At 41.9% G+C, this 576,716-nt stretch overlaps 10 protein-coding genes across 29 annotated transcripts; 5 read left to right on the top strand and 5 right to left on the bottom strand.

Annotated features, from left to right (window-relative positions):
- Positions 1 to 1,005: 1,005 nt before the first annotated feature.
- Positions 1,006 to 105,832, bottom strand: ABCC1 (ATP binding cassette subfamily C member 1 (ABCC1 blood group)). 3 transcript variants are annotated; one of them, XM_048865655.2, is made up of 32 exons: positions 105,602 to 105,832; positions 52,762 to 52,938; positions 50,909 to 51,034; positions 49,381 to 49,518; positions 47,632 to 47,757; positions 43,865 to 43,926; positions 42,855 to 42,986; positions 40,584 to 40,811; positions 39,526 to 39,703; positions 38,638 to 38,799; positions 37,659 to 37,751; positions 35,248 to 35,451; positions 32,225 to 32,371; positions 31,454 to 31,541; positions 29,016 to 29,085; positions 27,687 to 27,813; positions 24,699 to 24,875; positions 22,818 to 22,985; positions 21,862 to 22,039; positions 18,289 to 18,306; positions 15,801 to 15,885; positions 14,701 to 14,839; positions 12,559 to 12,766; positions 11,266 to 11,576; positions 10,115 to 10,314; positions 9,536 to 9,662; positions 8,803 to 8,904; positions 7,223 to 7,369; positions 6,070 to 6,228; positions 4,553 to 4,719; positions 3,441 to 3,635; positions 1,006 to 2,541 (listed from the first exon to the last, which is right to left on the bottom strand). In XM_048865655.2, exons 1-32 carry the CDS (start codon positions 105,647 to 105,649, stop codon positions 2,433 to 2,435), a joined length of 4,596 nt encoding a protein of 1,531 aa, XP_048721612.2. In that variant the 5' UTR covers positions 105,650 to 105,832; the 3' UTR covers positions 1,006 to 2,432. The 3 variants fall into 3 exon arrangements, with proteins under 3 accessions (XP_048721612.2, XP_048721613.2, XP_048721615.1); XM_048865656.2 differs by lacking the exon at positions 18,289 to 18,306 and having other exon boundaries at positions 105,602 to 105,831; XM_048865658.2 differs by lacking the exons at positions 18,289 to 18,306; positions 21,862 to 22,039; positions 22,818 to 22,985; ... (15 more) ...; positions 52,762 to 52,938; positions 105,602 to 105,832 and adding an exon at positions 16,822 to 17,210.
- LOC142073462 (myb/SANT-like DNA-binding domain-containing protein 7) lies at positions 53,746 to 55,513 on the top strand. Its single transcript, XM_075133304.1, has 2 exons — positions 53,746 to 54,540; positions 55,130 to 55,513. Exons 1-2 carry the CDS (start codon positions 53,958 to 53,960, stop codon positions 55,213 to 55,215), a joined length of 669 nt encoding a protein of 222 aa, XP_074989405.1. The 5' UTR covers positions 53,746 to 53,957; the 3' UTR covers positions 55,216 to 55,513.
- A 9,249-nt stretch (positions 105,833 to 115,081) lies between the features above and the next one.
- On the top strand, positions 115,082 to 130,880 carry CEP20 (centrosomal protein 20). 3 transcript variants are annotated; one of them, XM_048865716.2, is made up of 6 exons: positions 115,109 to 115,163; positions 118,005 to 119,094; positions 121,103 to 121,300; positions 124,395 to 124,479; positions 125,375 to 125,511; positions 130,403 to 130,880. In XM_048865716.2, exons 2-6 carry the CDS (start codon positions 119,034 to 119,036, stop codon positions 130,477 to 130,479), a joined length of 558 nt encoding a protein of 185 aa, XP_048721673.1. In that variant the 5' UTR covers positions 115,109 to 115,163; positions 118,005 to 119,033; the 3' UTR covers positions 130,480 to 130,880. The 3 variants fall into 3 exon arrangements, with proteins under 3 accessions (XP_048721674.1, XP_048721673.1, XP_048721672.1); XM_048865715.2 differs by lacking the exon at positions 115,109 to 115,163 and adding an exon at positions 116,690 to 117,039; XM_048865717.2 differs by lacking the exon at positions 118,005 to 119,094 and having other exon boundaries at positions 115,082 to 115,163.
- Positions 130,881 to 141,172: 10,292 nt separating this feature from the next.
- MYH11 (myosin heavy chain 11) lies at positions 141,173 to 243,060 on the top strand. 2 transcript variants are annotated; one of them, XM_048865709.2, is made up of 42 exons: positions 141,173 to 141,353; positions 158,934 to 159,295; positions 168,048 to 168,204; positions 187,059 to 187,086; positions 196,280 to 196,382; positions 202,843 to 202,935; positions 204,839 to 204,902; positions 207,552 to 207,650; positions 208,450 to 208,593; positions 211,473 to 211,568; positions 212,749 to 212,867; positions 213,040 to 213,192; positions 213,820 to 213,993; positions 214,195 to 214,368; positions 214,950 to 215,064; positions 216,042 to 216,235; positions 217,416 to 217,537; positions 217,662 to 217,731; positions 217,903 to 218,063; positions 218,978 to 219,086; positions 219,739 to 219,870; positions 220,652 to 220,858; positions 221,491 to 221,628; positions 222,617 to 222,740; positions 223,493 to 223,664; positions 224,600 to 224,812; positions 225,190 to 225,334; positions 225,429 to 225,635; positions 226,378 to 226,482; positions 226,568 to 226,720; positions 227,184 to 227,432; positions 227,718 to 227,930; positions 228,838 to 229,050; positions 229,788 to 229,949; positions 230,776 to 230,904; positions 231,545 to 231,633; positions 232,001 to 232,124; positions 232,359 to 232,567; positions 234,860 to 234,968; positions 237,298 to 237,470; positions 239,088 to 239,120; positions 242,431 to 242,478. In XM_048865709.2, the coding sequence occupies exons 2-41, from the start codon at positions 158,951 to 158,953 to the stop codon at positions 239,110 to 239,112; spliced, it is 5,811 nt and encodes a 1,936-aa protein (XP_048721666.2). In that variant the 5' UTR covers positions 141,173 to 141,353; positions 158,934 to 158,950; the 3' UTR covers positions 239,113 to 239,120; positions 242,431 to 242,478. The 2 variants fall into 2 exon arrangements, with proteins under 2 accessions (XP_048721666.2, XP_048721664.2); XM_048865707.2 differs by lacking the exon at positions 239,088 to 239,120 and having other exon boundaries at positions 141,178 to 141,353; positions 242,431 to 243,060.
- NDE1 (nudE neurodevelopment protein 1) lies at positions 156,268 to 269,137 on the bottom strand. Of its 5 annotated transcripts, none has more exons than XM_075132749.1 (9): positions 268,988 to 269,137; positions 261,112 to 261,239; positions 258,318 to 258,471; positions 253,546 to 253,694; positions 253,115 to 253,251; positions 251,576 to 251,755; positions 250,235 to 250,326; positions 249,106 to 249,257; positions 156,268 to 156,509 (listed from the first exon to the last, which is right to left on the bottom strand). In XM_075132749.1, the coding sequence occupies exons 2-9, from the start codon at positions 261,195 to 261,197 to the stop codon at positions 156,452 to 156,454; spliced, it is 1,008 nt and encodes a 335-aa protein (XP_074988850.1). In that variant the 5' UTR covers positions 261,198 to 261,239; positions 268,988 to 269,137; the 3' UTR covers positions 156,268 to 156,451. The 5 variants fall into 5 exon arrangements, with proteins under 5 accessions (XP_074988850.1, XP_074988851.1, XP_048721668.2 ...); XM_075132750.1 differs by lacking the exon at positions 156,268 to 156,509 and adding an exon at positions 225,819 to 226,504 and having other exon boundaries at positions 268,988 to 269,136; XM_048865711.2 differs by lacking the exon at positions 156,268 to 156,509 and adding an exon at positions 245,612 to 246,940 and having other exon boundaries at positions 268,988 to 269,135.
- A 5,167-nt stretch (positions 269,138 to 274,304) lies between these two features.
- MARF1 (meiosis regulator and mRNA stability factor 1) lies at positions 274,305 to 309,367 on the top strand. Of its 4 annotated transcripts, none has more exons than XM_048866377.2 (27): positions 274,305 to 274,323; positions 276,753 to 276,957; positions 278,459 to 279,130; positions 280,245 to 280,419; positions 282,384 to 282,610; positions 284,919 to 285,036; positions 286,032 to 286,204; positions 288,732 to 289,166; positions 289,630 to 289,793; positions 289,878 to 290,039; positions 290,895 to 291,084; positions 291,768 to 291,946; positions 293,773 to 293,853; positions 294,216 to 294,452; positions 296,076 to 296,195; positions 296,652 to 296,827; positions 297,227 to 297,447; positions 298,652 to 298,794; positions 300,320 to 300,453; positions 301,108 to 301,310; positions 301,897 to 302,124; positions 302,599 to 302,829; positions 303,000 to 303,212; positions 304,067 to 304,127; positions 304,242 to 304,382; positions 305,757 to 305,927; positions 306,840 to 309,367. In XM_048866377.2, the coding sequence occupies exons 2-27, from the start codon at positions 276,811 to 276,813 to the stop codon at positions 307,073 to 307,075; spliced, it is 5,238 nt and encodes a 1,745-aa protein (XP_048722334.2). In that variant the 5' UTR covers positions 274,305 to 274,323; positions 276,753 to 276,810; the 3' UTR covers positions 307,076 to 309,367. The 4 variants fall into 4 exon arrangements, with proteins under 4 accessions (XP_048722334.2, XP_048722335.2, XP_074988852.1 ...); XM_048866378.2 differs by lacking the exon at positions 274,305 to 274,323 and adding an exon at positions 274,381 to 274,466; XM_075132751.1 differs by lacking the exons at positions 274,305 to 274,323; positions 301,897 to 302,124 and adding an exon at positions 274,381 to 274,466.
- A 16,257-nt stretch (positions 309,368 to 325,624) lies between these two features.
- On the bottom strand, positions 325,625 to 452,860 carry BMERB1 (bMERB domain containing 1). Of its 4 annotated transcripts, none has more exons than XM_075132754.1 (6): positions 452,391 to 452,837; positions 390,548 to 390,671; positions 347,492 to 347,565; positions 336,986 to 337,100; positions 335,161 to 335,243; positions 325,625 to 331,847 (listed from the first exon to the last, which is right to left on the bottom strand). In XM_075132754.1, the coding sequence occupies exons 1-6, from the start codon at positions 452,701 to 452,703 to the stop codon at positions 331,735 to 331,737; spliced, it is 822 nt and encodes a 273-aa protein (XP_074988855.1). In that variant the 5' UTR covers positions 452,704 to 452,837; the 3' UTR covers positions 325,625 to 331,734. The 4 variants fall into 4 exon arrangements, with proteins under 4 accessions (XP_074988855.1, XP_048722794.1, XP_048724236.1 ...); XM_048866837.2 differs by lacking the exon at positions 452,391 to 452,837 and adding an exon at positions 430,394 to 430,683; XM_048868279.2 differs by lacking the exons at positions 325,625 to 331,847; positions 335,161 to 335,243; positions 336,986 to 337,100; positions 347,492 to 347,565; positions 390,548 to 390,671 and adding exons at positions 436,684 to 447,077; positions 447,248 to 447,277; positions 448,580 to 448,650 and having other exon boundaries at positions 452,391 to 452,854.
- A 5,743-nt stretch (positions 452,861 to 458,603) lies between these two features.
- PDXDC1 (pyridoxal dependent decarboxylase domain containing 1) lies at positions 458,604 to 513,752 on the top strand. The gene is made up of 23 exons (XM_048868274.2): positions 458,604 to 459,001; positions 470,419 to 470,492; positions 471,102 to 471,167; positions 475,217 to 475,300; positions 476,484 to 476,630; positions 481,406 to 481,595; positions 483,527 to 483,595; positions 484,506 to 484,584; positions 485,694 to 485,778; positions 486,607 to 486,655; positions 486,757 to 486,858; positions 487,081 to 487,206; positions 489,865 to 489,915; positions 492,168 to 492,231; positions 492,649 to 492,737; positions 500,536 to 500,641; positions 501,740 to 501,911; positions 502,643 to 502,761; positions 505,298 to 505,419; positions 508,891 to 508,983; positions 509,082 to 509,178; positions 510,679 to 510,783; positions 511,856 to 513,752. The coding sequence occupies exons 1-23, from the start codon at positions 458,981 to 458,983 to the stop codon at positions 512,125 to 512,127; spliced, it is 2,382 nt and encodes a 793-aa protein (XP_048724231.1). The 5' UTR covers positions 458,604 to 458,980; the 3' UTR covers positions 512,128 to 513,752.
- Positions 513,753 to 514,954: 1,202 nt separating this feature from the next.
- Positions 514,955 to 533,375, bottom strand: NTAN1 (N-terminal asparagine amidase). 5 transcript variants are annotated; one of them, XM_048868276.2, is made up of 10 exons: positions 531,780 to 533,375; positions 529,582 to 529,684; positions 529,423 to 529,488; positions 527,690 to 527,798; positions 526,347 to 526,420; positions 525,563 to 525,616; positions 518,202 to 518,255; positions 517,360 to 517,457; positions 516,130 to 516,243; positions 514,955 to 515,887 (listed from the first exon to the last, which is right to left on the bottom strand). In XM_048868276.2, exons 1-10 carry the CDS (start codon positions 531,858 to 531,860, stop codon positions 515,846 to 515,848), a joined length of 795 nt encoding a protein of 264 aa, XP_048724233.2. In that variant the 5' UTR covers positions 531,861 to 533,375; the 3' UTR covers positions 514,955 to 515,845. The 5 variants fall into 5 exon arrangements, with proteins under 5 accessions (XP_048724233.2, XP_048724232.2, XP_074988853.1 ...); XM_048868275.2 differs by having other exon boundaries at positions 514,955 to 515,940; positions 531,780 to 533,369; XM_075132752.1 differs by lacking the exon at positions 525,563 to 525,616 and having other exon boundaries at positions 514,955 to 515,940; positions 531,780 to 533,371.
- A 1,198-nt stretch (positions 533,376 to 534,573) lies between these two features.
- Positions 534,574 to 560,934, bottom strand: RRN3 (RNA polymerase I transcription factor RRN3). Its single transcript, XM_048866964.2, has 18 exons — positions 560,760 to 560,934; positions 560,366 to 560,466; positions 558,546 to 558,602; positions 557,004 to 557,093; positions 556,769 to 556,898; positions 556,233 to 556,292; positions 555,045 to 555,108; positions 551,835 to 551,904; positions 548,191 to 548,289; positions 547,135 to 547,230; positions 545,598 to 545,733; positions 543,002 to 543,132; positions 542,129 to 542,259; positions 541,030 to 541,214; positions 539,425 to 539,533; positions 538,763 to 538,915; positions 537,685 to 537,772; positions 534,574 to 536,259 (listed from the first exon to the last, which is right to left on the bottom strand). The coding sequence occupies exons 2-18, from the start codon at positions 560,456 to 560,458 to the stop codon at positions 536,101 to 536,103; spliced, it is 1,851 nt and encodes a 616-aa protein (XP_048722921.2). The 5' UTR covers positions 560,459 to 560,466; positions 560,760 to 560,934; the 3' UTR covers positions 534,574 to 536,100.
- Positions 560,935 to 576,716: the final 15,782 nt, after the last annotated feature.

Consider the following 576,716-nt stretch of genomic DNA (forward strand, 5'->3'; position numbering starts at 1 on the left):
GGCGGTGAAGTGGGAAAATGTATCTTTCACCCAGGCCATGCTTGCATGAGCAACACAAAAAAACATTCATCAAACCCAAAAAAGGGAATCGAGAAAGTTAGACATGTCATGGGATGTAGTTATTTTTAAGCAGTGCTGCATGATTCAACATTTATGACACTCCTTTCTAGTCATAATTAACATCAGATGTGTGCGAGACACACCAATAGGTAACTAAGTCTTAAAGTGTGTGACATCATTAGGTACTGTTGAGATGTAGGCTCTACTCAGGTTTGGCCCAGCCATTCCTCCTCATGACAGATGGGCAAGCCGGGCCAAATTTGAGCGAGTTTTGTAGTGACCTGGCATATGGGGTGGCAACACCACTCATGTCTGGCCCAGCGTGTTCAGAGCGTAATTCACCAAGAGACCACGCAGGAGAACAGCTCCCGGGCTATAGAGCAGGGAGGTCTGGTAAAAATCCAGGAAAGGCCTTGGAAACTACCCCTGGTGATCAATGACCACATCCCTTAGTCTAAAAGTCAGCCCTTGGTAACCAGAAGAACCACCTTTATTTGCAAATGTTATTTTAATGGAACAGCTATGCAGTGAAAGCGCCACCTGAAAAGAGCAGCAATCATCAATTGGACATCTTGGGCACTGCAAAGCACCCACATTGGGGAGCCAATCTTTTTTACGTGCCACCTCTGAGAAGCGCTCTCTGCTTATTTCACATTGTAGTACTGCCATGGTAACAGAGTTACCATGTAATTGGAGTACTATGATCTGCTCATCCAAAGCACACACTTCCCCACATTCCCCTCAAAACAGGCCTCAGAACAAGGCTGATTATTCTCATCTATTAATTCTTTAACTGGTGATGATATTTTAGAGGCTTAGTTTTCAAGGCATGATCATCAATCTCCGATGCACCCACAGCTCTCCAGGCCTTAAGCCCTTTGTCAATAATGGTGCAAACACTTTTGTCATTAAAAAATTACAAAAGGAGTATAAAAATCGGGACAATCATTTTCAACCAAAGAAAATTTACTCCAAGTTCTTTGCAAATATTCCTATTTCCATTATAGTCGTTACAAAAAATACCAAAGAAATTTTCAGCATACTCAATTTTAAAGAATCATAAATTACAAAAAAATAAATAGCTTTTATTCTAAGGGAAGACACTTGTCTAGTTTTAAGGTCGGCAACATAACTTCCAACAGTCCACATTTCCAGAGTGGTAGATATTTGGATCCATCTGAACTCAAACTACAGTAATTCAGCAATCTTTCTATAAAATAAGACTGTATGGAACTTTTCTTTTTCCTACTAAGTAAAAAACAAAAAAAACAGAACACACTTAAGTTGGAGCTAGACTCTATTGTGAATTAAGCTCTGTCAAGCTACTCTGGAACCCACGCATTTTGATTAGTAAAAATATGTATATTTTTTGGAACAGTAAGAGCATTTTGCACAACAGTTATTAGCAGCAGCAGCCTCTAGAGAAGGTTTCTCCGTTTCCATAGGGCTAACAGTCCTGGATGTGGCACGGCTTCTGTATTAAATGAGACAGTGAAATGCAATGACCAGTAATACTACAACCAAATTATAATATAACTGACTCTGAAGCCTTCACTCAGGTAAATCCTTACTCATAAGAGTAAACCTGCCCCCACTGGTACTTTTTGCATAAGAAAGAATCATTGAGTGAACAGAGAGTACAGAATTGGGTACTTAATATTGAAATACATTCATTTTTGCATTCAAGCAAGAGTTTGATGTTATAGTGACTTCTGACGATGATTGTGCTTTTTCACATCAATGAGATGGACATATTTCTGCAAACTTGCTGCTATAAAGTATGAACACATATGAAAACTTTAACGTGATGCATAAAAGCAATGACCACATACAATAAGTGCCAAGACAAGACCGGATACATGACAGTATTTCATAAGGAATAAAAACATTGAGCCATATTGCTATTCCATAAAATGTCCTGAATGCATCCCACACCAGATGGTTCCTAAAATGGTAAATCTCAACTGAACAAATAGGTAGTATTTTACAACAATTTTTCAAACAAAAAGGACCTTCAGAACATAAGCAACTCAAAAGAATGTCTTCTGAAAGCAAGAAAAATCCTAACATACATTTTTTGGACTGCAGTTTAATCTTTTGCCTCAAATCTATCAAACAGGTCTAAGTTGGGTCTTTAGCACAGTACATTCAGAACTTCTACTCCTTGCAAAATAAATCCTTAAGAAAAAAGACTTGCATTTTTGTTACTTTTATCTTCTTCATGCTAAACTTAGATTTTTCCGGGTCTGAGGTGAAAGCGTTTGGTTTGAGTAGCAGAACAAAGGAAGTCAGAATTCTCAAAATCCTCTCAATGTGTATAGTCAGTCAATTTCCACCCCTTTTCCCCCACACATACAAGCTAAGTTCTTGTATTATACCAAACCCGAATCTTTGGCCATACTATAGAAAATGCCTTTCTTCTGAAGTAGATTGGCTGGGGAATCACACTCCACAATTTCACCTTTATCAAGGACTATAACTCTAAAACAAGAAAAGAGAAAATGGTCAAAATACTGACTTATTTGGAATTTTAGCCATCTTAGCATAGCATCTCAGCCTGAGTTATTTTCCCATGGTTATTCACAAGAGCTTTCACAAAAGGTGAAATTTGTCCCCAACCTCACTAATCCTACCGCAGATACACCGATTTACTCTGTGCTTAGACTGCCTAAGCAAAGCAACAGTGTTACTGTAACATTAAGGCTGTGAAAGCAAGCTCTAAGAAGTCAGGAAACCCAGCGTTCAGAATCGAAATGCTACCCCCAACTTGCTGAGAGCTGGGAGAAAAATACTGCTAGTACCCCCAAGAGGGAGCATCGACCAAATGTGGGGGGGCTTCCACTGCATGAATGGCTGGAATGCCTGAATTAGTACCGAGTGAGTGTTAATAGAGGTGGTGAACAACTGCAAGTTTGGTGGGGATATAATGCCCACTTCTCCTGCTTTGTCCCATCCATAGTGTGGCTTCCCAGTCCAATTACAGGGGTCACAGAAAAAGTGGAAGAGTAGAACACCTGAGTCAGGGGCTTATCAAGTTTTGATTCCTACCCCCCACTCAGAGAAAAAGAGGGAACATTATAAATCTACGTTTCAATTGTAAGAACAAGTGCTGCCCTCAGCCACATCTGTGCAAGCATGCTGTGGACAATGGAGTTGCACAACCATAACCCAGGACAGAACTTGACCCTCAGCATGCTTACACTAGCAATACAGACACACACAAACTCACAAATTTCAGCTGATAACAGATCTAACAAACGTAAGGAAAAAATATTTTTAAAAGTTGATTGGTGTCCATTTTTGGTTAACATCGATTCCTATTCATGTAAGATACGGACACTAAAGACCATTCTCCCTTTGCAAAAGTTGCATCACTTTACCTTTCATAGTCCATAATAGTGTTTAGACGATGTGCTATAGTTAAAACAGTGCAGTCTTCGAATTGAGTCCTTATTGTTGACTGTATAAGGTCATCAGTTTCAAGATCAACAGCAGCAGTGGCTTCATCTAAAACCAAGATTTTGGACTTCCGAAGTAGAGCCCGAGCGAGGCACACCAGCTGACGCTGTCCGACACTTTGTAAAAAACACAAAAAAGTTAACTGTAAGAAGAAACTTGTATTTTGTTTCACATCCTAACTTTGTTACCTGCACAATCTTCTGTGAATTTTAGATGCCGAGAGTCTAGCAAGCTTTAGATATGGAATTAACTTCAAGTTCTGTTATTTCTTCTCTATAAACAGAGGGTGTCTTACTACAGCTTCCTAATTCTTTAATTTCTGAAGAACTTTTGTTTTTAAAAAGGTACATGGAAACCATTTGTAATGCGTAAGTACACCAGACTATAGTATTTAAACAGTGCAGACTGTGGCAAAGTTCTCCATAGTTTTGAATTTGAACTGGTTTGGTAGCCAATTTACAATCAGTAGATTAAATGTATTTAAGATTAGTACTGCAGTTATATTACAGCTGCAGTATGAAACCTGCATTCGTTAGGTACAATTTTCTCTCCAAATTATAAGCACTACAGCAGCCTGAAGTTAACCAAAAATTTCCCAAAATTGCCCAAGCCAATTTAATATATTTATATATTTAATATTAATATTAATATATTTAGCTTACTATTTCTTAAGTATGTACTTTCACTTACGTGGCTTAAAGCTTAAAATATTTTTTTTAAAAAACACCTAATTGTCTCTTTGGCAATTTCACATTAAAATTTCTCTGTTTCCCCAACACAAGATAATCCAGTCTTATGCAGTGAATAAAAACTACAATATTTATATTTTTAGGTCTGTTTTGATGTCTGAGATGTATTTTAAGGTCCATGGGTCAGTGATCTCATGTTTGTACTGCACCAATCACGTCACAAGTAGTAAAATTGAACCTGCTGTCTGAAATAAAGTGGGAGGAACATACAAGCATATGTTTCTCATATGCTGTCAAAAGTTTTAGCTTTAACAGAAAATTTTCACTGAAAAGTTTTATTGTACCTTAGATTCTCTCCACCTTCAGAACACTCATGATTAAGTTTATCAGGAAGAGATGAAACAAAATTTTTCAAGTGAGCCAATTCCAAAGATGTCCAAATTTCTTCGTCAGAGTATTTGTCAAAAGGGTCAAGATTCATACGCAGAGAGCCAGAAAATAATACTGGATCCTAGTCAGAAAATAACATGCACTCAACACTTCTACATACAAAGAAATATGGCAAATGTTCAAGAGATTTCATTTAAATGGCAAAGGAAATGGTGTATTTGGTAAGCAACCCAAGGAATATAATTAATTATAACAAAAGATCTTTTGAGTTCAATTGTTTTTAAATAAAGTGACTCGTTTCTTTCTTGGAAAATGAATCTGCAGAAAGATCCTCAGACTAGTTGCAATACCAAAGAATATATAGAAACAGCTTCAATTTAAATGCCAAAACATTTTTTTCAAATAAAATGGCACGTGAAAAACAAACTTCAAAATACACTCCCACAAGATTCAAAGTCCAAACTGGCTGCATCAGTAAATGCATGGTGTCTACAATCTACTTATTCCATTTCCTCTTATGGCAATTAGTGATAGCAAAGCTGAAATCTAATATGGAATGATCAAAAAAGGGCAAAAGCAATATAATCCCCGACCTCAAACTTATTACCCAGATCCTAGACAGATGAATTGCAGAAAACCTTTTGCAATTATTTAAATCCAGTTCCTTCTTGCATTACTATAAATAGGCAGAAAAGCGTGTACACTAAAAGCAAATAATTTATTAACATAATAGTTTTAAAAACTGAATTCAAAGACATTTGACCACCAAGCCCAGGATGCGGAACTGACTCAGTCATGTGGCAATTTGATAAGCAGACATCAAGCCCAAAACAATAACATGAGCCTGAACCCTCAAAACTAGAGTGTCCTGTGGCATAGCTCCATATGATTAATGTTGTTTCTTACTGTTCCTAAACAGAAGTGAACCGTGGAGACCAGACTTGATCTGCCAAGTTATTGTCAAAACAGAGTGAAATTTATTGTGTCCTAGTGTAATTCTAGTGAGAAGTCTCCACCTTGTAATATGCAGTCTATATATGTCCTCTATTGGTCCAGAAGAGCTAGAGGGTTCTAAACCTACTAAGGCCCACATCATGCCAGCTGCACTACCTGGTCAGACCTCCACACTCATGCTGAGCAATTCACAGCATCAGGTCCTATGTGACTATTGAAAATCTATTACAAGGCGTTAACTGAGTTCATAATTTCAGAACGCCCTGGATCCTGCCTCCATGCCAGCAAACCAATTCAGATCCAAGTTTGACTTGTTACATAAAGAAAAGGAAACATGCCTAAGCCAGCACAAAAGTCTGATCCAAAGTCAACTGAAGTCAATGGAAGGAGTCCCATCAACTCCACTGGGTGCTGAATCAGACACTAATAAGGTATTAATAAAATATGCATCCAGTTGATTAAAGCCTCAATAGCCTTAAGAAATCAATTATGGTATTGGCAGGAACTTTGCACCTACCTGGGGAATAATGGTGATCTTGAACCGCAGGTCATGGAGCCCTATTTTTGCCACATTAACTCCATCAATAATAATCTCTCCCTCTGCTGATTCTTTGATTCGAAATAAACCCAGAGTAAGGGAGGATTTTCCAGCACCTGTTCTTCCAACTATTCCCACCTATTAGAAGGCACACAGAAAGAAGTTATCATTTAATAATTCTGCGGGAAAGGATAAAGTCAAAGTGTCACCGAGAATCTCCTGAAGTGGACACAATTTCAGATGTAATCCATACATTTACCCAGTACAAAGCAACTATGTTAAGAAAATGGAGAACTAAGTTGGCACAAGCAACTGATGGTGCATATATACAGAAAATGAAAATATCCTTCAAACAGCACATCGAAATTTCAGTGCACCTAGAAAAGCTTTGGGACTTTTCTGGACAGGAAAATGGAATTGTGGTGAAAATGTGAAGTAGGAAGTGCTGACAAAGTTCAGATCACACCTGTTCCTTTCTTTTGTATGTGTTTTGTAGTTACAGTTGTGGAGCTATAGGTTTTGATCTTGTTTTTCCACCTGAATTCAGGCTACAATTGTGCTCATTAACATAATACACAATTGCATGTCTGATTAGGAAGTTACATAAGCTTGTGCCTTTTTTTGGATTTGTGCTTGCATACTAATATAAACTGCCTTTTATTTATTTTTAAATAAAATACATACTAACCTACATAAAAAAAGGATGCACAAGTCAGTAAAATGTGGTACATGACACATGACTTAGGTTTTTAGAAGTGCAATTTAAACTTCATCAATTGGCCATTTCATTTTGCTTGTGTTGAATAAAAAGGACAACTGGTTAAGGTCACGTTCTCCAGTACAGTCCTTTGTATTTCTATACCAGAAGAGCACACGCCCAGGAAAACAGTGAGCATGTGCAACCCACAACAGGGGTCTTGTCCCACTTTAGCTGGCAGCTGTAGTGGGCTCTTATTGTCTTATAAAGACCAGCCACTGAAGGACTCATTCTTTTAGCTCCAATGGTAGAACCTCATCCTTTTAGTGCTGAAAGTCTCAGGGCTCAAATCCCATTGTCAGCTGAAGTGCTATATATATATATGATAGCTTATAAAACACAGTGTGGGTATAAACAGCGAGCCATGTTACTTACCTTCTCTCCTCCGTTTATAGTAACATTTATGTTTTTCAGAACTAAATCCAAGTCCTCCCGGTAACGTAAGCCATAGCCTCTGAACTCCACTTTGCCTTCATGAGGCCAGTTGTTTGGTGGAGCAGTTTGCTCAGTACACCATGGAGCCTGAAAGAACAATTGCCCACCCATTCAGCTAGATCATTAATAGATCTATTACCCTTTTGACCCATCTGACTGAGCAAACGAAGAAATAGCTCCACCAGGGGTTGAATAAGGAAGAAGAGGCAGAAGTCTCATTTTCAAAAAGGGCTGTCTGGAAAATCAAAGGGGCAAATTCGGCTGCATCGAAGACAATGAGGTTACAAGGTATAATCAAGGGCAAGATTCGACTCTAAAGCTATGAAAAATGTGTCTTGACTAAAACAAGCCTCACCTCCCGGGATAAGTCTCTCTACAATTGCTGATGTGAGAACAGCAGACAGCAAATATTATGACAAACTGGTCATGCAACAGAAAGAATGAGGAGTATTTGGGGCACCTTAGAGACTAAAATTTATTTGAGCATAAACTTTCGTGGGCTAAAGCCAAGTACTCCTCATTCTTTCTGCTGATACAGACTAACACAGCTACCACTCTAAAAAATGGTCATGCAACAGTTACACACTGTTGTGCCAACCCAGAGAGCCAGGTTTAGAACTAGAAGAAGCTTGCCTGAGACAGAGGAAACTGAACACTTTGCATGGTGGTAAGGAATGAGTTCTGACTCAGACTTCAGTAGGTGTGTAAACAGAGCAGGGTTTTCACCCTAATCAGCAGTTATATTAAAGCAGAGATCCCAGTGGGTTCATTACTAGAGCCAATTAAAAACAAACATTCTTAAAATCAGGAAATTTTCCAAAAGTTTTTAGTTTGGAGGAACCACAAGTGGAAAGGAGGGAGGAGGAACTCTCTGGTTTGTACCCCCCCCCAGACATAACTCACACTGGGCTGGGTTTTGATTTGAGGGTTTGGGCTTCCTATGAACACATTGCCCAAAATAAATAACGTGGGGAAAGAAGGTTAAGAGGAGAAACACACATGACCAAAAGAAGTTTACATGAGTCATCATCAGACTGAAAATGAATTTTGCATAGCTCCATTTGTTAATTTAGTATGGACTAGACAGATGACAAAGGCTTCCTACAAATTAAGTGCATATCGTGATAGAGGAAACAAATGCTAGAAGTGAAGAAAAATACCTGCAAAGTTAACATTCTGCCACTAGGGGGCACTCTCAGCATTAAGGATGAAGAAAACAACTAGCTCTTAAAAAGCAAATTCCAAGTACAAGTATCTCTGGATTCCCATATCAGTAAGGGCTGAGATTCCATGAATGCAGCAAATTCAGCCCACTAGCTGAAACATCTTAGAGTAAATTCTTCTGTTCAGAAACCAATACTGTCGTCTAGCCAGTTAGGAGGCAGGTTGACTGATTTGAAAGAAAGTCCCCCTTCTGTCCCATTAGAAAGGCAATGACAGTACAATGCAAGCCTGAAGCATTGGTTAATAGCAGGGAAGATCTTTAGACGTAATTATACAACCTACTAGCCACAATGTACCTCTTTCTCCATTTCAGAGTATTCTTTGACTCTTTCCACAGCGACAATGTTAGTTTCCATCTCAGATGACATGCGAACCAGCCAGTTTAAGTATGTTGTAACCTGCAGAAAATTCCTAAATGGAGCATTTACAATACAAATGGACATCAGCATAGAAAAGAACATTTAGCATGCAATACTGAGATGAAAACCCGAAGTGCCATCTGCTCATTTGAAACGCACAACACAGCTCTTGGCTTTACCTGGATGGGATGAGAACAACGCACCCATTTATGAAATACAAGTAGGACCAAGTTTTACCCTCAGATACACATGTGCAATGGGAGCTGTATAAGTATAGAGCAGAACTTGGCCATTAGTGTGACCCCGAAACCAGCTCCTCATTTGTCCTGCTGGAGTCAGTGTCTCACATCACAATTTTGTTTCATTATTTCAAAAGGTTTCTCCTTTCAGCCCCTCCCACATAAGAAAGCCCCATCCCACCTGGGCTCTAAATCTCTTTTCAAATCTCATCTGTAAACATTTTCCCCATCACATGCTCCACAAATCAGTTCTCTCTCCAGGACTTGTTTAGTTTCATGAAGTATATGGCGATTCAGTTCGTACTGACAAAGCCTATTTATGACTATAGACAACAAATCATTTCTCAACTCTAATTCCATTACAGATTTATATCCTGATACCGGGTGGATGTGGTCTTAAAAGTGCAGAAAGATTTCCTGAAGTATATTACCTGCAATGAATAGGACACTGACAGTCCAACTAATCCAGGGCTGAGGCTGTTGCGAGCAATCACTGCAAACAGCGCCGCAAAGAGGACTATACAGTTCCCCACACATTCCAGCCGGACAGCCAGCCACCTGCAAGACACAGACAAGTGATTGCATTTTCCAGAAATATCTGATTAAACAAACAAAAATTCAGGGTGAACATGCTTAAATTCGTATTTTTTTTTAAAATATATGGTTACACTGAGGCATTTACATCTACTCATCCCCTTCTTTGCCAGTGACATGGGAACTGACACATTTGGAGCTATCTGATCATTTCCAGAAGCATGGGGCACAGAAGCACATGAAACTAACTCTTAGGGGCAGAAATTCCTGTTTTAACCTTGAAAATGTGGGGTCTCAGGTACCCAACACAGCCACAGTTCAGCTAAATGAACAATGTGCAGAGAAAGTGAAGGGAGGAGCAAAACTTCCTCTGAAATCAATGGGTTGTACCTGAGTAATGGAGCGAGGACTGCACAACTGCACCCTCGCTATGCCGCTGCTGTCTATGTGCTGACCCAACACTCACGCCCATCTACCTGTTTGCAACAATGCTGGGAAAGTACGCTTTCTGATTTTCATCCACTTTTAAGTCACTCTGCTGTTTGAAACGCGTCTGCTCCTCAAAGGCTCGAATGACACTGACACCCAGGAGAGTCTCGTTAAAGTGAGAATACACTGGAGAGCGGCTGACGGATTCAAGACGTTTCAGCTGGCGAGAGGTGGCCACATAAAATCTCTGGAAATCAAGTTGAGTAGAACACTAAGTTCAAAGGTGCAGCACAGCCTGGACACGACTTCAACTACAGGGAGTCAAGGCAGCCAACTCTCACCCTTATTACTCTGGATAAGAGTACTACACATCACTTAGAGAAATCCAATTTGCTTCTATGAAAATGCACTGATTCATGGATTTTAAAACCAGAAGAGACCATATGATTATCTAGTCCGACTGCGCTTTTAAGAAGCATGGTAAAAATAGTATTGTGGGGGCCCGTGTTTGTGATCTCCAAATGGCCCAAGATCACATTTTCTCACACCAGGAAGATTTATTTTCCCCTCAAATGCCAGTCCTGCAAGCTCAGTCTGGGATCTGAGAGTCAAGCCAAGTTCTGTTTGTCTCAGGCACCACCACCAGGAAAAAAAGGATCCCACAACTGGAACTTGGCGAACAAATCCACTGATACAGGAGCCAAAAGAGAAGCCAATTCCCTTTCCCATGGCTGTATTGGCTCTGCAGGGATCACCAGAGTAAAGCAATGAAGTGATTTTGGGGGGGGGGGGGGGTTGGGGGGGGGTTTGCCACTAAAGTAAGCAGGAAAGACAAACACAGGGAGCAAGACTGGAGAGTAAAAAAGGCTGCTGTCAATCCTATCTTCTCCCTGTTTTAGGCTCACTTTTCTGACTATACCTGCACTTTCTACAGCTGTGCCTCTCCAAAGCACACACTCATTGCTTGAATTATAGGAGTTTCTTTCCAGTGTCCTATTCAGACAGGACAAGTAGAGAATGCTCAGCTACTGGAAATCCAGCAAGCTGACGGGCCTGCCATGCACTGTGCACTTCAGATAGTATCCGAAAATGGTCAGTCAAACATGGACTCAACACACATTAAAATCTAAAACCTAAGTAACAAAAGGAGAGGAGAGAGACACGCTGACGAGAGAGCTCAATGGCCGACGTTCCCTACCTGCACAAAGAAGTAGACAAGTCCCAGCGGCGGAATGATGATGGCAGCTATTGGTGTGGCCAAGAGAATGATGATGCAGGCCCCGATGACGTTAAACAGTGAGCCCATGAACATTTTAATTATCTGAGGAATCACAGAGTCTATAGTGTCCATCTCTTTAGAGAACCGGTTCACTAAGTTCCCACTGGGTGTTCGTTCAAAAAAACTCATTGGAGACCTAAGGACACTGTGAAGCAGGCCAATGTGTAGGTGTCGTGAGGCAAATATCCCCCCTATTGACACAGCCGTTGAGTAGCCAAACACAGCAATACCTGAAAAAGAAAACCAAGTTGACAACTTTTTTTCCCCTCCCTGAGCAGAAACGTTTTTCCTAATTATGTTTATTCTTTGTTTGTAATCAATGAAATCTAAACCATAGTAAAATTTAGTCAACACAAATTCAAATCAATCAATCCTCACTGAAGAAGGCAGATGGTGATCTGAACTAGTTGGACTGAGCAGTGAAAGACTCTTCAGTGAAAAAGGTAAGCTCATCTGAAGCAAGTGTTTGCCTTTCAACATGTGTTTTCAGAGTATTTGCACATGTGGCCTGCTTACACTCTGCTCCACTTTAAAAAGCTGTTTATTTCTTGTTGCAAGACTGGATGCGGCAATTCTGAAGATAAGTGGGATATCGTGTGCTTAATTTCAGGTCAGACAAAGCCTATTTATGCACAGAACAGACTTAACAGGCAGCAATTGTGCAAGCTTCTCTTGGATACTCTGTCAGCGTGTCTGAATCCTGAGGTGGCAGGACTCATGTAGCAGTGAGAGGATAGTTTAGTAGTCCACATGGCTCTGGCAATCCTTAGCTGCTGCTCTAGAACTATCAGTAAGGCTGCCAAAGAAGATCAAAAGGTGTGGCAGCTCCTGACCACTGGGAACTGGACAGACTCAATTCATTTCATACAGGTCAAAGAGCCATCGGATGGCGGTAACTTTCAGTCATCACAGACCTGGGATGGATTTGAACCAGGCACCCAGAGGCCAAAGGTTCCAGATCCCACAACCATATGCATTCTAGCTTTGTTTCTTACATTAAAAGAAAACCAAATTCACTAACTGAATAGTTTATTGCCATTAGTTAAACCTTCCCATAAAAAGCAAAATAAAATTCATGGCAGCGAAAGACTCCTGAGGAAGCCTTTGTGCAGTGCTGGACACACCAAGTCACTGATCTTTTTAACATTTGGCTTAATATTTTGAACCAGTCAGTTAGTTTTAAAATAGCTTAACAGATAATTCCAGGCAAACCTTGAGACATTCCCAGTGCTCCATACACTCCTAGCCGGACGTGCGTGTGCTGCTGAGTCCCATTAATAATGGGATCGTCTGTCCATAAACTTAGCCAGTAGTTGGAAGCCAGGGCGGCTATATGGTTACACATAAAAAGGAAGATGCTCAGAAAAGAGACAAAGAGTCCAATGGCTTTCATATATTCCCAGTACACTGTCGCCTTTACCTAAAGATGCAAGAGGAAAAAAATAAAGGTCACTTTACACAGGAAGTGTAAGGCCTAAAACACCCATATATGTAAACACCACCTACAAGATGGTGAAGTCAACATACAGGTTACACAGTTTACATCTTTATGGGGGGCCACAAAATACCTACGAGTCCTGTCCCAGAAAGATAATGCCTGGCAGCACCAGTGCACATTCTAACAGAATGCCTTTCAAAGGTTAGCTCAGTGACCCACAACTGCCCTGGGATGTTGGTAGGCACTGCTGCCTTAACACACATGGAGAAAGCAACAAAGATTAAGCGACTTCCACAAGCTCATACAGGAGATCTATGGCAGAGCCAGGAATAGAATTTCAGTTTCTGGGCTTTAGCCATAAAATCCTCCCACCTTTTAACCGGAGGATCCAACCATAGGCAGATGGGGGTACCACAACCAAAGGAAAAACTGAGCCCAAGGTTACTTCCCAATATGTATGGTTTGGACTTTTTATAAGCTACATTTAGAGAAATATTCAAGTGAAATAGTTGTCATCTATGCTGTAGCAGAGAAGTATTTTCCCCTTAAAGCACTAGCTTACAGATCTCTTACAAAAACCCTCCATGTGCTGGGATTCAGCACTTCGATCTGACAGTGGAAACTTGGTTTTCATCCAGTTGTCAGTTCCAATCCCTCTAGAGTGTGGCTCGGGTCACAGAGCTGGTCACAACCTTGTAGCCTCTTTCCAAGAAGTGACCGCAATAGAGTTATAATTAGCAGCTGAAATTTTCACCTCATTTTTTCCAGCTTGCCAGGTAATGGTGCCAGCCACACCAGTTTAAGTGAAGCTCTCATTTCCTCCCTCTCTGCCCTTTCTGGGCCTTCAAACAAACCTGGGACACAGGTTTAATAGCATAGAAACAATCAATGAAGTTACAACGAAGTCAACTAAAAAAGTGTGTTCACCCTCCTTCCCAAAACTAGTTACTTGCTCTTTGCAGAGATGCTGCAACAATCTGTATAGTGGGAGTGCTGTGAGGCACTGAACCAAACTGTAAACCCTGTATATCAGGGGTCTCAAATTCCAATCACCAGGAGGGCCACATGAAGACTCGTACATTGGCCCAAGGGCCGCATCACCCCCACTCCATCCCCGCCCCTGCCTGCCGGGTGCAGCAGGGGGCTCAGGGCAGAGGCTTGGGGTGCAGGAGGGAGTGCAGTGTGTGGCAGGGGCTCGGAGTGTGGCAAGGGGCTCAGGGCAGGGGGTTGGGGTCCGGGGTGCAGGAGGGGTTCGGATTCTGGCCCAGCACCGCTTACACCTGGCCCCGTGCCGCTCCACTCCAGGAAGCGGCAGGCACCCTGTCCCTGCAGCCCCAGGGGGAAGGGGGAGAGCAGAGAACTCAGTGAGCTGTTCTTGCCTGTGGATACCTCCCCTGAAGCTCCCATTGGCCACAGTTCCCCGTTCCTGGCCAATGGGAGCTTCAGGGGAGGTAACCACAGGCAAGAACAGCTCATGGAGTTCTCTGCTCCCTCCCCCCCCCCCCCCCGGTCACAGGGAATTAGTGCCTGCCGCTTCCCGGAGTGGCGCGGGGCCCTCAGCATCACGGGGTTGGCAAATCCAAAGCCCTGTGGGGCCAGATCTGGCCCGGGGCCGTAGTTTGCCCACCCCTGGCCTGGAGGGAGGCTGGGGACGCGGCACGCTGGGGAGGGGACTGGGGGGCGGTGCAGGGAGCTTGGTGGGCCGCAGGGAAGAATCCCACGGGCCGTATGCGGCCCATGGTCAGCATGTTTGAGACCCCTGCTGTATATAATGGAAACCACTTCAAGCCAGGGGGTGCTGCCGCACCCCAAGCACCACTAGTTCCAGCACGTATGTTTGAATGCTATTGTCTCCTAAATCATAGGGATTTTTGATCAACTAAATTTGGAAATGAAAAGAAATAATTAAATCTCACCCTCCCAGTCTTTGCTGTGTCAGCCTCCGTAAGTCTCCAAGCATTCTTTTCTGCTGGTGCCTTCTGAAGCTCTGTTGTACTAGTCTGGTTCAAAGACTTCCCTGTTTCTCCACTGTAAGTTGATGAGTTACTGAGTTGTCTGAAAAAACATTTTTAAACAAGCCATCATAACAGGGACCAGTTGTTTACTTGGCAAATGGATTTCAATGACCTAGATCTACAAGTCTGGATACAATCTTACTCTGTGCTTCGCTGAGCCAGACAGAAACCTCCCTAGCAGGAGAATGCATGAGAGAGTGTTCAGCAATAACCCACTCTTCTCTACCTGATTGCACTTCCTTACCACCTGAAGACAAATGCTTCAGAATAAGTACAAAATGATGGACTAACAAGCCAGAGAGGGGTTCTTGCTTGAGCAATCAAACTCAAGCAAGAAAGATTCCTTGGTTTAAAATAATCAGCCTTTCTGTATCCTTCCATTGTATTGTGCAGATGCACGGATTCAAGAGTATTCCCATCATCAGCAGGACTGGAAAATTAAATACATTGAATACATTACTCATCAGTCTTCAAAATTTGCAGTCAAACTACTTCCAGAAATGGGCATATTCATCTCTATGATGTTTAAAGGAGAAATGGAATGACTTGTGGGTATCCTGAATTGAAGCTTCCCTACAAAATGCAAATCCATGCATGGAACAGGCTCAGATTTTCATGGGATATTCAATTTTTGCTGGCACGTGAACTTCCTTAGCGCAAGGCTTACACTACGGAACGACAAAACAACCTTAGATGTTCTCTTTGGGAAGCATGAAGGAGAGAGACTATTTTCCAAGTCTTTGCTCAGGTCAAAAGACATTTAAGATTTTTAATCATTTAAGGAAACTCATTCTCATGAAGAGCAGAAATACTGTACTTTGCACAGTAAGAGTAGGCTGCAAACTGTCCAGCATAAAGCAGAAGTAAAAGACTAAGGGCTTGTCTAGGTGAAGAGAAAGTGCACAGAACACTGGGCTGTAAATGTACAACATACTAGTGTGCCGCGCACTAACAGTTCCCTAGTGCACTTTGACCTACTCTACTTTGAAACAACTACACACCTACGTATCGGTTTTCCTGTTGCTTCATTTGCGAGAACACCATTTTCCATATGCTTTCCTTCTTTCACAGTTGGGCTGTTTGCATCTGTAGGAAAAGCAAAAATGAACAAAGTTGGCCACAGCTAGAGAAGTCATAGTCAAAACCCAGTCAAATATTTCACACCAAAATTGCACCCAAAAGGGGAGAACACAATTAAGCAATTAATACTCAATATGATAATTACTTCTAATAGGTTTTAACAATCATACTTTTTAGCACTAGCTTGAATCTTAATCTTATGAGCAAATGCAAAGACAACAGAATATTATGCTCCTTTCCCTACTCAATGCACACTAATTTTAATAGTTTGAAATAGAGTTAAGAGAAGTGTTTGACACTAAAGCACACATCAACTTCATAGTACAGTACATGCTAGGGCTAATTCAGAGGATGCTCTAAGCTTTTTCTACTCTTCAAGAATTCGTGCTTTGACTATTCATAAAAAGGCAAAAAGTTACTATTTTAGAGCAAGCCAGAAATAACACAAAAGCTTTTTCTGGATTTTTAGTGCAGAGGTAGAAGATACGTTCAGAATAACTTGGAGAATGCTAGCTTTCCTTCAGCACCCTAAAACACCACACACACTACACAGCAGGCAACAAATTTTCCAACAGGATTAATCAAGTACATGCTACTGAGGCTGAGTAACTAGAAAGGCATTTCTATAAATCTAACATTAAGCAAAAAATAGATGTTAAGTTCCCCCTTAATACATCTATATATATCCATTCTATTAAGAAGAGGCAGTATTGCATTTAGGCAAGTTAACCCGAAACTCTTAGAAAACCAACTCAAAATTTGAAGTTTATGTAGCTTGTGAAACAGTAAAGATAAAAAACAAGAATTAATTTCAAAGCTTTCTTTGGGATTCTTTAATGAAACTCTATGAAACAGTGTCTAGTGTGGCTATTAGCTCCTGACATTTATATTTTACCATTTTCCACACACAAATCAAACAACTTTTTTCCCTTAAAGAAGTACCTTCTCTTAGTCTGGGCAATAATGTTTCCATGTATGCAGGGCTGTTCAGTGTTTAACCCAGAAGGAATTCTGCACACACACATTCTTAAAGAGGCTGAATACAGCCAAAAATAGTCAGTTTGTACCTATTAGGGAAAAAAAGCATTTAACAGGGAGACAATTATTTAGACCTAAAAATGTTTGTTTTGTTAAAAATGAAAATGTTAACTGTTTCCATGAACTATTTTTCTGAACAACAAACAGCTAACTCCACTGAATCGCAGCTGTTTGACTTATGGCATTCTCTACTGCGTTTGCAAATGAAACACTGACACATCGTGCTAACGCCAGAAAGTCAGAAAGCTAAACTGATTGGTGCTGTTTCACTGTCCATCATGAGTGAAGTGCAAACAGTGAATAAAACAGCATAAACGAAAACTTTACAGTATTAAAACTAAGAAATTTACAAATGAAGTTTTTAAAAGTGAGAAAATATATTTAAGTTTTTGGGTTTTACCCAGACAGTATTTTTTTTGGAGAACTTCAAGCATTCAAAATTCCTTTCAATTGCAAACACTGAATTTAATGGCAACCCTTATTCCACTTTAAAAAAGCCCACAGCTCCCAAACAGCTCTTCAAAGTCAGATTTAATTTTGTACACAATAAATATTTCTGCGCATGTTGAATACAGTATTTGAGAAACAAGGAAAGCTCTCAGAAGTATAATTAATCTGGCACCATACCAGTGAGGATGCAAACTCACGAACAACTATCCTTATTTCATGTCTTAGTCACCACTGAAGAATTCCTTTTCAAATCATAAGGTCATATAGTTAGAACACTGAACAGGCATTAGAGAAAGGAAATGAAGGAATCATTAACGCACCAATCCTGCAAACTCTCATGCATGTTAGTGGTCTCGTTTAATTCCATGTGATTACTCACATGCATAAGCATTTGCAAGATTGGGCCCTCAATTTCTCTCTTCCTGACAGGTTTGATGTTTAAGAGACAAGACCCATCTCACCCTGTCAATGGGATATTCAATAAGGATTTCCATCTTTCATATTTATTTTCCCACCCTGCCAAAAGATTAGGCTGCACTGAAATAAACTTAAAAACCTAATAGTAAAAGTTTAAGACTTTTTACAGTGTTTACTCTCACCAGATCTAGAAACATACCAATCTTCCTTATTGTGAAATGGACTAAGAGGGGCCATTAACATCTGGAAGGGGGTATTGTAATGAATATTTCGAGTTTAAACTTATGCACTGACTTTTCCAAAACCATGCACATCTTTTATAGCACAGTCAACTATTTCCACTATCTACATGCAGAAAAGCACCTGAGCAAACCAACACAAACCTTCCTTGTCTTCTCCTGTCTTTGGATCTGTGTTCAGGATTGGGGGGGGGGGAGGGAGAGGGAGAAAGGGGGAAGAAGGTGATGAAACAGTTAAAGGCTATAAAATAAGACTCAGACAAACCTTCTCCTTTCTTTGCAGCTGTATATTAATGGAAGCAAGAAGAGAATGGTAAAAAGAGTGGGATTTAAAAAAAATAAAATGATTACTTGCTATGAAAGTTTACTAAAACAGCTGCCCCGCCCCCAACCTTCCAAAATTAGTTGCAGGCTTATAAAGAAAAATTCAGAGTTAATGCTGGAGCCCTTCATAAATATGTTGAGATGAAAGCATGAGACATTTATGCTATTCTAAGTCAAGCTGGGTGGAAGGAACAGGTGAAGAGGTTAGACTAATGGGTAGCCCAATTACTGCACCAACAGAGGAGCAGGAAACAGGTAAATTGGAAAGAAACTATGGGAGGGTGGACGGAAAGCTGTGTAAGGCTGAGACAGCATTAAGACAACATGGGAGGACAGGCAGCCAAACTGAGCTTTGGAGGTGGCAGACAAGTACTAAGGCCTCGGGAGTTTAGGACACTTATTTATATAGTGGTGACTCCTTTTTGTTAGTTTCCATAGACCTATACAGTCTGCCTACGTGACTACAGATAGAGATACACAGTAATTTGACTTTAGAAATGAAGACTTCTCGTTTATATGGCCCTGTTAATTTACATTAGTCCATGTGAACTAGGTAGAGAGAGCAATACCTCCATTTTACGGATAGGGAAAAATTAAAGCAGAGATAAAGAGATTTGCCCAAAACTAAAGGACAAATAGTGATCAAACACTATGATAATACATTGCACTAGCAAACACCACAAAGGTGCCCCATGTGCATCTGGGTCATAGTAATTAAGAAGAATTACATGCAGTGATGGCAAATCAGTGCAGCATACTAAAAATACTGGATTTCTTTCCAAAACAAGATACCCAACACACCAGTGGGAAAAGACTTTCCAACAAAAGCAAGGGCATACTTGTCAAGCACGTTTACATGTACAAAGCCTTCAAAAAAGAAAAAAAACTGCCTAGGTGAGCTGACAAAGGCTAGAACCAGCAACTTACAGGAAATACCTGTTCAAATTGCAAAGTATTAAATTTTATTGAGACTACAAAAGAAAAAGACAGATTAATCCTTCTCTTTGAAGTCTGCTCATACATTGAAGTCTGTATCAGCTATCCTTTAAATAAGAGTACTTCTAGCTGCTTAAACTTAAAGTATTATTTCTTTAATTCTATACAGTGTGCAAGTTAATCACATTTCTTCTATTGTAAAGGCTTCTCTGTGGCACTTGACACAGTGGTAGGTGAGAACCGCACAATCTTTACTTTGCCCCACAGCTCTCCCAGCATGAGAGAATGGGAATTGAGAAAGAGATTAAGTGACGTGCCCAAAATCATACTGTGACAGGGACAGAAGACCAATCTTCACAGTCTCGGCTCAGCGCGTTAGCCAGAGGATCATACCTCCCCCAGAACGCCAGTGCCTACAAAAGGTCCAGTGGAGCTAGGGTTGCCAACTTTCTAATCGCACAAAAGTGAGCACCCTTGCCACGCCCCTGCCCCACCCCTTCAAGGTCCTGCCCCTTCTCTGAGGCCCCACACCCTGCTCACTCCATCCCCACTCCTTCTGTCACTCGCTCTCCCCCACCCTCACTCACTCATTCATTCATTTTCAGTGGGCTGGGGCAGAGGAGGGGGGTGAGGGCTCCGGCTGCGGGTGCGGGCTCTGTGGTGGAGCCAGAAATGAGGGGTTCAAGATGCAGGAGGGGGCTCTGAGCTGGTGCAGGGGGTTGGAGTGCGGGCTCTGGGACGGGGCTGGGGATGAGGGACTTGGGGTACAGGAAGGGGCTCTAGGCTGGGAGATGAAGCTGAGGGGTTCAGGGTGTGGGAGATGGCTCAGGGCTGAGGCATACGGTTGGGGCATGGGATGGGGTTCAGGGTGTGGGAGGGGGCTCAGGGCTGGGGCAAGGAGTTGGGATGTGGGCTCTGGGTAGCACTTGACTCGGGGGGGGGGGGGGGGGGCCTCCCTGGAAGCGGCGACTTGTCCCTCTGCTCCTAGGCCTAGGGATGGCCACGTGGCTCTGCGCAGTGTGTGCTGCCTCTGCCCACAGGCGCCACTCCCGCAGCTCCCACTGGCTGCGGTTCCCAGTCAAGGGGAGCTGCAGAGCTGGCACACAGGGCAGGGGCAGCGTGCAGAAATCCACAGGCCATTCCTCTGCCTGGGAACCAGAAGGACACATCACCACTTCTGGGAGGCGCGAAAAGCCAGGTGAGGAGGCTGCCAGCCCTGCCAACCAGACTTAACAGCTCAGTCAGTGGCACTGACTCTGAGTGGTACTGACTGGATGTTCTAGTCAAAAACCGGACACCTGGCAAACCTAAATGGAGCAGATTCAACAAGCACATTCAGAAGACAAGCTGAGCTCTTCTACGCATTAATACATGCTCTCACCAAGGAGGCACATTCTGCTCTACTTTCTCCAATAATCAGAGGGGCACTGTCATAGCTTTCTACGGGCTAGGAAGGACAGGGCCTAAATAGGGCAACTCTGCTTCCTACCTTACAGACCCTCTCACCTGATCTCACTCTCCACCCTGTTCCCTAGTCACTCTCTTTTTCAGCCTCTCTTCACCTGTCATTCCCTTCCCACTCACCTCTCCCATTGCCAGAAAGGGGATGCATGCACTGCACTTCCCTCTCCTGGCCCATGGTAGAGTGCAGAAAACTACTCTCACTTCTCTCCTGGCTGAGAGAACAGGCAGCAAGTCAGTACAGCTCTACTGCTTCTCTGACAGCTTCGTTCATGTTCTGTGGTTCAGTGCACTGCTCATGTTCTACTGGTAATGTTCAGGCAGGATGAGGATTAGAGCTCCAAGCACCCATGCAGGACTCCAGGTGACAGTGTGAATTACGCAAAAAACAGCAAGAGCAATCCACTTCCTGCAAAACCTGCCATTTGTGAGCATCAGCAGAAGGTGCATGCCAAAGAACACGTCCTATGTGCACACAGAGGGAATATCAGCAGAACACCAGCCAAGCACACTAAATACACTGCTTGTATTTGAGCATTAACGCAGGGAACAGAGCCAGAAAACAATTTGAGCAGGTCTTGTAAGAAATCAGACTGGGAGGCCTAGATCCTTCTTCCGAGATTTGCAGACAAGGTGCAATACTAGAAAGTTACAAAGATTCCCCACGTTCTCTAAGTGTGGAAGCAGCTGTGTTGTAACAGGAAGCGCCGGGAAAAGAAACAGCTGCTCTTTCCTGCTCTCAGATTAAGTAAGGTCCTATTTACGTGCGGGACTCACCAGCCGTGTGGACAAGTCAGAGATTCCACGACTTTTAGAAATAAACAGGTGCCCAGCCTTAGACTGACTTCAGAGCTGTATTGGACAATCTGAAAGGATTAACGATTGGGCTTCCACAGGAGATTATTCTACAGCCCAACAGACCTCACCTGTTATGCTGAATATTGAATACCTGGTTTTCAATTCCACCAGCCAATCATGGATACCTTCATGAAACAAGGATCCCTGACTACTTTGATCTACCATGGGGAAGGAAAGGCACTTGAGGAAGTATGCTACCACAAACCCACTAGCAAGCAGCACATCATTTTAGCTCAGTGGAGTTTCTTTGTAAACTTACCTCCATTCTCCACATCCTGATCTGCGTTAGCATATGTACGAAGAAACTCGGCAAAGGCCCCGTCTTGCTTTAGCAGCTCTTGGTAAGATCCCATCTCAGATATTTTACCATCAGTCATCACTATAATTGTATCCATGAGAGGGAGATAACTGACCCCATGGGTTACCAAAACCCGAGTCTAGATTTAAAAATATAATATATTATATATATTTTGAGCACAAGTCTCTCTTTAAACAGTAACTAAGTGTTAAATTCTTGCAGTAAGTGATGCACATCGGATTTTAATTATGTGCATAAGGACACACGCAACAGGAACATGGTAATTTTTAGAAAAAATTAGTTCTCGTTTTTTAACTGTTGTTTTCTCCAGCTGACCTACATCTTAGGCCTTTGGAGTCACTGAACTCTCTCATAATACTTTGCATGGATGCTACTGTATCTTTCATCAGAGAGGCTCAAAGCACTTAATAAACACTAAGCCCAGATTTTTAAAGCTATTGCTCTGCTCAGTATTCCAACATCTGACATAGGAGCATGTTTCTCATTTTCAAAAGTGACTTAGGCACCTAAGTTTCACTGAAAGTCACTGGGACTTAGGCACATAAGCACCTAAGTCACTTTTGAAAGTAAGGCTTAGGCATTGCAATGCTGAACTGAGTAGCACCTAAATACTTTTAAATATCTGGGCCTACATCTTCACCTCTCTTCACTTTACAAATGAGTAAAGCAAGGTCAGAGGTTTCATGTGACTTTCACAAGATCATGTAACAAGTCAGATCCAACTGGAAATAGAACTGAGGAATAAAAATGATGATAACCAGGAAGTAAAATGGATGAAGTTGTTTGAAAGGAGCTTTCTAGTTCTTGGAAACTTTTGAACCAACCTTAAAAATAACAGAAAGGATCATTCCACAGAAAAGTCACCCCAATCCAAAGCATCATTTAAAAATACCTACTTTGTTTTTCAGGATTCCCTTTGGTCCAATAACTTTGTCAAAAATATGCTTCCCAACATGGGCATCAACAGCAGACAAAGGATCATCAAATAAATAGACATCGGTGTTACAGTAAACTGCCCGAGCAAGGCTGACTCTCTGCTTCTGTCCTCCAGAGAGATTCACACCCTGGAGAGGAAGGTAATGAAGTGCTGTTAGGTTTTATAGTAAAATACATTGTTTCAGTTTGTGAAGGAGGGTAAAAGTCATAGAAGGCTTCTGTGAGGGCATTAGAGGAGCTTCAGCTTCATGATAAACATACCAAATATTAGACATTATTTCAGTAGCTTAATAGTGTTTAAAATCGCGGGCTAATGCCTCCTTTTCTGATATGTCTGGAAAATCTAGACATTAATTAACGTCTGTCCAGGCCTCTAAACACGTGAAACACCATAGAGTGGCAGGGACCATATCTATTGGTCTCTAGAATACCTCTCACAAGAGGGAAGAAGTTCCAGATAGGGACTTTTGACACCACTGTAATACAATCATCTCTACTGCATGTCCTGTAACTTGTTACATTCACAGGAGTTCCATGAATTAAAGTGGGAGTTTTGTGAATGGAATGCACCTCCTACATTTTGCCCAGAGCTCGGAAAGCATTTTAAACATGATTGTAGTTAGTTTTCTTACTAAGATGGGAAGCCACTTCAGTGCTGTACTGATAAACAAGCATTTAGTATCCATGATGAAAAGAGGAGTTCTTGATTGTATAGGAACTATTTCATATTACAAGTGAAAAATGGAATGCTTAATAAATATACTCTGAAAAATAACCCATTTGCAAACTCAGTTCTGCAGTTATCATGAGAGCAAGCCAAAGCACGACTAGCCCTAGGTTTTGCAAGGGCCTTATTCAGAGACAGAAGTGCAGAATTCCTGTTTAAAAATCCTCTCCTCTGTGGTCTGGCACTCTATCTTGTAAAATTAGCGACAGACCACGTACACTCCATAATCTGGAACTATTTGGTCAGCCCACACCAGAACTGTGAGCCCTATGCACTCTCCTTAGACACTGTATACTCCCAGGATGCACCAGTGTGGGAGCGCCTTCTGTACACCTTACAAAGCATGCAGGCGCCTTCCCTCCATCGCTGTATGCTTTGCATGGTGTGCAGGGGCTTAGGTAAGGGCTTTTCAAGGGCTCTCCTCCTGTTTCCCCATTGACAAACAGCCCAATTCACCTAGCTGCCTGCTCCTTTCAGGTGAGGGGTGGCTGTAATTGGATGAGCGCTTAGCTTAGTTTGGTTGGAAAGTGGGTTTGTACGGGCACCAGGGGCCTTTGGGGCCAATGAGACAGCTGCTGGAAAGAGTCTGCCCAGTGAAACATCAAGCTGTCTTTCTTAGCAAGTCCACAACTATGGTCACTCCAGGCGAATTGCATAGGTGGCCTCAGTCCCTGTTAACATATGTTTACACATTTTTCAACACTTAATTAAATTTGTGCTAAGGGTCAGTACTCTGAAAATCAGAACCAGTTTTCACAGGAACATGCAGCAACGAGGGTGATTTCCGTACTGTTCGTCAAGGTTCAGCTCTTGGACTGCTTAATAATAATAATAATGAAAATCCTTGTAACTACATCAATCTATTAATGGGGACAGGCTCTCTTCCCCAGCTCTCCTAGCATTCTAAAAGCACCACTTTTGCTCAACCTTGAGAGAGAGAGAAAAAAAACCCAAAAACCCAAAACCCACCTTCAGGTGGAGACCCGGTCTGGACGATTTCTGCCCAAAAGGTTTTCAAGTTCTGTACAATTCTAAACAGGGAGTTAGAATGGAAAGTATGTGTCTTTAACTCCAATGACTGCATCCATTAGGATGCAGGGGTGTATCTCAATACCTTTTCCCCTATTTCTGTTCTGTCTCCCGAAGGAAGAATCTCTATGTCAGGTAGAAGTGCACAAGCCTCAATTACACGTTTATAGTGGCTCTCTTTCATCTCCCTCCCAAAGATAATATTGTCCTTCAGAGCTGCATTCTGTATCCAGGCTTGTTGAGGAACATAGGCAACTGAGCCCTATAAGAAACAAAAGTCAGCTATTCAGATTTCACTCTATTTAAACATCTTAGACATACTCAAAGCACCATGCAAACAATAATCTACACTCAACACCCTTGTAAGATATGTATGAGGCCCATCGTAAAATTGGGCAAACAGCGATAGTGTATGTTTTATAGTGCAGCTGGGAGTGTGCTTCCCAGTGCGGGCAAACAGATAGGCTAGCTAAAGAGAGCTAGCCTGCTAAAACAGCATGCGGCTTTGGCAGCTTTGGTTATCCATGCCCTCTCTTCCATGTAATCATGTTACAAGTATGTTTTGGGGTATGGTCTTCAAATGGAACACACTTCCCCCCCCCAACATCCACCTTGCTGAATTCTCCATCCAAACACACGTGCTCTATAGAAGTAGAGAGTGCTAAAAAGTAGGGCTGTGGCGTGACTTAAAAAAATCAAAATAAAAAACACAATTTTTTTTAAAAAAAAAATCATGGTTAAACAATAGAATACCATTGATTTAAATATTTTTGGATGTTTTGTAATTTTCACTTATAACAGACTACAGAGTGTACAGCGCTCACTTTATATTTATTTTTGGATTACAAGTATTTGCACTGTAAAAAAACAAAATAGTATTTCAGTTCACCTCATACAAGTACTACGGTGCAATCTCGAACCTGAGAGTTGAACATAGACATGTAGAATTATGTAAAAAAACTGCATTCAGAAATAAAACAATGTAAAATTTTCGACCTTGCAAGTCCACTCAGTCCTACTTCTTGTTCAGCCAGTCACTCAGAACAAACAAGTTTGTTTACATTTGCAGGAGATAATGCTGCCCGCTTCATATTTACAATGTCACCTGAAAGTGAGAACCGGTGTTCTAATGGCACTTTTGTACCTGGTGTCGCAAGATATTTACATGCCAGATGCTCTGAAGATTCGTATGCCCTTCATGCTTCAACCACCATTCCAGAGGACATGCGTCCATGCTGATGACAGGTTCTGCTTGATGACTATCCAAAGCAGTGCAGACCGACGCATGTTCATTTTCATTATCTGAGTCAGATGCCACCAGCAGAAGGTTGATTTTCTTTTTTGGTGGTTCGGGTTCTGTAGTTTCTGCATTCCTCTTTTAAGGCTTCTGAAAGCATGCTCCACACCTCATCCCTCTCAGATTTTGACAGCCCTTCAACTTCTTAAACCTTGGGTCAAGTGCTGTAGCTGTCTTTAGAAATCTCACACTGGTACCTTCTTTGCATTTTGTCAAATCTGCAGTGAAAGTGTTCTTAACATAAACAATATGTGCTGGGTCATCATCCGAGTCTGCTATAACATGAAATATATGGCAGAATGCGGATAAAGCAGAGGATATACAATTCTCCCCAAGGAGTTCAGTGTCAAATTTAAATTAATTCATTTTTTTTTAAATGAACATCATCAGCATGGAAGTATTTCTTCTGGAATGGTGGCCAAAGCATGAAGGGGAATACAAATGTTTAGCATATCTAGCATGTAAATACCTTGCAACGCTGGCTACAAAAGTGCCTTGCACATGCCTGTTCTCACTTTCTGGTGACACTGTAAATAAGGAGAGGGCAGCATTAGGTCCTGTAAATGTAAACAAACTTGTTTGTCTTAGCAATTGGCTGAACAAGGAGGAGGACTGAGTGGACTTATAGGCTCTGAAGTTTTACTTTTAGTTTTTAGTTACATTGTTGCAGTTATGTAACGAACAAAATCTACATTTGTAAATTGCACTTCCATGACAGAGATTGCACTACAGTACTTGTATGAGATGAATTTTGATTTAGTTGGGGTTAGTCCTGCTTTGAGCAGGGGTTGGACTAGACCTCCAGAGGTCTCTTCCAACCCTAATCATCTGTGATTCTATGAATTGAAAAATACTATTTCTTTTGTTTATCATTTTACAGGGCAAATATTTGTAATCAAAAATATACACTCTGATTTGAATTACAACACAGAATACAATATATATGAAAATGTAGAAGAACATCCAAAATATTTAATAAATTTCAATTGGTATTCTGTTGTTTAACTATGTGATTAAAACTGCGATTAATCGTGCTTCATTTTTTTTTGAGTTAATCGTGTGAGTTAACTGCGATTAATCGACAGCCCTACTAAAAAGGCAGTCAGGCTCATATCTTGACTAAGAATGCTTCAGAAATGCATGTCACTGCTGAATTATTAAATGAAAGATTGGAGTATTTCTCCCCATCACATACAACAAGCTGTAAGGAAAAAGATGGCTTGTATTGAATATATTTTGTTAAAAAAAAGGGGAGAAGCGGAGAGAGGGGAATGGGGGTTGCAACATGAGAATTCATGTCTTGTCCACTTTGTTTTTCCAGGAAGATTCAAAGGATGACAGAATTAATAAGACTACATCATAGGCACAAAGGAAATGAAAGTCAACAAAAATTAAGAGGGGAAGTGATTTTTTTCAGATAATTTAAGAACTTTGGATTTTTCAACTGAAATCTGTATTAAGAACAAATTTACAGCTGAAAAAAGGTCTTTGTAAGAGATTCAACCCTGCCCTCTCCCTTTCAGTTTAGGGCTGAGAGTGCTTCCAAATAATTTCTCTAGGTCCTCCACAAAGACCCCCTGCAAAAACAGGAACAAAAGTTTTATATTCCCAATATTTCTATGATAAAAACAAAATGTTAAATACCATGCAAACTTTCAGGCCTCTATGTACATCATAATGCAGCACAAGCACAATTCCTCCCCCCACACCCAAGCTATGGAAGTATCATCACTTCAGAAGTGCCCACAAACAGAACTGTTATCCAGACATTCCTACCTTGACAGCCACATATCCTTCCCTCTTGTCCATCTCTCCTAGAAGGGCAGACAACAATGAAGACTTTCCACAGCCAACCTGTCCAACAATGGCAATCAGGGAGCCTTCAGGGACAGTGAAACTAATGCTGAAATAAATCACACACAGTTCAGCCTCCCTTGGTACAATACCACACACAAATAATGGTGAGCATTTTATTGTAGTATCAAATACAGAGAAACACCAGATACAATCAGAACACCCACTCTATAGCTGCTGACAATTGCAACAGTTCATTGATTCTTTAACAAGAACGTGAGTCTGAGAATTCAACCTTCTATATGCAGAATGTGCCCAGCTCTGCTTATACATAAACAATCATATAGTCTCAGTATGTGATCAGTCCTCCAAAAAGCAGCTGCCAAGACCATCCTTCTTGCCGACCAGTCTGATACTCTCACCCTTTCTTGAAACTCTCTGCACCAGCTTTGCCTCATATTGTCTATACAGCGCTATAAATATGCATGGTGTTTTATAAACACCAGACAATGTCTGTGTCCTAGAAAATATATGATAAAGAACAAGGGTAATTAAGGGAGAGGATAGGGAGAAGGGAAGGCTTCCAGCAGTAACATCCTGCAGGTCCATTGGTTAGCACAGTGTGCATCCTGAGGATTTTGTAAAGTTCCTCTCCTACCCATCCCCAGTACTCGAAAGAAGAGGGCTATAGATAAAATGTTTAAGGGGGAGACTTGGAGGATAGGGTGGAAGCATGGCAGGGAAGCAGATATAGGTGTAAGGAGCCCCATAGTTGAAGTCATAAAACAAGAAGGGCTCGTTAGTTGTGCAGCTTGTACTAATTACAAACCATTCTCATCACTTTGAGCCTCCGGAGAACTCTGCTCCTACCTCCATCTTCTCTTATTCTCTTCCTCTACCCTAGCCCTGCACATGCTCTACACCAGATTTTCTCCTGGCTATTCCTTTTGACTCCTTACCCCACTAATAACTTGGTCTTCTTTCATACCAACCTGTATGCTTGAAAGAGACTCCTAATTAGAGGATGCAAAAGCTCCATTCCCATTCAACAGTCTCTCTCTCCTCATGCCCCCCCCCCCTCCAAACCCACACACCTTATAAAGCATGAAACATCCTATCTATGTCTAAGTGAAATGGGTTTGTATTGCTGTTCCTTCAAGGTTGTAAACTGTTTGGAGCACAGAGTTACCATTTTAGCAGAGCTTATTTATTGTGCAGTGATGCACACACTTCAAGCTCTACAGAAATAATTAAAGTGATAAAGATTTAGTGCAATTATAAGCCAGAACTAATTAGGATACCAATTCTTACTCGTTCAGTGAGGGAGGATCATTTCTTGACCAACTAAATGTTGCATTCTTCACAATAATGCTTCCTCCAGCTAGCAAATAATGAAAAAAAATTATGTTTAGATGCAGGCCAATAAGGAAACAGTTGTATGATGTACACTGCACTGTGCCATGGGAAGTAAATCCAGACAGAGAGAGAGAGAGAGAAAGAGGCAGGTCCAATGCTATTTTAGGAACAGAACTCCAGCACTCTGTTTTCGTTAATAGCTCACGCTCCATTTTTGACTGATTCTACAAACAGGGCTGAGGTTTTCAAGTTACAATCATTTACTGGTCATAGTACAGGTATAGCAAGAATATCAAAATACTACCTTGATACTCAACTGACAGGACTTTGAATACACACAGGGTGTCAAGCTGCTTCCTTTTCCAAGAAATTAGATTTTACTATTTACTCCTTTTAGCACTATAAAGCCAACAAAGAATCCAGTTGAGGAAGCTGGATTCTATTCGGACATGCAATTCAAAGGAAGCACTAAAGGCTGAGTTAACAAAACTGACATTAGAAAAAGCAGCCCTAACTTTTAAACGGAGCAATTTTTCTGTTCCTACAGTGCCACATTGCACATTCACTTTTCAGACTTCAGAGCAGTGGTCACCGACTGGTCAATCCTGGGGACTCTCCCAGTTGATCGCAATCTACAGCGGTGCAACTAAGGCAGGCTCCCTGTCTGCCCTGGCCCGACGCTGCTCCCGGAAGCGGCCACTGCGGCCTTGTGGCATCTTAGCATGCTGCTTCTGCCTGCAAGCACCGCCCTCTGCAGCTCCCATTGGCAGGGAACAGGGAACTGTGGCCAATGGGAGCTAAGGGGGCCTGAGGTAAGTGCCGCTCAGCGAGAGGCTGCATCCCGACCCCCAGCCCCCTCCCAGAGCCAGCACCTCAAACCCCCTCCTGCACCACAAACCCCTGCCCCAGCCCTGAGCCCTCTCCCAGAGCCAGCACCCCATACCACCTCCTCCACCCCAACCCCTTGCTCCAGCCATGAAACCTCCCCCTCCCCGCCTGAGCCAACACCCTGCACCCCCACCCTATCTCAACACCCTGCCCCAGCTCGGAGCCCCCTCCTGTACCCAAACTCCCTCACAGAGCTTGCACCAACCCCCTACCCCAGGCTCAGCCTGGAGCCCCCTCTCACAAAGCATACCCCTTGGCCCCAGCCTGGTGAAAGTGAGTGAAGGTGGGGGAGAGCGAGCGACGGGGAGGGTGTGTGTGGAGTGAGTCGGGCGGGGGCTCAGGGAAGGGTGGGGTAGATCCTGGGTTGCCTTTAAATTCAAAAAGTGATCTTGGGTGTAAAAAGGTTGGACACCACTACTTTAGAGGGACACACTTTCATATCCACCAATCCTAGCAGAACAGAAAAAAATTGAGATGTTACTATTTATTCCTTTTAGCACTGTAAAGCCAACAAAGAATCCAGTTGAGGAAGCTGGATTCTATTCGGACATGTGATTCAATTGAAAAAAGGAAGAAGGCAGACAATAAGGGTCATAGCATGAAACTCTGCTGACAGGAAAACCAAGTGGATCTAGTAATGGAGAACCCACCTGAATGCATTCATAGAGAGAGAGAAAACATGAATGAGAATATTGTATTACCTTTATAGAAAGGATGGCTAGGGAATCACTTATCAAGGTTTAAACCAGCTATAAGAGCAGTGCATTTTACAACATGGGGTATTAAGATTCTACAAAACCCTACAGTTCTTTGACAAATCCACAGAGACAAATTTATATTGCAGCAGCACCTAAAGGTCACCACCAGGTAGGGCCCTGCAGTGCTAGATACTGTACAAACATAATGAATAACTGTCCCTGCATAGAATGGAAGACTGGAGGAGTGTAGTAGTATTAATTGTCTTTAAGCAGAGTTGGATGACTACATGCAATTCCATAAATGAAGAGAGGTATGTGTCACTATGCTGGGGGAGACACTTACTCTTTCTGAGTGGAGTTTAGATGCTCTCCACAAAAGCGACTAGGGGTTTTCTATATAGGAATGCTTTTGCCATCTTCTGACCTACACCGACTGCTAAATGAAAATTACTTTTCTGCAAGGTGTCCACTGTGTCCATTTAAAGCTGGTTAATTTAGTAAGTTATTTTACAATAACCCTCCTTGTTTCTTACTGACGCTGGACATGTGCATTTTATACTACAGACAAGAAGGAAGAAAAGAAAAAAAACTTGAAGAAATTGCACAAAAATTGAATTGAAAAACCCACAGATCTCTCTTGCCAGATACATAACTCCCACAAATTGCAAAAAATTATTTTAAAAGGCCCAAAGACACTTTAGAACCCTCTCAAAACATGCTCTATTGGGCTCCAGTACTTGTAGTTCATAGCACTGGAAATTAGCACAAACTAGGAGCAAATAAAACCTATACAAAATAAGGACTTACCATCTTTGATAGAACCTCTGATTATGCTATCTGGCTCTAACTCTTCATGCGAGAGAAATAACCTGAGACGCTTTAAGGAAACACTTGCCTAGACATGAAACAATTGAAAAGCTATTTTACACACAGCTTATAAAAAATACGGTTTCATTTTGCTTTTTTAACTAGATGTTAAATCCAATATATTCCTCCTACTATAGCCACCACAAGCCACTTCACCTACCCCCTCCTCAGACTGGAAAAAACAGACATGCGTTTATTTGTACCGCAGTAACACCCAGAGGGCACAACTAGGATTGGGTTCTGATTGTGCTAGGCACTGTACAAAGGGTACACCTATGCTACGAGGTTATACCAACATGCCTATGTTAACATAGCTACGCTGGCATAGCCTCCAGTGCAGATGCAGCCTACACCTGGGAAGGAGTTTTTCTGTCAGTGTAGTAACATCCCCTCTTTGAACAACATTGGCTACCTTGATGGAAGCACTTCCATCAACGTAGCTATGCCTCTACTGGGGGTTATGTTGGTCAGGAGAGCTATGCCAACATAGCTATGTCAATGTAACTTTCAAGTGTAGATCAAGCCAAAACACACAGGAAAATAAGAGACCCAAAAACTTTACCTTTTAAGGTGACTGCATTTCAGTGGTGGGTAGAGACTTCTATATGCACATAGGACTGTAAGGCTTTAAAGCATTCACACACCTCAAAAAAGCCACTATATATAGATATATCACTTCGAGTTAATCAGTCACTAATATTAAAATCTTACTTGTACCATGCTGCTGATGACCATAGGAAGAATATTCAGTGGGAACCTGAGGATGTTGAATAAGGCTAATGAAACAAAAGCTTTCTGAGCATCCAAGACATTGTTCTTATCTACCAGTACATAAACAGCAAAGGTGGATAAAGCAACCTAAAAACAAAGACAGAATAATCACGATTTGTATTCTTTTCTCTCACATTTTTAAATTCAAATACAATGTCTTCTCTTATAACTAGAGCCATATTTACACACTGAAAGGCAATTAAACAAAAACTCATTCTTAAGAACAAAAAAATAATCAGAATAAGCCTTTGCAAAACAAGTATTGGGTCTTAACTGTTTTGTTATTCATCAGCTGCTGGTTTCTCTTGGAAAACTGAGAAAGTGTCTCTCTCTTTACAGAACAAAGGTGAGACAAGGCAAAGGAGAAAAAAGTATGCTGAGTAACTCAGGTGTACCAGGTTGTGTGTTTATTTTTTGCTTTCTCTGCCTTCTAGTCTCCACTTTTCCCTCTGCTAGTTACAATCACTGCACTGTACCACAGCTCTGAAGGTGGGCGCACAGCTAATGTAACTAACAAGATTTAGATCTTGCCCACACTACATTTTGTAGATGGCTACCAACAAGCCTGGTTTTCACAAGCATAGCTTCCATAACTGGGGATAGAAGAATCATTTAAAAAATGTGTTCTTAAGCATACTAGAAAATAAAACTCTACAGTATCCCACCCAGTTCAGGAAGAGAATCACTGTGCACACATAGGTGCTGGAACCAGAGGTGCTAAGGGTGCTGCCACACCTTCTGGCTTGAAGTAGTTTCCATCATATACAGAGTTTGCCATTTGGTTCAATGGCTCTCAGCACCCCCACTATACCAATTGTTCCAGCATCCGGGTGCGTACTTAAAGAAACTATATGCTTGACTATGTCATCAACCACATTTAAACATATAGTGTGGCTAAGGCATTATGTACTAACGAAGAAAACAGTAAGATAACAAAGACTGGCACAAAGCCAAGCATGGCTGCTCCGAAAATTCATCCCTTAAGACTGCTCAGCTCACCTTTTAGCTCCTCTTCTCCCTGACAGCCACTCCCACATGCCTTATACCAAGGCAGTATAATAAATCATGTACCTCAGTACATCAGCAGGACTCAATAACGCTTTCCCAGCAAAATCATCACCTGCTATCCAGTTTGAGACATCAAAGTGCCAACAATGTTACATTTAGTTAGAAAGACTAAACCCCACTTTATTTACTTAATGCACAGTGAATAGACTGGTTTTAATTCTGCATGAGGTCTATTTAAAAACTTATGTAAAAACCTATTTAACTGCTATGAAGGCCTGTACTGTTTTTCTTATGCCTGCTGACTCAACTGTGCATGGTAAGGTAGCTTGTTTATATGTTCGTTTATTCAGACCGATTACTACAGAGAAAAAAGCCCTCCTGTAGAGAGAACTAAAAACAAAGACGGGTCCAAATAATAACTTTAAAGGCAGAATGTTTGCCCACTCCTATGATACTGGAATCTATGCTAAAATACACTGTTATAAGCACACACTGCCATAAAAAGATACAATGAAGTGACCAGTTTCATGAAACAGATACTGAACAATTTTATAAAGATCCCTGGTTAGAAGAGCAACAAAGCAGGGCAAAAAAAGAAAAGGGTGTGTGGGAAAGAAATGAACCAATTTGAAAATCCTATAGTTCTTCATAAGTTGGTATCCTGACTGATAAAAACCGGGGAAAGAGAAAGTTATAAAATATCCCCTCCTTCAGAGTCCAATCCTGCTCTTGTAGAAGCCTAGTGACACCACTCCCTTTAACTTCTATGCAAACAGGCCCATTGACAAACATTCATAAACACACTGACGTTTAGGTAGTTGGGTACGGAAATTAATCTTCTTGGCTTCAACAGAGATAAACTGAAATAAGGAAAGTCCCTCTACGGAGCTGTATTTAGGAACCTAGTAAATCAACTTTTAAAAATAGCCATCTCAGCCTTCTTTTAGAAAAACATTCACTAAAGAATGCTTCTGACTTCTCCCATGCAGGATGCTGCTTCTTCTGCCTTTTATCATACCTATAATGTCATGTAAACACGAACAGCACTTAGAAGGAAGGAATCCATGAGTGGAAAGAACACTTAAACACCTTCAAATGGAACATACATATTTTACCCTAATGTAGGCATGGTTTGTTTGCTTCTGCCAGATGATGAGAGCAACTGCCCTTTGTTCTATCAGGGCCACAAGAAATTTTAATACAATTTGTCTCCTCTCTTCCATTTCCGTGCAAATTCAAACTAGTCACAAACAGTCAGAGACAATATTTAAATGTGGAACAAAACCTTTTAAAAAGTTAGAATGATCCCAGGCTACAGAACAGCTCTCTCCGGCCAAATCAGCTTTACCAGGGTGGGTGGGAAAAAAGAGGCATCCACACACATCTATGTAAGACTAATATGTGGTGTGGTTGGAGATGCAGAATATTCATTTTGATCAAGGCTCTCACCTGGAAATCTGTGTAGCATGCACTTCTATAATATAATTTTTTTCCAGAAAAATTACAAAGTATAAATGTTAATGTAAAGGGAGGTCCTAAGAGGCGCTACCTAGATAATCTATATATAATAACCTCCTCCTGGAGGGCATTTTGTTCTGGTTTGTGACCAAATTACTATTATTACTATTTACTCCTTTTAAGTTTCAATAACATTTGTAGTACTGGTGATTATGAAAGCCCAAGAATGAACCAAGTCACTGCCTATCAGGAAACATTTAACTTGGAGGACGTTGTTAATATTAAAAAAAGGTGTAGAGAAATACCTTTTCTGAAAGTGCTGAAAAGCTGACTGTTGAACTGCATGTTGCTGTGGATAGAGTTCTGTTTACAAGACTGAGTTCTCTGAATAGTGAAAGACCAGTACAGTAACTAATAGGAAAGCAGGACTTCGCTCTCACTGTTTCTTTGGGCTTCTACCACCCAGAAAAGCACAACTTCAAACCTGATTTACTTACCAGAAAAGGAGCGCACACCCAAGTGAACGTAGCCGCTGCTGCAAGGTAAGCAGACTTTTTAAGCACTTTCAGCTCTTCCTGTCTGATCCCCAAAACTTTCTCTTTGAAGGCTAATTCCCAAGCATAAAGTTTCAGCACTTTAATTCCATTGAGAATTTCATTCATCAGCTTAATTCTGTTGTCTTTACTCTTCATATGGGCTACCTAAAATCCCATTACAAAGAAACAAGTCATCAGCATAGCACAATACTTGGCATGTCTACAAAGCCATTTGAATAAACCAATTTAGCCCATACAAATTTCTTAACTGTATATTTTATGTTGGTGAAGTATACCTAATTATTATGGGGAAAGACCACTGACAAATGCAAGCGAACAACAAAAGTGCCACCTTACCATCAAACACAGAATTGCAGAATTAAACAAATATTTTAACTAATTAGGGGTGGTTTTGGGGAAAGGCAAAAACACAATTTCACAAAAATAAAGTTGTAGACATCTTTGTAGAATTCAGGAACTCAATGGTCTCTACTGGCCTTAAAAAGTCTGACTATGTACAAAATGCAGTTTTAAAAAGTAACTCCATTATACCCTTGAGCTTCACTGATGTACGATTTGTATCTAACCCTCGGCCACCCCACACACTTTTCATTCTGTTCAGACTCCTGTTGGCTATGAGCCAACAGGTGATAAGTCTTCCAATCAGCAGCGGAAACAAAACTACCTTCCCTTCTTGTTACTTAACTTTGAGCATTTTCCCCTCCACTACACCATTTATATGTTCACTTCAGAAGCCTCCTTCCTCCTAGAGGCCTTTCGAAATTAAGGAAAAGAACCTTTGAAAAGATGTACAGTTCTAGGCATGGATGGAATGTGATTCAGCATAAAACAGTCAGGAATACTCAGTTCTAATCTCAGCTCCGCCACCTACTCACACTATGTCACCTTGGGCCAGTCACATATCAAACCTTTGTCTTATTTATAAGTACATTATGCAGATACTACCTTCATCATAAAGGACATCTTACAACAGGGAAAATACCTACCTACTATTCCTCAAAGGAACGTTGGGAAGCTTCATCAGTGAAATGTGGCACTTGAAGAGGCTTGGATGAATGCACTATGCAAGTGCAAAATTCAAAGGAGTTTCACTTTATTTGGGTGGCAGCAGGGTCATATGATTCAATGCAATGATCCCCATTAAGGGTCAACATTTACCCACAGTAACCAGACTGATACCTGGGAAATCTCAGCTATTTCGTATTCTGGGCTTAATTTTCAAACTATAGTTCTCGGAAAAAAAATGACCATATTTAAATGGATTTATATTCTTTGTCCTGATTAGTTTGAAAACCAAAACTGAGTGTCAAGAAGTATTCTAAGGTTTGTTAATGGATTGACATTAACATAAGAAGAGTAGTCTACTGGAATGCTGTTAAACTTAACTTTGGGATGCTTGTAGGTGACCCAAATTCAGTAATACACTTGATCCAAACACTCTGGTATATCAAAATAATTATATCAGATTAATCTCACCACAGGGGGCAGTATCTTAAAAATCCTCTTCTAACAACGAGTTTAATTGCCTATCAGAGAAATCTGTGTCAGAGTCCATACAACAAAGTTGTCAAGCATAGGTGCTGGCACTAGGGGTGCTATTGCACCCCCTGGCTTGAAGTGGTTTCTGTTATATACAGAGTTTACAGTTTGGTTCAATGGCTCTCAGCAACACACTATACAAACTGTTCCAGCACCCCTGTTGTCAAGCAATCAGTTTTGTAACAAAATGTGTTTATCAGTAGGGGAAGTGACTTCTGGGTGTGAGTGTGGTTTTAGAAGTAAAGGGACTGCTAACACTGAAAATGAAAGCCATCTATGGACAGAAAAAAAACAGAACAGACCCACACAGTGACAAAGAGAAAACTATGTTTACAAGCATCATCCTGGAAATGTAAATATTTCACACATAAAATGGACTACTGCTTACCACATATCGAACCAAGTTCTCACTTCATTTCTTAGAACAGTCAGCTAAAGGCCAGTTAAAATGTGTGCTGTTAAGTGTTTAATCCATCATCTCAGGCATTCTGTTGAGTTGGATAACGGTACCTTACCACTGTATCGGAAGTTACTGCATTTTATATGTGACTTCAAAAAAAACAAACCCCCACTGCAACACAACATTGCAGGACATCGGTGCATTTTTACTTCGGAAGTGTTTTATGCATTAGCTTTGCTCGTCACTGGTGGGAAGGCTACTGTCAGGCAGCGCATGCCCATTATAAAAGACACCCTGGCAAGCAGAACAAGAATTTGAATAGTAAGCTTTCAAGAATCGAATGGGTCACATAGAATAGTAAAATAGTAACATGTCTTAAAGCATATGCACATACAAACATGAAGCGTCATACCTGATACGTTTTTGTCTTCATTGCCATCACAGCATTTACTGGAACCAAAAGAATCATGACTGCCACACCTGCTAGGACAGAAGGACCTAAATTCTAAGAGGAAAAAACAAAATACACACACTAGTTATTTAGAAAATGTTAGAATACACCTTTAAAGATCTTATATCAAAGTATTCTATGTAGCATAAACCCCATGTGTACATATAATTTTTCTGTATTTTTCTATCCCTTTCCTCCCTCCTTTTTTGACTAAGGACATATGCAGATAATTATGATCTTTGCTTCTTCAAAGCTAAAATGCAAGGTCCTTCCCCATATGCCTCTCAATTTTTTGTTGGGGCTATTCTTTCAAGGTAGAATATAGGGGGATGAGTTTCTAAGATCCTGCCTTAACTTCCTGGCTGTAAGCAGAACTGGGGCTGCCCTTCTGATAAGTGCCTGGACTAGAAACAGCAGGCATTATCCCAGCATGATGGGTGTCGGGATGATGAATCAAATGAAGAGGTCCTTCATCTGCCCACTTCTCCACCAAGTGACACAGTGTAAGCAGAGTCCCAACAGTTAACTGGGTGCTCTGGAAGCACAGGACGCCTAAATTCACATGGCACATGAAAGGGTTGCCAAGCTGGCCAGCCACTGGGGCTCAAGATTGCTGAGTGAAGGAAGGGCTGTTGACAGGACACTCACTTTCTACACAGGGAATGGGTAAGAGAAGCCTTTGTCCCAGCAGGGTACTTGAGGAGGCTTGGGCTAGATTTGCAATTGAGAGCCCTCTGCCTCCTCTCTTCCTTCACAGTGGCAGCATATAGCACCAAGTGGTTCTCCATGCAGTAGCACATTCTCACTCTCTCCTGCTCTACACCCTCCAATGGTCTGACATTAGCTATCTATAGTCTTGAACTTCAGAAGAAGATACCTGGCCACTAGTTGCTTTCACCTACCATAATTAAACAGGAAACAAGAAGCATGACATAATTACCTGCCATAATAAATACAATGCTAATATAACTTGCAGAGGCGCAGACCAAATCATGTTTATATAGGTAGCCAAGTCCATGAACCTCTGAGCATCCACAGACATTAGATTTACAATCTCCCCAACAGTAGAGGTCTTTCTTGCAGAATTTGTGATAACCAATGCCTGCGTGTAGATAAAAAGGAAGACATTGAATATAGTTGGCAAAACAGCTTCTATTTGCCTTTATTTCATACTGCAACATGAACAGTTTTTCCTGGAGTTTAATTTGTGGTCACAGGCAATGCTTCTCTCGCGTACAGTACTAATTTTTTCCCCTGCATGTCTAAAAAGCACTGTATACTGAATATGCAGTTTTAATCAGGGTTAAACACATGAGCAAATTGTTTCTGTTTGGGGTTTGTTTGGTTTTAGTGCCAGGGGTTGAGTGCTGGCTTCTTGTCATATGCTTTCCTGCCTCACCTCCTGCAGAGCAGCTAGTCTAAAGCTTTTTTAAATAGCTCCAGGTTGTTTCAGGCTGAGACTATGCATACTGGTGCCTGCTTGGTTGCTAATAATCCTCTCATTATACTGACCTCTGTCCCATTTCTGTGCAGATGGAAGTTTAGTTCCCATTCCAAGGTAAGATGTGAAACAGGCTGGGGTTTTGTTCTACATGATCAATAAAAGCAGCTTCTTAACTGAAAGTATCTTTAATTTACAGCTGTGGGCTGAAGGAGGTCTCTTACATTCTGTTTACCATTAGATACTAGCCTGCGCAAAGCATTCCAACTCGTTAAAATTATGTAATTTACTCAAATTCATCATTAAGATTTTATTGCAGCTCCTCCGCCCCAATTTTCAGAGGTGCCGTTACCCTGGTGATGATGTAACGTTTAAAAACATGCATACCTTGCGGTAGACTGCACCAATGACAGCTGTTTTAAGCCTCATTCCCGTAACAAAGCAAATATGGAAGTACTGGTGGAGGATCAGCGTCTGCAGACAGGCACATGCAAACAGAAGCCCTGTGTACAGATAGCCTTGCCAATTTGGGGCATCTTTATTGTTCACAAAATTAATTAACAACCTGCGAAGAGAGGATTTGGCGAGGTTAATACACAGTGTCAGAGCTTATCAAATTTCCAGACAATGACTAGATTATTCCAGACACGATATCCCAACAAACGCACCAAACTGGCAATAGCGAACACTAGGGTATGGCCTCAGTCAAGTCACAAGATTTTTACCCAGACTTTGTAACTGAGACGTCCCCCAAATTCCCCCATCACACACCACCTTCCTATCCCACCACCCATTCCCAAGTGTCCCAAGCTATAATCTGGGAGATTGAATTACCAAACCTTCTTGGAAACTTCTAATATAGGTCTTCTTCGATGCACTGACAGAAGTGATCACTAGTAAGGTGCATGGCTATCTCAAAAAGAGAATGAGCGCAATATATTGCATAGGCTCTGCACTGACTCAGAGCTACTGCCACAGGATTGTTTCATCACCATCCAAACTAAAGGTACATCATTTCCACTTAGTGTTCCACTTCTTCCCTTTCATTATACCAGCACACCTTTCCCCCTCACCCTTCCATGGCTTCAGCTACAGATTTTAAGGGTTACTTTTTGCTTCAGGAGCCTTTAGACTTTCTCTGTGATCCCATGAACTGTCATAGATTAACATTAGCTTAGATGAAGCTGCATTCCTGCTGCATCTGAACTTCCATTGTCAGAAAGGTCACTCTCAGAGTATCAGAAGGGAATTGGAATGCTAGATCCCAAATTGGAAACCAGTGAAGCAAAGTCATTTGCATGGAAACTCTAGTGCAAAAGGAAGCAACTTGTCAGCTGTCACAGCTAAAGGTAGAGTAGCCTGATAATAGCAAGAAGGAATCAAAGAGATCTACCTAGGTACTTCGTAAACAGAGAAACTGAAGAAAGCATTAAAGGAAGTCTTACTTTAAGATTTCCGGGCCAGAAAACATCATAAGATCATGACAGGCTTTAAACAGGAAGCTCATGAGGAAGTATGGTCCAAAGGTTTTATACAACACTTTCAACAAAGAAGGTGCAGAGTTCCTTTGAGATGGTTTTACAATCAAAGTTTCAACTTCTTCTGTCACATCGCCATCTGAGTTGCTTGATTTCATTTGCTTTTTGGGTGAATACACCATTTTTATGGGTTGCCTACAATAATAAATAATAATAATAAAGAAACATTTCTTTAAATCATTAGGACATTCTATTGAATCGCACTGACAACTATTTAAAATGAATGAAGGTGACTTCTGTAAAATTGAACAAAAGAATGAAGAGTCTTAAAATGAGAAGTCTACTCCAGTGGCCAAGAAAAACTAGCTTAGGATATGTCTACACTTACTGTGACGTCCAGAGTACAAACACTGCATGACCAGCTAGTGCAAGTTTAAATAGCAATGTAGTCGGTGAGGTGCACTTAGATTGGTACGGTACAGTAGAGTGCCCTACACAGCTGAATCCCAGGGTATATACCCTACCCAGACTCTCTACTTGCCCAAGCCATGCCTCCCACGTCTAGCATTTTATTTTTAGCAGTGCAGTGTCCTCTTGCTGGAGCCTCTCTCACTGCAGTGAACTCCTCCAGCAGTGGGGAAAGGCTCTGGCAGGGGAGACAGCAGGGAAAGGCTCCAGCAGCACGGAGGTAAGCAGGGAAACACTCTGGCAGCTCACTGCAGCTGGAGCCTTTCCACTGCAGCGTGTAACTGTGCACGTAGTGCATGTACTCTACACTTCACCATGAGTGTAGACATAGCCTTAGATACTTGCCACCACAGGGATTTGCAGTCATCATGATATTTGCCATCATTCCTGTCTGTAGCTCCAAGTGTCCCTGCATCCGAGATGGTAGTTTACCAGCCACTTTTGGGACTGGTAACCCAGTGTTTCACAACATTATGGAGGGATCTGTTTATCAGAAGCTACTAGCCTTCGGTTAACTGAGCAGCACTTCAGAAGTGGATTTTTTTTCCTTAAAACGTTCCTAAAAACCACACCCTATAGCTATGGAATACTCAGTTAGGTGTACAATTATATGTGAGTTGCAAACTCAAACATGAGTTTATTGTTTATATTACTGTAGAAGCCATAGATCCTAGTCAAGATTCCCACTGTGCTAGACACTGTATGAATGGAGTTAGTAGACACAGTCCCTGTTCTTAAGAGTTTACAACCTAAGAAAGAATGATGCTAAATCATCCCTAATGAGTAGAATGAAACCATAGTTAAGTTAATGCATCTGGTGTATGCCAAACCATATTTCCCAGTATTTGAGAACAGGCTGCAGGTAAAACTATGTTTCTGTGTATACTATCTACCATAGGTGCTGGAACCAGGGGTGCTCTCGCACCCCCTGGCTTGAAGTGGTTTCCATTGTTTATAGTTTGGTTCAATTGCTCTCAGCACCCCCACTATACAAACTGTTCCAGCACCCCTGCTATACACCTAACTAAATTGAGAATAATGTATGAACTTAAAGAGTTTTTCCTTCACTGAACAGTGACTTCAGTATGCCGTGATGACATAAGCATGAGAAAAATTTGTAGACAAAATGAACATTGGTTGAAAATGATACAAAATAAAATACTGCAAAGGTTGTAGTCCATTTGCAAGGTGAGACAATCTAAATTTAAAAGAAACAAAAAACCTTCTTCTCTCACACATATACTCACAAGGTTGCTCCTCAGTGTCTAAGCACTTAAGGGCAAATCCCGAGATCCTTATTCAAGGAAACGTCTAATGAGCCTATGGAAATTTGTCTGGGTAAGAACCAAATATTATCTTATTTACTATTATCCTATTCACTATTATCCTTGAGGCATTAATGGGCAAGTGGATTCATTAGGTGCTTTATGATACTTTGATTGTCAAGGACTTCCGGAACATGTTCATAAAAATATTTCCATAGCAAATGGAATTAACTGACTGGATAAAAGCACACACTAGCATAACGTGTGATCAGTTGCATTTCACTAGTATTTCTCAGTGTTAGCAGCTTATTTTACTTTCACTCATGTATTTTACATATAAATAAAATAAAAAATAGTTTCCCCCTTCATATTCAGTTTTCTTGACATAAATGGAATTCAAGAAAAAGTTCCTGTATAAAATGGATCTTGACCAACACCATCCAAGTTTACTATATTCTATTAGCTACCACTTTGTATTAATAACTGTTAGCATAACTGAACTTACTTCTTTGTATTTGCACACTCCTTCGCCCAGTACCTAGCCAAACCTTGCACTACGTCCTCAGATGTGTCCTCTTTGTTTAATGACCACAAGTCTTTAGCTTCCAATGGTTGCCGATATCCCTGAATCATCAGCCTATATTGGAAAGGATTGTCATCAGCAGTAGCATTCTTCAGAGAGCGCCAAAGCAAGTTATACCCTGTATATCTAATTTCGTAACACAGAGAAATGTTTATCCACCCCCAAAATGCAGCCAGCCTCAAAGCGAGATGCAGTAATTTATTTAACAATGCACAGAAAAATTAGGATGAGTAGTAATATAGTGCTTAAATGAAACTGCAGGGAGAATTTAGGAAGCAGAATGAAATTATCCCACTTGGAATTTAGCAACGCAATTAAAACTCATTTTATAAACTGAACGATAGAATTTTTATTAGCCTTCATTTTACCTTTACCTAAGACCGCACTGAGACACTGGCCAAATTCTGATTAAGAAAGAAGTTACCACCTGCTTAATCACCTATAATGCTTTAAGTGTTTATATATTTCTTAGTGCTCTCCCATCCAAATAATGGCATCAGACAGCTTAAGATAGCGGATTTGATCACAATAAAGGAAGCACAGTTGAAGATCAATAAAACGAAACTACAGATAACCAAGATAATTTTTTAAAAAATAGATCAGTGTATTGGCTTTGAAAAAAGGAATCTTTCAACAGTCAGAATGATGCAAGTTTGTTTCCACTCCACCACTCCTATTCATCAAACATTAAAATGCATCACTTAATGATATATGTTTATGAGGCTACATATGCAACATCAGCAGAATTCAAGAGATTGGAGAGACCTGTCATTAGAGAATAAAAGTAATTATTCACCTATCAGTTTCTTGTAGTTAAGTGTCTATTGAACAATCTTAAAAATCTCTACAGGTCAGGAGAGCCTTGGGTATCTTCTGAAAGCACAATAAGTTGACATTTGATTGCTGCATTATACAATGACTTATTCTCTTACCCAGTAATCCACCAGAATGTAATTTTGGAAAGGAAGGATGCATTAGACTCTGGGCAGCGATTCTAAAGGAAAGGAGAGAGAAAGAGGTCAGCCATGTAAATAAAACCTATTGAAAATTAAAAAATACTACTTTTATCCTTATGAAATTTACAACTTTATTATAACAATTCCTCAGCAGGATTAAGTCTCCCTTTCTTAACCTAAACATCCTTCCTCAAGCAGGTTATTCTTCACAGGGTATAGCACGGCACCAAGGATGCCCAATGGTTTACTAGAATGGAGCACAATAGCTTTAATCTATTTCAGTGACGCAGACCAATGCAAAATACACTCAGACAATATCAAGAAGTTACATGAACTTTACAACACATATACCTCTAGACCAGTGGTTCTCAACCAGGGGTCCAGGGCCCCCTGGTGGGGCCACATGCATGTTTCAGGGGGGCCGACAAGCAGGGCTGACATTAGACTTGCTGGGGCCCAGGACAGAAAACCAAAGCCTCACCACATGGGGCTGAATCGCAAGGCCCGATGCCCTGCCACCCGGTGCTGAAGCCTGAGCAACTTAGCTTCACAGGTCCCCTGTGGCATGGGGTCCCAGGCAATTGCCCTGCTTGCTACTCCTTAATGCTAGGCCTGGCTTTTATAAGAAGAAAAACAGTAGCTGTAGCACAGGTGGGCTGTGGAGTTTTTATAGCATGTTGGGGGGGGGAGGCCCTCAGAAAGAAAAAGGTTGAGAACCCCTGCTCTCGACAACCAAGCAGAACCTTCTATGTTATTTCTCAGTAACTAGCAGAAGATAGTCTGGTGATGGAGTGGAGCTATGGGGAAAACCTACAATGGAATGACTGAGGCATCTGAGCACCACAATTCCATTTTTAAAAACCTATTAAAAAATTTGGCAAATTTAATTGAAACAAGGAGAAAATGTATGTTTAAGCAGTTGCAGTGCTTGCAAAAGGTGCCAAAACTGATTGTCCTAGAGACTGCAGGACTTTTAAAAACAAGGTATACAGCACTGGCTAGCAGCATATAATCCTGAAGTCTCTCAGCCCTCTCAGGGCAAGTGGCTAGTTTAGTCTCTGTGCCTATTGAACTTATGGCTTCTCTGCTGAGACTATCTGCAAGGATATTGCTCAGTGTGCCACTTGTGATGGTGATTTTGGTGATGTGGTCTGAAACTGCTTTTAAACTAAGGCAGTCATTGGTGCATGGCCATTTTTAAGTCAACTGTTCTGATCTTCCATACATTTCCCCCCCTCCCCAAGTAGCTAGCAGACTTTCATTAAGTCTGTGAAAACTGGCTTCTTAGAACGAGAACCACATTAGAACATGGTTTTCACCCCAAAAAAGCCCAAGCCTGAGGAATGAAAGAGGGCAATTGGTCAAAGAAAATTAAGTTACCCATGAAGAAAGTTTTCTTGTACATCACATATGCAAATTCCAAATAGAAATACCACAATTGAAGTTATGCTGGTCTCCACCCTCTGACTCATCACAAAGTCAGCACTGGATTCCTAGTTTGGGTTTTCTATCCGTTTATATCAAGTGTAACATTAGCCTTAGCTAGTTAAAAAAAAATATCAGTAGTTGCATTAAGTTAAAAAGAAATCTTGAAAGAATTTCAAAGGCAATACTGTGGATTCAGTGCAAAATTCCAGAGGAAATTATACACTCCCCTCCCTCTATTGTTCCCCCTCAAAACCATCGGCATATCAAGAATGCAGTTGGCCACTCCTTTGACACATGTAACCAATAACCATAACACAGTGTATTATAAAATTAGAGCAGCTCATGCACTTTCACCTACAAAGTCATCTGTCACCATTACAGAGATGACGTGAAAAATATAAGAGTTGAATTTTTTTAGGATGAATATTTGTCTCATGTTTGTTTCACTCAACTTCTCCATTAAACTGCATTCTAAAAATGTTACAACAAAGCAGCACGAAACAGATCTGCATTTCTTCCCCCTTACAAAGGGCTGAGCATCTGACCTATGGGGGGAGGGGAAAAAATGAACTATTGAAGTTGAGAAAAAATTAATACTGTTAAGAAGCACACAGAGAAATATAAAAATAGTATATTTATGTATGAAACAGACTGCATTTGGGGGAGGGATAAGGAACTCGACAGTTCCCAAGTATTAAACACTTCTAGCACTTTGCCAGATCAAAAACAATGCTACTTGCAAGCAATTGAAGCACTCTGCCTTCCTGGAAAAAAGCAGTTTTAAACTGACTCAAGAAGGCATATGGAAAGTATTAGATTTTCTCTGTGTATCTCTACAGTCTACTTATAAGTAAGACTACGGTTTTGTCACGGAGGTCGCAGAAGTCCCGGAATCTGAGACTTCCAAAGACCTCCGTGACTTCAGCTCTGGTGGCTGGGAGCTGCAAGGTCCTGCCGCCTCCTGCAGTGACAGGGAGCTGTAAGGTTCCCCCACTGCCTGAGAAAGTTGGCTGCGGGTGGGGGGGAGTGCGTGCTCAGGGGGACCTCTGCCACCCCCAGCCACCACGGGGGGGGGGGGGAAGGGGGTGGAAGAGACCCTGGCATCCCCCAGTATTGTCAATTATTCAATAGACATACAAATAGACATACAAACCTTTCCCCTTCAAAAAATGCTGGGCATTTAGGAAGAAATATTATAAAAAGATAAACCATTTACTTATATGCACAATGCGTTGCAGTATTTCAAAAAGAGAATAGTCTTTAAAAATAGGCTTATGTTTTGTTTAATACCTACTGCTCACTAATTACCATGTACATTCTTAAAGCTCTTGGATTATGAGAAAAGCTTTTATACACGACAACTGTGACCAAAGCAGAGAAGAAAACATTTCCAAGGCACAGTCTGTCAGATATTCAAGTTGACAAGAGAACAAAATGACGACATTTAGTCCTTCTGTTGGACACAATTGGTGCTCACATCTAGAGCTACAATTTCAGCCTTTTACAAAACCTAATGGCAACAGACATTTAATCCACCTGTATTACTTTACCCCGATCTCTTTTTCTGGAGTGGTCACATTGACCAAAAGACCTGGACTGCTGATCTGCTTAGGAGACCTCAAAGGATCAGCAGCATTATGTCGCCCAACAAGTTATGCATATGAAGTCAGCACTTGCCAAGGGTGATACCTGAGATACCAGTTACACCCTGCATTTAAAATAAAAAGTAATTGTGGTAACTTGGTAAATGGCAACTTTTAAAGATAGCAACTGCTGTAATTTGCAGCTAAAACAGTAAGCTGTGATATCAATTCCTTCTTTCGCCAATTTCAGACGTACTACATCAGCCATTACTAGCTCAAGGACTGTAGCACTTCCATACACAGAAGAGGTCCGTAATATTTCCACTTTACAACCCATAGCAGTCTCCAGAAGCTGGAGCCACGCTGTTAGCCTACCTCCTCCCTCTGCCAAGTAGGCCTAGATCTTTAGTGTCACCGCATAAAGTGTTGCCAAAAACCAGTGCAGCAAAAGGAAGAAAATGCCCTTTTATCATTGAAAATCCATTTTGAGTAGCTGACATGTAGAGTTAGACTTGGAGTTAAATATATGTGAAACTGTTCAAGTAACAAAAAACAAGCACTGGGTAGAATTAAAAAAAGTACAGCAAGTGCCTTCTACTGCAGTTTAATTCAATGGGAATTGAATTATGCAACATTGTCCAGAATCAAGCCCAATGACTCACTATAAACATATTACAGGTAGGATACTATATTCCAGTCTACTCCTGTGCAAAAACATTACTGAACACTTACAGGATCATTAACTGTTTCAGAAAACAGAGGTGGTCTTTCTGGGAAGCAGGACAGTATAAGCTGTATTAGCACCAGGACGAAGTAGCTGTAGAAGGTAACGTAACGAAATACATCAACTTCAGCACCCTAAAAAAAGATTTGATATTCTGGTTAGAAGATGTAAAGCAACTGCTTAATGTACAACAAGTGACCAAGTAGCAAATACTTTTATTTGGAAATAAGCATCTAAGCATCAGAGGAAGTACATATTCTTGTCAACCAAGCAAAAGGTGGGTTCTGTGCTGCTGGTCAAACGGAGCCACAAAGCAGCAAGCATTCCTTAGGAGAATATTGGGCATTCTAGGCTAAATGCATCGCTGACAACATTCTAGGACTCGCCTGGATAAAACAGAATGTCTGGCCATCTCTATGCAATACACTGTTGTTATGGCCATGTCGGTCCCAGAATATTAGAGGGACACAGTGGGTGAGGTAATATCTTTTACAGGCCCAACTTCTGTTGGGTGGTGGGGGGGGTGTGTGAAAGGGAAAGAGAAGGAGAGACAAGCTTTTGAGCTTATACAGAGCTCTTCTTCAGATGACCTGTGTAAAGCTCAAAAGCTTGCCTCCCTCTCACCAACAGAAGGTGGGCCAATAAAAGCTATTACCTCATCCACCTTGTCTCTCCACTTCTATGCAAAACATTACGGGAGAACAGCTTTATCTTTGTGGAACTTTTTTGCACCAGGTTCATCTGAGGACACCACAAACAGAATTCCTGAGTTTCTCCTTCTCTTTTTCTTTTAAGGCCTTATCTACACTAGGGTTTTCAGCCCCTGGAGTAGCGACACGTACAATCACCTAGTACAGATGTGGTGTTTAAGCCATTACTGGCACCAGAGCAATTCACTCCAGTTTAAAGCCAGGATCAAATCACAAGGCGTTTCATAGCATAGCAGTACATGATTTGACCAAGCCCACAGAGGAAGTACGTGTCAGACCTGGGATTAAAAATTAGTCCACTACACCATGTTGTGTTCAGTCACCACAGCTTCCTCTTCCTATGCTTATGCACAGCACAGCTCAATCCAGTGCTCCCAAAGAAAGTAAAGACAACTTAGGCTGAAGAAAGCACAGGGCCACTACTAAATCCAATACCAACTTAATAGGAGCTGGTCAAATTTTTCCAAAAACCTCACAAAGTTGAGGAACTTTTTCAAGAAAACTACATTCCATTTTCAGCCAGCACAATAATTTAATGAATTAGCCAAGGGTAACTTCTTTATTACCCAACCAGAGCAAGATCTAAAATATTCTAACTATACAAGAGAACACTTTGACCAAATGGGCACATGAAACAGAGCTACCATCAAAGCAAGCGCTTCAGGAAATCCTCTGTATAAACAGGAAAAAGAACTAAACTTTAGCCTGCATTGTTTCAGATGTAACCGTACACTCCTTCATTCCATTCAAATAGGTTTTGAATGTTTCTAGAAGTTCCAGTAAAAATGTTTTGCTTTTAAACTGCCTTGCCAACATTTATAAGCCCATCAAACCTCTGATTAGTTTCAAACATGGAAAACTAAAAAAAATTAAAACAAGCATAACTTAATGGCGCTTAAAAGCTCAGGAATGAAAGTACACTTAATGGATCATAAACTTGCTCAGTGTCTTAAGAAGCAATGATGGGCAATACAGATTAAATCATTAAACAAGTAGCCACTGTTATTGCAGCACTTAACTCACCTTAACTGAAAAGTAATCACTTACCAGGTTTAAGGTGTGCAGTATTTTGGACCTGAAAATTATTGTGGCGCACAGCAGTGCAGTGAACCAGAAAATCAACATTACGCCTGAAGACTGGACTCCTTTCATTCGCTCATATTGTATTAAAAATGTGGCAAGCAACTACAGACAGATAAAAAGATAGCATAAGCAGGTTATGTTCATAAAGATTAAGAAATAAAACGATACACAAAGCAAGCACAATATATGAAGCAGAAGCATGTCTATCCAAGACCATGATTTAGTGTTTCTATTCGAGTATCACTCAGAAGTTCCAACTATGTCTCAGTGTCTTCGGCCCTTGACAAACATAACAAAGCTAGTTCCTACTCCAAAGGGTGTCAGTTTAAAAAACACAATACAGAGAGAGGAAAAGTGATTGATAGTACCTACAAGCAGAGCACCAGACAAAAATATGTTCAAAGCGTCCAAAGGGGGAAAAAAAAAAGTCACAAATCAACATACACAACCATGTCTAATTATGAAGATATTTTAACCTTTCCAAGGGATTTCCCAGGGCTAAGCGCTTGAAAGCTGTCTTAGCAAGAGTTCATCTTTAAATAATCATCTTTCATACTTGTTAAAATAAAGTTACACTAACCAATGTGATGTATGTTGTTTTTTTCCATTTCCACACTGTTTAGAGGAATTTTTGTACACTTCAGGAAACTCATGTATCCCTTGTGTGGCATAAAGCACGTTTACAATGGGTCCAAGGTTTCCCATTTTAGTCACATCATTAACCTGGCATTATATTATGGCCAGGTATGGGCCTGGGTTATTCAAGTGTGTTGTTTTAACTGAGTTTTAAATTTGTATTATTCCTAACCTGGGCTGAAGAAAAAGAAAAAAACCTCTCTTTAGTAAGAAGCAAGTTGATTTTTTTCCTGAAGAAGCACAATGCAATCAGCTTTTAAGAAAAGCTAACAGGATAGTACCTGCACTTCCCAGCTTCCTAGTCCTGAACATCTAGCACCCAGTGCACAGAAAACTTACTTTTTTAACACTTTCTATCACAGCATCAAGAGTTTGAGCATGAACACCACATGTAGTTCAGTCAGACCCAGAGAACTCAATGGTCTATTACAAATATTCATAACAATTTGAAGTTTTGTTTTTAAAGTTAAGTAACGTTGGCAACTCTCTTGACTATATTTTATGGTTTTAAGAACTTCTATTTAGAGTTACTTGCCCCCGGATTAAATCAAGTTCTCAAGCGTGTGCATGAGTAAATGGCACCTCTAACCTCAGAAAAAGTGTAAATGTCTAGAGCTAGTCTGTATGCTTCTCAACATGCTGATACGTAGTTTTCAGTGCACAGTTTGCTTTACATAAATCAAAAATCAGCATTTCAGTTCAGTATCAAGTGAAATCTGCAAATGGTGATTGTACCTAATGGAATGAAAATGTTTAGCAGCTGCAAAAAAAGGCAACATGTACAATTGAGAAAGACCAATTAGTGGTCATGATTTCGCATCACAGAAGGAATCGGAGTAGAATGATTTATACTTACCATTGTTATGCCCAAAACTGTAGGGTTAATGATAAAAACTGGAGGTCGGAAAATATTTTGACTTCTTTCCCAGAAAGAGTAGAAAAGGTCTGCCCAGCAGATTATCCACAATAGTAAGCCCAAGGCCTGGAACATAAAAGTATGAATAAATATTGAAAGTGAACTCTTATCAAGTGTAACAAAATGTCTTTTGGTACAACAAATTAATACATACACAGTCAAATGCAATTGCCCTATGTGTGTGGTCCTATTATGCAATTAAAATTAGTCCAACTATACACAACTTACGCAGTACATGAGGTAAAAAGATAATCTTCTCTGTAGGTTCCCGATTAAAAAAAAGAATTTTAGATTACTGTGTTATATAGTTTAGATTTATTCTAAATGTCATATCACACGCTAACAAAGCAAAAGATTGGAGTATCTCTCAACTTAGGCTGGGAAGAAACGCTTTAAAAACTGTAGGTTTACAAGCGGGGCAGAAATCCCCCAAAATACCTATTAAAAGGTACCACAGCTCCTCTCAAAGGCTCTTGTTTGTTTTACAGAGAAACAAACTCTGTTAAAAGATTGTTAAATGCCAGTTGCGTGAGAGAAATGGAACAGGATGAATAGAATTACACTAAAAAGATAGGCTTCAGAATAGCAGCCGTGTTAGTCTGTATTCGCAAAAAGAAAAGGCGTACTTGTGGCACCTTAGAGACTAACCAATTTATTTGAGCATAAGCTTTCGTGAGCTACAGTTCACTTCATTGGATGCATTCAGTGGAAAATACAGTGGGGAGACTTATATACATAGAGAACATCTACCAATCTGATATATGCCATCATGTGCCAGCAATGCCCCTCTACCATGTACATTGGTCAAACTGGACAGTCTCTATGTAAAAGAATAAATGGACACAAATCAGACATCAAGAATTATAACATTCAAAAACCAGTTGGAGAACACTTCAATCACTTTGGTCACTCGATTACAGACCTAAAATTTGCAATTCTTCAACAAAAAAACTTCAAAAACAGACTAACAAGAGACTGCTGAATTGGAATTAATTTGCAAACTGGATACAATTAACTTAGGCTTGAATAGAGACTGGGAGTGGATGGGTCATTACACAAATAAAACTATTTCCCCATGTTTATTCCCCCACCATTTCTCAACTGCTGGAAATGGCCCACCTTGATTATCACTACAAAAGGTCATGTCCCCCCGCTCTCCTGCTGGTAATAGCTCACCTTAAGTGATCACTCTCCTTACAGTGTGTATGGTAACACCCATTGTTTCACGTATATAAATCTCCCCACTGTATTTTCCACTGAATGCATCCGATGAAGTGAGCTGTAGCTCACGAAAGCTTATGCTCAAATAAATTTGTTAGTCTCTAAGGTGCCACAAGTCCTCCTTTTCTTTTTTCTAAAAAGATACACTATTATATATGCTTTATGGTCAAAAACCTGATTAGTTTAATAAAATCCTTATATTTCAAGGGTTGAAACTTCAGGATCAAGGTGGCCAATGCAATGAGGTACTTCCCAACTTCAGGGCATGGAACACTCTGTGGAGGCTGTATCCAAGGGCCAGTAACACGTATCCGCGCACACTCAAGGACCTTGAAGGATAGGCGCCTTTTTTTTTTTTTTTTTTTACACCTGACATACTTATTCTCAGGCAGCCCATTGACATGACAGCATAAAACTTGGAAACCAAATTCAGGTGAATTGTATTAATGGACCCCATCCCAGTACAAACATTTCATGGAGTTAAACAATTTAAAAACAAAAAGTCAATTTGGTACAAACCTGAAAATAAAACCAAAATACATGACACAGACTCTGAAGTAAAACACACTTACTGTTTTGGCTTTGTTGAGATGAGACATTTGGATATAGCCCCTGTCATGATGACGGAGGTACAGGAAGTATATTGGGAAGCAAACCCACAGGTAAATGCAAGGCACCCAGACAAGGACAGTATTCTGAAAGCACTTAGTGAAATCTGGATTTTCTGTGTGCCAGGTCAGGTTCCAATCCTGAGGAAACAAAATAGATAACTAGTGAATGAAAAAGCAAAAATTCACCACTTTAAAAAAGAAAAAAACAAAAAACAAAAAACCCCCCACACCTCACCACCCACTTGTGCCTGAGGAGTCTTATTCTTACTGGACTGTTAATCTTTAATCCAGATTTAGTTTAAGATCAAATGGCTCAGGACTAGAGAATATTTAAAGTTTTGCTTCACCTCACATTGCTGTGGTAGCTGTTGTGAAACCAGCACAGAGAACAATTACCTGTTTGTTTTTTTGATAGCGGTTTCTTGAGCAATCTTCTTATTCAACTGGCATACTGAGACCTTTAGCTTCACTAACTAGTTATTTTAGAAATATCTCCGTAGAAAAATGCAGCAGTTTCCTGTCCCCATTACACCTGTTTCAGAAATGTTACTTAATATTTGTGTGAAAAACATATGTAAAGATTAAAAATCCAAGATTAAATAAGAAATCTTGAAAGTGCTGCTGTAAAGCCAGCTTCACGGGGCATCACTAAATAGCATGAAAATTCTCTCTATCCTTGAGAATTCTCCAAGATAATCTGTACAACTAAGAGGGAAGATACTTTCCCTTTTAGCCTGATTCCTGCTCCCTGTATGAAGCTGACAACTTCTAAACAGGAGAAGGATCAGACTATGTATCTAAGCCCTGGTCTACACTAGGACTTTAGGTCGAATTTAGCAGCGTTAAATCGATGTAAACCTGCACCCGTCCACACAATGAAGCCCTTTATTTCGACTTAAAGGGCTTTTAAAATCGATTTCCTTACTCCACCCCTGACAAGTGGATTAGCGCTTAAATCGACGTTGCCGGCTCGAATTTGGGGTACTGTGGACACAATTCGATGGTATTGGCCTCCGGGAGCTATCCCAGAGTGCTCCATTATGACCGCTCTGGACAGCACTCTCAACTCAGATGCACTGGCCAGGTAGACAGGAAAAGAACTGCGAACTTTTGAATCTCATTTCCTGTTTGGCCAGCGTGGCAAGCTGCAGGTGACCATGCAGAGCTCATCAGCACAGGTGAGCATGATGGAGTCCCAGAATCGCAAAAGAGCTCCAGCATGGACCGAACGGGAGGTACGGGATCTGATCGCTGTATGGGGAGAGGAATCCGTGCTATCAGAACTCTGTTCCAGTTTTCGAAATGCCAAAACCTTTGTCAAAATCTCCCAGGGCATGAAGGACAGAGGTCATAACAGGGACCCGAAGCAGTGCCGCGTGAAACTGAAGGAGCTGAGGCAAGCCTACCAGAAAACCAGAGAGGCGAACAGCCGCTCTGGGTCAGAGCCCCAAACATGCTGCTTCTATGATGAGCTGCATGCCATTTTAGGGGGTTCAGCCACCACTACCCCAGCCGTGTTGTTTGACTCCTTCAATGGAGATGGAGGCAATACGGAAGCAGGTTTTGGGGACGAAGAAGATGATGATGATGAGGAGGTTGTAGATAGCTCACAGCAAGCAAGCAGAGAAACCGGTTTTCCCGACAGCCAGGAACTGTTTCTCACCCTAGACCTGGAGCCAGTACCCCCCGAGCCCACCCAAGGCTGCCTCCTGGACCCAGCAGGCGGAGAAGGGACCTCTGGTGAGTGTACCTTTTAAAATACTATACATGGTTTAAAAGCAAGCATGTGAAAGGATTACTTTGCCCTGGCATTTGCGGTTCTCCTAGATGTAGTCCTAAAGCCTTTGCAAAAGGTTTCTGGGGAGGGCAGCCTTATTGCGTCCTTCATGGTAGGACACCTTACCACTCCAGGCCAGTAACATGTACTCGGGAAACATTGTAGAACAAAGCATTGCAGTGTAGGTTTGCTGGCATTCAAACAACATCCGTTCTTTATCTCTCTGTGTTATCCTCAGGAGAGTGAGATCTAATTCATGGTCACCTGGTTGAAATAGAGTGCTTTTCTTCAGGGGACACTCAGAGGAGCCCGTTCCTGCTGGGCTGTTTGCCTGTGGCTAAACAGAAATGTTCCCCGCTGTTAGCCACAGGGAGGGGGGAAGGTTGAGGGGGTAGTCACGCGGTAGGGGGAGGCAAAATGCGACCTTGTAATGAAAGCACATGTGCTATGTATGTAATGTTAACAGCAAGGTTTACCCTGAAAGAGTGTAGCCACTGTTTTATAAAATGTGTCTTTTTAAATACCGCTGTCCCTTTTTTTTTCCTCCACCAGCTGCATGTGTTTCAATGATCACAGGATCTTCTCCTTCCCAGAGGCTAGTGAAGCTTAGAAAGAAAAAAAAAACGCACTCGCGATGAAATGTTCTCCGAGCTCATGCTGTCCTCCCACACTGACAGAGCACAGACGAATGCGTGGAGGCAAATAATGTCAGAGTGCAGGAAAGCACAAAATGACCGGGAGGAGAGGTGGCGGGCTGAAGAGAGTAAGTGGCGGGCTGAAGACAGGGCTGAAGCTCAAATGTGGCGGCAGCGTGATGAGAGGAGGCAGGATTCAATGCTGAGGCTGCTGCAGGACCAAACCAGTATGCTCCAGTGTATGGTTGAGCTGCAGCAAAGGCAGCTGGAGCACAGACTGCCACTACAGCCCCTCTGTAACCAACCGTCCTCCTCCCCAAGTTCCAGAGCCTCCACACCCAGACGCCCAAGAACGCGGTGGGGGGGCCTCCGGCCAAACAGCCACTCCACCACAGAGGATTGCCCAAAAAAAAGAGGCTGGCATTCAATAAATTTTAAAGTTGTAAACTTTTAAAGTGCTGTGTGGCATTTTCCTTCCCTCTTCCACCACCCCTCCTGGGCGACCTTGGTAGTCATCCCCCTATTTGTGTGATGAATGAATAAAGAATGCATGAATGTGAAGCAACAATGACTTTATTGCCTCTGCAAGTGGTGACTGAAGGGAGGAGGGGAGGGTGGTTAGCTTACAGGGAAGTACAGTGAACCAAGGGGCGGGGGGTTTCATCAAGGAGAAACAAACAGAACTTTCACACCGTAGCCTGGCCAGTCATGAAACTGGTTTTCAAAGCTTCTCTGATGCGTACCGCGCCCTCCTGTGCTCTTCTAACCGCCCTGGTGTCTGGCTGCGCGTAACCAGCAGCCAGGCGATTTGCCTCAACCTCCCACCCCGCCATAAACGTCTCCCCCTTACTCTCACAGATATTGTGGAGCACACAGCAAGCAGTAATAACAGTGGGAATATTGGTTTCGCTGAGGTCTAAGCGAGTCAGTAAACTGCGCCAGCGCGCCTTTAAACGTCCAAATGCACATTCTACCACCATTCTGCACTTGCTCAGCCTGTAGTTGAACAGCTCCTGACTGCTGTCCAGGCTGCCTGTGTACGGTTTCATGAGCCATGGCATTAAGGGGTAGGCTGGGTCCCCAAGGATACATATAGGCATTTCAACATCCCCAACAGTTATTTTCTGGTCTGGGAATAAAGTCCCTTCCTGCAGCTTTTGAAACAGACCAGAGTTCCTGAAGATGCGAGCATCATGCACCTTTCCCGGCCATCCCACGTTGATGTTGGTGAAACGTCCCTTGTGATCCACCAGAGCTTGCAGCACTATCGAAAAGTACCCCTTGCGGCTTATGTACTCGCTGTCTTGGTGCTCTTGTGCCAAGATAGGGATATGGGTTCCGTCTATAGCCCCACCACAGTTAGGGAATCCCATTGCAGCAAAGCCATCCACTATGACCTGCACATTTCCCAGGGTCACTACCCTTGATATCAGCAGATCTTTGATTGCGTGGGCTACTTGCATCACAGCAGCCCCCACAGTAGATTTGCCCACTCCAAATTGATTCCCAACTGACCGGTAGCTGTCTGGCGTTGCAAGCTTCCACAGGGCTACCGCCACTCGCTTCTCAACTGTGAGGGCTGCTCTCATCTTGGTATTCATGCGCCTCAGGGCAGGGGAAAGCAAGTCACAAAGTTCCATGAAAGTGCCCTTACGCATGCGAAAGTTTCGCAGCCACTGGGAATCGTCCCAGACCTGCAACACTATGCGGTCCCACCAGTCTGTGCTTGTTTCCCGAGCCCAGAATCGGCGTTCCACAGCATGAACCTGCCCCATTAGCACCATGATGCATGCATTGGCAGGGCCCATGCTTTCAGAGAAATCTGTGTCCATGTCCTGATCACTCACATGACCGCGCTGACGTCGCCTCCTCGCCCGGTATCGCTTTGCCAGGTTCTGGTGCTGCATATACTGCTGGATAATGCGTGTGGTGTTTAATGTGCTCCTAATTGCCAAAGTGAGCTGAGCGGCCTCCGTGCTTGCCTTGGTATGGCGTCCGCACAGAAAAAAGGCGCGGAACGATTGTCTGCCGTTGCTCTGACGGAGGGAGGGGCGACTGACGACACGGCTTACAGGGTTGGCTTCAGGGAGCTAAAATCAACAAAGGGGGTGTCTTTACATCAAGGAGTACTTCAGGCAGGACTTCACGGAGGGTTCCAATAAGAAATGGTGCACCTAAGTTATTGTTCTTTTTGGAACAAGGAGGTTAGCCTGGCCTCTGATTGATACATGGCTAGATTTACCTCGCTGCACCTTCTCTGTGAGTGACTGCAGTGTGACCTAGAGGAATGAGTCCCCTACACAGGGGAGGAGGCAAATGAGTACAAAACAAATCTGGTCTATTTCTTGTTTTGATCCACTCCATCTATCTTTTACATCTTTGGCTGGCAGCAGACGGTGCAGAAGGACTGCATGCCATCCACATCTCATGGCTGCTCGGCAGAAGATGGTACAGTACGACTGCTAGCAGTCCGTATCGCCTGCCCGCTCACCATAAGATTGTTCAATAGGACTGACTGCAGGACTAAAGAGAATGACCTGGTCAAGTCACTCCAAATTTAGTCCCTGCGCCCATGTCTGCCCAGGCGCTCCCAGCCGACCTGGCCAGGAGCACCTCGGACATGACGATGACGGCTACCAGTCGTACTGTACCGTCTGCTACCACAAGGCAAGGGGTTGCTGCTACTGTGTAGCAATGCCGTACCGCGTCTGCCAGCACCCAGGAGACATAGGGTGACGGTTACCTGAGCGGGCTCCATGCTTGCCGTGGTATGGCGTCTGCACAGGTAACTCAGGAAAAAAGGCGCGAAACGATTGTCTGCCCTTGCTTTCACGGAGGGAGGGAGGGAACGGGGGCCAGATGATGTGTACCCAGAACCACCCGCGACAATGTTTTAGCCCCATCAGGCATTGGGATCTCAACCCAGAATTCCAATGGGCAGCGGAGACTGCGGGAACTGTGGGATAGCTACCCACAGTGCAACACTCCGGAAGTCGACTCTAGCCTCGGTACTGTGGAAGCGCTCCGCCGAGTTAATGCACTTAGAGCGTTTTCTGTGGGGACACACACACTCGAATATATAAAACCGATTTCTAAAAAAACGACTTCTATAAATTCGACCTTATTCCGTAGTGTAGACATACCCCTAAGAGTATGTCTTGTGTCCCATACCACATGGGACACAAGCCAAGGTGTTAAATCAACAGTGCGCTAACTTGCCACATAGTAACGTCCCAGGTGGACACTACGTGACTGCTACAGTGTGCTAGAAGTTCTGTTGTGCACTTTGATGTTACTTTTCTTATGCTCTGAACATGGTGCGTAAACAGAGTCTAATCTAAAGATATCCTGTACAGAAGCCAAAAGAATACTGACCATCACAGTAATTGAAGTCTGATCACCATTTTCATTACTGACCACAAAGCTATACACAAAGTGACACATACTCCTTATCAAAGGAAATCCTAGTCCAGGAGAACTCATTAGTTTGAATTAAGGAAAAGGAGACTACAATGCAGGAAATCATACATGATTATCACTACCAAGATGAAAATATAATTATGAACAAAATCAAGTATTGGGATAGTAAAGTAAATAGCTACGGTAGCATTATAAAACTGAAAATAGCATGTAATTCAGCAGCAGATAGTTTCTCTTCAAATATTTGAAGAGACCAGTTACTTCCTGTTTTGAAAATTGAATTTTTTCACATACAGAATGATACAGCAGGACAAAAATGCTGTGCCAAAAGTAAAACAGAGTATGCTACAGTTAAAGACACTTGCCAGCTAGAGTTTTAAGGTCAATATTTCACATATCCGTTTTTGTTTTTTTTAATTACTACAACACTTAAGATTATTGTAATTAACAGTTTAGAGAAAAAATACTTTGTTTTCCGTTGACTTCACATTTTACAGCATTGTGTAGAAAGTCAGTAACTATAGTCTCATTCAACAACTCATATAGCATTTTATCTGTAATTTCAAAGCACTTTACCTCCTTTGTATAGTATGGGGAAACTGAGGCACAGGGAGGTGGAGTGACCTGCCCAAAGCCACCAAGCAATCTACTGGCAAAGCTGTGAACAGAATTCAGCCCTCCTGAATCCCAGGCCACTAGTCAACAGCCCACACTACCACCTTGAAATTCTTCCCTATCCAATGGCAGAAGGAAATCAGAGGCTGATGTAACCTCGGAAATATTTTTAGTTCATCTTTTTTAGACTAGCTAGGTATCAGGTTTACAGGGTTCTAATCTCTATCATTTTAAGTGCTGTGTCATACAATATATTGCTGTTTTATGAACTTTCAATTCCTCCAGAAAGTGTTCTACAGGGGAAAAAAAAAACAACCTATAAAGTATAGAGACATTCCAGTTTAAACCAAAAGCAATTATCCTAATTCTTCAGGAACTAGTGTTTAACAAAACCAACAACCTAAGCATGGAGCTGAAGAGAGAGAGCAGAAGGAAGCAATGCTCATTTGAGAGTCATTCAACATTTGTACCCTTTTCAGTATCTGCTACAAGTCACAGCCTGAAAGATTTTGTTTTATTCAGAGTTCAGTTCTTGGTTACACATAAAAAGTGATATGTTTGGCTGTCACACAGCAGGACTATAGAACAAGTAACAAAATGAGGCTTTTTAAAAAAAAATTATATCTTGTTAGCAGTGAAATAACAGGTTTCTGATCAAATACATACTCAATGTAAATACATAAACACACACAGATTTTCCTAGGAAGTAGTGAAAAGAACAGGCACTGACAATAAGTATCAGAATGGTAGCCATGTTAGTCTGTATGAGCAAAAACAACGAGGAGTTAGAGCCTAAGGTGCCACAGGAACTCCCCGTTGTTTTGACAATAAGTAAAATCTCAAAACTGGAAAACCTGAATCCCTAATTATGTTTCCAGTGTGTGTATTTGTGTTAAGAGATCTCCCTGCACCACTGGGTCAAACAACTCCTTTGATGATTCTGCAGAAGCTATAATGAGAATTCAGTTGCTATACGTGAAAGTCATTGAGCTAGCATGCTTATATATTTCCTTATCCCTGAATGACCCCATCTTTTATTGGACCAATGTGTGTTGGTGACAGAGACCGGCTTTCAAGCCACACACAGCTCTTCAGGTCTCTGTGGCTCAAAAGTTTCTCTCTCACAAACAGAAGTTGGTCCAATAAAAGATATTACCTCACCCACCTTGTCTTTCTAATATCCTGGGACCAACATGGCTACAACAACACTGCATACCATTGGGATTTTCAGCTTAGTCATGCTTTGCCACCACACAACTGTTTCCTGCATTAAAGATTTCAGTTTTGCTGCTCCCCATACAATAGTCAAGAGAATACAGTATCTCTCATTAAACTGGATAGCAATTTACAGACCTTACAACAGTTGAGACAGTTACAGCAGTACCTGATTTTATGAACAACCTCAGACGTGATCAGTTATACAAACCATTTTCCCAGTGGGGGAAAAATAAAACCTACCACTTTCATTATGTAAAAAGAAAGCGAGTACTTGTGGCACCTTAGAGACTAACCAATTTATTTGAGCATAAGCTTTTGTGAGCTACAGCTCACTTCATCGGATGCATACTGTGGAAAGTGTAGAAGATCTTTTTATACACATAAAGCATGAAAAAATACCTCCTCCCACCCCACTCTCCTACTGGTAATAGCTTATCTAAAGTGATCACTCTCCTTACAATGTATATGATAATCAAGGTGGGCCATTTCCAGCACAAATCCAGGGTTTAACAAGAACATCGGGGGGGGGGGGGGAGGGTAGGAAAAAACAAGGGGAAATAGGTTACCTGGGAGTGGCTAAGTCATTATGCAAGGTAACCTATTTCCCCTTGTTTTCCTAACCCCTCCCCAACCCCCCACCTTCCTCAGACGTTCTTGTTAAACCCTAGATTTGTGCTGGAAATGGCCCACCTTGATCATCATACACATTGTAAGGAGAGTGATCACTTTAGATAAGCTATTACCAGCAGGAGAGCGGGGTGGAGAAGAGAAAACTTTTTGTAGTGATAAACACCCATTTTTTCATGGTTTGTGTGTATAAAAACAAACATTTTCTGTATTTTCCACAGTATGCATCCGATGAAGTGAGCTGTAGATCACGAAAGCTTATGCTCAAATAAATTGGTTAGTCTCTAAGGTGCCACAAGTACTCCTTTTCTTTCTGCGAATACAGACTAACACAGCTGTTACTCTGAAACCTATAATTAAGGATTAAGTATCTAAAACTGGCATTGACATCTATTTCATCTCCTCAATAACACAATTTCTGAAACATATCATGTGGAGGGGCGAAAAAGGAGGAAGGTATAATCTGTACAAATCTGACCTTTCTCCTGCCACGAAACATACCAGAAAAGTGGTTTCTTAGCAGCCAATCATTGTACTGTTGCCAAGTCACTGACCAGACAGAAAGAAGTGCTCCATGCATTATTGCTGTACACAGTGGCAGGAGGTTATTCTGAAAACATGCATGTAATTTTTAGTTCAACTGACCTTTATATTTTCATTTGTCTTTCATACAGCTGTACCTCAAAATAGCTTGCAAAAGGATTCAAGGTATGACAATCAGAGCCCAGAGACTCCAAGGAGAGAACAGTGGGGCGCACCTGCCAAAAAATAAGCAGCTAAACTAAAACTTCTCAAACTTTTGTACTGGTGACCCCTTTCACATAGCAAGCCTCTGAGTGCGACCCTCCTTAAATATATAAAAAAGGGTTTTTAATTTATAAACACCATTATAAATGCTGGAGGCAAAGCAGGGTTTGGGGTGGAGGCTGACAGCTCGCAACCCCCACGTAATAACCTCGCGACCTCCTGAGATGTGTACACAGTGATTATTAATGCATGTGTTTGTGTATATAGAAAACTGCGCTCAGAACTTGTGGTGCAGTCAAGCAGGACAGGCTGCCTCCCCAGTCAGATGAGACTAGTTCCAAGCACCTAGCATCGTACAAACCAGGAGCAGACAAACGATGGGCCATCAGAGTTAGCGGAAAGAGACAGACATGACAGCTAAAATTTCCCACTCTGAATAAGCATGAGTCACTATCAGAGAGAAAGAAAAAAAAAAACCCTTTAAAAAAAAAAAAGCTTGAAACTGAGGTCTTCATCCAGAAATTGAGGAACAGTCACTTGGTGGGGGCTGCCTCTGAAGTGCTCCATCTCCTCTGGGATAAGGGGTTATGCTGGAAAACTGTTCCAAGGCAATCGGTAACTTGTATTAGAAAAGGGATTTTCTTCAGTATAGAGATGTAAAGCCTAAGGTTGCATCTTGAGGTTTATTTTCCTTACTATTCTACCTTTGAATCAGATTTTGCTATTAAATAAACCTTTTATTTATGTCCCAAGCAGTCTCTGGTGTGCAAACTGCACGGAGTACACACACCAAAGTAAGCTGGTGTCTGTGGGGCTGATTTCATGCTTTCGGGAGTGATGATCCAGAAGGGAAATGCTCAAATTGTCTGGTAATTAACAGCCTGGGGACAGATGGATTTGGGGAGACTCTGAAGGAGGGACTGTCGGTGTCACGCTGCAAGGAGTCACTGGGCTGGTGGAAGCCAGGGTGCGACCTTGTGCTTGTGGACAGGCTAGTAGTGTCAGGGCTCTGGACTAAAGCTGTATAGTAAAAGGCACCCAAGGTTACATGGCAGGCAGAGACAGAACCCCTTACTGGTTGGGTGATCCCCAAAACATCACGCAAGGGAACACCGCTTTAGAGATAAATACAGTTAGTGAGAGTCAAGCAAAGGAGTAAACAAGAAAAGCGTAGGCAAGGCAAGACGGTTCAGGAAAGAGCTAGACTGCTACTAGAAGTTACCAGCTGTAATAGCAATGCATTTTCCAAGGCTGAATTCAAAGCCCATATACTCCCATTGACATCAGGCCCCCAGGGAGGGAGAAAATTAAAGTATTTTCACGAAGAATTATCCAACGCTGAAATGGCTATAAAAAGACCCCGTAATCAGTTTGGTTGAGAAAGAAAATACAAGACAGGCAAAATAAAAGATTTATAAAATGACAGGGCAAAAGGCACAGAGGAAAACGAGGAACTAGGCAGACAAGTGTAACTAAGCAAAGAAATACCAAAATACTGGATTATGGGGAAGTCTTAACACTTTAGACATTTGTGAAACAAGGAAATCCCAATTTGTTTTTTCTTCACTCCTGAAGGCTTTTCCCAGCTGCAAAAGTCAGGAAAGCCCTTAATCCAGAGGCCAGTTTTAACAAGCTGAGCAAAGGAAAGGCTCCATAATGTCAGTGAGGACATTCAGTCCTTGGGAAGTTCAACCAGGGCAGTAAATCTAGTCCAGAAGTGGGCAAACTACAGCCCACGGGCCACATCCAGCCCGTGGGACTGTTCTGCCCGGCCCCTGAGCTCCGGGCCCAGGAGGCTAGCCCCCGACCCCTCCCCCGCAACCTCAGGTCACTGCGCCACTGGTGCAATGCTCTGGGCGGCGGGCCTGTGAGTTCCTGGAGCAGCGAAGCTACAGAGCCTGGCCTGACCCGGTGCTCTGTGCTGCACAGTGTGTGGCTGGCTCCAGCCGGGCGGCACAGCTGCCTGTCCTGGTGCAGCCGCGCTGCCAGCCACTGGTGCTCCAGGCTGCGTGGTAAGGGGGCGGGGTTGGATAGAGGGCAGGGGCGGTCAGAGGGCCGAGAAAAGGGGGGTTGAATGAGGGCAGGGGTTCCGGGGGTGGTCAGGGAGAAGGGGTTGTTGGATGGGTCAGGGATCCGGGGGGGTGGGGGGAGGGCCGGAAGGGAGGCAGTAAGGGGACAGAGCAGAGTAGGGTGGATAGGGCAGGAGTCCTAGGGGGGAAGAGGTGTCAGGGAACAGAGGGGGTGAGAAGCGAGGGGGAGGGGGCCGGGCCACACCTGGCTGTTTGGAGAGGAACAGCCTCCCCTAACCAGATCTCCATACAATTTCTAAAACCCGATGCGGCCCTCAGGCCAAAAAGTTTGCTCCCTGCCCGGTCTAGTCTGTTTTCTCACTAATACTAGATCATCACTGTGATTTGCGGGCAACTGAGTGCTGCAATAGTTTTCCTTCCAGCTAAAGGCTTGGGTGCGAGGACAGGAGCAATACAGCATGAGAATTTAATAATGTGGGGAAGAGGATGAAAAAAAAAGCAAGCAGCTGATTTAAATTCAACCCATTGATGTTAGTCAGGCAATCATAAAATATCTATACCTCCTGCAGTCCGTGTCAGTTTCATAGTTTCACATCCTTAGTGCAAATCAAGACTCTAAAAAAGTCGGAAAAGTGTAGCAGAAAAAGAAAACTTAGTGGAATAAACTGAAGTTAAAGACAAAGTTAGTAATAACGGTGAAATATGAAAATGGCATTTCTACTGCTGGATTCAGAAAAGCAATGAGGCAGTAGCTACTCAAAAACAAGTCACATGCGGGTACCAACGAAGATGAACAGCTCTTATTTTTCCCACCCCATTTAATGACACTTAATGCTTCTATTTTTCAAGTGAAAAAAATTTACTTGTTAGCACAACAAATAAAGAGCTCCACATGTGTGCTGAATTACTACTTCATAAAAACAGCAATTTTGTAGCTTGCAGTGCTCTGACTGAAGCTCTTGCAAGTGGTTTGCAAATTGAAATTACTGTCCCATGGAAAAAAAATAGGGGCAGAAGGAACCCACTGGTCACAAGAGAAGGAAGTCTAGTGTGGAACCTCACTTCTTAGGTTGCATTGGGCATTGAATTTTGCAGCAGTTTTTCTGGAGATGGCTGCTGGTTTTGTTTTTATTGTATTATTTTAATAAAATGTCAAAGCCCCTGCAAAATAGTAGATAAGTACTTCTTATATATTGATTATTAATAAATCTACCACCAAATTCTTTAACCCGTTTTTAAAGTTACATTTTTAGCTCTATGGTTGCAAAAAATACTGTCCCAAGTCGGTACTAATACTGAGCACAATATGCAGGCGGAGATTAAAACAGGTCTTGGGGCCAAGTAATAGCTCCTTCCACAAGCATAAAAGGCCTCAAAAAAAAAAAAACAACAATAACAAAACAAAAACACAATTTAAGTAAAAAGTACCCTTGCAAGAAATGAAATTGGCACCAGGTACCCAGCGTTCACATGGACCCACTGAAAAAACTAACTACTACTAATCAAACCTGGAACTGCATAAGGTTTGGAAAAGTAAGGGTTAAGCATTTCCTCAGACGTGAGTGTTGAACTCTTCCTTCTGATAGTTGATTCCCCCATAAAGCCTATGCTTATAATACCAACTCACTTAAAAGCAATTCCTGTCTGAACTTTCCAAGACTGATAAGATGGTGGTGCTGGCAGCAAGACTAAGGGTATGTCTACTCTAGCAAGTTTCTGTGCCACAAGTTATTCTACATTTATTAAACCGCTAGAATTAAACCGCTGTTGCATATCCACTGTGCTCCTTGTGCAATGGCAAAGACGGCAGTGCATTGTGGTAGCTATCCCACTGTGCAGCTGGCCGCAGGGTGCTTTGGGAAGGGTTTGCAATGCCTCATGGGGCAGGCACAGCGTCACATGATGCAGGTTTCCCAATCCCATTGTTCCATGGGCATGCTGCTTTTCAACTGAAGAGGGGTGAGGGGGAAGAAGTGTGTGTGTGTGTGTGTGTGTGTGTGTGTGGGGAGGGGGACAGTGTGTCAACATGCTGTCTTGTAAGTTCAGACAGCAACAGGAAGCAACCAATCCTGAGGCAGGGGGAGGGGGAAACCCCAACATCAGCTCCCGCCTCCTTCCCTAGGCTCTCTGCACAGCCTCTTTTTCTTCTTCTCTCTCTCTCACACACAGAGTTTTCAACAGCAAGAGAATTCCACATTAATGGTTTGTGTCCAGTATGTGTGTCCCGGAGCAGATCAGCACAGCACTCAATGGCTGTCAGACATGGTGCTTGGAAAGGGGAGGAGTGCATGTCTCCACGGCAGTCAAGTTCCAAACAATGAGCAGAGCGGTCACTTGAGGCATTATGGGACAGCTCCGGAGACCAATTACAGCGCAGAAAGCAATCAAGTGTCTACACTGGCAATAGAGCGCTGGAGCCTCTGCGCAAATAGCCTTACAACTCTCATCAAGATGGTTTTTTTGCAGCGCTGCAACGGAGGAGTTTCTGCTCACAAAGTGGCTTGGCAGTGTGTACACATCCGCAGTTTAAGCGCAAAAAGCTGCTTTACTACACAGAAACTTGCCAGTGTAGACAAGCCCTATGAAATGTTCTCTCCATTGATGGGAGAAAAAACTAAGGAAAGTTGTGTCCTAAATATGTCTAATTTTGGGAATAAACATTCAAAACTATGTCTGACTTTGTAGCTGGCTGACTTCATCCCTGGCATGCAACAGTTGCTGTTAAAGGAGCAGCCACATGCCTACTGTTCTCATGTAAATAATCCTTCTTAAAATATGCCGTGGTTCAAAGTTTCCATTGTCAGAGAGGAAAAAATTAAACTTGCACACAGCAGGCTTGAAAGTGAGCTAGTGCTCTGGAGGTGCAGGCTGCCAGGTATGCTATAAGTGCCATGTTTCATGAGCTACTTTAAATGGAGAAACATTTTAAAACTGAAATTCCACATTAGATAAATCTTTGTGATGAACACAAATTGAGATTTAAATATCTCAAGCCACCACTGTTTAAAGTCAGTTTAAACTAGAAATGCAGTGGTTTATAAACAAACATCTATTTACACACACACTTGCTAAATCTGAGTTATGATACCTCAAGTTTAATTCCGAACAATATAAACAAAGGGTATTTTAAATTAAGGCAATATTCCTATGTAACACCATGCCAATTTGAGCATTAGACCTCTACCATCAAACTCCACTCTACCAGCATACTTATATCCTTCCCAACAAACGCACAGAAGAGGATAGTATTGTTGAACTGAAAGTAAGTGTGTCAAAGATCTGAAACAGCTACACAGCAGCCTGAAAGCTTTGAGAGCAAGGCATATAAGCTTGAACATTGGATAAAGCTCTCTTTGCCAGAAGAATATTGATCCTGTTGGTGGGTTAGTTCAACAGCTTCCCTTAGTCCTGCTTCCTGGACAACTCCACTCCAGACACCTGGTGAGTGAAGAGCAGAGTCTGCACGAACTATTAACTTAACTAGTTAACTAGTTTAAAGCTTTAACATATTGTCCTAAAATTTTCTTACCACCTTAGTTAAGCATAAAGCATAAATAAACAAAGAGCAGGATCAATTATTCTGTCTTGGGGCACAGGTAGGCTGTTTCTATCATTAAATCCTTGCTGATCTGGTGGGGGTTCCTGCATTGCTTCACCCTCCCTTTGTTAAACACATATCCTTTATACCTTGTCTCCATAGGCACAGGATTATTAAAACTATTAGAACATTCTACTCTAAATATCCTCACACACCCCCTAATCCAAAATCCCTTTAACTGACAGAGTTTTAGAAGGCAAGTCAAAATGTAATTGGTACCTCCTTATCTATCTTTTTTTAACCCTCGCTATCCTCCTCCTCCTCATTCAATCCAGCTGTCCTTTCATTTCTTACAACAGTTGTCTTATTTTAACTTATCTGCTTTTGTGGCCTTGGAGTTATGGGTTGGCTAGCTCTGTTCAGTCAGTACCCATCCTCCCTCTTCTGTCGTTCTAGGGAGATCTAAAGCTGGCTAGTAAATCACACTGTCTGGTTTGGTTTGCCCTGTTATCTCCACAGACCAAGAATCCACAGTAGATAAGACTCAAACCAATTTTCAGGGTTGGTATTTTTTGTTTTTGTTTTTTTTTTAAAAAACAACCTTTGAAATCTGTGTCAACAAGAAAAGTTCCCTTTTACATTTTATAACATTATTAAATATAGAATATCTACTTCAAGATTTAATATACATTTATCTAAGTTCATTATACATTTCTTTACACACCCCTGGCTAGTCTTCACCCCCATTAAGTCTTCGGGTATGGCTACAGCGGTTCAGCTACGCTGCTGCAGCTGTACCACTGCAGTTCAGACACTTCCTATGTCGACGGAAGTGGTTTTTCCATTGATGTAGGTAATCTACCTCTCTGAGACACACTAGCTAGGTTGATACTGGAAGAATTCTTCCAGCGGTCTAATAGGTCTACTTAACCTGCACTGTAGACATAAACGACATCAGGCACAGGACACAATTTCTCCCCATCTCTGAGTGATATAGCTAGGTCAATGTAATTGTTATGTATAGACCAGGCCTCAGGCAGGCGTTTTCAGCACCCTCACTACTCAATTCCCTATTCAGTTTCCTTCTTGTTAGCTCGAAGCCTAAGTGTTTTTTTGTTGTGTGCATATGATTTACGCTTTCAAAAATTATACACAAGTATATACACAATTATACACAAGTAAAACAGAGGTGGGCAAACTATGGCACGTGGGCCACATCCGGCCTGTAGGACCATCCTACCCAGCTCTTGAGCTCCAGGCCGGGAAGGCTGGCCCCTAGCCCCTCCACCACTGGCCCTCCTCCCCAGCAGCCTCAGCTCGCTGTGCCGTCAGCACTCTGGGCAGCGGGGCTGTGAGCTCCTGCCAGGCAGTGTGGCGGCGTGGTTGGCTCTGCCCGGGTGGCGCAGCTCAGGGGGGAATTTACCAGTAAACACAGGGTGCCCTGGCACAGGCCCTCCAAACAACAGAGGGGCCCATGGCCGGCCACTTGGGCAGCTCAGCACCAGCACACCCTCCGCCGGGGGGGGGGAGAGGAGGGCTGCACTGCAGGAGCAGGGAGGGAGGCAGCCTCAGGGAAGCAGGCAGGAGCTGCGTACAGGAACACGGGCGGAGAACTCAGGAGGAGCAGCAGGTGGCCACGCAGCCGGCGGGAGAGAAGCGGCACTTTGAAGGGGAAACCACCGCTTCTCTCCGGCTGTGCGGCTGCCCCTGCTCCTCCTGAGTCCTCCACCCATGTTCACAGGGCCGCATTCCGAAAGAGGCTTGAGGGAGGGATCGGATGAAGGGATTCCGGGTGGGGGGGCGGGGGCAGCTGGCACAGGGGGGTCCTAGGCGGAGGCAGTCAGGGGACAAGGAGCACGGGGGGTTGGATAGGTCGGAGGTTCTGAGGGGGAAGTCAGGGGGCAGATAGGGGGCAGGCTGTTTGGGTAGGCACGGCCTTCCCTACCTGGCCCTCCATACAGTTTTGGAACTCCGATGGGGCCCTCAGGCCAAAAAGTTTGCCCACCCCGGTCTAAAATGAGAGCTTACAGGCCATAAGTAAACTGGACAAGGAGGCACGAGTGTGCAAGGGGCAGCAGCAGCAGCAATGGTGAGAAGAAAAAGTGGGCAGGGAGACTGAATGGCCAAGAGATGAGCTTCTATTCCACATGCTGGAACATTCACAAGGTTTGATATTGGCTTTGTATTACAGTATCACCTAGTGGTCCCACTTAGGGATCAGGATCCCATCACGCAAGATGCTAGAAATTTAGAGTAAAGTCCTTGCCCTAAAGTGCTTATTTATTTAAGTTAATTATAAGAGGCTACAGGTGGATAGATATTAGAATTTAATCATGTTTTGATAGAAAAGGCTCGAGACACAGAAGAGAAAAAACTCCATACAATTTGCTAACCTGTATCTGCTGCCTAAAAAGGCTCTGCTGTTTCATTACTAGTACTCACGTGTAAGAAGCAGACATTCATCCCATAAGCAGCATTAGTGGAGATGGCATTACACAAATCTCTGTATGTCACACTATAGACTACCATAGCTCTTCCCTCCCCTCCCCACCCCATCCCACCCTCCCCTTCACAATTTCTTGTACAGTTGTCATTAGACACTTAAAATATTGCATTGAAAGTTAAAGTGCTTTATCATCTTTCAGGTGTATTAAGCAATTATATCAGCTCCCTCCAACAACATCAGAATCAGTTCTAGGCATGGTATTAACGCACAAAGACAAGTTCCTCATTCCAAGTAAGCTGGGCACCTAATGGTACTAGGATCTTTCAAAAATTCTGGTTACCTTATAGTGCAGTGACCTCAATGCCGTAACAAACATGATCTTGATGTTTTTAGTCTTGCAACCGGAAAGCCCTTGGCAACAGAAGCCTGACTGGCTGTGAGTTGCCCAACTGGATCTGTTCCACCAAGCCCCCAAACACACAGGTAAAACAAAATTGCTTCTTCCACACAGTGTGTGCAAGGCCAGACTGCACGGAGAATGCCATTTTTTAGATCATGCCTTGCACGCAAAACCTTGTTGCATGCCTTACTTAAAAGGCCAGACAGAAGTTCAAATTTCTAAAGACAATAGTTTGAATTAAGGCAACCTGGTGTCTCATTTCATCTTACCTGAACACATGATTTTTCGTTAAAAAAGGCTTTTACAGAGCAAGAAAAAAAATCCATCACCACCAGAACTAAAGGACTGCCTGAAAATGCTGAAGGAGGAAATCCGATCTGGTATGTAAAAAACTAACTGTGGAGTTGTTACATCTGACTTCTCAGGAAGAGGTAAAAGCAGAGAAAGCACACAGAGTGGTGCTCCCCCTGCCTTGGCCTTGTAATAGACCCAAAGATGTAATTGTTAAATGTCATAATTAGCAGAAGAAATAATTATGAAAAAAGCCAGAGAACATTCAGAGCTCATAAAAGGCCACAAGCCAGTGCTCAAGTCCTAAAAAAAAAAAAAAAAAAAGAATGGCCAGAATGCATGCAGAATGCATGATTTCAGACTGACAGGTCAAGTCACTGACCAGAGCGCCCACAGACATGCCCAGCCAGGCACACTACAAGGTAAAGGTGAAAGACAAATTACCAGAAGTACATAAACACCTTTCTGGTTCCCCAAAAAAGTGCCAGAATGGCACTCTGGAGCATTCTAGCATGACGAGTGCTAGCACAAACTGCATTTTCCCCATGAATTCTGTCCTTACTTTAAAAGAAAAAAGAGCAGAGGGAAACTACAGCAGCACTCAAGGTGGCAAATATCCTCTACTGATGGGGATTTAAACTCTCACGCAGCTTCCAAAATCATTATTATAAAGTAAGAGACTTTAAATAAGCAAAAAATACACTCCAGTCACTTAGAATACAAATTCAAATCTCAGACGTGCATTTGGATATTCCAGAGTAGTAACTAAAGACAAGCTGCTGAAAAACTCTAAGCAGACTATGAAACCTAAGAAAAAGGAAGAGAAAAAGAAAAAAACAAAAGACTCTAGAGACTGTACTGGCAATGGCAGAAGCTACTAGATCGCACGCCCTGGTTCTCATGGGTGACTTTAATTTTCCTGATATCTGCTGGGAGAGCAATACAGCGGTGCCTAGACAATCCAGGAAGTTTTTGGAAAAGGTAGGGGACAATTTCCTGGTGCAAGTGCTAGAGGAGCCAACGAGGGGGGGAGCTTTTCTTGACCTGCTGCTCACAAACTGGGAAGAATTAGTGGGGGAAGCAAAAGTGGATGGGAATTTGGGAGGCAGTGACCATGAGTTGGTTGAGTTCAGGATCCTGACACAGGGAAGAAAGGTAAGCAGCAGAATACGGACCCTGGACTTCAGGAAAGCAGACTTCGACTCCCTCAGGGAACAGATGGGTAGGATCCCCTGGGGGACTAACATGAAGGGGAAAGGAGTCCAGGAGAGCTGGCTGTATTTCAAGGAATCCCTGTTGAGGTTACAGGGACAAACCATCCCGATGTGTCGAAAGAATAGTAAATATGGCAGGCAACAAGATTGGCTGAACGGTGAAATCCTAGCGGATCTTAAACATAAAAAAGCAGCTTACAAGAAGTGGAAGGTTGGACATATGACCAGGGAAGAGTATAAAAATATTGTTCGGGCATGTAGGAATGAAATCAGGAGGGCCAAATCGCACCTGGAGCTGCAGCTAGCGAGAGATGTCAAGAGTAACAAGAAGGGTTTCTTCAGGTATGTTGGCAACAAGAAGAAAGCCAAGGAAAGTGTGGGCCCCTTACTGAATGAGGGAGGCAACCTAGTGACAGAGGATGTGGAAAAAGCTAATGTACTCAATGCTTTTTTTGCCTCTGTCTTCACGAACAAGGTCAGCTCCCAGACTGCTGCGCTGGGCATCACAGCATGGGGAGTAGATGGCCAGCCCTCTGTGGAGAAAGAGGTGGTTAGGGACTATTTAGAAAAGCTGGACGTGCACAAGTCCATGGGGCCGGACGAGTTGCATCCGAGAGTGCTAAAGGAATTTGCGGCTGTGATTGCAGAGCCATTGGCCATTATCTTTGAAAACTCGTGGCGAACGGGGGAAGTCCCGGATGACTGGAAAAAGGCTAATGTAGTGCCAATCTTTAAAAAAGGCAAGACGGAGGATCCTGAGAACTACAGGCCAGTCAGCCTCACCTCAGTCCCTGGAAAAATCATGGAGCAGGTCCTCAAAGAATCAATCCTGAAGCACTTACATGAGAGGAAAGCGATCAGGAACAGTCAGCATGGATTCACCAAGGGGAGGTCATGCCTGACTAATCTAATCGCCTTCTATGATGAGATTACTGGTTCTGTGGATGAAGGGAAAGCAGTGGATGTATTGTTTCTTGTCTTTAGCAAAGCTTTTGACACGGTCTCCCACAGTATTCTTGTCAGCAAGTTAAGGAAGTATGGGCTGGATGAATGCACTATAAGGTGGGTAGAAAGTTGGCTAGATTGTCAGGCTCAATGGGTAGTGATCAATGGCTCCATGTCTAGTTGGCAGCCGGTGTCAAGTGGAGTGCCCCAGCGGTCGGCCCTGGGGCCAGTCTTGTTCAATATCTTCATAAATGATCTGGAGGATGGTGTGGATTGCACTCTCAGCAAATTTGCGGATGATACTAAACTAGGAGGAGTGGTAGATACGCTGGAGGGCAGGGATAGGATACAGAGGGACCGTGACAAATTGGAGGACTGGGCCAAAAGAAATCTGATGAGGTTCAATAAGGATAAGTGCAGGGTCGTGCACTTAGGACGGAAGAACCCAATGCACCGCTACAGACTAGGGACTGAATGGCTAGGCAGCAGTTCTGCAGAAAAGGACCTTGGGGTGACAGTGGATGAGAAGGTGGATATGAAGTCAGCAGTGTGGCCTTGTTGCCAAGAAGGCCAATGGCATTTTGGGATGTATAAGTAGGGCCATTGCCAGCAGATTGAGGGACGTGATCGTCCCCCTCTATTCGACATTGGTGAGGCCTCATCTGGAGTACTGTGTCCAGTTTTGGGCCCCACACTACAAGAAGGATGTGGATAAATTGGAGAGAGTCCAGCGAAGGGCAACAAAAATGATTAGGGGTCTGGAACACATGACTTATGAGCAGAGGCTGAGGGAACTGTGATTGTTTAGTCTGCAGAAGAGAAGAATGAGGGGGGATTTGATAGCTGCTTTCAACTACCTGAAAGGGGGTTCCAGAGAGGATGGTTCTAGACTATTCTCAGTGGTGGAAGAGACAGGACAAGGAGTAATGGTCTCAAGTTGCAGTGGGGGAGGTTTAGGTTGGATATTAGGAAAAACTTTTTCACTAGGAGGGTGGTGAAACACTGGAATGCGTTACCTAGGGAGGTGGTAGAATCTCCTTCCTTAGAAGTTTTTAAGGTCAGGCTTGACAAAGCCCTGGCTGGGATGATTTAATTGGGGATTGGTCCTGCTTTGAGCAGGGGGTTGGACTAGATGACCTCCTGAGGTCCCTTCCAACCCTGATGTTCTATGATTCTATGATTAAGTGAAGCTGAACAAGAGAACTCAGACACCTGCGGAGTAGCCTAAAGATTAACTAGAAGGGACTTCCTGGAAGTCACCAAGAATCAACAGGCAAACAGACTAACATGGCTGCTACTCTGAAACAGGCAAAGTGTAACTATGTTAATGTTATAAAGAAACTAGTATGAGGTGTGTTTAACTGGGGTGATCACAACTCTGATAGCTGGTTTCCGTATTTTAAAAAGTAGAGGGGGGAAAAGGACAATAAGGGGGAGTCTGAGCAATGGAGGAGATTGGAGAAAATAAAGAGGAGATGAGGAAGATCCCTTAGTGGTTTTGTGGAAATCCTCCCCCTGGAACTCAAATGATCAGATGCTAATCTACCCCTAGGAATGGGGGTTAGGGTCCCAAAGGTGGAGAATGTACCTTTTGGGTTGTGAGAGAAGATGTCCAAGTGGTTCATGGGAGAGTACAAGGGTTTGGGGTTCAGAAAAGCACAGCAGCATGTAAATCGGACCCCAAACTATGTTTTTATTTTTGGATTTAAAAGCCAAATACATGTATGGTCACATCAGTTATAAGAGACTGATTTCCGGTCAGCTGCAGACCTCATCATCCTTAATGCCTGATCAAAAAAAAGACATTTTTCTTTTGTTCTCACTTCACACGGAGAAAGCCTTTGATGCAACAGACTGAAACTTCCTGTTTCAAGTCCTATCCCATAAGGACATTGCCTCCAACTCCTTAAACAGATAACTGCTCTTTACACCAGCCCAAAAGGAGGTCTGAGAGTTAAAAGGAGAGAGACTGGGCAGGGAAGTCCACCACCTTCTTTACTTTTTGCACTGGCTTCAGAGCCTTTTGCATAGAAGACAAGGAACAATGAATCTCACAGGAATCTCTCTTGCAGGAGCACATCAGCGAACAGCTTTAGATGCAAATGAGGTTTTGTTTTTTTTTAAATCTAACAAATATTTCCCCCAAATTAGTCTTTAAAGAAGTCCATGATTTTGACAGTGCGTCTGGAATTAAGGTAAATTATACCAGATCTCAAATGCTAGCTACAAATTTGCCAGAAAACATTAGGGTACAAATGAAAAACATGTTCTATTAGGTTTCAGAGTAACAGCCGTGTCAGTCTGTATTCGCAAAAAGAAAAGGAGTACTTGTGGCACCTTAGAGACTAATCAATTTATTTGAGCATAAGCTTTCGTGAGCTACAGCTCACTTCATTGGATGCATACTGTGGAAAGTGTAGAAGATCTTTTTATATACACACAAAGCATGAAAAAATACCTCCCACCATCCCACTCTCCTGCTGGTAATAGCTTATCTAAAAGTGATCACTCTCCTTACAATGTGTATGATAATCAAGGTGGGCCATTTCCAGCACAGATCCAGGGTTTAACAAGAACGTCGCGGGGGGCTGTGGGGGAGTGGGCAAGGGGAAATAGACTTGAATAGAGACTGGGAGTGGCTAAGTCATCATGCAAGGTAACCTAAGTCAATTGTATCCAATTTACAAATGAATTCCAATTCAGCAGTCTCTCGCTGGAGTCTGGATTTGAAGTTTTTCTGTTGTAATATCGCAACTTTCATGTCTGTAATCGCGTGACCACAGAGATTGTAGTGTTCTCCAACTGGTTTATGAATGTTATAATTCTTGACATCTGATTTGTGTCCACTTATTCTTTTACGTAAAGACTGTCCAGTTTGACCAATGTACATGGCAGAGGGGCATTGCTGGCACATGATGGCATATATCACATTGGTGGATGTGCAGGTGAACGAGCCTCTGATAGTGTGGCTGATGTTATTAGGCCCTGTGATGGCATCCCCTGAATAGATATGTGGGCACAGTTGGCAACTGGCTTTGTTGCAAGGATAGGTTCCTGGGTTAGTGGTTCTGTTGTGTGGTATGTGGTTGCTGGTGAGTATTTGCTTCAGGTTGGGGGGCTGTCTGTAGGCAAGGACTGGCCTGTCTCCCAAGATTTGTGAGAGTGTTGGGTCATCCTTCAGGATAGGCTGTAGATCCTTGATAATGCGTTGGAGGGGTTTTAGTTGGGGGATGAAGATGACGGCTAGTGGCGTTCTGTTATTTTCTTTGTTAGGCCTGTCCTGTAGTAGGTGACTTCTGGGAACTCTTCTGGCTCTATCAATCTGTTTCTTCACTTCAGCAGGTGGGTATTGTAGTTGTAAGAATGCTTGATAGAGATCTTGTAGGTATTTGTCTGTGTCTGAGGGGTTGGAGCAAATGCGGTTGTATCGCAGAGCTTGGCTGTAGACAATGGATCGTGTGGTGTGGTCAGGGTGAAAGCTGGAGGCATGTAGGTAGGAATAGCGGTCAGTAGGTTTCCGGTATAGGGTGGTGTTTATGTGACCATCGTTTATTAGCACTGTAGTATCCAGGAAGTGGATCTCTCATGTGGACTGGACCAGGCTGAGGTTGATGATGGGATGGAAATTGTTGAAATCATGGTGGAATTCCTCAAGGGCTTCTTTTCCATGGGTCCAGATGAAGAAGATGTCATCAATATAGCGCAAGTAGAGTAGGGGCGTTAGGGGACGAGAGCTGAGGAAGCGTTGTTCTAAGTCAGCCATAAAAATGTTGGCATACTGTGGGGCCATGCGGGTACCCATAGCAGTGCTGCTGATTTGAAGGTGTACATTGTCCCCAAATGTAAAATAGTTATGGGTAAGGACAAAGTCACAAAGTTCAGCCACCAGGTGAGCTGTGACATTATTGGGGATAGTGTTCTTGACGGCTTGTAGTCCATCTTTGTATGGAATGCTGGTGTAGAGGGCTTCTACATCCATAGTGGCCAGGATGGCGTTATCAGAAAGATCACCGATGATTGTAGTTTCCTCAGGAAGTCAGTGGTGTCTCGAAGGTAGCTGGGAGTGCTGGTAGCGTAGGGCCTGAGGAGGGAGTCTACATAGCCAGACAATCCTGCTGTCAGGGTGCCAATGCCTGAGATGATGGGGCGCCCAGGATTTCCAGGTTTATGGATCTTGGGTAGTAGACAGAATATCTCAGGTCGGGGTTTTAGGGGTGTGTCTGTGCGGATTTGATCTTGTGCTTTTTCGGGGAGTTTCTTGAGCAAATGCTGTAGTTTCTTTTGGTAACTCTCAGTGGGATCAGAGGGTAATGGCTTGTAGAAAGTGGTGTTGGAGAGGTGCCGAGCAGTCTCTTGTTCATATTCCGACCTATTCATGATGACAACAGCACCTCCCTTGTCAGCCTTTTTGATTATGATGTCAGAGTTGTTTCTGAGGCTGTGGATGGCATTGTGTTCCGCACGGCTGAGGTTATGGGGCAAGTGATGCTGCTTTTCCACAATTTCAGCCCGTGCACGTCGGCGGAAGCACTCTATGTAGAAGTCCAGTCTGCTGTCTCGACCTTCAGGAGGAGTCCACCTAGAATCCTTCTTTTTGTAGTGTTGGTAGGGAGGTCTCTGTGGATTAGTATGTTGTTCAGAGGTATATTGGAAATATTCCTTGAGTCGGAGACGTCGAAAATAGGATTCTAGGTCACCACAGAACTGTATCATGTTTGTGGGGGTTGGGGGGCAGAAGGAGAGGCCCCGAGATAGGACAGCTGCTTCTGCTAGGCTGAGAGTATAGTTGGATAGGTTAACAGAGGAATGGAGTTTGATCTGGAAAAAGAGGACCAGCAACTTTAGTCTGTGGCACACACACACACACACAAAAAAAAAACCCACCCAACCAAAACATTCTTTATTTAAAGATACTGTTTCAATGGTACCTCACACCAGTCAGGTTAAAAAATAGACACTGAATAGGGACAAATATTAGAGAAATTGTGATGAAGGGATTTTATGCATATATGGTGGGCATGTCTAGTTATTAAATCTGTAATCAGATTTTACAAATTATTTATTACCAAATGATCCTTTGGTAATTCTCCTGGGACTTGTTGGGGGAGGAGGGGTTACCCAAAAGGAAATGCGGAATTCACCTTGTAGCTGCTCAGCTATTGATATAGTCTCATTGGAAAAAGAAAAATAGTCCAACCATAGAGGAATGGTTAAATAAAAACAAACAAACCCACCCCACAACCATACACACAGGGTTGTGATTATATACCCTGCCAAATAAACTGAGGGCAAATAGATACTTACATGTTTGGTTACCTTTTATTCAAAACTCACACAACATACATTCACTGGCCAAAAATAAATAAATAAATATATATTTTTAAAATATTAACGTTTGACAGACATACCTGGCCTGTTAAAAGTGTAATCAGAGATTTCACTCAATTAAAAAAATATATTTATCACTAGGAATGATGTTATAGGTGATGTAATGACTCTCAATATGGTCTCCCTGTTAAACAGAGACCAGATTACTATTTTCCTGTGTGTCTCTTTAAACATTACATTGTTGTAATGATTGGTTGTTTCTGATATTAACTTGACAAGGATTTGTAAACCAGTTAATCCTTCTTAAAAAGTTTTTTAAAAGGCTTTTAAATGTCTACATTTGTTGACACAAAAGCCAGTCATCTGTTATGTTACCTAGACTGCACACTCTTCAGGGCACCAGATTCTGTATCTGAAAAACACAAGTTCATTTTCATTGCTGCAATATTCTAAGGAATTATGTCTAATAGAATAATGACAACTCTTTAAAGGCAACATTATCTTTTGACTAACCTTTTTACACAGAAGAATGGTGCTCTGTTTATACCAACCATATGCAATAAGAAAGACTGACTGCAGCTTACTAAGAGTCAGAAGGTTATTTATAACAGATATTCAAGTCTCTACCTAGACAAGTAGAGGAAGTGTTTAAGATACTTATACACAGTTTAAAAATGCATTTTTATAGCTACATATGTGTAAGAAGGGTATGGAAGCAGGCATTAGGAGTAATTTACAACATTCTTGTTTTTAAAAACATACAGAAAAGAATTCTATTCACCCAAACACTAGAGTTTTCTCCCAGATCTCCAAAAGATTCTGTATTGTTTACTCATGATCAATTATGCAATTATGTAGAACTATAGTACTGATCACATACAGTAAACCTGTGGACCAACACTCCATCTGATTAGCTGCTGATCTGATGGTCAGACTTTTTGTAGGGTCCCCCTTTTCTCTATGAAATATGCAGATGGCTTCTTCCACATATGCTCGCACACGCAGAGTGTTTTGAATAGATAGCCTTCAAAGTCACACCACCACCAAATTATCAAACAGCCCATCACCCTGGTAACAGCCTGCTTAGATAAACCTACTTCTCCCTGTTTACTCCCCAGCTTCCACAAGCGAGACTGCCATGAGTGTTTCTCGTTTTAAGTAATTAAAAATAGGGTGATTCTCTAATGGCACATGGGGTTTCAAGTTTAAGCCACCATGAGAGTTTCAGACCATGTCCTCACTGACCAAAAAAATAAAAAGAGATGTGTTTTTACCACATGGTAACTAATGCACTTTGGCTATCTCACACTGGAAACATGGAGACAAGGCACTGTAGTTTTACCCAGAGGGAAAACAAGGTGAGGTCAGCCACGGTTGGGGGCACAGTGCTGGCTTCACCTAGCTACCTTGCAGTAAACCGGACAAGTATCTGAAGTCTCCATTTAGGATTTTATGATAAGGTAACTAACCTGTGATAGTTATCTCACTGTAAAACCAACTTTGTGGCAGCGAAGACAAGGCCTGTGTTACTGATGAGCAAGCCCTCCAGCTGATTCTCCTTAATGTTACTGATAGGCGTGCTGGGTGCAATTGTTCAGGAGCCTCAGGGTAGGACTATACTACCCGCCGGATTGGCAGGCAGCGATCAATCCAGCGGGGGTTGATTTATCGCATTTAGTCTAGACGTGATAAATTGACCCCAGAGCGCTCTCCCATCAACTCCTGTGCTCCACTGGCGGGAGAGGCGCAGACAGAGTCAACAGGGAGCGGCAGCAGTCGACTCACCACAGTGAAGACACTTTGGTGAGTAGATCTAAGTATGTAGCCGAAGTTGCGTAACTTAGATTGATTTCCCCCCTGGTAGACCAGGCCTTAGACAGAGAGAAGGTGTTGAGGGATGAGCTTCATCCCATCCACCTCCACATTCCTGAGTCACTCTGAACTCAAAGTCTGGAGACTTCTATTGTTTATTTTCACTGTTTTTTAATATTGTCACATGGACTACAGAGTGTCTCTAAACACAGAAACAAGGCTCATCATTAATGTCTTTCAAACCAAAACTAAAATGCTTAAGGAAAACAAATATCAGCCGTGCTCCAACAGAAATATAAAATGGCGTATGGCAAGAGATAGGAAAAAATAATCCATCTGGTCTAAAAAGAAAAGGAGTACTTGTGGCACCTTAGAGACTTACCAATTTATTTGAGCATAAGCTTTCATGAGCTACAGCTCACTTGCATCTGATGAAGTGAGCTGTAGCTCACGAAAGCTTATGCTCAAATAAATTGGTTAGTCTCTAAGGTGCCACAAGTCCTCCTGTTCTTTTTGCGAATACAGACTAACACGGCTGTTACTCTGAAACCTCCATCTGGTCTATTACAGTTTACTTTCACTACAAGTGCTCCAAGGAACAGGAAATTTATAACAGACTCTACCATTACGGGTTCCCTTATTGCATTTTGAAGATTATAAATGAAGAAGTAAGTTTACACTTCAAGAACTCCTTCCAGAAAAAGGATCTCCAAAGTACGGACTTGCATAATGTTAACACAGCAAGTTTGCAGCACAGCCAAGAATAGAACATGCATCTCATGACTCCCAGTCTTGTGCTTTAACCACTAGAGCATACTTCCTTTCATGGAGAGCCCAAACGTCAAGCACTCCTCATACTCTGCTTTGGTCCTGATGTAGGGCCAAAGAAATAAGGATTACAAGTTCCTGTGACAGAAAATATTGCATCTGCTGAAATAGTAACTAATAATTAATAAAAAAGCAGCATTTTTTGCTTAGCCAAGCTGAAAAAATGGGAAGTAGATGCCTAAAAAGTTTCAGAAAGAGCAATTTCCATGATTTTACATGCCACTAAAATTAGCCATTGTAATCCAGGAATCAAAAAGCCTCTGGTCCATTGTGTGTTCTTAATTGCAGGGAAATTGTGACAAAAGATACTTACAAACTTTCAAAATATAAATACTTATCCTCCAGCTATGGACAGTTTAACAGCCCCACATCCTGCTGCCTGATGGTACAGCTAGAGGAGACACTTGGCCATGTGTCATTCTTGTGTCATTTAAGGCCCGTATTTTTAGAACCACATGGACTTTCTTTTAATTATTCTAGGAAACTCTTTGGTTTTAAACCACGATCAATTAAAGACATACGAAATAAGTTGTGCCTTCATTACTTTGCATCTAAGACAGTCTTTTGGGTTAGCCTCTCTCATGTCGTAACTAAAGTGACAGTGAAGATACCAAGTCTTGAGGTCAGACTATACAGTGGGCTTCAAGTTTTTGTAACTTCTTGTGACAGAAGGAAGGAAGAGGTAGTTTATAGGACCTAAATGTATAAGTGATCTATTACCAGACCAGTATTATTTTCCCCTTCTCTTTCCAACAGATGATAATATGAGCCCATCAAAAGTAAGGAAAAGGTCAGCCCTTGTGGCAAGCTTTTTTGAGACATGGCCCAGAACAACCTCACTGCAGCCTAGATAACTTTCACCCAAGCCAGAATTAGCAAGGCTTTTTAAACACACACACACACACACACACACACAGCACTGGCAGCTAGAGAGAGAGAGAGAGAGATGGATGCCAGGACATGTTTTTTCCTTATGCATTTTTGGAGTGATCTTGAAAATGCTCATTTGAACTGAAGGCCATAAAGACTGATCTCCTCAACTTAAAACAGTACAGATGGAAGAAGGGCATCAAGCTACACTTTCCCCACTCCTGTCCTGGAGTAATCTACCTCTACATTGACAGAGATATAGTAATTTCTTTGCATGCTCAAATCTTTGGTTTCTCAGCTAAGGCAGTTCAGACAGGTGTGGTAGTGATATAGCTCTCAACCTTCCCCACATTTAAACTTAATTTGCTTCCATCCCACACTAATCTTTTATCCTGCCACTGGCTTTCATGACTGTAAAAACCAACAACTGAGTCATGAGAATGAGGTTATAAAAAATTATTTATGATAAAGGTAGCCCCACATTGTTTAAAGCTTCCAGTCTCCTCCCTCCCTCTCTCTTTTTAAATAAAGACTGTCCTGTATTTGGTCTTGGTCCCAAGTTATGGGCACATCTGAGCCTCTACCATCGGCTGAAGTAAATGGTATAACAGCAGTAACCAACCTTTTTCTTTATGAGCTCTCTACTCTGCTATAAAAATTCCACAACCCAGCAACGCCACAGCAACTTTTTCTCTGCACATCCAGTAGATTAAAACCCAGGGCCCCTGTTAGGGTATGGCAAGAAGTGCAATTGCCCATGGCCCCTCGAAGCTAAGTTGCTCGGGTTTCGGCTTCAGCCTCAGGCAGTGGGGCTCGAGCTTCACCTTTCTATCCCGGGCCACAGAGAGTCTAACACCGGCCCTGCTCTGGTTTATTTTGGCAGATTCCCTGCAATCTGCTTGCAGCCCCCGGGGGGGGGGGGGGGGGGGGGCGCGACGGCCTGGACCCTGCTTGAGAGCTGTCTAAAGGCAGTACAAATTATCAGCTGCACAGTGCAAGACATTACAAAGGCAAACCCTACCACCACTAAAGCGGGCAAAGTTACTCAGTCTGCACTAGTAACTTCACCACACACATCAAAACACCAAACACTAGTGTAGATATTTAGCAGAAACTCCCCACCCCACCCAGACCTGCAAACAAGTTTGAACCCAAATGATACAAAAATCACTGAGACAAGTGAAAACAAACAAGAGACATCAACTCAATCTCAAAGTGCTCTCTCATTACTTTATCTCCTCTTACATCAAACATTACTAAATAAACCAGCATAAATTAGCATACACAGAAATCACCATCGTACAAAGTAAGTAGTATCTTACTACTACTAAAGTTAAACAAAACCTTGAGGTATCTTTTTGCAGGAATTGCCCTCATTAAGTGGAATTACTCGCTCTTCCAGTCCGTTTGCCTTTCACAATCCAATTGAGACCAAATATTCATTCTCCAGACCATTATTACTAATGCATTAATGTACTACTACTATTTCACTTAGACATGAAGCCAAATAATGATCTAGAAAGTAAATTAGACATCTCCAGGTTATGTATGCTCAAGGAAGTGTTCAATTTTAGCAGCCATTCCATATAATGATTTCTTGTTTCCAATAACTAAACTAGTGGTATCTAGATCTGCAGTGTTGTTTACATTAGCCAGAGTTTAATAAAATCAAGTTACTAAATTTTCAGGTAGGTCCCCTGGTCGAAGACTGCAGGATATAATCCTGTAGATATAAAGATACGGAGAATATCTTATTGTCCTTATATAAATCCATGGTAAGCCCACATCTTGAATACTGCGTACAGATGTGGTCCCCACATCTCAAAAAAGATATACTGGCATAAGAAAAGGTTCAGAAAAGGGCAACTAAAATGATTAGGGGTTTGGAAAGGGTCCCATATGAGGGGAGATTAAAGAGGCTAGGACTTTTCAGCTTGGAAAAAGAGGAGACTAAGGGGGGGATATGAAAGAGGTATATAAAATCAGGAGTGATGTAGAGAAAGTGAATAAGGAAAAGTTATTTACTTGTTGCCATAATATAAGAACTAGGGGCCACCAAATGAAATTAATGGGCAGCAGGTTTAAAATAAATAAAAGGAAGTTGTTCTTCACTCAGTGCACAGTCAACCTGTGGAACTCCTTCCCTGAGGAGCTTGTGAAGGTGAGGACTATAACAGGGTTTAGAAGAGAACTAGATAAACTCATGGAGGTTAAGTCCATTAATGGCTATTAGCCAGGATGGGTAAGGAATGGTGTCCCTAGCCTCTGTTTGTCAGAGGATTGACATAGATGGCAGGAGAGAGATCACTTGATCATTACCTGTTAGGTTCACTCCCTCTGGGGCATCTGGCATTGGCCACTGTCAGTAGACAGGATACTGGGCTGGATGGACCATTGGTCTGACCCAGTATGGCCATGCTTACGTTCAAACCAATTTTATGTAGTCAAGAAGGAAAAAAGGAAAAAAAACAAGTGAATAGGAGCAGGAAGTTTCTCCATGAGTTGACATAATTATTCCATCATGAAAACATCTGTGTGAACTCTTTTTCCACCTTGAGTTCTCTACATCTATCACATATTAGTCTATAAAAAGGTACACATACCTCTCCATTCAGATATCTATATGCATCTCTTTTACTCTCTAATTCTCCCTCTGCCTTGATACTGGTCTACCTTCATAACCCACAATAGCACAACACACAAGTGAACCAGCACTCTGGATACCTAGCTTTTATTCCCAGTTCTGCCAATGGCCTCTTGGGTTACCTTTGGCAAGTCAATTTCATCTACCTGTGCCTCCTTTTCTCCATTTATAAAATGGGGATAGTGTTTCTGAGCTACTGCATAAAGCACATTGAGATGATTCTGACGGAGAGCTAGGTATCATTACTATTTACAGCTATTTTTGCTTAGGACTCCTTTTATCCTTCCAGCATGTCGAACAAGTTTATTGCAGAGTTGTTGTAGCTGTGTTGGTCCTAGTATATGAGACTCATATACTCCAAACTCATATACTTCAAACTCCACCAAGCGCCGAATGAGTAGGAAAGATAGTAAGTACAGTTAGAGACCACTCTGGCTTAAACAGGAAATCTTCAACCACCTGAAGCTCAAGCGTCATAACAGAAAAGTAGAAACTGGGTCAAGTTATATGAAGGTTATATTTAAAAAAAAAAACCAACACAAGCATTCAGGGACAAAATTAGGAAGGCCAAGGCATAAAACAAGATTAACCTAGCTAGGGACATAAAAGGTAACAGAAAAACATTTTACAAATACATTACAAGAAGAGGAAGACCAAGGACAGGGTAGGCCCATTATTCATTGAGAAGGGAAAGACAACAGACAACACAGCAATGGCCAAAACGTTAAATGCCTTTTTTGTTTCAGTTTTCAACCAAAAAGTTTAGCAGTGGTCAGACGACTAACATAGGGAACATCAAGGTAAATGGGGTAGGATCTGAGGCTAAAATAGGGAAAGAACAAGTACCATAATTTTTAACAAGTTAGATGTCTTCAAGTCAGCAGGGCCTGACAAAAATACACCCTAGAATACTTAAGGAACCAGCTGAAGACATCTCTGAGCCATTAGCAATTATCTTTGAGAACTCATGGAAGACAAGGGGAGATCCCAGAGGACTGGAAGAGGACATAGGTACTATATATTATATCTATAAAAAGGGGAATGAAGACAACCCAGGGAATTCTAGACCCATCAGCTTAACCTTGGTACCTGGAAAGATAACGGAGCAAATAAATAATCAATTTGTAAGCACCTAGAAGAAAATAAGGTGTTAAGTAACTGTCAACATGGAAGTCAACAGTCAAGAACAAATCAGGTCAATAGACCCTGCTTGGACACACAATTTTTATCCACATCCAATCCGCGAACATGGTCTGCAGATATAAAGCGGCTGTTTGCAGATTTGCGGGACTCTAGATATAAAATTTGGATCCACATCTATCCACAATCAGCAAACATGGTCCATGGATATCTGCAGATTTGCACGACTCTACACATCAAACCCACTTAATCTTCTTTGACAGGGTAACAAGCCTTGTGGATGGGGCGGGGGGAAGTAGTAGATGTGGTATAGCTCAACTTTAGTTAACCTTATGATACCATCTCACATGACCTGCTCAAATCAACTAAGGAAATATATTCACCCTAGATGAACCTAGTATAAGGTGGGTGCGCAACTGGTTGGAAAACTGTACTCAGTAATTATCAATGGTTCAAAGTAAAGCTGGAAGGGCATATTGAGTGGGTTTCACAGGCATCTGTCCTGGGCCCAATTCTCTTTGATATATTCATAACTGATCTGGATAATCACATAGAGCAGTGGTTCCCAAACTTGTTCCGTTGCTTGTGCAGGGAAAGCCCCTGGCGGGCCGGGCCAGTTTGTTTACCTGCCTTGTCCACAGGTTCGGCCTATCACGGCTCCCAGTGGCCACGGTTTGCTGCTCCAGGCCAATGGGAGCTGCTGGAAGCAGCGGCCAGTATGTTCATGACACCTGTCATGGGTGGTATAGACTCTAGACAATACTTAATCCTGCCTCAGGGGACTGGACTAGATGACCTATCAGTCCTACATTTCTATGATTTCTTCAGGTCTGGGAAAGATAATCAGAGTATCACAGCTAAACACAAAGTGGAACAGATTTTTTACACATAAGGAGCTGAAACATGATGCATTCAAAATGAAGTGGGCAATTAACACCTCTGCAGTCATAAAACAAAGAATTTACAGATTGTTGGGTGGGTTACAAATTGTTGAAATGAGACACAAAACCAGTATCTATAGTGAGCCCAGAATTGTTGGTATCTAGCAGAATTATGAAGTTAAGCTCCCAGGCTCATCTTTTGAAGGTGTTGTGCAGGTTTCCCTTGAAAGCAAGGACTGAGAGGTAAGATATGGAGTGATTGTTTTGTGGAAAACATTCACCCACAGGTAATAGGGTGTTTTTGTCATTTTTCCAGGTGGGTTCATTTGAGAGCGTAGTGATTGTCTAGTTTCACCCACATAGTTGTTGGAGCATTTGATGCACTGGCTGAGGTACACCACATGTTTTGATAGGCATGTGTAGCACCCATGGATCTTGGAAGGGGTGCTGTGGATGGTATTGATCATCATAGTACAGGAGATACGACTGCAGGTTTTGCATCTGTTATGGCAGCAGTGTCTGGCGCCACTTTGTATTGGTGAGTAATGGTCTCTGGAGAGTTTGCTTCTGATTATGAGCTTGGTGAAGTTGGGGAGTTGTCTGAAGGCCAAAAGAGGAAGTTTGGGAAAGATTTCTTTCAGGATGTGCTCTCCTTTGAGTAATTCTCCCAATTAGGTTGTAATTCTTTGATGATATCCCATAAAGATTCCAGGGAGGGGTGGGTAGGTGACAGCTAGGGGTGTGCAGTCATTCCCCCGCCCCCAATATTGAATCAGGTTCTCTCACGGAACTAGGGTGCCCCATTCCACAACAAACATTGATTTTATCTCGAAGACTAAAGCCAAATGTACTTCACGTACTGTGAACACATTTGCTTTGGACATTTAGTTATTTATTTTAAATTCAGCATTTGCTATGGCCGTTTTAAACCACAGCTGTTTTTGTGCCTGAAAGTTTGACATTGGCAGCCTACTATTGTGAATGTGTCCCCACGCTTCACTGTGCAATAGCTGCTTATACAAACATTATTATCTGATATGGCAGACATGTTATCTATTTCTATAAGTAATAGAAGGTTATTGCTATGCACCAAGAGCAGCTCACTTATCTTGGAACTCTAGGGTTGAACTTAACTAATTAAACGAAATTACTACTACAAATTACGATACAAATATTTTCAATTTAAATCCACCATGAAATCTGATTAAATAAGACAAAAACTGAAGACATTTATTTGTCCTTTATGACAATATTTATCAGGAAAATTCTTCTCTCTCTCTTATCCAGTGTCCCTACATGAAGAATGGGACCAATACCCACCTACCTCACAGAGTTATTATGAAGCTTTGCAAACTTCAGCTAATCACTCTTAGAGCCCCACTCATAAGAGTAGCCATACTTGGTCAGACCAGTGCTATATCTAGATCAGCACCCTGTTTTCTGACAGTGGCCAATGCCAGGTGCTTCAGGGGGAAGGAAAAGAACAGGACAATGATAGCCCTGTCATCCATCCCCTGTCATCCACTCCCAGCTTTTGGCAGTCAGAGGCTCAGGGACACCCAGAGTGTGGGGCTACAAGCCTGATCATCTTATCTAATAACCACTGATGGATCTATCCTTCACAATATATCTAATTATTTTTTGAACCCAGTTATATTTTTGGCCTTTACAACATCCCTTGGCAATGAGTTCCACAGGTTGACTCTATTGTGTTAAGAAATACTTCCTTTTGCTTGTTTTAAACCTGCTGCCTATTAATTTCATTGGGTGAACTCTGGTTCTTATGTTGTGTGAGGTGTAAATAACTTCCTTATTCACTTTCTTCACACCAATCAAGTTTATAGACTTTTATCATATCTCCCTTAAGTCATCTTTCTTCCAAGCTGAACTGTCCTGGCCTTTTTAAGTCTCTCCTCATGTGGAAGCTGTTCCATACTCTTAATTATTTTTGTTGTCCTTCTCTGTACCTTTTCCAGTTCTAATATATGTTTGAGATGGGGCAACCAGAACTTTACACAGTATTTAAGATGTGCACTTACTGTGGCAAAACTGAGTGATTGGGCACAAAATGGCAGATGAAATTCAAAGTTGATAAATGCAAAGAAATGCACATTGGAAAACATATCCCAACTATACATATAAAATGATGGGGTGTAAACTGACTGTTACCACTCAAGAAAGAGGTCTTGGAGTCATTGTGGATAGTTCTCTGAAAACAGCCACTCAATGTGCAGCGGCAGCCAAAAAAAGTAAACAGAATGTTGGGAATCATTAAGAAAGGGATAGATAATAAGACAGAAAATATCATATTCCCTCTATATAAATCCATGGTACACCCACATCCTGAATATTACGTGCAGATGTGGTTGCCCCACCTCAGAAAAGATGTATTGGAATTGGAAAAGGTTCAGAAAAGAGCAAGAAAAAAGGTTGGCGTATGGAATGGCTGCCATATATGGAGAGATTAATAAAACTGGGACTTTTCAGCTTGGAAAATAGATGACGAAGGGGGGATATAATAGAGGTCTATAAAATCATAACTGGTGTGGAAAAATTAAATAAGGAAGTGTTATTTACTCCTCATAACACAAGAGCTAGAGGTCACCAAAATTAAATTAATAGGCAGGTTTAAAAACAAACAAAAGGAAGTATTTCTTCACACAATGCACAGTCCACCTGTGGGACTCCTTGCCAGAGGATGTTGTGAAGGCCAAGACTAACAGGGTTAAAAAAAAAGTCTAGATAAGTTCATGGAGGATAGGTCCATCAATGGCTATTAGCCAGGATGGACAGGGATGGTGTCCCTGGCACCTCCATTTGCCAGAAGCTGGGAATGGGCAACAGGGGATGGATCACTCAGTGATTACCTGTTCTGTTCATTCCCTCTGGGGCACTTGGCATTGGCCACTGTCAAAAGATGGGATACTGGGCTAGATGGACCTTTGGTCTGACCCAGTATGGCCGTTCTTATGGCATTATGATATTTTCTTCCTTATTATCTATCCCCTTCCTAATGGTTCTTAACACTGTTAACTTTTTTGACTGCTACTACACATTCTTGAAAAAGATACAGTCAACCATCCACAATGACACCAAGATCCCTTTCTTGAGTGCTAATAGCCATTTAGATCCCATTATTTTGTATATACAATTTAGATTATGTTTTACAATAAGAATTACTTGCCATTTATCAACTTGGAATTTTATTGACCGTTTTGTTGCCCAGTGACACACTTTGAGTTCCTTTGTATCTCTTCACAGTCTGCTATGAAGTTAACTATCTTAACTAACTTTGTACGATCTGCAGACTTTGCCACATCACTATTTACCCCTTTTTTCCAGATCATTTAGGAATATGTTGAATTGCACTATGGTCCCAGCACAGATATCTGGGGGACACCATTATTCACCTCTCTCCATTCTGAAAACTGACCATTTATTCCAATCCTTTGTTTCTTGTCTTTTAACCAGTTACTGATCCATGAGAGGACCTTCCCTTTTATCCCAGGACTGCTTAGTTTGTTTACGAGCCTTTGGTATGGGGCCTTGTCAAAGGCTTTCTGGAAGTCCAAGTATTTTATGTCGACTGGATCACTTTGCCTACATGTTTGCTGACCCCCTTGTAGATTGGTGAGGCATGATTTCCCTTTTCAAAAGCCATGTTTTGACTCTTCCCCAACATATCGTGTTCATCTAGGTGTCTAATCTTTCTGTTCTTTGCTATAGTTTCAACCAATTTGCCTGGTACTGAAGTTAAGTTTACTGGCCTGTAATTGCCAGAATCACCTCTGGAGTCTTTTTAAAAAAATTTTTAAAAAAATTTTTAAAAAAATTTTTAAAAATTGGTTTCCCATTAGCTATCCTCCAGTCATCTGGTACAGAAGTTGATTTAAGCAATAGGTTACATACCAGTTAGTAGTTCTGCAATTTCATATGTGATTTTCTTCAGAATGCTTGGGTGAATACCATCTGATCCTGGTGACTTATTACTGTCCAATTTATCAGTTTGTTCCAAAACCTCCTCTACTGACACCTCAATCTGGGACAGTTCCTCAGATTTGACTCCTAATAAGAACGGCTCAAGTGTGGGAATCTCCCTCAGATCCTCTGCCATGAAGATGGATGCAAAGAATTCACTTAGCTTCTTCACAATGGTGTTGTCTCTTCCTTTAGTGCTTCTTTAGTGGTCCCAGTGATTGTTTGGCAGGCTTCATGCTTCTGATGAATACAAACTGTGGCGGAGGACCCACCATATTCAGAGACATTGTATTTCCAGGAAGTTCCCACCAAAGTGAAGAAGAATTAGAAATAAACTTCTGTCTTGTCTCTTTTTTGATTAAATACTTTTGGCTGTGAATAACCTAAGTAGTCCTTACGTAAAATAAGCAATGTTTCCTTTTTCCTCCCCTAAATTCAACCTAGGAAATCAGGCAAATTATCAGATTCTTCTTCTTAGGATGGATAGGTTGAGACTCCAGTACTGTTAATGGCAAAAGCAGAAGGGGAGATATTGGGAAAAGGCTCAGGTTAGTAGTTGCCCTATCCACCATTTAATTTTTCAAACAATATGAAAGTCAGTCAGGCATGAGAAGGCCAGAGGTAATTTTTTTACCTTTCCCTTCCAATACACACACACCAAATGCAAGACGATTTAAAATGTAAATAATTTGACTCAAATGTTATTTGATAGATCACAACAAAAATGTACAGAAAAATTAAACTCTGTTAAACTAAAACTGGAGACAATAACATTGGAGGCAATTAAACATAGTAGCTATTTAAAAATGTAACTGGACTGAGACAGTCTCAACTGTGAGCTCTCACTTCGCATACACACAGAGCTAGGTCAGCAGCTACACAGTACACAGTACCTTCTAGATCTGCTTTGATAATACTGCTGGTATTGAACATCTAAAGGCGAAGGGGAGCTGCTGCTTGCATAATGAAGTAAAAGTTAAACTGCATTCATAAATTAATGATACTATAATAAAAGCCATCTCAAAGCACAAACAGGATTTTCAGTTTAACAGGACCCTTAAAAAATGACAGAGCTGAAACTTGATTAAGTTCACACTCCAAGCATGTTTTAAGTTTTTAATGTATTGTAATCCTTTTACTCGAGTGTAGAATTATATAAAATGAGAAGCAAAATTACCTATTGCAAACAAAGTTTTGCCTTTTTATATTATTCATTGCAAGCTTTGAAATGCTGACTGAAGCAAGAGAGTGAGGAAGAAACAGTGCCCTTATGAAAAGGGAATTTGGTCTGAGGGGAAGTGAGGGAGAAACACTGAGTTCTGCAAGCTAAGTTAGATACAAGTAAAAATTAAGAAGCTGAGTGGTTAAACAAAGATGAGTTAAACAATGAAAATGGCAAAGAGTAAACAGGAAGATAAAGAACAGGTATGATCTGGAGAGGTTTCAAAGATGGAACATTAACTGAAAACTGATCCTGTTTAACACACTACTTGAATGTACAGAAAAATAGCAGCTGGCAATGTTTAGAAGGATTATTAACATGCAAATTAAGGAGGACATTTGCTTATCTAAAAGTGCAGAAATTCCAAGATATTTAGATCAGAATTCTATTATTAAAGCAGCAAACATTGCCAAAATAAAGGTTGCATCAGCATCTTGACAGTACAGTACTCTTCTCAGGCTCCTAATTTTCCACAGAATGAAGCAGTTTGCAGCTACTCTCATCTTTACTATTGAGGCATGCCCTACCGAGAATGCTTCCCAGCACACAATGCTCCATCTTAACTTGAAAGGCCTTCAGAGGCTGCTCAGATCAAGCTGAAAGCAAATGTATGATGGGACCTACACAAAATTAAAAAAGCCTGAGGCATCTGCCATGCAAAATTTCAACACACAGTTGAAGTTTGGCAAAGCAATCAAACACACAGCTTCATAATGGAAAATGTTGTGTAACCTTATTATCCAGTACTACACACACATTGTCTACTCTCCAGAAAAATAGTATTTATTAACTAGGAAATTACTTTCCACATTTAAATAGGATTAAAGTTGTGACAAACTAACATGACAAAAAATTCCTTAAGGTTAGTTAACATGGTCCTTAAATAGTGGCTTTCAGAGGGAAAGAACATAACTTTTACCAACAAAAAGACATCAAACTATCTAAACTGTTTAACATTAAGATGGTTTCAGAGTAACAGCCGTGTTATCCAAATGTATTCAAAGCAATTTTCAAGGGAGTTTTCAGAGTTACAAATGTGGAGATACAAGCACATATAAAAGTATATTTCTAGATTCTTCTTCCAACTAGCACTGATTTCTTTAAGTCCCTCTAGTAATCCTGTATAAGTACCTTTACTCTTGCAACTCTGGCTATCTTTTCTTCCTTTCCAATACACCATTATCTGTCTTTCCATGTTCATTTTTAATTTTAGCTTTGCAACTATTATTTCATTTTCAAGGAAGATGTAGGCTGCCTGGATAAGATTAAAAACCTGACAGAATCAATTCAGGCTTTCAGCCTTTCACGGAAAATAATGCAGTTACAATTTATTAATCTGTAGTATTTTCTGTACTATCATCCCTCAAGTTCTTGTAATTTACTGACAACTGAACCACAAACTTCACTTGGGAGTCAGATTTCAGATTCCCAGAAGCCAGAAATATCCTTTTATCTTAGTCAAGTTTATATGTAAATACCATTTAAGCTGCAGTTAAACAATGGTTAGGGAGGGCTTTAGTTACGCCATTTAGGGAGGCCATGTCTAAACTTACAAGCTTACAGTGGCACAGCTATATTGATATGTAGCAGCATTATGACAGTGGGAGAGAACTCTCCTGTCAACATAATAAAACCAGCTCAACGAGCAGCAGTAGTTATCCCGCCGACATTGCGCTGAGCACAAGAGCACTTATGCCGGCAAAACCTGTGTCGCTCAGGGGGTGTTTTTCCACACCCCTGAGCGACAAACGTTTTGTCGACACAAGTGCTAGTGTAGACATGGCCCCAGTTGACCAACAGAAATGCGAGAAAGCCAATTTTCAAACAAAGAACAGGGTGAATGTATACAGTCAAGCAATGATACAACCTAGAATTTAGAAGTATGAGTTTAAAGTGGCAGTATTTGAATATTTACAAAATGTTATATGCATGTTTCCAGTATGGTTGCTGTGAATTACTATGTATTAATATATGAATATCGATATGTAATATTTTTAAATGACTTTGGTCAGTGAGGTAAAGTTACTGTCTAACTATGGTGGGTTATTAAAATTTCCTGCATGACTACTGATCTGACTTAATAGGGGGCTCTGGGAAGAAGAAAAAGAAAAGCAACACAATAGATCTAGATAAGGATTCCCCAGCAATATACTTAAAAGATAACAGGACAAGCTGTTAGCTTCAAGGATCTTGTCTGAAGGAACAGAACTACTGGGTGTTAGCCTAAATCTGACCTGCTGATGTAATCACAGTTAGTACCACGGGACTGCAACCCAGGGCCCAGTCAATGTGGAAGACTCTGTAATTTCATCTGGAGCCAGGTGACAGTTAAGATACGTCTAAACAGCAAGCAGGGACCCTGACAGCAAGTCTTGGAGCCTGGATCTATAGATTCAGGATTGCAGGGCTCATGAGCTGTGTAGATGTTCAAGCCTTGGGATCTGAAGCTCAGTCCCCCTTCGTAGGCTTCAGAATCTGAATGTCTACACAGCTCTTTTTCGTACCGAACCACAAGCCTGTAGACCCACACTATGAGACTCACCAACACAGGCTGCTGCATGCTGCGTACATGTAACCATAAAGGATAGAGACCTACGAGGGATGCATTCAATGAGAGCAAGAGAGATCAGAGGTGCAGTTTGCTCAATAACTGTGACAGTTACTTACAAAGCCTCTACACTAATATTTTAGGGATGTTTCCCAGTGTTGCACTACTGTACCACCATTTCAGCTTTATGGGTGGCAACAATGGTGGGAGCACTAGTGTATTCAGAGCCCAGACATTTTTACCATGCGGCAAAACAGAGCAGTGAAAATACCTGTCAAGTGACTACCCTGGTCTTACACTATTGTCAGTGGGTAGCAATGGTAGAAATGAGGAGAGATTTTATGAAAATAGATACCGAAGACAAGCAAAAGGGAGATGAAATGGAATTCTATGTGCTTTATTGCAAAGGGTACTGAATATCCCTCTATCACATGTTATGGCGCCTCCTCATGGCCATTCTGGGGAATAGCTCACCAGGTCAAAGCCATCCCTCCACCTCTGTCTTTTTGTCTGCAGTCCCCTCTCACTCCAGGAGCTGCTTTGGCCTCTTCATTATGCAGCCCACAGGCTAGGTCACTATCATGCTTTCCCCTTCAGGTCTGGGGGGGGGGGGGTGAAGAGGAGGAGGAGAGTCTCTTCCCCCAAACAGGCTCAGGCAGTCTTCCTGTGCACTGCCCCGCTGCTGCCACTTCCCAGTCACCGGCTGGGGAGCCCAGGCCCACCCTCTACTGCAGGTTCCAATGGTTCTCAACAGTTTTCTTTCTGAGGGTCCCCTCCCCCGCACCCCCAACATGCTATAAAAAGCTGTGCCACAACAAGTGCAATTGCCCAGGGCAGCACACCACAGGGGGCACCGCGAAGCTAAGTTGCTCAGGCTTCAGCCTCAGCCTTGGGTGCTGGGCCTCGAGGCCCTGGGCTGCAGTACCCCGCAGTGGGGCTTTGGCTTTCTTCCCCGGGCCCTAGCGAGTCTAATGCCAGCCACGCTTGGAGGATGCCCTGAAACATGTTCATGGCCCCCCAGGGGGCCCCAGACCCCTGGCTGAGAACCACTGCAAGTCTGTTCCACCCCTTACCTTTCTGCATTTCCCTGAGCCCTTTCTTAGCCCTGGTCTACACTAGGACTTTAGGTCGAATTTAGCAGCGTTAAATCGATTTAAACCTGCACCCGTCCACACAATGAAGCCCTTTATTTCGACTTAAAGGGCTCTTAAAATCGATTTCCTTACTCCACCCCTGACAAGTGGATTAGCGCTTAAATCGACGTTGCCGGCTCGAATTTGGGGTACTGTGGACACAATTCGATGGTATTGGCCTCCGGGAGCTATCCCAGAGTGCTCCATTCTGACCGCTCTGGACAGCGCTCTCAACTCAGATGCACTGGCCAGGTAGACAGGAAAAGAACCGCGAACTTTTGAATCTCATTTCCTGTTTGGCCAGCGTGGCAAGCTGCAGGTGACCATGCAGAGCTCATCAGCACAGGTGACCATGATGGAGTCCCAGAATCGCAAAAGAGCTCCAGCATGGACTGAACGGGAGGTACGGGATCTGATCGCTGTTTGGGGAGAGGAATCCGTGCTATCAGAACTCCGTTCCAGTTTTCGAAATGCCAAAACCTTTCTGAAAATCTCCCAGGGCATGACGGACAGAGGCCATAACAGGGACCCGAAGCAGTGCCGCGTGAAACTGAAGGAGCTGAGGCAAGCCTACCAGAAAACCAGAGAGGCGAACAGCCGCTCCGGGTCAGAGCCCCAAACATGCCGCTTCTATGATGAGCTGCATGCCATTTTAGGGGGTTCAGCCACCACTACCCCAGCCGTGTTGTTTGACTCCTTCAATGGAGATGGAGGCAATACAGAAGTAGGTTTTGGGGACGAAGAAGATGATGATGAGGAGGTTGTAGATAGCTCACAGCAAGCAAGCGGAGAAACCGGTTTTCCCGACAGCCAGGAACTGTTTCTCACCCTAGACCTGGAGCCAGTACGCCCCGAACCCACCCAAGGCTGCCTCCTGGACTCAGCAGGCGGAGAAGGGACCTCTGGTGAGTGTACCTTTTAAAATGCTATACATGGTTTAAAAGCAAGCATGTGAAAGGATTACTTTGCCCTGGCATTTGCGGTTCTGCCTTTGCAAAAGGTTTCTGGGGAGGGCAGCCTTATTTCGTCCTTCATGGTAGGACACTTTACCACTCCAGGCCAGCAACACGTACTGGGGAATCACTGTAGAACAAAGCATTGCAGTGTATGTTTGCTGGCATTCAACCAAAATCCGTTCACGCGGTGGGAGGAGGCAAAATGCGATCTTGTAACGAAAGCACATGTGCTATGTATGTAATGTTAACAGCAAGGTTTACCCTGAAAGAGTGTAGCCACTGTTTTATAAAATGTGTCTTTTTAAATACCGCTGTCCCTTTTTTTTTCCTCCACCAGCTGCATGTGTTTCAATGATCACAGGATCTTCTCCTTCCCAGAGGCTAGTGAAGCTTAGAAAGAAAAAAAAACGCACTCGCGATGAAATGTTCTCCGAGCTCATGCTGTCCTCCCACACTGACAGAGCACAGACGAATGCGTGGAGGCAAATAATGTCAGAGTGCAGGAAAGCACTAAATGACCGGGAGGAGAGGTGGCGGGCTGAAGACAGGGCTGAAGCTCAAAGGTGGCAGCAGCGTGATGAGAGGAGGCAGGATTCAATGCTGAGGCTGCTGCAGGACCAAACCAGTATGCTCCAGTGTATGGTTGAGCTGCAGCAAAGGCAGCTGGAGCACAGACTGCCACTGCAGCCCCTCTGTAACCAACCGCCCTCCTCCCCAAGTTCCATAGCCTCCACACCCAGACGCCCAAGAACGCGGTGGGGGGGCCTCCGGCCAACCAGCCACTCCACCACAGAGGATTGCCCAAAAAAAAGAAGGCTGTCATTCAATAAATTTTAAAGTTGTAAACTTTTAAAGTGCTGTGATTAAAGTGCTGTGTGGCATTTTCCTTCCCTCCTCCACCACCCCTCCTGGGATACCTTGGTAGTCATCCCCCTATTTGTGTGATGAATGAATAACGAATACATGACTGTGAAGCAGCAATGACTTTATTGGCTCTGCAAGCAATGATTAAAGGGAGGAGGGGAGGGTGGTTAGCTTACAGGGAAGTAGAGTGAACCAAGGGGTGGGGGGGTTCATCAAGGAGAAACAAACAGAACTTTCACACCGTAGCCTGGCCAGTCATGAAACTGGTTTTCAAAGCTTCTCTGATGCGTACCGCGCCCTCCTGTGCTCTTCTAACCGCCCTGGTGTCTGGCTGCGCGTAACCAGCAGCCAGGCGATTTGCCTCAACCTCCCACCCCGCCATAAACGTCTCCCCCTTACTCTCACAGATATTGTGGAGCACACAGCAAGCAGTAATAACAGTGGGAATATTGGTTTCGCTGAGGTCTAAGCGAGTCAGTAAACTGCGCCAGCGCGCCTTTAAACGTCCAAATGCACATTCTACCACCATTCTGCACTTGCTCAGCCTGTAGTTGAACAGCTCCTGACCACTGTCCAGGCTGCCTGTGTACGGCTTCATGAGCCATGGCATTAAGGGGTAGGCTGGGTCCCCAAGGATACATATAGGCATTTCAACATCCCCAACAGTTATTTTCTGGTCTGGGAATAAAGTCCCTTCCTGCAGCTTTTGAAACAGACCAGAGTTCCTGAAGATGCGAGCGTCATGCACCTTTCCCGGCCATCCCACGTTGATGTTGGTGAAACGTCCCTTGTGATCCACCAGAGCTTGCAGCACTATTGAAAAGTACCCCTTGCGGTTTATGTACTCGGCGGCTTGGTGCTCCGGTGCCAAGATAGGGATATGAGTTCCATCTATAGCCCCACCACAGTTAGGGAATCCCATTGCAGCAAAGCCATCCACTATGACCTGCACATTTCCCAGGGTCACTACCCTTGATATCAGCAGATCTTTGATTGCTTTGGCTACTTGCATCACAGCAGCTCCAACAGTATATTTGCCCACTCCAAATTGATTCCCAACTGACCGGTAGCTGTCTGGCGTTGCAAGCTTCCACAGGGCTATCGCCACTCGCTTCTCAACTGTGAGGGCTGCTCTCATCTTGGTATTCATGCGCTTCAGGGCAGGGGAAAGCAAGTCACAAAGTTCCATGAAAGTGCCCTTACGCATGCGAAAGTTTCGTAGCCACTGGGAATCGTCCCAGACCTGCAACACTATGCGGTCCCACCAGTCTGTGCTTGTTTCCCGAGCCCAGAATCGGCGTTCCACAGCATGAACCTGCCCCATTAGCACCATGATGCATGCATTGGCAGGGCCCATGCTTTCAGAGAAATCTGTGTCCATGTCCTGATCACTCACGGGACCGCGCTGACGTCGCCTCCTCGCCCGGTATCGCGTTGCCATGTTCTGGTGCTGCATATACTGCTGAATAATGCGTGTGGTGGTTAATGTGCTCCTAATTGCCAAAGTGAGCTGAGCGGGCTCCATGCTTGCCTTGGTATGGCGTCCGCACAGAAAAAAGGCGCGGAACGATTGTCTGCCGTTGCTCTGACGGAGGGAGGGGCGACTGACGACACAGCTTACAGGGTTGGCTTCAGGGAGCTAAAATCAACAAAGGGGGTGCCTGTACATCAAGGAGTATTTCAGGCAGGACTGCACGGAGGGTTCCAATAAGAAATGGTGCACCTAAGTTATCGTTGTTATTGGAACAAGGAGGTTAGCCTGGCCTCTGATTGATACATGGCTAGATTTACCTCGCTGCACCTTCTCTGTGAGTGACTGCAGTGTGACCTAGAGGAATGAGTCCCCTAGACAGGGGAGGAGGCAAATGAGTACAAAACAAATCTGGTCTATTTCTTGTTTTGACCCACTCCATCTATCTTTTACATCTTTGGCTGGCAGCAGACGGTGCAGAAGGACTGCATGCCATCCACATCTCATGGCTGCTCGGCAGAAGATGGTACAGTACGACTGCTAGCCATCCCCATCTCTTGCCTGCCTGGCAGAAGATGGTGCAATACGACTGCTAGCAATCCTCATCTCTTGCCTGCCTGGCAGAAGATGGTACAGTATGACTGCTAGCAGTCCGTATCGCCTGCCCGCTCACCATAAGACGGTTCAATAGGACTGACTGCAGGACTAAAGAGAATGACCTGGTCAAGTCACTCCAAATTTAGTCCCTGCGCCCATGTCTGCCCAGGCGCTCCCAGCCGACGCGGCCAGGAGCACCTCGGACACGATGAGGAAGACTACCAGTCGTATTGCACCGTCTGCTGCCAGAAGGCAAGGGGTTGCTGCTACTGTGCAGCAAAGCCGTACCGCGTCTGCCAGCACCCAGGAGACATAGGGTGACGGTTACCTGAGCGGGCTCCATGCTTGCTGTGGTATGGCGTCTGCACAGGTAACTCAGGAAAAAAGGCGTGAAATGATTGTCTGCCCTTGCTTTCACGGAGGGAGGGAGGGAACGGGGGCCTGACAACACGTACCCAGAACCACCCGCGACAATGTTTTAGCCCCATCAGAGTGCTCCATTGTGACTGCTCTGGACAGCACTCTCAGATGCCCGATTGTTTGCCATTGCTCTGACGCTGGGAGGGGCGCTTACAGGGTTGGCTTCAGGGAGCTAAAATCAACAAAGGGGGTGGCTTTACATCAAGGAGTATTTCAGGCAGGACTTCACGGAGGGTTCCAATAAGAAATGGTGCACCTAAGTTATTGTCCTTATTGGAGCAAGAAGGTTAGCCTGGCCTCTGATTGATACATGGCTAGATTTACCTCGCTGCACCTTCTCTGTAAGTGACTGCAGTGTGATCTAGAAGAATGAGTCCCCTAGACAGGGGAGGGGGGGAAGCAAATGAGTACAAAACAAATCTGGTCTATTTCTTGTTTTGACCCACTCCATCTATCTTTTACATCTTTGGCTGGCAGCAGACGGTGCAGAAGGACTGCATGCCATCCACATCTCATGGCTGCTCGGCAGAAGATGGTACAGTACGACTGCTAGCAGTCCGTATCGCCTGCCCGCTCACCATAAGACGGTTCAATAGGACTGACTGCAGGACTAAAGAGAATGACCTGGTCAAGTCACTCCAAATTTAGTCCCTGCGCCCATGTCTGCCCAGGCGCTCCTGATCGACCTCACAGAGGCGACCAGGAGCACCTCAGACATGACGATGACGGCTACCAGTCGTACTGTACCGTCTGCTGCCACAAGGCAAGGGGTTGCTGCTACTGTGTAGCAATGCCGTACCGCGTCTGCCAGCACCCAGGAGACATAGGGTGACGGTTACCTGCGCGGGCTCCATGCTTGCCATGGTATGGCGTCTGCACAGGTAACTCAGGAAAAAAGGCGCGAAATGATTGTCTGCCCTTGCTTTCACGGGGGGAGGGAGGGAACGGGGGGCTGACGATATGTACCCAGAACCACCCGCGACAATGTTTTAGCCCCATCAGGCATTGGGATCTCAACCCAGAATTCCAATGGGCAGCGGAGACTGCGGGAACTGTGGGATAGCTACCCACAGTGCAACGCTCCGGAAGTCGACGCTTGCCTCGGTACTGTGGAAGCGCTCCGCCGAGTTAATGCACTTAATGCACTTAGAGCATTTTCTGTGGGGACACACAGACTCGAATTTATAAAACCGATTTCTAAAAAACCGACTTCTATAAATTCGACCTTATTCCGTAGTGTAGACATACCCTAAACCTTCTGGCTCTCCCTTCCTTCTCTGGGTCTGCCAGCTTCAGCACTCCCTCCTCCCAGGGAGCAACTGCAAGCTACATATCTGTGCAGCATCCAAACACTCCTCCCTCTTCCCAGAGACCAACTGCAGCCTGTCCCAGCAGCCCCATTTGTTGTCAGCTTCCTGGCCACACTATTCCTGCAGATGTGAGCTTCTGCTAATGAAGGCTTCTGTCTGAATCTTAATTCCCCCAAGCTTGCCGCCTAATAGGCTAATCAGCCCCAATGGCCTGCATTAATTCTTTCAGTGCAAGTGTGGAGAGGACACCCCATCACAGCAGCCACTGAAGTCAACTGAAGCTAAGGGCACACAGTCCTTCTATCTAAGGAGGCTCTTCTATAGAAGAAGAATCCAAAAAGCAGGTGGCCACACCACAGAAATGGATGGTGCAAAGATACGTTCGGAAGACTGCAACGGATTTCTAATTCTCAGGAAGAAAGAAGATGGTAATGATCTACCTATCTGCTTGTTTCTAGAGCATCCATCAGCTTGGACAAAAATTCCAGTACATTGTGGCATCCACTAGTGACTTACAGCCTCTTCCCAAGAAGTGGCTACATTTCAGAAAAGTTGTATGATTTTCCGTATACAGTTTGAAATACTTTAGAATTAGAATCGCTATTACTAATTGTTTGTATGAAAGACAGGACATTTTAAACTACTACTTTTTTATAGGTTTCAGAGTAGCAGCCGTGTTAGTCTGTATCCGCAAAAAGAAAAGGAGTTCTTGTGGCACCTTAGAGACTAACAAATTTATTTGAGCATAAGCTTTCGTGAGCTACAGTTCACTTCATCGGATGCATTCTTTTTTATATTTTATGGAACAAAGATGTTATTTAAAAATATATTACAGATCTTTTGTTTCTTTGTGAAGCAATGTATTTGTAAAAGGGGCATGACTCACTTGGTCTCCTAACCTGATTTCAGTTTTCACCCCCTGAAGTAATTGAAGAAAAAATGCGACAAATTGTTTCACAACAAACAAGTGCACAAACAGGGCTCATGTTTTACCAGAGCTTTCAAACAGAAAGGATATGACCTATAAATTTTTTTGGGGGGAGAGGGGTGGGTTCCTAAAATTATCTGATCTACAAATTCTATTCCAGTAGGCTTCTTTCTAATGGTCAGCCCCTAAGAATCAACCTTTCCCTACAGGCAACTGTATTTTTTGAAAAACACCGAAAAGACTGCACATATTTTTCAAGTCAGGGATTTCACAATAAGGACAGAATCTCACCAAATAAACATACCAATGGCAGAGTTAAAGAAATAAAGAAATCTGCCTTTAATCACAAAAAAAATTGACTATTCATAATTTATTATTCATTAATCAATCCATATTAATTTTAGAAGGACTGTAAATTAACTCTAAAAAGTATATGATCGCAACCTTTACCTTTTTAATTAAGGCCACCAGATCACAGCTTAGCTCAAGAAGAAAGAATTTGTTCTTGTACTCATGCTTTGGAACAAACCCAAGAACAATGGGAGTCTGAAATCCTCAAAGTGATTGCGCGTTACCCAACTAATTAGTAAAAAGTGATACAAAGGCATATCAATCTTGAAAATAAGCTCTATAACTGAATTTTTCATTTCGCATTTGTGATATTTTAAGTTACGAGAAAAGTCAACAGGTAGTTAGAAACCTGAAAAAGAAAAAAGAAAGAGTTCACACACTGTATGCATGTGCCTATTCAAACTGAATCAGGCAACAAACTCTAAAAATGTACCCAACATCTATTTGCTCAAATATAATAGGTGGGGGGAAATATATACCCTGCCAAAGCTACTCCCTTGCTTTGCTACCATACCACATCTCCTGCTATTTAATTAAAACAGTTGCGTGCTGTTTATTACATATATGCTTAACTGTAATATTGTCAATAAACTTTTTCTAATGCAACAATGTTTGGATAGCTGAGAAACAAAACAAGATATTTGTTGAATGTCACCAATACTCATAGATAACATATTTGCTGAATAGTTTCTGAATACCTATTGAGCAAGATCAACACCACTAGAGAACAAACAAATAAATGTCATGAGTATTGTTGAATTACTTATCTTACAAATTCTCTCTTGAAGTAGCCAATCAGCTTATTATATGTTTAAATATTATTTGGCAGATATGTGAAATTAATGGAATTTTTTTCAGTTCTATTCAACCATCCCTACTTACTAATATATCTTGCTTTTGTTATATTTCTCTTTGCTTTAATCGTCAATATATTTTTCCTTCACTTCCTTCACTGTTTTCCTCTTTCCATATTCTCTCCCTGAATTCCCACTTCTCTCTTCCTTTATTTTCCTACATTGTCCATTCTACCGCCTCCTTTCCATGTTCTCTATATATTGTACTTCACTTCTCCAATTTATACCCGTCAGTCTCTTTCCCACCCTTTCTGACCAAATCCATGCATTGCGCTTGGAAATTTTACCAGACACCCAATAGCCGGAGAAATAGCAATAACAAAGCACGGCAACAGCCAGAGGCCAATATGAAAAGTAGCCTCCTAGCTGCTACAAGGGCATGCGTGTTGGGTCTCTGCTACTCAACCCCTCTCATAGCTCCCTCTCTGCTGCAATGGAAACCTATAAAGCTGCAGAAAAGGCACTGAAGTGGTATGTCTTCATATTTATCAAGATATACCCCATACCTACACACTGCATTGTACACAAGTGGCTCACATTTGGGAGGTTACCTTCACAACAATAAGGACTGGAGCCTTTTTTTAAAAATGAAAACTTATGTTTTGCAGAAAGGAAAAGCCAGGGAAAGCCTCCTATCTGCCACGGGAGAATGGATTTTTCAAGCCCCAGTCACAATTTTAATACCTCTCAACATTTTCAGGAAAAGTAGAAATAAAGCAAGCGCTCAATAGCTACTACAAGTCAGCCCAGAGAAAGTCCTCTGAACTCATCTACAAACAATCCAATGCACTTAATGCAAACCGGTAACATTTTCAGCAATCATGAATCTTACCATTATAGTCTGATGAGTAACACAGATTACTACTTCAGAATGGTTTCAGAGGAACAGCCGTGTTAGTCTGTATTCGCAAAAAGAAAAGGAGTACTTGTGGCACCTTAGAGACTAACCAATTTATTTGAGCATGAGCTTTCGTGAGCTACAGCTCTTCCCAGGAACTCTCTCTCACTTCAAGCAAGTTGGTTTAACAACTGCTCCAGCTTGCACAAGAACTGTTTTTCAGTAAGCAAGGCAAGTTCCCAACTTGTAAATGCACAACGAATTACAAGTTCCAGCACAAGTAAACCCATAACTATTTACAAACCTTCAACAAAAAGCATGTCAGTTATATCTATTTATATGACTGAAGTAACTGAAAACGTGAGAATTCAAAGCTGTAGTTTATCTGACCAAAGCAGGAAACAGTTATTACAATGACCACATGTATCCACCACTCTATTTTGTGGCTAGTACCCTGAATACTTATCTAGTCAACAAGATATCACGTAAGTTGGAATCATAGAAAGCACAGGTTCAAGTGTCACTAGAAACTAGGATTCTATATTTGCAGTAGCAAGTGAAAGCCCCATTCAGGATTAGGGCTCCACTTGACCCACAAAGCAAGTGTTTTTTTTAATCTCAGGTATAAAGGGGAACATTCCCATAAACCTCTATTCACACCCAAAGTTACTTTGTTTACATTACATTCAAGGTGACAAGGCAAGTGAGCTTACAATGTCTTATTAAAGAGACCAAATGAAAGCAAAACCAGAGAAAAATTCATTAACAACAGCTTTAAGAGCAGGGACCATGTACATATAAGTGTTTGTACGGCGTTTAGCACAATGGAGTCCCGATTCTGACTTGCTACCAGAATATTAATATTTAAAAAACAATACAAAGCAGAGAACCATGTAACCAACCATAGTGTAAGAAAAGCACATTCCACTACATGATTTGGACAACCAGAATGTAGCCCATGTCCTAACTACTCAAATATCCAGATACAAAGTGCAGTTCAACATAAGATTGTAGCTTACAGAGAAGTGGAAGGAGAATCAGAGTTTGGGGCACAAAAACCACAACAATAAAGATAGAAGAACCTTTGCTAATTAACTTTTGAGAGACCACAACAAAGAGCCACCCATACTAATTTATTTACTTAACATACACAATCTAACCTTGAAGAGACAGAAAACAATTAAAAGCACTTTTTCTCTTAACAGGTGTCACAACTGCCATAGCACAGAACAGGCAGCTCTGTTTGTTACTCAATAAACATGTGCTGTGGACTTCACAATCTCTTTAGTTGTGGGCTTGTTAGTCTATAAGCCTTATGTAGGTGATGCATCCTCACGCTCTGCCTGTAAAGCAGCCTGTACCATACAATTGCACGACTCACCACCACCTCATGGGGCCAGAGCTGCCCGTTTTCACCTCGGAGCTACCTAAACTGAAACTAAGCTTAGTCTGGGTGCGATTATCAAAATCTTGCAGTGAGTAAATACGTTTAGGAGACAGTCCTATACCACCGAGAAAGGCACAGCCTCCACACTAACCAATCACAAACCCATTTCCCAGCCCATCAACCCCACCACCCTTTACATAACTATTGACAGGGCGAGAGAACTAACAGGCATCAGCCAAGCTCTTGGTACCCTGGCGCTTCCCCTGGATGGGCGGGAGAGACTCTACCCCTTCCTCAGACTAAGGGCCCTACACCTTTCCCTCTGGGGCCCTGCAACCCCGCTCCCGGCACTCCCTTCCTAGAAGGGAGGAGGGGGCTGCACCCTCCCAGACAGGGCCTGACCCGGGGAAAGGCTGTGTCCCTTCCAGGAACACCCTAGCCCGGCTTCCCCGTGGGGACCCCAGCCAGGCGGCGTGCGGGAGCCGCGGAGCACGCGGCGGCAGGGGAAACGCAGCCGCAAACCCCGCGCCGCTCTTACCCAGAAGGGCTCCGAGCCGCCCGCGCTGCACAAGCCCTGGATCGCCATGGAGCGCGGCGACGGCTCGGGCTGCCCGCAGTCCACGCTCGCTCTCCCTCCCCAGCCGGCGGCGGCGGCGGCGCCTGCAGGGAAGTGGGGAAAGGCGGCCGGGCGAGCCGCTGCCGGGCTCCCTGATTGGCTCCTCGGTCACGGGGATGCTGGGGCTGTCTGCGGGAGCCCGCTGTCCATGCCCGGTGGGTGCAGTGCGCACGCGTTCCACAGGGCGCGGTTTCTCGCGGGCCGGCCCTGCCTAGGCGCCGCCCAGCCACAGCGTCAAGCGATTTAATGCCTCCGGGAAGTGGAATGATCCACGCAGCCTTGACTCGATAGGCATTAGGGGGCGTCACGTCATTACTACCCCCCCTCATGGGCCACAGCTCCTAGTGCAGGGGTGGGGGCAAACGTTTTGGCCTGAGGGCCACAGCGGGGTATGGAAGTTGTATGAGGGGCCGTGAGTACTCACAAAATTGGGGTGGGTGTGTGGGAGGGGGCTCTGGGTTGCGTGCATGCTCTGGGGTGGGGCTAGGGATGAGAGGTTTGGGGTGCAAGAGAGTGCTCCAGGCTGTAACCAATGGGTTCAGAGGGCGGGGGTGGAGGATTAGGGATGGGGCAGGCTGTTGGGGCATGGGGGAGAGGAGGCTCTGGCTGGGGGTTGAGCTCTGGGGTGGGGCTGAGGGGCTTGGGGTACAAGAGGGGGCTCTGGTCTGGGATCAGGGCTGTAGCAGGGGACGGGGTGCGGGGCAGGCTCAGGGGTGCAGGCTCTGGGTGGCGCTTACCACAAGCAGCTCCCGGAAGCAAGTCCCCCCCTCCGGCTCCGAGGCATGGCCAGGCGACTCAGCGCGCTGCCCCGGCTGCAGGCACCACCCCCCACAGCTCCAGGAACCGTGGCCAATGGGAGTTGTGGGGGCAGCGCCTGTGGACGGGGCAACGCATAGAGCCACCTAGCCATGCATCTGTGTTCTACGAAGGAGCCGGGGCAGGGGGAGGGTGTCACACCGGTTGCTTCCTGGGAGCCATGCGGAGTGGGGCAAACCCCCAACCTGCTCCCCGGCAGGAGCTGAGGGCCAGATTAAATGGTCTGGTAGGCCCGACGTGACCGGCGGGCTGTAGTTTGCCCACCTCTGCCGTAGTGTAACCTACTCTACACTGCTATAGGGCCCATGGTGCACGTTACATTTACCAGGTGTAGATGACATACTGTAAGTGCGTGTAACAAGTTCTCTAACTGTGCGCAGTGGAGGGCTGCAGAGCATTTGCTGATGATCTACCCTGAGCTAGTGGGTCAGAGGATGCTGGTGCTCCCTATTTTCAGTTGAGAGAAACAACTTCAGTTGGGAGGAGTAAATTAAGGGCCTAGGCCACTTCCCACTGAAGCTAGGGGAAGTCTTTCTAGGGGCTTGATCAGGATTTAGATCAGGCCCCGCATGAACCAGTGTAGTTCATATACCTCACTTTTTTCAAAACAGACCAAATACTGGCCTAAAACACAGCTATATGCATATATTTTCCCCATGTTACATTTCCAGACGTTCAGTGCAAGCAAGTGCTGTAGTTACCATGTTTTTAATAGTGAATGCAAGAAGATATGAGCAACACTGAAGATGTTTGAGTACATAACATATAGAACAGCACACACTATATGGCCACTTTTCTTCACTACCTTATGTACACTATACAGCCAGCAACTATATGAAACACATCTGATATGCAGAGCTGGTGTAGGGCTCAGACAGTATCTCTTAGGCACGGTATCAGTGTTCAACTGATAATGTGTACAGTCTATAGCACATGTAGTGCAAAATATCCCTGGGCAGCGATGGCACTATACCCAGCAGGAAAGGGTGATAAGCATACATACTACACTACTGTGATTAAGCAATATATATTTGGAAATATTTATTTTGCAGGTCCCATAATGAACCTGCATTTAATTTTCCTTGTAATGTCTTATATAGTTAAGCTAAATAAGATTGTGTAAAAACACAGATTAACTACAGGTAATACAAGTGGAGTTAATCAGAAATCTTTGTATTCTCCAACAGCACCACATACCATATCTTGGTTTCCCCTTACTTGTCTTATACTTAGATAGCCTCAAAACCCTTCGGGGGAAATAGAGATGTAGTGTATAACCACAGACAGACAATGGAACGCTACTGTCCCACGCAACGTGTTTGAAGGTCAAGATGGACTCCCACACATGCACGCACACACACACACACAAGCTCTCCACCTCAGGAGGGCTGAGAGTATGCATTCAGTACACAGTGATCTATCACACCTACTGCTCTTCAAGGCAGAAGAATTACTGACAGACTCTAGTAGAAGCCAGGATATGTAGCTCTCCTTCACAGCAGAGTCAAATGGCAGAATTTACATAGCTCATTATACTTGTAATTGTTCTTTATTCACTTTACACAATAAAACTAAAATGGTCCATTCACACCACAATCGAATGTTTAAATATCAACTTTTGACGGACTTAGTATAATTAAATATTTCTAAATCAGATTTCATACATCCTGTTCTTTCTTTAAGATATTAAAAACTAGTTGGAAGTTGTTTAACCCTTCCATGTCTACCATGATCATATCCAAAAAAATGGGCACAGAGTAGTACTTAATGTGTATATGTACTACGAGCCCCTACTACAATGGTTTTAGATGTGTCCTCTGTGGTGGCTGCTCCACGAAGGATATACACCTTAATAATACTGACAACTACTAAGGATTAAGTTGAAAACACTGAGGTTCTGGAGTTTGTAATTTATTATTTTTAATAGCACTGTAAAATAGGTAAAATATGCTGAAAAGATAATAGTCCTTCTTCTAAAGAGGTTACAATCAAAAGGCACATGTGGATACAATATAAGGCAATACATTGCAGGACAAACAGACAAGAGGGTGATATAGCCAGAATGCTTCATGGACACGACAGGTCTTCCAACGAAGAGGGAGATGCCTTACTAGGAGGAAGGCATTTCCAAGCAGAGGGAAGGGAAACCTAGTATGAAGTCAGAAGTGGAAAGACAATACCTAATCTGTCTTTTCCTCATCTTTCTCTCCAGACAACATAAATGCAAAGATGCCCACACAAAACTTACATCACTACAAAAATACTCTCACCTTCTTGTCAACTGTTGGAAATGGGCCACCTTGATTGCACTGGCCTCATTAGCACTACAAAAGTAATTTTCCCTCCCTTGATATTCACCCCTGTTGAGAATAGGCCACTTCTACCTTAATTGAATTGGCTCGTTAGTACTGACGCCCCACTTGGTAAGGCAACTCCCATCTTTTCAGGTGCTGTAATATATGTTCTGCTTACTGTATTTTTCACTCCATGCATCTGATGAAGTGGGTTTTAGCCCATGAAAGCTTATGCCCAAATAAATTTGTCAGTCTCTAAGGTGCCACAAGGACTCCTCATTGTTTTTACACAAAACTTAGTTTCAAAGCCCATGTTCAAGATCCAAAGTATTTTATTAAGACCATTTGCTTTGAACCATCAGGCTATCATTATACCAATGATAATGACCAGAGTTGATGGTATTCTTGTTGTTCTAAAGTTTATCCAAAACATTTAATAAAAAAATCCCCACAGACATTGATAGTACATTGTTCCACCAGCCTCTCAACTGGAACAGGTGTGCTATCGTATTTGGTGGGAGAGCATTCAGGTTGATAGGTCTCATAATTTCAAGCTAATTTGACAAAGTAGATGGATTCTTTTTTGCAGTACTGCTAAATAACCTACAGCAGTTGGATTCTTATTACTACATCTGAGGAAAGTTAGTTTAGTACTATACTTATTCTGATTTTGTTTCTTGATAAATTAATTATTGTTTTTTCCTGTAAAATAAAAGGAGTACTTGTGGCACCTTAGAGACTTACCAATTTATTTGAGCATAAGCTTTCATGAGCTACAGCTCACTTGCATCCGACGAAGTGAGCTGTAGCTCACGAAAGCTTACGCTCAGATAAATTGGTTAGTCTCTAAGGTGCCACAAGTACTCCTTTTCTTTTTGCGAATACAAACTAACACGGCTGCTACTCTGAAACCTGTTTTTTCCTGTGTAATTTAAGTATTTCCATACAGCTTTCAGATTATATTTGGATGGGTTGTTTAGATGCCATCTTGCTTAAATTGGTAAAGCCTGACACAGTGGGATTTCAAGAATGCAAGTAGGTGTAAATCTATGTCATTGTTAAATAATTTGTTGAGAATTATACCCGCTTGCATTCTTGAAATTTCTCTGTCAGACAGTACCAACTTTAGTGAAGATGGCATCTAAACCAACCCATCTACATATAATGGAATATAACAGAGAATGTATACTAAATATTATTTTAAAAGTCTATGGGGCTGATTAGTATTGCAACACGAGTGGCAATAAAAGATGTAAAAGCATCAAGAGAAAATGAAAGTCCTGCTGGATTTAGCAGGAGTTGGATCTGGCTTTAAATTAAACTTCTATACACTTCATTCACCACAGAAACTTTGAACAAAATAGGCTACACCACATCACCAAAATGAACCATTGCCCCAAAAATACAGAGCACTTTGCCATAACGAAAGGGGGGGAGTTCAGAGACAGGCATTATAGAATTCCAACGACTAAAATCATGAAGGGGAAAAAGAAAAAAAAAAAAACACTGAAAAGGTCAAATGTGTACTCAAGCAGTGCAAAAATACAAAAGCAAAATCCTGAACTACAGGGAAGCCCAGTGTGGACTTCAACTTGGATTTCATAAAACACGTGTATATCAGCAGCTGGTTATACCTGCTTTGCAGAAAGATAATACATACAAAAGAAACCACAAAATTACACAGAAATTAAATAGCCTTTGGGGTACCAGAAAAAAAAAGTTCTATTTTGAATTCTAAGATTTTCTAAAAAATGATAAAAATCAATGGCAGAGAGACCAGGAGAGAGTACTGAGGGGAGGGAGGAGAACAGTGCCAGTGCATCTGCTGGAAATTAAGGGGTAATCAATAAAAATGCACATCACATGGTGGAAGTATTAGACAAACAAAGGGAAAAGCGAGGATTTCCAACTTGCTATGCATGTTAAACAAGGGACCAATTTCATCCATGGGGCAACTCCATTTATTTACATCAGGCATAAATTCAATATGCTAGAGAAGGTGCTCTTTATAACTATCAGGAACAAGTTGATGACATTTTACCACCATATTAAAGAGGGACGGTTCAAGTGATTTTGCTGCTGCTAGAGGAGATCCTCCCTTTCAAGGCATTGCTAAATCATCCCTGGCAGTTTGGATTTACCCGTAGGGTTCAAAAACAGTTGTGTAATACAAATGTTTTGCTTTAACAACACACTTAGAAAATAAACACTGTAAATAAAGGAGTCATGTTCCCACATAACCAAAAGCAGACTGATCTATTTAGATCTCAGCAAATCTAGGTTATTTATCCATACTGATTGAGTTGCTTTCACATTTTACACACACACACACACACACACACCCCAATCCTGCATGGAGAACCAAACAGAACTCTATATGCACACAGAGTCCCAGTGATTTCAACATTTCACAACATCCACTTTCACAGGTCCTTTTTACGTTTTTTAAAATCTCTTTTTTATTGCGAGCCTAAGTACAGAGAGCATCCTTTTATCACTGAATATAAAGGGGTACAATTAAAAAGCAAAGATCATCCACTTCCTAGCAGTACCATGTTTATAAGGAAAAATATTGACACCCCATACAATTACAAAAAAAAAAAAAAAAAGGCAGGGGGAGGCCAAAAATGAAAGTTTCCATGGTAGGGATAATCTATAGTTGCAAGTCCCCGCTTATATTTGTTCCAATAATATTCATCATTTTTATATATGATTTTACTAACAACCTTGAATCCAATCATAAGATCAGGGCCTGAGTAGGCAGACCCTCTACAGCAGGCGTTCTCAACTTTTTCTTTCTGAGGCCCCCCAAACATTCTATTAAGAACTCCACAGCCCACCTATGCCACAATAACTGGTTTTCTGCATATAAAAGCCAGGGCCAGCATTAAGGGGTAGCAAGCAGGGCAATTGCCCAGGGCCCATGCCATAGGGGTCACCATGAAGCTAAGCTGCTCAGGGTCCCAGGCTTCAACCCCGTGCAGTGGGCCTTAGACTTGCTGGGGCCCAGGGTAGAAAGCCAAACACTGGTCATGCTTGGAGGCTGCCCTGAAACCTGCTCACAGCCCCCCAGGGGGCCCCAGACCCATGGTTGAGAACCACTGCTCTACAGCAGCAGTTCTCTAACTGTGGGTCAGGACCCCAAAGTTAGTACCAACCCCATTTTAATGGGGTCACCAGGGCTGACTTAGATTTGCTAGGGCCCAGGGTCGAAGCCCGGGGCCAAAGCCAAAGGGCTTCAGTTCTGGGTGGTAGGGCTCAGGTTCCAGGCAGTCCTGGGGCTTTGGTCCTGCCCAGGGTGGTGGGGCTTGAGCTTTGCCCCACCCCTCCTGAGGCAGGGGGGCTCAGCTAGACTCAGGCTTTGGTCCCTCCTGGGGTCATGTAGTAATTTTTGTTGTCAGAAGAGAGTCATACTGCAATGAAGTTTGAGAACCAAGGCTCTACAGAGACACCAAAGACTATATATGTGGACAGACCCCCCAGGTAGAGAACATTAAAAAAAAAAAAAGGTAACTGAGAAGACAAATTTCAGAGTTGCAGCCATGTTAGTCTGTATTCGCAAAAAGAAAAGGGAGTACTTGTGGCACCTTAGAGACTAACCAATTTATTTGACAGGTTTCAGAGGAACAGCCGTGTTAGTCTGTATTCGCAAAAAGAAAAGGAGTACTTGTAGCACCTTAGAGACTAACCAATTTATTTGAGCATGAGCTTTCGTGAGCTACAGCTCACTTCATCAGATGTATACCGTGGAAACTGCAGCAGACTTTATATATAAACAGAGAATATGAAACAATACCTCCTCCCACCCCACTGTCCTGCTGGTAATAGCTTATCTAAAGTGATCAGCAGGTGGGCCATTTCCAGCACAAATCCAGGTTTTCTCACCCTCCACCCCCCCACACAAATTCACTCTCCTGCTGGTGCTAGCCCATCCAAAGTGACAACTCTTTACATAATCAAGTCGGGCTATTTCCTGCCTAGATCCAGGTTTTCTCACATCCCTCCCACCCCCATACACACACAAACTCACTCTCCTGCTGGTAATAGCTCATCTAAACTGACCACTCTCCAAGTTTAAATCCAAGTTAAACCAGAACATCTGGGGGGGAGGGGTAGGAAAAAACAAGAGGAAACAGGCTACCTTGCATAATGACTTAGCCACTCCCAGTCTCTATTTAAGCCTAAATTAATAGTATCCAATTTGCAAATGAATTCCAATTCAGCAGTTTCTCGCTGGAGTCTGGATTTGAAGTTTTTTTGTTTTAAGATAGCGACCTTCATGTCTGTGATTGCGTGACCAGAGAGATTGAAGTGTTCTCCGACTGGTTTATGAATGTTATCATTCTTGACATCTGATTTGTGTCCATTTATTCTTTTACGTAGAGACTGTCCAGTTTGACCAATGTACATGGCAGAGGGGCATTGCTGGTACATGATGGCATATATCACATTGGTGGATGTGCAGGTGAACGAGCCTCTGATAGTGTGGCTGATGTTATTAGGCCCTGTGATGGTGTCCCCTGAATAGATATGTGGGCACAATTGGCAACGGGCTTTGTTGCAAGGATAAGTTCCTGGGTTAGTGGTTCTGTTGTGTGGTATGTGGTTGTTGGTGAGTATTTGCTTCAGGTTGCGGGGCTGTCTGTAGGCAAGGACTGGCCTGTCTCCCAAGACTTGTGAGAGTGTTGGGTCATCCTTTAGGATAGGTTGTAGATCCTTAATAATGCGTTGGAGGGGTTTTAGTTGGGGGCTGAAGGTGACGGCTAGTGGCGTTCTGTTATTTTCTTTGTTAGGCCTGTCCTGTAGTAGGTAACTTCTGGGAACTCTTCTGGCTCTATCAATCTGTTTCTTTACTTCTGCAGGTGGGTATTGTAGTTGTAAGAAAGCTTGACAGAGATCTTGTAGGTGTTTGTCTCTGTCTGAGGGGTTGGAGCAAATGCAGTTGTATCGCAGAGCTTGGCTGTAGACAATGGATCGTGTGGTGTGGTCAGGGTGAAAGCTGGAGGCATGCAGGTAGGAATAGCGGTCAGTAGGTTTCCGCTATAGGGTGGTGTTTATGTGGCCATTGTTTATTAGCACTGTAGTGTCCAGGAAGTGGATCTCTTTATTAATTTATCTGAGAAGACAAAGTGAATAGTCAGTCACTAAAGGCATATAATCACCATGAGTAACATGATGCATATATAATCAAGTGTATTATTTAAAAATAAGACCTCCAGAACTTTTCCTCTCTGCATATGCTTGCCTCCACCCCAGAAAGGGCCTTCCCTTTCGCCTAGCTTTCTCTTCTTCCTCAAAGAGTAGCTAGGCTTCCTTCCCTTCCAGTTCCCCCACTGAACCCCGCAGAGGGTCCGCCCCCCAAAGAGGTCAGAAGGAAATAGATCGTTGTATATTTCTTTGTCAGCCAAAGCGATTAATGACAAACTCATATAATGCAGCCAAAACTTGGGGATTTATGCGAAGGGCTGGCTTCCTTCCCTTCCCTCCCTTCCTCACTCACAAACACAGAGGGCTAATGACAGGTTTCAGAGGAACAGCCGTGTTAGTCTGTATTCGCAAAAAGAAAAGGAGTACTTGTGGCACCTTAGAGACTAACCAATTTATTTGAGCATGAGCTTTGGGCTAGCACCAGCAGGAGAGTGAATTTGTGTGGGGGGGTGGAGGGTGAGAAAACCTGGATTTGTGCTGGAAATGGCCCACCTGCTGATCACTTTAGATAAGCTATTACCAGCAGGACAGTGGGGTGGGAGGAGGTATTGTTTCATATTCTCTGTGTGTATATAAAGTCTGCTGCAGTTTCCACGGTACACATCTGATGAAGTGAGCTGTGGCTCACGAAAGCTCATGCTCAAATAAATTGGTTAGTCTCTAAGGTGCCACAAGTACTCCTTTTCTTTTTACAGAGGGCTAAATCCACCGCAACAAACACTCCTCCCACCTACCCAGACTCAAGGGCAGAAACCAGCTCCACCCCAGGCTCAGTGGACAACATCTCTCCGTCCCGCCCCAGAGAGCCACTTTCTGCCGTTCAAAACCCCCCACACTTCGGAACGCTCCAGCTGCATCCGATGAAGCGAGCTGTAGCTCAGGAAAGCTTATGTGCTCAAATAAATTGGTTAGTCTCTAAGGTGCCACAAGTCCTCCTTTTCTTTTCACGCACCCTGAGTGGCTCAGGGCGCAGGGACAGAACGTTGAGACAACCGCCATTTTCGCTCCGCCTCCCCGTTGCTGGTGAGCACAGTAGGCATGCGCAGCGCGCCCGTTGCCCTAATCGTGACGTTTTCATCCGGGGCCTTTCACGCTCCTCCTAGTCCCCGCCCCTCAGCGGAGTAGTGGCCGTTGGAAGATGGCGACTATTGCCGATTTGAAAGCAGGTAATGGCTACCTGCAGGGAGCAGCTGTTCCCGGAGCGCCCGCGCTGTGTAGGAGCCCCTGCCCGCATCGGGGCGGCCTCTGGCGAGAGGCTGGCAGTGGGAGCCGTTGGGGGCAGCGTGTGCGCTTGGCTGGCGTTGCTGGGGAAATCCTTGGAGACAGGGCCCAGGGAGGTCGAGCGGCGCCTCCTCAGCTAGCGCCGGGTGGCCCCGGTTTCGTAAGCGGAGATTCGCTCCCAGCCTGGCCCACTGGGGCTTCGCCCTGCCCCAGGTAGCACAGCGCTCTCTCCCGGCGGGGTGGGGCGTTGCCACACGTGTGGACACAGCCCGCCGTCCACAGCCGCTGGAGGAGCTCTGTGGGCAGCGCCTGTGCTTGAATCGGCTTTCCTCAGCCCCAAGGGCCGACCTAGCCCTAGAGTAGACAAGGCCCCAGGGGTAGGTGTTGAAGGCACTGCTGCGCCCCCTACCCGTTGTTTGTCTTCTCTCTGCTCTGTCTTGCACAGAGTAGTTACCCCTTGTTATAAACACACCTTCTCTTAGCAGTGAGGCTAACGCCAGCGTTGGGCAGGAAAAAGAGGGCAACCAAGTCTGCATTTATAATGGAGAGAAAAAAATAGGATAAAAGCTCCTCACCGTGTTTCCTTTATACATATAGAAACAAACAAGGGCATGGATCTAGTTCTCCCTCCCCCCCCATCAAAATCTTTGAGTTAAAGGCTGCTTTTTTTCTATATAGAATCATAGACGATTAGGGGTGTAAGAGACCTCAGAAGGTCATCTAGTCCAACCCCCTTGCTCACCAACAACTAAATATAAAGAACATTGAGAAAAAACATCTAACATTTGAAGTTAAGCTTTGTAAAGATGGCACAATAGGTCATGTACTGTATTAAGGGCTTGATCAGGTGGGGGCCCCAGGGGCTATACTATTGGGTGCAAGAGACTGGCAAAGTCATCACAGGCATTGGGACCTAGCCTTAGACTCCAGGAGACACCATTATTATTTCATTAGGATCATCCACTGAGCTTGCCTGGATGGCCTCATACTCCTGAGCTGTAGCTCAGGAAAGCTTATGCTCAAATAAATTTGTTAGTCTCTAAGGTGCCACAAGTACTCCTTTTCTTTTTGCAAATATAGACTAACATGGCTGCTACTCTGAATCCTATTTTAGATTTTTTCTGCACCTATGTTATGATTGACTCAGTTCTTAAATTATGAATATTTAAGACTCCTCCCACCACAGAAACTTACTCATTTCATGGAAGGAGGGGAGAAAAAAAAAAAACAATTGATCTGCCCAGTAATTACCAGCCCTTGCTTCTGGACAGTTTTGGGCACTTCACGTAAATGGCCTTGCTCTGTCTCTTTGCATCTGTACCCAGATGAGAAAATAACGGGTTTGTTTAAGGGCCTCCCTTTTGTCTCTAAACAAATAAAATACTTCAGTGCAAAAGACATGTGGGTCATATAAGCAAAAGTCTTGGATTGTTAGTTCTTTTGTTTTCTGGGGGTGGGCGGTGGGGAAGTTATGTGACAAGGGAAGAGGAGCAGAGTGTTTAACCAAAAAGGAGCAGCATTGGTGCAAAGCAGGACACTGAAGAAGGGACAACATTCTTCAGAATGCAACCTCTAGGGTGGATTTCAACACCTGGGAACTGGAGGAAAAAAGTTGCCATGGCTGCAAGTCATAAAAATACACTAATTGGGAATATTTTCAATAAATTTCTGTACCTCTGGCTAAAAATGAACACCTGCCAAATGTAAATAATGCAACAAAGATGCAAGGTCTGGTTGTCAACATGAAACCTTATGAAAAATGTTACTCAGAAGGCAATGACTTTGAAGGTGTGGACATTTCTGAACAATCTGGATCAACTGGTTAGTAAACTTATTTTTGCACCGTTTATATGGGCTGCCTACCATGTCTTACTGTGCTAATAAATAACTTAGATTGTCATAAGTTTATGTTTTAGGTAGATTACTTATTTTGAAAACAAATATTTTGAAATTCATAATTGGTATGTTTGTTTACTGCTGGATGTGATGGTTAGTACTTATTGGAAGCATCAGCTAGGGTCGGGGGGTGTCAGGCACTTAATACAGAAGGGAAATGTTTTACGAACCCTAGGCCCTCCCACCACACTAGATGCCAGTCCAGTGCCCTATGAGGTCTGGCACCCAGGAGTGTCTTACAGCTGCCCTCCCAGGGCCACTTCCTACCTTCCCTCTATTGATCAAGTTTTCGAGTCTGTACCAAAAAGGTAATAGAAAAAAAAAGGTACTAGGTGCACTTTCAGTCTCTCAGGGCCCAGCAGGTAGGCTCCCCGTTACCAAGAAAAGGCTGCTACACCATCCCTCCTCATGAGTTTCCAGGGCAGCTTCCTTTCCCTGTCTTGTCAGGCCCCTTTCTGAGTTGCCTGGCTTCCTTTTAAGCTTCTCCATCTGGAGCATTATCTACAGGTGTTCCTGAGCAGGGTCATCTAAGCTCAGAGTAGCTCTTTAATGCCTTCATTTTTAGTGCAGTGTTTATATTCCCCTCTCACACTGGACTTCTGAAATGGTTTATCATTCAGTATAATCAAACATCCTATGTGAAGATTTCCTTAGGCATTTGTGAATTTGAAAAAATTTCAAGCTGTTTGGTATGTTGTTACAGATAAGGGTTTAAATAGATTTAGAGTATTTGATTTAATCATTTTCCTTTAAATATGATTTATTCTAAACCTAGTTTTATTAACAGTTGTACAAACAGCTGCAATAGGAAGACTTTCATTTACAATCTTTTTTTAAGCAGTGCACTGAGTAATAGTGAGTGAGTGACTTTTTTTACTGTTTTGTTTCAGGGTCCACTTTAGATATAAGGGGTTATGAAGGTCCATCATCTGCAATGTCTACAACTTCAGAGTCATCTGCTGGCACCTCTAGTAGTGGTATAACTAAACATACGGGCAGTAAATACCTGTATCGACAAAAAGACTCCTTCCAGTAAAGCCATGAATAAATTCATAAATCAGGGCCAGCAAATAAAAGACTCCATAGATGAAATGATTGCTCAGTTCATTTATGCAACAAATTAGCCCTTCCATCTTGTTCAGACCGACCATTTCATTGACATGACCAGGCTACATGCCACCAGGCGGAGCAGACATTGCTGGAAGGTTGCTGCATACAGTGTATCAGAAGGAAATTGAACAGTGTGCAAAAAGCATTGATAGGAAATTTGTTAACCTAAGTCTTGATGAGTGGAGCAATATACACAGTATGCCGTAACATGTGTTTGTGTGGCAACAGAAGATGGTGATGTCTATCTTACAGAAACAGTCAATACATCAGGAAATGCTCATATAGCAGAATACTCAAAAGTAGCAGCAGTAAAAGCTGTAACAAAACAGCAAAAATTCAAGTGTGAAGTACATAACTTGGTCACAGACAGTGATGCAGATGTAGTAAAGATGAGAAGAAATCTAGAAGATAAGGAAGGGAGCCTGTAAACTGTGTAACATGGCTGAAAAGCTCATTTGCTTCACTGAAAAGATCATGAGGATCCAAGCTAATTCTCCCCTAAGATGTAAGATGGAATTCAGTGGTTGACTGTTTTGAGCTATTTATTAAGTACTGGCCTATTCTGATGACGTTTTATGAAGAAAATAATGGCAAAAATGGATGGAACTATTACACCTAAAGTAGTCAACATCGGACTAAAGAGGAATGTAGAAGATATGCTGAAAGTACTGAAACCTATTTTCATAACCTTGGACAAATTGCAGCAGAAAGATTGCTACTGTATTGCTGATGAAGAAGAAATGTGGAAAGAATTCAGACATTGAAGAAATGCCAACAACAAAGTTAAATTGCAGGCCATAAACTAGCAGATGGATAAAGCACCTATGCTACCTCATTTCCTTGCCAATATTCTCAACCCAAACTATGACGGTAGATGCTTAATTGCTGAAAAAGAATATATAGCTATGACATGGGGATCTAATAATCACCCAATCATTCTAACCATAATACATTTCAGGGCTGTTTGCTGCTGTTTTAAAGACAGCCATGCTACTGAACTGGTGGAAATCATAGCTAATCACCTGAAACAGAGCTTACTGAAGTATTAAACCAGCTTTTGACCACAGTAGTCTCTATTGCAGGCACAGAAAATATATTTTCTTCATCTGGACTAATTCATTCAAGGTTGAAAAATTGATTGGGAGTTGAAAAAAAGCAGGAAAACTTGTCTTTTACAGTCTGTGAATAGAGATGAGGAGGGAGGGGTGAGATCTAACAGTTTTAAGTTTGAAGGACAGCCTAAGTAACTTAAAAGGTCTCATTTTCAGGAGACTTAGGCAATTAGGACTTTAAGCTCCAGTCGCTTTCACTTAGGCATATTGGAAAATTTTCCCAAAGCTGACCCAAAATCAGTTTCAGTCACTGACTACAGTTAATACCTGTTTCTTTAATAAATGATTGAGTTGTAAAATGTGAAACATGTTTTGATGAGAACATATCCAAAAACATTTAAGGTTTTAATAAAAAAATAAATTTTATATGCTGTTGTATAACTCTAGTTTCCAATCTAATGCAGCTTGAGCAAAAAGTTATCTAGTAAATGAGCAAGATATTCACCATTTTCTAACATTCTATAAATGTACAATTAAGAATCTGAAAATTAAGCTATAATTGCATAAATGTATTATAGTGTACCTTCTTAAGTGACAAAAAGATGTAGCAAATCTAGTGTATAGACTATTTAGTTGTAAATCAACATTTTAATTTTTATATGAACCAGTGAGAGTGCACCTTTCTTTAGAAAAATAAAGGAAGTACAAAAAGTTTATTAAAATTGATTTAAATCAAGGCCTTCCACATGGTGATTTAAATAGCTGAAAAAGTAGTATCTAGACTTCATGGTTGCAGAGAACGGTTTGGAAACACAGATTCTAGTGACCCCAGAAGGCAAATAAATAGACATCATTAAAATATTTCTCAAAATTCATTATTGTTTACCAACATCATGATTAGTTTTGGGCCCTGACTCATGATTTTTGAACACTTGGTTGGCAGCACAATACACAGTATGTATTGCTGACCAGCCAATAGGTAATACCCAAATCAGATACAATGCGAGTATACTCAGGTCTTTCCTATACTAGGAGTTTTGAAATAATTTCTTACTGGTTTTAGCAACATGGGAACCTTCATAGAATCATAGAATAACAGAGTTGGAAGGGACCTCTGGAGGCCATCTAGTCCAACCCCCTGCCCAGAGCAGGACCAATCCCAACTAAATCATCCCAGCCAGGGCTTTGTCAAGCCTGACCTTAAAAACTTCTAAGGAAGGGGATTCCACCACCTCCCTAGGTAACGCATTCCAGTGTTTCACCACCTCCTAGTGAAAAAGTTTTTCCTAATATCCAACCTAAACCTCCCCCACTGGAACTTGAGACCATTACTCCTTGTCCTGTCATCTGCTATCACTGAGAATAGTCTAGATCCATCCTCTTTGGATCCACCTTTCAGGTGGATAAAAGCAGCTATCAAATCCCCCCTCATTCTTCTCTACTGTAGTCTAAACAATCCCAGTTCCCTCAGCCTCTCCTCATAACTCATGTGTTCCAGTCCCCTAATCATTTTTGTTGCCCTTCGCTGGACTCTCGTATACCTGAGCTCCCAGTGGCTGATATTGTTTGTAATTTCATGTTATCGAGCTTTGCTCAGAGATGGTCTCTAATCAGTGCTTAAAAAGCTAGCCACCTTGTCCATGCTTCAGATCCCATGCATTTCTCTTCATAATTAATAATCCTTAACCACCATTCCAAATAGTTTGGACAACTGACTTTTTTTAAATGATTGAGTTACATAAAATGACTGATTCGGGGGGTTAGTATTGAATCATAAGTTTATGACTATATGCAGTAATAGAAATTCTTTTTTATGTATTTAATAGTACTAAAGGACACGTTGGAAAAGAGAGGTGCACTGGGACAAATAAAAGCAAGAATCAGAGCTGAAGTTTTTAATGCGTTGGATGACCAAAGTGAACCACGGCCACCACTGTCTCATGAAAATCTTCTAATCAATGAGCTAATTCGTGAATACTTGGAATACAATAAATATAAATACACTGCATCTGTTCTAACAGCAGGTATCGGGTTGGCTTACTGACTTCAACTGCTTTAGTTACAATCTCTATTTTAATGTATAATAGGTGGATTAGCTCAATAAATCTGATCGTATTACATAATGATGACATAAGTCAGAAAATCTTCAGGGTTATGTGTGTACCCTTTCCCTTTCTCACCCCCCCTTCCCCTCAGCTTGTCTTTTGAAGGTTAATGAAGATAAATAAAGTGTAAGCGTCTCTCTTTTCCCTCAGACATCAGGCTAAATAATGGCATTAGTCTCTGAGAAGTGTCTATTTCCCAGGCTCCTTATCATAAGGTAAATCCTTTGATGTAGCAACTGATGCACAGGAGAGGATGGCTTTTTAAGGCAAAAATTAACAGTCTGCAATAGCAGGTGGAGAAACATTCTTGCCAGTTAAGCCCAATCCCATGTGACGCACATATAGTATATGGAATGCAAACTGCCACCACTGAAATGTCCAAATATTTTCTGAAATGGGAATCAGAGTAGCAGCCATGTTAGTCTGTGACCACAAAAAGAACAGGAATACTTGTGGCACCTTAGAGACTAACAAATTTATTAGAGCATAAGCTTTCGGGGGCTACAGCCCACTTCATCGGTTGCATAGAATGAAACATATAGTAAGGAGAGAGGGGGACACACACACACAGAAGGTGGAAGTTGCCGTACAAACTGTGAGAGGCTAATTAGTTAAGATGAGCTATTATCAGCAGGAGAAAAAACTTTTGTAGTGATAATCAAGATTGCCCATTTAGACAGTTGACAAGAAGGTGTGAGTATACTGAACATGGGGAAATAGATTAAATATGTGTAATGACCCAGCCACTCCCAGTCTCTATTCAAACCCAAGTTAATGGTATCCAGTTTGCATATTAATCCAAGCTCAGCAATTTCTCGTTGGAGTCTGTTTTTGAAGCTTTTCTGTTGCAAAATTGCCACCCTTAAGTCTTTTACTGAGTGGCCAGAGAGGTTGAAGTGTTCTCCTACCGGTCTTTGAATGTTATGATTCCGGATAAAGGAAAGGAGTACTTGTGGCACCTTAGAGACTAACCAATTTATTTGAGCATGAGCTTTCGTGAGCTACAGGTATTGTTTCATGGTCTCTGTGTATATAATGTCTTCTGCAGTTTCCACGGTATGCATCCGATGAAGTGAGCTGTAGCTCACGAAAGCTCATGCTCAAATAAATTGGTTAGTCTCTAAGGTGCCACAAGTACTCCTTTTCTTTTTGCGAATACAGACTGACACGGCTGTTACTCTGAAACCAGTGATTCCGGATGTCAGATTTGTGTCCATTTGTTCTTTTGCATAGAGACTGTCTGGTTGGCCAGTGTACATGGCAGAGGGGCATTCTGGCACATGATGGCATATATCACATTGGTAGATGTGTAGGTGAACGAGCTCCTGATGATGTGACTAATGTGATTAGGTCCTATGATGGTGTCCCCTGAATAGATATGTGGGCGGAGTTGGCATTGGGCTTTGTTGCAAGGATAGATTCCTGGGTTAATGTTTTTGTTGTGTGGTTGCTGGAGAGTATTTGCTTCAGGTTGGGGGGCTGTCTGTAAGCGAGGACTGGTCTGTCTCCCAAGATCTGTGAGAGTGAGGGATCATTTTTCAGGATAGGTTGTAGATCCTTGACGATGCATTGGAGAGGTTTTAGTTGGGGGCTGAAGGTGACAGCTAGTGGCGTTCCGTTATTTTCTTTGTTGGGCTTGTCCTGTAGTAGGTGACTTCTGGGTACTCTTCTGGCTCAGTCAATCTGTTTCTTCACTTCAGCAGGTGGGTATTATAGTTTTAAGAATGCTTGACAGAGATCTTGTAGGTGTTTGTCTCTGTCTGAGGGGTTGGAGCAAATGCAGTTGTATCTTAGAGCTTGGCTGTAGACAATGGATCGTGTGGTGTGTCCTGGATGGAAGCTGGAGGCATGTAGGTCAGTATAGCGGTCAGTAGGTTTCCAGTATAGGGTGGTGTTTATGTGACCATCGCTTTTTAGCAGTCGTGTCCAGGAAGTGGATCTCTCATGTGGACTGGTCCAGGCTGAGGTTGATGGTGGGATGGAAATTGTTGAAATCATGGTGGAATTCCTCCAGACTGGGAGTGGCTGGGTCATTACACATATTGAATCTATTTCCCCATATTAAGTATCCTTACACCTTCTTGTCAACTGTCTAAATGGGCCATCTTGATTATCGCTACAAAAGTTTTTTTCTCCTGCTGATAATAGCTCATCTTAATTAATTAGCATCTTACAGAGAAGGTGGAAGTTGCCATACAAACTGTATGGGGGTGGGTGGGTGTGTGTGTGTATCTATATATAAAAAATATCTTCTTACTATACGTTCCATTCTACGCATGTGATGAAGTGGGCTGTAGCCCACAAAAACTTATGCTCCAATAAATTTGTTAGTCTCTAAGGTGCCACAAGTACTCTTTTTTTTTTTTAAATGAGAATGAGTATTTTAAAGCATACAGTCCCATTTATATTTCCATTTCCCATCAAGTCAAGTGCCAAGTGGAAATATAAATGAAGGATGAAAATTCAGGTGTCAACAAATGATTCCAAACTATATTAGCACTCCAAATGAGGTGGAGGACGGTCTTATGTCTTGGAGTACTATGAATACACTATCTAATTGCACCCAAGGCTTGGTTAGCGGATACTCAGTAAAACGTAGGATTGAGGGTAAAAAGGAGTAATCCGGTGTTTGAACAACTACACCTATGCTTTAATGCTATTGGTTATATTTCAAATATTAGAATGATAGTTATATTATTTAATTGCACTGTTCATAAAATAAAACTGTCCTACATATTTATACATATTTGAAATTGGTATTATTGCTGCTGTTGCCTGTTTGAAATGTAGTATGAAAAAGACATGTAACATGCTCTAATTGTGCTGAGCAATAATATTTAAACTGGAAAGATGCAATCATTAGATTGAAAATAGTTGAGTGAAGCAATATGAAAGATGTTCAAGTAAGGAGCTAATGTAAACAAAAAAAAAACGAACAAAACAAAGATTAGCAAACTTTTAGTTTAGTTATTTAAGAACTTTGGGAAAATGTTTAAAATATTTTACTTTTCAGAATCTGGTCAACCTGAAGTACCATTGGATAGACAATTTCTTGTCCATGAGCTGAATATAATGGAAGATCCAAATAGAAGATCAGTGTAAGTAGCTTTGAAATCACAGTGCACTGTATTCAATATTTGTGCCACATTTTCTATGCCTGCTGTAATATTTGTTTAAGACCCATGTAAATGCTATTTACAGTCTTAAGTCTTGGGGAACGTGCAAATTTTCTTTGGAGGAACTGACCTGCTCCAAGGGTGTAATTCTGCTTTGCACAAGCATGTTACCAATTTATGTAGTAACTTATACACAGTTAGCATCTGAAATACATATGCTGAACTGTTCTACCTGGTTTGTGAAAGTCTCCAAACTGCGCATTAGGACCACAAAATGCAAGCCTCAGACGCTACTCTTTAGAGATCTGTTCGCTGTGATTTTCCGCACATCTTTCAACTGACTCCAAAGTCAGTTGTAAAATTGTGCTTTGAGATGTCCATGTGAATTTGTGTGGTGCTCTTTGGCATGACATTCATAAACCAATGAAATGATTACCAATACAGAAACAGTTACTAATTTTGACAAATATGAATAAAGAATCAAAGGATAATTTTTTACTTACCCTGATTTAGGACATCCTGTATGAGGGAAGATGATCAAATAGGATTGCTTTTTACAAAATTAGAGGAATGTGTTTTAGGTTTATTTGTTTACAAACAGAAGGAAAAAGAGCATTAGCTGTGACAGTTTTAAGCTAAATAATTTTGAGACAGGAATTATAAACCTTGAGTTAAAAACACAATGTTTGGGAAATAGTTATGCTGAAGAGTGAAGACATCTGTCTGTCTGCATTCTGGGAACCAATACTGAGGACTAAATGGCCTTTTCCTGTTCCCGGACTCTTTATGTTCTTTGAAATTAAAAAAGGGGGGAAGGGGGGATTCTTATGCTCAGCACTTTACATTCTGTGTACACTATTTTTTTTTCTCTTAATAGCCCTCTCTTGTATGGAATTATAGCTCATTTTTTACATGGTAGTAAAGGAGACATCCATGATACGTTTCCAAAAGGATCTTCACTGCAGTTTCCAGGACAGAACCTCAGCAAACTACCTAATGAAAGAAATCGAAAGGGTGTGTATGTCTTAATCTCCAGCTTGGTTTCCCTCAGGAGTTTTTAGGTCCTACAAGAAGAGCCAGCACTGTGCCCTCTGCCCACCACTGACTCTGCTCTGATCCGTTCTCGTGCTTCAAAAGGGCGTAGTTTAGCACAATTATTAGAGAGAGTTCTCCATTCCAGATAATCTGGTATTGTCAAGTAGAACTTGACCACTATTCCCCCCACCTCCCATGCCCTGTTTTGAGCTTGACATGGAGGTTTCATAGAACAAAGATGCTAACAGTTGGGAACAGTCATTGCCATAGATCCATAGGTGTTTTGCATGTAAAAGTGAATTCACAAGCTAGATCTCTATAGTCAAAAGTTTGCCTAGTCCATATTAAGTTATTTCTCTAGTTGATTTATACGCATGTATGAAGTTATCAAGAACATGAAAGTGGAACACATCAGAATGCAAAATAAAATTCACTTGGTGTATAACCTCTTCTATGCAAAGAATGCATAAAGGCTGAGATTTGTTTTTCCAGTTTTTCTTGTGGTGATTGTTTTTGATAGAACTATTAATATTTTCAAAACTTGTTGGCTAATCATATTAAGATCCAGGGCTGCAGCATATATCCTGCTACAAAGTGCTACATTAATACTAGATGTAGCTATATGTACATGAAAGAAATCTTTGCTCATACATACCATAGCTAATTTTATGAAGCAAGAATCCTTCACTTCTGAAAGTGTCTAATGGATCTCTTTTAAAAATGAAGTATTCGTACACATTACCTTGTAACATCTAGGTAGGAGAAAAACATACATTTCTGACTTACCAAGACCAAACACACTGGAAAGCAGATGTGAAAACTGTTCACAGATCTTGTTTTTGCCATCAAATGTCTTGATAGTTAGAATTTTCATCTGAAATGGGAATGAATGTTATCTAGAAAACAGACATTTTTAAAATTGCACACAGTGAAGTTAAATATACAGCCTTATTTTAAGTATTAGGTAGCTAATATAACGCCAATATTTGAAAAGGGCTCTAGAGGTGATCCTGGCAATTACAGACCGGTAAGTCTAAAGTCAGTACCGGGCAAATTAGTTGAAACAATAGTAAAGAATAAAATTGTCAGACACATAGAAGAACGAAAAGGAATACTTGTGGCACCTTAGAGACTAACAAATTTATCTGAGCATAAGCTGTAGCTCACGAAAGCTTATGCTCAAATAAATTTGTTAGTCTCTAAGGTACTACAAGTACTCCTTTTCTTTTTGTGAATACAGACTAACACGGCTGCTACTCTGAAACATAGAAGAACATAAATTGTTGTGCAAAAGTCAACATGGTTCCTGTAAAGAGAGATCATGTCTTACTAATCTATTAGAGTTCTTTGAGGGGGTCAACAAACATGTGGACAAGGGAGATCCAGTGGACATAGTGCACTTAGATTTCCAGAAAGCCTTTGACAAGGTCCCTCACTAAAGGCTCTTACGTAAATTAAGTTGTCATGGGATAAGAGGGAAGATCCTTTCATGGACTGAGACCTGGTTAAAAGACAGGGAACAAAGGGTAGGAATAAATGGTAAATTTTCAGAATGGAGAGAGGTAACTAGTGGTATTCCCCAAGGGTCAGTTCTAGGACCAATCCTATTCAACTTATTCATAAATGATCTGGAGAAAGGGGTAAACAGTGAGGTGGCAAAGTTTGCAGATGATACTAAACTGCTCAAGATAGTTAAGACCAAAGCAGACTGTGAAGAACTCCAAAAAGATGTCACAAAACTAAGTGATTGGGCAACAAAATGGCAAATGAAATGTAATGTGGATAAATGTAAAGTAATGCACACTGGAAAAAATAACCCCAACTATACATACAATATGATGGGGGCTAATTTAGTGACAACTAATCAGGAGAAAGCTCTTGGAGTCATCGTGGATAGTTCTCTGAAGATGTCCACGCAGTGTGCAGCGGCAGTCAAAAAAGAAAATGAGATGTTTGGAATCATTAAAAAAGGGATAACGAATGAGAGGGAGAATATCTTATTGCCCTTATATAAATCCATGGTACACCCTTTCTTGAATACTGCGTACAGATGTGGTCTCCTCATCTTAAAAAAGATATACTGGCATTAGAAAAGGTTCAGAAAAGGACAACTAAAATAATTAGGGGTTTGGAACGGGTCCCATATGAGGAGAGATTAGAGAGGCTAGGACTTTTCAGCTTGGAAAAGAGGAGACTAAGGGGGGATATGAAAGAGGTATATAAAATCAGGAGTGATGTGGAGAAAGTGAATAAGAAAAAGTTATTTACTTGTTGCCATAATATAAGAACTGGGGCCACCAAATCAAATTAATGGGTAGTAGGTTTAAAACAAATAAAAGGAAGTTCTTCTTCACTCAGCGCACAGTCAATCTGTGGAACTCCTTGCCTGAAGAGGTTATGAAGGCTAGGACTATAACGGGGTTTAGAAGAGAACTGTATAAATTCATGGAGGTTAAGTCCATTAGTGGCTATTAGCCAGGATGGGTAAGGAATGGTGTGCCTAGCCTCTGTTTGTCAGTGGGTGGAGATGGATGGCAGGAGAGAGATCACTAGATCATTACCTGTTAGGTGCCCCAGAGGGAGCGAACCTGGCATTGGCCACTGTCAGTAGACAGGATACTGAGCTGGATGGACCTTTGGTCTGACCCAGTATGGCCTTTCTTATATTAAGTATTGCTGAGCATGCTGCGGTTTCTATTGTCTTCAGTGATAGCTGCAAGTAGCCAGGACAACTGAAACACACGAGTTACGTTTTTTTTTACTGCCTATGAAAATTTTAAGAAAGTTACAAACACTTGAACCTCATTAACAAGAGACAGATGAGTTATTCTGGTTGGTAGATAGTAGGAAAAGAGTTATGTACAATTTTTCCTGTAATTTTAGAAGTCAGGATTTGCTGACGCTGAAGATTACTGGTGTTACTGATTTTGCATTGAGAATCAGTAAATCCCAACTCCCAGTGCCAAAATGTCACCCACAACCTTTTTCCAATTTTGCTTCTGAGGAAAAGGCCCCAATTCCACTTTGTCACACAACTATAAATCTGGAATAGTTCTACTAGCATCAGTTGAATTACTTCAAGTTTACGCTGGAATAAGTAGGAGCAAACTTTATCCCAAACTCTCAAAGGGTTGGGGGTGCTTACACATGAATATATATTTTTATGCAAAGACATTACTTGTACGTTCTGATCAAAATATTTCCAGTAGAAAGTTCTCATTAGTTCAGGCATCTTTCTTTAAGTTTAATTTACTCCTTTAGGCCTAAACACCCAATTCCCTCTAAGGGCCTGATCCAAAGCCCATTGAGATCAGTGGGAGTTTTTCCCCTGACTTCAGTCATCTTTAGATCAGGCCATAACTGATCATGCCATGTTATACTGTAATATGACAGTATTTACTTTCCTGTTTGTTTCTAGCCACTTTGGCCAGGTCCACACAGGTATTTAATCTCCTAACTTTCACTGAAATCAGTGGAAGTTGGGGCCTAAACACTTGTGGATCTGAGCCTTTCTGCCCACCTGCTACTGATTCTGACTAGATACAGTGTATTTTCCCCCTTAGTGTTTTATGCACAAGGGAGTGAAAGGGACAGTTCCCTGATTTTTTTCCTTGGATAAAATCCACTCTGCCATGTTTTATTTCACTTATGTGTTCGTTGAGATTTGATACTTTCCCTTAATTGTAAATCCTGAAAATCCTACTGAAGATTGAAATGTTTTATTCTCTTACATTATCTACAGATAAAAAACATTGTATACAGGCTGTATTTTTATATATAGATTTATTTCTTATGTAGGGGTGTCAAAATGGGAGGCAGTGACAGTTAGTTTCCTTTCTGCCACAAGAGGGTTCTAAAGCAGCAACACTCAGTACAGAAGCTGGGCTTCTCAATAAGTAACTAGTTTCTATTTTAGTTACATCTCTTTCTGTGCAGTATTATCTCTACGTGTTTACGTTCAGTGTTGTGCTGGTTAGTTTAAACAACTCTGACTTTAGTCATCAGTCTTGCACTTGACTCTGCTCCAGAGCTCCTATGCAGAGCTCATTGATTTCAGTGAGACTCCACACCAGGAGTCAATTACAGGATGGGGTATTAGTAGTTAGACATTACTACCTCTTTATGTAGGAATGATAACTGTAGAAGAATATCTTAACATTTTCATAGAGGAAGCTTTTGTCTTTAGCTTTAGCCTGTTTGTATTGTGAAGAAGCTGATGTGCAAAACGCAGCTGAGGAGCCCACAAAAAGCAATTGTTTTAAGATACCAGATGTCTGATTAATTCTTCAGTAAGTCTTACTATGAAGAAGCAAAATCAGTCCAGTAGAATAAATAAGTCATCTTGAGAAAACAAATATTTCAGCATTCTGGAATCTGTTTTCCCTTTCTGTATAAATAGAACTCTTAATGAGTCATATATGCTAAACAATGGAAGAGCAGACGTTTATTTTTCATGTTAGAAATGTTGTTCTTCATGTTGTCCTGTGAGTGTTCTAGTATACTTTTGAGCATGATACATCATGATGGGGGTCCTGCTATATACTGTAATTTACAGTATGTTACAATATATAAATCCAGTACGTTCAATATGTACAAGTTGAAGGTGCGTCCGAGAACTGTAAGAAGACTGAAAGCTCATTCTATTAATACTTATTCAAAAAGTTATAGCTGTATAGACAAATTTATGGTGCATAACTGCTAATGCAAAAACTGACATGGATGAGCTTCCTAGGCTCGTCCGGTCTTAAAATGTTCTGTGTACTGAGGTTCAGATTACTAAATTTTGTTGACAATGACATTTACATAGAAATGTCTCCCCTGACTCTGCAGATGCATAAATACTTATACTACATCTTTTATTAATTTTCAGATTCAATTCCAGAACCAGGGAGAATGGCCGGCACTAGCATTGAAGATCCCCTAATTTTACAGGGTGTAAACAGATGACAATTCAGTTTTTTGTCCATTTTTCATTTAAACAATGAAGACTGGATCCTGCAAACCCTTATTCACATGAATAGTTCTTGCTTACGTAAGTTGTCCCTTTGGCTTTGGTGGGACTTCTTGAATGAGTAAAGGCTACTCATAAATCAGACTCTGTAGGATGAGGCCCACAATAATTTATTGCTGGAAGAGCAAAGTTAGCTCAGGGCCTGTTCCTGCTATGCAAGAAGGGGCCCAAAATGTTTTCATCTACAAAAATAAGAATTTTCAGGAGTATTTATTCTATTCCAGAACTCACTATTGAACTCAATCTTTACTCTCATTACTTTACACTACTTTTTCTGCACCTGTGAAATTACTATTACTGTACATGTGAATAAAAGCTAACTTCATTTTCTGTTTTACTTTATGCTGCATTTGACTTGCAAGGGTGTAAACTTAATATTTTAAGCATTATTTGATAAGTGGCAGCCTCACCACTTCCTACAGATAATCAGTGGAAAATTAACTATGAAAACAGAACTAAAATGCCTGACAGAATGTTTGACTTTTTTACTTCTCTGGAAGCCACAACTATATTTATCTTCATGCTATTGAACAACTATTGTCAAGTCTTCTTTTCCAGTAGGAGTTATTATAAATTGTATGGAATTAGTATCAAGCACACAAATGGGAGGACTGTAAGGCCTATTTTTTTCCTAAGCAGCTTAAGAATCAAAATTAGAGGAAGTTAAAACTACAGCTACATAGTGAACCACCAGTTCCCAGAAAATTCATTCATTTTCCCCAGGTACTTAAATTTCCAAACATAAGTAACTGAGTTTGAAAGGCATGTGTCTGTGTAAGCAGGCCTCAAGTTTGATTTAACAGAATTAATAAGTGTATTTAAATAAAACTCCCAATGGCATCAATAGGAGGTTTGCCCGAGTAAAGGTTGTAGATTTGGATCCTAACTGCATTTTTTTTTCCTTTATCTTGGTGTAGCCTGAGGCGGACCTATGGTACAAAGTTAGGTTGGCTTGACTATGTCACTGAGGGCTGTGTGAAATTTCCACACCCTATGCAATGTATTTAAGCCAACCTGCACTCCATTGTAACCACCATTAGGTCAATGGAAGAATTTTTCCATTGACCTAGATACTTACCTCACAGAGAGATGGATTTACTACAGCGACGAAGAACCTCTTCCGTTGTTGTAGGGAGTGTCTGTGCCAGCAGCTATGCTGCTGTAGCATTTCCTGGGTGGACATACCCTAAGTGTATGTGAAGAGAGGGGAGATAAGGTAAAATAGCAGCACAGGTAACTTTTGATTTAGTAAGCTCTCAAGGAGAGGACTGTCTTCTCATTTGTGTTCGTACACTTCCCAACAAAATTGTGCCTTGATCCTGATTAGAACCTGTGGGCATTTATATTAAAAAGTGTTCTTTTGATTAGAACATAAAAATGGCCATATTGGGTCAGCCCAATAATCCATATTTAGCCCAGTATTCGGTCTTCTGACAGTAGCCAATACCAGGTGCTTCAGAGGGAGTGAATAGAAAAGGCAATCAGTGTGATCCGTCCCCTGTTGTCCACTCCCAGCTTCTGGCAGTCAGTGGGTAGGGACACCCAGAGCGTGAGTTGCATCCCTGACCATCTTGGCTAATAACTACCAATGGACCTATCCTCCATGAATTTACCTAATTCTTTTTTAAATCTCGTTGTACTTTTGGCCTTCACAGTGTCCCCTGGCAAGGAGTGCCACAAGTTGACTGTGCGTTGTATGAAGTAGTACTTCCTTTTGTTTGTTTCAAACCTGCGGCCTATTAATTCATTGGGTGATCCCTGGTTTCTGTGTTATGTGAGAAGTAAATAACATTTCCTTATTTACTTTCTCCACACCAGTCATGATTGTATAGACCTCTATCATATCCCCCCATAGTCATCTTTTTTCCAGAGTGAACAGTCCCAGCCTTTCTTCTCTCTCCTCAAATGGGAAGCTGTTTCATTTTTGTTGCCCTTCTCTCTACCTTTTCCAATTCCAATACATCTTTTTTGAGATGGCGCTACCTGAACTGCACACAGTATTTAAAGTGTGGGTGTACCATGGATTTCTGTAGTGGCATTATGATATTTATGGTCTTATTATCTATCCCTTTCTTAATGGTTCCTAACATTGTTTGCTTTGTTGACTCCGGTTGCACATTCAGCAGATGCTTTTAGAGAACTATCCACAGTGACTCCAAGATCTTTCTTGAGTGGTAGCAGCTAATGATACCATCATTTTACGTGTATTACTTGGCATTTATCAACATTGAATTTAATCTACCATTTTGTTGCCTAGTCACCCACTTTCAGGTGGTGATCATGAGATCTCTTTGTAACTCTTCATAGTCTACTTTGGACTTAACTGTCTTCAGTAATTTTGTATCATCTACAATCTTTGCCACCTCACTGTTTACTCTTTTTTCCCAGATCGTTTATGAATGTGTTGAATAGCACTGGGCCCTGTACACATTCTTGGGGGACACCTCTCTTTACCTCTCTCCATTCTAAAAATGGAGGATTTATTTCTAGCCTTTGTTTCCTGTCTTAACCATTTACTAATCCATGCGAGGACCTTCTCTCTCATCCCATGACTGCTTGCTTTGGTTAAAAACCTTTGGTGAGGGACCTTGTCATAGACCTTCTGAAAGTCCAAGTACACTATATCCACTGGTTCACCCTTGTGCACATAGGTTGACCCCCCTTTTAGGAATTCTAATAGATTGGTGAGGCATGATTTCCATTTTAAAAAGCCAAAAAGTTAACTCTTCTCCAACAAATCATGTACATCTATGCATCTGATAATTCTGTTCTTTACTATAGTTTCAATCAGTTTGCCTGGTACTTAAGTTAGGCGTACTGGCCTGTAATTGCAGGTTCGCCTCTGGAGCCTTTTTTAAAAAAAAAAAATGGCATCACATTAGCTATCCTCCAGTCATCTGGTACAGAGTCTGATTTAAGTGATAGGTTACATACCACAGTTAGTAGTTCTGCAATTTCATATTTGAGTTCCTTCAGAACTCAGAAGACATTACTAGGATATAATATCGTGACCTGTAATGTGAAACCACAGTCATGAAGGATAATTACAGGTTTAAAGAGGAGAGGATTGTCAATAAAATAGATGCCCTATGTCCCTGATTTTATAACATATCAATTATATTATCCTCACAGGGTCCACTGACCACAGAGGCACCTCCCTGTTGGCCATCCTGGGAATTAGCTCTGCCAGACTTGTACTCCTCCTCCAGTGATGTCTTCCCCCATCCTGTCTTGCCATGCAGCCCCTCTCACTACAGAAATTGCAGTCTCCTCTTCATGGTTTGGCCGTCCAGCCAGATCACAAAGCTCCTCTCCTTCCAAGGAATTTGGAGTCCTTCTAGACTTGCTGGCTGGCATCTCCAGCGCCCTTGCCACTTCCAAGTAGCTGGTAAGGGAACCCAGGCCCACCCTCGCTTCCAGCCAGGGACCTTATAACAAGCAGCCAAGATCTCTGTACTGTCTGATCCTTTATTACTGTTTCTTCCCTATCTGGCTCCCAACTCGCTCCATGCAGGGAGTTGGTACAGAATACTTCCTCCAACCCCTCCCTCAGTTTCCTGCCTTTATACAGGTGAGCCTGTTTCTTTAATTAGGACTTTCCCCTCAGTCTTCATTCTACCAGATTAATTGGCCCTCCATTTTCTGGCCTCCATTAACCCCTTTCGCTGCTGTGTGCTGTGGACACCCTATCACATGCTCCTTGCACTTCTACCTTAAAAAGCCTGAGTTTGAACTCCAGAGGACCAAATTCTACTCTCTTGTGTACACACGAGGTTCAGTTTCGTCCACAAGCATCATCTGAGAATTCCAATCATGTCTTCCTGTCAGGAGTGAGGAGTTAAGGTCCTCTGCAGGAAGGACCTTCCCCTACCCAATGGTTTAGATGAGATATACAAGGAGAATTCCCATGCAACACAAGCACTTTTCTCTGCAGCCTTTCATCCCCCCAGTACAACTTCTACAGAAGTTGCCTGGGGACTCCAATGTGGGAGTTCATACTAACTTTTATGGAAATTTATTGGAGATGTATGTTGCTCCCATGGATGGAGGCAGTAGTGAAGCTGGTACTTGCCTGTTCCTCACCAAAAAGACAATTGTGTACTCTCTATGCAGGAAAGGAAAGGCTATTGGGGTTTACTTTAAACATATATACTCCATTAAATTGTGGAATGGGGATTTAAATTTGCATTCAAACCAGAAATCCATTTTAGGACCAAAGGAAATGGATGGGCTATTTTCTTACAAAAGTTTAGTAATATGGAGCCAACTTCAATAATATGCTGAGGTTCCATACTGATCTGGGGGTGCGGTAGCTGCCATAGCATTTGTTTTTAATCCAACCCTTAATTTGTATTTACTTGGGCATAAGGTTTTTTGGGTAAAAAACCTCACTTGTTCAGATACATGGAGTGAAAATTACAGATATTTATGCCTGTATCTGTAATTTTCACTCCATGCATCTGACGAAGTGGGTTTTTTTACCCACGAAAGCTTATGCCCAAATAAATCTGTTAGTCTTTAAGGTGTCACCGGAATCCTCGTTTTTGTGGATACAGATTAACACAGCTACCCCTCTGATACTCAATTTGTATGTACTTTAATCTTTTTACATTTACGGAACTTGATTTTTCTTTGGAATATGACGAGTTTATTATTGTAGCAACCAAAGCTAAAACACACTCTTAGTGATGTTTATTTTTATAACACAGCCTTGGAACATTGACATGAACATTTACCAGCCCAGCCACAAGTGTTGCTACTTGCATTTTACCATAATAGTTGATAATAATGAAAGATGGATCGTCCACCAAGATCCAGGCATGGAGGGATGCTGTGCATAAGGGATTTCCCCATTCTGATGTGGTGGGGGGAAGGTTCAACTCCCTCCACAGTATACGTGTTTATTTCATATTTTTCCATAAAAAAACGTGCTTAGGTAAACTAAGCTTTCTTATTAAGTACTTGAAAAGTCAAACCTTAAGGTATAGATTCCTAAAAAACCCCCCAACCTTCCATGCACTAAAAAATAGATCATATTAGTGATCTCATATTTCACAAATTGCAGTTAAATATATTTACTCTAGTGTAACATTAATCTTGAAGTATGATGGCTTTGGGATATTTTCTGACCAAGTTCTTTCTACAGAAATCAGAAAATGAAAATAAAAAATAGAAGTAAATAGCTAAGTAACTGGTTTTAAAAGTACCAGCTACTAGCAAATGCACAATTCCAAATTATTTTGAAGAGGATGCTTTTAATATGAATATTATGTGCAAGAGTGATCTAGGGGTTTTTGTTTGTCTTGTTTTGTTTTAGCTAGAGAGAGAGAGAATGAATTCTGGGTTTATGTGCTTAGCGTGATAGCACAAACTAAGGTGACAAGTAGTACTTCCATGTAGCTATCAGATCTGGAATGTTCTTTAGAACAATTTACACACAAGAGGGAAACATATTTATATCCAAATCTTTGCTGTCCCTTAAATTCAGAGGAAGCTACATTAATGGGATTCATAGCATCAATGTAATTTCATGTACTTCCATGTAGCTATCAGTACTGGAATGTTCTTTAGAACAATTTACACACAAGAGGGAAACATATTTATATCCAAATCTTTGCTGTCCCTTAAATTCAGAGGAAGCTACATTAATGGGATTCATAGCATCAATGTAATTTCAGAGATATTAGCTTCTGTTAATTGCACAGAATTTTCCTATCCATGCCAGCACACCTCCCAAGTTCAGTTACATGTTCCTTCCTTAGCACCCATTATTCCAGGCTGCAGCCAGACAATCACTTTGCTGGATGGGTGACTATCACTCACTGGTAACATTTTGAAAAAGAAAACCTGGAAACATGTATTCATATTTTAAAAGAACTTCTTCCATTAATAGCTGGTCACTGAGTGGCTTAGAGACTAGATCTGTGTGACCCAGCCAGTCTGCATGCATTGGTCAATAAGGGCTTGATGCTGCAAAGTATTGAGAACTCTGACTCTGATCCAACAGTAAGCACTGGGACTATGCACATACTTAACTGTTTTGCTGGTTTGGAGGCAGACTGTTTAGCACCTGGCAGGATCCAGTCCTAACAAACTACTGTCCTACCCCAAAATCTGTTAGATTAAAGAGAGACTCAGTGACAGGTAAACTGTCATTTAAAAAAAAAGTTTCCTAATCTGTATAACCACCAATAATTTAGCCATTACAACATATTAGAGCCTTTAGTTGATGTTTCATTATTTATGCTCTTACTTTTCTGCATTTCATTCAAGTTGCACAGTGGAAAATAGACTAGTCAGTTTCATTTTTATTCCTAGAACCTAATCATTTCCAATTTTCCCCCCGGAGGCAGCAGCAGGATATTTGGTCTGCAAACCCAGCAGTCAAATATTTAAATCCAATCTCCTCAATGAGCTAAACTTTTTCTAGAAAATAGACATGAAAATATTTTTGCAAACCCTACATTTGGGGCTCTGGGGTGACAAAAAATTTTTTAAACCACAAAGACATTGTAAAAGGACATAGTTGGATATCAACATCCCTTGTTTTAAAAGTAGAAGTCTAATTTTGCCTCAACATTTATGTTTCGTAAATGCCCTTGTATTCAGGAGATAGGTGACAGTTAGCCTCTGATCATATTCTATTCCACTGACATTTTCTTATTTAGATTTTATCTTATATATGGCTTGCTGGCAACTCGGCCTCTGTGGCAATTCCTATCACGTATGGCTTCCAGTTGTAACTCTGATATATACCCCCCCTCTAGCTTTTTGTAAACTTTCCAGGTCAGTTTAATATCACATCATACATCACTTACCACCATTTACTCTGTTAAACATGCAACCTGTGTGTGTGCATGCAGCAGTTCACCAAACCGGAGGAACAATTTCCACTCCTTTTTAAGCTGCTATTAAAATTCATATATATTTGAGACACAGCTATATACATTTGTAGGGAACATTTTAAGGTCATTTTGATGAATGCTATATAATCCAGTGACACTTTTCAGAGGGCCCCATGGTTTTCTTTACCTCTCTGTTTAATAGCTAAGAAGCAGCAGAGGAACTGCAAGATACAGGGTGAGTTACCTAGCAGATAACTTACTATCAAGGAGGTCCTAGCTTTCTTTAATTTGGGGATTGATTTTCCTCTGCCTGGATTTGCCATAGTCGTTTACACCTGTGTAAAGTGGGTGTACATTGCTACCTTTCTGACTTTGGTAGGGTCGGGACCAGCTGTAGGCACCAGCAAAGCAAGCACGTGCTTGGGGTGGCACAAGTCCAGGGGCGGCATTCCGGCCACTCTTTTTTCTTTTCTTTTGCTTGGGCAATTGCGCTCGCTGAACTTGGGGCAGCAAAAAACCTAGAGCCTGGGTGGGGTTATGCTCTTACTTTGCCCAGGTGGAAATGATCACTCAAGGTGCAAGGCAGAGTAGAATCTGGACCTACATCGGCAGCTAAAGGATGCAAACAGAAGGAGAGCCTGCCTGCCTGCACTGGAAGTTCAAATTTTCCCCGCTGACCAGAGTTGGTCAGATAATTTGCTGACATCCACAAATTTTGTGATTGTTTTTCAAATAAGTCATTCACATATAACTCTTCCCCCCACCCACCCCCCTTTTATTTGTCCAGCTCTGCTAAGGCTCCAACAGCTGGTCAGGTGCAAAGCAACAGTCCGGGTCTCTTGTACCACACAATGGTTGGATTAAAAACTAAAATGATACAAAAATCACCGTAGCGCACACTGAATGGATTAAAAACTGGCTAACTGATAGGATGCAAAATATAACTACATGCAGAATTATCATGGAGTGGGTGTGTTTCTACTGGACTCCGCAGAGACTGGTTCTTGGCCCTATGCTAGTTAACATTTTTATCAATGACCTGGAAAAGAACATAAAATCATAACTAGAAAAGTTTACAGATGAAACAAAAATTGGGGCAATAGTAAATACTGAAGCCAGGCGCAAGGAAACTATGCTTTTTAATACAGCTCAGTGTAAAGGTATTCTGTACCTCTAGGAACAAAGAATGGAGGCCATATTTACGAGATGGGGGACTTTATCCTGAGAAGAAATGACTCAAAGAAATTTGGGGGATGCTGGTGGATAATCAGTTGAACATGAGTTACTAGAGCAGAGGTGGGCAAACTACGGCCTGTGGGTCACATCCGGCCTACGGGACCCTCCTGCCCAGCTCCTGGCCCGGGAAGCAAGCCCCCAGCCCCTCCTCCGCTGTTCCCCGTCCCCTGCAGCCTCAGTGAGCCGCGCTGCCAGCTCAATGCTCTGGACGGCTGGTCAGCGCAGTTGAAGAGCCACAGCGTGACCCGGTGCTCTGGGTGGCATAGCTGTAGTGCTGCCATCCACCGGTGCTCCAGGCAGCGCGGTAAGGGGGTAGGGAGCAGGGGGGTTGGATAGAGGACAGGGGAGTTCGGGGGGCTGTGATCAGGGGTCGGAGGTGTGGATAGGTGTCGGGGCAGTCAGAGTGTGGGGAACAGGGGGGTTAGATGGGGCAGGGGTCCCGGGGGGGCAGTCAGGAATGAGAGGGGGCTTGGATGGGGTGGGAGGTTCTGGAGTGGTCAGGGGACAGGGAGGAGGGCGGGGTGGATGGGGCAGGAGTCCCTGGGGAAGCCATCAGGGGGTGAGAAGTGGGGGGGTCGGATAGGAGGCACAGACACAACCTCCCCTAACCGGCCCTCCATACAATTTTGGAAACCCGATGTGGCCCTCAGGCCAAAAAATTTGCCCGCCCCTGTACTAGAGCAACACTGTAGCCCAAAAAGGCTAGTGCAATATTTGAATGCATAAACAGAAGAATCTCAAATAGAAGTAAAGAGATTATTTTACCTCTGTGTTTGGCACTGGAGCCAAACACTGCTGGAATAATGTGTCCAGTTCTGGTGTTCACAATTTAAAAAGGATGTTGAAAAATTGGAGAGGGTTCATAAAAGATCCACATAAATGATTAAAGGGTTAGGATAGATAAGGATAGATTCAAGGTGCTCAATCTATTTAGTTTAACAAAGAGAAGGTTAAGGGGTCTGATCACAGTCTGTAAGTACCTACATTGGGAACAAATATTTGCTAGTGGGCTCTTCGGTCTAGCAAAGATAGGTTTAACACGATCCAATGGTTATAAGTTCAAGCTATATTCAGACTGCAAATAAGCTGTACACTTTTAACAGTGAGGGTAATTAACCACTGGAACAATTTACCAAGGGTTGTGGTGAATTCTCCATGACCAGCAATATTTAAATCAAAATTAGACTTTTTTTTTTTTTTTTTTTTTTTTTTTTTTTAAAGATATGCTCCAATTCAAAAGGAATTATCCTAGGGGGAGTTCTCTGGCCTGTGTTATACAGGAGGTCAGACTAGATGATCAAAATGGTCCCTTCTGGCCTTTGAATCTATGAATCTTTATTCATCATACTAGGAAACACTGGTTTTTAGTCCTAATGATTTGAAAGATGAACAGCCCAGCCTCCTTTCATGGAGGATGCCCATCATTCCCAAGGGAGAGGGGGTTATTTCAGGGGACGGAGAGGACTATTTGAAGTCAATAAATGCCATTTCAGCCAGCACTCTGTTCTGGCTCTCTGGGTAGCTCTGTGCACCATATTTAGTCTGTTGCAGCGTGCGGATAGCTTCAGTATTTCATATCCGGTATGCTGATGGGAATTCCTGGAGGATCCTAGCTTTCCCTTTTTGGGATGTCTCCCATGCACCGGTCTTGCTGAACAAAACTGTTTGCTACTGGGGTTGGGGGGGTGCAGCTGAGGACTGAAGATTTCAGAGGAGTTGACAAGGACCAGATTCACTCCCAAGGCTGGCTCCAAGCACCTTGTCCTCCACTCCCCCAGCAGCTGGTGCCTGCCCCCTGTTCTTTCCACTACATCGTAGGGACCATTGCCCAAGCCATTTAACAGTCCTCTTCTTCCTTTTATGGACAGAGGGAAGTATTTTTATATAGATAAGTTGTTTACAACACTTTCTCAGGAACTGGGCTGAGCTGCAAAAAGCAAGACCAACTTCTTCAAAATTGGTGGGGAGCTGGGAAAAATAACCTTATTATGCCCCAGAGACAGACAAGGCTTAAAACAGCCCCAGGCTCTAAATGTTACATAAACACAAGGCAACAGAGAAAGACCTCCACCCCCTCACCGCTGCTGTGTTGGAAATAACCTCCCGCTCCCAAACAACTCATACTGAACCCATCTTAGTGCCACATCAACAGGCTGATAGTCTGACAGGCTTTTGTAATGGAATTTCAACTACAGCTACCCATGATCTGGCTTTCCCCTCTTGCTGGACCCCCATCTGGGAGGCATACATGAGGAGATAGTTTATGTAAGGGCAGGAAGGGGTTAAAGTGTCTCATTTGCTTGGTCCAACACACCAGTTCCATTCTGGGAAGTGGCAAAAAGAAACAACCCTGTTAATTTCAGGCACCTCCTAGAGCTATTGCACAAGGTGCAATTGGATGTCAGGAAATAAGGGGCGACACCCAGGACATAATTCTGTTTGGATTTTTGTGTTTGTTAATACTAAGGGAAAGTTTGGGGGGAAGAGTCTTCAGCTCTGAACTGGGCCCCTCCAGGAACGAGGTTCTTGACTGACGATCTCTCGTTTTTAGCCTAGGTACTGAGGATTTTCCAGCAGGAGGTGGTTTCTAGGGCCCCTCCCCATTGACCAGATTCTCCTCCTCTATATAGGGAGGCTGCAAAGCCAGAGAGGATTTGGACTGTTCCAGTTGTTAGCTGTACAGGTTCCAGACTCTCCAATTCACACTCTGCTTCCCTACTTGGATATTTGTAAGTACTACAGTGACTGAGGACTTTCCTGCCGGGGGAGGGAGCTGGTAGTGAACAGATGTTTCTAACATAGTTACTTTTAGCAATCTAAGCTATTGTGTACCTTTGCAAAAGCAATTTATTTGTGAATTACTTTCAGGTTACAAACACTTGCTGCTTTACTTAAACTGTATTGTGACAGACCTACAAAACATGCTTGATTGGCTTATACCTGATCTGCATGTTGCAAACAGAGCATTCAGTTTAAAATTCACTGAAAGATCATGGTAAACTCAAAATTGCCAAGTGGTGTGAGAAATTCAGAATTTGTTTTATATCACTGCCATAGCTGCATCTGTTTACATAGAGATGTAGAGAAATACACAGTAGATGTGTGTAATATAATAATACTTGACAATTCTATGGCACCTTTTCCAGACAATGACAGGCACAAGCACTAATTAACTTTAAATATGTATCCAGTAAAGATGCTTTAGTAAAAGATACAGTAGGAGTTCAGCAGTAGGTTTTCTTTATATGTTTTCAATACTAATATATAAAATAACGTAGTTTTAATATTTAGTTGATTACAATATACTGGTAAATGTATTTCTGATTAAAATATAATTAGCTTTGCAAATTTTATGCTTAATTGCATAGCAAAAAATACCTTTTAAAATACGAAAGAAAAGCATCACCTTTATTACATAAATAACAACATAGATTTGCATGTTAAGAATAAAGAAAAGGCACTGCTAAATCAGATTTCTTCACTGTTAGTAAAGTTTATATGCGTAGGTCTGAAGATTTTTTTTTTCCTTGAGAGGAAGAAACTAAGCAATAAACTCAAATTTGTAATAAAAGTGATGTGAATAAAGAAAAAAGTCAGTAGATGGCAGTATAGAAAGCATCATTGGTATCCCAGAAGAAAAAAAATCTCACTGACTTTATATTATCATTTTTTTAATTAATTAAAATATGACCTTCCAACCTGGGATAGAAAAGTCAGTAAACCTGATTTATTATTTCACTGTTAGATATTTTGTAACCCATATTTTTATTGCAAAAAATGTTCATTTTTTTTTAAATAAATCACATTGTATCTTATTCAAAAGTTTCCATTAGCTATCAGCTCCTAAGAATGTACTTTGTAAAGGGTCAATATTCTGAACTACTAATAGTCAACATCACTTTTAAACCTCAACCACTGAAACCAAAAGAATGAACGACTGGAATATTAACTACTGGAAAGCTAAAAGCTGGATGGAGTGGTAGTTTTAATTTAGTGCATGTTACTGCTCTGGCTGTAAACAATGATTTTTTTTTAATCACATTTGCAATGGACATGTTATTCCCTAAAAGGTATTTGTTTTGAATTTGTTATCATTACATTTTTGTGGAACAGTTAGTATTGAGAAGAACATGACCATATATGGTAGCATCATGCATGGATGTATGCAGTGGATCCAGAGCTCTTTACAAATTACTATGATTTGTTAGTTGTGTATGTGCTGGCTTTTCTTTTAAACCTGTTCATATTATAAGAAATTAGGGACAGCTTCTCTAGACCTTGTCATTTACTGCTCTAATTAAAAGATGGCTCAGTACATGCTGCTTATATTCTAGTGAACAAACATCCATATTCCAGAGTAATATGAGGCAAATTCACTTCTGCAGACAGTGGAGTTAAATTTGGCAGGAAATTGGTCTATTAACTTTTTTTCTACAGTTGATAATGTATGTAATAACCTGAGATAAAGCAATCATTCTGATTTCTTTGAAATCTTTAGCTAGCTGTCAGTTGCCCAATCAGTGTTATGTAATAACTTGAATTATAAGAGACTAGAAAGTCTGCCAAGCAATCAAAGTAATTAAAAGAAAAATAGAAGCTAAGTTTTTCAGTACTGACAATTTCATTAAATGGAGAGTTTAGAAGAAAGAGCGATATGAAACAGTTAAAATACTAGCGCTTAAAACCAGCTCAAGAGAAGTTGAAGTTAAAGCTATTAATAAATTAACACACATATTAATATCCTTTTTGTTCAGGTGGGAAATGGACATTCAGAGATTGTGTCTCATAGGAGAAGTCTGAGAGCCAATATTAGAATTCAGGAGTTCTTGGTTCCCAGTCCCCCACTCCTACTACACTACTGCTGATTGCTTCAAAAAATTGGATATATTGAGGCTAGTGAATTTCACGTGTTGGGAGGTTGACAACAAAGCAGCGTGGCACCTCATGTTTGATTTTATTGACATCAGTGTCACCTGCATTCTGAGTGCGATAATAGCTGCTAAACCTCATCCTGTCAGAAAACAAACTATTATGCCCCTGCCCATGCTTTAATTGATGCCAGGCATGGGCTGTTAAGTGCAGCTTCAGAGCCATGGAATTCCTGTTAAGAATATTCTTTATGTTCGGCTCTGTTTAGGGCCTGGGGGGTGAAAATACTTCCCCACTCCCCAGCTCCCCTCTCAGGAAAAAAAAAAAAAAAAAAAAAAGAGAGGGAGAGATAGGAAAGATCTTTCTAAGGAGTTATCGTAGCACAAGAAATTATGAATTTGGGCCAAACAGCTGGTTACTTGCTGTGTTCTCTGTTCCAATACTCCTTATGAGGACAGAAGTTGTTTGTGGAAGTCATATTGTGCAAGTGGTGATGGGCAGCCACTAATCTAACAAATATTTCCCCTAAGCCTGTGATAAGCCTTTTATACTGGGAGGCATGTGCTGTAGAAAAGAGGGGTGAGGAGTAATTGCTTTCCCATTTAAACAAAAAAGAGTCTCTCTTAGCCAGGACCAGGGCAGCAACGCCACTTGATCAACAAAGTTTTAATTAATTGCACTTCCTGGAAATGTTTATACTTTTCTCCAAGAACAATGTACACTGTGTATATTTATTGTAAAGCACAGCAGTCAAATTCCATCGTTTGAAATAAAGTGCAGAAGGGCAATGAAGACCATGGAGAAATGATCTGGGGTTGGGAAGAAAATCCTCTCCTGAGAACGTAGGGGTACATTTTCACATGTGTTTGTGTACAAATATATATTCTGCACTCCTTTATACTGCTGATTGGTGCATTCCAAAGGCAAAAAATTCACACTTCAGAAACGTTTTGTGAACTACAGAGATGTCATCTCTAGCAGGACTGATTGAGCAGCAGCCAGAATGGGGGAGATTCTATCACAACCTGGGCAATTTGATGTGGGGATTTCTAACAAGAGCCCTACAGCACATCACTATGTATAATTGTACATATAGTATTGTGTCAAGACCAATGTTCAAATTGTGGCAAATTGCCAGCACTACTTTGATGGGTCTCATTCTTTCTCTTCATGGGGAGGGTTCAGGGCACCCTTTCTCACCCCTGAACTGGGGTATTAACTGCCCCACTAGTATCCTAGAGGAGGGGAGTGGAGAGGGAGGGACCCAGGCCCACCCTCTATTCCGGGTCCCAGCCCAAGGGCCCTACAGATAGCAGTAAACCACTTGAACTAGCGGTTTCTTCCCCTGGGCTACTTCTCTCTCCTGCCCTTCAGCTTGTGGGGCTTGCTGCCCTCCCTCTGCACAAACCAGGTATCCCTTTACCTAGGGTCTTGCTCTTCTTAGCCCACCGCAGCACTTCTCCCAACTCTCCTCTGTTTCCCTCCAAACTGCTCTCTACTCCAACACCAATCCACTCTGCTTCAGCTCCTTCCCTTGTCTGATTGAAGCAGGGAGTTTTTATCAGGTGACTGGCTTCAGGTGCTTTAATTGGCTTCAAGTGCTTTAATTAATGTATAGCAAACTTTCTTCCTTCTACAGGGAGTAAGGCTCCCTCCTAACACTCTCCTGCTGCCCTCTGGCCATGCTGTATCACACAATATAAAAGTTTGATTTGTTTTAGCACCCAATTGCAGCCATGGATTAAAGCAAGATCTATGGGGCCAAGCCTTGGGGTCATAGGGTGCTTGAAACGAGCAGTGGGTCTCATAGGCGAATCAAATGGCAGCACACAGCTGATGGCTGACTACTGGCTGCCTGCTTGGGTGGGCTGGGTTGCCTTACACGGGTGGGAAATCAAGGGCTCATGAATGGGAGGAAGAAAAGAAACCACCTGGAGAACCTGGGGGAGTGCGGCGGTGGATTAATAAATGTCTTTTGAGGAGGGAAAAATGTAGGTTAATTTGAGTCCTGTTTATCCGTAATCTACTTTCCTATAAGTTGACACATAAAGGGTGCAGCGAGAAAGTTTAACATGAGCTGCCTTACACAAGAGCTCCTGACTGTAGACCAAATCCTACTCTTGGATACATACATGCACCTCCCATTGAAGTCAATGTATTCTGCACTGTCTGAAGCTTCTGGGTACTTTTCAGCGGGAGCCTCACGCAGAGTGGAATTTGGCTCTCTTGTGTAACAAATCAAAGCAGTCATTAACTGCATGCCAAAACTCTTCCAGAATCAATAGCAACAATCAGCTCACATATGAAAAGTATCGGAAGAGACAGGAGAACATAGTTCAATGGGATAGACCTCTTTCTCTGTGTATCATTCTGTGCTGCATGTAAAATGCTTGTGACTTCTGTCAACACTTGTTTTTAGGCACAGTAAGGAAGGGAGATGTGAACTTTTTCTTCATCTATGTGAATAAATAGACTAAAACTGTTATGCCCCTCTGTGGGTTCAGCTGGTGCCAAGATGCAGTGGGTGAATTTTCCATCTTTCATTCTTCTGACAATGCTAGTGTCAGGAAAACAAGACATTTAGAGGAAAGTCTATTAGTGGAGTTTGAGATTTCCAAAGGAGTCTAAAGAAGTTAGGTGCCCAATTTCCACTCAATTTCAATTAGACTTGTTCATCCAACCCCCTTCAGCTCCTCTAAAAATCCCAGTCTTTCTTTAAACTGTAATATTCATGTTACTCCCAGAGATCCATGTGACACTTGGATACTAAAGTGTGTGTCCGCTTTGCCAGACAGAAAATTGTTGTGCAATTATGTTCACGGTGACTCTCATCTCCTTCCAGGTGAGGACTGTTTTGGTTAGCTGTGTGTAGTCTCACTGGTTGACTGTAGTGGTCCATAGCACTCTGGTCTTTGAACTCGCTCCAAACTTTTTGTTTGGATACTGTGAATATTCAATTCATTCTCACCAGGGAAAGACCTGCCTTTTGTCTCTGAGCTGTTTTCTTCCCTTTCTCCCATTTTTCCTCCCTGACTTTTCCTCCTCAGATTTGCTGCCTCTCTTTCCCCAGTTCTTCTTCCTGCAGAACCAGGCAACCTGACCAGTCACATCTTCTCTTCCCTGCTTTAGTGCCTTTGCTATCATCACTTTAACTCCTCCTTGTCTTCCTTGGTGCAGCCGCAAGGAACCTGACTGGGGACCTCTTTTCTGACCTGTTGGAGCAGGAAAGCAAACCAAACAGCCACCTTTTCACCCCGCTCTGGAGTGAGTGTGGTGGGCTAGGGGAGACAGCTTACAACTATCTGTGCTTGCCATCCCCAGCTCAGCCACTTGCTGACATCTGGTCATCAACCAGAGTGCTGGAAGAAGCTGCTGGCTGGGAGTAAGCAAAGCAGCTACAACTTTTAGCTGAGGAAAGGAGCTGTACTGCAGCTGCTTTATCATGAGTGCCATTAGAGTTGGGTACAGGATGCTGGTACAGCATCCCAGCTTATACCAGCCCTCTTTGAGTACCACATTAGATGAGGCCTACTGTTCCAAGACTAGTTTCAGGCTTGTTACATTTTTTCTGTCCACTTCTTGTGTGCATATCTATCCTTGGACAGATGATTTGTCACTATCTAAATAGTATGGGAAGAGTAAATTAAGCTGGCTTCATCAGTCATGGATATCAGAGTTAGTCTGAGTCTGCTGCTAAACTCTTAACTTTCTTTTTTTCTCTTGACCTTTTTCTTAATCTGGCTCTTCCCTGACTGCAATGGAATTAAAATGGTTTGAAGTAGTGTTTGGCAATCATTTGTTTCCATCCTTTTTTGGAATGCAGTCTAGGAATTTGTTCTTTTGCTAATTATTTAATTATTACATTGGCATTTCAGTATGCACCCAGAAAATATTTAGATAACAAGATATCTTATTTGTCTTTCATCTCTGTTAGCTCTGAATTAACAAGAAACAGGGATGTGGCAGGCTTTTGCTACTCATTTTAAAGCGGTGCATTGAAAATCTGAATTATATACACTAATTACACATTATTTTTTCTGTCGATCTTTTGTGTAAAACCTCCAAAAAAGAAATAAAAGTGATAAACCTATGATCATGTCATTTTAGTGTCATCAAAGCTTTCAGTTTCCCTAGATGATTTCAGACACAGTAATCCAAAATGACAATAATCTTGCCCCTAAGAAGCGTCTCTCAGCCAAATCAGTCCTATAACGCTTCACCAATTTTCTTGCTTGACTGAGCAAATATAACTGATTAGGAGGAGCAGTATTATGTGCGGTGGTAATACACTCCTCTTCTTCCTGCACCTCAGTCAACTTCTCTGCAGAAGCACAGGGAAGAGCTCAGTCTTTTCAGGACTTTAACAAGTAATAAAACTGCACAGAAAGTGCAATACAATTTCATACTATAACATTTAATATAGAAAGACATTTGCTACCAGCAATAGGAATACTTATGAAAACTTTTCCTAGAGAGCTATTTTGTTGTATCTCTACTGGGTTTTCTCATACAGATTTCACCAATTGGTTGCTGTTATGTAAGTTTCAGTGCAAGGAATACCTTAGCACCTACACATGTACACTCCCCTCCAATCTTTTCACAGAGATGACTTCTCTGTCTCTGCAGTGTGGCATCAGAAGTGCCTATGTATCACCTAGGCTCCTCAGAGCCAGAGGAAAATGGCAGGTCCAAACTCTTTAATCTCTTCAGCAAAGTAGTCTGAGCAACCTCATGGCCAGTCGCAATTCTTGTCCTGGAGTCAATAGTTGGCGTCTCCTTGGCTTCCAGCAAGATAAGGAATTTGGATTCAAAATGGCACAGGCTCTGGAACACAGGAGACGCATCAAAGTCCTGCATTGTTCAGCTACTGAGTCCCCAGGAGTGTCACCGCATCCCCCAATCTTTTCCCCACTGAGCTCTGATTGGCTCAGCTCTCAGATGGTGAATATGTGGTACCTGTGAGACTGCTTGCCCTGAATGGAAACCTTCTGCATTGTTTCAGAGACAGCTACTGAGCATGCCCAATAACTAACACACCCCTTCCTCTAAATGTCTTGGTGCCCTTCTAACTGACAGTATGTCTGCACAGCAAAAGCTGTGAATGGCTAGGCTATCTAAACCAGCTTGAATTCAGGCAGCATGGGTAGCAATATTGGTAGTGCAGACCCAGCATGGACCTTGGGCATGTACTTGACTCATACCTTCATCCTAGTTCAGTTTATGAAAAGGTCCAGCTAAGCATTACTTTGTGACCTCATTATCCACAGAGAGCTCACAATTCAAAGTGACAAGTGGACTAAATAAGCATTGTCCCTAGCTTATATATTTTCCTCCTCTGACTCCCCATATTCTCATTATTTCTTGTTTAGTGCCCATCACCATTATCTAGGTCTGTTTTTACATGATTTAGAATAATTAATATTGATCAATATTTTCAACAAAGAGGGAATTCAGACCTGGTCTACACTACAAAGTTAGGTCAATATAAACCACCTTGTGTTGACTTAGTTTGCATATGTCTACACTTAAATTTGTTTCCCACCAACATAAGTGTCCTCTTACAGCAATACAGTAAAACCGCCTCCCCAAGTGACATTGAGCCAGGGTCAAAGTACTGAGATCAATGCAGCGCAAGTGTGTTACTTATATGGGCCCTAGCAGTCCTACAGCAGCTGTCTCACAATGCCTGACAGTAAAAGATCCGATCACAATTGTGAACTCCACTGCTCAGGGGTCCCAGAGACCAGAAGACAGCCTCCCCCTTAAAGTCATGGAAATTTTTGAAATGCCTTTTCCTGATTGCCCAGCTTGGCAAGACACCCAGCTGCTCTCCTTTGTTGTGTGCAACTGCCCAGCTGACAATACCGGCTACATGCTCCTCGCGCGCTCCAGTTTGGGGTAGACAGGAGATATTGGATCTCCCTGGCTTGTGGGGAGAAGAGGTTGTGCAAGCACAACTACAGACCAGCAGTAGAAACATGAACATCTATGAGTGGATTGAACAGCGGATGCAGGAGAAGAGGTATGACAGGGACCAGCAGCAGTGCCATGTGAAAGCGAAGGAACTGGATCAGGTATACCAGAAGGCGGGGGAGAGGCAAACAGTCAATCTGGTGCCAGGCCACAGACCTGCCACTGACAAAGAACTGTATGCCATATTTGGCAGAGATTGCACCACCACCACCCCGCAGACCACCATGTATACCTCCAAGGAGCCCGAGTCACAGGCCGTTGGTGGGAACAGCGAGGATGAGGAGTAGGTGGAGGAGGAAGAGGCAGAGGATGGGGGAAATGCGACCACGGAGTCCAGGTGTGCTGCAAGCCAGGACCTGTTAGACTCCACCATAGTCCAGTCAGTCCCAGCAAAAAGAAAAGGAGTACTTGGTGGCACCTTAGAGACTAACCAATTTATTTGAGCATGAGCTTTCGTGAGCTACAGCTCACTTCATCCCAGCAGTTGAGCATGGGCGAGCCCAGTGCATGGAAAGGTATCTCAGGTAATAGTGTAATTGTATTTCCCATTACAATGATGTACAGATGGCACCCACAACTTAACAGGACACAGTTACTGACTTTCATTAATTTACTCCTGCCGGAAGAGGTAATGTTACAACAAAGAGAGATGGTGTTGTCACCTGCTTTTCATTCCCCTGTAGAATTAGGCAATGGAAGGGATTTGTTTATGTGCACAGCGGTGTCCCTGGAATTCTTCTCAGAGAGCTCAGCGGAACTTTCATGGAGGTGCTCTGCAGTGCTCTCCTGAAGGGATGGCAGCCGTATTTCTTCTCTGCAGACTTTCCCACTGCAGTCAGCGATAACGTCAGCTGGCACCCTTACAGTACACAAGCTAGCCGCATCTGGGCCTGGGCAGCTTCAGAACACCAGCAGCCCCTGTGCTGTCTGTGCCTTTGTCACCCTCAGGAGAGAGATGTCAGCTAAAATCACCACTGCCTGTGGAAATGGTGCTAGTATTCAGTGCCATTGCCCTATACTCATAGTTTCAGGCAACTGAGCAAATCCCTCCTCATTTCCCTCACCCCTGGGTGGCCAGAATCAATATGCCTGGTGCTGTGAATGGAGCCATGCACATGCATTCCAAAGCAGAAGTGTCAATAAGCAGGTCTTTGCTTAAAACTTTGGGGGAGGAAGGGAAGGGAGATCTGAATCTTAACTTTTGCGTTCCGTTGTGACTATATCGACAATGGTACCTCTGCGTCTTTTATCTGTAGCTGCTGCCAATGCGGACATGAGGGGTTACCCCTCCACATCCGCGAAACACCTGAGGCAGATAAGGAGGAGAAAGATAACGACTCTGGATGACACGTTCAATGAGATCCTGCAAATCAGTGCTGCATCAGCCCATAAGCAAAGGGTCTGGAGGGGGAACATTGCAGACAGCCTGGAGAAGGAAAGAGTGGACAGGAGAAAGACCCAGGAGCCCTACCAGGAAAAGGAGAGGGAAGTGCACCAGGACATAATGGGGCTTCTCTGTGCTGCAGACTCTTGTGGACCTACAGGTTCAACAATCCCAGGCTCACCTCCCTTTGCAGTTCATGGAGAACTCCAGTACAGCACCTCCCTACTCACCCCCAAACATTCCACCTGCCATTAGCTTCCCCATCCCTACCCCACCACTCCACCCTGGGTGACATTAAGACAACCACAGCTTCACATACCCTGACCTGTGAAAGCCACAGTTGCTGTATATGTAGGTAAAATGGACATGAATGTCTTTCCCCTTGTAAAGTTCTGTTCCATTAATTTATTATTTTTTTAATATATTTGCTTTTCAGTTGCACAGATTTTTCTTTGCACTGGTTTTGTTACTGAATAAAATTCTATTATTTGGAAAATAGTTCATCTTTATTAGTTCACAACATGTGCTGCAGGGTGCCTAGCAGTTCTGAAAGCACCCACTTGTTACTGTAAAGTGTGACACAACTCAGAGGATAAGTGACGAACAGTGTAATAATCAAAAATATACAGCAAGCACTGCAAAATTAACAGGTGCATTGGCAGTGGTAGATTCAAAGATATACACCAAGCACCACACAGTTCCTAACTGGCCCCAAAACAGCAGGGCACAGTGTACCACAATGCCTTACTGTGACTCTCTGTTAAAGTGCTCTTTCAAATCCTCCCTGAGCTGTATAGCTCCGTGTTGAGCTCTTCTACTAGCCCTTGTGTCTAACTGTTCACACTCAGCAGACAGCCACTCCACCCCAACAGCAACTTTCCCCCCTTGGCTTTGCAGATGTTATGCAGGACACAGCAGGCAACTATACCCATTGGGATGGTTTTTCATTCAGATCCAATCTTGTGAGTAAACACCAGCATCCCTTCTATCTAGAAAAAGTGCATTCAACAGTCATTCTGCACTTGCTTTCCTTGAAGCTTTCCTTGGTACTGTCGAGGGGACTGGTATATGGCTAGATGAGCCAGGGGAACAAGGGGTAGGCCGGATCCCCCAGGATCATTATTGGTTTTTCAACATCACCAATGGTAATCTGCTAGTTGGGAAAGAAAGTCCCTGCTTGTAGCCTTGTGAATAGTCCTGTGTTCTTAAAGATGTGAGCATGATGCAACTTCCTTGACCAGCCAACACTGATGTCAGTGAATTATTTCTGGTGATCCACAAATACTTGCATAACCATAGCAAAGTAGCCCTTTCTATTGATGTACTTTGTGGCAAGGTATCCTGGTGCCAAAACAGGGATATATTCCACCCCATTTCAGGAACCTCATGGCTGCAAATCCATCAACCTATGGTCTGCATATTGCTGGGACTCAGATCTGCATGGCCAGAGACAATTAACAGCCCTGTACACTTGCATGACAATGGCCCCCCGAGTGGATTTTCCAACTCTAAAATAATTTCACATTGACTGATAGCAATCCATCATTGCTAGTTGCCAGAGCACTGTCACCACTCACTTCTCCACTGTCAGTGCAGCTCTCGATTTTGGTCTCTGCACTGGAGGGCTGGAGCAAACTCAGCACAGAGATCTAGAAATGTGGCCTTGTCCAACTGAAAGTTCTGCAACCACTGCTCATCATCCCAAGCCTGTATCATGATGCAGTCCCACTACTCAGGGCTCATTTATCGGGCCCAGCAGCTGCACTCCATCATCTGCAGCTGCTCTGTGAACACCAACAACCACCTTGAATTGGTTCTTATTGTGTCCCACAGCACTCTGTTCTCCAAGAAATCATCACGTTCCTCATTGCTTTGATTCTTCTCCTGGCTCTGTAAATACCAGACGATCATGCATCCTGTGCTTACAGTGCGTATGACAATAGTGAAGAGCTGAGCAGGCTCCCAGCTTCTGTCAGAGATGGTGGACTGCAAGGGTTTGTGGGATTTTTTTTAAAAAGGTGCAACAATTATGGGGTATAGATGACATGGGATGGAAACAGCTGCATGCTGGAAAGTTGTCCCTTTGCTCCCAGTCACCCCTGCATTGTATTACCAAAACTTCCCAAAAGACCATGCACTGGACGATGGTGGGTGGCACACCAGGATATTTTCCCATTGTGCACCTCACTGTGCACTGACACAAGCACTCCTGGTGAGTGTGCCCAGCGTCAACATAAGAAACCAGATCTGACACACCCAAGTGATATAACAACTGTGGTGGCTTTATGCAGATGTAATTTGCGTCAACCAAAGTTTGTAGTGTAGACATGGCCTCATACTGCATGCCTGGCCCCTCTGCTTCTCACTCTCCCCACAATCATTCCCCTCTCTCTACTCCCACCCAGCACACACAACACTGAGGGTATGTCTACACTACAAAATTAGGTCGAATTTATAGAAGTCGGTTTTTTAGAAATCGTTTTTATATATTCGAATGTGTGTGTCCCCACAGAAAATGCTCTAAGTGCATTAAGTGCATTAACTCGGCGGAGCGCTTCCACAGTACCAAGGCAAGCGTCGACTTCCGGAGTGTTGCACTGTGGGTAGCTATCCCACAGCTCCCGCAGTCTCCACTGCCCATTGGAATTCTGGGTTGAGATCCCAATGCCTGATGGGGCTAAAACATTGTCACGGGTGGTTCTGGGTACATATCGTCAGGCCCCCGTTCCCTCCCTCCCTCTGTGAAAGCAGTAGCAGACAATCGTTTCGCGCCTTTTTTCCTGAGTTACCTGTGCAGACGCCATACCACGGCAAGCACGGAGCCCGCTCAGGTAACCGTCACCATATGTCTCCTGGGTGCTGGCAGATGTGGTACTGCATTGCTACACAGCAGCAGCAACCCCTTGCCTTGTGGCAGCAGACGGTGCAGTAGGACTGATAGCCGTCATCGTCATGTCCGAGGTGCTCCTGGCCACATCAGCCAGGAGCGCCTGGGCAGACATGGGTGCAGGGACTACATAAGAAGTGACTTGACCAGGTCATTCTCTTTAGTCCTGCAGTCAGTCCTATTGAACCATCTTATGGTGAGCAGGCAGGCGATACGGATTGCTAGCAGTCCTACTGCACCATCTTCTGCCGAGCAGCCATGAGATGTGGATGGCTTGCAGTCCTTCTGCACCGTCTGCTGCCAGCCAAAGATGTAAAAGATAGATGGAGTGGATCAAAACAAGAAATAGACCAGATTTGTTTTGTACTCATTTGCTTCTCCCCTTCCCCCGTCTAGGGGACTCATTCCTCTAGGTCACACTGCAGTCACTCACAGAGAAGGTGCAGCGAGGTAAATCTAGCCATGTATCAATCAGAGGCCAGACCAACCTGCTTCTTCCAATAAGAACAATTACTTAGGTGCACCATTTCTTATTGGAACCCTCCGTGAAGTCTTGCCTGAAATACTCATTGATGGAAAGCCACCCCCTTTGTTGATTTTAATTCCCTGTAAGCCATGTTGTCAGTCGCCCCTCCCTCTGTCAGAGCAACGGCAGACAATCGTTCCGCACCTTTTTTCTGTGCGGCTGCCATACCAAGGCAAGCATGGAGGCCGCTCAGCTCACTTTGGCAATTAGGAGCACATTAAACACCACACGCATTATCCAGCAGTATATGCAGCACCAGAACCTGGCAGAGTAATACCGGGCGAGGAGGCGACGTCAGCGTGGTCACATGAGTGATCAGGACATGGACACAGATTTCTCTCAAAGCATGGGCCCTGCATCATGCCAAAGCATGCATCATGGTGCTAATGGGGCAGGTTCATGGTGTGGAACGCCGATTCTGGGCTCGGGAAACAAGCACAGACTGGTGGGACCGCATAGTGTTGCAGGTCTGGGACAATTCCCAGTGGCTGCGAAACTTTCGCATGTGTAAGGGCACTTTCATGGAACTTTGTAACTTGCTTTCCCCTGCCCTGAAGCGCATGAATACCAAGATGAGAGCAGCCCTCACAGTTGAGAAGCGAGTGGCGATAGCCCTGTGGAAGCTTGCAACGCCAGACAGCTACCGGTCAGTTGGGAATCAATTTGGAGTGGGCAAATATACTGTTGGAGCTGCTGTGATGCAAGTAGCCAAAGCAATCAAAGATCTGCTGATATCAAGGGTAGTGACCCTGGGAAATGTGCAGGTCATAGTGGATGGCTTTGCTGCAATGGGATTCCCTAACAATGGTGGGACCACAGACAGAACCCATATCCCTATCTTGGCACAAGAGCACCAAGACAGCGAGTACATAAACCGCAAGGGGTACTTTTCAATAGTGCTGCAAGCTCTGGTGGATCACAAGGGACGTTTCACCAACATCAATGTGGGATGGCTGGGAAAGGTACATGATGCTCGCATCTTCAGGAACTCTGGTCTGTTTCAAAAGCTGCAGGAAAGGACTTTATTCCCAGACCAGAAAATAACTGTTGGGGATGTTGAAATGCCTATAGTTATCCTTGGGGACCCAGCCTACCCATTAATGCCATGGCTCATGAAGCCATACACAGGCAGCCTGGACAGTAGTCAGGAGCTGTTCAACTACAGGCTGAGCAAGTGCAGAATGGTGGTAGAATGTGCATTTGGACGTTTAAAGGCGCGCTGGCGCAGTTTACTGACTCGCTTAGACCTCAGCAAAACCAATATTCCCACTGTTATTACTGCTTGTTGTGCGCTCCACAATATCTGTGAGAGTAAGGGGGAGACGTTTATGGCGGGGTGGGAGGTTGAGGCAAATCGCCTGGCTGCTGGTTACGCACAGCCAGACACCAGGGCGGTTAGAAGAGCACAGGAGGGCGCGGTACGCATCAGAGAAGCTTTGAAAACCAGTTTCATGACTGGCCAGGCTACGGTGTGAAAGTTCTGTTTGTTTCTCCTTGATGAAACCCCCCGCCCCTTGATTCACTCTACTTCCCTGTAAGCTAATCACCCTCCCCTCCTCCCTTCGATCACCGCTTGCAGAGGCAATAAAGTCACTGTTGCTTCACATTCATGCATTCTTTATTAATTCATCACACAAATAGGGGGATAACTACCAAGGTAGTCCAGGAGGGGTGGTGGAGGAGGGAAGGAAAATGTCACACAGCACTTTAAAAGTTTACAACTTTAAAATTTATTGAATGCCAGCCTTCTATTTTTTGGGCAATCCTCTGTGGTGGAGTGGCTGGTTGGCCGGAGGGGCCCCCCCCCGCGTTCTTGGGCGTCTGGGTGAGGAGGCTATGGAACTTGGGGAGGAGGGTGGTTGGTTACACAGGGGCTGTAGTGGCAGTCTGTGCTCCAGCTGCCTTTGCTGCAGCTCAACCATACATTGGAGCATACTGGTTTGGTCCTCCAGCAGCCTCAGCATCGAATCCTGCCTCCTCTCATCACGCTGCCGCCACATTTGAGCTTCAGCCCTGTCTTCAGCCCGTCACTTACTCTCTTCAGCCCGCCACCTCTCCTCCCGGTCATTTTGTGCTTTCCTGCACTCTGACATTATTTGCCTCCACGCATTCGTCTGTGCTCTGTCAGTGTGGGAGGACAGCATGAGCTCAGAGAACATTTCATCACGAGTGCGTTTTTTTTTCCTTTCTAGTCTTCACTAGCCTCTGGGAAGGAGAAGATCCTGTGATCATTGAAACACATGCAGCTGGTGGAGAAAAAAAAGGGACAGCGGTATTTAAAAAGACACATTTTATAAAACAGTGACTACACTCTTTCAGGGTAAACCTTGCTGTTAACATTACATACATAGCACATGTGCTTTCGTTACAAGGTCGCATTTTGCCTCCCCCCATCGCGTGGCTACCTCCTCAACCCTCCCCCCTCTCCGTGGCTAACAGCGGGGAACATTTCTGTTCAGCCACAGGCAAACAGCCCAGCAGGAACGGGCACCTCTGAGTGTCCCCTGAAGAAAAGCACCCTATTTCAACCAGGTGACCATGAATGATATCTCACTCTCCTGAGGATAACACAGAGAGATAAAGAATGGATGTTGTTTGAACGCCAGCAAACATACACTGCAATGCTTTGTTGTACAATGATTCCCGAGTACGTGTTACTGGCCTGGAGTGGTAAAGTGTCCTACCATGGAGGACGCAATAAGGCTGCCCTCCCCAGAAACCTTTTGCAAAGGCTTTGGGAGTACATCCAGGAGAGCCGCGAATGCCAGGACAAATTAATCCTTTCACATGCTTGCTTTTAAACCATGTATAGTATTTTAAAAGGTACACTCACCGGAGGTCCCTTCTCCACCTGCCAGGTCCAGGAGGCAGCCTTGGGTGGGTTTGCGGGGTACTGGCTCCAGGTCCCGGGTGAGAAACAGTTCCTGGCTGTCAGGCAAACCAGTTTCTCCGCTTGCTTGCTGTGAGCTATCTACAACCTCATCAATCATCATCATCTCTTCCTCTTCCTCTTCTTCTTCCCCAAAACCTGCTTCTGTGTTGCCTCCATCTCCATTAAAGGAGTCAAACAACACGGCTGCGGTAGTGGTGGCTGAACCCCCTAAAATGGCATGCAGCTCATCATAGAAGTGGCTGGGGCTCTGACCCGCAGCGGCCGTTCGCCTCTCTGGTTTTCTGGTAGGCTTGCTTCAGCTCCTTAAGTTTCACGCGGCACTACTTCGGATCCCTGTTATGGCCTCTGTCCTTCATGCCCTGGGAGATTTTGACAAAGGTTTTGGCATTTCGAAAACTGGAACGGAGTTCTGATAGCACGGATTCCTCTCCCCATATAGCGATGAGATCCCATACCTCCCGTTCAGTCCATGCTGGAGCTCTTTTGCGATTCTGGGACTCCATCATGGTCACCTCTGCTGATGAGCTCTGCATGGTCACCTGCAGCTTGCCATGCTGGCCAAACAGGAAATGAGATTAAAAAGTTCGCGGTTCTTTTCCTGTCTACCTGGCCAGTGCATCTGAGTTGAGAGTGCTGTCCAGAGCGGTCACAATGGAGCACTCTCGGATAGCTCCCGGAGGCCAATACCATCAAATTGTGTCCAAAGTACCCCAAATTCGACCCCGCAAGGCCAATTTAAGCGCTAATCCACTTGTCAGGGGTGGAGTAAGGAAATCGATTTTAAAAGCCCTTTAAGTCGAAAAAAAGGGCTTCATCGCGTGGACGGGTGCAGGTTTACATCGATTTAACGCTGCTAAATTCGACCTAAAGTCCTAGTGTAGACCAGGGCTAAGTTATACAGTCTTAAGGAACAGAAGTGGCCAGACCTAGCAAATAGATTAAATGCTAAGGAACCTGAAGTTCCTGAACTGCCTGGACTGAAAGATTAATTTTAGACTGCTCTGTAAAGGCCTGAGCCAAAGACTATTGAAGTCAATGGAATGATTCCGACTGGTTTCAATGAACTTTGGATGAGACCCTAAAAATGGCCATGCTAATGCTAAGATAGAAGATTGTATGCAGTATTGTAGCCATGATGGTCCCAGGATATTAGAAAAAGGTGGGTGAGGTAATATCTTTTATTGGACCAAATGATTGGCAGGAGTGAACTCCAGAGGCAGTGACCTTCTAGTGAGAATGCTTAGTGCTAGAAGCACGAAGGTACACAAGGGCAAACACTGTTGCACTACAATGACATGAGTGGTTCCTATCTACAATGTATCTTTCAGTCAGACTGATCCAGAATACAACCATGTATGTTGTTGCAAGCTTTCCTATGTATATATGAGTTTATAAATTGTAGTAGATTTCTGTAACATTTCTAGGCTCTTGTCAGATTTTACAGTTTCCCAATAAGACTTTAATTAGTAACAATTTCCTGTAAGAGTCAATAGTATTTTGTAAATACCATCTGATTAACAGTTTTAGAGGGATATTAGTGAACTCCACTCTGCCCTGACAGGATTAAGGTAATTGAGTGATGGTGGCAGCCGTATATAAATTAATGAAAATCTGTCCAAATATCTTTTATGGACAGATTCAGAACTACTAGGTGATGTCCATGACATTAACAATAGTACTATGTAATTTCTGTGTGATCACTATTTAATCATGTTTTGTTTGGAACTCAGAATTCACATTTGCCTTCTTTTAAAACAAGGTTTTACTTTCTCAACAGGTGACTCTTGAGTCAAAATGGCCCAGAAAACTCAGCTAAGTGATGATGAGAAGTTCCTCTTTATAGACAAAAACTTCCTTAACAGCCCACTTGCCCAAGCAGACTGGACAGCTAAAAGATTGGTATGGGTCCCCTCAGAAAAGCAAGGATTTGAAGCAGCAAGTATCAAGGAAGAGAAAGGAGATGAGGTTATTGTCGAGCTGGCAGAAAATGGAAAGAAAATTGCAATCAGTAAGGATGACATCCAGAAGATGAACCCTCCAAAATTCTCCAAAGTGGAGGACATGGCAGAGCTGACTTGCCTCAATGAAGCTTCAGTGCTGCACAATCTAAGGGAGAGATACTTTTCAGGCCTAATTTATGTAAGTAAACTCAGGCTCATCGCTGTTACCTACTGATATGTTGACCGAGTCCTGTCATGAAACTGACACACCTTAGCCAGTACAGAGGTTCTGTGTTTCTGAACAATGACATGTGTAGATTATGCCTTTCCTCCTGACGCTTTCCAATGTAAAATGCATTTGATCCATTTTCCCATTTGACTTTTTTGTATATTCTACATTTTCCCCTGTTTGACTTCTCCTATTGTAACTAAGGATACAGCCTCTGTAGTTCTGTTGCACACTAGCTCAGGGGAAGGCCCAAAGACTTGCTAATTCTGAAAGAACAGTGGTGACTTTGGAGGTTTTCCTTAGGTAATCATAGAATCATAGGCAGGGCCGGATTAACTTTTTGTGGGCCCAGCACTAAACATATTTGTGGGGCCCCCTGGGGAATGATTGTAAAAGGGGATGGGGGCAAAAGCACAGTGAGGCAGGAGCTAGGGTTGGTCCCTGGAGCAAGGGAGGGGCCACGGGGAAACTGCGAGTGCAGCAGGGCTGGGGAGGGAGTAAACAGGACCCCCACCCCTGCCCACATAGAGCGGGTGCATACCTGGTTCTAGCCCATTCTCTTCGTCTGTCTGCACTGAGCTGCCCCTCTTCCCGCAGCAGCAGGACAGGTTCTCTTCCAGCCCTGTGGGGTGGGTGTTGGGAGTGGGAGGAGCAGAGGCTAATGTGGTTACTCCTATAACTGGACTTTTTGTTTCCAGTCAGCACTGCTAACCGGTCACCCAGGTCCCATTTTCTACTGGAGTTTCCAGGCTAAAACTGGATACCTGGCAACAGGGGTGCCAGAAAAGCCTGAGGGGGGAGGAGGGGCAAGCAATCATTTTTAAAAGTGAGAGGGCTAAGCCTTAAGGGCAGGAGGGAGGGGGGGAAGCAAGGGGTGGGTGGGCGGGCTAGGGAGTGGAGAGGAGCTAGTGGGCACGGCCATGTCTGCTGTACTGCCCAGGTAGGTTGGAGACTGTGGGGATCAGCTGACACAGTATCCCCAGCCCAGGTGCCGTGACAGCCAGTGGTGGATTTAGTGTTAGTGGGGGCCCCTGGCCCTGTGCTCAGCTTCATTTTTGGGGCCCCTCCTTGGGACCCAGACAGGAAAAAAAAATTCTCTCTTATCTCCCCCCACCCCTATTTTTCATTCTTTTTTTCTTCATCCTCCTCTTATAAGTAATAGCAAGTAAATGAAAATAGTGAGGTACCTTGATTGTTCTTGTAGTCTAACTTATTTTTCCACAGACCACTTGAAAATCACGGAGGGCCTCGATGGACCACTTAATGATCTTTCCAAATATTGTAAAAAACCGTTGGGGTACGGGGTCTGGCCAGGAGCTAGGGTGACGGACGGGGCTCAGGGTTGGGGCAGGAGGTTGGGGTGTGGAGCGCTTACCTGGGGCAGCTCCTGTTTGGTGCGAGGGGTGTAGGTGGGAATTTGGGGGGGGTGCAGGAGCTCTTGTTTGGTGCTCAGGATGGGGGTGGGGATGTAGGAGGATGCAGGAGTCAGGGCATGGGGTGTGGGGGGGGCTCGGTATGTGGGGGGGTGCAAGAGGCAGGGCAGGGGGCTGAGCAGGGGGCTAGGGGTGTGTGCAGCGGTCAGGGTGGGCAGAAGGTGTGGGCTCGGATCGTGGGGGTGCTCACGGCAGGGGGGCTTGAGAGGGTGTACCCCGATTCCAGCCCCTTCCCCAAGGCCTTGGCCCCTCCTCTTCTCCTCCCTCTCTCTGGAGCGGCGAGCATGCTGAGGCTCCGCTCTTCCCCCTCCCTCCTGCCAGCAAACAGCTGATTGGCGGCAGGGAGAGGGGAAGGGGCGGGAACGCAGCATGCTGGGGGAAGAGGTCGGGGAGGAGCTTGGCTGCCGGCAGAGCCTGCCCTGCTGCAGCAGGAGCCCCAGGAGGCAGCACCAAGCTTCTGCCCCCGCAGGAGAGAATGGGGTGGGGCGGAGAAGAGTGGGCCGTGGGCCCGGTGCCATGGTAAATCCGGTACTGATCATAGGATCATAGGACTGGAAGGGACCTTGAGAGGTCATCTAGTCCAGTCCCCTGAACTCATGGCAGGACTTATAATACTTAGTCCATGAGTGCAGGAAACTGGACTAGATGATCTCTCGAGGTCCCTTCCAGTCCTACGATTCTAAGTATTATCTAGACCATTCCTGACAGGTGTTTGTCTAACCTGTTCTTAAAAATCTCCAATGATGGAGATTCCACAACCTCTCTAGGCAATTTATTCCAGTGCTTAACCACCTTGACAGTTAGGTAATGTTTCCTAATGTCCAACCTAAACCTCCCTTGCTGAAATTTAAGCCCATTACTTCTTGTCCTGTCCTCAGAGGTTAAGAAAAACAATTTTTCCCCTCCTCCTTGTAATATTCTTTTATGTACTTGAAAACTGTTATGTCCCCCCTCACTCTTCTCTTTTCCAGACTAAACAAACCCAGTTTTTTCAATCTTCCCTCACAGGTCATATTTTCTAGACCTTTAATCATTTTTGTCGCTCTTCTCTGGACCCTCTCCAGTTTGTCCACATCTTTCCTGAAATGTTGCACCCAGAACTGGACACAATACTCCAGCTGAGGCCTAATCGGTGCAGAGTAGAGCAGAAGAATTACTTCTCATGTCTTGCTTAAAACACTCCTGCTAATCAAACGGAGCCCCAATCTTGTTCCTATTGAAATCAGTGGGGGGTTTTCTCATTGACTTCAATGGAAGCATGAGTCAGCTCCCAAGTCAAGTGTTTCAGACATACTTCTCCCCACCCCAAAAAAACCCACCACCACCAAAACACTACCCACCTATAGGGCCTAATCCCGCAGTCCTTTCTCAGGCAATATTCCCTTTGAAGTTAGTGTGGGTTGCCAGGGTATAAATCAGCACACAGGCTCCAGTTCAGCTAGTTACTTCAGCACATGCTTAAATTTAAACACATGAATAGTTCCACTGGAAATCAAATAGAACTACTCGTAAGCTTAAGTGCTCTGATAAATCAGGACCATAATTCTGTTCAGTATATTCCATTCTTCGTCTAAAATGTTTCCCCTTTTTGTTCAAATTACTGATCAAAACAATTTGGAATTCTCTTGATGTTCCTGTGCATTGGACTTGTACAGCCAAGATATTTCCATCCACCAGTCCGCACAGATGTATTTTATCATTACCAAATCCTATAATTAAACATAACTACATCTACTGAATTGTAGAACAAGAGGCTCCATGATATCCAGTAGGGACTTCACCATTGCTCTCGATTTTATGTGGCAGACACTCAGATACTGTGGTGCTGGGCAGCAGTATAATGCCCCAAGATGGTTAAATTGTGCTGCTGTGATATTTGTCACCAATGATTGGATGGAAATATGGAGCTGATCTGACAGATTTTACTGTTTCTTTTAAAACTTTCTCATTAGTAACATGAAAATCCTTAAAGTGGAAGGTAGGAAATCAGGCAGAAAATTAGGTAGTTATGCAGTGCTACACAGAGACTTATTAATCATCAGATAAAACCTTTTAAGAGGTGTAAAATCTGGTGCCTTTCATTTGGGAGCTTGATAAACCTAGCAAAATCAAGAGCTCTGAAAGAAGTTCACTATTGCAAGTTCCAGCATTTGAGGTTATGATTAGATTCTAATCTGAGAGAGGAAAATATTGAACTGTTTGTTAAAGCGTCATTGAAGGGACACCATCAATTTAGAAATCACACTTCTGTCAAAATGTTTTGCTGCTGTTACAAACAGCACCTAACATAACTAAGTGAAAGAAACTAGAGGGGGAAATTGTATCCATTTTTTGTGTATTTACTTTGCTCATTCGACAGCACTTGTGAATAGTCAGTTCCACTTTCTCTTACATAGCTACTCAGTTTCCCTTGTTACAGGGCTTACATGTAGCAAAAGAGGAGAGAAAAATATTTTTACGAACAGGAAAATGTGATTGTAAAAATCAGAAAAAATTGACGGGGGACACAAGGGCAAGCATAGTATCTGAAACTACTTTAAACTTTCTCATTTAACTAGATTTCAATATGATGGTGTTAATTTAACACACAAATTAATTAATATAATTTGCAGTACAATGGCTCACTATTTCTTGCAGCACTAAGGAACAATAGCTTCCATCTACTGTTCTGTGATATACAAAACTGCCCATCCTTACTCAAGCGCTTAATACTAGTGAACTCGCTTATAGTTCAGAAAAAGCGGGAGGCATTTAAACAGAGCTCCTAGCTTCATTCTCATTCATTCCTTAACGAATCGGAAGAATTCTCTCCTCACTTTTAGTCATGCAATGCATGCATTGACTTCTTTGGAACACATCGACATAACTGAGAGAATTGGACCTAAGTTGTTTTTAAAAAATCTTTTTCCCTGAAGAACATCTCTAATGAAATGTGGACTCCTCATTTTGCTATAGATAAGGATAACTTGAATAGAAAGTTCAAATTACCTGCCCTGTCCATTTACATTATATTGCCTTTTTAATATACATTCAACAACAAAATTGATCAAGCATGATAAAAGCTCCCTGCAAATAAGCTTTGAGGAAAAGGTTAAGATATGTCCTTTTTTTTAGTGCTTACTAAAAGTATGTGAAATGGGGATATTATCAGAGGAAAAACAATCTGACCATGCAGAACTAGCATTTAAGCCAACGATGCTGTTGATTTTGCTATTATTGCCTGCTGGCATTATCTTATTTAAGAAAATATGATTTGAGCACTTCCCAGACATAAACTCTAAGCACGAGTGCTCAGTGCTCAGTTTTCTTGAATGAGAATGGCTCATTTGCTTCTGTTTTCCCTGGGGCAGGCTGAGGCACTGGAAGAAGATAGAACCTTTACTGCTTTCACTGTAGCAGACACTCCTAAAGTGGCTATTTTCTGGAAAAACGCCAAGCCTATTTTAGAGCATCATGGAAAATTAAGAAAGAAATAAGGATTAAAATTGTCCTTCCTCTTGCTATCATATTTCATGTTGCTCAGAAAAAATAGAATCTGCCTTCTAAACAACCAAGTCCTACACAATCCTAGATCAAAGGATGATGATAAACATGAATATCGGTAAAATACTTCATATATATTTCAAGCAACAAGTGACAAAACTTCCATTGACTCTATTGGGAGCAGAAGCAGGCCATTTGTGTAGGTAGATTAGATTAGATTGATAATTTCCCATTAACACTAAATGATGTCACTATGAATCCCAGGAAACATACTGTCTGAATTTTAAGGCAAAAATTGGGTGTAAGTATTAAAATATAGAAAAAATATATTTGGACTAGAACCAGATTATCTCATGGTGTCTTTCCTTAAATAGTTTTTATCCTAGAACCATATAACAAAAGACATATTAACACAACTCTCTGACTACAGGTAAAATTTTAGGGTAAAATTCCACTGTCTGATCTACATACTGGAGGCCGGAGTCTCAGGTGGTGTAAATCAGCATAGCTTCTTTGTATTCAGTGAAGTTATCTCAATGTTACCTGTTGTGGACCTGGCCGAGGATGTACACTCTACTGTTTGGCACTCTCACTCCATGGCTGGGGGATTGATGTCAGTGGGAGATTTGCTCACATAGAGCAGTATAGTGAAGGTCAGGCCCATTGTTCACACTGGAAAGACAACCTATGGGCTGTGTCTTTCCACATTGTCTATGAGGTTAGGGCATTGCAAGGTGAGCAAATTCAGTTTCCAGGGCATGGCTGTATCAGATTAGTATTTGTCTTTCTGAGGCTTGAAGTAGGAGAGATGTAAGTAGTTTGCCCAATTCCAGTAAGTGCATCTCAATCAGATGATTAGAAACCATAATGAGAGAGAAACCATAATGTGCCAGCTGCCCGAAACTCAAAGGAAAATGATGTGTTTTTAACAGAGAGAGCAGAAGGAATATTTCTAACACTAACGGAACACACAAAGTTTACATCCTTAGCGCTTACATAAGATTTTAAAGGCTCACTTCTCTCCCAGGGGTCTGCAAGGACAGCTGTGGCAAAGGGGCGTTCACCTCCTAGGGAGGTGGGGGCAGGAGTAACATCTGCACTTTCTCAGAGGAGGAGTTTTAAACAGCCTGTGGTTGGTAGGAGTCCCATGAGTGGAAGCTGCCCAGAAGATGCACTGAATCAACACGTATCCAGGGTGCCATGGCCCTGCCCCCATCCCTAGATGGCCCAAACTATTTTCTGGGCTGTGCCTGCCAGCTCCAGACCCTCTGTGGACTGGCATGTGGGTGACTTGAGCTTCTGAATCCCACTGTCCGGGCAGACTGTATCGTTGGGGCTGGCAGCTTGATTTAACCCATGCAGAAATATCTTTTAACCCTGTGATAGATTATCATAAAATCTTGCCTACAGAGTGCTTCATATTCACTAATTCTCCTTCTCAATATCCTCACCAGGTAGGTGACCTGGGATTGTAGCTGAGCTTTCACAAGCTGGGAAAGGAAGATCTCAAGTAATTTGCCCAAAATCAGACAGAGCCTGTCAGAGCTAAGATTAGAAGTCCGGAGTCCTGTGCGTGGATCAGTAGCTCATATTGTCTCCCTGCCTAAATAACCACTTCACTATTAACTTCTTACTCTTTAAGGCCCTGATTCAACAAGGTACTTAAGCACATGCCTAATTCAAAGTACATGAGTTATCCTACTGACTCCAGTAGGACAAGTCACATGCTCAAAGTCAGGTATATTCTTAAGTACCTAGCTGAATTGAAGCCTAAGTTAGAACTGTTCTTAAATGGGAAGTCTACATGCTTTTTCGGGGGGAGGAAGTGATGTTAGGTATGCAAGATAAAGTTGCCCAGCTGTCCTTGCTTTTAAAAGCCTTGAGGGAATCAATCTTTCAATCACTATGTAACCTTAAACTGTTATTTAAAACTTCTAATTGTTTTAGACATATATAGTCCTTCAATACTGGTTTATAGGAGTTTGAGACAGATTTTTTTTTAACTGAATATTTGCCCAGTCTGAAAGAAACCCCACTATCCATTTAGTTCTGAGCTCTTCTCTCTTTCCAGTATATGGGATCATTTCAGAATGTTTGGAGTTGGGACTTCCCTTCAAGACTCCAATGCCAAAGAGAATCCAGTGTTAGTAACTAGTGACCTATCAGTTCTAGCGTAGGGACCTTGAAGGAAGTGAAGAGCTTGACCATACTTTCCTTGATATCTCACATAAGAACATGCAAATGCAGCAGTAGAGTTTCCAAAGGTAGTAGACGTGTGAGCACTGGGATCCTTTGACCTAACCAGAATTAGACCACAGGAGTTCTCCTGCACAGTGCAAGTAACCAACCTGTTGATCAGCACTGCAAACTGATGGATGCTATTTCTGTGTTTGCCTAATACCATATACGGTGTTCAGTCTGTATTTAAAACTTGTACTGTTTCCTAATATAGTCAAGAAAGGGAAATCCCTATGCCCATATTTTAAGTCTCTGCTCAAGGACACAAGCCTGCAGAGATGCCTTTGCGTGGTCACATTTTGGAGGTTCTTGTGATGGCTACTGTACAGCTAGACCTATACTCAAACATATTCCTTAGATTCAGGAAGGAAAAGATCAAATAGAAACAGTCTCCTGTGAAATAACTCAAATGGTATATTAAAAAACTGTCCAATAATAATTCATCTCTATAAATATAAATTAAAATAATTGGAAGATGTTAAATTCGTAAATGATTGTAGTTCCAGTTCTACAACACAACTTTTTTCCTTCTCATTTTCTTTTTTAAATCTAACATGAAGTTTTGATTATGAATAAATGATCAGACAGGTTTATAGTTCTTTCCTTGTGAATTGTTTAAGAGCGGATACTGAAATCTGCTAGCTAGCCACAGTCATGCAAACAAATTTCAGCCTGTGAAGTTCTTGCAAACTGGTCACTTTGACTACCTGCTATTCATTATTTGTGGTACATGATTAGTCACTTATGTCATGTGCTATTGTTTCTGCTACTGATTGGATAGCTGAAACCTTTTAAAATAAAAGCATAATGAAAAGCAAATGATGAACAACAAATAGTCAATGTTCTTGTTTGCGTGAATATCCTTATTCACATGTAAAGAATCATTCCCTAAACTCTTGTGTTAACAAAAACCCCAAAGCCAGGTAATAAGGACATTTATGTGGTCTGACCAAGCAGCAATTTGGAACTAGAATGAATTTTTTGCAAACAGCCTTTGTAGTATTCATCCAGCTCTACATTATATACATACCACCCTACTTTAAAAAAAAATCAATGTCAGTTTCAAGTTTTTTCCCAATTATCCTGAGATTTTAATTTAGCGAATTGCTATCTGGTTAAACAGAGACTGTAATGTTTTTCAGCTCATTGAAATTGCTCATATACAGATCCATAGGCATTTCCATGTACATGCAAGCACTAAGAATGGTGGTGGCCAGTTCTGCCCATTCACCCTGTGCAACCCCAGCAAAGTAACTGCAGTCATGAACTATGGCACGTGGTATGCAAAGTATGATGTTTTTATCGAACTTGACATTTGAACATTCTTGTAGCTATCTCTTATTGTTAGAGATGATTAGGTGGATATGTAACTGAAAATTCTTACTTCACCCAGGTATATGTTCTGATTTCTCTATGGCTATATCATCGTTGTGTTGTATAAAAGGCTGTCTAGGACAGCGATTTACTTATTAAAATATTGTGTTAAATATGTTTGATCTTCATGTTTCTCAATGTTTCTTGAAACATTCTGAGTTACACTATTCTTCTCTATTCGGTTTTCCTTGCAGACATATTCAGGCCTCTTCTGTGTTGTGGTAAACCCATACAAATACCTGCCCATCTATTCAGATAAGATTATTGATATGTACAAAGGGAAGAAGAGGCATGAGATGCCACCCCATATCTATGCTATTGCAGATACAGCATACAGGAGTATGTTGCAAGGTAAGGCTGGAAAATATCCTGGCTTAGCAATGTTTATAAAACTTAGAAATCCCTGAGCAGCAGCAGAATATGATTGTTATAAAAGTTTATTCCATCTAGGAAAGGAGCACAGTCAGAAGAAGATTTATAGCTCTCTTCAATTACAGAAAAGAGACATGGGCTTTCTAAAGCTTCCCGAGGAATTCTTTGGCAGGAATTGCGGTCCATGAACATTATGTGACTCAAAAAGGAAAAACAATCGATTCACCAGTCTGAGTGGAGGCATGTGGGCAGGGTTTAAAGTCAAGCAAATAGTTTTGGCAAATACGGGCATGGAAAAAACTCCCTTTGTACATGGAGACTATTCCAAGGCTAGCCGCTAAGTTTTGCTGACTCCTGGTCAGCGTTACTGTGTGCGTGCTGCAATAAAGTGAAGCCAAGTGAAATCCAGTAACGTCTTGGTGACTATCATTTGGTTGCATTCTCACATTTTGGAGCTGGGGTCCTATCTTCGGCATCAAGAATGCAATCAGCCTTCTAACGATAAAGAGAATGAGCTGCAGTGGGAACAGGATCAGACCCAAAAAGTAATGTGGAAGAGACTTTCGAGGTAACATACCTCCTCTCACTCGTGCTGTCATTGTTTTATCATAGACTCAGAGAAATAAACGACTGGATTGGGCCTCAAGAGGTTATCTAGTCCATCCCCCACATGTTGAAATGAGACCAAGTTTACCTAGACCATCCCCGACTGGTGCTTGTCTAGCCTCTTCTTAAAAAGCTCCAATTATGGGGATTCCACAACCTCCCTGGGACGCCTATTCCCGTACTTAACTATCCTTAGTTAGAACAGTTGATCCCTGTCTTCCTTATAACAGTCTTTATCACAGAGGTCCCCAAATTGTGGGGCGCGCCCCCCTAGAAGGCATGGAGGAACGACTATGGGTGTGTGGCAGGGCCCAAGATAGCCCCTCAGGGGGGCAGGGAGGGAACGCCACCCATCCCCTCCCCACCACCAGATTTGCTCTGGGCCCGCTCCCACGCCTGGCCCCCTCCTAGTCTCTTGTCCCAGCACCTGCCCCCATCCCCAGTCTCGGTGCGGTTCCACTCCTGGCCCTGCCCCCAGCCTCAACTGCTGGCTGCGGTTCTGTTTTCGGCCCGGGGCTGAGACTGGGAGTAGGGCTGGGAGGGGAGCCACATCTGGCTGCGTGCCTGGCTGCCGGCTCCCACCACAGCCCGGCTGCGGCTCCGCTCCCGCCCCCAGGCCCTCTCCCGGCTCCACACCCATCCCCAGCCTTGCCCCGCCCCACACACACACGTGGACCCGCTCCCATCTCCAGGAGGGCGGCAGGGTGCGGATGGGAGTAAGGGGGGGTGCAACCCTCAAAAGTTTGGAGCCCGCTGCCTTAACATATTTGAAGACTGTTATCAGCTCCTCCCCTCAGTCTTCTTTCCTTTTAAGTTTCTAGTCCTATTTTTTTAAACTTTCCTCATAGATCAGATTTTCTAAATCTTTGTTTTTGTTGCTCTCTTCTGGACTCTTTCTTCAGTTTGTTCACATCTTTCTTAAAGAGTGATGCCCAAAACTAGACACAATATTCCAGCTGAGGCCGCCCCACTACAGAGTGGAATGGAACAATGAACTCCCATATCTGACATATAACACTCCTGTTAATACACCCCAGAGTGATATTAGACTATTTTTTGCAGCTTTATCACATTATTGACTCATATGCAGTTTGTGATCAACTAGAACACCCAGATCCTTTCCAGCAGTACTACCACCTAGCCCAGTGGTGGGCAAACTTTTTGGCCCGAGGGCCACATCGGGGAATAGAAATTGTATGGAGGGCCATGGATGCTCACAAAATTGGGGTTGGTGGGGGAGTGGGCGTGGGCTCTGGGCTGGGACTGAGAGGTTCGGAGGGTGGAGGGGGAGGGGAGATTATGGCTGGGGCAGGGGTGTGGGAAGGGGTTCGGGTTCTGGCTGGGGGTGTGGGCTCTGTAGTGGGGCTGGGAATAAGAGGTTTGGGGTGCAGGAGGGTGCTCTGGTTTAGAGAGGTTTAGAGAGCGGGAGGGGGATCAGAGCTGGATCTGGGGCAGGGGGTTGGGGTGTGGGGAGAGGCTCAGGGGTGTGGCCCCTGATGGGCTGGATCTGGCCCGTGGGCCGTAGTTTGCTCACCCCTGACGTAGCCAGTTATTCTCCATTTTGTCTCTGTGCAGTTGATTCCTCCTTCATAAGTGTAGTCCTTTGCATTTTGTCACTACTATATTTCATCTTGTTGCTTTCAGATATAAACCTGTAAAGCCTTATGTAAAAGCTTTTAGTCTAAGAAAAACCAACAGATTTTGGGTGGCGGTGGGGAATAGAAAACAATCAGTTTATAACACTGCACCAGTACAGGGAAAGTCGATATATTGGTCTACTGTCTCAGAACCAGCCACAAATGTGGTCCAGGAAATTGGGGTTCAGATGAACTGCACTCTTCGTCCCCTGATTGTTTGAGCATTTACATGTTGAAAGATATTGAAAAATGAAGTTCAAGGGCCCAATCCTGCAGTCCTCATCGACAAATTTTGCCTGAGCAAGAACTCCCCGACTGGGCCCTGAGCTTGCTTGACTTGGGAAAACAAACCAGGAATGTTTACAAAGCAGTATTGCAGCCCAATAGCTGAGCTACTGAGAAGTACCAATTTCTTTGTAATATATTGTTTGTGTAATAAGCTTAAGCATATGTACACAACAATGTGATTGCTATTCAGAGAAATTGTGCAGAGCTCAGCAAAGCATTTTGCACCCTGTATTATTTGTGTCATTTTCCTATGTAGTCAATTTATTCAAAACTCTATGAGATACAAGTATTGTTCTGATGCTGTATTTGTGCCTTCTCTCTGAGAAATATAATTGATAATCTTAGTTGCTATGTATAAGGAATCAAAAATTAAAGTTATCAGTCCTTAACCAATAATCTGGAATATCGTAAATGGTGGCAATTGTTTCATTCACAAGACCTACCCAAGACACAACAAAGGAAGCTAATTTCCTGCTTTTCCATGAAAAGCAGTGCTCCTCTTGTATAAGACTGGCTTTGTTGTGTGATTATGTAACATCAACAGACGCCAGTTGTCGGGATTGAACCTGGGACCTCTGGAGCTTAGTGCATGAACCTCTACTGTGTGAGCTAAAAGCCACAGGGCTGTTAGCTAAGGCTGTAGAGCAAACTCATTAATCCCTGTCTCGCTAAGTGGTCTCTGTGCCACTAGATGGACAGAACACTACACCCAGAAGGTGTGTGGGTTACAATTAGTATGTTAGGTTCTGCTTGCAGCCTATATTAACTGACCGTAGATAAATAATAGACTTCAGCTGACTTTAAATACCTAGCAGGGTATTTTAATGTAGTTGGATATTAATGTTGAAATACATCTGTTGCCTATAGGCCAACAGTTTCAAATAGTGGGGACCTAAAGTGAGGTCCCAGAATCCATATTTAGGAAGTAGCTGGTTTTTTTTATTATTATTATTTTCCCCCCAGAAGACGTGAGCACTCACAGCTCCCTCTGACTTCAGTGGAAACTGAGTGCTCAGTACTCCTGAAGATCAAACCACTTACTTCGGTCCCAAATATGGATTCAGGTGTCCAACTTTACACATCTACACTTTCAAACATTGGCCAGAGTGTGTAGAAATATATATAATCCTATTTAAATCCTGGACAATCAAGTAGCTGCCATATTGTATCAGCCTTTGTTAGCTTTGTGGCTGATGTGATGAATGCACAATTTGCTTTTCTTATCTAGAAACCACTTTGGCTTCTCCAGCTGAGTGGGAATGGAAGATAGGGTCACAGTCTGACATACAAAGCAGGGAGTTTTGACACTTCACCATAATGCACAGAGAAGATAACAGACAATGTGCCTCCCTCCCCTAATTATAGCAGCAGTTACTCTTATAAAAACATGCATATCAAATCCTCTTACACTCAAATTTATTGCATAAGCATACAAGGGTCAGATGCTGGAATCTAGCTTAATGAGACCAGGGAAGTCTCTTCCAGAATAGCATAATCATGGTAGAGTAAACCACTCAGTATAAGTTGATGCCATATCCAGTCCGTACTGTATTTGTCTGATTTCAGAACTACCCCTTGACATTAGGGACGCAGTGCTGTCTAGTGGCGAGAGCTAGAAACTCAGTCAGGTTATGCACTGAGATGAAAGAGGAGAGGTGTGTGAGAAGGATGAAGGCCAAACATCGGTGCCTCTCTCACAACTTCACCATCACCAGCCACAAATTAACGCCTGACAGCAAGGACCTGAGGGAAGGACCTGAAACAGACTTGGGCTTGCTTCGGTTCTTTCCTGAGCTGGTGAGATAGCCCATGGGCTTACAGAGCATCCTCACTTTTGCTTTTCCTGGCTACCTCCCCACCCTTCTCAGTCTTCCTGAAATTTACTTGCTGTTGAGAGATTGCAACTGCTCGTCTCACAGATTTTACTTTGAAGGACTTTGGTTTGTTTCTGTGTTCCTTGTTGTGTTTGAGGGGTGGCGTTTTAGGAGTTGTGGTGGGTTTTTTTAAAACGGCAAATAGAATTCCTTGTTTGTTGACCCTGCCCGTTTTTGACTCCTATTGCTGGCACCAGTTCTGAGAGGATCTCTGCTGTTGTGGCAATGTGATTAATGTACTTCTTTGAAAGTTACCCTTCTTGACAGTGGAGAGGAAGAGGACGGGTGGGAGGGAGAAAAAGGGGGATGAGTTCATGAGAAGAGCCTAAGAGTCTTTAACTGGATGTACTTTGACTGTCTGTAACACTCAAACCCTACACAGCAGCAGTTCAATGGGAGGAGCAGTCCCATGAGATCTGGTCACAAGCCCAGGCCACCACCCCCCTCACTTCTTATTTTATTTATTTATTTGTAAATGGTATTTTGGATTCTCTCCGTTTCAGCGAGAGCCCCAGCTGCTTTTGATACTTTAAAAACTGTGCTTTTGTCTGTTTGTGCTTTGCACACCTATCTGAATCCAACTTCAAAATATCTCCATTTGTTCTACCAGACTTCACCCCCAGTTGGAGTGGTGAAAGTGCATTTCGGTGGGCGTTGCGGGTGAGCAACAGAATATGTATATATAAAGTGTATGGACACGCACCGGCAAATATGGGGTTTGAACAAATATGTTTACAGCTGGAGTGTAAACAGAAAATCATGTTTGCAAAGCATGCATTGCAGCACTAACTCCCTGCATATTTTCCTTGTGAGTTTTTAGTATCTTGCTTAGTCAACAGGCATACAGTGCCCTTTAAAAACCAGGAGTATCTTTATGTTTATAAAGTGTGAAGAATTGTGCTTTAATATTTCCTCCTCAGGACAGCATGGCCCAGGGCAATCCACTCACTTATCCTTGGCTGACGGACTTTGCTTTCATAAGGGGGCAATCCCTCAGCTGGTATAAATTGCCATAGCTCTATGGAAGACAACAGAATGACGATGACAACATCACTGGCTGAGGATCTGCCCCCAAGAGTTTGTAATGCTGCTGGAGTAAAAAGCATATCCAAATACCTAAGCAGAGAACTCTTCTTCTATTATGCATTTGGTCCTCGCTAAGTGGCACTTCCCCTTTGTTTGGTTCATATTTAGGCATCAAATATGAGGTCTGAGATAAGTTTTTGACTTGTTCTAATGCTCAAAAACATAGCCAAGGAAAACTGATGTTAAATATTTGGGTACCTGCCCAAAACCCACACAAATGTGTATTCAAACGAGGGGAAAAATGTAAGGAGATATTGACTGGGAGATAGACACACAATTCCCATTAACTTCACTGGGAGTTGAGCACCTAAATCCCAGAGGTGATGTTGAAAATCTTATCTATTAGCTCTTCCTCAGAGTAGGGGACTGGGAGTCTTGACTAATCAGTCTAGCACCATCTGTCACTGGCAGTGTGTCGAGGGCCCAATCACTCTCTTTGAGCACCCCTGTTTCCTCATAAACGTAATGGGCATAATAATACTTAATATCTCACGGGACATGTTGTGGTTCCATCCATTAATGATCACAAAGGAGTTAGAGATCTTTGAATGAGAAGCAGTATCAGTGTGCAAAGAGTTGTGATTCTGATAAGGGGTTCTGAATCTACTTACACATTTTCTGCAATGTTTATCATCTAATGGTGATGGTACCTTTGCCTCACTCCCCCTTATTTATCCTGCCATCTCACAGATGGATTCTCTTCTGCCCAAGCATCTTTAGAACTGCCGGTAAAAGCCCACTACCATCTAAGGCATGTCTACATGGGGAATTGAACAACACAACTTGTGTCTTTCAGAGGTGTTTAATCCCCACCCGCCCAAAAGACAAAGGTTTTTCCTGGACAAGTGCCCGTGTGAACGGTGCGTTGTCGGCAGGAGAGCGGCTCGTTGGGGGTGGAAGTTTTTTGTCAGCAACAGAGCCGACAAACGGCAGCTACCTGCACAACTTTTAGCGGCATGGCTGTACCGACACAGCCCTGTCGCTAAAAGGTGTGTAGTGTAGACATAGCCTCAGACAAAGAAATGCTCCTCTTGAGCTGAATGCATTATTCACTCAATCTGCTTCAGCCTCTCTTCCTTCCCCTTGCACCCCCGTGCTCTTTTGGTGAGCTCTTAGTGAGTGTTAATGCAATTCGTGGCAGTGCATCAAAGATTCAAGTTTCCTGCTCTTTATAATGGAGGGGAAAAACTAATACACTCAGGTGAATAAAGTACTGTACTGACAGGATAGAACACAAAGCAGGCCAGGAACCAGATGCTGTAGCATTGCGTCACTTCACAGTTCAGTGTGCTAATAGCTGAACAGTCAAAATTTACACAGGTAAAAGTGGGGTGGGTAAGTACTCCTGTTGGGATCCAGGAAGTGGGTGGGCAGAAGCCCGCCCACTGCTACAGGACCTCCCCCCAGCCTAAGGGGAGGATCCACAGGTCCAGGATTCCAAATAATTACGGGGGACAACTAAGGAGATAACAAGAACGGGAGTGAGATCACAGGGCTAAATGAAGGGAACCTGACGGGGACACCAAGCAGAGAACCCCGGACATCGTCCAGATCTGTGCCATTGATGGGGCTTTTCAAAATGCCTTCTATCTCTCTCATTGCCCATTTGATATCAGAAGAAGTCTTGTGAATTTGAAAAGTGTTCAGAACTATGAAGCAAGTGCTCATTGACTGCCCCTAAGCACAAGTAAGTGCTTGAAGCACTGTGCTGTTAAGATTCTGCCCAGATTTTCAAAACAGTCTTGCAAGATCTTCTCTTCTGGCAGTGGAACTGGAGGGAGGCAATTTTCTGATTTCCCCACTGCCACTAGTAGTGAATGTAGCCATTTTGTCTCTGTATGCATAGGTAGACGAATTCATGGTACGCACTCTGGCTCTGCCCAGATAAGGCAGAAACATGCCAAGTTATCACCATAGAGAGCAGCCATGAACTTTTTTCTGCTTTTGACTTTGTTTTCTTTAATCTAAATGAAAGAAAGAACATATGAAATGTCTCCTTGAGACAGCACTGTCTCTATCGAGTTGAACTAAGTAATATTGAATGTCCTTGCAGACAAACTATCAAGCTAACCTTACACTTAAAGATGAGGTACATAGAAAACAGCTTTACAGATACATAGCTACGTACTTCACAAAAGTGTGGTTATCACTTCCCCACCCCCACCAAAAGGCAATTGGACTTAAACACGGAGGGATGTCAGTTTAGTAGTATTGGTCAATGCTGATGTGCAAAGCCAGCTTGGGTAGCAGTAACAATTGGGATAAAGCATGCATATGGATGTGAAGGCTCTGTCCGTAAGAATCAAAGATGAAGAGAATCTATTACAGCCTCCTGCCAACTCCGGAACCTTGTTTCATTGATGTAAAAAGCCATGAAATAAACAGTTTTAAAAACTGTATTGCTTGGAAAGCTTGGGTTAAAAATAATGAAAGAAAATAAACTAGTTAATAAGTGGGGGAAGAGGGAGGGAGAGAACCTGCACCTTTAAAGTTTTTATTAGATTCATACAAGTTAAAATGGTGAAAGGGGGCTGCAGATGAAAAGCCATCTTCCTGCTGTGACTTTCATGGGACTGCATCAGACACATCCCCTTTAGGCAGTGTAGCCAGTATAAATGTAAAGAAGCCAATGTCTGATCACAGCTTCAGTCGGTTTTCTCCTTTTATGGTAAAGCTGCCAACTTGCTGCTTCCTTGTGAAAAACCATCAGATCATGTTTGTGATTAGGCAGAACTAGCTGGTCTATTGAGATCCTCGGGGCACACAAGAGTTACAAGCAGACTGAAGGCATATCAATAAAACAGCTCAGTAGCTTCTAGAGAAAGCAACTTGGGTTTTCAGAAAGACTGGTAGGGGTGGAGATGATTTTAGGGCAGTAGTCCCCAAACTTTTTACCTTGTGCCCTCCCCTTATCCCTGTCTTTGTGCACACATACACACCCACCCACCCCCCAGAGCCGAGCCACAGCTCCGGGGGGATGGGGACGGACGGGGATGGGGTAAGGGGGCTGAGGCTGGAGCCACAACTGGGGTGTGGGGCCGGAGCCCCAGGCATGGGGCCGACAGCCTGGACCAAGAGCCAGGGCCAGGAGCGGAGCTGGGTGGCACTGTGATGCTCCCATAAGGGCTGGCCCAGGCCCCAGTGCGCACGCACACACACACACTCCTCTGCGCCCCCTGAGGGGGGCACACTACACAGTTTGGAGACCTCTGTTTTAGGGCACAAAATTGGGTCTGTATTCGCTCGGGGGGGGGGGGGGGGGACGACTAAGACTTAAATAAAGTCCCCACAATTCTGAAGGGAATACCGAGGATGGTTATAGCAAGATTATTTGAGTTAATGTCAAATCCAAGAACAAAGGGCTATGAACCAAAAGGCCATTGGGCCCTGGAAGAAATATTTTGGATTTTAAAAAAAAAAAAAAAAACACAGGCCCAGATCCTGTAAACACATATGTATTTTAAGTACTTGCATAAGTAAAATTAAGCACATGTATAAGTATTCTCACAACAGGGCAGTGAGTATAAGTACTCTCGCTATCAGGGCTGACCTTAGGATTTTTTGGGCCCTACGCCCCAATGCCCGATGGCAGCCCTGGGGGGGGGGGGGGGGGGGGGGAGAGACGAGGCAGCAGAATATGACCCCTACCTAAGGAGACTGCAGTGCGCACTGGGTGCGTGGGAGCCGACTCGCTCTTACCTACCGTCATGGGTGATGAGCGAAGTTGCCGCTTGGGGAGGCTAGATCCCCAGCCCACCGCTTCTGCCTGCAGCCCCTCCCATACTCCACTCCTGCTCCGCCCCAGGCCTCCACCCCACCCCACCCAGGCCCTGCCCTCTCCCCACTCTCTTCCCTCCCCCACCCTGCTCACCCTCTTCCAGCCAAATCCCTGAACCAACATGAAGCAAATGATATTGAGGGGGTAGGGAGGAAGGAACCACTCTCCTGCAATTTCTTTCTAAAGCAAATGAAGCATGTTTTCCACTGCATGCCAGACGGTGAAGACTGGACATGCAGAAGGAACCTAATTAAAAGTACTGAATTTGGGAATAAAAAAAATGTCCGTCACAGGTTGTTGGGTTTTGTTTTTTGTTTGTTTGTTTGTTTTTTAATATGCCCTGAGGTTTGTCAGAGATTTATTTTCAAAAACTTTATAGTAAGGGCGAGTCAGCTGTCTTGCTGAATAGTATGGGATACATGGTGCAGCTCTTCTCTGTTTTACATTTTCTTAATTAGTATTGGTAAGATGGTTTTATATTTTAAATGTACTCTTAAACCTTCATAAAGTAATCATTCCAGATTACTACATATTTAACTCACTGAAACAAAGACATTATTTTAAATTAATCAGTCACAGACTTTTCCTGTGTTCATAACAATTTTCATTGTTTTTAGAAAAAGGGAACACTAATTTACTTCGTGTGATCTCCATAACAATAGACATGTTTATGAAATTTCACCGAAGTGAGCTGTAGCATTTATTTATGCGCAAATAAATTTTGTTAGTCTCTAAGGTGCCACAAGTACTCCTTTTCTTTTTAAAAAATATGTTTCCAAAGATTTTAGGCATAACAAAGGAGTTTATATCTTACTAGGTATTGATTTTGCTGGAGACTTCTCTTAAAACTAATTCATCAGATAGTCAGAAGTAAAGAAAGGGAAACTCTTTGTCCAGCTATCTGGAAGGAAACGGGTGTTGTCCCTTTAAGGGCTCTCTTCACTGGGTGGGGTTGGGAGGCGGGGGGGAGGGGGGGTGAAAAAAGAAAGGGATGGACAGAAAGGACAGGAAAACTTTGGAAGCAAGTTTGTTTTTAATTATAGTAATTAAAATGTGTATTTTAGATAAGGGTGGTCTTTTGAAGGATTTATTTAAAAAACTATATGTCTGAAGATCCAGGCATTTAAGGCTATAGATGATTGTGCATCTAAAAATCTATGCAAGGATTTTTTAGAGATGTTATTTTATAATCTTCGCCAACTCACTAATTAAATATTTTTAAAGTAAATTTTAAACCAAGGTCCTGTAGACTAACATGTTCTGAGTAAATATTGTAGTAATGCACCAATGTTTTTGTCAGTAAATTCAGAAACTGACAGTATATACCTGGGGGTTGGCAAATGCCTGTTAAATGGCTTCATTACCACTTAACATGGCTGTTACTCTGAAATGGCTCTTTAACAGTTTCACTGTTGTGCTAATAAGTCTGGCAGGCTTTTTCACTTTTAAGTTACTAGATCCCCTCTGGAGGAAGACTCACCAGGCTGCAGCAGCCAGTTGGGGTGGGAGCCTGCAGGAAGGGTCAGAACAGGGATAGGAAGAGGCGGGAGGGTAGACACTAAGACCCAGTAAGAAAAGGAGTACTTGTGGCACCTTAGAGACTAACAGATTTATTTGAGCATAAGCTTTTGTGAGCTACAGCTCACTTCATCGGATGCATGAAGTACTGTCCCAAATTTTCAGGTGCCCTATGCAGCCGCATATGCCTAAGGACGGCCCTGCTTGCTATCCGCGGCAGAAATAGCAACCAAAGTGGATAATTCTAAAAACTAAATGAGACATTATTTGAAGGACAAGACATGTTGGGGTCTGACCATTAGTTCAAACGAAAGGATGACTCTTAACAGACTTAACAGTGATGACTCACTTCGTTCATCCTTAACTTTTGCCATTTGTTAGAACAGCTGATCTGCAATCTATTGGTATAAAGTATCTTTGGAAACCTCTGTTCATGCATGTTCACAATTAGTTTGTCAGTAAGAGGATTAGCAGGATTCAGAGAATGCATGGGTCAATGAGATGGAGCTGAAAGCCTAATGACTTTGTATGGCTGCCAGGTGGGAGGAGGGGAAGATGGGGATAAACCCTGGGGGCCAGTGCATGTGAGTGAACAGGATTCTATGGGTGCCTTATGCAAGTTCCCCTCAATGCCAATAAGTCTCTTCTCACAACATTCCAACTCAGGTGGTGACATACACACCAATGCTAGCTTATAGGGTGTGCCTCTGAGAAGCCTGAGCTGCTGTATGGTCTCTGCTTCATTTTGTACTCTCCGATTGACACATAAAATTACACCCAGAGCAGAGGTGGGAAACTCAGGACATTTCTGCTGATGTCCGTCAGGGCAGTAAAAGAACACCCAGAGGTTACAGTCTGTTTGGGTCAGCCAGACTCCAGCTGGTAGATGCAGAAGCAGTCAAAGCAGGGACTGCTGCACCCCCAGGTGCAAGACCCCACACACACTCTGGGGACACTGGGACCCAGGTGGTGTCTCTCCCACCCTGCTCCCCCACCCACAGGCAGTCTTAGCGGAAAACCATTGAGAGGACCCAGCCAAAATCTTTGGCTGGCAGATGCAGAAGCAGCCAAAGCAAGGGCCTCTAGACATTGAGAACTTTCTACAGTTTTGACTGGACTGGTCTCTGCCCTGTGCTGAGTAGCTGCTTGCTCCAACTCTCTGCCTCAGTCTCTTCACCTACTTGACCCTCTTCACCTTCTTCTTTGTTGCCCCATACCCCCTTCCTTTCTATGTGTATTTAGCTTATCTCCTCCTTACTAACCCCCTCCACCTACCCACCCAAATTACTGTGGAACTAACATGATGTTTGCTGCCATCACACATTGTTCACTCAGCTGGTGTGTTCTACCCCTTCCCCCAGCCTGTGTCCGTCTTGTCTATTTAGACCATAAACTCTCTGTGGAAGGGATAATCTGCTATTCTAGCACAATGGGGCCCACTCTTGGTGGCCCTCAGACACTACTGTAATAATCATGGTTGATAACAGTATCGAGAGAGCAGAGGGAACGGTCAATGGTGAGTGAGGGACACAGTCTTTACCGAGAGCAGGGCACCACTAAAAGGTGGAATTAAGTACTGCTGTTTAGCAGTTGAAAGGATTGAAAGAGAAGGGAAAATGGGGAGAAGAACAAAAGCAGAAATGGATAAGAAAAGAGAAGTGGTTAGAAAATCTTGGGCTGCCTTATCCCATCCGAGTATTTTCTCATGTCCCCTGGGCTCAGAAATTCCATTGGAAGCTCTGTATCTAGGAGTTACTGTTCTGTTTTCTTTAGGGTATTTATGGCTTTATGGTGCGATCATCAATACATACCAAATGCTTTGGTTTATGCACAACAAGTCTATTTTTAGCAAAATTTCTATCTCCAACTTAAAAGAAGTCCAACTCAGCCCTACTTAGAAATTTTAGTCCACCCTATCATATTACCTTCTAGTAACCCACTTCTTAGTAAAATAAATGTAGCTATTTAGTTTGTACCAATGTACAAACTAAAGCTTTTAAAGTACGCTACTTACAGCATGAGTATTCAATGAAGAAAAGGACTTATTGTTGTAGGATCTGATCCTACACCATTGAAGGAATGGGAGCAGGCTCTTAATATCATTTTATGATAAAGTAGAATCAACCACAACCATTTCTAGATTTGTGATATGAAAGTCGGTTTAGAATCGTACAAACTTAAGAGGCTAAATTCACCCTATTTTGCCACATTTTTATATATATTGTGATGAAGTTCCTCGTCTACCTTGGTGGGTCCTGTGCTTATTGGTGGATTTTGCTTGCCTCAGAGATTCACAGTAGCCCCCAGTTTGGCCACTTTCATGGCTCAAATCTGCCATACAATCAGATAACCTTATCACTGGCCAGCATGGGGGAAAAAAGAGTAAGAACAATCCCTAGAGTCTTTGCTGATCCATCATGTGGGTCAGGGAACAGTCTAGATACCTTCCCCTCTGGTGGAACCTCCTGTGTTGGATCAGGAGTTGGGAGGTTTGGGGGGAACCTGGGCCAGCCCTCTACCCCGGGTTGCAGCCTAGGGCCCTGTGGACTGCAGCTGTATAGAGTGCCTTCTGGAACAGCTATGCGACAGCTACAATTCCCTGGGCTACTTCCCCATGGCCTCCTCCCAACACCTTCTTTGTCCTCACCACAAGACCTTCCTCCTGATGTCTTGTAACGCTTGTACTCCTCAGTCCTCCAGCAGCACGTCCTCTCACTCCCAGCTCCTTAAGCACCCCTCACTAACTGGAGTGAGAGCCTTTTTAAACCCAGGTGCCCTGATTAGCCTGCCTTAATTGATTCTAGCAGCTTCTTGATTGGCTGCAGGTGTTCTAATCAGCCTGACTACCTTAATTGTTTCCATAAAGTTCCTGATTGTTCTGGAACCTTCCCTGTTACCTTACCCAGGGAAAAGGGACCTACTTAACCTGGGGCTAATATATCTATCTTCTATCACTCTCCCGTAGCCATCTGGCCCAACCCGGTCACAATATGTATATAGTAGAGAAAGCTTTGATTAATTAGATATGGTATGAATTAGCACCCCGTGTTGGTAACCTAGTAGCAAAGCATACATAATTAAAGGGGATGTGCAGCACTCTGTACCTCAAAGCAACACCCTGGAACCCCCATATTTACCACTGTCATATAATTGATATGTTTTGTACAAAGTATGCCTTGCGAGGTATCATTTTGAAAAACTTCATCTGTTGAACATTAATGTCCTAGTGGATTGTGTGTGCTATCATTGTATGTGAAATTAGGAACTTTTGCTACATGTGTGTGTTACTGAACTATGTTGTGAGGTAGGGACACCCACAACCAACCTTTCAAGTACAGAAATGGAGTAGTCAGATGTGCTGATGGCCTATTAAAGGGAATTCACTTTCCCAGTGACCATCCCAGAAGACTTCTCAGAGAGAGCACATAGACAATGGAGAATGCTTTACCAATGGGGGAAGACCCCCGTGTCAGAAGCATAGATCTTTCCAGCAAGCTGGAAAAAACTATAAAAGAGGGGAAGTGATATCATGACTTGCTTCATTCCCCCCACAACTCAACACTTGGAAACATGTCTGGAGGACAAAGACTTTGAACTAGGGAGGGTTGTCCTGGGTTGGAGGGGAGTTAGAGCCTGTGTACTGAAGATCTGTGACCTGTTTGTACCATCTATCATGGTGAGAAACTGCTTGATTCAAGTCATGTTTAGATTATAGAACTCAGACTGCAAATTTACATTTATTTCTTAGGTAACCAACTTTAATCTCTATGCTTACCTCTTATAATCACTTAAAATCTATCTTTCTGTAGTCAATACATCTGTTTTGTATTTCATCTAAAACAGTGTTTTTGTTGAAGTCCTTGGCTCAGTTTACAAAGGTTTGTGTGTATCCTCTCCAAATTGGGGGAGAGGCGGACTGGGTAATGAACTTACACTGGTCAGGCTTTTGACTAGAGCAAGATGGTATAGTTCTAGGGTGCAAGGCTGGGGAGAATTGTCTGAAGCCTCTCTATTGTTGGTTCATGAGTGGCTGGGAGAAGCATTCATCTCACTCAGTTGGGTGTGTCCCTGACTGTGGATATCTGTGAACAATACCTGCGAGAGGTTTGTAGCTTGCCAACAGGATCACAGTGCAAGACAGAGCCAACGTTGGTGAGACAGAGGGCTTAGCGGTCCCACAGTTCAGGTTACACGCTAGAAACCCTGTCACAGGATTAAAAAAATGTTTAAAGTAGTGTTTAAAGAGAAGTCTTGAAGACAGTGATTCATGCACTAGGTACACAGTCCTATAAATATACTTTTATTGCATGATAATTTGTCTTCCTAAATGAGAACAGGATTTCCCCATAGTTAAAACAAGCCAGTTTCTGTTAGCAATGTCAAATGATTCCATCAAAACGTCACAGGTCTCTAAAAAATATTGAGTACTACACCTTCAGGAATCTAAAAATTGCTATCCACCTTATCCACCTTTTCCTGTAATTTTGTTATTTGACTGCTTATAACTCGTGATGTAGAATCTGACAAATAACTTCCTTGCATTAAAGCACAAATCTATGGTTAGCAGGAAAACCTCTTGATTTTGAGAAACTGAATTAAGAACTAATTTTGTCTCCGCAATTGCTCATTTTTAAAATAGCTTTATGTTGCACTGGAGCATTTCATCATCATGTTTTGTTTCTGCAAGCTACTGTTTTATGACCGGATTCAGAGATCCTAACTCATGCTAAGCAGTATGTTACTCTGCAAGCATTCCCCCTAAAATCAGTGGCTACTCACAGAGAAAGGTCCTACTCAGTGTGAACATACCTGGCTCTTATAAATTTTTACTGTAAATTCTATAGGTCAGATTCTGAAGCCTTTACTTAGGCAAAACTCCCATTGACCTTAATGGGAGTTTTGCCTGAATAAGGAACCAATTGAAACTGGGAAAAGACTTTAGGATTTGGCCCTAAGTTTATTAGGAAGTGTCCATTGATTATAGGGGCCTACCTTGATGCTAAACCAATGACATGTTAAACTCTATACAGAAACTTTGTGGGCAATTGGAATAGTACTGTATATACAGTAAAAGCTATTTTATCTGTCACTTCACCAATTGGAAAGCTCTATAAACCAGCATTTTCAATCTTCATTGAAATGCCGGTTATAGTCTGGTTGGTGTGGGGCCAGCAGGGGATTGGGGCACGAGACGAGGTGCTGAGCGTGGGCTCTGGGAGTAAGTTTGGGTGCAGGAGGTGGCTTGGGGCGCAGGGTGCCAGATCTGGGGGCCACTCACCTTGGATGGCTCCCCACAAATGGCAATCTGTCTCAGCTGCTCCTAGATGGAGGCACGGCAGGTGGCTCTGTGCACTGCCTCCGCCCGCAGGTGCTGTCCCCACATCTCCCATTGGCCGCAGTTCCCAGCCAGTGGGAGCGGCAGATCCAGTGGGTGCTACAAAATAATAGTCATAGAGCTTAAGGCCAGAAGGGACCTTTAGATCATCTAGTGTCTGACTTCTTGTATATCACAGGCCATTATATTTCATCTGGTTACCCCTATATTGAGCCCAATTACTTTAGTTAAACTAGAGCACTTCAGTCCTCAAGAGACTGAACTGTTGTGTGCCACAGGTAGAGAGACCAAGATGCCAGCAATGTTTGAGGACCCTGCAAATGCCAGGGAATTGATTCTGAGAGAGATGCCCAGCTGGTCCTAGTGGGTGACTCAAGCCCCATGCTGCAGAGGAAGGCCAAAAAAAAAAAAAGCCCCTGCCAATCTGTCTTGGAGGAAAATTCCTTCATGACCCCACATCTGGTCATCAGTTTAATTCTGAGCATGTGAGCAAGACCCACCAACCAGGCAAGTAACAAAGAAAAGTCTCTGTACCTCCTCAGAGAACCAGTCAGCCCTACCCAGGGTTCCTATCTGCAGCCGTAGCCAATCTCAGGTATTTCTAAGGAAGGGGGGGGGAAGTTGAGGAGGGGGAAAGAATACACCTGTATCATGGGGAAAAAATTCTTACCTGATCCCTATGGGCAAATAGCAGAAGCCCTGAAGAATGAGATTTGATCAAAGCCATTGTCTGACTGCAGAGCTATAAGCGTTATGGGTATGTTGAGGGCAATATAGGCAATTCTGTTGGACTCCGCTGCAGAGAAATATGCACCCCATAGCTGTACTTCTACATGGTGGAAACTGATCAATGAATATTCTTTGGCCTACTTCTTAGCAAAATTGGGATTTGAGGTGTATTTGAGGATTCTGCTCAGAATCAACAGCCAGAGCTCATGTGAAATCTGTCAAGGAAGTTGGCTTGTTCCTTGGGGGTCTACCACAGAGAAGACTAGTGGGAGTTGAGCCCTCAGTGTAATTACTCTTGCCACCAATGACTAGCAACAGCATCTGACATGTTTCATGGTTTCCAGAATTTTGCCTAACATGATCCTATACGTTATTTTTCAGTTTTTGAAAGTAACTCAGCACAGAGAATATTTATGATTACCTCTCCCCTGAATTATGAGCTCTAAATGTCAGAATGAATAGCTGTTCCAATATTCCTGACTGAAACATATCAATCATATTTGGGTCAATAGACTTTGTCGGCATTTGTTTTAATGACATGATCCCCATTCACAAGTTGGCAGAATGTTTATCCTAGAACGCAGGTAACTGCAGATGGGAACCCGACAAAATGCTAAAATGTGATGTTCGATCTTTAAACAGTTGCAGAAGAGTAGGAGACTAAAATATGACAAAGACAGGCCCTGGGCCCTGATTCTTTCCCCTTGGGGTACCAGTAACTTCAGTTGAAGACAACGGGAGTTTCTGGTATTCCGATTAGGGTGGATCAGGGTCCAACTGTAAGTTCATCAGTACATCTTGAGAGGGCTCAGTACAACACAACTTCAATTGAATTGTTGAGAGCTAGGGACACTCAGCACTTCCTACTGTATCTTATTACTCCTTAGCTACCTTATCAGGCTGAGATAAGGTTTTCCCAGATAAGCTGTTGAAATGCTAGACTACATTTCTTTGGGATCACTTCTGGTTTGTTTTTCAGTTTGCATTTGTGAAATCTGAAGTTCAGGTTTGTCCAGTACAGATACTGTGGTGGTTCCCTGGGCACAACTGCCACTGGGGTGGTTTTCATTTTTTACTTTGCTTCGGGGTTTCTCCTAGCCCCAGTTTCTTTTGGATTTAACTTTGGATAGGTGATTTCCAGGGTTTGTTGTAGAGTAAAGCCCTCTCCAACTACCCTATTTGCCTCTGGCCCTACTAAGCACCCTTGACATTTTTTCTTATACTTTTCAGTATCCCCTTCTTGCCCTAGCCCAGACCATTACTGTTACTTCCAACCCCTAAAATCACTCTTAACTCTCTTCTGTGCTCCCTGTTCAACCCCTTCTATGGTCTTCTCTGCTCCCTGATGCTCCTCAGTCTTGTGCATATTTTCCTGGCCCTTCCCCAGAGCCTTTACCATTCATTCTGCTGCTTTTCCACTCCCTCACAGTCCTCATCACTCATGGTAGAAATCTCCTCTTGAGCTGCAGTGGAACTGAAAGAGCACTTTACTTAGGCTACTTGCACTTCCCAACTTTTATAGTTCCTATACTGCCAGAGCTTCAGCTTCTAAAGCTACTGATCTACTAGCATTTTAGCTTTGAGTGGCTTATCTATTGGGTCATTCACTTAGTCTCGTTAGGAGGCTTTTATTGGTAAGTGTAGTACAAACTCTTTTCCAGTGTTATGATCCCCTCTAGAGGGTATCATCTGTGCACATTGGACTCCTCATTACAGTTCATCTCTAATTAAATTTTAAAAAGGTGTTTGAATATTTAACCTTTTGTTCTTTTTGTACAGAATCCTGGTGTTAGGGGCACTTAGTTTAACAGTAGGACAGATTGCCCGAGATGTGATCCCAACATTTTTGACTGACTCTATCATCAGAGTTTGGAGGTCCAGGCAGGTCCTGTTTGTTCAAAAGAATTCTTGGTCAATGCAAATAGCTCTGTCAGTGTGCAACTTTTCTTGTTTAATTAATGGATTTTTCTCTTTATTCACAGATCGAGAAGACCAGTCCATTCTGTGCACGTAAGTAGAATCTGATGTTTATCTTGGTTCAGGGCCTGACTCAAAGCCCATTGAAGCCAGTGGATAGAGTCCCTTCATCATCCACAGGCTTCGGATCCTGCCTTCTGTGAAAGGCGTTTAACTATTTTTAAATTGATCAAATTATAAAGCAGTTGTATTTGCAGGAGGAAACATGTCACTAATAATTTCAATGACCTTCTGAAGTTCAGAAAATTCAGAGCTTACAGAAGGACTTGTGAGGAGCGTAGGTGGGTAAATTCTGTGTTTAGGAAACCCTTAGGAACACAAAGACTCATGGACGTTTGCTAGTGTCCATTCCATATTTTGCTCGTGGTAGCTTAATAGAAAGTCCCAAGTCAGGTGTCAGTACAGAGATATGTGAGTAGCGTGCATGTTTTTTTGTTGATTTTGCCCCCTACTGGTGTTGGCTATAACAGGATCTGTCCTGAAAAGAACTCCCAAGAACAGCACAAGCCCTTGAGGCTTGATCACCAGTAACCTTAGTAGCAGGGCTCCTCAGTTGCTTGGAGTCTATGCAGAATGCATCAGCATGTTAACTCAGTGGGCTCAGTGACTCTGACCATAGTATAGCTGCTCTGCATTCTTTACATTGCCTTCCTAGAGAGTAGAAGCGTGACTTGGAGCTGACACAATTTTTAAAAGCTCCAGTTGGTCTAAGCCTTGGCTGTTCTCAAAACCTCCTCTTTGAGCCTTGGCCTGATGAGTGTCTGCACTCAGGTAGCCCCTGCTTTTAGAGATTTGATGGTTGAGCCTTGGTTGGAAGGTGGGCCTTACTGTGTGGCACATACTGCACTCTGCAACCCCTCTGCTTGTTTTTTGCCCCTGTTTAACAAAACATGCTAAGACTTAAGCACAGGTGTTTTAGATTTGATTCCATATCTGTGACCTGCTCCTCCTCCCTTTTGTCAGGGTGCAGCCCCTCAATTGGCTTTAGTTGCTTGAATGTCAGAATGTTTTTATTGCATTAGATTTTGTGTTTGTTAGGCAGCACCCAGTTAGTCTCAGTGGGAGTGGGGATAGGGATGTGGTTCATAAACAAAAATCATCATAAGTTGCAAAAGATGGTGATTATATTAGGAGCTGGAGGGAAGTCAAGATCATACAGTGAAGTCATACTCAAACCCTCTCTGTGGGAGGTTACTCAGTCAACATGTGATCTCTTGAGTCTATGACCATGTACCTCGATCCTGGTTTTAGAAAAAACTGCATTGACCCACAGTGCCTCAGACCCTGGAAGGTGAGGAGAATTACTCATTGGAACAGTTTTATGCTATGTCTAAGAAAGACTAAAATTATGGGCCAGACCCTCAACTGGCACAGACTGCAGTAGAGCAACACAGATTTACAGCAGCTGAGAATGTGGCCCTAGATGTCTTTAAAAAAAAGAGACTAGAATGCTTAGAATATTAATGCGGCACTATAAACGGTCCATTTACTTCATTTTCCCAGGACAAGACTTGTCACTTTAACAGAGCCTAAATTTATGATGGGTACTTGCTCCTTCCATTCTTGTGCTTTAGGTTTATTTTTCCATTTGTGTCTCATCTCTTCCTGTTTTAACTCTTGAAGGTCTGCATTTTTAGGGGAGAAATCTCTTAATAAGCCATGCCTTTTTGTTAAGGCTTGCATTTCTGAAAGTCATAGTACATGTCCTGTATGTGCAGCAAATCTAATGTTTCTTCATCCTGACTGACAAAGTTGGATCAAGTTGTTAGATTTCACACAACCCAATGGAAAGGAAATGGATTCTTTATTGGATCTCAGATTGGCACAGATCATTCTACAACTACAGCAGCTGATTTTCCAGATGCTGAGAGTAATTCTTGTGTGCTGGCAAGATCGTTGCCTTTGCTTTAAAGCAGTACATAGCTCCCGATAGCTGCATTTAGTTCAAAAGCAGTAGGAAAGCTAAGATATTTTTGAAGAACTGTAACTTCTAGCGCGTTAGCAGCAGCGGCTGGAGCCCCAGGCCCTTTAAATTGCTGCCAGAGCCCCACTACCGGAGCCCCGGCGTAGCAGCGGTGGGGCTAGGGAGGAGATTTAAAGGGCTTGGGGCAGTAGCCACGGCCGAGCCCTGGGCCCTTTAAATCATTCCTGGAGGCCTGGAATTCCTGGTAGTGGCAGCCAGAGCCCCATCCCCGGAGCCCTGCTACCAGAGCCCTGGGGAAGCAGTGGTGGGGCTCTGGGGACAATTTAAAGGGCCCAGGGCTCCAGTCGCCGCTACTGCCCAGGGCTCTTTAAACCGCTGCCAGAGCCCCCGGCTGCCGCTGTTATCCTGGGGAGGGGGAAGGAGGTACTTGCCGGTACAGTGTGGGCCCGGGCTGGCTCAGACATCCAAAACACTGCTTCCAAAATCCTCTTTCTTGCCTATCATTTAGGTCTCATTTTCATCCCATCACAACTAGTAATATTCCTTCATACTACTCTAAATAACTTCTCCATCTTTGCTATTTACAGCTTTTAAATGGATACAAAGGGTCATGTTCCCACACGCTTTTAAACCAAGTTCTACATGTTGGGCTCTAAAACTTTCCTCATCAGGCCAACAACCAAACTATTTCTGTTCTCTGAACTCCTTCAAATCCATCCTTCTGGTACTGAGGTACAATGGGCCACACACTATTTAAGGTGCAGACTCCTGAAGGATCTTATAGAAAAGGACTCTTCCTTCCCTGCTCAGTGGTGAGTGCCTTCTCTGACTACAGCCCCAAATTGCTTTTCAGCTCTGCTCTAGGATACTGCTGACTTGTATCTAATCTTCTGTTCGCTGTCATCTTTCTTAACACTTCACTCTCAAATCTTTGAGCACATCCTTGTGCAGTCACATCAGCTGTTTCCTGTTGCTTGCATTTTGTTCTTAGTAACTGCTGTTTGTTGCGATAAAACAGCACAATCAAGGATTCTCTAGCTTTCCTCCACACTCCTGAATTATACTTCCTCCCAATTCACTTTGTTCGTGAGACAAAATGTTTGTGGAGCAAATAAATGAATCTTGCAAGTGAATCTATTCTGAATTTGAACTGCTACCTTCTTTGCATCCATTCCTTACTGCATTCAGTTCAGTTACCTCAGGATCACCAGGCTTCCTTACTCTATTCCCACTCAGACAGTTTCTTTTTTTTTTAATCAGTTAGTTGTAGATCCAGATTCTGAGTGTGTGTAAATGGTTCTGGCTTTTACAACTTTAAAAGTTTTTAAGTAAACTTGTTGAAAAGAACTGTGGTGCTGAGGAGTTTCTAGACTGTTAACTAATGTTGCTAGCTGCTAAAATTAAGTAGATCAGACAGATTGCAATATATAAAATTATATTAAGGGCTAAAAATATGTGAAAGCAACTTTTAAATTTGCACATTTTGAAGTGCAACAATTCAAGAAGTGCAAAGGTAATAAAGTTCCAACAACAATGCTGTATCAGAGAAGTTATATACACCTGTGTGTGTGTGTGTGTGTGTGTACGTACACAACCAAAAGAAGGATTATTGCATAATTTCTTTGGTTTTAAATTGAAGCCATGCCTTTACTTAACAGTGTTCTGACAGAAATAGTGTCAAACCCTAATTGGTACCCACACTTCATTTAGGGGCATTAGGTAGAGAGCGGATGAGATCCTACTTGTTACTACTTCTGCTGTTTGGCTAAAGATTGTTTTGTACAGGGCTGGGTTTAAAAGGTAGTAGCACATGGGTTTACATTGCAATGGTTGTAGCTTTATACTGAGAAAGCATAGTATCCTATGTATCTATAAATGAAGGTTTAGAATCTATAGAATTTAGTGCAAATTCTTGGGACAAAAAGATTAACTGTATTTTTCACACCTGTGAGCTGCTTCTGATGCTAAAGGGTTGTTGGGTTTTTTTTTATTGGAGGGATAGGGTGGAGGGGATTTTGCTGTGCTTGTTTCAAAGAGATCTTTACAGGACAATCACCCTCATCCAGTTGTCCCAGCAGCAGCTCCAGTTTGAGTTAACTGGTTAGAGTGGATGGGAAGGGACAAATGTACACAGATGTCACAGAGAGTGAGTAGGATTTCATAGCGGTTGCCTAATAAGCATGCTCAGAAGTGATTTCCCAATCCCTTAGTTTTTCTCCAACCTAAACAAAGGCACTAGTCCTCAGTAAGGACCATGGGCCAGATTTTTTAAGGTATTTAGGAACATAGAGATGTGTGGCGTGGCATTTTTGAAAATCCCAGTAGGTGCCTAACTCCCTTTAATTTCAATGGGAGTCATTTCCATGGGAGTTAAGCACCTAGAACCAACATCAATATGCAGTTGAGTGCATCAGGTTTAGTCATTTTGACTAAAGAGTATGGTTAGAATTTCTCCTGCTGTTCTAGAACTCAACTGGCTGAAGGGAGTTTGCTCAAACTTAAGACACACCCACCCTTCAAGTAGAGACAAAACATGAAAAAATTCAGTTAAAAAAAGTGATCGTGTTAGATGTTATGAACCTGGGAAAACAAGATTAAAAAAAATTGTTGAGCTCTTAACCACCGAGAGCCCTACTGGGTGCCCACTAGAACGGTCCCCATGAGAATTCAAGCCATGTTACTTTCAATTCTATTTTTATGTATTATAAGCTATTGTTCTTCAGTCTAGTTTAGGAAATGGCAGCTAATCCCCAGAAGAGCTGGTGAGACTGAGGCTGGGCTGTGACCTCTCTTTACCATCCCCTGGGCAGCAGCCCCAGAGGCACCACAGACATACACCAGGCATCAAAGCCAATTCAACAGCTAGTGCAGGCAAACGCCTCTGCCTGGCTTCTCTCCCATACAGACGCCTTGTGTAGCTCCCGAATAGGGGATAGAGCTTTCTGCTGAACTGAGGCTGCATGGACTCTTTCAAGCATGCACACATGCTGAGCAAACTTCACGGTAGGCTCACTGGGCCCAATTTGGAGCCTCTCCAGAGTCACTGCTAGTATGGAATAAAGAGCTTTCCATTACCCTCACCCCTCTCAGATTCTCAGGCCTGGGCAACACTAGGGTGGGGTTTGAACTAAGATATGCAACTTCCACTATGCTATTCGCGTAGCTGAAGTCAAAGTATCTTGGTTCGAGTTACCTGGCCATCCTCAGGGTGGCAGGTCGACCGCGGTGGCTCCCTTGTCAACGCCACTTACTCCTCCTGCCAAGGTGGAGTACAGGTGTCGATTCAGGGATTGATTTATCGCATCTAGATGAGACACGATAGATCGATCACTACCCACCGAGCCAGCGGGTAGTGAAGATGTACCTTGAGTGTGGAGCATGCCAAGCACCCCCAGTGTAATTTAGAGCAGCCCCTGGGATTGCTCTTATTTCAGGAGGCTTTCCACATGGCCAGAATATAGAGAGCTCGAGCCACATCCCCATTCACCCTATGCCAGTAGCTTAGGGCTGTTACACCAGTTCAGCTAGATTCTGAGAGCCAGGTGTAGGCCCAGGGTAATGCTCAGCCATGGGGGTGCAGAGCAAGCCGGCTGCTGGACTAGTGTAGAAAGGCTGGAGTGCAGCTGAGAACCAGGGCCAGTAGTGTGCTTTTATTCCCCTATTGAGTCCTTAACCAGACAAGGACTGGTAAAGAGTGGCTAAGAGAGGGTACAAATTTCAGCGCCCCTAAGCAAAGGAAAGAATGGTTGCTTTTCACGGACAGGGCCTCTAAACTCAGCAATATGTTTTTACTTTGGCAAGAATAATTCATTGGAAGGAAGTGGGGTAGGAGATGTGCATCGTAGGTAGATGAAATGTTGCATTTGTAGTCCACAGACTCATGAGATAGGTGTTATTTGGTTTTTATTACCCACTCTGAGGAGGTTTCTACCTTTGCAGTTATAATTATTGTGCTGCCTCTTTATTATAGAGAAGTGGGATTTATGCTTTCAGAATGTCTCAGATACATGACCAATCTGTCTAGTTCTTCAGGGCCAGGATCAAAGAGCAATGGCCGACTTTGGGAGATAGGATTCCATACTCCCACTTGTGAGCAATCCAGAAATACATGCTGAGATTTCTAGATCACCACAAGAGAGGGCCAGGCACCTCCTGGGAGGTCAGGGGCTCTGCTGTGGAGTACACCTTGTATAGGGTTCAATCCTAAAACCCTGAAAGATGCTTGTCAGACAAAGCCCCACCTGGAAACCTATAATGGGGGAGATAGTGACCAGGTGCTGGGAAGGGGAGTGAAGATTATAGAGACCCAGGCGGAAAACGTGGTACCAGAGAGTTTCTTTCAACTACTTTACCTACTGTAGGGCATGGCACAGCAATAGAGTATATTTTTGGCATCCCAGGACCAGTTGTTTTGGAAGGTGATTCTTTGGGGTACTATGTCATGACAGGTCAGCAGGAACAGTGCTTGGCTAAATTGTGCTACAGGGCAGTAGTTCCAGAAAGGACACCATCCAAGATGCTGGCCACCAAGATTTCAGTACATTGAACAAGCAAAACATAGAAGGCACCCTACAAATACCTAGATGGTTGGGGAGGTGAGGGTGGGGGGAACGGGTGAATCTGGGCCAAGCCATTTTAGCCCTCCATAGTTTGATATCAGTTTTTACACATTGTGATGTTTAATCAGTGGGATCAACTGTAAACCTTGAAACTATGATGTTCCCTTCAGATTACAGATGCTACCTATTTTGCTTAATGGATTGCAGCGCATCAGACCTGTTGATCTCCATGGTCTTTTAGCAAAGATCAGGTGCAGCATGTTAGATACAGTCTCTTGATAGGAGGATGCATCTCTTATAACCAGACTTGATCTATAATAGCTCTTTACTCCATTTCCTGCTGCTTTAATCCTATCTTTTTATTGCATGCAAAAGCATTTGACATTTAGGAGCATATTTAAACTTTTCATTGTCCACTTCAAAATAAAGTAAATAAGCCTCACAATTGATGTGCAGAAAACAGGATGGTGTTCAGCCAGCTTGGAAGAAAGAAGGGTTAAGGAGACAGCACAGAGCAAAATGTTAAGTAACTTGAGAGCTGCTGTATCATAGTATAATTACAAGTAAAATGATGCCATATATGGTAATACTCCCAGGGATTTAAGAGAAAGCCCAGTGATGGGCACTGTTGCCCTGGGAGAGAGGAAATGCAGTTCACGTAGTGATGAACTGCAAATAACCTTTCCTAAATGAAATAGTTCAAAGCTCAGGGCTTGTTAGAAGAAAGTTTTTTATTTTTCCAAAAGACAAAGTTGTAAGGTAGATTTGTTTGAAAAGTCTGTATGCAGAAGATTTCAAATTGGTGTGCTTAGCTTGGAATCATTCCCAGGACACTTAATTTTTTATCAATAAAACATGGAAATGTTTCAACTCTGAAGCCCATGCAAGGAGGGATCTGTCTTCTAAATTGTGCAAACTAACCCAGTCCTGTGAAAAGGAGCCTGTTAATCTTGTTAAACTTCTGCAAACAAGAACACTTATCATGGAGTACCTACCATAGGAGGGAATTGTACAGAAAAAGTTATATTTCCTAATTAGGAAAAGAACCATAATTGATGCAGTGAAATAGGTCCAACTTCAAAGGACCTGATTAAATGTCAATGGGAGTTTGTATATGCTTTTGTAAACCCACTTAATGCAAAAAACAACGTCTAAATAAGAATCAGGCCCCTAAGATCCCTTGATGCTGGTTTGGTAGCATGAAGGGGTGTTAAAGGGAGTTTAAATTATATTCATACCCACTTTAAGGGGCTTTCAAATGGCCAGGGGAGCGCAAAGAGACACCTTAGGTTATATCGCTGGTTATGACTCAGCTCATGTAAATACATCCAGACTAGTTTTAGCCTAGCTCGTGAAGTACTGTCACAGGTCCTGGAGAACGGACCGTGGCAGCATGGGGTGGCTGGCCTGTGCTGACGCCAAGTAGTTACTCAGGATTCTAGGCAGGCTTGCCCACACTGAAGCCCATGCCACCACATCTTCACTGGCAGTACCCAAGCTAGCTAGATTAAAGCTAGCTCAGATAGGTCTACACAAGCTGCCATTACACTCCAGGATTGCTGTGTAGACTACCTTTTATTAAAATGAGACCAGGGCCAAAGAAATCTAGAAGAGGCAAGGTAGAGTAACCCATTAGGTGTAGGGAAGGAATAGTTGGGCTCACAGTGAAGCTGAACTCTGAAAAGTGACTATGTAAAAATGGTACCCTCTCATTCAGATCTGCTCCCAACGGTCTGATTTCAGAGTCAAGTGCAAAAGATAAATGTCTGATGCTTTTGACAGTTAGCCCAGCAGAGCTCTGGGCAGAATGAGCTGGATTCTTTTCTGGCTCATACATGCTCAGTAAAGTGAGCTAAGTTTCAGTTGCAGGGCCAGATGTGCCCCTCACTTTTATCTGTTTAGCTGTGTTGAAAACAGAGCTATAGAGATGTATTAAAAATTTAGCGGCAAAGCTGGGGAGTCCAAAAGAACCCAGCTTGGCTTCCACATCCTGAATTTTTGGCTGATTTTGCTGTTGTTGGGGGAGGCGGGGGAGAAGGACATTATTTTATTCAGAAACCAACTTGATCTGGAAATCCATTGAGAGTGTCAGTGTGGAAATAGAGCCCCACTGCACCAATTCACAGTTGCTATACTATCTAGAACTGCATCAGTTGGGATTTCCCTGCATCAAGGAGCCCTCTGTGAGAGTTGCACACAGCAATCTTATTGGGCTAGATCCTGGCCTCTATATGATCCAAGCTCAATGGGAATTTCACCACTGTCTTTGCGGGGAATCAGATCATTCCCATATTATCTGAGATTTTTAAAAAATCTGAGCAATTAGCTCTAGGATTAAAATAAACTATGGAGTGCAAATGATTCTTGCCACTGCTGTTGAGTCCCCCACCTTCCCACTTCAGAATATTTGCAGACTTATCCCCTTCCCTTTATAAATGCTCAAATATTCCCAGAGTGAGAAGAACAGTCTTTCAAACATGCATGACATCTTAGAATCACCTTAAATGGACCAGTAGCCAGTCAAGATACAAAAAGAACAAAGCTATGGCCCTCATACTGCGTTCATGGCATCCTGAATTCAGGTAGAATGTGGGGTGTGCAAGAGATGGCAGGTTGGGGTAGAATGCTGAACTTGATTAGTATAGTATTCACACTCTTACTATTTACCCTACATACCTAATCACATCATGGAGGGAACCCAAGAGTCACCTGTGTTTTTCTCTTTTAAATCCCCTCCCCCCAGAGGTGAATCTGGTGCAGGTAAAACAGAAAATACCAAGAAGGTCATTCAATACCTGGCTTTTGTTGCTTCCTCGCATAAGGGCAAGAAGGACACCAGTATCACTGTAAGTGACCTCTTCCATATTCAATAGCTTGCTGCTTTCCTTTTTTGTTTAACTTGTAGTTTATCAGGACTGTACTTAGCCAGCTATGTTAACAGCAAGTCAATTAAGTGATCAAAATGTTTGCTACTTCCATGTCTTGCCAAATAGTTGACATATTAAGAGTACACAATCACAGTTTCATGTTTATGGAAAAAAACCAACAACTTTGTTTGGCATCCCTTTAGGCACAAAGTCAGAATGTACTGAGCTGGAAGAGAGTATTCATAGCTTTCCATGGGGATATCATCTATTTACAGCCTAGAATGGACTGCATGAGCTTCACAAGGAGTTATGTTCCCTATTTTCCCTACCTTTGCCTCTTGGCAACTACAAAAAGTAGAAAAGCCATTAAATAGCATTGTTCAGCTCTACTAGGGAAAAGTATTTGAGCAAGATCAAAAGCAGCAAGGCACCTGGGAGCCTATGTCCCAGTGATCTTCAAAGTGATAAGGGCTATGTCTACCCTACAAGCATTACAGCAGCACAGCCGCAGCATTCCAGCTACATCTCTGTAGCATAACAGCAACAGAAGGATTCTTCCCTCACTGTAGAGGATCTACACCACCCAAAGAGGCAGAGGCTAGCTCAGTGGAGGAATTCATGTTGATTTAGCTGCATCTACACTAGGGGTTAGGTCAACCAACCTACCTACCTCACACAAGAGGAGGAATGTTTCATAAACCTGTGTGATGAAATGAGGTTGATCCAATTTTTAGGTTTTTGAAAAGTTTACCCAACATCAATTTTATAAAAGCTGTAGCAATTCAAATTTATGACACTGTCACAGGGTGCACCACTCACCGCCAGACTGGTACCTCCTCCTGATATACTGGAGGCTGAGATCCCTCCCATCTGTGGTTTGCACACCATCACTCCGTCTCTGCTGTCTGCCTGCAGCTTCTCTCAGCCTCAGGAACCCTAGTGATCTCTTCATGGCTCAGCCCTCTAGCTGTCTTAATGCCCATGTTCCCCCCTTCAGGGAGGTTTAGCACCTCAATAGTCCTAGGCAGTCTTTCCACTCACTGCCTCTGTGCCCCCCACCCAGTGGCTAGTCAGGGAATCCAGTCCTATTGTCTTTTCCAGGTTCTAGCCTAGGTTCCCTCAGCTCAGCAGTCTGTGCCTTCTCTCTTCATAGCCTCACTGCCATAACCCTAGGCTTCTTCCTACTGAAGATGCCCCTTTTCTTCCTGGGCTTACCAGTTCCTAACAGACTCCTCCCTCTTCTCAGGAAGAGTACTAGCTCTACTTATTCCTCCCTCTCTTCCCAACGTGTCCACCTTTCCCCAGCAGCTCCTGGGCTTTATAAGCCCCACCTATTCCTGTCCAGCTGAGCCTACTTACTTAATCAGCTGCTTATTGTTTTAATTGGCCCATCTGGCCTGTCTTAAACCCCTTACAGTGTGAGTGGGGGATAGTCACTCCATCACAGACATAATGGGCCTGCTTCAGTAAGATTTCTACGTACCAGGAATGCAGCATTAGGCCCAACATGCAGGTCTGGCTGGCTCAGACAGGGGTTTGATAATAGAATATGAAGCACTTTTCTTTTTCAGGTCATCAGTTAAAATTTAGTTCAGGTTGGTAGTGACTGGAAGTTGAACCATTAGATGGCTGTTTAAACTATGTGAATGAGACAGTCTTACCAGTCCTTGATAGATAAGTATCCACAGCACACAACAAGCGTGGGGAAGCTTGTGCTGCCCTTGCTGTTCCTATACCTATTATGCAGACATATAGAGAACTCCAGCATCCAGGGTTTCAGTCTGGCACCTTTCACCGGCATTATGTTCACTGAAAAGAAACTGAGAATAAAGGCCTGGTATTCCTGAGGTGGAACACTTCTGAAAAATCAGGCCCTAAATGTGTAAGTGTTCAGTGGCCTATGGGAAACAAACAAATGGTTTCAAGGCCATTCCTAAGGGCCAGCTAGCCACTTTGCCACTACAGCTGGTGCTAACTCATACTTTTTTGGGAAGACTCAAGGACTAAGCACTGACCTGGCCCTGAGACTGATCTGGTCCTGAGACTCTCACCCCTGAAAATGAATCCTGTCAAGTAAGGACGAGGCAGAATGGTGAGGAAAACCCAAACTGCTCTCTGTTCTATGGGCAAATAGAAGACTTCCATGTCTGGGGCTGCTGACTCACTTATATTCACCCTAAAAATCTCTGGCTGCATTAAATGCCCCAGAGGAGGCTTAGGAATTTATCCTGAAAAAAATATTCTTTGGTTTGTATTGAGGGACTAATTTTATGCCTGATCCAAAGTCCATTGACAAACTCCTGCTGGACTCAAATGGAGTTTGGATCAGGTCTTTTATAAATCAACTCCTTCTCAAATGAACCGTGTGCGCACTGTAGTTATACTCTTGGTATGTCTATAACAGATTGTTCCCATTTGTTTCCCCCAGTTTAATTTGTATAGAGAAACTGTTTGTTGGTTATTTTTATGTAGAAAAATAAAACAAAAGAGCCACAAATGTATGTGTGATGGAAATACTGATGTTTGTTTTATACCACATTATTCAACTACAGCAAGGTCCATCTTTTGCTTACGTGAGTAACTTAGACTGTTCGATGTGTGTTAAAGGCACTGAGTGTAGATCTGCATGCTATTGTTGCACCCAAAAAATTAAGATTTTTGTTGGAACATGTAGTTCTTGTATCACATGACAAAAAAGCAACAATAGCACCAATGTTCACATGTATTAACCCTAACTGTGTCAAACTCCAGGAAAAGTTGAAGTCTGACACAGAGGGTTGTCTTTCAAGTGGCACCGTTTTCTCTGTGTGCGCGCGTGTGTGTGTATCCAGATTTTCATAGTTTGAATGAATTTTCCCACGATCCTGAAAGAGCCAATCAGCCTGAAATTTAACCATATGGTTTCTGAATGAAAGTACCCAGAGACTTTCTGTGCTTCAGGTTGAACTTTTTAGGACTGTTGTGAAATAATTCCCAATCCATCACAGTGTGTGATTGATTTGTAACTCTGCATGCTTTCCATTTGATATTGCTTATAATTCTGCATTTTCCTACAACCATGGAAAATTATGCCTGTCTGCAAAACTTTGCATGTTTCCCAACTTGCTCCTACAATTAGTAATAGTACAAAAGGGTTTCAGTATGTCTTCTGCTCTTTTATTAGTGTGGTTCTTGAGATGCAGTGTTGCTTATGAATTTCCACTCAGATTTAGGTTAAGATTGAGGATCATGTTAATTTAACCTCTGATATATCCTCTGTTGATTGTATTTAATATTTCATTTGACAAGCTGCTTTGAAATCTCATGTACGATGGACTAAATTAACTGCTAGGGTAGACAACAGAGGTTCGTGGAGATATACCTGCTTACACTAGCTGCAAATTTGGAACTATGATTAGATAACGAATGATTTGTACTATCCAAGTGGGGCTTGACACTGTAAAGTATAGGTCATTGTGCCACTCTAGTGGCTGATCCAAAGCTCTGTTATAGCTCTCCATTAATGAGGTTGCTTCTTTAACTCAAGCAGTGGAGGTCTGTGCTTACAGTGCTCTAGAACATGGGTTCTCAACCGTTTTTTTTCTGAGCCCCCATCCCACCCCAACAGGCTATAAAAACTCCATGGCCCACCAGTGCCACAACAGCTGTTTTTATGCATAGAAAAGCCAGGGCACACATTAGTGGGTAGCAAGCAGGGCAATTGCCTGGGGCCCCCTGCCACAGGGGGCCCACAAAGCTAAGTTGCTTAGGCTGTAGCATCAGCCCTGGATGGTGGGGCTCGAGGCCCCAGTTTCAGCCCTGTGTGGTGGGGCTTTGGCTTTCTGCCCCAGGTCCCAGCAAGTCTAATGCCAGCTCTGCTTGGTGGACCCCCTGAAACCTGCTTGTGACCCCCCCCCAGGGGGCACTGGACCTATACCTATACCCCTGGTTGAGAACCACTGTTCTAGAAGATCCTAGGATCAAACCCTGCTCTTGGCACAACTGGGGTTGTTATAATGGCAGAGTATAATTGGAAAGAATTGCCCAACCCAGTGTAGCATGGTAGCAGCTTTGCACAAGGAACCTCTCAGGGTTTTATTTCCAGGCAGTTATTTTTTCTCTAGGGCTCTTAAATTAGCTAATTTCTATTCCTCTTCTTCCAAACTACTAGCTAGATATTTTCATAGTTCAGCCTGGTTGAGACCCTGAGCTGAATAACCAGGACTCCTACACCTATACACCAACCATGTCCAAACAGAGGAGTTTAGCAAGATGTTAATGAGCTGTTGCCTTTTCTATGGTCAGGCCTCTTCCCTGTCACACATAGTACAGGGCATCTATGAATGACAGTGATAGTGTTTGGATAGGGTTGCCAGGTGTCTGGTTTTTGACTGGAATGCCTGGTTGAAATGGGACCCCGGCGGCTCCAGTCAGCACCGCCGACTGGGCCGTTAAAAGTCCAGTCAGCGGTACTGCAGGGCTAAGGCAGGCTAGTCCCTACCTGTCCTGGCACCATGCTGTGCCCTAGAAGCAACCAGCTGGTCCGGCTCCTAGGCAGGGAGGGCCATGGGACTCCACGCACCTTCCATGCCCTGAGCACCAGCTCCACATTCCCATTGGCGGAGAACTGTGGCCAATGGGAGCTGGGGGGGCAGCGCCTGTGGTTGCTTCTGTCGCTCAGTGTGGAGCTAGGACAGGCAGGGAGCCTGCCTTAGCTCTGCTGCGCCACTGACCGGGAGCTGCCCAAGAAAAGCCTGCGCCCTGACCCCCTGCCCCAGCCCCAGCCCCAGCCCTGAGCCTCCCCAAACCCCTCATCCCCAGGCCCATCCCAGAACCTGCACCCCCAGCCAGAGCCCTCACCCTGCACACAAACCCCTGCCCCAAGCCCCCTTCCACACCATGAACCCCTCATCCCTGGCCCCACCCCCACTCCAGAGTTCACACCCCCAGCCCAGAGCCCATAACCCCTCCTGCACTCCAATCCCTGCCTCAATGCACAACCCCCTCCCTTACTCTGAATCCCTTGGCTCCACCCACCCCCCCAGCTTGGAGCGCCTTCCTGCACCCCAAATCCCTCATCCCCAGCCCAACCCCAGAGCCTGCACCCCCAGCCAAAACCCTCACCCACTCCTTCATTCCAATTCCCTGCCCCAGCTCAGAGCCCCCTCCTGCACCCTGAACCTCTTATTTCTGGCCCCACCCTGGAGCTCATATCCCCAGTTAGAGATCTCACCCCCTTCCACACCACCTTCACTGAACTGGGGCAGGGGGTAAGTGAGTGAGGGTGGGGGAGAGTGAGCCACCGAGGGAGGCGGAACGCAGTGAGCCGGGGAGGGGACTCCGAAGGGGTGGGGCTAGGGTGTTAGGGTTAGCCAACTTTCTAATCGCACAAAACTGATGTTTTGATCGAGAGGGAGCTAGCCTTGCATCGGGGATGGCCTTATAAACAGATGTATACAGAGTGTACATTTTTCTGTTTCATGGCAAGTGGTAGTTTTCTAAGTTATTCCCTCTGGACTCAGTCCAAAAGTTGCCTTCATTAACTGTTAACTGAGTAATTTACATTGTTAAAAAAATATTAAGCTTTTACAAGAAATTTCTGCTTTAAAAGCTATGTTTGAAGTGGTATACAGAGCATTGTATAAAGAGCGGCACATAGCAGGAGAAAAATAAAAGAATAGGACACCTGGAAATAAAGGTTAATACGGATTCAGAATGTGACAATGAATGATTAGTATAGATGAGGAGGAGGAATTCAGATGCAACTCGCCTCAGGCAGAATTACTAATTGTTAGCATCATTGTGCTGGAAATAGGATTAAGTGCATATTTGCTTTCATTGCATGATTTGCTTAATTCACAATTACTAATCAAAATGAGCAATATAAGAGTGTGTGTAAATTTGCATGGGAATTCATGGTCATGTTTTGAAATAAAGTAATTCATTTCCATATTCAACCTAAATAGCCCTGCATGTAATGTGATTAATAGACTTGGTGTAATCTGCTTTATACCTTTGTGCAGCATTACATTAAAATTCTCAGCAAGTTTTTTTCTAATTACATCATTTTCTATCATGAGATCTCAGTACACTAACTTGGAAAAAAGTCAGCAGGTTCTAAGTATTTCTGGTAATAAAGTAAAAATATCCATATTTGACACAGAACGACCCTTTTCATTAAGGCAAATCAGTAAAGAGGCTAAAAAGATAAGCAGACTTTGATCCTCAACAAGCAACAATGCTGGAAAAGGGTCTTATTTATTTTGTGTACAGAACAGCAATAGACTGCAGTGCACCATTATATAAACACAAAGATTACTAGAGGAAAAAATAAATTTACAAGGAGTGCAAAAATACACTTAGGCTTAAATCAACTTGAGTTTCTCAGGTATGTGCATTTTCTGTTTTCATTTAAATAACTGATTAATTCAAGGTTAACTTGCATCTGCCTGAATTTTAGGGTGAGCTGGAAAAGCAGCTTCTTCAGGCAAATCCGATTCTTGAAGCTTTTGGCAATGCCAAAACTGTGAAGAACGACAACTCCTCCAGATTTGTAAGTAGTAGAAATGCTCTCTGAGTGCCCCATAATGACAGTGTGCAGATGGCTAAAAACCCTCAAACATTGGGGGAGGTTTTTGTGTTTTTTTTTTTTGGTTTTTTTTTTTTTTTTTTTTTTAAGAGATTCTCCATAATTACTCCCCTTAAAGAAGTGATTTAGGATTTCTCCCTGAATCATTATTTTGGCATGTTAGAAAAAGAACAAAACACACTAAAAGTTGGCTGTGTCATAGTCTACTCAGCGTTTAGCAGTACACGCACCTGGCCTCTGCCAGAGCTATTTGGCTTAATATTCACTTTCAGAACATTTTGCCAACAAGGTCAGTTTTCTGCTGGCATGACTTATTTAGCAGGAGTGTTAACATGTGAATTAATGACTGTAAGGAAGAGAAGGGAAAATCATGAAGTTTCAACTTGACATGATACAGGCTGGGGTCGGGGTTTTTTTAAACAAACATTATCTAAGTCTGCTCTTGATGAAGTAGTAACTTCTGTGGGAGCAGCATTAACCCAACCTTTCCTCCTTGTGTGCGTGTGTGATGGTCAAGATGGCAGCCATCACACTAGGGATTGAACTCGGCACTTGCAGAACTAAAAGCACAAACTTGAGTTAGAGAGCCAAGACTGCGACTAGAGACTATAAGTTGTTTGGGTGCAGAGGGAGATACATATCACTCATAAGCAGGGTACACTATTCAAGGTTTTTTTTTTATTGCAATACACGACTAAGATAAGATACTAAAGTGGCTTTCACAATAAATACCTGTGACAATACTACACTATAAAAAATGAGGGTGAAAATCCCAGGAAAATCAGACTACTCTTCTCAAATGTGCACAAGCCTTAAAATAGACTTTATTTTATTCTCAAAAACTGCCCACTTCCTTTCAGTAACCTTCCCATTTGGCCAGTTTTCATATTGAATAATTTAGTCTCGAATGGAGCCAGGATCTCTGATCTTCACTGGCTTGGATTGTCCCATTTATTTCTTAAAAGAGTCTTAAAATAGATGATGCTTCTGTGTAAAGATAGCGCTATGATCTTGTGTATTCTTTCATGGATAATAGATATTAGAAGAAAACAAATTTGTTCTGATTTTTAATTAAGGAGTTGGGGATGCAAGATCTCAGAATATTAATTTACATGTTAAAAACAAACATTTGCAACCAAAAATCACTAATTTTAGTAGGAGGTAGAAATGCTACAACAGTGGAAGGCTTATAAAATAACTAGACTCAAGCCCAGAGCATTTTACCATTAACTTAGCTATAACTTTAAAGTAAATAAAAGTAGTAAGAATTTTAATGGTCACTAATATTCAGCTTGTTTGGGTATAATCCTCTGTTAGCCCTTTAGCATGGCTCATGCTCCTGACCTAGCTTGTGAGGTACCAGGTTCAGTTCCCAGTGACAGCCAAGATAGTAGTGGTTATATCTGTACCCTGCTCAGCATGTGGAGGGTCCTCTTTTGTTGAAGAATTAGCTACTGCCATGGTATTTCCCTGCCTGCCCCCCAACCCGAAGATATCTTTCTATGGCTCCAGGGATCTGTGTTGAGGAGAAAGAAGAGATTCACACCATCTCTCCACTGACCTTTCAGAAATCAAGGTGGAACTATAAATTCCATGGCCACTTGCAGGATCCCTGGGGTTTGTGAACTGGCCCCCAGCCTGCCAGACCTGGGTCCTTCCTTTTCATACTACCCAGATGAAACAGAGGCAAATCTCTGCAAGGAGAACCTCAGAGGCTTGCTTCCCTTCAGGCTCTTTCCAGGAGGTTTTGCTACAGGAGGCAGCAATTGGGCCTGTTGTTACAGAGCAGACAATGTTGTAACATGCCTCTTAAAATATGCTATAAAACACAGAAAGAGCCCAAGCTATGTCCTCTTCTCGTTGACAGGGTAAGTTCATCCGCATTAATTTTGATGTCACCGGCTACATCGTTGGAGCAAACATAGAAACTTGTATCCTTTTCAGTGAGCTCCATGGGAAACTAACTAGGGGGAGCAAAAGTAACATAAACAGACTTCCTTGCATGCCTAAGAAAGGCAAATATCACTAAGACTGATCTAAACAAAGGGCAGGGAGGGAATTAGCTCCATTTATGCTGATACCAATTTTGCAGTTTGTCTCACTCACTTTTACATTTTCTGTTCAGACTAATCAGTTTGTTTTCTCAGCTATCTGGACAGAGCACACTATTCCCCACGCAGCATCTCAGAAAATACTGACAGAACATCCCACCCAATCAGAGTATACTTTACTATCAAAAAAGAAAAGGAGTACTTGTGGCACCTTAGAGACTAACCAATTTATTCAGTTGATAGATTTCCACTCCATACGGCTAAATGCAGTGCCTTGCATAATGACAGGTTTCAGAGTAACAGCCGTGTTAGTCTGTATTCGCAAAAAGAAAAAAAGTACTTGTGGCACCTTAGAGACTAACCAATTTATAAAATTTTTATAAAATAAATTGGTTAGTCTCTAAGGTGTCACAAGTACTCCTTTTCTTTTTGCGAATACAGACTAACACGGCTGTTACTCTGAAACCTTTACTATCAGAGTCAGTCAAATAAACCATGTGTTATGGTAATGTCTTGTGGTTAAGACCCAACTTGGGAGATAGGGGTTCAGTTTCAGCTCTGTATCTGTGTGACTAGGGCAGGTCACTTAACTCCTGTGGCTTAGTTTTCCCCATCTGTAAAAGAGGGCTAATACTTCCTCGCCTCTCTATGGGGCTGTGCAGATAAATTCATTGTGTATGAGATGCTTCGGTACTAAGGCATTGAAGCCCATATAAGATTAGATTAAACTCGATAAATTTATGGAGGAGATGGTATGATGGGATAACATGATTTTGGCAATTAATTGATCTTTAAATATTCATGGTAAGTAGGCCCAATGGCCTGTGATGGGGATGTTAGATGGGGTGGGATCTGAGTTACGACAGAGAATTCCTTCCTGGGCATCTGGTGGTGAATCTTGCCCACATGCTTAGGGTTCAGCTGATTGCCATATTTGGGGTCGGGAAGGAATTTTCCTCCAGGGCAGATTGGAAGAGGCCCTGGGGTTTTTTTTGGCCTTCCTCTGTAGCATGGGGCACAGGTCACTTGCTGGAGGATTCTCTGGACCTTGAAGTCTTTAAACCATGATTTGAGGACTTCAATAGCTCAGACATAGGTGAGGTTTATCGCAGGACTGGGTGGGCGAGATTCTGTGGCCTGCATTGTGCAGGAGGTCAGACTAGATGATCATAATGGTCCCTTCTGACCTTAATATCTATAAATCTATGAAGTACTAGAATAGATGGACTCAAAGAAAACACTAGTGATAATATGCTGTTGGAGACTGTCTTTTGTACAGTGTCTACTACAACAAGGTCCTAATCCATGACTGGGGTGCCTAGGTGCTATCTCAATACCAATACATAAGACATTTACTTTTTCTTCAGCAAAGTTACAATAGGAAAGATGCAGGAATCAGGATTAAACCGACAAGAGGTGCTCTCCAGCAGGAATACGTTGAAATCTACAATTCCCCACCCCTTGTTAAACTTCTCCTGCCAAACTGATGGGAGGATTTCCATTCCTCTGGAATCACCTTTTCTGTATCTGTACTGCAAACCCAGCCTTGCCAGACATGACTTATCCTTGTCGCTCATAAAATTTGTTCCGTGCCAATATTTCTGGCACTGGAGTGCACCACCTATGTCCAAATGCTGGACATTTGCAAACAGCTTTTCTGGTGCAGATTCTGCAGAGTCCCGTACCTGGTCTTCACATCCTTTCCCCCCCTGCTCCATTTCAAATGGCAGACTGAGGGTATGTCTACACTGCGGTTAAAAACCTGTGGCTGACCTGTGTCAGCTGACTTGGGGGCTTAGGATAAGGGACTTTCATTGCAGTGAAGATGTTCATAAGCCAAAAGCTTTAAAGTTTGCCCCAGCCTGAACTAAAGGTCTGATCCTGTTCCTTCAGGAGACCCTAGTGTAGAACCAAGGACTTAAAAGAACCATTACGGCACTATTCTTCACAATTCATCATTGGCAGATGCTGTGCCATATGTACGTGTTGCCTACTCTAATTTTAGCAGATTAGATATTCATTAAAATAGTTAATTATTTTTACTTTTATATCTCCTACACCAACCTTGAAAGCAGTACTTCTGGAAAGGTGCGAAGACACTGGTTGATGTTGAAAGATTTATGCTAGGATCTGATTCCCGGACTGGTTATTCATGAGGAAGAAGGACATCACATCATGACATGACAGATATCATGTAAACTATTCAGATTAGGCCTGGTTCTGTAAACAGCTAGGCCTACATGAAATGAATGCTACCATGTTTAGTGCCATTGATCAGATATAAAATGGGACTACTCATGGTACTAAGTACTCAACCGAACATTCATATCACTTCTGAGTATTTCAATTGACATAATCAATAAGCACCGTATATGGTAGCAAGTGATTGCAGAATCAGACCGTTGGATGTTAGACATGCTAACATCCAACATGTGCCACTGATTGTACAAAGGCAATTGGCAGTGTTAGGATGCACAGAGTGAAATATGCCAGTAAGATTTTTTTTTTTTTAACCTACATAACGCCCAGATTTGCTTGAAAAGTCTCGTGCTATTCGCCAGGCTAGAGATGAGCGGACCTTTCATATCTTTTACTATATGATCGCTGGCTCTGGGGAACAAATGAAAAGTAAGTTCATCTTAAGACAGGTGACTATCTGAGCAGCAGTTGTGAAGGGCTGAGTTCTGTAATTGACCTTAATGTCTGAAACTGTAATTTCATTCAATCCTTGCTATAAGTAATGAGTTACTTGGCTATTCTAAACAATTCTACTTAAGAGTTGTAGAAATGTCCCAACTTATGTGTATCTGTTACTGGTGGTTTGTAGTTCATAGGTCACCCCAGCGCAAATAGGGAAGGGTCCACTAATAGATCAGGTGCAAGTCCCCAGGTCTAAAAAGGCCTACTTCTAAAACAAGTAGAAATGTGGGATTTTTTAGAACATTAAATTTGAAAAAGCTTTATGGAAACAATGGATCAGATCCCAGATGGTCAGGAAGCTCACAGCACTGCTCAGGGATATAGTACACGCCTGTTTTTTAGCATCATTCCAGCAATCAGGAATTGCCAGGACAAATGCCCTCTTTCCTATAGCCATTCCAACTTCACTGGCAGCTGTGAGAATACATTTTTAAAAGCTACTAGTGAGTGGAGACACCCAAACTCACTCGTAAGTTTTGAAAAATTAGGTCCTGGTAACTCTACACCACCTAAAATTCCATACACCAGGGAAGTCCCCAGTTGTCAAACCACTGATTGATTTTTTGGGGGGGTCTGATTTGCATCAAGGGAATGGACTTAACGGTCCAAAGATTTGAGAACTTAAAACGACTTTATACTCTGAACAATCAATGGGATTCAGATTTCTCATATGGGGGGGGGGTGTTTATCTTTTCTCTAAGTAGATTTTTTTCTTCACCTTTTATAGAGGATTTATTGCTGGAAAGTTTCAACAACTATACCTTTTTATCTAATGGCAATGTGCCTATTCCTGGTCAGCAAGATGATGAGATGTTCCAGGAGACCTTGGAAGCCATGACAATTATGGGTTTTAATGAAGAGGAGCAGCATGGTAAGAACTGATAGCAAGCTTTAGGTCAAGTAAAGCAAGTACTTTTACAAGCATCAGCTTATAGCTCTAAGAAATATTGCTGTAATCCCTGTGCACACTTTTACAGCAATGGAGTCTTCTCAAGATGTGCCACTATGCGAGCTGCATGTAAATGAACATCTAGTTTCATATTAGGAAGTTAATATTATTCAGGGCTCAAGTCCAGGCCTCTCTGGAGATGCATGGTCTTGTCACTGGACTAGGAACCAGAAATCCCAGAGTTCTAAACCTACCTGACTCCCTCTGCAAGTCATTCAGCCTCTATCTCTGATTCACCATCTTTCGAATGGGGTAATACCTCTCTCCCTCCAAAGTGCACTTGTGCTCTAAGAACTAATGGCACTATGTTCCCTTCTGCTGCATGCTGAGGAGGTGACTAAAACCAGACAAATTCCATGGAAATGGATCCAGAGTTTTCCCCATAGAGAAAATCTTCCCAGACATACAGTTGCCTCTTTTCCATCTGCAAGAATAACATGGGAACTCAATGCTGTATGATCAAGGGAGATATAATCAGATGGATAAGGGATGATGTTGGAGGACAGCTGTACTACATGGCATGCTCTCCTCTCTATTGTGGACCACATAGCATGCAAAGCAGAATTAGTTAGTGGTACTGGAACAGCATTAATTCCCCATAAAATCTCTGAAACCCATTGTAGGAGATGATATAACAAGCGCTGGTCAGCAGCTAACAGCATGGTGATTAAATTGCTCATACTGCCAATGCTTGAGGAAAACCCCTAAAAAACTAGGAGACAGCTCCTGTGTGTGTCAGTCTGGCTGGTGATCTATGGGGTTTGGGATCAGAGAGACCACTAGAACCCTGGCAAACAGTCATTATCAGCCTCACCTCAGCTCTCTAAACTTTTCATACAAAAAGAAAGGGGAAAGATGATGCAGCAGGATGTCTGGGGTGAATGTTGGATTTGCTATGCAAGGAGGCCTAATTGATTTAATGTTTGAAAAGACTGACAAAAATAGAAATTGCTATGTAAGTGCTATGTTGTTTTAGGGTGGAGGTTTTCAGAAACACTTAGCGTTGGCCTAATTCTGTCCCCACAGAAATAATGGTCAAACTGAACATCTTGAAAGTCCCACCCAGAATGTGATTAAACTGGCAGGAGTTCCATGACTGAAAATGGAATAAGTTATAAGAGGAGAAGAGTTACTATGTACATTCGACTGAGAAAATAAACTATTAGATTATATACAAAATATAATGCATAGAACAAACACAGAGATGTAGTGCATATGTATCTTAAATGTGGATCAGCTGAAATTTCTACATTTGTAATTTGTCACACAGACAGCAAAAAAAAAAAAAAAAAAAAGTTTTTTCCATCAATGTCAGAAGTGACAAATCCCATGAGAGCTGCTTGGAGAGGGAACATCACATGCATTCCGAACCCATTTGAATGCCAAACCATCAATACCGTTGTCAACATCCAGTAGTATTTTAAAAATTGGGTCTTGAAAGGTAAAACATAGCTATTAAAGGACAGACTTTTAAGCATCCTATCTGACAGAACTTCACACATGCTCACTATTAATGACCATTTAACGCTACTTTTTAGGCACTTTCCAACAATGATGACCAAAAAAAAGTTGCAAAATATTATTACTTAAATTTGAAATAATTGGGCCTGCCTTGAGCAGTTAATACGAGTATTACCCTGCAGGTTCAGGGCAGAGGGAAATGAACAACCACCTAAACTATCTTGAAAATGTACACAATGCAGACATAGAAGAACCATCTTAATAGTAGATTTGTGGTTTTAATTGTCATGACACTGTATGTATGCTTCTCCCCCCCGGGGTAGTGTTAGTCTTCATACCTGAAGTGACACCTGGTGGTCAGGACAATGGAGATCTCATTACTGACCACTTCTATCAAAACTGAGCCTGTGGGGTGCTGTGAACTCCATCAACTCCCACTGATTTCATTAGGAATGGAGGGTGCTAAACTCAGCATAGGACCTCTCAGGATTGGATTTAAAAGTGTCTATTTTAATAAAGGTGGCAGGTCTCATCTCCCATCAAGGCATGCAGGAGGAGATGATGCCTGCACCTTTCACTGGCATCAATAGTAATTCTTTGTATTGATCCCTTAATCCCCCATGCCTGGACCCCCAAAATATGAACCCGCTGAAGCATCATTCTCTGCTTGTACAAGTTTAGGAGCCTAGCAAAAAGAAGAATTAACCCCTGAAAGACAATCTGGTTTGTAAAGTGACAATGTATTTTAACATCTAAGGCAATGCAGTGTTATGTTAATGCACACTTTTGGAATTGCATTTTAATCAGATGTTTTGTATACTAAATACTTAGGCCCCAATTTTGCAAGACTTATACACGTGCTTAACTTTAATTCCATGGAACCGATAAGTTAACAAATAATATACTTCTAAGAGCAAAAGACAGACAATTACTATAAAATAACATACTGCAGCACAGTAGTCCCCAACCTATGGTCCATGAACCATCAACAGTCCTCAGAGCACTAAGTGGTGGTCATAAATACCTGACGTGGTGTTGGCTGCTCTTCTTATTTCCAGCTACTAAATGGTATTCAAAGTGAGCTACAGATACACCACCTGCTTTCCTAACATGACTTCCCCGGTAAGCAATTGCTTTAGTTGCTCCTGGCGCTTTGCAGTCACCAAGGCAGGGAGATGGCTCTGATAATCACAAACGGAAGGGGAGGTGAACCCACAAGAGACACTCTATAAAGATATGGTCTACACTATAAAATAGCTCTTGTAGGGAACATATTTGATTATATATGTATTATTTCTATTGATAGAATTCCTGACATTTTACTCTAATTTATTTTACAGATATGCTGAAGGTTGTTTCATGTGTCCTACAGCTGGGTAATATTATCTTCAAGAAGGAGAGAAATACTGATCAAGCTTCTATGCCAGATGACACTGGTATAATTTTATCTCCTCAAAATTTAAATTGAAAACCATGAATAGCATAATAAAATGACTGTGTCAAAGGTGGACTCACTGCTTGTGCACAGCCTCGTAGTGCGGCATAATGTAGCATAGCAGGCTCTCCTCATCCAGTACCCTCTGCTGACAGCTGGTTCAGACCTTCAAGGCTCTGCCTCTTCTCACCACTCAGCCAGGTCACATTCAGTCCAACCCTTTCCAGGGTAACAGAATCCCACAAAACAATTGTCTAGTGACCTTACATCAGGTGTCTGACTCCCAACTCTGAGCCCTGTCGTCTTCACTCCCCTTGTCTCAAGGCTCTCCATAGCCCTTGCCTCAAGGATGTGTGTGAGAGGGAGGTTCACACCATCTTTCCCCAATCACTGATAGGGGTGCCTAGGTCCTCCCTCTACAGCTCAGTACTACTGTAGTGAGCAGACAAGTTCTGCTCCTTTAGACCCCTTGCTGCCTCCCTAGACTGTTTTCTATATTGGTCCATCTGTAGGCCCCTTTTGCCCTCTCTAGGTTCTACAACGTTCCTTCCAGCTCTTGTAATGAGCAACACCTCCCAGAGCTTCCTCCCCAGAAGTCTAATTCCTACTCTTTTTTGGGGATCATCATAGCAGCTTCCACCACTCTCCTGTCTTTCAAGTGTTCCTCCTGACCTTCTTTCTAGTCTGGGCTTCTTCTCTTTATACTAACCACCCAGCTTCTCCCTTGCTGGGTCTTGACTTTAATTGGGCCTGACCCACCCTCCAGGTGCAACCAGGGGTGCTAATTGCTCTCTGACTCCTATTAATCCTTTCACTGCCAGTGTGGAAACACACCCCAAGACAGACTGTTAAGTAAATGTAATTTGTACCAGTCTTCTCATTTTCATTGTTGATTTTCACTGATGCTGCAACTATTGAAAAAGAGATTCTACACTTTAAATTAACAAAATTAACATGCATTGTATCTGGTGATCTTGAGTTCCTAGATGGCTGAACAATACATATGCTGCTGGTGTTGTGAATGACACTTGTGGAGTCTCTTTTGCGTATGCATGAGGAAGATATTTTCATGGAATGGAGGGATAATGTGTTCATCACTAGTCATACTGCTAGCATGAACATTTATTGATCTACCATGAGAAAATCCAGCGTGAAATAGAGTTTTATTCTCTTTATTGTAGCTGCACAGAAAGTGTGTCACCTGAGTGGTATTAATGTGACTGATTTCACAAGGGCAATTCTAACACCACGGATCAAAGTTGGACGAGACGTTGTTCAGAAAGCTCAGACGAAAGAGCAGGTATCAATTTGTGATCTCCTTAACTCTGCTAACCTTCTTCTTTAAAAATCGGTGTGGGGGAGAAATAGCAACTCTATCCCTTGCACCCCATGTACTGTTCTATATGGAAGATAAAGTTTGATTTTGATTTGTTCTTTCATTTCATTTCTTCTTCCCTGCCCTGCTTTAATAGGCAGACTTTGCAGTAGAGGCTTTAGCCAAAGCAACATATGAACGTCTGTTCCGTTGGATTCTTAGTCGTGTGAACAAAGCTCTGGATAAAACAAAAAGACAAGGAGCTTCTTTCTTGGGGATCCTTGATATCGCTGGATTTGAGATTTTTGAGGTATGTGCTATTTTGGCACAAGATGATCTGAACATTTTAACTTCCCACTCATGTATTTCACTCTTTCGTTTTAGTTAGTCTCATTATCTGTCTTTTTCTAAAAGTCTTAAACCCTGATCCTGCACTGAGAACCAGGTGGGCAGACCCTCTGCAACTGTGCAGCACTACTGGGCTCTGTATGGATGCAGGGATCAACCTGCTCCATCCTCAGTGGAGCACTGGGACCTTAAGCAGCGCTCTAGACCTGTGTGGGGTGGGAATACACTGAATATTGTTCTGTGAAGTTTGTGAAGAGTCCGCCTGGGTACTCAGAAATTTAAGGAATGCAGTAAGTGGATTATAAACTCGTACTACTTCAGTGATAAAGCGGCACCTACATAAAACTACTGAGAATTACATTGAGTTGAAAAAACAAACTTAACTATAACTGGTTAACCTAATGTCTAAAAGTTTAATGTAAATTTTCATGTAAAGCCAAGGTAAGGGTAGTAAAATCTACTCCCTTATAATGTAAAGATTATTGCTAATGAAAGTACTAGATGATACAAAATGTTATCTTACTCTTCAAATTTCTCTTGTACATTTATTTTTAAATATAATCATTCAGTTCTTTCATCCCATTTTCAGGTCAATTCTTTTGAACAATTGTGTATCAATTACACAAACGAGAAACTTCAGCAGCTCTTCAACCACACAATGTTCATACTGGAGCAGGAGGAGTATCAGCGTGAAGGCATTGAATGGAATTTCATTGACTTTGGCCTTGATCTGCAACCTTGCATTGAGCTGATTGAAAGACCAGTAAGATTACATGTCTTTCTGGGGGACAACATTGTGTAGGTTGGATAAGGGATGTTTATATCTCAGTCCAACAGGGAGTTTGGGTAACCTTAGACTTTTTGGCTCAATTGTTTCAGAGTATGATTATAAATAACCTAGAGGAAACTGAAGGTGGTTTTCTTTCATTGCATATGACTGATGTGTCTACTGCTCATGTTGCAGAACAACCCGCCTGGTGTCCTGGCTCTCCTGGATGAAGAGTGCTGGTTCCCCAAAGCTACAGATACATCCTTCGTAGAGAAACTATGTCAAGAACAAGGCAGTCATGCCAAGTTCCAGAAGCCTAAACAACTCAAGGACAAAACTGAGTTCTCCATAATCCACTATGCAGGAAGGGTACTGGACAGGACTAAGCTCTCTCACTATATAAAACTTGTACCTCTTTGATGTCCAAACAGTGAAATATACAGCCAAAATGTGATAGATTGCCAAGAAATAGAATCGAAGTACTGAGAGTGACTTAGTTTGCTGAAAAAGTGCTTTCATTCTGTAACATATAGAAAGCGCTCAGAACTGGTCTAATTCTGCTCCCATTGAAGTCCATCCCTGGTGAAATCCACTGATTTCAATCTGAGCAGAGTTATCCCAAAGCTGAGTGTTTCTCAAAATGCCACTACTTTGGAGTCGCCAAATAAATTCACAAAGATAGTAGGGGTCCACTGATGTGGATATGGCAGGAGGACTGGGGCCCTGAAATATGAGTGCATTAACCTTGAAGAGCTGGGCATGTACCAACCTTAATCCATGTGAGCAAATCCTATCTACACAGGGCATTTCACATTATTATTATTAATTATTATTATTATTATTATTATTTGGAGTGTTGTAGTGGCCAAAGTTCCCAGTCAGGTTCAGGGCCCTCGCTATCAAAATTCCTGACTGACAACAGATTTTTACATGAGTGATATTTTCTAAAGGTTAACTACAGTGCAAGTGCCTGGCTAACGAAGAACATGGATCCACTAAATGACAATGTGACTTCTCTGCTGAATCAGTCTTCAGACAAATTTGTGGCAGATCTTTGGAAAGATGGTATGAATCTGAACTCTAAGCATGTAACGTTGTATAAAGAGCTGACAATGATCCTGTAGGAACTATTCTGATTGCTTTCTGTCCCTTATCAGTGTTAGGTACCGAGGGCATTAAACTCCTTTTCCCAAACTTATTAAATCTTTAAACTGTACTCCTCAGAGACAGTGTGTAAGCTCCATCAAATCAATTACTTACTTAAAAATGCCATCCAAAAAGATCATGAAAATGAAGGTTCAGCATGTAGCTGTTATTGAACTTGTAACATTGAGCAGCTTATATTATTGTTACTTCTGAAGAGTGATCATGTACAATCCATATCTCACTCCCACCTCTCAAATGAGTGTCCCATGGGCATTGCTAAGAAGACGTAATTTCACTGGCCCCTGCGAGCATGATCTTCTGTTACATAGCACTTTTAATCTAAAAGAATCACAAGAAGCTGTACAAACATATGTGTAATATAAACAGCAGAACCCTAATTTTTCCAAAGGACTTGGAGGATACCCCAAACATTCAGATAATCAGGGGAAATGACCCAGAAGAGAGTGTGGTCCAGTGTGTGCAACACTGGGGTAGGAATCAGGAGGTGTGGTGGGGAGTTTTCCCAGTTCTAACTTGCTAGGTAATTCTATATAGGGGTGTTGTGAGGAGACATTAATGTTTTTGTAGACTAAATGTAAATGTAGCCCATACATAAGGGCTAAGTGTTCTATATTAATAGCCATGCGTTCAACAGCAATGTATTCAGTCATCAGTCCCTGAGAAGTTGTATTTTCAGCATTGACACAGAAGTAGTAGACCTTACCAGATATTTAATCTTCTCTATATCTATGACTATTGCCACTAAACTTTTATATAGTACCACAATATACGGTTAGATTATACTAGATTTTAATATGTGCAGTCATGCCAGAAGCAATGAACTTTGAAGATGGTCTGTCCGAGAGGTTCCATTCACACTTGTTTTTATGTTTCAGTGGACCGCATAGTGGGGCTGGACCAGATGGCAAAGATGACTGAAAGTTCACTCCCTAGTGCTTCAAAAACCAAGAAGGGCATGTTCCGTACTGTTGGGCAACTCTATAAGGAGCAACTGACCAAGCTGATGACCACCCTAAGGAATACAAATCCAAACTTTGTCCGTTGTATCATTCCAAATCATGAAAAAAGGGTACGTTTCAAATGCTCAGGTTTCAAAACCTTGGCACAGAGCCCATTATTCTTGTCATGTTCTAGTAACTCTAACAGTATACTGTAGACTCCACTAATTCCCAGACTTTTTACTAAGGAAATCCTATCCCAGCCTCATGCGGAGGGGAGGCTCCAGGAGTGGGGATGGGTTGGAGAGGAAGCTACCCCATACTCGCCCCACAATGGCAGCTCCTGTCCATGGTGTTGGAAATGGCAGTGAGTGGTGTTACCTGGCACATGGGATCACAGCAGCACTCAGGTTTGGCCCAGCTGCCCCTAATGTCATGACAGAGGGAAAGCCAGACCTCATTTGTGTGAGTGGCATTGCAACCTGGTGCACAGGGTCACAGAACCACTCAGATTTGGCCTGGCCACCTCTCCATCATGACAGGGGGGCAGCCAGGCCAAATTTGAGTGAGTGGCACTGTGAACTGGTGCACTGGATTTCAACACAGGTCACAACACCGAGACAAGGGAGTCAGGCCCAGGCCCAGGCTCCCGGGACAGGAGCCACCACTGTGGGGTGAGTGTGGGGCAGGGTTGGTCTCCCAACCTGCCCCCTTGAGGCCTCTACAGCAGGCCCACAATCCATGTACAGCTTCCCATGACCCACTGGTAGATCATGACCTTCTGCCTGGAAAACACTGTTGTAGATGACAGTAATATAGAAAGAAATGTAGGGCTGGAAGGGACCCTGAGAGGTCATCAAGCCCAGTCCCCTATGCTGAGGCAGGACCAAGTAAACCTAGACCATCCCTGACAGGTGTTTGTCCAACCTGTTCTTAAAACCTCCCATAATAGGGATTCTGCAACCTCCCTTGGAAGTCTATTCCAGAGCTTAAATACTCTTGTAGTTAGAAAGTTTTACCTAAATCTCCTTTGCTACAGATATAGCCGATTACTTCTAGTCCTACCTTCAGGGACGCAGAGAACAACCGATCCCCATCCTCTTTAGAACAGCCCTTAGCATGTCTGAAAACTGGTATCAGGTCTCCCCTCAATCTTCTTTTCTCAAGACTAAACATGCCCAATTTTTTTAACCTTTCCTCATAGGTCATATCTTCCATTATAATGCTATGCCAGTAATACACTTTCCAAACGTCTATCTTCCTTCCTCATTTATTTTATATGCTAAAACTGAAAATATCTTTATTCCAAAGGCTGGCAAACTTGATGCCCATTTGGTGCTGGAGCAGTTACGATGCAATGGTGTCTTGGAAGGGATTCGTATCTGTCGGCAAGGATTCCCTAACAGAATTGTCTTCCAGGAATTCCGCCAGCGGTAGGACACTGCTATAGTACCATATGATTTGGAGTGTTGTAATACACATTCATCTGTGCTGAAACTAAGATCACGGCTGTGCTAAATAATCAGTTTTCCTTTTCTACGCCATTTCTGTTTACAGATATGAAATTCTTGCCGCAAATGCTATTCCTAAAGGATTTATGGATGGGAAACAGGCTTGTATATTGATGGTGAGCAGAGTGTTTTCAACCAAAATTAATGAAGTCAGGAACATACATTTTACATGGAAATGGTTAATTTTTCTGCTAACGGTGTAAAAACCATTCCAATGAAAAGTACTTAATTTAAGACTGTACTGTAATGACAGTGTCAACAAAATATCTTTGTTTCCCTCCCAATAGATCAAAGCATTAGAACTTGATCCCAACTTGTACAGGATTGGACAAAGTAAAATCTTCTTCAGAACTGGTGTTCTGGCTCATCTGGAAGAGGAAAGAGACTTGAAAATCACAGATATCATTATTGCTTTCCAAGCTCAGAGTCGAGGCTACCTGGCAAGAAAGTAAGACTGCACTGTCAGAAACACAATAAGTCTATGGCAATGTATATCATGGTGTGTAGTTATCTGCATTGCAAATTGAGGCTTTTTTTTAAAAATGAGGTTTATGGTTATTGTGACATTTTGGGTGCCACTGTAATGCAAAGGTATCAGATGCAGTACATTACATAAGACGGCATACTCCTTCCCCCTAAGATCAATTACATAGAATAGATGTACTTCAACTACTTAGACTGTAAACTGTAAGTACTATCTTTTTTGTTCTGTATTTGTATGACCCTTGACACAACAGCGTTCTGGTCCATGACTAGGAATGCTAGATTCTACCACAATACAAATAATAAAGCTGATGCCATTTGCAAAGTGTTAAACCCCATTGATACAGAGCTTGGACCTGAAGCACTGGGCACTTGAGTCACCTGACCATACGTCCAATTAATTTGAACCCAACTAAGCACTCTAAGAAGTAAAAGTCCATTTTTTAAATATTAACAGTAAAGGTTCTTCCCTTGGGCCCTGCCATCAAAGCCCTCAGACTTCTGAGCAAACAGTTTTAAATATGATATGATTAAAGAGTGAGGACCTGAATAAAAAGCCTAGATCTGACTGCCTGCATACCCAGGATTCTGGAGACGTCCATACTCAGATCTGGATTTTGTGGTTTGATCTCATCTCTACAATTAAGCCATTGTAAAAAACAGCAGAATAAAATATTGAAAAGACAGACAAAATTACCACCTTTCCTATGGGTACCACAAATAATGAGACACTTTTAAAGTGAGAGCTTGCACCAGACATCCCAAACTTTCACACAGATTCGTTCACCAGTGTTGCTTTTTTTGAAATGTATTGTGCAGACAACTTGTGCTCACTATTTTCAAATTATTTGAAGGAAGTTGCTTTGTATTTAATTACAGGGCCTTTGCCAAGAGACAGCAGCAGTTAACAGCAATGAAGGTCATTCAGAGAAACTGTTCTGCTTACCTGAAGCTAAGGAACTGGCAATGGTGGAGACTGTTCACTAAAGTAAGTGATTGTCATTCAGTGAATTTCTCTTCAGCCTTCCAAATGAGAGAGATTGTCTAGGATTCCAAGTCATGCTAGGAGGAAGGACTTTTACTGATTTATAGGGCCTGCTCCAAAGTCCATTGTAATCAGTAAAAGAGTCACATTGATTTCAGAGGGTTTAAGATTAGGCTCATTGTCAGAAAAGTTTTGAGCATATTTCTGGAATATGATTAAAAGTATGGGTCATTCGGTCTTTATTCAGATGATGAAAATAAGCCCCTGAAAAGGATCCACACAAGAAGAATTAGCATGTTTAGATCTTTAATTTCATATCAGAAGTTGAAATGAGTTAGTGAAGAGGTGCCCTGCATCACAACTCCCCAACAAATCTTGTTCTAATTGTCCCGCTTCATAAGTCTCACCGGAGAGTCAAAGGACTGACATGACCCAAAGAATGAAATAGCCTTTTTAACAGAGAAGTGGCCTTCCATGAGCGTTGCTAAAGCTCAATGGTGTGAGGAAGCTTCCAGTGCAACTGACTGTGTTGTATTTGTCCACTACCTTCATAATAGAAAAGTTCGTCTGTAGGGCTCTCAGTCTGGCATCCTTGATAAATATTGCATTCACTAAAATAAATGCTGAAAAGGAACATTCACACTTGTTTTTTCAGGTGAAACCACTGTTACAAGTGACCCGCCAAGAGGAAGAAATGCAGGCCAAAGATGAGGAGCTACAGAGAACAAAGGAAAGGCAACAAAAAGCAGAGAGTGAATTGAAGGAACTGGAGCTGAAACATAATCAGGTGACATACAGTTGTGGACCACTACTGGAAACTTTATCAATTATTTTATTTTTAGAAGCTTATTAAATGTTACAAAATACATCAAAAGGGTCTGTTCTCCTTACGCTTCTGATCCTCTTAATGTCAATGGACCTGAACCAAAGCACTCTGCAGTCCACTGCCAGACTTCAAGAGCCTGGACCCCTAGATCTCCTGTCAGTGTAATAATCTCTATTTACTGGCAATCTAGGAGAACCATGGAATCATAGAAATGTAGGGTTGGAGGGGAGCTTACAAGATCATCTAGTCCAGCCTCCTGCACTGAGACAGGACCAAGTAAACCTAGACCATCCCTGATAAGCATTTTTCTAAACTGTTCTTAAAAAGCTCCAATGATGAGGATTTCACAATTTACCTTGGAAACCTATTCCAGAGTTTAACTACCCTTATAATTAGAAAGCTTTTCCTAATATCTAATCTAAATATCTCTTGCTGCAAATTAAACTGATTACTTCTTGTCCTATCTTTGGTGGACATGGAGAACAATAAATAGGTCATCGTCCTCTTTATAACAGCCCGTAACATGTTTGACTTAACACGTCGCCACTTGTCTTCTTTTCTCAAGAGTGAACAAACAAACTTTTTTTAACCTTTCATCATAGGTCAGGTTTTCTAAACTTTTTATTACTCTGGTTGCTCTCCTCTGGACAGTCTCTCCCATTTGTCCATATATTTCTTAAAGAAAGCAGCACTGGGTAACTTGTGAGCTAAGTTTGAAATGCATATCCATTTATCTGCATAGCTATGTGAAGAAAAGAATCTCCTTCAGGAACAGCTTCAGGCCGAGACCGAGCTATATGCTGAAGCTGAAGAGATGAGAGTCCGCCTAGCTGCTAAAAAGCAAGAGCTGGAGGAGATCCTGCATGAAATGGAGGCCAGGATTGAAGAGGAGGAGGACCGCAGTCATCAATTGCAAACAGAGAAGAAAAAGTTGCAACAACAAATGCTGGTACTGTAACCTATGTACAGGTCATGCACTTGCACCTCGCTGAAAAAAATTGGCAACTACTGATCCTGTGAAAGCGGCTGCTATATAGTGCTTTATGGAATATGTATCCGCTGCACGAGTGGTTCTCACACATTTGTACTGGTGACCCCCTTCACACAGCAAGCCTCTTAGTGCAGCCCCCCCTTATAAATTAAAAAACCTTTTTTACATTTAACACTATTGTAAATGCTGAAGGCGGAGAGGGGTTTTGGGGGGAGGCTGACAGCTTGTGACCCCCCATGTAATAACCTCGCGGCCCCCTGAGGGGTCACAACCCCCAGTTGGAGAACCCCTGTGCTACACAGTAGTAGGAATGCTTTTCTGCTGTTTTCCCCTCCATGTAATTCTTTATAGTATACAGGCACATTCTTCCCCTATCCCTATTTAAAATATTTAAAGAGTATCTTTTCTAAATAGCTAGATTACTAAATCTTTCCTTCCTCCTTATGGTTCCTCCTTATGGTTCACCCATTTCTTAAAACTAGAAAAGTTTTTAATATGTCCATATCTGTTTGGGCAGGCCTGAAATAGGCCCTGTAGTACATTCATTTCTAGAGTTCACGTTTTTGGGGGCTTTTTTCCCCAACAAAAAGGACCTTGAGGACCAGCTGGAAGAAGAAGAAGCTGCAAGGCAAAAACTACAACTTGAGAAAGTAACAGCAGAGGCCAAGATAAAGAAAATGGAAGACGACATTCTCGTAATGGATGATCAGAACAACAAGCTGACCAAGGTCAGTGTCATGGGCCCAGTTTTCTACTTAGTGCAAAATCAATGTAAGATGAAAAGATCTCCTCTTCAGCTACAATGGTAACAATAACTTAGCACTTCATAGTCACGTAGCTAGCAGGCCATAAGCCCTTCGTGTCTGGAATGGGCTGGTGACAACGTTGCCATGTTTATCCTAGACCATTTTAAATCTTATTAAAAATCTAAATGTTGTTGGCTTTTTGAGTCCTCTAATGGCAAAAAATATTTCCAAGCAAAAAACCCCATAGCAGTTAAGCAAGATCAGTGGAAACATTCCCCTTTAGCTCCTAGAAAGAACAGACAGCTCCCCCTATGCACAAAACTTACTAATTCCTTTTAACTTGTAAAATTGTACATAATCATCTAACTGTTGTTTAACTATATTACTGCTACGTCTTGATGCTACCTCCATTAACGTCTATACCACTTACTTTCTAAAATAACTGAATACTAAGAGATAAAAGAGAGTTGAGCAATAAACTTTGCTAAAGGATATCTGCGTGTTCCTCCCAATCTGGGATAATTGGTATAACTTCTTATGCATCAAGCTAAGTATATAGGGTCACCTCATGCAGAGGGCCAACACTTCATGCACCACTTACCTCCTATTTTGAGGGCTTTAATTATGCATAGGCCTTGTACTGGTCCTCTGGATGGGAGGAATTTCACCCATAAACCCTAAGGCCATGATTCAGAAATGCACTTGAAGTACACATGTGTTAAAATACTTTCCTAAATCGGCACCCAAGTGCTTACTAGCATAGAGTGGGTATAAAGAATCTAATCGTCTAGTTCATCTCATAAAAAGCATCCACCACTTTCCATTGCCTCTATAATCAAAGTGCTACATGACACTGTCAGGAAATGTGGCATTTAAAAAGACCTGATTTATTTTTTAGTGTGTACATTGGCATTTCATAAGTATGAATAATATATGTTCTATCTGTAAATGGAAACTTCTTTTTCTTAAGGAAAGAAAACTCCTTGAAGAGAGAATAAGTGATTTAACAACAAATCTTGCAGAAGAAGAAGAAAAAGCCAAAAACCTTACAAAGCTGAAAAACAAACATGAATCAATGATTTCAGAACTGGAAGGTATTGTAAACCAAACGTGGTTTTATATCAATTGCTTATTTGACTTGTATTTTTAAAAGACTCCTTTAAAAAATAGAGATAATACATTTACCATCTAGGTTTTCTGAAATTCCGGAACAAGAAATTCTGTAGTAATTACCAAGTAAAAATTATTTTTAATGACCGTCCTGGTGGGCTCTTTCCAAGTAGGCCCAAATGTAATTTTAATTGTTTTGTAAGTTTGTTTTTCACTTTTAATTTCAAATGGTATTTGCCAGATTCAATATTCTGGGGCCAGTTAGAACTACGTATTACAATATTTATGAGAAACCCAGGCTTTCATTTATTACAAATCATTTTTTTAAAATCCAAGTCAGACAAAGGTAAAAGAAATGAACAATTTCATTTGTGTTTCTTGGAGAATGAACCCAACCTACAAAAGCTATGGGATGGGAACAATGCATAAGCAAAACAGAGGTCCCTATTTTGTTACAAAGTCAGCACAAAGAAAATATGGCAAAAAGTAGTGCTTCAGAATACTGGGGAGCAATGAGCTCATAATTTATGGATGGACAGAAAGTAAAGTTTGTGTGCTAGTTGCAAGTCACTAGCCCTTCACCACAAAAGAAAATTGACTTGTAATTCCGTGTATAAGCAAATGGAGAAATACAGTGACCTCACTGGTTTTCCATGTATACGTTCCTATGTTCAGGCTCACTTTGAGAATTCCTTGGGCTGACTCACTACCCTGACAAGAATCCTTATTTTTCCAGTGCGACTGAAGAAAGAAGAGAAGAGCAGACAAGAACTGGAGAAAACAAAGAGGAAGCTGGAGGGAGAAGCTAGTGATCTGCATGAGCAGATTGCAGACCTACAAGCGCAGATTGCCGAACTAAAGATGCAGCTGGCCAAAAAGGAGGAAGAGCTGCAGGCCGCTCTTGCTAGGTATCCAACTCCTACAGACAGAAGGGCCTTAGCTGAAAGTGCAGATCTGGACCTGCACACACCAATCCCCGCTCACACTTTGGGAAAGTTCAGCTCTGAATCTGATCTCTGCACTTTGAAGTGCAGGCTATAGACAAAATACACGGCAAATTACTACAGGTCTGCCCCGACCATGAATCATTCAAATAAATGGGGGAGGGAGGGGAGGGTTTCCGATAGACTTAAATAGAAGCAGGATCCTCAGGCCATGAGAAATCAGGGCTTGAAATGTCACTGGCCACCAAGCCCCCACTGAGCAGTAAGATCCTTCCACACCTCAATATCCTCTGGGATACTGTCTCTCCAGACAGGTGAAACAACCATTTTCCCAAGCCTCCCCTCCCCTTCTTTCCATATTTCTTTCCTGCATTGGGGGCCCAGTTTCTTACATGTCAAACAGTTGAGAAAGTCTTACTCTGCAGATACCAGTGATCCTCCCAATTGTCTATGTCATCCAAGAGATGAGGACACCTCATCTACTTCTGTCATTCTCTCTCCATGCTGGTTAGGACTGTCTGCACAATGAGTTAAAAGCTGAACCTAGCACATACATTCAAACATATATTTAGGATGGGATTTTCAAAAACTCTTGGAGTTGGCCTAATTCTGTTCATACCGAGGTCAATAGTAAAAGCTCCTATGGCTTTCTAAAAGACTAAGAGTTAGGTCACTCAGAAAACCTTACCCTTAAATACACAGTTTAAGCTATACTAACATAAGATGTTGTGTTATCTTATCTATTATCTGGTGTGGATTAATTACATTTCCTAGTAAAATTAAAATTAAAAAACAATGGATTCATTTAGGTTATTTGGATTGAAATCATACCACCAGCTCCCAACAGCTCAACACACTTGACATTTTTTTTATATTTACATCATACTTTTTTTGTCCAGGCTTGAAGATGAAATTGCTCAGAAGAATAATGCCCTCAAAAAAATCCGTGAGCTGGAAGGTCACATCTCTGATCTCCAGGAAGACTTGGATTCTGAGAGAGCAGCAAGAAACAAAGCAGAAAAACAAAAGAGAGACCTGGGTGAAGAGCTGGAGGCCCTGAAAACAGAACTTGAAGATACATTGGATAGCACAGCTACACAGCAAGAACTCAGGTATAAAGACCTAGCATATGGTAGAAAAACAAATGTAGCCAAAAATCACTGTAAAAAGACATAAAATCAGAAAGCACTATTTCAGTAAAATATTGCATACCACATATCTCGTGGTATGTAAAGATCTGCACATCTGGAGGGAACAACATGCACAAACCCCAGTGCGAGGAACTCTTGGATTCTTATTCAGGCTCTGACAGTGTTACCCTACGTAGGATTGGACAAGTCACTTAATTAACTAATAATTCTAAAGTGCTACTATAGATGTGCTGCTGCTGCCGCCATTATTTATTATCACTCAGCTGTACAATAACACAGTATCCTGTGTGATTAGATTGTCTCCCAGCTGTTCCATTCGTGTGTGTATTGCTTTCCAGAGCAAAGAGGGAACAGGAGGTCACAGTGCTGAAGAGAGCTCTGGACGAGGAAACTCGGACTCATGAAGCCCAGGTCCAGGAGATGAGGCAAAAGCATAGTCAGGCTGTGGAAGAGCTAACAGAACAGCTGGAGCAATTTAAACGGGTAAACTGAAACCACGACCCTGAAAATGGGTTTATCTATTAGACATTGTGGATCTCTTTTACACAGCGTATTTTTCTTTGCCCTATGCATTCAGGCCAAAGTAAACTTGGACAAGACCAAGCAGACACTAGAGAAAGAAAATGCTGACCTGAGTACTGAAATCAGGTCACTAAATCAGGCCAAACAAGAGGTGGAGTACAAAAAAAAGAAGCTGGAAGTGCAACTTCAGGAGCTACAATCCAAATACACCGATGGCGAGCGCGTCCGGGTGGAACTCAATGAAAAAGTCCATAAATTGCAGGTAAGAAATACCTTCTTCAGTGACCTGAGAGGCTCAGTGAGACAACTGGATATGGAGTGACTGACTTATTCTGGGTCCCACACAATGGTGGTGCTGGTACAAACCATTACTCATTTCTAACTAAATGCCCATTCCCAACAACTGTTAACTCACAAATGCAGCAAAAAAAGGCTTCTTAGCAGGTTGTGTGGTAAAAATAGAATACGGTTTTATTTTGTATTTGCATTTGAAAACCAACTTTTCCAAATCAATTTCTTCATAACAAGTTGCATTCCATTGGGTATAGACCTCTCCACTCAACTAGGGAGCGTGACAGAGGGAGTGGGGCACAAAAGCAAGGCACCCTTTGCATGGAGCTGTTCTACAGCAGTGCTGGACAAATGGAGGTTCAATAAAGTTGCAGGTGACAGAATTCCAAGAAACTTCCACCCCAAACATAAGCCTACCTGCTGTGGATTGGCTCCACAGCCCTGAAATCTCACAAATTCTCTTAGCAAAACTTTGGCAACATCCACCATTCTGACATGATTTTTGCTGTCTTGAATTACATCTGAACTGGAAAACAGGCCTCTTCTTGGATTCTGGAAGTGACCAGGAAGCACAGGAGCAGTTCCTGGTCCTGGCATTCAAATACAAACTGTGATTCAGGAGTCCAGTCTGGACCCATCTCAAACATAGCTGGGGTAGATGAGATTGAAGCTATACAAAATGACTGAAAACATTCAATGTGATTTTTCTTTAGGTTGAAGTGGAAAATGTTACCAGTTTGCTCAGTGAAGCAGAAACCAAGACAATCAAACTCACTAAGGATGTTGCAAGCTTGGGAGCTCAGCTACAGGATACACAGGTAGGCTTCCCACTGGGATAACCTGTATAAAACATATTGAAAAAGAACAAAAAATGACGATGTTCTATTATGATGATCTCTGTAGGAGCTGCTTCAGGAGGAAACTCGGCAGAAACTGAATGTAGCTACCAAGCTTCGCCAACTGGAGGAGGAAAATAACAGCCTGCAAGAGCAGTTGGAGGAAGAAGCAGAAACAAAACAAAACCTAGAGCGACATATTTCGACACTGACAGTACAGGTACAGTGGCACAGTTAGAACATTAGCTCTGGTGCTCAGTCTTTACAATAGGTCCATAGATTACAGATCTCTAGTTATCCCTATACATCTTAGCCAGTGAACTATTGTTACTAGGCCAGAAGCACCAAGTATAGGACCTGTAGGCCAACTGTAGCCTGTGGAATTCTACAGGGCAGCCAGTAGCCACCCTCTTTAATGCAGAGGAGAGTGTGACCACAGGACTACTGGCGATACCTTGGTGCAAGATCACTCGCCTCATGATGGAGTCTGGAGCAATGGGCCTATAGCCTCTGTAGGCTGCCTCATGATGTTAAAGATGAGTGACTGCCATCAGCCTCATATTGAGTGCGTTAGGTGCACGCCTGTGGGTTCCTTGGACTATGTCAGGTGCAGCCCACTGCTGTGCAAACTTAGAGTGGCTCTGCTATACAGACTTATTTCATTCCTTGAATTCAAATTTCAGCTTTCTGACTCAAAGAAGAAGCTCCAGGAATATACCAGCACAATAGAGAGTATGGAGGAAGGCAAAAAGAAGCTCCAGAAGGAAATTGAAGGGCTCACGCAGCAGTTTGAGGAAAAAGCTGCTTCTTATGACAAACTGGAAAAAACCAAGAACAGACTCCAGCAGGAGCTGGATGATCTGATAGTGGACTTGGACAACCAACGCCAGCTGGTCTCCAACCTGGAGAAAAAGCAGAAGAAGTTTGATCAGGTATGAGCTTATGGTCAACTCCCTTCATGTTATAACCTAACTCTGCTGGGAGTCATGGGTGCAGAGAGTAAGTTGTTGAGTGGGAATTAACATAGTTATAGAAAAAGATTAAAGTTGCATTATTTACGCCATGATTAATTTTGTATCTGCATATACAGGGGCCTTTCTCTGTAGTCATTAGTAATCGACAAGACTAATGCAATAGAAAACCCTACACTTAATGGCTTTCTGTATTAATAGGATTACTGTGCTCAAACTGAACATTTTTATATTATTGATTTATAGATGCTTGCTGAAGAGAAAAACATCTCTTCCAAATATGCAGACGAAAGGGACAGAGCAGAAGCTGAAGCTAGAGAAAAAGAAACAAAAGCTTTGTCCTTGGCCCGGGCTCTTGAGGAAGCTTTGGAAGCCAAAGAAGAACTGGAGAGAACCAACAAATTGTTGAAAGTGGAAATGGAAGATCTAGTTAGCTCCAAGGATGATGTAGGCAAGAATGTAAGTCTCACAATATATATCCCATATAACTATTTCAGGGATAATCACTTAAATTAATAGTTAACACAAAGATCTACATTTTCAGTGTGGAAAGTTCTTCACAGTGTAAAATCCATTCAACAGTGTTAGAAGTTTTATGCAGAATTTCGTGAGCAATTCCATCTGCATCCAGTCCTATCAGAGACTCAGCAATGAATTATGCTTACAAGCCTTCTTTAGTCTTGATCAACAGCAAGTTATTGATCTTGAAGAGGACTATTTGCCTCATTTCTGAGAGAAGACAAAATTAAAGCAGAGATTGAGAAGTATTTGCTAACCCCGTAAGCAGCTTCCAAGTTGTGCAGTTCACAAATCTGAATTGATTAATTGGATTTGATTTTGCCGACAGCTACCACTGTGAATAAAAGATATGTCCACAGCTGACTTGGCAGAGTTCAGTTGTGACAGGATCCACAGCAGTGTGATGGCTCTAACAGGTGTCTGTGTCTTTGAGCTAAGAGCTTCAGAAGGAAATAAAAATTAAAAAGAACCCTGTTAACTTGATTTGAAAGGGGATATTTCTTCCTATCTCTTATTCTAGCGGCATGATCACATCACTACCACTAAGGGTTTATTTTCACAGTTGTTGGTGTTTAGACTAAAAATGAATCCTAGGATAACATTTGGTATCCAGGGTCTCAGTCTATGAATAAGCTGAATTTTGCCTTTTAAAATAGATTTATAAGGGTACAAAAAATGCTAGTTTGCCACTTTTTTGTGTGTGCTCTTGAAACTTAATCCATCCTCTCTCCACAATTTGTATATTCCAATTTTTTCCATGCTATAGAATGATCACATTACATTACATGTATTTTTAGATTGATTACAATCAGTAAAAACATTGTATTGATTTCTCATTGCATGAAAGGTCCATGATTTGGAGAAGTCCAAACGTGCCCTGGAACAACAAGTGGAGGAGATGAAGACACAATTAGAAGAGCTGGAGGATGAGCTACAGGCTACTGAAGATGCCAAGCTTAGATTGGAGGTTAACATGCAGGCCCTAAAAGGACAGTTTGAAAGAGACTTGCAAGCTCGAGATGAACAGAATGAGGAGAAGAGGAGACAGCTGCTTAAACAGGTATAATTCATTATCAGTGACACTGTAAATGCTTACTCAAAGTAACTGCAAATCCCCTGGCTTAAACCATTATTAGTAAGTGCTTCAGGATAATAAGAACCAAACATTCTTCTTCCTTCTGCTTGGCTGAATAAAAGTTATATAGACCATTTTGCTTTGCTTAAAAAATAAGCTGCAGTTATAGCAGTGTTATTGCTCGTGGGTATTTCAGTATAAGGAATTTGACTGTAGAAGATAGTGATTTAACAGTGAGATTCCATTTAGTGTAAATCACCTGAATAATGAACTCTGACATAATGGCTAAAATGCTCCCCAGGCTTTCAGTGCAAGTAGTAAAAGATAGGTCCCAAATATAATACCTGGCTTCCCTGGATGAATCATTAATGACAGTGAACTGATCCAAAAATTCTGGCAGGGAAAACAAACAATGCTGAACCTGTTGGTAGAGGCGATATTGTGACTACAACACAAATATTCCATTCATCAACTATACTTCACATGTATCCCTCAGGACAGAATCAAACTTTGGTCTTTTACCACCCTGAACTCCAGTATTTGAGCCAAACGAGGATTTATTTCAGCAGTCAGTGGTATTGTAAAACTACTGGAGCTTTTATTACCTGTCGGCAAGCCCCTAGAACAGCATAGTACACATAAGTCGGGAGTAAGTAAAGTGTGTCCAAGGGTGCTAAAGTGTACTAGTAATCCTAAAGAAAATCTTCTTTGCTATTGGTTAGCTCCATGAGTATGAAACAGAACTGGAAGATGAGCGTAAGCAACGTGGCCTGGCAACTGCAGCTAAAAAGAAATTAGAAGTTGACATTAAGAATCTGGAAGGTCAGGCTGACTCTGCTAACAAGGCTCGGGAAGAAGCCATTAAGCAACTTCGTAAACTACAGGTTTGTGGCTCCTGAGACTGAATAGTTTTCTGTTGGGTCATTGATGTGACTTGTATAACAGCAAGTGGAAATTAGATGTCATTTGTGACCTTGATGCTAAATAGATATAACAGATATAATATTAGAGAGGGGTTTGAATCAAGACCCCAGATCCAAAATGCTTAGTTAATGTAATTTGAGTGACCTTGAGGTAGCTGGCTTAGAGAGTGAAAAATATCATGTTTTGCAGTAGACAGAAATGCCACAACTAATTGATCAGCACGGATGTGCTATTGGCATCTCTGTGGAAAACCTAAGGGTTCCATCAAAGAGGTGAAGCAAAAAAGGCCAGATGTGTCGATAGGACTCAAAATTGGCTCTCCACTACATGGACGTAGCACTGTGTATTTTTGAAAAACCAGCTTTCACATTTGCACCTGCATGAATAGTAGCCAGTTTTCAAAGACGCTGTATATAATGATCAGTGATCGAGGGCAGGATTGAGACTTGACAGGACAACTCTTAAACACATGAAGGGATTGTCTAGATGGTGAGTTAGCGTGCGGCAAGCTGGAGTATAAATCTTCAGCACGATAGCCTGTAGCATACTAACTATCTGAGTGGATGCTGTAACTGTGCACTAAAAGTTCCCAGTCCTGTTTCAAAGCAGAGTAAATCAAAGTGCATTATGGAACTGTTAGTGCGTGACAGAAGGGTCCACACGGACAGTTTTGTAATTACATGGAAATTAGTATTTGTTTTGTTCAATTTTCTTTTCAACAAAACTGTGATAAACACAGACAAATACAAATCCATCCTTTTTTTTTTTTTAACCGTCTGAAACCAGGGTCAGATGAAGGACTTCCAACGAGAGCTTGATGATGCCCGTGCCGCAAGAGAAGAGATATTTGCGACCGCTAGAGAAAATGAGAAAAAAGCCAAGAACCTGGAAGCAGAACTTATGCAGCTGCAAGAGGTAAAGTGTGACTCTTAGAGAGTACTAGAGTGCAGGCTGCACAAGATCTTTGGTAACAAAACAGAGTTGTACCTGAGGGAACCAAATCATTAAAAAAAAAAGAAGTGATATTGGCCATGGTGCAGGGAAAGCTACAGTCAGAACCTCTTATAACAGGTTCTGTGGACCTCAGTAAAAACCAAGGCCCAGACCCTCAAAGGAATTTAGGCACATGACTTCCATTTAAATGGGCCACGGTGCTTAGAGATGCTGAGTGCCAAGAGCTTCCTTTAAAACCATTAGCCTATAAGAAGATATTTTTCACTGGATGGAAAAGAAAAATGTACTGTCTGTTACAACCCTTATGACCTTTTCAGTAATATTGTACTCCTGACATCTTTCATCATGTTTTAAATGGATACAATCCTTGTATCTGGAAGCACAATAAAACACAAACTGTGGACGGGTTGGATAATGCATATTTTTGTTCCATTAGTCTATGACTATAGAATCATAAATTGATATTCTGGTGACAGAAACATCTGACAGAGGTTGGGTTTAAAGAGACATCATGGCTGATCAGTCTCTCACTCCATGTTTGGACTGTACTTTGTTTAACCCTCTTCATTTCTTTAATACACTGGCTGTTTGTTTCCCCTAGGATCTGGCTGCTGCCGAAAGGGCCCGCAAACAGGCTGATCTGGAGAAAGAGGAACTGGCTGAAGAACTTGCAAGTGCTGCTTCTGGGAGGTAAGAATTGGTAATTATTTTCAAGTGTACCAAAGCCTTGCTAAATACCTCTCAGTAGCCAATGTTTCTGTCCTGAAAAGCGATCTGTAGCTCCAACCTTGCCAACGCATACACATATGCTTAGTTACAAATATGTGGCTAATTTCATTAAAATCATTGGGACTACTTATAAGTTACTCATAGATATGAAGGCCAGCAGGGAGGAGCAAGTGAGGTCTCCAGTAACATAAATAAGATGGCAGCACAAGACTCATTTCAAGAATACTTCCAGGTTCTCCATGAGTCTTCAGCACCTTCCAGTGTGTTGCAAGACATGGTCAACTGCTCAAAAGCAAAAACTACATGCTTTACAAATTTAAATTTACAGGACTAGCCTCCAGGATGAGAAACGTCGTCTGGAAGCTAGAATCTCCCAACTGGAGGAAGAGCTAGAAGAGGAACAAAGTAATATGGAGGGAATGAGTGATCGCTTCAGGAAAGCAGTACAGCAGGTACAGTCCATTTGAGTGTGTCTATAAGTAAGAGGGGTGTAAGGTGTACGTATGTATTATTGATACATGTGTGTTTCTGTCTGTACCCGTCCAAGGGTGAGCTTGTTTTTGGACACACCTTCAGAGAGCATCCAGAAAGAGACTTCATATTTTATATTAAATTGCTCTAACTCCCTTTTCCCAAGTCTAAGGTAACAGCTGTAGATTTTAAAGGGCTCTCCCTAAATATTTCAGTCAGAGCAGCTGAATAACGAGTTGGTAACAGAGCGCGCTGCGGCACAGAAGAATGAAAGCGCTCGGCAGCAACTGGAGAGGCAGAACAAAGAGCTGAAGAGTAAACTGCAGGAAATGGAAGGAGCTGTGAAGTCCAAGTTTAAGGCTACAATTGCTTCTCTGGAGGCCAAAATTTCTCAGCTTGAGGACCAAGTGGAACAGGAATCCAGGTACTTGGACACTACAACTCAGCCCTCACTGACAAAGCCATCCTTTTATTTAATTTTAATACAGATAATCAATTATTTTTGTCAAGGTCCAAATTTCTTGGTCAAGGTATAGTCAAAGTCCAGACTTCAGAGAAAATAATACAAAAACAACAATAATAATAATGGTAATAAGTAAATAAAAAGCTTTCACTATCCATTCAAATGTGTCTGGCAGTCCGGGTTTGGCCAACACTCCACCTATTGACTACCCATGTTTTAATATATGAATACCAAAAATACTAAAAGGTTTTCCAGGATCCTATTAGTGGCATTAAGGTTTGGTAAAGAGTCTCACATACATGAGCAGTGTTTCTTTGGAAAATGATTGGTTCGTATCAAAACCTTGCATAGGACCAGCTTTGGGAAGGATTTATTATTGAAAAGTCTTCTAGAATGTAATAGAAAACAGTTTCCCTGCTGTAGAATTGTACAGGCTTGCCAAAAAGCCTAGATGAAGCATCTTATTCTCTAGGTTTTCAGAGTAGTTTCCGTAGAAACCTATTGGTTTACCCTCCTTTACATTCTATACTGGCAGTAGGACCAGTTCATTAGCACTATAGTCTTGTTGTTTTGGGCCAGATCCTGACACCACTGGCAGGACAGCAAGTTCTGTAAAGGTGTCTAGTTAGCATGGTACTCGGCCTCAAGGGAGTTCTCTGCCTGCCAGGGTGCATGGCTGTCTGGTTCTATTTACCTCCTCCCCTCTCTCCCCAGGCTACTATCAACTGAGGGTAACATTTAAGCAGGGGGACGGAGCAGAGTTTTGAAATTTGAGGACAAAGGGAAAGATTCCTTCTGTCTCAATACAACAAGGACCAGACCATTTATTCTGGCTGGGGGCTAGACTTGGCCCTTTACGCACGCTGATGCAACTGGGCATCATTTCAGGCCTCATTGTGCACATACAGTAATTGCCATCCTTCTTGCACCTCCAGTGCAGCATAGCCAACGAGCTGCCAAACTGTCCAGGATTGTGGTCAGTGGTGTGGGTCTGCACAGTCGTCACTTTGGACTCTCAGCTGCAATTGCTTGTTGCAGGTTGGGGGCGCTGTTGGTGTCTGCATCAGGCCAGAGCCTCTAGTTCTCTCACTGCAGCTGTTATCTCAGACACTAGTGTGATTCTGAGAACTGTAGACTATTCAAAGTAAATATTTGAGAATACCCAGCACGTTGTCAATTGCCTGTGATAAGAAGCCAGGCTGCTGTCTGTCTTAACTCTCTTTTCTAGCCCATTTAATTGGCAAAAGCCTGCACAGGTGAGGTGGTAAATGACTCCATTCTATGGCAGCAGGAGGCCTAAATCACAGTGGAAATGATGCATGAGTAGGGACAGGTAAAATGAGCCAACACTGCATCTCTCGCATGCTATGAAGCCAAGCTGTCCAGTGGGAATACATGGAGAGAGGGGAGTGGATTGTGAACAGGCCAGCAGGGTTAGGGACCAGGCCAGTGGCTCCATAGGATGCATAGATCTGCTGGACCATAATCCTGCATGGAGAAGACCTAGTAAGCTATGAGCTGGAGTAGAGCTGCGCTGAGCACTTGCTCCACACCTGCCATCTGGGGAGGACGGAAAGTGTTCTGTCCTTCCCCCAAAAAACACTCTTGCAGTTCCCCATTTTTATTCACTTTCTGACTAAAGAAGCAGGGTTTGGCTGTAAGCAGAAAACTAGTAAATAACTCGTAAAAAAAACAAAACAAAACAAAAAACACAACACCCCAAAAAAGCAAAACAAACAAAAAATCCCAACCATTAGAAATGTGGCAGATGGCTATACAAAGATACCAGGGCGGGCAAACGCTCCCTGCTCTCACATCTAGAAACACACACAGGACAGGTGTATAATGAGTTGACCCATGGGAGAAGCTGCTGCTTCCTTCAGTTTTTACAAAAGTCAATAGCATTATTCTGAGGAAGGCTTTTAATATGAGGATCACTCATAGAATCATAGAATATCAGGGTTGGAAGGGACCTCAGGAGGTCATCTAGTCCAACCCCCTGCTCAAAGCAGGACCCAATCCCTAACTAAATCATCCCAGCCAGGGCTTTGTCAAGCCTGACCTTAAAAACTTTTAAGGAAGGAGATTCCACCACCTCCCTAGGTAACGCATTCCAGTGTTTCACCACCCACCTAGTGAAAAAGATTTTTCCTAATATCCAACCTAAACCTACTCATGCTTCTTTTCACAAGCCCTGTGCTCCTAAGAATTCTCCGTTTTCCAGATCAGTAAGTGTCATGCTGTCATTTGCAGAGAGAAGCAGACCACAGCCAAGACACTGCGTCAGAAGGACAAGAAGCTGAAAGAGGCCTTGCTGCAGGTTGAAGATGAAAGAAAGCAAGCGGAACAATACAAGGACCAGGTAATGCACGCTGTGATGGGGATCCAGCAGGGGAGGAAGGGGCTGCTGTGAATACCCAGGCTTGTGAGGCACCTCACCACTACCTGCCTCTAGCATGAAGTAGTCGTCTGTGCTCCCTGACACAAGCTGCCTCTGGCCACACAAGCACTGCCTACCTAGCCTCCAGACCTTTATGCAGGCTAGTGTTAGGCATACGCCAACCCAAGTCCTACCAGGTTTGCTATCCCCAGAGGGACAGCATATACACTAGCTTGTTGGATTCAAGTGAGGATCTGCTCCTAATAACCTCGCAGCTCTGAGATCTTAAGATAATAATGGAGACATAAATGGGTACATATAAAACAAAAAGTATAATGCTTCCTAGAGTCTAAACTCCTCTTTAACAGGCTAAATCCTGGTCTAAAGTAGTTTGCCTTAGGTGAGAGAATCTCCCAGCATCTCCCACCACCCTGGCTGTGATCTCTTTCAGAAATGCCAAAAGCACTGCCCTTTTTGCTTCTTTGGTGAAGGATAAAGTAATGTCCTTTTGCATTTCTATATCCTCCCAAATTCATTGTTGGTCCCCAGAGTCAGGATGCCCCTCCCCCGGCTTTATTCCCTGACATGCAGACTTCATGTTGACTTTACATCCTCATATTGACTTTGAATGCAAAGGGGGGGTTCCATTGTGTTGGCTTACAATGCTTAATGTGCATGTGAACCAAGGCAGATGGGTGAATCTACATCCTTTGTCTTGCAAAAACCTGTTTGTCAACCTGCCTGGATTCAGACTTAAAAAATATTTTTCAGTATATACATAAATTCCTTACATATATTTCACAATGATATTAATGACCAGTGTTATCCTGGCTTTCATTTAAGATCTCAATGACATTCTTTATAGATAAATACTATGAAAACTTTGACAGGTTTCAGAGTAACAGCCGTGTTAGTCTGTATTCGCAAAAAGAAAAGGAGTAAACTTTTGGCACCTTAGAGACTAACCAATTTATTTGAGCATAAGCTTTCGTGAGCTACAGCTCACTTCATCGGATGCATACTGTGGAAAGTGTAGAAGATCTTTTTATATACACACAAAGTATGAAAAAATACCTCCTGCCACCCCACTCTCCTGCTGGTAATAGCTTATCTAAAGTGACCACTCTCCTTACAATGTGTATGATAATCAAGTTCGGCCATTTCCAGCACAAATCCAGGTTTTCTCCCCCCCCCCCCATAGCAGTGCCGCTGATCTGAAGATATACATTGTCCCCAAATGTAAAATAGTTATGGGTAAGGACAAAGTCACAAAGTTCAGCCACCAGGTTAGCCGTGACATTATTGGGGATAGTGTTCTTGACGGCTTGTAGTCCATCTTTGTGTGGAATGTTGGTGTAGAGGGCTTCTACATCCATAGTGGCCAGGATGGTGTTATCAGGAAGATCACCGATGGATTGTCGTTTCCTCAGGAAATCAGTGGTGTCTCAAAGGTAGCTGGGAGTGCTGGTAGCGTAGGGCCCGAGGAGGGAGTCTACATAGCCAGACAATCCTGCTGTCAGGGTGCCAATGCCTGAGATGATGGGGCGCCCTGGATTTCCAGGTTTATGGATCTTGGGTAGTAGATAGAATATCCCAGGTCGGGGTTCCAGGGGTGTGTCTGTGCGGATTTGATCTTGTGCTTTTTCAGGGAGTTTCTTGAGCAAATGCTGTAGTTCCTTTTGGTAACTCTCAGTGGGATCAGAGGGTAATGGCTTGTAGAAAGTGGTGTTGGAGAGGTGCCGAGCAGTCTCTTGTTCATATTCCGACCTATTCATGATGACAACAGCACCTCCTTTGTCAGCCTTTTTGATGATGATGTCAGAGTTGTTTCTGAGGCTGTCAATGGCATTGTGTTCCGCACGGCTGAGGTTATGGGACAAGTGATGCTGCTTTTCCACAATTTCAGCCCGTGCTGGACTTCTACGTAGAGTGCTTCCGCCGACGTCCTGGCCAACCAGCCAGAACAGCCTAACCTGGCACTGGGTCATAACTTACTGGGTTCAGGTGCCTGTCCCAACTGGCCTCCTGTAGCCCTCTGAGCTTTTCACAGGGCTGTTGACAGAGACCACTCTTCATCTCAGAACCTAAAGTGTTAATTTCAATTGAGACATATCAAATACATGCAGTCCAAAAGAGCAGAGCTAATCTTACTGGAATGTCACAATAGCGGCCACAGCAGATACTTGCAAGTGTAGAGAGTCAGGAAAGTACATCATCGTGAATAAAGGGGTGCAGATGGAGGAACGTAAAATGTTCTGATCTCTTTAAAGGAAACTCAAAACTCTAAGCATTACTCTTACTTCTCGCTCAGGCCGATAAGAGCACCGCCCGAGTAAAACAACTGAAAAGACAGCTGGAAGAGGCAGAGGAAGAGGCCCAGCGCATCAATGCAAACCGCAGGAAACTGCAGAGAGAGTTGGACGAAGCAGCTGAAAGTAACGAGGCCATGGGCCGGGAGATGGCTTCACTGAAGAGCAAACTCAGGTAGGGTGGCTTTGTTTTTTACTAGCTTTTTTCTGTCTACTAAGGAGAGATTTAGAATTCTAAACTATAGCAGAATTTGAGGAAAGAAACTTAGTTTAGAAGAAACACCCTGTTGATGCTGGGGAGTTATGGGTTCCCCACATCCGCCCAATTAACATCATAAAAATGCTACTCATGGGTCAAAGACTTGAGGTGAAGTTATGACCCAATCAAAATCAATGGCAACACTCTTCTCGACTTCAATAGGGCCAGGGATTCACCCTTCAGGAATGAGATGTTTCAAAAGCATTCAGCACTCAACTACCTCTGCTCCCATTGCAGTTAATGATAAAACTTCTATTGGCTTGAATAGGAGCTGAGTTAGGCCAACAGTGACTTTTTGAAAATCTTATGCTGGAGTTGAGACCCTTGAGGGTGATATTAAGAACATATAGGAATGGCCATTCTGGGTGAGACTAGTGGTCCATCTAACCCAGTATCCTGTCTTCCTACCAGGGGCCAGTGCCAGATGTTTCAGACGGAATGAACAGAACAGGGCAATTTATCAAGTGATCTGTCCCCTGTTGTTCAGTCCCGGACAGCTCCTTGCAGTCAGGTTTAGGGATACCCAGACCATGGGGTTGCATCCCTGATCATCTTGGCTAGTAGCCATCGACGGACCTGCCTGCCATGATATTTATTATGTGCAGTACTAGTTAGCACTCTTAAAGCTAGTCACCTGTCCCTCCTCGCCCCACTCACACTGGAGAGATGACTGAAGTGATACCCCTGAAGTTCAGAGACTTGAAGTTCTGTAGGGAGTCAAAGGGCTTGTCAACACTTACAGTGCTGCAGCATGCAGTTTTGATGCTGTAGCGCTTAGTGAAGACACCATCTATGCCAACAGGAAAGTGTCTCCCATCGGTGTAGGTACTCTACCTCCCCGAGGCAGTAGCTAGGGCCACAGGAGAAGCCCTCCTGTCCATATAGCACTGTCTATGCCAGGAGTTAGGCTGGTATAACTGCGTCGCTCAGGGGGGTGGATTTTCCACCCCCGAGTGACATTGTTATACCAAGGTAAGTTTATAGTGTAAACCAGGGCAAAGGCAAACCACATGCACCCTGTGACACTTGCCCAAGTTGCCTCCCTATTTCATACATTGACCAGTCGGGTTTCAGCGTCACTGTGTAACTGAGAAAAGTGTCAAACTAGCCACTTCCATTTTCTCATTAAATATAACACACCAAATAATACAGTAGTCATGCACTCCTAAGCTTTAATACAGCTGTCGAGCCTGTGATACCAGTGGCATGAACAAAGAGACCAATTGGTTAAAGGAGAAACAGCTGCCCCTACAACATCTTCCTGGGTAACTTTAGTTCATGCTCTTTAATAAAAATTTTTTAAAAAAATTAAACTATCTGCCTAATCAAACCCTTCCAGCTATTGTCCAAGTGACTGCTAGATGTATGGGTAGTACATTTTCATAATGCAGTCCAAGGCTCACTTCTACTCACCAGGGTTTTCAATAATATGCTATGATATACTTTGTTTAATTATTTTAAAGTAACTTACCTGAAAGTGATAATGACCATGTGCTTAGCATAACTGCTCGGGACTCTCTATCTCTGTTTCAGAGGGACACAGGAACCTTCGCAGTGACTAAGCAGGTATCATGCCTTCAACTTTGCAGCTAGCTTGTGGTGCACAAATTTCCATTTTCCTTTTGCTCAAGTAATTTTTATGTGAGATTTCTGCAAACTGTGAAGGCTTGGATATCTTGTCATCAATTTGTTGAATCAAAGGAGACAAATATTACAATAACTCTTTTCCATCAGCTGTTTGTCAGTTATTCATCTTTCTTACAGCTAGGTTGTGTTATGACATGGATTTGCAAACATTGCATTCTCACTTTTCTCATAAGCTCTGCTGACAGAAGACATATGAGTTGCTCTTTTTTAAAATTTCTGCATGAAAATAGTCTTCCTTGCACTTTTTAAAGTCCCCATTAAACATGGAAGTTTTGCAAACAAAATATAGCTTTGATTAATTAAAACAGCTGAAACCATTAAAGGCACATGGATATGAACAGAGATATTGCAGCATGTTAGAATTTCACAGTACTACCAATGCACATTTCATATGGTGAATTCTTTAATGTAATCAGTTGGTAAAAATATCTAATCTTACATGTGCTTTGGAAAAAAATTTGCATGAAGTCTGCCATACAAACAAAGCAATCTAATCATAGATTAAGGATAAGCTCCTGCCCTCCAAAGCACATCAATATATGCCTGTATTGAATAGCTACTATACATATAGCTACTATACATAACGTATAGAGCAGCTATTTGTGTATATTACGAGGCATGCCTACGTGTTCTGAGATAGGATAGAGTCACTGCTGTTTAACGCATGGAAATACCCTATTGAAGTCGTATTGCTTTGATGCTTTAAGCTAAATAGCATCTTACTTTACACCTGCAGAAGTGATGCTAAGCAAATAGCATTCTGTAATATTTGTGGATCTTCTCTTTTTACAAATATGGGGCTTTGTTCTTGTTACACAAATATTTAAAGATGACATTTTGTCCTAGCAACTGCCTTTAAATCAATTTAACATGTTTGCATGTGATGAGTGCAGGGCTATACAGTTAGCGGCTGAGGTGTAGTAATGCTTGTTCAAAGCTTGATTAAATGGAAAGCGAAATACAAACAAAACGAAGTGCTTCGCAAGGGGTTTTCATCTTGCAGTAGACATGGGGGGGCTTTACCTCTGGCATAACAATTTCCCTTTTGCCCTTTGTCCACATGCAAAGCTGCACCAGTTTATCTAGTGGTGTGATTAAAGTTGATTTTAGGTAAACCAGCACAGATGACTGTGTGGACATTCTTAAATAAATATAAACCTGGTTTATATCCCAGTTAGTTTAAGAAGCATGATTTAAGCTAAACTGAAATAAGCATTACATAGGGGTTTGCACCAATTTAAACAACCTGGACTTCAGTGCCATTATTGCAATTTATATATGTAAACTAGGGCTTGGTCTATAGCGTGTTAGGGTATGTGTAGTTTGCATTATCTAATCTAGGCGGAGGTTTCATTGCAAGTCTGGGTTGGGCTCGTCCCCCTTCAGTCCAGCCCCATTATTATTCTCCCATCCCAAATTCTTCTGTCACACTGATGCAACTCTTTGAAGTCAAAGTAAGTATAGTAGTCTGAGGTTGTATCTACTACAGAGCGTAGGGCTTTCCCCACCCCCAATTCAGTGCATTCATTGGACATTTACAAGACCAGCACTTTAGCACCTTTGATATCTTAAACAGTAGAAGTGAATCTTAAATGTTGCAGATTGAGACAAACTGTACAGGAGAGAGAGCTGTTTGCCAAGTGTGTAACAGAACAGAAATGGATGCCCCCTTTGTTTTACATTGCATGTTATCAGTGACAGGATAACTAACTAGTTCTCAAACTAGGTTTTAGTGGCTAGTTAATTGCTTGCTGTAGCAGAGAGAGCGGACATCAGAATGAAAGCTTAATTTAAGGGTAGTGACATACTGAGCAGCCTAGATACCACAGAGTGTCACAATGGACATAATAGGCTTTTTCTACCCTTCTAACAACTTTAGAATTCAGCTAACATTCTCACATGCTTACCCATTATGGTAGATTTACTTTTGGGCTTGATTAGTGGCTTCAATATAAGTGAAACTGACTTAGACTTTTGCTAGGACAAAAGAAACCTTAAGTATTTAGGCATGATTGCTATACCCCAAAATGAGTAGTTGGATGTTTAGCCTCACATGAGTAATCTTTGCACATTGTTCAGTGATCATGAATTTCCTTGCTTATATCTGAGCTCTCAAGCCTTTACAGAAGGTTTGCTTAACAATGGGAAGGTGAGAGCAGCCACCATTTTACTAGCAATTTTACTGTCATGTTGAAGTAACAACACTATGGCTGAGAAGCTGTTTTTACTTCTAAGCTGCCACTTGTAGTACCTCGCTTCTTCTCCTCTCTCTCTCCCCTCCCCCCCACCTCTTATACTCTAGCCCCACAATGAAACTAGGATGTGGGGGGAATTCTCCATGCTTGGTCTGTGACGGTGAGATTTTGGGGGGGTGGGGAAAAGGAGCAAGCTGGAAGAAAGTGCATTCAATGAGCTTCTCTGTGAAACGCACATCCCATTAATTTAATGAGAGGCATGGATGTAGTCCCTGCGGAGGAAGGAGTGCATTGCTCAGTGCTGAATGAGTGGCACTCCACTCCTGTGCACAGTGGTAGAGTCCTTAAGGGGGTGCATGCAGGGAGCGGGAGCGTCACTGTTCTACACAAATCAATTTCCCCTCCCTACCTACTAAGCAAGCAGAGGGAAGCTCTTCATTCGCTACGATAGAAAAAGATAAACCCTTGTGCACCTCTGTGGTGGGAGGTGTGACTACTGCAGAAAAGCAGTTGTAATATTACAGTTCCAACACACTAAAGGCCTTCAACAGGAAGGGTATATTCATGCTCTGTTCAGAAGTCCAGGGCAATCCCTCTGAATCTTCCCCTGGCAGCAGGGATGCAGTTCCAACTGCTGCTAGATCCAAGTACTTGCATTTCCACTCCGCTCCTTCACATACACGCAATACCACACCTTTATGTGCAAAATGAGTGACTTAGTCTCTCTGTTTGGACTGAGCTTTTCAAAACAAACAAGTGCAATTGCTACACCGGGGACTGCAATTTTGCATGAACAAAGTCAGAACTCCAGTTACAGTCCCATGTTACACAGACTCAAAAGCCCCACCCAGCCATAGACACCAATACAAAGTACCAACAAGGGCTACAGAAAGTTGCCTTGAAGCCATAACTTCCCTGACTACTTTGCATTTACAATCTTCAATCCCACCGATGCAGTTACTGGGCTTTGTACACTTTGTCCAGTCTTAATGTGTAAAGAGTTTAAACAAACTAAAGCCTGTTTTCTTATGCAGGAGGGGAAATGAGCCGGCATCTTTTGCCCCCTCCCGTAGATCTGGAGGCAGAAGAATAATTGAAAATGCAGCAGAAGGTTCAGAAGAGGAAGCTGATGCAAGAGATGGAGATTTCAATGGAACGAAAGCCAGTGAATAGATAACACGCTCACAAACTACACTGCAGCAAGGTGGAAGAGAATACAATATTTAGCACTGCATAAATCAACTTAGTTCCAATGCCACACCCACCCACTCTGATGGCAATGATAAGCGCACAGCTGCCTTCTCTCCAATGTATAAATGGAAGTTTTAGGTGTTGCAAAAACTTATTTTATTAAGAAAGGTATTTTGAAAAGGTTTACATTGAGTAATTCATCTTGAGAACTCAGTCAGAAATGCAAATTCGAGAGAGAAAGAGAGTCAACTTAAATCCCAATGGACAGAGTATATGTGCAGTTATGCTACAGAGAGCCATTGGCCAGCTAATCCTTTCCTAATCCAGCCGACCCTTCCTTTCGTCTTCCTGTTCAATTAATACAGTATAGGCATTTTCTTTTCCTGGATGCTACACCCTGATGCACTGGTCACAAAATGGAAGTGCCTTCTTCAGTCACTTTTCAAAAATAAAGTATCAATTGTTCAAATGAAGTCAAACTGTTATTGTTTTATACGCACTTCAGACACAAACACGAATAGGTTATAAATCATTACATTTAAGTGTTTCTCTTTAGGAATCAGTTGGGTGCAATCGGATATACTGAGCAGGAACTTAAGCTGCTGTTGACCTTGTTAGTATTCACATACCTTTTTGAAAAAAGTCAAATTACAAAGTGATTTTGTATGAAAAATTCAACATTTAATTCTTTATATTCCTTAGCAAAGAGGTTCTCAAACTGTGGTCTGTGGACCAGTGGTCCGCAGATAGTTCCCTCTAAGGCGAGCACCTGGATGGTGGTACACGAGAGAACGAAGGGCCACCCACCTAATTAGTGAAGCTGCGCGGGCATGGCTCCACTAATTAGGTGCCTGGACCCTGGAGAAGAAGCACATGTAAGGTAAGGTGGTGGCCTTGGGAGGAATAGGGGGTAGGTGGGAGGGCAGTGGGGTGAGAAGAGGCGGCAGGGAAGTTTGGGACTTGCAGGGCTGCGGCAGCCAGAGAAAGAGGCGACTTTCCCTAGCACCAGGGCTGCCGCTGCTGGGAAGAGATGGCCCTCCTTCCCAGCCCCAGCTCCGGGGCTGCTGTGGTGGGGGTGAGAGGGCACATCCATCGCATTAGAAAGGTAAGACTACGGATATTAATATATGAGTCGTGTGCGGTTTTTAAGGTTTACAATAGTTAGCTAACGGCATGAACAACATTGGGAAAGATCATTAAGTGGTCCGAAACCCTCAGCAATTTTCAGGTGGGCCGTGAAAAAAAAAAAGTTGGAGAACCAACCACTGCTTTAGCATATACTGTTCATTGCTAAACAACTCTCCGAGGACTTTTCTTTTAGGCTACACATGACTGTTGAGTATGACCGCTAGTCTCTGAGAAGGATACATAAAGGAAAACGTCAATACCTCTCGTGCAATTTTGAAGCCTTTTAGAAGAGGTATTTAATACAATGATCAATACCTTGCTAACTCTGCACATTCAGGTACTAGCTTGAAGCCGTTTAGCACTGGCTGCAGTGCTCCAGCTGGACTGCAACCCCCCATTCAGGGAAGTGCCAGGAACTATTGGACAGGCACCACAGAAGCCCCACAGACACGCTGGTACTTCCAGCAGCTGGGAGAGCGTGCTAGCAGTCCAGCAGGAGCGCACACACAGCAAGGCAAGTTAATGTGACACAATTAAGTGAGAGCAGACAGTTAGACATTTTAGATTTTAGGACAGATGATCCTTAAAGAGCAAGCCCTGAAGGCCAGGAAATAACTTGGGTGTAGATTCCAAGGCGGTGAATATGCATTCAGATCAGTAACTTAAAAAAAAAAAAAAAAGTGAACCCAAGCCCCATTTCAGCCAGCAGCAGTGAGTCCAAGGAATTCAGAGGGCAGCCACATTCTGTTTATAAAAAGACCAAACTGATTAAATGAGAACCCAGCTGCGGCTATTAGGCTGAGAGATGCTACAACAGAGGATGATTTTAAACACTGAATTGGTGTTTGGCCGATTTCTCTGCTCAGCCACTTATTACAGTCCAACCCTAATTCTGTAAACATGCTTCCAAGTTTGGCTTTGCAGCTCACATGGCTGGTGATCCAGCATGCAGGAAGAAGGGAGATTGAGGCAGTCAGGCTTGAAACTGCTGAGCTGAGAATGGGCCTAAGCACAGAGACCTGGAGTGGCAGCAGCACAGTGGATGCTGAAGGTTTCAGGAAGTCTTCAGGTGCATGGCGGGGAGAGGGGAGAGAGAGTGACAGTGTACTAACATGCAAAATGTGCTTCAGAGCAAGGCCTGAGAGATGAATGATGGTCCAGTAGTTAGGGCACTGTCCTAGCATTTGGAAGTCCTGGGTTCAAGCCCTTGTTCTACACATCCTGTGTGATACTGGGCAGGTCAGAGGGTTTATCTGCACTTTGAAATTTACCAGAGTAATTATTCCAGAATACTGTATTCAGTATAAGACCCCCTGGGGACACTTATTCCAGAATAAGAGTGTCCACACAGGGAGCTATTCCAAAATAGATATTTTGGTAAATTTTCAAGTGTAAACAATATCCTTTGCCTCTCTCTGCTTCAGTCCCCCATTTGTAAAATAGGGATAATAGTACTGCCTGACCTCATAAGAGCATTGAGGATAAATACATTAAAGACAGAGGCCGTCAGAGACAAATTTTTAAAGATATTTAGTCTCATAAAGATGTGGATAGGCACCTACTGGGGTTTTCAAAAGTGCTTATCTGCATCTTTAAATTCCTCTATCTGTCCCTCAGCTACTACAGTAATGGGGGGGCCATATTAGTACAATACACAGATCTCTCCTTCGGCAGCCACTCCTAGAGGTATGGGCGGAAGGACCAACCCCACTTAGGGCAGAGAACATGAACATTTTTTCAAATCATTTTCCACTAGATCTGCTGATTGTGGCCTTGTTTAAGCTCCCTTTTGCAGGAACACAACTGAGAAACTGGTTAGCCCAATATATGCAGGTTAACTGTAAATGCAACTGACAATAAATTCACAGATCAGATAATATTGTCCACAGACTAATATTCAGAATAAGATTTATTCTGTTCACTGATTAAACCAGACAATTTAGATTTACAAAGAGTAAGATTAAGATGTGGTTGCTTACTATACAATAGTATCTGTATATGCAGAGCTGAATATTAAGAAAAAAAAGTCATGTATTCATGTGTTGTGCAAAAATAGTTTTTGCAAATTCATATTTCTATAACATGGTATAATTACTGTTAGTGAACCTACTCCACTTAAACTCGCAGCATTATTTTGTTAGACAAAAACCCATCTTAAGAGTTCATTATCCTAATAACCTTGGCCAGCATTAAGAATTTCTGGGGTTACAACATGATTTCTAAGTTAATATCACTAGCAACTAGAAGGGGTATGTGCTCACATTAAACACACAGGGCACATCATCAAGTGTAGGGTCAGAAAACAAAAAGCCCCAACCCATCAACTGAGATTAACCCTATCAATAGATCAGTGTTGTATATCTTGCTATGTCCTGCCATCACATAGTGACTGCAGAAGACATGGGTTTGTTACATCGGTGCAAATACCTCTTTTCTGCATTACTACATATTTGAGAGTCTCTTCAATATTTGCAATCAAGGCACTTTTTTCCTTCTTTAACCATGAGGAAATCTTAATGGCAAGTTGCTCTCACCAATACCATCTTACCACCTGTAAGGCAGATTGTTATAGAACGGGATTCTGACAACGAATCAATTTCCCCACACGGCTTTATTTTAGACTTGCAGTTGCATTGATTTTGGTTAAAAAAAAAAAATCTTGCCAAGGAACTAAAATGTAGATGGAGACAAACATTTCTCTAATTTAAGCCATTGATGCATGCAGCACACTGCACTGGAAAGTTATAACACCATAACTCTCTTGCTAAAACAGTAGTTGTGCTCCAGAAAATAATTCCGTATTTATGGGGAGAAATATGGTCTCTACATTATATAGCAGGTCATGAGTTTTGACCAGCAGCTTTCAAGAAGCTATTTACAGCAGCTGATGTAGGAAAGTGATTCACAGTATTAGACTGACCAGCCGTGCTACTTTGTCACAGCACCACACAACTCAGTCTTGTGGAAAAGGCTGAGATTGCAGGGGACTGTTGCCAATTGCTCGGTGTAGTTCTCATCCACCCTTATTCAAATTAACTACTGTGACTGCTTGTTTAAAAGACAAGGGTTTAAAAAACAAAAACTAATAAAAACACCCTAAACCATCATGGCCTCGTCATCTCAGGATCTTCTCAAAGTAACATCTGGACGACACCCTGTGGGGAAGGGGCCACTGGTGCAGGAATATTTGAAGGCCGGGTTCCAAACTCCAAGCGCTTCCCTAACCTGTAAATATAAACAGCAGCCTGATTGCAATGCAGTGTATTGCATTCACTGTACATGCATGTTCAGTTTTTGCAGTCTGTTAGGTCACTGCTGTGTAGTAAAATGCATCACTCAGCGTCAAACAGCACAAGGAACTAACAGACAAATAGTAAGTCTCAAATCCAAATGGCAGTTCTGACACTAACTTGGTAAGTCACTTAACTTCTGTGCTTCAGTTTCCCCATCTGTAAAATGGGGCTAAAACAAACCTCTCTCCTGCCCACTGGTGTGAAGTGCATTATGCTTGCTGGTGCTAAAATACTCTTTTCAACATTACATCAGTAGGAATATTGTTTACACATACTAATATGCAAACAGATTTATAAAACCCAATAAGGAAAAATCTACAAGGGCTCATGAAGATACTGCTCTTCCTTTCACAGTAGCGTCTCCGCATCAGAAACTCTCCTTAAGTTCTACTGCTTTTGATAATAGGGCAATGAGAATTACCAGAATTCCAGCACTAGGGGCTTGGTTCTGAGTGAATACACTCAATTGGGAGTTATCCAGCTCCTTCTGGAGAAGGAGCATTTTTATATTTTGGGTGAGCATTTTATGTGCAAGTTGGAATGGATACTGCATGCATCTGATTCACAAAGAAAAGAATGTGGACTAGATCATGGGTCGTGTTTAGACAGGCACTGAGCTGCAGCTGGAAACACCCTTGTTGATTATTTACAAAAAGCTGATTAAAGTGTTCAGACAAAAATTTACAAAGTTCCAGACTTAGAATGTAATTGAATTACACAAAAGAGGTCTAGACAGCTGCACCCCAGGAAAGTGATGCAAAAGCAGAACTTTTATTATTCCATTCTTCCAGAATAAGAGAGCATAAGTAATGACAAGGGAAGCAGGCTCCCCATCCATCACTGGGCTCCTGGGCCATCCTTTGACAAGAATATTGTGCATACAAATCTTTAACTGACCCCCTGGCTGTCAACATCCCACTCACCAAGAGCCCAAAATAAAACACTGGATCGTACATTTATGCTGAAAGTGTTTTACATACGCTCTATAAATTATATATGTTTTTCAAACAGAGCCCCAAACTAAGCCGTGGCATAGCACATTTCAGCATATAGTGTTAAACATTTAAAACTTGGGGTAAAGTTTTCAGAATTGTGACAGCCTCCCAGGAGCCTAAATGGCCAAGTCATTTCTGAATTTTTTACCCTTATATTCAAACTGTTTCCATTACACTTAAAGCCTTCAGCTAGCTAGTTTGAATGGTCAGCGATCACGTGATACACAATACAGGACAAAAAGAAAAGGAGTACTTGTGGCACCTTAGAGACTAACCAATTTATTTGAGCATGAGCTTTCGTGAGCTACAGCTCACTTCATCGGATGCATGCTGTAGCTCACGAAAGCTCATGCTCAAATAAATTGGTTAGTCTCTAAGGTGCCACAAGTCCTCCTTTTCTTTTTGCGAATACAGACTAACACGGCTGTTACTCTGAAACCTGTCACAATATAGGACAATGTGCTTTTAAAGGAAATATACATTAGCCTGTTGTAGTTGGCTAGTCCATGCCCTGTTTAATATCTTCTTTTCCATTATGCTAAAGTGCAATGCAAAAAAGGATCCTGAAGTAGTTCATCCCTTTTGAGAATGAAGTATGGAGGGACAGTGTTACAGATGTAATGTAATGGCCCCAATTTTATAAGGGACTGGGAGGTCTACCAGAAGAACAGAGAAAGGGCATTTTCCAGCCACTCAAGACAGGACTGGTCAGAACACAGTGTCTCAGCTAGCTCCCTGCCTCCTCCTCATGTGAGCAGTTTACTTCTGCCAGATCAGACCACTACTTTACGAAAGGAGCCAGCAAAAAGTGTGAGGCATATCAGGAAGATGGACCATTTATAGGAAGCTCAATCAGCAAGGAGCTTGATATCTGACTGGACAGGAGCAGTTTGCAAATGTCAGAAGATAGCCCATAGGAAACAGAGAACAGGAGGCGTTTGATAGAGTATACTCCTCTTAGCCCAATCCCCAGCCACTCTGTACCTTACCACCCCCCCCCAGCTTTTAGCCCCAGACTTCAGACTCACTTTAGAGCATCAAGATCTGTGTGTAACCAAACCACAGGATCAGCGTTAACAAACTGCAGCCGACCAGCACTTACCCGTTATCGCTCAAAGGCATGTGGGAACTGCTCAATCGTTTTTCAAGGCCATCTCTGCTCTTGTTCAGATACATGGATGAGGACATGGCGGGTCTGCTTGGAGACTGGTCATACACAAAGTTTCGACAAGATGCAAGTTTGGATTCCAGAGCCTAAAGCAAACAGTTTATCTGGGAGTTAAACAACATTCTCTCCCTCAGCACAGGGCCCATGGAAGAATTTTCTAATAATTTACAAGGACTCTGACAGAAGAAGTTTTTAGCTACTAGTCCCAAATCCATACATGAGCTCTGAATTTGAAGGAAGAGGTACTGCTGATACACAAGTCCCTCTGGCTTCAGGATCAGGCCTTTAAGTGTCTCATTAAATGGCAACATTATTTTGTATTTGGGGGGGTTGGGAGGGGAGGAGAGAGGTAGGAGTTAGCGCTTATGTTACGGAGGGAGAAGCAACTGAGAATTCTGTTAGTTAAACAAGAGCCTCGACTTCCCCAGAGGTTAACACACCTTTTATAACTAGGCTGCTTTTAGAAGCATCACTTCTTTATGAAGCTAAATGTTCTTTCAAACCTTTTCCCCAAAGCCAATACACACCCACCCACCGTGTGGTATGCCTGGGGTCTCCTGAACACATTACTAGAGCAGTCACCACCAACAAGCTAGATTCTGCCTCAGACACCTCGGAGGAGGACTTGGCCGGAATTCTTCCCGGGCAGCACTTCTGGTGCACTTGAAGCGAGTGCAGTATATTCCCCTAGCATCGCACTCATTCACACTGCCCTGCTCCACTTTTCCCTCCCCCTCTTGATGCTCTTTCAGATGGGAGAAAAGTCTACACTGGCTGGCACACTGAGTGGAGCAAAAGCCACAGGAGAGACAACGATTGGCCCTTGTTGAGGTACATTCTAGCTACACAGAGGCCTGAGCTACAAAATAAAGTTCACAATTTTCAAATCTCTTTCATGCAGAATTAGAGTCTGTTTGGATCCAAGTTTTGGTCTGAGTTCATCTCTACAGTTTAACTCATTCAGTGGTACAAAGGGTTAACGCTGGTTTTCATTCTCATAGTACAAACATAGCCACCCATCCCCTTTCTGCATAGCTTTAGCTAATGACTAAATCCTTCTTACCCCTACTTTCCGTAGTAAGTCTCCCACAATGTTTAGCGCCGATATCCTGGCAGCTGGTGTGAGAGGAGTCCTGCTGTAACTATCCTCAAAACCTTTGAGAGAGAGGAAGGGTAAATAAAAGGGATATATTTTACGCATTATATATGAGAAAACTTAGCAAAACCTTAAGTCTCCCCACCAGCACTAAAGAGAAAAATACCAATCTTCTCTCCTCTTTTTAGCTGAACTGCAATTTTCTTCTTTCCCATTAGAAATATAAATCACTGTATCTTTCTGACACGACAAGTTGCACTGAAAAGATGCTGGACTTTAATTTGCACTGGTTTTGAAAGCAGCTTTTAAGCCTTTAGATTTCATGAGAAGTGTTCTAGTCTGTCTCTATAACTTGCAATGGAAGCAAAGAGAGAAAGAAAGGTAGGTCATCCAGAAAAGTTCACATGACCCAAGGCTTTATGGCCTGTGTTGCAAGAATTCTTGGATCCTCTCTTTTATGTGAACATACTATAGCGTGTCAAGTGCTTCCAGCTGGAACACAGGATTTTAGGCTAAGAGTACCACAGTCAGGATATACACAAATTAGCCACTTACTAGAACTGTAACACTGAATTATTAAGGTCAGAAACTATCACAAAAAAAAAAAACACTCATGGTGTATGCGCACACACGCACAAAATACAGTGAAGTTCCCTAAACCGAATTTCTATTCCTTTTTACTCAATTTAAAGAGTCTGGGCAGGTGGAATTGGGAGTTATTTAAATTTTTAGTGCTCATAAAAATGAGAGAGTAGTACCACTGGAGAGAGCCCATATTTTGTAATTTGGAACAGACAAGTCTCCCGTTGTTCCAGAATGAAGTCTCTCTAAAGTAGCAACCTCCATCTCTAACTGGCTAATTCAGATGAGTGTGTCTGGCATGAAAGATTATGTTGAGACCTCCAATCTCCTTTCTACCAAACTCATCCAGATTCAGGGATGGTTAATGACTGCAAATTATAACCTAGTGAACTACCTTGCCCCGGAAGGTGTTTTTTTTTTTTTTTTAAGCTCATGTTTTAATACAACTGGCTATAAATGCACTACATTTATAATGCACTGGCTATAAATCTACTCAGACATTCATACTGAACCCATGACAGGAATTCAAAATAGATTACTGTACTTCGCTGTGTTAAATACTTCACTACCTGTCATGTTCAGTTCCACTTTTCTCAGCTTCTTCTGTAGTCAGTAGTTTGATAGAAATTCAACATGTACCAGGAACAGTGACTGTAGACTGAAAAATTACTCAATGCACATTGGTATTGTGCATTAGCCTTACGTTAGCAAATGCTGGTCACTTACCTCTTCTAAACGTTCCTGGGGTGCTTATACTGACATTGGGTCCCCTGTGAACTGCAGGAGTTGAAGGCACAGATAAGGTCGCTTGCACGGCTGTGTCCGTTCTTTCTGCCTCCCGCGTACTTTGTATCGGTGTTTTGGGTTTCTCCTGTTTCTGCTGCACTGCAAGTTCTTGCCTTAAGTCTAATGAAGAAGGAAAAGGTACAAAGCATTTGGATACATGTCCCAATCTGAAGCTACAAGGCACAAGAAGTGTTTTTGCTTTGTCAAAGTACGCTGTTAACACTGATAATCCCAGAGTGTTTCACCAGCCACAGCTGAAAAAAATGAAATTATTCAGCTTCCAAAGAACATGTACACCCCACGAATCTTGGCACTAGCCACTTATAACTGGTTCAAAATCCCAGGTTCCAGAATGCGAGATCAGCAAACTAAGCTTTGTTGGGACAGTGTAACTCAAAACACCCTCGAGCTTGTGGTCCCTCCCCTCCACATCACCTCTTCCCCAAAACAAGCACAGGGCCCTCCCTCCCATTATTGTTATCTAGTTGTAGGTTCTTCTGTGGTGCTCATTTTCCTAACAGAGCACTACACAAATGTGAATGAACTTATTCTCCCTACATCCATGTAAAATGTGGAGTTTAGTACCCCTGTTTTACAGATTGGTTACTGAGGCACAGAGAGGTGAAGTGACATGCCCAAGGCCATGTGAGGTCTGTGACAGAGCTGGAAATAGAACCCAGTTCTCCCAATTCCTTGCCCAGTTCTTTACCTACAAAGCCATCCTTCCTCTCTTCTGGTCCTACTGCCAGAGAAAGCAATCAGGAAACTACTGCAGCTGTGGAGGGGAATCAGCACTCACTCATGGCGTCTGTGTTACACACTGTCCCTCCATACTCCGCAGTCCCTTTATTCTCCTTACTGGCTCCGTTCTCATGACAGAAGTGGACAATATCTCTGTTGCATTTGTTAAAATTCATGTCCTGTCAGCTCACAATGAAGCAGACAGTCAGACCACAGAACACATCCCTCCAAGTCGGTCAGCTTTTCTTATTCTTTTAAAGTACAGAGGCAACAACAGAGAAGAGAGCATTCTGGGATACGTCTCTGCCTGCATGGTCTGCTCTAGAATGACAGCAGTACTTTAGAGGAGCCGGGTGGACAAAGCTACAATTTCCTTGGGTTTCTAGAAGTCAAAAGAATACTTAGAAAATGCACCCAACATAGTTAAAAGCCCAACTGACAAAACACTGAATTCTACAATGTTTTCAAAGTATGCCTCCGATTTGCAGAAACATGCCAGAAGCTACAGTACCACCCATCCCGTTCTCCCTAGGCGGGGAGGAGGGCGGCATGTGACTACTATCCAAGATAAGTGCCAAGACAGGATCTCTATTCCACACCATCAAGGAGAGTGAAGCTTCCATCGACAGTATTTCTAAGGTCTCTCTCTTACTATCTCAACACCATATTCGAGGGGCAGATTTAATGAAAACTTTGGAAGGCGGGAGGACAGGGGTGTATATAAATCAGTTAGTTGACCTCTGGCTTCATCTTTCAATCGCTGCACTGATTCCAGGAGGTTTTCTTTCTCATCTAGCTCACTCTCCAGAAAGGCATTTCTTTCAATGGCCTGGTTCAAACGCTGTTCGAAGTCCTCCAGAGACATTATAGTGGCTCTGTGTGTAGAAAAAGGATGTCAAAGAAGTCATTAGGTTCCTAGCGCATCTAAAGCGCCAACTCAGATGCAAAGAAACTGCTGTATTTCTGGTGTGAGAAGCTCCAATGTTTTAATTTTAAGTTTGCAAGAAACAGACTAGCCTCACATTCCACTCACCCACTTATAGGAAGGCAGTAGCTCAACACCTGTAGCAAGAGCAGACAAGTACCACAGTGGACATGCTCAGTTCTGCTAGCTTCACAAAAGAGAGAGAAAGAGCTGGGTAGGGAAGGGTTAAGAGCATCTGCATTACCTTTTTGCCCTTTCCAAGTCATCATTTGCTTGCTCGAGTTCTCGAATGTACTTCTGTAGTTGATCTTTAATAGCTGTCGTCTGTGCCAGGTCATCTTCTAGTGCAGAGATCTGCTGGTAGCCTTCTGAATGTTGCATTTCAATTTTTTCCTAAGCAAAGATAGACCAAACACCACATCAGGGATTTAGCACCGCACAGCCCCTTCCTTTCTGCTCCGCTGTGCTTACTCAGCCTTTCCCAGTCAGAAAGGAGGAGGTCCTGGTAAGCAATCTTAGAACTACCATCTTTCACATGGGTTAAAACCAATAAGGACAGATACTAGCCTCTTTCCATCAAGCCAGACCTCCGCAAACTGATCCCAGGAGCTATCTTCTTGGCTGCTGGGTGGGAGGGCAGGATCTCTTCCTCGCTCCCTACAGGTTGATGGAGCTAGGAGATCTAGCCTCACTCACCTCCATTACAGACTGCTCCCTACTCTCATGAGTGCTTACACTAGTTCTCTTTCTCTCCTTCCCCATTCCTGCCCTTCATGGGGAGGAAGCAGTTCTATCCTCTGTAGCAAGTTGGGATTTTCAATGGTTCTTTCTGTGGGAGAGGCACAAGACAACACCATCTCATATGCTCACAGATGAGCTCCCAGCTCTGTTTGAGGCACATGTATGTACCAGACAAAGAGCACTCCCTGCTTCTACCCAGGACCAGACAGAGCATGATCAGTGTGCTTCAGCAGCACAGCACAAGAGAGCCTAGACTCCAGGAGGGAGGAAAGAAGAGTGCCTTGGAGACAACTGGGAGGAAAAATACTAGTCCCTCTGCTTTAAGTCCATGCAGGTGAAACGCAGACCCACCCCATCACCAACTTCAAGACCTGTTTCATGACCAACAGCCACAACAGACCTGTGCAGCGGACCTAGATCTTTCGTGAGTACATGCTCTGGTGCTCTAAGCACAGGAATGGAGGTCAGATAATCCTGAGTTAATACCCTGGCTGTGATGCTGTTATACAAGGCCTTGAGCAAATCACATAAATTTATGTGCTTCATTCCCACCTACCCCATACTGTAAAAAGACAGAAGTACTGACCTGCCTCCCGGGGTGAGGGGCATTAGTATGTGTATAGAGCGCTTTGAACATGAAGTGCTGTAAAAATGCTGAGTATTATTTTTATAGTGCCCAAGGATATACTGGGACCTTTGCAACACAAGACCTAGTAAACTGACTATAAACAAAAAGTGAAACTGTCCAAAAGGAGCAACAGGGTAATACAGTAGAACCTCAGACTTACGAACACCTCAGGAATAGAGGTTGTTCATAACTCTGAACAAAACGTTATGGTTGTTCTTTCAAAAGTCAATGTTCAGTTGTAAACTTAATACAGCTTTGAAACTATGCAGAAGAAAAATGCTGCTTTTAATCATCTTCATTTAAATGAAAAAAAAAAAAAAGCACAGGAACAGTTTCTTTACCTTATAAAATCTTTACTTTTTTTTTTTAAAGTTTACATTTAAACACATTACTGTTCTGTATTTGCTTTGGGATTTTTTTTTTGGTCCCTGCTGCTGTCTGATTGAGGTGTGTGGTTGACTGGTCAGTTCATAACTCTGGTTTTTGTAGCTCTGAGGTTCAACTGTAGTATATTAGGAGCATAAGTGGCAAATATTCTATTAGATCCCAGTGTCTAATCAGGGCTTATCATCACATATCTTGTAAAGTCCTTTCAGTTTCTGCAAGACTCTTCAAAGGCTCAGGGTTCTATATTAGCAGATCCCAGTGCAGGGATCTAGAGTCTTAAAATTCTTCCAGATGTATGCATCTGGGATTATTGCCTATGTTACTAATAGAACATTTTTTAAAGAGGATGTCAGTATCCCTTTAGGGCAGAGACACAATCTAACCTGTATTGCAATAATTTACGCACTAAAACCTTGGTACCAGATCACCTTAACATGCCAATTCCTTTTTCTATGGTCCCAAGATTACCATCTATTAACATACCTAAAGCATTTATAACTGCAGGAGCTAAGCGCAACAAACTAAAGTCACTGAAAACAAATCCACATACTGGAATTAACAAGATGAGAAAAAGCAAGGTCTGTAGCCTATTTTTCACGTATTTAAAGAGCGTTATTTCAAGGTGTGTATTAAGTGGTACAGAGACAATGAAGTTGGGGAAATACATTTTCTGAATTCAAGAAATTCTGTATTGATTATAGGATCAAAAGTGTTACACTTTTCCTCCCTCTCATTTTGAATTTCTTGGATAATTACCAGTCTAACTTAAGTCACCAAACACATAGCCCAATTACCTATAGCAGTGGTGGGCAACCTGCTGCCTCCGGGCTGCATGCAGCCAGCCAGCAGATTACTCTGACGAGCAGTGTACAGCCCGCAGGTTGCCCACCAGACCTATAGCTAGTCACACAAGGTTCACTAAACAAACCCTCTGAAGCATTGTTTCCAATTAGTGTGAACTGTATTTCAGAGGGAGGCGGAGGAAGCACAGAGGGCAGCCTGGGAAGCTCAAAGCCATGAACCGCATGGGCCTAGCAAACTTTGTATTTTTGACCTAAATGTAGATGCAGGTCCTTGAAGTAACCCAGTTAACAATGCTGCTCAACAGCCTCATGAGTTTAAAGCTTCTCTCTTGAACTGACTCAAACAAAAGACAGAACGGATAAGTTTGGGCCTTTGTTTTTAGCTAATTGTAATAAACAGTCAACTGATTTGCTCATCAATGGAGACACTGTTCCTTCACTTGCAGGCTGCTACTGTCATTTTCAGTCTGCATGAATAAGCCAATTGTTAAAGAGTTTGTGTCACACAGAATAAGTTCTTTGCAGTGGAAAACAATAATTTTGTTTCCCCTAACGCAGTATGTTTATTCTCCACTTTTGAGTCAATTTTTATTATTCCTATCCCAAACTGCCCTGGTAATATTGCTTCTCATCTTCTCCCCATGGCAGAGAGAGAATTTATTCTTCCCTCATGGGAATTGATTGGAAGCTTTATTTTTGCAGAGATATTTTTCCTCCTCTTTCCCAAACCTGTCAGCTTGAATGGGTTTATGTGGCTTGTGTGACAAACTAGGCCAACATTCCATACAAGAGGTTACACAACTAGAATTGTAAGGGTGTTTACATGGGATTGTTTTGTTTTAAACCACATGTTGTAATAGCAGCAATGTCTGGATTGGTTTTGGGTTGAAATAAACAAAACTCCCACAAAGTTGAGAAAAACAGTATCTTAAAAGTGGACTAGAATTCTTTAGTATCCCCTTTTGATGTTTCTTACCTAGTTACTGCATTTGTGTAAGCAATACATACAGCAAAACCCAGTTATAGTTATATTTGACTCCTGTTAGCTCAGTACTGGATCCAACTGAGTAAAGTAGATCTAATTAAATTAATCTCTGTCTCCACAAATATTGAACTGGCCCTTGGAAAATGCTAAGTGTTTTACCTCATTTTTTTAGACAGCTGATGTTTAAAATGATTTGCAGGTTAGCTACAAAACGCCAACAAGATTATTTTTTAAAAGGAGTTAAATTTTGGTGACAAACTTTTGCCAAGTTTAAATGAATTTAATGAAGTTAAAGCTCTCAATTGTGGAGAAGAGGAGGTATTTTTTTGGGGTTGTTTCTTTTTGTAAAGGATTATTTTCAGCATCTTGTCCTTCTTGGAAACTGAACCAGACTAACTTCTTTTTATCCTGCAGCATTATAGCCCAATGGCATCACCATCTTATGTCCCATCATTACTATCTCCCAAAAATTCTTGTAAAAAAGTTTAATTATATTCCCTACTAAATAAAATACTTCGCATTTTTTCCTTAGAGATCTTAATTTGTAAATTCATTATCCCACTTCACAGATGGGGAAACCACATGCAGAGAGGTTATACACCACTGGGAGACGTAATTTAGAGACATTTTCAGAGCCAGGAATAGAAAACAAGTCTCCCAACTCCCACTGAATCATGCTTCCTCCTATTTAGACATTAGGTACCAATTGACATTTAGACATTAGACATGAGTCACAACGACTACTTTTTAAAAACAGACTTAATCCACCATTCAAGTGCAGCAGCTCAGCACAAGTGACTTTCCTTCTCTCGGACCTTGACAAGGTCATAGACTCATAGGGTTAGAAGAGACTGCAAAGGTCATTTAGTCTCACCCCCTGCCAAGATGCAGGATTTGTTGTGTCTAAACCATCCAAGACAGATAACTATCCCTGCCTCCTTTTGAAAACCTCTACTGAAGGAGCTTCCACACCTCCCTCGGCAGTCAATTCCATTGTCCTACTGTTCTTACAGTTAGGAAGTATCTCCCAAGATTTAATCTAAATCTACTATGCTGTAGTTCGAACCCACTGCCCCTTGTCCTGCCCTCTGTGGCAAGAGAGAATTATATCTTTTATTGCTTTGGTCTATTATATGAGCCTGTATACTTGCATCGTACAACAAAAGAAAGGGCTGGGGGGGGGAGAAATAGGGCAACAAATGAGGAGGAATTTTACTACAGATCTAAGTGTTCTCCCATCTGGAATCCATCCAAAAATACATCCAGTGTCTCAGCAAACAGATGGCTAGTAATATTAACTACAGTATTCAGACCTAAGAACGGGGAAATATAGTGATATTTTCTTATTATCAAAGCAAACTATTGTTGCAATTTGTTGATAAACATCTTTATGAACACCACATTTCTAATGCTGCAGCTCCACACTTCCTTGATCATCTGCACACACTGCCCTTTCTCTGCTGCTCCTTTACCTTAATTGACTCCAGTTCCATTCGAAGGCGATTGTTTTCCGACAGAAGGTCTCGATTTCTGAATTCCGTTTGTTGCAGCTGGGTCTCCAATTCTGCTTCATATTCTCGGCTCCCTTCTTGGAACTCACGCAGTTCCTCCTGTGTATTTTCTGCACTGGAAGCACAATTCCAGCCAGAGAATTAGTTGGGTTCATTTTAATAAAACAAGGAAATTCCGCTCACCTTAGTATAAACATATGACAAAATAAAATGCTCCTCTAATACAACTGAAGGATCTATGCCCACCTGTCACCTATGCGTGTTCAGAAAGGACAATAAATGATTGTATGAAAATGCCTTTCAATAGTTAAATCATATTTGTTCACCTACACTCTCGCAGCAATTTGTCCTGGAACAGAGGATTACAAACAACACAGTCCGTCTTTACGTTAACAGAGTCCAAGACAACAATAGGATCCACCTACCTTTATGCACCATATCCTCAGTCATGCTCACTTACCTGCAAATTTAAGCTATTTATATTAAATATTCACCTGGGTGAAAACTCATTTGCTGAAGTTTGATATAAGAGATAGAACGCAAACAAGAGTTCATTCAAATATTGCTACAATGATTAAGAATAGATATGAATATTAAGTATCAACATGTCATCTCAAAGCCTGATCCCAGGAGGGATCCACTGACAGCAGGATCGAGCCATCTGATTTGCAAATCTTAAAAATTAGCAATGACATACTGAGTCATGAAAAATTCCATTTACTCTGACACAGTTTGAACTGGAAAAAGATGCAGAAAAGACTCTCTACCTCTGCTGGGAGTTCACTCCCTCTATGGATGGTGCTAAACCATCCCTACTTAGCCAACATATTCCTGACTGAAACATATTTCTGAAAGATTATTTTAATCTCACTTTTGGAATGCTGCATGTGGCAGGCATCTAGGTATATTGCCCCAGCAGGCTTCCTCTACACAAAGTCAGATTACATAGCCACAGTCGTCCCTTCCAGCCTTAGAATCTATTAGGGCTGTCAATTAATTGCAGTTAACTCATGTGATTAACTCTAAAAAATTAATCATGATTAAATCACAGTTTTAATCGCACTGTTAAACAATAGAAATCCAAAATATTTAATAAATTTCAATTGGTAGTTTTTCTACATTTTCATATATATTGTATTCTGTGTTGTAATTGAAACCACAGTGGATATTTTTTTATTACAAATATTTGCACTGTAAAAATAATAAAAGAAATAGCATTTTTCAATTCACCTCATACAAGTACTGTAGCGCAATCTCTTTGTTGTGAAAGTACAACTTACAAATGTAGATTTTTTTTGTTACATAACTGCACTGAAAAACAAAACAATGTAAAACTTCAGAGCCTACAAGTCCACTCAGTCCTACTTCTTGTTCAGCCAATCGCTAAGACAAACAAGTTGTTTACCTTTACAGGAGATAATGCTGCCTTCTTCTTATTTACAATATCACCAGAAAATGAGAACATTTGCATGGTACTTTTGTAGCCGGAATTGCAAGGTATTTACGTGCCAGATATGCTAAACATTCGTATGTCCCTTCATGCTTCAGCCACTATTCCAGAGGACATGCTTCCATGCTGATGACATTTGTTAAAAAAAAAAAAAAGCGTTAATTAAATTTGTGACTGAACTCCTTGGGGGAGAATTGTATGTCCCCTGCTCTGGTTTACTTGCATTCTGCCATATATTTCATGTTCTAGAAGTCTTGTATGATGACCCAGCACATGTTGTTCATTTTAAGAACACTTTCACTGCAGATTTGACAAAATGCAAAGAAGATACCAATGTGACATTTCTAAAGATAGCTACAACACTCAACCCAAGGTTTCAGAATCTGAAATGCCTTCAAAAATCTGAGAGGGATGAGGTGTGGAGCATGATTTCAGAAGTCTTAAAAGAGCAACACTCCAATGTGGAAACTACAGAACCTGAACCACCAAAAAAGAAAATCAACCTTCTGCTGGTGGCATCTGACTCAGATGATGAAAATGAACATGTGTCGGTCCGCTCTGCTTTGGATCGTTATTGAATGGAACCCGTCATCAGCATGGATGCATGTCGTCTGGAATGGTGGTTGAAGCAGGAAGGGATATATGAATATTTAGTGCATCTGGCACGTAAATATCTTGCAACACCAGCTACAACAGTGTCATGAGAACAACTGTTCTCACTTTCAGGTGACATTGTAAACAAGAAGTGGGCAGCATTATCTCCTGCAAACGGAAACAAACTTGTTTGTCTGAGCAACTGGCTGAACAAGAAGTAGGACTGAGTGGACTTGCAGGCTCTAAAATTTTACATTGTTTTATTTTTGAATGCCAGGTTTTGTGTACATAATTCTACATTTGTAATTTCAACTTTCATGATAAAGAGATTGCACTGTAGTACTTGTATGAGGTGAATTGGAAAATACTTTGTTGTTTTTTACAGTGCAAATACTTGTAATCAAAATATAAAGTGAGCACTGTACACTTTGTAGTCTGTGTTGTAATTGAAATCAATATATTTGAAAATGTAGAAAACATCCAGAAATACTTAAATAAATGGTATTCTATTATTAACAGTGAGATTAATGGTGCAATTAATTTTTTTTTAAATCGCTTGACAGCCCTAGAATCTATTAATTTTCCTGGAGGACTGTAGCCTCAGGCTCTTCTACACAGATTTCACCATCTCACTAGAAGTTCCTACAATGAATTACAGGAGCTATAGCCTACTAGGAAGACAAATTATGGACATAAATTCATTGCCTTTACCATTGTTTATATTTCATAGCCAATTCTTTCCAGTAGCTGGTTTCTTCTTCCACTGAATTGAAGTGATTTCCTTCCAAGTCTTCCATGATGAAATCCCTAGAAGTCTAGAATTCTTGTTTCATGTTTTCCTGAAAATTAAGAAGTTGCAAATTTAGGAGTTAGCATCTTCCTGTTACTGCATTATCCCATTGCTTCTTCCAGTGGCATTATCCCCCAGGCATAGTAGAAGCAGCCTCATTTTTGGAGACATGCACAGGGTTTAGTTGATCGCCATATTTGGGATCAGGAAGGAATTTTCCTCCAGGGCAGATTGGCAGAGGCCCTGGGGGCATTTTCGCCTTCCTCTGCAGCATGGGGCACGGGTCACTTGCTGGAGGATTCTCTGCACCTCGAAGTCTTTAAACCACGATTTGAGGAATTCAGTAGCTCAGACGTAGGTTAGAGGTTTGTTATAGGAGTGGGTGGGTGAGATTCTGTGGCCTGCATTGTGCAGGAGGGCAGACTAGTCGATCACAATGGTCCCTTCTGACCTTAAAGTCTATGATTCTATGACATTTAAAACCAGATTGGACAAAGCACTGCCAAATACGCATCATGTGAGAGGGAGGCCTAGATCACTTAATAGGGATTTTCTCTCTCCAGTTTCTCTGAATCTATTGAAGGTTGGTACCCCCACCAGATTACCCAGTGTCTTCCACTCCCTACCTGACTATATGGTACTTACTGTTCAACAGAACATTAATAGACATTCCCAGCATAAGCAGTAGGTACAGAAAGCAGCTGAGGAGGGAGACACCCAAAACACACGCTGCCCAATGAGAGAATGAGGGAATCCCTGAGAAATGCAGAAAGGCCATGTGAGCAAGAAACCAAATGCTCTGATCTAAAAGAAAATATAACTAAGTTTGACTTTAGCAACTCCAGAGACATGGCAGTTACCCCCTGAAAATACACAGGAATTTTACTGAAACATATAAAGGATCTGGGGATAATGATTTCCTTTGGTAAAGGTTTCAAAAGTGCCTATGTGATTTAGGAGCATACAGATCTAAGTCATTTCAAAGGTAAAATTTAGAAAGTATCTATCTAAACTCTAAGACTCTATAAAGTACAAAATAGAAATAGAATGCAATAGAACAGCTTTCACCCTGAAGCCTGTGATGCACTATAATAAATGCATTAAAGTAGAAATGGTTTTGTGTGTGTTAGTCACAGGGCTTGTCTACACTTACGGAGCACTAAACACTAGAGAGGCGCAGCTGAAGACGCTACCTATGCAGACAGGAAAGCTTCTCCCATCTGCGTAGGTACTCCACCTCCACGTGAAGCAGTAGCTATGTCAACGGGAGAAGACCTCCAGTCGACATAGCCCTTCTACTCCGGAAATTAGGTTGGATTTTCCACACACCCCTGAGCGATGTAGTTATACGGACATAAATTGGCAGCGTAGACCAAGCCTCAGAGTGGAGAACGGTCACAATTAAGGCCTCTAGACAGTCTGCTCTGTGCAGTGCTGGGCAAGGCAAGGATTACACAGAGGCTGACATTATAAACCTAACAGCATCCTCCAGAGATTGAAAACTGTAAATAAAGGTGGAATCTGGCTCTTCATTTACAAAGGCAGGCAGCAGAAATACTGGAACCCTAAACTGTGAATGGGAGACGCAGAGTCAGCAAGCCAACTCCAAATTTTAAAGTCTCAGCTTTAGATCTGTTTATTAATAAGCCAGTAAGTCTCCAGATGGCAAGCTTAAAAAGAGAAAGAGCAAACACATTCAAAGCCATCAATGATCATTTGAAGATTTTTCCAGTCACACACGTAGAGCCTGATCCTGCATTTCACATGCACCCTAACCTTTCAATTTCAACTGGAGTTTTTGGTGAGCAAGAAATGCTTGAAAACAGGATTATATGATTAAACAGTTTCAAAAGCATCTAAGCCTCAAATCTGTAAAGGTATTTTAGGCATTGCTTTGTTTGGCATTGCCAGGCCTAAGTCCCATTTTCAAAAGTGACTTGGACAATTAGAAGCCTGAGACTCACTGAAAATCAATGGGACTCAGGACCCTACGTGCCCAGGTCACTTTTGAAAATGGGACTTGGTTGCCTAAATCACTTAGGCCTTACAACGTTGAGTGGACCACCACATGAGTACCTTTAAAATTCATGGCCTAAGTCCCCACTTGACACTCAAAGGGAATTAGACACTTCTGAAAACCTTTCCTTTAAATACCCGGGGTGAGGGAGGGGCGGCGGCGGCTGGGGGAAGTGGGGAAAACCTGAAAGTGTTTAAACTCATAGGAGTTTGGTTTGTTTAAAGGGACCAGCGAAAAAAAAAACAAAATGCTAATAAAAACAAGAGGTTTACACCCTTCTGCAAACAAACAAGACCACCACACTTGACCTAGTGACATTTCCTGAAGAAGTCTCAGGACTTCCAATTGTGGATATATTTATGGAAATGTATGGAAAAAGCTAAGAATGGGATGGGTGGGAAGTACTGACTCGCTCCAAATTATATTCATGTCTAGTAATGTGAAGCTAGACCATGCACAATTAAGATTCTCGCTTTATTTTTAAAAAGTTGAAAGTGCCTTTGATTTTAAATAAGCATTTCACATGCTCAGCGCTCTGCACAAACATTAATTAATCCTCACACCACACTTGGGAGGTGGATAAATATTACCCCATTTTACAGATGGGGAAACAGAAAGGGAGAAGGAAAGCCACTTAGGCCACAAGCCAGATGTGTCACTCAGATTAGAACTCAGGAGTGGCCAACCCCCAGTACTGTGCTCAACCCACCAGAAAAGACAACAGACCACATCATCCCTTCGGTGGGTGTTTTCCACACACTCAGAACAGGAACTTTCCAAATTCCATTGACAGCTGGGGCAAAGGTTGCACCCTTGTCCATCTCCCACCTCTCAGGGAAGTGACAGGGTTTGGCACACAGAAACTACATATCTTGGCGACGTGCTGGAGCCATCTGCAGAGTGGTCTGGGTCAGGTTCCCAAGGTGTAAAGAGATGTGGGAAAAGCAAAGGTGGTTTTATGGGAAGGAAGGATGGTCTTGCAGTAAGTGCACCTGACCAGGACTCAGGAAATCGGTTGTTTTATTATCACTATTATTCCCAGTTCTGCCACAGTTTTCTTGTGTGACCTTGGGCAAATCAGTTAATCCCTCAGTGTCTCCATGGCCATCAGGAATAATACATGCCTACCTCACACGGTATTGAAAGGTTAAACCCATTAACATTTGTGTGATGATCAACTACTACAGCAATGAGGCATAGGAAGTAGCTGGCAGATAAAGGCACCTTAACACCTCCCTAATTCTGGCCCCAGCCTCTGCTGCAATTTTAGAGTAAACTCTATGCCAACTGGAAAACGGAGGTTTAAAAATATTTCAGTAGAGACTTCTCTCCTGTTGGTCAGTTTTTTTCCCCATTAAAAAATTTGGCTAATGTGAAAATGATCGGGCAGAGCGCCTTCAGATTTACAGTGTAGTGTGTGCACTTTCCTAACAGATTACAGATAAAACTTCTAAAAGTTTGGTGTTTGAAAAACAAAAGGGTTGAATCCTCCACCACCAAGACCCAGTCTTGATTGCAAAAAGGGTGTGTTTTGAAAATGTTTCATTTTAATACAATTGCAACGTTCTCTTCGGGCTCACTTACAGGCCTTGTCTAGCCTAAGGCTTAGAAGTGTGATATCCAGTCACCTAGCTTGATATAATTAATACCCTCTTAAAATTCTAGTCAAAACAAAGGAATGGTATACCTTAGGGTACTGCTAAACTCAGCCTAGCTTGACCAGTTTAGCATGTGTTAAAGAGGACATGCCTTGTCTAGATTAGATTACAAACACATTAGTTAGCACATATCAGCTAACACAAGCTGACATCACATCTTTACATGCTAGTCTAGAGAAGGCCTCGGTTGGGTTTGGTAAATATGAAATCTGATTCCACTTGCAGAGCTTGGCATGTAACAACAGATCTCATATATTAAGTTCTATGAAAGACTGTGGGCTGTATAAAAGTACCTCAGATGCACAGGAAAGCTTTCACATGTGGAACAAACCCAGTGGTACAGGATTCAGACTGGACACTGAAAAGAGGATGTGATGTAGGCATGAAACTTGAAATATTCTCAACGTCCTTTTCTAGAGAGTTTGTCTTTCTGGAAATTAAACTATGCATATGACAAGGAAACACCAATTATGCACTGAGCTTCAGAAAGTCATCAACTACAATTCAGTGTGATCTTTGGAAAGGAAAGGATACCAACTAGTTTTAATAACACAAATCATTCCTTCCCCAGTCCCAAATACTATTAAAAATAGACAAGTTTCAGAAACAAAAGAAGCTTTTTAGACTTGGAACATTCAGGGAAGGAATAGGCAAAAGAGGAGAGAGATTCAATACCTAACCTCTTTCCAGTTTGGATTGGCCAGGAAAAAAGATAGGTACACATCAGCAATTACATAGGGTTGCATAGGACCTCTGAACTTTCTTTCTTCCAAAGACTATGATCTTTAGGTCTTGTCAGAATGGTCATTCCACACTTCCTCCAGGAACCTGGTGTATGCTTAGACTACCGTTCCAGCCAGTCTGGGCTATGTACTTTGGGAAAGATCCTATCTCGGGGTCAGCCCAGCACTAGCATAAGACAGAGTTCAACATTAACATGTACTGATCCTCATGAATTCCAGGATAGCAATTCCCATGGCTGATTCACAAGTTGCACTAATGGGCCCAATGGAACCTGTATTCAGAGAGCAAACAAAATTAGACATGATGGAGAGTGGGGTGGGTCTTTAGAAATAGAGTCCTCTGGACTCCTCCTCTTCTTCACACCCACAAAGACATGGAGCCAAAAGCCCTGCAATTTGCAAGCATAGCTCTTACTGGCTCAATGGGAGTTGCATGTGCTTACATCAGGGCTGGATTTGCTCTAAAGCCTGTTTGCCCCCTTACATGGTGACATGTATTTTGGGGCCAGGGGAAAAGGGGAATTTCTTTTTAGATTTCTAAGGACTTGTCTACATAGGGAAATTTACTGGCAAACCTATTTTGGTATAAATTATAGTACTACAGTTATACCCATATAATTTCCTGTGTGCATACATATTTCAGGGAATTATATGGGTAATAACTGTAGCAGTACAATTATACCGGCATAGTTCTGCCGGTAAATTTTCCTATGTAGACCAGCCGTAAGGTACATTCCCCAGGCATCCCTCTGGGACCATACGTGACTGGAACACATTTTGTTATATTATATCTATCCCTAAGTAATGCCTACGGTAAGCTAATTGCAAACTAATGTGGAGACTGCAAGTACATGTATGAAAAATTTGAGGCCCTACATTTGTTACCACAAGATAACATGATATGACATGAATTGTTTTTCTACTGGTCCATGCCTCAGGTACATGCCTCATGCCTGCAGTGAGCCAAGAACTGCAATTAAACATTAATACATTCCCTCCTGCCCCGCATGTCTTATTACGAGCCATTTCACACAAGGCCCTATCCAAACATAGGCTGCACGTCAGGTGCTAGAGATATTTAGGGTGAGATTTTCAAGACACCCTAAAATGCAAAGGGAAAAGTTTAGTTAAAAGAAAACTATTAAATTTGGTCCAAAAAATTAGGTTGTCAAAAACAAGATTTAACAAGACTTCAGACCAATCAAAATGTTTCCATGAATCTTCCGTTTTCTTTTTCAATGACAACAAAAACAGTTTGTGTTTGCCACAAGCGAACAGGCAGCTGCCTCCCAAGTGCCCCCTCACGGTCAGAGGTGGCTATGCAAGTGCACTGTCTCAGCTGCCCTCAAATCAAACTACCAAACAAAAACAACAAGGACCAGTGGCACCTAAAAGTCTAAGATTTATTTGACTCCTTGTTGTTTTTGTGGATACAGACTAACACAGCTACCCCGATACTCTATACCAGACAAAGCCTTCCCTGGTTCTGCCACACCCCTCCACTGGGGATCTCCCAGGCCTTCCCTTAATCAGGGTTCCCTGCTACAACTTATTCACTCCCAGCAGTCTCTGTCCCTGAGCATCTATTCTCTGTCTTTGATAACTTCCTGATGCTCTCAATCACTTCTTCAATACCCAGATGGTTCTACTAATTAAACCCCACACCCCATACCAAGTGTGGCAGGCAGGGCTAATTGTATGGGGTTGTTCAATGGGGGCAGGCTACCATTACACAATTAAAGCACACAGAATTATACGTAACACAATTTTGTAGTTTTGTTGAGAAGAGGGTTTTACCAGCATTTTGCTCACAATTTATTATTGCCATCAAAAACAGAAGGTTATAACTTTATCTAATGCACACAGTTTGGTTACACCTCGTTTGTTTTTGTACATGTAGAAACCAGAAGGAAAGATCTGGCCATACTTCCTGCTTGTAAGCAGCACAGCTGGTCACAGACATTACAAAATGTATCTGTATCATACAGGAACTAAAGTTTTCTGGTGGTATGAGAGGAACTTCTGCAGTGAGAAAAATTATGTTTACATGTTTCATTCCAGGAAATGACAACAGTACTGCAAAACACTAGTTCATATCACCATGGCATAAACCATCTTCAAAGTAATTTTAGAATGGGGATTGAAATACTGTAATCAGAGTCAGAGCTAATCAAACTCAGGAGAAATCTATGCTGGATTCTAATATAAGATTGTAGAATCCATTCCAAAACAGCTCTGGGACTTAAATATATTTTTAAGGATCTATTTAGTTTAGTTAACAATGTCAGCAATGTAGTTTACCACAGCATTCAGAGCAGTTTCATGTCCCCCAACCCCCAGAGGGGAGAACAGGGGAAGGACCCTCTGAAAAGGTAAGCGCAAAGCAGAACTCTCACGGGCAAAACTTTTATAGAATCCATAAATGCTCTTTGGACAAGTAATTTGTTCCATAATCAGGGCAAGGGGAGAACTAAGTTCATATGGGGGAACCTTCCTCTAACCATCAGAAAAGAGGTTCTTTTGTCTCATACAAAAGGGGTTTTCACATCCTCTACAAAAACTTCAAGCAGCTTCCCAGGCTGGACTTCATGTCACATCAGGGACTATTTCCCTTTGTTTAAATGCCACAAAATGGAATAAAAAGAAAGAGGTCATCCCAAAGAGAAGGTCACAATTAATAGTATATTCAGAGGCCAGTCTAAGAAGGTTATCATTGCATGTGAGAATCTCTGCAAAAAGGGCTTAATTTAAAAAAAAAAAACCACAACTATTCAAGAGTTCAGGTACTTATCCAAATCCAATACTTTTGAGTCTCAAACTTTCTTAAGGAAACTCAGCAGATCAGGCACATTCTCTCCTGAAATACCTATTTGTTCCTTGATGCTTCCTGGCTCCAGCGCGAGAGGCTGTTCTCACAGCAGTAGGGGTTTCTAATTCTATTGCCAGATCAAACACCGAAAGGGAAATAAACTACTCTGGACATTTCCAAATCTCGACAAAACATAAAAGTCCAGTTCCAGAAAGAATCTAAGGTTCAGGTTGGCAATTGGGGGTGGGAGCGATGGAGAAAATACAGTGTCTTTATTTTGTCCCAGTGGACTTACCCGAGCCCATGCTCCCGGCAGCCTGAGAGAAGGAGAAAGGCAGAGAGCGATGCAAGCAAGATGTGGACACGGTGTAGCGAGGGGGCACAGAGGGCTGTTGCTTCCCCCGTCCTCACAATAGGATGCATCCCTCACACTGCCACGTGGAAACCCTCCCTGCCCTACCCCGTCCTCACACAGCAGTGGCAGCCACAGGGGGAGATGGGAGAGGAGGATCCTAGGGGTTTGTCCTCCCCAAAACTTTCCAGAGACCCAGCAAAGCCCTGAACGCTCACCACTTCCGCAGGGAAAAGCAACCAGCTCCAGCCACTGCCACCTTCTATGCAGGCTACAGGCACCTTCTGCCACCGGCCGGGACTAGTACGAATCTAAGCTCTTACCCTGCCCAGCTCTTTGTGCCCCCATCCGAACCATTACAACCAACCTCTGCCCAACACCCTATTGGCTGCAGGGTCACGTGGCCTGAAGAGGCTCCTCCAATCAGCTCCGGCAGAATGCTGCTTTTGGAACGTTTAGAAACTTTTGTCTTCCGAATGGGGTTTGTTGTTGTTTGTTTTTTTAACTTTTCAGTTGCAGCCGGGCCGGAGGGCGAAGGTGTCAGAGGGACAGGGCTCTGAGCTCAGGGCATGGTGCAGTACTGCCCCAGGGATTTCAAGCAGACCTCCGCCCTTTAAGCAAGGCAAGATATGGTGGAGCTATGAAGACTCGATGTACTGAGCAAGCTGCAATGCAAAGCTCCTCTCTTTATTATTAGCTACGTTTTTATGGGTGTGTTACTTATTTTATAACATCCATAAATGTGCTTGGGGCTTCACCGAAGGCGTAAGAAGACAGGGGCACTAATTCTACAAACACAAATATATGTGATTAATTTTTTTACTGACGAAAGTTAACCACTCGCATTATTTTGTAAGATCTGTAGTGTGAGTGGAGCTTAAATCGCCTCTGCAATCGCCTCAGTTATAATTTTATTAACTGTGTATTTTTTTCCACACTCCCATAACTTTAAAAAAAAATTCCTCAGGATGTGGTGTTTTGTTGTTCTTTAAAAAAAAAAAAGTCACCTTTGGGCTGACTTGTGAGTTTAGACTCCAAGGTCTAAATTTTCAGAAAGGTATCTCAGTTTGTAATCTTAACTATTTTAAATTCATAAAAGTGCAAAATTTATACATTCAGGATACCCACTCAATCCACTTTTTGCTTACCATGGGATAAGATTCTGTGTGCAGTACTGCTCCGGCTGAAGTTAACATGTATTAGGATTAGGCCCTCTGTGAGACATTAGAAAGCAGCATTTACTTACATCTCATTTATGATCTCCCCATTTGGAACATGTTTCCACAAAAACCACAGTAAGACTAAACAGAACCTATGAATGATGTGAGCACACCAGTATAATGTTTTTGTGTCTCCAAGATGCTGGGAAGGACAAGAATGTTCACCAGCAGTGAGCCTGATCCAAAAGCCTAATGAACTCAGTGGTACTCTATGATTTGACTTTAGTGGAATTTGGATCCAGTTCTTTTTGCTTATTAATTATTAATAGGGATAAGACATACTCAGTGTTGCTCAAGTACAATAGGTGTGTCCCCGTATTATAATGCACACAAATAAACTGCTCACTAGGTGTGTCTGATGTTTGCTTCCTGAAAGACTCAAAACAAAACCACAAATTACTACTTTGGAGGGTGATCCAGCCCACATATATGTGGACATACATCACTGAGCATTTTATTATTAATTATTGTGCACATCCAGCCGCCAGTTTAACAAGATGCCTGTTGATAGGCACCCACATATCTAAGCAGAGGACTGAGGACCTCATCCTAGTCCTGTTGATTTGAAAGATTCAAGTTCAGGCTCTAATTCCATTGATTACACTGACAGATAGGTGCCTAAAAACCTTTGAGGATCTGGGTCTGAGTCCTTAAGGCCCAGTCCTACAAAGACTTAAACACTTGAGTTATTACAATTCCAATGGGATTGCACACATACTTAGAGTCTTTGGAGGACCAGGCCACTAGTGTAATTCAGGTGGCAGTTCGTGTTACTGTAGACGATTCAGATATTAATGGAACACTCAACAACTAAGCTAACTATAACTGAGAGAAGTTAGCAAAATAATTTTGGAATCAGATCCTCAGCAGGTGTAAATGGGTGCTGTTATTTTGACATGAACAGAGCATCTCCCATGTATACCAATTCAAGATCTGGCCTTCTGTTTTTTTCTGTTTGCTTACTTCATGCATTTGAAAGGATTTTATAGTATATAATCAGTTTGTCTGTTTCACTTGTACGATGAGCTTTATCAACATCGACAGGTCTGGAGAAAAAAATCTCCCAACAATTATTATTATTATTTTTAATTTTTGGACAAACTATTAAAGGATGTTATACCAGCACTGGAAGTTTCTAAAATTAGTGGATTTTAAAAAACTTAAGTTGACAGTGCCCCTTAATTCTGCCCTTAAATTACTAAAAAATGTTTGTTGTTTTGGACGGGTTAAGAAAACAGCCTAAACAATTATCCTGACAATTATCCTGATCCTGCAAACACATATGCTTAACTTCAGCTAGTTAAGCACCTACGTTCATGTCTGCAAGATAGGGACCAATGTCCCAATATCATGCTGATTTTTTTAATATTAATTAGTTACCATTTGTGCACTAATTTTAAGATTGTAAGAATAGTTTGTATGATTATTCAGACCTTAAAATAAAAAAAATTATGTCTTAAATGGCTCACATTTTGATGAGTTTTACAGTAGCTTTTCTGTAACAAGATTTAGATTTCAGAAGATAAGCTATTAGAGCAAAAGTCCAGTTCCAAAATAGCACAATGGGGTCCTCGATCAAAGATTGGGGCTCCTAAGCACTACTTCAATACAAATAATAAATAATAATAAAGGTTATTGTAATTACCTTGTTTGTAAGAAGACTATAAAAATGTGTCTGTTTTTCAATTAGCAGAGAAGTGGAGATGATGACATCTATAAGACTGAGTTTATTTCTACTTTGCAGATGAATGAATATTGGTTTTGTTGTGCTAGGGTTTACCTGCTAGATATTTTTACATTGAATTTCCCGTAAACTGGTGACATAGTATCTTCTTAATCCATTTTACCCATATAAGACCATACCAACTTCCTCAAAGTGGTCTTAACTGTCCAGATTTTGTATACATATTCTTTAGAGGGCCAAAGACCAACAGTCTCTGTGAAACAGAAAATACCAAATATTTTTTTAATGTCTGGATTAAGTGGGACTTTTCCAAATTGACACACCCTAATGGTGACCTAAATCCAACTTGACTGAACAGAGTTGCATGTCTCAAGGTATGTCTGATTTACTGAAGACCTTGAAGGAAAGTGCTGTAAAGTGAAACAAACAAGATTTGTAAAACATAAGAATCCAGGGTAAGGCTGAGAAGCCTTGTCTTTTGGGTTCACAAGCCATCTGAGGGAAAACTGATGTTCCAGATTCTTCAAGACGGATCATCTTGGGAAGAGGAAGTCATGATATTGTAACATTAAGGGTTTTTTATTTAACTGCTACAATTGAAAAACAAGTGGCATTTCAGTCTTTAAGTGTGGGCATAGCCATCTCAATATAAAAATGCTAAGATCAATATAAACACTTTTCTATCAATGACAGGTTTCAGAGGAACAGCCGTGTTAGTCTGTATTCGCAAAAAGAAAAGGAGTACTTGTGGCACCTTAGAGACTAACCAATTTATTTGAGCATGAGCTTTCGTGAGCTACAGCTCACTTCATCAGATGTATACGGTGGAAACTGCAGCAGACTTTATATACACACAGAGAATATGAAACAATACCTCCTCCCACCCCACTGTCCTGCTGGTAGTAGCTTATCTAAAGTGATCATCAGGTGGGCCATTTCCAGCACAAATCCAGGTTTTGTGGGGGGGTGGAGGGTGAGAAAACCTGGATTTGTGCTGGAAATGGCCCACCTGATGATCACTTTAGATAAGCTATTACCAGCAGGACAGTGGGGTGGGAGGAGGTATTGTTTCATATTCTCTGTGTGTATATAAAGTCTGCTGCAGTTTCCACCGTATACATCTGATGAAGTGAGCTGTAGCTCACGAAAGCTCATGCTCAAATAAATTGGTTAGTCTCTAAGGTGCCACAAGTACTCCTTTTCTTTTTTCTATCAATGTAACTGCACCGACATTAGGTGATTGCACCATTTAAATAATTTTTTTAAATAGTGATTTAGTTAAACCAGTGAAAACTGTGTGTAGATAAATCCTAATTTTCCCTCTCAGAGGTCAAATTGGGATGGAGTAAAGATGGGGGTGGTGATGGAAGTGCAGGGTCCTGGCCGTAGGGACTGGGGAGGAAGGCTTTGACCCTTCCTAGGGGCAGGTGGGATAAGGTCCTGATGCTCTACTCAAACTCCTCCCGCAATCCAACAGTTGAACAGCAAGCAGCAAATTAATTAGCAGTTTTGATATTTAAACTATTATCATTAAGTTTCAGAGTTTACACCCTATTGAAATGAAAGGGGGCTTGGAATTTTATTATTCAAAACCATTTATGACTCAATCATTTGCAATGCATTCTTTGCAACCATGAGGTCTAGGGCTTTTTTTTTTTTTTTTAGGAAAGCATAAATTCTAAAAGGAACTGATGGAGCCACGCCAGAAACACTGGTATGGTGGATGTGTAATAGCTCAGCTGAACACTGTACTAATTGCTCCTTTCCTGCAGTGCAGGAATATCCTCCCACTTCTTGTCCACTACTAATCCATCATTAAAACATGTGTTTCCCATGAATCTTTCCCAGGCTGATCTCTCCAGCACTATCCTGACCTTCCAGTCCCTGTGTTTTATTTCTATATCTGAGGCCTTTTCTACATCAGTACAGTTACACCAATTGTTGGCAACCAACGGTTGAATGAAGGCTACTCCCTAGTGTAAACAAGACCTTAGTTCCCTTGTAACTGCCCCAAGGCAGAGACTACTGCGGTGTAGCCGTCTTGTAAAATGCTATGCACGTTTAACGCTCCCTAATTACAATGATTTTCTGGTGTCCTTTCCTGGACTACGGTGTCATGAAAACTACAGTAGGAATGTGAATGAACTGGAGCTCCATCCTGGCTTGACTGACACCAGGTGCCTCCTGAGCATTTCCCGCCCTGGGGGGGGTGGGGTAGAGTACCAGAGGGTGTAAGGGTGGAGAACTACCAAGTACCCCTGCTTCGAGGCCTGTTCCAGGTACTCCCCCATAAGCCAACCCCCAGTGTAGAACGAAGGTGACCAGATAGCAAGTGTGAAAAATCGGGACGGGGGGTAAAAGGCACCTACAGAAGACAAAGCCCCAAACAGCCTGACCGTCCCTATAAGAATCGGGACATCTGTTCCCCCGTAGGGCCCCTATTAGTGTCTAGTAGGATTGCTATAGGCTAGAGGGCTCTGTCTCCCCCTTTTTGTCGTGACGCAGTTGTGAGGCTGACGAGAGACGCAAGCCCTGATCCTGGGAGGGGGATTAAATGTCTTCCCCCTCCCCGACCCACTCCGGCTTCCCCCCCCGCTCTAGCCTCGAAGGGGAGGGGGAGTGTTACGGCCGTAGCAGTTGGTTTACGACAGTGAGTTCATTTCCGGCACTGGGTGTTGCGTTTGGGGGCGGAAGCTGCGGAGAGGAGGGGGGAGCAAAGCAAAGGGGGTGTGTGGGGCTGGGGGAGCCGGGATGTGAAGAGCGAGCGAGACAGAGGCGGCGAGAGCGGCCCAGGTGACGGAGGGGGAGTCGCGCAGGCGGGCCGGGACGCCGGGCCCGCTCCGGGTGGCGGGAGAGAGCCTGGGTGCGGAGGCAGGCTGGGGGCCTAGGCCTCAAAGGGATCGGGCGTCGGGCCTGGGGAAAGCCCAGCGGGAGGGTGGTGCGCAGTCCTGGGCTAGGAGAGGGCTGAGCACCGGCGGCTTCCCGTGTCTCCGGTTGCGGCCCCCTCCTAACCAAGCCCGGCGCTACTTGGCATCGTTGGGGGAGCCCGCCTGTGTGGGAGCAACGGGGGTGCGGGGTCCTAGGGGCGGGAGGCTCTGACCCTTTCTCGGGCGGGATAAGGTCCTGGTGCTGCCCTGGGCGGGGAGCAGGTCCCCGGAGTGCCGTGGGGGGGGGGTCGCTTTGCGCTCGCTTCCTGAGCCGCCAAATCTTGCTGCCCTGTGTGCGCCCCCGAGCTGCGACCCCTTTCCCTTAGGCGCTTGCCCACGCGGGTTTAAACGTGTGTTTTCATCCTTTGTCGCCTGGCCATGTGCCCGGGCGGGGCTCAGTGGGAGCCCATTTCCCAGATAAACCCTCGGCAGTTTTTCTGGATTGCTCTTCAAGACGCGCTCAAATTAAACCAGGCTTTCGTTTGGATGTAAGCGTTCCCCTGTAGCGTGTGAACTAAAAGCGTGAGCCCAGAAGAGACACTGCCTCGAGAATCGCTATTAAATAAAGCAAAACAGAGGGGGGAAGGAAAAGTAAACACAAAGGAGTTTAAAAGAAATCAGACTTTTAAAATCCTTTTGTTTTAATAATTTTGAATGTTATAATAAGGGATCAATACGTTTATTTGAAAATTGTTATTATATCGAATGTCCTCTTAAAAGAAACAGACCAAGGTTTCAGGTTTTAATACACGTGATCTAATTTTGAAGAGGACAAATATCAGAGTACAGTTCAGAGTAGAGTTCATATAGTTTTATTGTCAAATCTGGATAGCTTTAACATGGAATAAAGGCCAGTTCTCCTATTCAGGGCTAAACTTACAAAAATGTAACTAAAGAGCAGAGGCAGCATGGTTTCTGTTGAATAGAATATATGGCTGTGAAGTCGGGAAGTCTGCATTTCTCATTATTAGCTCTTCTAATAATTTGCTGTGAGGTGTTGGACAAGTTGTTTAGCGTCTTTGTGACTCTGTGAAACAGCAGTCAGGTTTACATACCTCCGTGTGTGCTGAGGATTAGTAAAAGAGCTTTCCTTAGGTAAAGCTCTGTATAAATCCTGAGTACTTAAATTGCATGGTTTGTATTGTCTCATTTTTTTCATTACATTGCACTCACTCTTTGTGCTCTCCCGTTGGACTTTCTGTCATGAAACTCTAGCTCCTGGATTGCGGACATAGCAATTAGAGCCCTACAGCGGGACTGGGATGCCATAATAGTGGCAGTGGATAAAATGTACTTTGTTGTGGACAGAATTGGATAGGCAAAAAAAATCCAGACTGCACTAATTTGTAGGCAAACACTAAATCTCTCGTCAGTTTGTCATAAATAGAATTTCAGCAGTGTAAAACCAGTTTTTCTTTTTTAAATAAAGGTTTTCATACTTTAAACGAGGGATAGAAAGAGAATTGATTCCTATTATAACAGGAGTTATACGTGGTTTAAGCAAGATTTGTTTTATTCTTTTAGTGGTAAAAATTGTTTCTGAATTTCATGTATATATAATTCTGTGTATATATAATGTGTACGTGTGTATGAGTGTGTGTGTGTGTATATATACACGGAATTCAGAAGCAATTTCTACCACAAAGTATAGTAACCAACCCTTTTTTCTTTTTGTTAAGTAGCATGCGGAAATCTGTCTCTCTTGTGGGATTTGCGGGATCTAAGATATTTTACAGCTGGGAGCCAGATAAAAATGCAAGAAACCATGCGGAATGTGTATTGTGGGACGGGAGTGGGATTAAAAAAAATAGTCTTGCGCAGGGCTATAGTAGCAATATGTGTTGTTCAGAGTGTTGCTAGATATCCATTGCTTAACTGGTTTTGTGTATTTACAGAAGCCACCATGAATGGATATGTTGCTTATGTTCACTTACCAGTGCTTCAGGTTCCCATTTTAAGATACAGGAGTAAGCTACAATAATAACTTGTATTGTAGAAATTAGTCTAATCTGTGTTCAAACCATTTTATTAAGTTGAATGCAAATAGTGCAGATCTACTGACTTTTCAACTTTGCAGTTCATAATCAAGACAAAAGCATGGCTGTGTTACGTTTTGAAGTATTAATATTTAAAATATGCACAACTTTAACAGGTGGGAAGAATGAAAGAAAGGAGGGATAAAAGAATGTTGAACTATTCTGTATGGCTGTATGATGGAAGGAAACAGAACGGAGAATCTCTGCAGTAGATCATTTGGATGGGTTCAACGACAAGATAATGATGCTAAACCATGGCTCTGGAAATTCTCTAATTGCTTTTCTACCACTGAACAGACTTCGCCTTTCAGTGCAAAACCGGTAATACTTTGGTATACTAAGAACTTAACTGATACACTGGAACAGAGGAGTACACCAAATTGTCATATTATACCGTGTGGGGGGGTTCTTCCCAACTTCCACAGGTTATCGACTTATGCCCTGAATCATAAAGATGGTCTTAAGTTTTTATATTAATTACTATAACTGCAAGATGATCTTATAAATGTCTAACCCACTAAAATAACATTAATTATCCAGCCACCATATAGATGTTCAATCTACCTGTCAGTAAAACACGGGGGAAATAGATGAGCCTGGTCCTGAACTTCCAACAAATTTGCCAAGATGGGAGAGTAAAATCTAGGGTTGATGACACCTTATGGAAATGGCTGTTTGTTTGCAACAGAGGTGAAATCACATGAAGGGGGCAGACTTGAGTACCCAGGTTACAAATCATCTAGGGCTCTGCGGGGGGGAGAAATTCCTCAAACTCCATTTAGATTTTAGAAACTAATCCTTTACAAATATTGCCAAGATATTTGCCCGAATATTTGTAGTAGTGAGTTCTACAATATATGTGGCATGCAAGTGTATTCCCCTTTATCTATATCACATTGTCTTTTTTTAATCTTGCTCTTGTATTATGGGAAACAGTAAATAGGAATACCCAACTGATCTTCTCAGAACCAATGGCTGCTAATTTTGATAATCTCTTGTAGAGCTCCGTACGTTATCCAGTCTTGGCTAACCTAAACATGGAATGTCAGCAGTTCTTACACCGTGTGTCTGTCCTTTATAATGCATCTTGCTATAGTGGCTTGGGGTTCAGAACTACTGTTCATCACCCAGCCTCCATAATATTAAGTATATCAAACATCAGTCTTATTAATACCAGGGGCATTCAACATCTGTATGTTGAAAATTGCTGCTTTGTGTTATGTTTGCGTTCATACTTTGTCTTCTATCTGTTTTTTGTCCTTTTAAGGTATTCATCTTTCACCTCATGGCTACCAGTCTTCTTTAATAGCCTTTTCAGAGGGACTTGATCCAAAGCCTAAGTAAATTCTATATGTTCCTGTTATCTTTATCAATTTTTTTGTTATCTCTACTGTCCAGCTGGAATTTACCATTACAGAAGTGGTTGTATATCACTGTGACATTACTTGCCTGCTTTCTTTGCAATTTCAGAATATCTGTAATAATTGTCTTAACTTCCTTCTCCACCTCCAACATAGTAGCTGACCTCAGCCACTATCTTTTTATCTCCAAGATTTTGGGGAAATATCAAAACTAAACAACATTCATCCCATTAGTTTTGTGCATGCAATTTATATATGAGTTGTATGGATTTCGGCATGTGCAGCTGGTGGAATGATGGTCCTCTTGATTGTTACAATTTCCTGGCTCCTGTCACTTTCAGAATTGTAACTGGTGTGTGTGTGTGTATATATGTATATATAATTTTTTTTTTAAACTATAAACTACTAGCTCATACATGAGAGATGCCCCTGAATGTAACTATGTGGCTTATTTTTTCCAGAAAGATTACATGGAGAACAAGAAAGCTGTTGTGGAATTGAAGGATGCTTCATCTCCTCTTCATGCTGGCTCTAAACTCTTTCCAGCAGTACCACTTCCTGATGTTCATTCTCTTCAGCAACAGCAGATACAGCTTTCACCTAGCCCCAAAGTAAGCTGCTGTGCTCATGGATCTGACTCCTCTTGTACTCCTAAGATGCATTTTGGTGGTGGTGGTGGTGGTAGCTTGATTCATCCTGGCACAATATTAGACTCTCAAAGCACTGGGACAATTACTTGTCAAGTAGGGTCAGGGTTTGCTTGTCAGTCTGCATCTTCGCTCAAGAATGCTCCAGCTAGAAGCAGTTTGTCAGGCATTGCAAGTGACTTCCCCAGCATGTGCATAGAAAATAATGTATCTTCCTGTCAACATCTGCCATGTTGTGGAAAACTCCATTTCCAGTCCTGTCATGGTAGCGTGCACAAACTGCATCAATTTCCAGCCCTTCAGAGCTGCACATCTTCTGGCTATTTTCCCTGTTCCGAATTTACAAGTGGGGCTACAGGGCACTTGGAGGAGCATATTACACAGTCGGAGCTAACATCACGTGTATGCACCAACTCTTTGCACCTAAATGTGGCACCTTCGGTCTGTTTAAAGGGCTCTCACTACTGTAATGAATGTTTAAGCAAGGTTTGTACATTTCACATTTCTTCTTAAAGTGCTATATGTTGTAAATGCTTAAATAATGAATGTTAACTGGGAGACAAAATAGTTATGGTGGCCTATAGTTTGAATTATCTAATTGATGTTAATACGTAGTTTAAGGGCCATGGTATCAGAAGCCTGCTCTTAATGTGAAGGTGGGAGATTCATGGAGGTAGCATTCAATTTCAGGAAGATAAAGCAGGTTATCACACTATTGAAGGGTATCTGAGATTATTTATTAATTGAATAGAATCTTTTCTAGTTCTGAAAGGAGCTGCTCACCTGTTCTGACAGCTCCAGATAAAACACTCCATTAGTAGTGATTCTATGAAGGATTACATGCAGATAATCTGTATGCAGCATGAGCAACTGATCAAGATAGATCCATCTCATGAGTTGGGAAAGCTTTTTTTTGAGCATTAAGATCAGCCTTTCTAATCTATAATTTATTTTTATGCTTCAGTACCAATTTAGTACACTTAATTTAACTACCTTCAAATTTAAAATCAGTTTAAATTTCAACAGAAGATCAGAAGTGAAGTATAGTTAAATGTATTCTACATCTTGTAATGCCAGGCATCGTTGAAAATGTAATTTGGGTTTTCAAGTTTGGTCTGTTTTTAATGTAGAACTGTACATAGAAAATCACTTCACAGAACTAAACAATGAGGCTAAGATTTTAAAAAGGGTGAGTGATTTTTGGGTGCCTCCATGTTGTATGCTCAATTTGAAATTTTTTTAAAGGCACCTGGGCATTTTGGTGGTGGTTTTTTTTGCCAGAGGGTAGGTGATTAGCACTTTCCGAAAAGAGTGCCCCTTTCATATGTTGAGAAGGGCACTCAAAATCACTAGTCCCTTTTTGAAAGTTCGGCCTGAATACATAAGGGAAGAAAGTCTGTGAGATGAGCACGCTTCATTCAATCAGTTAATATTACTATGGATTAGTTTCCAGATTAACATCTATACTCCCAGTCCATTGGAAGGTTGTTTTGTCATTGACATGAAGAGTAAAAATAATACAAAATGTTCTAGCTTAAATTAATGCATAACATTGTACATTAAACTAATTGGTGTTTTGAAAAAAAAATTGCTCCAACAGCCAACCAGAAATAGCTTAATTGATGCTGCTAAAATCTGGCCAAATATTCCCCCTCCTAATACGCAGACGGCACCCATATCTATCCCAATGTGTAATGGCTGTGGAACCAAAGGAACAGGAAAAGAGACAAGTTTATTACTGGCAAGTAGCCTGGGCAAATCACCACAAAAATATGGTAAGACACATTTATTTGATTTAATGGATGCACTTCTTAAAATACCATTGAAAGTTAAAAGGTTATCTTAAAACTGCATGTCTCTCTGAAGATATTTCTTATGAAAAAGACTAAATGGAAAAAAAATTTTTTTTGACCATTTGACAGTTCTCTGTATTTACTGTTTTCTACTGTATAGTTAGTTTTTCCATATTGTTTGTGTGGACCTTTTGCATAGCAGTATAAGGAAAGAAAACATTGTGGGGGGGGTTCTTTCTTTTTAAGGAAAACTTAATTGTGAAACATTGGAGTGTATTTAGATTAGGTGTAATACCAGAAACTTACCTTAACCTACTTTTCCAAAATGGACTATGTACCAGGTTGATGATACCTCTTTAATACTTGAAATACTCATATATTTTTGTAAAATTTTAGTATTTGTGCTTCTGGTATAGTTACTATATTGTTATAGTGCAAATTTTTAAAAGACTATTGGCAATTGTATAAAATGATTGATGATATTTGTACAGTGGTATGCTAAAATATGTTCTCCAGCTCGATTTGACAGTTTGCAATTTAGGTGTTATGACAAATCTTATTCTGGTAGTGCTGTTGTCTTCCCTTACGGGCTTGAGAGACTTAGGCCTGGCCTACACCGAAAACTAATGTCAACATAGCTTCATTGCTCAGGGGTATGAAAAAATAAAAATGCCCTGACTGATGTGGCTAAACGGGCCAAACCCCCAGTGTAAATGCTATTATGTCAACAGAAGAATGTTTCGTCATTCAGGGAAGCGGTGTTCCTCCTGCGCTGACAGAAAACCCCCTTCCATCGTTGTAGGCTGGATCTCTGCTACAGGGTTATGCTAGCATAGCTATAGCAAAATTAGTTATGCCAGTATAGTCTCTGTAGCGTGGATTTTCCCCAGCCTTTTGGTTACCAATAGGAGTGTTGAGTGGCAAGCTGACAGTCCAACTCTCAGTTCGTCTGTTTGTGCTCAGCTTGTGAGAAGCTGTGTCATTTCAGCTTGGGAAGCAAATAGCTGTAGCCATTTTAGGCTTTTTATCCAGTTTTATGTTTTTTCCAAGATATGATTTCTGACAAATCCGTGGAAGAATAATTCATCAGACATCATAACCAAAAGTCCACCAGAAAAGATGATGTTTGCATGTTATCTGGCACTTATTCTTTTCTGTCAGTTCTATGTTCACTTCTTTGGACATTCCAATCGCTGACCATCTGTATGGAGTCCCTTTAATTTATCATCCATTGCCTTTGGTTTCTGCTTATTGTAGGTTAGGGTATGTATGTAAACATGATTCAGCTTTTCCTGTGGCCATTCTGTAAGAGCAGAAACTTGTCTTTGTCCCTCCTACTCCATAGCAAATTCCAAGCCTCACATCTGTTCTTCAGTTTAGTTTGTTCGCCTATAGGAGAACCTTGCATTTATTGCGTAATTCCTTGGTTCTTGATAACCACTTATCCCAGAGTTGGCATTCCGATCCAGATTTCTTTGTTTTTGGATGCTTTCTCTGACACAACATTTTAAACCATACGGTTTAAATATTTCTTTTCCAGTACGAATTCAGTATTCATTATGAACTTTTAACTGTGTGGTGTTACTTCAGATATAATTAAACAATTTCTATGGCTATTTCTAGCGCTGTAGTATGAGCCCAAGTTGTACACCTGGGCTGAGACTTATTGCTATGGGTTTTTTTGCTATGTAGACATACCCCAAATGTCTCTTTTAAATGAAGAAGAATCCTTACAGATCAGAGAACTACAACCTTGGAGGTGTTCAGATGTGATCAGTTTCCTAGCTGTATTTCTTTATGATTGTCTTCCCATGCCTGTAGTTCTTTAACATCTGAAACGTCCCATCTTTTATATGTTTGTCCTTTATGCTTATAACTAGCAAAGTGTCATATAGTCTCAGCATTTCCCAATTTAACGTAAAGGCTGTTTTGTTAAATTTCTACAGGGTCTCCAGAAGTTTCAATAACAGGCCAGGTGCTGGAGAACTTGCCCCCAATTGGAGTCTTTTGGGATATTGAAAATTGCTCTGTTCCCACTGGTCGTTCAGCTGTAGCAGTTGTACAACGAATTCGTGAAAAGTTTTTTAAAGGTCACAGGGAGGCAGAATTCATCTGTGTATGTGACATTAGTAAAGAAAATAAAGAAGTTATTCAGGAGCTGAACAACTGCCAGGTATGAAAATGTTGTAATCTATTTGCTCATGGCATTCTGTATAAAAAATAATGCAGATCATCTTTAATGAACAGAAGCAAGTCTTTTTTTAATTAAAACAGTTTCACTGGGGAAGATAGAAGTTACAATTTTAGCTGAATTTATACATGCATTAATTTTCTTTAGAAAAAATAGACATGACGGCTACCTCCTCAAATGTGGGGTGTGTGTGTGTGTTTTTGTTGTTGTTTGTTTAAGATGCACTTCATTACCTGTGGAACAATCTTTTGTTTTTGGGAGAATCTTTGTTTCATTTGGTAATTTAAGAAACATTTCTAGCACAGTTCACAGAATTTGCAGCTAAATCACCAACTCAGATGACCACAAGGTCAACTGAAACTTGTTGCTGATATGAACCTTTCCTAAATGGAGAAAGGGTGCACTGGGTGGAAGGGACATTGGAGCACAGTTAGTGTTGTTTGGGACTCCTTTACTCCACATTGCCACATAATTTTAAGGGAAAGCTTCTTAAAAAGTGTTTGAAAGTGTGGCATTCTAATCTCTTTGGTTTAATTTTTTAAACATTAATACTTTTGTAAGTTTTTCTCTGAATTAGTATACACAATCACCATCTTTACTACTTTGTAATGTTTGGGCATTCAAAAATTCTGTGTTTTGGCTGGCAGCTAGCCTGCTTAGATTGGGTTAGATGATGTGATAGGGAGTGCCAGACTTCTGTCATTGGGTTTTTTAAGTGGAGGGAATGGGTTATAATTAAGACCCTGCCAAATTCATGGCCGTGAAAAATGCATCACAGACCATGAAATCTGGCTATAATGGTGGTGGGTGGGGTGGTCATGGCATTGCCACACTTCTGTGCTGCCTTCAGAGCTGGGCAGCTGGAGAGCGGCAGCTGCTGGCTGTGCCCCCAGCTCTGAAGGCGGCAGCACTGTCAGCAGAAGTGAGGGTGGCATGGTATGGGGGCAGGGGGTTGTCCGTTTGCAGGGGCAAGGCTGGCCTTATGGGTGGGCAATCACTCAGGGTGAGGTGATCGGCGGGACACCATGGACACACCAGTGTCTGTGAGCGCGCACACAGAGCCCAAGGCCCCTTTAGCCCTCAAGTTGTGGGTTATTTCCAAGGGTCAGTTACCAGTTTGTGTGAAATGTTAACCCTTCAAGGCTTACCTTATGAATACTAAACAATCTTCAGTAGTAACTTCGTTTACCTAGCAAAAGTTTTGATCACTAATACAATATGCTGAAGTTTAAATATTTCACACTTCAGTTGCATTTTAGCATTCAGTTTCAGTAAATCTTGTCCACTCATCTTGGAACATATTTAGTAGACACTTAAACTGACTAAATGTCTGTTTTCTTTTAATGCAAGTGCCTTATGTATGTTGTGTTGGGAAAAAGAAGGGGGAAACCCCATTTCACAGGTAGACTTATGCTTTGTTAAAATGGTCAAAAATATGTAAGTGGTTTTTTGGGGGTTTTTTTGGTTTTTATTGTATCTGTCTTTTGTTTTTATGAGAACAGTAGTTCAATTCTCCTTTTTTGATTATTGGCACTGTATATTCAGGAAGGCTGACACTTATCAATTGCTTTTGTGTTTTCAAAAATGTGTATCCATCAGTCCTTCTGACAAGTTGTTTTTGTTCACTGCACTGCTGATAGTTTAGCAATTGGTGTATGTTTTCTTTTCAGAAAATAAGTTGAAAATAACAGCTGCACACAATCATTTATCAATAATTCCAATGCATGACTATTTTACAGTTTTTAACTTCAGGTATTCAAAGCAAGGTGTAAAGTGTTTCCCTCTTCATAAACAACCCTCTTACTGTATCTCAATAAAATATAGATGCAATACTGAACTATGGTTTGTTCTGAATAAACTAATTTATATATCTATAGTAAAACAGTCTTGTTTGCTGTATTATAATTTCCTCACTTATACATTTAAGTGCATGTACCTTCTTTTTTCTCTTTAAAGGCAGAGTTAGATGCGCCAAGGTAAACTAATTAGGTCTGCTTATTTCAACAGGAATCTCTTAGGAATTTTTAACCACTCTGAAGTTCTTATAACTTCTCTAACTTTTTTTTCTCCCAGGAAACCTTTGTTCTAGTTCATATCTTTTGTATACTGTATACTCTATATCATTATCTATACAATGTGCATTAACTCCTTAAAATACATGGAACTATGCAATTTTTTTCAGTGGCTCATCCCTATTATGCGTTTTTAAAAAACCTGTCAGATTTGTTACCAGTTAATGCAGTCTTCACATTCAGTTCTTTCCTTAAGGCATCTTCCTTTAATTCTGCAGGTGACTGTTGCTCACATCAATGCCACAGCAAAGAATGCAGCTGATGACAAGCTCAGACAGAGTCTTAGAAGGTTTGCTGATACACACACTGCACCTGCTACTGTGGTCCTTGTATCAAGTAAGAATATTAATCACATTGAAGAACACAGTGAAAGGTTTTATGTAAGATGTAGGGAACAGAATCTTGTTGAGAATTTCCAGTCAAACTTTCAGACATTACACTGAGTGTTCTTTCCCCCAAGTTGTTTAGAATCCATGCTATTTTAAGCAAAGTGCTCAAGTGAGAATTCATGATGAGTTCCAGTGATGCTGATAGAACAGTAAACTTAACTATAAGAAAATGAATATTACTGTTTAGTGCTTCTGTTAAACCAGGATGGAAACTTATTTGCCACATCACGTTGACTATCATAGACTGCTCTTAATAACAATGGTGTCAGCCAGTAGGAGGCTTAAGTGCCAACTTCAGATAAATTTTATTATATTGAGTACTTGTCTCTATGAAAACTCTCTCAACTTTCAGAGTAGCAGCCGTGTTAGTCTGTATTCGCAAAAAGAACAGGAGGACTTGTGGCAGCTTTAGAGACGAACCAATTTATTTGAGCATAAGCTTTCGTGAGCTACAGAGTGAGCTGTAGCTCACGAAAGCTCATGCTCAAATAAATTGGTTCGTCTCTAAGGTGCCACAAGTCCTCCTTTTCTCTAAACTTTGAGCATAATGAATGCAGATATGTTTAATGCTTCACTATTATAGGAGAATAATACAATATACACACTTAAATTTACAGTCACAAGTATTTAATGAACTGTATATGTACTGCATTGGGTTTCACTGAAGGCTATAATATTCCATTTTAAGCAAAAACAAATGTTACAGAAACATACAGTACCAGTTTAACTCTTCCTGATTAAATTTTTAATGCTACTATTTGAAAATAAAACCTTGATTCCTAAATTTCTTAAATACTAACTGCTGATTAAATCTCTGCCATGAATGTTTGCCATTGCTATTCTTTCCCTGAAAGGTTTTTTTGTTGATGTTTTGGTGACAGAGCTTTTTAAAGTAGTCTTTTTAACCACTAATATTTGCCGGTGTGTGTGTGTCTGTTTCAGCTGATGTAAACTTTGCTTTGGAACTCAGTGACCTGAGACACCGGCATGGTTTCCAGATAATCTTGGTACATAAGAACCAAGCTTCTGAAGCACTCTTGCATCATGCTCATGAGCTTATCAGATTTGAAGAATTTATTTCAGACTTGCCACCAAGGTTACCATTGAAAATGCCAGTAAGTGACTTTTTTTGTTGTTGTATACATTGTAGAAAATATGAAATAGATATTGACCTTTATTTCCCTGATTGTGGGAGAAGTAAGTGAATATCAGGACACTTCTCAGCAGAACTGCTATTTCTCACAAGACTGTAACTTTTTGGAATTGGTCTTAATTTCAACTGAATACGTGAGCACTAATCCCTAATCATTAAATGACCAATATCTATTTTTATCAATGACTTATCTAAAGCTTAAGATTTATTAAAATGAAACAATAAAAGCAGAAAAAAGTAGCAATCCAGTTAAAATCCTCATTGTTTACCTAATGAAATGTGCATTTTGTATAAAAGTTTGTTAAACTCAAACACTGTTTCTCTTTCAGTGCTAAAAGCAAGCTGTGTCGGAATGCACTTGTATTTTAAGACAGTCTTTCTGTGCTTTTGTGGTATAAACAAAAGATAAGAAATGTGCCGTAACAACTTATTTACTCTAGGCTGCCTTGATTTTTCTACCTCGTGAATGTGATGTCACTATCTTAAAGAAAAGGCCCCTTTAAGGGAAGATTTCATATAAATTAAAGAATCTCTTTAACATCAGGAAAGCTGATGATCTGGTTCACATCATGGCTGGTGTATTTGGTGAAAATTCTTTCAAGTTAGGCTGGATGGTTCTTCCTTTGAGAATTCTCCCCTCTCTTCTTTCCCCTTCAAAATCAGCCCCTTTGCAATGCAGTTTCATCCTTCGAGTCTCACTTGGAAGGGTTATGAAACACTCATGAAAGAGTTAAAATTAGTTTTAAAGTATTCCTGCTGGAAAGGAGTACTGATCTAGAAAACGATGATAGATGTCTCGTTTTTCTTATCCACCCACCTCTTTATTTGTAACGTGTTCAGTGAGCAGCCTGTTGGCCTCATCCTCAATCTGCTGGGCTAGGTATAGTGAAATTGTAATAAGGCTGATGGCAGTGGAGGCTGAACTCATTAGATGACTTGGCATGGAAGGAGCTGTGCAGTTTTGGGCTGTTTTTCCGCCACAGTTTAACCACCAGGTCTTCCATAAATTTCTAAATGTAGCTACATACATTAAAAATGTCTGTTTCCTGAGTCACTCAGATCTTAATAAGGGTGAAGGTACATCTGAGAATGGGTGGGAAAGCAGTTATTTTCTTAGTTTTGCATATTTGCACTTCTTGAGTAGGATTTTACCACTATTGGTAATCTTGTGGTATTGAAGCAGCAATTCCCGATTTCATTCCAAAACATCCCTCTGTATTTATCTCAACCTTTTTATACCTGTTCCTCAATTCTGTGATTGCTATTTCTTCCATTCTCTCCTCTTTCTATCATTGCAGTACCCATAATTTTCTGAATGCTCCAGCTAATGGGATGACTGCTATTCTGTGATGGGGTGTATCAGGCATTTGCTGACCTCTGCCAGAGGCCCCACTGTCCTGGCACACCCAACTATAAGAAGGTGCCCTGCTGGAAGGCAAGAGCTGCAAGTTCAGAGTTTCAGTGGATGTCTAGAGAGGCTTCCCATGATCAGCTGCATGCAGAACTAGTGAGAGTTGGTCCTTCGGTACCTAGAAGGGCCAGGAGCAGGCAGAGACCTATTGATGCCCAGCAGGCCAGATAGAAAAGGGCTGGCTGATTGTATTGGGGCCAATGCTGGGTGAAGCCAGCACAGGGAAAGAATACCTGTAACACCATGTCCTGGGGGTTCTCTTGTGGCAAGTGCACACTACAGTACAAAATCCTCTGAGGCAATGTTGTTCAACCCGTAGTGTGATCCTCAGGTGGATTTGATTGGGCACTAATTGGTTCACAGCCTACAGTTTGTAGAGGGGGTCAAAATCTCTTGGCTGCTAGGACCCAGTGAGAGCAGGGCAGGGAGGGAATGCCTCCTGCTGCGACTGCTCCCCTCCTATCCACAAACCCAGTACCTGTGGAGCTGACTCCACAGGCTTCAGAGTGGGCAGAACAGCAGAGAAGAGAAGCAAAACCCCACCCACCTGGTAGCCAGTACTCCTCCAGCCCTGATATCTGTGCCCTGGTACACTACTTTGTTCTGCAGCACCCAAACCCTTCCACTGTTTCTTTCCATGATGCAAAATCATAATCCTATGCGTTCAGAAATGCCTCTATGTTGTGATGGGTCATGAGACTTTTCACCGATTTTTGGGTTGCAAACACAAAGGATGAGAACCACTGTTCCAGGGCAGTGATTGACTATTCGTACTGTACTAATCAACCAGTATGAGTCTTAATAGCTGCTGCTTCTTCTATCCTTCAATTATATGGGAGTTGAAGGCTTGAGACTTCTTGAACCTGGATCTCCCAACTGAGTTAAATCTTGAATAACTAATCCTTTCTCTTTGGTCGTATTACTTCCATGATTGAATTTTGGAACAGTAGAAAATAACCTAAAAAGTAGTATCTGATATTTTAGATCTTGGTTTATTAAATATTTCAGTTCTTACATGACAAAGTCCTTACATGACCTGCTAAACCAAATAAAATCTGTTTTGTTTTTTTCCCAACAGTCATGCCATACACTGTTATATGTTTACAACCTGCCAACAAACAGAGACAGCAAAAGTGTCAGCAACAGACTCAGGCGTTTATCAGATAACTGTGGAGGGAAGGTGATGAGCATTTCTGGCAGCAGTGCAATTCTCCGCTTTTCAAACCAAGAAAGTGCTGAACGGGCTCATAAGCGAATGGAAAATGAAGATGTGTTTGGCAACAGGATTATTGTGTCTTTTACCCCCAAAAACAAGGAACTCAATGAAACAAAAAATTCAAACTCTGTTGGAGCTGAAAAGGTGAAGTCTCCAAAAAAAGTGAACAAGAACCCAAAACTGTGCCTCCTCAGCAAAGATTCAAATGATCAGTCTTCCAATGCCAAAACCACTGTGGGAAAGGGATTGCAGACACATGGATCTGCTACAAAACCCACAAATGTTAAAACATTACAGGTACCACCATTCTTCTCTGTCCTGCTGTGTTCTGCTCATGTTTCCAGATTTGCCCCATTCCCCTCCTTTTATCTTTACCTCCCTGTGCTAGCATGACTTTAATCAGTGGAGGAAGACAGATGGTGCTTTCTCAAAAGGAGTATAGAGTTTCACTTTCTGCCTTCTCACATCCATATCCAGGTCTGAGCGCTAACAACTTTTACTAACCAGGGATCCAAGTCTGGTTCTTGTCCTCTATAAGTGTGCACAGAACTTAATAATACAAATTGCAGTGAAAATCTGTACCTCAATATACTGTTCTTCCTAGCTTATTTCTAAAAAACATAATGCACCTGGCTGCTTCCAGGAAGTCATGCCTTGAGTTTAATTTTACTTTACATTTAATAAAGATGGAAGATTTATGAAGAAAAGGAGTAGTAACTTTTTAGTGGCTGATCTACCTTTGTGTTTTACTCATTTTAAGGAGCTGTGCCGCCTTGAATCAAAGACCATCATAAAAACTGAAAACCAGCAAGACCAGTTAAGAGAGCAAACTCTTTCTCCACAAAACTCTAATGCAGCAAATCTTGTGTGCTTGGCAACCAAAAACACAGGAATAGGAGAATTGACCTATAAATGCAGTCAGAAGTATGTTAAGGAAAAAATTATGTTTTTAAAGTTAATTCATATAGTAAAATTGAGCTACTGGATGATGATTATTTTTTTTAACAGAAAAGACACGCCCACTTCTAGAAGCATTACCAACTCTCCTATAGAGAAAACAGATAAAGATGCAGTCGTATTCCAGGTCAGCTACCCATCTGCTTTCAGTAAACTGACAGCATCAAGACAGCTCAGTCCTCTGCTCATGTCTCAGAGCTGTTGGTCATCCCGGTAAGTATCCGTATGATGTAGCATCATCTCCTATCTGGGAGATGGAGTCTGGGGTTGGTGTTAGGCTATTTCCAATGTATAAGTAAACAGTTTCATATATCTGTATGTGGACTTGAGTACAACAGATATTTCTGTTTAACATTTACATGTTGTGGCATTGCTCAGCCTTAGATAAGGATGCTAATCTGGTAATACTGTGGTAGCAGCTAACAGGACTGAATTTAAAAACAAGACTGGAGAGAGACTACCTTTTTAATTAAACTTATTTTGCGTCAGCTGTTCCCTGTAATCCTTATCTCCTTGGGGGGGTGGGGGTGTGTGTGTGTGTGTGTGGCAGAGTTCACAGTATTTCAGAAGCATTCAATTTCTTAAACATTTGGGGCCTAAACTTGCAAAAGTATTTAGGTGCCTCGTGGGATTTTCAGCATCCTCCCAGACACGTAAATATCTTTGAAACTCTGGTCCTTTGCTACTGATAGATTGTTTGAACAAGTGTGACTCACTCAACACACAGTAGAAAATACATTTTATGGACAAAAATTTGTATCCACCCCCAAACTTTATGCTGTCCATGTTGATCAGTCTTGAGACAGATTTTAGAGTTTTTCCAGGATTGTCTTTGAGATTCTAATCCTTTTTCCCTGTTTCCAGCAAGTTTTCAGTGTCTGTGTTTAGCCATGTAAACTAAATGCATATGTACCAAAACAAAAATGCATTGAGATTTGCAAATTTATTTACTTAACCCATGCTTAGAATTTTTTTATTTGCACTTTTAACATACATATATCAACAGAGAGACAATTGTATAATTATCATATTTATTGAATAATACTAAAATGTCTTTGTTTTAATTAGGAGTATGTCTCCAAACCTCTCAAACAGATCATCTCCACTTGCCTTTAATATGGTAAATCACACCAGTGGTACAGATTGTCCCGATCCCTTTGCAAATGGTGCAGATATTCAGATCAGCAATATAGACTACAGATTGTCCAGAAAGGACCTGCAGCAAATTCTGCAAGAAATCTTCTCTAGATATGGCAAGGTAAAGGATAAAATCCCTTTCAGTTCTGTTTTCCCTTTCCACAAGCCTGGGTGCCCTACTTTTGAGGTACAGAATACAGCTATTGAATGATACCTTAAAATATTGGCACTCAGAACTTGGTATTTCCTGTTACCATGCCATAATATATCTTACCTTAACTGTTTCTTTTGTGTATAGTTTTATAGGTCTGCGTACTAAAGGCTTTGTATGTAAAACTCTAAATGGAGCTCATGCTTTTGCTTCATTGGGAGAATAGAATTTTGAAAATGTACATCCAGGGTCACTGAAAGAGTTAAATTAATGCTTTGAGTTATCCCATGTGTTTAGATAGCTCAAAGCATTAATTTAAATAAATAAATAAAAAAACCCTGAAAACTTCGGTTCCTCATGTCCGCTTCAAAATTTTAAAATATACAGTCTAAATATTGAGGTGAAATTTTGAATCACTATAAAAATGACTCGAAATAAAAGGTAGATGTTACTTCACTGTCAATTCTAGAAAATAAAACTTCAGGGAGAGGCCATATCTGTGACTTCCACTTAATAACATCTTTAAAAGAAGCTATGGTAGTTACATAAAATAATTTGACACTTCTCGAGTCTACTTTTCTGTATCTAAAGATGACAATTGACTCAGGTTAATCTTTTGTGATGAATTTGTATGTTCATTTTTTTTCTTTCAGGTAAAGAGTGTGGAGCTCAGTCCTCATACGGATTATCAGTTGAAAGCTATAGTTCAGATGGAAAATCTACAAGAAGCAATCAGTGCTGTCAACAACCTTCACAGATACAAAATTGGCAGCAAAAGGATCCAGGTCTCCCTAGCTACAGGAGCTGCTAATAAATCTCTGTCTCAGCTTAGGTAAAAAGCAGCCTAGACAATTGTTAGATTATGTCTACTGGCTAAGGATTGTTCCTGTAGCTGTCAAACTAAAAATACTAAGTGAAAGAAAACTGGAAATAATATAAGCAAAACATAGCTTGTGCCAGCTGATTACAGTTCATTAGCAGATGTAACATTTAGATAAGATGAAAAAAGTCTGTCTTATTGTATTATGTGGGTCAACACTACCTAAATTTAAGCAGTCTAGAAACTCCAAATGAAGTCTGAAGGTACCAGATCTTCATGTAGAAGCATCCTTCTCCTGGGATCACTTCCTTAGCTGCACCTTTATCACCCAAGTCACAGAGAAAAGTTAATTATGTTCGCTTCTTAAAGTAAATGGTATTCAGAAACTTTCGGATATGCTTATTCAGTTAGTGTAGGCAATTGATGTTAAATCTCACAAATCCTTTTCAGTCATTTAACTTTTTTGACTATCAGTACACCTAGGTTTTATACTTGTATACAACTCAGATTTACTGCAAAGCATAATGACAGGTTTCAGAGTTGCAGCCGTGTTAGTCTGTATTCGCAAAAGAAAAGGAGTACTTGTGGCACCTTAGAGACTAACAAATTTATTTGAGCATAAGCTTTCGTGAAGGGAGCTGTAGCTCACAAAAGCTTATGCTCAAATAAATTTGTTAGTCTCTGAGGTGCCACAAGTACTCCTTTTCTTTGCAAAGAATAAAGATGCCAAAAACTCTTTTTTTCAGGGAAAAGTTGTATGAGGAGAGTCCTCTCTTCCACCGCATTTAATAGTGTGACTAAGTTCACATGTCTAAGAAACAAACACCTGAATATGGTTTTGTTGTGGGTTTTTTGTGTCTTTGTTCTTTCTAAGATACAGCCCTTCATTTTATTTATGGAAGCTTATAGACCTAGAAGGTTGAGAGGATTCTAATAGAAGAGGAAGTATACTTCTTCAGTCTTGCATCATATACTTTTTATGCTGAAAGAAATCATAGGAAGGGAAAATATTTATTTTGTCACACACACAAAGCTTTGGTTTAAGGGAAAATGGTGCTCATTATTCCTTGAAATTTTTGGGGAGAGGGTTGATTTTTCTAGCAAACTAGTTTTTGTTATCACATATAGTTGACCATTTTATTAATTCTCATTATTGTATTGTCCTATCCTTAGTTTCTTCCTGGCCAAGCCATCTCTTAATATGGTCAAGATTTAATCCAAATTGATAACTTTTAATGATGTAGACTTAGTATTACTTTTGCATAAATATCTGGTGCGTACCTTACATGCAAGATTTTCGATAACTCCTTTAGAAAAGTCTCCTAGATGATGGAACTAGAGGGCAGGAGTCTAATACTTGTAGTTATATCCTTCTCTGAAGTGCGTTGACCTCCATGGCGTTGCCTGGTTATAACAGAATTTGTACCACAATCTCCTTATGCCTAATATCCAAAAGTATTATTCACAGATGTAATTTAAGTGCATCCTAATTCCTGCCTCTAAGTTGTGTTCCATCATTTTCAGCTGTCAAGAATGCCAGTGGGTTCTGCTCATTTAAATACTTTTTCTTGATTTGAGATCATAGTAGACTGAAGAGTCCTAGTGTTCAATATTCATTTTTACATGTGAGGGGTTTAAACTAAAGGCATCCTCTCACTTATACCATTTTAATACGATTGACTTAATTAGAATTAAGTGATGTAATTTAGCAATGAAAGAATTCCTTATGTCTATAAGTGAAGAAACTGAATATTTGAATGCTACTAGAGGTTACATAGATAATTTAAATATCAATAAATATCTTAAACTTTTCTAATACTTCAAAATTATATTTGCAGCTCAGAAACAATGTCCATTCTTCAGGATGCTCCTGCTTGTTGTCTGCCTATATTCAAGTTCACAGAAATATATGAAAAAAAGTAGGTTCTAAATTGCACTTGTTTTAAATTACTCTTTTCAGAAATTCACAATTTCTGTCTTGTACAGTAAATAACTTTTTGTTCCTGTATCAGCCTCTGCATACACAGTCTATTGCACAAATATTTTTAACTGGGCTCCCATAACTAGTTTTTTAAAATCTCGTTCGTTTGGCTTCTTCCAAGATGGAAACTTGTGATTTAAATTAGTCTATTGGTTAATTTTGAGTAGCTTGTAATTTACTTGTGAATTATTTCTTACACTGTGGTTCATTATTGCATTCTGTAATTGAACATTTGTTCTAGTTTTGTATGTTGAATGTTTATTTTTATGAATAAAGTACACTTAAATCTTTTCATTTTAGATTTGGACACAAGTTAATAGCATCAGACCTGTATAAATTAACGGATACTGTGGCAATCCGTGACCAAGGAAATGGACGTTTGGTGTGTCTCTTACCGAGCAGCCAAGCCCGGCAGAGTCCTTTAGGATCATCACAGTCTCACGATGGCTCATCAGCAAATTGCAGTCCTATAATATTTGAAGAACTGGAATATCATGAGCCCATTTGTAAGCAGCATTGTCTGAATAAAGACTTTAGGTAGGCTGCGTATGAAATAGTTTTGGGGGGGTTTTTTTAACAGAAAAAAGATGGTTTATCAAATTGATTTGTCCTTATACTAAAGTTGTACCTTTTTTTTTAAAAAAAGTGAACCATCTTTTGAGATGTATATCTTATAGCAGTTTTAATCACTGTTGCATATTAAAAGATGAAGTGTCTGATCCTAAGGCCTGATCAGCAAAAGAGCAGAGATGGTACAACATCCATCTTCAAATCAAAGTTAGTATCATGGTTTAGTGGTATCATCTGTTTATGCATTGCAGCCTAATTACTGAGGATAAAATATGCTTGTTATGTTGAGACTGAAATGCACACCTCAATCCCATTGCTGGTTAGAGGGGAATTTTTTTTATAGCAGTTAAGAAGAATTGCTTAATTTTTCACTGTGACTATAATTGTGAAGTCTTTGATAATTCCACTTACTTTACTCTCCAAATATCTTTAGTCAGTTGACAGCCCATTGTGACCTGAAAACTTCACTGTTATCTCAAAGTTAAACTTTGAGCAAATTTCAGTGACAAATTGTGCAATTTATAGGATTAGTTGTCAACAACCAAAGTTAGTAACAGAGCACTCGCTGGTAGTGTGCAGATAGCTGACTGGTTACATGGTGTTGGCTCTCCTAGTTGTATCCAGCTGCTAAGTCACAGTACAACAGCTTCAGTAAAAGTACATGAAATGTCTTCCTAATGACTCCTGGATGAATTCTGTGCCAAAAAATGTTTAAAAGCTACATACAGTATTTTGAAATTGGCAAAATTCTGCATATTTTATTTGTCAAAATAACAATATATAATCACATCAATTTCATTTATTTTGGTAATGTATTTCAAAATACCTGTCAACAAGTATGTCTAACAATACAGACAGCAAAAAATGGAAATTTTTTTTGACAAATAGATTCCTGACTAGGCAAATTAATACATAACTGAGTAATAATTCATTTAAACTACAATACAGAAATGTATTTCCTGCACCCCTCAGAAGCAGTGCTTGGGGAGTCAGGGGTAATAGAAGAGCTGAGAGAGAGGGAAGTAATTGCTGGGAAGAAGCCTGGGAGCGAACCTGGAGGGTTGTTGGGTGTGGGTGGGAGAAGTATGGAACAGGGTGGGGTTTTTTTGTTTGTTTGTTTGGGGTTTTTTTTGGGGGGGGGGGAATTGTTAGGGAGTTCGGGAGCCTCTCCCAGGCAGACCCTGGCTAACCCCTTGCCTCTCCCATTCAGTCAGGCACATCTACCCGGTCTCCATTTGTCCCTGCACCCTCACTCCCATTGAGCCCCCGCCCTAGTCTGTCTCTCCCCACCCGCTAGCCCTTCTGAACCCCAGTCTGTGAGACTCCCCAGCAATCCCATGTTCCCTGCTGTGTCTGTTCTCTCACTCCCCCCCATCCTGTGCCTCCTCACCTGGCCCCGGGGGCAAGGGGCTGAGAGGAATGCAGCCTCTCCTCCCCCTTACAGTTTATACTGTAAAAAGTATGAAAACCCCCATGCTTTAGCTTTTTCTCAACCTTCTCTCCAACTAGCACCAGTTTTGTACCTATATACGCTTTTCTTCAATTTGGGCATGATGTAAACATAGTTAAGTACTTCTCTCGTCATTACAGTGAACATGAATTTGATCCAGACTCCTACAAAATTCCTTTTGTGATTTTGTCTTTGAAGACATTTGCACCACAAGTGCATAGTTTGCTGCAGACCCATGAGGGCACTGTGCCTTTACTAAGGTAAACAAGCTTAACTGTGTTTCTTTCAATGTACGAATAGATATGGTAAGGATTTTGTCTCCTCTTTTTTTAATTAAACTTTTATGAACATGCTGAAGTGCTGTTTCTCTCAGGTAACTGAGTTTTGGATACTTCAGCTTCGTTTATCAAAAATTCTGGGAGCAGTTGAACAAAGACTACTTTATTGTGGATTAAAAGAATGTTTCCAATAAGGTGTTTTGTTTTTGGGTATTTTTGTTTGTTGTTTTTTTAAAGGCATACAAAATCTAATCTGTGTCTTGCTTTTGAAATATTCACAGAACAATTTTGTTAATAGGATGTCTAAAAAGTTCTTTGTGTAAGAAGTGTATCCTTTATATTATTTGTGTTTGTGGATGGGGTTATTGGTTATGGTATGTTGTTCATACTATTTTAGTAATTATAATTTTTTTGTTCTTACCTCTTGTTTTTTTAAAGCTTTCCTGATTGTTATATGTCAGAGTTCAGTGATCTAGAAATGGTGCAGGAAGGCCAGGGAGGTGTTCCCTTGGAGCATCTCATCACCTGTGTTCCTGGAGTTAATATTGCCACTGCCCAAAACAGCATTAAAGTTGTTAAGTGGATACACAACAAACCACCCCCCCCAACTACAGGTAGATATCACTTTTTATCTGCAACTGGATAGCCAGCAGTAAAGGGCAGACTCTGTTTCACTGTGATTTTTAATAGTGGTTAAATTATTTAGCACTAATACCCTTTTTATTCAGTCTCTCTAACTTTTTTTTTAAGTCTGTTTTTTAAAGTATGTCTGAAAGAAAAGTTCTGTTGAATAAAAAGGTGCTCATATTAGTTGCATACAGTAAATTGATCCCTTATCAAAGGTTTTAACAGAAAATTTGAGTATTTAAGTTGAGTTTTCAGTGTATATTAACATTTCTAAAATTTATTTAGATATTCCCCTATTTGTGGAGGAATAGTATTAATAAACTCTTAGTAACATGATGTCTGTCTGAAATGAACACCTCATTCTAAAAAAAGTTTTCTCCTTCTAGATCCTTGGCTTTTACGTTCGAAGAGCCCCATAGGTAACCCACAGCTTATTCAGTTCAGTAGAGAAGTGATAGATCTGCTTAAAAGCCAACCATCTTGTATCATACCTGTCAGTAAATTCATCCCAACATATCATCATCACTTTGCAAAGCAGTGTCGTGTGTCTGACTATGGGTATTCCAAGTTAATGGAGTTACTGGAAGCAGTGCCGCATGTATTACAAGTGAGTTCAATGTCACTTCTTTCTTTTGTTTACACATATAGTCACAGCTTGAATCAGCTGAGTTCATGAGTGTATTTGTTCAACAACCTTGTGAATTGCTACAAAGGAGATGGCTGTACCTAGGATTCAGTTGTTTACCAGTTCATTTATTTTTGAGATTATATCCATGACAGCTATTATTGTGTTTTCAGATCTTATAAATATATGTAAAGTTCTCTTAGATCTAACTGTCACAGATTCCAAGGCCACAAGGGACCATTATGATCATCTAGTCTGACCTCTTGTATAACAGAAGCCATAGAACTTCCCCAAAATAATTCCTAGAATCTATTTTTAGAAAAATAACCAACCTTGATTTAAAATTTGCCTCTGATGGAGAACTTTGGTAAATTGTTCCAAAGGTTAATTACCCTCACGTTTAAAAACTTAGCCTTATTTCCAGTCTGAATGTATATGGTTCCAACTTCTAGCCATTGCATCATGTTATACCTTTGTCAGCTAGATTGAAGAGCATATTATCAAATATTTGTTGTTCATGTAGGTACTTGTAAACTGTGATCAAGTCACTGCTAAACCTTCTTTTTACTAAGCTAAATATATAGTGGTAGACTCAAGGAGCTCAAACTTGAGGCTATTTAGTTAATCTTGAAGTCTCCTTTTTGTCTTCATGCTTGTGGTGTTTTCTTCAGCCGCCTTGGTTAGCTGGCTATTTGGATAATACTCTGACCTGCATTTAGACAGTATTACTAGTTGGGACTGTCTGAAACTGAGTAGTCCTGATTTTTATGAAGTAATACTGCCTTTGAGTGATCACAGAATCCTATGCAGTCTTTTGAAAACGTGTAGCTTTTTAGTGCAGTGTGTTTGTTAACGTTAGCTGGTCTTAGAGGAAGTATAGTGTTGTGGATTTTACAACAACCTCTGCTAAATCACCCGTACAGCAGGTATGACAGTTCTCTTGGAGGAAGTGTTCGTTGTGCTTTCCTAATGATCCATGATTTGTTATGGAAGAAGTATATGGAAAGAGAGCCTTTCATAGTCATGCACTTGATATTTCTTACCACAGTCTGTTCTTCTTTTTACCAAAATAGCTCATAACATTATTTACTGTGGGGGGGTGGCAGGAGGTCACAAGTGATCAGTGCTGAGAAATCACTGCTTGGCTTTTATGCTGATAATAGATTTATTGTTGTTTATGTTCTAGATTCTTGGTATGGGCTCTAAACGCTTGTTAACCCTAACGTACAGGGCCCAAGTAAAACGTTTCACTCAAGACTTATTGAAACTTCTCAAATCCCAGGCCAGTAAACAAGTTATTGTGAGGGAATTCTTACAGGCTTATCACTGGTAAGTTGTTTTTGTCTTTGCCAAATATCAAGACATCTGCTGTCCACATTTGCACCTGCTTTTCTCTAAAAGTGTAGTGTAAGAGGGGTTCGCAAAAAGAAAAGGAGTACTTGTGGCACCTTAGAGACTAACCAATTTATTTGAGCATGAGCTTTCGTGAGCTACAGCTCACTTCATCAGATGAATGAACATCTGATGAAGTGAGCTGTAGCTCACGAAAGCTCATGCTCAAATAAATTGGTTAGTCTCTAAGGTGCCACAAGTACTCCTTTTCTTTTTGCGAATACAGACTAACACGGCTGTTCCTCTGAAACCTGTAAGAGGGGTTGGCACTCAGAATTCTAATACAGACACATGATACTACATTGTTGCCTTTTCATTGTGATGTTAGATTATCAGAAGGTGGAATTTATCAGATTTTAGAAACGATTGAAAATAGTCCATTATTACTATAGGAACTTTCTGGAGTGCAGTGCAGCATTACTTTAGCATTTAATTTTTCAATTGTCTTAAAATTCTGCTACTTCAAATTGGGGTACTGTATCTTGTTAACTTATTCCTTAAGGCATGCGCTTAAATCATTACATTTATTCGTCAGTGCGTGGCATGCTTGTAATGCAAACTAGCTTAAGAAAGTATGCCCTATTTTGTGGGGGGGGTTCTTTTTGTGGAAAAGGAGAATGTCGTCTTTCAACCGGGGGGCGGGGGGGAGAGAGAGGGAGGAGGAGGGGGGAAAAAAAGAGAAGGGGGGAATTGCCCTGAGCATTTTTCAAACCAGTCTAATTTAGTAGCTCTAGCAAGGGTATCTGATTGATTGGGAGAGTAATAATGGGCAAAAATCCAAGAAGGAATTAGTGCTGTCTTCACATTGCCAGTAACATTCCATCTCTCTGATATTCTTAGATTAGCAGAATCTTTTTTAAATCAATCTCAGCACATTACTTTCCCTAGTGTGAAGTCAGGAGGTGGTAGCTGGCACATGCCTTCCGGAGACTGTAGCACATTAAGTTTTATATATGATAATTGCTGCCTTCTTGCAGTACAAGAAAATATGCCATGTTTGCTTGTTTTAGTTTGTCTTGTGGAAGGTTTGTTTGTTTGTTTTTTAACTCCAAAGCTACTGTATAAAGTTCTGAATTAGTGAAGTAACATTCTTTAAATTCTCATTTTTATCATGTAAGTCAGTCTGAGGCACCCAGTAGTTGGTATACATAACTTCACTCTTTATTCCACATACATCTGAAGCACCAGTGTGTATAACTCTTAGTTCTGAAGTCAATAGGAATATTTGATTTTGTGTACTTGATTTACAAATGTCTCCTGGGTTTATGGGTTCTTAAGTGCTTATGTCACTGGCAGTGTGAAAATGCCTTTAAGTTTCATTGAGATGTGGGTTCTGTCTTGATAACTAATATATTTATATTTTTTTGTTTGTGCAAACTGCTAACTTTCACATTTAATTGTCCTGTGTAAAATACATCAGCGCTCTGAAATTGCTTTACAATTTTCTTCTTAAACTGTTCAGGTGTTTCTCTAAAGATTGGGATGTTACTGAATATGGAGTGTGTGAGTTGGCAGATATAATATCAGAAATTCCAGATACAACAATCTGTTTGTGTCAGCAAGACAATGAAATGATAATTTGTATCCCCAAAAGAGGTATGGCCATATCATTTTGATCTGTAAAAATTTTAGGTTTATTAATTTATAAAAATCACATTCTGCCTTCACTATTGCCAGTATATTTTGTGTTCTCACATAACTTCAAATTAGCTAATCGGATAAAGCAAATCCAAATGTAGAATTAAGATGTCCCTCTCCTTTGACGATTTTCTTCTGTACTTGTTGCCAAATTATGCCATTATATTATCATAATCCCATGACTAAGAGGTAGTTATGTATAATCCTAGCCATTTAAAAAGCAAAATTTCTGTAATGGAATAAATTGAATGTTATGTTAGTGTTCTATTTTGTATTCATTTTGCTAAGTAATATTGGGTGTAAGTTTAAACTTTGTGCAGGATGGCTAGAGGGGAAGAAATTGTTGGAGTATGAGATAAGAAAACTTGCTTAGTAAATACTGTACAGTGATTGCCACATGATTGATTTTACAAAGTAAATATGTAAGCATGGCAGAGACTTTCTGCTGTATTGGCAAGTTCTTCCAACAAAAAAATAATAGTTTTTGTGGCTGATAAAAAGATAAAAATATGCTAATGTTGATGCCCTGCATTTTCTTTATATTCCCTTTCTTGCCTTGTAAACTAACTATTCTGTGACTGTTCACTTCCTTTTAATGTCTTTCACTTTTAGAACGTACCCAGGAAGAAATTGAAAGAACAAAGCAATTCTCTAAGGAGGTAGTTGACTTGCTGCGTCATCAACCCCATTTCCGAATGCCCTTTAATAAATTTATTCCTTCTTACCACCACCACTTTGGCCGTCAGTGCAAACTTGCTTATTATGGATTTACCAAACTACTTGAACTTTTTGAAGCCATACCAGATGTCTTGCAAGTAAGTTGTAGAAATTCTAAGGTATATTTAAGCATTTTTCAGCTCTCACCTGAATAGACTGTATTCTTACTATCATCAAGAGCTATTTCCAGGTAGTTAACTTCAGTAGGAGTTGTGAATTGTGTATCTGCCTGCAATTCTAACCTTTCATGATTATACTTGGTTAGTTAGTTATATTACTATTTTTCATAGACCATAGAATTTTTTTGTTTGTTTAAAGGACACTATCGGGTTAAAGACTTAAAAAAACCACCTTTGTTAATAACCTTGAATTATTGAAACTGAATTTTAAAAATCTAGTTTACAACAAACTTTATTTACTTTCTCTATTTGACTTAGTTTAGACAATAAAAGCAGACTAAATTCAATAGCTTAAGTGCGACTTACGTGATTTTCGCTCTTGAGGAATGTTTGTTAACTCTGCTTGCTTTCATGTAGATGTCTTGTGTAAAGTGGCTGAATCGTTAGTAAAATAGTTATATAAATATCCTTTACTGAATGCTAGTTGCAAACTGGGTTTTCCAGTCAGCTTAGGTAAGTAACTTCATTAACAAAGTGTAACTTCATTTTTTCCCCCCCCCTTAAGGTATTAGAATGTGGAGAGGAAAAAATTCTGACGCTGACAGAGGTGGAACGGGTCAAAGCTCTAGCAGCCCAGTTAGTTAAACTGCTGCGATCTCAGAAAGACAACTGCCTTATGATGACTGATTTACTTACAGAATATAGTAAAACATTTGGTTACACATTGCGCCTTCATGACTACGATGTCAGCTCAGTTCTAGCTTTAATGCAAAAACTTTGCCACGTTGTGAAGGTAAACTGTTTTTAGTGTGGACTTAATTTAAAAAAAAAAAAAGCTTAGATTTCGTGTGTTTGTAGAACCAAAGACATTAAATTCCTTGTCTAAACTGTTTTAAAATATCAAGATTGCACGTTTAATTTATATTTTTACCTATTTCATTGCAATGGGAATCATTGGGTTTTTTCCTCCCTTTGAAATTCCTTTGTGTTTTGCCCAGAGAATTGGTGCTTTGACTTTGTCTGACTGAAAGAAAATAAATAGACCTGTAAACTGCTTTGTCCTATGGGGCACCAGAGACTATAAAACTGCTGCAGCAGAATTATTTCTAAGGTCAAAATATTTCCATGTAGAAAGCTTTTTTCTTTTACAGTTTAGATTATCTACTGGAAAATGTTCGTTAGGCCTTTTTGGGTACAAAGAATACCCATTTTATAGAACCCAGACTCATTCATTTTTCTTCTGTTTTTTAACATCAAAATTCTTCAGGCTGCTGACACAGAATCTGGTAAACAGATTCAGCTGATAAACAGAAAGTCTCTACGTACTCTGACTGCACAACTGCTGGTATTGATGATGTCTTGGGATGAAACCACCTTTCTTTCTGTTGACGAGCTTAAAAGGCATTATGAAACTATCCACAGTGCTCCCCTTAATCCGTGTGAATATGGATTTGTGACCTTATCTGAACTCCTGAAGAGTCTGCCTTACTTGGTTGAGGTATGGAAGCTAGTAGGAAAGCTGATTTGGTTTTTAGAACCATACTTAATTCACTTTATTTGGCTTTAGTTGTGATACAGTATGTGGTACTTCCTTGTACTTTCAAAGGATATTACTGTGACTAACAGAAGCATACATTTGTATGGTGACATTTCTTTGCTTTTGTGCAGGTTTTTACCAATGATGTGGCAGAAGAGTATGTGAAACTCACAAATCTGTATTTGTTTGCAAAGAATGTGAGATCCTTGCTTCACACCTACCACTACCAGCAGATCTTCCTTCATGAGTTCCCAACAGCATATAGCAAATATACAGGAGAAGTGTTGCAGCCCAAAATATATGGATATAATAGTCTAGAAGAGCTCCTGGGAGCAATTCCACAGGTCTGAAGAACGTTGTTATTGCATCATAAACTTAAGTTAATTTAAGATTCCTGAATATTTTCAGTAACAGTTTCTTAGAGCATTTAATTTAAATACATCATGCAACTGAAATTCTGCTTCATACTCTGTGTGATCTGCTGCTATAGTTACAAGGAAATTCATACTAGACATGTTACATATTTTAACAATCTCAATTCTGCTGAACTGGACTTGTCAACTGAGTGAATATGACTCTCTGTGTATTCATTGTTTGAATCGAATGCACATGTAAATAAAAATGCAGCAAAAAACTCCATAAAACCCCCACTCCTTTATGGAGCAGAAATGTTGCTAGCATCCACCAAGTGAGAATTGACTGTTCCTATAGTTGCTAAAGAGAAACAATGTAGCGCAGTTGCTGAGTTGCATATTTATTGCGCTAGGTTTACCTCCTAATATCCCAATAGCCATGTAACTTTGAACCCTTACTACTAATCTAAAAGCTATGGGAATGCCACATATTTGAATTCTAGGGTGGCATCTCAGATGTCAGCCTATTATCTTTGGTTATAAGCTTTTCAAGTAAACTAATCTTTTTGGAGAGCAATTAACAATAACAGCTCTCCAATCTGTTCTGAAAATATGGGGCTGAAAAATGCATGAGCATCAGACATCCGGTTATGCTGTTTAGCTTCTCTTTTTACTTATCAAGACAAGACTTTTAATTGAGCAATCTAATGTGAATAGTCTGGTGGGTTAGCTTGCATTCCTTTAGAAATGTTGTCATAGTGTGTGAGAAGTGGGGAGTAGTATGGGTTAGGTGTTGAGATTAGTGTGTGCGCTCTGGTTAGGTTGTACTTTTGTCTTATAAATAGGTGGTCTGGATCAAAGGACATGGGCATAAGAGAATTGTAGTACTAAAGAATGATATGAAAAGTAAGTAAGCCAATTGAACTTCATAAACCAACTATCACACTGAAGTTTACAAGTATCTTTTTAGAGGTGATCAGAGACCAATGAACTTGCCCTTTTTTTTTTTTTTTTTTGAAGCTCGTTTTAGCTCACCCAGTTTTTCCCCTGCTGATCATGTGGATGATCATGGAAATCAACTTGCTGACAATAATGGACACATTATGGAGATTCTAGGATCCACTGCGTCAATGGAATTAAAACTAGGAACACCTAGTGATGGTAATGCAAACTTAATGTGTATAATAAAGTGGTTCAGTCTTCGGAGAAATACACTGAAAGCAAAGCAGGATGGGGAAAGAGCTGTGTGACTTAGTTATTTGAAGTAAGCTTCTATGATATATGGAGTTTAAAGCTATCAGACTTCTTTCACGAAGGTCTTAGACGTACATTCCTCTTTGTGAGGAGGAGCCTGTTTCTGTGTGCTCCTCCTCACAAAGGTTTGATCTTTCAAGTTGCTGAAAATCTTTTTCAGATGAGTTCCCTTAATTCCCTTCATCTCAATGGAAGTTGAAGACAAGCTAAAGTGAGATTAAATGTAAATGACAGTGGCCCACTGGGGAATTCCACGAGCACAGGATTGTCTGTACCTTGACATGCAGCTGTAGTACTGCCTTTTTTGCATATGATTTGCAGCCTTAGCTCTCCCTTGCTGCTGCTACATCTGCTAATAGCAGTATTAGTTTTGTTGGTGTAGTCTTTTTCCAGCTGCAGGTAGCCAGGAGCCTGTGCCTTGTTGCACAGACCTTGCCATGGTTACCAATTCCTTTGTCACCTCTATGCTAGATTACTGTAATAGAATGGCCCTTGAGACAGACGCTTTAGTTGATGTTGGAAGGAACACACTAAGACTATTTCTGTGAGGAGTAGGATAATATGCCCTGAACTCATTACTGATTCAGGGTATGTCTACACTACAGACAATGCTGGCATAGCTACATTGCCATAGCTATGCTGGTATATAACCCTGTAGTGTAGATACAGCCTACACTGATGGAAGGGGTTTATCCACTGATGGATGGAAGGGGTTTATCCACCTCCCCGAGCTACAGTGGAAGCATTCTTCTGACAACATAGCTCTGCCTACACTGGGGGTTAGGTCAGCATCGCTGTGTTGGTCAGGGGTGTGGATTTTTCACACCTATGATATATTGACATAGCTACATCCAACTTTTACATGTAGACCAGGCCTCATTCAATATGCAATTAAATATGTTCTTTAAAATCTTATCTGGTTAGGATCAGTTCTTTAACAGAACATGTCCTCCTGCAATGGTTGATAGGAGCTTGGTATTTCTACATGGAAATAGTGTCTGAGTGTGGCAGCTGACTTTCTTGCTTAAAGTTCTCTTCCTCTGGAACTTACTCCCTTGCCTTTCTCTCAGGGTCCAAGCTTGGCAAACATCAGGTCATGTTACAAGGGGGAGGGGTGTGTGTCAGACTTGGGTTGAACAAATTTCAGTGTGGGTTTAGTCTATAAATCCCCTTAGAGCATTTTGGCTGCAGACTTGGCATTTACCAACTATTAATATATTTACTATGGCATTTAGATATTTAAAATTGGTGATATTTTGAAAGATCATTTAATTTTTGCAGTTTCTAATCAACCTGAACAAGAACTCCTTTGCCTCACAAATACATCACCTGTTGACCTCTTGTGTGAACCAGTTCCTTCCTGCCTACCATCCCCACAACTGAGACCTGATCCAGTCATTCTTGAGTCTGCAGACCTCATTCAGTTTGAGGAACGCACTCCACCTCTCTCTGGTAAGAGTTAATAGCCATAGGCACGTATCTGGAAGCCAGGTAAACGTTTACAGTGGCATGTAGAGTACAGACACTGCATGCACAGCTAGAATAAGTATAAATAGCAGTGTAGGTGGTAAGAGACAGGTTAGGCAAGTAGAGTACCCTGTGTGCCTGAATCCCCAGGTTATATATTCTACATGGCGCTCTCCCACATCTACACTGCTGCTTTTAGCAGTGTGGTGTCCCATTGCCTCCCCACTGCCAGAGCCTTTCCCTGCTGGAGCCTTTCACTGTTACACATAGCTACGCACACAGTGCCTGTACTCTACACCACACCCGAAGTGTAGGCGTAGCCTACATGGTACTGATCAGACTTTACTGATAACTTTTTTTAAAATTTGAAAACATCAAACAAACGGCTGATCATGATCCACTGACTTTTTGTGGATTTGCTTCCAATAAATTGCACTTTATATGGAGGTGTTCCATCTGAAGCTCTCAGTGCTTTACAAACAATATTCAACAGTGCTCTTGTGAGGGTAAATGCAGTATTTACAGGAATCACTTCCTCCTCCATCAAAATGTAGTCATCATTACAATGGCACATGGCAGTAGTTTAGCAACCTGCAGCAGCCCTTTAACAGTAATTTTACAGTACTTCACATGAAGTATTTGAGACGCTTATTGTGGTTTGTGAAGTAGACCCATTTTGCAGATAGATAAACCGAGACAAATATTTAGTGTTAAAACCAAATCTCAAATTAACAGCAGAGATGAGAACTGAACCAGAGTGCTGTGGTTCTTAAATCTGCTAGTCACACTTCCGCACAGAGAGAACTCTTATCAAATGATTTTCCTGCATAGCCATAAAAGAATCTGGTTTTGAAAGTAAAATATTTGTATATAATTTAGCTGTTACATTTATTTTAGAGATGATGATTCTAACAGAAGAAGAAAAAAACAGAATTGTTACCACAGTAGCAAAAGGAAACTTGAGCTGTGGCCCTGTGGTATCTAGTGCCACAGAGAATTCTTCAGTGCCTCCCTATCAATCTTCTGAAACTCAACTAAGCAAGGAAGCAATGGACAGCCCAGCCAAAAAGCAACACAAAAACAAAGTGAAATTGGCAGCAAACTTTTCACTTGCACCTGTAACCAAGCTTTAAATTTTCTTCTGGTGTGAAAGACAAATACTGTTGGACTCTGCACAAAAATATAGCTATTTGGTAGCCCTTATGTATTTTAATGAGACGGCCTAGAAGTCACTTAATTTGTATTTAGATGTATTCGGTGAAGTTTTTGTTCTTTTTACACTGAACACAGCTGTCAGCAGGGAAAAGTATTTTTGTTATTTTGAAAAAACTTCCAGTATTCATTAAATTATTCTTAACAAGTCGTCGTCCCCCACTGATAAACCAATGGTGTTCAGTTACAGCAAAATTTAAACTCAGCTAAAGTGGAATGGATTTTATTTTCTTTAAGCCTCATCAGTGGTGTAATCCTACATGTAGCATAATATATTCTATAGGCTGTTGCTTACTGATTGTTTCAGACAGTATTAATAAAATGCATGATCTGTCTTTAAAAGCCTGTTGAGGAATTTTAACCATTACTGGATTGGAATGACAAAGTGTGGTGGGTTTTTGATTGTACTAAGGGAAAGCTTGTGTTAAGTGCAACTTCTGGTGATTTGTAATTGCATTGTAATTCCTTTCATGTAAGATGTCTGTAGAAGATTATGTGGATTTATTGCAAAATTTGTTTTAAACGTTTTGTGAAACTTTCAGTTCCGTTGAGGAGCTTTGTAGGAAGTTGAGGATGTTTTAAGCTTCCCTTTTATGTTTAGTTCCAGTTTGACGTGGATTGGGTTAAGGAAAAAAGATTGTCTTGGTGTCATGAGTTTAAAGTAAAATGAAGACACTCTATTGTGTCTGGAAATGAGGTTACTAGGAAGATTCCAATATTTCTAAAATATGCATTTAATGCATAAATTATGGATCATAGAGCAGGTGATGTAAAGTGCTATAAGATGGAAGGTATTGATGCTATTTCCACTTGTAAGGAAAGTTCTAGCTGTATGTGGAAATGCCAAGGTTATTCTGCTTAACCTTGTTTTCTATTTTTTAAGCATGTTTGGTAAATGGGAAGCTTACTCTTCGTCACATTGTCTTTTAACTGTGTCTGTTTTTATTCTAATATTTACTTCTAGTGTTGGAAGCTATTTTCAGTTTTTTGTGGTATTTTGTGTTGGCTTTTGGAAAGGCCAGCCTTTGGAAGGAAGGTAAACCAGTGGGAATGACCTTATTTCTAGTTGGCTGAAATGTTCTGTGAGTGAGGCCTTATACCCATTTTGGGTAAACTTGGTATTTACAATGGGTTGTATTTGCCAGGCAGACTAAATTTCCTGTAAAACTGAAAGAATGTATACCTAAGGTTTTCCACTGGTTGAATGGTTTCTTTTTTAGATGGATTATATTTTGTAATGTACAAGAGTGATGGAAAGTGGGCTCAGATTTCATAGCCAGCAATTGAAAATGCCACGAAATAATGGCTATAGACAGAATTTTACAAGTCAGATTTTGTTAAAAAATCTTTTAAATATAGCCAAGTATTACCAATACTAAACTCTATAGCCATTATGAATACAGGGAAACACTTGGAAGTTTTTCTGAGCATTATGGCACAGTGTTTGAGTCCTTATTAAACCTCTACAGACATAGTGTTATAGAAAGCAAAAACAGAATGTAAATTTTTTTAGAATGCTTTTAATAATTTCATGAGTTAAATGTAATAACATCTGCTATAACCTTACATAGATTTTGTAAGGTTAACAGTGATCGTTTAGATCTTTGTTTCAGTAGTATGTGCAAAAAAATAGTAAAAGTATATTTTCATGAGATGCAATTACAAGTCATCCAAAGTGCTAAGTAAACCAAATGATGCTATAGAGGAAAAATTGAGGTACAACTCTGTACTATGTTTATGCGAATGTGGTGGTTATACCATTTATGGAGGTCAGCATATATATATGTATGTGTTTTTTTTTTGTTTTGTTTTTTTTTGATTCATGTGTAATTCTGATTAAATTGCTGTTTGAAAGTAATAGAAGAAATTTTGGGGAAGTTGTGTTCATAGAGTAACAAAATAGCCAATTGAATTACAATATATTTTTTTATCCAAAGGGTTAATTGAATGATGTGACTTACTGATTCAAAACAATTAAGACCTTGAAATTCTTTAATTTACAAATTAATTGTACTAATTTAGATTCATGTCTGTTTAAAAAAAAAGTGTCACCCTCAACTTACATGCACTATATCTTCTCAAGGTGGGAGGAGGAAGAAAAATGTTTTTCATAGCTGTCTATTTTGTTAGACACTTTCTTTTGTGACTCAAGTGCTGTTTTGTGTGTTGGGACCAAACGGTTGTGTCAATAAAATTTTCAAGCAAGCATATAACTCTTGCCTTATTTACCTAAGAACAGACAAATATCTTAGAATTCTTGCTTATTACTTTTTCCCCCACTCACACCAAGTTCAGTCATCCCGGCAAAGTAAAGCAGTAAAACATTTGTTTTGTAAAAACCCAGATTAAAACCAACAACAAACCTTCCCATGGAATTCTTTAAAATTCCAATTATATCCAATTTAGATATAAATATATTCCCTTTGAAGTTTTTGAAGAGCTGGATGAACATACCAGAAGTCCTGAAATTTTACTAGTCTGGATTTTTAAAAACATATGTTTCTTTTAATGAAACCTCCTCAAGTGTTTATATGCTATTGGCACAAAGGCTGCTTCATATGCATAATAGGTCCTGAATGAATAAGCACTACTTTCATTAATAAAGTGAGCAATTTTAGTTGCAGCTATTTAATTCAAGATTAATAGAGAACTTGTTTACCTGGGTACTGTATACAAGATGAATATCATAAATTATTGCTCTTAAATGGGGGAGAAATGAAGGGGGATAGAAGCAAGAGGATTCTCTAAAAGTGCTGTTGTAGTTTAATGAAAACTGCAACCTCTGTTCCATAATTACAATCACATCTCCTCTTTTTTTAGGGTTGCCAACCCTCCCAGTTTTGCCAGGAGTCTCCTGGAATCAGGCTCTATCGCCTGGAGGCTACTGAAGCCAAACCGGGAGATTTTAGGCTGCTAAAAGTCTGGCGGCGCAGCGGGGCTAAGGCAGGCTCCCTACCTGCCCTGGCTCCACGCAGCTCCCAGAAGTGGCTGGCACATCCCTGCTGCCCGGGAGTGGGGGAGGCAGGGGGCTCCGCACGCTGTGCCCCTGTCCGGAGCACCAACTCCGCAGCTCCCATTGGCCAGAAACTGCAGTCAGTGGGAGCGGCGGAAGCAGTGCCTGCAGGCAGGGGCAGTGTGCGGAGCCCCCTTCCCTCCTCCTTCAGGAGCCAGACATGCTGGCCACTTCCAGGAGCAGTGTGGGGCCAGGGTAGACAGGGAGCCTGCCTTAGCCCCGCGGCGCCACTGATCGGGAGCCGACCGAGGTAAGCGCCACCCAGCCAGAGCCCGCACCACTCACACCCTCCCACACCACAACCCTCTGAGCCCCTTCCAGAGCCCTCACCGCCTCCTGTACCCTGCCTCCCAGCCCTGAGCCCCTTCCTACATCCAAACTCCCTCCCAGAACCCACCACACGATCCATTGTCTGCAGCCAAGCTCTAAGATACAACCGCATTTGCTCCAACCCCTCAGATAGACAAACATCTACAAGATCTCTATCAAGCATTCTTACAACTACAATACCCACCTGCTGAAGTGAAGAAACAGATTGACAGAGCCAGAAGAGTACCCAGAAGTTACCTACTACAGGACAGGCCCAACAAAGACAATAACAGAACGCCACTAGGCAACACCTTCAGCCCCCAACTAAAACCTCTCCAGGATCATCAAGGATCTACAACCTCTCCTGAAGGATGATCTCCCCCCACTCTCACAGATCTTGGGAGACAGGCCAGTCCTTGCTTACAGACAGCCCCCCAACCTGAAGCAAATACTCACCAGCAACCACACAACAAAAACACTAACCCAGGAACCTATCCTTTCAACAAAGCCCATTGCCAACTCTGCCCACATATCTATTCAGGGGCCACCATCATAGGACCTAATCACATCAGTCACACTATCAGAGGCTCGTTCACCTGCACATCTACCAATGTGATATGTGCCAGCAATGCCCCTATGCCATGTACGTTGGCCAAACCAGACAGTCTCTACGTAAAAGAATAAATGGACACAAATCAGAGGTCAAGAATGATAACATTCAAAAACCAGTTGGAGAACACTTCAGTCTCCCTGGTCACTCGATTACAGACCTAAAAGTGGCAATACTACAGCAAACAAACCTTCAGAAACAGACTCCGAGATACTGCTGAATTGGAATTAATTTGCAAACTGGACACCATTAAATTTGGCTTGAATAAAGACTGGGAGTGGAGGGTCATTACACAAAGTAAAACTATTTCACCATGCTTATTTTTCCCCCTACTGTTACTCACACCTTGTCAACCATTGGAAATGGGCCATCCTGATTATCACTACAAAGGGTTTTTTTCTCCTGCTGATAATAGTCGCCTTAACTGATCACTCTTGTTAGAGTGGGTATGGCAACACCCATTTTTTCATGTTCTCTGTGTGTGTGTGTTTATATATATATAAAATCTTCCTACTGTATTTTCCACTGCATGCATCCGATGAAGTGGGTTTTAGCCCACGAAAGCCTATGCTCAAATAAATTTGTAAGGTGCCACAAGTACTCCTCCTTTTTACAGCTTAACATGTAACTTAACTTCAGCAGACAAGTGTTTGATTTTTTGGTTTTACATTATCTTGTTTTAACCACTTCCCTTGTTTCATTTTCCCCTTGTCACCCTCTTTTTTTCTTGCTAAATAAGTCTTTTCATAGAATCTCTATTTGTATACATCAGTAGGCTATAAATTTAATAATTAAGAAGCAAGCCATTGGAAGTGTTTGAGAAATATAAATTGCTAGGTTTGCCTGCTTTACATCTTACAAGAGTATAAGATGTAATATGGAGTAGTCTTTGGTTTCATTTAACTTTTTGTTCTGGTTTGACTACTATTTGTGGGGAAGGGTAAAAATGCAAAGAGGTATTGGGGAAGAATTTGGGAGTGAAAACTGGTTTCTAAATGAAGAACACCAAAGCACAGGGGCATGAAAAATCACAAATTTACACTTGAAAGTAAGTATCTGGTGCTCAATATACAATACACAGCTGATCATGAAATTCCTCCCTCTGGAGGGGTTTAATGCTTTATTGCTTCTGTAGGCTGAGTGCATTGTACACACCAAGGGCTCATTGCATTCCTCCATTTCCTCCCCTCACAAGATCCCGGTCTCACTCTCCCATGTCACTTTATTCAAGGGACCCTCCCCCCCCCCCCCCCCCGGCAAATCCCTCCCATCCCTCATGCAAGGGTCTCTGTATTCCCTCTCCCAATCTTCATTTTCCGACCTGGGTACTTGCTTTTCCTTCCCTATCTCCCTTCCCCCAAACTATCCTTGCTTTCTTCATCACCCCACAGCCCCTCTACTCCTTGCTTTCCCTCATCATTAAGTCCATGTGCTCCCTGGGTTCCTGCTCCCCTTAGCATTAGCACCTTGCCTTTCCCCCAGGGCCATGCTTCTACCACCACTATTGCTACTAGGTTCTCTCCAGCTCCCTACTTTTTCTATCTCCACTGTCCCCTCAGCCTGCTACTTTCTCCACCACTACTTTCCCATCCCTCTGGTTTCTGCTGTTCCTCATCTCCTCCCTCTCCACCCCCTACTCGTTTTGCCTTCTTCCCCTAAGTCACTGGTTCCTCCCTGTAAGTCCTTCTTTCTGCTAGACTCCAGGTCACAGAAATTTCCCCTGTGACAGATTAAGCTGCTGCCTCTCATGGAAGCAGCAGGGCAGAGAAATTCCTCTTCTGGAAGCATCAGAAAGTCATGGAGCCATAATATTCCTCTGATTTGGGCACATCTGGTGTTCCGAGTTGCACAAAAAATAATAGGGTTGTGTCCACTGATGCCTAGAACATTCCTTGACATTTTGGAATTGATTGGATATGGTGTTCAAAAGTTATTACATTATAGACCAGCAGAAAAATACCATCAAGTTGAGGGTTAGACCACACTTTGCCTGGCTAAATATTGTCCTCACCACTAACCAAAACGTCATTTTGGATACTCCATGGCAACATATAAAAAAGATTTGGATGCATTTTTAATGAGATGTGGTGGGGTCACTGCCCCTGGATTGATAATCAGTCTGTAGGTGATAATCCTGCACCCTGGATGCTCCTGGTCTGGTCAAATGATTTCTCATCTCCTGAAGTTAGTCACAGAGCCACATTCATAAGACAAATTTGAACCTAAATCATAGACTATGTAGTGGAATTTGTAATATACTTTGCACAGTCCTGTGTGGGTTTTGTGTGTGGGTTTTTTTGTGTGTGTGTGTGCTTGCCAGAAACTCTTCCCTTAGATTATAAAGGTCCTTCCTGAGAGGTGGTGTGGGGGAGATTTTTTTTTTAAGGCAAACTAGCTGCTTAACTCCCCTTTATGCTCTTGAAAACTCCTCTTACAACCAGAGTTCAGGCTTCACCCTCTTATTCATGTGACTTTATTCAAAACTGGACTCAGATTGACTTGATAATGTCATTTGCACATATCAAAAAGTTTCCAACATACCATGGGGTCACTATTTTATGAATACATAGCACAGTGCACTTGACTTGTTGCCTAAAACACGGACAAATTTGCACACAGTCATTCCTGAGCTTAATATTTTCTCATAGTAATCTTTTAATTATTCCTAGACAAATACTGGAGCATCGTTTAATGCTCTGTGAGCCCTGGGTCCTGAAGCCCTAGACCAGGGGTGGCCAACCTGTGGCTCCGGACCTGAATGCGGCTCTTCAGAGGTTAATATGTGGCTCCTTACCTAGGCACTGTTTCTGGGGCTGGAGTTATAGATGCTAACTTTCCAATGTACTGGGAGTTGCTCACTGCTCAACCCCATGCTCTGCCCCAAGCCTTGCCCCCACTCCACCCCTTCTCCCAAGGCCCTGCCCCTTCCCCTGAGCCTGCCATGCCCTCGTTTCTCCGCCCCCCCCCCCAGCTTCCTGCACACGTGAAACAGCTGATTGCAGTGGGCGGGGGCAGGGGGGACTAGGTGCTGATTGTTGGGGGCTGTCGGCAGGCAGGAGGTGCTGGGGGCTGGAGAGCGGATGGGGAGCTGCTGACGTGTTACTGTGGCTCTTTGGCAATGTACATTGGTAAATTCTGGCTCCTCAGGCTCAGGTTGGCCACTCCTGTCCTAGACAGTAGAGAGGTCACTATTGACACCTGTTGGTGAATAGGGAGAAGAGCTGCCTAGAGCTGCTTGAGAACTCCATGTGGACCGAGGCTTCAGAGGGGAGGGCGCTCTTTGCTGGCATCTGTTGGTTGGCATGGGGAAATTACTGCATGGGGTAGGCCTTATGGGACAGTTGGGAGAATTTTGATTAACGGACAGTTAAGTGTTTGAGTTTGAGGGGCAATAAATGCTATTGTCAACTGTGGAAATGACAGGACAAGAGAACTACACCAAAGGTCCCCGGTGTGAGGGGTCTCCCTGGCCACCACTGCAGGCAGGTATAGTTGGGTAAGATCCTGGACAGGGCTACCAGGAAAGAGCGGGAAATAGGAAAAGGGGCTCCTGCCTTGTTCTGGGAGAGTGCCTTTTTGGTGGCAAGGACTTTTTTACGAATCCTTTCTACCTCTGATCCCTTGCTAAAGGCTTGGCACAGAGGCAGCTTCAAGACAGTGGATAGCTTGGAGGTAGCAGACTGAGCTGAGGTGGATCTGAGGCGATGGGCTGAGCTGAAACAGATTTGAGGCAATGGGCTGGGCTGAGCTGAGGTAAATTTGAGGCAAGCGGCTGAGCTGAGCTGAGCTGAGCTGAGGCGGCACTCAGACCGGTGACGACACTGAGGTGACTTGGACTGAATCTGCGGAGAGCAGCAGCCTACCTGAGGGACTCCGCTGCAGGCCTTCCTACCCAGCAATCAAAGCTGACATCGCTTCAGTCGGGTTAGGTGGTGGAGCCTCCGGAGCATCCCAGTCAGCTGCCAAATCCTTGGACCTGCCAGAATCCTTGGACTTCTGTAGCCCTGGACAGCGAACTGTGAGTGGGGAGCTGGGGAGGAGGGAAGTGTCCAGAATGCATTAGCCTCCCACCACTGCAAGAGCGGGATTGAGGTTGGGACTGTTGTTAGGATGCCCTGGGCAGCGGAGTCTTATCTAATAGACACTGTTAATTTGTTAATTGTTGGCTTTCCCAAGTTTATTCTGTTGTCCCCACACGCGCCCCTGCCCCCAATGCATTCTCTTTGTTTTAAACCCCTGGACGCAGTGCTTGAGAATGGGGGAGTATTGCCCATGAAGGGTGCCTAGGCTGGGGTGGGGTGGATATATAGTTTCCCAGGTTTCAGGGTGGGGGCCTGAGCCAGTGTTTAACTCCTCAGAAGGAACCCTTACAAAATGGAACCTGGCCCTTTTGCTGCTGAGAGTACCTGGCAGAAAGATTGCGGATGCATTTTCATTATTTTATGCATAAATGCATTTTATGCATTTTCATCATTTTATGGTTGGCTTTTCATGTGTACCACAGCTGTTAATGTGATACGGATGTATAAGTACAGTAGAGAGAAATGCTTTAGAACTTGGGTGGCTCTTGACTGATGTCTTACCAGTATCTATAGTGCCAAGTGTATGTATTGCCAGTTTCCTTTCCTATAAATGCTATTGTATTATAGTAATGTGGCGCACTTTGATTTATTGGACGAGCCACTCAGGCCACCTCTCTGGAGGATCACCCACTGGCATGGGTGGTTTGTGAGAGCAGCATCTGTCTTATGACTGGTCAGTTTAAGGGCTGCCAGTGCCAGATGCTCCCCATTGGGGGCAGAAGCACCCGCTGCAGTTTCATTGGAATCAGAAGCACCCATTGCAGTTCCAGTCAAAAAAGTTTTTCCTTCCCTTTTCTTGATGTGGTTTGTTCATTGCCACTAAAAGAATGTTAAGGTTATAATGTTAGGACTTTGCATCGTGTCTCTTGAAGACCTTTGATTCTACCCTTTGAGCAAAGAATGGAACTTGCTGGTGCGCTTCGCCTTCCTTGAGCCATTTGGTAGGCTTGGCTAAAAGTAGTGGTAAGCTGTAAGAGTTTGACGTAGGAGATATGCTGTACCAATTGCGTTTCATAGAGGTCATTTTATGTTGGTGGTAGTCCAGTGTGGTAGCAGTACACTAACAGGAACCTTTAATTTATATTCACCTCAAACAGAGGACCAGGAGTGAGTTAGGCCAGGATCTCCAAGTGAGGATTAGGATACTGGACTTTAAGAATTAAGCATTAGGACTAGGAATCACAAGACTTGTGCAATATTTCTCACTGTTAAAGACTTCTGTTGTGCTATTTGACTGCTATAGGCTTTGGGTAAGTGGCTTAATATATCTGCATCTAGTTCCTTATCTGTGAAATAGAGATAAAATGTACCTGTTAATAAACTGAAGGGATTCAGAGAAGAGCAACAAAATAACCCAGGAAGCTAGTCAGATTGACTAATGAGTAAATATTAAATAAATCTATTTCAGTATTGTGGGTAGCGGTGGGTGAAATTGTACATTTGAATACTAAGTTTGCTAAAAAAATGCAGTTTCAGGGCAAATAATGTTGGCCAAATAAAATAATGAAGAAAAATTTAAAAAGAAGAAATGGTTTGTTTTTAACATTTTCAGAATGAAACATTTCAACTTTGTTTCAAAATAATGTTTTGTTAAGAAATTTAGCCAGATTCTTTTACAAAATTTTTAAAAGATAAAAACACCTGAAAACGTAATACAACAAAACAAAACAAAAAACCCTCAATTTCAGGTTTAGCAAAACATTTAATTCAACCCAAAACAATTTTTCCCAATTTTTAATTTCATCAAGAAAAGCAAAAAAACTCTGTTTCAGTTTGAAACTAAATGGGGTGTTTGTTTTTTTTGTGGGGGAGAGGGGAGAAATCAGTATGGCCACCAAACCAAAAAGTTAAGTATTTGCTTAGCCCTAATCATGGGCTAAGATAACTAAAGGAAGGACAAAAATCTACAAATAAGAACAGAGAAGTTTTTAGTGTGGTATGTGGCAGTTTTATTAGGGGTAGTAAAAATTAAGGTGAGAGGGAATATTAAGCTAAATATCAGAAAAAAACTTTATGAAAGTGAGGTCTTAGGCTTTTGAAGATCCATCACTTGGAAATCATACAACTAGGCAAAACCATTAGAAAATGTGCTCTTGGGAACAATTCTTCATTGGCAAGAAGGTATACATAGTTATGGTTTTGGCCTTCACAACATCCCCTGGCAAAGAGTTCCACAGGTTGACTGTGTGTTGTGTGAAGAAGTACTTCCTTTTTTTTTTTTTTGTTTTAAACCTGCTGCCTATTAATTTCATTGGGTGATCCCTAGTTTTTGTGTTATGTGAAGGAGTAAATAACATTTCCTTTTTCACTTTCTCCACACCAGTCAAGATTTTATAGACCTCTTGTCAAATCCCCCCAGTCTTTTTAATCTCTCCTCCAGAGGTAAACTGTTCCATACCCTTAATCATTTTAGTTGCCCTTCTCTGTACCTTTTCCAATTCAAAAATATATATTTTTATATGGGGCTTCCAGATCTGCACACGGTATTCTTGTGGCCATTTGGTGCATATATCATCTGTTTTGATGATGCCACATTGAACTAGTCCCTTGTTCAGTATCACAGGGGTTAGAACAATACAAAGTCAGAGGCATTTCAGACTGTTCATATAGCTCTCAAAGAGTATTAGCGTATGCTATGCAATAGGCATAGAAATTTCAAATCAGCCTTTTTGGACTAAAATGGCATACAAAAAAGGAATCCAGTCAGGAGATCTGTTTTCTGCAAAAAGAGAGAAAAGAATACATAATGTTTTGTCATCAATGTAGGTAGAATGAGGTCTTTAACTCACAATGAATTTAGGATTAGCTAAAATCATCTCTCTGCTGTCTTGAGGTTTCGCAAGCTGCTCTGCAATTAGCTAAAGCAGCAATCACCTAGGAAGCCACAGCCCTAAAATGAACCCTCCCCCACAAGACAGCAATTACTTAATCAGGTTTTGCTACACATCTCACAGATTCACATAGTGCAGACTTTCTCACATTCCCTACCATTGGGCAGTATGTGACTAAGCACAGAAACGCTTCAGCACAAAGTTGTTTGCAGACTAAGATGACTGGAAAAGAGAACTGATGGGACTAATATACAAAGTTTCCAGCTCCATGTGTAAAGTGCTTCATGCAGATGGCAACTGATGCATCAGTTCCCTGTGCGTGTTCTGGTAGGTCATCACTGTAGATTGTATATCCTTTGACTTTTGTAGAATCAGGGGGCAGGGCCAGATTAAGACTTTTAGAGGCCCTAAGCACTGAAAAGATTATGGTGCCCCCCCATGTAATTAAAAATAAAAACAATACTACACCGTAAAATAAAATTTTATTTTTCGAAATGACACAAAACTTACATGTGTGCTGAAATTAAAATAGCTTCTTTCTAGATTTTCTGATAACAAAATTCTGGATAAGTTCATCGAAGCTGACTCGATGAAGCATGTCCATTTCCATATGCAATAGGGAAAGTGAATCAAGTCTGTCCTGACACATTGTTGTTCTCTGAGGGTTTTTTATTCTTTTCAGCTGAGACAAAGAGCGTTCTGCGGAGCAGTTAGTAATCATCAATGTTAGAAAAATACGTAGTGCGATCTCTACATTTGGAAATACACATTGTATTCCGTCTTTCAGTATTGTGTCATGAAGATCAATGTGACTGAATTTAATTTTTCCTGTTTCATTAAACTTTGCACACATATAACAGTGGAACTGCCGTACTTCTCCACAGAGATTCATGTTCAAGTCAACAGGGATTGAGTCAACTAGCTTTTGGGAACCTTGTGAATATTGTTCGTCAGAAAAGTCCATATCGTTTAGAAAAGAAAATCTACTTGATGCTTCTTTGTACGCTTCACCTCTCCTCTTCATATGAGCTTCAAGTGTATCAATTATAAGATAGTAAATAGATACATGAAATTTTTCTCCAGGATTCAATGCTGTTTCTGTTGTACTGCTATCATTTGCTTGTTTTTTCCTGATTTGCTTGCGGGACTGGGCTTCTTTGTAGTTAGTATCAGGCAAGATATCTTTTGATATGTTTTAAATCTTTCGAAATCATTCATCAAAGTGTGTAAGTGGTCTGCTAATGATTGATAGAGGTCTGCACATGTTTTCAAATCCAATTCTTTTTCTTGGAGAGCTTGACTTGTGTGGTAAAAGTGTTGTGATTTGTCTTCCGCTATACTTTCTAATGCATCCACAATCTTTGAGTAAGACTCCAGAATTGCACTTGTTGCCACTGCATGTGCCTTCCAGCGAGTATTAGAAATTTCAACACACGATCATTGCCCAAATATGTTTTAAGAACTACCCATCGGTGTGTTGAGGCAGAGAAAAATGTATAAAGTAACTGGACTATTGAGAAAAAACTTACTGCCACCGGACAAAAATCAACAGCACTGCAGCCAACAAGATTAAGGGAGTGTGCAGCACGTGGTATGAATATGGCATATTTGTTCTGTTCTAAAAGCTTCTTCTGCATTCCTTGATAACACCCTGACATGTTGGCAGCGTTGTCATAAGATTGACCTCTGCACTTTGAGAAATCTGTTTTGCAAACTTGGCACAGATAAGGCAGTACTTGATTTGCCATTTCTTCACCAGTGTGGCTTTTCAAATTGAGGAATGTTATAAATCGTTCAGCTGGTTTTCCATCTGTGGGAGACATATATCTTAGTACAATACTCAATTGCGCAATATGTGAAAGATCAGGTGTAGAGTCGACAGAGAAACTGAAGTACCCAGCAGTACTTACTTCATCCACAATAGCTGAACGAACTTTGCCACTCATTAGACCAATGAGTTCATCACATATTGTCTTGGATAAGTTTGATGGGTTACTTTTGCTAGCATTCCCATATTTTGAGATATGGCCTGCTAAAAATGGGTCAAACTGAGCCACAGTACATGACAGGATCTGATTTCCTCGCATTATTTTGATCTACGTTAGTAGGACGCCCCCCTGGTTTAGGTGGGGATAAATAATAAAAAGAGAACAGAAAAACGGGGGAAGAGTGTGTAGTGGAGTGTAAGGAAGTCTAACAAAGTTCTGATTTTTCCCATGATGACTACTTTGACGCTTTTTTAAAAATATCAAATTTTTTCAAAAAAAATCTTTTTTTTTGGTGCCCCCTGCTTTGCTGGTGCCCTAAGCATGTGCTTAGTCTGACTATTGGGTAATCCAGCCCTGGAATCAGGCCTGTAGCTATTTGCAATCTTTGCATGGAAAATGCTATCGAAGCACGACTAATAGTTTATTTATTAACATATTAGGGCTACAGATTGAAATCGATAAAGATTGTGACCAAAAATTGACTTCTGCAGCCAACATACATTTTTGTTGACTTGTTAAAATGTGCCCATCACGGTCTTTGTCTGCACATGCATACATTAACAATCAATAAAGGATTAAATGTACGCACAAACCCCTATGTGTATGAAATTTACCTCAAATCTGCCATCGTGTTCACAGCCCCTTCAAATGAGCTCTTTCATTCTGTTAAAATGTTGAGATTTAAAATGAGCGTTTGTAAATTACAATAAAATTTGGTCTCCTGTTTCCGCTAAAACAAGCTTTGTCACTTTGGTTATGCTGATGTAGATATTGCTGTCTTATTGTTCAGAAGGAACATTCTTTTTTGGAATTCCTGTGGGAGCTGTAATATACTGAACCAACTTGCATCCAATATATAATCTCCCCATGTTCCTGCTTTTATTTAATATAAGTAAGTTCATAGTGGACTGTGCACCTTCATCATTTAGCGGTGTCATGTGCTATCCATAGGAAAATAACGTTATAGCCGCAGTCTCTCTTACTTTTTATACTTGGCAGTATGAGCTCTTCTATTTTCCCCACATGGCCAGAACTCCCCAGTCAAACCACTATGTCTAATTTCGTGGAGCATATTTCTTCTATATTTATAGTATTTTATAAAGGCAGCTTTGTTTACCTGCTGATATTGGACTAGGTTTGGCATCTTTGTTTCTAGACTCTTAAAGGGACACGAGCAAGTAGTCTAGGTCAAAAAGTATGTGATGTTAAAGAAATTTAAATAAATGGGATACCATAATTAAGATGAGCAAATTGGCTTTGTCTAATTTAAAATCACTCACACACAAGTTGTCTTGAAAACTCCACTCTTAGTAATTATTGGGTTCACTTTCTGTTCAGTAGACTTGTAATTTGGCAAGTGATAGAGAATTGGCTAAAGTACTAACAGGATAGTTTTTATAGGCTTAGAAAAAGCATAATGAAGTGGAGAGAAGGATGCTCGTCTCAGTGTTGAGGAAATATGGAGTGTCTGATTTAATAACTTTGGTGAATGCATTATATAGATCACCTAAAACAATCACCTGAACATAGTTTTAGAATGACAAGTCCCTTTGAAGTGAAAGTTGGACTGCATCTGGGGCCAGCCCTCAGTCCTCTGCTGTTTCTTATATTGATGGACTATGTCAACAGGAAGATCCCAATGGGAAAAGGTGAGAGACTGCAGATAAAAGATGCAGATAACATAGCAATAACTGCTTCCTCAAAAGAAGTCCTAGAGGAAATAGTAAACTAGTGCTATGACCAGCTAAATAGGCCTGGGATGAAATGAGCATGACTAAGACTGAGTGTGTTAGTAAAGGTGCCACAAGGAAATTGGATATGTAGAGGTTAATGGAGTACAGCTAAACCAGGCTGACCAGTTTAAGAACCTTGGTGGTTGGGTTACAGAAGATGGTGAGCTTAAATGTGAGATATAGTCCAAACTGGGAAGTGCTGGAAGAGTGTGGAATAACATCTCGAGTGTTGTCTGACAAGCATATGCCACTGAAACGGAAAGCCCAACTGTGTAGAACAATGTTTCAGAGTAACAGCCGTGTTAGTCTGTATTCGCAAAAAGAAAAGGAGTACTTGTGGCACCTTAGAGACTAACCAATTTATTTGAGCATAAGCTTTCGGTGCAAAAGCATAGGTGGTAAAGAGATTGCAGGTTCAATGTCAGCAGGTGTTTGAGATAAGATGTCTTTGCTCTATAAAAGGAGTTACACAAAGAGACAGATTTCTAAATTAAGGTATTAGGATGGAAGTTAAAGTTCATGTTGTGGCTGACAAAATCCAGGAAGCATGACTTCACTGGTTTGGACACATACATTATTTTCACCAGGTTCTCTTCATTCATCTGTAACAGCAGAGGGTGGTAGAAAAGAAACCCTGAGGAAGCAATGGATAAATTGCATCAGAGAAGATGGTAAGCAGGTGGACCTTGGACAGATGAAGATGGCACATGACCCAACTCCAGATGATGAGATAAGGGGAAGAAGTGAACAGAGAAGGAAAGAGGCAGGAGTAAATAAATCAGATAGAAATCTAGGTGGTAAAGGAAATGGGGTCGAAATGGCAGAAGGAAAGACGCAGGGGGAGTATGCATGTGCATTAAGTAGGTCACCCACTTTTGCCATCTACTTTAGGCGTCTGGGATCTTCTATCCATAATACGTAATATACATTTCCTTTTTAGCTAGAAAAACATTTCTTGTTTTATTTTTTAAGTGAATCACCCTTTGAAGGAAATGAGTTAAAATTATGCAGAAATAAGGTTCACAGACTCAACTAGTGTGCAACCTCCAACTCCATGTTTCCTCCATTTCTACGGATAGTAAACTATATAGGCATCTAGCATCAAAGGCATCTCTATGGCTTAACTTAGCTAGTTAAACCAAAGTATAGCAAACCAGTGCATTGTGCCTGTAGAAAACTCCCACTAGCAAGGAAACTCAAACACAAATAGTAAAGCTGAAAAGGAAATAATCATGAAAGTAATAGAAATGATAGTACCAGAGTCTCCCTGGAGTTGTCTTCAAGGCTGCATATAAGCACTTTGAGCCCAATTCTCCCCTCACACCAGTTTTACAGGTGAATTCTGTTGACTTCAATGGGTTTACTCCAGTCTTGAGCTGCTGAGAGCAGAATTTGGGTCTTTCTGTTTGGATCAGAGCCAAACTGGTTAGATTACAGATTAAGTGCTCTTTAATAGTCAATTGGGTGGTCAAATAATTCACCATGAAAGTGCCACTTGAGGCCACTTATGAACTGCAAATAACAGATATCTGTTAAAACATGCTCACTGTAGTAGTGGGATTTTGTGTGTCACCAATTTCAGTTCTAATCTAACCAATGTGTGTGTGTTTCTTTGAGGCTTTCCAGGGCGGTCAAAGTACTTTTGGGGCTTCTGGTAAGGATCCCTGTTTCATGATCCCATGAGCCTATTTGACTGATTTATATTAGCCCTCAGTGGTACCTGTACACGTCACAGCAAAGTTAGAGAAAGACTCTAGAAAGTTTGCTCCAGTACAGGTAGCCAGTGGTGAGCTGGAGCCGGGTCGCGCAAACCGGTTGTTAACCCACTTCTCTGCAGGGGGCGCTGAGCCGGGAAGTGATGTAATTCCTCCTCCAGCCACTGTGGGTGCTGCGCTGCAGGAGCCATCTGTGCTGCCGCCTGGCCCTGGACACGAGCCCTGTTGCTGCTGGGGCTCCTGCTGCTGCCTGGTGGGTCCCCGGCTGCTCTGCTGGGCCTGGGCTGTGTATTGCTGCTCTCCCAGTGAGTACCCACCACCCTGCCCGCAGCCAGCCCCTGTCTCCAGCCACCCCCTGCTGCACCCCCTGCCCTGCCCGCACCAGCCCCTGCCACACCCCGCCCTGCCTGCAGCCAGCCCCTCTCTCCAGCCAGCCCTGCACCCCCCTTCCCTGCCTGCAGCCAGCCCCTGCCCTGTCTCCAGCCAGCCCCACACCCCCTTGCCTCCAGCCAACCCCACACCCTCCTGTCTCCAGCCAGTTCCCCACCCCCTGCCCTGCCCTGCCCGCAGCCAGCCCCACACCCCCTTGCCTCCAGCTAGCCCTGCCCCACGCCCCGTCTGCAGCTGGCCCCATGTCCACTGGTGCCCTGCAGTTCCTAGGGCAGTAACCCTGCACACCTGCTTCAATGAGGGGGGCAGGGGGCAGCTGGGACCCACACATGTGCACACCCTAGGGTGACCAGACAGCAAGTGTGAAAAATCAGGACAGGGGGTAATAGGAGCCTATATAAGAAAAAGACCCCAAAACCGGGACTGTCCCAATAAAATCGGGACATCTGGTCACCCTAGCACACCCCCAGGGTGTGGGGGGACCCACACATGTGAAACGGAGCTCATTTCTAGTTCAGGCCCATCTTTTTAAAAAAGAACTTTAGGCAGGGTTAACATACTTCGAATTTTCCCGGACAGGTCAGGCTTTTTGGTTCTTAAATCGCCATCCGGGAGGAAAATACGGATGTATGATAACCCTGTTGGTTCAAAAAATACATACTGGGGCACATCCCTTAGATCAGAACTTTTTATAGGGAACCGGTTGTTAAGATTTTGGCAGCTCATCGCTGCAGGTAGCTGCTGTGTAGGTGTCCCCAAATGCCTCTATCATTACCTTGCAGTTCTGAGCCACACTTGAACAATAACTGCTGGACATGACAAGCTTGGTAATACATCTGTGTCAGCAATGTCTGTTTCAGACTGTTAAAGCATTGTATCTCATTTCCACTTCAGACCAAATGCACTTTGAACTTAGTTTCCGAGAGGACACCCAACTAACACCCTCCTAATTGTCCTCTTCATAGTAAAATATTTTAAATATTTTAAACTAATTTGAGAGTTACTTCTCCAAATCGATCCTGAGGCCTGAGAAATTAAGTGTTTTATTGTGGCAGTGCTCGATGAGAGTGAAAGGAGGGCTGGAATGTTTAGTCCCTGTCTGAGAGGCTGGAGTTCTGATTTCTGGGAAAGCTCAGCAACTTCACTGCTGTGGCAGATCTAGGTTAATCTAGAGCTGGGTGAATGCTGCTAAAAAGGATATTCTGGGACTACTTATTTGGATTTTTAAATTATTCCATGTTGTGTTCATGCCCCGCGCTTTCCATGAATATTCTAGCAAACAGGCAGGAAACCTCATGGAAATAGCAAATATTAAGTGAGCAGTAAGTGATTATTGCACAATATTTATGGAGAGCATAGTTTTAATTTGCAATCATGAACATTAATTCATACTGCAAACCTAATTCTCGTTCAATCAGGGAAGAGAAACCTGCAAAAGATCTTATATGTCTAACAAAAAGATGTGATTCTCTGAGGTGAAGTACCTGGTTTCATGTAGTGATCAATCTCCCTTCAATTAAAGGCTCCTGAACCAGGATTAGATTTTGTGGGAGCAGAGGTCCTTAAATCCACAAAATTGATTGTGTGCAAATGCTGGTTAGAGCTGGGATTTCTGACAAAGGAAGTAAGCTACAAGACAACTTGTGCACAATGTACAGATGGGAAATGATCACTGATCACCCCGAGGCATGTGCTGGTTGTTGGTAAAGATGAGGAACTGTTCACAGATGACTTAGAGCTTGTTGTGTTCATAATTGTTTTTATAGCAACATTCTTGTCATATAAAGGTTAGAGCTGACTTGCAAGCACAGATAAATATTTATTTCATAGGCAGGAGCACCAAGAAAAAATTCAGCTGTAATGTAGATATATAGAGAGACATATACATTACAGTAGGTGGACAACATTACATAGAACAATTGGTTTGTTCACACTTCTCTGAATATTCCTTATGTGATGACTACAGATTGTCCAGTTTGTTCATTTTTGTTACTTAATAAGTAGCAGTAATGTGGATTCATGTTTTGATGTAAGACTCACTAGAGTCCTGCTTAGAAATACATATTAATTGGGTATCAAAACACCCCAACACTTACACACTCACCTCCATATTTCCCTTAAACAAAGTCTGTAACATTTTTAGAAGTTACACATTTCTAACCTGTGATAAATAATCATTCTCTGGTTAGCCTAATTTTGGGGTTGGGTCTAAACCACAAAGTTGGAATCCAGATCTAAATTTCCCTGATATCTGGGTGTGTTCAGATCCAGAGATTTGATTCAGCCGTGTCTGTTGTAAAGAAGAGGCCCAGAAGTGAATTCTGGTTATGAAGCTAACTTCTTCAAATTTCAGGAGCTGTTGATTCAGGGTTTTGGTTTGGCCAACTATACAGGAAAGAGCCACCTGTGAACTTCAGAGGTTAATCTAAATTCCACTAGATCTCAAGGTGTTTGGATCTAGAGTTATGATTCCACATTACCCACTTCAGAGTAAAGAATGAGTAGCTAAAAAACAGCCATTCCCTACGGGGCCTCACTTCCCTAAAGCCTAATTCTGTAGCTGCTCTACACATGAAACTCCCATTGAAGATCACACACAGGTCAGTTGTAGAGTCAGGACACAAAGCTGCAATTAGTACAAAACAAACAGATGTGTTCGAGGGGGAAAAAAGCACCTTTCAGCTCAATTCAACCTATCAAATAACCCAGTTGTTCTTCACTTTATTAATTCAAAACAATGTTAAATTTATTTATGTGTTTATTTGGCTCCAAGCAGCATGGCCTCACTGATTGTGTCCATTTAACTGATTGCAGAAAGGCTTTTAAGCCCATTTGGGAAAATATGAAGTGTGAACAAAGCTTGACAATAATATATAAACTTATGAGCACCAACCAAATAAAACACATAGGGCTCCATTTACCACAAAAAGATACAGCCATTCCATAACTTTTCTCTTTTGCATACACTGATGTTCAGTATGTAATTGGGTGGGTTTGGATGATGGTCTAAAAGTATTCATGTGTAAAAATTTAATACCCTTCTGTTAAGGATGACACCTATGAAAGGATTAACTGTGTCAGTTACAAGTAGCTACTAGTTAACAATGTCTTGTTCTCCTAGTAGGATTAGCCAAGGAAAGCATTTGGATGGTGTAATCTATTTAATGTGTGTTGTACATATCCAATATATATTGGTTTAGTATATTATTGTCACTTCCAGTCTACAAGGAGAGTTGTATAGGAGGAGTTTCTCTGGAGTTGGATTGAATTGGTTCATTGTAATTTGGAAAAAAATGTCTCTCTCTTTATATTTGCATCTTTCTGATCTCCTGTTCCTATAAATTCAGTTAAGATGAGTTGAATTAATCTGATAATAAAATCAGTTATTGTCAGATATGTCTTACAAACTCTGGAACACTATTACTCCAAACATGGAAGTAAAATAAACCTAAACTCTTAATTCATTAGCACATACCATTTTGCTGTGATTCCTACAGTCGGGAAAAACAGTGGTGGTAATAATATAGTAGAGGCAGCAGGATTCTCTTAACAATACCGCTTGATCTCATCATCATCCCTCCTTCCCCATATGTTATCTGTGGTCCACCATGGTATATCATTCTAGGACCACTACATAGCTGGATCCTGAGAACACACAGTACTAGACTGCTGGTAGAACTGGTAAAGTACTTCCCTAGTGAAAACACCAGCCAGTGTAGACAGTATAGACTGTTGCAGCCTCTGATGGACTTTACCTCTTCCCCTGGCTGCTGTTAAACCATCCTGGCCAGGGAGGGCTTTTATCTCTGATTCAGGAAGAGCCAATGATTTGCTGTTAGGCAAATGTCATATACTATATAAAAAATAAATCTTGGCGTGATACTGCTGGACACCGAGGGCTTTACCTCCCTTGTCCCCTTCTCCACCTCACCTTGCAAATGACTGAGGTTAAACACAAGGCTGGGAATTGTCTCTTGGTTTCTGCATCTTTCTGGGACATGGCAAATTATACTTCTGCAGTGATTAGTTGAGGGGAAAAGTCATGGAAGTGGCTCCTTTTTACTGAGTTCTATTTCTATGGAGTGTAATCTGTGGGAGATTGTGCATTTTTTCATTGGCATAGAGCCCTTCAGGTTTCTTTCACAAACTATATGAATTTACAAAATTATTCTTTTTTTGCATAAAGCTAACCTAACTTTTCTGGAAGGAGATTGTGCACAAGACATTACATTCTACTCTAGTTCACAACTCATTGCTCTTGGTAGCTTGAAGAAAAGTAACAAATGTTTTAGATAACACTATATCTTCGTTTATTTGGAAACACATTTATCTCTACTTTGCTGTAGAGTTTCATCATTTTCAGGGGGGTTTGGGGACTGTGAAATCCTTCACAAAATGTAACCTAGTGTAGCTGTAGGGAGCAATTTTCCCTTGACATATAGACTTGATGTTCTAACATGTCTTTTCTCTCTTGAACTTTTATGATTTTCTGATGCATTGGTATTTAACTTGATACAAATGGTAGTAAATGGCCACGGTTTTCAGAAGTGACTAGTGATTTTGGATGCCCAACTTGACACAACTTAAGTGGCGTGATTTTCAGAAATTACCAACCAAGCAGGCTCTGTTAAATGTCTCAAGTTGGGCCCCCCAAAACTGAGGCATCTAAAATCATTAATCGCTTTTGAAAATTTCAGCTAAGTATCTTTTACTTTTAAAAAGCTGCAGTCATAGAAAGAAGTACATTTCCAAGATATTCTGTGATGGGTTTTAGCCACATGACTCTTACTAACTTTAAGAAGCTAAATGGCAATGAACCCTCACTTGAAATATATACTGTATGAGTTCAGTTTTCAAAGAAAATGGGTGGTATTTGCAGAAGCATCCAGTACCAAGTCTGCTTGGATTGGAGTCCAAAGGTGAAATCTCCATTGACTTCAGGGGGAGCAGAGTTAGGCTGTGGAAAATCTGACTATGCAAGTCTAGCAATTCATTGCAAGACTTGTGGCCCTCAGGATCCTTGATTCTACTTCTAAATGAACCACCGATTAACACTGGACAAGTCACTCACCTTCTATGCCTTACACAACCCAAGTGATAAAAAAGTAGATAAAACTAAGACTTCACTGATAAACGAGATCTTCCACTTGATCTGATCTGTAAATTCTGAAAATGAAAGGATCACTTTAATTACTGATACTTTAGTTCTGTTCCCTCAAGACACCAATTACAAATGCCTGATTACAAGCATGTTCATAGATGCTTAGCTCTCTTCATTGTGCTTGTTCTTTTTAATTTAATTGTGATAAGATGTTCTACTGCCACTGTACTGTGGAGATGTACCCCAATCATGAATGCCCAATCACACAAAGGTCTGTTTTGGGGCTCTCTTTTAATTGAATTTGCTGTCCAGGCCCACCTCCCATCTGGAAAATCCTGCTGATTTCTCCCCATCCCTCAGGAGAATCTGACCTTCCTAGATGTGAATCCCCAGCAGTCTCTCCTATCTTGACCAAGGCCAGTCATCTACCAGAAAGTCTAAATACTCCTACTAACCCCCCTGCCCCAATCTCCAAGTCATCTCTCTCCCTCTATCAGTTGCAGCCTTGTGATTAGCCTATTATTCAGGACACCCAACTTTCCTGATTCATCAGTATACACAAAGAGGTGTATTAAATATCTAATTCCTCTTTCAGACCTTAAATTTGACACTTCCTGAGGAAGTCCCACTCCTAACACTACCTACATCCTTCCTCACCCCTGTTAATAATATACAGCCATCCAATATTTCTGTTAAAACACTGCACGTGATAGAGAATAAGGGACTGGTCCAAAGCAATGAGAAGGTATCAGAAACTTCAGGGGGGTTATTTGATTGTCCACAGTCTGGTTGATTTTTTTTCTTGTGCATTTTCCTTAAAATTTATTCAGATTATAAACAATTCCCTGCTTCGATGCACATTTTATGCTGACCCTACAACCAGCCTGACACAAATCTGGGTGCACCAAATTCTGACAGCTCCAGAGGTGAATGTGAAGCTATATGTCAGCACACATGCACATCCATATAGTACTTTGATTAAAATATTTAAAGTGCTGCTTTAATATTTAAACTTGAATATTTTCTCCTCCCTTATTTCTGATCCCTAAGGAACATTTTGCAGTAACATATGTTCTTTGTTTCTTATGCCTGCTCCCCTGCTGCTCTTTATTCTTTTTGTAGTATGGTTCTTGAAAGAAGTCTGTGACAGCGAAACAGGTTGTTTGAGATGCAAATGCTACATATTGGACCAATAAAGCTCAGGCATGTATAGTATATAATGATATATACTAATTTGAATGTTTACATCCCTGAATCTGAACTAGACACTGATTCAGCTCTTTCAGAAATGTTTAACATCTACCTTTAGTTACATAACTTGCTGATATTTTTACTGGCTTCCCCTGCTGTAACTATTATTTCCCGTGGGTTTATATGTAGTGTTCTGCTTATCCAGCATTAAGAAATGGTTGTTCAGCTTGAAAAACCGTTTTTCTTTTAGGCACGTTCCACCATCTTTTTTTTAAAGCACAATATTTTCACATCAGAACATCTTCATTTAGCTACTTACACCCATCACAACATTCACCAAAACATATGATATACTAGTCACACAAATGCACCATCTTACTGACAGCTAGCAAAGGGACAACTATATTTTATATGTGTTCATCTGCATACCAATTGAAATGTGAAACACAGATGTATCAGACCTAATTGTTTTTCCCTTGTTTCAAAACCACTTTTTTAGGTACTGCTATCTTTTTAGTACCGAAAACTTCACCTTTTATGTTTATTATTTTTAATCTTGAAGACAGAATTTGGGGACATTTTGTCTTTTTATAATACTTGACAGCTAATGTTTCCCATGGCCATTAAGAATCTGAGTAATAGCCCTTTTCAGCACCCTGCTTCATAAGTTTAAATGATCCTGCTGCCTTCATGTTTTTCTCCCCTTCTGGACAGCAACCTATTTAGCCTGTGATACATAATCTCATAGTGCATTTAGTCGTGGTTTTAATAGTTGACTGCACTCTCAGTATTATTGCATCTCTGCAAGATGGAAGGCTTGTAAGCCAATAAATGATGCAGTGTTTGAATTTACACCAAAAACTATAGCTATGCCTGCTAAGAATTTAGCAGAAACCAATATCCAAATGGACAGGTAATCTCTGTTTGAATTGGGTTATTTAAAAGTGACAAAGGACATTTGACCACAGGGTCACTGAAATGCCATAATAAAATACAAGCCAATGAGCAGGATCTTTGTTGTTATCTGTTCCCTGTGAAGAACTGAAAATGAAACTAAACAGCAAAGTAGTCAAATGTCGTACTAGTTCAATAAATATTTTGTATGCAACACCGGTTAGTACTAAATTTGCTTCATCTATTGGTTGCACTATATACAGTATCGCTACTCTAAGGTTTCATTTTGAAAAATAGCCAAGACAGGACATTTTTATATTCAGACCGTGGCATGTGTTTGAATGAAATTTGCCAAGCGAAAAAGGTGTATAACAAATCCTACAAAGTGCTGAATTTTTAAAACTGCTATTTTAAACATTATTTGGTAAAATATACACTTTTCTAATTTACTTTTGCCACAGAGTTGTATTTGTCTTTTCAGCTATTTTTACCTATCTGTTCTGGTCATTGGACAGCTGCTATATATATTCCTTTATTTTAAGCATGCGCATTGAGTGATCCATGCAAAAGTGAAGGATTCACCATTGGTACATTCAGTACATTACTGTAATGTTTACAGTATTTCTTGATTTGACTATCAGGATGCTTTAAAATCCTTTCACCCTACAGTTTTATCCAATGAAAGCATTTGAAAAAAAGACAGACTTGGTAGAGAGACTGGAGCTACATGATGTTGCATTGCGTGGCCCCACAACAATCTTTAATAATAGCTATTCCTGCTTTGGCGACGGTGGGCTTGCTTGGAGGAGGTTCTGCCTTCTTTTCTGCTGGGTTACCTGTGACATTCAGAACAGGACACCATTAAAACCTAGAGTTAGACCAAACTATTTCCTTCTGCTTTCAGTACACAGTATCCTGCAGTATCACATAGGCCTACCTTCTAGACAGAGTTTATTTTACATTCTTTGAAAAATGTTCTTAGTGATGTTGAAAGATACCAGCCTATGTGATGACTGACCCCACCAAAGGAACAGAAGGCCTGCCCACTTAGGTGAGAGAGGGGACACAGAATCCAGACATCAAACTGAAAAGGGGGGATTTAGGTGTAAATCATATGGTTAAAATGAAGGAACAAGAAAGGGAAACCAAGCAGGGAACCTCAGACAACACCCACTACTCTGAGAAGGAGTCCAAGGAATCAGTGGATACTATCTGGCAGCCCTGGAGACTGAAGTGTTCTGTTACACTGCTGCAGCCCACTCATTACCCTACTGTAAGTTCCCCTCACTGCTCTGTCCAAGTGCCTTGGTCCACAGATAGATTAGTGTGTGAGGGTCAGCTCCTCCTTAGTCAGTGGGTGTAAATGAGTATAACTCCACTGACTAAGTTCCCTGATCCGTTCAGCCCGCAGAGACTGATACCTTTGTTATGAGTTTGGTACCAGTTGTGCTGGTGGTTTTGTGATGCCCAGTACAAGTTTTGTGGAGAACCTCATTTTGCTTTTTCCAACAACTGGTCATCAGATGGGATTAGCTTTCAGCCACTAACAGCCTGTGCCAGATTCAAATTAACTCTAAAGGCAAAAAGGCTTTATATTCCATTGCCAATCCACTTCCACACAAAGTCAGCTTCTTGTATCAGACCCATGTACTGTGGATATGTACAACTGACCACCATAAATATCATAGTATTTTGAATTCTCTTTATGGACCTGTATGCCACAATATCCGTCAGTGTTATCCTCTATATCTTCCAATGTATATAATAAGCCAGGATGCTGAGAAGGGATAAATCTTGGGCTAGTGGAAGAGTCTGTGGATTTGGAATGTTCATATGCAGCACTTTCCTTTTGTTGGACTCAGGAAGAGCATCAGTGGCTGGCACTTGATTTATTGTATTCCCGTTGAAACTATGGCACATTTTAAAATAGCCATACTTCTCAGTAATTAAATCTCTCCTTCATATCTTGCCTATGCGGTTTATGTAGGTAATGATGGTGCCCAACTTATATGGTTTGTCAGACAGTCGGAACCTTCACAGTTTACTCCAGTTCCTCTTTACATAATATCCAATTAATAAAGAGAAATAATCTTTTCCTATTGATGAAAATAAGATAAAAATGCTGTATAGCATGTTATAGTGGGCAGCTGGCCTTTGCAGCCATCTCTCTGTTAAGATTTGGGGACCTTTTCTTCCTAATTGAAAGTAAAGATTAAAACAAACATGAACTATAGAACTGATGGGTCCCTGATTGAGTTTATCTAAAAGAGTAAGAATGCAGCTATCTGGAAAAATTGGAGGTTCACCCTTTTGACATAATTCTACTGAATAAGGCCTTAATTCAGCAAAGCACTTAAGCATGTGCATTGAAGTCAATGGAACTTGAGTAGGTTTTAAAGTTATGAACATATTAAAAGTGTTTTTCTGATAGGGATTTAATGGACATCAGGTAGGGAAACAAAACCTATCCAAGTGTAGGGAAAATGTATATGCTTTGGACAGCTACAAATATAGAAACCAGTTGTGGGGGAAAAAACAAATAGCACTAACACATGTGGTTTGTAATCCACGCCTTCTTAAAAGAACCATATGATAAGTTGAAAGTCATGGTCACTCTCCAAGTATATGTCAGAATCCTGTCAGAAAATCATGAAGAGAGTAAAGACAACTACTACAGAATAGGAAAATCAGCCATTGCTTATGGCAGAAGATAAACTAACATACATCTCTGAAAATATAACAAAAGGCAAACATACCCTAGATAAGAAGATATATGGTGGTAAAGGCAGCGTACACTGGACAGTAAGACTAAAGTTTGAAGTGTTGTATCCATGTAGAGACAAGATAGGTGAGGTAATATCTTTTATTGGACCAACTTCTGTTGGTGAAGGAGACAAGTGTTCAAGATACACAGGGCTCTTCATCAGGTTCAGACGAAGAGCACTGTGTAGCTTGAAAGCTTGTCTCCTTTGCCAACAGAAGTTGGTCCAATAAAAGATATTACCACACCCACCTTGTCTCTGTAGTAAGAGTAAAGAGCAGGGTTAGATTAAACAAGTTTAATCCCAGGAAGTAAATCTATGAGACAAATGCAGCGTTAGGGAGTTTCTTAACAAAGGGGTAAGTAAATCTGGAAAGGGCTTCACTCATCTATCCTTGGACTAATCCAGTGATGTGCTCCAGTTTTGCAATTGACCTGAATGGGAGTAGGACTGGGTTCTAAACTCAGAACATCCCGTTCCAGCATGCACTGGGCTTTATGTAAAACCCAGGAAGACTTCTCTGATAACAGTCCCTTCTTTGGTTGTTCCAAAGTCCTGTCTAGAAACCTGGAGCATATTACACCCATATCCCTACTACACATGGTATGTAGTGTATAAGCCTTTCAAGATACCTTCCAACCTGCGTAGTTCCTGTCTTGGTAGACAAAAGGGTGGGTCTTTCAATTGTGTTAGCTCAAGCAAGTTGGCTTTATGTGACTGAAAAGCCAGGTTAACCATCATTAAGATATAAACTACTGTCACTATCACATAGGAAATCGTGCTCCCTGTAGTTAAAATTCTAGACTCCTCATAGGTGGAAACGCAGCCAGATAAAATGGTTTCAAGCACATTAATCTGCATTTTAACAGGATTTTTTAAAATCATGTTAAACTAAGTTGATTGAACTAACATGATTGAAATACACGCTCTTTTTGCTATCAAGAGAGGTAGGTAAGGACACAAACTACCGGCTGTGGAAGATCACACACACACACACACATTACTAAAATATGCAACAGTTTAAAACTGAGATTTGCAAAGCCACCTAGCACATTTGGATTTAATGTTGATGAGAATTGGAAATCCAAGTTCGCTAGTTGGTTTTCAAAATCTCATCCAAAATGGCTAGAAACAGAAGCTGGCATTTTGTGGTGGTGGTGTTTTTTTTGGGGGAGGGGGGTGGATTTTATATTAGTTCATTTTGTCTAAGCATTTTTGGGGATATTTTCAGAGACATGAGTGGGAGCAAGAGCCCACCTCTCATTGACTTTCAGTGGGAGTTGGGTGTCTAGCTGCCCTCTGTGCCTTTGAAAATCTATCCCCTTTCTTGCCAGAGTTTTTCAAAGATTTCTTTTCTTTTCCATTTGTTTTTAAACGTTAAACTCACTGGCAGGAGATCGTGTTACTTTGTCTAAGGGTTTTAACTTGATCCGAAGGAATTCAGCCATCTCCTTGTCTTCCTCTTGCTCTCTGTTGGTGCAAAAAGAGGGCGGGGGAAAAAAGGTTGTAGAAGAAAAAGCAGCGATTTCTACATTACACAAGGGGCTGTTTCTCTTAGTTAAGGCAAGAGCCATAAGAATCTTATTAATAGCAGTAATGCTTCTTTGCACTTATTTAGCACTTTTCATCTAAAGATCTCAAAGCTCATTAGAAACTTAATGAACTGAGAGAGAAATCCTGGCCCTATTGAAGTCAGTGGCAAAACTCTCATTGACTTCAGTGCGGCTGGGATTTTATTCTAGTGCTCACTGCTTAACCCTGAGAGACAGGCAAGTATTATCCCCACTATGCCCCTCATTCAGCAAAGCACTTCAGTTAAGCACATGCTTTGATGAATCAGGGCCTATACCAGTAGGAGAACCAAGGCATAGAGAAGTTAAATGGCTTGACAAGGTCACACCGCAAATCAGTGTCAAAACTAAAAACCAAACCCAATGGTCCATAATCCCAATTCCCATCTTCTAACCACTAAACCAGGCTCCTTCTAGAAAAAATAGCAAAGGAACATTATGATGTGCTATAATGCTCTCTGTTTAAAAGCCTGTCTAAGTGAAGATTTTGATTTTATTGTCTCATGCTGCCAGAACTCTCATTGAAGTCAACTAGTGTTGTGGTTGTGTGAGGATGGCAGGATCAGGCCCTCAGGAAATTAACGTCATTTTGCTAGTCTTTAGCATTCATGGAATTTTTGTTGCTATTCCATTTTTTCAATATTAAAGTGCACATTGGTTAAAAATTATTTCAGTTTAGTAGAAAAATCAGATTCATTAGCTACAGATACATTAAAGTAGAAGTACCAATAAATGTTGCAAGTGAGCAATAGAGAGCACTAATGCATTTCCAACTGTACTGTGTGTATTTTCAGTAGTCTAGCAGAATGGCATTTTTGAGGCCTTTATATTCTCTGGTTACAGATGATGCTTTATGCTTCATACACAGAACTAAGGGCTTATCAGCAGTTAAAACACTACAGTGGCACAGCTGCAGCTGCATCCCTATTGTGCTTCAGAGAAGACACTATCTAGACTCTCCTGTTGACATAGGTAATCCACCTCCCTGAGAGGCGGTAGCTAGGTTGATTTAGCGCAGTCTACACTAGGGGTTGGGTCGACTTAACTATGTCACTTGGAGGCATGGATTTTTCATACCCTGAGCAACATAGCTTTTCAGCTTAGACCAGGCCTAGGAGTCAGGGCTCTATTCTCAGCTCAGCTGCTGATCTCCTGTTTGATTTTGGGCAAATCTCTTCCCCTCTCTTTTCCTTCCCACCCTTTGCCTGTCTGATCTACTTCTTTAAGCTCCTTGGGACTCAAACTGTTATTACCATGTTTATAACTCGTCAATTTTGGTTGGAGCTTCTGTGCATTACAGTAATACAAATAATTGATGATGATAACATGAGCATTATGTATGTGCAAAGACCAATTTATACATGTTTGAAAATCATTTTTTGTTAGAATTCTCTTCCAAGTTTACTTCCCCCATCTAAGGCCAGGTCTACACTCAAAAGTTAAGTCAACGCAGCTACGTCACCCAGGGGTTTGAAAAACCCACACCTCTGAGCAACATAGTTAAGTCAACCTAACCCTCAGTGTAGACAGCACTAGGTCGATGGAAGAATTCTTCTGCTTCTGCCTCTCAGGAAGGTGAATTAACTACAGTGATGGGCTTGCCAAGTCTCTGAAACAAATTCAGGCACTTTCAGGCCTTACCTTAATCTCTCCACCTCTGCATCATCTACAAGAAAATCTCTTTTTTGCACCAGTTTATGGATCTTCTGAATCAATTCATCCTCTTTTTGTTTCTGCATTTTTGTTTTTTCTTTTTCTGATCAAAAACAGAAAGAATAAGACAAGGGTTAGGTACTCAGATTTCTAACAATACTTGACCAAAGAAAGTCAATGGCCTTTGTCCAGATTTACAGTAGGTGAGAGCAGGGCATGATCCAGGGTCATAATTTTCCAGGCCATAATATTTGCAACGTTTTATTATTTGGTAAAAATTCTTCCCTGCTTCTCCTGAAACCATAATGTAAAAACAATCCACTCTTTACAGAGAGGGTCAGGAGTGAATGGATATAGTGAGAAAGGGAAACATTTTTTTCAGTGCAAATATATAAGATTAATCAGTAAATTGTGTTCTTGTGTTCATTTGAGATAGAATCATAGAATATCAGGGTTGGAAGGGACCTCAGGAGGTCATCTAGTCCAACCCCCTGCTCAAAAGCAGGACCCATACCCAATTAAATCATCCCAGCCAGGGCTTTGTCAAGCCTGACCTTAAAAACGTCTAAGGAAGGAGTTTCCCCCACCTCCCTAGGCAACGCATTCCAGTGTTTCACCACCCTCCTAGTGAAAAAGTTTTTCCTAATATCCAACCTGAACCTCCCCCACTGCAACTTGAGACCATTACTCCTTGTCCTGTCCTCTTCCACCACTGAGAATAGTCTAGAACCATCCTCTCTGGAACTACCTCTCAGGTAGTTGAAAGCAGCTATCAAATCCCCCCTCATTCTTCTCTTCTGCAGACTAAACAATCCCAGTTCCCTCAGCCTCTCCTCATAACTCATGTGTTCCAGACCCCTAATCATTTTTGTTGCCCTTCGCTGGACTCTCTCCAATTTATCCACATCCTTCTTGTAGTGTGGGGCCCAAAACTGGACACACTACTCCAGATGAGGCCTCACCAATGTCGAATAGAGGGGGACGATCACGTCCCTCGATCTGCTCGCTATGCCCCTACTTATACATCCCAAAATGCCATTGGCCTTCTTGGCAACAAGGGCACACTGCTGGCTCATATCCAGCTTCTCGTCCACTGTCACCCCTAGGTCCTTTTCCGCAGAACTGCTGCCTAGCCATTCGGTCCCTAGTCTGTAGCTGTGCATTGGGTTCTTCCGTCCTAAGTGCAGGACCCTGCACTTATCCTTATTGAACCTCATCAGATTTCTTTTGGCCCAATCCTCCAATTTGTCTAGGTCCCTCTGTATCCTATCCCTGCCCTCCAGCGTATCTACCACTCCTCCCAGTTTAGTATCATCCGCAAATTTGCTGAGAGTGCAATCCACACCATCCTCCAGATCATTTATGAAGATATTGAACAAAACCGGCCCCAGGACCGACCCCTGGGGCACTCCACTTGACACCGGCTGCCAACTAGACATGGAGCCATTGATCACTACCCGTTGAGCCCGACAATCTAGCCAACTTTCTACCCACCTTATGGTGCATTCATCCAGCCCATACTTCCTTAACTTGCTGACAAGAATACTGTGGGAGACCGTGTCAAAAGCTTTGCTAAAGTCAAGATACACTAATACATCCACTGCTTTCCCTTCATCCACAGAACCAGTAATCTCATCATAGAAGGTGATTAGATTAGTCAGGCACGACCTTCCCTTGGTGAATCCATGCTGACTGTTCCTGATCACTTTCCTCTCATGTAAGTGCTTCAGGATTGATTCTTTGAGGACCTGCTCCATGATTTTTACGGGGACTGAAGTGAGGCTGACTGGCCTGTAGTTCCCAGGATCCTCCTTCTTCCCTTTTTTAAAGATTGGCACTACATTAGCCTTTTTCCAGTCATCCGGGACTTCCCCTGTTCGCCACGAGTTTTCAAAGATAATGGCCAATGGCACTGCAATCACAGCCGCCAGGTCCTTTAGCACTCTCGGATGCAACTCATCTGGCCCCATGGACTTGTGCACGTCCAGTTTTTCTAAATAGTCCCTAACCACCTCTTTCTCCACAGAGGGCTGGCCATCTATTCCCCATGTTGTGATGCCTAGCACAGCAGTCTGGGAGCTGACCGTGTTCTTGAAGACAGAGGCAAAAAAAGCATTGAGTACATTAGCTTTTTCCACATCCTCCGTCACTAGCTTGCCTCCCTCATTCATTAAGGGGCCCACACTTTCCTTGGCTTTCTTCTTGTTGCCAACATACCTGAAGAAACCCTTCTTGTTACTCTTAACATCTCTCGCTAGCTGCAGCTCCAGGTGCGATTTGACCCTCCTAATTTCATTCCTACATGCCCGAGCAATATTTTTGTACTCTTCCCCGGTCATATGTCCAACCTTCCACTTCTTGTAAGCTTCTTTTTTATGCTTAAGATCCGCTAGGATTTCACCGTTAAGCCAAGCTGGTCGCCTGCCATATTTACTATTCTTACGACACATCGGGATGGTTTGTCCCTGTAACCTCAACAGGGATTCCTTGAAATACAGCCAGCTCTCCTGGACTCCTTTCCCCTTCATGTTAGTCCCCCAGGGGATCCTACCCATCCGTTCCCTGAGGGAGTCGAAGTCTGCTTTCCTGAAGTCCAGGGTCTGTATCCTGCTGCTTACCTTTCTTCCCTGTGTCAGGATCCTGAACTCAACCAACTCATGGTCACTGCCTCCCAGATTCCCATCCACTTTTGCTTCCCCCACTAATTCTTCCCGGTTTGTGAGCAGCAGGTCAAGAAAAGCTCCCCCCCTCGTTGGCTCCTCTAGCACTTGCACCAGGAAATTGTTCCCTACGCTTTCCAAAAACTTCCTGGATAATTATTGGCAAGTCCTAAAGGCCAGCCAATCCATAAGCCAGGGTCTAGAAAGGTGACCCCAAGGCAGGTATATAGGCTCCTAATGAAAGCAAGGCACTGCTGTCCAATGATGCTACCTTGTTGGGGATGATCCCTGCTACCTGTTTATTCTGACTGCTTCTGCTCCAGGTTGCTCTTGTTTCTGACTGGCTTCGGTCTGTGCTTGCTCCTGCTCCAGCATCTATTCCAGCCACAGCTCATCAGCTGTCCTGCCACTAGGACACTGGATTGGGTCTCAGGAGATATGAGTTCTGCTACCAGCACTGCCACTGAGCTGCAATGTGGTGTTAGACAAGTCATTGTTATGACTCCCCAGAAAACAGAAATCCCCCTCTGTGAAAATCTTCATGCTTTGAAAACATGTTTTTCCATGTTTCCCAAATCAGGACGAAAAGTTACAAGTGCAAAATTTTCATTGGACGGGATTTCCAGAAAAATATCGTTTGGGGACAATTACAGGGGAATTTTTTGGGTACCTCCCTGAAAGGCTCTTAGCAACTTCACTTTCCCCCTGCAGGCAGAAAGAGAAATTGACGAGAGCCTTCAAGACAGGCTGCCAGAGGCTGAGCACCCACCCTCTCCCCCTGGCTACTAGCTACTTTTCCTCAGGCAGAAAGTGAAATTGACAAGAGCTTCCAGGTGGGCAGATGAGGAGCCATCATTTCAATTTTCCTAATGAAAAATCAAATTTTCTGCAAAATTGAAATCTTTTGGCAAAATGAAAAATTTCAGTCTTACAAAAGGGCCATTTTCTGTTGGAAAATCATTCCAACAGAAAATTCCTGACCAGCTCTAGTCACTGTATCTCTATTTCCCCTGACACTCTTTGTCTTGTCTATGTAAAATGTAAGCCCTTCAAGGCAGGGACTGTCTCTTGCTGCATGTTTGCACAGTGCCTAGCACAATAGCTGTACTGTGATATTAATAATAAAACATTCATTAGTTCAAAACCTTTGCTAAATTTTCAATCTAAAAATCCCTCCACGGCACCATTTAGAGTTTATTTTCCTAATCTCCTTAAGAAGAGCATTTTTCAGTAAGGGCACAGTTCCATTAGAATAATGGGAAAACTCCCATTCACTTAATATGTGAATGTGATCAGGCCTCAGATAAGATGGAGCAACCTATATGACATCTCTGCCTCTCCCATTGTAATTTGGTACACACAGCAACATCAAAATATCAACTCTGATCAAAGTCAGGCACTAGAATTATTCCATTATAGTGGAGCTAAATAAAACTATTTTTTACCCAAATTTCAAAAGTCAGTGTAATCAATATTGTCCTAGTTAATCAGACAAAAACAGAGCCAATTTATCGTGACTAGATTGTCTGTCTGAAAATGATCGTTTCTGTTGAAGGATAGATTTGGCTGTCACATGCTAAAATTCTTGTAAATATGAGGGCTTAGGAGAGAGAGAGTTCAAAGGTATAAAACAAATATAGTTAAGACAAAACTCCCTAGGGCTAAAACTGAGCAAGTGGAGCAGTGATGGGAAAGCTAGAAGCTAATTCTAGCCAATACATTTCCTTAAAGAATTCAAAGTTTTTATGAGCAGAAAACAAAGCTTCACATTAAATCAAGAATTTTTGTTTTCAGTCGTGGAGTTGTGGAAGTGAGCTCAGAGAAACATCGAAAGTCCCTGGGATACATCTACAGTGTGATGCATTCAATATATCTTGTTCATTGACCAAATTTATAAGGGCTCCTAATACTTCTAAAAAATCCAGACATTTGAAAAGAGCTTTGATTTGCCCAAGGACTCCAGATGCATTTCCCACTGGAAATTTCTGCAATAAATCCACATCTTTAAAAAATGGGATAAAGGCATTTTGAAAGTTGGCTTTCAGAGATAATGAAATTCTGTAAATCTGAGCCTGGAAAATCATTATTCCTTGGAGAACTGTAAGTTACAGTTTGCCAGTGAAAGAGGAAATAAACAATTTGTAATGCACAAGAAGGCTACTTTGTTTTTCATGAGAAGTATTTTTAGTTTTTTATGAAAATAATATCTTTTACTCAAAAAATTAAGTGTGCATGTTATCATCAAATTCTGTCGGTGCTTCAAAGATTCCTCATTGTTACCTAAAATGGGCATGGGATGGCGGAATACTTGGGCATAATGTCAATGAACGCTTAATCTTAACATGTGCAGCAGAAATAAGAGAGGATATTTAAAACTAACGACTGCTGGACCATGCTGCAATGAGCCTCCTTCTCCCATCATGGAAGGTACGGAGCAGCCGTCACTATGCCACTATGTTACATCAATTTGGAATAAATGGGCCCGAAGAGTCAGCAGTGTTAGCATCACTCTGTCAGCGTCCAACATTAAACAGCATTGTGAAGGATGGCCATTTTTCCTGCTTTTGACCAACAGACAGGAGGGGAAGAAGAAACAGGATAGTAAAGGTGGAGAAAATACAGCTTTTGTTGATGGAGAATTCCCAGCAGCAGGTCAGTCACAGATGGGTGCTCTGGATTGGCAAGTCTGCCACAACAGCACTGCTCTGAGCTCTAGCTTATTTCCTGGTCTGGGGTGTCATCTGGTTGATTTGGCCCCTCTCCTACTGGTCTGTCTCAGGCTGGGCAGAGCTGGCTAGAGCTGGATGGGCTGTCTCATCTGATTGTGCTGGTGCCATGTGCTACAATTGACCTCAAGATCAAATCAGATGGAAAGCCAAGAGAGTGAGAAGATAGGAAGAAAAGAGTGGGGAAGGAAGGGGAAATAATCAGGATCTCATGTGTCTCTGATTTATGGAGTGGTGATGACCACGTGACCCTGAGGAAGTACCAAGGTCTGGACTTGAAGATGATGTGGTACCTTCTGGGGCCACAGGTGAAAGACAATGTCCCTGGAGGGAAGTAAAATGGAGACCTACAGGCCTTTTCCCTCCTCCAAGAATTTCCTGCCAGTTCACAGGTCCTCAGCCCCAAAAGTCTCTTTTTAAGAGCTCTGAAAAGGGATTTAATGGAAAGAATAGTCCATCCTCTCATTATTTGTTCATCATCAGACCTAACTTCTGAAATATCACATAAACCCATTAACTTCCAGTACAACACTCTTCTTGTTTACCAGATATGGTCTCAACACAGTCTTTGAATTATATCAGTAAAGACCTTTTGTTTAGACTAACTTCATCTTTCTGTTTTTCACTTTTACTAATTTTTATGAACAATCTTATGTAACAGTCGCAGTTGGACTTTTGTTACCTTTTTCTATCACCATTTGTTAATACAGATGACTGAACCATTCATAAGCTTTCGTCCACTTTCATCACTTGGACTCATCACTAGAGCAGGCCTGCTATGCTTCAATTGTTACAACACCACCATCTTCTCTATCTCCAGGTGAAGAGCCATCAATGGGATCAGAACACATGGATCCACTTATGGAAGGCCAGATGTGAAAGGGGAGAGGGCTGTGGGAGCAAGCTCACATGCGGATTGTCCTCCCACCCCACCCTTTTGGGGATCTGCTGACAAGTAAATGCAGATTGAGTGTTAGGGCTGGGTCCTACAGTCTTTATTCAGCTATCTCCTTTTACTAAAAGCCTGCTCCTGTTCCCATTTAAGTCAATGCAACTATGTCCATTGAAATCAATAAGAGCAGGAGCTGGCCCATACACAGCACAGTCAAAATATATATGAAAGGCATGACGATTGCTTTAGTCCATGTTTCTCTAGGCTGGGAAAATCCCAGTGCTAGCATTTAGTTCTGTGCAAAGGTCAACATCCCTATATTTATTAATCCCATTGCCTGCTCTTAATACTCAAATATTCTGTAGTGAATTTGCCAACAGCTGGCACTGCTGGAAATAAATGCTCAATAGATAAATATGCAAATATGACTCTGAGAAAGGATTGCTGGGTGGTACATTGTTCACAGTGTGCTAAGGTCTAAGAACGAACTGCTGTTTATTAAACTTTACTTAATTAATATTTTGTAATTTAAGCTGTGGGAGGGTGTTTCTAGGAAAAAGTAGTCCTAAGTATAAGCAAACCTCTCATTTAAACTTCTGTTTAGCTACAGGAATACAAGTAAGAGTAGGTCATTCTTACTTGTTATCCATGCAGCATTCACAATCCTTTGCAAAGGTTACCTTAAAATAAGCTCTGCTTGAATTATTCCCCCTTGGGTACTATTCATCCCATACATGTGTTAACACAAAATTGGAGGAATTGTTTGGCGCAAAAGTAGCTGAAATAATGTCAAGAAGAAAAAGAAGAAGAAACATGAAATGTGGAAAGGTTCTTATCCCACTGAGAAATGCTGCTATTTGTGTCTCGGGCTCGGAGGGGGAAAATGTAGATATGATCAGCTTCCTATTTTATGACTGACCTGCTGTTTCATTTCTGGCAAGGTTTTTTCTTCCCTTTTACCTTGTTTGCTAGCTGTGAAGTTTTTCTCACAGTGATAGGTGGAAAAATATAAGGACGAAAGGTACTATAGGCCCTGTACATACTTCTGGCGTCATTGTACTTATTGGCTTATATGAGGCATGTTTGTACATATAAGCAACAATTGTGAATCAATGTTTTTCTGGAAGTCTATTTAAGAGTTTTTAATAACTTATGCTTAGGCCCCAGGTGCTTAAAATAGGAGCAGCAGCTTTGGTAAGACAGTATTTAAAGTGTGTCCCTCAGCAAACCAGCTCAATTTTAAAAAATTGTTTTTTGCTGGCACTGCAAACCTTTCTCTTCCTCCATCTCTCATATAAGCATTGCCTGAGTGGCCAAAATCCCAGGTGTACCACAGCAGTGCTTGGCAGACTGGGGATGTATGTGGCAACAATGACTTTCTGCCACCTCTCCTTCCCCTCACATGTATGATCCTCGGGACAGTCAGGGAACCACTTCAGTCTGATAAAACTTAGAGCAACCTCAGTCCTGCTCTAAGTAGAGCTCTTGTGTAACATCACCACCACCTCACCAGTGGGCATTACATCAGCAAGGATAGTTGCAGTGTGTGTGCCAGCCACACCTTTCCTACTCCAAAATATCCCCTACACTAAGGGACCAAGAGGATTGAGTTCAAAGGGGGAGGGAACCTCTCTCTCCACTTAGGGGAGAGTTTGTGCTGCCAGAACCCCCCATTCAGGATTACAATTATGCTCTGTAAATCAAGATGGGCTACTGAGTTCCAGACAACTTCACTTTCAGCAGGCATACAAGGGGGCAAGATTTTTCCTCTCAGCCCTGATTCTCTGTGACCTTGCACCTTGCCAAGTCATTTCCACCTGTACAAAGTGAGTGCAAGGCTGATTTAAAACTTTTCTGACCACAGTATCAATTTTATACTGTTGTATATAATTTGATTAAAAAAATAAAAGGCTAATTTTCTTAATGCGTTTCTAGGCATTTCACCCTTCCTCAGAGTTTCCAGCTCATTGCTGAATTCAGCAAGGCTGTTGTAACCAGCCCTCACTCAGTGTGGCACTCTGTCTCCTTCTAGTGGTGTCTAGTGCACATATGGAAGCCTGCTACAATCTTGGCTGACAAAGATTAGTCTTTTAGCATCGGCAGTAGACACTCATATATTTAGATGCAGAAGTCTTAGGTTCAGCCCCCTCTACTGATGACCCACACAGGGACATGGCATTACACTAAGCTGCAGAACTTACTTAGGGAACCTTACTGTGGAATCTATATCCAGTGTACACAGTGTTCACAGAATCATGAATACACTGATGTATTATCCCAGAGCCTACCAAGGGAAAGCAAATCTGCTGCATTTAATAATACAGCATGGGGTTAACAGGACAAATTGCTATGGTAAAGAAAACATCTCAGTCAACACACACATTCTTATTAAAATATCTCATGTCATTACAGGAATGGTTTGCTTCATTGAGTTCTAGTATCCACTGGACACAATCCTTATTACCATTACTGTGTTTTTTATTTAAGATGAAATGAAAATGCAAACACGAGATTCAGCTCCACCTGAGGTTGTTAATTTTTATTTAAACCATTCTAGGTGGGCTGTATTGTTCCTTTTGAAAGACTCATGGAAGATTTCATATCTAATTATAACTTCTTAGCCAAAGTTCTGCCCCAGACAAAATTATGTTCATCTGAATGATACAAGGCCATTTCATTACTTTATTAAAAGAAGAGTAGCCATGTTCGGTAAACCCCTACCCTTCTAATAGTTCCCATGTATTGCAGTGGAACTAATCTCATTTTCTGGACCAAACCCTCTGCCATCCCCCTCAGCAACCAGATTACCTCTGCCTACAGTAGATTCATGGGTGAGAGAGAGGTAAACCCTGCAAAGACTTCATTTGAAGTAAAAGATCAGTGACTAGGAACAGGCAAAGAGAATTTCAGGTTCTTTGGCTCTGTGTGTGTGTGGCACTGATTTTGCATTCATGCTTATGTCAGCAATTGCACAATCCTTTAAAAAAGTTTATTAGAGAATGAATAAAGGTTGTTCAAAAGGTGGTAAAAATAACATACCCCCCACCCTCACTATCAGCTGCTGAGTAACACTATGTTGACTGACAGATTCACAGAATTCAGAGTAGCAGCCATGTTAGTCTGTATCCCCAAAAAGAAAAGGAGTACTTGTGGCACCTTAGAGACTAACAAATTTATTTGAGCATAAGCTTTCATGAGCTGCTGTAGCTCACGAAAGCTTATGCTCAAATAAATTTGTTAGTCTCTAAGGTGCCACAAGTACTCCTTTTCTTTTTGCAGATTTACAGAATGTATAGTCAGGTGAAGAATTGAAGGGTTGGCATGAATTGATAAGAGGGGGTGTACAGTAAAATCAATGGGAATTGGCCAAATTCTGCTTTTGGTCACGGACACACTGGAGTCAACAGAGCATACCAAGGGCTTATCACAGAAGTAAATGCTTGTAGGGTCAAGCCCTAGGTTCCTTTTCTGGAATAAGATGGTGGCTCAGAATTTTGCGAAGTAACAAGAGGAGAAGCTGAGCTAAAAGAACAAGGAGGCCAACCAGTTAAGTCCTTACTAAAACAAAGTTATCAATTGATTCTAGTGGGAGTTTTTACTGAGTAAGGACTCCAGGACTGCGCCCAAGGAGGATTCTACACATGCTTGGAGCAATGACGTTGTTGAGAATTTAGGATCAGGCCCTTAAAGATTCAGGTAAACATGGACTGGCCCTTTTCCTCAGCCCTCTCTGAAAAGCCCCATACTTTCAGCTATTTTCTTAGGTTATAGTTTGGCTTATAGGGAGCAACAATTAATTAGTATCTCTAGGAAACACACAGAAACCCATATCCAAGGTTTAATTTCTCATCAGACCACACCCAGATGTTCAATATCTATCAACATTTTCCATTCTTCAGCACACTCTCCTTCACATAATGTGTCAACATAGTGTGTCAACAGTGGTTCTCATACAGTTTTCAAGGGACTGAAAGAATCTTGGAAGGGGCAGAAGGGGCAGATGAAATACAGCAAAGAATTTGAGAAAAATAGAAAGCAGAAAGAAGACCAAACAAAACCTGAGAGAAACTAAGGACATTAGAAAAGAGAGCAAAGTACGGGAAACATATGGAGAGGGATGGAAATGCCAGTGAGAGGGATTGTGCCTGGCTTGGAGTTGCAGGTATCTGGCCCACAGAAGGGTTTCTGTTTTTTGTAAGGTTGGCATAGAAATTACCTGGAATTGCTACTAAATTCTGAAGCTCCTGTTTAAGGTTCATGATGTCCTTGCACAGCTGGATGTCATCCATCCTGCAGAAACAGAAAAAGCAGATCAGGAATATACATACTTGTTACATGTATTTGTAGGTCCAGATAAACCACCTGTGAAACATGTACTACAGCCCTTTGCTTGGGGCTTCATGCATCTGCTTGAGGTATGGATATTTAGCCCATGCACCAGACTGCCACCAGTCACAGACACCTTTCAACAGTGTTGCAGAACAAATAACCTCCATTATAATGCCCTACCAGGTGACCTCTCCTATCAGTGCTTTTTGTACCATGCAGATCTAATCTATATATTTTTATTGTCAAATTAGCTGCTTTTTCCTTTTCTGCTGCTCACCCTACCTCTGAAAATGGGCACCTGCATATTTAATAAATCAGCAGTAGAACTGTGTCAAGGGCTACAGCAATAAGCAGGGCAATCCCCAATTGCTACAGTTCAGCTAGCATTCACTAGGTAAAAGGGAGAGTGCAAGTATGAAAGAGAGACTGGTTCAGTGGTTAGACTACTAGCCTGGGACTTGGCACTTTAACTCATTGTTCTATTTTTTGTTTTCCCATTGACTTCTTCTGTGATGTTGGAAAGATCTCTCTGTGCCAGAGTTCCCCATCTGTTAAAATGAGAATAATAGTGTTTGTGGTGTGAAGATAAAGATTGCAAGTTGCTCAGATAGTGTAGTATTGGAGGTCATATAAGTTCAATAGGTAGAGAATAATGCAACATAACTAAGACCCAGTCCTGTGAGGTGCTGAGCATTCTCAGCTCCCATTGAAGATGATATAGGGTGACCAGAGGGCAAGTGTTAAAAATCGGGTGTAGGGGAAAATAGGTGCCTATATAAGAAAAAGCCCGCAAAATCGGGGCTGTCCCTATAAAATCGGGACATCTGGTCACCCTAAGTTGATAGCACCTCAGAGGGAGGCATTCATCATCATAGTAGAAGCAGTAATACAATGCAAATGTTGATGATCTAGTAATCATTGTGATCTAGCAATCTTCCCAGAAAATACTACATTTTAGATTAACATTTGGATTCAGCTTCATTAGCAGAACTGTGCTTATGCTCATGTACTGCAGCTGAGGGCTGTTTCTGGGGCTGCTGTTTCCAAATCACATTTCAAAGAAGAAAATGAATATAAAAGTTAACCTTTAAGATGCACTGTTCTGCTCAGGTGCCTTTCCCAGATCAGTGTTGCTAGCTCTGTCTGCACCCACCTACAGACTCCCTATTTCACATACTCCAGTTCCAGGAGTTGATTCTCCAAGTCAGCTGTATTTCTGCTGAATCTCTGCTACACACTCCATCCTTATTATTACATTGTTGCACAATACCTATTGGTCAAGCCTTCTAAATGTGAGAGAGGATATTATAGCACAGGGAATTACAAGGGGACTTTGTGATAGAAGGCCCAGAACTGTAGCGGGCTCATATGAGAAACAGACAGGGAGAGAGCAAAGGATAATAAAATCAAACTATAGAATTAAGTGTGTCGTGGGAAAGTAGGCATTTCTGTCACAAGCAAGATCTTAATCACAAATTGAGTCCACATCCTCCCTCAGGCCCCTACACTGAACACTGGCCTCCCTAGAGACCTATCCCTCAGCTGCTTTGCTCATGTTATTAAAACATGCTGATCTCTTTATTGCTTGGTACTTTGCTTATCTCCATCTTGTCAGCTCCTTTGTTTATGTAAGAAGGGAGCAATGGCTATTCCTTCCAGTTCTGGTTTCTGTCCTCACAGATGGTGTCAATGGGATAATCTTCATATGACCTCCCTCCTTTCTTCCCTATCAGTTCCAAATGCCCCTGTGCACCTCAGCCAGGAAGCAACACATCTTCCAGGATCTCTGCTTGTACAGTCTGCCAACAGGGTGAGAGCCTTGCTCTTCCTATATCATGATTAATCTTCACCCTGTGCCCTAATCACTAATTCACTATTATGTTTGTACCCAATATACAGAGAGGCAGAAACCTTCATACTGAAGGATATTTTCTTCTCAGGTTCTCCACATTGTTCATGCTGATCATGAGCAAAGTCTGCTTCATTATGCTGAATGGTACTGAAATTACTTTTATCAATGAATAATCTTAAACACTATGCCTGTAGGAGACTCAGTAATAAAATGTGCTGGGGAGGAAGCAAAACACATAGCTCCTTATCCATTTTGTATTTGTACAGTTTGGATGTTGTGTACTACTATAATATATTTGAATACAATAACTGTTCTCAGGAAGGAGACATTTTTCTCAGGAGGAAAATGTTCAGTATTGATCTGCTGTTTTCGGCTCGTGTCTACAGGCCAAATCCTCAGCTGGTGTAAAGTGGTGTAGTTCTAGTGCAATCAATTTATACCAGCTGAGGATCTGGCCCATAATATTTTCTTTTAAAAAGTCTTCTTCCACCATATAAATTGGTCCCAATTTGGAAAACTTGGGCCAGAGAGGCGCTGGTCACAACTCCGCATTGTGCCAGTCTGACCCCCTCCACTCCAAAATGGAGTCCCAGAGGGTGATATTAATTGCTGTCCACCCTCATGGTTTCTTTCAAGGGATTTCAAATGTTGTTAGAGCCTGCTAAGATGTACTCCATCGATTAATCCCCAGGTCTTGCTGGCCACACCTCCTCTCTGGCCAGCATCGCCCAGTTTGGTGGCAGTGCTGGCCTCTTGTACTTTCCCCAGCCACAGAGGGAAGGTTATGGCCCCCATCACCACTGCAACTTCTGCCTCCTAGGGCCGCCCATATAGTTTTAGCTGCCAACGGTCCCCACCAGTTCAGATCCTGCTTTCTTCACATACCATATTCCCAGCATATCTCTGTTGATTCATGAACTTTGTCATTCCTGCCTCATAGCTCTTTAGAGATAAGTAAATAACTCTCCATGGCAGAAATAGCCCTGTTACCATCTGAATTCGAAATGTCATGAGCAATTTGACCTTTCCAGAGCCGCAGCGCCTCAAGCTGGTGGGTTTTGGTGACTGACAAAAGCTAAACCTACCATCTGCACTGACTTTCTAAGCTCCTTCTAATATCTTTCCTCCCTTCGGTGTGAAACAACCTTTGTGACTCATCCACTCCACATACTGCCTAGCAAAAATCTGCCCAATTGTTCCCCCAACAGCCTAGTTGCATGGAAAGAGCACCCCTGCAAGCTCTGCAGTAGCACCAAAGGGAAGACCCAGTGGGAATTAATGCTGCTTCAAAAGCACCAACTCCCAATGAATTTCTCATTCAAAATCCACACAGTCAGCAAGGCATAATGAGAAAGAGAGAGAGAGAGACTGGTCCCCACCTCCAAACCATAATATACCACTTACACAGCTCCAGTGTGTAAGTGCTAGGATACAGCAATGATCGAAACACCTAAGACAGAAAGAAGAATATCTGCAGTGTCCCAGAGAGGGGGGAGTCTACACAGGAGCAGAAGCAATGTCCCTTTTTGCACCCCCACAGCTCTGCAGAGCCCAGTTCCCTCCACTCATGACAGCTGAGAGGACATTCTAATTCTCCTAATTATTACAACAGCTTTTGTATAAAAGGAACATATGCCCTACAAATAAATCCACATGGTCACAAGGCAGATGAACAGGAAAAGATATATATAAGTTTTTGTTTAGCTTATCTAAAAGGTCTGATCTACTTCCCCAGCACCATTCTCTCTCATTTTGGAAAGTAACCAGGTAGATCAGGTCAATCAGGTTGTATGGAATCCAAAGTTCCTTTCCATCCAGTATGGTTAGTATGGTATGGATGAAATTCCCAGCCCTTCTAATCTGTCTGCAAAGCAGTTTGAGATGTTTTATATGAAAGTTCCAATATATAAATAAATGTAACTGAATACAGCACAGTGTGTGTGGTATATGGTGCATTTTATCCAGTCCCCCTAAAGCACGATACAGTTTTGGTGCACCATACATTGCAGTAAAGACATCAGTAAACTGAAGGGCTATTACAGTTTGTCTGGTTTCCGTAAGAGCTGAGCTTTAAATATCTGCACAGGCTCGAGGCACAGCAATGCTATCCATGTGAGTTACATGCATGATAAAGTGTTTCTTTTAATAACAGACGAAATTCATTCCTGAAGTAACTTCAGTGGAGCTACCCCAGGGATGAATCTGGGTGTGTACTTTAAAGCACTCCTGACACTCTTTTTATAATTCCTCTTCTGTTATTTAATGGCTTCTTTCAATAAATCCTGTACATGGTCAGAGATAGCACCTCTGCACAGCAAGAATTATCAACACTCTTGTGATTTTAAAATATATCTTCAAAAGCTAAAACCAGACAATCTTTGCCATGAACTATAAAATGGCACATAATGAATAAAAATGTGAGCATATGACTTTATAAACATGTTACAGCTTCAAAGAGCCCTGCTATAAGCTGGTCTAGTGACACAGCCCACTGATATACATCCTGCCATGATCCATTTACTAGGAGAAGAATGCTCTGAGCCATAATGCAGTAGTTCCCATACTATCCACTGGTTTGATACACGGCCTGAGTCATCACTGCTCTCCACAGTGCTCGAGTGACAGAAAGCAGTGACCACAGGGGAAATTCCATTAAATCATGTCTAACCAGTTCTCAATGTAAGGTGACGATAGATGTCAGAGATGATTTTAAAAAAAGAGTAAAGAAATACAAGAGAAATAGAGAAGAAACATTTTTCATGTTTTGACTTTAAATATATTTTGCCAAGGAAGAGCATAGCTCTATTCCCTGATCCAATTCTAGATCTTGATTCCTGTGTTCTGCCTCTATACTTGTGCAGCGCTGCTACTGGAAGTGCAGAATCCTGGAGCTAAGAGCCACTGTGCAGATGTGAGAGCAGAATTCTGCCTGAAGACTTTCCTGATAACAAAATATTGTAAAAAACTTAAAAGAGTTTTAAAAATGATTCACGCTTATTCTGTACTTGAGATTTTTTTTTCTACTTTAGCATTAGTTCATTCCAAACAGTTGAATATTATTTGACAGTCCTTTTGTGAGGTTTCTCCCAGAGGAGTAAGAAAGGCCTGTGCTTATAGTTTAGATCCAGCTGTTATACAGAACTGTGCTCCGTTGGGTGGTGAGGGGAAATGATAAAAGCTTGAGCGGATTCTGTGTTTCCCACTGTTTCCTTAACCGTAATGATCATCTAAAGGGAAAAAATGTCCTAAAGAGTTTTAATTATAATTAATGGTGGGTGAAGAGCAAACTGTTTAAAGATTGGAATAAATATTGAGAAGTTTTGGATCTCAGAGTTTCAGGTGATAGCATTGCTGAGCAACGGTGGTTATGTTGCCAAGTAGTGCTTAAGATTCAGAATTAGGTTCCATTTCAGTGGCTTGGTGACAAACTTCACCCCACCAAGCCATTGTTTAAGAAAAAGGAAAATCTTGTAGTTAAGGCACAAATCTGAGTTTTATTCGCAGCCTGCCACAGCCTTCCTATGTGATCTTGGGCAAATCACTTACCACCTCTGTTCCACAGTTTCCTCATCTGAAAAAAGGGGATAATAATACATCCCTAACTCACAGAACTACATTAATTAATGTTTGCAAAGTGCTTTCCGATCCTCAGTCAGAAAGTGCTATCACAATATTAATTCATTTTTTCATTCAATGCTTATCTGAATTGTCCACCTGCGTTACCAGGCAGGGAAACTGCGGGAACTGGATTTCTTGTGTAATTTCCATTGCTTCTTTCTACCATGAAAACAGCTTCTTTGGCCATTTCTGCTCTCAGGCCTTGCTAGGTTCTGAGAATTCAAGGATGCAGCAAATTGGGAAATAGGGAAGCAGAGTTAACTGAGCTCTTTCAGTTTGCAGCAAAGTTTTGGTTCAAGTTTGAGTGGAGTTGAGGGGTGGGGAAAAGAGTTCCTTGTTGTACCCAACTTGGCTTCCCCAATCCTAGTTGCAGTAATCACACCCAGCTTTCGTGTGGTGCTATGTTTTCATTATCACAGAAACAAATTAGTAAAAGTAAGCAAGATTCTCTAGACACACTGAACTGCCAGTTTCACACTAAAGCCATTTGAAGGTGACTACGCTGTTCACATAGGGCAGTTAGACACTTGAGCCACACATGGAAGAGCCATATTGTCAGCTTCCATGAATCAACATAACTCCACCAACTTTAATAATGCTATGCTGATTTGCACCAGCTGAGAATCTGGCCCACGGCATTTATGCAGTGTTATTGTAGCCCTGTTGTCAGTCTCAGGATATTGGAGAGGCAAGGTGGGTGTGGTAATATCTTTTACTAGACCACCTTCTGTTGGTGAGAGAGAAAAGCTTTTGAGCTACATGGAGCTGTTTCTCAGGTCTGGGTAAGGCATCTGTTCAATCTTTATTTAGCTTTGACACTCTAAATATCTTTCCCAGATCTGAGGAAGAGCTCTGTGTAGCTCAAAAACTTGTCTCTCTCACCAATAGAAGTTGGTTCAATAAAAAGTATTACCTCACCCACTTTATCTCTCATTTATCAAACTATCACATAAAAGCTCTGTGTGGCCAGAAACTCTGACTTCCCTGTTTATTTTCCTGCTGTTACTAACAGAACTGTATAAGTAACCTTCAGGTACTTTCTTCGATGATTTAGGCATAAGTTTAGCAGTTCAACATGTCTAGAAAGTGTCTGCTAATTTTATTGACTGACTTTGAAGGCTACAAAATAGTTCTGTTGTCTCCTTGGAGCCTCCATAGGAGTGTGCTTAAGCTTCTCTTATTCTCTCTTTGTTGGTTCATGTTGCTTGAAGCCCTTTTGAATTCATTTTTTCAGATCAAAAGCAAACCCACATTTTCAACTTGATGGTTTTGTGGGTCCACTCTCTTTAGCAGCCCGTTTTCTGGTTTTGCCAGCAGCTATTTCATTCTGTAGTTCTGCTGGGGCATATTCCTGTCTGGGAATTAAAGTTGCTCATTGCAATAAGAGTCTTAGAAGATGGAAGAACCCACCATAAGGGAGATTATAAGAGAAGAATCATGGATGATGATGCAGACCCATAAGCTGATATTATTACACTAGCATCAGCAGAGGATCTACTGAAAGAGCTTATAGTAGTCTTGCCCCTAAACATCATTAGCAGGAGTGATTAGCTGAACACTAGTTCAGAGAGAGGAATTGGTGAGGGAGACTTCTGTGATCTAAAGGAAGCATATAATTGAAATAAAAGGGGAGTATAGCAGAACTACCTGGACATTTAGGAGTAAAAATCCACACAGAAATAGTGGGGAGCAGTCTGGCTGCAGTATCTTTGATGATGGGGAGATTGGTGGCATGATTTCCCCCCATCTATCAGTAGGACTGGAGGGAGAAGTAGGGTTGGCCTAGGAGAATTGCAGAGCTTAGCGTTGTCTATATTTAAGGCCAACTAGTAGACACAAGGAGCATGGAATGGGATTTCTTGAATAAAGATTTTTTGGGAATGAAATCTCTAACTAAATCTTGAGGCTAATTGAGATTCTTTTATTGATATGGAAAGATTATATGTGTCCCTTTTCTAAAACTGACCTGTTTTATTTCATTTTTATCCCTGTCGGTACATTACAGATTCCGTCTTGGATTTCTGAAGTTTCTAATTATAAAACCATGAATTCCCAAATAACATTTAATAGAGGAGAATATAGTACATGTTATCTGAGTCATTATGGTGTGTCTTTATCACGTTGTTATTCAGCTTGACACCTGGTGACGCTCAAACAGGAACACACAGAGCCTGCAATTAATGTAACAGATTGCTGACTAGCCCTGCCTGGCTGGTTAGATTCCAAATCAAAAGTCCTATGATTAACTTCAAGTATTAAAGCAAGTGGGGTTCTCTCTTCTAGTTAAAAGCACTGTCTAATCCTGAAGAAGCCTGGGGGGAAAAGTACTGTACTGGTACTTTGAAATAGTATTGTAATTCAGTTATCACAGATGTTTGACAGAGGTGAAGGCAGGGGTATATGAAAATCCCAGCCATTGCAGTTCATATTTAATATATTTCAGACAAATTCAAACTAGTATAAATTCAGCACCACTGAAGCTGCCTGAATTGTGTCCTCTGTGGCATTTCTGTTATCTTGGGCTGAAATCTTTTCTGAGGACAGGCATGGAGTTTTACCACCAACTTCAGAACAGCACACGCATTTAGAGAAAAATCAGAAAGGCTAAGGCACAAAATGACTTATATCTAGCAAGAGACATTGAAGGAAATAAGAAGCGGTACTATAATTACACTAGGAGCAACAGAAAGATGAAGGCAGATGTAGGCCCACTACTTAGCAGGGAAGGAGAGCTAATAAGAGTAGACAACACCAAGAAGGCTGAGGTGAAGGGTTGCCAGGCCTCTGGTTTTCGGCCGGAATGCCCAGTCAAAAAGGGACCCTGGTGGTGGGCATTAAAAGTCTGGTTGGTGGCGCAGCAGGGCTAAGGAAGGCTCCCTGTCTGCTGTGGCTCCATGTGGCATACCCCCACTCCAGCCGGAGCCCCCTCCTGCATCCCAAATCCCTCATCCGTGGTCCCACACCAGAGTCCGCACCCCCATTTGGAACCCTCACCCCCCCACACACCCCAATCCCCTGCCCCAGCCCGGAGCCCCCTTCCACATCCTGAAGCCCTCATTTCTGACCCCACCCTAGAACCTGCACCCCCAGCCCAGAGCCCATATCCCTTCCCACACACCAACCCCCTGCCCCAGCCCAGAACCCCCTCTTGCACCCCAAATCCCTCATCCCCGGTCCCACCCCAGAGCCCACACCCCCAGCCGGAGCCCTCACCCGCTTCCTCACCCTGAACTCCTCATTTCTGGCCCCATCCTGGAGCCCGCACCCCCAGCCAGAGCCCTCACCCCCTCCCACACCGCAACCCACACCCCAACCCCCTGAGCCAGCCCGGTGAAAATGAGCGAGTGAGTGAGAGTGGGGGAGAGTGAGCAACAGAGAGAGGGGGGATGGAGTGAGCTGAGCCTCAGAGAGGGCCAGGGCAGGGGTGTTCGGTTTTGTGCAAGTAGAAAGTTGGCAACCCTACTGAGGTGTTTAATGCCTGTTTGGCTTCATACTTCACTAAAAAGATTAATTGAGATCCGATGCATAACACAATTAATATTAAGGGGGAAGGAACATGAGCCAAAATAGGGAAAGAATGGGTTAAAGAATACTCTGATAAGTTAGGTGTATTCAAGTCAGCAGGGAGTGGTGAAATTCACACTAGGCTACTTACAGAAGTAGCTAGAGCAATCTCAGAACCACTAGCAATTATTTTTGAGAACTCATGGAAAACAGGTGAGTTCCAGAGGACTAGAAAGGAGCAAGCATAGCACTTATCTTTGATAATGGGAACAAAGAGGACTCAGGGAATTATTAACCAATCAAATCTAACTTTGATATCTGGAAAGATACTGGAACAAATTATTAAACAACCAATTTGTAAGCACCTAGAGAATCATAGGGTAATAAGGAACAGCTGACATAGATTTGACAAGAACAAATGTTGCCAAACCATTCTAATTTTCTTCTTTGACAGGGCTACTGGCCTAGTGGATGGGAAGCAGTAGTTGTGATATATCTTGATTTTAATAAGACTTTAGACACAGTTCCATATAACATTCTCATAAGCAAACTAGGGAAATTTGGTCTAGATGAAATTACTGTAAAGTGAGTACAAAACTGGGTGAAAAACTGTACTCAAAGAGTACTTATCAATGGTTCGTTGTCATACAGGGTCCAGTATTATTCAATATTTCATTAATGACTTGGATAATGGAGTGGAGAGTATGCTTATAAAATTTACAGATGACACCAAACTGGGAGGGGTTGAAAGCAATTTGGAGGACAGGTTTAGAATTCAAAAGGACCTTGATAAATTGAAGAATTGGTCTGAAATCTACAAGATGAAATTCAATAAATACAAGTGCAAAGTACTGAGGAAGGAAAATTCAAATGTACAAATACAAAATGGGGAATAACTGGCAAGTAGTACACAGATAAGGATCTAGGGGTTATAGTGGATCACAGATTGAACATGAGAGAACAATGTGATGCAATTACAAACAAAGGCAAATATCATTCTGGGGTGCATTCATAGAAATGTCTTATATACAACACCGGAGGTAATTGTTCCACTCTGCTTGGCACTGGTGAGGCCTTAGATGTCCAGTTTTGAGCACCACACTTTAAGAAAGACGTAGACAAATTGGAGAGAGTCCAGGAAAGAGCAACAAAAATGAAAGATTTAGAAAACATGACCTCTGAGGAAGGGTTAAAAAACTGGGCATGTTTAGTCTTGAGAAAGAAGACTGAGTAGGGCCCTGATCAGAGTCTTCAAGTTAGGGCTGTTATAAAGAGGATGGTGATCAGGTATTCTCACTGTCCACTGATGGTAGGACAAGAAGTGATCAACTTAATATGCAGCAAGGGAGATTTAGATTCGATATTAGGAAAAAACTTTCTAACTACAAGGCTCATTAAGTACCGGAATAAGTTACCAAGGGAGGTTGTGGAATCCCTGTCACTGGAGGTTTTTAAGAAGATATTAGATAAACATATGTCAGGGATGTTCTAAGTATACTTGAGGGCTTCTCCAAGCAAACAGTGCATGGCAAGCTGGGGTTTAAATCTATAGTGCACTAGTGTTCTGCACACTGGCTGTCCATGTGAACGCTGCTACTGCACACTAAAAGTACCCTAGTGTTCTTTGATCTACTCCATTTTGAAATTAGAGTAGACTGGTGTTCACTAGAGAACTTTTAGTGCATGGTAGCAGGATCCATAGAGCCACTTAGTGCGTAACAGTCTAGTACACTGTAGATTTACACTCCAGGTTGCTGTACACTGTTTGTCCAGACAAGCCCTGAGTCCTACCTCAGCACAGGGGGATGGACTAAATAACCTCTCAAGGTCCCTTCAGCACTACATTTCTACAATTCTATGATTCAATGGCATCAGGATCAGAGACATTCCTGGCAGTAACACTTTATGAAGGTGGCTTTTCTGTACATTATAAGAAAAACTTTGTGTTCCCAAGGCACCAAGTGGTGGCAAAAGTAGCAAATTAGTCTGTTTACTCCTAAACCTTAGATCCAAATGCCCCAAACTTTATTTATCTGATTAATCTTCAAATCATGTCTCTAAGGTAGGAGAGTAAGTGTGATTATTCCTATTTTACAGATGTTGCCACTGAGATACAGGCTAACTGACTTGCCTACAGTAGAGAGTGGATTTGAATTCAGAAGTACCTTACTCCTAGCACTGTGCTGATTCCACTAGACTAGCCTCTTTATTGGGATAATAAATTAATTTATTGGATTCATTTCAATATTTGATATATTCTCACTTTCTGTTATTTCTACTTTGGAGGCATTTGTGACCGGGATACCTGGGGTAGCCCTCACTGAAAATGCCAAGGTCAGGGCAGGCTGCAAAAAGGAGAGCAGGTTCTCCCAAGAACTGGTGATTAACACTGAGGTTAGACTCACCCAGCCAGTCATGAACTGTGCACACTAATTATCAAGAAGCAAAAAAACAAATCACACAGCCCTCTTTATTGCATTCCAACTCTCTGGTTCCCAATCAGCACATAAGTCCAGTACAGTGAGACGTTATTTAAAAATGCTGCTCACTATACAAAATATTCTTCTGACCCCAAAGAGCCAGCCATGTTGCCAGGTCAATTTAGTTTGGATATTACCCAAAATACCACGCTGCCAGCCAATCCTTTAGTAACTAAAACTAAAGGTTTATTATAAAAGAAAAAGAACAAGAAGGGAGTTGTTAAATGATAAAACACTCAGATACATACAGAGACTTCAAAGTTCATATATCAGGTGCTTAGCAGCACTGGTGAGTTTGCTGGCTTGAAAGTCTCTCTGGAATACACCCACAGCTTGGATGGGTCATTCAGTCCTTTGTTCAGAGCTTCAGTTTGTAGAAAAGTTACTCCAGAGGTAAGAAGCAGGAATGAACTAAAACAAAATGGAGATGATGCAGCTGCCTTGTATATTCCTTTTGTCATGTGGCTTGTACTTCCTGTGTCCCAAACACAAGTTTCACAGCACATGGCATGGAAAAGCCTTAGAGTTCTCTGTCCACCAGCATGCCCCTACATGCCTTGCTGACTCATAAGTATATCCCCTGGCTCCTTTCAATGGGTTCTCATTGTACAGCTGATGACCCTTGATGGGCCATCGAACAGGCTAGGTGGTGCTGATGCCAGTCTGTCTGGGGGTATCACCCAGAAACACAGCACAAATTTTGAAATACAGATATACCATGCGTATCTATAACTCACAATGCAAAGATGACACAAACATATAAACAAGATCATCATACGTGGCAAATCATAAAATTTTCACAGATACCTTAATTGGCATATCTGGTATAATTTTATAATATAATAACAACAATATCATAAAGTGACACCCAGATTCCATACAGCATCAGAGCATTAACAGTGGGAAATCAAAAACAGAGGAACTGATTTGTGAAGGAGTTCAATTTAAAAACTATGGGTGGATTTTTGCAACAGCCCAGATAAATAATCTGGGAGCTTCTGTATTGTTTTATGTTGAACCTCCCTTGGTTTTGATTATAAGGAACTGATTGGTGACCAAATCTACCATGTACTTCATGATACTTAATGGTTGGTGAATTTGTGCACTAAACCTTGATTCAGGAGGATTATATGGAAGTGATTAAGCAAAAAGGTTAAAGAAAGAACTAAGGGCTCAGATGTTTCCACCAAAGGAAAGAATAGGAAGTCATTGATCTTAGACTGGTTAATCATTAACTTTTGTGTACAGTTTGTCTCCTGGTTGTTCCTTAATCCACAGGGCACAGTATGGGAGTTTATCTTTTGAAATTTAAGGGTTTTTTTGTTTTGCTTTACAGTTTTGTTTGTTAAATCAGAACCAGTGTTTTTCTTTTTAATTTCCACAACGTAGGATAATAAAAAAACAAAAATGGATGCTCTAACACCCGTTGTTTGAGACTGGGGTGGGTACTGTGTAATGCAGAAAGCCAGATTCTCAGCTGGGTTTAAATCGATATAGCTCCATTGAGTTCAATGGCATAGAGAAGATAGACCAGGAGCTTCTGCTCACCCTTTTACATAATACAAAAACAAGATAACTTTCAATGAAACTGAAAGGTGACAAATTTGAAAATGGTATAAAGATATGCATTTTTACATAGCACATTATTAGCCTATGGAACTCATTGCAATGTGATATCATTGAGACCAGAAGCATAGCAAGAATTATGAAAGGACTCGACATTTTTCCGGATAATAAGAATATCTAGAGATAAGGGATAAAAATTAACCAAGAGTTGTGAAGGGATATAAACCGTGCTTCAGGGTATAAGCCAACCTGTAATTAATGGGAACCAGGAAGAAACATTCCTTATTGGCAAGTTATTCCATAACTCCCTACTACAACATTTATTCTGCCTTCATCTGAAGCAACCTGTATTAGCCACAATTAGAGACAGGATACTTGACTAGATGGGCCATTGGTCTGAACCATATTCCAAATGGAGCTATGCCAATTTACAGCAGCTGAGGATCTGGCACAGGGATTACAAGCCAGTTTGGGGTCCTTTCTTATTTTTTAGGAAATTCACCAGCCTGTTGCTATTGACTATGGGCCTGATCCTAAAACCACAGATTTCAGTGGCAAAGCTCTATTGATTTCAGTGGACTTTGGGTGAACCCTTAGTTCTTATCAGTAATTTCGCAGACCATCAGTTTTGTCAGATAATTAATACTTTTGTCTCTGCACAGAAAGTAATATCTCAGGAACATGGCTTTTTTTCCTGGTAGAATGGATATAATTTCAATGAAAAGTTAATCAGCCTTCACACCTATATGAATAGCTCTTCAATCATTTAAATATCTGTTGATGGTTTCTTTAGAAGCCAGTTATGGGATTTATCATCCATTAACAGATAAAGTCTCTGTTGTTTGGGATACCATCAAAAACTGACAGACCCAGTCACAAAATAATGAATGAAATCACAAAATATTCTTTTGTGAAGGGTCTGGAGTTGGCTGACTGCTTTTTCAGTGATAACTCATCATAATGCATTTGTAAAGTATTCATGCTGCATCATCCATCCGTTGAAGGAGCGCAGGGTCCCAGTTATCAACTGAACCTTCATTTAGTTATGAAATACCAGCTTTTCTTTTAATGAGAAAAAAATAAAATGCTGAACATCTATAGACTGATGAAAACCCTTTTTTTCCACTGTAGGGAACCAACTATTAGTGCATCATCCATCAAATGATAACCACTAATTTATGTCAATGCTATATCCAATGGTAAAATCCAATTAAACACATCTGATAAAGAAGCTGTGCTATTTTGCATTGGCCTGTCAATACTATTTCCTTTCCAAAATTGTTATGCACACTGATTATAATAATTCTTCCTTACTCTTCATCTTGTTGCAAACAATGGATGCACTTTACTCCATTTGTTTTCACCCCTCCATATATTTAAACAATCATTTTGTACCAGCAGCTGCAGATGATCTTTTGTCAAAGTCATGGTTCTTAATTTAGATTTCATTTAGTAATGAAAAAACAAAACAGAATAATGACCCCATTTTATGATTTTTCTATTTACCAATGTACTATCTCAATCAATTACCCTCTTGGAAGTTGAATAGAATTATTTCCTTATTTCCTATAATTATTTCCTTTTAAAAAACATTTTTTTAAAATCTGTTGTGTGTTTGTGAGCAGAAGCAGTGCACTGTACTTGAAATACCATTACACAGGGATATTAAAGCTATTAAATCTTGGCATATATGAAGATCAACTATGCAAGAGGATGACTCTGTTGTCACAAATATTGTATCTGCACCATATATTATAAGCTCCTAATCCTGTAAACATTTGCATCTGTGAGTATTCCTATTGACTTCAACTGGACCTGCAAATCTGCTATACTTCTGGAGATGATTCCCAAGGTATCTACAGTTTGGTTCCCAAAAACAGAAGCATCCAAAATTAAAGGTCAGTTTTTAAAAATTTGGCTTAAGTTTTGTCCCAAAGAGATTAAACAAGTCAGCGGCAGGGTCAGAGATAGAATCCAGAGCTTCTGATTCCCAGTCCTTTGATCTAGCCACTAGGCAATGGTCCCTTTCCTATTCCATAAGTTCATAATAACCATATCACAAATTCAGAGTGCAAACGTCTTAATTATTTTTCCCATCTGCTCACTACAAATAATGAGCTTTCTGCCTTCTGTGTTGTTCCTTTTTTTAGGATACAAACATCCTGCGAGAGAAACATAGTGTCTGCAATTCTTTAAATACTTTGCTGATAACACACTTATCTTGGGCTCCTACTCCATTTATCATAGTCACTGCACATTTTTAAAAAAGATACTTATTTGCTGAGAAACACAAGTAAAAACATTCCAAAATGCACCATCTTTCTCAATTAATTAAAGAAACGCTGTAATTTAAATGTATGTCTTTCAGGGATCTCCATTCATCCATATTTGAAGCAAGACACCCACCAATTTATTTTGTCACCCTGCAAAACTCTGACCAACCACATCTGAAGGGTGAATAGGATCCCAGGTCCAGCACTTTTGTCCCAGGGTGGAGAGGAGAGAGAGAAAGAGAGAAGATGAGTAGAAATGGAGAGGAGGGATTGGGACACAGAGGAGAAAAAGGGGAAAAGAAAAAAAGAAATTTGAAGGGGCAGATAGGTCAGATCACAAAAGAATCCCACCTAAAATCTCCATCTTGTTGAAGCTGAGAGAGTTTTAGAGAAAAAATAAACAGAAATATTTAAAAGATTTAAAATTCTAGACAAGTAAACGTGATGGAACAGTGTAAAAGAGATGAAGGAAGACATGACAAGATTTTTACTGTCTAGAAGGATTCTTGATGTTCTAGAACAGTAGTTCTCAATGACCGGTCCATGGACCAGCACCAGTCCCTGAGATCTCTTGACACAGTTTAGGAAGGCAGCCTGACTCTCATTTACACTAAAGCCTTTTTCACTGCTCTGTCAGCATAAAGCTTTAAAGTGTTCATTCTGAGGCTTCTTTACACTGCCACAGTGGTTTACAGAGGCTCTAGTGCAGTAGTTTTCAACCTTTTTTTATTTTCAGACCGATAAAATTTTTTGAATGGAGGTGTGGACCCCTTTGGAAATCTTAGGTAGTCCATGGACCACAGATTGAAAACCACTGCTTTCGCATACATGAGAATTGGGCCCTGTTCATTTTTACTCTATCCAAGGAACTGTTCCTTTCTCCATTTATCTGTACACATTAATAGAGCACTCCCTCCCCACATTCCGGTAACAGTAACAGTTCTCCTAATGCTCGCTGGGACCCAGTATTGGAATTTCTGGGTCCTGCTATGTCAGGGTTGGGGAGTGGGCCAACCAGTTGATCTCTAGATTATACTGATATATTGGGAGGAGTGGTCTGGCTGAATAGGAGACTCATCATCTATTAGAAGGCCTGCCACCAGATAGAGAAAAGCTAAGTGTTGTTACATGGATAGTGCTTTGTGGAAACTAGGGATGGAATGAGGGAGAGCCATGGGATCTTATGGGATAGAAACAATGTGTGGGAACTGGGGAAGGAGGATCACAAAGTTGTGGGAAGTGGGAGCTCAGGGGGATTAGATAAGCTTGGAAGAGGATCCATATTTTTGGCTATTTACCAAAATCAAACCCAATCCAAATCTTGTGATGGGCCATAAACACTTTACATACTTCCCGGTAATTCTAACATGTTTTATTTTGATTAATCCATTGATTTCTGTGCTTCCCAAAATCAACAACTCCGATAACCTATTGAGGCAACTGGTGGTGTTAACATGCTTCCCCTGAGACTAACAATCAACTGAGGCATGAATCCACTTAGTAGTGTAGCAAGTGCCTTGCATGTTTGGCTTGTCTGCATTAGACTGTATATTGTGTAAAGCTCTATGTATTGTGGTAAACCCAGTACAAACAGCTACAAAAGGGAGGTAGTAATTAGTTCTAGGGGATTAAAAGGCCCCTCCCTATCCACTGAGGAGAGATAACCACAGGGCAATAACGTTCAGCTGGAAAAGGGGTTGCTAGGGAACCAGTTAGGTTCAGCTGACTCCAACTTCTTGGGACCTTTTTAAACCCTCCCTTGGGTGGAAGGAGGGGAGGAGTGAGGGGAGCAGGGAAGCTGCCAGTAGGCTACTTGTAGCAAGACACCAAACCTTCCCAGCAGGGAGGCTGCACTCACTCCACAGAAGGGAAGGAAAACATGCACAAGGGACTGACTGAGGAGAGGAGTAGCAGGACCCTGTGCCACCTATAAGGATTTGCCTTGCCCCAAATCGCAGTCTCCAAGACTAAAAAGGACTGAGCCTACTGAGGTGAAAAAGGTATTTTGCCATAGTATATTTATGGCACTCTGTAAATAATCATTAATAATAGTGCAATTCTGATCAGGGGCTGTGTAGAGGTAAAAAATCCCTTTAACTCAAGTCTTTTCTCCATAAATTCAAGAGACCAGCAGGAGATCAGTGCTTGACAGTAGGAACAAGAGCTAATTCAGGAGCTGAGGCTAGAACCTGAATTCTAAGCTGTCAGAAAACCAGACCAAATAAGATTCAAGTGAAATACCAGGCCAGCACTAGCTTAGAAAGAGATATTTACCTTCTGGTTAGTGTAGAAATGGAACAAAAAGCAACAGAAATATGCTGGTTTACACCTGTGTTTTTCAAACTGTGATGCTGCCCTCCCCTCTCTTTCAAGAGAAGGGTCCTGCAGACTCACAGAGAAGGAGTCTGCTTTTTCTTGCTTACTCATTTTAATGTTCATTTCCCCCTTACTGAGTCCTTTAGAAGCCAAATTTTCCAATGTGGAATCAATGAGTGTCACTGGAAAAAATGGGTGCCACATACCCACACATGTGCACATACACTTGCTGCATCTACAAAACATAGAATATCAGGGTTGGAAGGGACCTCAGGAGGTCATCTAGTCCAACCCCCTGCTCAAAGCAGGACCGATCCCCACTAAATCATCCCAGCCAGGGCTTTGTCAAGCCTGACCTTAAAAACTCCTAAGGAAGGAGATTCCACCACCTCCCTAGGTAACGCATTCCAGTGTTTCACCACCCTCCTAGTGAAAAAGTTTTTCCAAATATCCAACCTAAATCTCCCGCACTACAACTTGAGACCATTACTCCTTGTCCTGTCATCTGCTACCATTGAGAATGGTCTAGATCCATCCTCTTTGGAACCCCCTTTCAGGTAGTTGAAAGCAGCTATCAAATCTCCCCTCATTCTTCTCTTCTGTAGACTAAACAATCCCAGTTCCCTCAGCCTCTCCTCATAAGTCATGTGTTCCAGACCCCTAATCATTTTTGTTGCCCTTCGCTGGACTCTCTCCAATTTATCCACATCCTTCTTGTAGTGTGGGGCCCAAAACTGGACACACTACTCCAGATGAGGCCTCACCAATGTCGAATAGAGGGGAACGATCACATCCCTCGATCTGCTGGCAATGCCCCTACTTATACATCCCAAAATGCTATTGGCCTTCTTGGCTACAAGATCACGCTGTTGACTCATATCCAGCTTCTTGTCCACTGTCACCCCTAGGTCCTTTTCTGCAGAACTGCTGCCTAGCCATTCAGTCCCTAGTCTGTAGCGGTGCATTGGATTATTCCGTCCTAAGTGCAGGACTCTGCACTTGTCCTTGTTGAACCTCATCAGATTTCTTTTGGCCCAATCCTCCAATTTGTCTAGGCCCTTCTGTATCCTATCCCTACCCTCCAGCGTATCTACCATTCCTCCCAGTTTAGTGTTGTCTGCAAACTTGCTGAGGGTGCAATCCACACCATCCTCCAGATCATTAATGAAGACATTGAACAAAACCGGCCCCAGGACCGACCCTTGGGGCACTCCGCTTGATACTGGCTGCCAACTAGACATGGAGCCATTGATCACTATCCATTGAGCCCGACAATCTAGCCAATTTTCTACCCACCTTAAAGTGCATTCATCCTGCCCATACTTCTTTAACTTGCTGACAAGAATACTGTGGGAGACTGTGTCAAAAGCTTTGCTAAAGTCAAGGAACACCACGTCCACTGCTTTCCCTTCATCCACAGAACCAGTTATCTCATCATAGAAGGCAATTAGATTAGTCAGGCATGACTTGCCCTTGGTGAATCCATGCTGACTGTTTCTGATCACTTTCCTCTCATCTAAGTGCCTCAAAATTTGATTCCTTGAGGACCTACTCCATGATTTTTCCGGGGACTGAGGTGAGGCTGACTAGCCTGTAGTTCCCAGGATCCTCCTTCTTCTCTTTTTTAAAGATGGGCACTACATTAGCCTTTTTCCAGTCGTCCGGGACTTCCCCGGATCGCCATGAGTTTTCAAAGATAATGGACAATGGCTCTGCAATCACATCCGCCAATTCCTTTAGCACTCTCGGATGCAACGCATCCAGCCCCATGGACTTGTGCATGTCCAGTTTTTCTAAATAGTCCCGAACCACTTCTTCCTTCACAGAGGGCTGGCCACCTCCTCCCCATGCTTTGCTGCCCAGTGCAGTAGTCTGGGAGCTGACCTTGCCCTGGTCTACACTAGGACTTTAGGTCAAATTTAGCAGCGTTAAATCGATGTAAACCTGCACCTGTCCACACGATGAAGCCCTTTATTGCGACTTAAAGGGCTCTTAAAATCGATTTCCTTACTCCACCCCTGACAAGTGGATTAGCGCTTAAATAGGCCTTGCCGGGTCGAATTTGGGGTACTGTGGACACAATTTGACGGTATTGGCCTCCGGGAGCTATCCCAGAGTGCTCCATTGTGGCCGCTCTGGACAGCACTCTCAACTCAGATACACTGGCCAGGTAGACAGGAAAAGAACCGCGAACTTTTGAATCTCATTTCCTGTTTGGCCAACATGGCACGGTGCAGGTGACCATGCAGAGCTCATCAGCAGAGGTGACCATGATGGAGTCCCAGAATCACAAAAGAGCTCCAGCATGGACCGAACGGGAGGTACGGGATCTGATCGCTGTATGGGGAGAGGAATCCGTGCTATCAGAACTCTGTTCTAGTTTTCGAAATGCCAAAACCTTTGTCAAAATCTCCCAGGGCATGAAGGACAGAGGCCATAACAGGGACCCGAAGTAGTGCCGCGTGAAACTTAAGGAGCTGAGGCAAGACTACCAGAAAACCGGAGAGGCGAACGGCTGCTCCAGGTCAGAGCCCCAAACATGCCGCTTCTATGATGAGCTGCATGCCATTTTAGGGGGCTCAGCCACCACTACCCCAGCCGTGTTGTTTGACTCCTTCAATGGAGATGGAGGCAACACGGAAGCAGGTTTTGGGGACGAAGAAGAAGAAGATGAATGATGATGATGAGGTTGTAGATAGCTCACAGCAAGCAAGTGGACAAACCGGTTTTCCCGACAGCCAGGAACTGTTTCTCACCCTGGACCTGGAGCCAGTACCCCCCGAACCCACCCAAGGCTGCTTCCTGGACCCGGCAGGCGGAGAAGGGACCTCCGGTGAGTGTATCTTTTAAAATACTATACATGGTTTAAAAGCAAGCATGTGAAAGGATTACTTTGCCCTGGCATTCGCAGCTCTCCTGGATGTACTCCCAAAGCCTTTGCAAAAGGTTTCTGGGGAGGGCAGCCTTATTGCGTCCTCCATGGTAGGACACTTTACCACTCCAGGCCAGTAACACGTACTCGGAAATCATTGTACAACAAAGCATTGCAGTGTATGTTTGCTGGCGTTCAAACAACATCCGTTCTTTATCTCTTTGTGTTATCCTCAGGAGCGTGAGATATCATTCATGGTCACCTGGTTGAAATAGGGTGCTTTTCTTCAGGGGAAACTCAGAGGAGCCCGTTCCTGCTGGGCTGTTTACCAGTGGCTGAACAGAAATGTTCCCCGCTGTTAGCCATGGGGAGTGGGGAGGGTTGAGGGGGTAGCCACGCGGTAGGGGGAGGCAAAATGCGACCTTGTAACGAAAGCACATGTGCTATGTATGTAATGTTAACGGCAAGGTTTACCCTGAAAGAGTGTAGCCACTGTTTTATAAAATGTGTCTTTTTAAATACCGCTGTCCCTTTTTTTTTCTCCACCAGCTGCATGTGTTTCAATGATCACAGGATCTTCTCCTTCCCAGAGGCTAGTGAACATTAGAAAGGAAAAAAAAACGCACTCGTGATGAAATGTTCTCTGAGCTCATGCTGTCCTCCCACACTGACAGAGCACAGACGAATGCGTGGAGGCAAATAATGTCAGAGTGCAGGAAAGCACAAAATGAGCAGGAGGAGAGGTGGTGGGCTGAAGAGAGTAAGTGGTGGGCTGAAGACAGGGCTGAAGCTCAAATGTGGCGGCAGCGTGATGAGAGGAGGCAGGATTCAATGCTGAGGCTGCTGGAGGACCAAACCAGTATGCTCCAGTGTATGGTTGAGCTACAGCAAAGGCAGCTGGAGCACAGACTGCCACTATAGCCCCTGTGTAACCAACCACCCTCCTCCCCAAGTTCCATAACCTCCACACCCAGATGCCCAAGAACGCGGTGGGGGGGCCACCGGCCAACCAGCCACTCCGCCACAGAGGATTGCCCAAAAAAAAGAAGGCTGGCATTCAATAAATTTTAAAGTTGTAAAATTTTAAAGTGCTGTGTGGCATTTTCCTTCCCTCCTCCACCACCCCTCCTGGGCTACCTTGGTAGTCATCCCCCTATTTGTGTGATAAATGAATAAAGAATGCATGAATGTGAAGCAACAATGACTTTATTGCCTCTGCAAGCAATGATTAAAGGGAGGAGAGGAGGGTGGTTAGCTTGCAGGGAAGTAGAGTGAACCAAGGGGCGGGGGGTTTCATCAAGGAGAAACAAACAGAACTTCCACACCGTAGCCTGGCCAGTCATGAAACTGGTTTTCAAAGCTTCTCTGATGCGGACCGCGCCCTCCTGTGCTCTTCTAACCGCCCTGGTGTCTGGCTGCGCGTAACCAGCAGCCAGGCGATTTGCCTCAACCTCCCACCCTGCCATAAACGTCTCCCCCTTACTCTCACAGATATTGTGGAGCGCACAGCAAGCAGTAATAACAGTGGGAATATTGGTTTTGCTGAGGTCTAAGCGAGTCAGTAAACTGCGCCAGCGCGCCTTTAAACGTCCAAATGCACATTCTACCACCATTCTGCACTTGCTCAGCCTGTAGTTGAACAGCTCCTGACTACTGTCCAGGCTGCCTGTGTACGGCTTTATGAGCCATGGCATTAAGGGGTGGGCTGGGTCCCCAAGGATACATATAGGCATTTCAATGTCCCCAAAAGTTATTTTCTGGTCTGGGGATAAAGTCCCTTCCTGCAGCTTTTGAAACAGACCAGAGTTCCTGAAGATGCGAGTGTCATGTACCTTTCCTGGCCATCCCACGTTGATGTTGGTGAAACGTCCCTTGTGATCCACCAGAGCTTGCAGCACTATTGAAAAGTACCCCTTGCGGTTTATGTACTCGCTGGCTTGGTGCTCCAGTGCCAAGATAGGGATATGGGTTCCGTCTATGGCCTCACCACAGTTAGGGAATCCCATTGCAGCAAAGCCATCCACTATGACCTGCACATTTCCCAGGGTCACTACCCTTGATATCAGCAGATCTTTGATTGCGTGGGCTACTTGCAACACAGCATCTCCAACAGTAGATTTGCCCACTCCAAATTGATTCCCAACTGACCGGTAGCTGTCTGGTGTTGCAAGCTTCCACAGGGCTATCGCCACTCGCTTCTCAACTGTGAGGGCTGCTCTCATCTTGGTATTCATGTGCTTCAGGGCAGGGGAAAGCAAGTCACAAAGTTCCATGAAAGTGCCCTTACGCATGCGAAAGTTTCGCAGCCACTGGGAATCGTCCCAGACCTGCAACACTATGCGGTCCCACCAGTCTGTGCTTGTTTCCCGAGCCCAGAATCGGTATTCCACAGAATGAACTTGCCCCATTAGCACCATGATGCATGCATTGGCAGGGCCCATGCTTTCAGAGAAATCTGTGTCCATGTCCTGATCACTCACGTGACCGCGCTGACGTCGCCTCCTCGTCCGGTATCACTTTGCCAGGTTCTGGTGCTGCATATACTGCTGGATAATACATGTGGTGTTTAATGTGCTCCTAATTGCCAAAGTGAGCTGAACGGCCTCCATGCTTGCCGTGGTATGGCGTCTGCACAGAAAAAAGGCGCGGAACGATTGTTTGCGGAGGGAGGGGCGACTGACGACATGGCTTACAGGGTTGGCTTCAGGAAGCTAAAATCAACAAAGGGGGTGGCTTTACATCAAGGAGTATTTTAGGCAGGACTTCACGGAGGGTTCCAATAAGAAATGGTGCACCTAAATTATTGTTCTTATTGGAACAATGAGGTTAGTCTGGCCTCTGATTGATACATGGCTAGATTTACCTTGCTGCACCTTCTCTGTGAGTGACTGCAGTGTGACCTAGAGGAATGAGTCCCCTAGACGGGGGGGGAGGGGGGAAGCAAATGAGTACAAAACAATTCTGGTCTATTTCTTGTTTTGATCCACTCCATCTATCTTTTACATCTTTGGCTGGCAGCAGATGGTGCAGAAGGACTGCATGCCATCCACATCTCATGGCTGCCTGGCAGAAGATGATGCAATAGGACTGCTAGCAATCCGTATCGCCTGCCTGCTCACCATAAGACGGTTCAATAGGACTGACTGCAGGACTAAAGAGAATGACCTGGTTGAGTCACTCCAAATTTAGTCCCTGCGCCCATGTCTGCCCAGGCGCTCCTGGCCAACGTGGCCAGGAGCACCTTGGACATGACGAGGACGGCTACCAGTCATACTGTACTGTCTGCTGCCACAAGGCAATGGGTTGCTGCTACTGTGTAGCAATGCAGTACCACGTCTGCCAGCACCCAGGAGACATAGGGTGATGGTTACCTTAGCGGGCTCCATGCTTGCCGTGGTATGGCGTCTGCACAGGTAACTCAGGAAAATAGGCATGAAATGATTGTCTGCCCTTGCTTTCACGGAGGGAGGGAGGGAACGGGGGCCTGACGATATCTACCCAGAACCACCCGCGACAATGTTTTAGCCCCATCAGGCATTGGGATCTCAACCCAGAATTCCAATGGGCAGCGGAGACTGCGGGAACTGTGGGATAGCCACCCACAGTGCAACACTCTGGAAGTCGACACTAGCCTCAGTACTGTGGAAGCACTCCGCCGAGTTAATGCACTTAATGCACTTAGAGCATTTTCTGTGGGGACACACACACTCGAATATATAAAACCGATGTCTAAAAAACTGACTTCTATAAATTCGACCTGATTTCGTACTGTAGACATACCCCTTGTTCGTGAAGACAGAGGCAAAAAAAGCATTGAGAACATTAGCTTTTTCCACATCCTCTGTCACTAGGTTGCCTCCCTCATTCAGTAAGGGGTCCACGCTTTCCTTGACTTTCTTCTTGTTGCCAACATAACTGAAGAAACCCTTCTTGTTACTCTTCACATCTCTTGCTAGCTGCAACTCCAGGTGTGATTTGGCCTTCCTAATTTCACTCCTGCATGCCCGAGCAATATTTTTATACTCATCCCTGGTCATTTGTCCAATCTTCCACTTCTTGTAAACTTCTTTTTTGTGTTTAAGATCAGCAAGGATTTCACTGTTAATATGGCAGGCGGCCAGCTTCGCTTTACTATTCTTTCTACACATCGGGATGGTTTGCCCCTGTAACGTCAATAAGGATTCTTTAAAATACAGCCAGTTCTCCTGGACTCCTTTCCCCCTCATGTTATTCTCCCAGGGGATCTTGCCCATCAGTTCCCTGAGGGAGTCAGTATGCTTTTCTGAAGTCCAGGGTCTGCTGCTTTCCTTTCCTCCTTGTGTCAGGATCCTGAACTCGACCATCTCATGGTCACTGCCTCCCAGGTTCCCATCCACTTTTGCTTCCCCTACTAATTCTTCCCGGTTTGTGAGCAGACGAGCTCTGCCCCTAGTTCGTTCCTCCAGCACTTGCAAAAGGAAATTGTCCCCTACAATTTCCAAATACTTCCTGGATTGTCTGTGCACCGTTATGTTGCTCTCCCAGCAGATATTAGGGTGATTAAAGTCTCCCATGAGAACCAGGGCATGCAATCTAGTAGCTTCTGCAAGTTGCCGGAAGAAAGCCTCGTCCACCTCATCCTCCTGGTCCAGTGGTCTATAGCAGACTCCCACCACGACATCACCCTTGGTGCTCACACTTCTAAACTTAATCCAGAGACTCTCAGGTTTTTCTGCAGTTTCATACCGGAGCTCTGAGCAATCATACTGCTCTCTTACATACAGTGCAACTCCCCCACCTTTTCTGCCCTGCCTGTTCTTCCTGAACAGCTTATATCTGTCCATGACAGTACTTCAGTCATGGGAGTTATCCCACCAAGTCTCTGTTATTCCGATCACATCATAATTCCTTGACTTTGCCAGGACTTCCAGTTCTCCCTGCTTGTTTCCCAGGCTTTGTGCATTTGTGTATAGGCACTTGAGATAACCCGCTGATCGCCCCTCTTTCTCAGTATGAGGCAGGAGCCCTCCCCTCTCTCACTCTCCTGCTCGTGCTTCTTCCCGGTATCCCACTTCCCCACTTACCTCAGGGCTTTGGTTTCCTTCCCCCGGTGAACCTAGTTTAAAGCCCTCCTCACTAGGTTAGCCAGCCTGCTTGCGAAGATGCTCTTCCCTCTCTTCGTTAGGTGGAGCCCGTCTTTGCCTAGCACTCCTCCTTCTTGGAACACCATCCCGTGGTCAAAGAATCCAAAGCCTTCTCTCCGACACCACCTGCGTAGCCATTCATTGACTTCCACGATTCAACGGTCTCTACCCCGGCCTTTTCCTTCCACGGGGAGGATGGACGAGAACACCACTTGCGCTTCAAACTCCTTTATCCTTCTTCCCAGAGCCACGGAGTCTGCAGTGATCCGCTCAAGGTCATTCTTGGCAGTATCATTTGTGCCCACGTGGAGAAGCAGGAAGGGGTAGCGATCTGAGGGTTTGATGAGTCTCGGCCGTCACATCGCGAATCTTAGCTCCTGGCAGCTAAGCAGACTTCTCGTTTTTCCCAGTCGGGGCGGCAGATAGATGACTCAGTCCCCTGAGGAGAGAGTCCCCGACCACCACCACCCGCCTCCTTCTCTTGGGAGTGGTGGTCGTGGAACCCCCAACCTTAAGATAGTGCATCTCATGCCTTCCAACTGGCGGAGTCTCCTTCTGCTCCCTTCCCTCAGACGTATCATCTGGTCCATTCTTAGCATTGATACCTGTGGAGAGAACATGAAAACGGTTACTTACCTGTATCTGCGTTGCTGGTACATGGACGTTCCCCTTTCTTCTTCTGGAGGTCACATGATGCCAAATTTCTTTGCCGGTCTCCTGTCTCCACTGTGCAGCCTGCTCTGAATCTTCAAAACCCTGCATTTGTGCCTTCATTTGTGTGGGTAACAACATATGCAAATTAGATATGCAGTCAGGCAGGATAATATCAAGCCGGTAATCTGAGATGCATATGATATTTATAAAAAATAATACACATCACTCTAGACTTCTGTGAAGAAGAAGAGAGAATCTTCCTTTAGAAAGCATCATAGACTTTAAGGTCAGAAGGGACCATTATGATCATCTAGTCTGACCTCCTGCACAACGCAGGCCACAGAGTCTCACCCATCCACTCCTGTAACAAACCTCTAACCTATGTCTGAGCTATTGAAGTCCTCAAATCATGGTTTAAAGACTTTGAGGTGCAGAGAATCCTCCAGCAAGTGACCTGTGCCCTATGCTGCAGAGGAAGGCGAAAACCCCCCGGGGCCTCTTCCAATCTGCCCTGGAGGAAAATTCCTTCCTGACCCCAAATATGGCGATCAGCTAAACCCTGAGCATGTGGGCAAGACTCACCAGCCAGCCACCCAGGAAAGAATTCTCTGTAGTAACTCAGATCCCACCCCATCTAACATCCCATCATTGGCCATATCTACCGCTAATAGTTGAAGATCAATTAATTGCCAAAATTAGGCTATCCCATCATATCATCCCTTCCATAAATTTATCAAGCTTAGTCTTGAAGCCAGATATGTCTCTTGCTTCCCTGGGAAGCCTGTTCCAGAACTTCACTCCTCTGATGGTTAGAAACCTTTGTCTAATTTGAAGTCTAAACTTCCTGATGGCCAGTTTATATCCATTTGTTCTTGTGTCCACATTGGTACTGAGTTTAAATAATTCTTCTCCCTCTGTGGTATTTATCCCTCTGATATATTTATACAGAGCAATCAAATCTCCCCTCAGCCTTCTTTTGGTTAGGCTAAACAAGCCAAGCTCTTTGAGTCTCCTTTCATAAGACAGGTTTTCCATTCCTCGGATCATCCGAGTAGCCCTTCTCTGTACCTGTTCCAGTTTGAATTCATCTTTCTTAAACATTGGAGATTAGAACTGCACACAATATTCCAGATGAAGTCTCACCAGTGCCTTGTATAACAGTACTAACACCTCCTTATCTCTACTGGAAATACCTCGCCTGATGCATCCCAAGACCGCATTAGCTTTTTTCACCACCGTATCACATTGGTGGCTCATAGTCATCCTGTGATCAACCACTACTCTGAGGTCCTTCTCTTCTGTTACTTCCAAGTGATGCGTCCCCAGTTTATAACACAAATTCTTGTTATTAATCCCTAAATGCATGACCTTGCACTTTTCACTATTAAATTTCATCCTATTACTATTACTCCAGTTTACAAGGTCATCCAGATCTTCCTGTATGATATCCCGGTCCTTCTCTGTATTGGCAATACCTCCCAGCTTCGTGTCATCCGCAAACTTTATTAGCGCATTCCCGCTTTTTGGGCCAAGGTCAGTAATAAAAAGATTAAATAAGATTGGTCCCAAAACCGATCCCTGAGGAACTCCACTAGTAACCTCCTTCCAGCCTGACAGTTCACCTTTCAGTGTGACCCATTGTAGTCTCCCCTTTAACCAGTTCCTTATCCACCTTTCAATTTTCATATTGATCCTCATCTTTTCCAATTTAGCTAATAATTCCCTATGTGGAACCGTACCAAATGCCTTACTGAAATTGAGGTAAATTAGATCCACTACATTTCCTTTGTCTAAAAAATCTGTTACCTTCTCAAAGAAGGAGATCAGGTGGGTTTGACGCTATCTACCTTTTGTAAAACCATGTTGTATTTTGTCCCAATTACCATTGACCTCAATGTCCTTAACTACTTTCTCCTTCAAAATTTTTTCCAAGATCTTGCATACTACAGATGTCAAACGAACAGGCCTGTAGTTACCCGGATCACTTTTTTTTCCTTTCTTAAAAATAGGAACAATGTTAGCAATTCTCCAGTCATACGCTACAACCCCTGAGTTTACGGATTCATTAAAATATTTTGCTAATGGGCTTGCAATTTCGGGTGCCAGTTCCGTTAATATTCTTGGATGAAGATTATCTGGGCCCCCCGATTTAGTCCCATTAAGCTGTTCAAGTTTGGCTTCTACCTCAGATGTGATAATATCTACCTCCATATCCTCCTTCCCATTTGTTGTCCTATCATTATCCCTAAGCTCCCCATTAGCCTCATTAAAGACTGAGGCAAACTATTTGTTTAGATATTGGGCCATGGCTAGATTATCCTTAACCTTCACTCCATCCTCAGTGTTTAGTGGTCCCACTTCTTCTTTCTTTGTTTTCTTCTTATTTATATGGCTATAGAACCTGTTACTATTGGTTTTAATTTCCTTTGCAAGGTCCAACTCTACATGGCTTTTGGCCTTTCTCACTTTATTCCTACATGTTCTGGCCTCAATAGGTAGCTTTCCTTGCTAATCCCTCCCATCTTCCATCCCTTGTAGGCTTTCTGCTTTTTCTTAATCACCTCTCTAAGGTGCTTGCTCATCCAGCTTGGTCTACAACTCCTGCCTATGAATTTTTTCCCCTTTCTTGGGATGCAGGCTTCTGATTGTTTCTGCAACTTTGACTTGAAGTAATTCCAGGCCTCCTCTGCCTTTAGATCCACAAGTTCTTCAGTCCAATCCACTTCCCTAACTCATTTAATTAATTTTTTAAAGTTAGCTCTTTTGAAATCAAAAACCCCAGTCACAGATATATTTTTGTGTATCCTTCCATTTAGTTTGAACTGAATTAGCTCATGATCGCTTGAACCAAGATTATCCCCTACAACCATTTCTTCTATGAGGTTCTCACTACTCACCAAAACCAAATCTAAAACGGCATCCCCTCTTGTTGGTTCAGCAACTGCTAGGTGAAGGAATCCATCAGTTATCACATCCAGGAAAATCTGAGCACTATTATTATTACTAGCACTTGTCCTCCAGTCTATATCTGGGAAGTTAAAGTCTCTCATGATCACACAATTCCCACAGTTCCCACAAATGCATCCGATGAAGTGAGCTGCAGCTCACGAAAGCTTATGCTCAAATAAATTGGTTAGTCTCTAAGGTGCCACTAGTACTCCTTTTCTTTTTACAATTCCCATTAGTATTTACTTCATTAAAAACATTAAAGAGGTCTCTATCCATATCCAGATCAGATCCCAGCAGTCTATAGCACACCCCAAGCACTATCCCAGGGGAGGCTCTAGTAGCTTTCTTCCTCAATGTGATTTTTGCCCAGACAGATTCTGTCTTATCCATTCCATCACTTCTTATTTCTTTACAATCTACCTCATCATTGATATACAATGCTACTCCACCACCTTTGCCTTTATTTCTCTTTCTTAAACAGCACATACCCTTCAATACCCGTACTCCAGTCATGACTACTGTTCCACCATGTTTCTGTTATCCCTATAATATCTGGTTTCACTTCCTGCACCAGTAGCTCTAGTTCCTCCATTTTGTTACCTAGGCTCCTCGCATTAGTGTACAAACATCTTAATTTTGGCCTCGCTCACATTCTTTACCCAATTAGGCACATACATTCTACTGCCAGTATCACCTATTAGACTGGTATGTACACTACCCTTTCTCCTTATGTCCATTCTCCTACCCATGGCTGTATCCTTTCTTACTTCATTTTCTTCCCTCTCAGTGTTAAAATCTGGCGTGGAGATTACCTGGACATCTCCCAACCATCTCTCCCAGATTCCTAGTTTAAAGCTCTCTTGATCAGTTGTGCCATCCTCCATCCTACAAGTCTTTCCCTCCTTACTCAGGTGAAGTCCATCCAGAGAGAACAGTCCTCTGTCCATGAATGCTTCCCAGTGGCCATGCATCCCAAAGGCCTCTTTATAGCACCAGCACCTGAGCCCTCTGAGCGTCATAATCTTGTCACACCTTTGTTGCCCTTCTCTAGGAACAGGCAGAATCCCACTGAAGATCACTTGAGCCTCAATTTACTTAAGCGTCTTCCCCAGCCTAGCATAGTCTCCCTTGATACGTTCCAGCGAGAATCTAGCAGTATCATTTGTTCCCACATGAAGGATAATCAGTGGATTCTTTCCTGCTCCCGTTAGGATCCTCTTCAGCCTCGGGTCCACATCTCATATCTTAGCACCTGGCAGACAGCACACCCTTCTGTTCTCTGGATCAGCTCTTGTTACGGGCCTGTCTATTCTTCTCAGTAAGGAGTCCCCAGTCACGTAGACCTGCCTTTTCCTGGCGATGGTGCAGTTCTCCAGTCTATCCCCTGTTCCCTCTGGCTGCAAGTCCTCTCAATTCCTATTGTCCCTTGCAATCCTCTGCAACCCATCCCGTATCCTCCTGGGGCTCATATTTGGTGTTTATCTCCATTGACTCTTGCCCTCTTCCTATAGGACTAGCTGCTCTTCTTCCTTGCCCTCTCACTTTCAGTGACCACCTGCTGTGCTCTTTCTTCATTTTCCAACTCCGCAAACCTGTTCCTGAGGTCTATTTCTCCTTCACTAGCCCGTCTTTTTCTCTGCCTGGTTCTCTTAGTCACATGCTTCCATTGTCCACTTTCCTCACCCAGAAGTATCCCCTCAAAGATCTTTGGTCCCGGTTCCATCTGCAAGTCTGAGCTTTTCTCTTCAGCCTCCTCATGTCTTTGCTTGAAACCCTTCTAAACTCAACCAGAGTTTCCACCTGCATCTCCAGTCCTCAGATCGTCTCTTCCATCAGCTCTATCAGGTGGCACTTCATGCAGATGAAACTCTTTTCAGGTACCCCCTCCAGGATCATGTACATGCCACAGCTCCTACATCCAGTCATCTTCATTGTGTCTTCCACTACTTGGGTCACTACCACTGCTGCCTCTGTGTCTGTCAGAGCCTTCTCACCTAAATCCTGTTAGTCTGGGAAACAGAAACCAAACCAAAACACCACCACCCACAGCAAAACAAACCCCCAACGAGCACCAAAACACTGCCAGACCACCACACACTCCCTTCACTAGCCTGTCTGTTCCTTTGTCTGGCTCTTAGTCTTCCCCCCAAACTCCCCTTACAAATTTCCACTCAAACTCCCCTGTTTACAGCTCTGTTTGCTGGCTCCTGTGCTGCTGCAGCTGTCTGTGATCTGACATAACATTTGAGAAACTCTTGGTAAGTAATATGGCTCTATCTGATTATAATACTATAAAAGATGGAAGTTTATAATTTACCTGTATGAGAAAACACCCATGATCGGAAAACAGCTATTAGCTATTGTGCTAATCTGTACAAAATAAATTCTCTTGCTATTGGTCATATTATTTATTATTTGCATAGTGGTACTGTTTAGATGCCCTCATCAGATATCAGGGCCCCATTGTGCTAAGTCTGTATACACATTTAATAAACAGTCCCTGCCTGAGGGAGCTTACAGTCTAATTGTATGATGAGAGACAAGAGGTGAGTATAAAAAACAAATAGGGAGGAATAGGTAATAATAATCAGAGGTCATCGTGCATCAGTTGCCTGGCCCTTATTCTGCTTAGCAAAATATAGCCAATAAACTGTTACCATATCTCTGGTTGATGCCTCTTATGTATTCTGACTCTTCTTCCTTCCTCAAGCCCCTTACCCAGTGTAAAGCTTAGGGATCTGCATGTTGCTGTACATGACACTTTGCCATCCAATAGTCATATTCAATGCCAGATCAATGAGCCAGAAGAAATAGAAAAAACAGTCATTTGATAAAAGAAAAGGAGTACTTGTGGCACCTGAGAGACTAACCAGTTTCCACGGTATGCATCCGATGAAGTGAGCTGTAGCTCACGAAAGCTCATGCTCAAATAAATTGGTTAGTCTCTAAGGTGCCACAAGTACTCCTTTTCTTTCTGCGAATACAGACTAACACAGCTGTTACTCTGAAACCCGTCATTTGATAGTGAGCAAATTAAAATTTAAAATAAACCTCATATGTATAAAGAAAAGGAGGACTTGTGGCACCTTAGAGACTAACAAATTTATTAGAGCATAAGCTTTCGTGGGCTACATCCCACTTCATCGGATGCATAGAATGGAACATACAGTAAGAAGATCTATATATAAACACAGATAAATTGGAAGTTGCCATACAAACTGTGAGAGGCTAATTAGTTAAGATGAGCTATTATCAGCCAGAGAAAAAAACTTTTTTGTAGTGATAATCAAGATGGCCCATTTAGACAGTTGACAAGCAGGTGTGAGGATACTTAACTTAGGGAAATAGATTCAATACGTGTAATGGCCCAGCCACTCCCAGTCTCTATTCAAACCCAAGTTAATGGTATCTAGTTTGCATATTAATTCAAGCTCAGCAATTTCTCGGTTAAGTCTGTTTTTGAAGCTTTTCTGTTGCAAAATTGACACCCTTAAATCTTTTACTGAGTGGCCAGAGAGGTTGAAGTGTTCTTCTACCGGTTTTTGAATGTCATGATTCCTGATGTCAGATTTGTGTCCATTTATTCTTTTGCGTAGAGACTGTCCGGTTTGGCCAATGTACATGGCAGAAGGCACATGATGGCATATGTCACATTGGTAGATGTGCAGGTGAACGAGCCCCAGATGGCGTGGCTAATGTGATTAGGTCCTATGATGGTGTCACTTGAATAAATATGTGGACAGAGTTGGCATCGGGCTTTGTTGCAAGGATAGGTTTCTGGGGTAGTGTTGTGTGGTGTGTGATTGCTGAGAGTATTTGCTTCAGGTTGGGGGGCTGTCTGTAAGCGAGGACTGGTCTGTCTCCCAAGATCTGTGAGAGTGAGGGATCATTTTTCAGGATACGTTGTAAATCTGCGATGATGCGCTGAAGAGGTTTTAGTTGGGGGCTGAAGGTGACAGCTAGTGGCATTCTGTTATTTTCTTTGTTGGGCCTGTCCTGTACTCGGTGACTTCTGGATACTCTTCTGGATCTGCCAATGTGTTTTTTCACTTCAGCAGGTGGGTACTGCAGTTTTAAGAATGCTTGATAGAGATCTTGTAGGTGTTTGTCTTTGTCTGAGGGATTGGAGCAAATGCAGTTGTACCTTAGAGCTTGGCTGTAGACAATGGATCGTGTGGTGTGTCCTGGATGGAAGCTGGAGGCATGTAGGTAAGTATAGGGTGGTGTTTATGTGACCATCGCTTATTAGCACAGTAGTGTCCAGAAAACGGACCGCTTGTGTGGATTGGTCTAGGCTGAGGTTGATGGTGGGATGGAAATTGTTGAAATTGTGGTGGAGTTCCTTAAGGGCTTCTTTTCCATGGGTCCAGATGATGAAGATGTCATCAATGTAGCGCAAGTAGAGTTGGGGTGTTAGGGGACAAGAGCTAAGGAAGCATTGTTCTAAGTCAGCCATAAAAATATTGGCATACTGTGGGGCCATGCAGGTACCCATAGCAGTGCCGCTGACTTGAAGGTATATATTGTCCCTAAATGTGAAATAGTTGTGGGTGAGGACAAAGTCACAAAGTTCAGCCACCAGGTTTTCCATGACATTATCAGGTATACTGTTCCTAACGGCTTGTAGTCCATCTTTGTGTGGAATGTTGGTGTTGAGGGCTTCTACATCCATAGTGGCCAGGATGGTGTTTTCAGGAAGATCTCCCATTCAAAGGAGATGGTCTTTGCAGCAATAAGACTGATGAACTGTTGGAAAAATTAAAGAAAACTAGATCCATTGCTCGTTTTATGGGTATCTATCCCTCACTCAGAAGGGGACTTTCTACTCCTTCTTTTCAATACCAGGGGCAATATTGCCCTCAGTTATCTACTTATTTTTCTTCAAATCAGAGTAATCAGCAACAGCATCAGCAATCTCAGTCTTCATTCCAGACCCAGCATAAAAAGCATCTGTCAGATACCTAAGATGAAGACCCCTTCTTCATCTTCTGTGAACACCAGATTGGATGTGATGATCAAGAGTCACGGACCAATCAGCCAGGATCCATCCCTTCTTTTATTTGCGGACAAGCTAGCCCAATTCATCAACAAATAACCTTGGACTTATGGGTACTAGAGATTATAGAGAAGGGCTGGGCCAGTCAGTCTGAAAAACTGCCCCCTCTTAATTCTCCCTACCCTTCCCCTTTCAGGAAACCTTCTTACAATATTATTCAGAAGAACACAAGCTGCTCCAGATAGGAGCTGTCAAGGTGGTACCCAAAAATCTTTTCAAGGTACTGCCTGACACAGAAAAAAGATGGGAGTCTTCGTCTGATTTTAGATTTAGGAAAATTGAACAGGTATATCTAGAAGTTCTGGTTTTCTATGTTAACCCTGGCCTCCATAATTTCCTTGCTTTCAACTGTGGATTGGTTCACCACTCTTGATTTAAAGGACATTTATTTTCATATCTCTATTTCACATAGTATTGAAAATACCTACATTTCATGGTGGTGGGCACCATTTCCAGTACAAGGTATACCTGTTCAGCCTGTCAACTGCACATAGGGCCTTTTCAAAGTGCCTTTCTGTAGTAGCAACACATCTGAGAAAATAAGGTAGTTTTGTTTACCCATATTTGGATGATTGGTTGCTTAAAGCTAGTTCACGTGAGGATGTGTTACTCCACATCATGTTTACAATCTTCATCTTTCCAAATTTGGGTCTGCATCTCAGTGTCAAAAAAAATCAACTTTCTGGCCACCTCAGATAATTCCTTTTATAGGTTCTATACTGGACTCAGAAGCAGGGAAAGCTTTTCTTTCAGAGGACAGGTTACTAAAAATAGAGCAAGTGGTTTTGCAAATTTGAGACTGCCCATCCTGGAAGGTAATCATCTTACTGGGTCTCATGGGTTTGATGGCAGGGACCAATTATGTAGCTCCCTTTGCTATTCTCAGAATGTGATGCAGGCAGCATTGGACATCTTGAATCTACACATCAAATCAGGACAGTCTTCAAAAGTTTGTCACCATGCCTCAGGATGTTCTAGATTCACTGAGGTGGTAGATGAACAAAGCAAATGTTCTCAGAGGCATCCTGTCCAATCCCGCTTTTTTTTAATTCAAAAAATGTCAACCAGTTCTATGATTGGTCAAAAAAATGGGCAGGAAATTACTTCAGTTTCATTGAAATTGTTCTCATTTTTTTCAATTCAGAATTTCATCAAAATGTCAAATTTAAAAGATTGAAAAAAATTGCTCTCAGTATGAAACTACTTGTTCTTCAGACATAATCCTAACATGGTATGCAGAAAAGTAGAGCCCTTTGAAGATGTCTATGATACGTATTAGAGAGGGGTCTGAACCAAAACCAAAGACCTGACGACTTCACCTGAACTTTGCAACTTGGATATACATCTAATATAGAACACACATACATACACTTTCAGGGAAGTTAAAGTGTCGTGCTGAATACAGTTTAAGTCAGATATTCCCTTGCCATCATCAAGTGCTTTAAAATTAGCCTTAAAAAATGATGATGATGATGTGTATAGCTTTTATCTCATCAGCCGCCTGGACTGTCCTTCTCATGCCCCGCCCCCCCCAATCGGGATGACTTTTACAAAGCTCCTAGTGGTGGTGACCTATTCAGTAAAGGTCCTATTTAAATACTGGAGTGTTACCAATCTGAATGCTGTAATGTAACATGCTGGCATTTGCCTATTGACACAGAAGCCACACATTTCATTTTATCCTTAGTGAAGGTTTTCCTACAAGATTCATTAGTAATTCATGTCATTTTGTTCAAGGTGGGGAAGAATCTAGAATTTATCTTCAGCATGGTGCACTTCAGCACCAACTGCAATAACTAGAGTTGGATTCATACACCTTAACTTTCCAGGCAAGCAGATCAGTCTCTAAACCACAATAAAGGCAGGATAGTCTCCTTCAACTGCACCTCATGCTGCGTGGAGGGGAAAAGAGAAAATGCAAAGTAGGAAATGGATGATACATAGCTCATAAACAGGAACTGCCTGAAGGAATATTACATTATCCATGAAATCACATACCAGTGGATAATTTCTTGCTGGTTTATACACAGAAAACAAGATAGTTGGGAAATGCTAATTGACTGCTGAGCAGCCAGGCCTCACTAGTTATTTTTTTTTTTACTAGAAACTATGTTAACCTGGAGAAATTCTCTTCACCAAATGTCCTTTGTTCATGGCAGCACATATTTCATTGGATAAAATATGTGCTGCAGTAAATGTTGTGACCATCAAAGGCAATGCACTGTATTATTCCTAAGCCATTTCAAGCCTCCAGTATAAGTGAATTTTATTATCGCTCCATTAACCCTTTGCTGAGCTTGTTAGAGTGCAACCTCCTGAGAAAAGTAACATCGTATCATTTCAGTTAGAAATCTATGGGTTAGGTTCTCATCTGCTGTAAATCTGTACCCCTCCACTGACTTCATTGGAGCTGGAGCTACTCTGATTTACACCAACTGGGGATCTGGTCCTCTATTTTTATTCACACTCCAATATGAGTAAAAAAAGCAGTGAGATAAAAGCTCCTAAAATACATCATCAAAGGGTCGGTTTTTGTTATAATAACTGATCTGTAATTAAGCTAGGCTAAAATCCTTCCATCAGATCCACAGGCACACTAGGGCAGGGGTTCTCAAACTGGGGGTCGGGATGAGGAATTGCTGGCAGCATGGAACAGCTGGGAGGCAGCGCTGGTGGTGCTGAATGGCAAGCAGGAAGCCTGTAGCTCTCATCTCCCTAAAATCATTGTGATGTTTTGATGCTTGATGGATTGGCTGAGGAAGAGGATGGTGGTTCATGTGCTTCAGGGAGGGAATGAGAATAGAGATGGAAGCAGAGCTCCTGGTGGGAATTAGATTAGGCTGGGGTAGGTAATGCAGACAAGCAGATACCATGGCAGTACAGGACATGGCGCATATGTGATGTCCTCAGTGTCCCATGGATTCAAGAACATGTGTAATTATAACCCTACATGTGGAACTAACTGTTGTTTAAACCCTGACAATCTGATGGGAGATGTGGCCCAATATCCTATGAAACTCCTCTATCAGCCAGACCTACCCAACAGGCAAAGATGAATTTCACTTGAGATTTGTTGCCCTGCTTGTGTGCAGAGACCATCAGGCAATGGGGAAATTCCTGGAACAACACCTGATGAACTTTAACAGAAAACCAATGCAGACAGTTGCTTCAACCCCATTATTCCACTAGGAACTGTCCATTTTTGCAATCTTTGGTGAAGTGGGATGGGACTGAGCAGCAGGTTTCTGGGGATGGGTTTTATTTTAGAAGCTTTATATACCTGAAATGGAAAAACCTCTTTTAATTTGCTTCATCTCCAGTGACTCTGGATATGAGTCAGCAGTGTGCCCTTGTTGCCAAGAAGGCCAATGGCATTTTGGGATGTATAAGTAGGGGCATAGCGAGCAGATCGAGGGACGTGATCGTTCCCCTCTATTCGACATTGGTGAGGCCTCATCTGGAGTATTGTGTCCAGTTTTGGGCCCCACACTTCAAGAAGGATGTGGATAAATTGGAGAGAGTCCAGCGAAGGGCAACAAAAATGATTAGGGGTCTGGAACACATGAGTTATGAGGAGAGGCTGAGGGAGCTGGGATTGTTTAGCCTGCAGAAGAGAAGAATGAGGGGGGATTTGATAGCTGCTTTCAACTACCTGAAAGGGGGTTCCAAAGAGGATGGCTCTAGACTGTTCTCAATGGTATCAGATGACAGAACGAGGAGTAATGGTCTCAAGCTGCAGTGGGGGAGGTTTAGATTGGATAATAGGAAAAACTTTTTCACTAAGAGGGTGGTGAAACACTGGAATGCGTTACCTAGGGAGGTGGTAGAATCTCCTTCCTTAGGAGTTTTTAAGGTCAGGCTTGACAAAGCCCTGGCTGGGATGATTTAACTGGGAATTGGTCCTGCTTCGAGCAGGGGGTTGGACTAGATGACCTTCTGGGGTCCCTTCCAACCCTTATATTCTATGATTCTATGACCATAAGCTTGCCAAGAGCCAAGTTAACGTTCTGTGATTAAACGTATTTGCTGCTGATTCTCTCAGGAGTCAGTGGTTCTGAAAGCTCTGGATCAAATCATAAAAGTATTAAAGACAGCTTTTTAAAAACAAAATTACAAAATGTGTCTAATTACATTTAACTATCTGTATAAATGATAGTCCCTGGTGTTTAATTATCTAATTAAACTAAGTTAAAAGATGGAGAGACCTTTCTAACCGCAGTGATGCAATAGTGGTAAAATTGATGTATCTGGCAAAAGTAATTCTTTCAGAAAACAGTGGCTTGTTATAGATTTTGAATTAAAGGAAGAAAAATTAATCTAAAGCATTTAAATATATATACTCTCTGCAGTAAAAATGTTACCTGCAATAAAATTTTCATTGTGTTTGTTACTTAATAGATACCTAGCAGTACATTTCATGACTTTTTTTTCTTTCCATTACTATTTGTGATTTATTAACTTTGAAATCACAATAAAATAGAATCTATAAAGTTGTTCAACTCGCTAGGTTCCTCTCAGAGAACTGGGGATGCTATTCTGTAGTTAAATGAAAACAAAACAAACTGCTGAAAATGAGTGGTTTAGACCACTGTTGTAAAAGTATAGTTGGGATTTTCAAAATCACTCTGTCCCTTGAAATAAATGGGAATTTTACAATGGGCTTTGAAAAGATATTATAGAATTAGACTTATGGTGAGTGCTTTTGAAAATCCTACTTGTAAATTGTGGAAGCCTCAAAGGTTAAAATTCAGTCCATGGTTGCCCTTATCTTTAATGGTTCTTGGAGAATGGAATGATCTGAGCACAGGATTTGGGGACAGGAATTTCTGAGTCCTCAATCTGACTTTGACACTGACTTCCTCTGTGACCTTAAGCAAAACACTTAAACCTGCACTTTAAAACTTTGGTGCCTGAAGTTAGGCACCTAAATCATTATTTAAACATGTCGGAAAGTGGTCTGAATGTTCTTTTTAGAGCGACTCAGGACCCACAACTCTCATTGACTTCAGTCGGAGCTATAGGGCTGAAAATCAGGCCAATTATGTAGATGCCTAACTTTAGGCATCATGGTACAGATCCACAAAGGTACTTAGGCACCCTAAGTCACAATTTTAGTCTCCACTGTGACCCACAAAACTCTCTCAGCTGCTGCCTAACCCTGTAGGTCCGTAAACACACTCAGTGCCTAAGTTTTTGCAATTAAAGTTCCCTGGCACCTAAATTTCTGCTGCTTCACTCTATGCATCTGAACACTTGTCTTCTGTCTTCCCCAGAGTGATCCACAAAGTGAGGGAAGATAGGGATGCATCCACCTCACTTGCATGCAGGGCACAATCTGGTAGGTGTGCTCAGAGGCCACGTACTGGATCAGGACCTGTTCAAAGTCTGGCTGGAGGAGGAGCCACCTTATACCTTTTAGCCCCCTCATTAGAACACTTACCTGGGTTGTAGGAGACCCCAGTTCAGCCAGGGAGAGAAGGGATTTGAACAGGGGTCTCCCACTCCTGTCAGGTGAGTGCTCTAACCACTGAGTACTGGAATATTCAGATTTGGGGCTCCCTCAATCTCTCCTGTTGAAGTTGTTCCACTTTGTATAAATAATTAGTCATTGGAGCAGGGAGACTGGATGCTGGGTTCCCCACCTCCCACGTATGTGCCGTAACCACTAAGATATAGAGTTATTCTCAGTCTTAGTCTCTCTGGCCTAATGATGCTTTAATTATTTATCCAAATTTAGGAGAGACTAAACAAGAGAGGAGGACACTGCACATCACAATATCCCATATCTTAGTGGTTGAAGCACTCCCCTAAGAATGCGAGACCCCTGTTCAAATCCTTTTTCACCCTCTGACAGAGGGGGAAATTGAACCCAGGTCTCCCACATCCCAGGTGAGTGCACTAAGCTAAAGGTTATAAAGCGGGAAGTGGCACCACCACTGTGCTGATGGTTTAGAGCATATTCAGAGTCTGAGTCAGTCCCGCTTATGTTCCAGTTAATTTATTTTCTTTTTTCTTAAGCAGAGGCAGTAATACATAGTAAATGTGAGATTTCATTGACTTGGTTGGCATTGCAGGACACAAAAGAGCAACATCACAGAGTGGGAAGGAAAGTCATGCCTAAAGGAAGAAGTAACAGGAAAAAAATAACCAGTCTGATTGTGGCAAGATCAGTTAGTTGATCTGGAATAACTGCATCATTTTGTTTTCGCTGTCGAATGAATTCAAAAAAGGGTCCAATATTCCAATACCAGAAAGTCTTTTAGCATCTTGGTTAATTATAAGGAATACAATCACACTTACTAAACTCTGTCCCACTCCCTCACGCTTCTACACTCTGGGCTCCATCACCAAATACTCTTTGGCTTGCTTTGATCATGCCATTAACTGAAAATCTAAAGCAGCAGCAGAACTAATTAGAGACTGAAGTTTTCATCCAAGCTGGAGAAGACTTAATGGACTGAGCACTAGACATGGCATAGATAGTTTCTCAGTGGTCACATGTTCAAACTCTGGCAGAACCAATTCAGCCCTTCACCATGTTCAGGCCATACAGCTGACTATACAAATCTTTCAAAAGAGACCCAAGTCCCGGCAAGAGAATGCAGCTACTGAAATGCCTTAACTATCAGAACACTGGTCTCAGGACATCGACAATTCCTTTACTTCAGGAAACAACTGAAAGTAATAAACTCATCCATAAATGCGAGTACCTACCTTTTATTTTATTTTAATAGATTCATTTATAAAGTGTGCATGGCTTGAGCAGCTGTAAAATGCTTAGCCCTGGACCCACTGAAGTTAATGGAAGTTGTATCATTAGCTTCAGGGGGAGCAGGGTTTGAGTTATAAAAACAAAACCCACCACAACTTACATGAGCTATCCACAATGAGTGGCAGTAAAGAACCCCTGCTGAGCTGGCTTATGGAAACATTGGCAATATTCCTCTCATTTTTCAGGAATAAAATAGAAGATTTGTAAAAATCAGAAGAAATAAACCAAATAGACACATGTTCCAGCATGTCTACTAGTCTTTGTCACAGCAGTTCACTGATCTTGGGCTCTTAGGGACTATGAAAGGAAGCAATTTCCAATGCTGGAGGCCCTTGTTGGAGAGAAGTCATTGCAGCCAGCCTCAGAGTCTCACCTTGTGAACCAATAGCAAGAGTATTCTCGATGCTTTTATCTATTGTAGGGGGGAAGAGAGCAAGGGGCAGCCTGCAAGACAGCCAGATCCCAGACCATTCAGGCCTTTAAAAGTTATCAATCATTGTCCACATTTTGAATTACATGTCAATGTAGAGCAGCAAAGGTGGTATGTGCTCAGAGAAGCTGTCCCACTTCAGCAAGTGGACAGCTGCTCCATGCTCCTCCATATTAAGCAGAGTGTATTCATATTATGGAGAACACTGGGAAAGCACTGTAGATGGTGCCAGTTTTGGCAAAGTTCCCTTTTCAACAGTCTGACTGTCAGCGCCTCCATGTTAATCTGCTGACTCTGCCACCTGACAGGAGAAAAGGAGCGTTGAGAACAGCTATGAGCATGAGCACTGGGGAAATGAAAAAGGCAGGCTGGAAATGAGGAAAAAATAGATCAAGTGAAGAGAAAGAATGTAGGAAAGTATGAGAGACAGCCAGTTACTGCTGTACTCTTTCAGTAGGATAATTTATTTCAATCTCTTTGCACTGTTTGATACAGAAAATGTCAAGGGAAATACAGGTGTCCCTGGCAAGGCTTTTGCCTGACCCGATTCTATCTATATAGAAGCTGATAGCCAAGTATTTACTTGATTACCTAGAAGCAGGTGTGACAAAACCAATCTTGGTCTTGTTTATTTTAGCAGTATCACTCCAAAGATTCTGTCAGCAAACTATTATTTCTAAAAGGTTGTAAGCTATGGCTGTACATTTGCTCTGGACTGAAATTCATGAACATAGTTTTCAGAGTAGCAGCTGTGTTAGTCTGTATTCGCAAAAAGAAAAGGAGTACTTGTGGCACCTTAGAGACTAACAGTGCAATTTCCAGAGCTGGATAAAAAAATATTTGCATGATTTGTTGTAAAAAATAGGAGGCCAACCCCGCTTTACTCACACAAGTGAGTCAAAGAGGAGAGTGAGGGAGCATTGAAGCCAATGGGACTACTTGCATGAGTAAGGGTTAAAGGATCAGGCTATATATTTGTCCTTTAAAATGGGTGTATAGGTGGGGAGAGAAAAGGGCCAGATTCTCAGGTGGTATAAATCAATGTAATCACTAATTTACACCAGCAGAGGATCTGGCCCTATATGAGTAAGGCTAAATTCTTCCCTCGGGTATTCCTGTGCAGATTCCATTAACTTCAGTGAGACTTGAGTAGAATGTAGTTGTTGTTTCTTCACACCATGCTCACTCCCCACCTAGGATACGAGCTCTGGTGTGAAAACATGATCTGCCAGAAGCATTGCGCCAATGTTTCCCTTTGTAAGCAATAGATCCTCTTTGTAAATTCTGTAAAACATGTTGAATAAATTTTTTTAACTTCCTTTGCAACTACAAAAATCATTTCCCAGTGGCATTTTGCAAACATTCAGCTAAAATGGGAACTCTTCATTTTTTTTAAGTGTCAAATGGATAAAAAAAAAACCTAAACTCCTATTTTGATTAGTTTTGCTTAGCATTTTCCCAGAAGAGTTGGTACTTACATAAACCTGAGCTCTGATTCTCTTCTGACTAAGACTTCCCGAAGCCTCTGGATCTTTGCCATCTCCAATTCGATTTCCTCAGGCATCATTGTTGTTTCAGCCATTGAGATGATGTCAAGTTGATCTATGTGTGTGAAGGAAGACAGGAAATGAATGAGGCTGGTCTAACTAAACTTAGCAGGATCTTTAAAGAATACAACTTAATCACAGAGGTGCCAGGCCATGGTGAATTAATGTGGGTAGCAGGGAACATACTAGCTGGATGCTAGGTAGACTGGTCCTTTCTTGTTTTGCTGGGTAGTTTCAATTATTTTAATCATTTAAAAATAAAAGGATTCCTGTAAATCTCTAATACGATTTGACATGTGCGCAAAAGAAAGCCTAACCTACAGTAACCCAGTGTACTGTCAGAGCTGCTGTGCCTTATTTTACATCACTACAGACTTTTAAAATATAGCAATATAACTGCTACAAAGCTTACCAGCTACAAGAATTCACTCTTGTGAACAATCCTGCATTGGAAGAGATATGGACAAAATGAACTAATAAGAATTTTTCATCTCTAATTCCTATGATTCTTCCTGGAACTCCATTTATTTAAATGGGACAGGCAGTTAAAAGGACAGCCCAGAGAAAAGGGCCCATCAGAGAAGAGGCTAAAGAGAACAGGCTAAAGAGTGTGTATAAGAGGCTAAGGGCCTAATCCTGTGAAGCACAGAATGTTTCTTGTGAAATGCTAGTAATCATGATTTCCATTGAAATCAGGTGGAGTGGAGGATACACAGTACTTTGTAGGAGGTGTTCAGCAAGTGGCAGGATCAGGCAGGCCCCTTTTATTATTATTTTTGTGTAATTGACATGTTCTCTCTTCCCTATTGGTAGAAGTAGGTACTATCTGTCTACAGAGAGTTGGTTTGGGAAGGAGGACTCTGACCTCCAGGAAACCTTATGCTGATGTTTTATCACATTTATTTATCTTGGCCAAGATTTTAAAACGAGACTAATGATTTTGGGGTGCTTCAGTTTTTGGGAAGCACCTTAAAGGGGCTTGGTTTTCAGGCAGTGCTGAGCAGTTGGCCTCCGAAAATTAGGCCCCTTTAGTCTCCAATTAAATAACAAAAACTGAGACACCCAAACTCACTCGCTACATTTGAACACATATGTGTACAGGACACGAAAAAACAAAAAATGAAATTGTAGCATTAGCTACATTTCTGAATTAGGAGAATGCAGCTCTACCAATTAAAAGGAAACAAATTATGAAAGTACCACCATAAACACCAGACCCAGGCAGCTGAACATCTTACACAGAAGACTTGGAATATGAATAAAGCTACAGTTCCCTCTGTTGCTTTATCCCTCTTCAAGCACCATCAATCGCCTTATGTTTTCCTTTTTGCTCTACCCAACTGCTCTTAAGGTCTCATATTACAGTGACCATCTAGTGGTTAGGGCACTGACCTGGGACAAGGGTTCCATTCCCTGCTCTGCCATAGCTGCATTGTGAGACCCTGGGCAAGTCACTTGGCCTCTCCATTCCCCATTTGTTAAATTGGGGAAAAATACTTTCCTGTCTCACAGGAAGAAGATTGTGAAGTGCTTTGAGATCTAATGATAGAAAGTGCTGTATAAAAAATAGACTATTATTATTATTATTATTAACATAGAGGAAGACATCTAGGTGTGGTTTTCCTTAGAATACCCCCAATCAACATGGCTCCCGTATTAGCTAACTCACCAATACTATTCCAACTATTCTTGGAAAGTCGAGGAGAATTGGGAAAGTACCAGAGGACTGAAAAAAAGCAAATATGGAATCAATCTTCAAAAAAGGAAAGAAGAGTTACCCTGGAAACTACAGACTGGCAATTTCAGTTCCTAGTAAAACAATGGAGCAAATATGAAAAGAAAAGTAAAATCACTAAATGGCTAGAAGATAATAGAACCATGAGCAAAAGAAGCACCGATTTATAAAGAACAAAAGTTGATAGCTTTTTAAATAAAACTACAAAACTGATAGATGAAGGAATGTTATACAGTATATTTGGAAGTTAATCTTATTATCAGCATTAATCCAAATTGACTTGATTCTGTCTCATGGACTGGAAACAAACTAAAGGGCCTAAATAAGGATAAAATTATAGATGATGATGGTGATGTATTTCATTTAGGAGAGGTTTCTAGCTGGTATCAGTATTAGGTCCCATCTTACTGAATGTTATTAGTGACCAGTGGAGTAAGCAGAACATTAATGAAAAGTATATATACTATTAAACGGAGGCCTTACAAATAACAGAAATAATATGTAGGAATTTTGAGAGGTGAGAAATCTGGACATGAGGCAACAAAATGGGATTCATCTTAGAAAACAGTTATCCATCTGGGTGAAAATAATCGGAAATGCAAATATTCAAAGTGAAGGAGAAACACTTAGACCCATCCTTCCCTCTGCTACACACTGCAAAGGACAGCAAAACAGGTCAAAAAATGTGCATGAGGGAACCATCCCTCTATAACGTGCTTCCCCCGGATACCACAGAAGTCCCTCTGATGAAGGTCGCTGAGGCTGGAGCTTTGCAGTTCTAATGGGTGGCAGGCTAAAGGAAAGGGAGCAGACTATGAACACGACTTGCTTCCTCTGCAAAGTGAAGATTTTTTCAGTTAGAACATTGTTAGAATCTCTTCCATAGGCAGGGGTGTGATCTAGATGTCCTAATAGGAGCTGGAAAAGACCTATTTCTATGATTTATATGATTCTCTCCATTGTGAAACTTGTGGCCAGATTTTCCAAAAAGCTCTTCTGAAAATTTAGTCACTTATTTTGGTGCCTAAATGAGAGCTGAAATCCAACCCTTCTGGAAATTCTGGCCTTAATGCCTAATGCAAAGCCCTTCCAGCCCTGGCCTGTCTGGAATCAAGGGACCACTCTAAAGTTCTGAACTTCAATCCAATACATGTACCACTTTGTGCTACCACAAGACCAATGGGCAGAATTACATATAATATCCAGTGAAAGTTACAGCAGGAATCAATCGAAAGAAGGCTTGGAAGAAACAGAAACACTGGTGATTTAAACAAGAAAAATGGATTGCATTCCTATTATTAAAAAAAAATATGGAAAGTGTGGCAAAGGATCATTACTGTACTTTAAAAACCTTTTAAGCTGGCCAACATGTTCATTGGCACTGGCTGGGTTATTTTTGCCTTGTGAGTCACCCAACAAATTATAATTTTTGCTTTTACTAACCAGAATCCTTTAACAGGCAAACTTACACCAGAACTGCTCAGGGCTCCAAATTTGCTCTTTGTAAAACTTCATTTCATTGCTAGGTCAAAGAATCAGTATTCATCATTTTGCTTTTTGTAGCGTTCCATTACTACAGAGTTATTTTAACTGGCTGGATCAAAAATAGCTTTGATGCAAATTTATTTCCTAAATGCTTTAAACAGGATGCAGGAAATCATCCTGATTCTACAAAGAATTACAGCCAATAAATGCCAAATGTGCAAATAATACAGAAGGTTTTAAAAACAGTTTCCAAGAGCATGTAAATGGAAGTGAATGTTATGTTCTACTTCAAGAATTGTAATTTTCTTCTTACTTACTATTTACATCTACCTATAAATATCCCAGTGTTTGCTATGACCCAGACCAACTACCCCACTGTGATCTCAGCAATTCTGGAAGTGAGTATTAAAAAAGCAGTGTGCCCAGTAGACATTTAGGGTCAGACTTTTGGCTTCTTGTTCCCTTTGCATTGTGGCAACCTGTTAAGTTTCCCCAATTTTTTAGTGCCCCCTTATAAGCTCATAGATTTTAAGGCCAAAAGGAACTATTGTGAAAATCTGTCTGACCTACTGCATATCACAAACCAAAAAATTTCACCTATATCGAGCCCGTTGAACTACATCATCTCTTTTAGAAAGACATTCATGCCAAGCTGACTGGAGTAGCTCAGGAGTGTGTGTACTGACCTCACAGCAGACTGTTGAGAAGCAGGGCACACGCCCCAAATTGGTTGTGAGTTCTATATTTAGAATTCACCAACCAAATATAAGGTGTGAACTCCTCAAACACTAGTTAAGAGCCTTAACATGGAACCACAGACAGTCCCCTTGGATACTCCAGTCTATCGTGCCACCCAGCATATTTGCCTTTGTGATAGATGGTCCCTTACACCAAAAAATCACAGCAATATTCAGGTTATTCCCAGTCCCAAAGGACCAGTCATTTATGCCAGGTCAGTTGCACCTTAGATCCTACACCAAATACAACACTTGTAGCCACTCCTATAATAAATCAAATAAAGATGTATTAACTAAGAAAAATAAATAAGAAAGTTATTTACAAAATTAAAGCAGGTAAACATATACACACAAATGAGTTGCAGTCTTAAGTTCAAAAAGGTAACAGAAGCTGCTGTAATATGCAAGATCTATAGGTCCTCTTCAGCTAACACAGGCTAAACAGCTGGGGATCCCTTGCTTATGCTTAGAAATCTTGCCCTCCCCAAGTCCAAGCAGCTTAGAGATGCAGTTTCTTCCTGTAAGGGATTTTTATTTCCTTCCCCCAGAGTTCAAGCTAATGGGACAAATCCCCATGAACATCTCTTCTTCATGGGTGTGGGGGAGCAATCAAAAAAGACTTTTGTCCTCTGATGTTCCACAATGGTTTGTCTGGTATCTATGGGCCTTCTTTTGTTCGGCAGGAAATAACCCTTGCTGTGGCAAACAAATGGTAATGCTTCTCTCCTGACTGTGGTGGTTTACAGTTTCAGAGCAAACACTTAAATTTTACCTTATAACTAGGGCTGTCAAGTGATTAAAAAATTAATTGTGATTAATCGTGCTATTAAACAATAATAGAATACTATTTATTTAAATATTTGTGGATGTTTTCTACATTTTCAAATATATTTATTTCAATGACAACACAGAATACAAAGTGTACAGTGCTCACTTTATATTTATTTTTATTACACATATTTGCACTGTAAAAAACAAAAGAAATAGTATTTTTCAACTCACCTAATACAAGTACTGTAGTGCAATCTCTTTATCATGAAAGTTGAACTTACAAATGTAGAATTATGTACAAAAAACCTGCATTCAACAATAAAACAATGTAAAACTTTAGAGCCTACAAGTCCACTCAGTCCTACTTCTTGTTCAGCCAATCGCTAAGACAAACAAGTTTGTTTACATTTGCAGAAGATAATGCTGCCTGCTTCTTGTTTACAATGTCACCTGAAAGTGAGAACAGGCATTTGCATGGCACTGTTGTAGCCAGCATCGGAAGATATTTACATGCCAGATGTGCTAAAGATTCATATGTCCCTTGATGCGTCAACCAAAACTCCAGAGGACATGCGTTCATGCTGATGATGGGTTCTGCTTGGTAACCGTCCAAAGCAGTGTGAACTAACACATGTTCATTTTCATCATCTGAGTCAGATGCCACCAGAAGAGGGTTGACTTTCTTTTTTGGTGGTTTGGGTTCTGTAGTTTCCGCATCAGAGACTTGCTCCACACCTTGTCCCTCTCAGATTTTGGAAGGCACTTCCGATTCTTAAATCTTGGCTTGAGTGTTGTAGCGATCTTAAAAATTTCACATTGGTATCTTCTTTGCATTTGGTCAACGTTGCAGTGAAAGTGTTCTTAAAATGAACATGTGCTGGGTCTTCATCCGAGACTGCTAGAACATGAAATATATGGCAGAATGCAGGTAAGACATACAATTCTTCCCCAAAGAATTCAGTCACAAATTTAATTAATGCATTATTTTTTTAAGAAGTGTCATCAGCATGGAAGCATGTCCTCTGGAACAATGGCCAAAGCATGAAGAGGCATATGAATCTTTAGTGCATCTGGTACGTAAATATCTTGCGATGCCAGCTACAACAGTGCCATGTGAACACCTGTTCTCACTTTCAGGTAACACTGTAAGTAAGAAGTGGGCAGCATTATGTCTCGTAAATATAAACAAACTTGTTTGTCTTAGCGATTGGCTGAACAAAAACTAGGACTGAGTGGACTTGTAGGCGCTAAAGTTTTACATTGGTTTGTTTTTGAGTGCAGTTATGTAACAAAAAATCCTACATTTGTAACTTGCACTTTGACGATAAAGAGATTGCACTCCAGTACTCGTATGGGGTGAACTGAAAAATACTATTTCTTTTGTTTATCATTTTTACAGTGCAACTTTTGTAATCAAAAATAATATAAAGTGAGCACTGTACACTTTGTAATCTATGTTGTAATTGAAATTGATTTATTTGAAAATGTAGAAAAACATCCAAAAACATTTAATCAATTTCAATTGGTATTTTATTGCAAAACAATGCATAACCCGGACCCTGCCCCACAGCCTTTAACACACTGCTCTAGCCATATCTCTAAAGTGGTGATCATGTTGTAAGCATGCTCAAGGGAGAAAGGGGGGGTTCACTTGTAGGGGGGGTCTGTGGGGAGCTAGAGCTAGAGGAAGGAATGGGAGTGAAGGAATCCAGACAAAGGGCAATCGGGAAATTTGAATAGGAGAGCCAGAGATAGGGAAAAAGAAAAGGAGTACTTGTGGCACCTTAGAGACTAACAAATTTATTTAAGCATAAGCTTTCGTGAGCTACAGCTCATTTCATTGGATGCATGCAGTGGAAAATACAGTGGGGAGCTATTACCAGCAGGAGAGCGGGGGGGAAAAAACCTTTTGTAGTGATAATCAAGGTGGGCCATTTCCAGCAGTTGACAAAAATGTGTGAGGAACAGTGGGGGGGGGGGGGGGGGAGGAGGGGATAAACACGGGGAAATAGTTTTACTTTTTGTAATGACCCATCCACTCCCAGTCTTCATTCAAGCCTAAGTTAATTGTATCCAGTTTGCAAATTAATTCCAATTCAGCTGTCTCTCGTTGGAGTTTGTTTTTGAAGTTTTTTTGTTGAAGAATTGCCACTTTTAGGTCTGTAATTGAGTGACCAAAGAGATTGAAGTGTTCTCTGACTGGTTTTTGAATGTTATAATTCTTGATGTCTGATTTGTGTCCATTTATTCTTTACGTAGAGACTGTCCAGTTTGGCCAATGTACACGGCAGAGGGGCATTGCTGGCACATATCACATTGATAGATGTGCAGGTGAACGAGTTACAGTTACAGATGTTACAATGTTTATGGTAATACCCACTGTTTCATGTTCTCTATGTATATAAATCTCCCCACTGTATTTTCCACTGCATGCATCAGTGGAACAGATACAGACTAACACAGCTGCTACTCTGAAACCAGAGATAGGGAAGTGGGATGGGAGAAAACCTGAAGGTGGGGAATATGAGAGATAGGAGGGGGAGCCATATTGGTGGAGGGGAATAAGGGACAACTCCAGAGTGGAAATGACAGAGGGGGAGGGCAAGAGACTGAAGGATTTGATAGTGGTGAGTTTATGTAAATAAGGCAATCCATATTCATTGCTATGCAATTTAGGGCACTACATTATTTTCCCAGAATCTCCAACTTTCCGAACATAACTTCTTAACAAGTGTGACTGTGAGAACTGCTTTAACAGAGCAGCAGGAAATTCCTTCATGTAAGAGAATCCTTAGGTGTAAAGGCAACAAAGCAGACAGTATGCTACCCACTCCAGCCCTTCCCCATGCCAGAGTAGTGGGCACTCTAAAGCCATGCCAGCAGCAGGAGGGAATAGAAAGGGCATGGTCAGAGCACAATGTGTCCTGCAGATCCTGAGTCAGTAGAACAACCACTAGCAGCTCACAGGGAAACATGATCCAGTGGTGATATCACAGGACTGGGAGTCAAAATTTCTGAAGCCTGTTCCTCACTCTGTTTCTACAAACTTGGGCAAGTCAACAACTTATCTGTGTTTGAGTTTCCCCACTTTTAATACGGAGGAGTCTATTAATGACCTTACCTGACAGAATGTTGTGAGGTTTATAAAACACCCTGAGCTCCTTGAATGCAAAATGCTATAAAAAAAGCAACATGTTAAGTCTCTGAGCAAAGATCTTAATAGGACCCATTGGTGAGCTAGACATACACTGTTTTGATTCAATTCCCTTAGAATTATGAACAAGCCTCATCCATAAGGCTCTGGCTAGGCAGACTGCAACACAAAAAAACACTCTATCTTCATAACACGAAGGAGAAACATTCCTTTCTATTCAAAGCAAATGTGAGTTGATACTGCAATTGTGCGTGTGTGTTAGTCAACTACTTTTTAGCATATATTATGAGAGAAATCAAAGCTCAGCCTTTGGTAATGAGCCAAGATCCATACAGCAATAGTGAAGACAACACCAAGATGAGTCATAGCAAATGACAGCACGAGAATATTTTGCCTTATCTGCAATCATCAGAATAATTGTCAGTGGAGAAGAAAGAAGTGAAATATTAATACTGTATGAACAAAGAGGCATTAACATTAAAATAATTACTATGTAGAAATAAAACCATCAAGATATTACATATAATGAGGGGGAATGAAGGGTAAAGCCAAAGCAATTTACACATATTTTGCTTCAATCTAAATGCAGACCTGTATAATAAAACTGCATATTAATTTAATGAAGACATTTCATCCCCAGTTTGACAGCCTTAAAAGGAACATGAGCAACCTGCAATGAAAAGCAACAGAAAAGAAAGTGTACTTTTAGTCAATACAAAGTCTTTCAACATGCAAATAAAACTTTGAAAAATCCTGAAGTAACGGAATGAGAAATGGAAGAATGTATAATTGAAATAATAGGCATTTTCAGGCACATTTGTAAGAAAAAGTGATAAAATGGGGAATAATTTCAGTACATTACACGGTTATAGCATTGTTCATCAGAGAAACCCACTGTGTTCTACAAACGTGAATTTATTTAGTCTCCCACTGCCGCATAATGAGGGAACTATTATCCACATCTTCACAGGAAACTGAGGCACAGAGAAACTGATGTGTCCAAGGTCACACAGGATCAAGGTCACAAGGTCTGTGCAAAAGCCTAATATTGTGGCACCTGCTCTTATGCCATAAGCACAAAATTGTTGCTATTATTACTATACAATAGCACCTAGAGGCCTGAACTGCAATCAGAGCTCCATTGTGCTAGGAGCTGTACAAACACATAGTAAGAGACAGTCCCTGCCCCAAACAACTTCCAGCATAGACTCGAAAGACAAAGGTTGGAAGGGGAAAAAGAGGCACACAGAAGTGAAGTGACCTGCCTACGACCATGCAGCAGATCACTGATAGAACCAGTAACAGGTCCAGTGCCATATCTTGTGAGACTATACTGTTTCTCTAAGAGCATCATTCTTCCTCTTCATCCTTCAGATTTCTCTTACTTGTGAATTTGCTGATGATAAAAGAGCCAGGCAGATAGCTTTGGAGACAATATCCCACCTTTATCAACAGAACCATCACTGCCACATTATCTGCCACTTTGTTTCACCTCTGACTTGGAGGATCCACCATCTTCAGTTTAGTCTCCACGCTCGTTCAATAAACACGCTCTCTGAGACTCTCAGAAGAGGATGCCAACTGATGCCAGTTGTAATGGTGGCTCCTCTAATGTAGACACTTCTCCACTACATAAGGGATCAAGAACACCAACTTGTTTCACTCAGACTACCTAGTTTTTGTCCTTCAGGTGGCAATGATTTTAGGTTGCTGCTGACCTGGACTGGATTTAAACCGGCCAATATGAGGTGTAAGGGTTCACATCCTATTCCAATCCCATAATAAAAAGATAATCCTCATTAAAATTTCATAAATGTCTGGAGTTTCCATTTCAAATGCAAATCAACACTTTTGCAAGTTCCCTCAATTATTCAGTAAAACACTTAAAACAACCCTTATTACTAAAGTTTCCTAAATGCTTATGGAACATATGGTTTCAAGTACATTGTGAAGACTGGTTCATGTACTAAAGCCAGGACTTTCAAGATCAGTTATATTGATGAGCCAGAGCAGAAGCAAGCAAGAGATACAGGTTAATGCAGATGAGAAGAGAACCAGATGGTGCAGCTTAAAAATCAGCAAGCTTGGTGGAAACCAAAATAGCTACCTTATGCAGGAAAATTAATTGGTATTGTACAAAATAATACTCTGGATAACAAACACATGTAAAGAGGATCAGGTTATTCATTTAATTGCTTACTAACTTGCCACCTGGAAACATGAACCAAATATAGCCATCTAGCCAGATATTGTACCTTGTTCTGTTCTGTTCTGTGAAAATGCATTCAGTTTTCTCCTGCTATGGTATTTTTAGGACTTAACATATAGGGTGGCAAAATGAAATGGCTAATAATTAGCCTATGTTGGCAAGAAAGACATCCAAATACTCACTCCCAATCCAGGCTGCTTCAGAAATTTGTCATTGAGAGGACTAAAGATGATGTCATTTGATGCATCAGTACAGCTTTATTTATGCAATGTATTAATCTAGAATTACCAAAGAAATCTGACTAATGGCTAAACACACTACAAATAGCTGCATTATGTTTTGTTTCTGAGGTCCCTGGGGTGCACAGTGTTAATGTGATCTTAAACGGGGTGGCAAGGTTTTTCCAAGGAATAGCATCAGTACACAAAGGTCCTGAACCAAAGCCCATTGAAGTCAATGACTTCAAAGTCAATGGACTTTGGATCAGACCCAAATTCCCCAGTATCAGCTTAGTGGCCTATCCCACCTTCATGATTATCTCTGGAAAACGTTGCAAAGAAATGTATATTTACAAAAATTATTATTACAATCTTAACCATTATCCAATACAGATGTTTACTTTACAGGTAAAGTTATGTTACCTGCTACCAGTTATTATGTTTTTTGTACTATAGTAGCACCGAGTCCCAATCAAGCCCAGGGCCCCATTGCACTAGGCACATACAAACACATGCTATCAGACCATTCCTGCCTTGAAGAAATCTATAGTTCATTTAAAGTCATTAGTTTAGGGAAGATTTGCAACTATTTCAGCCTCCGTTCCTGCCCCAGGGCATCTTCTCCCTTCCTGGTTATTGATTGTCACCAAAACCTTTTCCTTTACACTAAAGACAGAACAGCAGCTGTCTCTGCTGTTAAAGTTTAAATTACCAAAATAGGACACGTTTCTCTAGCTTTTCCTCTGGAACAGGGCTGGCGGCTGTATCCAGCCTTATGTACTGCATGTTTACTGACAGCACTGCAATCATCACAGTGTGGCCACATGTACTTTATGATCAACAATAGGGAGAGAGCTCAAAGTCTTCTGTACCAGAAAGATAGCCTCTTCACACAAACTATTGGAGAATCTCTATCAATTGTAGCGCTATGATAAGCCATTCAGGGTGGTATCAGGGCTCAATAGGCCAGCTATTTAGGGTTATATCAGGGTTATAGGCTAGCTACTTAGAAATGCATCAGAGCTCTACAGGTCATCCATTTGATTACACATACTTGACTAGTTTTGCCATTCTACCCAGTAGAGCGCAGCAATGGAAACACATCATAGCCTGTAAAGCTGCTAGTAAAATACTCAGGGAGTTGGTAGTGGAGCAAAGTGCTAACATGTTGCACTGCTGTTATATGCACTGAAGTTCCCAAAGCCATTTAGCTTCCAAAGCTTTGGTATGCCGAATACCTGAGAGAATATAAGGTTATTCAGCCTCCAGCGTGAAAGGAAGGATTTTTCTGGCTGCTAAAACACCTCTTCTTTCTCCCACTTGTGATGACATTCTGGAATCACTGGCCTGGGCTGCAACCGAAGTTGTACGAACAAAGGGTGAAGTTAGGGAGAGCCAAGAGAACACACCCGGAGCCCACACAAACAGAGCAAGGCATCATGTACTCTTTAAAAATGCTCTCTCAAGTCCCTGGTCCTGCTGCAGAAGCTACTTACAGTTTGAAAAGGCTTGACTGGTGGTCAAGAATGACCCTTTCATCTATGTATTACATCCAGCATCTCATAGTTCAAGTGATCAGAAATCCTACAATCTTTAGACCTGCACAGAGAAATGCAGACATTCCTGGGATGAGCACAAGGAATTATCACATATTTAAGCTTACTTTTGACTATCAGTAAGAAACAAATTAAGTTTGATAAATGGTCTCCTAGTGGTATTTAGAATAATTTGAAATAGTGCTGTTATAGCTCTCAGATGCCGAGTAAATATCACTATGTTGCAGTTGAAGGGAATAAAAAATACTTTTCCCTAGTGTGTGTCAAAATAATAGCTGCAGTTACATAGTGTTAGTGTAAACTACTTCTTATGTAATCAATGTGGAAATTAGGGAATCTGGGATATATTAACAATGTAATTAACAACTGAGAAAAGCATATGCACTTTGAATAGACAAATTCAATAAGTATTTACTGTATGCTAAACACAGCAAGTTTAGAACACGGTGTTTTGATATTTTGTTGAACTAAATGCTAATTCTTCATTTGGAGAAAAAAGTGTGCAAATATGACTAGTTCTTCTGACCTATTCAGCTTCTTTCTCTCATTCAATATTTGATCTGCCTCTCTATCTTGTTTGGCATCAACATTCAATATCAGCTAATAAGGGGTCACTTTGCTTATTTAACACAAAATAAATAGTCCTACTTGTTTTTTAGTAATAGCACAGCAGAGCCCACTTATGCTCTGCACAGCTGGGGGTCCATTATAATTTATTTTTATATATTTATTTCAATTTTTTTAAGTGCTCTGCTCAACCAACATTTAATAAGCACATGTACATAACTTTAAAGAATTAAACCAAAAGCAGAGTTTCATTATAAGTGTGATCAAGAGGCTTCACTGACAAAAAACATTAGAAACTAGTCCACACTTGCCGTATTACCTCCTCCCAAGCCATAAATGATTGGCTGGTCAGATACAGTTAGAAGCAAACATGTTCAAACGGAATTGTCTGTTTGTTGAATAGGTTGGGACAGCACAGTTATAGCACTATATTGTGTAATTCATACTCCAAACATAAAACTGGCACAGTTAGACTTGCAGTCTGCACAAGCCCTTAGATTTCCGCTTTAAAATGGTGCTTAGCTTACAAGCCACAACATGACCCAATTTTAAAATTAGATCAGTAGAGATTATAAAGATAACCCATGTGTGCAATTGCTTGCATGCTTTTCCAAAAACCAGTGCCCTCTTTGCTCCATATTTAACAATTTCTCATATAAAGAGATTATTTTTGAGTTGCTTATAGTATAGTTTCTCTTCCTTATCTTCAATCCTTGCCCTTTTATTTTTGCATTATTTACCATTGCAAAAGGCCTGTTGGCAGCAATCCATTTCCTTCTGTTCCTGGATTCTATATGCAGTATCCTCAGTGAGATCTCTCCTGAAATACCAAGGACAGATTCAAAGTGTAAAATATTAACTCATTTTGACTTCTCTTGTCTTGGAATATCTTTTCTATATGGTTTTGACCAGAATTGTGCACAATGGGTCACATTCCATCCAGGCTGACATAAGAAGATGTATCTCCATGCCTAGTGTTCAAAATGAGATTCTTTACTGCCTTGTATCTGGTATACATTAGGTATACAGACCATTGCAATATCCTAGGCGACAAAGACTAGTATAAAAATTTAATCTGAAGTGGACCCTACTTTTGCCTTTCTAAGATTCAGCCAGTTCTACGTGGAGAGATATAGGCCTCGAGTCAGCAAAATTGATTGCCGGGGATGAGGGATGAGTTTTTAGCATGTGCTTAAATGCTTTGCTGAGTCAGGGCCTTAATAGTTAAATAATTTCTCCAGTTTTATATATTATGGACAATATCCTGCTATTGTCCCCTATGTAAAGATCAATGTCAAGATATGTCCATAAAAGTAAGATACATCTAAAGATCTTGTTTGACTTTTTACTGTCTCCCAAAAAATCTGTCAAATTCTTTCCTTTGTCTTGTTTATTCCCCTGAGAAAATTCGGAGATGTAATTAATCCTGGCTCAATATTTTGTCAATTTTTAACAGTTCCAATTTCCTAAGTATATAATTATGCTGCCCCTCAGTATTATACTCTTTCTACATGAAAAAGATATTCCTAGTCTGAGAACCTTCAGCATTTCCTCATTAACTGTGGAAAAAAGGCTTCATTCCATCTTGTATTGACATCCTTAACAATGAGCTAATCTCTTACTAACTGTTTCCTCAGTCTTGTCCATTGATCAAGGCCCTGTGTATTTGGTAGCAAGTTAGACACCTAAATTTGGTGGAAGGCCCCTTGTTCTTGTGGAACTCTAAAGTGACACATTGGACATTTTAAATTAAATCAAATATGTACGTGAATACAATCAGGCCAACAACCATGCTTTATTTTATTATTAAATTCAGTTCATTTTACACTACCCCTAAATGTTCAGTGTTCCTCTGATTTTTGTAGTGATAATACGTAACGAACATTGTAGAAGTTATCTGCTGAGTGAAGCTGGAGGTTTTGGTAACTGTGTAGGGGATAGCTGGGGCTTGAGCATCCAAGAAGTCTTGGGAGGTGGTTTCGGACAACGTGATAACATTAGTTGGACATTTCTGCTAAAACGATCATTTGGAAAACAGTTAGCAATGTTGACGTAAAAGCAGAGTTGAGGCAATATAAGTTACAAGTATAGTAAATTTACATTCTGATAAAATGTAAGAAAATAATTACACTGCTAACAATATTTTTCATCATTAATAAAAAAGTTAATAATTAAAATGTAACCATTAGTCTTCAGAGCTAGCACCCGACTGAAGTGAATGGAGCAGTCATACCTGTCAGAGCTATTGTTTTGTGCTATCTGCAGACTCAGGCAGATTTCACTGAATCATCCTCTGTTGAGTCACATTTAGGAGGTTTTATTTACGATGACAAGGGCTAGGGTTATAATTTTTTAAATGAAAGTTTTAACATCTGGAGCACTCCTCTGCAGCATAAGGTGAATTCTGAGACAAAATCCAGCACTGATAAGTAGATGAGGCCCTGCCTATGATTAAAGTCAATAATGATGAAAAATTGAGTTTTGTCCCAGATGTCCTCTTCTGCGCAGGAAATGGAAGAAGTTCAGGTCTCGAAGAACCCCCAAATGTCTTACCTAATGGCTTCTCAGAAGGGGGCATACTTTACACAGGGTTTTGGGGCCAGATTTTCATCTGGGATAAAATGGGCACAGCTCCACTGAAGTGTATACCAGCTGAGTATCCAGTCCTTACATGTGGCACTCTGCAGAGCCAGAGACATTATATTATATTGCAATGCAGTGGTTCCAAGATTCTCTCTCATCTGTAGAGAATCAAAGTATTCATCCTGTCAAATGAAACCATCTAGAGGATGGAAAGACAATCCACCCACTTCAAAATAATGTGCTGTGTTTCCTTGCATTTTACTCCACCTGGATCTGAGAGTGTTTGCCTATACCAGTAGCTGATTCATTACTATAGGGCAATATGGTACCTAATTATCTGTAATAAGAATCAGTTGTAAGACTGTATCTGATTTGGTGCTGTTTTGTAGTACTCTAGTTATAATTTCTATGTAATTTTGCTGCCATTAAAATCATTAATTTTTTTAATAATGCTACCTATTTATATAGTGCCTTTGATCTGTGTCTCTCAGTACTCTTGACATCCACCCAAATGGGTACATCTGACAATGCAGTCTTTATTTAGAGACAATATTTCCTCAACAAGTTAATCACAGAGCAATACAGAAGCTAACACACATGTATTTACACATCAGAGAACAGTTTGAGGCCCCCATTGCAACAAATGCTTAATGAGCCACAATCACCAATCTTGAATTTAACATTGGTCCAATCATCTGTTCAAAATATAGGAGAATTCTGTGACTAAGTCCTTTTGTAATCAGCCAACTAACAACCTCACACCTGCTTGCCTTACTCTCAAGTCAAAAATTCACAGATTTTTTTGTATGGTTGAAAATCTGCAGACAGCACAAGGATTCACAGTGTACAGAAATGTGTCCATTAATGAGAATTACCTTACAGCAACTCTAAGGTTTGTTGGTTTGTTCGAAAAACCTTAAGGGAAGGACACTTTTTGACATTCCAATTATAGGGCTCAATCTTGTGCTTTTGAAGTCAGCTGCAAGACTCCATCTGGGACATTACATGACTGATACTGTTATTTCTTGATCCAAACCAATTCTCTTAATGGAAACTATTAATTGTTGCTAGGGTTAGTAGTTGCCAGATGCTCTGATAGCAGGACTTTTCACAGGTTTAGATGGTGACCTTTAGATGAGGTGTGAAAGCAACTTCATGCAAGCCACTTTATATGCCAATCTGAAACCAAGCAACCTAATTTGTTCTACTATATCCACCATAATGGATCAGCATTTTTCTTCATTTCTTTTAGAAAAGATGCAACAACTTAATTTTCATGTCACTGAGTCTCCTGTTCACCATTATTGCCAGGAAAAACTGCCTTCTGTGTCTTAGTAGTGTTAGCATTTAAAAGCAAAGTGAGAATCCTTCCTGTATTTTGTTTCTCCATAGTGTATATCTGACCAAAAAAATTTTTTTTAATATGAGGCATATAGGCTGAACAAATCTTCACCTTCCACCATATCTTGCATAAACCCCATCTTGCCCAGCATTGTTTTGGCATTTAAATGATTGGGGATGGATAGCTTGAATATGAAGAATTGCTTTTGGTTTCAGAGATCCCAAGAGTTGAGTTCATTTGCTTGTGACTAAGAAGCTGCTGATAGTATTGTGTAGTCTAAATCATCCTGTAGTGGATTTCATCAGTATTGATAGATGGCTCAGGTTGGGTTTGTGCACTTTATTGCCTTGTAATTGTTTGTGACTGAGGACTAGACTCTGACTTCAGGCACCAGCACCAGGAGCAGCCCTAGGAGGCCCTGTTACACTTATGCTCCCTGCTTGCTCCTAGGGATGGGAGGTTAGTAATTTACACTGTATAGGACAGTAGTAAATTACTGTCTTTACCCTTCTACCCCACACTAGCTCAGTGACCCTGACTGGCAAGTAAGGAATGGAGATGTGTTTCTTCTCATTTGCTACTACTCCCTATCTACCTGTTCTAGGGAAGAAGTTGGCAGGTAAGAACCCCTGCTTACTCTTATGCACCCAGTGTCTCCCAGACCCATGGTTCAAATAGCCTTCAGCGGGATATGAGAGGGTTTCTTATTCCCTGGTACAAGCATATAGTCCATATCATAATCTAGCTCTCAGAGAGGAATTCCTCGCCACTGCACCTAACATAGGAATATGTCCCATTTCAAAATGTTGCTCAGATAAATATTGTCTAATATAGTTGTATGGTAACACAGTTTTTAGTATGAGGTTAATGAGCCATTGGACACCATCTTCTCTAGAGAAATACCATTCTTTAAAGTCAGCTTTATCCTGAGGAAACTGTTGCAAGGCAAGCAGCTTTCTCACCTGGCAACCCAGTCTGGATCTCAGTAAATCTCCATTTTAAAAGCCTGGGTCCCAATACGTTCCCTGTGATGTATAGGTAGAACTTACATCAGTCAATGGAAATTATACATCAAAGGCAGAAAATGGCCTTATACCTATAAAATAATGCCATGTCCCTGGTGTATGTGGTGGCTGTAAGTACATCTCCAGCAGTCCTTTTACTAGTGTCACTGGCTTACAATTATTATAACTGCTATATTATTGCCCAGATCAAATGGACTGTGCCTATACATTTTCTGCAATTTCTTATTTCTCTTGTCCTTTTCCCAGCTCAGTATATTTTCATCTGACAGATGCTTTACTGTTCAAGATGAATTTTCACTCCTGATTTAGGGGGTCTTCTTTCTTGCACTTACATAAACACTTACTCTACAATACATCACAGATTTTTATTACATGGAAATTGAAGAGTCCAACTGTTTACAACATTCTGTTCAGAATGTGAAAGGTTTTTTAGTGCTTGACACTTGGATCTAATCAGCTGGGTATTCTATACCAATATATCAAAGTTACTGTCTATGATGGATTTGAAGCAGATCTGTAATAAGAACAGCCATACCGGGTCAGACCAAAAGTTCATCTAGCCCAGTATCCTTTCTTCTGACAGTGGCCAATGCTAGCTGCACCAGAGGGAATGAACAGAACAGGTAATCATCAAGTGAGCCATAATAATTTATGAATACTGTGTATTGACCTGGTTATTGGGATATTTACTGTAGAATGTATCGATTTAGTTTAATAGAGGGCTAGAAGAAAAATCAAGCAGGAAAGAAAAGGAATAGCACAGGGTAAGCCACATCTCTGCAAACACTTGAGGGTTTATTAAGAGACACTGTGTCAGAGACTGGGCTGTGGGTGGTCATGCCAAGTGACTGGAGCAGGAGTCAGTAGCCAAGAATCAGAGCCAGGGCTCAGAACCAGAGTCAGAGGCCAAAAGAAAGGCAGAAGTTAGGAATTGGCACCAAGGGTCAGAGCTGGAGTCAGAAGCCACATGCCAGAATCAAGGGTCAAAACCAGGATTCCTGGAGTGGGCTAAGGCAGGAGGAGGGCTAGAACAAGACTGAAAATAAGCAGATACTAGCACAACCATGAGCAAATGTTCTGAACTACCTCTTCCCCTGCTGCTGGTCTTAAAAGCAGGTCTGCTGAATCCCTTAGCCAGTTGGGCAGTTTGGCCAATCAGGCAGCACAAGTGTGGCCAGATTCGCTTGTTAGACTGCCTGAGGGTTAAGCCAGCAGGTAAGCAGGATAGCTGTGGTTTCTTACTCCTGACACAATGCTAAGATAGGAAAAGGCCTGGACATAGAGATTAGAAAAATTGTGACAGGTTTAAAAAAAGAACATTACTGAAGAGGGATGGAATTGTTTCAAGGAACCAGACAGCTACCAACCATGGTATCTGAAGAAGTTAGACTACCTAGGTTGCATCAGGGGATGGTAAGAGTTTAGGTGAGATATGTGTAGACTGTTATTTAAAATCCCTTTTTTCTAAGTACTTTGTTCCTACTGTTAAAATAAACAATGTTTTGATTTAAGAAGGCTATTAGGTCATTAAATACACCACTGATCCCAGACTCTGAAGGAAAGAATCATGGATGTCTGGTTGGACCTGCTGGGTAAGAATAGTGATATACCGAGTATTGTTGTTCAGAGCTAGATCTAAGAGTGGGAGAATTATGGAATTCTAGCCAATGATAGGTAAAGGTACAAGGCTAAGATCTGAGGGGGTGCTATTAGAAAAATCAGAAAAGGGACAGCGGTGTAGCTAGCCCTACAACTGTGATGTGGACTTTAATCAAACTGTTAATTTCCCTCAAAATCATTTTGCAAGCAATTTCTCTGGCTCTGAATTTTCTTTAACATTCAATTTCCCCTGTTGCCATGTCTGCATATAAAGAGTCACCAAATTAAAAATGATTCCAACTAGAGAGTTACTCCATAATAAATTGCTAAGGAAGGTAATGAATAATATATTTTTCTGATTGTCAATGATCGGAACTCTTGCCTTCTGAGGCTGATATGGGTGGAAATTCTTGCAGTTTCCTATACAAATTAAATATGCTGAAGTGTGAAGAGAGAGGCTGTAGAGATACCTGTCAGTGAATAAACAATTGGGATGCCAGCAACATGAACTCTGTCAATTTTTTTTAAAAAGTGTTAAACTAAATCTGTTCCTGAGTTCCCCTGCAACATTCTGAGGTTTTACATTTGCATTTTCCTATTTCCTAAAGTGTTTATCTCTTCCCTGCTGCAGTGTGAAAACCACTCACAGGCACCAGGAGAAAATTATGGCTGTGCGTCACAAAGTGTTATCAAATGCACAAAGTAAACAAAATGAACAGACAAAAATGTTCTCTATAATCTCTTTCAGACCAGTAATCTTACATGTTACTAGTAATTGTAGATTTACAGTTGGTCTGACAAAAGTGTGATATTTTAAAGTAGACTCTCCACCTTTAATGGTTTTACCTTTTAATAAATGTTTCTACGTGTAAGCACAGAATAAATACATTTCCGAACTAGCATTTATTTGTAGAGGATTCATTGTAGAGGATTCATGATGGACTGCTTGCCCAAATGGTCACTTTGACTGCTGTGGGATCCCCAGTCTCTTTGTTATTGGGGCAGGAGTAATAAAGGTTGTAATCCTGGTTATGTGAATCAAGGACAGTAGAACTGTGCTTGGCATTTTATGATGGAGGGACTCACCCTCAACTAAGTAGCACTCGCTAGGCAAGGGACATGGGTTCCAAAACCCAGTGAATTGAGAGAGGCTGGGGACAGGTACGTGTACTTGGTACCCAAACACTACTTTGACCCCTTCTCTTCCCCCTTGTGTAATAACAGAGCTAATTTTGGATCTATTAGGAGACTTGTTACATGCTGTAGAGCTGAAATCACTGATATGTAAGTCTAAGCATTAGACCTACTTTGAGGTAGTGGTGCACCAGCCCTGAGGCTCCCCTACTATGAGCTGAAGTTACTAAGAGCTGTGATCACTGAGAGCTGTGTTAAGTGGTGGGGGGCTGAAGACAAGTTGGTGAGCAGACACCAGGATGGCTGGCAGAGAGGCACAGCTGACGGTGAAGACTGCAGCAGAACCCTTTGGAGAGGCGTGGCACTTGGCTGTCGACCCAAGCAGAGTAACATGTAAGATGCCCCCCAAACCGCCCTCCACTTTCACCCAAGCTGCGAGGTAAATCCTGCAGATGAACTTCTCAACTTTGTGGGGGCTGCACTGACCAAGGACAGAAACTGTGTGTGAGGGGGTGACTATTGGATTTCTGGATTTAAGACCCTGAGGGGAAAAGGACACTACCAAACTTACTTGGGGGTGGGTCTTTTGCTCATGGTCAGTGTTATGAATCCTGTTTGTGGTGTTTCCCCAACATAATGCCGCATTGTTTCCCTCCTTTATTAAAAGGTTTTTGATACACTCAGACTCTGTGCTTGCGAGAGGGAAAGTATTGTCTCTTAGAGGTGCCCAGGGGGGTGGTATGTAATTGTACTAGGTCACTGGGTAGGGGCTCAAGACGGTTTTGCATTGCGTTATTGAAATGGAACCCCTAAATACTGAACCCGGGCCTTGTTGCTGCCAACTCTGACAGGCAGAAGGGTTACACTTACAATAGGGTATTTTAATCTGATTCAGAAGAGTATCATTAAAGGGTCACTTGTCCTGATCCCTCAGCCAGTCCCAAGGTGATATTCAGCCCCAATTTGAAGACTTAAATAGAACTTAAGTGGTGTATCGTCTTGTTCTGGGCATGTGCACAGGGACAAATTTCACCTTTCATATGGGACTCTGACTGAAGTCAATGGAATTTTCAGGCAGTGAGTGATGTGGAATTGGGACTAATGCCAGGTTAAATATCACTTTTCAAATAACACATTTCTTACCTGTATTTATAACACGATAGATTATTAAAAAAGAAGGAATGTTTAGAAATGCAAGTGACTGTTCCTGGTTTATGTTATTGGTTTCCTTTTTGCTTTTTATTGCTTTGAACAATGGAAACAGCCTGGTAGGTTTAAATTTGGTTTACTGCCAGGGTAATTTTCTGCTCCTCTTGCACTGGAAGCAAGTGTTTGGGTTTCAAATATTGCAACACTGCAAGGGACTGTCAAAATTCAGTTTTCAAATAAAACTCCAAACACCCAATTTAAATTGAATTATTTAAAAGATACTTTCTAATTCTATTATTTTTTCTCTCCCAGCCTCACCAAAAAAACCTGAAAACTGAAATCTGGAGACTAACTAATCAAACTTATTGTGTTCTTTTAAATTTATACAGTTTTATATGAAACTTCTCACAGTATCACCAATATCATTCACTAAGTATTTTTAAACAATGAAAAATAATTGGTAGAAATCCACACAGTTGGGTGAATTTATGTAGTAAAATGACCAACGGCATTTCCCCAAATTTAAATTCTCCTTAATAGTCTCCTTTTTTTTTAAATTATCCAATCATTTTACAAAAAAACTTAGTTCTCTCTCATAGAGCTCTGTACCACATTACACTGTTGTAGTACTCTAATAATTTAGGGCTTGTCTACAAAGAGGCTCTCAAGGCTTGGAAGTGAATTAAACTAAACTAAGGCCATACTAATTCTGAATGACTGTAAACACAGGGGTTTAATGCGGTTTAACTAATCCACTTTAAATTCATACCTTATGAGCACATGTCAAATCGTATTAGCCCTGGTCTACACTAGGAGTTGAGGTCGAATTTAGCAGCGTTAAATCGATTTAATGCTGCACCCGTCCACACGACGAAGCCCTTATTTTTGACTTAAAGGGCTCTTAAAATCGATTTCCTTACTCCACCCCCGACAAGGGGATTAGCGCTGAAATCGGCCTTGCTGGGTCGAATTTGGGGTACTGTGGACGCAATTAGATGGTATTGGCTCCAGGAGCTATCCCAGAGTGCTCCATTGTGACTGCTCTGGACAGCACTCTCAACTCAGGTGCACTGGCCAGGTAGACAGGACAAGGCCCGCGAAATTTTGAATTTAGTTTCCTGTTTGGCCAGCATGGCAAGCTGCAGGTGAGTGCACAGCTCATCAGCAGAGGTGACCATGATGGAGTCCCAGAATCACAAAAGAGCTCCAGCATGGACCGAACGGGAGGTACAGGATCTGATCGCTGTATGGGGAGAGGAATCTGTGCTATCAGAACTCCATTCCAGTTTTTGAAGTACCCAAACATTTGTCAAGATCTCCCAGGGCATGAAGGATAGAGGCCATAACAGGGACCCAAAGCAGTGCCATGTGAAACTTAAGGAGCTGAGGCAAGCCTACCAGAAAACCACAGAGGCAAATGGCTGCTCCGGGTCAGAGCCCAAAACATGTTACTTCTATGATGAGCTGCATGCCATTTTAGCGGGTTCAGCCACCACTACCCCAGCCATGTTGTTTGAGGCCTTCAGTGGAGATGGAAGCAACACAGAAGCAGGTTTTGGGGACGAGAAAGATAGCTCACAGCAAGCAAGCAGAGAAACCGGTTTTCCCGACAGCCAGGAACTGTTTCTCACCCTAGACCTGGAGCCAGTACCCCCCGAACCCACCCAAGGCTGCCTCCTGGACCCGCCAGGCGGAGAAGGGACCTCTGGTGAGTGTACCTTTTTAAATAGTATACATGGTTTAAACGCATGTGTGTTTAATGATTAATTTGCCCTGGCATTCGCGGCCAGTACAGCTACTGGAAAAGTCTGGGGATGGAGCGGAAATCCTCCAGGGACATCTCCATAAAGCTCTCCTGGATGTACTCCCAAAGCCTTTGCGAAAGGTTTCTGGGGAGGGCAGCCTTATTCCGTCCACCATGGTAGGACACTTTACCATGCCAGGCCAGTAGCATGTACTCGGGAATCATTGCAGAACAAAGCATTGCAGTGTACATTTGCTGGCGTTCAACAACATCCATTCTTTATCTCTCTGTGTTATTCTCAAGAGAGTGATATCATTCATGGTCACCTGATTGAAATAGGGTGCTTTTCTTAAGGGGACATTCAGAGGTGCCCGTTCCTGCTGGGTATTTGCCTTTGGCTGAACAGAAATGTTCCCCGCTGTTAGCCATGGGGAGGGGAGAGGGGTTAGCCACACGGTGGGGGGAGGCAAAATGCAACCTTGTAACGAAAGCACATGTGCTACGTATGTAATGTTAACAGCAAGGTTTACCGTGAAAGAGTGTACCCATTGTTCTATGAAATGTATCTTTTTAAATACCACTGTCCCTTTTTTTTCTCCACCAGCTGCATGTGTTTCAAGGATCTTCTCCTTCCCAGAGGCTAGCGAAGATTAGAAGGTGAAAAAAACACACTCGCGATGAAATGTTCTCTGAGTTCATGCTGTCCTCCCACACTGACAGAGCACAGATGAATGCGTGGAGGCAGACAATGTAAGAGTGCAGTAAAGCACAAAATGACTGGGAGGAGAGGTGGCGGGCTGAACAGGGTAAGTGGCGGGCTGAAGCTGAAAGGTGGTGGCAGCGTGATGAGAGGAGGCAGGATTGCTGAGGCTGCTGGAGGATCAAACTAATATGCTCCAGCATATGGTTGAGCTGCAGGAAAGGCAGCAGGAGCACAGACTGCTGCTACAGCCCCTGTGTAACCATCCGCCCTCCTCCCCAAGTTCCATAACCTCCTCACCCAGACGCCCAAGAACGCAGTGGGGGGGTCTCCGGCCACCCAGTCGCTCTACCCTAGAGGATTGCCCAAGCAACAGAAGGCTGGCATTCAATAAGTTTTAAAGTTTTAAACTTTTAAAGTGCTGTGTGGCCTTGTCCTTCCCTCCTCCACACCCCTCCCGGGCTACCTTGGCAGTTATCCCCCTATTTGTGTGATGAATTAATAAAGAATGCATGAATGTGAAACAACAATGACTTTATTGCCTCTGCAAGTGGTGATCGAAGGGAGGAGGGGAAGGTGGTTAGCTTACAGGGAAATAGAGTGAACCAAGGGGGGGGGGGTTTATCAAGGAGAAACAAACAGAACTTTCACACCATAGCATGGCCAGTCATGAAACTGGTTTTCAAAGCTTCTCTGATGTGCACCGTGCCCTCCTGTGCTCTTCTAACCGCCCTGGTGTCTGGCTGCATGTAACCAGCGGCCGGGCGATTTGCCTCAACCTCCCACCCCGCCATAAACGTCTCCCCCTTACTCTCACAGATATTGTGGAGTGCACAGCAAGCTGTAATAATGATGGGAATATTGGTTTTGCTGAGGTCTAACCGAGCCAGTAAACTGCACCAGCGTGCTTTTAAATGTCCAAATGCACATTCTACCACCATTCTGCACTTACTCAGCCTGTAGCTGAACAGCTCCTGACTACTGTCCAGGCTGCCTGTGTATGGCTTCATGAGCCATGGCATTAAGGGGTAGGCTGGGTCCCCAAGGATAACTATAGGCATTTCAACATCCCCAACAGTTATTTTCTGGTCTGGGAAGAAAGTCCCTTCATGCAGCTTTTGAAACAGACCAGAGTTCCTGAAGATGCGAGCGTCATGTACCTTTCCTGGCCATCCCACATTGATGTTGGTGAAACGTCCCTTGTGATCCACCAGTGCTTGCAGCACCATTGAGAAGTACCCCTTGCTGTTTATGTACTCGCTGTCTTGGTGCTCTTGTGCCAAGATAGGGATATGGGTTCCGTCTATGGCCCCACCACAGTTAGGGAATCCCATTGCCACAAAGCCATCCACTATGACCTGCACATTTCCCAGGGTCACTACCCTTGATATCAGCAGATCTTTGATTGAGTTGGCTACTTGCATCACAGCAGCCCCCAAAGAAGATTTGCCCACTCCAAACTGATTCCTGAGTGACTGGTAGCTGTGTGGCATTGCAAGCTTCCACAGGGCTATTGCCACTCACTTCTCAACTGTGATGGCTGCTCTCATCTTGGTATTCTTGAGCCTCAGGGCAGGGGAAAGCAAGTCACAAAGTTCCATGAAAGTGCCCTTATGCATGCGAAAGTTTCGCAGCCACTGGGAATCATCCCAGACCTGCAACACTATGCAGTCCCACCAGTCTGTGCTTGTTTCCCGGGCCCAGAATCGGCATTCCACAGCATGAACCTGCCCCATTAGTACCATGATGCCCACATTGCCAGGGCCCGTGCTTTGAGAGAAGTCTGTGTCCATGTCCTCATCACTCTCGGCACCGCGCTGACGTCGCCTACTCGCCCGGTTTCGCTTTGCCAGGTTCTGGTGCAGCCAGATGCTGCTGGATAATGCACGTGGTGTTTAATGTGCTCCTAATTGCCAAAGTGATCTGAGCGGGCTCCATGCTTGCCGTGGTATGGCGTCTCCACAGAAAAAAGGCACAGAATGATTGTCTGCCATTGCTGTGATGGAGGGAGGGGCGACTGACGACCTGGCTTACAGAGTTGGCTTACAGGGAATTAAAATCAACAAAGGGGGTGTCTTTACATCAAGGAGAAACAAAAACAACTGTCACACAGAATGACCCCCTCAAGGATTGAACTCAAAACCCTGGGTTTAGTAGGCCAATGCTCAACCCAATGCTCAACCCACTGAGCTATCACTCTCTCTGGTATTTCTGGCTGGACTGAATCTCCATTAAACTTTTCAAGGTGCCCCTGACAGACCTCACCAATTGATTGTGGGCTGTTGATTTCACGGAGGGGGGAGCAAATGAATACAAAACAAATCTGGTGTATTTCTTGTTTTGATCCACTCATCTATCTTTTACATCTTTGACTGGCAGCAGATAGAGCAGTAGGACTGCTAGCCATCCTCATCTCCTGCCTGCTCGCCAGAAGATGGTACAATAGGACTGCTTGCAGTACTAAAGAGAATGACCTGGCTGAGTCACTCCTATTTTAGTCCCTGCGCCCATGTCTGCCCAGGCGCTCCTGACCAACCATACCGAGGCGGCCAGGAGCACCTCGGACATGACGACGATGGTTATCAGGCCTATTGCAGTCTGCTGCCACAAGGCAATGTGTTGCTGCTGTGTAGCAATGCAGTACCACATCTGCCAGCACCCAGGAGACGTACAGTGACAGTGAGCTGAGTGGGCTCCATGCTTGCCATGGTATGGCGTCTGCACAGGTAACTAAGGAAAAAAGGCACGAAACGATTGTCTGCTTTCACAGAGGGAGGGAAGGAGGGTCTGATGACATGTACCCAGAACCACCCGCGACAATGTTTTTGCCCCATCAGGCATTGGGATCTCAACGCAGAATTCCAAAGGGCGGTGGAGACTGCGGGAACTGTGGGATAGCTACCCACAGTGCAACGCTCTCGAAGTCGTCGCTGGCCTCGGTACTGTGGAAGCACTCCGCCGAGTTAATGCACTTAATGCACTTAGAGCATTTTTTGTGGGGACACACACACTCGACAAAATAAAAACGATTTCTAAAAAACCAACTTCTGTAAATTCGACCTAATTTCGTAGTGTAGACATACCCTTAGTTAATTAAGATTAACTTTTTTGAGTGTCCCCTGGTGGACAAGCCCACAGTACTCTATAGTAGTACTTTGTAACACAGTACTCTATCATAATACTCTGTAATAACATAGTACTCTAAGGCTATGTCCATACTGTGCTGCTACAGCAGTGCCGCTCTTAAGTTACACAGTGTAGCTGCTCTTTGTTGGCAGGAGAGAGCTATCTTGCCAACAAAATAAAACCACCCCCAATAAGCAGCGGTAGCTATGTCAGCGGGAGAGCGTCTCCCGCCAACAAAGAGCTGTCCACACTGGCACTTTTTGTCAATAAAACTTTTGTTGATCAGGGGTATTTTTTTCACACCCTTGACCGACAAAAGTTTTACTGACGAAAGTGCGGTGTAGACATAGCCAAATATAGTTCTCTAGAAGAGAGTTTCTAAGCATCCAGTCACCTTCCAAGCAGCGTGTGAATATTTTTAGGCAATTTTAGTAGCTGTTGAATAAATAATTCTATATATCTGAGTCCAATCTAACAAAGCCCAAAGTGATACTGATATGGAGAATTGTTTCAGACATCATAGAAATTGGTGCATGTAGCACTTTCCCAGACAGGTCACTAATTAAATATTGAGGAGATTCTTCTCAGAAGCCAGGAAAAGAGGAGATTCACTGTAGGAGATAGGATTACTAACTGCTCAGAGGGTCAAATGCTGGTTTTCCTCACCCCATGGGCATACAAGGCTCAAAATACAGTGAGACTTGGACAATTCCACTGCACAGGGTGGGGCCAAGCTGTGGAGAAGCCACATAGGAGGCTCTGCTCCCCCAAAATACCATAGATGATGCTCTCTGAGGCTCCATGGAGGGGAAACAGGGACAGATTCAGGGAGTGGCCAGGACAATGGGTCAAAACTATGAGGATTCTATAGCCTATATTCTGACATAAGGAGCATTCAGGGACCACAGCTACTACCACAGTCCCTGGACTGTAGCGGTGGCTACATGGACATCCATCATTCTTAAGGCTAAAGTGGATCTTCAGTGGTGCATAGACTTTGCACTGGCCTGTTTCTCAGGATTTCCCCTCTTGTATTGCCACAGTCAAGGCCCCAAGAAAGCAAGAAAACAGTTTCCTACCTACGTCCAGCCTACCTCCAGAACGAGTAGGTCAGCCCACAATGGGGCCAAGATCTCCCATGTGTGTGTTAACTGTTACTGATTAACAGAGCTCTGGTGGCATAGCAGAGGTTCTTATTTGTTTATATTTACACAAAGTAATAATGATGACTATTTGTATTTAAACAGCACCTTTCATCTGGTGATCTGGAGGCACTTTATGAACCATCATTTTTACAAAGTTAATTACTTAATTTTATTCTGATTTCAATGTCCTTTAAACGTGCTAATGCATTCTCCGTTGCTACTGTCACTGGACTGATATAAAACTGAAAACACTGAGCTGATTGCCTATCCAGAGTTCTTAGAGATGAAGAAATGGAGGCCTTGTAACAGAGCCCTAAACGTCAGCTCAGAGATTAATGGATTCAGGATACTTACCTTCTGTCTGTAGAATGAATTAATGTTATGGATCATGTCTGTGGAGGGGTTTTCCTATGTGTAGGTTTCATCACAAAAGGGACAAATCTACCTGAATTACACTGGCTGACACATCCCTATGATTGTGTATGCCATGCCACAAGGTAGTTTCATTCTTTATGTACTCCAAAATTAGCAGCATGGAGGGAAACCTCTGCATGGATTCACTGTAGCAGCATTGTTCACCTCAACCTGGACTCTGGTGGACAGTCCTTTGAGAGGTTAAGTATCCTTAGTGGGAGAGGTGACAGATGGGGGGTAGCACAGGGAGGACCAAGAGTGTGGCCAAAGGAATGAATTAATTTCAGGTAGCATTAACTTGTCTCTGGTCCCGCTGTAACTGTGAAACACATTGGTTTTAGGGGAAGCCACTGGCCCATGATGCTCCAGGTCCATTGCCCAGTGATGCCACGCTGCCGAGGAGCTAAATGATTGAGACAATGATCCCTAGAGCAAATGTAGATGTACAGGGCCTCCAAGAAGATGAATCCCGGTTGATCATCTGGATTCCTGGGGTTCAGGGATAGGACCACTCTCTCTGGCTCGGGGAGGAGGACTGGACGCAATCTCCACCATGCTAATGGAACAGTCCCAGAAAATCTCTGCAAGGGGATCATCACAGATTGTACACCTCTTTCAAACTCCCTCCCCTGGGTATTTCTGCAGGAAGTCAGAGTGATCCGGATTTACATAGCTGCAAGCACAAAGCCCAGTTTTGCTGTCACTGACATTGATGATGAAACTCCCATTGACTTCAGTGGAACAGGACTGGGTTCTGTGTTTGTAAAAATAAGAGAATGGGTGTTACACTTCTGCACCAGTTCACCACAAGACCAGTTCACCCCTGAAGTAGCTAAGCTGGCTTCAGTGGCGTTGGTCCAGGAATAAGCTTGGCCTCATATTCTGAAAATACATAAAAGGTGGAATTCCCTGTTGATTCTTCTTCCTTTTTTGAATTGTTTTTGCTAAGAAGTGAACAGAGGCTGCTGTCACATTTCCATGAAATTACTTGAAGATGAGATACTTTTCCATTTTGTCAGTATAAAAAACAAATGTTTTTGTACAAAATCCCATAAATCCCCAATCAATAAAGTGGTTTCTTCAGGCCAGTAAAAATATACTTAAAACACTGCTCCTGCTCTTCATACAACTCATTACATTTTGCATTTTTGGGAGCACATAATCGTTAGAACTGCTCAATGAGCCACCTGTCTCACTGGAAATTATTCCTTCATTTAATGAAGAATTTTCTTGAAATGATTTTCTCAAACATTTTGCCCTTTATGAACTGACAAAATGTGGTTAATTAATGTTTCATTGCTGATTCTGTAGGGCAACTAACAGAATTAACCAGGGACACTTGCACTGTTTTTTCATACACTTCACCCTCCAAGCATGCATTTTTCATCTTTGAATTGTGAATGAATTTGTACTATAGCTTTAATCTAGTTATACAGCAGAATGCTTCTCAGGGAAATGAAATGGCTTTATTTAATAGCCCAAAAGGAAAATAATCAACTATTTTGCACTGTAGGTTTTCTACCGAAAGGGGCTTATCCTGTTGCAGATTTTAGCACCTTTGGGCTCAGTTTTGCTAGGTGCTGAGATTCAATTTGCACAGTGACTGAGCGCCCTCCGGAATAGTCACAGGTGCTCAGTGCAGGTGGGCTTGATCCTACAATGCTATTTTTTTATTACTGCCTCTGGACTGACACACACACATAGTCATAAGTAAACAGTGGCTCCTATAAGAATCACACTGTAAAACATAGGAGTCAACGACCAAACACAAAAACACAAGGAGAAAATTACATACTAGAAGTGGATGATGCCACAGGCTATTGGCAGGAATTTATGTTCAAAGTGTCCTACTTGACAGGTCTACCAATATTATTTTTCATAAATTATATTTAAAGGATATATGAAAGCTAATGAGGAACTGTCCCAAATATGACACCTAAGCCCCTGTCAAGGTTCCTCCCCCACTCTGAACTCTAGGGTACAGATGTGGGGACCTGCATGAAAAACCTCCTAAGCTTATCTTTACCAGCTTAGGTCAAAACTTCCCCAAGGTACAAAATATTCCACCCGTTGTCCTTGGACTGGCCGCTACCACCACCAAACTAATACTGGTTACTGGGGAAGAGCTGTTTGGATGCGTCCTTCCCCCCAAAATACTTCCCAAAACCTTGCACCCCACTTCCTGGACAAGGTTTGGTAAAAAGCCTCACCAATTTGCCTAGGTGACTACAGACCCAGACCCTTAGATCTGAGAACAATGAAAAAGCATTCAGTTTTTTACAAGAAGACTTTTAATAAAAAATAGAAGTAAATAGAAATAAAGAAATCCCCCCTGTAAAATCAGGATGGTAGATATCTTACAGGGTAATTAGATTCAAAAACATAGAGAACCCCTCTAGGCAAAACCTTAAGTTACAAAAAAGATACACAGACAGAAATAGTTATTCTATTCAGCACAATTCTTTTCTCAGCCATTTAAAGAAATCATAATCTAACACATACCTAGCTAGATTACTTACTAAAAGTTCTAAGATTCCATTCCTGGTCTATCCCCGGCAAAGACCCAGCATACAGACAGACACAGACCCTTTGTTTCTCTCCCTCCTCCCAGCTTTTGAAAGTATCTTGTCTCCTCATTGGTCATTTTGGTCAGGTGCCAGCGAGGTTACCTTTAGCTTCTTAACCCTTTACAGGTGAGAGGAGCTTTCCCCTGGCCAGGAGGGATTTCAAAGGGGTTTACCCTTCCCTTTATATTTATGGCAGCCCCACAACTAACATTTCAAATAATTATTGGTGTACACTCACCCAAATATTAACACTGAGTTACATCTACGTTTAATTTACCTTTCTAAGTATTCACTGTCATGTATAAAGACTTCAGAATTCATTAACTCTTTGACCTATGAGTATTTTAACAAATTTCTTTGCCAAAACATTTAATCAGTGCAGCAATGATTTGCTATTTATTTGTTGCAGTAACTTTCATTGTTTTTGCATTGTACTCTGCATAATATATTGGCTTTGCCCAGACACCTCCCACATTTCTTCAGACCACTCCCTTTTGGGGGAGGTTTTTTTGTTTTGTTTTGGGGTTTTTTTTTGCATTTTTTCTCACTAGACTATTTTTGTGGTTTAAACTGAGTTGGTAGAATAATAAGTCAGAGGTTTCACCTTGTGCATGGAATGTGGAGGCAGGTTGGGCAGTAAATTGCAACTGTGGAACTCCGCTAGAAAAGGAACCAGTATGTAGGAGGAAGTCTAGCCATACTGAATTGGGATAGAGAGAATGAGGGAGGAAATAAGTAGCTTCGTGGTCTCTTTCCACTTCCATCACCAGAAGCCAAAACGGTCCCTCCAGGCCAATCTGCACTATCAGGGTTCTGTGGATCTGTAAGTAAAATTCCAAGGACCAAGAGGGACCGAAGCAAGAAAGCAGCCGCTCAAAGTAGCATGCTTCCTTCTACTAATGGCCGATTTCTGAGCGAAAATGTGTATTCTGTCATTGGAAACAGTGTTCTCCCCCTGCCTTCTCACACCATCCCTGCAGCTCCTTGGAGTCCACAGCTGTAGCGGAAGGAGCTATGCTGTTGAGGAGAGGGTGGTACCTGTGTGGATACCACAGAATCTGCTAGCTTGGAAACTAGTCATTCTGTGAATCTTCAAGCTCTCTGGGGTCTGTGAGTCATGCTCCTGCCCCCTCTGTGAAGTAGGAAACCCTCTCCTCTTTGAGAGCTGCATGCAACACAGGTTCGACCTTGGGGAATTTTTAAGTGTTATTTCCTATACATAAGGAATATTCTACGAGAAAGGAAGATCAGGGCCTAACACAGGTAGAAATAAATACAAGAGGAGAATTCAGATAAATAAAAGATTCTGCAATTGTATCAGAAATACAAGCACCGTTACTTGTTTCTGATACTGGTCAAAGCCATCAATCATTTATAGAAACATTCACACAGCAGAGTTTTAGGGCCCACTCCTGCTCTGACTGATGTCAATGAGAGGTTTGCTATTGACTTCAACTGGATTAGAATCTATACTTTAGAAAGGATAAAATTCTTCAGTGGGAAGTATTGTCTTTGCTGCACTGATGAGACAAAAGCTGAGACTTTCCTCAGGGAAGAAATACAATATAAATATGTTAATAGTAATAATTATAATAATAAGAGACAATAATAATCTTGGATTTGACTCATCCTTCCATGTCTGTCTTTCTGTCTGTTAGAAAATAGCTGCCAAAATAGTCTACTTGATTTACTTGAGCCAATATCGTCTACTGCAGTGAGATTACTTATTGCTGTTTTATCACTTCAAATATGCTTTCTTGGTTTCTCTGTGTTTCTTTAAAAATTAATGTACAGGTCTTTTAAAAATAGAAACATGCTAAGAATCGTAATTACTTTGTCAGTCTATTTAAAGCCTGTCTTCAGACCTTCATAAAACCAGCAGATTCACTATTTCTGTAAAGAGATATTTAATTGCCATACCCTTGGGTTAGATCCTTTCCCACTTTTCCCAGTGGGCTGGCACTGAATAAACCAAAATGGTTTTGTCTATGATATTGCTTGGAATAGATACAGTTACTAATACTTAGCTCTTAATACTGAGCTTTTCAACCAGAGATCTCCAAGCGCTTTACAATGCATCCTTATCCCCATTTTATAGAAATGGAAAATGAGTCACAAGAAAATTAAATGACTTGCCCAATGCTATACAGCAGGTCAGTAACAGTGAGGAGTAGAACCCATGTCTACCAGCCAGTGCTCTACTCTCTTGACCAGCTTTAGTGAAGCAAGAATCTTTTTCAAAATTAAATCTATTTGGTTGAGAGGCTAAGGGTCTGCTCAACATCTGGAACTTCAAACAAGTGTTAAAGTTTTTTCACATGGTGGCATTAAATACTATTTTACCACCAATCTCTTTTCTTGTGTAAAGCTTTGATTTTCTATTCTTCTTACACTTTACCTTTTTCTCCACCTTTTGGGGTCCTGATTCTTCACTGCCTTGTACCTTGTGTAATAATTTACTCCTGTGCAAAGTGAGCATAAAATGCTACCATTCTGATATGTTAGGAATTTTTTATACTTACTTTGCATAGGTATCAATGATAATGGTCCCTTCTCAGTGCAGGGGGATGGATTAGATGACCTCTCAAGGTTCCTTTCAGTCCTACAGTTCTATGACACATGATGCAGGGTTGTGAGGAACTAGGCCGTTTGTCTCTGCATTTAGTAGCAAAACTCTTCTATGGTTCCCCAGAACCTGAACCATATGATGCATTAGCTTGAGGTAAATTATCAATGGCAAACATACATCTAAGGCCTTGCATACATGAGAAAGTTGCATCAGTTTTATTAAAGATGTGATTTTAAATCTATTTAGTCAAACTAGTGCAAACCTCTGTGTGGTAAGTCTTATTTCAGTTTAAGCCAAGTTTATTTTCATTTTAGCTTAAATCAATTAGAAATCAATTTAAACTGAATTAAGGCACTCTGAAATAAGAGTATGCATGCACAGATTTGCACTAGTTTAACTAAATAGGTTTTAAAACTTATTTAAGATAAACCAGTGCAACTTTTCTCTTGTTGACAAGGCCTAATTGTCTATGGGCCCAATCCAATAGCCACAGAAATCAATGGAAAGACTCCCATTGACTTAAATAGGCATTGAGTGAAGGCCTTAGTATCATGCAGATTCTTCAGTTACACATACATGACACTCTTCAATACAATATACACACAGACAGACATAAGTGTATGAAAATGTTTCTCCTCCTTTCTTTACCACAAATCTAATCCTGAGCTTCTAAACAGCAGGCATTCAGTCCCCTGAATGACATTGCTTTGTAGATATAAACCACAGTCACCTTACAATAGTGCTTTATTTAGAAATGTGGGTGCACACTACACACATATAGGGGAGATTTTCAGCAGCACAAAGAGTCATTTAGGGGACCTCTCCTATTGACAATCAATGAAACCGGGACTTTTAAACTCCCATTAGTGCCTTTGAAAATCTCCCCCATGTTGTTTCATATGTTCTTTATTCCTTTGGCTCATGAGTCATCCATTTATGATTAATTGTGTTTTTTGTTATTTGAACTAAATTGTTTAGAAACCTTTGGACCTGGATAACTATACAGTGAAGTTTATTATTAATAATACTAATTAATAATAATAACTTATGGTGTCTGGGCAGTAGAGTCTCACTCATTTGGATGTTGGTTTGGATTAAGGCGTGTTTTATTTTAGCTTTGCAGAAGCTTTAGTTGAATCTTTTCTGCCATGGACAGTCCAATGGTATTTAAACAAATCCATCTGCCTTTTTTCTGTAGTCATAGAGCCAATCCAGCAAGGTGACAACCACCCTCAATTCCCGGAGAAGTCAGAAATCACAGAACCACTCAATATGATGTAGGACTGGGCCCAAAAATGCTGTGTCTCTGTTTGTACATGTGCGTCTGACTGTCTGTCTGTAAAGGGCTATGAAAATATAAGAATCTCAGGAAGCTGACACACAAATTCAGGAATGAATTGTCATTTACCTTTTTTCTGTCTAATGAACACAAGTATTTGATTAACATCAACAATGATAAATGTGACTCCAACGTGAAAAGCCTTAAACTACCTTAAAAACAGAATGACAAGAGTGACAAACTCTTGGAGCTGGGCACTGTAGGTATTCGTCTTGGCAGTCCAAGTGTATATCCCTACTGCTGTTTGATTTTTTTTAAATACTACATCAGATGCTGGCCAAAGGATTATAAAACATTATGAAGTCACGTTAAACATTCTGAGACAGATTCTGTTCTGTGGTGAGGCTACACTGCACTGCTAGCAAAATCTGGTCTTAAAACTGACTTAACCAGCCAAGGGGGGATTGCCCCAGGTCAAGAGTGACCTCTAAGGGTGTGGCACTTGAGAGGAGCTCTTATGCCTCTCCCCCTTCCTGCCAATGCCAGAGCAGGAAAAAGAGTGCATGGCTAGAGGAATGGGACATGCCTAATCATGCCCTTGTGCTATACTACTCTTCAGCTATTTTTTCAGTCTCTCCAAGCTGCTCTTACGCAGGGAAGGGGACCACCTCTGCACAAAATAGCATCACTAACATGACCTGGTTTTGAACCAGGAGTGTAAATGTAAATGATTCTTTTTCCCATTACCTGAGAAATCTAGTTCCCCCATATTATGCATGTTCTGGCAACAGCAAAGGAGTTATATGTTTCTTCAACAATCTCTTATAAAATGTGTGCATGGTATTACATAGTGCATATTTTCAGTGCATAGATCAGCCACACTACTCAGTGGCAGAGCAGTTAAAATAGCTGCCACCATAGCCTTTTGGTAAACCAGGCAACAAGCTTTTCAGAGACTTATCAGCAAAACACTCTGAAACAAATCCTCAAGTGGGCCAAAGCTCTACCTAGTGCCCTTGCAGAGCTGGAGGCAGAGGTGGCATTCAACCCCCGGCACAAACTAGAGCAACCACAGGACTGTTCTATGCCAGCTGGAATAGCCCCACAGGGGTTGTTCTGATGGCCCAGGATAATTGGTGTTCATTCCAGGCTGACTGCTTCTTGCCAACGGCACACATATGACATACCCCATGTGTTGGGAAGGTAGAGGAAGAGCAGGTGGCATAGAGCTGGCTATGCTGGCCTTATGCTACTGGGTAATCCCCATGTTACAGGGGAATTTCCAGTTGCCTGGAGTGAGGATCTGACCCCTTTATCTAACCTACCATTCTTATTCAAAATTAAGCAAAAAAGAAGTATTGAACTAACCACTTCAGCTTACATCTGACATTGTTACCATCAAAATAGGGATAGCACACAAATTCCTAAAGCTTAGTGAGTGAAAAACAGAATATTTGTTGTTTGTTCTCATATTAAATTGCAGCAAAGCTCTTGGTTTGCAGTCTCCTGACATGTACTCCTGATTGTGCTGACCAAAACTGGGGCATTACCTTGTACCCTGACTTTGGTTCTAAACTTCATAACAATAACAAACAACAATGTACCTGTGAAGTGTGAGGCTTAATAGGATACTGTGCTACTCATTCATTTCTGTGTGGTTATTTCATTGAATTGGCATTTTGGTATTTACCCAGGAAATTCAATAACCCTACTCAAGCCAACACAGTTGATTCCAAATGAAGTTGTGTGTATGCTAATGATGGCCAAGAAATACATTTATGTATCTCTGGTTCAGTGAAGCCTTCCCAAAATTATATTATAAATATCACTTATAGAGAAGGTTGTCACCACACTATTATTATGTGCTGGAACTGCTGTCCATTCACAAGTCTGACTGCATTTTATTGTTGAGCACAAGAACTGCCCTACCTGCTCCACACAAGAGAAATTTTCTTTACATGTGAGTAAACAAGCCCAGTGCCTCACAAACTTTTAAAAAACATGTCTTACAACAAAGCTGTTTCAGACTTATATGTGAAATTAATTCAGATTGTCACACTTTAGGGGCCAGATCCTCAAATAGTGTAAACCAGCACAGCACCATTGAGGAGCTGGCTAAAAGTGACTATTGTAGAATAAGATTTACTACAGTGTTACACTTAATTGCCCTAAACATTACAACCAATAAGTAAGTTATTTCTAGTTTTGCAAATCTAGATGTATATTAGCAAAGAGTTCCTTCTCCTTTAAATGTTAAATGGAAACTACTTGGCTTCCATTATATTATTTCCATTACATTGGCTTTCATCACTTTCCACCACATTACCTACACAATCAAGTGACTTTAAAACAAATATACGTTACCTGGTTATTATTATTTATTTGTACTGCAGTTGTGTCTAGAAGCACTAATTGGGGAACAGGGCCCTATTGTGATAGGCACTGTAAAGATAGGCAATAAAAAGATCATCTTAGCCCTGAAGAGCTCACAATCTAAGTTATGACAAAATGCAACAAACAAATGAGACAAACAAGAGAATAGGGAGGGCAACTACATATGGTTATACTGGGCATTTGATTTTGTTAATAACAATAAACACTTCACATGTTCAAAGTGCTATACCAACATTAAAAGCCAATTTGTGGCACTGGGAGGAGTGACTCTGTTCTGACTCTCTACATTTTGCTTCCCACATCTTCTGAAGAATACATCTGCCACCTTTTTCTGCATCAAAGCACTTGGAATCACCTTACAAAGTCAAACATAAGATTTTAAAATCAATGTATAAATCTGATTAGAAGTCAGTGCAGGCATCAGAGCAGGAAAAATGTGCAATGATCATTTAGAACAGCTACTGTAAATAGCCTCTCTACAGTATTTTAAGCATGTTGAAGCCTATGAACCAACAGATCAATTATTCAAATAGTAAAGCCTCATAATAGTACTGAAGGTGACTGGAGAACAGACTAGCACCTCAGTATTACTCTTGAAGAACATTACAGATTATATCCCAGTGATTTAAAAAAAAAGCCCTCAATAAAATGGGGCTAGTGTGAAGCAGTGGAGCTCCACTGGCTAGCAACTGGGCACGTGAGTCAAGACACCTGGGTTCTATTCCTCCCTGCCAGTTACTCTGCCAATGAGTTGTTCTGTGACTTTAAGTTGCTATTCATTGGGAGTCATAAGTGATCAGCAGTTCTGAAAATCATGCCAGTCACCTCTCTAAGCCTGAGTTTACTGCGTGGAGATACTGGAATGGTAATAATATAGATCTTTGTGGACTTTGGATGAAAGTTACTCTATAAGTACAAATTATCATTATTACAGATGCTACATGGTCACTTAACATTCAAGATCTGGCTGTAAAACAACACCAAGAGTCTTATTTTTAGAAACAAGGAGAAGAACACAAGTCTATTCCATGCCACAGAAGCAGTAGAAACTGTTGCATGTGTCTGAGTCAACCAACATGATTTCAGTCTTGTTCAGTTCAGTTTTGGAAATCGTTGAGCCACTCAGTCCTGAACGTACTCCAGGCACTGCAACAAAACCAATGCTGCAGTTGAAACATCAGGAGTGTGGGAGAGTTAGATTTCACTGTCATCAGCATATGAGCTATGTGATAACATATTCATGGAAAACCGAAGCCAGAGGTAAAGTCTGAACCCCGCACACAGCCCTGAGAAACACTGCAATATCTTAGAAACTTGAGCAAAGCAGGAAACAGTGGAGAAAATATGATACCAAAGATATTAAAGATATTCTAGTAAGACTTCACGATAGACAATATCAAAAGGTGGATGACAGATCTAGGAGACCAGCAAACGTTATGGCCCACAACCTGTCTTAACAAAGAAGTTATTGCAGACATTGCATTCTCCACAAAGCATTCTCCATGGAGCATAATCAGAATCCTTGCTAAAACTCATCATATATTTTGTCCTGTAATGAATGCACAGCTTTTCAGTGACTTCCTTTTCAAGGATGTTAGCCACGAATGGTTATTTAGAAAATGGGAGGGACTTTACAGGTTTATCAAGTTTTGCCGGGAGGTGGCTCTGCCACCAAAAGAGTAACAGTTACTAGTATTGGGACAGTCAGGAGAGTCCTCCTGATAACTTGAATTGATAGCTTTTATCCCTATACCTATTCTTATCATCAGCACTTTGGAATGGATGTATCAGCTGTTGCATTCTGAAAAATGTTGATTTTACCGACAAGCACTCTTACACTAAAGAGCTTTTATTGAGCCAATACATACAGTACATCTATTATTATACAATTGAATGAAGCACAGTATTTCAATACCCTCTGACTGAACATAGGAATGAATAATATGGATGTCATTTGTGCCTCTCAGACATGAAGCCTATAAAATGTTGCCAATATTTGTTAAATGCCATATATTAAATCACATTGTATAGACATCAAAGGAAAACTAATGTCCCAATTATCCTTCCCCATCCCACAACCTCCAAAACTAACATCTCTGCACTTCATTGAGCTAAGTGAGTGATTCATTTTTTCAAAGAAACAACAAAGTGACTTGAGCTGCCTTAGAATGTATCCAGCCCCAGGTTCCCTGTCCATTCTTAGGGTCAATGGGGGAAAGACCTTTGTCTTGAACTCAACCCAGTTCAGAAAGCAGAGGCTCCCACCAGCCTCAAAGAGCAAAATGGTCACACAAACCTTGCCCAGCCCCAAACAAAGCAAAGGCTGTTTCCTTTTGTTACCAAGAACACATTGCCCATTTGCATGTATGTATGCATTGCCAAATCTAAGCAGAAGGGGATCAGGTCATTACCCACTGCTGATTGAACACAATATCTATCAAACAGAATGTCACTTTAAATCACTATTCTCTCCCTACCCCCACCTTCCTCTGGTTTAAAGTGCTGATGCAGGGATCTGGAAATAAGCAGCAGCTCAGCGTTTTTATCCTTTGCACTAGCAATCCAAAGCACTTACTTCTCCCCAGCCCCTCAGCTTTCCACTCAGTCTCCTCCACTGCCCCGTAGCGTCTCATTGGTTTCTCTGTCTCCGTGCTGGCAGAGATGGCTCTCTTTAACTCCACGCCTGAGTGCATGGCTGCTGCCCCGGCAATCTGTGTGCATGGGGCTTCCCTGTTTACTCCATCCGAGCCGGGGCTGCAGGGCTCCGGCTCAGCCCTTTCCTGGGCTGGACTGGAAGGCGCTGCTGAGCTCACTGCACCTCGTCGCCGAGGTGGTACCCAAGGAGGAGGAGGGGAAGGGATGCAGCGCACATGCTCAGTGCGAGGATGCTGTCTACAGAAGCGCTGGGTGAGAGCAAAGGAGAAGGGGAGGGGAAGGCAGGAAAACAATGGGAAAAAAACATGCCGTGGGGGGAGAGGAGGTCACTGGCTGGGGATTCTGCCACAGGTTGGGAAGGGCAAGGGCTGGGGATAGTATTTTCCAGGCAGGGACGCAAAGGAAGAAGATCCCCCAAGCGATTGTGGAGGAGGATGCTTCCCACTTCACAAGGAACCTCCCTCCAAAGCCCATCTCTATGGTCCTATCTCCTGACCCCTCCCCAAAGCTGCTCTCCCCACCAGGCACTGGCTAGCTTCCCTCTCCCCCTCATACAAGTACCTAGCCTAACCCCCACCCTCTATCATCTTCTGTTCATGCTCACTTCGGCTCCTGATCTTTTTGAGGGCAGCTGGGTGGGTCACTCACTCTCCATCTTCATTCCTTCTAGAGGCGTAATGAAGAGTAGCCAGGAGACATGGAGAGTCTGACCTCATGGTCATTTGCATGATCCTGGAATCCAGATTTATGAACTCTTGACTAGAAGTTTATTCTTTAGGGCAGGGATTGTCTTTCTTTTTGTGTCTTGTGCAGCGCTGAGCACATCAGGTTCATGTCACAGCTCATAAATAATAATACCATGGAGAGCTAAGCTTTACTTTCACAGTAAACCCTCCAGTCCCCCCGTGCATTTCAACAGCCTCTGCAAATGTTCTGCAGAGCTCCACACTTTCTAGCTTCACTTTCAGCAAAAGCCAGAGGATCACATCCAAACAAATGATTTGGTTTTGCATTTCTCATGAATGTGTAGGTTCACTGTCTGTGCAGTCTCCTGGGATTAGAAGAGAAGGAAATGATTATGCAGAAAGCTAATTTCCAACTGTAGCAATTATTAGTTTTATTTTATTGTCTGATGAGTGGGTAAAATTTTCTAATAACACTTCTCTTTTCAATTATGTAGTGCCTTTCATCCAAAGCTCCCATAGCACTTTACTGTTAGTGATATTACATTGTGCAGATGAGAAGCCCAGACAAAGCATAGTTAATTAACTTGCCCATTGCCACTCATCAAGTCAGTGATAGAGTAAGGACCAGCACTGACATCTTCTGCCTCCCCAGTCAGTGTTTTAACCACTGGACCACACTGTCTCCTTATGAACACATACATAAAAAAGCTAAGTGAGATCAAATGACTGATTCATGACAACTGATGGATTTCCAGTAATTCTGAGCCTTTATTTTCAATTACAGACATACAAAGGGGTGTAGAAAGTGTGTGGAAGGGATTTCAAAATATGATGTTGGTTTTCTTGAGGTCAGCATTGGGGGAGTTATTTTTAATTTTGGAGCAGTAGGGAGCTGCACAAAAAAAGCAAAATTCAAAATTGTAGCATTGAGAGAATCTCTACCTAGTTGCATTTCTGCTTTTCACTGAATGAAGCCAGCTAGCAAACTAGAATTACTTAGACAATATTTTAGAAAGCTTGCAGGACACCTGGCTCCTTCCCTCTAATCTGCATTCTGTGGAGATTTGCTGGGACTATTTTGGGTACCGGACATTCTGGAATTGCTCTCAGTGACTAGGAAATGCTGAGTCGTGGCAGATTTTGGCCTTTAGTGAGAAGGAGCCCAGCGAGAGCTGTGAGTCAGAAGCAGCGTAGCAGGTGGCAGAACAATGCACAGCTAACTGGGTGACTATGTGACTGCCTGAGGGTGGCTGTATTGGCTCACTTGAAGGAATGAAGAACAGAGGAGTGGGAGGAAGACAAAAGCCTATCTGGGATAGGAGCCAGGTTTAGACTAGGAGATAGAGGCTGAGTGGGGAGGAGGGCCAATATGTGGATGCATCTGGGCCCCATTTAGGTTTAATACATCCCTTGGATGCTTTTCATAATTGCAACCCAAATGCTTTCTTTATGAGATGGAGGAAGAATCTAGGAAAATAATCAAATATTTTAAGATCTGAGTTTGCTAACATGAAAGAAGAAAGAAATAGCAGTAGTTAGAAATCATGATACTTCGAGAAATGAACTGTAGGTGACAGAGCATATTAGTCAATTAATCATATTCTGATAGTGCTTTTACCTATGTACCTTTGATACAGCTACATAATAATATTGGGGCCTGAACCTGCAAACAGTTACACATGTGAGTATTTGAGTAGTCCCAATGAGTTCACATGGAAGCATTTGCAGGATTGAGGTCTTAGTTCAGAAGAAATTAAGTTGCTTATGTTCTATTATTTTTGCTGTTGTGATTGGCATCATTTGCAGTAGAATTAATTTCCCTGCAGCTAATGATGCCCTTGAATGTACCTCAGAAAGATATTTACTCTTATGCCCACAAAGTTTATTCTCTTTTACTGAATGCAACATGGGGAAAGAAACTATGAAAATCTCAGTTCATTCCAGTTATTCAGAAGTTTGAGATGTAGAAAAATACAGATGTCCTTCAGGTCTGATTTATATTTCTCTCATGAAATCATACCACCTGTCTGCTTTAGTTTCCTGCCAGTTCCTACAATGATTTATTCATCAAGTAATGTCATCAGGTACTGTGGCTAGTCATTTGAAATTGGACAGTTTGTGTGTCTGCCAATCTATTACCCTCTTACCCTCCAGTACATACCAATGATCTCATGTAGCAGCCAAGACACTATATATAATGTTTGCTCTTTACTCAGAGAATGGCAGCTTGCCATGTAAATCAGGGTAGAAGAAGGTGTGTGTGAAGAATCTTTGGCTTCACATAGCTTGCCAGGGATCTATAGATTTTTTTTTTTTTTTTTTGCTTCAGGCTCCCACAGATCCTTTGTTTTCGGGGGTACAAGAGGCCTTGTTCTTTCCACAGGTCTCAATCTCAGCTCAGTGAAGGCATGACACAGCAAAGAAACCACTGCAAGACCTCACAACAATGTAGAAGGGTTTATTTCTTTACGGTATTTTTTCACAGGAGGGAATGGTCTCTCTCTAATTTCCCAGTCTCAAATGCCATAGGCAATTTATTGCTCAGGTTAATTTAGTGAGATTCAGCAGAAAAGTTGGCTACATTTGTTTCATGGTTAGCCTATTTAACATCTGAGGGGAAAAGATTCTGTTTTCATCAAGCGCATTCATTTTGGAATATGCTTAAGATGCTGTAGGCATATCCTTCTTGAAACCAGATCTAAAATCAGCTGACAATATTTTCCTTGATGTTTATCACAAATGCATTGACCCCAGTTCTGAGCTGTGGCTCAAAGCAGCTCACAAGGCAAGGGGGGAAAGCGCTTCATGGCCCATTTATGGGACAACAGATTCAGGGCTGGCTGGGAGACGATTTGAACTTTGGTGAAAGCTAGAGGAGCCAGAGGGCTGCTATAATTTACACTCAGCTGTAATAGCCCACAAGAAACTTTTGTCCCTGAGAATAGCCAGATCACAGCAGCATTTTCTTCATTCCCCTTTCCCTGGGAAAGCTCCTGGCATAGCCTTATGACTAGCATAAAGGGGAAAGGGAGGCAGGTCTATATTGTCCTGGCAATCTGATTACACCAATGATATTCTCCAAGGGCCAGATCTGGCTAGTTCATGGCCACAGTGGAAGCAGGAAGTAGGGTATCTGTTCTTTTTCAGACAGTGGAGTCATTCTGACATAATGAAAATATTGGTAAAACTTCTGCAAAGTTTTATATTTATTCATCATTAAAATTAACATTTCTAAATTTGATCTAGTGAAGTAAAATGAAATTATGGATTATATGTAAAAGTATTTTATCTTTTGCTTATATTCATGTATACTATACACTTCAGTGTCTGATTTTAATTTCTTGTTGGAGGAGGCCAGCAGATTTTTTTGTTTTTGTTTTTAACCTTATTGAGGCTTTTAGATCCTGTTTATACTATAGTTGAAATCATACTAGCAACAAGTTGTTGACTCTAGCACAATTCTACCATCGTTTCTTAGTTAGCTTGGCCAGGGATTTTTTTCCTGAGCAACTTACTAGCCAAACCATAGACTCTGTAGCATGATATAAAAACAAACACCCTAGAGAGCTTTACAGCATTGTTCTAAAACCCAGTACAGCACAGTTTATATGAACTAATTCCTGCTTATACTGGTACCATCTGCACTTGAATTTCAACCATGTCAATTCTCCCTCAATGATTCAATTTTGTAGTGTAGAATGGACCTGCCTGTGTTTTCAGAGTGTTTATTAAGTCTGGGACATGTCCACGTGTGCTCTAACCAGATTCCCCAATACAGATGAACATATAGCATAAATGAAATCAATAGCCTGGGAAACTGGATCTGTGAACAAGACCGCATTAAGCATTACATATAATCTCCTGTCTTCATAATGTCATGAGCCATCTACCCAGACAAATTTACTATGTAAGGAGATTGGGGTATAATACTTCAGTGCCCCCAATGACATTATAACACAGTTTGATCTTGCCAGTGTATATGCAACCAATCATGTCACTGATTCATGTTACTGCCCTATAAAAATCAGGGCTCTTTCTCTCTTTGTTTCTGATATTGTGTCTATCACATTTTCTTTTAAAATTTATAATATTAGGCAAAAGTAAATTTAATTAGTTTCTTCAAAGTATATAAATCTTAATTAAAAATAGCGGGGCAAGCAGTCACTTAGTATCTTTTTGAAGTTTATAACTATGTTCAGTTGTGTGCTGTCATGAAAGAAGAACTCTTAGAGGCACTGATCCTGCCCCCTTCCACATCAGTGGGAGTCCAGAGGGATGCAGGAGTCTGCTCTCCTTATGCAAGATCAGGGTCATGGCTACTAGATTAATGTGTATCATGTCTCAGTATTGATATTACTTCCTCATTATGAATATTTCCCATACCATGAATAGTTACTGCCTTATTTATGTATTTACATGGCTTTTCCAATCAGTAATCATTCCTGTAAATGTATTTTAAGCTAAAATAACTTCATATATAATTCAAACTAGTTGCAGGTAAATAATTGGAGTGTTACTCATTTCCCACTGGTGCTTTACATTTCTACCAGGATTGGAAAAGTACTCTGTAGTTTAAAGGCAGTATGGCAAGGCATTCTAAGAAGCAGATTAAAGGGAGATATGAAGTTCCTTGAATTTAAGATGCGGGTCAGAGCATGTGTGTATTCACGTTCTCTAAGTTATATGTCATCTTATTCTGATTTCTTGATTTTTGATTAATGCTTGGAATGTGAAATATTAAATGGGTACACCTCTGGGTTTAATATATCACTGTCTACCTGTTTAATCAAGAATGAATTAATGAAACAACTGAGCATGTAATTAGTAATTCTTTATTATTTCCATTTACTTATATTTAAAGTACTGTTTCTGAGGAAAAATGACAAGAGACATTACCAAAAAAATGCCAAGCGAAAAATGACATGACTGGCAAAATTTAGTGGACATTTTCTTCATTTAATACTGCACCATTTTGTGTTCCCAAAGTTGGGGGGGAAATATCTGCAAATTTGCCATTTTTCTGGCCTCACATGTGAATTTGTCCCACAGTCTTTCTGACTTGTAATTGAAACTGTGTAAAACCAGGCCACGTAAGGTCTCATTTTGTTATCCCTAACCTAGAGCTCACTCCTTCAAGGGGCTGAACTCTCTGGTCCCAATCCAGCAAAGCCCTTAAGCATGCATTCAGCTTTAAGCATGAGTTTTCCATTATCACATGCTTAAAATTAAACAAGTGCTTAAAGGCTTTGCTGGATCAGGGATACAGCACTCAGATTCTTGCAGGATTGAGCTCCTAAAACACAGACCAGGTTGACCAAGCCTCATAAACCTTTGTGCCTGAACTGGGTTTCAAGAGAAGCTGAGCTGATTTATGGCTTTGGATGGACACTGGCAAAATATGGGTTATGCTGAGTTTTTGTTTAAAGGGGGTGGTTTGTTTGAAGCCAGGGGTTTGGTGTCTGTGTCTATACAATGTCTGATTGCAAACGTTGCAGAGAGATCAATAATAGAGACCACACCAGCGTTTTAAAAAAAATCTATTTACTTAGCATCCATTCTGCTGTGTGGAAGGTCAGATTACAGAATACAAAATACAGGAGCCCTAGAAGTACAAACTGGTATTCCATCTACATGGGCATATGCAGGTCCAGGCAGATAGAACGGAAACAGTTTGAGTTGCCCAGTTGAGGGTTAATGACCGAGTTTCATCTGACAGTACTTTGGACCACAACAAAAGATATCGGACTTTTTATTTTTCTTAGTAAACTCATGCTACAGTCACACTTTGCTCTTTGATTGTAAATTTTACAGCAGTACGCTAAAAGCCATCATATTATCTTTACTTTTCCTTGACTTGCAAAAGTTGCATATATTACAAATAGTACTGGTAATAAAGTCCTCAGTATAATACTCACATTTTTCCATCTTTGGACCAATTTCAGCAGCTTGTCATGTAGGTGAGCCATTATCTTGCTTTTTTTTTTTTTTTTTTAAAGCAGAGTTTTTACATGAGTGTTGGGTGGTGTAGCGGGGTGATTACCCGCTCCGGCCCTGACAGGGCTGGGGCTGTGGGGGAAAAGCCCAGCCGGATTAAGGGAGCAGCCGCAGCTGTGGCCAGCTCAGTCAGGCCCAGCTGGCCCCATAAGAGGCTGTGAGCCAGGAGCCCAGTCAGTCTTCCTCTGCCTGGAGAGGGAGAAGGGCCTGGCTGCAAGGTGCTGAGCAGCACACCCAGATTGGAGCAGGGCTGGGGAAGGGCCAGAGGAGCTGGGAGCCCCGGCCTGGAAAGCCTCAGGCTGCAGGCCTGATTACAGGCTGAATAGGTGCAGGGTTGCAGAGGGGCAGCCCATGGGTAGCAGGTCCAAACCCCCTTGCCTGTGATGAATGGCATATACACTGCAGTCTGCCCCTGATACAAGGGGCTAAGTGGGGACTGGCAGTAGCCCAAACTGAGGCAAGGTGGAGTTAGAGGGTGGGGGTTCCTCTGGGTGGGGAGACCCAGAACCTGAGAGTGTGGGGGTACTGCCAGAGAAAGGGACACCGGGTCCTGGGAGGGACACAGGGGCTGGCGGTAAGGCGGATCACCGGGCTGCAGAGGGCGCTGTGGGGCTGGATGAGCTAATTCCCAATGACTGCCAGCAGGAGGCGCCATAGGAGTGAGTCCAAACCTTTACAGGTGATAATAGATTCACAGAAAACCAGATTCCTGAATTACACAAAGATACAGGGTCTAGCATATGATAGGTTGCATGCTAACAAAAGTGTACAATAGTGTATTGAATTTTAATACACAGATACTTCTGTTAAAATAAAAAGTCATATAAAACATGCCAACACAGTATCACTCTGCCATCTCACTTAGGGCCTGAGTTTACCTGCATTGGCATTAGAAAGTCTAAAAATTAAAGGTAATTGCATGTGGACATCCATTTCTCCTGCACAAGCGCTGATCTTACATGAGAGTTCAAAAACGTTCACAGGCCCAGAGGCATAGAAGAAGGATATGTTATTTTGTTGCTGGTCCACAAAAAAATAAAACTACAAGGACAACAAAAAACCCCAATTCAGTATAAGAGCAATTTTACACATGCCATACAATAGGTATGCCTGTCCCTTCCTCTTAATATTCTCTTATCTCCTTCACCTTGAAATGGCAGCTATAATCTTCCAATCTCCTGCTTCAGTCTGATGGTCAAATTGTGCCATTTATTCACTGGGCTGGGCAGTGGACAATGTGGAACTGTACAGCCCCACAGGTCTAAGGGAGATGTAATTCCCTCCCTTAACAGCCTGGTGAATATGGGACTATGCAAGCTATATCATCTGCAAGGACAGTGCAACATGATCCACTAAATGCAGCCAGTCCATTCTCTGTGCCAGCACAGCACCCTACCTCCTACCTGTTCCATACGGGATGCTTGCGCCAGGAGAGACATGCAAAGTAGCCCCTGTGCTCCTCTGTGCTAGGGGGAGCTACAGGTGATCCATGTCCCTCAGGGTATTCACAACTGTCTAAAGGCCAGATTTTAAACAGTATTTATTTAGACACCTACAGATGCAGATAGGCACCTAATGGAAACTTCAAAGCACCCAGACCCCTAACTCCCTTTGGGAGTTGTGCAGGATTGAGCTCCCAGTGGGAGTCAGAGGCTAGGAGCTTTTGAAAATCCCACTAAGTGCCTATCTGCATCTTTAAGTGCCTAAATACATTTAAAAATTCATCTCCAAGTGACTGATTTGTTCTGTAAGGAGGATTCTGAAAAATCAGAGAAATATTGCACTGGAACAGTACAAGTACTTCCACATAACATCAGATGTAATTACTACACTCTACTAGTCTCTCATCACTGTGTATTGTGACCATTTTCAATCGAGCATGTAATTAATGTAAAGTCCTTCAAACAATATCACTGGCCTACTATGGCAGCTCAGGTACAGCTAACAATCTTGTTGTGCTTTGGATGTGAAAATAAAAGTATGTGATGCATGAAATGGAAGCAGACGAGCATATTTTATTAGATAAGTAAATGTGGTGCTTATTGCAGAGAGTGAGATATCAAACCCCATCATTACCAAGACTATATCAAGGGCCTGAGCATGCAATCCTAAAACAGACAAACCACACATATTGAATTATATGGCAGTTTTGCCTGAGCTACGGCTGTAGGATTGGGCTGTTAAAGTAATGGTGAGATGAGAACACCACAAGCATTAGAGGAATGCCAGAAAAATAGATTCCTCAATCTCAACCACTAAACAAGGATGAGAGAAAGACTGAAGATGTTACATAAGCCATGCACTAGTGGGAAACGTGAAAGTAAGGGGAAGAAAGCTCCACCTAAAAAGCCTGTGGCATCACTACCACAGGTGCAGTCAGGGGGGAAACTGGTCTTCTGATAAAAGCTCAGGAACAGGGGTTAGGGAATGAATGTCCTCTACCATATGCTCCCTGTATGACCATGGGGAAATCATGTGTGCCTCAGTTTCCCCAGCCATCAACTAGTCAGAAAAGGGCATTGGGAGGGTGTCATAAATATAAAGGGAAGGGTAAACACCTTTAAATCCCTCCTGGCCAGAGAAAAAACCCTTTCACCTGTAAAGGGTTAAGAAGCTAGGATAATGTTGCTGGCACCTGACCAAAATGACCAATGAGGAGACAAGATACTTTCAAAGCTGGGGGGGGGGGCAGAAACAAAGGTTCTCTCTGTCTGTATGATGCTTTTGCTGGGAACAGAAAAGGAATGGAGTCTTAGAACTTAGTAAGTAATCTAGCTAGATATGCATTAGATTCTGTTTTCTTTAAATGGCTGATAAAATAAGCTGTGCTAAATGGAATGTATATTCCTGTTTCTGTGTCTTTTTGTAACTTAAGGTTTTGCCTAGAGGGATTCTCTATGTTTTGAATCGGATTACCCTGTAAGGTATTTACCATCCTGATTTTACAGAGGTGATTCTTTTACTTTTTCTTCAATTAAAATTCTTCTTTTAAGAACCTGATTGCTTTTTCATTGTTCTGAAGATCCAAGGGGTTTGGTCTGTGTTCACCGATGCAAATTGGTGAGGATGTTTATCAAGCCTTCCCCAGGAAAGGGGGTGTAGGGTTTGGGAAGATTTTGGGGGGAAAGACTTTTCCAAGCAGGCTCTTTCCCTGTTATATATTTGTTAGACGCTTGGTGGTGGCAGCTATAAAGTCCAAGGGCAAAAGGTAAAATAGTTTGTACCTTGGGAAAGTTTTAACCTAAGCTGGTAAAAATAAGCTTAGGGGGTTTTTCATGCAGGTCCCCACATCTGTTTCCTAGAGTTCAGAGTCAGGAAGGAACCTTGACAGAGGGTTAACTAATTCAGGGCAAAAGCTGCCATCTCTCCACATGCAGAAGAGTCTCAGATGCTGTTGAACCCTGTAGTTGTGCTGTGTGTACATGTTTTGGAAGTTCATGTGGGTTGGAAACTGTGTGTCATAGTTCAAACTGTTCAGTGTAGACTAGCTGTGTTACTGTGCTCGGCTTCTTGGGTACAGGATCATTGGGTCACTGACCAAATCCTTCCCACTTCCCTGGAGTGGGCCGCAAGAACTGCAGAGACTACTCTATTCCTGAGACTGGGAAGTGGGCCTCAGGGCAGGCTCTCTAGAAGAGGATTACCTCTCTGTTCCCTCAAAGATCATCAGTCCCCAGCCCAATTATTCTGGGTGGGTGCTAAGAAGAGGATTTTCCCCCTTCATGTTCGTAAAAGGCTTTGAGCAGCTCAGATAAAAAATGCTGTAGAAATAAATGCAAAGAATTATTATATGGAAGTTCCAATGTAATTACATTGCTAACAATGTTCCAATTCTCACATTTATCATTCTATCTTCATATTTGCACACATTCTACACTGTAGGTAAATCTGGCTTTTTCCTTAGACACTGGTGTTACATTGTAATCACTTCATTTTGCAAACACTTACTACAGTGGGGCCCTCTTATATTGTAACAATTTCTCACTGAACAACTTCATTCTAAGTAGAGGATCACTAGAACCAGAACTGGAATTTGCACATTACAATGGGAGGCCGTTTTGGACTTCCATTCTGCTTCCCTAGAAAGGTGTTTTCACTGTATGTGAGTTCACTAAAAAAAGACTCCACTGATGCTAATCTGTACATATTGTATTATAGGTATGGGGCGTGAAATGCACTTCCTTTGCTGCTCTGTCTGCCAGGCACCTCCAATACTATACTGACATCAGTGGAGTGATGATAGTGCAGCAGATGACCTATAGAACCAGTAGAGAAAAGGGTTAATGTATTATTATGAAGCACCGAAACAAACACCTCCAAATACAGGAAGATTCCAGCACCTCTTGTTTGTGAAAGTTGCTCTGCCTCATTTTATAAAATTTGTAGATTTGGTTTTATTTGCAAAACTCATTTCCATTCAGAGAAGCACAAAATGTTTTCACTGAGGACAATTCCTTTCTAAATATCAAAATAATATAAAGTATCTACTACTTTGAATGGGTTCACAGAAATAAATATTTTTCTGTCCTAATATAATCCATCGTCTCATTTGCTTTTTTAATCACTGGTATAAATTGAGCAAGCATCTTAATTGAGCTGTTCACAATGACCCACAGATCTTTCTCCTGAGAGATTACAACCAATTCTAAACCCACAGGCATTTGCACAAGTAGTTTAAATTGTTGTCCCATTGTACTACATGTTGTTTACTTCAGACTGCCTCAAATCCATTGGACAGTTTCCTCTTCAAGAATTTCACAAATAAACGATTAAATTTAGCAGTGTCGAACACACTTCCACTACCTTTGTCGCCTTTTATGATGAGATTACTGGTTCTGTGGATGAAGGGAAAGCAGTGGATGTATTGTTTCTTGACTTTAGCAAAGCTTTTGACACGGTCTCCCACAGTATTCTTGTCAGCAAGTTAAGGAAGTATGGGCTGGATGAATGCACTACAAGGTGGGTAGAAAGCTGGCTAGATTGTCGGGCTCAACGGGTAGTGATCAATGGCTCCATATCTAGTTGGCAGCTGGTATCAAGTGGAGTACCCCAAGGGTTGGTCCTGGGGCCGGTTTTGTTCAATATCTTCATAAATGATCTGGAGGATGGTGTGGATTGCACTCTCAGCAAATTTGCGGATGATACTAAACTGGGAGGAGTGGTAGATACGCTGGAGGGGAGGGATAGGATACAGAAAGACCTAGACAAATTGGAGGATTGGGCCAAAAGAAATCTGATGAGGTTCAATAAGGATAAGTGCAGGGTCCTGCACTTAGGACGGAAGAACCCAATGCACAGCTACAGACTAGGGACCGAATGGCTAGACAGCAGTTCTGCGGAAAAGGACCTAGGGGTGACAGTGGACGAGAAGCTGGATATGAGTCAGCAGTGTGCCCCTGTTGCCAAGAAGGCCAATGGCATTTTGGGATGTATAAGTAGGGGCATAGCGAGCAGATCGAGGGACGTGATCGTTCCCCTCTATTCGACATTGGTGAGGCCTCATTTGGAGTACTGTGTCCAGTTTTGGGCCCCACACTTCAAGAAGGATGTGGATAAATTGGAGAGAGTCCAGCGAAGGGCAACAAAAATGATTAGGGGACTGGAACACATGAGTTATGAGGAGAGGCTGAGGGAGCTGGGATTGTTTAGCCTGCAGAAGGGAAGAATGAGGGGGGATTTGATAGCTGCTTTCAACTACCTGAAAGGGGGTTCCAAAGAGGATGGCTCTAGACTGTTGTCAATTGTAGCAGATGACAGAACGAGGAGTAATGGTCTCAAGTTGCAGTGGGGGAGGTTTAGATTGGATATTAGGAAAAACTTTTTCACTAAGAGGGTGGTGAAACACTGGAATGCGTTACCTAGGGAGGTGATAGAATCTCCTTCCTTAGAGGTTTTTAAGGTCAGGCTTGACAGAGCCCTGGCTGGGATGATTTAACTGGGAATTGGTCCTGCTTTGAGCAGGGGGTTGGACTAGATGACCTTCTGGGGTCCCTTCCAACCCTGATATTCTATGATTCTATGATTCTATGATTCTACCCTTTGCATGTTTATTTTACACATCTATTGAAGTTTTCATTTTATGCCTTTCTTTCCTCCCTAATGTCCATGCTCGCGTCTGGAAATATATTACTTATTATCTAATAAAATAATAATAATCCCAGATTTCTATTTGCTTCTAATCTGAGAGGGAGCAGAGTCCAGTGGCTATAGCATAAGGCTTTGAAGGCAGGAGTTCTGGATTCTGTTCTTGGCTCTGCCCCTGAATTGCTGAATGACCCTCAGTATGTCATTAATCTTTGAGACTCAATTTCCCCACCTGTAAAATGGGGTTAATAATCCTTATCCTAATAATCCCATAACCTGCTCTTTGTGATAAGGACCATGCAGTAGGAGGTGCCATCTTCTAGGTGTGACATAAAACTAAGGTCTTCGCTTGTGGTCAATGAAGATCCCATGGAACTTTTCACAAAAGCATGGGTTTATACACACACCACTAAAGATAACCATGTCCAAATAATGACTTTTACTGTTTACTGATTCTCTGCAAATATACAACCATTTTCCAAGTAAAATTAAATGGATGTTTCCCATCCTAATATATGAATATTCCTTGTACCCCTTTTCCCATTGCCATAAAGTGGGAATTGGCTGTACCAGCAGAGAATGGGAAGGTAGAAGCTTTCCAGGTTGCAAATGTGGCACCAATATTATTATTATTATTATTATGCTATACATACTTAGATGGTGCCCATCAGAATGTGATGTATATGGATGAGCCAAGCAGCTTCTCATGCACCATACTGTGAAACCTAAGGTTCTGGGCAATGTCAGTGAGTGCTGCTTTCCAGGGCAGGAAAAACTCTGCTGGGCTTTTTCTAGACACCAGCCTGAACTCCTAGCAGAATGTGACTCAGATATCAAAATGATATAGGAAAGTACATTTTTTTTAAATTAGTGTAATTGGAAAACAGACTTTCAAATTCTCATTTGGCCAAATTCAGACCCTGTATAAACTACACAGCTACACTGAATAAAACCGAGTTGCTGTCACACCTGGTCAGAATTTGTCTTCGCTACTCATTTGATCTTAGAAACAACCCCATGAAATGGAGGTGTCATGTGAATACATGCCTGATAGCTGTTGGCAGAGAGCTCCCTCCTTTTGCTGAGCACCATCTTGACTTCTTTTATCTAGCCATACTTTTTTTGGTGAATTCTGTGTAGTGTTCAGTTGGCATTAAGTCTATTGCGGCTCCTTTATGTGGGCTCTCTGGGACCACCTATGAAACATGCATCCAAACAGGCACGAGGGCAATCCTGCCCAGCTGCCAGTCCACGGTTTGATATTTTGGATGTTCTTGTTGTTAAGTACTGTATCGCCAACTCATTAGCCCTGCTTTGCAGAGGAGGCAAATACAAGTGTGCATTTGTAGGAAAAGTCATATTAGAGTCTCCTAATCTATAAAGTGGTAAGAAATTACAGTATTTCCAAAAACTAAGGGGCCAAATCTTCAGATGGTGTACACTGACAGAGCTCCAAAAACTTCAAAGGAGCTATGCCAATTTACACCAGCTGAGGATCTGGCCCAAGATAGCCACATTGTTTTGCATCTCCCACCCCTGAAACAGTCCTACTAACTGCCAAAGCTAGTGATTACAAAGAGGTTTTAGAACAGGAGGAGAGATTAGTGTTACTTATGTAGCCCTTTTCAAGAGAAACGGGGGGAGTAAAAGGATGTAAGGAGAGTGATCACTTTAGATAAGCTATTACCAGCAGGAGAGTGGGGTGGGGGGAGAGAAAACCTTTTGTAGTGATAAACACCCATTTTTTCATGGTCTGTGTGTATAAAAACATCTTCTGTATTTTCCACAGTATGCATCCGATGAAGTGAGCTGTAGCTCACAAAAGCTTATGCTCAAATAAATTGGTTAGTCTCTATGCCACAAGTACTCCTTTTCTTTTTAGATTCTTAAGTTCACTGAAACATGAGAACTACATGCTCCAGTGTGATTACACAAAAGAGAAAAGGAACAAAGAACTACCTTCTATATACTGCAAACAGAAGAAACATGGAGATAAATCCTGAAGTTCTTACCCAGACAAAAATCCTATTTAAGCCAAGTTTCTGAATAACTGGCATCAGAAAAGTTTACAGCACTAGTGCACAGCATGTATAAACATCCAAAGCTTTAAAAATAAAAGAGGGGTGTTCCACTCATTACAAATTCTACTAACAATTATAACTGTATATGAATCATTTCATCCACTAATGAATTGCAGCTACTTCAAGGGTGGAACTTGGCATATTGTTAACAGCACACAGCAAAGCAACACTATATCTCAGTCATCATTTTTTCTCCAAGAACTATATTCTTAATAACATTTTCATTTTGTGCATGCTGACAAGGTAAAGAAACAGGGAACAGGAAATAACTGATGGTGTTGTCTTTCAACTCTGTGGGAGGGATTAGTAATCTGATATCAAACTGAACCTTATTTCTTATTATTTGCAATCCTGATAGCTGTCACATTTATTGGTAAAAGTTCAAAAACGATCACCAATGGAATGCTTTCCACATCGCAGCATATGGCATCTTACCACAGATCACATAGAGATTGTGTTTACTCTTTCTTGAAAACCTTGTCAATTTCCCTAATGTCAGCTCTTATTTTCCCTGAAATGGTACTCCTCCCTTTCTTCTAAATGAATGCAGTTTATCACTATACATTTAAGGCACATGCAGAAATAAAAATAAAAGCACTACCTATAATAGAATTATCACAAAAAGCATTAAGATGAGCACATTATTTCTAATTTGCTTTTGAGTATGTATTGTCTCTATCATAGACATTCACCCATACTCCATACACTACGAATCTTACTGAAAAGGAATTCAAATATCCAAATATAATGTTGATTTTAAAAGTACTAACCAGAATAAATAAAGCCATCTTTTAATTGCCTCATTATCTTGAGGATATTAAATACACACACACAGCAATAACAATTCCACAGCTACATCAGCCTTGCAAAATTCCATTCACTCATCCACTTGGGCAACTAGGCTAAATAGACAAGTACATAAAATATCGTTAATTTTTCCTTGTCATTGATCATTGTAGAGGGTGAGCAAATACATTTTGTGCTTAGGCTGGTAAATTTGGCAAGCCTACGTTATTGTCTTTGTACAGATTCTCATTGCAAACTAAGGCAAGAGTTTAAAAAATGTTATAATTGGTTTCTATAAAAAAACAGTACAATTTTTTCTCAGAATAAATATAGATTCAGTACCATAGGCTGCAATTCAGAGAAAACTCCAGTGAATGCAAAAGGAATCTTGCTCTCATAATAACTGGCAAGTATAAACACAGATGATTTAATGTTCTATCCCCCTTTTCTAGCAATTAGAAGTTGCTTGAAAATTAAATTACAGCTAATATTTCTCCCCAATGAGGCTGGCTACCATGTTGTGCAAATGCTCTCACTGCACTGTAAGAAGCAAGTGGCTGTCCAGAGGAGACTAGCTGCCAGCATGAAAATAATTAAACACCAATATACAATGGGCCTCTTTTCTGTGAAAATAAACAGGTGCAAAACCAAACTATTCCACTGTATATAATGACCACTGAGCACTGGGATGAAGATTCATTTTAAAACACAGAAATCTGCTGGCGGTGCAATTCATTGCCCTTTACAAGCACAGTTTAACCATTTAAAATAAATACTCCATTAAATAACTTTCTCATTTCTCTGATGGTTCTCCATCTGCATTGACCTTCTCTTTTTGGAACCACCGAAAAGCCGACTTTGCTGTGCCATCACCGCTCTGTTGTGAAAAGCAAATGAAGATAGCCCAGAGAAAGCCACAGAGCCCAGTGTAAGCTGTTCTCAAGTAAACAGGGACCAGAACGAAGTTTGAAAGCTGTATTGGAAAGAGAGAGAGTTCATTGTTAGGACCTGATCCTGCATTCTTTAGACAACCAAAAATTCCAATGACTTCAATGGGAGCATTGGGGGGGGCACAATGTAGGATAGGACTGTATGGCAAAGAAAGGGTTATTGAGTTCGCACTGATGTTAACTTGAAACTCACCTGCACAAAAGGCCAGTACATCAGTCCAGTCTGAAAAGAAAGTGATGGACTAATTACTATTATGTATTTCAGTTACAGTGATTTATTTCAAGTATTCCTTTTTATTGACAGTATTTAACAAGGACTAGGAAATACCTCACCAAAGTTAATAAAAGGTGTTCAATTTCAAATTAGGCAGTTCAAATAAGAGGTGGTAATATTAGAACTGCAAATAACCCCTATCAGCTGCTACCCTAAGAATGTCTAAGAGATTATTCTGCCTCGGTTTATATACAAAAATCTGACAATGCGAACTTCAAAATCATATGATGCCTGATATGTAAGCACATTTACCAGATGGCTTAACAAATGTTTAAATGAGTGAATGTTTATTTCAGCTGTGAATGAAAAATACCACTGAACTTTATATTTATTTCACACTTGCAACATTCCTTCTACTTGCTCATATACTGTAAGCCTCTTTCTTAGAGCTGAACTGATTAATTTACACAGAGTAAGCAAGATCAGTAGAAGGACACTGTTAAACCAAATGTTCTTACAAATATATAGTGGGCACTGGTAATAAGAACACCCTCCATGGTGACAAAAATGCCCTTTTATCCTCCCAATGCAATAGTTCTATGATGAGAGGTGAAATGTTGCAATATTTATCCTGCTAATTTTTTTCTCATGATATATTTGTCTTCCAAGGCCTGGAAAATCTTGGAAGTCCCTGATTTGCTCAGTGTTAGGATTTGTGTTGGCTTTAACCCACACTTGTTAGCGTCACCTATCTACCATTTAAAATAACATAGAGAAATGAGCTAAAATTGGACATCAGTAGTCTTAAAGGTGTTCTTAAAAGAAGGGAAAACTGTCAGTGAAAAGTATAGGGTGAAACTGAAAACTAAAAAAGATGTCTTCATAACTAATGTTATTAAGAGGTGTTCAAGAAAGTGGTGCCAACTGTACTACTAACTATAAACCAGTCTATGGCTATTTCTCAAGATAAATGGTATTACAGCCCTTGAGTGTAATTATCTTTGTTACATTGTGGATACTGTTATTGACACAGATTCAGGTGCATTTGTAAACACATATGCCGTACAATTTAAGGATGGAATCAGTTTGCCCAACTGGAGATGGTAGCGGTACCTGGTTACCCATAACTCAGTCTTACTGCAGCTCTGCATGGAGCCCCTTGCACAGAATCCCAAAACAAAAGAAGTGAGAGGAAGCAGAATTAAAACAGAAACAATGTTGGAGGCTAGCATCCTATTTTGATTTAACTGTGGCATTCAGTATCATTAATTGTTTTGCTTAACCGGGAGATTAATCAACTATTTGCCTCACCTTATATGTATTCCAGAATTTCTTTTTACAGTCGGAAAAAATGTTCTCTTTCCCCTGAAGTATACTCATGCCTGCTAGCAAAAAATTTAGGACAATCAGAAAGATTGAAAAAAGGGCCAACATTTATTTATTGCATCAGAATTTTCACATTATGTCACAATGGTACAAGTCTCTTTGAAAGAAAAGTTAGAGTGCAAATGTTCTGCATGGCTTCTTTATCCTGCTATATCACATCTCCTGATCTGATTCTCTTAATCTTCAGTGGTGACACCAAAGAGGTGATCTAAACAAGATCTACTATGCTGCATCTACAGTGACAAAAATGGGCTGGATAATTCATCAATGGTAGCAGCAGTAGAAATTATGGTGTAGACAGGGCTTGGCATTTGGCTCAGGATTGGATGACTAAGTGGTCTAAATGCCAATTTTTGCCATCATAAACAGCACCTTTGATTAACTCCGAAGTGTAGATTTGAAGAGCAGAGTTGCTCTAAAATGTACTTTTTTAATATTCTGTGGACAGCAGTTTGAAATTTATACACACGCAAGCTGATCTACTGCCCATTATGGTCCTAGGAATATACACTTAGGAGCTCTGTCATTACACAAAAAGAGACTGATCCAGAGGAGAGCTGGGCACATGCAACGATGGTTGGAAGTTAAAAGTTAGACAAATGCAAATATTGGACAGTAAAGAGAATCAACCCCTAGAACAAATTACCATAAATAGAGTTTGGGAGTGTTGGATGTCTTTCTAAAAGATGTGCTCTAAGGCAACCAGAAGTTATAGCCTGCCTTGTGCTAGAGGTTAAATTATATGATTATAACGATCCCTTCTGACCTTAAAATCTACAAATCTATGAATATACACATACTGTAGCCAATAGGAGTTGAAGATGGTCAGCAAAACTCAAGATTGGCCCACTATAATAGACATTTGCATGCCATGGTATGACTGTTATGTACCCCTCCACTTATACAATGTCTACTATTACACGTGTGTCTATCCTATTACAATGTATAGCTATCCTATTACAGTACAATATCCAGGGATTTCAGTTCTATCCTACTAATCAAGTAATTTTCATGCATCTATCTATTCACAATGGTGACTAGGCAGATAGCCTAGTCAAAATTTGTACTAGCTATGGGCTTCTTTCCTCCCTTCATTTCCCTCCAATCATACCCTGAATGATCTCTTTGTCTGACCATAAAATGAGAATCTCATGATACTTACAATGTTAAAAGAGTCTAACCACCTACGGGCATATCTATATAGAGAAAAGGCCAAAAATAGCTATTGCTCACAAGCTCCTTGTGTATATTCTCTTATTCTGCCTAAAAGTGCCTTTGTGCCGTTTAGGTTAATCCGTTTTAGATTAAGATAATTCAGAATAAGGCTCACTTATTCTGGAATAAGAGCATCCACACATGGAGCTAATCAATAACAGCTAGTCCACTTTAAATTAACATGCCCACCTCATTATGGATGAACTTTCATGAGTAGACAAGCCCTTAGTTCTTATCCCACACGTGGTTTAAATTAAATGACAGTCTCATTTTACACTACTCTTTTCTAAAATGGTTTCTTAAATTATTTCTCTTTTTATTCATCTCACTCATTTTTTAAAGTCTTCACATTCATTAGCTTTGTTAAGGTTATATATTGTCATCACCATCTCTAACAGCAATGTTCCACCACTTGTATATATTCCTAAAACTGGATCTGGCACAGTTCAGTTTCTAACCTGTTGTGTATTGCTGATATTTGCTGTTAAACAGCAGTTGTGTTTCAGTTAGGAGGTAGCTGATGTAGAATAGTGAGTAAAGTAACACAGACTGATTTCATTAGATACAGTTTCTACAATCAGTCTGTAAAGTGCTTCAGCTCATTTGGGATTAAATAAAGGTGATAGGCCTGAATTACCACTTTTGCACTGGTGTAATTCATTGAAATCATTGACGTAATTCAGGCAAAACATAAATCATGATTAAGTGAATCTAGCCCATTATTTAAATGTTCATTATGTAGTTGGTATTAATAACTACTTATGTTTGCATTCATTCTAAAAAATCCCAGGGTATAATGTGTGAGATGCTGTGTGCATTTTAGGAGGAACTGAGTGTAAATGGCACCTTGCAGGAGGCACACAGCATCTTGAAGGATCAGGCCCTATAAAAATACAGTCCCATTGAAAATCTGCTACCTCTAAGGATCCACATAACAGACGACCAGTGAACAACAGAATAAAAAGCACTGGCAGAGACAGGTGCGATTTTATTCAGTGACACCAGAACAAATCCCTGAACCTATGCTGGGGTCACATGTTCAATGGTGCATGATTTTGGTTGTATACCTATCTGCAGGAGAGCACCCATGATGATGTCTGCTGGAGTACTCCAAGACTTCCAAAACTGTTTTCTAAAACAGTTGTGACCAATTATTGTTTTGCACATCCTGAAAACCAAAAATTTGGCCCTTACTGCTAGCACACTGTGAGACTAGGCCTTGTTCTTTAAAGGTTTTGTTTGAAAGACTCAAGGTGCAGTAAAGCACACGGAATGCAAATATCCCACCTGGGGAGAATGAAGAAGCTTGGATGAATCCGAGGACAAAGGTCACATTGGCATATGGAGCCAGGGCAAAACCATTCCTTGCTGCTGGGGCTGGGTAGGGGCTCAACCAACCCCTTCTGGGGAGGACACAGTGATTTGAACCATGGGATGGGGGCGCCAACATGGTGTTGAAGTGAAAGAGGAGCACGATCTCTGGTATGGATAGTGGATGTGGGGGCCCATCAGTGGAAAGCGGTGCAGAGGGTGCAGGAAGCTCAACTATAGGGAGAGACTGAAGAGTGTTCAGCAATGGTGGGGGGTTGCAAGTGGCTCAGCCATGGGTGAGGGGGCACAGGGTGCTGGACCATGGGGAGGAAGCATGGGGGACTGAGCCATGGTGAATGGACGCAGTGGACTGAGCCATGGGGAGGGGGTGCAGGGGACTAGAGTATGGGGAGCTGGGCCATTGGGAGGGGTGCGGGGGCTGGGCCAAGGGAAGGGAGCTCAGGGGGCTCGGCCACAGGGAGGGGGCATGGCAGATTGAGCCACAGGAAGTGGGCATGGGGGCTTGGCCATGGGCTGGGGACACAGGGGACGGGGCACGGGGGGCTTGGCCATGGGGTGGCGGCACGGAGGGCACAGTCATGGGGAGGGTTGTGGGGGGCTTGGTCATGGGGAAGGGGCATGGCGGATTGAGCCACAGGGAGGGGGCTCAGGGGGCTCGGCTGCAGGGAGAGGGTATGGGGAGCTCGGCCACAGGGCGGGGCACAGGGGACTCAACCATGGGGAGGGGGCTTGGCCACGGGGAGGGCAGCGGTGGACTCAACCATGGGGAGGGGGCTCAGCCACGGGGAGGGGGCACGGGGGGCTCAGCCATGGGGAGGATGTTCATGGGGCTCGGTCACAGAGAGGGGGCGTGAGGGGCTCAGCCATGGGGAGAGGACTTGGGGGACTGAGCCGTGGGGAGGAGGTGCAGGGAGTTGGACTTTAGGGAGGGGCTGTGAGGGGCTCGGCCATGGGGCGGGGTGTGGAGGACTGAGCCATGGAGATAGGGCGCAGGGAGTTCGGCCATGGGGAGAGGGCGCGGGGGGCTCGGCCATGGGGAGGGAGTTCGGGGGGCTCGCCCATGGGGAGGGAGTACGGGGGGCTCGCCCATGGGGAGGGAGTACGGGGGGCTCGCCCATGGGGAGAGGGCTCTCGGGACTGAGCCACGGGAGGGTGCCGGGGCCTCAGGCCTGCTCCCGGCCGCACTCACCCGTGTAGAAGGCCAGGATGGCGACAGGGGCCCCCACCAGCTGGTCGCACAGCACCTTGGCCAGCACCGCGCCGGGCGCGCGGCCGGGCAGCGCCCGCTCCAGCCCCCGCAGCCACACGTAGTTGAAGTTGCCATGGAAGCTGAGGGCCACCAGCGCCACGTGCCGGGTCTGCGCCCAGTCCGGCTCCTGCCCCGGGCGTCGCCGCAGCAGCTGCTGAGCCGCGTCCCCGGCCGAGAAGAGGCTGCCGTAGAGCAGCACGTTGCAGAGCCAGGGGAACCGGCGCACCCCGCTCCGGAGCAGCGGCCCGGCCATAGGCTCCCCGGCCTCCCGTGCCGGCTTCCACCCACCGCCGGGCCGGAGCAGCAGAGCGCACAACGCCGCCTTGCGCTGCCTCTTCCGCCCCGCCTCTTGCCTGCCGGAGCCGAGCCCCGAGTCTCTCGCCCGCTCTCCTCCTGTCAGCTCTGCCTTGCCCCCGCCCCTAGCCTGCCCCTCTCCTCCCGGAACTGCCCCGCCTTACCCCATCCCTGTCGGTCCCCAGTCAGACATGCCTCTGTCCTTGCCTTGCCCCTCCATCCCCTAGCGGACTAGCCCATCCATCCCTCCCTCCACTCTACCTGCTCCTGTCACCACCTCCCGCTGCAGGAACTACCCCCTCCCCCTGCTTTCTCAGACCTCCTCCTGTGAAACCTTCGTCTTCTCCTTCTCAGAGAGACCCCCACATTTCTCCTTCTGACCCATCGCATCTGATCCTCCATAGCCTCTTCCCCAGTTCATAAAACCCAGCAGAAGACCTACTCCCCATTTCTCTCAGACTTCCTGGACGCTGTTAACACGGTAACAGCCCATACTGGATAAGACCACATAGTACAGTATCCTCCAGTAGATGCCTCACAGGCTGGAGTAAGAACCCTGCTGTAGATATACGTGGGGGGCAGATCATTCCACAGATGTCTCATCCTCATCTCTCATAATTGGAAATTTGCTTATGCCTTGAAACACAGGGTTTAATATCCCCTCCAAATGTTTTATTGGTATTAAGCTTTGTTGTTTTATTAAACTTCCATCATCCCAACTTTTTCCTGAGCAAAAGTAATTTCTATTTGTACAACAGACTCCTATGCACAGTTGTATTGAAACTGTGGACAGACCTGTGCCCCAACAAAGAATTTTAAATACATATCCTGAATCTAGTGCTGGGGAAAGGTGCTGGATTGATAGCCTAGGGAACTATTTCCAGCAGGTAGGTGGCAGTTCAGGCTCTATGTTCAATCAGTCCTTGACAGCTCTACTAACAGCTGTGGTGGTGGGTTTTGCAATGGGATCACTTGACCAATGAGAAGTCGACTAAGACTCCTAACTCCTTTCACAAAAGGCCACATTTCCATTGAAATGAGTAAGACTTACTGTTAAATAACTCATATGTGTAGGAGATTATACCAGCATCTGGTGAAATCATTTCAAAGGAAAATCCAATGAAGATTAGAATACCTGTGAAACAGATGCACATTACCTATGTATTGCTGATGTAGGCTGAGAGCCTGACAAATCTATTGAAAAGGACACCTGTTACCCAGTCAAATTATATATCTTTTAGGGTTATAAAGGTTGAAAAATAAGGAGAATTGTGTTTGTCCCTTAAAGTTTGGCCCAGTATTTAAATCCGCAATCTCTACAGGCAAAGGACAGACAAGTTCTAGGTGCTGAGAAGACATCTGTAGATCTGAACTGCAGATTGCTTTGGGTACTACTGGAATCAGACAAATCTGATGGTCTTTTCTGAGAGACTTGCAGAATTAGTGGGTGAAGGGGAGATAGTACATCCACATGCCATATATTTGGATATTATTAATACATTTTATACTGTCTCAGAAACATTCCTAGAAAAAATAATTCAAATAGGCGTGGGAAGCTTTTTAGGCCAAAATCTGGCTAAAAACGCCATAAAGAAAGGAGAATGACAGACAGCAATGTGTTGCATTTAGGGTAAGTATATTATGTAGGCTACAGGGACCACAATTAGTTATGCTCTTTGTGACGTTGCACTCTATATGATTTTATAAAAATATGCTAATGAGTGTGAATATAATGTAAGTGGAATATGCTTCATGCAAAAGGTCTCTTGTAAGGTATCATTATAACGCTTATAATCTACTGAGTGTGGTCATCCTATTTGTATAAATGTATCACTCTTGTATCTAAAACTAGAAATATGAACTATAACTCTGAGGTCCTATTGTAATTATGCAAAGTGTGGGCCATAAATGGTGGTTTGGAATCTTAATGGCTCCCGTTAACCAGGACAATTACCTGTAGATGGCTCTGTTTTACTTGTAAGTCTTCCTGTATACCTGTGGGCTGGCAAGTGAGTAATGAAGTCTTACAGTGACATGTGATCATGTCACCTGAACTGGAATCCATCTTTAACATGGTGCTTTTCCATTGAGAAGGAGGGGTGGGAACCCAGAGGGACAAAGGATTCCCGAGTTATGCAAAAGATATATAAGTGGGTGGAACAGAACAAAGGGGGTGGCCATCATGAGAAATCCCCTAGCTACCACCTGAGCTGGAACAAAGGCTGTACCAGGGGAAAGGATTGTGCCCAGACTAGGAAGGTGTCCAGTGTGTGAAAGAAACTTATTGAAACATCTCTGAGGGTGAGATTTTATCTGTATTCAGTTTTATTACTGTACTAGACTTAGACTTGCATGTTTTATTTTATTTTGCTTGGTAATTCATTTTGATCTGTCTGTAACTACTAGGAACCAATTAAATCCTACTTTCTGTATTTAATAAAATCAATTTTTACTTATTAATTAACCCACAGTATGTATTAATACCTAGGGGGGGCAAACAGCTGTGCATATCTCTCTATCAGTGTTATAGAGGGCGAACAATTTATGAGTTTACCTTGTATAAGCTTTATACAGGGTAAAACGGATTTATTTGGGGTTTGGACCCCATTCGGAGTTGAGCATCTGAGTGCTAAAGACAGGAACACTTCTTAAGCTGTTTTCAATTAAGTCTGCAGCTTTGGGGCACGTGGTTCAGACCCTGGGTCTGTGTTGGAGCAGACTGGCGTGTCTGGCTCATCAAGACAGGGTGCTGGAGTTCCAAGCTGGCAGGGAAAGCAGGGGCAGAAGTAGTCTTGGCACATCAGGTGGCAGCCCCAAGGGGGTTTCTGTGATCCAACCCATCAGTCTTATTTAAAATCTTCATTATATGGAAGTAGGAATTAATAGCATACTAATGATATCGGCAGATTATAATAAATTGAGATGAATAATATAAAAGGAGCTAGAGCAGTGGTTCTCAACCTATTTACCATTGTGGGCTGCATATGCAGCTCTCTATGTATTATGTGGGCAGCATCCACACAATATATATACTACCTGTATGTCCCTGAGGATGTCACATGGGCCGTAGCTATGTGCTGTTTGGGCTGCGGGTTGAGAATCACTGGTCTAGAGAGATTAAACATTAGAGATATGTTATGCACAGAACATAACATGAGCTTTAACTGGAGAAAATATAAGCAAACACATCTGGGGGGAAAACAGAGACTTTTATGCTGCCTGCATAATAAAACTTCATAGAATGTGTGAATCATAGGAGATCATTATGCTACTAATCCCAGTCTCTTCTGCCCAAGACTCAGCACCTTTGAAAATTAAGCCATTAATTCCTTCATGCCTCAGTTCTCTGTCTGTAAAAAGGGAATAATACATTTCCTTTCTCCACACTTTGTCTGTCTTGTCAATTTAGATTGTGAGCTCTTTGGAACAGGGACTTTCTCTTACTATGTGTTTATACAGTGTCTAGCATAGTAAGCCCCTTAAAATAAATAAATAAATACAAATAATTACAAAATTGTAACAAATAATAATAATAATAATATAATGCACAATCTTGCACTGGCTTTAATTCTATTTGGGGGGAAATTGTTTATATTCCAGAATCAACAGTTAACATGCAAACACTGGGCCCAATCTTCCTCTAAGTATAGTAAATGGCAAATCTAGAATGGGATTAGGCCAGTTATTTTGAGTGTTGTGCTGACATCCTTTGGTAATCCCAGTGCACTGGAAAATGGAGATTCTTGATCTATGGTAGTTTCAGGGACCAGTGTAGCACACAGATGTAGGAGGCACTGAGAAATTTAATAGGACAACCAAGGTTTTTTTAAAGGCTAATGATAAAACATTATTTTATAAAATACAGTTTGTTTCCCAAAATCCAGAATAATAATAATGCTGCTAGGGTTTGTCTTCTGAAAAGGAGGTTGTCTTGTTTTGGTCTTTTGACAATATATGAGCACCCTCAACAACATTCTCTCTCATGCAGGCAGTTGTGGAAGCACTAGTCAGGTAGGAGAATGGGGGATAAATTGACTGAAAGAAAGCTGCTAATATGTTATTGTTATTATATAATTATTATAATTTATATTTATATTATCAAGTACCTAGTGGCCCATGTTATGAGCCCACCCACACTGGGGTTCAACAGAGTTAGTTTCTAAACACTGGATAGGCTGCACGGATGGCAACCAACCATATTAGAACCATGTTTTAAAATGTATTCCATTTAGATGGAAATATGTTTATGAAATTACTTTAAACATGGTTCCCTAAGTCTGTTTAAAGATTAGTGTAGGTAGGGCTTAAAACAGCTCCTAGTTCTTGCATAATAAAATACACATGATAGGAAATGAAAATGTTTTGTTGTTCATGATACAGTTACAGCCATGTTAATTTCAGCTTCATTGAAATTACAAAGAGAGAAAATCAATGCTGCCAAATTTTAAGAGCAAATAGAGCTGTGGCACCAATTGTAGAGCTGAGGCACCAATTGTAAAGGAATCCATGTGGGTAGACCCCTAAGGAGGGGAAATATCTTCAGCTTTCAAAAAGCATATTGCAAACCACAGCCCAATTTTGCAAAGATTCACACATGATTTTCCCACTGACTTCAATGAGACTATTCAGAGTGCGTAAAATTAAACATATGCCTAAATATTGCAGGATTAGGCTTGATCCTTATAAGAATTGAGTGCCTGGAATATGAGCTCAGGACCAGGCACTGAGGGATCAATCCTGTATTCCTTGCCATCCAAAACTGCCTTTGAAGTCAGTGGAAGTTTAGCCTACAAATTACAGAATTGGGCATAAACAAATTTTTAAATATAAAACTAAAATCCATTATAAAATTATTCAATGTTGTCCTTTTAAATTACAATAAATGTTCTCTTTAAGAAAATCAGTAGACCATAGCAACAAAACCTTGACACATTTCTGTACTTAATGACTTTAAAGAAAAGAATTCAAGCTTTTAAATGTTTGATAAAAATCTGCTAGAGATAATGCTTTCAGCCTATGGGATAAATCTCTTTTCTTTCTTTTTTTTTTATTAAGTTATTATTTTAATTTAAACAATTCTAAATGCTCTAATTTGATCTAGCAATTGACATTGTTCGCACAAGCTTCGAATGTTATGATTACTTTTGTTAAATGCTGGATTAACTGCTCCAGAGGATCTGGTGCATAGACAGCAACAGTGTCACCTTCCCCAGCCAATGTGGGGCAACATACGGATATGAGGCAACCATCTGTAGGTTGAGAGAGGTAGTTCAGTGTCTTGGTTCCCATTTATTCATAGGTACATAAGACTTGAAGGGCTCACCTAGGTCACTGAGCCCCATTTCCTTGTTATTGCAGGCGCCCCCCTATAATCCAGCTAATAAATCTATCAGACTCCATTTTTAAACTAATTAGGTTAATCCTGGCATACTCCGGGAATAGCAACGATGGTGCAGATCAGTGCCCACTGCGGTGATGACAGCTTGTGCACAGATAAATTCATGGCACACACACACCTCCCAGTAGCAACAGCTTCCGTGCAGGCTCACCGTGGGCTGGGCGCCGTGGCCATACAAGGACCTGTCTCCCGACCAGCAGCCGCCCCTCAGTCTTGGAGGGACTCACGAGAATCCCTGCAGCCCTTCGCCCCGTTAGTCGCACTGCCACTATCACCCTCCCTGCCGGGGCTAGATTCGAACCGGCAGCGCCACGGGGCGCTATGGAGTTTTTAGTGGGCTTCGCCCGCCCACTTCCCTGATCCCAATAGGATCTCCCCAGCTACCCGCCTGTTCCTGGGCACGGTGCACTGCAGAAGAACTGCGCATGCTCAGACACCCTCTCTTCGGTGCCCCTCGCCTCTGGAATGTTCCATTGTCTAAAAAGAGGGGGGAGACCAGCAGAAGTGAAGGGGTTACTCTTGGTGTTGAAGACGGGGGTCAGTTCTTCCCGCATTCAGCCTGCTGTCATCGCACCTTGTTTCCGGGTCCGTTGAAGCGCAACTGCCTGGCCTGCCTGTTGTCCCACTCCTGTATTCTCCCAGATTGATACATCCCACTGCTGTCACAGCCGACTACGGCGGCTTGGAAGGTCCTGTCCCCTTAGTCCCCTCGGCGTGCGCGTTCCCTCCCTTTTCCCTCAGCTGGTCTCGTCAGCGCTGCCAGCGTGGAGCTGGCTGGCCAGCCGAGAAGGCGGAAGTGCCCGGAGGGGAGGAGTCGTACCCAAGAACTCGCCTGGCCATGGAGAGCTCCCTGGAGAAGGTCTGTGGGTGCGGGAGGGGGCTTTGGGCATGGCTGGGGGCGCCGACGGACCCGGGGGGAAGCGTTGAGGGTGTGTCGAGTGTAAAGGGGCACAGGGGTGCCTGAGTCGGGGCGGGAGGTTGCGGGGGGGCGGCCTGATACAAGGGGGGGGAGAGAGACTGGGGGGAAACCGAGGCAGGTGGGGGTGGGGACCCGGGCTGACACAAGGGTGGGAAGGGAGACCGGGGGCCAGCTGACATACGGGAGGAGGAGGGACCGGCCTGATACAAAGGGGGCGGGGGTGGGGGCAGTGTTTTGCTAGTGAAAGGCTTGCCCCCGCCCCGGGTGGGGAGATATACAGCCCTGCTAAAAGGCACTCAATGAGTAGTGAAAGTGCCTGGTAGGTAAGGGGGGAGTCCTACCGTTTTAGAGGATTATCTTGCAAGCCACAGAAAAACATCCCCGCCTTGGCTGAGAAGCTGTGGAGCTTTCAGAGCCAGGGTCTGCAGGATTCTTCTCCCCCCCCCCCCCTTCCCAGTCACTAAATATAAATTAAATAATGTATTTACAAGCAAGAAGCCAGGGCTCATCTTTCATTCTCCCCTCAACAATGTACGTTTGAAGAAGAGGGGATTAATTTGGTGACTGTCGTTCAGTGTTTTGTTGTTCTGTTCTGGGTATCAGATGATCTGATGAAACAGGGCCCTTTATGGTGTCCCAGAGCTACCTAGCCCTTCTCAATGGAGAAAGGGTGATTGACATTGGTTCAAGCATACTCTAGAACAGTGGCTCTCAACCTTTCCATACTACTGTACCCCTTTCAGGAATCTGATTTGTCTTGTGTACCCCAAGTTTAACCTCATTTTAAAACTACTTGCTTACAAAATCAGACATAAAAATACAAAAATGTCACAGCCAACTATTACTAAAAATTGTTTACTCTCTCAGTTTTACCATATAATTATAAAATAAATCAATTCAAATATAAATGTATTTACATTTCAGTGTATAGTACATAGAGCAGTATAAACAAGTCATACTTGTCTGTATGAAGTTTTAGTTTGTATTGGCTTTACTAATGGTTTTTATGTAGCCTGTTGTAAAACTAGGCAAATATCTAGATGAGTTGATGTACCCCCTGGAAGACCTCTGCATACCTCCATAGGTACGCATACTCCTGGTTGAGAGCCACTGCGCTAGAAGGGACCACCAAAAACAAGAAATCATCACATACTCCCACAAACCAATGGAAAATATCAGGAAACCTACCTGGAGATGATGTAAGAAACCCCAAACAGCACTTCTCTCTCTAAGACCCTGAGTCCAGTGCCATTGCAAACAACTTTGGTATGAGCAGTCAGTTCATGTCATGAAGCATTGAGTCACAGACAAAACAAAAAACAGTTTCCAGCCATGCTTCTTAGCACTCAAAACACTTGTGAATCTGCTTATATTTTGAGAGACCTTTCAGTGTTCTTCCCCCTTGGGAATATATTGTGTGTGCACTTAAAAAGAGGTGGAGCTTATTTCCTGAGAATGTTGGTCTTGAAGAACAGGATAGTGGCGGGAATGTTAGTTAATCCCTTTCCCCTTGTGGACTTGATGTGATGGTTTTTTTCCTTTTCATGCTTCCTGTTCTGCTCTCCTACACACTGAACACATAAGTGTGAACCCTGTAAGGCCCACAAGTTACTGTTAGAAAATCCTGTGCCCTCTGTCACAGTCTCTAAGTGAGTCCCTAAAGCAGTGGTTCTCAACCAGGAGTCCGGGGGGGGCGGCGGGGAGGTTTCAGGGGGTTCACCAAAATAAACTATAGAGAGTAGAGCCAGCATTAGACTCATTGGGGCTCAGGGCAGAAAGCCAAAGCCCAACCCACATGGGGCTGAAGCCAAACTTAGCTTTACGGAGCCCCTGTGGTGTGGGGCCACTGGCAGTTGCTCTGTTTGCTACCCCCTAATGCCAGCCCTGGCTTTTAATCTACTGGATATGCAGAAAAACAGTTGTGGCATAGGTAGGCCATGGAGGTTTTTATAGCATGTTGGGGAAGGTGGGCTCAGAAAGAAAAAGGTTGAGAACCCCAGCTCTCGACCAGTGGTTTTCAAACCGTAGGTCGTGACGCAGTTCTGGAATGGAAGGGACTGGGTCAGGTCCGGCTCCTAGGTTGGGGGGCCACAGGGCTCTGCGTGCTGCCCCCGCCCCAAGCTGTGGGGGGTGGTGCCTGCAGGCAAGAGATGCGCGGAGCCGCTTGCGTGCCTCTGCCTAGGAACCGGACCTGCTACTGGCTGCTTCTGGGGTGTAGCGCAGTCTGCGGTGCCAGGACAGGTAGGAAGCCTGCCTCTGCACGGCTGCTGTGCTGCTGACAGGGAGCCACCTGAGGTAACACCGCGCCCCAATCCCCTGCCCCAGCCCTGAGCCCCCCCCCCAAACGTGGAGCCCCTTCCTGCACCCCAAACCCCTGCCACAGCCCTGGGCCGCTCCCAACCCGGAGCCCCCTCCTCATGCCAAACCATCCTCCCAGGCTCAGCCCTGCTGCCCCAGCCCAGAGCCCTGACCCCCTCCCGCACTCCAGCCCCACTACCCTAGCCCAGAGCCTCCTCCCACACCCTGAACCCCTCATTCCTGGCTCCACCTCACAGCCCTCACCCCAACCCTCTGCCCTAGCCCTGAGCCCACCCCAAACCCTGCATCCCCAGTTCCGTTGGCTCACAGGCATCAACAATTTTCCTCAACTGCGTCACCAGAAAAAGTTTTAAAACCACTGCTGGTACAGAGTAATACCACAGCTAGTACAGAGTAATACTCTTGGCAGCATGAAACACCACTGAAATATAGCAGGTGCTTGAATGGTAGCAAGAGACCTGTTCTGCAAGTCACAAGAGGGTAATTGTATTACATGTTTAACCAGATGTCTTCATATCATTCATTGATTTTTATCACCAGTTTTTGCATATCTTTATTAAGAATATTATATATTTTATATGTGATTAAGAAAAGTGTAGGCAGTTTTTCTACTGATACATAATGTATACTGTATACACAACACTGTAACTTTGATACTTCAGTTTTATAGCTTGTTTCGGTATCAGCTAGGTGAGTAAGGTAGTGAAAGCCAAAACATATCTTTTTTGCTTGGTGTTTGCTAAGTGTTCATTTCCCACAATTTTTGACTAGATTTTAAAATCTGTTGAGGAGAGTAATATTGTGAAGGGTATGTGGTAGGCCTGGAGAGCTCAATGTATTTATTCCAAAGTGCCAACAAAAATTACGACAGTTGATCCTAAAAGATTCAAACTGCTTAAGTGAGGTTTAATTACAGTTACTAGTTCATAATGCCATGTACTTTCTGCCTAAGGCTAGTTGACTGCATAGTAAACTATGCAGTTATTTAAAGAATGTGACACATTATGAGAGGAGTTTTCTTCACATCTTGTAAAGTCAGTATCCTACACTACTGCCAAACTAATGGAAGACTTCTCTTTACCTTATTTTATTATGCTACCACAGTAGAACCATAAAAAGCATAGTTTTGGGGTTAAATGTTAAAGCTGCTATAAGGAGATGATTAGAGTTTCTTCTGTATTTGTTTTTAACCTTAGGACTTGTCTCTACTGAGAGAAAGCACCATGTGAGAAAAAGTGTTACATTGTAGTTAACTCCTTATGGAGGACCCTAAGATTAACCAGGACCAGCTAGTTCATTTTTAAACATAACATCTGTATCCACATTATGGTCAAAATCATGTTTAATAATGTGTTAACACAATGTGGTTTTTGGTTTGGTTTTTTTTCAGAATAGATGAGGCTTAGGAGAGTAATGCTCAGATCCTATAAAGAATTAAGCTTTTGCTTAATTATCAGCACAAGACTATTCCCAAACCCTTCTGAAATCTTTCCATTATATATGTAAAAAAATTAGATAGCTATGGAGAGTCATACTCCAGACTCCTCCTTATTTTGCATACCTTGGGTTTTTTGCATGGTGAAAGCCCTGCACTCTTTTACGTGATAAAATCTTGCTTTTCCAGACTTAAAACTTGCTGCCCATCTTGGAAAACTTCCCAATGGCCAGATAGGTAGAGAAGTCAGAAAATGGTGGATGAACAAGTTGTATGTGCTTTCTTTAGATGTAATGGTAAATAGTTGTTAAAAACATATTAGAGCAGATTTTAAAAACTTCAAAATTTTTTGATGAAAAAATCACATTTTTACTGTAAATTTTCACCAGAAAGTATTCCATTATTTGACCATCACTCACATATATAATACTGTAGTGCTTATAGGCCCAGGTCTTGTTTGTTCAGGGCACTGTACAAACACAAATGAACCTCAGAGGCCAGATGAACAAACTTTAAGAACTGCAGAAATTGTACCCTGGTGCTGCATGTGAGGTTAATGCAGAGCAGAGCCTCAGGCACAGCATACAGAACCAGACAAATGGACTTTTGGGGTGAGCTTTAATTCCCAAGAAAACTGTGGGGGATTCTCTTGCTCTATCATATGACACATTTCCTGAAAGATTTGCTGTTAGGAATGTCACAAGAAGTTGAGGTTAAACTTGGAAACCTGCAGTGGGTTTAAAAATAGTCTAACACAAATTTGTAACTTTTTTTTTCCACTTGTACCTTGATTTTTCCAACACTTTCCTCAAAATTCACCTTGCTAAAACTTCAGTTATGACTGGTACACAAGTGGCCAGGTGCCTTTTGTGGGATTTTCGCCTTCCTTTGTAGCTTCAGAGTAGGTGGCTCAGTAGTCTGTAAATATATGGCAATGTCTGTGTTTAGAATTGCTCGTTGTTTCCCTAAACATGGAAAATGTATTTTGGTTCCATGTCCATCCTGTGACTTTTGACTCATGTGTTGTTGCTGTTATCACTACAATATCCTGGTAACTTTTGCTGAAAACTTGTGATCACAGACCTGTGGGTAGGAAAATGATAGGGACCAAAAAAACCAAAATACACATATAAGTGAAAGCAAAAAATGGTCTGAATGAGCTCTAATTGTGGGGTATATTAGATTGGATGTCTCCCCCCGCCCCCTCCTTCCCTGCAAGCTATTTTTCATGTACCTGCTTTGGTGGCAAACTTGACTTGGTCTAGTGCAGGGGTTCTCAACTGGGGGTTGGGACCACTCAGGGGGTTGTGAGGTTATTACATGGGATGTCGCGAGCTGTCAGCTTCCATCCTAAACCCCGCTTTGCCTCCAGCATTTATAATGGTGTTAAATATATACAAAATTGTTTTTAATTTATGGGGGGGGTCACACTCAGAGGCTTACTATGTGAAATGGGTCACCAGTACAAAAGTTAGAGAACCACTGGTCTTGTGAATAAACCTTCAGGATCATATGACTTTAGCTGGGAAACAGATCAATGTTATGAACAAAGCATCATTTATCATTGATGATAAAACGGAGAGCAACAATTCGCCAACAAGGCATTTCTGAAGAGAAAATAACATTATTTAATTAAAATAAATACAAATACACTGCATGTGTCTCTAATTATGATGAATGGGGTTTTTTTGGAAGCATTTACAACACTACAACTTGTTCTTACAAACTATTCCTTTATGAATAGAGATGTTTTTATGAGTTGTTGAAGGTGAACTTCGGATGCCTGTCTAAAACTGTACTAGGAATGTAAAATGAAAAAAGTGAACAAAAATGAGAGAGTGTTTTTCACGAAGCTTCAGTCTCATCCCAATCAGAAAATAAGATCTCTCACACTTCAGCTGTTGCCAAGGGTCTGAGGCACTAGCTATACAGCTGGACACAGTGCAAAGCCTTAAAGGAAGGCCAAAGCAGGATGTCTTTGCTGGAAATGTAGACATAAACAAAAATTGGATTATTGAAGCAGAGAATGGGATGATTATGATTTGAAGGAAACAAATGATAAAAGGCGAAATAGGCTATGAATTTTCTGCATTTTGGTGGACTGGAGGAGGGAGGTTCCAAACTGTTCAAATCCCTGATGAGAGAAATGGTAGTTGATGAGTTGTACGCTTTCAAGCTTCAGTGCTGTTTGTTATAACCCAAACAACTAGAGGGGCAGAGACCTAGTATGATCAGAGTAAAGTGCCTCTGATTCAAGGGTAAGGAATTTGGGCTGAAAATAATAGGATTTTCAGGTAGTGTGATCTGAAAGGGGAATCTCATTCTGAGTTCCCCCTAATAGCCATGATGAGACAGAATGAGATCAGCATCTATGTCTATGTGCACTCCATATTTTTGTGACAGGAACAGCCATACTGGTCCATCTTGCCCAGTATACTGTTTTCCAACAGTGATCAGTGCCAGGGGCTTCAGAGGGAATGAACAGAACAGGCGATCAAGTGATCCACCCCCTGTTGTCCAGTCCCAGCTTCTGGCAGTCGGAGGGTTAGGGACATCCAGAGCATGGTGTTGTGTTCCTGATCATCTTGGCTAGTAGCTATTGATTGACCTATCCTCCGTGAACTTAACTAATTTTTTTTTAACCCTGTTATATTTCTGGCATTCACAACATCTCCTGGCAACAAGTTCCACAGGCTGTTGTTTAGTAGGCAACAGGTTTAAAACCATTTTATTGGGTGACTCCTATTTCTTGGGTTATGTGGAAGAGTAAATAACACTTCCCTGTTCGCTTTGGCCACATCAGTCATGATTTTATAGACATCTATCATAACCCTCCGTAGCTGTCTCTTTTCCAAGCTGAATAGTCCCAGTCTTTTTTTAATCTCTCCTCGTATGGAAGCTGTTCACTACCCCTAACCGTTTTTGTTGCCCTTCTCTGCACCTTTTCCAATTCTACTATATCTTTTTTGAGATGGCTCAAACAGAACTGTATGCATATTGAAGATGTGGACTTACCATTGATTTCTATAGTGGCATTACGATATTTACTGTCTTATTGTCTATCCCTTTCCTGTTGGTTCCTAGCATTCTGTTAGCTTCGTTGACTGCCACTGCACATTGAGCAATGGTCTACTCTGTTCATTCCTGTGTATTTTGTTCTCTGGTATTACCACATCCCATTTATCCTCATTTCACCAAGCTTCTGGGATGCCTATTATGTAAATATCCTCATTTAATGCCAGGCACTATAGACTTCTAGCATTCGTATATAAACACTTATACATTTTGTCAATGTGCGTTCATGTTATAGTTATATGGGACTCTTTTACATTTGGCTGTTCATTACTAGCTCCTACCTGTACTTTTTATCAACTTCTTTCCTAACTCCTTCACAAGGATATAGAGTTCCCCCTTTAATAAATTGATCCCTGAGGGATGGCTGCGCTCAAACCGTGTGCTCCTCCGCACCTGTCAACACTTCTGCGAGCCCTTAGTTTAAAAAATTATCTACAACCTTTTTAGTTTTACCCGCCAGCAGTCTGGTTCCATTTTGATTCTATAGGATAACTTTCCCTTCCATCAGAGACCCCTGAAGCACTTTACAAACAGTAATTAAGATCCCTGTGAGATAAATATTATTATACCCATTTTCTAGATGGGGAAACTGAGAAATGGAAGTGTCTTGCGCAAGGTCATACATGAAATTAGTGGAAAGAGACTGACTTCAGTGGGCTTTGGATGAAGCCTGTAGATCAGACTAAAGAAAAGAGCCCATGCTGGGCTTACTTCCAGTCCTATTCTCTGTTAGAGCACACGCTCGCCCATGTTGGAGAATGGGGATAAGGAATGTCGTCACTGGATGTGGTTTCAGTGTCACTGGTATGGAATTCTGCTTGATTTTTCTGAATCATAATTTACTAACTTTCTTTAATTTTTAATCTAAGTTTTGTATTGTTAAAATCATGTACGTTAAATATACTTTGAAAAGTTCAGAAAATAAATATTTCTTATCCAGTTAGCAATCAAAATAAGCAATCAGGGATTTAGTTCACAATGAAGTCCACTTCAAAAATCAAAGGCTTTTTGGATTTTATGACATCTCATGTAACTTAGAATAACTTTTTTATTTCACGATGACAGAAAAATAGCTGGAGCAAACATAAGACTTCACTGGCTAGATAATCTACTAGTTGTACTGGAAAAGGCTTGCACATATGATAGCTATAGGGGGAAAAAAGACAATGTGTTTGTGTGTGGGTGGAAAGGTAAACATTGGTAAGTTTTTACTTAACACATAATTGCAACAGAGAAATTGTGAGCTGTTTTGTTTGTTTATAGCTCAGTATCAGGATGGCTGTTACAGATCATTCCACAAATGTCACCATTCAGGACAGATCTGTTCAAGTATTTTGCATGCAATGCCAGAAAAAGATTTCTAGTGTTGTTTAACACAAATTATTTCCTTCCAGCGAGGTATTTTTAATGTTTTGAGAATGCCACTCAGGCTTTCAAGACTCCAATATATAGGTTACTATAATCAATAATATTCTTCAGTCAATTACTCTGCATAAATATTCACTTATGAATTTGGAGGTTATTTTATTTAAGTGTGCAAGATCACTGCAAAGTTTTTGGATTTGGTGCAAAGAATATTATGAAAACATCAGTGGAGCTGCATGGAGATTTTATTAGTAAATATAAATAGCATAACTGGATTCAATTTTTGTTTCTCTATGGTGACTCTCATATTCCCTTCCATTAATGTTATCTTAAAAACTTGACTACAAATCAACACTCCGAATATCAACCTACATTATGTGTCAGTTGCTATTTCCATGATAAAATTTTTGGAACTTTCATTTCATTTTTATAGGTGTGGAGTCTTCTACCCACTCCACCATTATCACTCCTCCCCTCCACTTACATGGGTTAAATACATCTCTAAATATTATCATAAAAGTAGTCTTTAAAATGAGATAACTGTAAACCAAATTTTTTCTGAGTTAGTCCTTGAGATGGAAATGGCATACAATACGTACAAATTAATATTCCATCCATCTTTTGCAGTAATAAACATGCCTGCATTCTGTTGTCTTTCCCCACCCAAGTGTGCCAATATTAGTGCTGACAGCAGGCATATACAAGCCATTGGGAGGACTGTTTCTCAGTTACTGTAGCAAAACAGTAAGAATCAGTATATCCCTCCAATATGATTAGTACAAGCTGTTTGTTGTTGGTTGTTTTTTTTTTTTAATATCTCTAGTTAAAAAACGGTGGACAAAAATGTTGAAGGCTAAACTACTGCAGTGGTGGAGGCTTTGGGCTCAGGACCAATTTTGTGAAGGTGGACTATGTCTCAGTTTTTAGATGATGCAGCTTTTGCCTGTTTAGGGGAGGTGGGGATGGGGGTTGATAAGTTTGGTCTGCAGAGGAAAGGAGAGAGCCCCTATAACAGGATCTCCCCAAGCGTGGCATCAAAACCTGTCTCTGCCTCAATTTCCCAGCTCAAGTAATTCGGCTGGCTGGCTGCTTCAGTGAAGTTTCCACCAGAATCAGTGTTTCCTTCCCTTTTCCCAGGGATGCATATATGGTTAAAAAAGAAATACAGTTTGGCATCAATCAGAACAGGTCCTGCCACCTGACCAGTCCTTGGGCCTCTGGCTAAGAGGGCTTCTGCTGCTGCTAGCTGGTGTGGGAAGCCCCCTTTCAACACCTTTTTCTGACCCAGGGTCTCCTGCAAGAGCTTCCCCAATCCCATCCTTAGTTGAGCTGCTTGTTGGCCTTTTATCTCATCAGACAGGAGGCAACTGGCTAGTCACAGATAGGGACTATAATCATAAGGAACTTGGGCTATGTTTACATTGCAGCTGGGAGCGAGCCTCGCAGCCCAGATAAACTGATTTATGCTAGTTGGGCTCGTGCTGGTGCACTAAAATATAGCTGTATGGACTTTGCAGCACTGGTGGAGCTTGTTTGGCTAGCCCAAGTCTCTGCTGGTGGTTTAACGTCCACACAGCTATTTTTAGCATGCTAGTGCAAGTCTGTTTGCTTAGGCTGGGAAGTTCACTCACAGTTGCAGGGTACATGTATCCTTAAAGCGTCTTTCCACCCTGTGACAATTCCTTTCACAAACATCCATTGTAGGCTAATTCATGCAACAAGTGCAGGCTTTTTAAAGACTATTTGCCTGTCCTGGTAGGAGGAAGAGTATAATTACAACGGGTGGAGGAGGAGACCACTCTGGCAATACTACTAGTATTGGTTGGACCAGACGAAGGTGTAACAAGTTCTTAGCCTTTGTCAACAAGAGGGAAAATCTCCTACATAAATCAGGTTAAGGGTACATCATGTTAAAAATGCAAGGAAATAGAGTTAAGGTTGCTAGTCTGTTTTAAAAATTAGTGTAGTATAGAGGCACAACAGGCTTTTGAGCCATAGTGTGAACTTAAGGACAGAGTGACAGCCTTAAATTGAAACTTCCTTTCTCTTTACAGTTGTTAAAATTAATATTAAAGTTTAGCCCCTTGTTTTTGACTTCCCCTATAATAGATAGCTTAAGCATGTTTAAGGGCCTCTCAGTAGACTTCTCAGTCTAAATATATGAATAAGATTACATTGCATACTCTGTGTGTGTGTGTGTATATATATATATATTTTTTTTTTTAACTGAAATTGAAGTGAAACACTACAGTCAGGTTTTCGGTCACTTACCAAAACTTTTAGTATTTGGGGCCTTCAGAGGAGGAAAGTTTCCTTCTGCTAGGAATGATGTTCATATGTCCAGTGTTGTGTCTCTGATTCCTCTATTCCTTCTTCCTGTTGCTCTGAACCGCTCACTGTTGTATCATTAGTTTTTGGTGAGGGTGAGAGCTTGGGTATCTGAAACTAAGCTGAATTTGTCACTCAAGTTTCTATCCCAGATTTTTCAGAAATTTTCTGATGCATATCCCTTATCAGGATTTTTGAACAGGATATTGTATAAATTCTACATATAGACATTTTTGTGTAAACTATATGATCCTGCAAAGGCTTCTATTTTTACTTTACCTACATAGGTTCATAGAAGTTGTGAGAGGTTCCTGGGGCTACAGAACGACTGTGAATAATAGCTAGAGTTGGGACTGAAGGGTACCAACCACAGAGATGAATTTGCAGATCCAAACTATATATAGTGGGCCTAATTTGAACACCATTAACTTTCCTAAATTTTTCAATCTGGATTTCAAACTAGCCTCCTCCCTCTACTGCCTCCTCTTGCTCCACTCCTTCCTCCCCACCCCAAAAGACACAACCTGCAAATTTAAGAGTGTTTGGAATGAGTTTTGGTTTGCTTGTTGAAGAGAGGTTTGAATCTAGAGGTTTGCTCTGGATCTATCTGTAATAAAATCCATGTTGCTATCCAGTATAATTTTTTACTTCAATGCACAAATATTTATTAATTTAGTATATTTTGAGGAGAAGATGCAATACTTCATATTTGTTACGTAACTTTAAATCTGAGCTTGTTCTGAGTGGTAAAAGCAATAATTATACTGTTGGAGTAGTTAGTAAGAGTGGCATTTGGGATTACCTTTTTTTTTTTTCCTCTCCCCCCCAATAATAGATGGTTGACCCTACCTTAGCAGAAATGGGAAAGAATCTTAATGAGGCCATGAAGATACTAGAAGACAATCAAAGGTATCTACAAAGAGTAATGGCTGCAAGAATAGCAGATACATGTTAAGCATGTAGATATTGATGCCAGTGTCTTCAAGCAAGTGAATGGGGGTTTTTTCCACTAATTCTAGGACTTATAATTATCAGATATTTGTACTTACTTTCTGCCATATTCAAATCAAGAATGTTTCTTGACTGAGGGTGTTTGTGATTAATGAATATATGCGGGGCCAATCCAATACATATTTTGTAGCATTCAGTCTAAATCCAACCAGGACACATTTTCTAAAGGTTTTGACTTGCTCTTAGCATGTGAATCATGGCTCCACAAGTAACTTTTACTTTCATCTCACACGACCTGCTGATAAAGGTTTTCACCAACCTAACAAAGCACAGTCTTCAAGTTTTTTCTTCTTAATCAAAGGAAAGTCAGATCAACAACGCTGTTTAAGGCCATCCTTAATTACATTTTATGTTAGTCTTGTTGATCTATTCAAACTGTATTCAGTAATTTTTGTCACTTGTGAACATGCCAATGTATTTTTGAGCATCGACCTGCACTGGGAATTTGGTGCTATGCAACAGAAAGTTAAAATGTAAATAACTCTTTTTCTTGTATTTTTAAATTAGAAAAATTGAGGAAGAAGATGAAAAGAAGTATGTAAGGAAGGATATTCCTGGACCACTCCAAGGGAGGTAGGTGACAATGTGTTCTTCATATTCAGTGTACAAACTCTTAAATAAAACATGTTTGCAATAATTTTGCAAGGAACTTATAATATATACTATCGTGAAAATTTACCAGTCCACCCACAAAATCTGGTCTCCTGACTTTGCCCATGATTGATATCTTTCATTTATGGATCAAAAAAATTGCTTGCCCTTTGTGAGAAGTATTTTGTGTCACTGGTAGCTAATGAAGAATTACTTGTTTGCAGTGTTGTAGTTGTGTTGATCCCAGGATATTAGAGATAAGGTGAGGTAATGTCTTACATTGGACTAATTTCTGTTGGTGAAAGAGACAAGCTTTCAAACTACATAGCGCTCTTCTTGAGTTGTAGTAAAGCCTTAGAGAAGATAATTTAATGGAGTTTTATGTCTTTATCATATAGCATAATTCTTATGTAGATTTACTTTTAAATCTGAAATATTGCATTCAATGAGTTTGAGACACATTCAGACAGGAAATTCATACTTGAGAATGGTATTCTCAGAAAAAAGGCACAAAGCACCATGTTTAGGAATATGGTTGGCCTTCACAGAAAACTATGTATCACTCAGCATAACAACCTGAAAGTTTACATGCTATGATTTGTGCATAAAATTGACTATTGCATCTGAAAAATAAGATTTAGGCTTGCATTGTCATAATCTCTCTTCTGCAAGATCATTCATGAACCCAAACTAAGACTGCAGTTCATTTTCCATTCTAGTTTAACATGGGTTTAACAGCAGAAAAATATTGTGAACACACAACTTTTCATTTAAAAAAATACCTTGTCTTTCATGGAAGTTAATGAAACTGGTATGAATCGATGAAGTTGAACAGACTTGTAAAAAGTTGGGAATGCTTTTTATTAGTGTTACTGTTACCTCTTTCATACTTTCATAATTTTTCATTTTATTAATATAGGTTTTAATTTGATACTATTTCAAGTTGGGTTGGTGTGTGGTGGCTTTTATTTTTGCACTTCAATCCAGGAAGTTTTTGAAGAGTGTTGGGGACAACTTCATGATACAAGTGCTGGAGGAACCAACTAGGGACCGTGCTCCTCTTGACCTGCTGCTTACAAACAGGGAAGAATTGGTAGGGAAAGTAGATGTGGGTGGCAGCCTAGGCAGCAGTGACCATGAGATGGTTGAGTTCAGGATCCTCACAAACGGAAGAAAGGAGAGTAGTAAAATACGGACTCTGGACTTCAGAAAAGCAGACTTAGACTGCCTCAGGGAACTGATGGGCAGGATCTCCTGGGAGGCTAATATGAGGGGGCAAGGAGTCCAGGAGAGCTGGCTGTATTTTAAAGAAGCCTTATTGAGGGCACAGGAACAAACCATCCCGAAGTGCAGAAAGGATAGCAGCTATGGCAGGTGACCAGCTTGGCTTAACAGTGATATCTTCAGTGAGCTTAAACTCAAAAAGGAAGCTTAAAGAAGTGGAAATTTGGATGGATGACTAGGGAGGAGTATAAAAATATTGCTAGAGCATGCAGGGGTGTAATCATAGAATATCAGAATTTGAAGGGACCTCATCTAGTCTAACCCCTGACTCAAAGCTGGACCAATCCCCAATTTTTGCCCCAGATCCCTAAATGGCCCCCCTCAAGGATTGAACTCATAACCTTAGGTTTAGCAGGCCAATGCTCAAACCAGTGAGCTAGCCCTCCCCATCAGGAATGCCAAAGCACAATTGGAATTGCAGCTAGCAAAGGATGTGAAGGGTAACAAGAAGGGTTTCTACAGGTATGTTAGCAACAAGAAGAAGGTCAGGGAAACTGTGGGACCCTTGCTGAATGGGGAAGGCAACATAGTAGCAGATGATGTGGATAAAGCTGAAATACTCAACACTTTTTTTGCCTCGGTCTTCACAGACAAGGGTGGCTCCCAGACTGCTGATTGGGCAACACAGCAGGGGGGATAGGTGAGCAGCCCTCAGTGGTGAAAGAACAGGTTAAGGACTATTTAGAAAAGCTGGACATCCACAATTCCATGGGTACAGATCTAATGCATCTGAGGGTGCTGAGGGAGTTGGCTGATGTGATTGCAGAGCCATTGGCCATTATCTTTGAAAATTCGTGGTGATTGGGGGAGGTCCAGGATGATTGGAAAAAAGCAAATATAGTGCCCATATTTAAAAAAGGGAAAAAAGAGAACCTGGGGAACTATAGACCAGTCAGCATCACAGCAGTCCCTGGAAAAATCATGGAGCAGGTCCTCAAGGAATTCATTTTGAAGCACTTGGAGGAGAGGAAGGTGATCAGGAACAGCCAACATGGATTCACCAAGGGCAAGTCATGCCTGGCCAACCTGATTGCCTTCTATGATGAGATAACTGGCTTTGTGGATATGGGGAAAGTGGTGAATGTGATATATCTTGACTTTAGCAAAGCTTTTGATACGGTCTCCCACAGTATTCTTGCTGGAAATTTAAAAAAGTATGGATTGGATGAATGGACTATAAGGTGGATAGAAAACTGGCTCGACTGTCGGGCTCAATGGGTAGTGATCAATGGCTCAATGTCTAGTTGGCAGCCGGTATCAAGTGGAGTGCCCCAGGGGTTGGTCCTGGGGCCGGTTTTGTTCAACATCTTCATTAATGATCTGGATGATGGGATGAATTGTACCCTCAGCAAGTTTTCAGGTGACACTAAGCTGGGGGGAGAGGTAGATACGATGGAGGGTAGGGGTAGGGTCCAGAGTGACCTAGACAAATTGAAGGATTGGGCCAAAAGAAATCTGATGAGGTTCAACAAGGACAAGTGCAGAGTTCTGCACTTAGGAAGGAAGAATCCCATGCACCGCTACAGACTGGGGACCGACTGGCTAAGCAGCAGTTCTGCAGAAAAGGACCTGGGGACTACAGTGGACGAGAAGCTGGATATGAGTCAGCAGTTTGCCCTTGTTGCCAAGAAGGCAACAGCATATTGGGCTGTATTAGTTGGAGCATTGCCAGCAGATTGAGGGAAGTGATTATTTCCCTCTATTCGGCACCGATAAGGCCACACCTAGAGTACTGCGTCCAGTTTTGGTCCCCCCACTATAGAAGGTATGTGGACAAATTGGAGAGAGTCCAGCAGAGGGCAACAAAAATTATTAGGGGGCTGGGGCACATGACTTACGAGGCTGAGGGAAGGCTGAGGGAACTGGGCTTATTTAGTCTGCAGAAGAGAAGAGTGAGTGGGGATTTGATAGCAGCCTTCAATTACCTGAAGGTGGGTTCCAAAGAGGATGGAGCTTGGCTGTTCTCAGTGGTGGCAGATGACAGAACAAGGAGTAATGGTCTCAAGTTGCAGTAGGGGAGGTCTAGGTTGAATATTGGGAAACACTATTTCAGTAGGAGGGTGATGAAGCACTGGAATGGGTTACCTGGGGAAGTTGTGGAATCTCCATCCATAGAGGTTTTTAAGGACTGATTTGACAAAGCCTTGGCTGGCATGATTTAGTTGGTGTTGGTCCTGCTTTAAGCAGGGGTTTGGACTAGATGACCTCCTGAGGTCTCTTCCAACCCTAATCTTCTATGATTCTAGCAGTTGTAAGGCAGCATAGTTCCAGAAACGGTTTCAAGAAACGCTTTCTGTTCACTAGAACAGATGTTTGTAAGTAATCAGTGTATTTTAGAAATAATCATATTACTGCAAGATGTGCTCAACTTTGTGAGCTCGTGATTGGATCCTCTGAGTTTGGACATCTACTGGCAAGGTCTTCACCTACAATCCTGCACTCCAGGGCTGAACGATTCCTTAGTTAGGCTTGTCAGTCCAAATCCTCAGATTTCAAGGGAGCCTCTGTGTGGGCCAGTTCCTTAGGCCTATTGAAATGCCCCATGCATAAGTCAAGAGGATCTGGACTCCTGGATACAGCAGCCTTCCCGTTATGATCCTGCTCCACTGACACCTTTTCCCCACCATCCCAACATTCTACAGAGCAAAACCCTTGTGTGTTGTTGCAAAACTGTTATAAGTGGCCTTCAAAATCTGTATCCTGAGGCACTAGAGTTGCTCATCTACTTACCATTTTTCCTTCCCTAGTGGGCAAGATATGGTGAGCATTCTCCAATTAGTACAGAACCTCATGCATGGAGAGGAGGAAGATGAGTCATCACAGTCTTACCGGTAATGCTAATTTGCATTGTTCTATTTGGAAGATTATGATAATTATATTTGCTGTGATAATTTTTGAAGCCACAAATTGTACACTTAATTTTTTTTATTAATTTTAAATTTGCAACAGTGTAAGCTGTTTTAACTAAACCTTTGTTACATTATACACTGAACTAGGAGAAAAAGTAAAATGTGGAACATACCTAATAAGAATTTTTTTAGTAGTCTGATACATAATTTTAACCTAATATTTGCTAACTATCCATTACTTGGTGTTAATGTTTTCCTCAAAATAGCCATACTCTTTACTGCAGTGAATTATTAAAAGCAGTTGTATATAGCAGGCAATTATTCCTGGCTGCCAACTCAATTTCTTTAAATTATCCTCAACTTTATGAGCATTGCTTATGCTGCCTGCATTCTGAGGAAGCCTAATTTTTTGACGTATCTTCAGGAATTGTAGTTGCATCAGATATAATATATTTGTAAATTACAAGTTGCATAGTATCTCTGCATATGGATATTTTTTATTTCAAACGGGGTAGTCTGAGCCTGGGAATGGGAGTTACTGCATTCTAGTCCTTGTTCTGACACTGATTTATTTGTAACCTTGGGCAATACATTTAACCTCTCTCCTTCCATTTCTCCATAAAATAGTGATGCTATTTGCCACCGTACCTGGACAGGAGTGTGGAAGATCAATATTTGCAAAAGAGTTTGAAGATTAAAAATGTTATGTAAATAATAATGATGAGGAAAGATATAGTCTAAACTTTGAAGTTTCATAGTGTCGACTTCCTTTTTGTGTAGACCAGGCCGAGGCATATGTTTAATGCATGCTACCATTTTACAATAAAATGTTAGTTACAGTTTTTGTATGTTAGTGGGTTGAGATAAACCCTATACTCCCTTTCAGGGTTTATCTCAAGCAGCTAAAAGGTGTCTAAACTACAACTGCCGTGTCTACTCTGATTTTAACATGTTAATTAATGTGTTAAAATTCACCTTTTCTTCTAGTGTATACGTGGCTCTTTTATACTTCATTCTGATACATATTTGAAGAAAATATTGCATCTCAACCAGTTCTATGACAATCTGGGCATATCCAGTAAAAGGAGAAAACATAAACCCATTATAATATGCATGACATGTATCAAACTGACAGTTATTCTCATACAATGTTTCTGGTTTGCAGACTTCAGAATGTTGGAGAACAGGGGCACATGGCTTTACTGGGACATAGTCTGGCAGCTTATATTTCAGTGCTGAACAGGGAAAGGCTGAGAAATCTTACAACTAGAATCCTTTCAGATACCACTCTGTGGCTTTGCAGACTCTTCAGGTAGGTCATGAATTGCTTATTTATTATGTACAGTTAGGTAGTAAAAATGGTTTTAAAAAAAAGTCTGAAATACAATTTGTTATCTTGATAGACTTATGCCTTAAATTAATGGTACACTGAAAGGTCTTAAATACAGCACACTTGTTTACAGGACACTGTTCTTTCAAGCCAAGAACTTGTCAGTAATATACCAGTCATAAAAGTCGTTTTTTATAAGGAATTTACAATGGAGTTAGGGGCCAAAGTACGATAGTGGGTAGACAGATGGTTGAATATCCATTTATATAAGCATATATATGCTGTTGAGCTTTGTAACGCTTTAAAAAGAGGTCTTCCAGTGAACTTCTCATTGGTTCTGCCTTAGATTTCATTTAGTCTTTACATATAGAACAGCTGAGTAATTTTCAGTGTAGCGAGTATATTTCCTGAAGGTCTACCTGAACTTGTAATTTAAATCCATGAGTTGAGGGGAAAGAAAAGTACAAGAAATACTTCATTTGCAAAGAAACTTAATCCAACAGCTAGGTTATTTCCTTGTATGGCTTAATTTCATGTAAGATTCTTCCTCAAAGTGCCTTAGTCTTGAGATATGCTTTAATGTATGTGGTGCCAGAGCTGGCTGATTTATAGATTAAAATGGAAATCTGGCTGCTGCTAATGTGGGAAATATTTCCCATTTGTTAAAGAAATAACTTTTGGGTGGGACAAAGCTTCGCTGATATCTCATTTAATGGTAATCTAGAGGTATGCCCTATCCCTGCAGTTCTTGAAACCTGGGTTGAATGACTAACCCTGGACTAACGTGGTTTGGACATGATGTAAAATACAGGATGTTAATTTGCAGACAGCAAGAAGGGTAATCGGGATACCACATGGTGTTCAGTGGAACCCTTGACAGGAAATTATGTTGACTGGCTCGAAAGAGAATGGCGTATGCCAGTCCCCTGCCATGAAAGCATTGGCTATTGTCGTATATGGCTATTATATGCTGTATGTAGTGGATGGTCAGTGACAAACTGATAACTGGTCTCTTTTCTGATAGGATTATTGTCTAGAGCACTGACAAAGATGAATGGTACAACAAAGCAGATTTACACAGAGGTGTGATTAGCTATGAGTGTCTGCAAATGGAGTTTTAAAATATTCAGTACTATAAAAGCCAAGTTAGCAAGGGGAGGGGAAATTAATGATACTCAGGGCTTTTATATGAGCACACACCAAGAATCTGAAGGGAGCTTTAATTTAAAACAAATTTAGTCGGGAACTGTTTCACTTTAATATCACAACATTTCTTTAGGTTTTGGGGGCTTCTAATGGGAATCTTAGTTTTATGTGAAAAGGATATATTGTCCATTAGATGTCTCAATATCAAATCATTCGAGCCTTCCTGTGGAGGAAGGAATAAGGCACGGGCTTCTCATTAAATTAACTGATGAAGCGATAAAGGAAATAACTAAAACTGATCCAGCCATAGAGCTGTTAAAGTTACAAATTATCCCCATCTATAGATAATAAATGAGGGCTTGATTTAGCTGCACACAGTGACAAATGGATCTTCTGTAGAGCCAATATAATCAGCATTCTCTAGCTGGTAGAACATAAGATGAATGAATATCTGTATTTAGCTATTTAGTAAACTCTTGTGTGTCTTAAAAAGTTTTTGAAACTGTACATGGATATGAGGCTAGATTACATGACTCAAAGATGAGATGCAGATGGGTTAAGCAGAAATCCATCTGTTTGACAATTTATGTATTGATGGTCCTAATACCCAGTCTTAGAGGAGCAGTTGGTCCCATTCTGACACCTAATATGTACTGCAGCAGTGATTTCACATCAAGCATGAATACCTGCTGGACCTTGGAACAGGTGTGTATGGTAAGATGAGTGGTATATTTTGTTTTACAACTGCATTTATATGGTATATCCAAAAAAGTCTATGAATAATTTTTAAAATGTTTCTAAAAATACATTTAGCTTACCTTATAGTTCAGCTCCAAAAAGGTTTGATGGCTACCATAAAGCATGATGGAATGTCACTCATTAGGAGTCATTTGGGTAATTTATGGTGAGGCTGGATGCTGCAGGATTTAAAAATTTAAGCTGAGGGATGGACTGAGTGACTTTTAGGTTATTCAGGACTATTGACATACATGTTGGACATAAATGATGTAGCAAAAATCCAACTTCCATGTCACTTAATAAATCCAGACCTGTACTACTCTTCCTCCTGTTGTCCCTTCATTTTAGTTAGGTGGCTATATTTCTTTACACTGGAACTGACATACCTTTATTAGATACCTAATTCCCCCGTTGTCTCTTCTTGGCTTTTAAACATTAGTGTGCATATCACTGCTGAAGCTGAAATCCTTCGTTCAGAGAGAGAAAAACAAATTAACTGCTAGTACAAATTTGTAGTCCAGTAGTCCAACTTCCTAGGTAGTAGACATAGCAGTGTACTAAATAAACTGCACTAAATGGCAGTCTGTCTGTTTGTATTTCAAGGAGTGTTAAAATAGGACATGAGTAACGTTGGGTATTATGGATTTGTTTGGTAGTGGCTTCATACTAAAGTTTGCAATATCCTGTCCACGTTTAACTCTATTTTAAAAAAAGTCTCTTTCACTCTGATTTTATAGGATTCTGCTTTGAAACTGCATCATGTTGCATCTTCCTCACTGACTCTTATGATTCTTATAGATGTGAGCCATACCCACTTGTTGAGGTTTTTTTATAATGGAATTTTTAAAAAGTGAAAAATCTTTCCTGTTCCGCAAATGTTTCCATCTACATTTTATGATCTGGTGGCTTTACTAAGTGCGTTTAAGTCTGAGAAAATATCTTCGCAAACTTTGAGGATTTTAAAGAGTGGTTTTCTTGCCCAAGTCCCCTCATCTACTTTGTTCTAACTGTAAATAGAAATAGAATGTAAAGTAGGCTTCATAGTTACTTATCTTGGTGTGTGCCAACATAGTTTACTGTGCTCTCCCTTGTCCTTAGTAAATACATTTTTTCTTTTCTTTTTTCCGTTACCCTCTCTTTAGCTCTCCAAAGGTCACTTCCATTATTTGTGTCAGAATCATGATCCACTGAATCTTCTTTTTCATAATCTTTCTCTCCTGGAGACACAAACTCCTGTGATATAATGATGTGTCCCTGGACTGGATGGGGGAGATAAAATTAAAACCTTATAAAACTAGACTTAACGATCTGCCCTTCATCTGATTTCTATCTTGGCTTTGTTTTATTTCTAATCTTTTGGGGTTTAATAGAGCTTCTAATTTAATGAGGAGCCAGAACATACTAACATATAACAGCACTTGGATACTTTTGTTTCAGATGCTATTTAAATCAATAAATGTAATATAGCAGGGACAAAGCAGAAGACTGGAAGCAAGGAATTCCTGAGGTCTAATTTTGACTCTGGTCTTGGGCTAATTACTTAGCCTTTCTATGCGTCAGTTTCATATGGTCAATGATTATACTGATGTACCTCTTCTTCATAGAGTATCTGAGAGTACGTCTACATTATGGCAGGGATCTATGCTCTGAGATCGATCCACCAGCAGTTGATTTAGCAGATCTAGTAAAGACTCGCCAAATCAACTGCAGATCGCTCTCCATTCAACCCCTGTACTCTACCCCCAACGAGAAGAGTAAGGTAAGTCGACAGGAGATTTTCTCCCGTTGACCTCCCACAGTGTAGACCCCGCGGTAACTCAACCTAAGTTACATCGACTCCTAATACGTTACTCACATAGCTGGAGTTGCGTAGCGTAGGTCGACTTACCGCGGTAGTGTAGAATCATAGAATATTAGGGTTGGAAGAGACCTCAAGAGGTCATCTAGTCCAATCCCCTGCTCAAAGCAGGACCAACACCAACTAAATCATCCCAGCCACGGCTTTGTCAAGCTGGGCCTTAAAAACCTCTAAGGATGGAGATTCCACCACCTCGCTGGGTAACCCATTCCAGTGGTTCACCACCCTCCTAGTGAGATGGTGTTTCCTAATATCCAACCTAGACCTCCCCCTCTGCAACTTGAGACCATTGCTTCTTGTTCTGTCAGCTGCCACCACTGAGAACAGCCTAGCTCCATCCTCTTTGGAACCCCACTTCAGGCTGCTATCAAATCCACCCTCAATCTCCTCTCCTGCAGACTAAATTACTCCAGTTCCCTCAGCCTCTCCTCGTAAGTCGTGTGCCTCAGCCCCCTAATTATTTTCATTGCCCTCTGCTGGACTCTCTCCAATTTGTCCACATCCCTTCTGTAGTTGGGGGACCAAAACTGGATGCAATACTCCAGGTGTGGCCTCACAAGTGCCGAATAGAGGGAAATAATCACTTCCCTCAATCTGCTGGCAGTGCTCCTACTAATACAGCCCAATATGCCATTGGCCTTCTTGGCAACAAGGGCACACTGCTGATTCATATCCAGCTTCTCGTCCACTGTAATCCCCAGGTCCTTTTCTGTAGAACTGCTGCTTAGCCAGTTGGTCCCTGCCTGTAGTAGTGCATGGGATTCTTCCTTCCTAAGTTCAGGACTCTGTACTTGTCCTTGTTGAACCTCAACAGATTTCTTTTGGCCCAATCCTCCAATTTGTCTAGGTCACTCTGGCCCCTATCCCTACTCTCCAGTGTATCTACCTATGTGTAGACATAGGTAGACATCTCCCTATGTGTAGACATAGCCTGAGATGGAAAGCACTTTTATAACTGCTTAGTATTTACACACAGTAACTGAACTGGGACTGTTTCTGTTGGTTTGTCTTACAGGTATGAAAATGGGTCAGCTTATTACCATGAAGATGATCGTGAAGGTCTCTTAAAAGTCTGTAGGCTTGTTATTCACTCTTGCTACGAAGACTACACAGTAGAAGGATTCAATGTGTTATATAATAAGCAGCCTGTTATATACATTAGTTCTGCAGCCAGAACAGGCTTGGGCCAAATTCTCTGCAATCAGGTAAGTAGTTTTAGTGTAAAGTTTTGAGTCTTTGCTGCATATAGAAACTTGCAGGCCTCATCATGCCTCGTGGTAGCCTAGCTAGATTTTGAGAGTAGATCTAGAGGTTCACAGGTAGACGCTGGTCTGTTGTAGTAGTAGCATGTTTTTGTGTGGGCCGTTGCGGGTGGCTAATGGGTGGGTGGAGGATTGCCTTTTCATCCCTGTTGTAACTAGAAGGTCCTTCATTTATCACCATTCTGGAGCATCGACGGCTGAGCTGTCAGTGGGGCTTTACTCAGAGTTTGCCAGTGATACTCTGTCAACCAGAGAGGATCTTTTAGAGCAAAGTGAGGCTTTCTGATTCCCAGGTGGCTGAACATGCTGTGTCTGCAACAGTCTTATTTGTGCATTCACATGGCCTTCATCATCCTGGTACCTGAGCTTCTTCCAAGTTGTTAAATAACAGAAATACCCTGCTCCCTCTCTCTGCCTTCCCGGCTTATGGAAGAAATAGCGTTTATAGAGGTGGGGTTTTTTTTTGTTTGGTTTTTTTATGAGTTTGTGCGTGTGTACGTGCACACTGAACTTAAGTTTTCTTGTACTGTCCTAATGGTCTGATTTTTTTTTTTAAGCACAACTTCCTTGACATGTCTAAATTTTATCTTTTAACCAAAGTTAGTAACAACTGATGTATGAATAAACAAATGAAAATCGCAAATAAGATTGTCCTAAAGCCAGCCAAGGAAGGATGAGAAACCATGCCCTGAAGCCAACCAAAAAATCTGCCAAAACAATAATACAAAACATAATGTTATCGTTTGTAAGACTGCTTTATTAATTATAAGATTCCAAAGCAATTCCAAAACACAAAAAAGAACATAAATATATTGGGAATAAACTAAAATAGCCCAGAATGGAGCTATAGGGTTCTAGTTTACAATATTCATCTAGACAGCAAGATGATGATCTCTGATTGCACACAGTTTTTATATTCCAGCAGTAGTGATGTGAGAGTTGTAAAGAGGAATTTTCTGAACTTTTCATATGAAACAATTGTATCTGATATCTTTTTTTTTTTTAAAGCGTGATTGTTCCTGGTTTCATGTAGACATTTCAGTATAATAATCATTTTCTTTTGCATGACAAGCTTCTTGTTTGAAATTGTATTATCACTAAAGTGTTAGTGAAAGATGTCTCAATTTACTGTTGAACTTTAATTTTTTCAAAGAACTTGGATGCAGAAAAATATTCCTAGGAAAAAGTAATCTCACTGAATTTTTACTTGGAATAGCAAGCTTGTAGATAGGTCCTGAATAAGAGAAATTTGTGTTTTTTAAATTTAATCTTTGAAAAAAGGCCGACATTATATACAACAGCATGTTGTAAAAATACATGCAATATATAGCATAAATTGTATGAAAATTTCTTGTCTTAACTCTCTACTATGCAATAATAATTTTGCATAAGTGAATATATATACACACACCACCTATAGGACTACTCATGTGCTTAAACGTTTGCTGGATTAAGGCCAGATTGCTCTGGGCTGGACAGGACTGAGTCCACTGTGAGCAGCCTCATTTCCCTGGTGAAGATTAGTGTTTTATCTGTGCCCTGATACAAGATACAAACTCTGAAAAATGTCCAGGTTTGACTTATTGTCTACTTCCACTTACTCATGTTAAAAACTAACTGTTATTTTACAACTGTTTTGTTACTTTACAGTGGTCTCACTCTCTTCCTTTTCTCCACTCTTAGTCTGATCATAAGTTCTAGCAGAAAACTCATTTTTAAAATGCAAGGAAAATCACTGGTAGCAGAGCCTCTGTCACTATGTGTTTGCTTCTTTCAGTGGCTTTTTTTTATTCCTCCTTGTATTTTTGTGAGCAGTTTAAATAAGTAACATAAATCATGTGTCAGTTGTTCAAATTCCATCTTTCTCATTGCAGCTTGGGTTGCCCCTTTCATGTATGTGCCGCGTGCCTTGTAACACCATGTTTGGATCCCAACATCAGATGGTAAGTTTTGGGCATTGTCTTTTTAAACTGACCTTTTTCTTTTTGCTTTGAAGAAGGCTTATTAAGGAGTGATTTGAGAATGTTGTTAGGAAAGAGTGGTGAATGTTTGACTTTTTCATCCTCTGAGCTTTCTCGGTGTAGATGTAACAGCACATTGCCTATTAATTGGCCTTAATCTCTTAAATGTAATGAAATCAGAAATACGTGTAGCACTTGTATCCTGAACTCTGTACTTATTATCTGCAGTATGTATTTTGGTGCAGTCAGTAAGGGCTTTCTAGTTTTGAAACCCTGGATATATGTAGACCTTCTGAGGTAAATTTTTAAAGGAGAAGTTTAGGCTTGAACACTAAACTTCTTTTTGTTGCTGTGTATGCCATTGTGATGAATGATTAAACTTTTCCTTGTGTTTTAATAGATTCACACAGATAAAAGTCCGCGGAAGTTTGTGTTACAAAAAAAAGCCTGATTTTTAGAGTTGAAAGAAGAACCCTAAGTATATGAGGATCCAATATAACTCCCATTGAAGTCAATAGAAAGACATTCTGAACTTGTAGCATTGGAAAGTACTGTTGAGTCTATGCTTCTTAAGAGAAGGAGTATAAATTAAATAGTTTTCTTCAGTAGAATTATGTCCAGTGTAAATTCAAAACTCTGAATTTAAAAGCACCTACTTTATCTGTGTATTTATGGTGTATTTGACTTATTTTGTCTTTGTGGCTATGTGGAAATGGGGAAATCGTAAATTCAGACAACAAGGTATTAAGAATTTAATCAGTGGATCAGCTTTTAAAATGTCAGGATACTATCCTATGCTACTTTTAGAAACCCCAATTTTCCAGTTCAACGGGAACATATTATGTACTGTCTGTCTAATGCAGTGTTTATATTTTTTTCTTATTGGTGACAGGATGTTGCTTTATTGGACAGACTGATTAAAGACGATATTGAATCTGGAAAGCTGCCACTATTACTCGTGGCCAATGCTGGTAAGTATCCTGAGCAGATAGGAATAAAACAGTATCCTAGAAATTTTTTTTTTTTTTTTTTTCAGAATTTGGAATTGTAGATAATATTGATGACTTGTGTTAGAGTAGATCATTGGTTTCTTGATACAGAATATCATAGTGACTGCATAATATTTAGCTGTCCAAGAAGTTATTTAAAGGAGTGACTTAGGACCAGATTGTACAATGTTATTACCATTCATGAGAACTTACTCATAAAAGTAGTTCTGTTTATGTCCGCGGGCATGCTTGCATGACTTAGAGCGCCGCAGTTTGCTCCTTAGTGAGCATAGCTTAGCTTTTGAAAAATGGGATTCTGGAGCTGACCAAGAACCTTTCTATCGTGTTGTACATGCCATTACATTCAAAAATTAACTTTCTCTGAATGAATAATTGAGCAAACATCTAAATTCTTCTTTAGTGAGGAAAGAGGGTTGTGGGTGTTTTTGTTTTTTGTTTTTTTGGTAAGTGGAGGTGGGAAGAAAGTGCTGTGTTTGCTTTTTCCCTTTAGAAATAATAGGGGTTTTCTTTATTTTGGCAAGGTTGTTCTTTGATGAATTAGGTGTATTGAACTTTTTTTAATCACAATGGCTGCGTTTTTGAATGCTTATGACATCTAGTCTCCCAAGCAGGGCTTTGGAGCAGAGCCTGCAGAGCAGCTCTGGAGCAGTGGAGCTGCAGGTTTTTTCCTGGAGCTGGAGCGGAGCCGGAGCACAGCTCCAAAGCCCTGCTCCCAAGTACTTTTAATTACATAGATAAGAAGAAAACAGAGCTTTAAATACTATGAATAAAAATCACATTCTCAGTCAATCACGTTGAACTTCCATGGTATCCAATGTCCTAATTGCACGATCTCTCTCTTCACTTCTTCATGAGTCCATCAAGAAGATAAGACTTGAATTTCTAATTTATTAATTTAAAAAAAAAAAAAAAGAGGACACCAAACTTCTTCCCTCCCTGCAGGTGACCTTTTAAACACTATTTGGAGTTATTTACTAATGTAGATCTAGAGTTAAATGCACAATCAAAGTTTATGTTTGCTGACTTACACATCTGATATTTAAAGTGACTTTTCTTTCCTTTTAATTCAGGTACGCCAGGAGCAGGTCATACAGACAAACTTGGGCGACTGAAAGAACTCTGTGAGCAGTATAACATGTGGCTACATGTAGAAGGGTACAGACCTTGAGACTTCTTTCTTGTGTAATCATATTCACTAATGAAACTTCCGATAATGGAGCAACTTTTAATTCCATAGCTAACATACTCTAATGGCCACAGCTGACTCTGCATGTTTTGCCATTATTAAATGTTTTATATGCCAACATAAATTTGCCACTCTACAAAGTGTAGAGCCCTGCAGATGTCACTTTTTGTTGCAAAAGGTTATTCATGTATATGTAATTACTCGGCATGGAGTCAGTATATAGATGTGAGTAGCCTGCCCTTGCTTTGAAGTGCTTGGACAAGACATAAGGTAACAGTTCATAGGGATTACTGAAGAAGTGAAGGGAGGCTGGAGTGCTTTAAGAGATGAGATTTAGAGGAGTAGAGGACATGTGGTGGCTAAGGAAACTGGTGCAATAGGTAGCATGATTTAGAACAGGAATAACGGCATAAGTAGTGTTATTAGAGGAGCCCCTGCTTTTAGACTACGAGGCCTTCAGAGCAAAGCCTGTTACCTATTTGGCCTGAGCTACCACTATACGCAGTTGTGTACCATACATTTATGGCGTGCTATAAATCATTGACAGAATGCTACTGATGAAGTATGATTAGCACAGGATGGATTAATATTTCTAAAAAGTTGGACTGATATCTAGACTAAAATGAAATTTTAGTTGTCTGAATTCTGGAATATTAAATTGCAGTCTCTACTGTATGTGCAGTAAAAAATACATGAACAACAATGACCTCCTTTTATACAACTGCATGAAAACGCTACCTTTTAGTTGAAGAAAAGCTGTAAATAATTAATTTAGCTAAGACTGTTTTCCTTTCCAGAGTGAATTTGGCAACTTTGGCTTTAGGTTATGTCTCCTCTTCAGTACTGGTATGTACTGGTGTATCATAAGTATAATGCTCTAGACTTTAAAGTTGTTACATAATTAAAATGTAGGTGGCCCATAATAAACTTGAATGTTTTTTCTTTAGGCTGCAACAAAATGTGACAGCATGACTCTTACTCTGGGTTCCTGGTTGGGTCTCCCAGCAGTACCTGCAGTGACACTCTACAGACATGAGGATCCTTCTTTGGTAGCTGTGACTTTTTTTTGAATGAACATTTAAATACTAGAGACTTCAAAACTGCAACCATGACATGATTCTTTGTTCCTTATAGATGCCTAAAGAAACAATAAGTTGCAAAAGATCATTCTGTTAATGTTGTGACACGTTTTGTCCTTTCATAGCATGAGAATGAATCTGATTGTGTTGAAATTTTAGTTATTCAGTGACAGTATTCTTTCTTGCCTTTAGTCCTTAGCTGCAGGGCTAACATCAAGTCAGCCAGTAGAGAAACTCCGTGCCCTGCCCCTATGGCTATCCTTGCAGTACCTGGGACATGATGGGATTGTTGAGAGAATAAAGCATGCATCTCAGCTGGTAAGAAGTAGTTCGTCTTCAAATGATATGCAAACTTTTGCTTTTCTAAGAGTGGGCAGGGGGATCTTATTAAGGATCTTTCTACCATCTTACTTGAATAAGTTCATTCTCCAGACAGAAATTTAGTTTAAATGGCAGTGTCTGGTTTGGTTACTGTCATCTGGGCATGAATAGCACTGTATAGTTACTCACCTCTTTATTTAAGAGCACTTTGATAACCATTTTAAATGCATCTCTGAATATGATGAAGCATCTCAGAAACAAGTGCAGCGGATCTGAAATAAAGCAAGAATTGTTACCAAATATTCTGAAGGTGTTATATTACTGCATACTATACTAAGACCAGCCATGTTGACAGCTACAGTATTGGCATTCTTTTTCGGGTATGTCGTCTTTGCGGGGAGAGAGGAAAGTTAGGAATTGCAATGGGAAATCCTAGTGGATATAGGTTATGGGTAGTTTTTACCCTGACTAGCTACATCAAGGTAAAAACCCAGGTGAGGAGTATGGGGTAGACCTTGACTAGATACGCTGAGATAAAAACTACCCATCTCCTGTCTCCACTAGGATTTTGCATTGAGATTGCTATCTCAAGGTAAAAAACACCACTTTTTGCAGTAAGGCATCGCCTTAATATGCCCACTAGAAAAGGACTCAGGTAGGCGTTTATAGGTTTTACATTTTTTGTTGTTGTTGGACATTGTTTAAGAAGCAGTTTGGTTATCAAAACTATTTAAAGGAGTCTAAAGATGTAGTGGGATCCTTTCAGACTGAAAACTTACCCAGAGGATATGGAATCAAATCAGATTTCTAAAATTGGTTGTAAAATTTACTTTCAAGGCAGCCCTTGAGTATTTTTACTTTTAAAGGAAGGATAGCCTTTTGTTTTATGCACTGGATTGGGACTTAAAAGGTTTGGTGCCTGGCGATGCCACAGACTTCCTGTGTGACCTTAGGCAAGTCACTTAATCTCTGTGCCTCAATTCCCCATCAGTAAATCCTGTCCCCCATCCTTTGTGTTTTCTATTTAGAACGTATGCTGTTCAGGGTATAGAAAGGTCTCTTACTATGTATTTGTACAGAGCCTCGCACAATGAGGGTCTCTAGGCTTACTGTAATGGAAATAATAAATAGTAATTTATAAATCACTGAGACAAGGGGTTCCAAATGGAAGTAATGAGGGTTTTTTAAATGAAGTGGGAAGAACTGTTTGGAAGTTATAGCTCTTCAATGAGATTCACAGTAGTGTGTGCTAGACAGTCTCTCATGTATAATATTTGACCATAACCAAGGTTGCAACTTTGTCACGGAGGTCACGGATTCCGTGCCTTTCCATGACCTCCATGACTTTTTGCAGCAGCTGGTGCACCTGGCTCAGGGGCAGCTCAGGCAGCCCCTGCACCAGTCGCACCGGTCACTGCTGCGGCAGTCTCGGGCCACCGTGCCCGCCCCACCCCCAGCAGCAGAGTTTGGGTGTGGGAGGGGGCATGGGGTTGGGGCATAGGACAGGGTGAGGCAGGCTATGAGCAGCGCTTACCTGGGGGGCTCCGCGGAAGCAGCAACATCCCCCTCGCTCAGGTCCTAGGTGGAGGCGTGGCCATGCAGCTCTGCGTGCTGTCTCCACCTGCAGGCACCACCCCCGCAGCTACTATTGGCCACAGTTCCCAGCCAATGGGAGCTGCAAAACCAGTGCTCTGGATGGAGGTGCCTAGGACCTAAGCAAGGGGGATGTCGCCGCTTCCGGGGAGCCCCCCAGGTAAGCACCACTCAGAGCCTGCCTCATCTTGTCCCGTGCCCCTGCCCCCTCCCACACCCAAACTCTGCTGCTACTGTGCAGGGGAGGTGTGGACCAAGGTTGGGAGCCTGCTACCCCTCACAGCACCAGTGGGGGTCCTGGGCCATGCACTGCTGCCTGCCCTCTTACCCTCCCCCGCCCCCGCCCCCCCCCAGCACCGGCTGGGTTCCCACGCAGCTGGCCGCATGCCCCCACTCCAGCACCAGCAGGGGACCCGCAGCCCGCCAGCCCCCGCCCCCCAACATCCGGGCTACCCTCCCCGAGCACTCGCGGCAGCCCCACCCCCCAGGTTTTAGTCAGGGGTATATAGTAAAAGTCACGGACAGGTCATGCATGGGCTGTGAATTTTTGTTTACTGTCTGTGACTTTTACTAAAAATACCCGTGACTAAAACATAACCTTAACCATAACCGATAGATTATTATACTACTACTTCCTCTATTCTTCACGTAGATGCTAATTCTTCTCAGGTGTTTAATGCCCAGTTGAAGTTAATGGGAGCTGTATACATGCATCCACAGGCTGACTGTAGTCCATAGGTAGTAATTTCTCCCATTAGTATGTGGGAATTTATACATCCACAGTCTTTTGAACGGACTAAATAAAATTTATCTACAAAGCTTAGGTGTATACATATATGCACATGTTTGAGTCCTACAATAAACCATTTTCCTAAATAATATACTGTTGAAATTCCATGATATTAGTAATATTAATTAGACAAAGATTATTGTTTGTAGCATCCTAACTTTAAACTTTGTAAATGTAAGCTCACACTTACGGATGTTGAGTTAATGTTGTCTCTGTCCATGAAAAGTAATTTCAAACCAAAAAATCTTTGTTTTTTATTCTTTGTTCTTTAGAGTCAGAGGTTGCTGGAAAACTTGAAGAACATGGATTTCATTAAAACTTCGGTACAACATGCCTTTAATACTTGGAGTAGTTTAGCAACTGGTGGTTATTAAATATCAAAATTTTTGTGAAACAAATTATCTTAAAAAATGTGTGACCCTACCCACAGCCTTGGTCGTGGTGGTATCATTCTGACTACTGAAATTACCCCTTAAAGTGTCAATGGGATTGTATAAATTTAGTTGCATATAGCAGGACTTGGTCCCTAGATTGTATTCCTTGTCCCATTGCTGTTTCTCTCTACGCACACACAAGCTATGGATATAATGCTCAGAGGCTGCCTCTGTGTTGCTGAATAGCGCTTAATGTATTAAAACTTACTCAATATTTTTATGGTGCACTTTTTTATATTTGAAATTCATTCTTGACTATGAATTTAGCAGCACCCTGGCCAGATGTTGGTATAGTGTGGATGTTCTTACATCTGTAGACAAAGTAGTTGTCTTGCTGTGAGGGTGTTATGATACAAGAGAGTGATGTTTGTTTAAAAAAAACAAACCCGCTGATCTTAATTGAACATTCTAGTTTTTAAATTAGTTATCTCTAATGCAGCTGCTTCTAATCCAGTTTCAGTCGAAAAGATGCCCTATTCAACAGATATTTTTATTGATCTGACCCTCTGTATATTAGAATAAATACTGTATTCACACTCGTTTTCTTGGAAAACAAATGACCACAAATCACTGTGAGTGACAAAGTAATTTCATTTGTGAAAATAATCTTTTAGAACTCATCAGAGTTACGGAGATCCACTGTAGCCATTCCACCTTCCCCCATTTATGTTCTTGATAGCTTCTACTTATGTCACTGAACAACTCAATTATCTATTCAGAGAGATTTATGCAAGAAACTTTGCTCATAGAGCACCAAGGAAGAGTTAAAGCTATTTAAAAAAAAAAAATTAAATGCCTGTCAGTGAATGTATTCACATTTTTCACTTTATAATGCCCGAAATTCAGTTGTGTGTAACTACTGTAACTGAAATAGAATAAAATCCCTTTTTATGTGAGAGGTAGTTTACTTTGCTATGTTTGTGTATATATTGAGACTATAAGAGTGGCTGTACTAGGTTAGACCAAGGGTCCAACTAGCCCAGTAACCTGTCTTCTAACAATGGCCAATGCCAGATGCATTCAGAGGGAATGAACAGAACAAGGCAATTATCAAGTGATCCATCCCCTGTCGTTTAGTCCCAGCATCTGGCAGTCAGAGGCTTAGGAGCACCCAGAGCTTGGGTTTGTATCCCTGACCATCTTGGCTAATAGCCATTGATGGACCTATCCTTCATGAATTTATCTAGTACTTTTTTTGAACCTAGTCATACTTTTGGGCTTCACAAAATCCCCTGGCATCGAGTACCACAGCTTGATCATATTGTGTGTAGTACTTCCTTTTGTTTGTTTTAAACCTGCTGCTTATGAATTTCATTGGTGATCCATGGTTCTTGTGTTACGTGAAGGAGTAAATAACACTTTCACTTTCTCCACACCATTTATGATTTTACAGATCTTGGTCACATCCCCCCTTGGTAGACTCTTTTTCAAGCTGAATAGTCTTTTTAATCTCTCCTCATATGGAAGCTGTTCCATATCCCTAATCATTTTTCTTGCCCTTCTCTGTACCTTTTCCATTTCTAATACATACCTTTTTTGAGATGGGGCAACCAGAACCACATGCAGTATTCAAGGTATGGGTGTACCATAGATTTATATAGTGGCATATTTACTATTTTATTATCTATCCCTTTCCTAATGGTTCCTAACATTCTGCTTTTTTGACTGCTGCTCTGCATTCAGCGGAAGTTTTTAGAGAACTATCCATAATGACTCCAAGATCTCTTTCTTGAGTGGTAACAGCTAGTTCAGCCTCCATCATTTTGTATGTATAGTTGGGATTATGTTTTCCAGTGTGCATTACTTTGCACTTATCAACATCTGCCATTTTGTTACTGAGTTTTGTGAGATCCCTTTGTAACTCTTTGCGGTCTGCTTTGGACTTAACTATCTCGAGTAATTTTGTATTGTCTGCAAACTTTGCCACCTCACTGTTTACCTCTTTTTCCAGATCATTTACACACAGTTTTATGATCTAATTTTTTGTTATTACTGAGTCAAAACATTATGGAAACTAGAACATTGTTAATACTGACAAAACCAAATGATGTGGCGGTCTCTACTGTCAGTTTTGTACCTACAACAATAAAGCTGTTTTAAGTGTTTTCATAACACCATGGATTTTTTAATTCCATTTTTAGGTTGAAGATGAACTTAGCTCTCCTGTAGTGGTATTCAAGTTTTCCCTGGAACTTCCAAATATAGGTGTGTAATTTATAGACAAAACGTGATGGTTTCAGATCTATTAATTCAAGAAACTAGTTTTATTAAATACATTACATTGTGCACTTTTTCTTATTAGTCTGAACATAAAACAAGTTTTGTTTATACAGCAGTGGTTTGAACCACCTCATAAATTGTACTCTTGTTGCAAAGTTCCATTGCATTGAAACAATGGAAGGTGATTACAAATTGTTGGAATACATACATTTCAATGCTATAATTGCTTTTGGAATGACATCTTTTAAAATCCCACGTTTACCCTTTTGAGGTCAAATAGAGTTTAATTTTCTTAGATTTCATAAAATTTCATAAAAATGTTGTTTGTCTAAAAATACTGCCTTTTGCTTTAATTAAATAAATGAAACTCTGTCTCTGCGATTTTTGTCTCTTTGGGTTCAGATCAGATGCTACATGCTGGACCGGCATCTTCAATTCAACACCCTATAACCAGCAATGAGAGACATATTTGTGACACCTTCAATCAGTGGGTAAGATTTGAGGTTCATTTCTTTTAAGAACTAAAATGAATGATCTGTAAAACGGAGGATGATTGGGTGGCTCAGGGAATATATAACCTAGAACAGACTAGGTCAGTAGTGACTGATAACACTTGCCACCCAATGGCTATTTGGTATCCTATGTGAAATCAGCCCGGAGAGTTTTTGGGATTAAAAAAGATGGTTTTGGTCTGAAGCACTGGCAACCCGGTGTCTTTCATGTGTTTTAAGGTACAAAATAATTATTCTGAATTTTAAACTCTGATGAAAACATTGATTCTTTTAACTCTTGCATACCTCAAGAGGTGTGTGGTTTTTTTTTTTTTTTTTTTAGGCCACTAAGATTAAATAAATTTAGTTTTTCCTCAGGCATTTTAAAAAAAAAAAGTGCAGATCTGAGAGTTACATTGCATTTACTTTGCAACAGATATGTCTCCATTTTAAATTGGTACTTTTGGGAGATGAGGGATGTCCTACATTAGGGAGTCCAATATCCTAGGAGAGGAGTGAGTGTCTCCTCCCTCTTGCCACAAAAACTTGTCTAGGTTTCTACTGCTCAGAAGTGGAGTAAGCTAAAATTTAAGGTGTTAAACTGCTTACTAGTAATTTTGACACATCAAGAACTACTGCAAGATCAGCTGATTTACTTTTGACATCCATTTGAAATGTCAGTTTCCACTCAATCTTTGAAACTTTCTGTCTGCAGTAACTCCTCACTTAACGTTGTAGTTATGTTCCTGAAAAATGTGACTTTAAGCGAAACGATGTTAAGTGAATCCAGTTTCCCAATAAGAATTAATGTAAATGGGGGGGTTAGGTTCCAGAGAATTTTTTTTCATCAGACAAAAGACTATATATATATATAGATAGATAGATAGATACTGTACACAGCAATGATGATTGTGAAACTTGGTTGAGGTGGTGAAATAAGAGCGTGGGATATTTCCCAGGGAATGCCTTGCTGCTAAATGATGAACAAGCACTCGGCTGAGCCCTCAAGGGTTAACACATCGTTGTTAATGTAGCTCACACTCTACGAGGAAGCACAAATGGCGGGAGAGGAGACAGTATGGCAGACAGAGACGCACACCCTGCGTGTGAGTGTGTGAGAGATGCGCATTGCCCCTTTAAGTATGCTGACTCCACTCTAAGTACATTGCCTTTTTAAGTAGATCAGCAAGTTGAGACAGCAGCTGCTGCTAGCAAGCTCCCTCTGTCCTGAGCCCTGTCGTGTTTCCCCCTGCTCTATGGAGATGGGGTAAGTGGGGGGCAGGAGCAGGGGGGAGGGGGACACCCTGATATTAGCCCCCCCCGCTCTTCTTTCCCGCCCCCACACACACAGCAAGCAGGAGGCTCCGGGAGCAGCTCCAAGGCAGAGGGCAGTGGCAGAAGGGACAGCTAAACTGTTGGCAATTGATAGCCTGCTGGCCAGCTGCTGCACAGGGAACTTAGGGGAGCGGGAAGCTGATGGGAGGCTGCCGGTCCACCCTGGTTCCAAGCCCGCACTAGCTAGCTCCAATGGGCTGCTCTTTCTGCAAGCAGTGAACAAAGTAGGCGGCTGCCAAACAACATTATAAGGGAGCATTGCGCAACTTTAAACGAGCATGTTCTCTAATTGATCCGCAATGTAACAATGAAACAGCGTTAATCAGGACAACTTTAAGTAACTGTACTTCCTTACTCCAGTCTAAGGGTATGTCTACACTACGAAATCAGGTCGAATTTATACAAGTCGGTTTTTTAGAAATCGGTTTTATATATTCGAGTGTGTGTGTCCCCACAGAAAATGCTCTAAGTGCATTAAGTGCAGTAACTCGGCAGAGTGCTTCCACAGTACCGAGGCTAGCGTCGACTTCCGGAGTGTTGCACTGTGGGTGGCTATCCCACAGTTCCCGCAGTCTCCGCTGCCCATTGGAATTCTGGGTTGAGATCCCAATGCCTGATGGGGCTAAAACATTGTCGTGGGTGGTTCTGGGTACATATCTTCAGACCCCCGTTCCCTCCCTCCCTCCGTGAAAGCAAGGGCAGACAATCGTTTCGCGCCTTTTTTCCTGAGTTACCTGTGCAGACACCATACCACGGCAAGCACGGAGCCCACTCAGGTAACCGACACAGTATGTCTCCTGGGTGCTGGCAGAAACAGTACTGCATTGCTACACAGTAGCAGCAACCCATTGCCTTCTGGCAGCAGACGGTGCAATATGACTGGTAGCCGTCATCGTCATGTCCGAGGTGCTCCTGGCCACGTCGGCCGGGAGCGCCTGGACAGACATGGGCGCAGGGACTAAGTTTGGAGTGACTTGACCAGGTCATTCTCTTTAGTCCTGCAGTCAGTCCTATTGAGCCGTCTTATGGTGAGCAAGCAGGCAATACGGATTGCTAGCAGTCATACTGTACCATCTTCTGCCGGGCAGGCAAGAGATGGGGATGGGCTAGCAGTCATATTGCACCGTCTTCTGCTGAGCAGCCATGAGATGTGGATGGCTTGCAGTCCTTCTGCACCGTCTGCTAAACCAAAGATGTAAAAGATAGAGTGGATCAAAACAAGAAATAGACCAGATTTGTTTTGTACTCATTTGCTTCCCCCCCTCCCCTGTCTAGGGGAGTCATTCCTCTAGGTCACACTGCAGTCACTCACAGAGAAGGTGCAGCAAGGTAAATCTAGCCATGTATCAATCAGAGGCCAGACTAACCTCATTTTTCCAATAAGAACAATAACTTAGGTGCACCATTTCTTATTGGAACCCTCCGTGAAGTCCTGCCTGAAATACTCCTTGATGTAAAGCCACCCCCTTTGTTGATTTTAGCTCCCTGAAGCCAACCCTGTAAGCCATGTCGTCAGTCGCCCCTCCCTCCGTCAGAGCAACGGCAGACAATCATTCCGCACCTTTTTTCTGGCAGACGCCATACCAAGGCAAACATGGAGGCCACTCAGCTCACTTTGGCAATTAGGAGCACATTAAACACCACACGCATTATCCAGCAGTATATGCAGCACCAGAACCTGGCAAAGCGATACCGGGCAAGGAGGTGACGTCAGCACGGTCACGTGAGTGATCAGGACATGGACACAGATTTCTCTGAAAGCATGGGCCCTGCCAATGCATGCATCATGGTGCTAATGGGGCAGGTTCATGCTGTGGAACGCCGATTCTGGGCTCGGGAAACAAGCACAGACTGGTGGGACCGCATAGTGTTGCAGGTCTGGGACGATTCCCAGTGGCTACGAAACTTTCGCATGCGTAGGGGCACTTTCATGGAACTTTGTGACTTGCTTTCCCCTGCCCTGAAGCGCATGAATACCAAGATGAGAGCAGCCCTCACAGTTGAGAAGCGAGTGGCGATAGCCCTGTGGAAGCTTGCAACGCCAGACAGCTACCGGTCAGTTGGGAATCAATTTGGAGTGGGCAAATCTACTGTTGGAGCTTCTGTGATGCAAATAGCCCACGCAATCAAAGATCTGCTGATATCAAGGATAGTGACCCTGGGAAATGTGCAGGTCATAGTGGATGGCTTTGCTGCAATGGGATTCCCTAACTGTGGTGGGGCCATAGACGGAACCCATATCCCTATCTTGGCACCGGAGCACCAAGCCGGCGAGTACATAAACCGCAAGAGGTACTTTTCAATAGTGCTGCAAGCTCTGGTGGATCACAAGGGATGTTACACCAACATCAACGTGGGATGGCCGGGAAAGGTACATGACGCTCGCATCTTCAGGAACTCTGGTCTGTTTCAAAAGCTGCAGGAAGGGACTTTATTCCCAGACCAGAAAATAACTGTTGGGGACGTTGAAATGCCTATATGTATCCTTGGGGACCCAGCCTACCCCTTAATGCCATGGCTCATGAAGCTGTACACAGGCAGCTGGATAGTAATCAGGAGCTGTTCAACTACAGGCTGAGCAAGTGCAGAATGGTGGTAGAATGTGCATTTGGATATTTAAAGGCGCGCTGGCGCAGTTTACTGACTTGCTCAGACCTCAGTGAAACCAATATTCCCACTGTTATTACTGCTTCTGTGAGTAAGGAGGAGACGTTTATGGCAGGGTGGGAGGTTGAGGCAAATCGCCTGGCTGCTGGTTATGCGCAGCCAGACACCAGGGCAGTTAGAAGAGCACAGGAGGGCACGGTACACATCAGAGAAGCTTTGAAAACCAGTTTCATGACTGGCCAGGATACGGTGTGAAAGTTCTCTTTGTTTCTCCTTGATGAAACCCCCCGCCCCTTGGTTCACTCTACTTCCCTGCAAGCTAACCACCCTCCCCTCCTCCCTTTAATCATTGCTTGCAGAGGCAATAAAGTCATTGTTGCTTCACATTCATGCATTCTTTATTCATTCATCACACAAATAGGGGGATGACTACCAAGGTAGCCCAGGAGGGGTGGTGGAGGAGGGAAGGAAAATGCCACACAGCACTTTAAAATTTTACAACTTTAAAGTTTATTGAATAACAGCCTTCTTTTTTTGGGGCAGTCCTTTGTGGTGGAGTGGTTGGTTGGCCGGAGGCCCCCCCACCGCGTTCTTGGGCGTCTGCGTGTGGAGGCTATGGAACTTGGGGAGGAGGGCGGTTGGTTACACAGGGGCTGTAGTGGCAGTCTGTGCTCCAGCTGCCTTTGCTGCAGCTCAACCATACATTGGAGCATACTGGTTTGGTCCTCCAGCAGCCTCAGCATTGAATCCTGCCTCCTCTCATCACGCTGCCGCCACATTTGAGCTTCAGCCCTGTCTTCAGCCCGCCACTTACTCTCTTCAGCACGCCACCTCTCCTCCCGGTCATTTTGTGCTTTCCTGCACTCTGACATTATTTTCTCCACGCATTCGTCTGTGCTCTGTCAGTGTGGGAGGACAGCATGAGCTCAGAGAACATTTCATCACGAGTGCGTTTTTTTTTCTTTCTAATCTTCACTAGCCTCTGGGAAGGAGAAGATCCTGTGATCATTGAAACACATGCAGCTGGTGGAGGAAAAAAAAAGGGACAGCGGTATTTAAAAAGACACATTTTATAAAACAGTGGCTACACTCTTTCAGGGTAAACCTTGCTGTTAACATTACATACATAGCACATGTGCTTTCGTTACAAGGTCGCATTTTGCTTCCCCCCACCGCATGGCTACCCCCTCAACCCTCCCCCCTCCCCGTGGCTAACAGCGGGGAACATTTCTGTTCAGCCACAGGTAAGCAGCCCAGCAGGAACGGGCTCCTCTGAGTGTCCCCTGAAGAAAAGCACTCTATTTCAACCAGGTGACCATGAATATCATCTCACTCTCCTGAGGATAACACAGAGAGATAAAGAACGAATGTTGTTTGAACGCCAGCAAACATACGCTGCAATGCTTTATTGTACAGTGATTTCCGAGTACGTGTTACTGGCCTGGAGTGGTAAAGTGTCCTACCATGGAGGACGCAATAAGGCTGCCCTCCCCAGAAACCTTTTGCAAAGGCTTTGGGAGTACATCCAGGAGAGCCGCAAATGCCAGAGCAAAGTAATCCTTTCACATGCTTGCTTTTAAACCATGTATAGTATTTTAAAAGGTACACTCACTGGAGGTCCCTTCTCCGCCTGCCGGGTCCAGGAAGCAGCCTTGGGTGGGTTCGGGGGGTACTGGCTCCAGGTCCAGGGTGAGAAACAGTTCCTGGCTTTCGGGAAAACCGGTTTCTCCGCTTGCTTGCTGTGAGCTATCTACAACCTCCTCCTCCTCATCATCATCTTCTTCGTCCCCAAAACCTGCTTCCGTGTTGCCTCCATCTCCATTGAAGAAGTCAAACAACACGGCTGGGGTAGTGGTGGCTGAGCCCCCTAAAATGACATGCAGCTCATCATAGAAGCAGCATGTGTGGGGCTCTGACCCGGAGCGGCCGTTCGCCTCTCTGGTTTTCTGGTAGGCTTGCCTCAGCTCCTTAAGTTTCATGCGGCACTACTTCGGGTCCCTGTTATGGCCTCTGTCCTTCATGCCCTGGGAGATTTTGACAAAGGTTTTGGCATTTCGAAAACTGGAACGGAGTTCTAATAGCACGGATTCCTCTCCCCAAACAGCGATCAGATCCCGTACCTCCCCTTCAGTCCATGCTAGAGCTCTTTTGCGATTCTGGGACTCCATCATGGTCACCTCTGCAAATTGGTTAGTCTCTAAGGTGCCACAAGTACTCCTTTTCTTTTTGTGAATACAGACTAACACGGCTGTTACTCTGAAACCTGTGATTTTACAATCACTTAAAAAAAAAAAAAAAGTTTCTCCCTTCCTTTTGCTCTGTGAAAATTTTACACTAACAAGGGCTGCTTATACATGGGCTGCTTAAGTAAATGCATTAAGTAAAACATAGAGGACTATCTGTCGTCATCGTTTGGTCTTATTTGTAATAATAGTAGATAAAACAGTGTAATTTTTAAGTTGGCAGCGTTCTGTTAATACAACTAAGATTCACTGTTATTTATAATAGCAAGGTCTCTTTTACAAATCCTTCATTCATAAAGTCAGTTGCAAAGCCACAAAATTTCTGCCAATTCATGCCAGAGGTACTTTCTATTGTTTTTATTTTGAAAAAATTGCATTTGCCAAGGTTTCTAAACTCTCCAAGTTTAAATCCAAGTTAAACCAGACATGAAGGTCGCTATCTTAAAACAAAAAAGCTTCAAATCCAGACTCCAGCGAGAAACTGCTGAATTGGAATTCATTTGCAAATTGGATACTATTAATTTGGGCTTAGATAGAGACTGGGAGTGGCTAAGTCATTATGCAAGGTAGCCTGTTTCCTCTTGTTTTTTTCTAACCCCCCCCAGATGTTCTGGTTTAACTTGGATTTAAACTTGGAGAGTGGTCAGTTTAGATGAGCTATTACCAGCAGGAGAGTGAGTTTGTGTGTGTATGGGGGTGGGGGGATGTGAGAAAACCTGGATTTGTGCAGGAAATAGCCTGACTTGATTATGTAAAGAGTTGTCACTTTGGATGGGCTAGCACCAGCAGGAGAGTGAATTTGTGTGGGGGGGTGGAGGGTGAGAAAACCTGGATTTGTGCTGGAAATGGCCCACCTGCTGATCACTTTAGATAAGCTATTACCAGCAGGACAGTGGGGTGGGAGGAGGTATTGTTTCATATTCTCTGTGTGTATATAAAGTCTGCTGCAGTTTCCACGGTACACATCTGATGAAGTGAGCTGTGGCTCACGAAAGCTCATGCTCAAATAAATTGGTTAGTCTCTAAGGTGCCACAAGTACTCCTTTTCTTTTTGTAAAATCACAAAAATTGGCCGGTGGACTGAATGGCAGCTTAAGTATCTGAAACTACTTTTTTTTTTTAACTGAGTAGGTTACTGGCTAATAGCCTCCCTTTATATACTACAATTTCAGTATTTGTCTCCAACTGCTACTAGTAGAATTCCTACTAAAATGTACTTTTAAACAAACAGGTGTAGGATTTTGTTTTTAAACTCACTATTTTGGAAGTAAACATATTCCTGCTTTATGGGAGAGGAGTAACCACTGATTAAATGACACATTTTGTGGTTTGCTTAGAAATTGTGAAGTAGGTTTTCATTTTGTTAATATAAGCATGCAGCTTTTTTGTGTGTTTTATAGGTGGTGCTGTGAGCTTGCTCACAGCTAAAATTTTACTATGCTTCAGGGAATAATGAATAGGTAACTTTTAAGAAGTAAGGAGAGAGAAACCTTACTAGGGACAATTTAACAGACAAATGGTTCATTGAAACTATGGGAACAGTCTAATGCAAGTTGGCAATAATGAGAAATTAATGCTCAATAAATTCCTCTAATTTTGCCTTGTCCCTTCAGCTAGGTGAACAGTTGGCACAGTTAGTGCCTGCCAGTGGAGTTGATGTGGTAGAAATAGAAGATGAAGGCACATGTGTACGTTTTAGCCCATTAATGACTTCTGCAGGTAAATGAGTCACTTAATTTAGCCACTTATATAGATATTTCATTCTAAGGTGAAAAAAATAGGAATTTAGTATTTAAAATTGTAAATATCCTCATGTGTAAAACATCTGTATGTTTAAATCTGTTCTCCTTGGGTTTACTTTTTTTCTTATTTTGATATTGAGAGGATGTTTTAACACTACAAAAACAATTTCAATATTCTGTTGTGCCTTGGTAGCCATTACGTTAGAAGTAGCTGAATTTCCAGTAGCTTTGTCATCTTGTATAGCATTATGTCGCACCACATCTGTAAAGCCTTTTAATTTATACTGTCTACATTTACTGGTGAGAACAAGGTATGAAGCTGAGTAGTGTTCCTGTCTAAAACTGTCAGAATACAGAAACATTGGAGATGAAATATCCTTGCCTTTCCCTCTCTCATCTACCTACAGAATGAAGAAAGAATTTGGCCTGCTTATTCAGATGATTAGACACAGGAACTGAGCCCATGTTTAGAATATAATAGACTAATTGGAAGAAGAAAATAGTATCCATTAAAGCTTGGTTATTTTCCTTAGTACTGAAAAGAAAACTTTTTCCCTCTCTCTCATAGAAGAGGGTGTAGGCTCTGATGTTACAGAGAGATGGAGGTAGCTACTGGGAAGAACTTTTATAGAAATTAAATGACAGAACAAGGGATTCCAGTTTAATGAGTAACCTTGGTGATACTGAACTTTGTAATTAAAACTGAAGCTAGCTGATCTTTTTTGTAACCTTTTGTCTGTAGAGGGAGGGATTTCCTGTTGCTAACTACCATTTTTACTTTATAATATCAGAAAATCAATTTCTTGGAATTACAATTAGCTTATTTTTTTCTCCTTAATATTTGGCTCCAGCCATCTGATGTGTTGAGTGTTTTCAGTGAATGGCAAGCTGAAGAAAAACAGCCTTCCACACACAGATTAAGATAATTCAATAATGTTCAAAAATCATATTTAGGATTGGCTTGTAAAGTGGGTTATCTATAAATATAGGTAACCATGGCACCCGTCTTACCGCATCTAAAATATGAAAACTCTGTCAATTCAGTAATTCACATGCTAATTCATTAGCTCTTCAGTTTTAGGAACTGAAGTGCAAGATGTAGATCAGTTGGTGGATTGCTTAAAAATGAAGATACCAATATTGACATGCACACTGCAGCTAAGAGAGGAATTTGAGCAAGAAGTGAAAAGAACAGTAGGCTTGTCATATATTGAAGACCTCAGCTGGCCAGGACTGGGTGTTGTAAGGTAAGTGCTAGGTAGTTCCAGATATGACATTGTCTGAGCTTTACTTCAAGAGATACTTGGATAGACCATACCTTCAGCAGAGAGAATAAGTGCCCTCTTCACTAGTGATCCTTTGGACCAGCAAAATCCAGTTTATGGCACAGCTGCAATTTTCTTAACTGACTTGTGAATAAACTACATTTTCTTACGAGGATGTCTGAATTTTGTGAAATTACCTAGGAGTTTGGAACTTCCTGGAAGCTAAAGACCTGGTTTGCAAAAATAATTGAGTTAACAACTAGAATTTAAGCAGCCTTGTGGATTATTTGTAGTAAACGTTAATGTACCTGTGTACCTTATGTATTTAGCCTACTACTGCAATCAGTTTATCTTTAAACAGTAGTAGAACTTGTTTGTCTCTTTTGGCAAATACAGTGCTGCTCATATATTGGATATCATTATCATTAAGGTTCTTATGTGGTCAGAAAGAGCTGAGCCATTATCAATACAGTACTTCCAGAAAGCTATTTAAGAAATTTTGCTGCATCCAAAAAGGCTTTTCCTTCAACTGCAAACATTACAAAATTTTCTCCAGCTTGGTTGGTTGCTATCACTATTCAAACTTCACCCACTACACAAGTTTACAGGTACATGTAGGTAAATTGTTGAAAGATGTTAGAAGTGCAGATTTGTTCTGTTTTGTTTGTATTGTAAAATAAAATGGCTTGCTGTCCTCTGGCTTGATTTTAAAGGTACGAGTATAACAGTGATGGGAAGAAGGATGACAAACAAGAGAAAGAAGCAGAGAAAATTAACACTGGACTTTTGAAAAAATTAAATGAACTGGAATCGGATCTCTCTTTTTCTTTGGGTAATTATCATTGTTGGTAATATCAGTTCTGTAAATAATCAGGTTAATGTTCTCAATTCTTTTTTGCCAAAACTGTTGTTATAAATCTCACTACAAGTCATACATTCATGTATTATTCAAAAGTTCTGTCCGCTTCTACATTAAACAGTAGATGCGTTTCTACATATATTGTCTCTCTGATCATGCTTCCTTCCCCACTGCTCGTTTCAGATGAGAGGCTACTAGACAGCAGTAGTGCTGCTTGTCAGCAACAGCTTCAGCAGAGTGAGCTACATCCTTTGTTCCCACCAAACCTCAAGCATGAGAAGTGTTTTCATCCTAGAAAACACAAATATTATGTTGCTTATGTTGACAAAGTTCTGGCTTGTATTTTGTTTTTGAAGGGGCGGAGGAGAAATGTTTTCATTGTGGCTTAATTGGGCTTCGCACAGCCCCAGCTGCGGTGCTGGAGGGCAGCTGCCCTGCGGCACTTGCAGGTGGCTCCGTGCTCCCCACGGGGCGGACCCCAGCCCGAGTGTCCCGCGCTCCATGTGTTGGAGCCTGCTGGATGGTTGGCCGCGGCCGGCGGCGTAAACCACAACGGCCCCAGGGCGCCCCCCATGCTGCTGCTGATGGACCCCAGTCCCGGGGCCAGCTTTGGCCACCCGCTGAGGCTCTTCCACCTGGACTTTGGTGTCAGCTTCAGGGCCGGGACAGTGTCTACCTGGGTGAGCGCCTGCAGGGCCAACCCCCAAGCAAAAAAAATTAAAAATGGCCCCAATGCTGCCCCTGCAAATGTGCCGCTCCAAGCACCTGCTTGCTTTGCTGGTGCCTAGAGCCGGCCCTGCCTCTGGCTATAACATATAACTAAAATACTCAGTTACACATTGCATGAGTAAATGAATGTATTACAATATGTTTTCATTGTCCTGGAACTGGTAGGAATGTGTTGCATTTTGATACATTAGTGGTTTCCAGTCTTATTGTAACTAATTAATAAAGCCAGACTCCTTTTTAATCTTTAAAAAGCTAATGGCCTAGATGTCATGTGTGAATGTGCTTAACGAAACAGTTGTCTAGAACCCCACTAGAGTGATATAAAATCAGTGAACCACGAAATCCTGCATAAACTTATACAATGGCCTCTGTGCACACATGGAATTTCCAGGTGAACCTTGCCTGGTCCTCTCAGTGCTACTTCTGCTTTAAAAAGACTAGCCACAGAGCATACCCACAGCTGCTGTATTTCAGCTTTCTCTCAAAGGTGAAATGGGAACATTAAAAACATAGCAAGTGAACACTGTTAGGTGGTTTTGCCATGGGTTAGTAATGATAATAATAGCACTAAAGGCCAAATCTCAAGAGGTGCTAATCAACAGGTGTCTACTCCTATTGATTTTAGTGGGAGTTGAAGATGATCCATACCTTGCAGGAGGTGCTCACCACTTCATAGGATCATGCCCTTAGAGCTTTTAATTTCCTAAGAACTATGTAAATGTTATTCAGTAACTATCCCTATGAGGTGGGTATTTTAATTTCCCTCGTGCTGATGAAGAGACTGAGGTTAAGTGACCACTCCAAGACACGAACTCGGGAATTTCTGTCTTTCAGATCTTTGACAGTTTTAAAACACGCAATCCTGCAGACCTTAGGCAAAACATTTTTTATTTTTTTTATCATGCTAATGACGCCTTTGGCTTTATGGAAGCCACGTAACCTGCATACATTTGATTTTATTTTCCCATCTGTAAAATGAGAATTATAATGCCTACTACACAAGTGTTGTAAGGATCAATGGTTATAGACTGCTTTGAAGATGAAAATCAGTAAGTGTTGCTGTTACCTCTACTTAAGGCAATGCTAATATAGCATTACTTTTCTATTAGAGAGTACTAATATTCCATATTCATCTTTAAGAATAAGTTTAAGTGTGTCAGAGTTATCGATCCATTCTGTTGAAAGATGTTCCAGAATAATGTGGCTCTTTAGAAGGTACAATAATGTGCTATTTAAGTGTGTATATATACAGTATTAGGCAATTGTAAAAATGCCTCATTAACCCATCTATGTTCAACAGTAGGGGGAAGAAAGGGCCTAGTGGCATCCCTCAGAACACCACAGCTTTTGGAATAGAAAACTCAGCTGCTTAAATGCTCTGTTTTTCACAATCGGTGGTTTCATGCAGCTTTTCATGTTGCTTCTTATTATAAGCACACAGTAATATAAAATATCTACTGTATTACTTCCTGTCTAAACTTAGTTATGTTTTTCCTCTTTGAAAAAGTGCAATGCCAAGTACGTAAGTTTGATTTCAGTGAATTGGGCATATGCAAAGATTACAGTTAAGCACTAAAACAAAAATATGGTTGGATTCCCTGGCACATAAGTGTGAATAGGGTGCCTGTTGTAAGGTTATCTTCCTCTATGAAGCTAAATATTTTTCTCTTTTTACTAACTACACGATCTATTACATTTTGTAATTTTTAAACCTTGTTAAAGAGGCACTTAGATTTTGCTGCAAAAGTGTAAAAATATGGAATCTCCATTCTGTTCACAGGCCCAGAATTTGGAGGGGAGAAGAACTGTGTGTATATCGGCATGGTAACTGAAGATCTGGATGTGTCTGAGCTGGTAGAAACTATTGCAGCAACAGGCAGAGAAATTGAAGAAAATTCTAGAGTATGTATTGAAATCTTACGTATTTTCAAAATTACAGACTGTTTTAGCGTTAGTTTTCTCCAAACTGGTTTCAGGGCAACTTCGTATTCTTTGATGTGAAAGAAAATTGCACGTATTTAGCTATATAGTGATTTGCATCTACATGGTGAGAGAACTTCACAGTATTATGACTCTCTCATGATACCTTGGTTTAGGTTTACATTTTTGTGTTTATAACGCTTTTGCTAGAATTAGATGCCTTTCTGGTATGGAAATAGGCAAACTGAGTGACTGTACAGTTTCTATAATGGTTTAAGCCATCAGACTTTTTTTTTCCGTTTTTGACTGATCTGGGGCAGATCATCAACTGGTGTAAATTGTTCCACTGAATTCAGTGGAACTATGCCAACACACTATCTTGAAAATCTGCCACTTAACGTTTTCCATTCATTTTATTTGTTAAGTCAACAGCTTGAAAACTGGATTTACAATGCCTTTATTGCTAGTAAAAACGTTGGTGCTTATACAGGATTACATGAGGAGCTTTGGTTACTATCCCTAATATCTGGCCTGTTGAAGTTGTCATAACAAAACCTTCAGTAAAAAGGAAAGTGGTGGTTATTTGAACAACACTGCACCCACAGAATAAATCCTTGTTCACGTGTACTCTGCATATTCCCATTCCTGGGGATGCGCTGATTACGTAGCTGTGCCTGTTGAGTGCTATTGCGCCTCTCCTGTTCCTTCCCTCACTGTTTCTGAACATTGCAGGTGAGACTATAAAAGAAGGTATTTGCTCTCTAGCCACCTCAGTTCCTTCCAACTGCTGCAGCGGCTGGATCAGGAACTGCATTTGGACTCTTAGCCTGAATCCCGTGCTTGGATAGTGCTCATTATGCTTTAGCTTAATGATTTAGCTTAGTTTTCTTGTGTTGGCATTTTAAGGGTTAGGCGTTTTTTTTAAAGGAAACATTAAATTTTCTAAGTAATTATTAGTTCATCTCTGGTTCCACTATTAGAATCCAATGGTGGTTTTGAAGATCTAGAGACTAGCTATTAAGAGGTGCACCTTTTTCCCTGCATTTGATGCTCATACGAGGTGCCCGTCACGTAGGGACATTGTCCCTCAGGGTGTTCAGTCTGAGGTGCTTTCACCCCAAGAGTATGGGAAGAACAGCAGAACAGACTGCAAATGGTCCTGCTGGCAGGAGGCTTTGACAGACAAGCCCTCTAGATATTGTACACATCTGTGATCTGTGAGCAAGCAAATAGACCCTGATACTACTTGAGAGAAGAGGCAGCAGAGACCTCTTGTCATAAATATAAAGGGAAGGGTAACAACCTTTATGTATGCAGTAACATAAAATCCCTCCTGGCCAGAGGTACAGAATCACTCTACCTGTAAGGGGTTAAGGAGCTCAAATAACCTAGTTGGCACCTGCCCAGAAGGACCAACGGGGAAAGAAGATACTTTCAAATCTGGGAGGGAGGTTTTGTTTGTGCTGTCTTTGTTTGTTCCCTCTCTGGACAGAGAGAGAGAGACCAAGCAGGTAAAACAACTCCTGAAAACATACCTGAAATAACACACATAAAATTACAAAAATTGTAAGTAAAGGTAAGAAAATGCATTAGATTATCTTTTGTTTTAGCTTGTGAATTTCCCCTATGCTAAGAGGGAGTTTTATTCCTGTTTTTTGTAACTTTGAAGCTGAGCCTAGAGGGGAATCCTCTGTGTTTAAATCTTTTTGTTACCCTGTAAAGTTACCTTCCATCCTGATTTTGCAGGTGTGATTCTTTTACTTTTTTCTTGAACTAAAGTTCTTCCTTTAAGAACCTGTTTGATTTTCAGTGCCCTATGGACAAAGGGTCTTGTCGGTACTCACATTATTCTCAAGCCTCCCCAGGAAAGGGGGTGAAAGGGCTTGGAGGATATTTTGAGGAACAAGGGACTCCAAGTGACAGTTTTCCTGAATTTTTGTCTAAATCACTTGGTGGTGGCAGCAATACCGTCCAAGGACAAGGAAAGGATTTGTGCCTTGGGGAAGTTTTTAATCTAAGTTGGTAAAAAGAAGCTTAGGGGGTCTTTCATGCAGGTCCCCACATCTGTACCCCAGAGTTCAGAGTGGGGAGGGAACCCTGACACCTCTGCATAAGATGCCATCTTCAGTTCAGATCTCAAGAAACCTATGGTACCTAAAAAGGATCCTGATCCATTGGATCTGAAACTGAAAGGCAGAAATAACTTGTTGGTGATGGTCTCTGTGAGCAGAGACCATCTGCAGGAGTGACACCTCCCTTGGAACCAGGAACTTTGGTGGGGGAAAAACTCAGGGTGTAAAGAAGGCCTCTGTCAGCAGAGCTTCGGGAGTCAGTGTTGTGTCTAGAACGATCTGTCACAGATCTGGTTGAGCTCCCCAGTTGGACACAGCATACTGCTGTAAGGGGATTCAAACGCTGACTCCCATGTGCGCTTAGCTTGCTGGTGCTGAGCAGATGTTAGGTACTGTCCCAGTCTAACAAAGCAAACAGCTGTCATTGCTGATACACTGGGTTCAATTCTCCATCCTGAACTTCCTCAGTAACTGACCATGACAGTGGTAGCTAAGATCTACCATGTGGATCTCAACTTAGGTCAAATCTGGAAGGAAGCAAGGAGGACTCTGAAAAGAAAAGGAAGGCTTCTTCAGATTCCCACGCTGCTGCGTCTTTGACCTATATTAGACCTGAAAAAACTCAACTCCTTTATCAGGAAGTTCTGATTCTATATCTTTAAACTGGCATCCATAATACCTTCCCTCTCTTTGCAAGGTTGGTTTGCTGTTCTCAGTTTTAAGGCTATTTCAGTCAGATCATTGCACCGCCAATATCTTTGCTTCCTAGTAGAGGAGAATTATTTTCAAATCAGAATCCTTCTCTTCAGCTGTTCCACTGCCCCCAGAGTTTTTACAAGTGCCTCAGGGAGGTGGTAGCACATTTATGGAGACAAGAGATCCACATATACCTGTACTTGGATGACGGGTAAATCAACGTGTTGCCAGAACAAAATCTATCCAAACTCATATCCTTCGCTGGGGCTCTCAGAAAGTTCAGGAACAGTGAGAGGAGGAGATAGGTGGAGGTGCAATAGCGCTCCAGCAGGCACGGCAATCGAAAGGTTCAGCCAGCACAGCTGCACAACTGGCATATTCATGAGTATGAATATACAGAAGACACTCAAAGAACTCTGGCTAGAGGTGAGTAGCCTACTTCTAAGCAAGAGAAATACATGCCATTGCAATTAAATGTGTGGCATTCTGACTTCAAGATCCATGTAAAAAAACCCTATTCTCAATCTATAGTTGTCTATTTATAGTATTAAATAAATGGCATTAGTCAACTGCTGACCTAATTTAGAAAAATGCACAAATGTCCCCATTTAAATTTTAATCTTCATGTTAGGGACCAAGAAGCCAGTTTAAGTGCCGTAATGCATGCTCTTCCGTTTTTAATTAGCTGCTGGAAAACATGACTGAAGTCGTTAGAAGGGGGATACAGGAAGCACAGGTTCAGCTTCAGAAAGCAAATGAAGAAAGACTTCTTGAAGAGGTAAGAATTCCAAAATAATCTGTTATCTGCATCACATAACTTTGTAACACTTAGATGGCTCATTCACTGGAATCATCTTTTAACGGCATGTTTTACAGGGCCTGCTACGACAGATTCCTGTAGTTGGCTCTGTGCTGAACTGGTTTTCTCCATTTCAAGCATCACCAAAGGGAAGAACATTTGACTTAACAGCAGGTAGGAATAAATACATCTGCAGCAATAGTACATTAGCAATAATTCTGTAAAATGTGGAAACCTTTACAATGTTACACAGATTTCTTGTTAACTGATTTATAAGATGTCCAAATTATGTGATTAAAAAGGCACTCTTAAGATCGAAAGGAACATTGTCTACCCACCCCTTCTCCAACACTGAATAAGAAAATATCTAATGCCACCATCTGTCCAGTTCCCTTTAAATCTCAACACTTACAATTCTCAAGTCAAATTAAAGCGATTTGCTGGAGTTGGCTGTTGTTCCCTCCATTATATTGCAAGAAGGGGCTCTTCAAATCATCTGTGTAAGTTGGAAAATTGGATTTCTGCTTGGACTTCTTGTACAAAAAAACAGCAGGATGGGGAGAGCTTAGTGTCCTAAGAGCATTCCTCCAAGTGTGTAATATATACAAGCACGATATATCTACATGTGTATCTGTATGTGTGTGTACATATATATTACGGTGGTACCCAATTGACCTGAATGCTCTAACTAAATTAACTTTTATATTTGAGTTCTTGGTGTCCTCTGGCCTGTCATATTCCCAGCCTTCACTAGTCTGCACAGTAAGACATTAGTAGTCTGGGACCGGCAGGTTAGAACCGAATTGGGACTAGCTCTTGACTATGATGGGTATGGTGTGAACATGGCTATGTGGAGGGAATCCATGGCAGTGTAAAAGAGTGAATGGGAAAATTATTCTAGTTGGATTCCACTTGTACCTCATGCAAGTCATTCTGGAGTAAGTACTAGCCTAGTTTTCCCTGAGACTGTAAGTTCTCAGACTGGGGGAGGCTGATAAGGTGGTAGCAGAGGCCTGCGGGCAGCCTTATATTTATATATATATGTGTCAGGCCAGCCTTATATTTATTTTTAAGCTAGGAGGGTGGGGGAAGCATGTTCAATGTGTTGCTTCACTTCTCCCACAGTGGTTGAAGCACAGAATGGAAGATTCCTTTGGCAGAAAAAGGCAAGATTTGCCTGAGAAGGATTTATCCTATTTCTGATCAAATGTTCCTTTAAAGTGCTGTGCTCACAGGGACTTAAAATGAAGTTTGAAGCTCAGGATGTATCAAGTTTCCAGTGGTGGAGGAGAAGGAGAATGTTCACTATGTTAGAAGTGGGGGTCAGTCATTTGATTATTTTGAGAATCTGTATGTAATAGTTCATGTCCCTTTCTGTACTTGAAGCATAGTATATTCTGTTCGTGATTAGAATGGCACAGATTCATGGGGAGATGGCAAGTACAGCTTCAGAATTGGGGCTTAGAATCTGAAAGGGAGTCAAGCACCTAAATACCTTTGATGATCTGGGCTTTAATACTTGCTTGGGGACATGCAGGAGAGTGAGTTAAATATAGAGCACCAGAAAAGTTTAAAAAATGTGTACTTAGTTAATGTGTTATCTGGTTCTAATATTATTTAGTGGTGTCAATAAAACTTTGTCTCTTTCAAGACTTTTTTTTCCCCCATTGGCAGGCTCTCTAGAGTCCACAGAACCCACATATGTATCAAAAGCACAGGGGACTGGGACCACTCCACCCCCCACTCCAACTCCCAATCGCATTAAACAAAGGCTTCCTGGTAAGTTTCCTCCAATTAATTTTAATTAATGTGCAGTTTGATGCTAAAGAACACTCTGCTTTGTTGAAAAAGCTAATTAGTACATAATGGAGTTTTATTGCCTAATCAATGTATGAGATTTGCTTTATTGTCTCCACATTCCTGATCATGTCAAACTAGAGCACTAATCTTGTTTGTAATTGTACCTGTCCTCCTGTTGATTTTAAATGACCAGTGCAGCAGTCAAAAAGACCCAGAATGGAGCACCATTTAAATAATCTTTTCCCACCCTCATTGTGCTCTGAAGGAATAATTCCTGGGACTGCAGGAGAGATATCTATTCTTCTAAACACCAATACTGCCTCTGACCACAGGGCTTTTTCCTCTGGAAAATATTGTAGAACCGTAAGTTCTCTAGTTCGCTCTGAGGGTTACTGAAGTTTGAAAATCATCAAGAAGACAAACCAACAACCCCAAAAAAACAAGGAGAATGATTTCATTTATTTTGGCCACTGCAGTTTTTTTGCTGTATTACACAAATGTGGTATTTAGTGGAAGTAATGATATCTTAGCATGAAATTACACAACAACATAAATCTGCTCAGGAGAGGCAAGATGAGCTTTTTTTCCTTTCACTGTGTAAATGAGCTGATTACCCAAGTGTAGGCTGGCAAAGCTATACTGATGGTCTTGTCCTCTTTCCTCGGGTTAGATTTAGGTTTGAATTTAGTTTGGTCTGTCAGCTTCTCTAGTTGGTCATTAATCCTCTGGAAATCCCTTTGGGGCACAGTGAACTGTTTTAGTAACTTACCCATCCAAAACAGTCTTATCAAATAATGTGTCCCTTGACTTGCTCTTTTTACTGACTGTCAGTTTTTTCCAGCCAAGCCTTAACTGGGTTACTGTTTACACAAGGGAAAACAACTACTGGTGCAGATTACATCAGTTACATATCTGTGCTTTATGTCTAAATGAACTTAAATGCAGCTATGGCTTTAAAAATAGAGACCAGCTTTTAAAACTGTGGCTTATATTTTCTATAGATTTATCTGTGCATTTACTGCCTTCTAATGTTATATTCATTTTTCCACAGGTCAAAAGCTTTTTAAAAGATCTTTAAGAAGCTCTGATGGATTTAGTGAGACCAGTTCAGTTAGTCACACTGATGACTTGGAAAAGATTGAGCAACGGTCCCATTCTGTGTCTGCTATACAAGAGCAAGGGACCGTGGAGACAGAGAAAGCAGAGCAGCAGAATGAGATAGCACAGGTAACAAATGACAAAACTGAAGACCTGCAAAGTGACAAATCACAAAAATCGGGAAATGACTCCACTAAAGTCGAAGAACAAGAAAGTCTAAGATAAAATCCAGATTTTGTGAATTAGGACTTTGTATAATAACCACATTCCCTGTAGGGCAGGGAAGTTTGATGTATTCAATATGTGAACAGTGCCACACGTTAGTACAGTAACTACTACTGTAATTCACAATTAACAGGGATTTTGCACAAAAGCAAGTTAAAAACAAAGCTTTTTCCCCTACGGGCCAGTTAACTTGTTTTATTGTACACTTATTACAATTGTTTTAATCCTATATACCTTATCTCCAAAGTGATACCTGATTTATTTTAATGGCTTATACACATTTGCCCGAAGGAATATCTTTTGGCAAAAGTGACAGTTATTGTATGAATCCAGGTGGCATTATAATGCTTAATGAGTTGATCATACATTTGAGTTAAGGTTAAACATGCACCTGGTGATGATATTTGTAAAGTGGTCCTAACTTAAAAATATTCAATAAACCTACCAGTTGCTCACTTTTATATTTTAAATCAGTTTAAATCTTAAAAAAAAAACCAACCCCACAATTACTCTGTCTGTAGTGCACTTCATCTCATTGCTTTTTTAATCCCTACTTTTCATTAGAAATTCATTGCCCCTTACGAAAAGGGTTGTCAAGCAGTTGCGGTGCAATGAATGACAGGGATGTATATTATGAATATGTAAATACTACTTTGCCATCAACTTTTTTTTTTCCCTGTTGTAGGAATTGGTCCACTCAGTTAAGCTCCTTAACCTTACTGGGCTTGTGTTAACCCTTATAGAAAGTAATAGTGCCTCTGCATGACAGTTGCTTCTTGCCTCTATCACTGGCAAGAAGCACTAATACAGATCTAGCCTCATTTACTGCTGCACACCCTCTATAACCGATCCTATGAACACAGTTACTGGAATCTTTGGTTAGATATTTTTAAAGTTAGTAAAGCTTGAAAAAGTCATGTTGGTGATGGTTTCTACACTATTCTCATTTGAGTAACATAACTTACTTTTAGTAGATATTGTATATACTTGAAATTATAGGTTACATACACTACAGCACATAGCTCCTTTATAATCTGTTAACTTGTGATATTAGACAGAAGTTTAATGTTCAGAAGTATTTTCTCCACTATATTACCTGCAGAAGGAAAACAGACACCCTAAAAAAAAAAAATAGATCCAGCCCTACAAAATTGATTTGTTAACACTATCACCAGTATTCCCTTAACATAAATAGGATGTGCGTAAATTACTACCTTGTGTAGGTCATCATGATGGTTCCAGTGGTAACAGGATTGGATAGCATTGTGATATTTTGTTAAGGATTTTTTGTTGATTTATATGTACTATCAACTTTTCAGTTTTTGATTAGCTGGGGAATTGTAGTTAAAGTATATTAAGTCAAACTTTTTGTTTATAATTTCAGATACTTCTCAGATAAAACAGTGCAATTTTCTTAAATACAAAAACAATTAAGTCAACTAGTCTTCCTTATTAGTTTATTTGGAAATGAAAGTATATTAACATGGGTATATTTGTGGGGGGGGGGGGCAAAATTAATTTAATATTTTTATATTTGGAATTGCTGAACTAGTGGTTTTGTTGGACTAGAGCTACATACTTTAGATATTACCCAAATGTTTCAATAAAGATTCTTCAAATTACAACATCTGAGAATTCAATTACCACTGAAGAAAGCTGCACTAACATGGGTGTGGTAGTTTATGAAAACAGGTGTTTGAACGATGGGGATGGCTGTTCTAGGTACCATTTGATGACATAAGAAAAACTAGGGTATCAAACACCTCTACTACAATCTCTAGCCAGCTATTGCACAGCCACTGTGTTCCAACTGTTGTTGCTACTTCCAGTTCACTCAAGGCTCAGACAAGTACAAGACTCCAGCAAGGTAGCCTGAGCCTCAGCATTACTGTAGGGAGGACCCAGGATGTTTAAGTTTCAAGTCCAGGGAGGGACAGAAGTTGCTTTTGAGTTCGGTTAAAAGATTCCAGAGAGAAGCCCTAGGGCTACTACTCTCATACAGTGAAACAAAAGAGGAGCCTAGAGGGGAGAAAATGGTAGGCTCATGACTAGTGTTGTGTGGGATACTGATTAAGGGAAGAGACTTTAAAAACAGACCTGGGCAGAGGAGAGATCACACCAGGGCCTGACCAGATGACAAGTGCTGCAAGCTGAATCCACTCTTCTTACTGGACATGGAATTACAGGCCTCATTCATTCTACTGGAATGCTTTAGTGAAGTTATAATTAGCAAATTCAGCATTGCCCTGACTTACCAGGTGGATATACAAAAAGCAAATGAAACAATATTTGAGAGATGAAAGTAACTACACAATTAACCTGAAATCCATAACTTACTGTATTGTGTGATCCTTTACCTATCATTTTAGTCATGTGAAACAAGATTATCTACAACACTGAGAATTTATATTAGGGCTTTTAAAGCATAGTACACTTTATATAGACGGACTTATCAAAAAATGCTGCAGTTTCAGAATAACTAAACTGTCAAGTTTTCAGAGTTCAGGGATGTACACATGTAACCACAAAACAGAGATGACAAACCTCAAGCAAGTATTTCATGACATCTTCCATGTAGTTTCTTAACTTAAAAAAGTATCAGGGTCAGGCAGGTTTTAAAGAGGGGTTTTTTTTTAAAAAAAGAGCAATCTGAGTCGTAGAAATATTTCCATGAATGTTCTTAAACTCCAGCCACAGCATGTGAAGTTACATCTTTTCCTGTATTTGCTGCAACCCAAACAATGTAGCAGTGAGTGAGCATCTTTGGCCATTTTATTTTCATTGTCCAAGCTTCAAAGAAATGCAGAAAGTAAGCAAACAACTGAAATGGTGAAAAGTTGAGTTTAATGTTTGTTTTAATAGAAGATGCCTAGTGACATTTCCAGTTTCTTTATTAGTAAATATAAAGATTTATTATTCTAGACATTTTTAGAATTGGAGAGCTGTACTGAATCATACAATATTACTTTAACAGCAGTGGTAAAATGGCACTGTTTAACAAATATGCTTTCAAGGCTTATGCTCAGCAATCATTCCTAGAGGGTTAATGATTGCATCTTTCAGTGTAGAAAAGCCCCCATCCAACTAGTGAAAAATCTCACCTATGTCACCAAAAAAAAAATGTTTTTTAATCTATTCATTCAAGGACTTAATGGTTGGGTGTCTAGAAGAAATCTCTCTCAAAGAAACCCAATTACCAATGAATATGTTTGTATACATGTTGTACTTTAAAGCGTATTTCAGGGGATACTTAGTCCCAACTCAGAAAAGCACTCTTGAAAGGGCAAGTGCATATTAAATCTCTCTCTAGGCAGATTTTGCACAAGGCATTAATATGCAACCGATTAGCACCAAAAGTAAAAAAGGGGGGCACAATTTTAAGGACCATCTGAAAACAAGAAAATACTGACTTTACTACTAAACATTCACTCCCTTAGGTGAGTAACAGTGCAAACAAATGCACCTCTGCCAAAGTATTATTTTGAAAAGCATTAAACAATGCTAGTCTGATCTCCAGGACAGCAGGGGATGTGACCAACATGGATTCAGAAAAATGCTCTTTGCAACACAGTGGCCACACTTGTGGCAAGGCTGTGCTTTTCTAAAGCACATCCTTCAGTGTTTACCTCAATGTTAAATAGTTTCAAAATGGACTCTCTCCCATAAGCCTTCTTCAGTCTTTTTATAAAGTCGAGGTTTCCTGTTAGGAAACAGGGAGTCAGCAGGAAATGGATGCTCTTTTAAAAACATCAATGTGGATCTAAGGTGGGAAACAAAGTGGGGTGGTTCAGCGAGAGGTGATGTGGAAAGATTCTGAAAAACAAGATGGTGTCATGAGCTATTTCGAACCAGATGAATAAGACCATCGCATGGCTACTGGTGCCTCTAGCTTTAATTTCTGGCCTAGACAATGCACCCCCCACCCCCCTTCAGCACAGCACAGAAAAGCCATCAGGGTTGATGGAATGCTAGCACAAAACATATTTTTGTAACTTCAGTTACCTGTAATATCTGTTTATCATCCTGGTTCAACCAGAAGTCCACATGTGGGAAAGGCATCCAGAAGTAAGGTCCAATGTGGAGTTGCTCTGTCTTTGCATCATAAATATTAGTCATCTGTAACAGGGAACAGACTTTGAGGGTTTCCCTATTGAAATTGAGCAGCAGTAAGTGAACTGAACCCTCTATCACACTGAGCCAAAGATGCCATGAAGGGGAATGAGCTTAGAACTGGCTTCACAGCTTCTTCCCCCACCCTCTGATATGCAACAAACTGCAGCTCCTGTCCTAGGCCAACAGGCTATTCTTCAGTGTGCCCCTGCTCCTGTCCTGTTCAGCCATCTAACTCTCCTTCACTGCTTGCCTTGTTTCAGCTCCCTTGTCCACCCTGCAAGGCAGGATCCCCCCCACTGCTGCCACACTCAATTCTCCCTCCCAACTCTGTCCTGAATTAACCAAATGATTGGACAAAATAGCTGCTCTACACTTATACAAGAGGCTAAATAGCCTTTTTGTGCCAGAATTTTGGGCTCAAGACCTTAAGTGGCAAACCTTAAACTCACAGATATTCCAGTTGCTTCTATGCCATAATCCTGGGGATAGTAGAGGGTGTTCCCCTGTTATGGTTTAGTAGGCATGGGTCAAGATCCTGCAAATACTGCCTTGTGTGAGTGTCTTCTTACTGAAGTTGTAAGCTTTCGATGAAAGCAGTGTCTTTATGTAGCACACCTGCTTTGAGAGATCATGTGGACTGAAGAGAGCTGGGTTCAATCCCCAGCTCTGCCACAGACTTCCTGCATGACTCAGGCAAGTCATTTGTCTCTGTATCTCAATTCCAGGTCTGTAAAATTGGAGTAACACCACTACCCCTCTCTCACTCTTCATCTGCCAGAGCCTGACTGTTCAGCATCTCACACAGTGGTGCTCTGATCTCAGCTGAGGCCTCCAGGAGCTACTGTAATACAAATACTGAACTCTGTCCTTGTTTCCAAATCGAACACTTGTGTCAGGTTTCCCATCAGGTAGCAGCAGCTGTTGTAGTACAGATATTGGCTGGTATGTCCAGTGTTCGTCTCTGGTTACACAACCACAAACTGGCAGTATTTTATCTCAGAGTAATTTCTCCTTAAGGAGTAACTATTAGTTTCTGACACAGACAAACACATATCAGGAGTATTTTTCTCTTAAGATTTGTTCCCCGCCCCACCAAAATATATATTTGTTTTCACTCACTGGTCCTCCTGTTAACATACGGGCTGAACGCAAATCTTCATCTGGTCCCTTATCTGGAAAAGTTGCATGGAAAATCTCTGCTGTTTTAATATTCACAGCTGGGGAGAAAATGGTTTGAATAAAACACAGTTAACCAGCTAATGATGACATTTAAAATGTCCATCCCCCAACAAGCACTGCATTCTAGACCAACAGCGCTCTTTGGCACAACAAAGGTGAATGTCAGAACCTATCAGACACAAATATCAAAGACTATGATAGAGAAACATGTCTGGTAAGTTTCACTTTCTGGTTCGCTTTTATCTTCACAGTGCTCTTTGGTTGGGTTTCTGGCAGCCCAGAGGAAAGTTTAAAGGAATATGGTCAATTTGAAGATACAATTCTTGGATAAAAATTGTATTCCTATAGTGGTATAAAGATTACTGAAACTGAAAGTAGTTAAGAAGAACAAAATCAACTAAACCCATCAGAAAGAAGTTGGACTCCAAACAGAAAAGGCAAAGGAATGAGCAGTCTAGTTCACTGCAGGCCAATAGTTCAGCTAAATGCCATGAAATAAACCTTCAAGCTCTCTCTATTGATCTCAAGAAAAAGAAAAAGAAAAAATATATACATACTCCTGACCAAGAGGACCCTTTCCAAATGCATTTCCCAAGCAGCAGTACATCTTCAGTGTCTAGCAAAGCCAGTCTCTGGCTACCAATGTTAGCATCAGAGCTACACTGATCTGTGCACCATGGTATTTTGTATCTCCTATATTAGCCTTGGCTGGCAAAGGTGTTACCTTTGCAAGTCTCAACAGCAACCACTTTAAAACAGTATACAAGATGCATTATACTCACCTATTCCATAAATGACTGGAAAATGATTGTCCTTTTCCTCCCTATCATTTAATTCTGTTTGAAAAAGAACAAATACGTCAAAGCATGTTTATTTCCAAGCAGCATTAGTTTAGCTTTAGTCAGGGAGGTGCCCAGACCTTACCAAAAAAAAAAAAAAAAAAGAATTGTGGGACATGTATAAAGCAGCCACAAGGGAACTGAAGACTTGAGTTCATATCCTTGTTTAACTCAAGTGAAATGAATCTATTTATGTTTTTATACCATGTCTATTATCATGGTATACAGGACAAATTCAGACACAGTCAGGGTAGTTCCATCTCAGAAGAATGGCAACTGCTTATGCCAGTTCTGAATTAATCCTTATCTTTGGTGGACATTTATCCACACCATGACTGGCTCTAGCCAAAGCTATTAGCCCCTCAATTTCACATGCAATAGTTTTACAAAAACACACAGCTGTAATGATGCCATGTTTCAAAGGTTTAAGCTACAGCCAGTGTTCTCACTGAAAATGAGGAGATATCAAAAATAATCAGACTTGAATTGGCTACGATGGAGGAAAAAGAAAACCGAAGAAAAGGATGATAAAAACATTTATTTGGGGCAAGTGTTTTCTAGCCGTCCAGGCTCCTACACACTTCATTCATCTGTCTGCTGCAATACTGACTAAACAAACACATTAAATGCAGGCGGAAAGTCTAGTGCTGTTAACTGATCCTAGATGGGTTTAGATTTCCTTCCCAGCAGAAACACAAAAGTCTTCAATTTGGAGTGCTCACAGGACCACATGGGTGAAATACTTCAGCTATTTCCACAGCTCCTATTAGCAACTGCAAGTTACCATAGCACTTCTGGGAAGAGAAGCCCTAACCTAGCCATTGCCCTACCTGCGGTGTGCTGTGGTAAATCACTACTTCCAGGATACCAACTCTGGAGTAATCAGTTATGTGACAGCAAACAATACTGTAGGCTATAAGCCCTCCTGTGCATAGAGCTCTCAGGGTATGTCTACACTACGGAATAAGGTCGAATTTATAGAAGTCGGTTTTTTAGAAATCGGTTTTATAAATTCGAGTGTGTGTGTCCCCACAGTAAATGCTCTAAGTGCATTAAGTGCATTAACTCGGCGGAGCGCTTCCACAGTACCGAGGCAAGCGTCGACTTCCGGAGCGTTGCACTGTGGGTAGCTATCCCACAGTTCCCGCAGTCTCCGCTGCCCATTGGAATTCTGGGTTGAGATCCCAATGCCTGATGGGGCTAAAACATTGTCGCGGGTGGTTCTGGGTACATATCGTCAGCCTCCCGTTCCCTCCCTCCCCCCGTGAAAGCAAGGGCAGACAATCATTTCGCGCCTTTTTTCCTGAGTTACCTGTGCAGACGCCATACCATGGCAAGCATGGAGCCCGCTCAGGTAACCGTCACCCTATGTCTCCTGGGTGCTGGCAGACGCGGTACGGCATTGCTACACAGTAGCAGCAACCCCTTGCCTTGTGGCAGCAGACGGTACAGTACGACTGGTAGCCGTCATCGTCATGTCTGAGGTGCTCCTGGTCGCCTCTGTGAGGTCGATCAGGAGCGCCTGGGCAGACATGGGCACAGGGACTAAATTTGGAGTGACTTGACCAGGTCATTCTCTTTAGTCCTGCAGTCAGTCCTATTGAACCGTCTTATGGTGAGCGGGCAGGCGATACGGACTGCTAGCAGTCGTGCTGTACCATCTTCTGCCGAGCAGTCATGAGATGTGGATGGCATGCAGTCCGTCTGCTGCCAGCCAAAGATGTAAAAGATAGATGGAGTGGGTCAAAACAAGAAATAGACCAGATTTGTTTTGTACTCATTTGCTTCCCCCCCCTCCCCTGTCTAGGGGACTCATTCTTCTAGATCACACTGCAGTCAAGGTGCAGCGAGGTAAATCTAGCCATGTATCAATCAGAGGCCAGGCTAACCTTCTTGCTCCAATAAGGACAATAACTTAGGTGCACCATTTCTTATTGGAACCCTCTGTGAAGTCCTGCCTGAAATACTCCTTGATGTAAAGCCACCCCCTTTGTTGATTTTAGCTCCCTGAAGCCAACCCTGTAAGCGCCCCTCCCAGCGTCAGAGCAATGGCAAACAATCGGGCATCTGAGAGTGCTGTCCAGAGCAGTCACAATGGAGCGCTCTGATGGGGCTAAAACATTGTCGCGGGTGGTTCTGGGTACGTGTCGTCAGGCCCCCGTTCCCTCCCTCCCTCCGTGAAAGCAAGGGCAGACAATCATTTCGCGCCTTTTTTCCTGAGTTACCTGTGCAGACGCCATACCACAGCAAGCATGGAGCCCGCTCAGGTAACCGTCACCCTATGTCTCCTGGGTGCTGGCAGACGCGGTACGGCTTTGCTGCACAGTAGCAGCAACCCCTTGCCTTCTGGCAGCAGACGGTGCAATACGATTGGTAGTCGTCCTCATCGTGTCCGAGGTGCTCCTGGCCGCGTCGGCTGGGAGCGCCTGGGCAGACATGGGCGCAGGGACTAAATTTGGAGTGACTTGACCAGGTCATTCTCTTTAGTCCTGCAGTCAGTCCTATTGAACCGTCTTATGGTGAGCAGGCAGGCGATACGGACTGCTAGCAGTCGTACTGTACCATCTTCTGCCAGGCAGGCAAGAGATGAGGATTGCTAGCAGTCGTATTGCACCATCTTCTGCCAGGCAGGCAAGAGATGGGGATGGCTAGCAGGCGTACTGTACCATCTTCTGCCAAGCAGCCATGAGATGTGGATGGCATGCAGTCCTTCTGCACCGTCTGCTGCCAGCCAAAGATGTAAAAGATAGATGGAGTGGGTCAAAACAAGAAATAGACCAGATTTGTTTTGTACTCATTTGCCTCCTCCCCTGTCTAGGGGACTCATTCCTCTAGGTCACACTGCAGTCACTCACAGAGAAGGTGCAGCGAGGTAAATCTAGCCATGTATCAATCAGAGGCCAGGCTAACCTCCTTGTTCCAATAACAACGATAACTTAGGTGCACCATTTCTTATTGGAACCCTCCGTGCAGTCCTGCCTGAAATACTCCTTGATGTACAGGCACCCCCTTTGTTGATTTTAGCTCCCTGAAGCCAACCCTGTAAGCCGTGTCGTCAGTCGCCCCTCCCTCCGTCAGAGCAACGGCAGACAATCGTTCCGCGCCTTTTTTCTGTGCGGACGCCATACCACGGCAAGCATGGAGCCCGCTCAGCTCACTTTGGCAATTAGGAGCACATTAACCACCACACGCATTATTCAGCAGTATATGCAGCACCAAAACATGGCAACGCGATACCGGGCGAGGAGGCGACGTCAGCGCGGTCCCGTGAGTGATCAGGACATGGACACAGATTTCTCTGAAAGCATGGGCCCTGACAATGCATGCATCATGGTGCTAATGGGGCAGGTTCATGCTGTGGAACGCCGATTCTGGGCTCGGGAAACAAGCACAGACTGGTGGGACCGCATAGTGTTGCAGGTCTGGGACGATTCCCAGTGGCTACGAAACTTTCGCATGCGTAAGGGCACTTTCATGGAACTTTGTGACTTGCTTTCCCCTGTCCTGAAGCGCATGAATACCAAGATGAGAGCAGCCCTCACAGTTGAGAAGCGAGTGGCGATAGCCCTGTGGAAGCTTGCAACGCCAGACAGCTACCGGTCAGTTGGGAATCAATTTGGAGTGGGCAAATCTACTGTGGGGGCTGCTGTGATGCAAGTAGCCCACGCAATCAAAGATCTGCTGATATCAAGGGTAGTGACCCTGGGAAATGTGCAGGTCATAGTGGATGGCTTTGCTGCAATGGGATTCCCTAACTGTGGTGGGGCTATAGATGGAACCCATATCCCTATCTTGGCACCGGAGCACCAAGCCGCCGAGTACATAAACCGCAAGGGGTACTTTTCAATAGTGCTGCAAGCTCTGGTGGATCACAAGGGACGTTTCACCAACATCAACGTGGGATGGCCGGGAAAGGTGCATGATGCTCGCATCTTCAGGAACTCTGGTCTGTTTCAAAAGCTGCAGGAAGGGACTTTATTCCCAGACCAGAAAATAACTGTTGGGGATGTTGAAATGCCTATATGTATCCTTGGGGACCCAGCCTACCCCTTAATGCCATGGCTCATGAAGCCGTACACAGGCAGCCTGGACAGTGGTCAGGAGCTGTTCAACTACAGGCTGAGCAAGTGCAGAATGGTGGTAGAATGTGCATTTGGACGTTTAAAGGCGCGCTGGCGCAGTTTATTGACTCGCTTAGACCTCAGCGAAACCAATATTCCCACTGTTATTACTGCTTGCTGTGTGCTCCACAATATCTGTGAGAGTAAGGGGGAGACGTTTATGGCGGGGTGGGAGGTTGAGGCAAATCGCCTGGCTGCTGGTTACGCGCAGCCAGACACCAGGGCGGTTAGAAGAGCACAGGAGGGCGCGGTACGCATCAGAGAAGCTTTGAAAAACAGTTTCATGACTGGCCAGGCTACGGTGTAAAAGTTCTGTTTGTTTCTCCTTGATGAACCCCCCCGCCCCTTGGTTCACTCTACTTCCCTGTAAGCTAACCACCCTCCCCTCCTCCCTTTAATCATTGCTTGCAGAGCCAATAAAGTCATTGCTGCTTCACAGTCATGCATTCGTTATTCATTCATCACACAAATAGGGGGATGACTACCAAGGTATCCCAGGAGGGGTGGTGGAGGAGGGAAGGAAAATGCCACACAGCACTTTAAGCACAGCACTTTAAAAGTTTACAACTTTAAAATTTATTGAATGACAGCCTTCTTTTTTTTGGGCAATCCTCTGTGGGGGAGTGGCTGGTTGGCCGGAGGCCTCCCCACCGTGTTCTTGGGCGTCTGGGTGTGGAGGCTATGGAACTTGGGGAGGAGGGCGGTTGGTTACAGAGGGGCTGCAGTGGCAGTCTGTGCTCCAGCTGCCTTTGCTGCAGCTCAACCATACACTGGAGCATACTGGTTTGGTCCTGCAGCAGCCTCAGCATTGAATCCTGCCTCCTCTCATCACGCTGCCGCCACCTTTGAGCTTCAGCCCTGTCTTCAGCCCGCCACTTACTCTCTTCAGCCCGCCACTTACTCTCTTCAGCCCTCCACCTCTCCTCCCGGTCATTTTGTGCTTTCCTGCACTCTGACATTATTTGCCTCCACGCATTCGTCTGTGCTCTGTCAGTGTGGGAGGACAGCATGAGCTCGGAGAACATTTCATCGCGAGTGCGTTTTTTTTTCTTTCTAAGCTTCACTAGCCTCTGGGAAGGAGAAGATCCTGTGATCATTGAAACACATGCAGCTGGTGGAGAAAAAAAAAGGGACAGCGGTATTTAAAAAGACACATTTTATAAAACAGTGGCTACACTCTTTCAGGGTAAACCTTGAAAGTTAACATTACATACATAGCACATGTGCTTTCGTTACAAGGTCGCATTTTGCCTCCTCCCACCGCGTGAACGGATTTTGGTTGAATGCCAGCAAACATACACTGCAATGCTTTGTTCTACAGTGATTCCCCAGTACGTGTTGCTGGCCTGGAGTGGTAAAGTGTCCTACCATGAAGGACGAAATAAGGCTGCCCTCCCCAGAAACCTTTTGCAAAGGCAGAACCGCAAATGCCAGGGCAAAGTAATCCTTTCACATGCTTGCTTTTAAACCATGTATAGCATTTTAAAAGGTACACTCACCAGAGGTCCCTTCTCCGCCTGCTGAGTCCAGGAGGCAGCCTTGGGTGGGTTCGGGGGGTACTGGCTCCAGGTCTAGGGTGAGAAACAGTTCCTGGCTGTCGGGAAAACCGGTTTCTCCGCTTGCTTGCTGTGAGCTATCTACAACCTCCTCCTCATCATCTTCTTCGTCCCCAAAACCTACTTCTGTATTGCCTCCATCTCCATTGAAGGAGTCAAACAACACGGCTGGGGTAGTGGTGGCTGAACCCCCTAAAATGGCATGCAGCTCATCATAGAAGCGGCATGTTTGGGGCTCTGACCCAGAGCGGCCGTTCGCCTCTCTGGTTTTCTGGTAGGCTTGCCTCAGCTCCTTCAGTTTCACGCGGCACTGCTTCGGGTCCCTGTTATGGCCTCTGTCCTTCATGCCCTGGGAGATTTTCAGAAAGGTTTTGGCATTTCGAAAACTGGAACGGAGTTCTGATAGCACGGATTCCTCTCCCCAAACAGCGATCAGATCCCGTACCTCCCGTTCAGTCCATGCTGGAGCTCTTTTGCGATTCTGGGACTCCATCATGGTCACCTCTGCTGATGAGCTCTGCATGGTCACCTGCAGCTTGCCACGCTGGCCAAACAGGAAATGAGATTCAAAAGTTCGCGGTTCTTTTCCTGTCTACCTGGCCAGTGCATCTGAGTTGAGAGCGCTGTCCAGAGCGGTCAGAATGGAGCACTCTGGGATAGCTCCCGGAGGCCAATACCATCGAATTGTGTCCACAGTACCCCAAATTCGAGCCGGCAACGTCGATTTAAGCGCTAATCCACTTGTCAGGGGTGGAGTAAGGAAATCGATTTTAAGAGCCCTTTAAGTCGAAATAAAGGGCTTCATTGTGTGGACGGGTGCAGGTTTAAATCGATTTAACGCTGCTAAATTCGATCTAAAGTCCTAGTGTAGACCAGGGCTTAGACTCACAAAGTTCACAGGCCAGATCAAGGATTGTGTCTACTCAAATGAAGAGCCTCACATTTATTTCAGGTTTCAGAGTAACAGCTGTGTTAGTGTGTATTCGCAAAAAGAAAAGGAGTACTTGTGGCACCTTGGAGACTAACCAATTTATCCGAGCATAAGCTTTCGTGAGCTCCAGCTCACTTCATTGGATGCATATTGTGGAAAGTACAGAAGATCTTTTTATACACACAAACCATGAAAAAACGGGTGTTTACCACTACAAAAGGTTTTCTCTTCCCCCTCCCCACTCTCCTGCTGGTAATAGCTTATCTAAAGTGATCACTCTCCTTACAATGTGTATGATAATCAAGTTGGGCCATTTCCAGCACAAATCCAGGTTTTCTCCCCATCCCCACCCCCACCCCCCTCAAGGAGAGTGGATTTGTGCTGGAAATGGCCCAACTTGATTATCATACACATTGTAAGGAGAGTGATCACTTTAGATAAGCTATTACCAGCAGGAGAGTGGGGTGGGGGGAGAGAAAACCTTTTGTAGTGGTAAACACCCATTTTTTCATGGTTTGTGTGTATAAAAAGATCTTCTGCAGTTTCCACAGTATGCATCCGATGAAGTGAGCTGTAGCTCACGAAAGCTTATGCTCAAATAAATTGGTTAGTCTCTAAGGTGCCACAAGTACTCCTTTACATTTATTTCAAACACTAAACATACTTTTACAAAAGGGAAAACATTAAAACTCTTACCTGTCACACAGAAAGTCACTATATGGACATCATCTTGCTGGAGATCAAATGCTCCTACAGCAACAACAGTAGCAGCAAGGTATAAAACTGACTCATGTCAAGGCATGTGCTGCATATAAACGATGGGGTATATTAATACTATGCACTGCAGATTAGATGTGAGGCCCTCATTACTAGCAGGAAATCTCCCACTCCATTGTTCTTGACACAGATCATGGACCAGTGTTTGTTTTCCAGATATGTCTCAATATCTTGCTCTTATAAAATAAAGAGAAAGCTACTCTATATAACAGTAATTCACACAACTGGCCACAGGCAAGGGCAGAAAGTTGTTAAAGAGAAAGCCTTGTTCTATCAACATTTTATTCCTTTTACAAGCATTCGGTTAAGGTAGCTCTGGCATTGTGATCTCAGGTTTAGTTTGTTACACATTTATCGGGGTACATTCATTAGTAATACCCATTTTATATATGGGGAAATATAGGTAGAGAGAGAAGACACTTGCCCAAGATCATACAGCATGTCATATATATCTATATATCTAGATATATATAGATATATATTTTACACACACACACACACAGTACATGTGTAAATCATCTCACTGCACCACCCCCATGTATAAACACATGACGCACTTCAAATTCTCAAGTGCAGAAAAACTCAAATCCAAGATTTTTTCTACTGTATAATTGAGGATTAAGATTTCACACACACACACTTGGCCCAAATCCAGCCAGAATTCTAATTTTTGGACATGAGAATGCAAAAAACGTGAACTTACTAAGAAGCTGATTAGTAAGTTTTTGTGATAACTGCCTATCATCATTGAAACCTCCAACTAGGTGAACTTCCAGCCTAACAAATAGAGATGGAATAACAAGAAACAGTAATTAAACAGGCATCTCAAAGTGAATAGCTATTCAATACCATCCCCAGCCCACACCGTACAGTGATCATTAGAGACGGCTCATTTATTACAGTCATATGCGCCAGTTGATTGTGTATTATCTCATGACCTAATGTGAGTAACCTCTTTGTTCTGGACATTATAGGGAATATCAGCTGAGCAGCACAAACTAAGGACTTGAATCTGAGAGGCACTGAACATGGGCAGTTGCCACTGAGCTTGATGGGATTTAATAGGTGCTCAGCTCCTCACTGGACTGGACCTTAAATTACAAAGCTATGTTTTAAGCTTCTCAACAAAGATCAATTAAATGTAGTCCAATGACTTCCTTACAACCCACTCAAACCTTAAGATGGGGTCTTTGTGAGACGTCTGTGTAAATAGGGCTCCTCTTTCATTCTATAGGTCTGTTTTCTGTGGCCAAGCTTTTCTAAAGTGACTAGTGATTTTCAGGTATCCAACTTCAGACACCGTAAAGGGACCCAATTCTTAGAAAGTGCTGAGTAGTCACCAGCTGAAAATCAGGCCCCTTTAAGGTGTTTCAAGCAAGATACTCAAAAGCAACAGGCTTTTGAAAGTCTTAGACCAGGTATATTCAGCGTTGTATCTGCCAGCTTTACCAAGTTTTGCCTCTACAGGTCTAACAGGAGTAAACACGATCAAAAGGAATTGAGCTGGATTCTTTTCTGGCTCCCACAACAGAATTTATAACTAAATTCTGACTCAGAATCTTTATTGTTTTATGTGCAAGCCAGAAACTTCCAGATTAACTCAGATCCCAGGATGAGTTTACAGGACCAACAGTTTTAAAAAAAGCAAAAATTCATTTGTGAAACTAATCACATTTGAGATGGAAATCGCTGAGACCCAATAAACATGGACCCTCACAATGGCAGTTTTACAGAGACACTATTCAAAGCAGCATCACGCTTTAAATTAAAACCCTGCTAAGAGAACTACAAAAATAATATATACATACAAACGTTGATGTCAGTAAATCAAGAACAAGAAAAGCTACTAAATCTGTAAATGCCAGTAGGCAAAAAAATATTACTGCGGAAACAGTACCTTGTTGAGATGTATTTTCCTGCCCTGGCTCAGCACACCACTAATTCTTTATCTGAGCCCCAAACGATCACATTTAGAATTTCTCACCTTACACACAACAGTGACCCTTGTGAAATACCATACACAAGACATAATATAGCAGTGCCAACCTTCCACAGTCTGTGTCATTAGAGAACGATTTTACTGCACTCATAATCAGCGACACCTCGGCATGCGTGTTTGATCCATCACAGTGTGTCAAGCAGGTAGCCCCACTCCCTGGAAGGCAGGCAATAAGAAAACATTTCATAGAATCATAGAATATCAGGGTTGGAAGGGACCTCAGGAGGTCATCTAGTCCAACCCCCTGCTCAAAAGCAGGACCAATCCCCAATTAAATCATCCCAGCCAGGGCTTTGTGAAGCCTGACCTTAAAAACTTCTAAGGAAGGAGATTCCATCACCTCTCTAGGCAACGCATTCCAGTGTTTCACCACCCTCCTAGTGAAAAAGTTTTTCCTAATATCCAACCTAAACCCCCTACACTGCAACTTGAGACCATTACTCCTTGTCCTGTCCTCTTCTACCACTGAGAATAGTCTAGAACCATCCTCTCTGGAACCACCTCTCAGGTAGTTGAAAGCAGCTATCAAATCCCCCCTCATTCTTCTCTTCCATAGACTAAACAATCCCAGGTCCCTCAGCCTCTCCTCATAAGTCATGTGTTCCAGACCCCAATCATTTTTGTTGCCCTTCGTTGGACTCTTTCCAATTTATCCACATCCTTCTTGTAGTGTGGGGCCCAAAACTGGACACAGTACTCCAGATGAGGCCTCACCAATGTACAATTTACCTGACCACAGCTCCGTACAACAGCAACAAAAACTCTGTCATTCTGTAGAGCAGCTAATAAAAATGGATAAACCGCATCCAGATTTTACAGGAGGAGGAACTGACACTAAAAGAGATTAAGTGACTTGTCTGATATCACACAAATTCAGTGTAGTCAGGAACAGAACCTCAGTCTCCTGATTCCCAGTAACCTGCTGAAACCACTAGGTCCCCTGTGCTGCCTTCATAAGAGCCAGGGACTGAGTTCCAGTCCCATCTCAGTCACTAAGGACTTGTCCACACTTGAAACACTACTCAGCTGTGCTGCTGCAGCACTTCAGTGTAGACACTACCTATACCAGCAGTTCTCAGACTGTGGGGCGGGACCCCAAAGTGGGTCGCCAGGGCTGGCTTAGACTCACTGGGGCCCAGGGCTGAAGCTTTGCGCCCTCCTCCTTCCCCCCCCACGGTCAGTGGGGCTCAGGCAGGCTCAAGCTTCGGTCCCCCGGCCTGCGGCCGTGTAGTAATTTTTATTGTCAAAAAGGGGGGTCGGAGTGCAATGCAGTTTGAGAACCCCTGACCTATACCAACAGGAGTGGTTCTTTCGTCAGCTATGTAATCCACCTCCCCAAGAGGCAGTAGCTAAGTCAATGGAAGAATTCTTCTGCGGACGTAGTGCTATCTACACAGGGACTTCGGTCGGCTTAACTTCGTTGCACAAGGGGGTGGAGTTTTCAATCTAAATCTGGATCGATTTAAATTCTTTAGTGTAGACAGGCCCTGAGTCACTGTAAGACACTAGACAAGTCAATTACTTAACCAAAAAAACCAGATTCCTGCGGTCCAAGGGTTAGGTGAACACGCAGCTCTAGTGTATTGCCGAAGGTAATGAAGGCTGGTAATAGCAAGATCTGTTTCTTAAAACATGACCCATGCAAACTAGACTCAATGAATTAGAACACCCAGTGCAAGCTCAATACACCAAATGTGGAAATTCCATATGAAATAACAGTTATTACACAGCCATTACTTGAGAAACATGCATCTCATGGTCCAGGTTTCCTTTATGATACCTGTGTGTCTGAGCACCACCAAGTGGCAGGTAGTTGCATCATCAGACCCAAGAATGGACACGGATCCTGTTTTAAAGGAGAGAAATACAGAAAGATGTATGTATGTAAGTAATACATGCCTGTTGCTTCAACAGCAAACATTATTGCATCCCCACGTACCATCTTTAGGGGTGGTCACTGCAAACTCTCTTTGTTGGATATATAGAAGTCCTTTGGGTCCCACTGTTTGAGCTGGTTGGCCTCTTAGAACTCTTGTTTTCTCCTGTAAATAAACTGCACTCAGACTAAAATGGCTGAAAGAACAGGTACAGCCAGTACTAGAATGGACACTGACCCACCCAGGCCTATGGAAAACAAACGGAATTAGGTGGCAGTTCAGGGAAGACCATGAGTTCTAAGGTTGACCATAAATACTTATATTTCATGGTGTTTTACATCTTCAATAACGAAGGCGGAGGCCAAAGACTAGGAACATGGATTGGATATCAGCGGACCTGAGAGTGACTGATTTCCACAACAGCCAAGCGTACAATCATGAGTTTTGGAAGAAGGCTATAAAAGTCACTTCCCAAAGAGGGAAGTGGCAAGAAAGAAGAAGAGTGTTTACATCCTCAAGGCTCTTTCCAAACATTAACCAGTTAATCTTCACATCACCCCAGAGACAGTCATCCCCACTTCAAAAATGGACAGACAGAAGAAGAAAGAGACTTGACCGAGGCCACACAATCATCAATCAGCACAAGAGCTGAACTCAGCAGTTTCTGGCTCCTAGCTTTGTGCTCAGTCTACTGCTATGACTAGAACAGTTAAATATTTAAGTCAGACCTATTAGTTTCCCTATAGTTGTTGTCTTGGATGCTTTTAAGAGAAATTCACAAAGGATATTTTTTGAAGGTTTGACTGTGATAATCTTACACACAGACACCAAATAGCATGATGCAACATGAGTAGTCCAGCTAAAGTCAAAAAGGCTCCTTATGGAGGAAGGTACTGTTCAGGGTGAGTAAGGTAATCACAATCTAGAGCTAAAATACCAGAAGATATGAACAAAATAATCAACCTGATTTCTTGTAAGTTGTTTTTATTTGATTATTTCATTCATTATAAATCTTTATTATTATTATTATTATATTAGTACTAGATAATTAACATACATAAGCCTCCTATTTGAAGAATGAACCAAAGTCTACTGTACCAGCAAACCCTGGATTGCTCAAATGACTCTGGGTCTCCCCATTAGTAGCTGTCTTGGAAGTAGGAGTACAAACACTATGTTCACTTCTTTAGCTAGTAAGAAACTGCTCCCACTGGCTTGAATGCAGTAGAGGGATAGATTCTAAGTGATATTTGCTCATCTACGCTCCACAAAACATTACATAACCCTCCTTCCCATAAACCAAACCATTACTGAGTACTCTATTTCCTGACCACACACATCATTCAACACTGATTTACTTTAATACCCAATTACAAACTTGAATCTGTTTTGTTCTAGCAATGTCTAAGACTAGCTATGCATAGCCTGATTTGGGAGCTGCAAGGGCTTAGTACCTGTGAGAATCTAGCCAGAAACTTTATTATAGGGTATGGACTTGAGGATTCAATGGGGGTTTTCCATTTCTAGTGGCTATAACACGATAGCATTCTCTAGTATGAGAAGGGGGGAAAAAATGCACTTGGGCTTTTTGCTTCTTGATGGGGCATAAAGACCCCCCTCCAATACCCATAGCCGGACACCTGTGCCCCTGCACTGCCCATGCCAGAGCTTCTGGGCCCCCAAGAACACCATATGCCAGGATGTCCATGCCTCCAACATGCAGGCACCGCATTAGGGCTTCTGCCCTCCGACCCAGCACCCCACACTGTGGTGGGCACGTCTCCAACACTGGAGAGCACCCTATGCCAGAGAGACAAGGTCTGGCCTGAGAGCTGGTTTCTCTCACCAACAGAAGTTGGTCCAGTAAAAGATGTTTCCTCTCCCATGCTTTCTCTCTAATATCCTGGGACCCACATGGCTACAACACTGCATGTACCCTGTGCCAGGGCATTTAGCCCACTGAAAGCGCCAAACAGAGGTGTACAGACCCCCATACTACTTGATAACTTGCCTGTGACACTGGTAAACTCCCCTTCTCCACCAGTTAGAGCCAACAGGCTCTGGACTTCTCATTGGAGGAGAGGGGGCCTCCCCGTCCAAAGACTGCTCCGCCCCGCCCAGCTCGGGAGCTGCCACAAACCTACTCCCTCCAGCTGGGCACGGCAGCCTCCCTGGCTGGAATCCGACAAACCTCCTGCCTCCCCGCTGGGGTTGCCCTTCCTTCCCTGCAACCCTGCCAGAGCAGCCCCCGCCCCCTTACCTCCAGGTGCGGGTAGGTGCGGACCACCTCCCCCGGGGTCTGGGCCAGGTCGATCCGCTCCCCGTTAATCAGCAGAGGCATCTCTGGAAAGCGCCTGTTCCTGAGGCTGCTGAGCGGACTACTTCCGATAGCATCCAGCTGGGAGGGGAGGCTACATGGGTTGACATCGCAAGGGGTTCTGGGAGATGTAGTCCGGATGGGGAAGCCTGGTTTGCAGTTGAATAGTTCCGTGCAAACAGCCTGGAGTGTCTGCTGCAGGAGCCTGCAAACCTGATTTCAACTAAGGGCGAGGAAAGAAAAAGATACTGATGCACGTTAGACCACCTCACCCCAACTCCCAAGAGAGCAGCATAAGTGCTCTCCCCTCTTAAAATGAAACTTGCAACCCCAGAAAGGATTGAAGAAATGTGTGATTCACAGCCAGGACAAGTGCAATAGATCTGTCCTAATTTCCACCCCCAGGACAGGAACTACTGAACTCCAGAAGGGCTGTATTTAAAATAAACTAAACTATCTCTAATGGAAACTACAGGGGAGATTTTAGGCAGGCAGCATATAATGACCCATCATGGAATCTGCCCATGACAATAGGCTTTAAGTTCTCATGAAGAGTACCATCAATTACACAAACAGAGCACAAATACTCATCAGACCAAACTTTCAGCAGGCCAGCAAAAAGAGGCCCACTGAATGTGTTGTCCCAGCCATTGGTACATGTAAAAATCCTGTCTTTAGATAAGAGGCGGCAGTAAGAGGTACTCGAACATACAGATTTTCTCTCCTCACATCCACACATTTTGTGGGTAGTTAGATCCATGCTGAAAATTTAGCACATCATGTCAAATTAAGAGTATCATACCTTAAACGCAGTAAATAATTAATTGCGTGGGGCACATTCTGAAATATTTATTTAAAACTTGGTACTTTCAATCAGCCCCTACTTCCTATGCACTGGCTTGGTATCTGCAGCACTCACATCACAACCCTCACTTCCTATGGCCCAAGTCAGACCTTATACCTGCTGGGAAGTGATACTGGGGTTTGACATATATCGCATTAATTCATTTAACTCTTAAACAAATCTGCTTTTTCTCTCCTCACAAAAGCCAGCAGAATCAGACTTAATTACTAAAATATGAGTTGCACTGGAAGGGTCCCTCAAACGGTCATCAGCAAATTGAAGTGAAGGAAATGTTGGGATGAAATCAGCCCTCTCTGGATACTACTACAAATCTCTGGCAGATATTACTTATAACTAGCTCTCATAAAAATATTTTTCTTAGAGGCATTTTTGCTTTTGACTCCACTAAATATAACGTATTTTTAAATTAATCTCCCAGTAATCTCCCAGAGGTACATATCCCCAAAACTGACCTCCTTCTCAAAAGACACACACAGAAACGTCATATGGCACATGATAAGCATTGGACTATATATATATTGCTAGTTAGACCTGAATGGAAAATTTAAAGATGCTGGGAGAAAAACTAGACTCCCCCTTTCATTTTCCAATCAGCTGTATTCTCACTATAATTTTGCCCAGCAAAGTATAAACACTTCTAGCAAAAACGAGGAGTCCAGTAGCACCCTAAAGACTAACAGATTTATTTGGGCATAAGCTTTCGTGAGTAAAACACCATTTCTTCAGGTGCAACTGAAGAATTGGTTTTTTACCCATGAAAGCTTATGCCCAAATAAATCTGTTAATCTTTAAGGTGCTACCGGATTCCTTGTTGTTTTTGTGGATACAGACTAACACGGCTACCTCCTGATACTTGACTTCTAGCAAAGTGCAGCTTAATAAGCTTGTTAGCTAAGTGTTGTTGCCTTCTTTTGTTATGGTTATAAAAGCACTTTTGTTTAAAATGGGAAAAAGAAGCAAAGAGAATGCAGTGTCCATTTTCTTTGTGATCATACATAGCTCAAATCAGGGGATTTGTCACAGACTAAGACACAAACATTGTGGGAGCCCCTTGTTAAAATATTGCTTACACTGAAGATCCTTAACAACCTGAAAGGTCTGGTCTTGATTGTTTTACTAGCTAGGATGGGGTGGCCAACCTGAGCCTGAGAAAGAACCAGAATTTACCAATATACATGGTCAAAGAGCCACAGTAATACGTCAGCAGTCCCCCATCAGCTCCCCACTCCCCGCCCACCAGCAGTTCCGCAGATCAGCGCCTACCCCTCCCTCCCCACACCTCCTGATCAGCTGTTTCATGGTGTGCAGGAAGCTCGGAGGGGAAGAGGGAGGAGCGAGGGCATGGCAGGCTCAGGGGAGGGGGTGGGGTGGAGTGGAGTGGGGGCAGGGCCTGTGACAGAGCCAGGGGTTGAGCAGTGAGCACCCCCCAGCACATTGGAAAGTTGGCATCTGTAGCTCCAGCCCTGGAGTCGGTGCCTATACAAGGAGCTGCATGTGGCTCCAGAGCCACAGGTTGGCCACCCCGAGCTAGGACAACTGAATACGTACTCATTTTTTAACATTACAATTTTCAAGATGTCCCAAAATATGGATCTAGATACAAAGCAAATCTTTTTCTAGAGCAAATAAAAATTTTTTTTAAAAATCATGCACGCAAATCCCCAGATCACATACAAGATATACCAACGTTAGCCAGAAGGAAAAACTGGCACTATGTTTTGGAAAAAAAGTCTTGTATCTGAGTTCACCTAACATGATGACAAAGCCATTGGTGTCATGGGGAAGAATGCAAAGTTTTGATCACTTTGGAACCATTCTTCTCTTACTGTTGCTTAAGATGAGCCCTTTTATGTTGGGAGATAAGGCAAATAATTTCAAATGCAATTCTCTTTTTATTGTTCTGGAATGACAGCAGAAGGGGTGAGATTTAAAACAAAACCAAAAAAAAAAAAAAGTTTATTTATAGATATAGGAAGATTAATTTTGTCATGTCATCCCCAAACCACTCTCTCATCCAAAGTCTCCACCTCATCAGTATCATCACACAGTCCTTCAGAAGGAACATGCCAAATTAGGTGCTTCTGAAACCCATACTACCACATCCTGTGTCATCCTCCAGTGGCTAGATCACATATAGAATTCCATTTTTTTTTGTACAAGTCTATGTTTTGCAAGTATCTGCAGGTGTCAAGTTTATTATGATTCCCACCCAATGCTCAAGTCTTGAAAGTCTAACAAATAAGAGTCTAAACAAAAGGTCAGACTAGTGGAGTTGCACTGATGTAAGAAGAGAATTTGGCCCAAAATACTTAAAATTTTACTATTTTCAAACAGAATAAACTCATACTTTTTTTTAAAAAAAGTGTTTGTAATCAAACCGAACTATTGTGCAGATATTTCCCATTCATTTTGCAGTAATTATTTACATATGTATTCAAACCTCTCCTACCTAAAAATCCAATTATGTAAAGCAAAGTAAAGTTAGCATAAAAAAATTCCCTGCAGTGTCATGAGGAGAATTGCATCTTTTCCTTTCTATAAACAAAGGTGTTTTTTTTTGTAGTTTCACAATTCACATTTAAATATAGAGTTCCAAAAATAATAAATACCTATCCTTATAGAGTCCTTTTCATCCCCAGAACTTAAAGCACTGCACAACATTTCTTGAACGACTACGTATCATATGATCACACATTAAGATGCTTTCATGTCACTTTCAAAACTGACAACTGTCTGAGGTGTTGAAAGACTGAACTTTCACACTTTAAAAAGTCTTTTTTCCAACAAAATCTTATGCACTGATAATAGCACCTTCCATCTTCAAAGTGCTTTACCACGTATCTCCATTCTACTGATAGGGGAAGCTGAGGAAAAGAAGCTAAGTGATTTGTCAAAGGCCAGAGAGAGGCAATGTCAGGCTGAAATTAGAACTCAGGCCCTGGTACCTCATCCTACGCTCAGTTTAGTTGTTAGAAAGATAACTTAAAAATATACCCAATCAAAACACAATTAAACATTTAGAATGAAATCCTAGTCCCACTGTAGTCAATGAGAAGGGGGGCCAGGATTTCAGCCTTGCTATGTAAATCCTTATAGAGCAACCATTATTAAACAAATGCTAGTCAAGAAAAATAACTATAAATTATGTATAACTATTTCAATATGAAAATTGTAAAATACTGCAGTTTATTCTCTAGCCTTTTCTAGCAATGTCTGAAATTAATAAGAACACATCTCTGTAGAAATCTGACCAAGTTTAAGAAAAACTTAGTCTTTCTTCTTTAATACGATTACCAAAACAAGTAAAATCTTCAGAGTTTAGAAAGTTGCTCAGAAAGTCTCTTTAAAGAGTGAAAATTGCACATAGCTTTTGATCCACTTCATTTCTGATTTTCAAAGTCAGAGGTGCCGCTGTACATATGTTACTGGAGGGGATCCTACACTGCTTGCTGGGCTCAGAATATTTGAGTCATAAGAATTTGGAGGAATTCCAACCATGCCATCATTTTGAGGTGTTTCTCCTGTCAGAAAGTCATCATCTTCATCTTCAGTTGTACACTACACAAAGAGAAAATGTTAGTGAAAACAGAAAGACATTATAGTACCTTAAATAGAATTTCAAGCCTTAGGTTTAAATTTCTTCACTAGGAAAAGTTATCTGAACACCACATGAGATTTACTGGAGTGTATTAGTTGGCCCAGTAAAATAAAACCGTTCTCATGAGGCTCCTAGTCTCTGCTTCATAACACAGCTAGTAGATTTCACACCACAGAGAAGTATATATCTGACCAACAGGTACATATGTCTAGACAAGTGGAGAAAAGTCCTGGAAATTTGGGCATTTCTCGTATTCATTTGCTGAAAGTGTTTATCTAATTTTCTTGCGCAGGGGGGGGAGGAGGGGACCTGCTGAAAACCAGAAATGTGTTTTTAAATAAACTCTGAAATAATTCAAAATGTTGCAATAATACAGTCTAGCAATTAAACAGAAAGCAAGACTGAGTCGGCCAATTGCCACAATACATACATACACAAACAATGCTATTTTATTATTCAAATAGCTCTAACAATGTGCTACATACTGTACTGTATAGAAAGATACACCCCATGCCACAAAGAGTTTTCAAGTTCAGTCATAAGACTCTGGCTGATCTGGAAAGTCCAGAGGATTTTCTTTTTAATAAGTTCATGGCCTGTGGGCCTCCCCGAGGTCATACAATTTTAAGGAGTTGAATGAAGAGAGGTGGCTGTTTGGCAGACAGATGGGAAGAGAATTCCACACATAGACTGCAAAGCGTACACAGACAGGAGTGGCAGAAACAATTAGATAATGTGGAGATAGCTGTTCTAGGAATACTTTACATAGGCAGAAGCTGGCATCATTGCCAGGACAGAGGGGAGCTTTAATAACTGTAGTTTATTGAGAGAATAGATCCAAAACAGATCTAAAAGTAGCATCCACAGGAATCATCATAGGGACTTAATGAGAAAAAACAAAAACTAAATATCTTATACTACACTGATCTTGAACTGTGCCAGCATCTTAACCCACCAGCCTATATGTCAGCTCCTCCTTCAATCAGGACAGAGATATCATTGTACCTGTTTGATGATTCACAGCAGTTGGCCCATAGTGCTAGCATCAGAGCACAATTATGAATACATCCACAAAAGGAGAGATCAAACAGTTATCTGAGGGCCATGATCATACTCCCTCCCCCCGCCTAAGTAGATAAAGAATGCATTTGCTATGTACACAGAGCTTCCAGAATTCTGCATAGCTAATCATTTAGTGCTGATTTCCCATTTACCTTAAGCATTTTGTGACTTTAAAAAAAAAAAAAAAAAATTACTCCCAATTGGGAGTACACTTCCCTAAGTGTCAGTTGATGCAGGATTTAAGATTATTTTCTTTAATCAAAAATAAAATAAACCCCCAGAAACCACACACACACAAATGATTTCTCACAGGAAGGAGTTACCTTTTTAAAGGGTTTCTTAAGTTCTTGAAGATCTTCAGTACTCAGTTCTTCCCAAATCTGATAAATAGGATCAATGGTCTTCTTTGATCTGATAACATAAATTGCAGCATAGTACAAATAATCTGAATAAAGTTGCACACAAGAAGTTATGAACCAGGCATTTCATTTTAATATTGTACTATGTAATTCTTTACATTTCTCTAGTGCCTTGCAGAGGATCTTATACACTTTACAGACTAATCCTGACAACACTTCCTGTGGTAGGTAAATTATCTCCATTTCACTGCTGGGTAAGATGATGCAGAGAGAAGTTATATAGGTTTTCCTGAAGAGACTGCTAGTGGTAGGATCAGGAACAGAACTCGGCTCTTCCAATTATGTATTTTAATGCGTAGGCAATGCTCCCTCAGCAAACTATAATTTTCTTCTAGCCTGAAATCCTACCCACAGGATTTATTGGACTTCTGTCCAGCACTTTTATTCCTTTAGAGCAAGGAATCAATGCAATCTTTTTTAGGCTAGAAGAGGTCTTGTGCGGAAAAAAATCTATTTAAGATGGTCATCTTTTGTATGTTAAAGAACCCATCTGCACAAATATTCAAGGATCAAAGAATATAAGCATTCCAGGCTAGAGAGCTTCAAGAACAGCCCATTTAACTAATAACGAAAGCCTCTGAAAACAAACCAGATGCCCTCTCACACATGGCATAAATCCCAGAGATGCAAGAAACTACCACTTGGAGGGACCTCAGTACATTTTGTTATGCTAATATTATGAATTGGACTCATTAAAGAGGAGAAGATAAAACAAAATTTGCCTAACATAACGTTTTAACAAATGCAGTATGAGAGGATGGGCCCTTTTCCCTTCCCCACACCCAAAACCTACAGTGTGCACAAACTCCAATTCTCGAGCTTCTGAGTCTCAGTCCTATAAAAACAACTTATGTAGAACTAGAGTGTTTTGACTTATAATACAACAATGCATTTTAGAAGAGTAGAACAGTCACCTTAAGTATGTTCTTTCAATTTATTTTATGCAAGGCAGAAATTAGTTTATTGCATTTGAAATCTATACCTTTTGAGAATGTAAGGATCAAATGGGAAAAAACTGTCAAGCGGGTTAGTGCAAGTCGGTACAGAATCACCCCCACTGCTGCTTCTGATGACTGGCAAAAATTGCCTGTTGTTCCTTTCAATAATGGTGTAGCAGAACACCAACTGGTATTTCCTTAAACAACCAAAAAACACCGATAAGTGTAAGCCTCTCTAACTACAGGGAAAACAAATACATTCAGAAGATACTAAAGTGGGTTGAGATATATTACATAAATATCCAAATTCTAGCACAAACTTCCGTTTTATGACTAGCAGCAGGAGTTAACAATACAATCAGAATAAAGGGAGCTTATAAATGAAGTCTATCTAACCAATTCTACTCTCAACCGAACTTTATTGTAAGTAGTATAACAATCTGCACTATCACAAAGCAATGAAACAGCTCTACTTAACTACAGGGTTTCGTTGTATCTGTATTAGCTATAAACTGGTCCCACTCAGTGTATAGGTAATATTCCAACACTGAAGGGGCTATCATATATTATGCTATAATCTACAGTCATTATACAAACATACAAGTTTACAAAAAAATGTTAGTCTTCAAAATACTACACTATGGTTAGATATCCAGATTGATATGGTTCATATAAAATTTAAACTGAAAAAATAAATAATAGTTACCTGGTAATGGCAGCAAACAAGTTAACAATGGAGGGTAAGCAAATCTTCAGAGGGTTTAGCTGACACATGACTATGCGTTCAAAATTTAAATTCTGCAGGTATGCCAAACCTTCAAAATAAGGATGGTGTACAATAAATACTATGGATTTATACAGTGTTTTTCCATGTTCAAAGCACTGTACAGATTAAACTTAGTCTCACAACCCCCATGAAGGTAGATAACAATCATCCCTACTTTAGATAGGGAAACAGAAAGAAGTGACTTTTCCCTAAGGCCACACAGCAAGTCAGGAGCAGCGTTCATATTAGAACTCTCCCAACCTTGTGCCAATTTCTCATTATTACTTTAGAGTAATAAAGGGCAAGATCATGTTTCTCCTGGTTTAGAGAATACTTTGAAATAATGTGCAAGAATTCACTATAAAAAATTGTACATTAGATTATAAGAATAAGATGATCAAGCTGCAAATTACATGGCTCTTACTCTCAGGGCCTGCACAAACAAAGCAGCAACACCTTTTCAGTCAATTGCCAGATGATATATGATGATGCCATATATACAGTATGTGGAAATTCTAGAGTGACTGTTAAAAATTATTCAGCATTAAGATTTTTCAGACAATTTTAAAAGATCACAGTTTTGGCTGCATCAAGCAACATATAATGTTGGGGGACAGTTGGGGATATTATTAACTTGTCAAGCAGCTGCATGTAAAGCAATAGAAGGAAGCTTTTGCAGAACATCTAAAGAAGATGGAGAGAAAAAAGAAAAACAACAAGGATGTCCCAAGGCCAAGCTATTCTGTCATATAATGAGACTCTACTAATAATTATAAAATAAATGTAAGAAAATTGTGGTGAATGCAAAAGTCTGTAAAGAACAAGTCACAGAGTTCTGCAAGTAGAGAACACAAATAGCTTGTGTGATATAACAGCATTCCATATTTAATATGCTATTACAGATACAGTAGACGCTTAATTCATCATTAAGATTCTCCAGTCTGGCAGAGTTATGCTCAGTAATGGCCATGGTGCTTTATGGTCATTTTATGTTCCAATTAATCAAAAAAATCAATTAAAAAATGCCCCCTAGCTCTTACATAGTACTATTCATTAGTAGACCTCCAAGTTTTGGACCAGCCCCCAGTTTAAGTTAGAACAGCAGCAGGTTGCTCTAATTTATGCTCAGCTGCTCACAGTCTTACATGGCCCTTCCATCAGCCAGGATCATCAGGGCATAGGGACACTCCAGTCAGACTTCATGTATCAGTAACTGAAGGGGTGGCATAGACCCACTACACCAGCTCTGTGCCACAAGGGGAACCCTCCACCAATTTATATTAATTTGTGCTGGTAAAATAACTCAAAGCACCACTAGTGGGCCCAATGACTTAATCTACATTGGTTTTTACTAGCTAAAAAGCAAGTTATCCAACTTTGTATTCCGATATAAATACGAAGTCTTATGCACTTTGTTTAAAATATAGTAACTTAACCTTCCCATAATTCACTTCACCAAACTGACCACTAGGAAATTAATATTTTTAGAGCTTGCACATAAATTTTGTTTTAATTTTATATTACTGACACTTTGAATGTACTCACCTTTCCTTAAGTTTCCATCCAAAAGTTGCTTGTGGCGAAAAATTAAAGCATAAAAAACAGCCTGGCACGTGGAATAAAAAGGTCCATGAAGAGTAACATCACAGTAAGCTTTTGTCCCCACATCCTGATTGTCAATGTATACGTGCAGCCAGTTAACCAACAAATCCATGCATGCTTTCACTGTACTATAATGGAGAAACATGGTCTGTAAGAACACCATTTGAACTCATGTATGAAAGATATTTTAAAAATATTTAAAGGAGCTTAAAGTGTACTGTACATGCAAATAAGCACAGAAATCATTTTATAAAGTAGATTACACTGCCAGTCTTGTCCTCTGTGCCAGCAGTTATTGAACTGTCTGCAACAATATTGAGAACCCCAAGCATCAGGAAGATCTAAGTATTGGTAGGAGTGATGAGTTCACGAGAGGATCATTTGCAAAACGTCCCACCAAATAAAAAGTTTGGAAATCTTCTTGTCTGAGCTGTGAGGCACAAACAAGAGAAACCTTCTGGTTTCAATGTCAAATTAGGTTCAACATTAAGTCATTAAGCCCACGGCTTTTAACAATAGCTTCAGAAATCCTGAAGACAATATCCCATACTATATAACATTTACAAAGAAAAAAGTCTACTCATCCACCTATTGAGCACGCAAACTAGAGACTAATCTACGCAATGAATAGGAATAATTGGACTAAATGTCTCAGAGGCTTAGTACAATGCCTATCACTCTTGAAGATGTATGTTCAAAAATAAGTTTAGGGGCTGACTGTTAGGTTGAGCACCCACAATTCCAACAAAGTCAAAGACAATTATAGGTTCTCAGTACCTCTGATAAATCTGGTGTTTGATTACCTCATCCTCACCTAGCAGGCATTAGCCCACATCCCATAAACACATTTTGGAAAACTCAGAGCCCCAAAAGGGGAACAATAAGGACATTTTAGCTCAGAGTTATGGCTCATTGTCAGAGTTGTGAATGGGGAACTGGCACATTACCTTTCCATACTTAAATCTAGTATATGCCATAAATCCTTTATTTTTGACCATATACAAGCATAAGATATTTAAAATGATCTAGCAACATTACTTACACAATTGGAATAAAGTTAGCTCTTGCCAAGAAGCTACCAATATAACTTCCAGCAGTCTGTCTGATCACCGCAGGATTATTTGGATTCTGCAATTTTTTCCAAAGATGGTCTAAGAATGCTTCTGCAAACCCCTGCAAAACAAGACAAAAAAAACACATTAAACCTAGTGCTGATGCCATCTGTAAACAGAGACTCCAGACACCAGTGCACTCATTATTGGTGTTTAAAAAAAACAAACAAACCCCACTTTCTGTACCAAAAGTTTACTACAAAAAAAGAATATGCAAATACTCCTACAAATGCTGAAAGAAATGTCCTTTGAGAATTTGCAGATTTTTGTTTTTTAACACTGTGCTGGCAAAGTCTGAACTTTGTTATGTGCAGGAAATCTACCAGCAGATTCAGCAGCGTATTGCATAAGAAACATATGGGAGATAGAGTGGAACAGGGTAAGTGTAACTCAAATCCTGCTCAAAATGGGAGGCTAAATATATTCACTATCTTGATGACATTTTTTGAGAAACATAAATGAAGCTGTATTGCATTGTACCTCGGGTTCAAGCTGGTTCTTGTAATCAGTGAATGCATTTCCTGTGTCACTTTAAATGGGTCTGGATTCCAGTCATTTGTGATTTAAGACACAGTATTGAATATGCAACTTACAGTGGAGAATTTGTAGGGAGGGGTGGGAGGGAGAAAAAGTAAAGAGAATGGGGATAAAAATGTGCCTTTTCAGTCAGATATGGATTGGCACTGGGTTATCAGTTAAATCAATCAGCTTAACACAACTTTTTTGGCTAGGAGAACAAAATAAAAACATGCAACAGATATAACAGGAGAGGTGCACTTTACAAAGTGTATGCTTGTACTCACCAATTTAAAGCTACAGATGTGAAACATGAAATACTGTACATGACATGAAGCATGGGTTGGCAATATGAGCTTGTCAAAGACAGTAACCAGATCCCGATACAAGTCCTTTGTTTTGTTAACATCAAGCTTCCCTATAAAAAAAAAAAGGAGGGGAAAGGGGAGTTTGTCCAGTAACAGAGACATTTAGATTTTTCTCAAATTACAGTGAATATTTTAAAGGAACACTGCCAGACAGATTAGACTCCAAACGTTAGGGTCTATAAACCCAGAATTAACATAAATGCTTCCTGATATTAATTTAAATTAAGGTTTTTTAGGTTTGGATTTAAACATTCCCCAGAGCTGTTAGATATGCAAATATTGCAATACTGTGCTAGTGCAGAACAGCCAGAAAGTGAAACTAAGCCACGCAGTATCTGTGTTCCAGATGAGTGAAACACAAAAAATAAATCTGATTTTTAAATATTCTTGTTTAATGATTGAGGTTTAGCGCCAGATGTATGATTAAATATAACTTTCCTCCTACCAATGTCCCTTTCAGATATTTGTTCTTATAAATCTCAAACGAGAAAAAACACAACTACTTTTCTTTTGCATTTCAATATATGATTTAAATTCCAATTTGAACTGAATGGTTGGTTGCGAGATAGATACTTCTGATATACAAATTACACAAAATTAGTGCTGTCTAGCGATTAAAAAAATTAACCGTGATTAATCGTGCAATTAAAAAGATTAACTGTGATTAATCATGCGATTAAGCTCACTATTAAACAATAATAGAATACCATTTATTTACATTTTGGGGATTTTTTACATTTTTAAAAATATTGATTTCAATTACAACACAGAACACAAAGTGTACAGTGCTCACTTTATATTGATTTTTGATTACAAGTATTTGCACTGTAAAAACAAAAACAGTATTTTTCAATTCACCTAATACAAGTACTATAGTGCAATCTCTTTATCATGAAAGTTGAACTTACAAATGTAGAACTATAATATAAAAAAACTACATTCAAAAATAAAACAATGTAAAATTTTAGAGCCTGCAAGTCCACTCAGTCCCACTTCTTGTTAAGACAATCGCTCAGATAAAGACGTTTGTTTACATTTGCAGGAGCTAATGCTGCTGCTTCTTGTTCACAATGTCACTTGAAAGTGAGAAGAGGCATTCGCATGGCACTGTTGTAGCCGGCACTGCAGACATTTACATGCCACATGCGCTTAAGATTCGCATTATTTTTTTAACCATCATCATCAGCATGGAAGCATGTCCTCTGGAATGGTGGCCAAAGCATGAAGGAGCATACGAATGTTTAGCATATCTGGCACGTAAATACCTTGCTATGCCAGCTACAAAAGTGCCATGCAAATGCCTGTTCTCGCTTTCAGGTGACAATAAGAAGAGTGCAGCATTATCTCCTGTAAATGTAAACAAGCTTGTTTGCCTTAGTGATTGGCTGAACAAGATGTAGGACTAAGTGGACTTGTAGGCTGTGAAGTTTTACATTGTTACATAATTGCACTCAAAAACAAAACATAAAATCTACATTTGTAACTTGCACTTTCGCGACAAAGAGATTGCACTGTGGTACGTGTAGGAGGTGAATTGAAAAATACTATTTCTTTTGTTTATCATTTTTACAGTGCAAATATTTGTAATAAAAAATAATATACACTTTGATTTCAATTACAACACAGAATACAATATATATGAAAATGTAGAAAAACATCCAAAATATTTAACACATTTTAATTGGTATTCTATTGTTTAACAGTTCGATTAACACTGCGATTTATTTTTTTTATCGTGATTAATATTTTTGAGTTAATCGTGTGAGTTAACTGCGATTAATAGACATCCCTAAAAATAATCTATAATTCTAATTATCAAAGTAATCATCAAGTAGAAGCAAGGGGGCACTGAGGGTATTACAGAAATTTTACAGTACCAAGACACTACAGATGCGAAGTCTAAGGTAAGGGAGGAAAAATAAATACATAGAGCCAACTGAGTATAAACAAAAAAGATCAGAAGGAAAAAGAGAAAGAAGGGCCAGATTCTCTTCACTGTTCTGGCCCTTTGTGCCAGTCTGGCAGCACAAAGTGGCTGAAAAGCCAATGGCTCTTCCCATCTGAGGAATCCCCCAGATTCCTCAGACAACACAACTGGCTCCTATGTCTCATCTCGTGTGGCTCCTGACATAGGGGACATGTCAGATTGGGAACAGGGTGGTGAGTTACTCAGAACACTATTGCTACTGCACTCCAGCTATTCTCAGCAAGGGTATAGAGAGTTGCCATACTTTAGAGTACAACTAACGAGACTGCTCAAAAGTACAGTAGGGCTGATATAAAACAGGTCCCAGCATCAGGAAGCCAAAACTGGCTTCTTTGCCTCATCGTCCAACTGCGGCTATGCCCAGCAGATATTTGTTACAGCTTGGAAAAAATCAAGCCTATATCATGTTGCTGGGAGAAGAATTTTACAGCTGAAAAACCAGATTCTAGAGGACCAATCCTGCACTAGCAGAACTCTTATTGTTATATTTAATTACTAACAAAACAACAGGCTCATGTAAATTATTACCATCTACTTGGCAGATATCTTTAACATAAGAAAACAGAATGTTCATCAAAATATCCAAGCGTTCTGCTAGTGGATGGGCCATCATATCACTTGTATTGAAGGTATCTTTGTTTTCTTTTGCTTCTTCATCTTCCTCCTGTCAGATAAAGTAGCAGTTAAAAAGCTCTCATATGTACTATACAACAAAGACAGTCACTATAAATAAACCAAAACATACTTTCTCTGTTAAAAGTCATACGTTCAGCACTACCAACATAATTTAAAATAATCACCATCAACTATGTAATTAATTCTTGTTCAGCTTAGTTATAAGAGCTACAAGCAAATACATACAAATATTGCTTTGTTGTACTGATGATGGACTTAAGTCAATTACTTAATACTCTGTAATAGGCTTTAGATGTAGTTGCACATATTTTTTGCGTAAGCCCCATTCCCCTTTAAACACGAATCAATCTCTGACACAGAGAGAACAGGTTAATAACTGTCAACTCTTTGGGAATACTTACTCTTTATGGTAAATTGCCAATGGTGCAACCAGGTAGACTGGACATAGGTTTTTAATGGTAGTTACACCCACATGAATTATTAATGGTATGTCAGCCCACAGTTCTAATTTTAACTGTAAAATTTCTTAGGGTTTGCTTTCAAATGTTCAGTGTTGTTTTAACACAAATCAACAATGGCAATTCAGTAGTTAAAACTTTTCCTTCCAATGCCACAGTATATCGTTAGGGGACTGTACTGCTGGAGGTACCAACTTTCAGTAAGTCTAAGACAAAGTTGAGGCCTTGAGTTTCTTAATGTTCTCATGCAGGGGTCCTAACTAGAGCTGGGTGGAAATTGGTAATTCCATTTTGCAGAGGATTTTGAAATTTGTTTTTGTTCCAATTCAGAATGAAAAGCAACATTTTCAAAATTTTCCATCAAAGAGCCACAGGAAGCCCTGGCAGGCAACCAGGTGGGGAGCCTGGAATCACCGACTCTGGGACAGTCTTCTTGGCAGACTGCTCCATAGTCAGGGACCCTGGAAACCCCAGTACCAGGACAGTTGGTCTGGGAGGCTGTCATGGAGCTAGGGCCCTGGATGCCTTGGGGCTTCCAGGCTCACAGCTCTGTCAGTCACCGGGGGGCTGCCAATGAGTCAGGAGCCTGGGCTGCTGAAGAGTGAGGCAAGCAAGCTGGCTGGTTTTCAGTGGAATTTTGTCAAAAATCAACATGGTCCTGTAGGTTTCAATTTCGATGAAACTGAAAATTCTGACAAAAAATTTTGTATAATTGTTTCCAATCACCTTTTGAGTAATGACTCAAATTCCACTTTAGTCATTACTTTCTACTTACTAAAATATTACAAAGGCTAAAATCCCCAACTTGACTGAAGATTTGGATGTTTCTTGGCAGTTCACTTACAACCTAGTTATAACAAAGCAAGTTTGTACCTCATTGCCACTTTACAAGCAAAAATTAATATGACTCTTAACTGTTATTTAATTTTTTAAATATAAACATTCATTTTTAGAGTGCTTAGACAGCCAACCATGTCAAAGAGTCCTTCCTCTGTGGTTTTTTCCTTGATATCAGAATTATTAGCAGTTTCTTCAGCATCCTCAATATCTTGTCGTGGGGCACTTACCTGTAGTTAGAGATAAGGAAAAACAAAAATCAGATTTTTTTAAAGAAATCTTGGGTGCAGGAAAATGTAACCACACTATATTCTTTAAGTCAGATACAGAGGACACTATTAACAGAGTTTGGGGGCTAAATATATGTTTAAAAATATATATATAAACAAGCACACACAATATAAACTGCTTAAAACTTCACTCAGATGCTTCCAGGAACTACATTTTCCTAATTTTTTTAAGGGTTGGGGCAGCAAAACGACATAGGGCATGATTTGGTAGCTATGTGCATGAAACTGACTTTCACTAACTTAAATTCCGTGGTTGCAAGAGGGGCCATAACAGGTCAAGTATCAGGTCATGTGGCCTACAATTATTACTGACGCTGCACTGATGTGAAAGTTCTAGAGTCTGTTTCTTAATGGTCTCCAAATCCCTGACCAAACAGGAGCTGGGAATGCTAAGGAGGGAGCAGACACACCCTTCACAGGGTGTGCTCACAACCTGGCAGATTGATTTACGTTGATGTGCTCCAAAATGGAGACCCATGAAGTCCTAATCACTCAAAATGTTTTGATGAGTGAAAACCTACAGTAAAGCAACATGGACAGATGTTCAACACACGAAGAGCAGAATATTATAAAGATGTATCCTTGGGCCCAGATTCGAATCTCCAGTACGTGGATGCAACATACCACATAATTCAAAAAGCCTATGATGATATGTGCCACTCACTCAATCCTGTAATCCAAATCTTGTATATTATATATGCTGCCACATCTAAGAACAATTGTACAGTTTTAGGGTGGAGCTTCAGCTCTTCAATTTTAATTTACTCCCTTTCGTATCTTAAGGCCATGAACCCTATCTGAGTGTAATTTCTGTTGAGGTTTAATATTAAAAACTATCATGTCATTGCCGGGACTTAAGAGACATCAAGTTTCTTAAAAGATAGTTTGTTCCATACTTACATCTATCTTTAATAGCTTTTCAACAATAAGTTCCAGAATTTCAAGCCTCAGTGTCGGAAGATACACAGTAATTCGCAACAAATTATGAACATAACATTCCTGCAATACAATATAAAAATGAATATAGATTTTTCCCTTGAATTCTAAGTGACAGAATCATTTCTTTCAAGGATTTTAGAAACTAGAAGAAGCAGACGTATAGCTACAAAAGTGCTGAACCACAAATTATCTCTTATCTAAAGATTTGAAACTGATGTGAATGTTGAACAGCTTACAGTTCTGTCCTAACTTCTAAAGAGTTGCTAAAAACAAGTTAACATATAATCCAAACAATGTGCTTAAACAAGAGGACGAGCGCATCAGTAACTTTTGTCAATCTTTTTCGTAACTATTTTTTCAAGTGCATCTAGACAGTACATGTGCAAAAGTGAAATCTGCTTAAAGTGAACTGATATAGTGAAATTGTAAGTCCCGCATTATTTAGTCCATTATAACAAACAATTGACAATTCAGAAACAGCAAACCTAGGAGAGTGAAATGTTGTGAAACAGGTGACTTCACCAGTGTCCTACTGTTTTTAACTCCCATTTGGTTAAGAGTCAAACTGTGTGTACGTATACAAAAATATTTTTCACAAACAAAACTATATTAAAAGAACGTTTTTAAGGTTGCAAAGTCAAGCACTCAAAAGTTAGGAAACACCAGTACCCTAATTTGGCCCCCTTGTAAATATGCATTGTGATTCAGCCTTTAATTACATTACCACATACATTTTTTCCTTAGGACCCCAGCCTCATGCAGTGAGCACAATGCTCATTTAATTAGCAGCTACTGAATATTTAGTTCTCTCCTCACTGTTTGTTGTATAAACCCCATGTGTCGTTTATTGGCCAATATTCAAACCCTGCTCTGAAGACAGAATTATTAATTTCCTCATGGGTTGTTCTATGGTGCTAGTCACTATAGTATCTGTGGCTTCACACATATTAATAGAATATCAGGGTTGGAAGGGACCTCAGTAGGTCATCTAGTCCAACCCCCTGCTCAAAGCAGGACCGATCCCCGACTAAATCATCCCAGCCAGGGATTTGTCAAGCCTGACCTTAAAAACCTCTAAGGAAGGAGATTCCACCAACTCCCTAGGTAATAGCGTAATAGAATTTATTTGCACAACACCTCTGTAAGATAAGGGGCTATTATCAACATTTTACAAATGGGGAACTGATGTACAGAGAGATTAAGATCAAAAGTTTCCATTTATTTTGGGTACCTAACATGAGAGGCTTAGGAGCTGACACTTCAGAGTTTATATAGCACTTTATATGATCAAAGCATAGCTCCTAATGACTTCAGCTGCTTCTACAACTCAAACCCAAGGGAATCATGTTGGGCACCCAGAAAATGAGGAATGCACAATTAGTGACCATCTGCGAAAAGTTTGGTTTAACTGACTTGCCTAGCATCATATAGGAACTCTGTGACAGAGGGACAGAATCCAATTATCCAGGGTAGCACTGAACTGCCTTAATCATGAGACTGTTCTCTTTCTTCTTGGAATCCCCTGCCTCATTCACTACAAACCTTCCAACTTCTGCAAAAAAAATGAAGCAGGAGTTCTACAGACAACAGTCTCCTTCACTACACAACCCTGATTCATCCGCAGAAATGCCCATCCTGTGCAATGACTGAGGCAAGGGTCCCGTGGAAAAAATAGCATGTGATCATGTATTAAAGACTGTATCATAAAGCATACACACGTAGAACCGAAATTAAGTTTGCACAAGCAACCTTAATGGCATTTCCTAACTTTTGAGTGCTTGACTTTGCAATCTTGATTATGTTCTTTTAACATAGTTCTTATGTGTAACTTCTCAGGTTTTTAAAAAAAGTGAACTGAAAAAAAAAACAAATTCCATCATGTGGCATCATACTGATACCACACGGGTCAGCAGCAGCATTGGGACCTTTAGGTCCACCACACCTCTGCCACTTGACCTAACAGTAATGAGAACAGTTGGTAGATTGTCATCATCTACGTGGACCAACAGCAGGCAGGGCTGGGACACTTTGCCAGTGGGTTTCACAGGTATTTGCTGACACCAGAGGAACGGTGAGACTCAGTAAACTTGGGTTCCATTCCAGGCTCTGGGGGGAGGTGGAACATTCTCTAGGAGGCAGACTTTTCTGCCCATTTCCCTCCCTCCACAAAGCACACCACCTTCTGCCCCATTTTCTGCTTCCTGTCCTTGTCCCTATCCTGTCTTTGCTCCATCCCTGACTCCTCATCCCAGTCCTACTCTCTTTGCCTACCCAGTCCTAGTCACACCCTGCCAAACTCTCCGTCCCAGTCTCCCCTCCCCCATCCCAGTTCCCCTGCTCCCAGCTGCTCATCTGATCTGTCTCTCCCGTAAGCCTTGGCCTCCAGTCACAACAACTTTTTCTCCCCACCCACATTCCCCATCCCCACTGATTCCCAGTCTCACTCTCTCCCCATGGGCTCCTTGTCCAATCGCAGTGTCCTCCCTGTCCCCCACCTCAGTTCCCTCCACACCAGCTCCTCATCTGACCTCAGACCCCATCTCCCCCACCAACATACTGGCTCTCAGTCCTCATCTCTCCTTGTTTCCCTCACCAAGTCCCAGTCTCCTTGCCCAGCCAAACCCAACCTCCCAATCCCAGTTTCCCTCTCCCAACCTGCCAGCCCCAGTTCCCTCTTCCCACCTTTTCCACCAGACTCCTTGTCCTAATCTATTCCACCCACAACCCCTAAGGTTCTGCTCATGTCCACTCTGCATTTGAATCCTCTTCCACACTGCCTGGACCTATCAGGGGTCACTGAAAGCACAGGAGAGACAAGCTCCCTGCTCTCAGTTCAGGGGCCTGGACCCAGTATGGACCACAGCAGCCCAGACCTGGAATTGTGGGAAAAGTACTGCTCAGCCCCAGTCTGGCTCACAGAATCTTTGGGGGGTTTAGCTGCTAAAATCTAAGAAGTCCCTTCTGAACATGTACAAACCACTCATTTTTCAAAGGTTTATAACTTGGATAAATTTGGGGAAATTTTTACAGGGATGGCAAAAGGCAGAACCCTGACAAAAAAGCTCTTCCCCCCACTTCCGCCTCCCCCCGCCAACTCATAGTCAAGACCTTGCTCCAAAGAATGGGGGTGACAGAGGTTTTCAAAGAACCAGGAGTTTTTAACATGGGCAAAACAACTTATTTTTCCCTTAGCCTCATTCTCAGAAACAGCTTAATTGTTTTGGCTGAAATTTCCCGCCCCCCCCGCCCAAAAAAAAAAAAAATTGCCTGAGGCAGGCACCCAGAAAGAAAATTTCAGTTCAAATGATTCAAGTTCTCCAAAGTTAAAAGCAACTGAAAACAAGGTCTTATAATGGGAAGTATTGGGAAACCTTAATAACTGACTGTACTACTGGATACTCCTCTCAGTGGGTGTGTATCAAAGAAGCAACTACAGAAAAAGGATAGTTTTTGTTGAAAATTACTCAACAATATTAAACTTACATTATTCAATATGGTGAGCACTAAAGCACCTGTATTAGACTATGCAATGTATCAAATGCCAAACTATGGTATTTTCTACTACTTATATATTTTAAAAAGATAAATAGTCTGCCTGCTCTTACCAGAGTTCTTTCTGATTTATTAATGAAAGGAAAGTTTTCCACAAGTATCGGCATGAGAAATTGTGGTGTTCTGTAAAAGAAGAAAATACAGGACGCTTTAGCCAAAACAGAAGAAACAGACAGTGCATGTATTGAATCTTTCTACAAGTGAAGTTTGGAACAAGCATTTTTCAAGAGAGTTCAATTTTCACAGATGTAGGATAACAAATTGTACAAGATGTTTCTATAGGGCACTAATGTATTATATAACTTTCCACAAAAAAAGTGTTAATTTTTTATAGAATCAAAAAGTACCCCCACCGTTATCTTGGGAGGGGCAAGAATGGAGGAAAAAAAAAAAGTTAGAAAAAACACACTTCCATTACTTGATTCCACAGAAGCTCCTCCAATATTAACATTAAGCTGTCAGAATCCATTATTTCTGGGGGGGAGAGGATGGAGAGCAATTGCTCTGCGCAGCAGTGTCTCCTATCTACCCAGTAGATTTCCATATGGAAATCCACACTGACGTTACTGCAACCAAGGTATGCATTAACATTCCTCCCACAACAAAGGGTTTTCAGTGCACAGCTAGAGGAATCAACAGCAGCATGGCTTTTGCTATGCTAGTAAGCTATGCTTCCAAGTGGTGGTTGGTCAAGGACCAGAGTTTCACATAAACTACCATTACACACAACTGCAATCATCTCCCTACTAAGCGAAGTAAAATCAGTTCTTTGCAGTCAGTTGCAATGATATTTATGAGCACTTTTCCCATATTAGGGGAACATTTGGCCTTTTATATTTATCTGACATATCATTCTTTCAAGCTACGTTATGTTGGCTTTACTGTGCTGACTTGGATTCTAGTTAGTTTTGAGGACACAGAAGCCTATGCGCTGAACCTGGATTGTGGTGCACACAGATGCAGAGCTACTGAAGCGAACAGGACTGCATGAAGATGAAGAGGTCACATGCAACGCACTGCAGAATTGGAACCCTGATTTGTACCTGAAGTACGTACAGATAAACCAGGATTCTAATAATAAGGATCTTACCAGATCACAAGAAAGAACTGCTACACCAAAAAGAAAAGTTGAAGGTTGACTGCACAGTAAGCCTTCAGTGTGTTCGGAACAATTCAAATCACTAACAACCTTTGAATTGCTCATTGGAACACATTTTTCTTTGTACTGCAATTTTTACTCTCCAGTTTTGATACTGAATACTTTTGCTAAACATACAAAAAGCATTACTATGTTTTATACAGTTTCTTGGTAAAGTTCTGCGGTAAGCTTGTTTGACCTAACTGTATCTGCAGGTATGTCTACACTACATCGCATCGGTGGGCAGCAATCGATTCAGCGGGGATCGATTTATCGCATCTCGTCTAGATGCGATAAATTGATCCCCGAGCGCTTTCCCGTTGACTCCTGTACTCCACCACGGTGAGAGGCGTAGGCGGAGGAGCGTCAGCAGTCGACTCACCACGGTGAATACACCCGGGTAAGTCGATCTAAGTACGTCGACTTCAGCTACGTTATTCACGTAGCTGAAGTTGTGTAACTTAGATCGATACCCGCGCCGCCCCCTCCCACCCCCAGTGTAAACCAGCGCCAAGTTATTATAACTAGGGATGTCACACACTTCACAATTTCTGTAGGCTGAGAGCATAGCATACCCAGGGGCTCCTTGCATTCTTCTGTTCTCCCCCACAAGCTCCCAGTGTGCCACCCTCTCATGTCCCTCTATTTAAGGGGTTTCCTGCAACTCCCACTACCCTGTCCCAAATGCCAGGCTCTCTGTGTCCCCCATTCCTCTCTCCACTACATTCCAGGGGCTCAGTGTGCCCCCCCATGTACCCACTCCCCCCATATCATTTTCCTGCATTCTTCCTCCCTCGGCAGGGACGATGCGTCCTCCTCAATCCCTTTCTTCCCCCCCATACCATGGACTCTGTGTGCATCCCCATTCTCCCCACTCCCCTATGTCAGGGGCTCTGTGTGCCCCTATTCGCCCTTGCCCCTTCATGGCAGGGTCTTTGTTCTCCCCATTCCCTCCTCCCTCCAGGAGCCTGCTTTCCCCTCCCCCATTTCCATTCCCCCCACTACCAGTTCCTGCTTCCACACCTGCCCACACACACAGTTCCCACTGCAAGCCCTTGCTTCCCTCATTACCACCACTTCCCACCCCCCAATTTCCTGCTGTCCTCTTCACCCACCTCCCCGTGCCTGCTTTCCCCTACATCAATTCCCCACCACCACTCTCCTTGGGGTCTCTGCTTCCCCTCCCACCATCAATCCTCTCTGAGTTCGATTCCTCACACTTCCTGCTTCCGCCAGCACTTCTACACCATCCCTCCAGTTTCTGCTGCTTCCCCCCACCCCCACTCTTGCTCTTTCCCTCTCTGAATCCCCATTCCTTCCATCATTCCCCCGCTCTCCCACTACAAACCCTCCCTGTAAGGCTCTTATATTTCTGTTAAGAATCCAGACTATAGACAATCACCATATCCAGAAAGTTAAGCTGCTGCCTCTGATCACAGGCACCAATTTTCCTTGGCACCGGTGGGTGCTTGCGCAGTCCTGGCCCCACCCCAACTCTGCCTCCTCCCTGTTCCTATTGGACCCCTCCCTAAATCGCTGCCCCAGTCCCACCTCTTCCCCAAGCGCGCCACATTCCTTCTCCAACCCCCTCCCTCCCAGTGCTGCCGTGTGAAACAGCTATTTCACGGCGTAAGCGCTGGAAGGGAGCGGGGAGAAGCAGGACGCAGTGCACTCGGGGGGGGGGGGGGGAGGCTGAGATGGGCGGGGTGAGGAGCTGCTGGTGGGTGCAGAGAACCCAACAATTTTTCCCCTTGGGTGCTCCAGCCCTGGAGCACCCACAGAGTCGCGCCTATGCCTCTGATATGTTTAGGCAGCAGAGAGATTCCTCTGCCTGCAGCACCAAGCAGTCTGGGGGCCATGATATTTCACTGATTCAGGCTTTTCTATTGTTCTGATTTGCATCAAAATCAATTAGTGTGCTCATCAATGCCTAGAATAGTTCCTGAAACTCTGGAATTGATCAGATGCAGCATTCTAATATTACTATGTTACAGACAAGCAAATACCATAAAGTTGCGAGTTAAACCTCGCTTTGCTCAATCAATTAGTTTACATTCGCCGATTGGTGAAACAAAGCTATGTATTAGCAAAAAGGACATACAAAACTGTGGAATGATATACTTACGAAGGAACATATTTTGCTATAGTTTGCAGTGCTCTATGACATGTGTTAAAATTTCCAGAAAGATCTATCAAAAACAAAAAATGAGTTATTATAATGAATCATTTCCCTTATCAAGTTACATGCAAGGAGCTACTCTAGCAGCGAGCATAAATACATTCTGCTAGCCACTCATGCTTTATAGTTCACCAGGGAAACTACATTTACCGAAGTTGGCTTTTGGAGTCTCCTTACTTCCAAAGTTACTGTCTACATGTACAATACAGTGAATATTGAACCATGATCAACCCTAAATCACCACCACCACCACAAGATATTATTACAACCCCATACATCACTGATCTCCCTAGAGATCAGAGTCTGACTACATGCTAAGAAAGGCACACATTTCACCCACAATGTTGCACATTTCCACTTTTTTTTTTAAACTCACTATGGGTTGAAACTAATTAAAGTATATAGAAAGATAATCACTGACTGCTAAAGGAATTATACAGACCTTAAAGGATCAGATTACACTATTTATTTATTTATTTTTTTAAGATGTGCAATATTGGGAGGGGAAAAAAGCACACAGAAGGCTCACCTCACTCCTATAAGGAAACTAGAGCTGTAGTTACACAGCCACCAGCAGAATTTATGCAGGAGAGTCATTCTAGACAGATTCAACTATTGTTCATAAGTGAGTGTGAGAAGGAAAGGAAATCCATATCTTACAAACATTATGTTTGCTGCAGAAATTCAAACAGATAAAAGCAAGAACCTAGCAAAGGTTTTTAAGTGCCCCTCAACCCTGACTTGGTTATATTTTGTTTACCTAAACCAAAGGAAAACAAAAAGATACCCAAGTTAACTTGTTTTTATATCAATCATGACTCTAAGCCTTTGAAATAGAAATGTATTTCCTATGCACTCATCTCAATACCACAACTACTGTATTAGTGGCAATGGATCAGAAGGGCGAGATTATCATGCAGTTGATTTCATTGGAAGTTGTGTGCAGTCAGGTGCAGGAGGTGGTATACTTTGTACTTTTTCTAAGGGATGTCTCATTTTCCTACATAGGTTTTCAATAGTACACATCACCATTAAAGTTGCAGTGAAAGAAGTCTACAAAAAGACACAATATACAAACATTTTTGCTAAAAGAATTAATAGAGCATACTTAAACCATGCTGCATTAGTACTCACTTTCCTCGTCATCATCAGAATCTGAAATATCCACATCATCCTCCCTTATGGTTACTCGAGCTGATAGGAAAGAGGATAATTATTACATAACCATATAAAACTTAAAGATGACAGTCTCAATGGCACAGATCAAAGTATCATTAGAAGAAATCTCATCTGAACTACAGCCCCAAAATATTATCTACATGACACCAAAAACATAAGATGATCACAGGGTTTTTTCCATTCTGGGAGCTGGGAAGATTTTATAGTACTAGCTTCATTTCAGTTGTGTCATTTCATGAAAATTAGTATAATTTGTACTCAAGTTATTTTAGGAAGAAGAGTTTCTATTATCGATTTAAAACAAGTTTTCTAAAAATCCAGGTAAATTAAAGACTTTATGGTTAAAATAATTCTCTACAGTATTTCAGTTGTCCAAACAAATTCACAATATATGACACACATAAATGATAATTACAGTAAAGCATTCTAATTTTGCATACATGCTAACCTAATATTTGGATAATGAATAAAAGATGACAAAAGAAACTTACGTGGTATAAAATGTGAAGCAATCATACGGAGACATGATCTAAGGTACACAGTCTGTGCTGACACTAGATTACCAAGAAATCCCAAATATTCTTCCACCACATCTTGACTTCTGCTCAACCATGGCAGCTTCTGTATTATTGCAAATCGCATATAGAAACAATAATGTGAAATACAAAGACATTTTGAGAATTCAACTCCTGATCTCCAGATGTAATATCTGGATACTATACTTACCAACAAAATGCTGACTAGCTGCTCAAAGTCTTTGGTCAAGTAGGCAACAGAAGCCCGAAATTCCTGCAGCCAATTAATGATTTGGGCATCCTTAAAATAAATCAGACAAGACAGATAAAACAAATTAAATAATATGACCTTACAAGCCAATTTCAAAATCTTTAAAACCCATATCAAACATTACAATTATAAACAGAGTGGCTATTTCCTCGTCTACATGTCATGAATTTCTAGAACTCCCATTAGTGTGAGTTAGACAAGATCACTGGGAGAACAGACATTTTAGCTTGAATCTACTTCTGTTTTAAGAATGAATATAGTGGCACAGTAAATGAACACACTACTCTCACATCTAAAGATGCAGGTTTAAATTTGAACCTCAGTAAGCAAGTTTAATTGTTTTACCCGAACTTGAATTTGTCCATATCGTTAAACCACCATACAATGTAAAAATAGAACTCAAAAGACTGGGTGCCTGCTTTTACCCCTCAGAATCCATTTGAGGGGATGATACTGTGCATGCAAATCTGACCACTCCTGCAGGCAAGGAACCATCTGCTTCCCTATATGCACTCTTCTCTTGTACCTGTACAATGCTTTCTGCAGTGCTGAAGAGGGCAAGCATGTGAGGGGAGATTACGGGCATCCCAAGTGAAGCATACTGTCTCCCCAACAACTCTGAGGGAGTCTGCCCAGGAGTCTATATAACCTCATGCTATGTTAACTCCTAAACAGAGCTCCCTCTGTGCTGAGGGATCAACCCTTTAAGCAGTGGACAGGAACTCCCTGGCATCATAGCTCCAATGGACCTGGAGAGACCAGCTTTGGACTCTGGAGATAGTACAGAAGCATAAGGTTTTTGCATGGACAGCCCTGAACCTCTGACAGATCTCAGAGGACCCACAGATTCTCAGAGGGAAAAAACCACTTATTTCCTCCACAGATAGTTAATGCAGACAACACCCTCTCCTATCACCTCTCCTCCCTCCGTACTACAGGATCAATTTAGAGGAAATTCCACACCAAGATCCTTAGTCTTCATTCCCCAGTCTCAGTTAGGTGTTTTGGGGTTTTTTGTTTGTTGTTGTTGTTGTTTGTTTGTTTTTTTGGGGGGGGGGGAGGTTTGCAAGAAGGAGCAATTTGGCCTTGGATGCTGTAAATTAGGATTTGAAAGCAGTAGCAGAACTGAGAGGAAATTTTCATGTCAGTGCCCCCTCATCATCAAGTTTACCCCACAGAAATGGATTACACACATAAAATTATTTTTTTGAGAGGGGAAAACACAGCAACCCAATAATACAGCATTGGGCACACTAACATTCATATCGCTTTGCAATATATTTTTAAAAATACTTTTGTCATCAAAAGATAAGTATAAAGCAAATACAGTCGGGGTAGATAAAAAAGCACTGCCCTAAACTGACCCAAGTTTAATCTTATTAAGTTTATTAATTGTTATTAAGCAAATACAATTTGCCCCTCAATTACATTCAGTCTCAGAGGAAAAGCCAAATCGAAATGATCTCATAGACAATTTTTTACCTTTATTTCTGTATCTAACAGCTGGTGCTTTAACAACTCAAAGTCTGTAGTTTCACCCTGGGAAAACAAACACAAACTGTTTTCTGCCATATAGTACACCTAAACAATTTGAAATACAAGCTTATTCTTTACACTTAATAATGATAGCTATGAAGACAATTGATAAACACTAGAAATCCAGTGAAATGCAGCAGTAGTATTCATAGACTGGTTCTCAATTTTAGCTGATGCTGTTTTGTAAGAAATAACTTGTTTCTGGAAAAAGATGCTTGTAAAGTTACTATTTTATAAAATGTGATCCCTCTGCACCCTCAGATTAGGTTGTCTCAGGGGGGTCAAATTCTCTTCTTATATTAGGGAGTCACAGACTTTGTAGCTTGCATAGGCCAAGCTTACGGCACACACCAGGGGCTCCTCGTATTCATCCTTTACATCTCACAAGGTCCCTATGTCACAACCTCTCATTCCCCTTTCTATTAGGGACTCCCTGCAACTTCCTATACCCTGTTCCTCATGCCTGGGAGTCTGTGCCCCTCCCCATACTCCTTTCCATCATATGCCTCAATCTTCCCTGCCAAGGGTTCTGTGCCCCCCCCATTCTAAGTTCCCTCTAAGATGCGTGGCCACGCAGCAGGCTAAAAAGGGCTGCGCAGGCAGGGAGAGGCACCCCTCCCCTGGCCCAGCCCAGCCAGAGCCTCACCCCCCACACCCCAACCCTCTGCCCTAATCCTGAGCCCCCTTCTGTACCCCAATCCCCTCATCCCCAGACCCACCCCAGAGCCAGCAACCCCAGCCAGAGCCCACACACCCCAACCCTCTATCCCAGCCCTGAACCCCTTCCCACACACCGAACCCCTCTGCCCCACCTCCACCACACATCACCTTCATATTAGTGCACATAACAAAATTCATTCCACACATGGACATAAAAAATTAGAGGGAACACTGTCCCCATTCTTCCCCATGCCAACAGCTCTGTGTACCCCCATCCGCACTTTACTCTTTCTGCCAGGGGATCTTCTGTGTAGACCCTTCCCCCCCCATACCAGTTTTCCCCAATTTTCCCCCACCCCAGGGTTTCTGTGCCCAATTCCCAATCTCCCCTGATACTAGGGTCCCCAGTTTCCCCCCATGCCAGGGGCTCTGTCTTCCATTCCCACCTTTCCCCCCACCCCATGCTAGGGGCTCTGTGTACTTCCAGGATCCCCCCAATCCTCTCCCACAAAGAATTCTGTGTGCTGCATTCCCCCCACACCAGGAACCCCCATTCTCCCCCCATTGCCAGGGGCTGTGTACAAGCCCACATTCCACACTCTACCACCATTATTCTTTTGTTTGGAAGATAAATCATGCTATGCTGGAAAGCATTAATGGGTACCATCAACGAGCTGTTTGAAAATGCAGCGGTGCTTGAAGCTGTAGCTGTGTTAATCAGATGACAGGAGCTCCATATAGCCCCTATTTCCCTCCCTTCAGTTTTTTGATTTTCCCCAAAATCAACAGGGTTCTAGCCACTGAGCCTTAGAACAGTCCCTGAAATTTTGGAATTTACTGGATGTGACATTCATAAGTTATCACGTTACAGCCAGATGATATTGAGTTGAAAGTCAGCCTTCACAGCCCCTTCACAAGTTTGCCCAAATACCAGGAAAAGAGAGGAGAGTTGGAAGGACCCTCCTGAAGTCAAGAGGCATGTATTTGTGCAACAGAGAACTTGACTCTGCATGCTTAAAACTAATACATCGGCATGAACACCCGAATACACTGAAAATACTGCTTCTCTGCAGAGAGTTTCTGAAGGAAAACAAGGGTATAGTCACCTTTTGGTATTTCAGCAAGACATCTGTCAACGTCCCACCAAACCTGACAGTCTTCCTTGGCGGGGAACTGATGAATTCATCTCCTCCCAACATGTTAGCGTCTACACAATAACACAAAGATTAAAACAGCATGAACATTAGCCAGCTGGGGTTCGACATTTCATTTACCTCCCACCAGTCAGAAAGTTACGCTTTAAAGTCAGATCATCTTCACACCAGCCTGGCCAGGAAAAAACAGCCAAACGCGTCAGGAAGATCAAACACCTCGCAGACGTTCCTCAGGCGTTAGGCCGTTAAAATGCCCCGCTGTTCTTCAGCCAGATCCCAACTTGTGGGGCAAGGAAGGGAACAGGGGAAGAAACGCCTCCTTCCAGCCCCCTCCCCAGCGCCTCACCCTCCGCCAGCCGGCCCGCCCCCGAGCCTGGGCAGGGGCCCGTGAGACTCTGCAGCGCTCCCCGCCAGCGGGGGGAGGTCTCAATTAGCCGTTGAGCTGATACCGCGCGCCTCCCTCTCCTCGCACCGCCAGCCCCGCCACCTCCATGATACTGCCTTGGGACAGGAAAGGACTGGGCGACCTCCCCGGAAGTGAAAACGACACCTCCCCACCCATAGAGAGGCTCGCACGGCGGCAAGAACAGAGCGCGGAGTGACAGCTGCTCTAGCTCTGCTCTCGCTACTCCTGGAGGACTGGCGTGAGGAGAGCGTGGAGAGAGGAGAGTAGCCGCCCACCCCGAAGGCGCAGAGGCGGTTTACAGGGGCACAGGTTCAAGTCCCGGCTCGGGCCGAGCTTAGCCTGAAGGGGCTTGAGCCTCTGAATTGTGAAAGTGCTTCAAACAGAGGTGGTTGTATGTGGATGAGTGGCGCTGTTGATAAAGTGGTCTTACTAACTGTACTTGGTGCAAGACTCATAGATACTTTTAATAACGTCCATCTCTCACCCATGGAGCGCACTGATTTTAATGGGATCCTAGCAGAATACCTAAAAAGAATGAAATCTATGAAAGATTCCTCTTCCACATGAGTATAAAAGGCACAAGAAAGTATTGAGGAATGTTACAGAATGGAAGCTAAAGAGACAGCCTTGAAATTGTGACCCCCCCCCCTTAAAACATTTCCTGAGTAGAGACAGGGTGGTGGTGGGCTACAGAAGAGAAGATATGTATTTGCTCAGAGGCTATAAAGTTAACTTAAAAAAAAAAAACATACAAATGTGCAAAGCATCAAAACAGGCAAAAGGGCAAGTGCAGGCTTTGAGTATGGAGAAGAATCAAGAAACCACTTATGAAGTTATGATGCAATATAATGTGAAGTATGGGCATGAGAGGAAAATAGGCAGTGCAAGATACCCTGTCCTGTCCAGCTAACGGTGCTTCACCACAGAGGATACTGTTTTCTTATGCCTTCAGGAGCTGAGGAGCAAAGTAAAATGAGATGGATTGCACTGAGTTAGCATTACAAGGGTAATATCAGAAACCTCTCCCAACCTTTCAAGCCCAATGAACATAGAATATCAGAGTTGGAAGGGACCTCAGGAGGTCACCTAGTCCAACCCCCCTTGCTCAAAGCAGGACCCATCCCCAATTTTTGCTCCATGCTCAAACCATTGAGCTATCCCTCCCCCCAAAGCTTGTTCCCCAGACCTGCCAAGGTTTGCAGAGCTTCATGTATGTTTGGTTTTGCTTATAATGTAATAAGTTAATTTGAATATTTGAAAAACACCATACACTATTCTAAAAAATTGTATGGATCTATTAGTGCTGCTGAAGGCATCAGATTATTATTGCTATTTTACAGATAGGAAACTGAGATACAGAGAATAAGTGATTTGCTCAAGATCAGATAGTGAGATACCCCTGATGGATGAAGTCTGCTCTCTATCTGCAGGGAAAGCTTCCCTGCAGGCATATATCAGCTCTGCTTAGGGTGGAGGAAGGGACTTTCCATAAGGGTAAAAGAGTAGTTGTAACCCTATTTTGGTTTTTGAGAATACTGGGGCATCTTACCTCATTCTTCCTATCATCTTTTCCCATTATGTCCTTTTTAAGCAAGAAAACAAGGAATTAAGGGTTTTCATTCTATCTTGGCTACACCTCTAGTTTGTTAGTTCCGGTGTGTGGTTTAAGTGGGTGATGGGTGTGTATAAATAAAGTACAAATTGTTGGGGACACTGGGGCATGGCCACTAGGTAACTCGAGGGGATGGAAGACCACGAATGTCGATGAAGCCCCCTCGCACTAGGCCCAAGTGTCCTTGGCCCCCCCTCCGGCCTGGAGGCACTAGCAGCAGCTCTGCGTACTAGGTCCAAGTGTCCTTGCCCCCGCCCTGGAGGCACTCACAGCAGTTATGCTGAGGATCTGCAACAATATGTTGCAGAGTCAGACTGCCTGAAACTAAGCAAGACCAAACAGAGCAGATATGGAAGAATAATGCTGAATAACGCAGCTTTATGTATGGTTTAAGAAATGATACAGAGAACAAGGGCACTAACTGGGAACTGGATTGGCTGGCTATATGGATACTTAGGGCAGCTTGCTATTCGATAAGTATGCTGGGAAAAAGGATGTATAAAAGCCTGTGTAACTTCCTGCTCTGTGTGCACGATTTGAGATTCTATTCTCCCTGTACCTTTTTGCAGCTGCAAATAAACTTTTCTGCTTCTCCACTCCATTGTGATTATTGGGTGTAGCACACCGGGTAGCGAACCAACTTCAGCTGTTGTTTAGCCTCTCAGCACTGGGTGCCGGCAACAGCTTTTGGAATCCCTGGGTGAGCCCGAGGCTGCAATTTAGCTTTGCCCGGACCCCTCCTGGAGGTCGAGGATTGCAGTGAGAACCGACGCCCAGTGCACACCGGTGAGTTCACCGGGGCCTCGGAGGAGACGCGATTTGATCGACCCCGGAGGACACAACGGTGCAACGCACTCATATAGTGGAGAAGTAGTTGTGGATGATGGTGAAGAACTGGTCCCTTGGACATAGGGGAGGAGCATGTGGACAACGGTGAAGAACCGGTCCCTTGGATAAGGTAGGAACCTTTTGAAATCCGGATTGTATGCTCTGTTGGAACCTGGGGACGCCCAGAGTTACCCTGTAGGTATGGGACAGGGACAGAGCTCGGGGGTTAGGGCACGGTGTACTCCCCTAGAATGCATTCTAGCAAACTGGAAGGTATTTGGTGCGGATCCGATGACTAAGAGCCAATTAAAACGATTCTGTACAGTTGACTGGCCTCAATATCAACTAGAGGACCGGGAGTGGTGGCCACCAGGAGGGTCAATTAATTACAACACGATCCTTCAGTTACTGTTCTGTCAGAGAACAAGGAAATGGAATGACCATATGTATGCGCATTTGTTTCTGACTTTATGTACTCGACCAGATATATTACAGCACTGTAATCTGACTCCGACTGGTTTGGTAGCAGCTAATGTTAGTCCCCAGACCTCCACCCCCACTGTAATGGCAGAGCCGGTGTCCCCTTCGGCCCGTACACCCACACCTTGTAAGTCCCCAATGGTTGGCCTATACCCCTTAATCACCGAAACTAAAGTCGCCCGGTCTGGATCGGACAGGTGTCCGGCCACGACTATGCAGGTTTATACTCATGTGCCCTTTAATCCTGTGGATTTGGCTGCTTTCAAAGCACAGGCAGGAGAGTTTTCCACCAACCCAAGCAAATTTATATCAGTCTTTGAGGGGTGCCTCAGCAGTCACAAGCTGGACTGGGATGATTGTAACATCCTCCTGCGAACCCTATTGTCTGAGGTTGAAAGACAACAGGTTGTGTCCAAGGCAAGGGAGGAGGTGCAGAAACGGTACGACCGGGATCGTATTAATGTCCCTGACCCGAATGCACAAGTCCCCCGAGCAGACCCCAAGTGGGATCCAAACGATCATGGGGATATGACCCACCTTACCTCCTATAAGGAGTTGCTTTTGCATGGACTCCATCACTTGGCTGTCCGACATAATAATTGGGCAAAGCCATATGAAGTAATGCAGGATTTAAAAGAAAGCCCAGGGGTCTTTCTACAGCGTATTCGGGACACAATTTGACAGAACACTAATGCAGACCCCGATGATCAGGCAACTGAGTCACTTATTAAGGGAATTTTTACAAGCAGAGCAGCCCCTGATATTAAGAGAAAGTTACAAAAAAAGGAGAATTTAATGGGCATGACCATGGCACAAATCTTAGACTGCAAACCAAGCTTATAGTCTGAGAGAGACAGAGAAGGAGAGAAAGCAAGTAAGACTGATGGTAACAGCGGTACAGGCTGGCACTAAGAGAAGTGGCCGGGAAGGAAGGGGCCGTGGACACGAACGTCCGGGCCCGCAGGAGAGACGACTGGGTCGCAACCAGTGTGCCTTGTGTCAACAAGAGGGACACTGGAAAAATGAGTTCCCAAAGAGGAAAGAAAAGGGGGGTGCCTCTGTGATGGCGATGGCGGAGCAGTAATAGGGGTGTCAGGGGAGACGGACCACCCTACCCCCGGAACCCTGAGTAAGATGCGGGTGGGAAGCTCAGAAACAGATTTTTTAGTGGACACAAACTGCTGTAAATCGACCCCTTCAGTTGCCAGTAGCAGATTCCCTTACTGTGGTGGGAGCCACAGGCAGGGACACCAAGTGCCCAGTGTATGCCCCAGCGAAATGCTCTTTGGGAAACAGGACTATATCCCACAAGCTGGTATACCTCCCTGAGTGTCCAACACCTCTGCTGGGACGGGATCTGCTTTGATGCCTCGGTGCCACCCTGCATTTTACTGAGGATGAAATAACCCTTACCTTACCCCCTGAGAATGCATGGATCATGACCCTTGCAGTTGAGCCCTCAGCCAAGCAAGCCCCAGAATGGAGCCCGTGGGAAGACCAGGTGTACCCCCTCGTGTGGGCATCAGGGATTCCAGGAAAGGCCACCCACCAGACCCCCATTACTATTCAGCTCATACCAGGGAAAGGCCCAGTGCAAGTAAAACAGTATCCAATCAAGAGGGAAGCCAGAGAAGGTTTACAGGAAACTATAGTTCGATTCCTAATGTATGGTATTCTCCGGGAATGTCAGTCAGCCTGGAACACTCCCTTTCTACCCGTACAGAAGCCTAATGGCATGTATCGGCTGGTACAGGACCTAAGGGCAGTCAATTAACGGGTTAAGACTCTGCACCCTCTTGTCCCTAACCCATATACCTTATTGGCTTCTATAGGGGGACAGTATACCCATTTTTCAACCCTCGATCTGAAAGATGCTTTCTTTACCATCCCAGTTGCCACCCCGTCACAGAAGATCTTCTCCTTCGAGTGGGAGAACTGAAAAAGGGTTAAAAAGCAACTTTGCTGGACAGTGTTGGCCCAGAGATTTAAAAACTCCCCCACCCTCTTTGGCCAGGCTCTGGCCAGGGACCTAGAGGAGTGGAATAATGAGGAGGCCCTCCTTCTGCAGTATGTAGATGATTTGTTAATTGCCACTGTGGGCCAAACCCCCTGCCTTAAAGCCACCGTGAGCCTCCTGAATTTTATTGGACTCCAGGGATACCGGGTAGCACGGAGTAAAGCTCAAATCATCCTCCCAGAGGTACGGTACCTCGGGTTTCACATACGGCAAGGGGAGCATCGGCTTTCAAGCGAAAGAAAGGAAACTATCTGTCAAGTTCCTACCCCAAGTAACCATAAGCGGCTCAGGGCATTTCTGGGTATGGCAGGCTTTTTCAGGATATGGATCCCAGAGTTTGGACTGTGGGCTAAACCCCTGTACGACTGTGTAAAAGGAGCGGATCATGACCCCTTCTTTTGGACCCCAGAGGCTGACAGGGCATTTAAAATCCTGAAAAGAAAATTGATGGAAGCCCCGGCTCCCAGCCTGCTGGATCTCTCCAAGCCGTTTCAGTTGTATGTACATGAACGAAGGGGGGTGGCCCTAGGGGTGCTTACACAGCTGTTAGGAGCATAGAGACATCCCGTGGTTTATTTTTCTAAGCAACTGGATCAGGCTGCAAAGGGTTGGCCGGCATGTTTACAGGGCGGTCGCAGCTACTGCCCTAGTGCTTGAGGAAGCCGAGAAGCTAACATTGGGAGGGGTTATGCAAATCTATACTCCACATATGGTCCGAGCCTTATTGGATGCTAAGGGAGGGCATTGGCTCACCCAGGCTCGGATTGCTCGGTACCAGGCTAAGCTGTTAGAGAACTCTGAAGTCACCTTACAGCCTTGCCCCTCCCTTAACCCAGCCACTCTCTTGCCAGAAACAGAGGAACAGAAACATGACTGTTTAGAGATCATAGATGCCCAGTACTCCAGCAGTCCAGATTTAAAGGATGTACCCTCCCAAATGCAGATTATGAGTGGTACACTGATGGTAGCAGTACTGTAATAGATGGGCAAAGGAGGGCGGGTTATGCTGTTGTGACTCTCCATGACACTGTGGAAGCTGAAGGTTTGCCTGCCGGGACCTCTGCCCAGCTTGCTGAACTAATAGCCCTGACCCGTGCACTTGAACTGTCAAAAGGAAAGCGGGTCAACATTTTACTGATTCAAAGTATGCTTTTGGTGTGGTACATGCTCATGCTGGCCTATGGAAGCAAAGGGGAATGCTGACAGCCCAAGGCTCCCCAGTCAAGTACGGGCCCCAAATCCTCCGGCTCCTAGAAGCCGTACAACTTCCCGCAGAAGTGGCGGTGGTACACTGTAAAGCCCATCAAAGAGAGGATCAAGATGTGGCCAGAGGTAACACCCGGGCAGATAGAGAGGCTAAGCATGCTGCCACCCTGCCATCCCCTCAGACTGAGAACGCCCATATGCATGCCCTTATCCCATCAGTAGGGGAGCTTCCAACCCCTCAGTACTCTGGGGAGGAGAGACAGCTAACTGACAAACTCAGTCTCCAGTAAAAGGAGGGATGTCTCCATTCCCCGGAAGGAAAGGTCCTCCTACCAAAGGGCCTGATCTTGCCAGTGCTGCAGAAACTACATCAAACCACTCATGCTGGCAGGGAAGCATTTATCCAGCTAATGGGAAAATACTTTATCGCTTCCGGACTCCGACCCCTGGCTGCCCAGGTACAAATGGACTGCTTAGTCTGCCAAAAAAATAACCCCCGACCGGGACATCCTGTGCCACCAGCTGCCCTAGAACCCACTCCGGGCCCCGGAGAAGTGTGGCAAATAGACTTTACTGAGTTTCCCCAGACCCAAGGGTTCAAATATCTCCTTGTCATAGTGGATCGGTTCAGCAGATGGCCAGAAGCCTTCCCATGCTGTAATTGCACTGCCAAAACAGTGGCCCTCAAGTTTGTTAAGGAGATTATTCCTTGCTTTGGACTCCCCCTGTGGATGGAATCTGACAACGGGACACATTTCACGTCAAAAATCATTCAAAGCATCTCACATGCCTTACAGATCCCCTGGAAACTCCATACTCCCTGGAGAACGCAAGCCAGTGGGGTAGTGGAGCGTACCAATCAGACCCTTAAACGGCATCTCTCAAAAGTGTGCCAAGAAGCCTCACTGCGATGGCCTGATGCTTTGCCCCTCGTCCTACTCCGTATCCGCATTCTCCCTAAGGGTAGATTAGGGCTTAGTCCCTTTGAAATTATGTTTGGAAGGGCATGGCCTATGAATGGCACCCCAGTTCTGTCAGGGGAATGGGAGTTGGGTAATGTTTTTTTGTCACAGTATATGTGTTCCCTGTCTGCTGTTCTTTTGTCTCTTCACAGGTATACCAAGTATTCCCAGCCTCTCCCCTTGGACTCTCCCGTCCACTCCTTACAGCCCGGTGACTCTGTGCTTGTTCGTACCTGGAAAGATGAGCCTCTCCAGGAAAAGTGGAAAGGACCTTATACCGTCCTGCTGATCTCCCATACAGTGGCGAAGATCGAGGGACACAAGAACTGGATCCATCACTCTCGTCTGAAGGCAGTACCCGTCCCCTCGTCAGCAGAACAGTGGACCATCCAACCTGCTGACTTCTCATCTAGTGACGATCTCAGGCTAAAGCTACTGTTTAAAAAACACAAATAGTGGGCACCTTAACGCTAAAATGGGCCCACCCAGGTACTGGAGACCCTGGGTTAAAAAGACTCTGGTGATAATTAATTGGGTAACATTGTTATTCTCTGTATTGGTATTTCCAAACTGTGCATATCAGGAGCATAACTCCTTTGTTTCGCTTGCGCACCATGTTGCTACTTTAACAAACCAGACTGATTGCTGGGTATGTGCTCCAACTCCACTGTCCCCCAAAATGGGAATGCCCCTTGACATGCTGCCCTTGACCCTAGCAGAATTAGCCGCTACCAAAGAGCAGGAAAGAACGGACTCGCCGTTCTGGAACAAGACCTCTTTACAGCAAGCCACCTATCAGGACCAGGAGTATTCAGTTGCAGTACTCACTGAGGGAGTATTATGTTTTACCCGAAATCAATCTGATCACTATGGGCTTCCTGTGGGAAAGAGCTCCTGTGTTATTACACAGTGGGCTGATGGGTACTGGATAAAGACCAAAAGGGGAGGCCAACAGTGTGGGTGTAATGGTTCCTCCCCTTTTAGGGAAACTCTTACAAATAATCTTACCACAAAAGAAGGGTTTGGAAATGTAACGTGCCATTCAGTTAATATCTCCAATGTAGCAAGCCAATGGTGGGTTTGTAGTGGTCCCTATGGCGAGTGTAATTTGAACGGCACAATTAGAAACGCCCCCACTTGTACCCAATCAGGAGAATGGGATGCCCCCTTAGGGGCATATGAACTGTTTGGAAAAACAGCCTTAAATATCCCAGGAATCCCCTTAAGAAACAGTCCTTACTGGGCCCTACAGGGTCACTATTTTGTATGTGGCTGAAAGGCTTACAAGGTGCTGCCAGCCAACTGGACAGGTAGCTGTTATATAGCTCATGGAGTTCCTCATCTGTCAATAACTGCCACACTGCCCAAAGGAAAGATTAGAAATGCCCGAGACACCTCTGTTGAGTCACAAGAAAAGACCCTGTGGCGACTGACTACAGCATTGGAGGGCAATATGAAGAATTCCCTCACAACCGAGAAGCTTGTAGGGTGCTCTGCACTGGGAATAGCGCCACTGTTTACAGGGCCAGCCATGGCATGCATAGGCCGCTATACTGTAAGGCTGTAAATGGTACTTGAGAAAGTTGCCTTAGAGTTAGAGGACTCGGTTAGTGATTTAGGATTAGCAGTAAAAACATTAAATAAAGAGATACAGCAGCTCAGGACGTTTTCCCTCCAAAACAGGCTGGCTTTGGACTATCTCTTGGCATCCCAAGGAGGGGTTTGTGCTCTCGTTGGGCCCCGATGTTGTGTATATGTAAATGATAGCAGTTATGAAATCTATGAAATGGTGGTACAGGCTGAGCCCATGCCCGAGCCGGAGCACAGGTTGCCTATACTGCCCCAGAGAGCGATTGGTTGCAGACCTTGTTTTCAGGCTGGGGTTTGTCATTTTGGCTTGGTGGTTTATTTAGCCTGCTATTGAAACTTCTCTTTCCTGTATTGCTTGTATTACTGGTATTATGCTGTGCAGTATCATGTGTTAGAGCCCTTTTGCAAAAGTTAATAAGTCATTCTCTTCAGGGCTATCACAAAGTGCTTATGCAAACTCCTATTGTAAAGAAATAAGTAGCCCAAGTGAGAAAACTCAGAGCCGAGGCTGTTGAGTGTTCTCAAAGGAAGAAGTTGTTGGGGACACTGGGGCATGGCCACTAGGTAACTTGAGGGGATGGAAGACCATGAGTGTAGATGAAGCCCCCTCGCACTAGGCCCAAGTGTCCTTGGCCCTCCTTCCCGCCTGGAGGCACTCACAGCAGTTATGCTGAGGATCTGCAACAATATGTTGCAGAGTCAGACTGCCTGAAACTAAGCAAGGCCAAACAGGGCAGATATGGAAGAACAATGCCGAATAAAGCAGCTTTATGTATGGTTTAAGAAATGATACAGAGCACAAGGGCACTAGCTGGGAATTGGATTGGCTGGCTATATGGATACTTAGGGCAGCTTGCTATTCGATAAGTATGCTGGGAAAAAGGATGTGTAAAAGCCTGTGTAACTTCCTGCTCTGTGTGCAGGATTTGAGATTCTATTCTCCCTGTACCTTTTTGCAGCTGCAAATAAACTTTTCTGCTTCTCCACCCCGTTGTGATTATTGGGTGTAGCACACCGGGTAGCAAACCAACTCCAGCTGTTGTTTAGGCTCTCAGCACTGGGTGCCGGCAACAAAATAGTATGGAAGGTTGTTAGGATGGAGCAGAGTGCACAGGGAGCACAGAATCCTAACTAAACACTCTGGCTGGTATTTGTGGGTGTGGTAGGGTATTGTCACAGTAGTGTCTGGTTATCTCTGGATATTTTCTGGTTTTGGCATAGGAATGATGGGGTTTTTGTCATTGTCTTCAAATTATGTTAAAGAAGCCTAGAAATGATTTTTCCCTCTTGTTATAAATATACATTTTTAAAAATTAAATGTTACTCACCAGTACAGTTGTGTGTTACACTATTAATCCACAGTCTGTTACAAAGTTTTACTTTTCATGCCTAGTTCAATCCTGTTCATTACTTCTGTGGCTAAATTTTAATGTATTTTGCCAACACTACAGTGTATCTGTTCAATGCAGCCTCATTACACCACAGATCTAAACTTTTCAGATTATTCCTGAACTTTGCTTTAAAAAAACTGTGTCCACACTGTTGTCTGTAGGGAATTTACAATGCCACAGCTTTGTTTTAGTAATAGGAATCATATAGACATACCAAAAGCTTTCTGAATAACCAGGCCAAACTATGCTTTAAAAATTGTGAGAGTTTTTTCCACCGTTAATTCTTAAATAATGTACCACTGTTTACAGTGAAATGTACATTGAAATATTATCCTTGGGTACATTTGCTATGAGTGGCAAGCTGCCTGCAACTTCAAAGGATTTCAGAATAGCCTAGTTGAATAAATAACTTACTATTCTCCAAGTAATTCACCTGAAATAGCTCTAGCAATATGTGAGATTATTCTTGGACTTTGTCCTTTCAATCGTTTGTCTGTTTGGTTATTGCACTTAATATCAGGTGCATGACAGACTGTTTTAGAAGAAAGAGAGAGTACAAAACACACAGTATTTAGAACTGGTATGACAAATGCCCTCAGTTCTGTTCCAAATGGATAGATATCCAAGTAACAAAAACCACTGCCTTACCTTGCACTTTTCAGTCTCAGGGCTAAAGACTGAAGGAACAACAGGTGCATCTCAGATTACATAGTTATATTGCAAGGTGTTGTAACAGATGCATTGTAACCCAACTGTTTTACTACATAGCTCCATTTTATAGACAGGACCAAGCTGTTCCTTAAATGTACTAAAACCACAGGAATCACAGTTAAGGTTTCCTCTTAACTATGTAATGCAATGTTATAAGCAAGTTAGGGAAAAATGTTTTTAAAATCAGTTCTAGTAGACATGGTTCTTTTTCTAAGGTGAGCCTTGTACTGAATGAACTAACATCTTGCCCCTGGTGGTCCCTCAGTAGCACATTTGGGACACTGATGACAGTGTGGGAAAAGCTTGCATTTCCACTGTCTACGTTTGAAAAAAGTCTGTCCCATTGGAACTGTTCACCAGCAGTATTCATTGCTGAAAGTGGGTTGGGGTTGGGACTTGCTTTTGGGTTTGTTTTTTAACTGCTATGAGAGTTGCCATACAGCTCTCCAAGAGTCCCACTAAACCTGTTTTCAGTGCAGGTAGGAATTACTCTTAACTATTGTTAGCTTGTGAAGGGCAGGCTGGCAGTTTGCAGGAAATGAAAAATATGGTTGTAATTACAGCATCAGTCATTCCAAATCAATTTATTATTCCCACTGCAGAGTGCATAAAATACTTATATATTCATTCTCAACTTTTGCCTTAAATTTAAGAGTTCTTGCCAATTCAGTTATACCAAGATAGAGAATGCAAGAGCTTAATTAAATCAACATTTCAGAATAATGTAATAAGCTTTTAAGTTCTGTTGTTGAACACAGTGCATCAAGATTATTTGTATGGATACTGATAGTCTGTAGATTAATTGATTTATCTTTCGTTCCTCTGCTCTTTAAATAACCATTTTAGTATTAAAAATAGTTCTGACAAGATTTAGTTTTCTAAATCAAATTTCCTAAATACCAACAACAGTTCATTTTGCTTTTAGCCTGCTCTTAGACTATCCAACAGAAACACAGTTTTAAACATAGGTATTACCCTTCTCCCTTTCTTTTTTAACTGGTTAGCTTTCTAAATTGAGATTCTCAGGTTGGCCTTCATGTATATTTGCTGTTTCTTAATACACTGACACATGTTACAAACCTGTAACAAGAGGAAAAGTGAAAAAGTAGCTATAGAGTACAGATATTTAAGAACGAACTGCCCTGCAGGGACAGGTTTTCAGTAACCAAGCTTCCAAAACAAAAATCTAAAGTTTTAAAACTGTACCAAGTCAGAGATTAATAGAATATTATTTCTAAACTATTTTTAATTCAGTAAATAGAAATAATAGTCATGAGATGTTAGTAAAATAGGTTCAAAGAGAAAAATACTTTTTTGCTAGTCACAACTTCACATAAAAAGATGGTTACATGGAATATTATAAGAGAGAACTAAGTACTCCTGGGAGAATTCTGCTCCACTGCGCATGCAGTATTTGCAAAAATTAATTTTTTTTGCACAGAATTTCCTTTCATCCTCATAGAAATGGGCTGCAAAGCTACTGGCTGCCACTAGAGGCCACTGGACCCAGCAGAGCCTAGCTCGCAAGTAGAAGACACAGGCAGGGGGAAGAGGAGGGAGCTGGGGTGTTCCTGGCAGCAGCAGGACCCGCTCTAGGCATCAACAAAGCAAGCATGTGCTTGGGGTGGCACAATTCCAGGGGCGGCATTCTGGCCATCCTTTTTTTTTTTTTTTGCTTGGACAGTTGCGCTCTCAGAGCTTGGGGTGGCAAAAAACCTAGAGCCGGCCCTGGTTCTCAGCACACCCTGAAGGAAGGAGGCAGCATGCAGTAAACTCCCAGGACCCAGCATCAGGCTGTTTCTCCCTCTGGATCCCTGGGCTGTGTGTGCAAGTGTCTGGGTTGGAGTTGTTGGGGACACTGGGGCATGGCCACTAGGTAACTCGAGGGGATGGAAGACCACGAGTGTCGATGAAGCCCCCTCGCACTAGGCCCAAGTGTCCTTGGCCCCACCGCCTGGAGGCATTCACAGCAGTTATGCTGAGGATCTGCAACAATATGTTGCAGAGTCAGACTGCCTGAAACTAAGCAAGGCCAAACAGGGCAGATATGGAAGAATAATGCTGAATAAAGCAGCTTCATGTATAGTTTAACAAACGATAAAGAGAACAAGGGCACTAGCTGGGAATTGGATTGGCTGGCTATATGGATACTTAGGGCAGCTTGCTATTGGATAAGTATGCTGGGAAAAAGGATGTATAAAAGCTTGTGTAACTTCCTGCTCTTGCGTACAGGATTTGAGATTCTAATCTCCCTGTACCTATTTGAAGCTTCAAATAAACTTTTCTGCTTCTCTACCCCGTTGTGATTATTGGGTGTAGCACACCGGGTAGCGAACCAACTTCAGCTGTTGTTTAGCCTCTCAGCACTGGGTGCCAGCAACAGAGGGGATGCGCAACTATGGTATGAGTGGGGAGTGCATGCGAGTGTCTGGACTGGGGGGGCCCACAGCTCTGCTCTGGCAGGGAGGGTGTGTGAATGTCTGGGCTGGGTTGGGGGGATATGGCTGGGCTCTGGGGAATAGGATGTGTGTGTGCGCGAGTGTCAGGCCTTGGGATCACTCTGTGGTGTGGGTGTCTGGGCTGGGGGTGACCTGCAACTAGGCTCTGGGGAGTAGGAGGTGCATGCAAGTGTCTGGGCTCGGGGGGCACCACACAGCTTGGCTCTAGGAGGAGGGGGCAGAGAAAATAGGAACGGGGTTGTCATAAAGCTTTCCTTATCTCTCTACTCCTGGAGGAATTGTTGGGGGTCTGTATTGTTACATAGTTGCTGATAGGTATGTTGAAATAAATTACCAAAATAATTGAAACTGACATGATTATATAGCGTTATTTTGACAAGTAAAATATGCAGTATTGTAATATATTGAGTGCAGAGGTTTTAACATTTTGGCACGGAATTCCCCAAGGAGTAATTAAGGTAGGAAATGATCCGTGACAGAAGGCGCTATGGCGCAGAATGGGAAGTGACAAAATTAAAACGCCCAGCAGCAGGTTGTGAAACGTCATATCTAGAACTACAAGTGAGTCCCGGCAGCACAAGTCATGTGACTTGCTGTTTTTTCTAGGGCTGTTGATTAATCGCAGTTAACTCACACAATTAACTCAAAATTAATTGTGATTAATCACAGTGTTAAACAATAGAATACCAACTGAAATTAAATATTTTAGATGTTTCTCTACATTTTCAAATATATTTATTTCAATTACAACACAGAATACAAAGTGTACAGTGCTCGCTTCATATTTTTATTACAAATATGTGCACTGTAAAAATAAATTTTAGTCTCTGAGGTGCCACAAATACTCCTTAGTTCTTTTTGCTGATATAGACTAACACGGCTACCACTCTGAAACCTTACAAATGTAGATTTTTTTTGTTATATAACTGCACTCAAAAACAAAACAATGTAAAACTTTAGAGTCTACAAGTCCACTCATTCCTATTTCTTGTTCGGCCAATCGCTAGGAAAAATAAATTTACATTTACAGAAGATAAAGCTGCCCACTTCTTAATTACAATGTCACCTGAAAGTGAGAACAGGCATTCACATGGCACTGTTGTAGCTGGTGTCACAAGATATTTATGTGCCAGATGCAGTAAAGATTGATATGCCTCTTCATGCTTCGGCCATCGTTCCAGAGGACATCCTTCCATGCTGATGATGCTTGTTAAAAAAAATAATGCGTTAATTAAATTTGTGACTGAACTCCTTGGGGGAGAACTGTATGTCTCCTGCTCTGTTTTACCCACATTCTGTCACATATTTCATGTTATAGCAGTCTTGGATGATGACCCAGCACAACACATGTTGTTCGTTTTAAGAACACGTTCACTGAAAATTTGACAAAATGCAAATTAGAAATTTCACATTGGTATCTTAAGATAGCTACAGCACTCGACCCAAAATCTAAGAGGGACAAGGTGTGGCGCATGCTATCAGATCTCTTAAAAGAGCAACACACTGATGCAGAAACTACAGAACCCAAACCACCAAAAAAGAAAATCAACCTTCTGCTGTTGGCATCTGACTCATGATGATGAAAATGAACATACGTCGGTCTACACTACTTTGGATGGTTATCAAGCAGAACCCATCATCAGCATGGACACATGTCCCCTGGAATGGTAATTGAAGCATGAAGGGGAAGGGGGGGGGGGAAGACATATGATTCTTTAGTGCATCTGGCATGTAAATATCTTATGACCCTAGCTACCACAGTGCAGTGCAAATACCTGTTCTCACTTTCAGATGACATTGTAAACAAGAAGCAGGCAGCATTATCTTCTGCAAATGTAAACAAACTTGTGTCTGAGCGATTAGCTGAACAAGAAGTAGGACTGATTGGACTTGTAGGCTCTAAAGTTTTATATTGTTTTATTTTTGAATGCAAGGGTTTTTTGTACATAATTCTACATTTGCAAGTTCAACTTTCATGATAAAGAGATTGCACTACAGTACTTATATTAGGTGAATTGAAATATACTATCTTTTGGTTTTTTACAGTGCAAATAGTTGTAATCCCAAATAAAGTGAGCACTGTACTTCGTATTCTGTGTTGTAATTGAAATTGATATTTGAAAATTTTGAAAACATCCACAACTATTTAAGTAAACTGTATTCTATTATTTTTTGAATCATGTGAGCAAAAAAATTAATCATGCAAGCCCTAGTTTTTTCCTCAATGTTTACACTGACTTCAGACAAATACAGTTGGATAAATTCATCCCTAGTATAGCTCCACTTATTTCAACTTTAGTTATACCATGGATAAATTTAGCCAAGTATTTTTTGTGTTAAGAAAATTTAGAGAGACAAGCATTAAACTGGTTGCATCAATGAAATCTCATACAGGTTTGTAAGAGTTTATAATTTCTCACATAACGAACAGTAGCTTGATATTTACTTTTGTGAAAATGTTTAAGATAATCATATTGATAGTAAGCCATTAGAAGTCCTGTTTAGGTAAATACCATTTTTAATTTAATTGGAAATACAGCTTCTACTGAAACAATAATTTGAAAGCCTAACAAAGGACAGGTTTGCACTAACATGCATATTGTGAAAATTCACTGCTGAGTCATATGAGACAAAGTTTGCT

Source organism: Caretta caretta, chromosome 10 (genome assembly GCF_965140235.1).
Source record: "Caretta caretta isolate rCarCar2 chromosome 10, rCarCar1.hap1, whole genome shotgun sequence".
NCBI classification, from domain to species: domain Eukaryota; kingdom Metazoa; phylum Chordata; order Testudines; family Cheloniidae; genus Caretta; species Caretta caretta.

Excerpts from the sequence above, each read along its gene's own strand:
- MYH11 (XM_048865707.2), top strand. The coding sequence starts at position 158,951 with ATGGCCCAGAAAACTCAGCTAAGTGATGATGAGAAGTTCCTCTTTATA. Across the intron at positions 219,871-220,651 it reads TGGAGCTGAAACATAATCAG|CTATGTGAAGAAAAGAATCT; the intron begins GTGACATACAGT and ends TTATCTGCATAG. Across the intron at positions 220,859-221,490 it reads AGTTGCAACAACAAATGCTG|GACCTTGAGGACCAGCTGGA; the intron begins GTACTGTAACCT and ends CCCAACAAAAAG.
- CEP20 (XM_048865716.2), top strand. The coding sequence starts at position 119,034 with ATGGATAAAGCACCTATGCTACCTCATTTCCTTGCCAATATTCTCAAC. Across the intron at positions 119,095-121,102 it reads TCTCAACCCAAACTATGACG|TACTAAAGGACACGTTGGAA; the intron begins GTAGATGCTTAA and ends TGTATTTAATAG. Across the intron at positions 125,512-130,402 it reads TAATGAAAGAAATCGAAAGG|ATTCAATTCCAGAACCAGGG; the intron begins GTGTGTATGTCT and ends ATTAATTTTCAG.
- RRN3 (XM_048866964.2), bottom strand. The coding sequence starts at position 560,458 with ATGTTGGGAGGAGATGAATTCATCAGTTCCCCGCCAAGGAAGACTGTC. Across the intron at positions 548,290-551,834 it reads ATAAATCAGAAAGAACTCTG|GAATGTTATGTTCATAATTT; the intron begins GTAAGAGCAGGC and ends ATTGTATTGCAG. Across the intron at positions 536,260-537,684 it reads TTAAGAAACCCTTTAAAAAG|TGTACAACTGAAGATGAAGA; the intron begins GTAACTCCTTCC and ends CTCTTTGTGTAG.
- NDE1 (XM_048865711.2), bottom strand. The coding sequence starts at position 261,197 with ATGGAAGACTTGGAAGGAAATCACTTCAATTCAGTGGAAGAAGAAACC. Across the intron at positions 253,252-253,545 it reads GACTTGGAAAGGGCAAAAAG|AGCCACTATAATGTCTCTGG; the intron begins GTAATGCAGATG and ends TTCTACACACAG. Across the intron at positions 246,941-249,105 it reads ATGCCTTTGAGCGATAACGG|GTTAGGGAAGCGCTTGGAGT; the intron begins GTAAGTGCTGGT and ends TTATATTTACAG.
- BMERB1 (XM_075132754.1), bottom strand. The coding sequence starts at position 452,703 with ATGGCCGGGCCGCTGCTCCGGAGCGGGGTGCGCCGGTTCCCCTGGCTC. Across the intron at positions 347,566-390,547 it reads GAATCAGAGCTCAGGTTTAT|GATGGATGACATCCAGCTGT; the intron begins GTAAGTACCAAC and ends CTGTTTCTGCAG. Across the intron at positions 337,101-347,491 it reads GAATTTAGTAGCAATTCCAG|AAAAAGAAAAAACAAAAATG; the intron begins GTAATTTCTATG and ends GTTTTTGATCAG.
- MARF1 (XM_048866377.2), top strand. The coding sequence starts at position 276,811 with ATGATGGAAGGAAACAGAACGGAGAATCTCTGCAGTAGATCATTTGGA. Across the intron at positions 279,131-280,244 it reads GTAATGAATGTTTAAGCAAG|CCAACCAGAAATAGCTTAAT; the intron begins GTTTGTACATTT and ends TTGCTCCAACAG. Across the intron at positions 291,947-293,772 it reads AAATCTCTGTCTCAGCTTAG|CTCAGAAACAATGTCCATTC; the intron begins GTAAAAAGCAGC and ends TTATATTTGCAG.
- LOC142073462 (XM_075133304.1), top strand. The coding sequence starts at position 53,958 with ATGCAGAGCTCATCAGCACAGGTGAGCATGATGGAGTCCCAGAATCGC. Across the intron at positions 54,541-55,129 it reads AGGCGGAGAAGGGACCTCTG|CTGCATGTGTTTCAATGATC; the intron begins GTGAGTGTACCT and ends TTCCTCCACCAG.
- NTAN1 (XM_048868275.2), bottom strand. The coding sequence starts at position 531,860 with ATGCCTCTGCTGATTAACGGGGAGCGGATCGACCTGGCCCAGACCCCG. Across the intron at positions 526,421-527,689 it reads AATGACACAGACTGTGGAAG|GCTGGAAGTTCACCTAGTTG; the intron begins GTTGGCACTGCT and ends TCTATTTGTTAG. Across the intron at positions 518,256-525,562 it reads AGTGACTTTCTGTGTGACAG|AATTAAATGATAGGGAGGAA; the intron begins GTAAGAGTTTTA and ends TTTTTCAAACAG.
- ABCC1 (XM_048865655.2), bottom strand. The coding sequence starts at position 105,649 with ATGGCGATCCAGGGCTTGTGCAGCGCGGGCGGCTCGGAGCCCTTCTGG. Across the intron at positions 39,704-40,583 it reads TCTGGCCCGGAAATCTTAAA|GTTGTTAATTAATTTTGTGA; the intron begins GTAAGACTTCCT and ends CTCTCTTCGCAG. Across the intron at positions 10,315-11,265 it reads TTGTCTACTTCTTTGTGCAG|AGATTTTATGTGGCCACCTC; the intron begins GTAGGGAACGTC and ends CTTGATTTCCAG.
- PDXDC1 (XM_048868274.2), top strand. The coding sequence starts at position 458,981 with ATGGAGAGCTCCCTGGAGAAG. Across the intron at positions 492,738-500,535 it reads GTGACACCTTCAATCAGTGG|CTAGGTGAACAGTTGGCACA; the intron begins GTAAGATTTGAG and ends TTGTCCCTTCAG. Across the intron at positions 509,179-510,678 it reads AACATTTGACTTAACAGCAG|GCTCTCTAGAGTCCACAGAA; the intron begins GTAGGAATAAAT and ends CCCCATTGGCAG.